Below are 576,716 nucleotides of genomic sequence, written 5' to 3' on the forward strand. Positions count from 1 at the left end.
AATGGTGTTCATACAGCACTATATGCAATATTTCAAATAGTTTCCATAGTCAATGAATCAAAACTTTACATTTCTGCTCTAAGTTATACTTCTGATTAGCACAAATGCAATAAAACTGTACATTGGTTCTTTCCCCTAACAATTCCCAATATGGACGTTACTTTCCACAGCAATCATAACCCCTTCATCTTCTAGACCAGTGGACTTCATCCCAGCTTTCTTCATTATATCAGAGAATTCAGGATATAATTATCATGGGGAAGACTGCATTAAATTCAGGATAATTCTCATGGGGAAGACTGCACTAAACCAACATTGTTATCCATCATAATCCCAATAACTCTCTCTGTGTGTTAGTGATCCCTTGTTTACAACCTTACAAATGTAAATGTAACATTTTTTAAACCTTCCATATGTAATATTTTACATTAAATTTGTTCACCCTCCAGATTTGAAGACATTCTTTGGGGATTTTCTAGTTTCTCTACTTGATCCTCAGACAATTAGGTCACTTCCAAAACATTTATGAATAAATCATAGTACTCAATGATTTACTACAAGTATTGATCTTCAATACTACAAGTATTGATTATAGATTCTTGGATTAACCCACTGTTTATTATCCTCCATTATAAGAAACAATTGTCACTATCCTTTTTGACCTGTAGCACTCAAAAGTGAATACAATATTTGTTGACCAATTAAATTTAATTGAATTAACCTGCCCATGCAGCCATTAAATCTTAAATCCAGGGTTTTAACCACTTGATTACCTCAATGTCAAATACAGTGGTACCCCTACTTACAAACTTAATTCATTTCATGACCAGGTTCTTAAGTAGAAATGTTTGTAAGAAGAAGAAGCAATTTTTCACATAGGAATCAATGTAAAAGCAAATAATGTGTGTGATTGGGGAAACCACAGGGAGGCCCTGTTTCCTCCCAGGAGATTCCTAGAGAGGCCCCACAGAGGCTTCTTCCTGCCTTTTCCCCTTACAGTTTCGGAGGCTCAGGTTTGTAAGTGGAAAATGGTTCTTGAGAAGAGGCAAAAAAAATATTGAACACCTGGTTCTTATCTAAAATAGTTCGTAAGTAGAGGTGTCCTTAGGCAGAGGTACCATGTATAGCCTTTATTTGGTGCCATACTTCTCATTCCTATTTCTTGAGGGACCAATCTTAATATTTTCTCAGATCACCATATCTAATTTATTTAAATCATATTTTTTTCATTTTGCTAAATAGTATTTAATCTGTTGTCATCTCTATCAGAAATCTCTAATTTCTTACTGAAAATGTTTATCATCTGAAAATGTTTATCATCCTATACAGTATTGTACTTTTTTCAGTGAAAAATCCTTATTTATATTTGACCCCCTTTCACATTCAATGGTTCAATAGTTTTGCACATGAAAGGAAAAAAGAAAGAAAGCAGTTTTTAAAATCAGAATTAAAATTAAAGGTAGTGTTAGCCGGTATGGAAAGAAAAAACATACGGTAATAGAGAGAGAGATTTTATAGTTTATTCCTAATCCCCTACCTATGATTTTTGGCTGGGCAAACATCATTTACAGCTACTGTATAATGACTCTAAGAAATGATTTTTTACAGTGTAAAATAGACCAAGTCAGATTATTTACGCCTGCTCTTAAAGGTGATTAGAAAAATTTATGATGACATCTCTCCTGTAAAATTCAGTCAACAGTTAATTACAATTTCATTTTATAATCTGGATTTTAGTTGTTAGGGTTCTGATGCGGCTCTGACAATTGCACATTTTAAAAAGCAATTAGCAATAGCAGAGGATATTTATAGCTCAGATTTGAAATGAGGGGTCCTTGGTGCTCTCTGAGATTGGTTGTTTTCTTGCAGACGTTTCATTACCAAATCTTGCAACATCATCAGCGTACCATCAGAAAACAAACAAGCTCTAATAGGACCAGGGACGCTTCAATTAGCAATTAGTGTTATTGATGAAACTTTTGACAATTGTTAAAAGACGGAAGAGGTGGCTCTGAATGCAATCTGTTTTATTTGAGGGAAAATCCATGTAAGGGTCATAATTGTTCAGTTTTCCAAACAAATCTGCTCTAGAAGACCAGAGAAACAGAAGGAAAAATGAATATACATGTATTTCTTTATCTATCTTGTGCCTAGAAAGTGTCAAGCGATGGATAGGATGGGATGGGATACCATTACAAATCTATATCCCTTTCATTCTACAGGAAAAAGTGATTGTAGTTTTTTTTCTATTTTCCCCCTAAAAGGACAGCCACTGTATTAAAAATAAAAGGCTTATCCCTCATGTATTCCTTCTTCCTACATTAGAATTTCTGTGACAAACAGCTTTTGGGGAGGAGCTATTCTTTAATGCAAAAAAAAAAATGGAAAAGATATAGGACTCCATGTTACATCTAGTTTAATCTTGAAGCAAATCTGAATTACAAACTTTGCAATTTAATTATCATTCCATACAAAGAATGCTTTCCTCCCCAATGCATAGGGAGTGGCTCTTTTCTGTATTTTGTGCAACATTAATACTTAACAAGTACAATCTTGAATATGAATTTGTGCCCAATGAAAATCTGCCAATAACAAGGGATCTTTCTACAAGGTAGCTTCCTTTTAAGGAAAAGGATGGAATAAAAACCAATGTATGGGTTACATGTCATTTTTAATCTAAGTAACATCATTATAGGTATTAAGTCTACCTCTTATGTTTTAAAAAATTGAGACAAATCATAAGCAAGTTTTTCATTCAGGTAATTGCTGAAATTTTGCAATAACCTTACCAATTGACTAATTTATTGTGACACATTAATTTTAGCTAGCTTGCATGCAGCAAACACCATAATAATACCAAATTTAATGTTCATTCCATTCCCAGTCCATGTTGAATGTATCATCATCTTTCTATCTAAATATTCTTTACAAAAAGCGGTGTAAGAAAGGACAAAGTTTAAGCACTGTGTGTTTTAAAAAAAATTCCACAACTGAAATGGCAGTTTGGCTTCCCTCACAAAAATCTAAATTTAAATAAATAAATAAATCTATGTTAAAATACTTTCCATGTACCCAAGTATAGAAAATCTCCTTGATTTAATTTTTTTGCTTCCAAATTGAATCACTGAACCTCTCAATTCTAAATCTTAGATTTGTCCCAGTTTGAAAGCTAATAATGTTAGGAGAGCCCAAACATACACAACTTGTAAGCAGTTAAACTATATTTTTAAACACATCTAAATTAGGGCAGATTTTACTATCATAATTGCACTGACCTCAATTATCAAATCTGCCTTGAACACAAAAGAAGTTTGGATAATAATTTTTGTTTGCCTACATTTTCATGCATCCGTTTTACGTCAAAATTTTTGTGTTTATTTTGTTTTACAGTTAAGACAAATTTGATTCCAGAAACTTCTATGTAGCTGATAACTTGTTTGGGAAGGATAAAAGGAACACTTGGATTCATTCCATAATTTTTAGGCACTCCTCACAAAATTATCAACTATGACTAACAGCACAATACTGTATATGTTATCTCAACTTTCCACCAGACGTTTAAGATGGCTTCTGTAAAGGTCTCTCTCTATTTTACCTACAAAACAAGTCTGAGAGGTACACTCAGCTGTCCCAAGAATCCCTCTATATAGTTAATGAACCCATTTTAATGGGTTCATGGGGAAAATATATATTTATTTCCTTTAGTAGATCGGACTCCTCAATTTATGTAATTTATATTGCTTAAATAAAGGATTCTCTATTTTTTTTGTCAAGACAATAGTTAAGTATAGATAAAAATTAGAAAAACATTTATTTCTATTATATTTTAAGAAATACACAAGCGAAATAACTTGCATTTGAAGAATAAATTATACCTATTCTTTATATAGAGGAACAAATGCAATTGTCACTTTGACTTTTCCAATTAAAGGGAAAAAAGCAGTGACTACCAACAGTTTTAAAAAAACATCTCTAAAAGACACGCTTGTAAGCAGTTACTCTGCTTCTGCAACTCCCAATGTGCTGTTATTCCATTAGTTCTCAGGGCACCATTTTACACACACAATCTTCTATAATTGGCACCCTCCAGATGTTTCAGGATCCCAAGTATACTTTGCTGTCTGAAAACCTTCATAATTGCAACTCCAACATTTCTGGAGGCAGCAACCTGAGGAAATAATGTATCACAGGAAGACTACTATGGTAATGTGTTAACTTCTGGGTATGTTTTTCCCCTTAACTACACAAGGCTTGCAAAGTGCTGCAGATCTTCCCCTATTCCAGCTCAGTTTAAAACAAAACAAAACAGAGATTACAGGCTGATCAAGTTACAATCAGCAAGTCAGGGCAAAGTTGCTCTCCCACCCTCTCTGAAAACACAAAAGGCCATTTGCTTCTCCAGCTCTGACTAGGAAGGTGGGGATTTATGAAGAAGTGCAGTCAGTCAGAGACTCGCCTTCTGTGCATTGAACATTGAGCAAAGCTCGTCAAGTTTGGATGAGTAAAAAGGTGTGGCAACCAGTTTGATCAAACCAGTCTTTCAAACTAGTTTCAATGAATGATTTTTCGATCGATGTTGCAATTCGCCTCGTTGCGTCTTAAAATCCTCCATAGATCTATAATGAAGGCGTAGTTGTCTGCCTTTGGACAAATGGCAGTCCAATCTCCCCTTGAAAGTCACAAGTGAGCTCTCCAAAACGTGTAACTTTCAAGAGGAAATTGAACTGTCATTTGTCCAAAATGGTATAAGGATTCCTGCTTTGAGGGTGGGTGGGTTGGACTAGATGACCTGCAAGGTCCCTTCCAACTCTATTTTTTTAAATTTGTTTTTGTCAAACAAAAGCATTGGTGGTATTGGTGGTATACAAAGATATAACAATATTTATATACATGATACTAGTAAGAGAGAAACATTAGGACAAGGGACAGAAGGCATGCTGGTTCACTTCTGCGTGCCCCTTACTGACCTTATAGAAATCGGGAGAGGTCAACAGTGGATCGTCTAAGGGTAAAGTTTTGGGGGTTATGTGATGATACTACAGAGTCAGGTAGTGAGTTCCATGCATCAACTACAGTACTCAATTACTAAAGTTGTATTTCCTGCAGTCGAGTCTGGAGCTGTTTACTTTAAGTTTGTCTCTGTTGTGTGCTTGTGTGTTGTTGTAGTTGAAGCTGAAGTAGTGGACAGGAAGGATGTTGTAGCAGATGATTTTATGGGCTATGCTTAGGTCCTGTTGAAGGCGATGGAGTTCTAAGCTTTCTAAACCTAGGATTGGAAGTCTAGTTGCATAGGGTATTCTGTTGTGAGGGGAGGATCTAATAATTAAATAAAATTTTACCCCTCTATCTCCCCTTACATCTCGCTTTATTCAAAAGCGATCCACTTCCATTCCAAAGAGGATTTAACTCCTCTTTTGTGAATGGCACTCCGGGTTTCTGTTCCATTACCTCTTTCTGACCCGGCTATCAGTTTTGCAAAAAGAGGAAATAAGTTGTGAGCAGAGAACAGTCGAGTTTCTGTTCCATTACCTGTTTCTCACCAGCCTATAAGGTTTGCATAAAAAGCGAGACTGACATAATTTGTTTCCAAGCAAGGCCTGTATAATATATACTGTACAGTACTGCTCAAAAAAATAAAGGGAACATTCAAATAACACATCCTAGATCTGAATGAAATATTCTCATTGAAAACTTTGTTCTGTAGGAAGTTGAATGTGCACAACAGCATGTGAAATTGATTATCAATCAGTGTTGCTTCTTAAGTGGACAGTTTGATTTCACAGAAGTTTGATTTACTTGGGAGTTATATTGTGTTATTTAAGGGCTCCCTTTATTATTATTTTTTGAGCTGTGTGTGTGTGTGTGTGTGTGTGTGTTCCCTTTAATGTGAACCTGGGCAAAGCCCTTTGCAGACTGTGGTTTCCCGGGAAAAGTTTCTTCCCGGCCACCGTTTTTCGATTCCATTCCGACCTTTGCACCAACGCAGCCCTCCTCCGCCCCACATCGACCGAATACTGTAAAGCGAAAATTCCCTGTTGGGTTTAAAACAATGCAACCGCCGCTTTGCCGCCAAAACTTACTGTAGTTCATGATCGAATCGCATATCCACCTCGCGTCGTCGGGGTTGTTTTTTTTGCAGTCCCACCACAACCAGGCTTTACGCACGTAGGGGGATTCGGCCGACTCCAGCCACCCTTTGCCAGCCAAGGCAATGATGCCGAAGATGATGGCTATCCCCAAGAGAAGGGGCAGGAGCCATCTGCACCTCCAGCAGGCCAGGCCGCACCTGAACATTTTGCAGACGAGGAAACGGGGAGAGAAAAGCAGGAAGCGCGACTTGAGGGTTCCCCTTTAAGGCCAAATATCCTCGGGCCGGGCTTTGCGCCTGGGAGAAGGCGGAGGCAAAGGCGCTGCGCTTTTTAAGCGGCGGGCAAAGGTTCGAAGGGTGGCTCCGCCTAGATTCCGGGCGCAGAGAGCCGGCTGGCTGCTGCTGCTGCTGCTGGAAGAACCAGTCGGGCGAGGGAGAGAAACTGATGATAAACAAACCTGGATTCCAAGCAACCTCCCGAGCTTTTAACTCTTTCTCAACGGGGAGGTAGTAGCAGGCGTATCCTGAGGTGCGGTTCTGTCAGCTGCCGGCGATGAAAGGCGAGCAACAACTACAACTCCCGAAAAATAACGCTCCTAAGTGAATGGATATACAGTATATCCCGGAGTATCTGTAGGTAAAGTAGTAAGTTAGGGTAATTAGGAGTATTTCTTAAGGCCAAGTGCTTAAAAAACGGGTTGTGAATTTTTTTTAAAAAAAATTATTTATTTTGTCCAATGCACAATAATACACAATGAAGGTTATAAAGGATATAGTAGAGAAGAAATACAAGATAGAGGAGAGACTATAGGACACTCTAGTGCGCTTATGTACTCCCCTTACTGACCTCTTAGGAATCTGGAGAGGTCAACCGTGGATAGTCTAAGGGTAAAATGTTGGGGGTTAGGGGATGATACTACAGAGTCCGGTAATGAGTTCCACGCTTCGACAATCCGTTTACTAAAGTCATATTGTTTACAGTCAAGTTTGGAGCCGTTAATATTAAGCTTGAATCTGTTGTGTGCTCTTGTGTTGTTGTGGTTGAAGCTGAAGTAGTCTTTGACAGGCAGAACATTGCAGCATATGATCTTATGGGCAATACTTAGATCATGTTTAAGGCGTCGTAGTTTTACTATGACTTTCCAGATGCATTCCTTCTCTTTCTTTTGAATGACATTTTTTTTTGTTTTTTTTAAAGAATAGAGTAAGATTTAAGATTTAATTGGATTTGTATGCCGCCCCTCTCCGAGGACTTGGGGCGGCTCACAGCATGTACAGAAAAAAACCAGGAAACAGTAATAACAATCCAATTAATAGTACATTAAAAACAATCAAAATTCTAATTAAAAACTATCAATACCATTCATTCAACAACAGTAGAGTAGAGTAGAGAAAAATAGAGTAAAATAGAGTAGTGTAGGATAGGATAGGATAGGATAGGATAGGATAGGAATAGAATAATAGAATTCTTTATTGGCCAAGTGTGATTGGACACACAAGGAATTTGTTGTTGGTGCATATGCTCTCAGTGTACATAAAAGATACATTTGTCAAGAATCATGAGGCACAACACTTAATTATTGTCATAGGGGTCAAATAAGCAATCAGGAAACAATCAATATTAATAAAAATCTTAAGGATACAAGCAACAAGTTACAGTCATAAGTGGGAGGAGATGGGTGATAGGATTGATGAGAAAATAACTAGTAGTATAGTAGTGCAGACTTAGTAAATAGTTTGACAGTGTTGAGGGAATTATTTGTTTAGCAGAGTGATGGCGTTTGGGTAAAAACTGTTCTTGTGTCTAGTTTATTTGTTTGTTTGTTTGTTTGTTTGTTTGTTTGTTTGTTTTGTCCAATACACAATAATACACAATGCGGGTTATAGAGGATATAATCAGGTAGAATGTATTAAAGGGGGAATAGAGGAGAAAATAAAGGAGTGAAATATAACTATGAGAGAATAGCAGAAAAAGATATAGGTACAGAAGAGAAGATATAGAAGATACAGGAGAGACAATAGGACAGGGGACGGTAGGCACTCTGGTGCACTTATGTACACCCCTTACTGACCTCTTTGAAACTTGGTGAGGTCAACTGTTGTCTTGGTGTGCGGTGCTCTATAGCAATGTTTTGAGGGTAGGAGTTGAAACAGTTTATGTTGAGGATGCGAGGGGTCAGTAAATATTTTCACAGCCCTCTTTTTGACTCGTGAAGTATACAGGTCCCCAATGGAAGGTAGTTTGGTCATTTCAGTCCAAAGTTCAAAGCAGAGTCATCCCAAACATCCCAGATGGTTTGGAACTTGCAGTTTATAAAATTCCCAAACCAGAATTCAGAGATTAATACTCTGGGTTGCATGCTAGCAGGTTGAGAAGATGGCTGTAAAGAGAGCTAAAGCTATCCTCTTTTACACTGCTTTGGGATGTATAATTTATTTATTTGAATAAGTAAAACATGAAGAGACCTTGTTTCACAAACTTTGAGAACTGTAGTTCTTTTTGTCATTGATCAAACACAGTTTTCAGGAATCTCTGTTTCTGCTCTTTAACCAAAGAATATCATCTAATCCATTTCATCCGGTTTATACTCCCTTAGACAAATGGGATACAATCAGAAGACCTTCACTTGACAGATATCACATTTTACCTGTAGACGTATTCTGGCAGGGGTGTGCACATAGAAAAGAATGAAATGGCAAACAATCCTCACATATTACATCTACTGCATGGCTTTATTGTTCAATTGACTACAGTTTTACTCAAGTGGTATACATCTAGTACAACTGAAATGACGGAGCAGAGATTTTTACCCAATGGAAAAATAAGATCTAATTATATATCATGCAAATATAGTCAGCACATCATTTGGCTGTGAAATCATAGAATTATATCATTGAAAACTGCTCTGCTTGGGTCTAATCTGATCAGAACAAAGGAGCACCGACTCACAGAAAATTCAAACCAAACACATCTATATTTAAAAATGATTTGTACAAAACAAGGTCAGTCTTTTAGTCCATGTTGGCAGTATCACCGGTCTATTGTCTAATAGATAAGGAGCGAGCTGTGGCCGGGAGTCAAATCCAATTTAGACATTCCTCAATGTTCTAATGTCCTTCAAACATACATACTCACGAATCTTCAGGTTTTCCTCAGACAGCTGCATCGCTGCATGATGAATTTAAAGGGATAACAGCAGTTTGCCAGCAAAGCATTTCTGGAACCCTGGATTTAGGACCCCCATCATTACAAATGTTGAATCTCCACACCTCTTTTCCCATAAATCCTCAGTTATATACTGTCTGCCTCTGGTCAATTGTTTCCTAGAGATATTCACTGTCTAGACTTTCTTCCATAGATTCATCTTCTAGAACTTTTCCCATAAAGATATTCCTGTCTGCTTCGTGACCTACTGACCCTGGCATCTAATAGGGGCTCCTGGTCCTGAATGTCCCCATCCTCCTCTGAGTCAAAAATTACCATAATTGGGGTTTCTACAGTCTCTGGTGGTTCCCCAGGTTTCTCAGGTTCCAATTCTCCCTCACACTCACTCTCTAACTCAGCTATCAAGAACACTGGCCTAAGGACCAAGACGGACCCAGTTCATCCTCCTCAGAATCTGTGACTGAGCAGGTCGTGGACCACTAACAACAAAAACCAGAAGTGAAAAATATATATTTTGAAAATTCCTTAAGTTATTATTTAATTTAAAAAGGACTCTGATTTTAATTATGGTGCTGAAGGAAGAGGATAAGCCCTGCTGAGCTTCTTTTTGTGATATCTATATAGAAGAAAGGCATTTACAGATTTCTCAGCCTGGGTCTGTGTACTTGTTCAGTTATCTATATGAGTGATACATGTATTTATAAGGATTGTCTCAGCAACCAGACAAAATCGCAGAGGTCTAGTGGTTTTGGAAAGCTCTCTGAAGAAAACAACATCCTATGAGAATCTCAAGTTATTTTTTGAAGATCCATAATTGGAGAATAACTGATTTAATCACATGCAACAAGTAACAACTCCAGGGATTCAGTTTGAGACCAGTGAAACAGAAAGGGCAATGTTTTGCAGTGACAACAAAAAACAAAATTCTCCCAAAGCACAGTTCTACTTTACATAGACTACAATTTCAGATTTCAAAAAAATAAACTGAGTGTGATCTGATAACTTTTATTGCCATAAATAGTTTAATCTTCAGTATGCTTATTATGAGAAGAACAGGTAGATTATTATTACTATTATTGTTGTTATTATTATTATTATTTTTATTAATAATAATAATAATTAGATTTGTATGCCGCCCCTCTCCGGAGAGTTGGAGCGGCTCACAGCAATGAAAGATCACTAACATAGTACAGTGATACCTCGTCTTACAAACGCCTCGTCATACAAACTTTTCGAGATACAAACCAGGGGTTTAAAAAAATTTTGCCTCTTCTTCCAAACTATTTTCACCTTACAAACCCACTGCCGCCGCTGGGATGCCCCGCCTCTGGACTTCTGTTGCCAGCAAAGCACCCGTTTTTGCGCTGCTGGGATTCCCCTGAGGCTCCCCTCCATGGGAAACCCCACCTCCGGACTTCCATGTTTTTGTGATGCTGCAGGGGAATCCCAGCATCGCAAAAACGAGCGCTTCGCTGGCAACGGAAGTCCGGAGGTGGGGTTTCCCATGGAGGGGAGTCTCATGGGAATCCCAGCAGCGCAAAAATGGGTGCTTCGGCTGGCAATGGGGGTGAATTTTGGGCTTGCACGCATTAATCACTTTTCCATTGATTCCTATGGGAAACTTTGTTTCGTCTTACAAACTTTTCACCTTAAGAACCTCGTCCCGGAACCAATTAGGTTTGTAAGACAAGGTATCACTGTATTATTATAATTGAAAGCTTGGATAAAGGAACTGCATTGGTTTCCTTAGGCTCCTTAGGTACACATATTTTTCTAGGTTACTTTAAACTATGGAATTTTGTCATGTTCCATAATTCCAATGTCCGACTGACAAAAGAACGATGTGCAAAAATATTGGTGTCATTTTAACTGGTACTATCTATGGTGATCTCCTTTTCTGGTTCATTGAAGCCACTCCAAACTTGATGGCAAAAAATTTGATTTTAGCAACAGAATGGTTAATGCCTAGAATACATTACCTGACTCTGTAGTTTCTTCCTAATTCCCCAAAACTTTAATCTTAAACTGTCTACCATTGACCTCACCCCATTCCTAAGAGGTCTGTAGAGGGCATGCATAAGCGCACCAACGTGCCTACCATCCCTGTCCTAAAGTCCCCATGTATTCATAAAATATCATGCACTCAAAGCCGTGCTTGTATTCCTTATATATTCATATTAATGTTTATACTTTGTAATAATATATATACTTGACAAAATAAACAAATAAAAAATAAAATAAAAAGTTGTCATAGCTATATAATGGTTGTCTCTTCTAGAGACATACAAGATAAATTGCATGTGTGAAGAATACAAGCAAATACAGTGGTACCTCGACATACGAGTTTAATTCGTTCCAGACCCGAGCACGTAAGTCGATCAACTCGCATCTCGAACGAATACCTTTAGACTTTGTTTTTCGCGCCAAGATAACTGGAAGCAAGGAGATTCTTGCACCACCTAGTGGAAGCTCGGCTCGTATCCCGAATTTGAGCTTGGGTGTCGAACAGAAATTTCGCTCGCGTCGCAGCTCGTAACTTGGAATACTCGCATGTGGAGCAGCTCGTATCTAGAAATACCACTGTAATACATTCTTATCCATAGAATTGGATACATGGATTACAACATCCTATATTTTCCAGCCAGTTTGCTGATTCATTCTGGAATATGACAGCATTATTGTTAGCATGGCCTTAGTCAAAGTTTTGCTTGGCTTATGCATTTCTTGACAGGCTTGTTTCGTTCATCTGGATTGTTTTCTTAGATTTTTTAAATCTTTTTTAGATTGTTTACCTTTGACACTTGGAAATCTCTTGACAATAATCCTGCAAAAGATTGCTGTGGATGACTTGTGTGTTTCCAAAACTATGGAAGAATTAACTAATTAAATTTATCACAAAGCTGCCCTACTTTTCCTTAACAGGGATTTCCTGTTTAATTTTCTGAGCATATGGGATTCTTTAATTCTTTGGATTCTTGGTCCCACATTTATATTTTCTAAGAAAGTTTATTGTATTCATTTGAAGACGACAGATATTCTTGAAAATAAAATGGGACTGGAAGATGACACTTATACCTGGCTACAACGTACCAATTTTCCACTATTTTTAATTAAAATAATAACAAGAAGTCAGATTGGATCTAGTGGCACTAAGAACTATGTCTTTGCATTAGCTTTCCCAAGCAACATATTGATGATTTCAGCATGTGTTAGAGCAGTGATTTTCAACCTTTTTTGAGCCATGGCGCATTTTTTACATTTACAAAACCCTGGGGCACATTGAGTTGGGGGGGGGGGGGGCTAAAAAAAGTTTGGACATTTTTTTTCTCTCTCTCTTCCTCCCTTTCGCTCTATTTCTCTCTCCCTTCTTTTTTCTCTCTCTCCATCCCTTTCTCTCTCTCTTCCTTCCTCTTTTTTGCTCTCTTTCTCCCTACCTCCCTCTATGTCTTTCTCTCTCCCACCTTCCCTCCCTCTCTTTTTCTTTCTCTCTTTCTTTCTCTCTCTCTTGCTTTCTTTCTCTCTCTTGTTCTTTCTCTCTCTCTCTCTTTCTCTCTCTCTCTCTCGTTTTCTTTTTCTCTTTCTTTCTTTCTCTTTCTTGCTTTCTTTCTCTCTCTCTTGCTTTCTTTTTCTCTCTCTCTCTTTCTTTCTCTCTCTTGTTTTCTTTCTCTCTCTGAGCTTCGCGGCACACCTGACCATGTCTCACGGCACACTAGTGTGCCATGGCACACTGGTTGAAAAACACTGTGTTAGAGCCTATATGCTAGCATATATTTTCCTTAACATTTCTTCTGGATTTTCTGAATATCTTATCCATTCCAAATTGTGCAAATGCAAATTTGAAGTGCAGGTTGTATGTATATTGCTGTAATTTTCCATGGTACATATATTATGCAAACCTTGTCATAGCGTGTCAGTTACCCTGTTACAATTGCGAGTGAAACTAAACAGGTCTTCAAATCAATGACTCAACAGAGAAAAATTAGTCTGGAGAAGAACAAATTCTGGCCCCAGCAGATTTTACCAGTTTTGCGCATCTCACGTTCCTAAGACACATCTTCAAGTGAGGAACATGTGGAATAGTATAGAAGTTTTGTTCTGTTTCTGATTACACCTTTGATAATTGGTACAGACTGCCCTGTTTTCTAAGAATGAGGCTTGTCAAATCAGGGGCCATAATGCCTCTGAAATGTGTTCATTGACAAATGGGCCTTTGCAATGGGTGTGTCCTTAAAAGGGCCTCTTTTTACATAGTAACTAGGCCAGTTCATAATGAGACAGGCAGTATCCTGTACTGTATAGCCAAAATGAAATCCGATACACTCTGAAGTGATTCTGGAAACTGGTAATCACAGCAGATCTCCCAGACTGATATGTTTTGACAGTTTTACCCAGAAAGGAATTATTATGTCTGGACTATTTATTTTTTTATTTATTTAATTTATTTAATTAATTGGATTTCTATGCTGCCCCTCTCTGAGGACTTATTCCAAATGTGAAACTCTTTACCAGTCCTATTCAAGTCCCAGGAGGCTATAAAGAAATCATATGAGTATGAGAAAACTGCAAGGGTAGGATTGCGAAAGTAAGGCGTGAAATTTAGGGAAGATATTTGTGATTTTTATGGAAACAAAGCTTTCATAATGAAACATTGCAATGTAGTATCAGGACATATGAGGGTTAATAGGAAATTAGTAATCTCATAATAATGAAGAATCTTGTAAAATAGAGAATGAGCTTTCTTCTTGAGATATACTGTATTACAGTGTTGTGTTATGTTATATTATATAATATATAATATAATATAATATATCACACCCACGCCCTCATCACCTTGAGGCTTGATTACTGCAATGCGCTCTACATAGGACTACCCTTGAAGAGTGTTCGGAGACTTTAAGAAACGCAGCCACGTGAGCTGTCATTGGTGCTCCTAGATACACGCATGTAACTCTAACACTCGGTAAACTGCACTGGCTTCTGATTGATCTCCAAGTGCAATTCAAGGTGTTGGTTATTACCTATAAAGCCCTACATGACTTAGGACCAGATTACTTATGGGACCGTCTTCTGCCTCACACATACCAACGACCAATCATATCCCACAGAGTCAGCCTCCTCTGGGTCTTGACAGCCAAACAATGCCAGCTGGCGGGACCACGGGCAGGGCCTTTTCTGTGGTGGCTCTGGCATTCTGGAACCAGCTTCCCCTGGAGATTCACACCGCCCCCACTCTCCTGGCTTTCTAAAAGGCGCTAAAAACGTGGCTTTGCCAGCAAGCATGGGAGGGCGTTTGAGCACTAACATGTTACTCCAGCCTAACTGTTGAATGATTGATGGATGAATGTTTTTATATCATGGGGTTTTAACTTTTGTATCTTTTTTACAGTATTGTATTGTATTTTTCATTGTTGTTTGCCACCCTGTGTCCACGAAGAAATGGGCAGCATATAAATGTAAGTAGGTAAGTAGGTAAATAAATAAATGTTACATTATGGCCTGGCGGTTAATAGATTCAGCAATACCTATGAGTCCAGGAGCTCCACACAAGTCTTGAATGGGGTAGAACAGCCATATTCAAGACCAACAGTCTTCTCAAGATTGAATCAAATTCTGTTCCATGCGGAACTGAACAGCTTTCAGATGCGGGGCCAACACCTCAACAACTTATGCAGCCCAGCATAGAGATGCAAAGCTGGGTATTTTCAGATACTGAATCAACAATGAACTCACCTAGCAATTTCATGTAGTTATTAAGCAGAAGAGGTTAAATGTCAACCTCAGAACTACCTCACAAGTGATCACAGACACAATCTCTCCCTGTCAATCCCAACTGGAACCAACCACTGAAGAAAGAGGTGGACTACTATAGCACATTCCTCCCAGCCCCTACAAATCCAGAAGGGTATCATCGTTAATGATAATGATACCCTGGGGGGGGGGGATTATTGACCCCCTCAGAGAGGGTCCACAACTTGGACATCCTCCTCGATCCACAGCTGACATTAGAGAACCATCTTTCGGCTGTGGCGAGGGGGGCGTTTTCCCAGGTTCGCCTGGTGCACCAGTTGCAGCCCTATCTGGACAGGGAGTCACTGCTCACAGTCACTCATGCCCTCATCACCTCGAGGCTCAACTACTGTAATGCTCTCTACATGGGTCTACCTTTGAAGAGTGTTTGGAAACTTCAGATCATGCAGAATGCAGCTGCGAGAGCTATCATGGGCTTCCCCAGGTATGCCCATGTCACACCAACACTCCACAGTCTGCATTGGTTGCCGATCAGTTTCCGGTCACAATTCAAAGTGTTGGTTATGACCTATAAAGCCCTTCATGGCATCGGACCAGAGTACCTCCAAGACCGCCTTCTGCCACATGAATCCCAGCGACCGGTTAGGTCCCACAGAGTTGGCCTTCTCCGGGTCCCGTCGACAAAACAATGTCGTCTGGCAGGGCCCAGGGGAAGAGCCTTCTCTGTGGCGGCCCCGACTCTCTGGAATCAACTCCCCCCAGAGTTAGGATTACCCCCACCCTCCTTGCCTTTCACAAACTCCTCAAAACCCACCTCTGCCGTCAGGCATGGGGAAATTGACTCCCCCGAGCCATTTCCCATTTTACACAAGGTTTGTCTGAGATGTATGATTGTTGGATTTGTATCATGCTTTGTGTTGTGAGCCGCTCCGAGTCTCCGGAGAGGGGCGGCATACAAATCGAATAAATGAAATGAAATGAAATGAAATGAAATGAAAACTACTTAGAGACCAAGGAGAAAAGGATGGATTTACTACCCCCTCCTAGATCCACCAGAGGACAACCATTGTGACAATCTCTCTCCATATCCTAGTCTGAAATAGATCCAGATTGTCCATTTACTGTAAGAGCCTCTGTAACTGCTGTCCAGTCACCTCTTGAAATATGTGTTCAGTCTGCATTTTCAAGATAACAAGGTACTCTATGAATGTGTATAAGATAAATTGCAAAAGGCCTATCAGCAAAAAACAAAGCACCAATGGAATAGGTTAGAATTTGTGATAAATACTAAAATAAGCAACAGCAACGAATGCTTCCTGTTCAAACCATTAAAGGAGTAGTACTTTTAATGGTTAATTTAAGTAACCATAACAGGCAAATAGATCAACATTTTTATTAACTAAACTGTTAAACAGCCTGGCAATATATTTTCATGATGTTAAAAAGATATTTAATGGACTTTATAAATATTTATTGATTGATTGATTAGAGTTGAAAGGGACCTTGCAGGTCATCAAGTCCAACCCCCTGCCTAGGCAGGAAATCCTACAGCATCTCAGCCAAATAACAGTCCAATCTCCTCTTGAAAGTGTCCACAGTTGGGGAGTTCACAACCTCCGCTGGTAGGCCGTTCCACTGGTTGATCGCTCTGACCGTCAGGAAGTTCTTCCTTATTTCCAGGTTGAATCTCTCTTTGGTCAGCTTCCAACCGTTGTTCCTCATCTGGCCCACTGGTGCCCTGGAGAATAGTGTGGCCTCCTCTGCGGCTACCCCTCAAGTACCTGTACACTATTATCATGTCCCCCCTGGTCCTTCTTTTCTCAAGGTTGTCCATACCCAGTTCGAGCAATCTCTCTTCATAAGTCTTGGTTTCAAGTCCCTTAATCATTTTGGTTGCTCTTTTTTGCATTTTCTCTAGAGTTTCGTTTTTATATTCTACCCCAAAAAAACATCTGGATCCATATTCTGCTTCACATAAAAGCAAAGCAGACTTTTAAGAGAAAGCCAGGCACCAAATCTGAAGCAAAAACAAAACAATGACTATACCAGAATATATGTTTGCTGATGTGGCATTTTCCTGAGTTTCAACTTCTGCATAAACACGGAATAGCAGGTGAACACTGTGAGCACCACCCAAGTGAACATGAGGGCTTGCTGCTTTGTTATTGCCCACTTGATTTAGTGCTGCTTAAGTGTACTTTCCCTCAAAATAAATAAAAAGTGAGCAGAATTATTGAGAAGAAAGGGCCAAAGAAGATAGAAGCTTTATTGATTGAGGAAGTTTGAAATTCTCAAGCTTAAGTACAGAAGCAACAGGGCTGATGACATTGTCCATGCTATTAGTCTAAATGAAGTGATGCTATGGGCAATCAGAAATAATTGTGAGAAAATAAAAGCAAGGTTTATTTAGCAAGGTGTAGCAAAGATGCCACAAAGATTGTTACAACAAGACATAAAAAACTAATGAGATGGAACATCCATTAAGTGTTTTGGTTAAGATCTGATGAAGAAGAGATAAGGGAAAATTTTTCTCACAATAAAAGAGAAGGTGTTGGCAATATACAAAGAAAAATAGCTGAGCATTCTGAATGAACGGTGTAACTGCTTTGTTAGATGTATTTATTGTGTTTTATAATATTTCAAAGTACAGTATTTTGGTTATGAATGTGTTTTCTTGATTTGTCTACCTATAATTATACTTTTTTCGCACTTTGTTAAAGATACTGCCCAATGTAACACAGCATAAGAATTTTTAGGAATGTAATTACTGTGCTACTGAATACGAGAACTGATATATTCATGGAGCAGCTTTTATAACAGAAAGGAGTTTTTTATTTGCATGAAATTCAGTTTAGGGAAAGGCAAAACCTGCCACCTAGTTAGCTACATTAAATTCTGAAAGAAATAACAACAGTAATCTCACTTGCAATTTTCTTATCACCCTTCAAATCAGTGGTGTCTCTGAGATACTATTGAAGAAATCTCCCTGCTTGTTTTCTCCACAAATATCCTATTCTTTCAAAATTATCATTTCCACATGGGCAAATTAATAATCAAGTTCTTATGCTAATTAACTGCTGCTCCGAGGATCTACAGCCATGATAGAAAGACAATGGCTTGATCCCCAAAGCGCATAACCAGGGATGGCATGGTTTGACTTGGTGATAATGTTTCTCCAGGCCATGTTCGCAGTGTTTTCAATAAAGTACCAAGAGACAAGGAAGCCTTTCTCTCTCCCAGTCTTGCGTGTGGACAAGATGCAGCTCTACTAGTTCTGTCTTGCAAGGCTGATGGTATGTTTACTCAGATGGTTACTCACCCAGTGTTTGGATTTGTCCAAAGTTTTTGATAGTTGGAGCTGATTCACCAGTTGCCTGAATTAGATGACAGATCTACATTAGTGATCTACGTACGTGTTTCTCCAAACAAAACATAAGTGCTAAAGTGCTAAAGCCCACAGCAACAATATCGCCAAAAAGGTTTCTAGAGTTGTTAACCTGACCCTAGGCAGCTTCTGCTCCAGCAATCTCACACTACTCACCAGAGCCTACAAAACCTTTGTCAGACCCATCCTTGAATACAGTTCATCTGTTTGGAACCCATACCACATCTCGGACATCAACACCCTATAAAATGTCCAAAGATACTTCACCAGAAGAGCCCATCACTCCTCCACTCGAAACAGAATGCCCTACGAAAGCAGACTATCAATTCTAGGTCTAGAAAGCTTAGAACTACGACGCCTAAAACACGATCTAAGTATTGCCCACAGAATCATATGCTGCAACGTCCTGCCTGTCAATGACTACTTCAGCTTCAACCGCAACAACACAAGAGCACACAACAAATTCAAACTTAATATTAATCGCTCCAAGCTTGACTGTAAAAAATTTGACTTCAGCAATCGAGTTGTCGAAGCATGGAACTCATTACCGGACTCAGTAGTGTCAACCCCTAACCCCCAACATTTCTCCCTTAGATTATCCACGATTGACATCTCCAGGGTTCTTAACAGGTCAGTAAGGGGCGTACATAAGTGCACTAGCCTGCCTTTCGTCCCCTGTCCAATTGTCTCTCCTTATCTCATATATCATATATCTTTTCTCCCTTTCATATATCTTCTCTATTTTTATATCTTTTCTTTATATATAATACTTCATGTCTATTCTCTTCAATATGTATTGTGTTCACAAAAGCTGAACAAATGAATGCATGTGCACACATTCAAGTTTGGTTACTCTGTGCCAAAAAGGTTCACCATCACTGTCCTAGGACATTACATCTGCCGTAAATATGAACCAGTTGCAAGAATCTGAATTTTGATCACATGACCATGAGGGATGCTGCATCAGTCTTAAGTGTGAAAAACAGCCTAAAATCACTTTTTTTTTACAGTGCAGTTGTAACTTTGAACGGTCACCAAATGAACTGTTGTAAGTCAAGGACTACCTGTAATTTTATGAACTCTACTGCCACCTCGTGGCCCTCATAGCTTTGAAAAATGCTACCAGAGAAAACGGCTTCTTTCCTCTTTTTAAGACTTTGGGAACCGCAAGAGCCTAACTTATAAAACTGAAAATTAAATTTGATTAAAATTAAGGGAAAAAAAGAACTTTGCTCTTACTTTAGGTAGTTGCATCCAAAATCAGATTTGGGTGGATGAAGTAAGGACTACAGCACTGATTTTTAAAAAAAATCATAAATGGCATCTTCAAAATCAATCTGTAAAATGCTGAGTACAGATCCATCTAAAATAGAGCAAAGAAAATTATTAGTTTTCTTTGTATGCAATATACTTCAAATACAAAATCAGAGTCATTATCAGAAAGGAGCAACTGTGGTTATAGAAAACAAATCATAAATCTTGTTGATGAATCCAACTCGGTAGCCTTACTGACTAGTTGGGGATTGGTCATACTGTAGCTGCCAGGTTCATCAACCCAACTTGTGGATGAAGGTGGTCTTATTACAACTGATCTCTGGCTGATCAGTGTCATCTTAAAGCCAGGCTTACCAACAACCCAGCCTCCAGGACTCAGGAGTGGGGCTGCCAAGACAGAAGCAAGAGATCAATTGATTAATAAATTCTCAGACTTCCTGTTCCTGTTCATGGCACACCCAATAGAATTTGCTTTATCTCCCTTGGTCTGTCACAATTGGAAGCTTGCCATCATTCTCAACATGCCAGCCCCATTTAACTTATCCACTATCATGTTCCCACAGTCCCACACTCCTCCCACCAGCAACCACACAAGCACTCACCAGCCTATTATTCACTCTCACACAGTCTCCTATTAACTTTATCCCAACCCACACCCTATAACTACCAGCTTTAGTCCTGGCAAAGCTACTAAGCCAACCATGGACCTGGGCTAGCAGATGACTCTAAAAATCTCAGTATACTGTAAGGGCCACACAACGCAGAAACCCAACAAAACAATACCACTTAGGCTTATATACAGCCCCTCTCTAAGTGTTTTTTATAGAGCCAGCAATTTGGCTCCTCTTTTTACTGACCTTAGAAAGATGGAAGATTGAATCAACCTTGAACCCGTCAGGATCAAACTCCTGGCATTGATCTGAATTAACTTACAATACTGTATTCTAACCACTGCACCACGATAGCTTCTCCTCACTCATTCTTTATCATGCCCCTTGGAGCATTTTTGCATCTTAGTTTTGCATAGTCAGAAACATTTTACTTTTCTTTGTTCTAGGGTTTGCTAAAAATCATGCTTATTTTACATATTTCCTACACTTTTTCTTCATAAATGCAATATACATGTACACAAGGGTGGGCTACAGCCCAGATGGGGGTGGAATGCAGTGGGGTAGCCAAAATGGAGCTCCACCCCAGAGCACCCAATTTGCACTGAAAGACGTTGAAATAAAATGCAGGGCGTCCTGCATAAGCCATGCTCAGTGTGGTAGTAAATGTTTTGGTAGCCCTTCACTACATGTACGCATCTAAATTTGTACACACACACACACACCCTTGAAAATGCAATGATCAGAAAAGTCTTTGTTCTGCTAATGGGCTAAACTTGGCAGAAATGGACGTGACTATCCGACCCCATTCATATAGTCATTCTTGTATAATGTCCAGGTGAGGAATGATTGAAAATAAAACCAGGGTGTAGCAAAAAGCACAAAAATCTCACATTCACTTTAATCCTTTGCCATCTAGTTGCTCCTGTCAGCCCAAGCATTTTATTCTGTTCCCAATTCATCTTCAGCATCAAATCCAAAGTCCTTAAAGCAATTACAAGTAGAGTAAGGCACAGAGCTAAGGTGGAGTTAGAATTAAAAGGCTGCGCTCTGTTTTTCATACAAAGAGTTTTAAGGTAGCCATTTGCAAAATATAAGATTTTTCTGTACTTTTTTCCTGCCTTCTAAGGAGCACCCAGATTTTTTGCAGTTGAGATCTGATAGTTCTAAGTAGATCAACACAAGAACCAATAGCTTTTTAAAATAATTGCTTTGATGATATGATTCTTTTCTAAATGAATGACAGCAAGACCTTTGAAATGGACTCAACCTGAATCCTTCATACACACCCTTTATGATTCAGTGTGTTTAAATGGGTGTGACTATGTTTGAGGAATTTGACCAACATTTTTAGTCAGCAGCTTGCAAATGATTAAATATTATAATGGGTTATCCTGAATATGATCCCGACTTTAATAAATGTTTCAACTACTTAGTCAAATTAGCTCCACCTTTAACAAATATCTTAAAGCATTTAACAATATTTTAAAGCATTCAAGATAATTGTTAAAGTATTCTACTATGGATGATTATTCTATCCATAAAACTCAGAGGAATTCCAATTTGAACTCTGAAGATTATGGGAACGAAACAAAATTATATCACCTTGTGCAGGAATAGGCAAAGTTGGCTCTTCTATGACATGTGGACTTCAACTCCCAGAATTCCTGAGCTAGCATGATTGGCTCAGGAATTTTATTTATTATTTTTTATTTATTTATTTTGTCCAATACATAATACACATTGAAGAGAAAGATATGTAATAATATAAGTAAAGAAAAGAATAGAAGAAAAGATATAAATGTATAGGTGAACATATTTGAAAGGAAGAAAAGATAAATGAGATAAGGAGAGACAATTGGACAGGGGACGGAAGGCACACTGGTGCACTTATGCACGCCCCTTACTGACCTCTAAGGAACCTGGAGAGGTCAATCGTGGATAGACTAAGGGAAAAATGTTTGGGGTTAGGGGTTGACACTACTGAGTCAGGTAATGAGTTCCACGCTTCGACAACTCGGTTGCTGAAGTCAAATTTTTTACAGTCAAGTTTGGAGCGGTTAATATTAAGCTTGAATCTGTTGCGTGCTCTTGTGTTGTTGCGATTGAAGCTGAAATAGTCATTGACTATTGAAGTCCACAAGGCATAGAAGAGCCAACTTTGCCTACCCCTGGCCTTGTGGTCTGAATTGGAAGAACATGAAGATATGGATTGCAACGCACTATGCATGTCGCTTCCCTTGGAGATCACCCAGAAGTTACAATTGGTCCAGAATGCAGAACTGGGAATCCCTAGGTTCATCCATTTTACAGCATCTTGCAGCTATCCGAGTCTGCGGAGAGGGGCGGCATACAAATCTAATCAATCAATCAATCAATCAATCAATCAATCAATCTCCCATTTTTCTGGGTGCAATTCTGGGTGCTGGTTACTACAGAGACCAGGTTATCTTCAGGACTGCTTCTACCTGAGGAGACTTGTCATCAAGATGGGGTTCAGGTCTCTTCCCTTAAATATTGCCATCTTGTGGAGTCCAGAAATATGGCTTTTCCACTGTAGCCTCTCTCTGAGATTTAACAGGCTCCTATCCTTCAGTCTTTCTAAAGAGGACTTTAAACTTAGCTCTTACCACAGGTGTGGTGATTGGGTGAGTCCAGGGTGGGATGACAAGGCAGGTACTTTAGAGAAGTGTGGCCGTGGCACTAGGTTTTCTGGTTTTTTGTTTTTATTATTTTAAGCCGCCCAATGTTGTTTTAAGATGGGTGTTTTAAATAAAACCCATAAATAAATCAGTGCTTTGTCATATTTTAGCCAATAACTGTAATTACTATATAACCTTCTCCAACACACTATTTGAGGTGCAGCTGTAGGAGATGTCCACATGGATTAGTGTAGAATGAGATTCACCTATTGTATCATCCAGATATTCTAGAATTGCAGTTTCACATTACTTTAAGGTCAGGCCGGGGTTGCTGCTGCTGCCACTACTGTGCACAGGAAGCAAAATCTTGTGATGGACGTGTGCATGCGCTAGATTTTGGCAATTTTTTTGCTTCTTCATGAGGGGAGGTGTGTGTGAGAGAGATTTTAGCAATTTTTTGCTTCTGCGCATGCACAGAAGGAAAAAAATTGCCAAAATCTAGCACAAGCACACATCCCTCGCAGGATTTTGCTTCCTGTGCATAGTAGTATGCACAGCTCTATTTTTACTACTGGTGCAATTTCCTCAAATGTACCGGTAGGAACCTGATACTGTTTAAGGTTAGGGTGTAGAAATAACACCCCTTATGCCTCCTTCCATTGTTGCATGAGTGGCAGAGTCCATGCAACTTATTCCTATGATCTTTGAAAGACATCTGCTATATTCTGTCCCTGCTAATCAAATAATCATGATAGGACATTCTTGAATTTTTATATACCTGGTGTTGAATCTGTGATATACGGTCCTCCAAGACCTTGACTTACGACTGCATTTGTCCTCAACTCACGACCACGCCAGCTGCAGCTTCAACCTGACTGGTTGAAGTGCAAGCAGCTAGAATGCAGGAGAATGGACAGTTCCTATTGGTTCAGGGCTTGACAGCTTCCCTATAAAAGGGTGCTGTCAAGCCTCACGTTGTCCCTTGTTGCTGTCACAACTGTTTGGTGCTGAATAAATGTTCCTGTTTGCCTGTCAACCTGTCTGAGTCTTTCTTCAGCCAGCCACTGCCTGGCAATTAACAAAAATATTTCTTAAACATCAAGCAACTAGAAGGTATCCGAAGTGAAAAACACTGGACTGGGCAACCAAGGAGGTGCAGTAAATGTATCCACCCATGTCAAAGCTACTTGTGGTGCTTCAGTACAGGCGTCTTCCTGGAGAAGAAGGTTAGCACTAGAAGAATGAAATGTTTTAGGAAATATTAAAAAGGCAGAATATTATATTTCCCTGGATGAGAAAAGGAAAAACAGGTTTTCAAAGACAAAGAGCAGCTTCCTGCCCCCCAGCGGATATTTGGTGCACCTTAAAGATTGGACCAGCCTATCTACAAAAGAAAATAATAATAATTTATTAGATTTGTATGCCGCCCCTCTCCGAGGACTCGGAAAAGACCTCACTCAGGTCCAGGCTGATGAGATTAAGACAGTGATGGCGAACCTTTTTTTCCTTCGGTGCTGAAAGAGCGTGTGCATGCGCTATCGCACATTCACAAGTGCCTACACCCATAATTCAATGCCTGGGGAGGCCGAAAACAGCTTCCCCCACCCCCAGGAGACCCTCTGGAGGCTGGAAACAGCTTGTATCCCAACTTCTGGTGTGCCCAGTAGGCTCGTGTTTTGCCCTAACTAGGTCCCAAAGGCTTTTCTGGAGCCGGGGAAGGGGAAAAACACCCTCCCCCATCCTTTTGGAGGCTCCCTGGAAGCCAAAAACAGCCTCCCTGAGCCTCTGTACAAGCCAAAATTCAGCTGGCCGGCACACACTTGGACGTTGGAACTGAGTTAGGGCAACAGCTTGTGTGCCAGCAGATATGGCTCCATGTGCCACCTGTGGCACCCGTGCCATAGGTTCGCCATCACTGGATTAAGACATGACCCTCATACTAAGATTAGCCCTCTACCCACTTTTAGTAACAGAATTCGCCACATGGCACCTGGGGATATTGCATCAGCCTAAGATTCAACCAAACTTAATTCAGACAAACATGACTTCTCATGGGAGTCTGCAACCAATAGGTTCCTTCCCCATGCCACAGGAACAGGAAGCTCAAAGTCAAAGCCCCCCAAAAGATATAAATAACACTCACTCTCCACTCCATTTGGTCAGCTACCCAGGACTTCAAACTCGTGGTTATGTTCACCATTAAACCAGCGGCCGGTTATGTCCCACAGTTGGCCTTGTTTGGGTCCCGTCGACTAAACAATGTCGGCTGGCGGGACCCAGGGGAAGAGCCTTCTCTGTGGCGGCCCCAACCCTGTGGAACCAGCTCCCTCCGGAGATCAGGACTCCCCCATCCTCCTTGCCTTTCGTAAACTTCTTAAAACCACCTCTGCCATCAGGCATGGGAGAACTGAGACATCTCCCCTTGCCGATGTAGTTTTATGTATGGAATGTTTGTGTGTATGTTTTTATATAAGGTTTTTTTTAGTTTTTTAATGTAAAATTGTTCTTTTAGACTTAATATTAGATTTGTCATTGTATACTGTTTTATCACTGCTGTGAGCCGCCCCGAGTTTGCGAAGAGGGGCGGCATACAAATCAAAATAATAATAATAATAATAATAATAATAATAATAATAATAATAATAATAATAATAATAATTCCAAGCAGCTTCCTTGTCTCCAGTGTCTTTCTCCCCACTTGGAATTGAACCCAGATGGACATTTCTCCCAGCAATTGCAGAGTGCTGGATGAGGAAGACGGGACCTTGATGGCTAGCAATCATTTGGGTTTCTCTGTTACATGCAGAAGAGAAACAGAGGCCTTGGCTTCTCACCTATATGACTGCAAACACTTAGCTTCATTTCCTTATTGCCTTTCGTTATCCCCCCCCCCACCTCATTCAATCATATCTGACTGTTGCAGAATGCCTGGACAAGTCTCTGCAATTTTCTTGATGAGGGTTTTCCCCCCAGATGTATTGCATGATTTATTCCTTTTCAATATGACTGACTAGCTTTTATATACCGTATATACTCGAGTATAAGCCGACCCGAGTATAAGCCGAGGCACCAGTTCTGCCACAAAAAAACTGGGAAAACTTATTGACCCGAGTATAAGCCGAGGTTAGAAAATGCAGTGGCTACTGGTAACTTATAAAAATGGATACCAATAAAATTACATTAATTGAAATATCAGAAGATTACATGTTTTAGAATATTTATTTTAAAGAAAACCAGTAAGCTAGCTCTGTAAATTTAAAACGGGATTCCTTCTCATCATCTCATCATTAATTGGATTTACATTATTGTTCTGTTTTTATATATGCTGTGAGCCACCCTGAATCCTTGGAGAGGGGCAGCATACAGATCCAGTTAATTAATTAAATAAATAAATCTGTATATCCAAACAGAGCTTCAGCATTAGCTGCTGTGAGGTTATCAGCATAGAAAACCAGATAGGTAGTTAGGTAGGTAGGTAGGTAGATGATAGATAGATAGATAGATAGATAGATAGATAGATAGATAGATAGATAGATAGATAGATAGATGATAGACAGACAGACAGACAGACAGACAGACAGACTAGTGAGACAAGCAAAACTTGCAAAACACAGACAGCTCTTGTGGTTTTGTATCCTAAATATGCAGGTCCTATTAAGAATCAAACTCATTTTTAAAATATGTAAAATGCTTCCCCTCATATTTGTTAATTGAAACTTGCTCTCAAACCCACTTTATAAAAGGGAACTTTTAAAGATCCACAAACACACTTTAGGAATTCCTGTCTAGCTCTTGCCTTATTAGTTCCTATCCAAGCAAGAATAGCAACTACCACAAAATACCATTTTTTAAACAGTTTAAATCCTTTCAAAGGAGGGGGAGGAGAATCTGACAGCAGGGGGCCTTTTTAATCCAACTAAGGGCAATGCAGAGAGAGCAAGGAATAGTTACTGTAAACCTGTTGACAAATACACACAGGGAGTAAAAAAAAAAAGCCTCCGGGTTTCAGCAAGAGGTAGCTGGCTTTTTTCACGGTGGGGGGGAAAGGGGGCATACACACACAACCTCACCGGCTTTCCATTGCTTTTTTCCCCTCTCGGTTGGAGCACATGGCTGGCTCCTTTGCTTGAGCCAGGAAGAGGAAGAACCAGCCCCACCCCTCCCACAGCTCCTACGGCAAGTGAGAGGGGAAAAAAGCTGGTGCCTCCTCGCTCTGGCTCAAGCAATGGCGCCCTCTTGTGGTGACTTTGTCAATGACCCGAGTATAAGCCGAGGTTGTGTTTTTCAGCCCATTTTTTTGACTGAAAAACTCGGCTTATACTCGAGTATATACGGTAGTAGTTTGTTTTTCTATCCATTTACACTATTTGCATCTTCATTAACCCAAGTCCATGATGGCGAACCTATGGCACGCATCAGAGGTGGGTTCCTCCCGGTTCAGACCGGTTCGCTCGAAATGGTAGCAACCTGCTGGTGACATCATGATGACATCACCGAACCGGAACAGTTGATGCTGGTCCATGGGCTCCCCCATCTCTTTTTAAAAACAATTTTTTTCCAATTTTTTTTGCATTTTTTAAAAAAATTCCCTTCTGCACATGCACAGAAGCTGAGTTTCCAGCATTGCGCATGTATCACCATTTTTGTTTTTGCCTTTTTATTTTTTCCAGGGTTTTTTGCACTGTGCATGCACAGCTACATGGCGTGGGACGAAGTGAACCAGCAGCAAGGTAAGTTAGAACCTACGCCTGGCATGCCACAAGTGTCATGCGGAGCCATATCTGCCAGCATGGGAGCCATTGCCATAGATCAGCTCCAGTGTGTATGCGCATGCTGGACAGCGGTTTTTTGGTTGGTCATGCCCCGTCTACCAGCAGTCTCCAATGGCCTGTTTTGAGGTAAATAAAGGGCTCACGTAGAGGCTTTGGGAAGATGTTTCTGACCTTTGGAGGGCCTCTGTGGGGTGGGGGAGGCCGTTTTTGCCCTCTCCAGCCTCTGGTTTTCACTCCAGGAAAGCCTCTGGTTTTCACTCCAGGAAAGCCTCTGGTTTTCACTGAGGAGAGTGAAAACTGGCCCTTCCAGGTTCAATGGAAATTTAGAAATGGACTGTTTCTGGCTTTTGGGGGGAAGCCATTTTTGCCCTCCCCAACTTTGAAGAAAGCCTCTGGAGACTAGGGAGGACGAAAACCAGGCCTTCCAACCCCATCAGAAGTTGTCAAATGGGCCATTTCTGGCCTCCAGAGGGCCTCCGGGGTGAGTGGGGAAGGCCATTTTGCCCTCCCCATGTTCCTAGAAAGCCTCAGGAGCCTCGGGAGCTGCATCAACAGGGGGACACACTCCAAGACCAGGGAAGTATTAATACCACTCTACTACGTCCTGGTCAGACCACATCTGGAGTACTGCATCCAGTTCTGGTCACCACACCTCAAAAGAGACATTGAAACTCTGGAGAAGGTGCAGAAAAGAGCAACCAAAATGATTAGGGGACTTGAAACCAAGACTTACGAAGAGAGATTGCAGGAACTGGGCATGGATAGCCTAGAGAAAAGGAGGGCCAGAGGGGACATGATAGCTGTATATAGGTATATGAGGGGTTGCCACAGAGAGGAGGGGGCCACTCTATTCTCCAGAGCACCAGAGGGCCGGACGAGGAACAACGGCTGGAAGCTGACCAAGGAGCGATTCAACCTAGAAGTAAGGAAGAACTTCCTGATGATCAGAGCGATCAACCAGTGGAACAACCTGCCTGCGGAGGTTGTGAACTCCCCAACTCTGGACACTTTCAAGAGGAGATTGGATTGCCATTTGGCTGGGGTGCTTTAGGATTCCTGCTCAGGCAGGGGGTTGGACTTGATGACCTGCATGGTCCCTTTCAACTCTAACAATAAATGAATGAATGAATGAATGAATGAATGAATGAATGATGAATAATAAATAAATAAATAAATAAATGGCCCATCATGCCATCACATGCCAAAAACAGGGAGGGTCACACATGTGAGCACGGGGGACATGGCACATTGAATTATGTGTGGGGGAATGCATATGTGACTCTCCCCCCTGCATTCCCGCAGCTTTTGGCACACAATTGCAAAAAAGTTAGCTGTCACTGACCTAAGTCTAGATTGCTAAGAAAGTTAATAAATATCAATGTGTAACCACTAGAGGGCAGAAGATACAAATGGGAGGGTTAAAATGTTGAATTATTTTAGGAAGTATAGCTGAGCAATATTCTTAGAAGTTGTGCAGATGATTTATCCCTACTATTTGCTAAAGTACTACTTGAGCGATAAACATCTTGGAGAATTCCCATGTCCTAAATAAATAAAGTTGTAGAAAACTTTTTTCCCCCCGGGTTGTTTTCCTTTTCAACCTCACAATTATAAACAACTGAATCATTAGAATTACTTATTGAAATATGATAGGAGCCATTTATCCCAATGATATGGGTTGCATCTAATATGTCTAGATGGTCAGAGATTTGGAGAACGTTATTGTAGGCATTTGATTATTCACAAAAATAAAACAAATTTAAATAATAATAAACAGAATATGAAGATAATAAAATTTTGGACAACATAAACAGAAATCTAATTTCCAAATCATGCGAAATAATTGTTCCACTTGAATCTTCTTCCAATGGTTCAGCCCAATCATTGAATACTGTGACCAATAGCTCTCAGCACCCCACTTTTATTCAGAGAAATTGGAATACGGAAAGACAGTAGTGATTCTCAGAAATTTGTAAAACTGATCCTTTATGGCAAGAATTTATTTTAAGAAAAGATGAATAAGATATTTTATATCTTGTTTTATTACTTTTAATAAATAAAACAAATGCCTTACTCCTCCTACTTATTTATTTTATTTTATTTATTTATTTTGTCCAATACACAATGAGGGTTTTAGTGGAGATATATATAGATATAGATACAGATATATATATGTAGATTGTTCTGAGTTCGGGTTTTGCCCCGTGTAATATTTTGAGTGTCTATGCGACGTTTCGGTGAAATCACATTCACCATCATCAGGCTGAAGTTTTAAGCTTCGTGCTGCTGTAAATATGGAATGTTTGCAACTGCCATTTGTTCCTTATATATAGTGTTGGGCGTGGAGATTTGGTTTGAATGTAGCAAATAGATTGGGTGACTATGTTTTAGTGCTTTGATTGGTTGGTGGAATCACAATTACTTGAAGAATTGACATGGTGATGATTATGATATGTTTTTTTGTTTAAGGCTGGTTTCCAAATCTCTGGTAGGCGGGACGTGTCATTCCGTTTGTTCATGCTGAAGGGCTGTTTCTCTATCTCTATAGCTTCCATAGTAATTCTTCTGTATAAATTTTCTGTTTTGGAAAGTTGTTCTGTCTGGGTTTTCCCAGACCTCCACACCCACTGAAAAAACAGCCAGACACTCTGGTAAAATCCAAAAGTAATTTATAGCAGGAAAAAATAAGCATAAAGGAAGACCTGTCTTCACAGCAGACAGGTTACAATACTTTACAACAGGGTCCTGATGTCCAGTCAATTCCAAAAGCTTCTTGCTGGCACACCCCCCCAAGGTTTCAAGAGTCCAAGGCACAAACCAGGATTGTAGCCACCAAAGTTCACAGACAGGTCTCACGAATCTCCAAGATAAAACTCCACAAGCCAGGAAGGGTGGGGCCACCTTTTATCCTTTCCCAAGAGCACCACACCCAAACCCAGCTGCAACCACTAATGCTGGTAATACCTAGCCAACTGCGTTCTTCTCTCGTTAGCTCTCCTCTGTCGCATATCTATGAAGTCACTAGCATCCTCCCCCAGGGAATCCAGGCTGCTTGCTGGGGAGAGCTCCCCCTGGTGGAACTCTGGCTGTCCTTCATCTTCAGCCTGGGATTCAGCTTCTTCGTCAGTCTGCCCCTCCTGGTCCTCAGCCTCTGAGCTGGACACCGACAGCAAATCAGCCATTCCCGGAGGGGTCCCAGGCTGAACCACAACAGAAAGTAATTTAGTTTTTTCAAAGTCAATTTCGTGCCCTGTTTTTTTAATGTGCTGGACAAGGGAGGAAGTCTTTTCTTCTTTTTTAACTGCATTCTTATGTTCTGCAATGCGTGCGCTCACTCTTCGATTGGTTTGTCCAATGTATGTGGCTGCACATGTTTTGCAAGGGATTTCATAGATTCCTTGGTGTTCTAGTTGGATTTTATCTTTTGGGTTTCTTAGGATGTTTGATATTTTTTGGTTAGTGACAAATGAAGTTTCGATATTATGTTTGTGTAGAATTTTACTAATTTTGTCTGTGGTGCCCTTGATGTAAGGGAGGAGGGTGGTACCATTATCCTGTTCTTGGTCTTGATTTTTGGGGGGTGTCTCTGTTTTGATTAAGTTTGTAATTGTTTTCCTTTCGAATCCATTAGAAATTAATACATCTTTGAGTTTGTTCAATTCAGTTTTTAAGTGCTCATGGTCAGCTAGGTGTTTGGTTCTGGTGATGACAGTTTTGGCTACTGAGGTGATCTGTGCGGGGTAGTGGTGGGAGTGTGCATTTAAATAACGGTTGGTATGGGTTTTCTTTTGGTAGATGTTGTGTCCTAGGGTGCCATTGGGTTTTTTATAGATTAGTACATCCAGAAAGGGAAGTTTATCATTGGCTTCTGTTTCCATAGTAAATTGTATTTTGGGGTGTAGGCTATTGAGATGTGTGAGGAAATTGTCTAGTTTTTCTTTTCCATGTGGCCAAATTACAAAAGTGTCATCAACATATCTCAGCCAAAGTTTAGGTTTGTGTTTAGATTATATTTCTTTTCGTAGATTTTCACGGGTATATGTATGTAGATTGTTCTGAGTTCGGGTTTTGCCCCGTGTAATATTTTGAGTGTCTATGCGACGTTTCGGTGAAATCACATTCACCATCATCAGGCTGAAGTTGTAAGCTTCGTGCTGTTGGCGAGGGGGGCATTTGCCCAGGTTCGCCTGGTGCACCAGTTGCGGCCCTATTTGGACCGGGAGTCATTGCTCACAGTCATTCACACCCTCATCACCTCGAGATTCAACTACTGTAATGCTCTCTACATGGGGCTACCTTTGAAAAGTGTTTGGAAACTTCAGTTCATGCAAAATGCAGCTGCGAGAGCAATCATGGACTTCCCTAGGTATGCCCATGTCACACCAACACTCCGCAGTCTGCATTGGTTGCCGATTAGTTTCCGGTCACAATTCAAAGTGTTGGCTATGACCTATAAAGCCCTTCATGGCATCGGGCCAGAATATCTCCGAGACTACCTTCTGCCGCACAAATCCCAGCGACCGGTTAGCTCCCACAGAGTTGGCCTTCTCCGGGTCCCATCGATTAAACAATGTCATCTGGCGGGACCCAGTGGAAGAGCCTTCTCTTTAGCGGCCCCGACCCTCTGGAACCAGCTCCCCCCGGAGATTAGGATTGCCCCCACCCTCCTTGCCTTTCGCAAACTCCTTAAAACCCACCTCTGCTGTCAGGCATGGGGGAGTTGAGATATTTCCCTCCAGGCCTATATAGTTTTATGTATGGTATGCTTGTGTTGTATGTTCTTTTAAATAATGGGTTTTTAGATTTTAAATATTAGATTTGTTCTCTGTACTGTATATTGTTTTATTATTGTTACGAGCCTCCCCGAGTCTGCATACAAATCTAATAAATAAATAAATAAAATAAATACTTACACACAAGAAAGAATGATGTTTCTTCTTCACTCCCTATTTTTCCATGGTAATTTCCATCCCATTCTATGGCCTTCCTCCAGCGAGACACAAGGGCGTGTATGCCCTGTCGGTACCACTCCTTGTTCTGGTCACGAAGCCTTGGAGCTCTGCCAACCCGTCTTCTAATGGCTTCACCCTCTGTGCCCAGGGACTAACCGTACTTCTGTCGACTGCAGATTCTCCATAAACTGTACACAAACATTTGTGAATGTCCCCAACAATTTCCTTCTCTGCAGTGAGAAATTCAATGATGACACGCTGCTTGTAACGTATATCACTTACAGACGCCATTTCGAAACATTGCTACAGCGACGCTATCCATCTGAAGAAACACAAAATTTACACACGCAGTCCCAACAATTCAAATAATGTATATCTAAAGTTTTGCATTTGTACCATTACTGTAGGCTGATAAAAAAATGTGGTGCATTACTTTCTGGGCGACCCTTGTTATAAGTCTAACTGCGATTGCTGTTGTGGTCCGCCAGTGGCCTGTGGAGCTGGTAGCAGAGTCGGGCAACAAGGAGGCTGGGGAAGAACATGGACCTGGAGTCTGGAGAAGGCTCAGTGCCAGAGGCAGAGATCCAGCTTGGGCCATCTGGGAGGTCTGTGTTCGTTCCAAAACTTCCAGAGGCTGACATAAGTGAGGCAGAGGGACGGGGAGCCCGTTTCCAATACGTGCATGTGCAAAGCTGCCAGAAGGCAAGAACAGTGGTAGCATATAGCACGGAAAAGGGGGATGGAATGTTAAGAGAGTTAATTTGCATATTGGTATGTAAATCAGTTTTGGACTGTTGGTGAATCTTCATCATAGAGAGCAGATGTAGAGAGAGATATAATTATACTGTCAAGTTGTTTATTTGTGTAAATATGAAACCAGTTCAATGATAAAAGAAGAAATAAAAGCGTAAGTTTTATATTGGAGTAATTGTATTGTGTACTCAAATATACATTGTAGTACGGTTCTGCTATGAATAGACTCTGCTGGATGAAGTGAAAAAGATCACTTAAAACCATAAATAATATAGAAATCCAACAAACAATAATAGAGGAGGACTACTAAGGAGCAAGGTTTGGAGATGATTGTCCCCTCCCATAGGCTATTAAAGTGGAGCAAACAGAAGTGCTTGTTGCAGGAAGCAACTTCGTTCAGCTCCTGTCATTTCAGTTCTGACTCCGTGTTTCTGTTTGGCTCTGCAAAGCTCCTTGCTAATTGGTCTTTGGCAGTGTGTGTCACGGAACATAAAGGTTCATGTGCTTATCTGACTTCTTTCTTTTTGTTGGACTCATTAATATTGTTTGGGACTTATTATGTCTGACAATGAACATAATTCACAGCCATTAAAATAGGGTTTTTTGGATGCCGTTTGTGCTATATTATTTACCATAAAGCATAGGTCAGAACAGATTGCTATTGCTATTCTGTGAGGTGGGTTAGGTTGAGCTGAGAGTAAGAAGTGGCTAATCCAGCTGGTTTTTCATGGCTGAGGGGGGAGGAACTAGAACTAGAACAAGAGCCTGGGTGGCGCAGCAGGTAGAGCGCTGTACTGCAGGCCACTGAAGCTGACTGTAGATCTGTAGGTCAGCGGTTCAAATCTCATCATTGGCTCAAAGTTGACTCAGCCTTCCATCCTTCCGAGGTGGGTAAAATGAGGACCCGGATTGTGGGAGCAATATGCTGGCTCTGTTAAAAAGTGCTATTACTAACATGTTGTAAGCCGCCTTGACTCTAAGGAGAGGGGTGGCATAAAAATGGAATAAATAAATAAATAAACTAGAACTCACTGACTCTTGAATTCTAGCCTGATGCCATAACATTTGATCAATCTGGCTCTAAGCAGTATTTGATAACATCAAATTTATTTTGAATTTGAATTAACATCGAATATTACTGTCAAGCAACTGGAAATACATCACATAGAAGAAGGTGAAGAAGTTATCTCTCATTCCAGACTTCAGGAGACAGAACAATAGACTTAAGTTACAGGAAAATAGCTTCTGATGCAATGTTAGTGGGAAAATTCTAACAATGAGAGAAGTTTGATGGTGGAAGCAATTACCCAGAGAGGTTGTGGGCTTCTTTTCATTAGACGTATTGAAGGAGAAGCTAGATCACCATCTGTCTGGGATGCATTAATTTGATTCCTGTGCTGAACAGGAGAGTTGACCCAATGGCCTTTTTAATCTATCTGAATCTATGATGCTGTTATGGGTAATATTATAAATACAACCACTGTGAAATTTAATATCTCTTCTGCCTGGTTCTTTTTGTGTAAGATTTCTTAAATAGCAAATATTTATCATTTAAATCGATTTAAAGAAATCAATGGGAGGTTCAGTTCAGAAATTGTACTTTTTATTCAGCACACAATCACACAAGGGAATTAATTTCCTCAAGACGTAGTAATGGATATCATAATCTTATTGCCTTTTTAAAGGCTGTGGCTTGAATACATGTATTGGGAATAAGCCTTATTGAAGTCGGGGAGCATGCACAAGACTTTGAAAATTAACAAAGAATAATAATATTAATTTAAAAAAGGAAAATTGTGCCTTAAGGTACCTCTGATTATTTGGTCTTAGACCTGATATTTAGGCTATCCAGCTTCTTAACTATCCATAGGCCAGTTCTTTGGTTTGATTCTTTTAAGGTTATTATATTTTATATAAAATGTTAGCATAGAAACATAGAAACATAGAAGTCTGACGGCAGAAAAAGACCTCCTGGTCCATCTAGTCTGCCCTTATACTATTTTCTGTATTTTATCTTAGGATGGATAATATTTTCTCATGTTGCTTTTGATCTTTCCCCCAACTAACTTCAGATTGTGTCTCCTTGTTCTTGTGTTCACTTTCCTATTAAAAACACTGCCCTCCTGAAACTTATTTAACCCTTTAACATATTTAAATGTTTCGATCATGTCCCCCCTTTTCCTTCTGTCCTCCAGACTATACAAATCGAATTAATAATAATAACAACAACAATAACAATAATAATAATTGTTATTGTCATTGTTGTTATTATTGTTATTATTGTTATTATTATTATTAGACTGTGGCCACCCCTATTCTTCAAGAGGATTCATATTCTTGCATGCTTAATTAATTAATTAATTAATTAATTAATTAATTAATCCAGTGTACTCCTGGTTAAATTTTGAGGTTGCATCCACTGTGTTAAGTACTCATCATCAGCAAACCCCTTCCAATAAACAAAGATTTCTTCACCATTTTTCAGTAGCTCCACAGCAGACATAGGGCCTGGATACTCCCTCCCCTTTGAAGAAATCACAGATGGCTGGATTTGCTCAACTGCATGATTTGCAAAAAGGCCAACACTGGGTACACAAAGCTTATTAAAACCAGAACGGTTGTGACTTAGTGAGATATATCAATCAGGCCAATATTTTTCTCCCATTTGCTTTCCCTATACTATAAATGTCTAAAAAGGTATCTATTTTATCTGAGGGGGGAAATCTCATTGAATGTATGGGGAGCGGTTGGAGTACATATGGAAGAATTGGATCTTTGTGGATTCATTCTGATTTTGTGTAGTTCCAGGTAATATTCTATGCATATTCCTACATTAACTCTCAGACGGTCATCCAACCTTTCCATATTATGGTTTAGGTTATAAGATGACAAGATTTAATCGCAATGGACCGTTTAACCTTCTATTTTTATTCCTTTCTTCCATTCTCCAAAACCTGTTCATTCAACAAATGAGAACAGAGTAGAATTCTTCATTGGCCAAGTGTGATTGGTTGGACACACAAGGAATTTGTCTTTGGTGCATATGCTCTCAGTGTACATAAAAGAAAAGATACATTTGTCAAGAATCATGAAACACAACACTTAATATTGTGTCTACAGTATTGCAAATCAACTCATCTGCTCCAATTAAATAATCCCTTAAAATTACCCATTGCAGAGCTTGGTAAGATTTCCCATTATAACAAGATAATTTAAAATTATTTAGATTATTATTTATTTCTCTTGTTCTCTCCATTTAGGCTCAAGTGAGTTCTACTTCCTAGGCATATCAGGGTGCCTTCCATTTACCCCTGGGAATACAACCCATCATTGCTTTTGCCAAAATGAGGGGAAAGATAACAGTATTTCTGCGGCAGTATTTTTGGCGCTCTTTTTATTCTGTGGCGACAGCAATTCACCATGACGCTGTTAACATTGGGGGGGGGGGGGGAGCAAATGATGTCTGGATTAGAGAGCAAGTCTGATTCACCCAGCACCGTTTGCTCAATAAAACCGAACGGCTGGGTCCCCAACGTCAGCAAAGCGCACGGCCGGCTTCCCCGTCCTGCCCGGCGGCCACCCGTCCGCCCCGCCCTCCCGCTGGTGGCGCTGTGGCTGGAGGCCTGGCCCGCCACCGCAGGGAACCGCCGTCACCGGCCTGCCCTCTGCCGGGCGAGGAGGGGCTGGAGCGCGCCGAGAGTGACGTGTCCCGTCTCCCCCCCTCCCCTCCCCATCCCGGAGCTTAGCATGATTCATCAACAGCTGCCGCGAAGATGCTGCGCGCAGCCCCGATGTAGCGCTTGAGAGCGCCGATCCTTTGGCCGCACACCCCCCTTTCTCAGCCCGGAGACTTTCCCTTTAGGGCGCAGGCAAGATGGAAGAGATCCTAAAGAAGCTGCAGAAGGAAGCGTCGGGGAGCAAATACAAGGCGATCAAGGAGAGTTGCACCTGGGCCAGCGGTAAGGAAGCGAGCGGCGGGCGGCAGGCACCTTCCCTCTTCCTCCTCCTCCTCCTCCTCCTCCTGCTGGCCAGAGAGGAAAGTCGCTCTTCCTGGGCTGCTTTTCCGAAGCCTTCTGCTGCGCCAGCTGCATCTTTCCCCCCGTTATCCAGCGCAACCTCGCCTTTGAAAACCCGGGGGGCTGGAAGTGTTTGTGTGCCGTTTTGTGAATGCGCTTTTACGCATCCTTTTGGCTCCGCGGATCCAGGAACCCTTTGCTCTCCTGGCGATGGGCTCCCCTCCGCCCATATCTCCGGTGTATATTTATTTACTCCAGTATATGTCTACGGAGATTCTCAGGCACCCAGATTATGGTTGCCCAAAAGGTGCTTTCCCCCCCCCCCTTCCCCCAAGAAAGCGTTTCCCTTCTCATCCCAAAAAAGCTGCTTCAGATCTGATTTTTCTTGGTCTGGTTTTTCTTGGTCTTTAAAGAAAAACCAGAAAGTCCGGTTTGCCCCTTGAAAAAATATTCTGGTATATTTTTTACAAGCACCGCTACAGTAAATTCCCAGTACCTCGATTGTGTTTACAAGGCTTATTTTAAAAGCTCTTTATCCTAAAGCTGGGTGGTGGTTGTTGTTTGGAGTCAATTGTTACTTCTAATTTTCTGGGCAACAAGTCGGTCATCCAATTGCTTAAGGCAGGGCTAGAAGTCGGGGTGTTTTTGCTCCCAGGTGCATGGTCTTAACCAGTAGGCCAAACTGGCTCTGTTCCTATGGTGCCCAAGTTCACCTGCTGCCAGCAGTTTGGCAGATCGAATCTCAGCAGGCTCAAGGTTGACTCAGCCTTCCATCCTTCCAAGGTCGGTAAAATGAGGACCCGGATTATTGGGGGAAATATGCTTACTTACCTGGAAAACTTACTTAAAAACAAAACAAATGGCTTAGAGAGGACTGTAAAGCACTGTGAAGCGGTATATAAGTCTAAATGCTATTTCCATTGTCAAGTACCTGTAGGAAAGTGATAAAAACAGACAAAACAGATAAAAACAGACAAGTCTTCGGAGAGGGGCGGCATACAAATCCAAATAATAAATAAATAAATAAATAAAATGCTACAATTTGCCCTCGATTTACAGCCACAGTTGGGACAGGAAAATTCACCGCTAAGCAATCATTAGGTGAGACATCATGTGATAGCACCCAATTTTATAAGCTTTTCTGCTAAGGTTGTTAAGTGAGACATCGCACGACTTTCTTGGGACTTTCCCTGCTGGCTTACTCGTTGACTTAGTTTGTCCAAAGCCAACTGGGAAGGTCACAAATGGCCATCACAAGACCCCAGGAAGCTACTACCATGGTAAATGCAAGCTGGTAGCTAAGATTCTGGTTTGCCATCAGATACTGCCATGGCTGTAAGCGTGAGGACTGGTCACAAGTCTTTTTTTTTTCAGCACCATCATAACAAATATGCATGGTATGTTTGTGTGTATGTTTGCTTTTAGTAAGGAGTTTTTAGTGTTTTTAAATTATTAGATTTGTTGGACATTGTTTTATTGTTGTTGTGAGCCGCCCCAAGTCTCCGGAGAGGGGCGGCATATAAATCTAATAAGTAAGTAAGTAAGTAAGTAAGTAAGTAAGTAAGTAAGTAAGTAAGTAAGTAAATGGCATTGAGGGCTACCTATTCGCTGATAAGTAGAGGGCTACCTATACACTGATTTAATTTAGCTAATCACAAGTGTTGGAATACTCAGAGAATCCATTTTCTGATGAAATAACTATCGCAAAAGACTTTTTGAAGGCAATCTTCATAATTCAAAGGTTGTCCAAGACCTCCGACATGTCAAAATCAGAGGTGTAATGCTACAGGTTCGGCCCAGATACGGTGTACCTGTAGCAGCGGCAGTGCGAGGCTCTGCCAAACATCAACATTTTCTTTTATTTTAACCCTCTGCACATGTGCAAATCCTTCTGCACATGCCCAGAGGGTGAAAAAGTATACTTCCGAACCAGTAGGGAAGATAAGAAGATTTTACCGCTGGCCAAAACCCCGTAGAAAGGTGATAGAAGGGCCTATTAATAATTGGCATCTGGCAGCAGGCCAGCCTTGCAAACAATCAGCCATTGTCTTTCTAGCTGTAGCAACATACTGTATATTTCTTTCTCCTTTAATGAAACGTACACTTAATCTATTGCTACAGTCCCTTTGGGATTGTTTGTTTTTAATCCATTTTTCTTGGCTTGATGATCTATAAGAGACACTTTACAATAAACCAAGCCAGAATGTTACTGCAATCTGCATATCTGCAGGTAATGAATATTAAAAGGAAAATGGTAACAGTAATAGATTAGGATTATAAAGTCGCTGGCTGAATCTCCTGTGATTTATTATTTGGCCAGCAGCTTTATTTAAGCTATGTTGTGATGATATCTGCAGGGCGGAAATTAAAATGTCAAGATGTAATCAAAGCCCTGCCCCCCTTTTAATATGCACTTTACATACATACAGAGGCCTCTACCAGCGCTAATCTGCAATACAAAACATTCTGATTAGAAAACGGTCAAACAAGATATTACAATGTAGGTTAAAGAAAAATGTACCTCCTTCCCACCTTTTATATCAATACCTGCTTTCTTTAGTGACAACATAAATTTGGTATGCTATATAAATGTACATGTCGTTCTATACTAGGCTGCTTCACTATTTTTATAACTTTAAATGGTCGATAGTTTTGCTTTTGCTATTCGTACATAGAGTAATAGTCTTTTTAAAGTACTCCTTGAAATATATTTAAAAAGTTTACGCTGTTGGGGCTTTAAAATAAATTAAGTATCCTTGCATCAACTTGTGCTAAAATAATGCATTCTTTTTCTTTAATTCAGAGTGGGAATTCAGAGTTATCCATAGGATAGATTATTTTATTTTCATTTAGCAGTGGGGGGGGGGGAATAGGGTAGAGAGGTCTTTAAATAATCAATACCATTCAGTCAGATTAAATTAGTACAGTATTTGTAAAACTTTCTGATTCAAACAATAAAAAGTAACTGTGCATGGATCATAAAGCTGTACTTTTATTTATTTTAATATTTGAGTTTGTTACATTAATTAGACAATAATTCATGTGCATTTATTTACATAAGTTTAATAAGTTCATTTAGAAGTTAGGAAATGTGTTAATTAAGCTAAAGAGACAAGATTTGAGATATCTTATTGTACCATATGGCAAGGGAATTTACCAAGCAAAAAATAGGCCTAAAGAAGAGGAAGAACAGAAGCTGTAAACATAATTTATTGAGAAAAAGGTGCTTTTAATTTTGTTCTGAATACTTGACCCATGTCAATCTACATATATGTGCACTTGCAGTGTAAAACTTGAACAATTTTAATCTGAGACAATCCTGATTGAGCAAAATGGGACTTCCAAGTTGCATAAGACTCTATACATATAATGATGTATGTTTTCAATTCTATGCTGGATGCTTTCTGAAATAATTCCTTCTCCCTTTTCTACCCAGAAACATTAGAATCTCTGGATGATACTACCAAGATCCCTCCTTATCAGCTAAGGTAGGGAATACTTTTTTAAAAAAACATTTGCTAATGAGTGACATTGGAAATGAAAGAGTGAAATCCTTTTCTGTGTTATGTTTACAGAAGTCAGTGTAGCACTGCTATGAACTAACGATAAAAGTATAATTATCCCATTGGTCATGTTTCCCATTTTCTCACCATTGTTATGCATTTGTGGTTCTGAGATGCTCACCAATGCTTGGGTACATAGATTATTTGAAATATGGTGAACTGTGTTTGTAGTTGCCAGGGCATTCTTTTCCTCTCCTCCAAATTCTGTAAAAACTCAGCTTCCAAAATCAACAAGAACATCACATCTGTTATAACAGGGGAAGGAGAAAAGAAATGACAGTACATTAACTTAGAAGCTTTTAAAGTGCTCTTGTGAAGTGCATTTCAGTGCTACTCCAATTAGTGCTGCCATTGTTAATTCACACTGTTTATTGTTTGTTTTGGTAATAGTAATTCCATAATTAGAGAAGAACAATTCTTCAAAATCCCAATGGTTCAAACCTTGTAAAAGTTTAAAGGCCACAAAATATGTTTTAAAAAATGGAAATGGGGTGAAATTAAAAGTTCAGAACAGATTATGAATCATGCTTCTCTTTCTAATAAATTGTGAGAATGATTTATTATTATTCTAATAAATGAGAATGCCTCATTCTTGTTTAGGAAAAAATAACTTGGTTAATATATTGTTTAATGTGGAATTAGCCAGGCTTATTCATCAACCATAGCTTTCAGACACAGTAACTGGGTTCATACAACATATTAAGCCATAAACAGATAGATAGTGCTATTGATAATGATGATAATAGTGTTATAGATAATGATGCATGAGCTTAGATCAGTGTTTCCCAACCTTGGCAACTTGAAGATATCTGGACTTCAACTCCCAGAATTCCCCAGCCAGCATTCGCTGGCTGGGGAATTCTGGGTGTTGAAGTCCAAATATCTTCAAGTTGCCAAGGTTGGGAAACACTGGCTTAGATGATGTACAAACTTTGGGAAACATGAAAATGTTGTTACATAAAAACAGTGCCAAGATTAAGACTGTAGAAGCAGTTTAACAAACATTAGAGATCTGTCATGATATGTTTTTGTCTTCAGGCTCATATCTTTGACATATTTGTGATTATTAGAAGGCCTTAGGTTGTGGAGAATATCACAAAAGGTATCTCCATGCTCTCCTTCTTTGTTATTTCCTATTTGCTTGCTGTCAGAACTGTTATCTGGATTGATACTGATCTACAACAAAGTAAAATGCTATCCCTCTATTTTGATAAAAGTCTAGCTTAAGTGGCTATTTATTAGTGTTTATGGAAGATGAAGTGCAACATATACATTAAGTGTGTGTGTGTGTATACACATACGCACACTTCTTCTGTTCAATTGTGCCCTATTCTCAGATGCTATCTGAACAGTCCCTGCAGTTTTCTTGGCAAAATTCTTCAGAGGTTTGCCACTGCCTCCTTCTTAGGACTGAGAGAAACTGACTGGCCCAAGGTCACCCAGCTGGGGCTGTCTCTGTGCCTAAGACAGGACGTAACCACTTCGTGAAATTGGCTCCCTACATAGGTGAATATATTACTGTACAGTATATCAATATTAAAACAGAAGCAATGGAGAGCTTCCTTCATAACTGGTAATAATTTCTAAGTCATTCGAAATTGCCTTCTCTAGGAAGTATTGTGCCGATAAAAATACTGTATAACCATTTTGTGTGAGAGCGGAACTGATTTCAAGATTTCTTATTTTCTGCATGAGTTTATTTATTGACGTTACTTGGTGAATTTGTCTTATAATTGTTAGCCACATGGCTTAAAAAAAAGAAAAAAAAGAATGACAATAGTTGCTTTTGTTTTGGTTTATATATGCAGGTTATATTGTACAAAGCTAAGTTTAGAATAGTGGTTTCCAAAGTGGGTGGTACCTCCCACTGGGGGGGGGGATGACTTAAGGGGGTGCTAAGAGGCAAGGGGCACTAAAAGGCTAAGTGGAAGTCAGGAAAGCATGTTGGGATAGTGGGGAAGGGAGGTGGTAGCAGCCTACTCCCTTCCCCGCAGCCCTGCCATGCTTGGCGGCCTTCCACACAGCCTTCCTGGCAGTCCCCCATGCACGCTTGTCTTCCGAAGTTGGCCAGTGGGTGGGTGGTCGGCCCTTGGTGGAAATACAAATGCTGAGAGGGGTGGCAGAAGGAAGACAGAAAGAAAGAAAAGAAAGAAAGATAGTAGGGAGGGAGGGAGGAAGGAAGGAAGGAAGACTCATGACCACAATTGAGCCCAAAATTTTGGTTGCTAAGCAAGAGTGCTGTTAAATGAGTTTCGCCACATTTTATAAGTTGGCCATGCCCACCCAGTCACCTGACCACCAAGCCACACCCACCTGAAGGTGTGGGGGACACTGAGGATGAGTTTGTAGCACCAAGGGGGCGATGGACTGAAAATGTTTGGGAACCACTGGTTTAGAACTACCCTTCTGTTCTAATAGGTAGGATAGACAATTTTAAAGATTGCCGGAGCTTTTGCAGAAGGTGTGTAAAGGCCGTGGGAGTTGAGTGCAACTTTTGTAAAATTGGTTCAGATTGTTAAAAAAAATATGAAGGCAATTTGATTTCCCCCCTTCACTTTTAATTCTAATGTCCTGGGTCTCTGCCAGGATTATGCACCTAGAAGTGCTTTTCCCCGCATCCTTATTTCACGCATCAACAATGGCTTCCATTTAATTGCTTTCACATTTACCAAGAGAATTTGGGAATCTTTTTGAGCCTTCCATTACAGCAATTTTTACTAAATTTGTTTCATTTTCTACTTTCTTAATTCCAAATACAGTGTTCCCTCAATTTTCGCGGGGGATGCGTCCCGAGACGGCCCACGAAAGTCGAATTTAATTAATATTTTTTGAAAAACCGTGGTATAGGCTATTCGCAAAGTTCAAACCTGCAAAAATCGAGGGAACACTGTACTTTAACTAATCTGGAGCTTTAAGTAATCTGACTTTAGATAATCTGACTAATTCCTGCAAATCAATTACATATTGTTTATTAGACTTTATTAGACTTATATATATATATCTTCCTCAAAAGAGCATCCATAGTGCTCTTTTCTCCCACCCCACCCCCCCAACAAGCAGAAATTTTGTGAGGTAAGTTGAGCCGAGAAAAAGCATTTTACTGAAAGTCACCCTGTGAACATCAATGGCTAAATGTAGAACAGAACCTAAGTGTCTTTGCTCCTAGTACATATAGCCACAAAGATAAATAAGATGCTTATTCAGTAAGAAGAATGTAATAATTGTTCACTGCTTTGAAGACATAGTAAAAACTACGTATTCAAAGGAATGAACATTTCAAAATATGTTCTTACATTTGTATTCTTTATGTCAATTAGTGGGCTGGGATTTTAGAAATTTCATGGTATACAGTAATTCATTTGTCCATGTTACAATTCCAAACTATTTTTACAGTTATAATTTATTTGCCTACTTTACAGTTGTCTGATTTAGTTTTCTTTCTCCGTTGCAGTGTTAAAATTCAAACTCTAGCATTTTGGAGCTAACTGAACCATTGGATGGGTCAAATGGTAGAATAAAGAGATTAGTAATAAGAATTTAGCTAATAAGGACAAGAAGTATCTAATTGGTATTTAATGTTGCTAAATGCTGCGATGGGAATTAAGAAGGTCCCAGAACATTAATCAGAGCTTCCTCTAAATCAGAGCTTTGGCTAAAACATCTTCTGCTAAGAGGTTTTAACTAATTGAATTAGGTTGTGCTTTTAAATTGATTTCACTGTCATACTGTACCCAGGTCCAAATAGAGGCAAACATTTCAGATGGCCACTAGATAGTAACAGGAAATTAGAGTTTCCTTTATTGCTTTACTTTCATCTAACAGTCTTCAAGATTTTTTAAACCTAACTAGTTCCATAGTTTACCAATGAACCAGTTTTATATGTTAAAATGCTGTATTTGTACCTGAAGGATTTTCTGACAATAAATGTGTTTATGGATTTTAGTTGTAATCAATTCAATTTTTAACTACTGGTTCTGTGGGCGTGGCTTGGTGGGAATAGTCTGGCTTGGTGGGTGTGGTTTTGTGGGTGTGGCAGAGGAAGGATACTGTAAAATCTCCATTCCCTCCCCACTCCAAGGGGAAGGTTACTCCAAAATCCTCATTTTCTCCCGATCAGCTGGGACTCAGGAGGCAAAGAATAGGTAGGGGCAGGGCCACTCAGAGGTGGTATTTACTGGTTCTCCAAACTACTCAAAGTTTCCGCTATCGGTTCTCCAGAACTGGTCAGAACCTGCTGAATACAACTTCTGGTTGTAATGCACTCCATCAGTTTTACCATCCAGATAGATGTCTAGATGATTTCCATACAGTAAATAATCGTTTTTTTTGTTTCTAAGGGCATCACAAATCAGATGTTAGGATATTGAAGTTTGTAGTAGGAGGAGTATGACTGCTGGGTCTTTTGAGTTTTGCCTGAATAATCCAGCTTTGTTGTTGATGTTGAAAATAAGAATGGATAAATTTCCATTCCCCCCGGCTATATCTCATAGACTTTTAGCTAAAATTGATGGCCAAAGAGAACCGTATTATTTCAGGAAATGAATTAGCCATTTTTAAAATCTCTTTGATATCATTAAAAGACAGGAGACTGTTTATCATTGATGTTTATAAGATTATGAGGAATTTGCTCTCTGTTAACTTATGATCAATGCTGTCAGTGTTGCTATGGCATTGTCCAAATCAGTTTGCTGTAGCTTTCACATTTATTGAAATAAAACATTGTTCCAGCCCATTTAGTAAACAATTAGTAAATGTTTTAGTAAAATTCTAGATAATTTTACTAATTTTATTAATTTCTTTTTAATAAATGCTTTTGTTATAACAAATAATTGTGATATGCATTTTCCTGATAATATATTATTCTTCATATGTATATTAAAAATTAGTGTGTTAAGAAAAAAAATCAAAATTGTGTGCATTTTAATCTGTAATTTCCCTTAATACATGATTTCTTTAAAAATCCGATTTCCAACTTTTAGGAAGTATGAAAACTACTGTATTTGTATTCTGATCACTATTAGGCTTAAAAAATGAGAATTAAATTGACTTTATTGAAATATAAATTGAATCTCCTGGTCCCGTCAACTAAGCAATGCTGTCTGGTCGGGCCCGGGGGAAGAGCCTTCTCTGTAGCGGCCCCAGCCCTCTGGAACCAACTCCCCACCTGCCCTAACTACCTTGTTTATGTATGGTTTGATTGGGTTGTGTGATTATTTTATTATAAGGGTTTTTAAATTGTGTTTTAAACATTGGATTTGTACATTGTTTATGATTGGTGTGAGCCGCCCCGAGTTTTCAGAGAGGGGAGTCATACAAATTTAATAAATAATAATAATAATTATTATAATGAATTATTATTATTATTATTATTATTATTATTATTATTATTATTATTATTATTATAGTATCAGGATGCTGGAGCAATATTCCATTTGTTTATTATACATTGAAGGCTGTTTTTGTTGTACTGTATATTCATATTAAGCTATAACCTAATTCTTAAAAGGGTTGTTTTTATAATCTAAAAGTGGACATCATCCGAGACAGTTTTTGTGCAAAAGCACTAAATAAAAATCCTATCCAAATGCTGACAAAGGAATTCTATATTATTTAGAATTCAAAAACTTTGCAGAAATTACTGGTTACATGGAATTTTGGTGAGATAATTTCTCTTTGTAATGGAAGAGAACAACAACTTTGAGGTCAGAAGACCCCACTGGGTTAAAAAAAATCATCTAATTTTCTAAAATGCATTATAAAACTGTTCTACTCAAATGTAACAAATAGTTTTCTTCTGGCACACCCATGTAAACTTAGATAGATGGTTTATTTCTTTGTCAGAATGTTCTGTTCTGATTGCACTGCTTATTTGTACCCTATAACAATCAGTGTTGTACCTCATGATTCTTGACAAATGTATCTTTTCTTTTATGTACACTGAGAGCATGTGTACCAAGACAAATTCCTTGTGTGTACAATCACACTTGGCCAATAAAGAATTATATTCTGTTCTGTTCTGTTTTGCTTTACATCCTGGCTCAAACTTTGTCTTGCTGAATCACAGTTGAGATAGGTTATTGATCTATTCCTTGATATTCATTAAAGAAAAGAAGAAGAAAAGGGCCCCCAAAGAGGAAAATAACTATAGGAATTGTATAATTTTGTTGCCTATGATTGAACAAATGATCACAGGGAAGAGATTGCTAACAACATAGCTCCATCCGCTCCTTTTGTCATTCATTTGTGGATCAAATGGGGGTAAAGTACTGTACAAGTAAAATCAACTTTGAGAAATTATAAAAATATAAGCTCTTTGATTCTGAGTTCTGAAGAAACCTCTTTTTCACTAGGGAGAAGTGTCTCCTTCCGCTGCAACTGGCTTTGGAGAGCAAGAATATGAAATTGGCACAGCAAGCTCTGGCAGGGATGCAGGTAGGTGGCTAGGATTTGACCACATTTGACCAGAAGGGGTGTGCATAAGTGCACCACCATGCCTAACATCCATGTCCTACTGTCCCCATTATTCATATCCATTTCCTGTGTTCATATTCATGTTTATACTTATATCCATTGTCTTGCACATGTATGACAAGCTAAATAAATAAAATAAAGATTTGGAGTTTTTGAGTGAAATAAGAAATTGGCAGAAAAACTGAATGATATGAAAGCTTTATTATACAGTATAAAGTATTCAGGCCCATGAAATGATATGGTAGATAAGCGGGACTGTGTGTTGTGGCCAGTCAGTCGGTAGCCCCTCCAGCTACCAAATCAGATGAGGAGTCAGATTGGGAGTCGGGGCCAGTATCAAGCCAATTGGAGAGGTCTGAGGGGGGAAGAGGGAATCGAGCTGTCAGAGATAGACAGAGGCAGAGCTTGAGACGTCCACCAGCCCCCAGATGGAGAAGCAACAGCCCCCAGGTCCAGAGTTGGCTGATGAGGAAGAGGAGGAACAGCTGGATCTGGTGCCTAGCACATGGGTAGGCAGAAGGCAGAGGAGATGGGCTGGTCCTTGGGATGAAAGAGCCACCACTTCTAGCCTTATCCTAGCTCTGGGGATAAAAGGTAGGGGGCAGAGATGAATAGGGGTGGCAGACAACTTTTTCTTGGAAGCTGCAATGCTGAGTTGGGTGCTCCTTTGCAGCCTTGCCTTTAAGATTTGCCATTTTTCTATCAGTTGGTTAGCAAACTATATTTGTATTTTGTATTTGTATTTATTAGATTTGTATGCCGCCCCTCTCCGAAGACTCAGGGCGGCTAACAGCAATATAAAAAGACTATGTAAACTAATTTATCCTTATTTTGGGGGGGGGGGGGGGGGGGCAAGGTTGAAACTTTAGAATAGAATAGAATAGAATAATAGAGTTGGCAGGGACCTTGGAGGTCTTCTAGTCCAACCTCCTGCTTAGGTAGGAAACCCTACACCACTTTAGAAAAATGGTTATCCAACATCTTAAAAAGTTACAGTGTTAGAGCATTCACAACTTCTGGAGGCAAGCTGTTCCCCTGATTAATTGTTCTAACTGTCAGGAAATTTCTCCTTAGTTCTAAGTTGCTTCTCTCCTTGATTAGTTTCCACCCATTGCTTCTTGTTCTACCTTCAGGTGCTTTGGAGAATAGTTTGCCTCCCTCTTCTTTGTGACAACCCTTGAAATATTGGAATACTGCTATCTCTCTCCTAGTCCTTCTTTTCATTAAACTAGACATACCCAGTTCCTGAAACAGTTCTTCATATGTCTTAGCCTCCAGTTCCCTAATAATCTTTGTTGCTCTTCTCTGCACTCTTTCTAGAATCTCAACATCCTTTTTACATCGTGGTGACCAAAACTGAATGCAGTACAGTGATCCCTCGAGTATCGCGAGGGTTACGTTCCAAGACTTCTCGCGATAATCGATTTTTCGCGATATAGTGGTGCGGAAGTAAAAACACCATCTGCGCATGTGCGCCCTTTTTTTCAATGGCCGCGCATGCGCAGATGGTGGAGCCGGTGGCTGGGGAGGTGGATTCGCCGCCCCCACCAGCCCTTCCTGCTCTGGGTCAGAGCCGCGGAAACCTTCGGCTCGCCGAGGCTGTGTCTGACCCCTTCGTTTGTATTGCAGCGAAGGAGGCGAAGCAAGGCTCCAAGCTCGCCTGCCGCCGCTACGCCTCTGCCACCTCAGCCACCCCCTCTGCTCTGCAGGGACCTCGCATGCCACGATCTCCCTCTCTCGCCCTCCCCGCGCTTCTCCTTGGCGGCGGCCAAGCGGCAGGCTTAATGGGAGACCAAAGGCGAAAAAAGAAAAGAAAAAAAAATCCCCAAAAGAGGCAGGCACAAAGCGGGGGCACAAGGGGAGCTGCCCGGCAGAGGTTGCTTTTTTTCTTCTCGTGGGCAAGTGGAGGGGGGGAGAGAGAAGGAAAGAGAGAGAAGGAAAGAAAGAGATGAGAGAGGGAGGAAGAGAGTGTGAGAGAGGAAGGAAGAGAGAGAGAAATGATAGAAAAAAGGGGAGAAAAAAAGAGAAATGAGAAAATGATTGAAGCAGAGAATGACAGGAAAGAAAGAGAAAGAGACAGAGAAGTGACTCTTGGTGATGACGTATGACGTCATCGGGTGGGAAAAACCGTGGTATAGCAAAAAAAAACCATGGAGTATTTTTTAATTAATATTTTCTGAAAAATCGTGGTGTAGCGTTTCGCGAAGATCGAGATCGCGAAAATCGAGGGATCACTGTATTCCAAGTGTGGCCTTACCATGGCATTATATAGTGGCATTAACACTTCATGTGATCTTGATTCTATCCCTCTGTTAATGCAGCCTAGAACTGTGTTGGCTTTTTTGGCAGCTGCTGTACACTGCTGGCTCATATTTAAATGGTTGTCCCCTAGGACTCCAAGGTCCCTCTCATAGTTACTACTGTTGAGCAAGGTACCACATATACTGTACCTATGCATTTTGTTTTTCTAGTTTGGATGATCATGAAAATGCCTCCCTATCCCCAAGCTAGAATTCATCTTCTGATGTTATTTGCTTTATCTGAAATATAAACGAAGCCTTTTCCTCTCCACACTTCCTTAGGAATTGTGAGGCTTATTGCATCTTGTGATAGGCATTGTATGAGTTAAATAAATTTTACTATTCCACCAAAGCTTGTTATATGGTTTAGAAAGCAAGGTAATTTGCTAGTAAATATTATTTGTATAACAACATTACGGGAGAAGCAAATGGAGATTTTCTTAAATTAAATAATTCCATTTTTTCTTTGCAGAAGCTACTGTCTGATGAGCGATTTGTATCCATGGAAACTGACTCTGATGACAAGCAGTTGCTTAATCAAATGCTGAACGCAATTAGAGTGACTCCATCTCTCAATGAGGACCTGCAGGTAGAAGTGATGAAGGTTAGTATATTACAGACGTCAATAGTCTCTTGTTTGCAGGACAGGCTTCCTATCTGACTCAGCTCTGCCATTCTGGAGTCGGTTATGTCCCTTGATTGAATTATGTTATGCCACAGTACAAAACTAGCTCTTATGCTTGTGACACAGTTGGACTATTCTCTTCTATTGTAAGCCCAGATCAGCAGGACATCATCTGTATTATTTTTTTTATTCATGTAAAAGGTCATCTTACTTTAGTTGAAAGTCTGTAGGTAGGTACAGCTACAAGGCAAAGCTTTATGCATGTTGCAAACAGAATAATTGTATGCAGCATTGTTTAAATCCGTACCAATCTTGGCTTACTAACCACAACTAGTATCTTCTGGCTAGGAGAGAGTGCAACAGATAAGCCAAATCCAAGCCAAATCATATCCAGAAGATTACTTTTATTAAGGCTATTATAACACAAAAATTGTAAAGGCGTTGAAGGTTTCGGAACTGTCCTCATTTTTGTTACTTAAAAATGGGGAACAGGGAGAAAAGTTGTAAAAACTGGGATAGACATTGAAAACCGTGAAATTTACAATTTCTTTTTTTTTTAATATACTGTACTTTATTGATTTATACAAAAAGAGGTAAAACAGGGGAAAAGGGGGATGGGAGTACAAAAAAGAGAAGTGGGAAGGGAATGGGGCAAACAGCATTGTTATATCACAGCTTATATATATTATTGTATACATATTCCAAATATTTGTCCATATATAAATATTTCACATTCAGTATTCTTATTTGAATAATCTTATAGCTGTACTATTTGCTAATCCAACAGTAGTGTGAAAAGAATATCTCCGAGACCGCCTCCTGCCGCATGAATCCCAGCGACCGATTAGGTCCCACAGAGTGGGCCTTCTCCGGGTCCCGTCAACTAAACAATGTCGGTTGGCGGGCCCCAGGGGAAGAGCCTTCTCTGTGGCGGCACCGGCCCTCTGGAACCAACTCCCCCCGGAGATTAGAACTGCCCCTACTCTTCCTGCCTTCCGTAAACTCCTTAAAACCCACCTTTGCCGTCAGGCATGGGGGAACTGAAACATCTCCCCCTGGGCATGTTTAATTTATATATGGTATGCTTGTGTGTATGTCTGTTAGTATATGGGGTCTGTTTTAAATCTTTAAATATTTTTAAATTTGTCAAATTATTTATGATTTGTTTCCACGTGTTGTGAGCCGCCCCGAGTCTTCGGAGAGGGGCGGCATACAAATCTAAGTAATAAATAAATAAATAAATAAATAAAAAGGGTGGAAAGGGAAAGAAAGGAGAAAGAAAGAGAGAAGAAAGAGAGAAGAGAGAGAAAGAGAGAGAGAGGGAAAGTAATACCTGCAAGCAAGCTGGCGTTTGGATTGTGACAACTTAGTTTGATTATATTTGTTGTTTTTGTTAGTGAAACTTAATCGTAGGTTGTAATATTAGTAGATTTCTAGTAGTTATCAAGTGGATTGAACTCAGACAGGGATTGTATTGGTTTTGGTCCGATTTTTAATTATACATATCTTTATTTTGATTTATATTAAGCTGAAGTTTATAATTTCAAATGAGTCCTGAAATTAAGAAAGTGTATCCATCAGAGTCATTCTAGGTACTGTTGTTTCCGGACTGCACTCAAATATGAGGGAGAAACAAAGCCTCATGTATCCCAGCATCCGGTCAGATCCCAAAAAGTCGACCTTCTCCAGGTCCTATCAGCCAAGCAATGTCGATAGGCGGAGCCTAGGGGAAGGGTTTTCTATGGCAGCTCCGGTCCTCTGGAATCAATTCCTCCCAGAGATTCGCACTGCCCCACCCTCTTGGCCTTTCGAAAGGCTTCAAAAACATGCCTTTGTCGGCAGGCCTGGAGTCGTTGAGTGTGAACACTCTGCTCCAGCTGTTAGTATATTTGTGGTATCGTATGAATTGTGGTTGAATGGTCTTTTAATGTTCTGAGCTTTAAATTTTGTAATTGTTTTTATCTTATATGCTTATAAATGTAAGTTAGTAAGTAAATAAGTAAGTAAATAAATAAATAATATGGACTTTCCTCCAATCTCTGGAGCCATAAATTACACTAAAGTCCTATTTTGTTGCTTGCCAGTGGCAGAGACAATCAGAATCATCATTGTCCCTAATAAACAAGGTAGAGAATACTTTTATGTTAAGATATTCATGAACTGGGAGAGCTAATAGTAACAATGAATAGGCATAGCAACTAAGTCAGCCATGGGAGTTAAACACGTCTGTGTCAGTGCAGGGAATCAAAATTGAAATTTAAGTTTAAGGCTGGGCGTGGCTCCAGGTCCACACTCTGCACTCTGTGCTTGTCTGCTCTGCTGAAATGAAACTAACTCTCCTGCTTGTGTTTACCTGAAACTGATTGAAGAAGAATTCTACTTGTGGTATTGTAAATATATATATTATTATATATATTATATAAAGAAATTATTGAATCCAACTGAATCAGTCATCTGTGTGTGCTTCCGGTTTTGATTTTGCAATAAACTTTAATATTTTAGTTGCTTGCTAGGCTAAAGTAATTTTAACCAAATTGTATAGTTGGCTATACTGTATTATCTCCCTAAAAAAGAGAGAACAAGAAAATTTATTGGGGTCTTCAAAAGTCCTTGATTTTTGTGCAAGTAATGAATGTTTAGTTCCAAATCTCTATCAAAGTTCTGCACCTGAATCTATATGTGTGAATTGTAAATACATTGAATATTAAATGCACTCTGCTGCTCCTGGAAATACAGTTTCATTACTGTGAATTAAATTAGTGGTAGTGCTGACCTGGCAAGCAGCCATATGCATTGGAAATGAGAAAAACATCGATATAACCTTGTTCTGCTGACTGTTACCATGGCAGTTCCTTGCTGGAAAGACTGCATGTCTGGAGAAAAATAAAATTATGATAGTGTACTTCCGTTCTACCTATTGAGACTATTTAAGTTTTGAAAAACAGAATGAATTTGTGCTCTGGTATCTTGCAAAGCCTTTCTCTGAATCATGTTTGAAGCATGTGCCAATGTTACCTTTCACACATGCAGCAGTTTTTACATTGGTAGAACACAATTATGTTCAATTCACCTTCTTTTAAGTGTTTGAACTCAGTGCAATACAATTATATTGCAGTAAGCTGTCTTATTATTCTGCTTCCTATTTTTATTTTTATTTTGCATAGTTTAACTTTGGTTTTGAGGTTTAACTCAATCCAGACAAGACGGAGTGGCTGTGGGTTTTGCCTCCCAAGGACAATTCCATCTGTCTGTCCATTACCCTGGGGGGGGGGAATTATTGACCCCCTCAGAGAGGGTTCGCAACTTGGGCGTCCTCCTTGATCCACAGCTAACATTGGAACACCATCTTTCGGCTGTGGGGAGGAGGGCGTTTGCCCAGGTTCGCCTGGTGCACCAGTTGTGGCCCTATTTGGACAGGGAGTCATTGCTCACAGTCGCTCATGCCCTCATCACCTCGAGGTTCGATTACTGCAATGCTCTCTACATGGGGCTACCTTTGAAAAGTGTTCGGAAACTTCAGATCGTGCAGAATGTGGCCACGAGAGCTATCGTGGGGCTTCCTAGATTCGCCCACGTTTCTACAACACTCGTGGCCTGCACTGGCTGCCGATCAGTTTCCAGTCACAATTCAAAGTGCTGGTAATGACCTTTAAAGCCCCTCATGGCATTGGACCGGAATACCTCCGGAACCGCCTTCTACCGCACGAATCCCAGAGTTGGCCTTCTCCGGGTCCCGTCGACCAAACAATGTTGTTTGGCGGGCCCCAGGGAAAGAGCCTTCTCTGTGGCGGCACTGGCCCTCTGGAATCAACTGCCCCCGGAGATTAGAACGGCCCCCACCCTCCTTGTCTTTCGCAAGTTACTCAAGACCCACCTATATCGCCAGTCATGGGGGAATTAAGACATCTCGCCCAGGCTTTTTTATATTTTATGTTTGGTATGTATGTGTTGTATGGTTTTTAAATTGTTGGGGTTTTTTAATGTAATTTTATTATTAGATTTGTTCCATTGTTATACTGTTTTTATTGTTGTTGTGAGCCACCCTGTGTCTTCGGAGAGGGGCGGCGTACAAATCTAATAAATTGAATTGAATTGAATTGAATTAATGAGAGGATGGTTGAAAATAATTGAATTAAAATACCTTTTTTTAAAAAGATGGAATAATTGAAGAGGTTCCCATTCCTTTCTATCATTCCAGAAGCTAAAAGCAAGTTAGATATTGTGGAGCATTACGTTGGAAAATGAGTGGCAGAACCTGGGGGCAAAGTTAAAAGAGGCGTTAGCCTAGAACCCGTATGTAGCCACTAGCAATGAGAACCTGGTTTTTCACACCTGAGAGAACACTTCTACCACACTAGTATTCTTTTCTGCTCTTTTCAAAGACAGCATTTTCAAATGAAAATTTATTGAATTTTGCTTAAATTCTCAAATCCTTCTTGTTTCTAATATTTTTAAATTGAAGAACAAAGGATATCCAGGAAACGTCATAGATAGAATAGAATAGAATAGAATAGAATAGAATTTTATTGGCCAAGTGTGATTGGACACACAAGGAATTTGTCTTGGTGCATATGCTCTCAACGTACATAAAATAAAATATACATTTGTCAAGAATCATGTGGTACAACACTTAATGATTATCATAGGGGTCAAATAAGCAATGAAGAAGCAATATTAATAAAAATCTTAGGATATACGCAACAAGTTACAGTCATACAGTCAACATGGGAGGAAATGGGTGATAGGAATGATGAGAAAAACTAGTAGAATAGAAGTGCAGATTTGGTAGAAAGTCTGACAGTGTTGAGGGAATTATTTGTTTAGTAGAGTGATGGCGTTCGGGAAAGCTTACATATAATATTCCTTGTCTACTATGTAATTCACAATTAAGCTTTAGCTTTTCAAAACAATGGAGCATCTGAGAGTTTAGTTCTAAATATTTAAAGTGTCCTTGATTATTGCTGAGGAATGTTGTCAATAACAAATGCCAATTCCTGCAGAGAATTCCAGAGCACTGTAGCTGTTCTCTGGATAAGCCAGATCTGATTAGTTCTATGAATGCCGTGACGCTTCAAAAGAGTAGACCTGAAAAACCAAATAACATCTAGTTACTGGAAGTGGAACCTTTGCGGGACTGGAAGTCTTCTGTGTGTGGTCCATGAAGTGAAGGAGAAAACAATGACGTTAGGCCTGAGATAGTGAAGTACGCATAAAGTTGCATGGGAGAAGTGAGGAAAGTCTATGGATGATCTTTCAGGAATTTGGGGAATCAGGTCAATAAATGTGACTTGTTCACATTATTTTGAAAAAAAGGCCCAGAAGAAAAGTGTGTTTGTGGGCAATCAAATCAATCATGACTTTAAAAAGAATGAGTGACTAAGGCACTCATTTTTTAAAATTCTGGGAATTGGTTAATCCCAAACAGAATATGTACTGTTGAGCTAAGGCAGTGATGGCGAACTTATGGCCTTTATTTATCTGATTATCTCTTGAAGTGAGAAGCAGCTGATATGAATTCAATACTGCTAAATAAAATAGTTAACTACAAAGTAATAGGCCGCATATCATCTAACTACATCTACTGAGGAAAAAATATTTCTCTAGTGCCAGGAACTACCACAATTCCCATTCAGTGGAACATGGATAAAATACTGTGGCAATAATTGGATGTAATGGTATAGGACAGGGATGGCGAACATATGGCACGGGTGTCACAGGTGGCGTGTGGAGCCATATTTGCTGGCACGCAAGCTGTTGCCCTAGCTCAGCTCCAACGTGCATGTGTGTGCTGTCCAGCTGATTTTTGGCTTGCACAGAGGCTCTGGGAGGACATTTTTGGCTTCCAGAAAGCCTCGGAGGGAATGGTGGAGGGTGTTTTTACCCTCCCCCAGTTTCAGGGAAGCCTTTGGAGCCTGGGGAGGGTGAAACACGAGCCTACTGGGCCCACCAGAAGTTGGGAAACAGACTACTTCCGCCCTCTGGGAGGGCGGGGGAAGCTGTTTTCACTCTCTCCAGGCATCGAATTATGGGTATGGGCACCCACACTCTTTTGGCACCCGAGGAAAAAAAAGTTCACCATCACTGAGCTAAGGTATCAATTCTCTTATATACTCACTCCTTTAGCTTTTATTTGACATTGTGTTTTGTGACTGTGTCCATCACAGCAGTTCAGCAGTGGGTTTCTCCCGGTTCAGCCCGGTTCCGCGAACTGGTAGTAGTGGCAGTAGGAGGCTCCGCCCACCTGCTCAGGACACCTCTGCACCTGCACGTGTTCGAACTAGTAGCAAAAGCATTTAGAACCCACTACTGCAGCAGATGTTTTATAATTCAAAATGTCATTTCCTCTTGCAGCATAACATTGTCCTTAATATCTTCTCAAAATTCTAGACAAAGTCTATAAGTTATTAAAGATACCGTCAATGAGTCCAAAAGATTGATACAAAAGCTTGCCTTAGGATTTGTTATAATCACTTGGTTAGTTTTACAAATTCCTTTTGAAATCTATTCAATTTATTTATTTGTTTATTTATTTGATTGATTGATTGATTGATTGATTTCTATGCCGCCCTTCTCCTGAGACTCAGCGCAGCTTACAACAGAGCCAATACAAAATATGCAAGAAATCTAACATTTAAATTTAAAAAATTCAATCTGAAATCACGTAAGAAAATCTAGTAAGAAACATCTTCTAAAACTCCAATTCATTTAAGAAACTAATCATCCACGTTTCATCCAAACATATATTACTAGTTTAATTATAGGCCGGGATAGATGTTAGGATTCAGTGACCCATAGCCTGTCGGTAGAGGTGCATTTCTAAGGCTTTGCGGAAGGCTGGGAGGATGGGGGCAGTACAAATCTCCAGGGGGAGTTGGTTCCAGAGGGCCGGGGCCGCCACAGAGAAGACTCTCCCCCTAGGCCCCGCCAGGCAGCATTACCTGGCTGACGGGACCTGGAGAAGGCCAACTCTGTGGAACCTGAGTGGCCACTGGGATACAGGAGTTATTTATGTTAATATTATCAACTTTGGGCTGTGAGATGTCTGCAAAAATTGCTTAGTAGACAGTAATTTTTGTTCACAAACTTTCCAGCTCACTTTATCAACCTAGCGGTAAAACTGCTAAATTGTGAACATGGAAGCATTCTTCTAGGCCAGTGTTTCCCAACCTTGGCAACTTGAAGATATCTGGACTTCAACTCCCAGAATTCCACAGCCAGCATTCGCTGGCTGGGGAATTCTGGAAGTTGAAGTCCAAATATCTTCAAGTTGCCAAGGTTGGGAAACACTGTTCTAGGAGACAATAAAATTGTCAACTGTCTGGTAGGGAAGAGCCTTGACTGGGTATCTTTTTTCCTTGATTTGGTTTATTCTAACTTTCCTCATTATCCTCAAATGTAAAAGCGCTGAGAAAGCAGCCGCATGTAAAGACAGATGAAAATAACTAATTAATCCCTGCTCAACTATTTCCCTGAACCAATGTCAGGAGTGACCTTTTCTAGTATTTATAAGCTATTACTTCTTTACTGTTAATTAAAGTGATAAAGAATCTCTGGACTGAGATGATGACTATATACACTGATAAACAGTTTTTTGTGGGGGGGGCGGGGGGTTTACCCTGACTCTGGAATAATTAATCTTCATAAATTTAGTAGGTATCGTGTGTCGTGCCGACATGGAATAAAGATTGCATTACCAAATGAATAAACAGTTACCTAGACAGGAGTAGGATAAAAAAAGAGTGGTTTATATCTGCATTTTCATGGAGAAAATCTATCTATGTGATCGCCAGGAGTTGAAAATGACTTGATGGCACATAAATCAATCAATAACTGGATTTATTTGATGGGTGTGTTAGTTGCTTGTCCCTTTCAGGAAAGATTAATCTCTCCTTAACCGAAAGGAAGTAGAGAGGCACTGTTATTGATTTTCTGTGTTGACTAGGATTCTCATGTTATTTATTGGACTGGAATTGTGCAGTCACTTCTCAGACTCGGTGAAATTTAATTACATTACAATGAAACAGATTCTGTTGGATTTCCTCCAGGTAAATCTTTTCATAGATTCAACTTTGCTGTGATGAATACATCCTGATCTTATCTTTGCCTATTTAGATATTAAAAAAATACTGATGTGTTCATTAAGATCTCCCTCTCCCTTCTAACCCCTCCATTCAAAATATAATATTTTTAAAATAATAGCACGTTAATATATCAAGTACTTAACTGCAGTCAATTTGGGCAAAAATACCCTTGAGAACAATAATATATCATCTATTATATGTGAATCAGATTGTGATGGGAAATGAAGTAAATGCTCCATTAAGCCGCATTTAAGCTCATTATATTTCTTATTTTCTTTGTGTAGCATCAAAGGCTTTTGACGAGGTTTAAGATACTTCACTGGCTTTGCAGAAGTGAAAGACGTTTTTGTTTCTGCAAGGTGGACTATTCGGTGCTTGTAAATCTCATTTCCTACTCGTAGTGTTTGCTCTGGAAATGTCAAATGTCATTTATAATTACTTCCTTGTTCTGTCAGATTGGCAGCTAAAGTATTTTTAGTCACTCTAAATTGCTGTTGTAAAATATTAGGCATTTCCCAAGTCTCTGTTTAAAAGAGGATATACAGTGGTACCTCTACTTATGAACTTAATTCGTTCCATGACCAGGTTCTTAATTAGAAAAGTTTGTAAGGAAAAGCAATTTTTCCCATAGGAATCAATGTAAAAGCAAATAATGCGTAAAATTGGGGAAACCACAGGGAGGGTGGAGGCCCTGTTTCCTCCCAGGAGATTCCTAGAGAGGCCCCACAGAGGCTTCTCTCCACCTTTTCTGGCCCTGTTTCCTCCCAGGAGATTCCTAGAGAGGCCCCACGGAGGCTTCTCCCTGCCTTTTCAGTTTTGGAGGCTCGGGTTTGTAAGTGGAAAATGGTTTTTGAGAAGAGGCAAAAAAATCTTGAACACCGGGTTCTTATCTATTTCTGGAGATCATTGCGACTTCTTTGGAGTAAGCTTCATTACGTAGCAGTTCCAGTTGTTTTCATCTATGAATGTTGACAAAGTTGTAGCTGGAGCTGCAATAGGAGATGGTTTCTGTTTCCTGTAGTCATTTGAAGTAACCTGGGTCAAGAACAAGATACCTTCTATTTCTTCAATTTTAGGAAAAAGCAGAATATCATGCTTTGAACATGGTATTTTTTTTTGTCTCAACCACAGGCATTTCATATCTACAAATGGCATAAAGCCAACATGCTACATTTTCTTCTCTTCCTCCACCTTTTGAAATACAGTGGTACCTCAGTTCTCGAACACTTTGGTTCTCGTACATTTCGGATACCGAACAAAATTTTCCGCAAAAATTTGTTTCGGTATATGAACAAAAATTCGGATATCCAACAGCCACAGAAATTTTTGTTTATTATCCGAAATGTTGCCGCCGCTCCAGCAGCTTCCCTTCATTACGTGACATTCCCAGCGGTGTTGCTACTCGAAGGGAAGCCGCCGCCGTTGCCGCCGCCGGGAAGGAGAAAGTTGGTGCAGCTGCTTACAGGTAGTAAGTTGAAGCACTGAGGAAAGGAGCCCCCCGAAGCTGCCAGGATTGCAGCCGCCCCCACCCTTCCTGCAGCTTGGAGCGCTTATACAGCTCCTCAGCCCCCTGAAGCTGCCGGGATTGCAGCCGCCCCCGGTGGTAACATTTATCCCATAGGAAATAAAGAAAATAGATTTAATTGGTTCCCAGCGAGTCAACAGGGGCTGGGAACCAATTAAATCCATTTCCATTATTTCCTATGGGATAAATTAATTCGGTACTCGACCAAATCGGTTCTCGACCACACTTCTGGAACGAATTGTGGTCGAGAACCGAGGTACCACTGTATTGCATAATCCTAACGCTGAATAAGGAATTAGAACTAAGGATGAATATTATCTACTTTCTACTATTCCTAAGAAGACATTTTTCTTGCTTTAGGCTGATATCTGTCTTAGCCCAGTGGATTAATGCATTCCTTCTTTAGGGAACATCCAATAGATCTCATGCTTTGCAGTTATTCCATGCCTATACAGTATAAGAGTTTGTCTAAACGTTTAAGCATCCATCACTCTGAGTAATTGTTTCTAATCACTGAAAAAACCATTTCTCAGCTCCAGTGCTTAATAGAAAGCTCTGTGTTCATCCTCTTCATAATTAAACATATCATGCTGTGTACCCTTCTAAATGTATACATACGTCTCAGTTTATTTTTCTTTTTTAGTGGGATTGAAACAAATGTGTTTCAATCAGAGCACTGCATCTAATTTTAATAAATTTATTGTTAAATTATATTGCCTTTTCTAGATCATGGTCAATTATTATCTGTAAAGATTTCAGTTAAAGATCCTTGTGATTAACATATGGAAGTATGCTAAAAAATAGAAAATTAAATTGCTCTCCATTCCATCCAGCACATCTATCCAGCAGATGATTTTGTTGCATTAAGCATATATAGGATTGCAAAGAGTATTACAAACAGTGGGAGAAGCCTCTGAATAATGTGGAATAGTCCATCCCATGGATGCAAGTCAGAACAAAACAAAAATGCTGGTAGACTACAGTTACAATATCAACTGTGATCAGAACTGAGGAGGGAGGGAGTGGGGGGGGGGGGAGAGAGAGACCCATTTCTTACCCATTCTTGGTATATATTTTTGCATTTATATGTATTAGTATAGGAAACAGGGCAAAGATAATAAAGATAATAAAAGACATAGTCTACAGCTGTATAATGGACAGAGAAAGAAGTCCAGAAAGGACCCTCCCTAACTTCTTAATCTGTAAAGAAGACAATGGGAGGTTGGGTTTTTTTTAGATTTTGCAAGATTCTGTTAATGTTAATTCTGTTAATAATGTCAATTATTTTCTGTTACACGCCCCCTAGGAAGAAGTAAACATGTTGTACTTACCCAACTCTTCGCCATGATTGCAAATAGTCCCCAAATTGTACCCCACCACGAGGCGCGTGTCCACTGAAGGGCTACCAATTTTTTTACTACCACACTGTGGCCGTGGCTTATGCAGGACGCCCTGCATTTTCTTTCAACATCTTTCAGACGAAATTGGGTGCTCTGGGGTGGAGCTCCATTTTTGCTACCCTACTGCGTCCCCCCCCCCCTGTTCGGGCAGCAGGCCACCCCCTGCGTGTGTCCTACCTGACACTTGGACCAGTACCTCCAGTTCCTCAGTGTTGTGTCCAGGGCAGCCTGTTCTAAAAGAAAACATCTCATGAGTTCAATCAAACTTCTCAAACTCGCAAGACGTTTTCTTTCAGAACGGGCTGCCCTGGACACAATGCCAGGAAACACAAGGGAGATACTGGTACAACTGTCAGGTAGGACACGCAAACATCCCCCCCCCCCGGGCATCGCTATGCACATTCCAGGGGAGACAACCCACTATTTGAGAAGGATTGTTTTAATGTAATCATATAATAAAATAGCTCGTCTGGCCATGTTTCCTATCTGGTTTACCTGAGAAGGCTAACTAACATCACTCTGCAAAGTGCGCAGGTACAAATCTCTGGTTGTCCCTTTTAGTGTCCAAGAAGTTAGAGAGGATCTCTTCTGAGCCCATTATGCAATTGTAGGCTATATCCCTTCTTATCTGACCATTTCCTATGCAGTATTTATTTATTTATTTATTTATTTATTAGATTTGTATGCCGCCCCTCTCTGTAGACTCGGGGCGGCTAACAACAGTAATAAAACAACATATAACAAATCTAATATTTAAAATAACTAAAAACCCTTATTAAAAACCAAACATACACACAAATATACCATGCATAAATTGTATAGGCCTGGGGGGAATGAATATCTCAATTCCCCCATGCCTGACGACAGAGGTGGGTTTTGAGGAGCTTACAAAAGGCAAGGAGGGTGGGGGAAATTCTGATCTCTGGGGGGAGCTGATTCCAGAAGGTCGGGGCCGCCACAGAGAAGCCTTTCCCCCTGGGTCCCGCCAAATGACATTGTTTAGTCGACGGGACCTGGAGAAGGCCAACTCTGTGGGACCTAACTGGTCACTGGGATTCGTGCAGCAGAAGGCGGTCCCGTAGATATTCTGGTCCGATGCCATGAAGGGCTTTATAGGTCATAACCAACATTTTGAATTGTGACCGTAAACTGATCGGCAACCAATGCAGACTGCGGAGTGTTGGTGTGACATGGGCATACCTAGGGAAGCCCATGATTGCTCTCGCAGCTGCATTTTGCACGATCTGAAGTTTCCGAACACTCTTCAAAGGTATCTCTTTGCTCCCTTTGTCAGGGTTTTTCTCCTGTGCGAACCTTTTTTTCCTCGGGTGCCAAAAAAGAGTATGCACATCGCTATCGCACGTGCACGAGTGCCCACACCCATAATTCAATGCCTGGAGAGGACAAAAACAGCTTCTCCCACCCCCTGGAGGCCCACTGGAGGCTGAAAACAGACTGTTTCCCAAATTCTAGTGGGCCCAGTAGGCTCGTGTTTTGCCCTCTCCAGGCTCCAAAAGCTTTCCTGGAGCCAAAGGAGGGTAAAAATGCCCTCCCCCATCCCACCAAAGACTCTCCGAAAGCAAAAAATGCCCAGCTAGAGCCTCTGTGCAAGTCAAAAATCAGCTGGCCAGCACACACATGCATGTTGGAGCTGAGCTAGGGCAACAGCTCGTATTCCAGCAGATATGACTCCTTGTGCCATCTGTGCCACCCATGCCATAGGTTCGCCATCTCTGTCCTATACCATTGCATCCAATTATTGCCACAGTATTTTATCCATGTTCCACTGAATGGGAATTGTGGTAGCTTCCTCGCACTAGAAAAATATTTTTTCCTGAGTAGATGTAGTTAGATGATATGCAGCCTATTACTTTGTAGTTAACAATTTTATTTAGCAGTATTGAATTCATATCAGCTGCTTGTCACTGCAAGAGATAATCAGATAAATACTGGGAAAAGAATTAGGAATTTGGTGCAATAAATTTTGCCAGAGTATTCAAACTTCAAATACAGATGGTATACCTTTGAGCAATATGTTCCCCTATAACAACTTTTCATATGGTAGAGATTTCTTAAAATTGCAGTTGGGCCAATGTTAGGCTATTAATCTCCTCTCCCTCCAAGGTTTCTAAAAATAACTGATTCCAGATTGAATAAACTGAAAGATTGGCAGCTTTGCAAATATAGAATGCTTTATTCCAGGACAGCTATTTTGAAAATAACAAGAATGTAATTCCTACTATTTTAATCTGAGGACTTTAACAATTTCTCGAGACTGCAAATTACTTTCCGAACTGAAATGTGTTGCTGTTTTACAATACTGTTATTTTTTTAACATTCTGCAATTGTATTTTCAAAATGAAAAATTCAAATTATATTAAGTGCTAATTGCCAATGTGAAAGTGCTTGAAAATACTGCCAAATTCAGTTGTAGGAATATAGCTTTCTATGTAATAAAATCAGATTTTTCTCTCTCTTATTGATCAGTAGAACCCATCAGAGTAATATTTATTTTCTTGGAAGCCAAAAACAATATTTTCTCTTTTAAGTCAGAAAGCGCTCCAGCTGTGATTAAAATCTACAATATTATCATGGCCGTTCAGGACTGGAGGGAACATTCTTCTGAGAATGTGTAAGACAAGAATCCAATATTGTTTATTTAAAACAATACTGAGCTTAAGTGACCACATTTTAAGGAGTTACTTTAAGATAGCTTCCATTCTCTTCCCACTGTGTAAGCATCTACCAACATTATCCGGAAAGTAAGGTTACAAGGCATGTAGCTCTCGCGGGGAATGTTCACGGGAGGAGTTGTTATTACTATCATGTAGCAGGAAGACAGTGGAAGCAAATGAGCAGCCTTAGTGGTCAGTAGCTTATCAACTGGCACTGTTTTCATTTCATTTTATTTCATTTATTCATTTGTCCAATACACAAATACATAGGAAGAAAAATAGACATGTAGTAAATATATATAAGGGTAAAGTGCACTTAGAGGAGAGGATATATGAAAGAAAGAAAATATATATGATAAGTGAGAGAAAGGAAAGACAATTGGACAGGGGACGAAAGGCACACCAGTGCACTTATGTACGCCCCTTACTGGCCTCTTAGGAACCTGGAGAGGTCAATCGTGGAGAGTCTAAGGGAGAAATGTTGGGGGTTAGGGGTTGACACAATTGAGTCCGGCAATGAGTTCCACGCTTCGATAACTTGATTGTTGAAATCATATTTTTTACAATCAAGTTTGGAGCGGTTCGTATTAAGTTTGAATCTGTTCTGTGCTGTTGTGTTGTTGCGGTTGAAGCTGAAGTAGTCATTGACCGGTAGGACGTTGCAGCATATGATCTTGTGGGCAATACTCAAATCGTGTTTTAGGCGCCGTAGTTCTAGGCTTTCTAGGCCCAGGATTGTTAGTCTATTTTCGTAGGATATTCTGTTTCGAGTGCAGGAGTGAAGGGCTCTTCTGGTGAAATATCTTTGGACATTTTCAAGGGTGTTGATGTCTGAGATGTGGTATGGGTTCCAGACAGATGAGCAGTAGTCTAGGATGGGTCTGGCAAAAGTTTTGTAGGCTCTTGTGAGTAGTGTGAGATTGCCTGAGCAGAAGCTGCGTAGGATCAGGTGAAGGTTAGAGATGAGCATCTTCATTCCGTTTCCCTCCAAGTGGCTCCCTGAGTCCCATTGGGATTGGGTGGTGTTATGTCCGGGAGTACCAACGACAGCAGATGCCTAGAAAGGCTCCATACAGGAAGTGTTATGAGAACAGGAAAGGGCACCGGGAGAGGGGCGGTAACCTAGCGACCGGGGAAAATAAGGGACAATCATTGGTTCGTTCCTCAGCCAGCTGGTAGTTAAATAGGGAAACCTCCTTCAGGTGGCATAGAAGTCAAATCAAATCAATCAATAAATAAGTGCTAAGTGTGCGCTGTAATACGCTACCAGAATGCTAAGGGCATAAACGCTGCTGCGATACGTGCCAAAGATTTATGCGCAATGGGTGTCCAAGATTTTTCTTGCTGAGTTTTGAATTTTTTGGCTAAAGGAGAATGGTCTCTTTTATTTTTTTGTTTTATTTTGGTGCTGTGACTCAGAGAATTTATGTGGCGCCACTGCATTGATTGACGTTTGCTCTCTGGAGTATGGTGATAAGCCCAAGTTTCATCTCCTGTCACTATACAGTTGAGAAAAGCCTTGTCTTCAATCTCGAAACGGGCAAGAAATTCTCAGGCAGCAATACAATAAGAATCTTCAGTAAGAATTTTGGGCACCCATAGCAGCAGCGTTCGTGCTCTTAGCATTCAGGTAGCGTATTATAACACGCACTTCGCACTTGGAGGGAAACGGAATGAGGACGCTCATCTCTAACCTTCACCACAATGCCAGTTGATGATCTACTGACCACTGGCATTGCTTGTTCTCTTCTGCTGGCTTCCCGCTACACGATAGTAATACCAACTTTATTTTTTATTTATTTATTTATTTATTTATTATTTATTTATTCATTTGTCCAATACACAATACATATGGAAGAGAATAGACATGAAGTAATATGTATAAAGATAATATGTAAAAATAGAGGAGAAGATATATGAAAGGAAGAAAATATATATGATATATGAGATAAAGGAAAGACAATTGGACAGGGCACGAAAGGCACTCTAGTGCACTTATGTACGCCCCTTACTGACCTCTTAGGAACCTGGAGAGGTAACTTCTCCCATGAACATTCCCCGCGAGAGTTACATGCCTTGTAACCTTACTTTCCAGATAACTTGTATTTTATTCTCCATGAAGCGCAATAATACAATGACCTTATAGGAATACCTTGTCATTTCAAATATTCAGATTTAAATTGTGCAGAGTAGGGTGTGATGTTGATAATTGATCATGGAAAACAGTTTCTTTTTAAAAGATGAAGACGCAACTTCCTTTTGAGTTTTAGGACCTATCTAAACATCTTTCTGTTACTCAGGGATATAAATTCTGCATTGATTCAGGATGGATGAAAGAAATATTTACCCTCTTTAGATTTTACCATTTACCGTCTAATGTTGGGATCATGTTTTCATTGTTTTACTGAATCTTACCTGTTGTTTTAAGCAGAAAGATGAGCAATGTATTTTATTTATGTCTTTGCTTATTAGATTTATTCCCCTCCTTCCTTCCAGGAGTTAACGGTGAGGTACATATCATTCTCCTTCAGCTTCTTATAGAATAACCTTTGGGGTAGGTTAGAGAGATTGACAGCAGCTTGCCCAAAGTCACTCATTGTGCTTCCAGGAGTGTCAGTGAATGATAGGTCAATTTAAACAAACATGCCATCATTCATCTCTGTAGAGAGTTAACCCCATGCCTGTTAATTTTCTGTAAGTCCCTCAAAACATGGTTATATCAAGAGGCCTGGGGATCCCAAGGGAAGAATAAGTTGGCTGAAGTGGTCCTATTGTTAATATTTGTTGATCTCTCCCTGCCTTTTAATCATAATGTTAATACTTGGGGAAAAGGAATCCTCAATCTGAGTATTGCATTGGCAGTTCTGTGTTAGCAAAAACTTCAGAAGAGAAGGATTTAGGGGTGGTGATTTCTGACAGTCTCAAAATGGGTGAGCAGTGTGGCCGGTCAGTAGGAAAAGCAAGTAGGATGCTTGGCTGCATAGCTAGAGGTATAACAAGCAGGAAGAGGGAGATTGTGATCCCCTTATATAGAGCGCTGGTGAGACCACATTTGGAATACTGTGTTCAGTTCTGGAGACCTCACCTACAAAAAGATATTGACAAAATTGAACGGGTCCAAAGACGGGCTACAAGAATGGTGGAAGGTCTTAAGCATAAAACGTATCAGGAAAGACTTAATGAACTCAATCTGTATAGTCTGTAGGACAGAAGGAAAAGGGGGGGACATGATCAAAACATTTAAATATGTTAAAGGGTTAAATAAGGTTCAGGAGGGAAGTGTTTTTAATAGGAAAGTGAACACAAGAACAAGGGGACACAATCTGAAGTTAGTTGGGGAAAAGATCAAAAGCAACGTGAGAAAATATTATTTTACTGAAAGAGTAGTAGATCCTTGGAACAAACTTCCAGCAGACATGGTTGGTAAATCCACAGTAACTGAATTTAAACATGCCTGGGATAAACATATATCCATCCTAAGATAAAATACAGGAAATAGTATAAGGGCAGACTAGATGGACCATGAGGTCTTTTTCTGCCGTCAGTCTTCTATGTTTCTATGTTTCTACTGTATTTTTAACTGATGTTTATTTTTTGCATTACTGGTTTACCGGTTTTTTTAAACCGTACACTACCCAGAATTGCCATTATTGAGATTGTAGCCATATAATATGATAAATGAATGAATAACAACTCATTATATGAGTTGGATTGTGTCCTGCAGTGACATTTAGATTTCTAAGCAGGGCAATTATAAGTAACTCTAAGGTATAAACAATATATAACAATTTTTGTGTGAAGATTTTGATTTCATCCATTTTGTACATTCTTTACTAAATGCCAAATGCACAGCTAGCTGACACTTGCTACGTCAATTAAAAATTGACAATATCATCCAAAGTGTTTAATATTCAGCCATTGTTAGAATTTGCATTCAGAAAAGTGGTAGTAAGTGCCACAAATCATGCTAATGGATGTCATTGAAATTAATTCCTTTTTTATGGGGGAGAGGATTTTTTTTCTGTTCCATTTGTCTCCTTCCAAGAGCAAGCATGAATAGCATCTACATTTTCACTTGCTATATGCAGAGGCATTCTTAATTTTCTCAGATTTCTACACTGCAGTAATTCGGTAGCCTTGCAAAACAAGATATTTGTCATATTTGTCCTTTGTAGCTCATTTCATTGATTTATAGTGTTACAAAACTGTTTTCACCTTATAAATTTAATTCATAGTATGGTAGATATACTGTTTTAGCAGATACAATTAATATTCCTGGTTGCCACTGCAGATCTTCCTCCATTAGAGGCTGGATCGGGATGGTCCTAAAATATTCATAATTTTATTCTTGGCACTATAAACTTTTTCATGCTAATAGTTTTTGGATGCGTAGACAGCAGTTTGCATATTTGCTAGCCAGTATATTTAAAAGACTAGTACAATTAATGTCAAGACCCTTGAACTACTCAGAGATCTCTGAATGAGGGGCTACCTTTGTTTGGATTGTATTATTTTTATTATTTATTATTATTGTATTGCATTGTGTTGCATTGTACTACACTGCATTGCATGGTTTGTGGGGTTCTATTCTTGCTTTAACCTTACAGTCCTCTATGTGTTGTATGGTTTTTGCAATCAGATAACAGACAAACATGCTATAGACTTGCTTCCAGGTTGATGTTCATCACTTTGGACCATTAACATGTCTTTTTATTGAGTCAATTCTAAAATTCTTTTCTGCTGTATTTGTTTAACTCTAGGTTTTGCTCTGCATAACATACACTCCAACGTTTGAGTTGAATGGAAGTTCTGTACTTAAGATTGCAGAAGTAAGTATCCTCTGTCAGTTGGAAATGAAACTTGAGCTGTTTAATAAAACAATGTGCTTCCCGTTAGATTATGTGTTTTTCCCCCCTTCACTATGTTAGATTTATGTCAGTCATGTATCTCTAATGCACGTAATTGCTTTGGGAGAGTCTGTTATTCCCTCATCACTCTCTTGAACTCTTCCAAGTAAGCAGCTTCTATCAAAGTTTTTTTTAAAAAATACCTAGATACCAAAATGTGACTGCTATTGATTTTTTGTTTTATGTACCTTATTTTTCGGAGTTTAAGACGCTCTGGAATATAAGACACACCTGAGTTTTTGGGGAGGAAAATAGGGGAAAGAATCTGCTTAGCAGGTATTCATCTGGCTAGTGTCCTTAGTCTGGTCAGCTTCAGCACATTATTTTATCTCCTGGTTAAGGGCTTAAAAAAAAATATTCTGCGAGAGTAACAATGAAAGAGCTTGCAAGCCAGTAAGAGCTGGCAACATCATTAGCACCTGGAAAGAAACAATCTGAGCAAGTAGAGCAATGGAAAAAACCCCGCAAAGACTTAGGGCTTGGAAAACATTCTTCTTTTCAGAGAGTAACAATGAAAGAGATTTCAAACTGGTAAGAGCTGGGAACATCCTTAGCACCTGGTTAGGGCTGGAAAGAAACATTTGGAGAAAATAGAGAATGGGGGGGGGGGGAATCAAAGACAGGACTTGGAAAACATTCTTTGCAGAGAGAAACAATGAAAGTGCCTGCAAGGTAAGAGCTGGGAAGATCATTAGCAGCTAGCTAGGGGAAGCTACATTCAGAAGTATAAGATACACCTTAATTATTAGCATATTTTAGAGAGGAAAAGGGGGCATCTTATATACTGAAAAATACGGTATATATTATAATGAAATGAGACTCAGTACTCAGCGGCACAATAACATAAAAGAAAGAGAGAGAGATGCTAATATGTATGATAGATATCTGGGATAGTGATTCATGTATAATATACTTACAACATTTTGCTTAATGACCATTCAAAGTTAAAACAAGTGGAAATAAGTAACTTATGAGCATTTTTCACATATGACCATTGCAGCATCCCCATGGTCATGTGATTTACATTTGGATGCTTGAGAGCTGACTCACATTTATGATGATTTTTGTATCCTGGGGTCATGTGGTCAAATTTTGCAACCTTCTGAAAAGCCAAGACAATGGGGAAGCCAGATTCGCTTAACAACCGTATGACTGATTTAGAAACTACAGTGATTCACTTAACAACTATAGAAAGAAAGGTCATAAAACAGAGCAAAGCTCATTTAATCAATGTATCACTTAGCAACAGAAATGTTGAGATCAATGGTGGTCATAGTTGAGGACCTCCTATACATTATCTTCTAACCAGTATAATTGTATTGCTATTACAGTATTGTCTCTTTTTCTTTTCCCCAAACAGGTTTGTATTGAGACTTATGTTTCCAGTTATCACCAGCGGAGTATTAATACAGCTGTACGGGCAACCCTCAGCCAGATGTTGAGTGATTTGATTTTACAATTACGGCAAAAACAAGAAAATACAGTAAGTCCATCAGGCCTCTGTAATGGGACTGGACTTTGCTATCTATGCTTAAGTTAGAGTTGGTATAATGCTCCCAAACCTGAATTTAAAATAGGTTATTACAAAATACTAAAGCCTAGCGGAAAAAAAGTCAAGGTAATTTTTACAGCCTCTGACATTTTCCTCTGGATCAAGTTTTACCTGAGCTAGACAAATATGGACATTTTTCTGCTCCAGGAGCAAATTTCTATAAATTGTAAAGTAAGAGATTTTGTCTAGAGTAACATTGCGACTTTTGTTTTGTCTATGTTATTGACAATACATCTATTCTTCTTTGATAGATGACCGAAAACCAAGGAGTTCTTCAAGGTTTCAAGAATTCAGGTATCAGTGAATTAATTTTGACAGAATGATTTATTTATAACTTTTATATTTATGCAAAGTTATGGTGTTATTTCACTTTCACACACACAAAAAAAGACCAGGGGCAATCAACTTAGTACAGGAAGTCCTTGCCTAATGATCTCAATCAGGATCGGAATCTTAGTAGTTGAGCTGTGCAAGTTATGTGACTGTTTTGGTCAAATGATCACAATCCCAACACTCCCAATTGTGGTCATTAAATGGATTGAGTCCCAGGTAAGGAGCACAGGGTTCCTCTGGGAGGATGAGGAAGACCCTGGAAGGTTCGACTCAAAACCTTCCCTGTTGAAATTCAAGGAGGATTTTTAGTTCCTGAGTCAGAGACACCTGCTGTCAGGGTTCCAAATAACAGCACCAACCGAATGAGACTCTGAGGCAAGCCGCTCCTCAAAGATCCATTTTATTAGAGATGTCATAGTGGCAGAATATCTACAGGATCGCCTTCTGCCACACGAATCCCAGCGACTGATTAGGTCCCACAGATTTGGCCTTCTCCGGGTCCCGTTGACTAAACAATGTCGTTTGGCGGGCCCCAGGGGAAGAGCCTTCTCTGTGGCGGCCCTGACTCTCTGAAACCAGCTCCTCCCGGAGATTAGAACTGCCCCCACCCTCCCTGCCTTTTGTAAACTCCTTAAAACCCACCTTTGCCGTCAGGCATGGGGGAATTGAGTCATCTCCCCTGGGCCTATACAATTTAAGTATGGTATGTCTGTGTGTATGTATGCTTTAATAATGGGGATTTAAATGTTTTCTTTTTTAATCGTTAAAATTATTAGATTTGTTATGAACTGTTTTCGATTGTTGTGAGCCGCCCCGAGTCTACGGAGAGGGGCGGCATACAAATCTAATAAAATAAATAAATAAATAAATAAATAAATAAATATAAATAAATATATATATATATGTCACATGTTTAAGCTGAATTTGAAAATTAAGGGAGACTAGGATAGATCTAGTTCGGCCTTATTTTGGCCTCATCAGCTAGCCATACCCACTGGGACTTGAACCTGCAACCTTTGCCTTGTAAGGCAGAGAATTATCCTCTAGGCTACAGTATCCAATCCCTTCAGCTCTGTACCAGGGAAGGGTTACATTTTGTGTCGAATCACCCTGGTATATTGAAGGAACATCACAGCTCCTTTTTTGCCTCTCGGCCCAATCCAGGGCCATTTCCAAGGCAGTTAATTTTATTGATAGCCGACAATTCTATCTGTATGTGTCACATGTTTAAGCTGAATTTGAAAATTAAGGGAGACTAGGATAGATCTATTTCGGCCTTATTTTGGCCTCATCAGCTAGCCATACCCACTGGGACTTGAACCTGCAACCTTTGCCTTGTAAGGCAGAGAATTATCCTCTAGGCTACAGTATCCAATCCCTTCAGCTCTGTACCAGGGAAGGGTTACATTTTGTGTCGAATCACCCTGGTGTATATATATATATACATATATATATATATACATATATGTTTTCGTAGATTTTCACGGGTACAGGTATGACGGTCTTGGTATATTCGGGTTTCTTCCCGTGTAGGATTTGGAAATTTCTGGCGACGTTTCGATGAGGTCTCACTCATCATCTTCAGGCTGGTGTTTCTGTCCTTTTTCTCAGGCGAAGACTGCGAGACCTGAGCTGCATTCCTTCTATAAATACTGGTGGCTGGGTGTGGTTTGATGGCTCAGTAATTGCCTGCTGTGTAGAAACTTCCTGGTGAGTCAGAGGGGTAACAATTGGGGTCGTTGATGTAGCTGAGGTATGCTGGTTAGTTAATGGTTGTAGATTAGGCGTGATGTCCTGTGTAGTTAGAACTTGTAGGCTGCTTGATTGCTTTACAATGTGTGTCCTGAGTCTGGTTTCTGTGGCTGGGATATGTTTGAGGGCTGGTTTCCAGATGTCTGGTAAGCGAGAGGTATCATCCCGCTTGTTCATATTTTGGGGATGTTTTTCTATCTCGATCGCTTCCATGATTATTCTTTTGCTGTAGTGTTCTGTTTTGGAAATTAATTTGGTACTGTCAAAATCAATTTCATGTCCTGTGGTTTTGAAGTGTTGGAAAAGGGAGGAGGTTTTTTCTTTTTTCTTTAATGCATTCTTATGTTCTGCAACACGTGCATTAACTCTCCTGTTTGTTTGTCCAATATATGTGGCTGGGCAGATTTTACATGGTATTTGATAAACTCCCTGGTTTTCAAGTTGGATATTGTCTTTTGGGTTTCTTAGGATGTTGGCTATTTTTTTATCTGTACCAAAGGCTGTCTTTATGTTGTGTCTGCGGAGAATTTTACTGATTTTATCTGTGGTGCCCTTGATGTAAGGGAGGAGGGCGATGCCATTGTCCTGTTCTGTGTCTTGGTTCTTGGGGGGTGAGACACCCCCCAAGAACCAAGACACAGAACAGGACAATGGCATCGCCCTCCTCCCTTACATCAAGGGCACCACAGATAAAATCAGTAAAATTCTCCGCAGACACAACATAAAGACAGCCTTTGGTACAGATAAAAAAATAGCCAACATCCTAAGAAACCCAAAAGACAATATCCAACTTGAAAACCAGGGAGTTTATCAAATACCATGTAAAATCTGCCCAGCCACATATATTGGACAAACAAACAGGAGAGTTAATGCACGTGTTGCAGAACATAAGAATGCATTAAAGAAAAAAGAAAAAACCTCCTCCCTTTTCCAACACTTCAAAACCACAGGACATGAAATTGATTTTGACAGTACCAAATTAATTTCCAAAACAGAACACTACAGCAAAAGAATAATCATGGAAGCGATCGAGATAGAAAAACATCCCCAAAATATGAACAAGCGGGATGATACCTCTCGCTTACCAGACATCTGGAAACCAGCCCTCAAACATATCCCAGCCACAGAAACCAGACTCAGGACACACATTGTAAAGCAATCAAGCAGCCTACAAGTTCTAACTACACAGGACATCACGCCTAATCTACAACCATTAACTAACCAGCATACCTCAGCTACATCAACGACCCCAATTGTTACCCCTCTGACTCACCAGGAAGTTTCTACACAGCAGGCAATTACTGAGCCATCAAACCACACCCAGCCACCAGTATTTATAGAAGGAATGCAGCTCAGGTCTCGCAGTCTTCGCCTGAGAAAAAGGACAGAAACACCAGCCTGAAGATGATGAGTGAGACCTCATCGAAACGTCGCCAGAAATTTCCAAATCCTACACGGGAAGAAACCCGAATATACCAAGACCGTCATATACATATATATATATATAGAAAACCCGGATCTTAAAGCCCCCCTCCCCTAGGTTTCCCCCCACCTAAAGGAAAATCAAAGACCTTTCCCCTTGCACAGCCCAGTTATGAAAGGGCTGCAACCCAGTAGTGGACTATGGCTAGGGAGTTGCACACTTTCCTCCAATATTTAGTTTATATGTACTCCTATTTTATATCAGTTTTGTCACACTACATAGTATCTTTTGCGTGTTGTAGTTTAGACTACCACTGATTTGTGGCTCTAATTTTTCTTGCAATATTCTACCCCAGTCATCCATAACTTCTGTTGCCAAGGTTGAAGATACTCCATGTGCCCAATTTTGGTGTAGTATCTATCTGAAGCTGCTAATGCATGCCTTTTATTTACTTTAAAGATTCCACCACTGAATCATTCTGTGATGATGTTGTCTCTGTCTTCGTGGTCCTTTGTGAAAAACTTCAGACAGCAATCAGGTAAGTGAGTGTTTCCAAATATAAATGGGGTTAGGGAGAAAATCTACCCCTGTTATCTGTCCTTGAGAGCCATCTTAGCTGCAAAGGAAAGGATGATGTGCAGATAAATCTCACTCCCCACCTGCAGATCATTCTTTCAAAGAGGAGCCCTGCTCAGACGCACATCCAAAAACTCTCTCCACGGCTTCGGAGCATCCAGTGTTGCAATGCTATGCAGGGAAGGCAGAGCTTAGCATTTAGCTAAGGGGTTGGGAGTTGGAGGCACTTAGCTGGAGGGGTTTGGAGTGGGAGGCACTGTCCTTCAAGGGTTCTCCTCCTACCTCTCCGGTCGGTCGCAGTCAGTGTTAGTGGGGGGTCAGACGTCTCTCCCTTGCGGGGTGCCTCAGGGGTCGGTCCTCTCCCCCCTGCTATTTAATATCTACATGAAACCGCTGGGTGAGATCATCCAAGGGCATGGGGTGATATGCAGATGATACCCAGCTGTACATCTCCACCCCATGTCCAGTCAACGAAGCAGTGGAAGTGATGTGCCCGTGCCTGGAGGCTGTTGGGGCCTGGATGGGTGTCAACAGACTCAAACTCAACCCTGATAAGACGGAGTGGCTGTGGGTTTTGCCTCCCAAGGACAATTCTATCTGTCCGTCCAACACCCTGGGGGGGATTATTGACCCCTTCGGAGAGGGTCTGCAACTTGGGTGTCCTCCTCGATCCACAGCTGACATTAGAGCATCATCTTTCGGCTGTGGCGAGGGGAGCGTTTGCCCAGGTTCGCCTGGTGCACAGGTTGCAGCCTTATTTGGACCGGGAGTCACTGCTCACAGTCACTCATGCCCTCATCACCTCGAGGTTCGACTACTGTAACGCTCTCTACATGGGGCTACCTTTGAAGAGTGTTCGGAAACTCCAGATCGTGCAGAATGCAGCTGCGAGAGCAGTCATGGGCTTCCCTAGGTATGCCCATGTTACACCAACACTTGGCAGTCTGTATTGGTTGCCGATCAGTTTCCGGTCACAATTCAAAATGTTGGTTATGACCTATAAAGCCCTTCATGGCATCGGACCAGAATATCTGTGAGACCGCCTTGTGCCGCATGAATCCCAGTGGCCGGTTAGGTCCCACAGAGTTGGCCTTCTCTGGGTCCCGTCGACTAAACAATGTCGGCTGGCGGGACCCAGGGGAAGAGCCTTCTCTGTGGCGGCCCCCACCTCTGGAACCAGCTCCCCCCAGAGATTAAAACTGCCCCCACCCTCCTTGCCTTTCGTAAACTCCTTAAAATCCACCTCTGCCGTCAGGCATGGGGGAACTGAGATATCTCCCCTGGCCTATGTAGTTTTATGTATGATATGTTGTGTGTATGATTTTTAAATAATGGGGCTTTTTGATTTTTAATGTTAGATTTATTATTGTAGACTTTTAATATTAGATTTGTCATTGTATATTGTTTTATCACTGTTGTGAGCTGCCCCAAGTCTGCGGAGAGGGGCGGCATACAAATCTAAATAATAATAATAATAATAATAATAATAATAATAATAATAATAATAATAATTATTATTATTATTATTATTATTATTAATAATAATTATTAATAATTAATAATTATTAATAATTATTAATAATTATTAATAATTATTAATAATTATAATAAATAATTATAAATAGTAATAAATAGTACTAAATAAATAATAATAAATAATAATAAAAAGTGGTCACACTTGCTGGAGGCAGAAGCTAAAGCGGCACCCACTAGGCAGCTGTTCCATGGACGAAATTGTCTGCTATGATAATCACTGTTATGTAAGGAGGGTGCAAGTCGCTTGGCCTCCTGCTGCTTTTGTGGATGCAGTCAGCTGCAAAAGCAGCCAGGCTTGCTGGAGGCCACGGCCTAAGTGGTACCTGCGAATCAGCTGTTTCGTGGATGACCTGCTGCGACCCTTCAGGAAGCTGGCAGGAGGGAATGCTTTCCCCACCCCCTTGCCTTGTACCAGTAGATGAGGGTGGGAGGGTAGAGAAATAAGATCTCCCAAAAAATAAGGCCAAACCCTTATTACAGAGGTCAAAATAAAATAAGACCCAATCTTATTTGGGGAGAAGCATAATATATAAATCTCTATAAGTTTAGGAACTGTAATTACTTGTGCACTTAAATAACTATAATTATTTGCAAGTGATATCTAATTATCTTTTAATTGCATGCAGTTTGTTAGAGAAGTTTATTGCATTGGTGGGTATGTTTTTAATTATTTCAACAGTGTTATTGTAAGAGTGGTTTACTATTATCATCTATTATTTCTTTATTGTAATAAGTAACATCCCACCTTTTAAGATAAGAATATTCTTGATAAATATGAACAATTGTAAGGTCTCAGTACTGAGGGTATCTGGTTGACTGTGTTTGAGAATACAAGATAAGCAAGATTGAAGGATCTCAAGGACTTACCAAGGTTGTAAGGACATGGGGAAAAATATCACCTTGAATAAAGGATGTCATAAAATCATTTTATATTGTACCTTCAAAAAATACATTGATGACTCTATGGATTCACCAGGACTCAAGCTTGATTTATTTTATTTTATTTTACTTAAATAAAACCTGAGAAATAAATGTAAAAAGAAGGCAACTCCTATGATCTGTTCCACTGTTGGTAGTAAAAACCTACTAGGAATTGGAGAGTCTAGGTGGGAAGATCAAATAATTTATAGAATTTTGATGGAGATAACCATTGAAACGGCCTCTTTTAAGCATGGCCGTTAAACCATCATTGCTTATCATAGAAGTATATTCTGTTCTGTTTTTAATACTATAAGCCCCTGGTTATTTCCCTGTTAGAATCCTGCAACATCCCCTAGAATCACTCGACCAGCATGTGTAGGAGAATTTAAGAAAAGGGGATTATCTGCCAGTAAGCAAAGAAAAATCTATAAATCCTAGAGAACAGTAAGGAAATAAAAAGCACTGAAATTATAAGTGGGACTCCAAAGCATAAACAGAAACGAAACAATTCCATTTTTCTTTTTCTACCAATCAAAAACACGGAAGAATATTGTGGAAAGGGTGTTTCTCTCTTTCTTTTCTCCCCTTGAGAATGAGCAATCTTGAGCAGGAAGCAATTTCCATGCCCATATCTTAAACAGAAAGCCTAAATCCTGCCAGCTCTGCTTTCCTTCAGGGCTGTACATGTAGAATAATTCATTATGCTCTTCTCCTGTAATGCTTTCGTTTCTTCTAATTGCCATCTCATAGGAATTCTCTCTCGCTCTCTGTCTGTCTCCTTGTATATGATTCTCTTGCATTACTGATACTACTATCATTGGGATAGTAGACCTTGGCAGGCTGTTTGAAGAAGAGGACCATACATTTGTCTGCTTCAGGGGTGGGTTCTAACTCTACCTCTCTGCCGGTTAGCTTCCTCCTGAGCTGTATGGCCCCAACTCATGGGTACACCCCTACGCATGCATAGTGGCAAAAAAAAAATCCCAAAAAATTCAAAACAAAGAGCTGAAAACAAGATATTGCATGCATTGTTTTATTTTTATTTATTTATTTATTTATTTATTTTGTCCAATACACAATGAGGGTTTCAGTGGTTATATATCTATATACACATAGTAAAATACACGATGAAGTTTATAGAGGAGATACTCCTAGTAAAATATATCTAAGAAAGAAGAGAAGAGAAGATATAGGAATAGAACCTATCAATGAAAGAATAGAAGAAGAGATATAGGAATAGAAGAAAGGTATAGGAGATATAGGAGAGCAATAGGACAGGGTACGGAAGGCACTCTAGTGCACTTGTACTCGCCCCTTACTGATCTCTTAGGAATCTGGATAGGTCAACCATAGATAATCTAAGGGTAAATTGTTAGTGGTTTGGGGATGACACTATGGAGTCCAGTAATGAGTTCCACGCTTCGACAACTCGGTTACTGAAGTCATATTTTTTAAAGTCAAGTTTGGAGCGATTAATATTAAGTTTAAATCTGTTGTGTGCTCTTGTGTTGTTGTGGTTGAAGCTGAAGTAGTCACCGACAGGCAGGACATTGCAGCATATGATCTTGTGGGCAATAATTAGATCTTGTTTAAGGCGTCTTAGTTCTAAACTTTCTAGGCCCAGGATTGAAAGTCTAGTCTCGTTCTATTTCGAGTGGAGGAGTGAAGGGCTCTTCTGGTGAAGTGTCTTTGGACATTTTCAAGGGTGTTAATGTCTGAGATGCGATATGGGTTCCAAACAGATGAGCTGTATTCGAGGATGGGTCTGGCAAAAGTTTTGTAAGCTCTGGTAAGTAGTGAGAGATTGCCAGAGCAGAAGCTACGTAGGATTAGGTTTACAACTCTTGAAGCCTTCTTTGCTATGTTGTTGCAGTGGGCTTTGGCACTTAAATCTTTTGTTATTAGTATACCAAAGTCTTTAACCGAGTGGGGATTATCTGTGATAATTTGATTATTCAGTTCGTATTTGGAGTTCAGATTCTTCTTCCCAATGTGTAGGACAGAGCATTTGCTAGTTGAGATTTGGAGTTGCCATGTGTTAGACCACTCAGATCTATCTATCTATCTATCTATCTATCTATCTATCTATCTATCTATCTATCTATCTATCTATCTATCTATCTATCTATCAGGTCCTTTTGGAGAGTAGTTGTGTTATCGGTGCCAGACACTTGGCTTCTAGGTATGCCATGGGGAAAAAAATGGGGAAAAATTCCCCCCCCAAAAAAAGATTCAAAAAAAGATGGCAGCCTCCATGGACTGGTACCCACCGAACCGGTTGCGTCACATTATCAGCAGTTTATTTCCGGTTCAAACTGAGAGCAGCCCACCTCTTCTCTGCTTCCCAAGTAGCTAGATCAGAAAAAAGCATAGAGAAATGTATCTTAAAATATTAATTATCCTTTAGACATGCATTATTATGGCTCCACATCTAAACAAGGTATGTATTTGCAAGTTTGCAGTTTAGATTTCTTTAATGTGCAAAACATAAATGTGTTTGTGCTTGGAGACATGTGGATGAAGCAAGTCACGAAGCGAAGATAGATTTCCCTTTCTCCAACAGTGGCATCATCATTTTTTCTTTTTTTTAAAAAATGAGACAATGGAATTCACCAAGGGCAATAAGATAGAGATTTTCTTTATTTTCTACTTGGTGTAATAGCTAGCTAAATCATTATTATTTCTATTTTCTCTTGCTGGGTTATTTGTGAGCAAAGCGAAATTGTTGAGCAGAAGAAAAATTAGCGAAGATTAATATGCTTCATAATTTGGTACTTGCATGTAGACCCCTAATGACTTAGATCAAAATACTTAAATGATTATCTCCTGGAATATTAAGTTGCCTGGATGGCGAAGGCCCTTCTTGTGATCACATGGGACAGTGATATAAAACGGAGACTTCCCAGTTACAGCATTTCATCTAAAATTCTCTCATTAAGGAATTCTAATTAGCTTCACATTGCTGCCTTTTAATGATGAATAAAATGTTCATTGCAACTGGAACCTTATCATTTTACTTATCTGTTTATCTATCTATCTATCTATCTATCATCTATCTATCTATCATCTATCTATCTAATCTATCTATCTAATCTATCTATCTATCTATCTATCTGTCATCTATCTATCTATCTATCTATCTATCTATCATCGTCTGTCTGTCTGTCTCTCTGTCTATTATTAGAGTTGAAAGGGACCTTATAGTATACCAATGTAGCACAGTAATTAGCATACAGTACTGCCGACTGCCAGCAATTTGCCAGTTCAAATCTCACCACCGGCTCAAGGTTGACTCAGCCTTCCATCCTTCCGAGGTGGGTAAAAAGGAGATGGATGATGGGAACAATGAGAGGATTAATAGCGGTGCAGACTTAGGAAACAGGTTGACAGTGTTGAGGGGATCATTTGTTTAGAAGAATGATGACGTTCAGTTGTCTTCGTGTGCATGTAGGAGTTTATGTCCAGGATGTGAGGAGCCTACAAATATTTTCACAGTCCTCTTTTTGACTCGTGCAGTATACACACCCTCAATAGAAAGCAGACTGGTAGCAATTGTTCTTTTTTATTTTTGCAGTTCTGAATCATCCTCTGATTACATTAACAAAATCTCATAGACGTGAAACTACAATCCTCCTACCGTCTCCTTCTGAGAAATTAGGGAGGTTCTCTTTTGAGCCATTCCCCAGCCAATATCCAGCTGTGTGCTGTAGTGTTTCTTATCTGACCATTCCCTAGACCAGTGTTTCCTAACCTTGGCAACTTGAAGATATTTGGACTTCAACTCCCAGAATTCCCCAGCCAGCGGATGCTGGCTGGGGAATTCTGGGAGTTGAAGTCCAAATATCTTCAAGTTGCCAAGGTTGGGAAACACTGCCCTAGACCACAGGTGTCAAACTTGTGACGTCACATTGCTGTCATGTGACATTTTCCCCATTCGCAGAGCTGGGGTGGGCATGGCCTGGACGTGACGCGACGCATCTAGCCTGGTTTGACAGCCCTGGGCCTCGACAGTGCCTCTGGGCCTAGTTTCCGAAAGTCATTCCCACAGTATTGTTACATCAAATCAGTTGAAGGAACATGTTCTTATTATTGCACCCAAATAGTTAAACTGCTTAGTGAATGTTTTCAGCAATGTATCACCTTTCATTTTCACAAGTTACAGCACTAGGTATAGTTTTGACCCCCATAATTGCATACAGCTGCTTTTCCTTGCCATGCCCTTGGAGAGGACTTCCTTTTTTCTGGCTCGTGGGAAAGTATGCAGCGCTTGCTTTTTCATTATCCTTGTGGAAGTGAACCTGCTGTGCTTTGTGTTTCCATTTTTCAGTGAAAATCAGCAGTTGCAGCTTCTCTACCTGGAATGCATTCTTTCCATGCTGAACAGCTTCTCTTCTGGTATGCACCACCACAAAGGATTCACTGACCTCATCTGGTAAGTAGATCTGCTTTGAGTGATGCCAAGAATAAAATGTCAGCCTTATAGAAATCTTCTTTGGCCAACACCCTAGAAGACAGGCTCAAATTACAGAAAGACCTAGACAGACTAACACAGTGGGCCCACACCAACAAAATGATGTTTAACATCGACAAGAGCAAAGTCCTTCACCTAGGCAGAAAAAACCCTGGACATACATACAACCTGGGAGAAACCCCTCTTAGCAGTAGCGACGGCGAAAGAGACCTCAGAGTCTTGGTGGACAATCAACTAAACATGAGCCAACAATGTGCAGCAGCAGCTAAGAAAGCCAACACAATCCTAAGCTGCATCAACAGGGGAATACACTCCAAGACCAGGGAAGTCTTAATACCACTCTACTATGCCCTGGTCCGACCACACCCGGAGTACTGTATTCAGTTCTGGTCACCACACTTCAAAAGAGACATTGAAACTCTGGAGAAGGTGCAAAAAAGAGCAACCAAGATGATTAAGGGATTGGAAACCAAGACTTACGAAGAGAGACTGAGGGAACTGGGCATGGATAGCCTAGAGAAATGGAGGGCCAGAGCGGAGATGATAGCAGTCTACAAGTATACGAGGGGATGTCACAGAGAGGAGGGGATCCCTTTATTCTTCAGGGCACCAGAGGGCCGGATGAGGAACAACGGCTGGAAGCTGACCAGGGAGAGATTCAACATGGAGATAAGGAGGAACTTCCTGACGGTCAGAGCAATCAACCAATGGAACAACCTACCAGCGGACGTTGTGAACTCCAACACTCTGGACATTTTTAAGAGAAGATTGAACTGCCACTTGACTGGTGTACTATAGGGTTCCTGCTTGGGCAGGGGGTTGAACTCGATGGCCTTCATAGTCCCTTTCAACTCTAACAATAAATAAATAAATAAATATAGTTAAGCAGAAATAATATCTTTTTTTTCAGGGGTGGGATTCAAATTTTTTAATTACCAGTTCTGTGGGCATGGCTAAGGGTGGTGGTGGCAGGGGGAAGGTTACTGAAAAATCCCCTGATCGGTTGGGATTCGAGAGGCAGAGAAGAGATGGGGCCATGGCCAATCAGAGGTAATATTCACCGGTTCTCCGAATGACTTAAAGTTTCTTTTCTGAAAATAGTATGTCTATCATCTATGGCTGGTAGCCTTCTCTAATGCTCATATGCTGAAGAAAATTAACCCCGCAAGGAATTCAGAAAATGGATGAAAATTTGCATTAAAATATTGCTTTTAAAGAAGACGGGGTATCATTTGGACAAAGTAGCAATAGCATTTAGACATATATACCGCTTCACAGTGCTTTACAGCTCTCTCTAAGGGTTTTACAGAGAATCAGCCTATTGCCCCCAACAATCTGGGTCCTCATTTTACTGACCTTGGAAGGATGGAAGGGTGAGTCGACCTTGAGCCTACTGAGATTTGATCTGCCAAACTGCTGGCAGCCGGTAATCAGCAGATGTAGCTTGCAGTATGGCACTCTAACCACCGAGGCACTGTAAATATTACTATGCCTACAGAGAGTGTCATTTCCATACCCATGGAGCTATAGAACAAGTTGGAAATATCCAAGAAGAAACAGAATAAACAGCAGAAAAGTTATTCAAGGAGGTCTCAAAATAACTCATGGATTGAACAAGTTATTTGAATGAAAGATAAATTTGTCATTTTAGTTCCCGACCTGATTTCCCTTTCCATGCTGGAATTTGAAAACTTTTGCTGGCCTGATCTCCCCTTGCTTGCCGGGTGGAAAGGAGGCTAAAAGACTATGGGGATCTTGAGGAGTAAGAAATAGAGCTCAGGGGGTGCAGTATCCTTGGGAGACTGGGAAAGGTGACCTTGGGCCTCCAAGGACCTTCTCTACCCCTGAGGCACCAAGTGCTCCATTTAACAAACATTTGTATCCACTTTATGTTTGCATCAAGGGGTGAGGGCATTAAGTGAGGCCATTTTGTTTAATATCTGTCCTGACATGCAACCGTAATTAGCAGGTTCCATATCTCAAGGAGTACTTATGATCTTTTTTTTCCCTTGCTCACATTCCACTTTCCAGTGTATGAGTATGAAATAAGGACAAAAATCAGTCAAAAACCAGTGCAACTTAAGGCACGTAGATGAAAAGGGATGAAGGGTTGGTGGGCCCTTCATGGCACCGGACCAGATTATCTCAGGGATTGCCTTCTGCTGCACGAATCCCAGCGACCAGTTAGGTTCCACAGAGTGGGCCTTCTCCGGGTCCCATCAACTAAACAATGTCGTTTGGCAGGACCCAGGGGAAGAGCCTTCTCTGTGGCGGCGCCGGCCCTTTGGAACCAACTCCCCCCAGAGATTAGAATTGGCCCCACCCAGCTTGCCTTTCGTAAGCTTCTTAAAACCCACCTCTGCCATCAGGCATGGGGGGATTGAGATTCTTTCCCCCTTAGGCCTTTACAATTTATGCATGGTATGTTTTGTATGTATGTTTGGTTTTATAATAAGAGTTTTTAATTGTTTTACTATTGGATTGTCACATTTTGTTTTATCACTGTTGTTAGCCGCCCCGAATCCACGGAGAGGGGCAGCATATAAATAAAATAAAATAAAATCCAAACAAACAAACAAACAAATAAATAAATACCAAAAAGCCTGTTTCTTTTTGTAAGTGAACCATTCTATGTTTCAGTTATTTTCGATTATTCGACAGAACTTTTTCAATAGAACTGTACTTTCTTTTCCAACATAACTATTTTAACTAATTCTTCAGACACTGTATCATTCACTCCTTTTCCCCACACTATTTCTTTAATTTATTTTTTTCCAGGAAGCAGCTGTGTCCAGCCCTGATAGTAATCTTGGGCAATCCGGTTCATGACAAAACTATTACATCTGCTCACAGCAACACTGGTCATGAAGCCGATTCTCCTTCTTCCGGAGTCTCCGATCATGGCCGAGGATCAGGCTGCTCTACAACTGCCCCTGCCCTTAGTAGTCCTGTTGCACGGACTATCTACTACATTGCCGCGGAGCTTGTTCGGTTGGTGGGCTCGGTGGAGTCCATGAAGCCTGTTCTGCAATCTCTCTACCATCGAATGCTTCTGTATCCTCCACCCCAGCACAGAGTAGAAGCTATCAAGATCATGAAAGAGGTGAATTTACACTCCCTGGTTGATTTTTATTTATAGTTTGTGTTGGAAGGGACACTGTGGGTCTTCTAGTCCAACCTCCTGGTGCAGGGGACCCTATATTATTCCTGACCTATGGCAGTCCAGTCTTTTCTTGAAGATCTCCAGTGTTGGGGCGTTCACAACCTCTGCAGGCAGGCCATTCCACCAGTTGATCGCTCTCACTGTCAGAAAGTTCTTCCTTATTTCTGGGTTGAATCTCTCCTTGGTCAGCTTCCAAATTTTAAATTTGTGAACTCCAATTGCGATTAAATTATGAATTACGAACTCTTTGGAATGTTGGAATATTCTTTATTGGCCATGTGTGATTGGACACTCAACAAATTTGTCTCTGGTGCATAAGCTCTCAGGGTACATACAAACATCAGAGTGATAAGTCATAGATCATAAATCATAAAATACAATGATAAAATCCAAACGTGACTGTGAAAAATATGACTTTAGCAACTGAGTTGTCAAAGCGTGGAACTCATTACCGGACCCCCATTATTTTTCCCTTAAGACTATCCACTTCCTTTCATGTATCTTCTCTTCTATTCTTCAATCTTTTCTTCTATCCTTTCCTTGATATATATTACTACATTACAATATATATTTCCTTGATATATATTACTACATTACTACATGTTTATTGTCTTCAATGTGTGTGGTGTATTGGACAAAATAAATAAATAAATAAAAATATTGAGTAATAAATCATAAATCTAAATACTAATAGGAGAACGTAGTAGGAAAGCTGAGAAGGATAAAAGCAATACAGCCCTACTACTACAAGATAGTGCTGTGGGAATTCTGTGCTTAACAGAGTGATGGCACGGGGGGAAAACTATCTTTATGTCTAGATGGTTTTCGGGTTTCCATTGCTCCGGCACTCTGGCAAGCGGGAAGACCAGCTGGCCGGCGCGCATGTGTACACCAGAAACCACAAGAACAGTTGCCGATCGTGTGTGTGCTCACAGAGGATTCTGTGTGTCACCTCTGGCACATGTGCCATAGGATCGCCATCACAACCTTATAACTTTATCTTACGTCTTTGTCTTGTCCTATGTGTTTGTCTTCAACAATAAAGTTTAGAAAACAATACTGTGATAAAAGAAGCAGCTGTTATACAATCAATAATAAAGTTGTTCTTTGCATGAATTCCTGCATAAATTTTACAAGTGATTTCAAGATTAACTGGGAAACATTTATTTCTTGATTAAATGTATACGCTGTTCAAAGTGACTTTAAAATAATGTATTTATTGGAATGTTGCTAATTTGTATTATCTTTAGATACTTGGAAGTCCTCGGCGGCTTTGTGATTTAGCAGGTCCCTGCTCCACAGAACCGGAGTCAAGAAAGAGATCAATTTCAAAAAGAAAATCCCACCTGGACCTTCTTAAACTGTATGTAACCCATTGCTTTACAATATTTGATAATTGTATTGCTTGATTGCTTGAACAAAATATTTTGTTCTTTGACAGTATTTAATTCAATAGGCTTTGCATAATTGTAATTAGGAGTCTTCTTCTTCAACTGAGTGCGCAGACCTAAAAGACTAAGAATCTGTTAAATAATTATAAAATGAGCAAAATGTCTATGGAGATTCTCAGCTTATGTTTGTCCCAAATTTGCTTTTTAAAAATACCACTGGACTTCCTTTGTTTTTCCTTGAATACGTTTTGCTTCTCATCCAAGAAGCTTTTTCTGTTCAGAATAAAGACCTTTGGATCTAAAATATGCTGGTATGCATCATAGATATTTTGAGAGGGGGGATTAATTACAGTTAATTATGATTTTTCCCCCCCTTTGGAATATAATCTATGACAGGAATACAATAAAAGGCAAGAATTTTTTTTATCAAATGATGCCTTTGTTAATTAATCATATGGATCTACCATATTTTTCGGAGTATAACATGCATCTTAGTTTTTTGGGAGGAAAATAGGGAAAAGAATCTGCTTATTGGGTTTTCATCTGGCTAACGTTCTTAGTCTGGTCAGCTTCAGCACATTATTTTATTCCCTGGTTGGGGCTTTAAAAAAACTTTATTCAGAGAGAGTAACTAAGAAAGAACTTGCAAGCCAGTAAGAGCTGGGAACATCATTAGCACCTGGAAAAAAACATTCGGAGCAAGTAGAGCAATGGAAAAAATCCTGCACAGACTTAGAGCTTGGAAAACATTCTTCAGAGAGAGTAACAATGAAACAGTTTGCAAGCTGGTAAGATCTGGGAACATTCTTAGCACCTTGTAAGGGCTGGAAAGAAACTTATTCAAAGCAAGTTAGAGCGATGAAAAAAACCCTAGAAAGACTTAGGGCTTGGAAAACATTCTTTGCAAAGAGTAACAATGAAAGAACCTGCAAGGTAAGAGCTCGGAAGATCATTATCAGATAGTTAGGGCTGGGGGGAAGGGAGCTACAGTCAGAGCTACATTCAACCTCTTTTAGGGAGGAAAAAGGTGCATCTTTTACTCTTAAAAGTACGGTCATTAATCAACTGCTCACTCATTACCAAAGAGGTGAAACCATCCCTCTGTTTTTACAGTATAAATACTTTATCCATTGTATAATTTTATTTATTTATTTGTTTGTTTGTTTGTCAATCAACTATAGGGTAGTAGTTTATATAAGCATAACATAGAAAGTAATGATAAAAGAAGACAAATAGGACAGTAGGACAGGGACGGTAGGCACAATGGTGCGATTATGCATGTCCCTTACAGACCTCTTGGGAAAGGGGAGAGGTCCATAACAGTAAAGAGTGTCTTATCTTTCTCCACATTGTAGAATCTTGGACGGGATGACTGAAGCCTGCATAAAAGGTGGCATTGAAGCCTGCTACGCCTCAGTGTCTTGCGTCTGTGCCCTGCTTGGAACTCTGGATGAGTTAAGTCAAGGAAAGGGTCTGGATCAGGAGCAGATACATCTGCTTCTCCGACGGCTGGACGAGTTAAAAGAGGGAGCTGAGACCAGTAGAGATTCCATGGAGATCAACGATGCTGATTTTAGGTGGCAAAGGCGTATCCTGTCATCAGAACATGCCCCCTGGGAGCCGGGCCATGAAAAGAGTCCTGACATTAGTATCAGTGTTACCACTGATACCGGGCAGACCACCTTAGAAGGAGATATGGGACAGACGACACCGAATTCTGACATTCGTAAAAATTCTTTGCAATCCCCAGCTGGACAGGCAGGCAAAGAAATCCATTATAAAGAGCCAGAATCAGAAACAATTGACCAACCCGATGTAGTTCAACGGAGCCATAACGTTGTCTACCCAGATATAACCAATTTCCTTTCAGTGGATTGCAAGGCCCGTTCGTGTGGATCTAGATACAGCGAGAGTAATTTCAGTGTGGAAGACCAGGATCTTTCCAGAACTGAATTTGACTCGTGTGACCAATATTCCATGGCAGCAGAAAAAGACTCTGGAAGGTCAGATGTGTCGGATATAGGTTCGGACAACTGTTCTTTAGCTGACGAAGAACAGACGCCACGAGATTGTCCTGGTCACAAGTCTTTACGAACTGCTGCCCTCTCATTGAAGCTACTTAAGAACCAGGAAGCAGATCAGCACAGTGCCAGATTGTTTATTCAGTCTCTTGAAACTCTCCTCCCTCATCTTATAGCTCTTGCTACAGTAGAAGAGGTGGATTTGGCTCTCCAGAACTTTGCTTCAACTTTTTGCTCAGGTTTGTAAGCTGCTCACTCACTTTCCCATTAATATTCTTCTATTGTATTGGAACAGGGGGTCAAACCGGCCTGTGAGGCCTGCCTGGAGATAGCAAAGGAGCAGCCAGCGGTGCCTCTGGCAGCCAAAATGGGGCACGTGGGGACCGCGGGCCTACTTGCCTACTTATCTACCTGTTTCTCCATGTGTTTGTTTGTGTGTGTGTGATTTTACTTTAACTACTCCGCCCTGAGTCTTCAGAGAGGGGCGGCATACAAATCTAATAAATTATTATTATTATTATTATTATTATTATTATTATTATTATTATTATTATGCCAATACAACACAGCAAACAAGATCACTATGCTAGATTTCGTATTTCATCACCAGTCGGGTGCTTCCCAAGCACCTAGGACTGCGTGATGTAGCAGTGAATTATGTTTGCCAATCCCAGTAAAGTGGCCTTTTGCAATTGACAGATGGAGATTTTGTCAATTCCAATGGTTTTCAAATCTCCTCTGAGACCCTCTGAAATTTAAGGATTGGAGTTAGACCAGGGGTGTCAAATTCGTGGCCTGAGGGCTAGATGTGTCACACACGTCCCCCACCCCTACCTTGGTTTAGTGAAGGGGGAAAACATTGCAATGTGTCACGTGACGACCTGATGCTGTAAATTTCACACCCCTAAGTGAGAGAAAGGGCTTTAAGCTGTGGGGTTTGGCAAGTACCTGAAAGTCTCTTAAAACCTTTATGTGAGATGAGAATCAGGGCTCCAGGCAGCAACAGCTATAGGAAAAGGAATTCAGAAATTGCAATTATGTAAAGTAAAATCTGCAAATTCTGAAAAGGAATAGAGCAATATAGTAAAACACAATATTGCATTCCTGCTTAATTATTTCAAAACCTTCCATAAAGCCTTTTAAAAAAATAAATAAAATAAAATAAAGGGACGGATAAAACTTTGTTTTTTAAAGGAGTCAGAATAATTAGAGCAAAGCGGCTGATAATAACTTAAGCAATCTGCCCTGTGTCAAGTTCACTTTGGAGAAAGCTGCCTGCAAGCAAAACCACATTGCAGTCTAAACTGGCCTCAACCAGAGCGTTTCCTTACCTAAACACGTGAGGCCAACAGTCTGGATTGTGGCTTCCCATCTCCAGTCCCACAGCAAGAACAGCATCCATGCATAAAACATGAGCGGTGTGGAGGCAGACACCTTGCGCCTTCCCCATCTGCTCCAGTTTCTGCTCCACTTTCTGTTTTACTGTATCATTATATATTCAGACAGAAAATAATATCTTTTAAAAGCCTTATGAGTTTCAGTGCAGAGTCTTCGGAGAGGGGCAGCATACAAATCTAATAAATTATTATTATTATTATTATTATTATTATTATTATTATTATTATTATTATTATTATTATATAAATACCCCTGAGCCTTTTTTATAACTTTCCAGCCAATTTTTTTTTTAATTATTATTATTATTATTATTATTATTATTATTATTATTATCAATATAACACAGCAAACAAGATCACTATGCTGGATTTCATATTTCATCACGAGTCGGGCGCTTCCCAAGCACCTAGGACTGCGTGATGTAGCGGCAAATTATGTTTGCCGACCCCAGTAAAGCGGCCTTTTGCAATTGACAGATGGAGATTTTGTCAATTCCGATGGTTTTCAAATGTCCGCTGAGATCCTTTGGTACTGCGCCCAGCGTGCCAAGTACCATTGGGACCACTTTCACTGGCTTATGCCAGAGTCGTTGCAGCTCGATTTTTAGATCTTCGTATTTCACTAATTTCTCTAGCATCTTCGTCTCAATTCTGCTGTCCCCTGGGATTACGATGTCGATGATCCATACTTTCTTTTTCTCCACAATCAGGATGTCTGGTGTGTTATGCTTCAGAATTCAGTCAGTCTAAAGTCGGAAGTCCCACAGTAGTTTTGCTTGCTCATTTTCGACCACTTTTTTGGGCTTATGATCCCACCAGTTCTTTGCCACTGGTAAATGGTAGTTCCGGCACAAGTTCCAGTGGATCATCTGTGCCACAGAATCATGTCTATGCTTGTAGTCAGTCTGTGCGATCTTTTTGCAGCAGCTGAGTATGTGATCGATTGTTTCATCTGTTTCTTTACAGAGTCTGCACTTTGGATCGTCTGTTGATTTTTCAATTCTGGCTTTGACAGCATTTTTTCTAATGGCCTGTTCTTGTGTCGCCATTATTATTATTATTATTATTATTATTATTATTATTATTATTATTAACTAAAGGAATATCTGACTACTTGTGGACTTCTTTTTTAGGAAAGACCTATGAATGAGATGTTATTCCAGTGTTTTTATTGTCCTAAAAATATCTATTGAATACTTTTTTTTTTTTACATAAGCAAATCCGATTCAGCCATATTATGGTACAAATCATATCTGAAGGGAGTATGCTAAGTCAGTACAATTATTTATTTTTATTTATCCTATTGGTATTTAGAGCATCTTCAAAATTGAACAGGGATTGGTTGAGAGAAACAGGGCCCAGCGACCAATAAGGGCCCACAGAGTTGGTCTTCTCCGGATCCCATCAACTAAGCAATGTCAACTGGCAGGTTTGCAGGAGAGGGCCTTCTTAGTGGCTTTTCTCACTCTCCGGAACCAGCTATCTCTCGAGAACTAGACTGACCCCACTCTACTGGCCTTCCAGAAAGCTGTAAAGACCTGGCTTTTCCAGCAGGCTTGGGGCTGTTGATCTGGTAGTGTACCATCGAGATCCAGCCACAAATATTATACATGGGTTTTTTTCAACTGTCAGATTTAAATGGCTTTTAAATTGTTTTTAGAGGTTTTAATATTGTATGATTTATTTTTGGTTGTGAGCCGTCTAGAGTCCCTAGGGAGTTGGGAGGCCTTTCCTAAGCTCCTTAAAACCCACCTCTGTCGTCAGGCATGGCGGAACTGAGATATTCTCTTCCCCCTAGGCCTATACAATTTATGCATGGTATGTTTGTGTGTATGTTTGGTTTTTAAATTAGGGTCTTTTAAACTATTTTAAATATTGGATTTGTTATATGTTGTTTCACTAGTGTTGTTAGCCGCCCAGAGTCTACGGAGAGGGGCGGTATACAAATCTAATAAATAAGTAAGTAAGTAAGTAGGTAGGTAGGTAGATAGGTAGGTAGGTAGGTAGGTAGGTAGGTAGGTAGGTAGGTAGGTAGGTAAGTAAGTAAGTAAGTAAGTAAGTAAGTAAGTAAGTATCTAAAATTACCCAGAAAACTATCATTAAACCAAAAGTACCCAATGCAGCAGTAGAGCCATTACTCCATGTTATTCTTTTCTAGGTGGTATAAATTATCATTCTTTTCTACAAATTAAAAATGACTGAAATTTGGTTCTTGTGCATAATTGCCATCTCTCTGTATTTATTAGGCATGATGCATTCTCCCGGAATTGAAGGGAATGTCACCTTTAACTTCCAGAATCTGATGAATGCAGACAGTCTCTATGCGGTCTCTCTCTACATCCTGCTACTCAACCTGAAGCTGTCAAACACAGAATACTATCGGAAGAAACCTGCCCACTCCCCTGTATTATTGGTGAGGTCAAAGCCTGCCTTGACCCTACAGTGACGAACATGTTGCACTTGGCCACATCCTGTTCTATAAATCTCTAGTTCAGTGATCAGATTTAACCTTTCTTCGGCTCATGCGTGTGAACAGAATAATCACAGTTGTGGTGTCAGAGATCAGTTATTGGAACCCAGAACATAGCTGCATGAATTCGAAGAAGGGGGGTGCATGAAATACCACAGGGATTAAGATGTCTATTTCCTCTGTTTCAGTGATTTAGAGTTTAGATTTTTAAACACTGGTTTGTAAAGTATTACTGTAATCGGAAAAAAATCCACAATTAAAAATTAATGCAACCTTTCCCTCCTGATTCAAACACAGGGAAAGGGACATTAAAGCCATTCCTTTTTTTGATGTACGCCAGTTCATAGCTCCCTGAGTTCAGCCAGACACTAAATTGCTAAGGAACTTAAAGAAAAGAAAATAATTGTTCAGTGAGAGAAAATGAAAGAGGAGCGCACACAAACCTAAAACTCAGAGTGTTCATGTATAATTTGATATTGCCTCAAAATGGCATGAGAGGGCCAGAGACAGGCAGAGACAGAGAGAGATACTGAGGCTCCCTTTGTAAACATAGCAATGTTTTTTATCCAGGGATGCAGAGGTGGGTTCCTGGTAGTAAAAATAGGGACGGGTTCTCCGAACCGTCAGTAATGGCAGCCTGGCCACGCCCCTGAGTCAGTTCTTTCGTCAGCGCCATAGGCACTGCCATCTTGTTTTTCGCTTCTGCACATGTGCAGAAATTTTGTTTGCATGCATGAGTGCTACTGAGCGAACCGGCAGCGACATAAAATGGAACCCACCCCGTAGGGGTTGGCTGCTGGGGATTTGCAGGACTTCGGGAGAATCTCTAGCTAAGATTCTGTGCAGTTCGGAGAACCCCCAAGTCCCACTCCTAGCTGGCCTCGCCCATCCTGCCCCTCCCAGGAGTTTGCACGCGGTCTGTTTCAGCTGCAGGTAATTACAGGGTGCGTGCAGAGGCTCAGGGAGGGTGAAAAATGGGCCTGCCAGAAGTTCAGTAGGAGCCTGGGCAGACTGCTTTCGCCCTCCTAGAGGCTCGAGGAAAGCCCCCAGAACCTAGGGAGGGCAACATCTCCCCCTGTGATGCAGGAGGCTGACTAGGCCACGCCCACCATGGCCACGCCCATCCAGCAACAGGGCAGAGAACATCTTGCTAAAATTTTTGAATCCCAGCCCTGTTTTTATCTCTTATTATGTGCTGTTTGTCACATTTGCATGTGTAAAATGCCTTAAGAAACAATCCACCTTAAGAAACAATCCATCCGTCTTACTGATGAAATGAATGCTCTTTCGTTCCGCAGAAAGAATTCATGAAGCAGGTTCAATCCAGCGGAGTATTGATGGTATTTTCTCAGGCCTGGGTAGAAGAACTTTACCATCAAGTATTGGAGAGAAATCTTCTCGGGGAAGCTGGTTATTGGGGAAATCCTGAAGAGCACAACCTTCCACTCATCACTATGCTGACAGGTTAGTTCCTTAACAGTTTTGCCCTTTGAATACTATATAAAAATAACAAGTGTGTTAACATGAACATAAATACAGTGGTACCTCGACATACGAGTCTAATTCGTTCCAGACCCGAGCTCGTATGTCGATCAACTCGCATCTTGAACGAATGCCTTTAGGCTTTGTTTTTCACGCCGAGATAACTGGAATCATGGAATTCTTGCGCCACCTAGTGGAAGCTTGGCTCGTATCCCGAATTTGAGCTCGGGTGTCGAACAGAAATTTTGCTCGCGTCTCGGCTCGTAACTTGGAATACTTGTATGTGGAGCAGTTCGTATCTAGAGGTACTACTGTATGTTTATCCCAGTGTTTAATATATTAAATATAGCACTATAGTACTTAGACTTAGCACTTGTATACCGCTTTACAGTGCTTTACAGCCCTCTCTAAGCGGTTTACTGAGTCAGCATATGACCCCCAACAATCTGGGTCCTCATTTTACCCACCTTGGAAGGATGGAAGTCTGAGTCAACCTTGAGCCTGGTGAGATTTGAACTGGTAAACTACAGCCAGCATTCAGCAGAAGCAGCTTGAAGTACTGCACTCTAACCACTGCACCACCAAGGCACATATGGGGATTCATTTGATATCGCCTCCTTTTCCTAAAATAATTGGTGGGTAAGCTGTTGGGATTAATAATTTCAAGTTGATCTCCATGACTTTATGAGTGCCCGGAGTTGAAAGACAGAACAAGAGTGATATGTCAACAGATGTCTTATCCAGATGTTTTCCTTTGCAGATATCGATGGCTTAGGAAGCAGTGCAATAGGCGGGCAGCTGATGGCTTCGGCTTCCAAACAATCTCCTCTATCCCAGAGCTGGAAACCGGATGATACCTTGATGGCAGGTAAAGGGATGTGCACAGTGGGCAGCATGGCTCACATATCATATATCAGTGTCATATTTTATTCTAGATCCATGATGGAGAACCAATGGCAAACGTGCCAGAGGTGGCATGCAGAGTCCTCTCTGTGGGCACATGCGCCATCTCCAGCTGCTTTTCCGGTATCATATGTGACAGCCAGCTGGTCTTTGCGGGAACCAAAATGCCAGAAAACAGCCTGATAACAGCCAAGAATCGGGCTTTTGGGGGTCAGTTTTTGGGCCACTTTTGGCCCTGAAAATGGCCAGAAATGTCCCTATATTTATTTATTTATGTATTAGATTTTTATGCCGCCCCTCTCCGTAGACTCGGGGTGGCTAACAACACTAGTAAACAGCATATAACAAATCTAATGTTTAAAATAATTAAAAATCCTTATTTAAAACCAAACATACACACAAACATACCATGCATAAATTGTATAGGCCTAGGGGGAAAGGGTAGTTCAGTTCCCCCAAGCCTGACGACAGAGGTGGGTTTTAAGGAGCTTACAAAAGGCAAGGAGGGTGGGGGCAATTCTGATCTCTGGGGGGAGCTGGTTCCAGAGGGTCGGGGCCACCACAGAGAAGGCTCTTCCCCTGGGTCCCGCCAGATGACATTGTTTAGTCGACGGGACCCGGAGAAGACTGACTCTGTGGGACCTAACCGGTCGCTGGGATTCGTGCGGCAGAAGGCGGATCCGGATGTATTCTGGTCCGATGCCATGAAGGGCTTTATAGGTCATAACCAACACTTTGAATTGTGACCGGAAACTGATCGGCAACCAATGCCGACTGAGGAGTGTTGGTGTAACATGGGCATACCTGGGGAAGCCCATGATTGCTCTTGCAGCTGCATTCTGCACGATCTGAAGTTTCCGAACACTCTTCAAAGGTAGCCCCATGTAGAGAGCGTTACAGTAGTCGAGCCTCGAGGTGATGAGGGCATGAGTGACTGTGAGCAGTGACTCCCGGTCCAAATAGGGCCGCAACTGCTGCACCAGGCGAACCTGGACAAACACCCCTTGTATATATACAAAGCCCTTTAGAAACAGATTTTATTATTATTTATTGCAGCCTGAAAACACCCTGAAAACAGTAAAAAAAACAGGCATGTGTATGTCGGCCAGCTACTTTTTGGGTGTCTGAACACACGTTTGGGTTTGGGCACTTGGTGCCAAAAAGGTTCGCCATCACTGGGCTAGAAATTTGCCTATTGGTTGCAAGGGAAATGTTTCCTTTTCGGTGTCTTCTACATCTGCCTGTGTGATACATATCTCATTTAAAATCTGGTTACACTTTTTTACTTATGACAGTGAACTGTTCCCCCCACCCTTCCAATTTGGGACATTTCACGGATGTCATTAACATTATGGTTCATTAAAATGTACATTGTGTAAAGAATTCTGTTCTGTTCTAAATGCGTGCTTGATTTGGGAATACAGTGATCCCTCTTTTTTCGCCAGGGATACGTTCCAGGAGCACCCATGAAAAACGATTTTCCGTGAAGTAGAAGAAAGATAATTTTTTATGTATTTAATGAGTATTTGGACTTTTAAACCCACTCTTTGCATTAAACAGTCATTCTATAATGTTTCTCAGCTGGAACTACATGTGATATCCTACCAGTTTCTTTAATTTAATTTAGATTTGTATTAATTTGTATTTAATAGAGTACAGTAGTACTGTAGAAGAATTTTATGAATTTTTAATGGATTTAAAATTTTTAATGGATTTAAGCCCCCTTTAAAAGCCCATGAAATAGCGAATCTGTGAAAGATGAACCATGAGGTTGCAAGGAATTACTGAAATTCACAACCTTTGGGATGGTTTCTCATTTTCTTTCTCTTTCTTTCCCAACTTTGGCCTCGCCATGTCCTTGCTTCAGGTGGGGGTTCCTCTTCACCGGCACTACCGGAGTGCTCCCAGTGGCGAGCGTGAGTGCATCCAGCATGTGGGTGCATTGGCGCAAGATTCGGCTTCCGGGCATGCGATGTGTGAGAGAGCGAGATCTTGTGCGATGTGTGAGAGAGCGAGATTTCGGTGATTTTTGCTGATATTTTTGCTTCCGCGCATGCATGGAAGCAAAAAAAATCATTGAAATTTCAATCGTGCATGCGTCCTCACGCAAGATTTGGGTACTAGCGCAGAAGCCAAATCTCACGCCAGCCTGCCTGCTCGCGGGTCAGCTGGTGCTGTGCACACAGCTCCATTTTTGCTACCGGGATGCCGTATCGGACCATACCGGCTGCAGCCCGCTACTGCCTTTCCTTATGAAAAACTCCTCTTTGCCCTTCTATTAGCTCCAAGGGGGTGGGGGGAATGATCCCATAAGTATCCGTGGAAGGTATATTTATGGGCTAATGTTAATATGATGGAGAGAATTTCCCTACGGTCATGATGGGAGGAAATTACTGTTCCCTTCCCATCCCTAGCTATAACTTCTGATTAAATATTTAGCATAGTTAGAATAATTCCTAAGACTGTCCTTCATTTTTTCTTTGCTTCAGGAGTTGCTTTCGCCCGATACCTTCTAATTGGTTGCTGGAAGAATTTGATTGATACCTTATCGACACCTCTGACTGGCCGCATGGCAGGGAGCTCCAAAGGATTAGCGTTCATTCTTGGGGCTGAAGGCATCAAGGAACAGAACCAAAAGGAGAAGGATGCCATCTGCATGAGTCTAGATGGGCTAAGGAAGGCAGCTCGCCTCAGTTGTGCTTTAGGTAGACTGTATTCATCGGCATAGTTTTCATTTTTAGATAAATCGGTGCACTCTTTCAGTATCCAATAAGGAAGCTTCAGCAAAGGAGAACAATAAGCTATGTGGTTTTTCTCCTTCTGGGCTACCAGATGTTTAGCAAATGCATGGTTAACGGCTCCTGGAATGAACCATAATTCATCAGATGTTTTCCTCCTGATCGTAGGAGTTGCTGCTAATTGTGCATCAGCCCTTGCTCAGATGGCAGCCGCCTCGTGCGTTCAAGAGGAGAAAGAGGAAAGAGATGCCCAAGAACCCAGTGATGCCATTGCTCAAGGTACAACTTCTCAGATGCTCGGTGGCTCTCCGTCAACATATTCACAATCTCTATATTGCTCATTTTTTTAACCCCCTTATTGTGGGCGAATATCTTCTGCAAGGTCAAGAATGCTTTTTTCAAGCAAAGAAAAAAAAGCTTTTACAGATTTAAAAGAGGCAAAATCCCACTGCATAAAACAAGAATAGAAATTTTACATATGCAAGCCCTTTAGAAACAGATGTTATTATGGCATAGTATTGTCACAATAAGTGATAAGGTGCAGTTGACTTTTCCAGTTGTGAAAAGTCAACTGCACCTTATCACTTATTGTGACAATACTATGCCATAATAACTCTGAGTCTGCGGAGAGGGGCGGCATACAAATCAAATAAAATAAATAAATAAATAAATAAATAAACATCTGTTTCTAAAGTTTCTAAAGTTTCCAGTTGTGAAAAGGTTTAGTAAGGTTGGATCCCATTCATATATCCTAAGATTTTTATTAATATTGCTTCTTCATTGCTTATTTGACCCCTATGACAATCATTAAGTGTTGTATCACATGATTCTTGACAAATGTATATTTTATTTTATGTACGTTGAGAGCATATGCACCAAGACAAATTCCTTGTGTGTCCAATCACACTTGGCCAATAAAAATCCTATTCTATTCTATTCTATTCTATACTTGATGGGAAATAATCTCAGACCATTACATTTGACTCAGTTGGGAAGAAAAAATTACCAAAGTAGATGATGGCGGATCACTTCTCTACCTTGTCAAGAAAATAATATGAAGTAATAAATGTAAATGGAACATGACTCAAGAGAGACTGTCATTTTATCCCCGATAAGATTTGACTGGAGTTGCAACCAAGAATCCTATAAAGTAAGAAACTATAGCTGGTGGTATACGAGTGTGAGATTATTTCCTATCTGCTGATCTTCTGTTTTATCTGTTTGTAATAGCCACAAATATACAGAACGGGAAATGGGTTTGAACTTTCTGATTCTGCCCAACCTGTTAGTTCAAGTTGTTTTTGGTCCACATACTTGCACACACATATTGCTTGCTGGCAATCAGAAACATTGCCCATTTAACCTATCAGCATTCAACTTTTTTTCCCCTTTTCTGCTAAACGTTTGAAGATTGGAAACAGTGCCAGTGGGACTCTAGGCTTGAATATAGGATGGGGCAATTTGTGTGTGTTTATTTAACTGGGAACATCTTTTTCTTCAGCCTGGAGGCTTGGGTGGCATAACAAACGATATTGTGATGACACTGGAATGGGCAAAATAGTTTTCCTTGAACAGCTAATGGCACCCATTTTGACTCTTCCCTTACAAAGGAGTGAAAAAAATAGCTTAATCAAGAAGGGGGGAATGGTGCTTTTATACTCTCAATATATTAAATCCCTCCAATGCACTACAGCAAAATTAAGAAATTAACATTTTCAACCCCATCCACTCTGGGTTCTTTCGGGGGCCCATCTCAAACCATTTCTGCTTTAATTGTTAACTGTTTTTTAATCATTAGATTTGTACTGTGTTTTGCTGTTGTGAGCTGCTCTGAGTCTCCGGAGAGGGGCGGCATACAAATCTAATTAATAGTAGTAATAATAATAATAATAATAATTATTATTATTATTATTATTATTATTATTATTATTATTATTTTAAAAAAAGGAAGTATGGATCATTGATATCGCAATCCCAGGAGACAGCAGAATTGAGGAGACGCAGCTAGAGAAATTAGTGAAATACGAAGATCTAAAAATCGAGCTGCAACGACTCTGGCATAAGCCAGTGAAAGTGATCCCAGTGGTACTTGGCATGCTGGGCCCAGTGCCAAAGGATCTCAGTGGACATTTGAAAACCATCGGAATTGACAAAATCTCCATCTGTCAATTGCAAAAGGCTTCTTTACTGGGATAGGCAAACATAATTCGCTGCTACATCACACAGTCCTAGGTGCTTGGGAAGCGCTCGTCTGGTGAGGAAATACGAAATCCAGCATAGTGATCTTGTATGCTGTGTTATATTGATAATAATAGTAATAATAGTAATAATAGTAATAATAATGATAAATTGGCTGGAAAGTAATAAAAAAAGGCTCAAGTGTATTTATATACTACACTGAAACTCATTAGGCTTTTAAAATATATTCTTTTCTGTCTGAATATATAATGATACAGTAAAACAGAAAGTGGAGCAGAAACTGGAGCAGATGGGGAAGGCGCAAGGTGTCTGCCTCCACACCGCTCATGTTTTATGCATGGATGCTGTTCTTGCTGTGGGACTGGAGATGGGAAGCCACAATCCAGACTGTTGGCCTCACGTGTTTAGGTAAGGAAACGCTCTGGGTGAGGCCAGTTTAGACTGCAATGTGGTTTTGCTTGCAGGCAGCTTTCTCCAAAGTGAACTTGACACAGGGCTGATTGCTTAAGTTATTATCAGCCGCTTTGCTCTAATTATTCTGACTCCTTTAAAAAACAAAATTTTATCCGTCCCTTTATTTTATTTTATTTTTATTTTTTAAAGGCTTTATGGAAGGTTTTGTAATAATTAAGCAGGAATGCAATATTGTGTTTTACTATTTTGCTGTATTCGTTTTCAGAATTTGCAGATTTTACTTTACATAATTGCTGTTGAATTGGTTCCTACAGTGGCACCTTGGTTGTTTGCATTCTTGAAATTAATGAAGATGTCCTTTAAAGCAGGGGTCTCCAACCTTAGCAACTTTAAGACTTGTGGACTTCAACTCCCAGAATTCAGCTTTCTGAGAGTTGAAATCCACAAGTCTTAAAGTTGCCAAGTTTGGAGACCCCTGCTTTAACAGATAAATGTTGGATATAGCCAATGAGATTTGCAGATAATAAATTAGGAGAACCATCCATACCATGGTTCACTTTCCTACATAGCTAGAGGTATAACAAGCAGGAAGAGGGAGATTGTGATCCTGCTATATAGAGTGCTGGTGAGACCACATTTGGAATACTGTGTTCAGTTCTGGAGACCTCACCTACAAAAAGATATTGACAAAATTGAACGGGTCCAAAGACGGGCTACAAGAATGGTGGAAGGTCTTAAGCATAAAACGTATTAATGAACTCAATCTGTGTAGTCTGGAGGACAGAAGGAAAATGGGGGACATGATCGAAACATTTAAATATGTTAAAGGGTTAAATAAGGTTCAGAAGGGAAGTATTTTTAATAGGAAAGTGAACACAAGAACAAGGGGACACAATTTGAAGTTAGTTGGGGGAAAGATCAAAAGCAACATGAGAAAATATTATTTTACTGAAAGAGTAGTAGACCCTTGGAACAAACTTCCAGCAGACGTGGTTGGTAAATCCACAGTAACTGAATTTAAACATGCCTGGGATAAACATATATCCATCCTAAGATAAAATACAAAAAATAGTATAAGGGCAGACTAGATGGATCATGAGGTCTTTTTCTGCCGTCAATCTTCTATGTTTCTATGTTTCCCATTTTTATTTTCAGAGTATGTGAATACATCAGCACTCTGGAACATGCCCATTTCAGTGATGGCACTTCTCAGCCACCTGTAACTATCACCCAAGCCCAGCAGGGGGCAGTAACACTTCAGGGTGAAGTTCAGGCTACAGACTCTCCCCAGGAACAGATTCTTGAGCAAGAAGCAGCCCTGAGAAACAATCCTGTCATCCAACCAATATCCATTCAGGATCTCATCAAAGAAAGCAGTAAGGGGAGAGCTTTTGATTTCCGGGGAGGCAGCCTGATGACCGGGAGCAGTGCTGCCAAGGCTATCCTCACCCTTTCTAATCAAGCTGACAGGTATTAGTAAAACAACGGATGTAGTTTTGGATATACAGTGTTCCCTCGATTTTCACAGATGCGTTCCGAGACCGCCCACAAAAGTCGAATTTCCATGAAGTAGAGATGTGGAAGTAAATACACTATTTTTGGCTATGAACAGTATCCCAAGCCTTCCCTTAACACTTTAAACCACTAAACTGCAATTTCTCATTCCCTTAGCAACCATTTAGATTATTACTCACCATGTTTATTTATTAAAGTTTATTTAAAAAAATATTTATTAAAGGCGGACGAAAGTTTGGCGATGATGTATGACGTCATCGGGCGGGAAAAACCGTGGTATAGGGAAAAAAGAGCAAAGTATTTTTTAATTAATATTTTTGAAAAACTGTGGTATAGCCGTTTCGCAAAGTTCGAACCCGCGAAAATCGAGGGATCACTGTTCTTACCATACTTTTTTTTTATAAGTTACTCGAGGTCAACAAAATCAAATTATTCCTTGCTAATCAGGACTATCAGAAATACCCCATGCCTTGTTGACTGAAGTGTCACCATTTTGCATTTCTTGGTACTATATCAGTGTGCTAAACTCTTGTCCATAGAGGAGGAGGGGGGAAATGGTAACATATGTCTGCTTAGTTGCTTATATGGAGTGAAGATTTGATAAGGAATGATATCTTCTGCCTCTTTCCATAAAGGCTTTTTGAAGATGCTGTGGACAAGCTGAATCTGGTAGCTTTGGGAGGTTTTCTATACCAGCTAAAAAAGGCCTCCCAATCTCAACTCTTCCAGTCAGTTACAGATACAGTTGATTATTCTTTGGCCATGCCAGGTATGCTTCTGGAACAGGTACCATTAACTTCTTTTTGGTTCTCATTATGGATGCAAAATTGTTAACAATACATCACTGACGGGTTCTTACTGGTTCAGCCCGATTTGGGCAAATCAGTAGTAGTGGTGGCGGAGTGCTTTGCCCACCCAGCAGAACGTCATCACGCGGGCTTCCGTTCCTGAGATAAATGAAACCCACCACTGCAATACATGTTCAAGAATGTTAATGATTTATTTATTTATTTTGTTTATTTAGTTGGGGGAAAGATCCAAAGCAACGTGAGAAAATATTATTTTACTGAAAGAGTAGTAGATCCTTGGAACAAACTTCCAGCAGACGTGGTTGGTAAATCCACAGTAACTGAATTTAAACATGCCTGGGATAAACATATATCCATTGTAAGATAAAATACAGGAAATAGTATAAGGGCAGACTAGATGGACCATGAGGTCTTTTTCTGCCGTCAGTCTTCTATGTTTCTATGTTTCTATTTTGTCCAATACACAATGAGAGTTTTACTGGGTATATATATATATATACACAGTAAAATACATGATGAGGGTTATAGAGGAGATATTCATAGTAAAATATATCTATGAAAGAATAGAAAAGAAGATATAGGAATAGAACATATCAATGAAAGAATAGAAGAAGAGATATAGGAATAGAAGAAAGGTATAGGAGATATAGGAGAGCAATAGGACAGGGGACGGAAGGCACTCTAGTCCACTTGTACTCGCCCCTTACTGACCTCTTAGGAATCTGGATAGGTCAACAGTAGATAATCTAAGGGTAAAGTGTTGGGGGTTTGGGGAGGACACTATGGAGTCCAGTAATGAGTTCCACGCTTCGACAACTCGGTTACTGAAGTCATATTTTTTACAGTCAAGTTTGGAGCAGTTAATATTAAGTTTAAATCTGTTGTGTGCTCTTGTGTTGTTGTGGTTGAAGCTGAACTAGTCGCCAACAGGCAGGACGTTGCAGCATATGATCTTGTGGTCAATACTTAGATCATTTTTAAGGCGTCTTAGTTCTAGGCTTTCTAGGCCCAGGATTGAAAGTCTAGTCTCGTAGGGTATTCTGTTTCGAGTGGAGGAGTGAAGGGCTCTTCTGGTGAAGTATCTTTGGACATTTTCAAGGGTGTTAATGTCTGAGATGCGATATGGGTTCCAAACAGATGATCTACACAGCTGCCAGTTCTGTGGCGATTCAGATTAAGAAGCTGGTCTTAACCTTCTAGATTTTCATCAGTCTGGAACTCATATTTCTACACATTATCAAAAACAATTACTGCCAACCTGCCTTCCACTGAGGACACTGCACGAGTCAAAAAGAGGGCCGTGAAAATGTTTACTGAACCCTTGCATCCTGGACATAAATTGCTTCAACTCATACCCTTAAAATGATGCTATAGAGCACCTCACACCAAGACAACTAGACACAAGAACAGTTTTTCCCCCCAACGCCATCGCTCTGCTAAAAAAATAATTCTCTCACCCACTGTCAACTATTCACTAAGGCTACATTACTATTATTGCTAGTCTTCTCATCGTTCCAATAAAGAATTCTGTTCTATTCATTCTTGTAGGAGAAATAAAATCCACTCAAGAAAGAAGAAGTGCCCTTCACTTGTTCCGTCTTGGAGGAGCCATGCTTCGAATTGTGAGGAGTAGAAAACGGCCTTTGCTCCATCTTATGCGCTGTTGGCACCTAGTGGCTCCTCATTTAGTGGAAGTGAGTGAAATTGGGCGTGGGAAGAGGAAAAATATAGAGTTTATACTATTTTCACATTGCATATTACATTATTATTTTATTTATTTAGACAAGTGAAAAATTGCCTTCAGCTTCCAGAAATTCAAATGCTGGAAGTCGATTTTTTTTTTTCCTCAACCTGTTTTATTACTAGAGGCCTTCTGGAATAGCCCTATTTTAACTATTCTTTGTAAGTTTATAAGAGTGGCGCCATCTTGCCTTCACATTTAAGTTGTTCCAAAGGAAGGAAAGAAGCTGCCACTAAGAACATCCGAGTCCAAATTCTCTTGTATTTGGCTTCCTGATAGGAGGGAATTGCCAGGTGCTTTCCATTCACCTGGATCAAGTGGATGCCTAAAATACCCACCTCCCAGATAGGTTTTCTAGGTAATAAACAGCATCCTAAATTGCACTTAGAAACCAATTGGCACCCTATACCATACCTATTACAGCAGCATTATGTGGCATTATCGTGACTGCACATATAAGCAGTCATACTTCGCATTAGTTGAAGTTTCCAAATGACCTAGTCCCATGTAGAACAAATTGTAATATTCCAGTCTGTAGATTGTGGTAGCTATCTTCAGAGCATCTAGTTTATTTATTTATTTATTGTTAGAGTTGAAAGGGACTATGAAGGCCATCGAGTTCAACCCCCTGCCCAAGCAGGAACCCTATAGTACACCAGTCAAGTGGCAGTTCAATCTTCTCTTAAAAATGTCCAGAGTGTTGGAGTTCACAACATCCGCTGGTAGGTTGTTCCATTGGTTGATCGCTCTGACCGTCAGGAAGTTCATCCTTATCTCCATGTTGAATCTCTCCTTGGTCAGCTTCCAGCCGTTGTTCCTCGTCCGGCCCTCTGGTGCCCTGAAGAATAAAGTGATCCCCTCCTCTCTGTGACATCCCCTCATATACTTGTAGACTGCTATCATGTCCGCTCTGGCCCTCCTTTTCTCCCCTGCACTGCTCGGAGAGTCCAATGTGGGTTGTTCTTCAGCCTCATTGGCAGGGAGTGAGTTAAAAATTAACATATTTATTATGTCCCGCCCACCTCTGCCTCCCCAGGTTCAGTCTTAAAAACTCAGTCATAGTGTAGGGACTATGAGTTTTCTTCTCTCGAAAGAGAGAATTTCTTTCTGGTTTTCTAACTAATGCTTTTTTCTTTCCCTTTTCTACAGGAGGAAGATTTCTACACCGAGAGCCACTGCCCTCTGGGGTATTGCTCTCCAACTCTTCAATCCCTGAGAGGCCACTGCTCTCCGGAGTATTGCCTTGAGGACAGGGATCGCTGGATTGGGGTCCCTGACGTCCACGTTCAGCCCCCCCTCCCTCCGTTTTCATCCAGCGCAACGATGCCCCCAGAATCGGTACTTACCGATCAAAGGGGATGGCAACAGCCAGGAATTTCCCCGAAGGGGAGATCAGCTGTTTGGCGGTCTAATTGAATTCCGCGGCCAAAACGCTTGCTGCTCGAAGCGGCACGGAGGAAAACAAACCGAAATGCCATCAGCTGTTTGGCGGTCTCCTTATCCTTCCGATTAAGTCGTTTGCCGCTCGAAGCGGCACAGAGGAAACGACAGCGGCAAAGACATCAGCTGTTTGGCAGTCTAGCCCCGGGCGAACAGAAAATTGCCGGGAGATCGGCAGCTGGAAAATCGGAGGACGGGGGGGGCAGCGACCATGCGGAAGTCGCTAACCGCCAGGGATTGCGCCCGCCATACTGAGACTTGATCTCCTGGGTCCCTTCAAGCCGTTTTTAAACCGGGCGTTTTTCCCGCCTGACGTCACGGCCGCCATTTTAAAGGCAACTGACGTGGCCAGTGAGTAGGCTGATTTACGGGCGCCATTTTGGAAGGGCGTTTCCAAGGCATCTAAGCCCCAAGAGGTTTCTGCCTGAGCCCTTAGCCAATCACAGGCAAGGGGACTTGATGACGTGGTTTGTAGGAGACGCAGAGGCTCCATTTCTGCCTTTACCCTCCATTGAGTAGCAGTCTTTTCTCTGTGATAATCTGTGAGTGATATCAATTATGTCTCAACCACAAACCAGCCCCAACGTTCCGGCGGTCTCATCAAAGGCTAAAAGTAAGGATAAGGGGCCCTCTTCAAAATCCAAAGGGAAGAGCTCTCAGTCCTCAACTGCCCTTAAGGAGGCTGAGGAGAAAATAAAGGCCCTCGAGGCCCAATTGGAAAAGGCAAAACCAAGACAGGGGCCTAGCCCCTCAGCCACAATTATCCCAGCTATTCACCAAAGCCCGCTGGGTCCACATGCCTTCCCAACAGCCACCTTTGAGGGGCCTACCTTTACAGGTGTTGGGGATCTTTCACCAGACCGCCCATTAAGCGCCCCCCCCACTGCCATCTGAGGGGCTTCAGAGGTCAGAATGGAGCAGGCCTGCTTCCCAACCTCCAGCAGCTGCAGCCACCTTTACTCCCACGGCAGCAGGACTCAGGGGGCTCGCAGATAACTGGCAGACCATGTCACCATCAGTACAAGACATGATAGCCTCAGCATACGCTCAGGGCATAGCAATTGGCGCCCAGCAGCACCAATCCCCACTACCACCTCGCCCCAGCAGGCAGGATATTTGGGCAGCTCCCACATCTGCCCCTTCTCTTCATGACTCCCTTCAGGAGGAGCAAGAAATAAGAGAGGCCCTCTCAGATTCAGAAAATGAGCTGTCAGAGGATGAAGCCACCTTACCTGAGCAACCAGTACTGACAGGCTTATTTAAAGCATCCCTTTACAGGGTTCTTTTGAACAAGGCCAGGACCACACTGACTTTGACAAGTGCCCAAAAGATAGCTGGCCAGGATGTGGGTATCCTACCCGCTGCTAGACTTATTAACGAACCTCAAAGGGAATCAGAAAATATCCCTGCAGTGCCTATATTTGCAGAAAACATAAAGAGGCCCTGGCAGCAACCAGCAGCAGCTCTGGGTCCCTCAGCACTGGACAAAAAGTTTTACTCCTTTGATCCAGAAATAGAGGATCTACTCCAGTATCCGTCGGTGGATACCCCAGTTACCTCATTAATATCTAATGCCCTGGTTCCATCGGAGTTGGCGGACGGCTTGCGGCCCGACGATAGGAAGGCTGAGAACCTGATTCGAAAAATGCATCAACTCTGCGCCTGGTCCTTGAGGGCTGCAATGGCGGCATCCTTCTTCAACCGGGCCTCAATCCTTTGGCTTCGCGATATCCTCCCCAGGCTTGGACCAGAGGACGCTCGCCTCCTCCAGGACATTAATAAATTGATCGCTTCCATGGAGTTTTCCGCCGATGCCACCTTGGCGGCTTCAAGGTTTTCATCCCGGGCCATGGCTACCAACCTTTCCACTCGACGCCTAATATGGCTCCTCTCATGGCAGGCGGACGCCAAATCGAAATGGTGCCTAGCAACCGCTCCCTATCAGGGGGCTAAACTCTTCGGAGAATCATTGGATCCAGTCCTAGTCGAGGACAAGGACAAGAAGAAGGTGCTACCGAGGTCGGCCAGGAGGCAAGAGAGGCGGGCGGCACCATATTACAGAAGGCAGTCCTTTCGGTCGGACGCGGCCGCGCCCGCAGCTACGAGCACCAGGACCTATGGACAGAGCTCCTACACGCAGCCATCCTTCAGGTCGGACAGAACCGGTTACGGAGACAGAAACCGACAGTTCCAGCAGTCCTGCAGACCTTTTCGGGGCAGGAACAGAGGAGGGTATCGTAAACAGAAATGACTCACCCATCGAAGTGCCCATAGGTGGACGCCTGCAGTCCTTCTCAGAATCCTGGGAGGCTATTTCCACCGACACTTGGGTGCTGGACACCGTGACGAACGGACTGCGAATCAACTTCTTACAGACCCCTCCAGACAGGTTTTTGCAATGCCCGACACTCTCTCAGCCGCAAAAACGGTCCCTGATTGCCCAGGAAGTACAACACCTTTTGGACATCGGGGCGATAGAACCGGTGCCACTCCAGCAACAAGGACTGGGATTCTACTCCATCGTGTTTGTGGTTCCCAAAGCATCCGGCGGTTGTCGACTGATTCTAAACCTCAAGCATCTGAACATCTACGTTCGCTACCAAAGATTCAAGATGCACTCTCTGCAGTCAATCCTGGCATCTATCAGGTGTCAGGACTGGATGACTTCCATCGACCTCAAAGAGGCGTATCTGCATGTACCGGTGCATCCGCATCATCGACGATTTCTCCGCTTTTGTATACAGGACCAGCATTTTCAGTACAAGGCCATGCCTTTCAGCCTTTCATCGGCCTCCAGAGCTTTCACCAAGCTCTTGGATGTGTTGACAGCCGACCTGAGAACCAGGTCCATACGTCTCATGGCCTACCTGGACGACATAATCGTCTTGTCCAGCAGTCCTCAACAGGCCAGGCTAGACCTTCAGCGGACAATAACTTCTCTAAAGACCTGCGGCTTCACGATCATCTACGCCAAAAGCCACCTGCGACCTACCAGGAGGTTATTACATCTTGGTACTCTGATAGACTCTGCAGCCGGGATCGTTTACCTGTCGTCAGAGAGGCAGCAGAGGGTGAGGATGCTGATAGCTTCCATTCAGCACCGCACCAGGGCCCCCTTGGCCCTTCTATCCCAGCTGCTGGGAGTCTTCATCTCCTGCATCGGCATCGTCCCATGGGCTCGGCTACACGCCCGCCCACTTCAATGGCTCCTCCTCCCCTTCCAAAGAGCACGCATGAGCCACTCCAAACACCTGGTGCATCTCACTTTGCCGGTCCGTCGCTCTCTGCCCTGGTGGACGTCTCCAGCGCTAACCAGAGGCTCTCCCTTCCTACACCATCGGGAGGTGACAATCACCACGGACGCGAGCATCTCCGGCTGGGGAGCACATTGCGGTTCCAGAGTGGCCCAGGGTCTCTGGACAGCGGACGACCTGAGGGACCCCAATATCAACCTGCTGGAACTAAGGGCAGTCTTCAAGGCACTCCAATCCTTTGCAGACAGGATAGAGGGACAGCACGTCCTTATCATGACGGACAACGTAGCGACAAGGGCCCATATAAATCATCAGGGAGGTACGAGGTCAGGCCGTTTGATGGAGGAAGCTCATTCCCTGATGTCTTGGGCGGAAACGCACCTGGTGTCGATCCAAGCAGAACACATCTCAGGATCAGACAACACTCAGGCGGATTGGTTGAGCCGCACAACAATCGACCCGGGGGAATGGTCATTGAACCCGGAGGTTTTTCAGGACATTGTACATCGTTACGGGGAATCGGTAGCGGACTTGTTCGCCACGCACCTCAACAACTAAGTGCCCCGGTTCTATTCCCGGTTCCCGTGCCCGGGAGCCGACCGTATCAATGCGCTCCTCTCCCCATGGCCAAGGGGACTGCTCTATGCCTTCCCTCTGACTTGCCTTCTACCCAGGGTAGTCTCCAAGATACTCTCAGAGCGGGCGGAGGTGATCCTTGTCGCCCCATTTTGGCCCAGGCGACCATGGTTCGCAGACCTCATGGACCTCTCAACCTCCCCTCCGTGGAGGATTCCATTCCACAGACTCTCCCTCACGCAGAGGTCGTTAGTGCACCCAGACCCCCAGTGGTGGAGACTTGCCGTGTGGAAATTGAGGGGGACCGCTTAAGGGGGGAATCTCTGTCGGAAAAGGTCATTCATACCATCCAATCGGCTCGACGCCCATCAACGACTCGCATTTATCAGGCGACATGGGCAGCGTTTTGTAGATTCTGCAGAGCTCGAGAGATCCCACCTCGCTCATCCTCCGTTTTGCATCTATTGGACTTCCTACAGAAGGGGCTAGACGAAGGGCTGACCCCAAACACCCTTCGCAGGCAGGTGGCAGCTATAGCCACGGTCTTAAGGCCAGACCCCCTTCCCCCAATCTCCCATCATCCATGGGTTAAAGACTTTCTCCGGGGGGCCTCAAACCTCTTCCCTCCGGTTATCCATCATTTCCCGTCCTGAGACTTGACCTTGGTCTTACAGGCCCTTACAGGACCACCATTTGAACCACTGAGAGAAATCACGCTTCACCTTTTATCAATCAAAGTGGCGTTCTTAGTGGCCATCACATCTGCTCGCAGGGTGTCGGAGCTTGCAGCGCTGTCAGTCCGGCCGGACCTTTGCGTGTTCCACCCGGATCGAGTTACTCTGCGGTTAGACCCCAGTTTTCTACCAAAAGTCAACACGAGATTTCATAGGTCTCAAGATATAATACTACCAGACTTTTGTACCCACGGCTCACACCCGTCAGTTTTACGCTGGCACAAAGTGGACGTCCGTAGAGCGCTAAAGATTTACATTCGACGGACCAACTCTTTCAGGAAATCAGAAGCGTTATTCGTTTCCTTCTTCCCAGGATCCATGGGCAACAGGGTGTCCTCTAAGACTATCAGTCGATGGATCCGGTCCTGCATCATGGAAGCATACAGGACACGAGGTACACCTTTACCAAGGACAATCACGGCTCACTCTACCAGAAGTGCAGCCACCACAGCCGCCTGGACCACACAGGCGTCGATCGATGACATCTGTCAGGCCGCAACCTGGGCGGCCCCCACGACTTTCATCAGACATTACCAGATAGACACTTTCGCTTCATCGGAAGCGGCCTTCGGTCGAAGAGTGCTGCAGCGGTTTTGTGTTCAGGCACCCCTGGTCCAGCCTAACCCGCCCTAGTTTGGTTGCTTGGGTATATCCCACATTGGACTCTCCGAGCAGTGCAGGGGAGAAGGACCGTTGAACTTACCTGAACGGTCTTCTCGCTGCACTGTGAGGAGAGTCCAAACCCTCCCGGCTTCTTGGCCCAGGGGTTCAGTACGTTGACAGTTATTTTCTTAGTTAATAAAGTTGGGTTTTTCCACTATTCCTTCGTTTTTATTGACTGAACCTGGGGAGGCAGAGGTGGGCGGGACATAATAAATACGTTAATTTTTAACTCAGTCCCTGCCAATGAGGCTGAAGAACAACCCACATTGGACTCTCCTCACAGTGCAGCGAGAAGACCGTTCAGGTAAGTTCAACGGTTCTTCTCTAGGCTATCCATGCCCAGTTCCCTCAGTCTCTCTTCGTAAGTCTTGGTTTCCAATCCCTTAATCATCTTGGTTGCTCTTTTTTGCACCTTCTCCAGAGTTTCAATGTCTCTTTTGAAGTGTGGTGACCAGAACTGAATACAGTACTCTAGGTACTGTACTCCAGTTAAGGTGCATAAAATAATCTGTGAAGGCCAATAAAATTATATAATAAAGATAATGCTCTAGGATGGGTTCCCTTTATGGCCTGTGGACTTCAGCTCCCAGAATTCCTGAACTAGCCATAAAGGAGCCATAGTTACACGCGCACACACCGTTCTAATGTAGGAGATTTTTCTCTAACTTAGTGCTTTCCAGATATATTGGCCTATAGTTTCTTCATCCACAAAATGGAAGAGGATGCAATAAATGTATTGCATTTATTAATACAAATACTAAATGGGGATGTTAAAATTTGGAAGACAACAGTTCTTGAGGAAACCATGTGAGGCAGTGAAGGGCTACCAACATTTTTACTACCACACTGTGGACGTGGCTTATGTAGGATGCCCTGCATTTTCTTTCATCTTTCAGTACAAATTGGGTGCTCTGAGGTGGAGCTCCATTTTTGCTGCCCCACTGTAGCCTGATGTGAGGTGACCTATACTGTTGTCATTTTCTGATATAATTGGCTTTTTAGTGTTTAATGAATCTATTTTACTTGCCTATTTGTGTATATAGTTATCAGTTCAGCTATAGCAGTGGTTCTCAACCTGGGGGTCAGGAGTCCTTTAGGGGTTGAACGACTGTTTCACAGGGTCGCCTAAGACCATTGGAAAAGGCAAATTCCCCATGGTGTTAGAACTAAAGCTTCTATTCTGGTGCCTTGGACCCAACCAATCACTCATTTACAGTGGGGGTGTCCCTATGACCTTCCTGACAATCAGCTTAAAGCTCTGTTGGGAGAATTGGCATTAGACTTCTGGTTGGGGGTCACCGCATATCAATTGAATGAATGAATGAACGAACAAACAAACAAACAAACAAACAAATAAATAAATAAATAAATAGAAAGACTGAGAGCCACTGAGCTATAGTATCCCATATATTTGGTGCATCTTACAATTATTATTTTTTGTGAATACAAATATTTTTGTCCCCAAGTTGAACTTGATATACAGCAGTCAAATTATATATAAAGAGTAAAGGTAAAGTCCCCCCGCCCCCCAGATGTGTGCTAACCATTTCTGGCTCTAGGGGTAGTGCTCATCTCTATTTCTAAGTTGAAGAGCCAGCACTGTCTGAAGACATCTCCGTGGTCATGTGGCAGGCTTGACTAAATGCCGAAGGCACACGGTGGTCCCTATTTTTTCTACTTGCTTTTTTTACATGCTTTCAAACTGCTAGATTAGCAGAAGCTGGGACAAGTAACATGAGACATTCTGTTACGTGGCACTAGGGATTTGAACTGCTGAAGTGCCAATCTTCTGAACGACAAGCTCAGCATCTTAGCCACTGAGCCACCGCGTCCCTATGTGGGGAATAAAAGAAGACAAAATGAAAATACAGTAACCAAATAATTAAATGACGACCTTCCTTAAGCTTAGATTCCTATTAGAAGGTCTATGTTTTCCTCAGTTTTCTTGCTCAAAATATTTTCTTATTAACAAAAATATTATTCATTTTGCCTCGAATTCTCTCGCTGCAGGCTGCCTGCCACAAAGAAACGCATGTTTCTCGGAAGGCTGTTTCTTTTATCCATGACATCCTGACAGAGGTTCTGACAGTCTGGAATGAGCCGCCTCATTTTCACTTCAACGAGGCCCTTTTCCGTCCCTTTGAGCGCATCATGCAGCTTGAACTTTGCGATGAGGACATTCAGGACCAGGCAAGCTAGATTTTGGTTAAGTAAGGAGGATCTGACCTTCAGGCTTTTAAGTCTTGGTTTTAAAAAAAAAATATGTGTCTAGCGCAATGATGGCGAACCTATGGCACGCGGAGCCATATCTGCTGGCACGTGAGCCGTTGCCCTAATTCAGCTCCCGCGTGGATGTGTGTGGCGACCAGATGATTTTTGGCTCACATAGAGGCTTGGGGAGGGTGTTATTGGCTTCCAGAGAGCCTCCAGGGGGATGGGGGAGGGCGTTTTTACCCTCCTCTGGCTCCAGGGAAGCCTGTGGAGCCTGTGGAGGGTGACACATGAGCCTACTGGGCCTATCAGAAGTTGTGAAACAGGCCATTTCTGGCCTCCAGAGGGCCTCTGGGAGGGTGGGGAAAGCTTTTTTTGCCCTCCCCAAGCATTGAATTATAGGTGTGCGCACTAGCACATGCGCAGTAGCATACACACACGCTCATTCTGTACCCAAGGGAAAAAAGTTTCACCATCACTGCTCTAGCGGATGCAATTTTGCATTTATTTATAGAAGTAGCAGTGGGCTGTTTGAAGTTACCACAGATATCTCCAAAACTACTTACAATCTGCTTTTGATATTATAATGACCTCACACAAGCTGTGTGGTCACATGATCATATTTTGGGCTCTGGGCAGCTGACTCACCTTTATGGCTATTTGCAGTATCTTGCAGTCACGCAACCACAATTTCTAACAGTTTTGCTGTTTTCCAGTTCCCAACAAAACAATTAGAAAAAATGATTTCTTTAACAACTACAGAATTTGCTTTTAACAGGATCAACATTATGTGTAACACATTACTGTGAATAGCTGAAATAGAAATATTGTGAGGAAATATAGAAATGATCAGTTGTAGAGATGTCCTACACAAAATTTTGTTTTGTTTTCAACTTATTTTATTGTATAATTTTTTAAATTTTACTTTATTTTATTAGTATTTACTAAGCTTGTATTCTGCTCATCACAGGACAAATATTTTTAGTATCATGATTAAAAACATATAGCTGATAAAGATGTTGATAGTAGTAATCCATATCCTGGTTTCTTTGATGTATACATATGCGATTCATAAAGCTGTAGTGCCATGTTTAGAACATTCCAGAATTTAGGGCTTTCATTTTTCAGGCACTCCTCAATTCAGTTTTAATGTTCATATTTCTCATATCTTTCCATATTGTCCTTACTACTATAGTGTATAAATTTACGTAGTAAATAACACAAATTTCATTATATGTCTGGAAATTCACCGAAGTTAGTGGATGTTGTGAGTCTGAACCACATGTTTTCTTTGTTAACAATCACCTCATACATGGTCACTTTCAGTTATGACAGCAATGAAAAACTAACTTTGATCTATTTTCACATTTATAACCTTCACCAATTTCTAAAGCGCAAAGTTGAAATAAGGTCACAAGCCCAGTTACTCATAAGCGTAGGTCCCAATGAGAGGCCTCTTTCTAATTCATTTCCTTGATCCCAGTGAGTGTGTTCTGAGCCTAGCTTAGTCTAGATCCAGCTTATCATTGTCTTTATGTTGGTTGTTTTCTTTGTAACGCTTTGGTGCTTCAATTATACCAGGTGGTCACATCTATAGGAGAACTGGTGGAGGTGTGCTCAACTCGAATTCAATCAGGCTGGAGACCATTGTTCAGTGCTTTGGAAACTGTGCGCAGCAGCGGCGGCAAATCAGAAGTTAAAGAGTATCTTGTTGGAGAATATTTGATGGGTGAGGTTCTCTCATTCTCTCTTCCCCCACCCCTTACTTCATGAATTAATTTCTGAAAAACAATCTGTTACAAAATACCAAAAAATACTGACTAACCCGGTAATACAAAACTTTGCTGCAAAATATGAAAAATAATCAAATATTTCTATTTGTAAATAAAGCTTGGTTTTTATTGCTTCAGTTTTTAGCATATTTCAGGAAAAATCTAATCTAGTATGATAAGCACTGATTTTTAAGAAATCTCTATTATCGTTATGCTTGATTTTGAAAGCTACACTTAAAGCCATCTAAACAATCCATATGATAACTGTGTCTTTAAATTTGGCGACTATTGATAGCCATTTCCACGCAATACTGTTTTTAGTCTCCAAAACCTCACAATTTCAGCATGAAAACAATCTATGCTTATCTTTGTTCCTACTGATCTCAAGGTGAATGAATGCCGTGCCTATTGTTCACTGTAGCTAATCAACAGGACCATGCATATCATCAGATTATTCTTACACTATTAGGGCTGCAATCAGAATTCAAAGTTCCTGTTTTGTTCGGTATAGACAAATATATGTTTGTTGAATATCTCTTGGTTTAATTTGGCATTGGAAACATTACATTATGCTGGAGTCCTAAGTACACTTGCATAAACCTGCTTGGGACTTAACTGTGGGGCATAATTTTAAAATGCAGAGGGTATACTTCAAAATAAGTCCACAACAAATCACATTAGGTGTTCTGAAGCCATTCAACCTCTAGAAGATGGAACATTTTGTAATCATCTAAATATTTTGTCTCTTAGGAAAATGCCAGGCTCCAGTGTTTGATGTCTTCGAAGCTTTCCTAAATACCGACAACATCCAAGTTTTTGCAAATGCAGCCACCAGTTACATCATATGTCTTATGAAGTTTGTCAAAGGATTGGGTAAAACTCTTTTGGGCAAATTTTATGTCATATAAGGATTTATGTTGGTTGAAACAGATGGCAAACAGTGGGTACTGGAGAATAGCCAACACCAAGAACTATTTCTGAATGCAGTTAAAGCAGCAATAATTTGTTATTTTCTTTTAATGAATGTGGAAATACCAGCTCTGTGATTTATGGAAGTGGATCCATATAGAACTTTTATGATGTTCTGTGGCCATCCATTCCTACCGCCATAACTTTCCAAGAATGCTGGAGAACATTTTCATTGTATTTTAGATATCTATTTTGCTGTTTTCTGGAGACTACCATTTCCTATATTATACCTTCAATTAGCATTCATTAACTATTGTAGGAGAGTTTTTTGCAGCTTTCCTATTACTCTAAATTCAGAATTGGCTAGGCTCTAAAACCCAGGAGTGCAGACAATTGGTACACTTGCTGAAGATTAACAAGATGGCCAGCATATTTATTTTTATTTTTAGCAGCTTTAGTTTATAATACAAAATATAAAGGTACATAAGCAAATAGTAGGGAAGAAAAGGGAGGAAAGGGGGAAGAAAGAATTGTCGAAAAGAAAAGAGAAAAAATGGTGTAGATTTCCAACTCCCTTTGGTACACTAGAATAAGGTATTAACATCAAACCTCAACTTTTTACTTTTGCATGATAGTATCAATTAGCCATTTCTATAACAACAAATCTATATAGTCAAGAAAACCCGAAATCAAAGTTTCTTCCACCTCAAGCACAAAGTGCAGAAGTGGTTTCCAAATAGAAACAAAAATACTTATATTCCTTTATTTGATCCAAACAGTCAATTTAGCCATCTCTGCTAACTCCATCAACATTTGTGGCATTTATTAGAGAATAAATATAAAAGTTAAAAACAAAAGTAGATGAGTGAAATACAAGAAATGTATTAATAGAGTTAAATAAATTGTGAAGAGTATTGTCATAATATTAGATATTTAATGTATTGGTATAAAGCTAGAAATAGATTAAATAAGAACATGGCTATAAACTTTAACTGTTATTGCACAAAACATTTGTATCCCAACGACACACTGTTTAGTGAAAGATATAGCACATGGGCTCTCCAGCATTATATTTGATCCCTGAACCAAGCCAACAATTTCTGTGTATACTCCCAAGCACTTTTTCTGCCTCCCCCTACATGTTGATGCTTTGAAATTCTGTTTTATTTCTGTGCCTGAATTAAACCTTTCTGGATTTGATTGACACACAGTTCATAACAGCAATAGTCTTTTAATCTATCATGTGTCAACCTTTCCTTTCTCTCCTCACAGGGGAAGCAGACTGCAAGGATATTGGTGACTGTACATCAGGATACCCCTCTACAGATCTGTGCCTTCCTGCACTTGATTATCTCAGGAAGTGTTCCCAGGTGGGCGGAATGAAGCCGCATTGATTCAGCTGTCAGTCCATCAAGGCACTTAAATTAGTCCCTAATCAGAAGCTCTTACACACAGTCAGACTTTCATGTGCATTGAAGACCTGGCTTAGTAGAGAGGGCTACATATTCAAATCTCAAGTGATACATTCCAGACTGAAATAGTGTCGGCTTCCCCCATTGTTTTTTTTTTTAATGCCACATTGTTCACTCCTAGGTGTGTAAAGTGGGAGAGGAGTTTAACACTTGCATTCTGTTTGTCACATTTACGGTTACATTTCCAAGTAATTATCATTATGTTGTAAGCACATGGTCAGAAAAGGGCCAGTGAAATTAAAATCACAGTGAAAATAGAAGAATATTGTTTCAAAGTTATGTGATGGTCCATATTCTCCATTCTCATATTTAGCATCATTTTCTTATCTGTACCTAATCATTGCTTGGATTGTATGACTGGATGGTATAACTGTTTTATAATGGGTTTTATAATTGTTTTTAATATTAGATTTCTGCTTTGTATTTGTTTTGAGCCGCTCCGAGTCTTCAGAGAGGCGCGGCATATAAGTCTAGTAAATAATAATAATAATTATTATTATTATTATTATTATTATTATTATTATTATTATTATAGAAACATAGAAAATTGACGACAGAAAAAAACCTCATGGTCCATCTGCCCTTATACTATTTCCTGTATTTTATCTTAGGATGGATATATGTTTATCCCAGGCATGTTTAAATTCAGGTACTGTGGATTTACCAACCACGTATGGTGGAAATTTGTTCCAAGGATCTACTACTCTTTCAGTAAAATAATATTATATTATTATTGCTGTAGTTCATTCTAACCAGCTAGACCAGTGATGATGAACCTATGGCATGGGTGCTAGCACGTGAGCCATTGCCCTAGCTCAGCTCTAACGTGCATGTGTGTGTGTCGGCCAGCTAATTTTTGTCTCACACAGAGGCTCTGAGAGGGCACTTTCGGCTTCCAGAGGGCCTCTGCGGGGATGGGAGGCGTTTTTACCCTCCCCTGGCTCCAGGGAAGCCTTTGGAGCCTAGGGAGAGCAAAACATGACCATAGTGAGCCCACCAGAAGTTAGAAAACAGTCCATTCTGGCCTCCAGAGGGTCTCTGCGGGGTGCAGGAAGCTGTTTTCGCCCTCCCCAGGCATTGAATTGTGGGTATGGACATTCGCGCATGCACAATAGTGCGTGTGCATGCTCTTTCAGCACCCGAGGGGAAAAAGGTTCGCCATCACTGAGCTAGACTATCAAAAAGTTTTTAAAAAAATATTTTAGCAGAATGTTTTTTAAAATATGTATCTTAATGTCTTGATATGCCAATGGAAATCCCAAATGAATCACACTATGTCCATCCCTTTTTAGCTACTTGCCAAAATCTACAAAATGCCCTTGAAGCCTATTTTTCTCAGTGGGAAATTTGCTAACTTACCCCAAAAGATCCAGGAACGATCCGCGAGCAGCGAGGATGGCATTGAATGTGTCCTTTCGGAGTTTGACGATGACACAGGTAAGCAAATGTGGTGCCTTAACAATGCCATATGAAGTTCAACAGATAGATTAAAATTGATTACGCTATTTTTCAGAGTATAAGATGCAGATTCCCCCCACCCCCAAAAAAGAGGGTGAAAATCTGTGTGCGTCTTATACTCTGAATGTAGCCCCATCTAGTCTCTAAAACAGAAGTTCCAGAGGCTGAAAAAGGCCTATGAAACGGAGCTTCAGAAAAATAGCCTCTGAAATTCATGTTTCAGAGGCAGGGGGGAAAAGCAATGAACCTGTTACTAAAATTCACCTCTTGGAACAGCTGATTGGGGGTATTCCGGGAAGCCATCCACCTGCCAATCAGCTTTTTTCTTATTTTCCTCCCCCAAAACTAAAGTGTGTCTTATACTAAGTTGCATCTTATAGTCCGAAAAATATGGTGTCTGTGCGTGTGCATGTATATATATGCATGATATTTATATTGTGTATATATTTATACATGATATAAAGCCCAAGGATTCAAATCAGAATTTGACATCATTTTCACTTGTCAGGTAGATAATTTACTAAAAGGGAAAAGTTGCAACCATAAAAGTTTTTAGTTTTTTTTAAAAAGAAAAGAGAGGTAGATTTAAATTTATATTTGATATGAATTGCCCAGAGAATTTTTCAGGGGGAGCCTAAAATGTTAACACAGAACTAAAGGGGTCAGTGTCATTTTCTGCACTATGATCAGGTACCATAGGTGCTTTGGAAGATTTCCTGTAGTGAAATATATGTCCTTTCATGGTTCTGACTAATTATAGTTCCCCTTGTTCCATCTGAAGCAGATTAGGTACATGCACTGTACTAAGCAAATCTGTTTGCATAAATTTCTTCCCAGTTATATTACAGCCTTTAATGTGTAAATGCAAGTTGGAGCCTAGCCACTGTGGGAAAAGAAAACGTCTCCCAATCTGATTTCTAGTCTGTTCCAAATCCAATCTCTGGTCTGTTCCAGATAGGGAAATGCAATTCAGCTACTATAAAGGGCCAGATCTGCTGTAAAACCTGCAGTTTCTATAACCTCTGGTTTAGAGAATGTCTCCTAAAGTATTATCTAATGAATTTCCATTGCAAAACCCATCTATTTGATTATTTGCTTCAACTGTTTCAACTCCTACCCTCAAAATGACGCTATAGAGCACCGCACATCAGAGCAACTGTCCTGCTTTCCCCAAAATAAGACATCCCATGATGATAAGCCCAATTGGGCCTTTGAGTGCATGGCAGTAAAGCCAAGCACTTGCTTCAGGGTTCAAAATATATATATAAGACAGGGTCTTATTTTTGGGGAAACACGGTAGACACGAGAACATTTTTTCCCGAACGCCATCACTCTGCTAAACAAATAATTCCCTCAACACTGTCAAACTATTTCCTAAGTCTGCACTAGTATTAATCTTATCGTTCCCATCACCCATCTCCTCCCACTAATGTCTCTATGACTATAACTTTGTTGCTTGTATCCTTACAATTTATATTGACTGGATTGCTTATTTGTACCTGGACTATGACTAAGTGTTGTAATTTATGATTCTTGACGAACTTACATTTTATGTATACACTGAGAGCATATGCATCAAAGACAAATTCCTTGTGTGTCCAATCACACTTGGCAATACCATTTTGTTCTGTTCTGTTCCGTTCCATTCCACTCCATTCTATTCTATTTGCCAAATTCTCAGCTTCTCTCCATTCCTCATTTCTGCATGACTATAACAATATGATCTACGTTTGAGAACAAACAGATAGCTGGTTTAAAGAGAACAGCATTATTTCTGCAAGCATCGTTATTTCGGAGAGGGGCGGCATACAAATCCAAATAATAAATAAATAAAATTTCACAAGATGCTATTTTTGAATGTACGTACAATGTACATCACACTACAATGCCTTCCTTCAGCGGAGAGCTGCATATATCTTTCTGGTTCTGTCTTTGCTGGAGCCATTTCTAGACAATATGATAGATTTGCTTTTTGTGTCTACCCTATTTTACAAAGGGACCTGGATTTTTATTCTTTTTTTTTAATGTTTATTCTAGCTCACATTTCTGCTTATATCAATAATCCAAGGGGCTTTCTCTCATCCCCCTTTTGTTATAGTTTTCTATTTTCCTATCACTTGCATCATCCAGGGTTTTTTCCCCTCTCACTGAAAATAAATATGTTAACAAGGGAAAGATAGCATGAAAAAACAGCAGAGTTGTGCTAATTACTTTCTGAATGGAAATAGGCTAAGTAGATATCAGAGGTACAAGAGGGCTATGTGTAGTTTTTCAAACTGGTCAAGCAATTTGTTCCTTTCTTTTTCACAAAGTGGATAATCCTACTTTGGAGGAAGGTTCGAACCTGTGTTCCTCATTGATGAATTTCTAGTTTTTAAAAGGCTGCCCCTTCGAATATGCTGTTATATCACAGTAGAAGAAAATATGTATATGTACATTGTAGTGTATGGCATGAAAAGAGTGGATGATTTGGCAGTCAAATTTGGGCAAAAGGATAACAGAAGAACAATTCAGATAGCAGGCGCTCACATGGAGAATTTCTTTTCTGGCCAGCCTGGCATTTGGCATTTAATTAACCTTTGCTGGAAGACAGAATTCAGCAAATGCAGGCTGTAATAAAAATTAATTGAGCCTCTTACATGCAGGCTGTAATAAAATAAAAACAAGCAATTGGACTAAAACAGTATGAATCTGGGGAAAACACATAACGTTTATCATATATTATCCATATCCTTTTACATAAGATTTTGTTTCTTTAGGCCTCATTAATGTCTGGATACTCCTGCTAGAAGAGCTAACCACTGCCATATCTAATTGTCCTCGCCAACACCAGCCTCCTACTTTGGATCTGCTGTTCGAACTACTAAGAGATGTTACCAAAACCCCAGGTAATTAACCATGTTTCAACGCAAAAAAATAAAAATTAAAAGCACATCTAATTTCCAACACAGGGGTCAAAATCTGCAAGTTGTGGAATCTCAAAGGAAGCCTTGCCCTCAAAGCAGTGGTGCTTGTATTATGACAACACATCTCGATTTTGTAGTTTTTGACATACATACAGTGGTACCTCTACCTACAAATGCCTCTACTTAAGAACTTTTCTAGATAAGAACTGGGTGTTCAAGAGTTGCCTCTTCTTAAGAACCATTTTCCACTTACAAACCCGAGCCTCCGAAACTATATCCGGAAAAGGCAGGGAGAAGCCTCCGTGGGTCCTCTCTAGGAATCTCCTGGGAGGTATCAGGGCCAGAAAATGCAGGGAGAAGCCTTCATGGGATCTCTCTAGGAATCTCCTGGGAGGAAACAGGGCCAGAAAAGGCATGGAGAAGCTTTTGTGGGTCCTCTCTAGGAATCTCCTGGGAGGAAACACGGGCTCTACCGTACCTGTGGTTTCCCCAATTGCATGCATTATTTGCTTGTACATTGATTCCTATGGGAAAATTGCTTCTTCTTACAAACTTTTCTACTTAAGAACCTGGTCACTGAATGAATTAAGTTCGTAAGTGTTGTGGTTAGCTCTGGCCCAGCTCCTGCCCCAAGGAATGTGGAGGTGGAGGTGGGGGAGACATCCACATGCTGCAGGCCTGTTTTGCTCCCAGTGGAATCTGCCGACGAAGTCTCCTCTGACCAAGGAGGTGTGAGTGACAGGGAGGAGGGGAGTTTGGCAGACAGCCCAGGAGGAGATCAATCATCTGTATCATCCCTAGATTCTGAACAAGAATTAATGACACATCCACGCATGCGTAGAATGAGGCATAGGAGTCAACAACGGAAGGATTATTACAAGAGAAAATGAGGCCACCTGTGGTTGGTTGGGGCTGCTGTAATTAGTGCTACAGATAAAAGCGCAGCCTGGAGTTTTAGCCTCATGGCAGTTTATCTGATTCATTGTTTCGTCAAGATCGTGGTTTTTGTGCTGTTCAAGATTGTGTGTGGACTCTCTGGATTTTAGAATTGGACTCAATTTCCCAGTTATTGGCTGAGCAATTGGATTGCATTTAACCTGTGCCTTGTGTGTACCAGAAAATCCCTTTGACATTTAAAAAGGGAGCTGTTTCTGTTTTTCTGTTTATAAAAACATTTGGGTTTTCCTTTTATCTTGTGGTGTGTGTCTTCCTGGACTAATTACCCTGTAATTACGGGCAGTTGAAACACGCCGGCAGAACAGTAAGTAGAGGTACCACTGTATAGGTGCATCTCACAACTGCCATTGATTTCCACATCTGCATCCATCCAGACGGGGTTTGATGCCAATTACTGTATCTCAGACCAATCTACTTCAAAGGATTTTTGCGGAAAATAAAATTGCAAAACATTTTCTGAGAACATGCTGTGTTAATTAAATCAAACTGCTGTGATGCAAACAAAATGGAGGATCAGAAATTGAGAAGAAAAGCACACCCAAGGGCACCATTGTCTTGCAGCTTTCATTTGTACTCCGTGTTTTATAGTATTATTAAAACTGCTTCATGCTGGTATATTTATATTTTGCACGATAGTTGGTAATTTAAATAGGAATATATTGATCAAATGCTACTGTACTTCTATGGACCCCAAATTAAACCATTTAAAGTTGACAGAACAGGTTTAAAATAGAGATGGGGAGTGCCAAAGGGAATCATTTTGCAATCCCTTGAAGTTTCTATAAATACAAGAGAGAGAGAGAGAGAGAGAGAATTTGGTCAATTGGTTTTAGCTCATTATTAAATTAAAAATGAACAAACCTTTTAAAATAGGGGAAAACAACTCTAAAATTCTGGCACTATCCCCCCAAAGTTACCATTTTCTCACAGTTTGCTCTCTTTCCTGGTCAGCATAAATTATTTGATTATAAATAAGAGGGCAGTTAAAAATGCTGAGCTTGTCAATTGGAAAGTTGACAGCCCAGGTTTGAGACCTAAGCGCTGTGGAACAGGATCTCAGGATCGGAAAAAAATACATATTTACTTCAGAGAAATCATATAAAAGTTGGTTATCACACTAAACTTAGAAGCATATTTGAATTTTATTTATTCACTGTTTTAAAACATTCATAAAGCATTTCATTCCAGAAGCTCTAGATCACATGTGTCAAACTTGCCAACATCACATTGCCATCACACGAGGTATCATGACGGTTTTCCCCTTTGCGGGGCTGGGGTGGGAGTGGCCTATTTGTGATACATCCAACCCATGGCCTGCCAGTTTAACACCCTTGTTCTAGATGTTTTACAAAATGGTATATGTATCTTATGTCTTCCTGGTACAAAAAAGAAAGTTGATGGCTAGAATTGCTCAGCTAAGAATAGCCCCATCATCTCTTTCCTGTCCATTTTTATTTCCTAGTCCTCAAGAGGCAAGCTGTAGTTCTTGAGATGTTGTGTAGCTTAACTTAGCATACCTCCCATGGTCCATTTTAGCTGAGACTGCTAGGAATTAGAGTTCAACAATACCTGGAAGTCCATAAATTCTCTCTCTCTAGTGTAGCCTATGAAAAATTCCTCTTCTGTACATCATCATCATTATTATTATTATTATTATTGTTGTTGTTGTTGTTGTTGTTGTTGTCAGTACAACACAGCAAACAAGATTACTATGCTGGATTTCGTATTTCATCACCAGTCGGGCGCTTCCCAAGCACCTAGGACTGTGTGATGTAGCGGCGAATTATGTGTGCCAATCCCAGTAAAGCGGCTTTTTGCAATTGACAGATGGAGATTTTGTCAATTCCGATGGTTTTCAAATGTCCGCTGAGATCCTTTGGCACTGCACCCAGCGTGCCAAGTACCACTGACACCACTTTCACTGGCCTATGCCAGAGTCGTTGCAGCTCGATTTTTAGATCTTCATATTTTACTAATTTCTCTAGCTGCTTCTCCTCAATTCTGCTGTCCCCTGAGATTGCAATGTCGATGATCCATACTTTCTTTTTCTCCACATTCAGGATGTCTGGCGTGGTATGCTTCAGAATTCGGTCAGTCTGAAGTCGGAAGTCCCACAGTAGTTTTGTTTGTTCATTTTTGACCACTTTTTTGGGCTTATGATCCCACCAGTTCTTTGCACTGGTAGATGGTAGTTCTGGCACAAGTAGTTATTGTTATTGTTGTTGTTGTTGTTGTTGTTGTTGTTATTATTATTTCAATACAACTCAGCAAACGAGATCACTATGCTGGATATTATTATTATTATTATTATTATTATTATTATTATTATTATTATTATTATTATTATTACTATTATTATTATTATTATTAATTCGACTTCCATGCCACCCAATCCTAAAGGACACCGGGCAGCTTCTTGAAATATAGCTCTCAGAGTAAGGTCATGAATTAACCTAAGCATTTATTTGAAAGGGGTAGGGGATTCTTTATCCTGCTGTTTTTCATCTTTTAGGCCCAGGATTTGGTATTTATGCAGTTGTACACCTCCTTCTCCCTACAATGTCTCTTTGGCTTCATCGCAGCCACGGCGATCACTCTTACTGGGAAGGGGCATCCGCTAATTTCAAACATGCCATTGGCCTTTCCTGTGAATTAGTGGTGGAGCACATTCAAAGCTTCATACATTCAGGTAAGTAAAGCACATCTCACTTGCTAACCTTGCGGCAAATAAACATGACCATTGTAGATTCATGCAACATAATCAAAAGCAGGTTGATTAACCATTGAAATGAGAAAGGGTTTTAAAGTAAAACTGGTTTACTTTTTTATATAGTTTTATATTTGTTGCTGATTTCTATTTCAGCAAACAAGGAGAAAATGGAATAATTCAGGCCAAATGTCTTTGGTTTGTAGTGACATTCCAAAAATTGAATTGCAATGGAAAATTTGGGACAACCATGACCTGGATTACTGAGAGGCTCCATAGACATCAGTTATAGTAGTAGAACATCAGTGATGGGATTCAAAAAACTTTTACTACCAGTTCTGGGGGCTTGGCTTAGTGGGCGTGGTTTTGCTTGGTAAGCATCTCAGGGGAAGGATACTATAAAATCTCCATTCCCTCTCCAGAGGGAGGTTAATGCAAAATCCCTATTACCTCCCAATAAGCCAGGACTCGGGAGGCACAGAATATAGGGGGGCAGGACAGGCAGAGGTGGTATTTACTGGTTCTCCAAACTACTGAAGATTTCTGCTACCAGTTCTCCAAAACTAATCAGAACCTGAGTAAACCCACCTCCATTGGGGAATGTTTTTGCCTCTGGAGAACAAAACAGCCTTTCCCAAGGCTGAAAATCAGCTGGCGGGGCTGAAACATGGCAAAGTCTCACATGTCCTCTGAGATGGATGCATGCCATAGGTTCGCCATCATGGCACTAGACCAAACTGGCTATAATTACCAAGCTCTGATAAATGATTAGGACGAAATAGAGCAGTTCCTTACCTATTTTCAAAAAAAATAATAATAATAATAAGTTCAACAAGAAATAAATGAAGGCTTTTCTTTTAGTAAAATCTTTCTTTCTTTTTTCAGATGTTGGCTATGAAAATATGATCAACACAATGCTCAAAGATCTTTTCAAGCTACTTGTAGCTTGTGTAGCGGAAACCACAGAGACCATCTCTAGAGTCGGGTGCTCTTGTATCAGGTAGTGCAGATTGTCTTTTCATCATTATTCAAATGAGAGTAAGCAAATGTTTGTATTCTTTGAGTACCTAAAAATCCTGTTTGTTTCCTATCCAAACAGATCATTAACACTCAATGAAAAGTCAAGAAAGAAAGGAAGTTACACTGCTCTTCTTACTGTTCATTTTGTGATATGTTTCCCCTACAATTCAAAGTGTTGGTTGTGACCTATAAAGCCCTTCATGGCACCGGACCAGATTATCTCAGGGACCGCCTTCTGCTGCACGAATCCCAGCGACCAGTTAGGTCCCACAGAGTGGGCCTTCTCCGGGTCCCGTCAACTAAACACTGTCGTTTGGTGGGACCCAGGGGAAGAGCCTTCTCTGTGGCGGCCACGGCCCTTTGGAACCAACTCTCCCCAGAGATTAGAATTGCCCCCACCCTCCTCGCCTTTCGTAAACTTCTTAAAACCCACCTCTGCCGTCAGGCATGGGGGAACTGAGATATTCTTTCCCCCTAGGCCTTTACAATTTACGCATGGTATGTCTGTATGTATGTTTGGTTTTTATAATAAGGGTTTTTTTTAGTTATTTTACTATTGGATTGGATTGTTACATGTTGTTTTTATCATTGTTGTTAGCCGCCACGAGTCTACGGAGAGGGGCGGCATACAAATCCAATAGATAGATAGATAGATAGATAGTTAGATAGATAGATAGATAGATAGATAGATAGATAGATAGATAGATAGATAGATAGATAGATAGATAGATAGATAGATAGATAAATAAAAAGTTTCTCATTGTACATAGTAAATTTATCACTGGCTAAATGAGAGTGTCAGGGTTTCAAATAGAATCGAAAACTAAATCAGAGTCCGAGGCAAAGTTCCAATTTATTATCAGAGCCATGTTAGCACATTTGGAAGAAACCTGAATCTGAAGTCCCAGGGGTTTCTCCACCCAGTTGAAAGTTCAGGACCTTGTCCCCAAACCCCCAAGTCCATCATGTTGAGCAATCTTCATCTGCCAACTTGGCAGCAACTCCCATCTCCTTCCGTGCAGGTGCAAGAGTGCAAAGACAAAGGATGGCCTTGACAATCTAGAAGGAATTTGTTATGGCTACATGCAGGCATCCCTCATGCAATGACCCCTCCCATATTCCCATAGCAAAGGATACATTTTAAAATGTGTGGCAGGCCAAAGACTCTAACTAAAATTGCTTCGGTCTGACAGTATTTTTTTTCTGTGAACCTCTCTCGGGGGACATAGATATGAAAATCCAATGCAGATACAGACTCGATATTTCAATAGCATATAAATCTATTCACAATTCTCTGACCTACCTGGCGATTCAATAAAGACTTCATTTGATTGTGAACCGAATGGATGGAATCCAATACTTATCTTCTAATAACTGAATAATTCAACAATTAGTATGAGAAGGCCGACTTTTGCCTGTGTAGACTTTTGTACATTTTCTGTACAACTGTTCTGTAGAGTTGGGGAACTCCTGAAGAGATTTTAAAGGTGTGAAGAAGGGAGAAGTTAACAGATTAACAGAATTGGAAAGGACCTTGTAGGTCTTTTAGTCCACACACCCCGCCCAAGCAGGAGACCCTACACCAATTCTGACAAACAGCGATGTGATGACACTTCTGAAGGCAAGCTGTTCCATTGGTTGATTTTTCTGTCAGAAAATTTCTCCTTATAATAACAATTAATAATAATAATAATAATTTATTAGGCTTGTATGCCGCCCCTCTCCAAGGACTCGGAGTGGCTCACAACAAATAATACAAATACAAATCTAATATTAAAAACAGTTATGAAAAACCCATTATAAAAAAGCAGTCATACATCCAGACAAACTATGCATAAAATAAGACAGCTAGGGGTATATCAGTTACCCCAAGCCTGGTGACACAGGTGAGTTTTCAAGAGCTTTCAGAAGGCAAGGAGGATGGGGACAGTCCTAATCTCCAGGGGGGGAGCTGATTACAGAGGGCTGGGGCCACCACAGAGAAGGCTGTTCCCCAGGGTCCCACCAGATGACATTGCTTCATCGATGGGACCCGGAGAAGGCCAACTCTGTGGGACCTAATCGGTTGCTGGGATTCATGCGGCAGAAGGCGGTCCTGAAGGTATTCTGGTCCAATGCCATGCAGGGCTTTATAGGTCATTACCAACACTTTGAATTGTGACCAGAAACTGATCGGCAGCCAGTGCAGGTTGAATATTTCTAGGTTGAATCTCTCCTTGATCAGAATTCCATCCATTATTCCTTGGAAAATAGCTTGACCTCTTCTCTGTGGCAGCCCCTTAAATATTGGAACACTGCTATTATGTCTCCCCTGGTCCTTCTCTTCGCCAGTCTAGCCATGCCCAGTTCCTGCAATCATTCTTTGTATGTTTTAAGTCTCCAATCCCCTAATCATCCTGGTTGCTTTTCTCTACACTTTTCCTAAAGTCTTGTTAACAGGGTACAAGCAGATTGAGTGGGCATTAGGTGATGGCCAAATGATAATCAGATTTCTGTATCTTCCACCATCTTGTGCCTTCTCTACAGATATGTACTAGTGACAGCTGGTCCTGTTTTTACTGAAGAAATGTGGCGTCTGGCATGTTGTGCCTTAGAGGATGCTTTTTCAACTACTCTTGAACCAGTGAAGGTATAGCCTCTATATGATTAAAAATATTTTTAGTGGTTATCATTTTCTTAAATGAGTTCCTTTGGGGGGGGGGTTAAGCAGTGGAAGGCTCCTTCTGGTTCACACAAGTTTTCCCATATGGTATGTTAATTTTCTGAACAGTTCAAAGAACTGGTTGTTAGAAAGTTTCCAGAAAGTCCAGTTAGAAATCTCTTGCATTGCTTCAGAGTGGCCAAGCTACAGGACTGCTCACCGATAATAAGTGGTTCCTCTTTCCAATTTGTTATAGCAATAGCATTTAGACTTATACACTACCGCTTCACAGAGCTTTACAGCCCTCTCTAAGTGGTTTACAGAGAGTAAGCCCATTGCCCCCAAAAATGAGCCGGGGTGGCGCAGCAGGTAGAGTGCTGTACTGCAGGCCACTGAAGCTGACTGTAGGTCAGCGGTTCAAATCTCATCATTGGCTGAAGGTTGACTCAGCCTTCCATCCTTCTGTTCTATCTGGGTCACTCCGGAAGCCAATACAAACCCAAAAAGAGAAGCCAGACACACCGATAAAAGGCAAAGGCAGTTTATAAAATTCAAGAAAAAACACAGGTAACAGAAAATGTCCTTAAAAACAGGAAAATGCTGTATCTTCAGATATATCCACGAAGGCAAAAGTCCATGCAGCAATACAGGATTCTTGCTGCCAATACGAGGCTGTAGATAGCAGACCTACACCTCCCACGGGTCTTCCAAACTGCTGGGCCACAAGTCAGGAACAGAGACACCAAGAACAAAGCAGGACACCGTAACTCCAATTGATAACACTCCACATGGCTTCAAGGGCTTGCCTGCCTTTTAAACCCTGCTAAGGAGAACCACACCCAAGCCCAGCTGTTCCTAATTCAGTGCTGATAATACTTCTTTAATTGCTCCTTTCTTTGATCTGAACGTCTCTGTCGCATGTCAATGACGGCTTGTGCGTCATCACCTAATGACTCCAAGCTACTGGCTGGGGAGAGCCTCCCCCCCCCCCCCCCGGGGCTCTCATGCTGTTCTCCTTCGTCCCATTCCTGACTTTCCTCTCCCCCGTCCGACTGTTCAGCCCCCTCCTCTTCGCTGTCCTCCTCCTCCTCCTCCGGGCATGGAGCCAGCAGAGACACAGCTGGTCCCTGAGCAGCCTCAGGCTGCATCACAACACCTTCCGAGTTGGGTAAAATGAGGACCCGGATTGTGGGGGCAATATGCTAGCTCTGTTCAAAAGTGCTATTGCTAACATGTTGTAAGCTACCCTGAGTCTAAGGAGAAGGGTGGCATTAAAAAAATCTATTTATTTGATTTTTTTAATGCCACCCTTCTCTTTAGACACAGGGCGGCTTACAACATGTGAGCAATAGCATGGGTCCTCATTTTACCAACCTTGGAAGGATGGAAGGCTGAGTCAACCTTGAGCCTACTGAGATTCGATCTGCCAAACTGTTGGGAGCCAGTGATCAGCAGAAATAGCTTGCAGTACTGCACTCTGACCACTGCACCACCAAGGCTCTAAAGCAGTAATGGCGAACCTTTTTTCCCTCGGGTACCGAAAGCACGTGCGTACACATTATCACACCTGTGTGAGTGCCCACATCCATAATTCATTTAATTGGATTTGTATGCCGCCCCTCTCCGAGGACTCAATCTGATTCAATCTGGATTCAACTAACTCAATCTGGAAGGTGGTTGGCAAAAATTGCCTCCCATGTCCACCCGGAGGCCCTCTGTAATAATAATAATAATAATAATAATAATTTATTAGATTTGTATGCCGCCCCTCTCCGAAGACTCGGGGCGGCATACAAATCTAAAAAATGAGCTCACTGGTATGCACATACATGCTGGAGCACAGCTAGGGCAACGGCTTCACGTACCATCTGTGGCACCCGTGCCATACTCTGTAGGCCAGAAACAGCCCATTTCCCAACTTCTGGTGGGCCCAGTAGGCCCGTTTTTCACCCTACCCAGGCTCCAGAGGCTTTCCTGGAGCAAGTGGGGGCAAAAATGTTCTCCCGCCCCCTCGGAGGCCTTCCGGAAGCTGAAAATGTTCTCCCAGAGCCTCCATGCAAGCCAAAAATGAGCTCACCGGTATGCACATACATGCTGGAGCACAGCTAGGGCAACGGCTTCACGTGCCATCTGGGGCACCCGTGCCATACGTTCGCCACCACTGCTCTAGACCATTGCTCTCATGATAATATGGCATAGGAATAGAATAGAATAGAATAGAATTTTATTGGCTAAGTGTGATTGGACACACAAGGAATTTGTCTTAGTGCATATGCTCTCAGTGTACATAAAAGAAAAAGATACATTTGTCAAGAATCATGTGGTACAACACTTAATGAGTGTCATAGGAGTCAAATAAGCAATGAAGAAATAATATTAATAAATATTGGCACCAATTGTAGAAAATTAGCACCCACCCCTCTCCTGGAAGAATGAAATATTTTGAGAAATATTTCCCTGGATGGGAAATGGAGAAACATGTTTTCTTGGAGGGAGAAAGCAGCCCCCCCCCACCTACCTTAATAGCCCACAGCAGATGAGGGCACTTAAGAGATAAAGAGATAGCTATATTCATTGGTATTGATTAAAAATGTTTATAATTATAAGTAACAACATAAAATTAATTCTATTTTGTTCTATTTTTAATTATTTTTTTATTTTTACATTTTATTGATATTTTTTTAAGTAGACAGAAAATAACCTATGGCCAAAAAAGCTACATCACACACACACACACACACACACAGAGTTACAATTGCTGCAAAAAAAGTATATAAAATCGGGGCCTTCTATTTGTTGTTCTGCTTTACAATTGTCTTGATTATGATTAATTGCCAAGATCAGTTACAGTGGTAAGTCAAGAACTACTGTACTTCCACATTTCAGTGGATGTTAGTGAACATTAGTTGCCTCTCATGTTTAGTTTGTGAATCTTGGTTTCCCCATCTTACAGAAGGTACCAATTCAATATCATGAGCCAAAATTAACTGTATTATTAGGTTTATATTGGAAAAATAGAAAAGTATGAATAACAACACCATAGTGTGAGAAGGAACTATTCAGCTTTGCATGTTTTTTTTAAGATATAGTTTTACTATACCAATGATATTTTGCCTCCCTGTAGAATCTGTTGGGCTATTTCCACAGTGGCTCTGAAAATCTGAGCGGTGATGCCTGTGAGATGAAAATGGCTGCTCCTTCCCTCTCTCCAAGTGCTGAAGCTGAATACTGGAGAATAAGGGCAATGGCCCAACAAGTAAACACTTTTATTCCATACTTAACTGGGCTGTGCATGGATGCGCTCTTAGGATACCTTAAGACTTCCTATAATATCAGTGCTTAGCTTTGCCTTGATTAATTGGTGTTCTGTCGAGCTCTCTGGTAGAATCCTCCCGAAAATTCACAGATACAAATTTCAGACACACACGTTTGAAAATTCAAAACAATTTTCTTTATACCGAAAATTCCAATAAACTAAGCACTCTTTTTGTATAGCAAAGAGCACCCGTCTCCAAACAAACTGGTAATTTGTACAAGTCCCTTATCAGTTCTGTGATACTTAGCTTGCAGCTGTGAGGCAATTCACAGTCCTTCTTCTTTCACAAAGGGAAACATACTTTGCTCTGGTTTAGTTTCAAAGCGGGGAAAAATCAGCACACAAAAGGTCAAAGTCAGCAAGGCAGGCATGAAACACAACGATCAGATAATCCTCCACAATGGCCAAACCCACAGGCTGCTATTTATAGCAGCCTCACTAATTACCACAGCCCCACCCAACCACAGGTGGCCTCATTTTCTTTGATAATAATCTCTCAGTTGTTGCTGCCTATGCATCGTTCTCCGCATGCGTGGCTGTATCATTAACTCTTGTTCCGAATCCAAGGAGGAACTAGATAATTGATCTCCTTCTGAGCTGTCTGCCACACTCTCCTCCTCCCTGTCACTCATATCTTCTTGGTCAGAGGAGCCTTCATCATCAGATTCCACCAGGAGCAAAACAGGCCTGCGGCATGTGGATGTCTCCCCCACATCCACAGTCCTTGGGGCAGGAGCTGGGCCAGAGCTAACCACAACAATTGGGAATTCATTTGAAAGATTTTAACCAAAGCTCTTGAATTGATTTTATGTTATCAGGGCTTTAAATATGTTTTTTTTTAAATGTTGGTAACATAACTGACTTCAGTTATCTAATGTTAATTACCTGCCGTATATCTATATGATTTTATTTATCTGTTTATGTTTAAAGTGTTTCACCATTCAAGGGAATGTTCCCTAGACATAGATGTCTTCACTGATTTGAATAAGTTTTAGGTAGGCAGGAACAAGAAACCATCTGAAATGAAAAAAATTGTAATTCATTGAGTGATGGGGTAGGAAATATCAGACATTTTGCTGGGCTGATTTTGCCCATTGAAGAACTCCATTTGCAGTGCAGATCGAGCAATATCTGGCTAAGTAAAGCCATTGAGACAACAACAAAAATTGCTTGGGGAATATTCCCCACGATAGTTCCTCTAGTCTGGTTGAAGTCCTCTACATGAGATGGATTTATTTATTTTATTTATTTATTGGATTTGTATGCCGCCCCTCTCCGTAGACTCGGGGCGGCTAACAACAGTAATAAAAACAGCATGTGACAATCCAATACTAAAACAACTAAAAAACCCTTATTGTAAAACCAAACATACATACAAACATACCATGCATAAATTGTAAGGGCCTAGGGGGAAAGAATATCTCAGTTCCCCCATGCCTGATGGCCGAGGTGGGTTTTAAGGAGTTTACGAAAGGTGAGGAGGGTGGGGGCAACTCTAATCTCCGGGGGGAGTTGCTTCCAGAGGGCCGGGGCCGCCACAGAGAAGGCTCTTCCCCTGGGCCCCGCCAAACAACATTGTTTAGTTGACGGGACCCGGAGAAGGCCCACTCTGTGGGACCTAACTGGTCGCTGGGATTCATGCAGCAGAAGGCGGTCCCTGAGATAATCTGGTCCAGTGCCATGAAGGGTTTTATAGGTCATAACCAACACTTGAATTGTGACCGGAAACTGATCGGCAACCAATGCAGACTGCGGAGTGTTGGTGTTACATGGGCATATTTGGGAAAGCCCATGATTGCTCTCGCAGCTGCATTCTGCACGATTCACAATTATATGAATAGGGCAAGACTCAGCTTTCCTCATTTAATTCCAAATTGCTTGCTCTGGTGCTGACTTACCTGTGGTTCCCGAATATCAGTAAGGTAATAGCACATTGGCATGATTGTTTTTCCACAGGTCTTCATGTTGGACACCCAGTGCTCCCCGAAGACACCAAATAACAAGGAAGGATTCGAGCATGCTCAGTCTTGTCTGCTTATTATTGAGCTGCCTCCTGATAAGAAGTCCAATGGCCACTCACAGAAAAGGTAAAAAACAGATTTCTAAGACTAAGCGACACGCAAAATGAGAGAGAGGAAAGGCACTTTATACTCATATTCCTATTTGGATCATTCAGTGCCTTACCATGGAAAATTTAAGATAGTTGGAATGGGTAATTCAACAGATCAGATGTTTCCAAACTTTGCTCTGAATCCCTTAAAGAATAAATAAATAAATATGTGTAAACAGAATGAATGGTGTTGAAATAGAAGCAGATGTATCTTTTTGTCTTTAAATTTCACTCTGTACATCTTGGCATTTTCAAGCTTTGCAGCAGAATAAGGAACATAGACTGCAGCAAATGTTGATACTGCAAGATTTTTTTGTTTTAAAAAAAGAGTTGTTCATGACCCCAAAGTAGTGCTGATTTACTATTTGAGAAGTTCAGCATTACATGCGGTCTAGCCACAGAATAAGAGTGTGGTGTTGAACATCAAATGTCTTTGGCACCGTTAGTGCATGCTTAAGATGCAGACATTCACAGTAAATCATAGATTTGCATCTTTAATGCTGAGATAGCCAAAGTATTTGAGAGGAAAAGGGGAATATATATACAGTACAGTGAAACTTTTTTTCCCCAAAAAGTTTTGCAGAAAGCCAAACAACCCCTAAATCCAGACTTCTGGGTTAATTGTGACCATTGATACAAACTGCGAATCATTATAGGAATATAATAAATTTATTTTATTTTATTTATTCATTTGTCCAATACACAATACATATGGAAGAGAATAGACATGAAGTAATATATATAAATATAATATGTAAAAATAGAGGAGAAGATATATGAAAGGAAGAAAATATATATGATATATGAGATAAAGGAAAGACAATTGGACAGGGGACGAAAGGCACACTAGTGCACTTATGTACGCCCCTTACTGACCTCTTAGAAACCTGGAGAGGTCAATCGTGGATAGTCTAAGGGAGAAATGTTGGGGGTTAGGGGTTGACACTACTGAGTCCGGTAATGAGTTCCACGCTTCGACAACTCGATTGTTAAAGTCATATTTTTTACAGTCAAGTTTAGAGCGGTTAATATTAAGTTTGAATCTGTTGCGTGCTCTTGTGTTGTTGCGGTTGAAGCTGAAGTAGTCATTGACCGGTAGGACGTTGCAGCATATGATCTTGTGGGCAATACTTAAATCGTGTTTTAGGCGCCGTAGTTCTAAGCTTTCTAGACCCAGGATTGTTAGTCTATTTATAAATAGTCTATTTATAAATGACATAGATGCCGTCCCATTTCTCAACCTATTCTGATTGGGAGCTCATTCCTTAAATTTTTTTTTAACAGGGATACAAATGTCCCTCTTTACAAGGCTTACTACAACAGTGGGTTCGCTGCTTGCTTATTTTATATTCTCTTGCATGTCAATGCAGAAGTGGTTTTTTTCAGTTTTGTTTTCACTTAGTCACTTAGTTTTTCTTTTTTCTGTCCGATTTTCCTTTATAATGCTGCAACCAATACACAGGAAACATGGGTAAGACAGAGTTTTTTTCCTTCAATGCAATTTCAAGCCAACTTCCAAATCATGTATTTTCTTAAATGGCATTTGAAATACAGACATCTATCCACAAAAAATATCCCCTTAGCTATTGAAGAAATTGAAATAGATACAGTGATACCTTGTCTTACAAACTTAATTGGTTCCGGGACGAGGTTCTTAAGGTGAAAAGTTTGTAAGACGAAACAATGTTTCCCATAGGCATCAACGGAAAAGCGATTAATGCGTGCAAGCCCAAAATTCACCCCTTTTGCCAGCCGAAGCGCCCGTTTTTGCGCTGCTGGGATTCCCCTGAGGCTCCCCTCCATAGGAAACCCCACCTCCGGACCTCTGTGTTTTTGCAATGCTGCAATTTCACTGAGGCTCCCCTCGCTGGGAAACTCCACCTCTGGACTTCCATTGCCAGTGAAGTGCCCGTTTTTGTGCTGCTGGGATTCCCCTGATGGAATTCCCTTGCAGCATCACAAAAACACGGAAGTTCGGAGGTGGGGTTTCCCATGGAGGGGAGCCTCAGGGGAATCCCAGCAGCACAAAAATGGGTGCTTCGCTGGCAACGGAAGTCCGGAGGTGGAGCATCCCAGCGGCGGCGGTGGGTTTGTAAGGTGAAAATAGTTTGTAAGAAGAGGCAAAAAAATCTTAAACCCCGGGTTTGTATCTCAAAAAGTTTGTATGATGAGGTGTTTGTAAGATGAGGTATCACTGTATTTAAAATGAAATGCTATTCCCTAACTATCTAGTTTAAAAGGGAGACGCGTTCTTATCTTTTAAAGTCTAATTCAGCAAAGAAGAAGGCCAATACAGTTCCAATTTCAACTCTTGGGTGAATTGCAACCTCTGTCAGATGCATTTACAAAATGCGTTTTTAAAATGAAACCCTTGAAAGTTCCTGTGTATATTCCACCCTTCCGTTTTGCCACACTGCAGTGATCAAATACGCCATGGTGAGATATTTGCTACTTCGCTACGGTAGTAGTGAATGTGTTACCAAGGACAACGACTTCCCCCCATGCACAATTTCTGGCACACTGTGATACCTCACTATAAAACTTGAAGGCATGCCGCAAGCGAAAATATCCCCACCCCTTTTACCTCCAAACTGAAATGTGCATTTTGGCTAGTCTTTTACCTAACATTCCTCGTAAAGCCACAATTTTCTTTGGTGCCAGAAAACAAATGCCAGTAGTCCACCACCAGAGAGTGTTCAAACACAATGAAAGCACTGTAAACACAATAGCGATTAACAAAGCCCACACACTGAAAGAACAAGTTGCAGATCATAAACAGCATTAGTTAGTGATATTGTTCACAACAAAAAAGTTATAATGTTTATGAGGTAGTTGTTAACTTATCCCCGGAGGTTTCTTGGAGAAAGAGACTAACATAATCGAGCAATTCCAGAAACGTTAATGAAGTTCTAAATTCTCTCTCTCTCTCTTTTTCTGCTACACAAAGTATCCCTTTCAGAACAATTGTAGTCAGCCTGCTTTCCCACCAAGTTCTGCTGCAGAATTTATACGATATTTTGTTGGAAGATTTTGTGAAAGGGCCCTCGCACACTGAAGAGAAGGTAGCACACCAGTTGCCAGAAACCAAACTCACTGGTTTCCTCAGGTACATTTCTATGCAGAACCTGGCTGTCATCTTTGACTTGCTATTGGACTCCTACCGAACAGCCAGAGAGTTTGATACAAGGACTGGGCTGAAGTGCTTGCTAAAGAAGGTATCTGGCATTGGTGGAGCCGCTAACTTGTACCGCCAATCAGCGATGAGCTTCAATATCTACTTCCATGCCTTGGTCTGTGCCATTGTGACCAATCAGGAAAATATCACGGCGGAACAGGTGAAGAAAATCCTTTTCGAAGACGATGAAAGGAGCACGGATTCGTCCCAGCAATGTTCCTCAGAAGACGAAGACATCTTTGAAGAGACTGCTCAAGTCAGCCCGCCAAGGGGGAAGGAGAAGAGGCAGTGGAAGGCCAGGTTGCCATCTTTGAGCGTTCAACCCGTGAGTAACGCGGACTGGGCTTGGCTAATCAAAAGGCTTCACAAACTCTGCATGGAGTTGTGTAATAACTACATCCAGATGCATTTGGATTTGGAAAACAGTGCCGACGAGCTCCCTGTCTTCAGGGGAGACCCCGTTTTAATCCTTCCATCCTTTCAGTCAGAAATAACCATACCCTATCCTGGAGCCCTTTCCGGAAGAAACACCCCTTCGGAAGACGATAGAAGCCATCTGTCACCCCTCTCCGAGAGTCTCACCCCTAAGGGAAGTGCGGATATGGGGCTTCTTCCGCCTTTGAGCCCCAAAATGGAGAAGAAGGACCAAGGCAGGAAAAAGGAATGGTGGGAGAGCGCCAGCAACAAAATTTACAGCATAGCAACGGACAAAACCATATCAAAACTCATGACGGAATATAAAAAAAGGAAGCAGCAGCAGCATAATTTGGCTAATTTCTCCAAAGAGATGAAAGCTGACAAGAAAGGGGATCCCCTCGGCATGAGAGGGCCTGATTCACCTCTCCTCCAACGGCCACAAAATCTGATTGACCAAGGCCAAATGAGGCATTCCTTTAGCGCAGGGCCAGAGATCCTGAGACAAGAAAAAAGGCCTCGGTCCGGGTCGACTGCCAGCTCATTCAGTATATCGGTCCGGGATGGAGAGGCACAAATACAGGTAAGAGAAGATGAAATGAAGAGGAAAAACTTTACATTTAGGAGACCTGCTTTTGCCTTTCATATTGAGGCACTGGGTTTCCTAATTGGTTTGGGTCTGAGTGGTATGTATGTGTATTGACTGAACTGATGCTTTGTGGGTTTTATATGGGGTGTTTATTGTTTAATATTTAATACAGTGTTCCCTCGATTTTCGCAGGGGATGCGTTCCGAGACCGCCCGCGAAAGTCGAATTTCCACGAAGTACAGATACGGAAGTAAATATACAATTTTTTGCTGTGAATAGTATCACAAGCCTTCCCTTAACACTTTAAACCCCTAAATTACCATTTCCCATTCCCTTAACAACCATTTACTCACCATTATTACTGGTACCCACCATTGAATAAGACACTTAGTGATCCTGATATTTATAAATATAATTATTTATTAGCAATAGTTATCTTTTTTGTTATTTATTTGCAAAAATTATTAGCTTGGCGATGACATATGACATCATTGGCAGGGAAAAACCGTGGTATAGAAAAAAACAGCAAAGAATTTTTTAATTAATATTTTTTGAAAAAACGTGGTATAGGCTATTCGTGAAGGTTCGAACCCGCGAAAATCGAGGGAATACTATTTGACTTCCTTTTATTGTACTATGTTTTATATTGTTTTAAGCCACCCTGAGTCCCATTGGGATTGGGTGGCAAAGAAGTCAAATGAATGATTGAATGAATGAATGAATAAATGGATGAATGAATGAATGAATGAACAAACAAACAAACAAACAAACAGAGACCTTTAAATAGAGATAATATATAATAAACTGTTTTTTTAAACAAAAACTTATGATTATACAAAGTATGAGATGCTTGTGACTGCACAATGAGTCTTAAGCATATTGGTATTTTTAGCAAAATGTTCAGGTGGTATATACATGAAAAGATACACCTCCATATAAAGTTTATACATGCAGCTTCTTGGCAAAAGTGCCTTATTCCAGTTTCTCTCCCCATGAACACTCTGACAATCATCTTAAGTTTTTTCTGCAGCTCAGATTTTTTTGTGATTAATTCAGATGTCAAAAAGATCCTCGTGAACTTCCCAGAATAGGTTCATATTTTCTGATATTTTCTGATTCCGTTTAGTTTAACTTGTTCGGGGTAGTCACCAGCTGATTCCGAACCAACTCTGGTTGGTGACATACAACAAAATCAAAAGAGTAAAATTGAACAAGAGAAAGATGAAAAGATGAAAGTAAAAAACAAGAACCAACAGCAGATCCATCTAAACCTAGACGCAATTTGGCAGGGCCCTACCCCAAGTCCTGGGAGAATACATTTAAGCATTTCCATCAGCTTGGGAATCACACAGATATTGGGGGGGGGATCTCATTCCAGAGAGCAGATATCTCAAGACTAGGCATGCTTCCAGGCCCCAAAAGATGATATTTAAGTGGGGGGGACCCAGAGCATGCTAGCCATGCTGGATCAAATAGGTTGGGGTGATACCACAGGAGATAGGTGACTCTTCAAGTAGTCAGGCCCTATGCCATATAGAGTTTTATAGGTCATAACCAGCAGTGAAAGGCTGCACTTACCTTTGTATGCTGGGACGCCTCCAGGTGGGTGGTGAGTGTGGTCGCGGTTGCAGGCACATGGGCGGGGGTTGCACACATGTGTCTGGCGTGAGATTTGCTTCCTGCACAGGAAGCAAAATCTTGCACGAGGACACGCACGACCGTGAGGTTTTGGCGTTTTTCACCATTTTTTTTGTTTTTCCACTATCCGGCGGCATTCCCCCTCCCCCGGTCCAGGCAGCTGCCCATTACTGATAATCAGCACCTTTCATTGTATTTAGAATCATACCAGTTTTTCTGCCGGGCTCTCTGGTAGGAGCCTCCCGAAAATTCAAGGGTACAAATTGCAGACACACACACGTTTGAAAATTCAAAACAGTGTTCTTTATCACAAAATTCAAAATAAACTTAGCACTCTTTTTGTATTGCAAAGAGCACTCTTCCCAAAACAACCAGATAGTCTGTACAATTTCCCTTAAGCAGTCATTTAGTACTTAGCTAGCAGCGGTGAAGAAACTTCACACCCCTTCTTCTTCCAACGAAGTGAGACACACACACACGTTGCTCTGCTTTGGTTTCAAAGGCATGAAAAATAAACAAACAAAGTCCAGAAAACAGCAACATACGATTCCTGAAGAACTGCGATCAGATACTCTTTTACAACGGCCAAACCAAAATTTATAGCAGCAGCCCTAATTACTGGAGCCCCACCCAACCACAGGTGGCCTCATTTTTTCTTGTAATAATCCTTCAGTTGTTGTCTCTTATGCATCGCTCTACGCATGCGTGGATGTGTCATTAATTCTTGTTCAGAATCCAAGGATGATACAGATGATTGATCTCCTCCTGGGCTGTCTGCCAAACTCCCCTCTTCCCTGTCACTCACGCTTCCTTGGTCAGAGGAGGCTTCTCAGCAGTCAGGATTCAGGCCCGGCTACAGCACGGAAACTGCTTTGGTCGCGCTGATGGATGATCTCTGGCGGGCCCGGGACAGGGGTTTATCCTCTGTCCTGGTGCTTCTTGACCTCTCAGCGGCTTTCGATACCATCGACCATGGTATCCTTCTGCGCCGGCTGGAGGGGTTGGGAGTGGGAGGCACTGTCCTTCAGTGGTTCTCTTCCTACCTCTCTGGTCGGTTGCAGTCGGTGTTAGTGGGGGGTCAGAGGTCGACCTCTAGGTTACTCCCTTGTGGGGTGCCTCAGGGGTCGGTCCTCTCCCCCCTACTATTCAATATCTACATGAAACCGCTGGGTGAGATCATCCAAGGGCATGGTGTGAGGTATCATCAGTATGCAGATGATACCCAGCTTTACATCTCCACCCCTTGTCCAGTCGGCGAAGCAGTGGAAGTGATGTGCCGGTGCCTGGAGGCTGTTGGGGTCTGGATGGGTGTCAACAGACTCAAGCTCAACCCGGATAAGACGGAGTGGCTGTGGGTTTTGCCTCCCAAGGACAAATCCATCTGTCCGTCCATCACCCTGGGGGGGGAGTCACTAACCCCCTCAGAGAGGGTTCGCAACTTGGGCGTCCTCCTCGATCCACAGCTCACATTAGAGAAACATCTTTCAGCTGTGGCGAGGGGGGCGTTTGCCCAGGTTCGCCTGGTGCACCAGTTGCGGCCCTATTTGGACCGGGAGTCACTGCTCACAGTCACTCATGCCCTCATCACCTCGAGGCTCGACTACTGTAATGTCCTTCTACATGGGGCTACATTTGAAAAGTGTTCGGAAACTTCAGATCGTGCAGAATGCAGCTGCGAGAGCTATCATGGCCGTTCCTAAATTCGCCCATGTCACACCAACACTCCGCAGTCTGCACTGGTTGCCGATCAGTTTCCGGTCACAATTCAAAGTGTTGGTTATGACCTATAAAGCCCTTCATGGCACTGGACCAGAATATCTCCGGGACCGCCTTCTGCCGCACGAATCCCAGCGACCAGTTAGGTCCCACAAAGTTGGCCTTCTCCGGGTCCCGTCAACTAAACAATGTCGGTTGGCGGGGCCTAGGGGAAGAGCCTTCTCTGTGGCGGCCCTGACCCTTTGGAACCAACTCCCCCCAGATATCAGAGTTGCCCCCACCCTTCTAGCCTTTCGTAAGCTCCTTAAAACCCACCTCTGTTGTCAGGCATGGGGGAATTGACATGTTCCTTCTCCCTAGGCTTATAAAATTTATGTATGGTACGCTAGTGTGTATGATTGGTTTTAACTTGTGGGGTTTTTAAAATTAATTTAAATATTGGATTTGTTGTACATTGTGTTGCTGTTGCTGTGAGCCGCCCCGAGTCTGCGGAGAGGGGCGGCATACAAATCTGATTAAACTTAAACTTAAACTTCATCGGCAGATTCCATCGGGAGCAAAACAGGCCTGCGGCATGTGGATGTCTCCCCCACATCCACCTGCACATTCCTTGGGGCAGGAGCTGGGACAGAGCTAACCACAACAGCAGTAGTTCATGCAGCTCAGTGAGCAGAGGAAACGCAGGAACCTAGTGAGACAGGCCCATCATTGCTGGATTATGCTGCTGCACTCTAGACCAGTTGAATCTTCAAGGCAAATTCTATGCAGGACACATTGCAATACTTTTTTGTCCATGCACAGCCCATTGCAATAATAATTCAGTTTTTCATTTCTGGCATGTTTGTCAAGTCAGCATTTTGGCATGGATCCACTAGATTCAATTTTCAATTCAATTTATTAGATTTTTATGCCGCCCCTCTCCGAAGATTCGGGGCGGCTCACAACAATAATAAAAACAATATTCCACCGAAAACAAATTAATATTAAAAAGCACATAAAACCCTATCATATTTTAAAAAGCAAACAACATAGATATGGTACTAGAAGACAAAAAGGGGGTTTCCAAGTGTCCCTTATTTAAACAGATTATTCTCCTTTCTTGGGGAGTTTACACTGATATCCCTGTTACTCAACCCTCGAAAAACACTTTTCATACCGAAAATGGGTGAAATGTTACTGGTTGGGCTCAGTTTTGGTGTACCGGTAGCAGCACCCGCCCGTGATTCGGAGAACTGGTAGCGGCAGCAGGGCGAGGCTCTACCCACTCGCCCAGATGTTACCATTTTCTTGTGCATGCACACCCTCTGCATGTGCAGAGGGTGAAAACACGCACAACGGTGGTGGGCGAGCACACGCAGAGAAGGCACTTTTAAATCAGTAGGGAAGGTGTTGTGGTTAGCTCTGGCCCAGCTCCTGCCCCAAGGAATGTGCAGGTGGATGTGGGGGAGACATCCACATGCCGCAGGCCTGTTTTGCTCCCAATGGAATCTGCCAACGAAGCCTCCTCTGACCAAGGAAGCATGAGTGACAGGGAAGAGGGGGGTTTGGTAGACAGCCCAGGAGGAGATCAATCATCTGTATCATCCTTGGATTCTGAACAAGAATTAATGACACATCCACGCATGCGTAGAGTGATGCATAGGAGACAACAACTGAAGGACTATTACAAGAGAAAATGAGGCCACCTGTGGTTGGGTGGGGTTCCAGTAATTTGTGCTACAGATAAAAGTGCAGCTTGGTGTTTTAGCCTCATGGCAGTTTATCTGATTCATTGTTTCGTCAAGATCGTGGTTTTTGTGCTGTTCAAGATTGTGTGGGGACTCTCTGGACTTTAGAATTGGACTCAATTTCCCAGTTATTGGGTGAGCAATTGGATTGCATTGAACCTGTGCCTTGTGTGTACCAGAAAATCCCTTTGACATTTAAAAAGGGAGCTGTTTCTGTTTTTCTGTTTATAAAAACTTTTGGGTTTTCCTTTTATCGTGTGGTGTGTGTCTTCCTGGACTAATTACCCTGTAATTACGGGCGGTTGAAACACGCCGGCAGAACAGAAGGTAAGTAGATTTCACCGCCTTATGTTCTTACTTAACACGGATACTGCATTTCTTCCTGTTTTCCTTACCATTCTACATTCTTCCATTTATCTTTTGCATTGTCGTAGTTTATAGATTTACTTGTGTTCTCTCCCCCCCCCTGTCTCTCTCTCTCTCTCTCTACATTGTTTTAGGCATGGACCAACATGGTTCTGACAGTTCTTAATCAGATTCAATCCCTACCAGACCAGATCTTCATCGCTCTGCAACCAGCAGTATTTCCCTGCATCAGTCAGTTGACTTGCCATGTGACAGATATCCGGGTTCGTCAGGCTCTGAGAGAATGGCTGGGAAGAGTGGGGAGGGTTTATGACATCATTGTATAGAAGACTTTAGTTGCCTTATCAAAGAGAGACTGAACCCAAGGTATTTCGAAGAACATAAATAAAGTGAATTTGTTGAAAACGTTGTCCATAAAAAAAAAAAAATGGTAGGAGGATATACATCTTATACATCATATTTTTAAAGAGGGGGTAAAAAAGTATCTTTCACAAGAAGCTAGCAGTGAAGATTGTGGTGCGAAGAAAACAGCATGAAATGGACACAGTTATGTAATAGGCTTTCTCAAGATTGACTATTGAGAATGTAATGATTGCTGTAAGTACCGTCTTTCTGTTCCGTCTTAAATGAGACATCTGATCCTTAAGCCACCTAAATTTAAAACAACAGTACCAATGGACAGAGCAGCCCATTTATTCTAACCTTTATAAAACATCTTGGCAATGAAAACTTGGCCTCCAGGCTTAGGAAGTGACTGTATTTCAATGTGATTGTAACAGGTTTTCAGTCAGACCATCTTAGAAGTACCGCAGAGGCACCATGAATTATTTCATATTGCTATAAAGGTGTCTACAAATTGGTAGAATTGTCCAATTCGTTTGAGAAATAAGTTTAAGTCATTTTTCTCATTTTCGTGCAAACCCAAGACCAAAAATGTACGTATTTTCTCTGTTGTGTAAATTGCAAATGCTACTTAAAGTTTTCTGGTTCTGTATCTTTGCTCACCCCTTCACAGGGTGTTAACTAATGCTGGGAAGTGTGTCCCAGTTTTTCGGTTTTCAGGTTTCCATGTGTATTGCCTGGCTTCTCTGTCAGGACAAAACACTCTGAGAATGAGTCACGTGACTAGAATATGTGGAGTGTTTAAATCTGTAAAATAGATCGTTCGTTCTCTGAGATATTTAGTGATTTTTGTAGTTTTATGGCCAAGCAGAAATATCTTCCACACATCATTTTTTTCTTAAGCCAATCCGGGTGACATCCATTGCTGAAAATAAAGAAATGTAAGAAACGTTACGTTAATTAGGGGACAGATTGAGCCACCACATATCTATTTATTTACTACATTCATACAAAGTGTTTAAATGCTTCCTCTGTGTTTTCTTGCAGAGAGTAAAGGATAACTTTAAATATTAGTGTATAATTTAGTAGGCTATTTACAATGGAGATAAAACTACACGAGGAAGGGAAAATACGCAAGTTTATATAATATGGCCGTTATGTAAAAGGCAGTTTTTTTAGAAGGAGAAAGGGAGAAAATCAGTATCTAATTTGTGGGAAGCTGAAAAAATAGAGCTAGCTGGTGGAGATGTCTGTGAATGGAAGGGAAGAGTAGCCAGTTAAGAGTTAATTCCAGTAAGGGAACTTGGGAAAGACAGCTGTCACTTCATCTTGTCTTCATAATAGCATTTGCACCCTGACAACTTCTCACACTGAAATTGGCTACACTTGTCTTAATTCTGGATCGCCGAACATACAGAAGGCTCAGAAAACATGACAGTGTTTTCTGTCCCTAAAGTTGACTAAAACTCCATCAAGCTGCCCATTTGCTCTGTAATGATCATACAGAAATATAAACTCCAGATCCCCCTGAGAAGTTGCTCTGATGGGAAGCTATATGAAGGTGAGGTTGATTGGTAAAAAAATATAAACAAAGCTCTAATATCCTCTGGTGGTTTCTCAGCCAATTCAACACCATCTCTTTTCATATACAGTGGTACCTCTACCTAAGAACGCCTCTATTTACAAACTTTTCTAGATAACCAGGTGTTCAAGATTTTTTTGCCTCTTCTCAAGAACCATTTTCCACTTACAAACCCGAGCCTCCGAAACTGTAACCCGAAAAGACAGGGAGAAGCCTCCGTGGGGCCTCTCTAGGAATCTTCTGGGAGGAAACTGTAACTGGAAAAGGCAGAAAGAAGCCTCCTTGGGGCCTCTCTAGGAATCTCCTGGGAGGAAACTTCCTCCACCCTCCCTGTGGTTTCCCCAATCGCACACATTATTTGCTTTTACATTGACTCCTATGGAAAAATTGCTTTGTCTTACAAACATTTCTACTTAAGAACCTGGTCACAGAACGAATTAAGTTCATAAGTAGAGGTACCACTGTACTTAGACACATGTATGGATTGTACACATAAAATCATTTCTTATTGCTGACCATTTTTTCTATCCAGCTATTTTTCCTTATAGCTGTGACCAGGACTTCCTGATCTTGGTTGATAAGCAGAAGAAAGATAAGTTCTAAATATTGATCAAGATACAATGGATAGCAGAGGAGTTCATGGGGCAGATGGCAGGGGAGGCATGAGATTTTTTTCAGTGGGAAAATCAGTGACCCACAAGATCTGCAGAGATAGTGATGAAGCTCCTTTGGATCAGTTTGATGTGGAGCTGATGCCAGAGGAACTCAAGATACTGGTATGAAAGTGCCTACAGGCAGCTGGTGAAGAATGAATCCCAGCTACACCAATAAAGAGGAGCTCACCTTACTGCTAAAACTGAACAACCGGCAGTCATGTTTCACTGCTCCAAAAGCGACATGTAGTAAGTGGGCCCACGCACACTTTCCTTGTGTCTTACGTCAATGTGATCAAACTCTGCATCTGCCTTCTCTCTCTTTGTTAAGTCATTGTTGGAATATGGCCAAATGAGAGCAATAGCTCTTGTATCACCAAGTGTTAGAGGCACCAGAGAAGTGTTCCATGTGCCACATTGGGATACAATTGGGATCAATCTTATGAGCATTGCAGCGTTGCCTGTTGTGCTAGCCTTCATTTTCAACCATAGGCATCAAACTGATTGAGTGGAAGAGCCCGATATAGGATGCCTTGCAGCTTGCTTGAACAGCAAACAGTTCCTTTGCTTGCCTGCTTTCTCGTTCAGTTCACAGAAGACTTTGAATGTACAAGTCATGTCAGCTGCTGCTGAACTCTAGTGATTGTCTATTATGAATTATGGAATTCTTTGTCAGTGCTATGCCCTGAGATGATTGTTTGATTCTTCTATTTGTTCGTTCTTTAAGATTTAAATAATGCTGTGTTTCTATGGTTCTCTGTGAAGAGGGAATTGTTTTAGGGGAACATTTTCACGTGGTGTACACCTACATTGTTTGTTAGTGAGATCTTATACACGTGCTCTAGTTTGTCACTTCGCAGCATCCGTTGAACATGGTAACTTGAGCAGAGAGACAGAATCAACCTACTCAAGATTTTTTTCATCTACTCTCCTGAATGTTGGGGGGGGATTGTTTTGATTTCGTGTTGCTTTTCAGTTCTGTACTGTTGAGTATAAGTTACTTGTACATGCTGTGCGTGGAATGACAAAATGCTAACATTTTGTATATAAAAAGTGGAATAACAAAGTGTAACAAACTTGTAGGGCCATTATTACAAAAGCAGGCAACAATTTATTATTATTTATTTTGAAGAAAGGAAGTATTATACATTCCTGCCACTACCAAGAATGACTATTGATTGTAAACCATTTCAGTTGCTGCTATCACCACAAGGGCAAGCGGTAGATCCACAACAGTTCCTGCTGAAGTTCCTTTCACTTATTTATTTATTCAGGGTGACTGAAAGTATTTGGTAACTTGAAAATGTAAGTTAGCTGAAACTTCATCCAGACATAAAGAAAACCATTCACTGGAAAGAAACGGGAGAATGTGCCTCGTTCTGAGGATAGGTAGATAAGGGAGGAAACTAAAAGACTAGTTTGATATTTAATTGAAAATCACTGAGTGGAAAGAGAAGTTTTATTTTTCATGGTTTCCATGAAACTTCTGTAGACTCTTTATGGAAACACATGCTATAAAATTGGGAGGCACATTTTCCTGTGGCGCTTCTGACCTTGCAAACAAACCACAGGTGCACGTTTGTGGAGAGAGCCATTAGATTTCATCTGTGTGCCAACCAAGGGTGGGCTACTGCCCAGACTGGGGGGGACGGACAAAGTGGGGTAGCGAAAATGGAGCTCCACCCTAGAGCACCCAATTTGCACTGAAAGATGTTGACGGAAAATGCAGGGCGTCCTGCATAAGCCACGCCCACAGTGTAGTAGTAAAAATTTTGGTAGCTCTTCACTGGTGCCAACCTATCTGCTCTTTCTAAAATGACCCCGGAGTTCATGTTTGTGTTTTGATCCTACAAGGCCCTCCTGGGCCAGGGAAATGCACTTTTCCAGTAGTGCCTGCCAAATCAGGCAGTCATACACTTAGTGACTTGGTCTCCACACATCTCAGAATGAGGAACGGGCAGGGGAAAGGACATTCTTCAGGGCAGAAGCTTGCACCTATTTCACTATGCAAAGTTTGGGGTCGCAATTCTGGGATCTAAGGTGGAATTTGCACTTTCAAAGAATCAGAGGGCAGTCACAGAACACAGTCGCTTTGGATCAATTTCATTCGCCTATGTCCCATAGTGCAGAAGCGATTTATAGTGGACTCTGATTTCCATATTCTAAATATTCCCTCCCTAACAACAGCCCATGATTTGGAGGCAGAAGTAGGGAAAAAAACGCTGACAGCAGGGAGAGAAAATGTAGGCGTCAGAACTTTCACACAATGCTGTTATGTATAGGCAGAGTAGTTGTCTGCGATGGCAGCTGGCAAGTTTTGTTTTGTACCATAACATTCTGGGGGAGGAAAAAAATTACTCTTCCTTAGCTAAAGGGAACGTTGCTCTACCAAAATAAGAGAGGAACTTCAGTCTTCAAGCAATTTATTGATTAACCAGGTCCTGCAATTATTACTTTCCCCAGACAGATCCTATACCAGTGATGGCGAGCATTTTTTGCCTAGGCTGCCAAAAGGGTGTGTGCCCACACCCATAACGTAATTTATTTTAAAATTAGTTTTATTTTAATATTAGATTTGTCTCACTGTTATATTGTTTTTGTATTACTGTTGTGAGCCGCCCCGAGTCTTCGGAGTCTTCGGAGAGGGGCGGCATACAAATCTAATAAATAATAATAATGCCCTCCCCCTGTGCATGTGCACAACCCCTGCGCTCATCCCGCGCTGCCCCTACCCCTGCGCACAGGCCTGACTGAAGTCTCCGGACTTCCGGTAGATTTGTTGGGCTTTTTTCACTCTCGCCAGGATTCAGGAGGCTTTTCTGTATGGAGAGAGGGAAAATGGCTGAAAATCAGCTGGTCAGCACGCGTATGCGTGGCAGACCTAATATAGGGCAACGCCTCGCGTGCCCTCAGATATGACTGCGTGCCCCCTGTGGCACGTATTATTATTATTTTAATTATTATTATTTATTAGACTTGTATGCCGCCCCTCACTAAAGACTCGGGGCGTCTCACAGAACACCATACAAAAACAATATGTGTACAAATCTAATAATTAAAAACTATAAGCTAAAATCCCATTACATTAAAAAGCCGTCAATAACTCAATCACATCACTCAATGCCATCCTTATCCCATACCAAACAGTGAAATGCCAACCGCAAAGGAGCATTTTCTCTCTTATACCAAAGATCCAATTTGTTAAATAAAAAAAACCAAAACGGTAAAATAGCAATGGTTGCCAAATTTGGGCTTGTATCACTAGGTAGACATGAAAAGACACTAGGTAGACATGAAAGGAATCCAAATTACTCTTAGAGGGACAAAGATATTTGGGGTCCCTTTCCAGCCAACCTTTACTCTCGGAGGTACGTAATCTTGGGTCAAGATATGCAATTCTCTAAGCAATTCAGGACTCGGAAGAAGGTTGGGTATAAAGAACTATGACGCCAGGATGTATTGAGATCCTTAAAGAGCCCTCGCGGTTTGTTGTCTTTGGATTTGCTTTATAGTGGCCAATGAAAGCCTATAAGGAATATCTGTCGATGAAATGTCTGGATCCTGCCATAGCTTTCCTTGTGCTCTTAAAAATAGCTCTTCTAAACCAGGAGTCTTCAACCTGGGCAACTTTAAGACTTGTGGACTTCAACTCCCAGAGTTCCTCAGCCAGCTTTGCTGGCTGAGGAACTCTGGGAGTTGAGGTCCACAAGTCTTAAAGTTGCCCAGGTTGGAGACCTCTGCTAAACCCTCTTCTTCTATTGGTATATTTGGGGAGGGGAGAGGGAGGGAGATACCTGAACTATTTCTCTCATGTGTATGTTTCAGAACAGTTTGTTGTAAGCCACTTTGCAAAATGTATTTTGTGTATATTTTGTCCAGAGGGAATTCTTAAAGGAGGATATTTTAAAACGAATCATAATTATTTGTGTTGCTTGTGTTATAGAATAAAAGAAATCTGCAAACAAAAAGCAAAGCAAGCGTGGAGCTTTTATTTATTTAAATGAAATAAAATAATTTTACTTGGGAAGTTCAGTAGTACAGAACAAAAAACGCCACTGAATAAGATAATTAGTTGCATCTCCTTAATTCTGGAATGATTATCTCTTTTTTGTCATGTTAAGAAAAAGTGACTTGTATATCCACAGTTGTCATTTTGAAAATACGGCCATGCCAAATCTAAAGGTTAACAGAAAATTGTTGGCAAGTTATTTTTTTATTTTTTTTAATCCATCTTTAAAGAGTGTGTGAACATTTCAAGTGTGGGTGTTCCAACTGCCCTAATGAGCAATTTCATTTTCATTAATGACCCTGTCTGAGAGACTCCATATATGAACATAGCCCTCTTAATCCGTTTAGAGTCTTAGGCCTTCCAGTAGAGTGACCAGGACCACCCGCAATAAATGAAAATCCGTGAAGTAGGATTTTTTCTCTCTCTCTCTCCTCCCCACACACTGTCCCTCACTTTACCCCCTCTCTTTACCTCTCATCTCTGCCTCCGTCTCTCTCTCTCTCTCTCGGGAAATCCTCACGAGGGACTCCCGTAGGCTCCGCTCCGCAACCAATAGCAAAGCGACTCTTTGGCAGGGAGAAGACAGGCGCGACGCTGAGTTAGCCCCAGCCACACCCACCCCGCCGTCGCTGCCAGGACCAGCTAACTCAGCTGCAAGCCTTTAAAGCAGCCTACCCTCCATTCATTACTGCTCGGGTTAGGGGAGAAGGTCCGACTCGGGCAAAACCGCCGCCACCCATGCTCACTTCCAGGTCTTTCAGCAACCCGCAATGCACTGAAGCCGTGAAAGGTGAACCGCGAAGTGGCGAGGGATCACTGTATTGCGATAATTGAGCTGGTAAGAAATGTTTCAGGGAAGAAGTGGGCCTCCAAAATCTTTTCATCTGTGTTTCTTCTGGTGCTTGGCTGTGAATTCTCAGAAGATCCGACTTGGGACAGAACTAAAGGATCTCCCAGCTCTATCTATTGCCTGCAGGAGACAGGTCCTCAAAACCATCAGTGTCCTCTCACAGAAATGGCAACACTGGCAGCTGTCAGTCACTGGCATGGCAGCTATTTTGGCAGTCTTTTTTAGTCATCAAGTGCTGCACAGCAGACACTTTGACTTTACTTACTCTGTATGGCCCTGCAGTGCTATATAGTTATGCATTGACCAAGCCTAGAAGATGTTGCTAAAGGCCCATGTTATTGAACCTACAGCACGCAGAGATTGGTGAACCTATGCCACAGGTAGCACGCAAAGCCCTCTCTGCAGGCACACAAGCCATCACCCAGCTCAGCTCCATGACACATGCGTGCGTGCCTCCTGCCAGCCAGCTGATTTTCGGGTATCTGCAATGCACTCACGAAGAACAGAGCGCATGTGGGAGACGTGCATGTATGCATGGTGGTAGGGGAGACACGGGGAGTGTGGCACCCCCATTCGTGGCCTGGTTTTGATCCCAGGAGGCTGCAGGGCTGCCTGCTAGGCCCAAAATGGGGTGGGGGTTGGGGAGCATGAGGGGTCGCACAAGGGTGCAGAGGGAGCACAGGGGGATCATGCACATGTGCAGGAGACATGCACACATATGTGGGTGCGGCAGTAGCAGTGTATTAATGGATGGCACATTGGTAGTGATTGCTGCACGCGCACTGTGCTGTCCCCAGAGACAGAGATAGTTGGACTGTATTTAGGCAGGTTTTTTAAGATATTGCATTAGGGGAAATATAGTGAAATTGCACTCTGGGTAATGTAGTTTTACATGTGACCACATTTGTGTATTCCTATTGGCTCTGACTCGGGATGAGGGGTAATTGGAGAGAACATTCCAGAGGGTCTTTGTCTTCACTCACTAAGCCAGCCAGCATGTAGATGCTACACCTAGAGCCTGGGTCAATTCAACCTCTTTTTACCTGCACAATGGGAAAGATTATACTGCAGAAGAATCACATCATCACTGTGAGTTATTGTGAGAATGCCTGTAATAAAATGATCTGGGATATCTCGTTGTGCTGAGTTATCTGACTGGGAAAAGTTGATCTTATACCAGAACACGCACCTTCAGTTATCTTGTGTGCACACGCGTGCGTCCCAGCATATTTTTGCTTCTGTGTGTGTGCAGGAAGCAAAATCTTACAAGGGAGCAGGGCACAGGGGAATGTCACCCATGCATTACATTATGGGTGCCAGCAATGTGTGTGTGCACTATCGCATACGATTGCATCGATCGACCATGGTATCCTTCTGCACCGGTGGAGGGCTTGGGAGTGGGAGACACCATTTTACAGTGGTTCTGCTCCTACCTCTCTGGTCGGTCGCAGTTGGTGTTAGCGGGGGTTAGAGGTTGACTCCTAGGTCCCTCCCATGTGGGGTTCCTCAGGGGTCAGTTCTCTCCCCCCTGCTATTTAATATCTACATGAAACTGCTGGGTGAGATCATCTGGGGGCACGGGGTGAGTTACCATCAGTATGCTGAAGATACTCAGCTATGCATCTCCACCCCGTGTCCACTCAGTGAAGCAGTGGAAGTGATGTGTTTGGAGGCTGTTAGTGTCTCCAGGCTCAGACTCAACCCCCAAAAGACGGAGTGGCTGTGGGTTATGCCTCCCAGGGACACTCATCTGTCTGTCCATTACTGTGGGAGGGGAACGTCTGACCCCTTCAAAGGGTCCGCAACTTGGGCTTTCTCCTCGATCCACAGCTGACCTTGGACCATCATCTTTCATCTGTGGCAAAGGGGGCATTTGCCCAGGTTTGCCTGGTGCACCAGTTGTGGCCCTACCTGGACAGGGAGCCTCTACTCACAGTCACTCATTCCCTTATCATCTCAAGGTTCAACTACTGCAATGCTCTCTACATGGGGCTACCTTTGAAGAGTGTTTGGAAACTTCATATCGTGCAGAATGCAGCTGCGTGAGCAGTCATGGACCTCCCCAGACATGCCCATCTCTCTCCAACACTCCACAGACTGCATTGGTTGCCAATGGATTTCTGGACGCAATTCAAAGTGTTGGTAATGACCTACAAAGCCCTACATGGCATCAGGCCAGATTACCTGTGGGGCCGCCTTCTGCCATATGAATCCCAGCTACCGGTTAAGTCCCACAGAGTTGGCCTTCTCCAGATCCCATCAACCAGATAATGTCGCTTGGGGGGGGGCTGGGAGAAGAGCCTTCTCTGTGGAGGCCCTGACCCTCTGGAATCAGCTCCCCTCAGAGATTCACACTGCCCCCACCCTCCTTGCCTTCTGCAAGAGTCACTTATGTCACTTGGGGCAATTAGATCTAGACCCCCTGGCCAATAATTGTGATATATGGCTGCAATTTGAATTTGTTTGTTTGATTTTTAATGTATTGGGGGGTTTTAGCTTATGTAGTTTTTAATTAATTAGATTTGTCTCTGTATTCACTGTTTTATATTGTATGCTGTGATGATGACAATGATGATGATGATGATAACAATAACAAAAACAACAATAATAATAATACACGCATGTTTTTAGTATACAATAAAAAGGTTAGCCATCACTGCTATAAGACTTCCTTTTCCCTATTATCTGCATTGCTCTGATTACTTTAGTTGAGCTTGTTACGAAGTGACTTTGTAATCACTGGATAATAAATCTGACATTCCTGCCCAAGAAAGAAATGACAAGAAAATGTCCATTGTACCTATTAGGATTTATCAGATGATTTCTAGTGTAATGAGCTGAAGCTATTGATTACGAATAATGAAAACTGTCATCTAGTCCATTCCCATGATTGAACTGCAGTGGGGTGATCTTGATATGGCTGCACGGTGGTCCATTTCTGCATTAGAGGCTGGAACTAGAGAAGAAAGGTTTAAATTGTCTGTTCTTTATTGCTATGATCCTTTTATAGTGATGGAAATTTGCATTCTGATCATTGTTCTTTCTGCAGTAAAAGAATTCCATGCACTCTGACAAAACTCATGGCTAAGGCCTGGAAGCATAGAACATGCTGCCTAAGCAACACTTACGGTAACTATAGCCCCCAATTCCTCAGTATCATTCAGATGTTTTCTACTTGCCTAGAGGGGATGTAATGAATATGTTCTACAACCCACTTTAGTCCTTTCTACACTGCTCAAAAAAATAAAGGGAACACTCAAATAACACATCCTAGATCTGAATGAATGAAATATTCTCATTGAATACTTTGTTCTGTACAAAGTTGAATGCCTGACAACATGTGAAATTGATTGGCAATCAGTGTTGCTTCCTAAGTGGACAGTTTGATTTCACAGAAGTTTGATTTACTTTTGTTACTTGTGTTGTTTAAATGTTCCCTTTATTTTTTTGAGCAGTAGACAGTAGTTTACCCTATAAGCTATTCTCTCAATTCATGTCGGAATTATAAATGTGGGTGCATATGCATTGCTTGCCACGTGGCCATTGCCACACATTGCCAAAACCCCAGCTTCTGTGCATGCACAGAAAAACCAGATGCCGGCGCCAATGCCACTGCCAAGAGAGCCAGTTCGGGGGCGTGGCCAGCCAGCCAGCCATCACTGATGGTTTGGCAAGCGGGAGGAAATTCCCACTGCCAGTTCTAAAGAACCATTCAAAACTGACAGGAACCCACCTCTGGTGTAGCCAATCTCAACATCTCTGCTTGTCTCCAGAGAGATTTCACTGGCCTGGATCCTACGTCCAGCCACAAATTTCGTCCATTTTTCAAGAACAGCTTCAATTTTCCCTGAGTCCCTGAAATCTTGTATCATTGTATTGTTGCTAACTTTATGTTAGGCATAGGTGTAAAGTCCAAAGTGAGAGGTAATTTTAAATTTCATTTTAAAAAAAATATTCAGGGCGTGTGATTATCTCTTGTGAGTGTATGAGAGAGAAAGAAGTGAGGGATTAGGATTAGCGTATTTTGGTCATTTCGACCAAAAGTGAGTCAGAGTTCATAAATTATACCGTGACATTGTTTAATCACTATTCATTTACTGAACCACAGTTAGCTAATTTACATTGATAATGTGATAAACCATAGATCATAATTTACAACGCATGATAACTGCATGCAGTTTACTAAGCTAAAACCAGAGGGTCTCCGGGGTGTTTGTGTGTGGAAGCTGTTTTCACCCTCCCCAGGCCTTGAATTATGGGAGTGGGCACTCACACATGCACGATAGCATGTACATCTGCTCTTTCAGCACCCGATGAAAAAAAGCTTCACTATCACTGCCTTATATGATGGAATGAACCACTCTGGATGTGAAATGATGCCCCTTTGTAGCCTGGAATAAAAAGCAAATCGTTTTTAAAAAAATACATAGAATGCAGAAGTGGGCCCAAGTTAGATAACAATCGTAGTATTAGTGGAGGCGAGTAACACATAACCTCTTTGTCCCCACCACAATGCTGCTCTTGATATAAGTTAAGAGCTTTCCTTATTAGGGTCATTTCCACTCAGCCCTGTAGTGGGGACCAAATGTTAATATCCATTTTCTGGGCCAGCGGTTGTGTTTTTCATGCATTGCATTCAAGGCTAAAATATAAATAATTTTACTCTGCATAAAATATAGCATCCTGTTTCACTTGTCAGCTTTATGGGGCATTTTCCAACAGCCCCTAAGTATTGTTAGACTATACTTAGCCTTGACTATATTTCCTGGGAAATTTTGGAAGTTCTCACCGCATCTTCAAGACTTCTGGTTTTGAGACACTATAGGCAGAACACAACAGTGTTTCTTGCTCTGTTATTATTTGTAAGCCGTGAGGATTGGGGGCTAGATTGTGTTGTTGGTAGCTCTGGCCCAGCTCCTGCCCTAAGGACTGTAGATGTGGGGGAGACATCCACATGCTGCAGGCCTGTTTTGCCCCCGGTGGAATTTGATGAAGGTTCCTCTGACCAAGAAGACATGAGTGACAGGGAGGAGGAGAGTGTGGCAGACAGCTCAGAAGGAGATCAATTATCTAGCTCCTCCTTGGATTCAGAACAAGAGTTAATGATACAGCCATGCATGCGGAGAGCGATGCATAGGCAACAACAACTGAGAGATTATTATCAAAGAAAATGAGGCCACCTGTGGTTGGGTGGGGCTGTGGTAATTAGTGAGCCTGCTAGAAATAGCAGCCTGTGGGTTTGGCCATTGTGGAGGATTATCTGATCTTTGTGTTTCATGCCTGCTTTGCTGCCTTTGACCTTTTGTGTGCTGATTTTTCCCCGCTTTGAAACTAAACCAGAGCAAAGTGTGTTTCACTTTGTGACAGAAGAAGGACTGCGAATTGCCTCACAGCTGCAAACTAAGTATCACAGAACTGATAAGGGACTTGTACAAATTACCAGTTTGTTTGGAGACGAGTGCTCTTTGCTATACAAAAACAGGGCTTAGTTTAAGTGAATTTTCATTATAAAGAACATTGTTTTGAATTTTCAAATGTGTGTGTGTCTGAAATTTGTACCTGTGAATTTTCGGGAGGATTCTACCAGAGAGCCCGACAGAACAGATTGTTCTTTTAAATAAATGAATAAGATTTGGAGTTGTCAATGCTGGGAGGGAGGGTTACCTGTTTGTCATCCTTTTTGTATTTTTTTCCCCATTGCACAAAGCAGGTTACTATCATTTCTGGTAAATCATTTGCCTTACTGAAGAACTCGAGAAGGTTGCAAGATGACACAACATTTTACATTCGGCTATGGACGATTTCCTGACCTTCCTTACATTTTATTTTACAGCTCCTTCATTTATTTTTCACGACCCGAAGTCATTACGATAATCTAGTCTGCTGCCTTATGTTACAAAATCGATACAGTTCCTACCCAGTTGTCTCCTCTAAAAGTCCAGAGCGACTCGCGGTGGTTCTATTCCCCTCTCGGAGATGTCTCAGCCCCCTCTCAGAACCATAGGCTGTGAAGCAGGAGATCTCGTCTCAGGTTTCCTATCCAGCAGGAACAAACAATATTTGTGCTTTCTTCGTTGGCTGGCTTCAGATCAGATGTTTTTTTGTGATGGAAATAGCATTCATTAAATATTGAGTGGTTCAAATTTCCCCCTTTTTGTAAAAAAAATAAAATAAAGTAAAACCCTCAAGGTTATGTCTCCTTCAGCAGGATCAGCGAGCTTGTGAAATAAGAAGTTGCTAAGGGTGGGTGAGATGTGGGGGGAAGGAACAGGAGTGAAAATGCAATGTCCTGTATTACTTGATAAAATAAGAAACTCTATTGTTTCAGCTCAATACAGCAAGATTTGCTTCATATATTGTCTTCTAATGACACATATCTAATGATTATCACAATGAAGCCCACTAATCCTTTGCATCCATTATGGAAAGTGGTCCCCCTGCTCTGTTGGTTTCCTTGTTTTCCTTTCACTGCAAGGAATAAACAATTCAATTCATATAAACTAAGTAGGAAAGGTCCCTGCTACCCAGTAATGGGCAGCCAAAATTTTTACTGCCACTCTGTGGGTGGGGCTTATTTCATGGGTGGGGCTTAATGGTCATGTGACTGGGTAGCAGTGGCTTGCTGGCCATGTGATCAGGTGGAAGTGGCTCGAACGATCATCATTGTTCAAGTGAAATGTTAAGTCCTCGACTTACAACCTTACCAGTGTCACTTGCTGGGGTGACAATTTGCTTCATTTTCCCCACACTTTCCATGGGTGCCCCCCCCCACACCTCAGGATGGGTAGCTAGGTGAATGGATGCTGCCAGAAGCATAAATGCTGCCAGCGCCGCTTTCACCTACGACTTCTGCTTGCACCTCAGGCTGGAGGTGGCCGTGGGAGGCTGGAGGGGGAGCAGGGCAGGAGAGAGGGAAGCTCATCCAAGGCCAGGAAGGAGGAAAGAGGAAAAAAGCAAGGAGCACAGAGGCAGCAGCAGGGAAACAAAGTAGAGCTGAGCTGAGACCAGTAATCCAGGAAGTGACCGCCGCCGATCAGCTGAAGCACGCATCTTCATTTCCACTGAACAACAATCAGCTGCGCACGCATCTTCATTTCCGCTGGTGGGACTGTGTTCCACCCCGTCCTGCCTGCTGCCCACCCCTGCTGCTACCCCTTGCTGCTACCCCTGTCCATCCCACCTGAGTCACTTCTGGCTGGGGTAGGTACAGTAGCAAGGAACTATGGGACCTTGGTAGAAGAAGAAAAGCTCAGGACTTGATTCAGGGGTGGGTTCCACTAACCTTCCCCACTGGTTTGCATCATGAGCAGGCGGCGTTCCTACTTACTGCCACTACTGGTGTGATGCACCCACAGCTCCAGGTGACCGGCAGGCACGGGCACATGACTGGTGGGCATGGGTGTGCATCCAGCAGGTGTGGGCATGCGTCTGTGGGCGCAGGTGCTCATCTAGTGGGCACAGGCACACGTCTGAGAAAGATTTGGCTTCTGTGCATGTGCAGGAAACCAAATCTCATAAGAAGACACACGGGCGTGTGAGATTTTGGCAATCCTCGGCAGGTTTTTTGCTTCCACGCATGCATGGAAGCAAAAAAATTGCCAAACTCGCCAAAATCATGTGCCCGCATGTCCTCTTGCAAGATTTGGCTCCAAATCTCATTTGGACATGTGCCCGTGCCTGCTGGTCACCCAATTCCGCTACCAGTGTACAGTGTGGCACGTTCCAGTTAGCATCCCAATACTGATCGTGACATTTTGCACGCGCACAGGTGCCCACCATTACATGTTTTTTTCACCTTCAGCCCCCTTGAAATATCCTAAAGCTCCCAGAAGGCCATGTAGAAACATAGAAGACTGACGGTAGAAAAAGACCTCATGATCAATCTAGTCTGCCCTTTGCTATTTTCTGTATTTTATCTTAGGATGGATATATGTTTATCCCAGGCATGTTTAAATTCAGTTACTGTGGATTTACCAACCACGTCTGCTGGAAGTTTGTTCCAAGGATCTACTACTCTTTCAGTAAAATAATATTTTCTCATGTTGCTTTTGATCTTTCCCCCAACTAACTTCAGATTGTGTCCCCTTGTTCTTGTGTTCACTTTCCTATTAAAAATACTTCCCTCCTGGACATTATTTAACCCTTTAATATATTTAAATGTTTCGATCATGTCCCCCCTTTTCCTTCTGTCCTCCAGACTATACAGATTGCGTTCATTAAGTCTTTCCTGATACGGCCCCTGGTTGAGAATTTATAATATAAACATGTTAAATCTGTTCAGGAATGAGACAGCGTAGACTGGGAAGCATTCAACGATTTATTATAACGAAGTTATAGGCAACAGTTACTACTGGAACAAGCAATACAACAACAACAAGATGGCCGTGCCTGGCAGCTATTTATATCCTTGCTGCCAGGCTGAGGCAACCAATCCAGTTCCTGTATTTTCCCACCCAAGGAATAGGGGCGAGTACCCATATCAAACTGTCCTGTAGACACAACACAACAGTTTGTTACTTTGGCAAAAAATCCAATAGAGTTGCCAGGAATTTTAATAATCAGAGATTTTTAAAAAACACTCTTTTTATGCTTTTATAAGAGATAGTGGAGAAAAACACTTTTTGTTTCTAAATCTAAAATATTATGGGACTTTGTAAAAACAGGTCATGCCAGGCTGTCATAGTTGGGTATCCCCATGACAGATACAGATACAGGTTATTAGAATTGGAAGGGACCTTGTAGGTCATCTAGTCCAACCCCCCACTCAAGTAGGAGTTCCTATACCATTTCGGACAAATGGCAGTCCAATCTCCCTTTGAAAGACTCAAGTGTTGGAGCTCTCACAACCTCCACAGGTGAGATGTTCCACTGCTTAATCCCTCTCACTGTCAGACAGTTTCTCATTATTTCTAAGTTGGATCTCTCCTTGGTCAGCTTCCAACCGTTATTCCTTGTCTAGCTGTCCAGTGCTTTGGAAAACAGTGCCTTGGAAAGGCTTCATTGCAATCCTAGTTAGAAAGTAGCCTCATTTGAATTCTGTGTTAGCAAAAACTTCAGAAGAGAAGGATTTAGGGGTAGTGATTTCTGGCAGTCTCAAAATGGGTGAACAGTGCGGTCAGGCGGTGGGGAAAGCAAGTAGAATGCTCAGCTGCATAGCTAGAGGTATAACAAGTAGGAAGAGGGAGATTGTGATCCCGCTGTATAGAGCTCACCACATTTGGAATACTGTGTTCAGTTCTGGAGACCTCACCTACAAAAAGATATTGACAAAATTAAATGGGTCCAAAGATGGGCTACAAGAATGGTGGAAGGTCTTAAGTATAAAACTTATCAGGAAAGACTTAATGAACTCAATCTGTATGGTCTGGAGGACAGAAGGGAAAGGAGGGACATGATCGACACATTTAAATATGTTAAAAGTGTTAAATAACGTTCAGGAGGGAAGTGTTTTTAATAGGAAAGTGATCACAAGAACAAGGGGGCACAATCTCGGTTAGTTGGGGGAAAGATCAGAAGCAACGTGAGAAAATATTTTTTTACTGAAAGAGTAGTAGATGTTTGGAACAAATTTCCAGCAGACGTGGTTGGTAAATCCACAGTAACTGAATTTAAACATGCCTGAGATAAATATATATCCAACCTAAGATAAAATACAGGAAATAGTATCAGGGCAGACTAGATGGAACATGAGGTCTTTTTGTGCCGTCAATCTTCTATGTTTCTATGTTTCTAGAACTATTTAGTCTAAATATATATAAATATATATCTGACATAATTGAATGATGAGCATTTATGTAAATATATATCTGACATAATTGAATGATGAGCATTTATGTTCCCACCTAACTGTGGGAATCTTGCGAGTGTGGTTTTAAAAAGTTATATAACAGAAAGTGCCATGACATCTTTCTTGACAAAGTGTACTGTTGTGAGCTGTCCTCTCCCCCCCCCCCCCCCGTGCCCCGAAGTGATCGTATCCATTCCTGTTTTCTGCATCATGCCAATTTTTTCCACCTTTGATTTTGCTAAATTAAATCAGTAGCTACAATTTCCAGGAGCCTGACAACAAATGCCCTCTTCAATAATGCATATCTCAATTCAAAAAACTTTCCCTTGGATGTAGAGACCACATGGCTTATTGTCCCTTGTTGATCTTAGAAAGAAAATGATGTTCCGGTAGATTGAGCAAAGGGCTGTCAGCCCACAGGCATCAAGTCTCAAGCCAGTGAGCATCATATGGTACTCATCCTATCTTTGTCTTTTCTGAGATTTGTCACAAAATTGTTTGCAAAACTATTCTACAGTCTCTTTGCTTTGATCACAAATTTACACTGGGTAACTTTCATTTATTTTCTCGCCTCTTCTTCTATTTTTCTTCTACCTGAAATCACACTACTGTGTCTCAGTTGCAAAAAAAAATCTGGATAAGCAAGAGATAGCAACAATGAGACCCCCAAAACCCATCCTTTCCCTGCCATCTAGCAGTCATCGGGGTTAGTGCAGAATGGATATGCTATGCCTAATGAATCTTCTTAAGGAAAAAAAAACAATAGAGTAGTTGTGTCCGGATATATATATATAAGCAGACTAACACAGGAGGACTAGATAGGATATCAGAATATATTGTGGCAATTAATGAACCAGATGAATGAAGACACGTTTGTATAAAACAGTAGTTTACTCTTCAGTGGAAAATATCTTCAGTTTTCTATATACAGGAACTTTACATCAGCTATATTCAGCTTAGTAGATATTCAACCAATCCAGGTTACAAGTAGGTGCAAAACCAATCCAAGTTTCTAGTTTCTATCCAGGTTTCTTCATATCACTATTTCAGTTCTACTCAATGTCTGACTCACGCTCAAACTGCTCCAGCCACCACCATCAACAGCAAATGACCAACAAGGGAATAGTGAAGTTGATCTGCATATTATAATGCTCTGGCCCAATCACATTGCAGTTCACACCCAATGACTCAGCACGAGCATGCTTTACATTCTACATTACCTTATATGGTAATACATTCTTACATTTCACCTTATATGGTACTACAATGAAATATCACCCAGGATTGCAATTCCTAACAGCTGGATGTAGCCAACTTTGCACAACACAATAGCTTAAAATATAATTTGTTGCTTATGGTTTGTTGTTCTGCAAACCTAGCAAAAATAATTACTTTATTCGGTGTATTGTAAGCTTAGTTCAGTTAATGCAATGCAAGTTGTGTTAGGCAACGATTTTTAATTGGCAGGAGACATCTGTCAGAAAGTACAATCGTTTCTTTCTTCCATTTCCTTTTCATCAGCAATATGTTTTTTTATTTTTAATCAAAGCAGTTTAAAGGCCAAGTTTCAGTTTAGTGGCTTTAAAAGTTGTTGCATAAATTAGCGAAAGCACAGGGTTCTCTCCAAATCAATTTAGCCATTATACACCCAGCCAGATACAGTGATACCTCGTCTTACAAACCCCTCGTCATACAAACTTTTTGAGATACAAACCCGGGGTTTAAGATTTTTTTTCCCTCTTCTTCCAAACTATTTTCACCTTACAAACCCAAGCCGACACCACTGGGATGCTCCACCTCCAGACTTCCGTTGCCAGCGAAGGGCCCATTTTTGTGCTGCTGGGATTCTCCTGAGGCTCCCCTCCATGGGAAACACCACCTCTGGACTTCCATGCTTTTGCGATGCTGCAGGAGAATTCCCTCCGGAGGTGGGGTTTCCCAGCGAGGGGAGCCTCAACGAAATCACAGCAGGAGGTGGGGTTTCTAGGACTTCCGTGTTTTTCAATGCTGCAATTTCGCTGAGGCTCCCCTCACTGGGAAACCCCACCTCAGGACTTCCATTGACAGCGAAGTACCTGTTTTTGTGCTGCTGGGATTCCCCTGCAGCATCACAAAAACACAGAAGTCCGGAGGTGGGGTTTTCCATGGAGGGGAACCTCAGGGGAATCCCAGCAGCGCAAAAACGGGCGCTTCGGCTGGCGAAATGGGTGAGTTTTGGGCTTGCATGCATTAATCGCTTTTCCATTGATTCCTATGGGAAACATTACAAACCTCGTCCTGGAACCAATTAAGTTCCTAACACGAGGTATCAGTGTATATCATTGAGCACACTGTAAAAGTTTGAGAGTGCTTGCAAAATGGAGTCGAGTTCCAAGTCGTAGGATATTATTATAAAATAGGAATATATAAATCAGCATATGAAGCAGTTATACATCAGCTATCAGTCAGCCTTCTTGATCCGTGTAATACTAAAACTCTAGTACAGTGGTACCTCTAACTACAAACGCCTTTACTTACAAACTTTTCTAGATAAGAATCGGGTGTTCAAGACTTTTTTGCCTCTTCTCAAGAACCATTTTCCATTTACAAATCCTCCAAAAACTGTAACCGGAAAAGGCATGGGGTCTCTCTAGGAATCTTCTGGGAGGGAACAGGGCCGGAAAAGGCGGGGAGAAGCCTCTGTGGGGCATCTCTAGGAATCTCCTGGGAGGAAACAGGGCTGGAAAACAGCGCCTCCACCCTCCCTGTGGTTTCCTCAATCGCACACATTATTTGCTGTTATATTGATTCCTATGGGAAAAATTACTTCTTACAAACTTTTCTACTTAAGAACCTGGTCACAGAATGAATTAAGAGCGTAAGTGGAGGTACCACTGTATCTGTAATCTTTAACTGGGCAAAACGGTGTATCACAGGGCAACAGTTTTTGAAACAAGGGATCTCAAATGGACTAACTTACAGAATGTATCCAAAATCCAAGACCCATAACCCACATAGAATTGAAACTTGGCAACTTCGTGGTTACTTACAATACTATCATGGACTTGTCTCATTCTCGCTTTCTGAAGACTGAGTAGACTGGTTCCATCCATTGCCTGCTGGAGTGTCATCAGCTGTGGTCAAGTTGGCAAGAGATCACTCCCGCTACCACTACTTTATTGTCTTTGGTCTTCTGTTTTTCTGTTTAAGTAAGGAGATATCTCTGAATTCAGGGTCATTGGTTGCCCAGTGGCAACATAAAGCCTATGTACAGTTATAATTTATGGCCACAGGGAGGGCTGGGGGATACTGTTAAGTGACTGTATGGAATAGTTCAGAGGTGGGTTACTCCCAGTTTGGACTGGTTCTATAGAACTGGTAGCAGGACTTTTTCTCCACTCGCCAAACCAGGAGTGATCGCCAGCTGGCCATACTCCCAAGCTGGCTCTCTCAGCAGCACCATAGGCGACGCCATCTTCTTTTGGCTTCTGCACACGTGCAGAAGCTGTTTCTTGCTTCTGCGCATGCCAGATTTTTGGTCCTGCATATGTGTACATGCTCATGCAGCATGGCCATGTGGCACACAATGCTCATGCACCCACATAGTGCAGAAGGAAGTGAACCAGCAGCGAGGTAAGTTAGAACCCACCCCTGGAATAGTTCAATAGCATTTATTGTCATTATACATCATGTATACAACAAAATTGGTTAGCCTTCTCTGTGGAAATCGGAAGCCTTCTCTGTGGAATGAGCAAAGGGTTGGTAAACAGTAACATGAAAGAGGAAGGAAGCAAAGACTTTCTAAGAATGGCCTTATTAGAAGAGGACATTCACAAATTGCTCCAGCAGGCAACAGGACTCGGCCCATCTGTTTACATTTAGAAGCTGAGTAGAGCTAAGCCTACTTAATGTTAATGGCCAGCTGGATGCAATATGGGATGCTTACTGGCCTAGAAGGGAGAGGAATGGCCTCCTTCTGCCCAGCAATTGATAGTTAAGCTCTTCAGGAGGTTAATATCCATTGATAGCCTAATTAGAGCTACCAGTTTTGAGGCTCAAAAATCCAGAGAAACCCTAGTTGGCAAAAAAAAGAAAGGAAGGAAGGAAGGAAGGAAGGAAGGAAGGAAGGAAGGAAGGAAGGAAGGAAGGAAAGTACTGTATGTCCAAACCTTTGCAGACCAGTTCTGAAAGCCTTATGCCTGATCTTTCAAGTGCCCTTCTATTTTTTTTAAAAAAGTATACACAAATTATTTGGTTATACATCTCAGAGAATGTCTTTAAGAGGGAAAAGAAAATTATTGTACAAAACAAAACACTGTTCTTTAGTTTTGAAACAAATTCCAAATATTATCTTCCAGCTCCGTTATTGTTCCAATTTAGTTGTAAAGATTCTTGACAGGAGTGCAATTAGAGTGCATATTTGCAAAGGGAAAACAAAGAAAACTTGTTCACAACATCGGGATATCTTTTTCTCTTATGTTTAAAGATCAAATAAGCAATAGTGAATACAAAAGTATTATTTAATAAAAGCTGATTTCTGCAATAAAAACAATAGAAATATAGTGTTCTCTCAATTTTCGCGGGTTCAAACTTCGCGAATAGCCTATACCACGGTTTTTCAAAAAATATTAATTAAAAAATACTTTATGTTTTTTTTTCTATACCAGGTTTTTCCCGCCCGATGACATCATACATCATCACCAAACTAATAATTTTGGCAAATAAATAACAAAATAAATAATTATTGTTAATAAATAATTATGTTTATAAATATCAGGATTACTAAGTGTCTTATTCAATAAATACCAGTAATAATGGTGAGTAAATTGTTGTTAAGGGAATGGGAAATGGTAATTTAGGGGTTTAAAGTGTTAAAGGATGGCTTGTGATACTGTCCATAGCCAAAAATTGTGTATTTACTTCCGCATCTCTACTTCGCAGAAATTTGACTTTCACGGGCGGTCTCGGAACGCATCCCCCGCGATAATTGAGGGAACACTGTATAGTATTACATAGCAAAATCCATGCATGTAACTTGGCGGCCTGGGTTGTTGGAACCGGCGGTGACCCAGGCCTGCAACAGCCTCAAGACAGTTCTCTCAGTGGTGCCATAGACACCGCCATCTTCTTTTTTTTTTGGCTTCTGAACATGCACAGCTTTTTTTAGTACTGTGTACCACGCACACATGTGTTGCGTCCTTGAGCAAACCGGCAGTAGAAGAATCCGGAACCCACTCCTGCTTGGCAACCAGCATGTCATCATACGCAATTTTCCCAATTGGCTTCCAACAATCAAAGTCAATGGGGGGAAACTGAACTCATTTAATGACCATATGATTCACTTTAACAACTACTGTATTGTTATTTGCTTAACAGCCAAGGCAAATAACATGCGTCGCTTAGCAATGGAAATTCAGGTCCCAATTGTCATTGTAAGTCAAGGACTATTCGACCATGTCACATATTTTTAACACTTAGCAATTTTACACTTGAATTGCTTGCATGGATACCAATGGGCCGAGATTATTTCCTTTGCTTTTCGCGTGCTAATGACGAAGGGAGCCTTTATGTCTTGTTGTTAAACAATTTTATCAAATGTTTCCCAAACAATGTTAAGATCAGAATAAAGCCAAGGGGGAACTAAAAAAAAGATAAGAGCCACCAAGTGATCATGCTAACATCTTACTACTCTTATCAATACAGTCTTGATGTAACGGGAGTTTAAAAACCATTTGGAGTCTGTTTTGCTTTGAATAATTAAATCATATGATTGAAACATAACTATACTTATCTGTTTTTTAAAAAAATGATACAGAAGATTAAAGAGCAGAATTAAGCCCGTTAGATGAGTCGCTGAAAGCAATTGTGTATTCTCAGTGGCTAAAACCTTTTCTAGCATCAGCTACTTTGCGGATTTATCATTAACATCTACATTCTAATACCTCTAAATAATTCAGAACAGCTTTCAGCTATGCCCTTGCCTGCCTATCAGCAACTGCTTTTGCTATTTACATTGCATCCAAGTGGAAATATTTCCTTAACCCTTAGGGAGAAGTAAGCTCTTTGTTATCTCTCTATGGCATTAGGGCTCCCTTCCTCTTCACAAACACATTATGTATATATATATGTATGTATATATAAATTATGTGTATATGGACCATAAATGTAGACAAAGATTTATCCACAGAGTTAGAAGGACCATGTGCACTCAGATTCTCATGGAAATACCCCTTTAATAATCCTAATGCAGGCAACCATCCAATCAGAAGGCTATCTCTTCCCTGATACCTGATGCCAGCTTCCCTGGTAATGTAGGCCACTGAAGCAAATCCAGAGAGATTGAGTTGGAAGACAAAATAGCATCCAAGATTCGTTTGGTCACTGCTCTACCGTTTCCTTCTTCACTGCCAAGAACAGGAGAGAATATCAACATGGTTTTCAGCTTAGGTATTCTAAGATAGGCCTAGTATCAGGGGAGGGTGGGTAGGGAAAAGAGAGCGGCGACAATATAAAAAAATAATCCAAAAGAAAACCACAACTGAAGAGGACAAACAAGGAACAAACCCCACACATCCATGAAAGTATGCGCTGGCTTTTGGACAGTAGTAGCTGGAAGAAATTTGGACACGCTGATAGGGGAAATTATGACTGGTTAACCAGTGAAACAGGTGTGCCATTGGTGGAAACAGAGCTACAGGTTTGTGTCATCTACATTCCTTGCAAATTTACTTCTGTTCTTAGAAGATTTCTCAAAATATTTACTTCAAAACTTTACCTTAACTTCAAATGGATATTTCTGCCTGCTTTTGAATCTGTCATTTCATTTTAAGCCTATTTCAATTCAGTCTTTTTCTCCGCAGACTCTTTTACTGATATTAGAATAAGTGTTATTCAGCAAATTTTGTTTCCTTGGTTGTATTATTTTTCATCGTGTTGTGAGTGGCAAAAGGGAAATGTATGAGAAAGAGATCAGAAAGGCTACCCTGGCAAGAGAGTTTGAGGGTCATGTGGGATTATTTTTCTCAGTATTGATTACAGTAACCTGTGAAGTAATTTAGTCTGGTTCTTTAAATAAGAAACTGTGTCAAAAATCAAACTAATAACAGGCTAGTAATGTAATTCTCTGCATGTCTACGCTGAATTAAGTCCCACGGATTTTAGCAGACTATTAAATGGAACTTTTTCCTTCTAAATATTTCTAGGTCTCCTAGTTAGACAGAATAACTTATTGTGATCAGACCAGAAGAGTAATAGTACTAATATAGAGAGTAAATGATTGCAAGGGTGTTTTTTTGTGTTGATGTCAACTACTGTAAGCATAAATGTGATCCTTTATATTTGCATGATTTCATAGAATTGTTCCTATTGCATATTTTATCTTTGTTTGACTATGCCTAAAATATTATTTCATCCATCTGAATGTCTAAACTATTACTATAATAAACAAAAGTAGTGCTGAAGTTAATACCGAATGAGTTTGGAAAATCTGTGATTACTCATTTACACCTTCAAAGCACTACTTGATGCTAGAGTCAACATGCTTTGAATCTGCATTTGGTGATTCATATCTACACACAGTATATTTAAACATACAGTGTATGCAATTTTTTTTCTACCCTTGATTGAAATAGCTTAGCAAACTCCATTCACAGTAATCAACCACATTTTTGCCGTTTCTTTACCTTTGTTTAAAATTTAAACGTACACTCGTTTGTTCAGTGCATGTGAGAGTATATAAGAAAACACTGAAGAGAGAAGCAGCTTAGAACTTTTGTGTGAAATGGTGTAGGGTCTTTTCCTTCAGTAAGGGTTGGACTAGAAGACCTCCAAGGTCCCTTCCAACTCAGTAATTTTGTTACTCTATTAAACCCTGCTCTGCAGTGAGGAATTTCTATGTTTGGCTATAAATGTGTATTGTTCTGATTGATTTATTTTAAAATCTTGGTTAGGGAAATATGAGAACATTGTATAAATCAACAGGGTTTTCTTGTGCCTATTTATTAACGAATGAAGCAATTCTACATATTTTTTGAAAAAAATTGTATTAGTCATATCTGATTTCTTTTTCTATGCTTTCACAACCAAAATATATAAGCCATGCAGTATGACCAAGTGTAAATAAGGAGCACTGCAAAATTAACAATGTATTTGGAAGGTATGTGCTTTTATGGATTGATTAAACCAGTACGGATATTTTGCAAAGATTTTTTGCAAAATTGGTTTACCAAAATATTCAAACAGAATAAAAGTTTGCACTCTGTAGTATAATAATTCTTTCAAACTGCCTTCAAGGCTTCAGAGAAAAACTCCAAAATAATGTCAATGTTTTAAATAGGCAAGCTATCTACAATGCACATTTTATATTGTATTCAAAGCACAGAATACTTAAAGTCAACCGATGATTCATACTAAAGATCTGCAACAAATGATATCATTGCTGTTGCATTTGGAAATATTGATTAACCTATCCATTCCCTCCTGAGATATAAAAATCAGATACACTTAAGTGTAATTTGGAATACATCCTATTTATCTTGTACCATTAGGCTTCAAGTGGTAGTAAAATAGAATCAAACATAAAAGGTTTGCACTTTACTTTTTCTTCACAAAGTATTTATTTTAATGTTAGCACTGCAATATTTGATATTCACCATAATCCTTTCTACCATATTATGTATCATTAAATATGTATTCAGTATTCAATTAAAGAACAATATAAATTTTTAATTTCCCCTTCCCTTCCTAGTGACAATTTCTCCATTTACAGTGCATTCAGAAAGTATTCAGACCCCTTTCATTGTTGTCAATTTAGTTGTTCTGCAGCCTGATTATGCAGTTGTTGAAAAATATTTATTTTTCTCTTTAATCTACATTCAGTGCCTCATAACGTCAAAGTGAAAACAGTATTTTACAAATGTTTGCAAATTTATTAAAAAGAAAAAACTGAAATAACACATTGGCATAAGTACTCGGACTCTTTGCAACATGTGAAATTTCATTCTGGTGCCTCCCATTTATTTCTACACCTTGAGTGTGATAAATTAAATTGACTGAACATGATCTGGAATGGCACACACCACCACCCCAGAAGGTATCACAGCTGACAATGGATACCGAGATGCCGAAGTGGCACCGTGGATAGAGTGCAGTACTGCAGGCTACTTCAGCTGACTACTAGCTGCAGTTCGGCAGTTCAAATCTCACCAGCTCAAGGTTGACTCAGCCTTCCACCCTTCTGAGGTTTATAAAATGAGGACCCAGATTGTTGGGGGCAATAGGCTGACTCTAAACTGCTTAGAGAGGGCTGTAAAGCACTGTGAAGAGGTATATAAATCTTCAGTGCTATTGCTCTACTGTAGCCAAGCAAAAGCCACAAGGTCAAAGAAACTCCCTGCACAGCTCAGAAAGGGACAGGATTATTGCAAAGCATAGATCTGGAGAAAGCTACAATAAAATTTCTTCTGCACTGAAGATACCTAAGAGCACAGTGGCCTCCATAATTCTCAATTATCTCCGGGACCGCCTTTTGCCGCACGAATACCAGCGACCAGTTAGGTCCCACAGAGTGGGCCTTCTCCGAGTCCTGTCAACTAAACAATGTCATTTGGTGGGACCCAGGGGAAGAGCCTTCTCTGTGGCGACCCTGGCCCTTTGGAACCAACTCCCCCCAGAGATTAGAATTTCCCCCACCCTCCTCGCCTTTCGTAAGCTCCTTAAAACCCATCTCTGCCGTCAGGCATGGGGAAACTGAGATATTTTCCCCCCCTAGGCCTTTACAATTTATGCATGGTATGTTTGTATGTATGCTTGGTTTTATAATAAGGGTTTTTTAGTTGTTTTAGTATTGGATTGTTGCATGCTGTTTTTATCATTGTTGTTAGCCACCCTGAGTCCACAGAGAGGGGTGGCATACAAATTCAATAAATAAATAAATAAGTAAGTAAGTAAGTAAGTAAGTAAGTAAATAAATAAATAAATAAATTTTTTTTTTTAAAAAAAAGCAAGAAGTTTGGCACAACCAGGATTCTTCCAAGAGCTGGTCACCAGGTCAAACTGAGCAATTGGGGGAGAAGGGCCTTAGTAAGAGAGAAAGTAAGTGCCAGTGGGCACTCTGACTGAGCTCCAGAGATTCTGTGTAGAGATGGACAGCCATCACTTCAGCCCTCCACTGATCTGGACTTTATGTCAGAGTACAGTAGTCCCTCGCTATACAGCGCTTCACCTACTGCGGCTTCACTTCATCGCGGGTTTCTGAGGAAGTCGATCGGCAGATTTAAACAGCCCGCCGAACTCGATCGTGGGAAGGGTTTATAAACACTTAAAACAATGAAAACTTACCAAACAATTACAATATAAATACTTAAATAAGTACTATCAGTCGATAAATTCCCCATCGCGGATTTCACCTATCGCGGCCAGGTCTGGAACGTAACACCAGCGATAGGTGAGGGACTACTGTAACCTCTCCTTAGTGCAAAACACATGAAAGCCTGCTTAGAGTTTGTTCCTTCTGAGAGTCCTCCAGGTGCTTTTTTCAAGCTCCAAGCAGGCATTGTTTTAATGCAAGTGTAAAATAGATTGAGTTTGTGTTATCGTTTTCCCCTAATGTCTATAAATAGAAATCATTATTTTGCTATATGACATGGTTTCATCATGAAAGTGATATGCTTACATACATCACTTATAATAATTCCTACATGTTTTAATACAAGTAAAGTGAGAAAGAAATCATGGGCTCTGTTTTCTGCAATTGTTTAAAATAAGATTAAATGTATGTATGTATGAAAAATGATACTAACTAAGCTGAAAAATGAAAACAATATATACGTCTTGACAAATCAACAAAAATATTATCGTTATTAGTGTTATTATTATCATTATTGTTTATTATTGCTGTGGGCCGCCCCGAGTCTACGGAGAGGGGCGGGATACAAATCTAATAAATAAATAAATAAATAAATAAATAAATAAATAAATAATAAACGGGACAGGTACTGGTAAATAATTTTAAAAGAAATGAGTACTAAATTTAATAATTTAAGCACTCTATCAAAATCACATTGGATAAATATACTGCTCAAAAAAATAAAGGGAACACTCAAATAACACATCCTAGATCTGAATGAATGAAATATTCTCATTGAATACTTTGTTCTGTACAAAGTTGAATGTGCACAACAGCATGTGAAATTGATTGTCAAGCAGTGGTGCTTCCTAAGTGGACAGTTTGATTTCACAGACGTTTGATATACTTGAAGTTATATTGTGTTGTTTAAGTGTTCCCTTTATTTTTTTGAGCAGTGTAACAAAAACTGTGATTTATTTGGCAGCAAAACTAGTAGCTTTTTATTCATCATCTATCCTGTCTGGGTTTCTTAAAATCTATTTGCCCTTATCAAAGTTTAAGATGGTACTTAAATGGGGGAAGAAAATTTTCGAATGATAAGGGTGAAAGCCAGCGGTAATGCTGGTGGCAGTAGGCTCCGCCCACCTGCCCAGGATGCTTCTGTGCAGGTGCAGAAGTGTCGCGAGCGCAAACCGGTAGTAAAGGGTTTTAGAACTCACTACTGGGGAAAACTCTTGGTTATAGTTACTTCTAACATGGTGAGATATGTGCACAGATGAGGATAAATTAAGTTGCAAGATAATGTGTGTTATATATAATTCAGTCAGAATTTTAAATAGATTTGGAAAGTGTCAGTTGTGAAATCATACAGGGGAAGAGCCGAGTAGCTTGCCAAAAGTACACTATACTTCCTTTGGGAAAGGGAACATACAAAGATACCAGACTTTTTAAAAATCCTAGTCACTCAGTTGCTAAATCAGCCCTCTGATAGTTGCTATCTGATAGCAGTAGAGGCAGTTTAAGAGATAAACATACTAAAGTGAATCCTTATTTCTACTATCTGGGGAATCTTTTTATTTCAGTGGTGCTTTTCTAGTGAGATAAGGGCAAAGACGGAATTAGATATAAGGGGAAAGAAAACATTAGATATAATCAATTATTTTGGGTTTTGATGGAGGTGATTATTGAAATAGAAAAGGAGGCTACAGTTTTTGTCTATGGAGATTCTCAGTCATCCAGGACATGGTTGTCCGAAAGGTGATTTTTCAAGAGGCAACTGGACTTTCTGGTTTTTCTTTGAAGGTGTTTTGCTTTTCACCCAAGAAGCTTCTTCATTCTGACCCAAAATCCAGTCAGAGTTGAAGAAGCTTCTTGGATGAGAAGTGAAATGTCTTCAAAGAAAAACCAGGAAGTCCAGTTGCCTCTTGAAAAAGCATCTTTGGGACTACAGAGTCTTTGCACTTGCTATTTTCAAACAGCCTCTGAACTTTCATAATAAGATTTTGCTGAGTGACAGGGGACAATAGCAAATGCCAATCTATGTCTCCGAGGCTTGAAAGAAGGGAAATGTATTAGCCCTTAGGTGGAGGCATTTTCTAAGGGCAAGTGAAAACTTTCTTGGAGGATTGATTGAGCTCCATAGAACTGCTCAGTTGTGCACACTCTGAAAATAGCACTTATCTATCTATCTATCTATCTATCTATCTATCTATCTATCTATCTAATTTTATTTGTTTGTTTTGTTAAGTGGTGGTATACAAAGATATAATAACAAAGATATATTGGTGGTATACAAAGATATAATAATATTCATATACTGTACATTAGGACAGGGGACTGAGGGCACGCTGGGGCACTTATGCACGCCCCTTACTGACCTCTTAGGAATCAGGTGAGGTCAACAGTGCATAGTCTAAGGGTAAGGTTTGGGGGGTTAGGTGGTGATACTACAGAGTCTGGTAGTGAGTTCCATGCATCAACTACTCAGTTACTAAAGTCGTATTTCCTGCAGACGAGTTTAGAGCGGTTTACATTAAGTTTGTACCTGTTGTGTGCTCATGTGTTGTTGTGGTTGAAGCTGAAGTAGTTGTTGACAGGAAGAACGTTGTAGCAGATGATTTTATGGGCTATGCTTAGATCGTGTTTAAGGCGACATAGTTCTAAGCTTTCTAAACCTAGCATTGTAAGTCTGGCTGTGTAGGGTATTCTGTTGCGAGTGGAGGAGTCAAGGGTAGGCTACTGCCCAGCCATGGGGGGAATGCAATGGGGTGGCAAAAATGGAGCTCCACCCCAGAGCACCCAATTTGCACTGAAAAATGTTGAAAGAAAATGCAGGGTGTCCTGCATAAGCCACGGCCACAGTGTGGTAGTAAAAATTTTGGTAGCCCTTCACTGGGAGGACGGGATAACACTTTCTGTTAGATCTATGTTTATGCTTTATTAATTTGCTTATTTCAGTGGGTTTATATGAATTGAGATTATGTTTTTATGAAAGGCAGGATGCACATAAAATGAAATTGGCAAAGGCCTGATACACATTCCTGTCTCGCTTTCTTCTAGAGTCAGCATAAAGCAAGTTCGACCAAAGAAGACATAGAGCCATTCCTATGCATCATACTACCAGCTACCGTGATGCTCTTCCTGGCATTCCTGTTGCTCTTCCTTTACAGACGTTGCCAACGACGCAATCCTCAGGCTCAGATCTTTAGCATTGACTTGCCAGAGTCCCTTCCGGAGCACGAAGTGACAGATTTTCTCTCAGTGCTGCCCTGGAACAATGAGCAGAGGATCCAATACTCTACTCTCCTGCCTGAAACTGCCTTTCTCACTGTATGCCTGCCTCCGTCATACGAGGAGGCCACCATGAAAACATCCATGGAAGAGGACCATCTGCAGCAATTTCAGGAGCCGGTGCCTCCTTACGAAGAGACCAAACAACAATAAGTACACCAGAAATCCTTTTGTTCAGGGTTCTCAGTCAATTATGACTTCTGAAAACAAGCAAGAACTCCTCCAAGCAAGGTAATCAATGCAAGCACAATGGAGTTTCAAGGGGTTAATTTTAACAGCATTGATTTCCAATGGAACAGATTTTGAAATAGCTCACCAGACAACTGTATTGAGTGAAAAAGAAAGATTAAATTTGATACCAAGCCTAGGAAATTCCTGGAGTAAATGACATACAGATGTTTTAGAAGGTATAATTGACGTGAGTTGGACAGTTGCAACAGCTGTGTTGGAAAGCAACTAGACTGGAATTGCACATATACATAACTGGAAGGGCTTTAATGTTTGTAATGCAGTAATATTTCTTAGACATTTTATGAATTCAACAAATGATAAAGTTTATATCAAAATACCATAGACTTTTGAAATGTATCTGAAGAGTAAGGTATACACAATAAATGTGCGGTCTTTTAAGTGTTCAAGATAAGTGGAAAATTTGGAGATTTAATTATTGGAAGGCACAATAAGATACTTATACACCAGTACTGTGGTTTTCTGCACTGTGTATAAAATAATTTCATGTTTTTTCTACTTTTAAATAAAACAAACCTTTTAATTCTATATATAAGATAAAGTTAAATATGCCTACATTAAAAACAATAAAATATTTAAATATTTTATTTATTTATTTTGCTTTTCAGGTAGTTTGCATATCTGTCACTAGAAAATCTGTCTATCTGTATCTATCCATCCTTCCACCCATCCACCTATCCCCCCCCCCCCACCCATCCATCCCTTTTGCTATTCAGGTAGATTTCATTTCTGTCACTACAAAATCTGTCTGTCTGTCTATGTCCATCCGTCCAATCTATCTATCCTCTATCCCTCCATTCATATCTATCACCTATCTAATCTATCATCTCTATCATCTATCTACTTGTGAGAACAACTTTTCCATAAGGATTGCTCTATCTTTAGTAGATAGGCTAGGCATATCTTGGTGTCTGTAACCTTATAGGTAATGTGCCTTTTCCCTTGCCCATCCAGAACCTTCTTCCTTCTGACGTATTGCAGCCCTTTATCCTACTAGCCTTCTAAAAGGCACTAAAGATTTAATCAAGTGCTGGTATAGGATGAGGTGACTGTATGCCAGAAGCTTAACTTGGGGCCAGTTTATTTATTTATTTATATATGATTGTTTTAACAATATTGTTTTAATATAGTTTTGAGATGTTTTATAATAATATTCTTTAATTCTTGAGCTTGGTATAACAATGGTGACTATATAAATGTTTTGAAATAAACAAACATTGAATTTTTAGCTGTATTTCAACATCATAGTTTTAGATATGAACCTAAAAATGAAAGAAAAATGAGAACTGTCACAGCTATTTTGACCAATGAATATATGAATGTTTAGTTGCATAGTTTTCATAAGTCAACAGGCAAAATAATGCTTTAAGTAATATTCATCAATAGGGGCAAACTTACTATTTATATGATAACTAACATTTTACATAGACATAAATAATTTCTTGGTAAATTAGAATTGCCTATAGGTGAGGTGGGCAGCATACAAATCAAATAAGTAAATAAATAAATAGCTACTGTATTGATGTGGATGCTTTATTCATATTTATTTCAAAAAATCAGTTATTTATAAAAGCAATTGCCTATTGTCATTCAGATAAACATTTTAGGACAAATAAGGAATGAATTAACATCATTATGCAGAACTAGCATTCTACATTTTTAAATTAAATGATTGCATTAGTTTAATCTCTCTAATACTGTTGTTATCACTATATTGCTTACTTGTTTTTTAGTAAAAGATGTTAAGAAATAAGTTGGAATTAAACAGGCCAATCTTCTTTTAAATTCAAGTGACTTGACTAACATTGCCTTTCTAGTTGGACAGATTATTGCATCAACATAATAAATATTGGAAACCAATAGTTTTCAGGCTGTCTCTACTTTCTTGGCCTAATAATAGTTAACTTTCTATCCCATCCAAAGGTGGGTTGCTGGGGATTCAGGAGAATCTCTAGCTAATATTCTGCGCAGTTTGGAGAACCCCCAAATCCCATTCCTGGTTGGGTCCCGCTTCCCTCCCAGGAGTCCCCACACGGCCCTTTTTGGATGCAGGTAAGTGCATGTGGAGGATCGGGAAGGGTGAAAAACGGGCCTACCGGAAGTTCAGGAAGGCCGGAAACGGGCCTGTTTCTCGCCTCTAGAGCCCCGGGAGAGCAAAAACATCCCCTCCTGTTGTGATGCAGGAGACCAATTAGGCCATGCCCACTATAGCCGTGCCACCCAGCAACTGGGCAGAGAACCCCTTGATAAATTTTTCCCCATCCCTACTTTATATATCAGTGACTACCAAGAACTCTTGGCAATTCACAATAAAGATAAACCCATAAAACCATATTAAAATTAAGTACCTTAAATATACATTAAAACTATTAATATTTAGAAACTTGCTCAAAGGTGAGCAAGGAGAGTTCAAATAACAAAGGAAATTATAGAGCAGGCTCTGGATGCTAAATGTCTATACATGTGTATATATTGTTGTTCACAGTGAGAATATTTGAAATTTAGTTAAGCCTGAGAGCTAGTGATATGGTAATCCTTAATTCTAATGCAGTCAACAGCATTTCCCAAGTGCTGTTGCTAGGATATCTAAAAAGGCCAGTTGTTATATGTAGTTGAATATATAAGCTCTCCCATACAATTGGCTAGATTGGATGGCTAGATCATTGCCATGAGAAATGACATTCTTACCAGGAATATGTATAGATTCTCAGTCAGGGTTGGGTTTGTTTTTTTTCATGTGTTAACTGGATTTTTCAGAAAGTCCAATTGCCTCTTGAAAAAGCACCTTTGGGACATTCTTACCAGGTATTACTAATTTCACTTCAGAGTTTAATCTTACTTTTGTGATATATGGGAGAATAGAGTTGGACAGGTCAGAAACTTTTATATTGATTTATGCAGAAGCAACTGAAAGCTGCAAGATAATTATTATTCCTGGCAGTTCTAACAAAGAGCTTTTGCGCAAGTGGAACCTATGGAAGAATGTCCACCAACCACCTGCAGCCAAGCAATCTAGCACAATGATTCAGGTGCACATCCAACTGTCTCAGATTTTAGCTGAAACCTTGCTGAAGTTTAAACTGTTCTTATCCTGTGAACTTCAGCAAAGTTTCAAAGTAAGAGAGCTAAAACCTGAGACAGTTGGAAGTGCACCTGAATAGAATAGAATTATTTATTGGCCAAGTGTGATTGAACACACAAGGAACTTGTCTTTGGTGCATATGCTCTCAGTGTACATAAAAGAAAAAGATACATTTGTCAATAATCATGAGGTACAACACTTAATGATTGTCATAGGGGTCAAATAAACAATGAAGAAACAATATTAATAAAAATCTTAAGAATACAAGCAACAAGTTACAGTCATACAGTCATAAGTGGGAGGAGATGGGTGATAGGAATGAGAAAAAAACTAGTAGAAATAGAAGTGCATACTTAGTAAATAGTTTGACAGTGTTGAGGGAATTATTTGTTAAGCAAAGTGACATTGGGGGAAAAACTGTTCTTGTTGTCTTGGTGTGCAGTGCTCTGTAGCAACGTTTTGAGGATAGGAGTTGAAAGTTTAGGTCCAGGATGCGGGTCAGTAAATATTTTCACAGCCCACTTTTTGACTCGTGCAGTATACAGGTCCTCAATGGAAGACAGGATGGCAGCAATTGAGACCAATTGCAAAACAATCACTGTGCAAAATAATGCACCTGAAAAGATTGCTCGACTGTGTTCGAATTACCTGTGTTCTTACCCAAATCACACAAGAATTTTGCATTCTTAAAAAAAAAAGTTGTTGTAACACTGGGTAAGATTTCATTAGAGGACCCTCACTTACCAAACTCTAACAACGAAATCTTCCTTGCTTGCTGCTTGGCTTTGCCGTGCAAAGTGCCAAGCGCGCCCCTTCCCCATAAATTCAAGAAAAACGAGCATGGGACTGCGAAGTGAACAACCAGTTTGTGGCGCGTAAAGGGCGCAAAAAATTCCGAGCGCCAAACTTTCCTCCGCCATCTCCCAGCGCGAAAAAAAACGCCGTTTGGCAGAGGAGAAACCCAACCCCGTCGTCGAAAAAGGCAAGCATTCCTTCAGCGAAGAGAAATGCAACGCAGTGGGAGTGAGCGGGCGAGATAAACACGAATTCCTTCTGCTTCAAAGAGCCCTTTTCATCTCCCCCTCTCCTCCCCCCTCCACTTTGGGCATCTGACAGGAGGCCATGAGCTCACTCCTCCTTTCCCCGAGAGACCACAACAAGCGACATCCCACAACAAGCGACATCCCACACCAAACGCCGCCAAAAGCGGCCGCTCCCCTCACCGCCCCGCCCCTTTCTTTCTCCGGCCGGCAAAAACAGCCGAGAGAGGCTCCCTTAAAATCCCCCACGGGCGTAGAACGCCGCCCACCCGCAACCAATCAGAAAACGGAATTCTCCGTATGCCGCCCCCCACTCCCACCCCGCGTTGACCGGCAGATTCTTTCTGCTATTATTTGGGGGAGGGGGAGGGGACAGGACAATAACGACTCTCTCCGCGCTGAGCCGAGCAGTCCCGCCCCACGACTCTCGCGACTAGAAATGTTATGCCCGCCCCCGCCCCCCTCCCGCCCAACTCTCGTTGCCTTTTGCAAAAGTTCCTTGCTTGGGGGACCGGAGAAGAGGCTTAATCGAAAGGTGAGTTTGGCAGAAGAAAGGCAGGGATTAAGTTTTGTTTTGATAGTTTTTGTTTTGAACTACACATCCCCATGTAGGCCTTTTTTCCCTGGAAAAGTGCTGTCCCAATTGAACTCTTCGAAATCTGAACGGGGTCAGCTTTTAGCCCTTTTGCTGAACCAGCGAAGAGAATTGGGCAGGATATGTCAGGCGATGCAGTTGTGACAGTGCTATCTATCTATCTATCTATCTATCTATCTATCTATCTATCTATCTATCTATCTATCTATCTATCTATCTATATCATCTATCATCTATTTATTATCTATATCTATTTATCATCTATTATCCAATCATCTATCTATCATCTATCTGTTATCCATCCATCCATCCATCTATCATCTATCTATCTATCTATCTATCTATCTATCTATCTATCTATCTATCTATCTATCTATCTACTATCTGTTATCCATCCATCCATCTATTATCTATCTATCTATCATCCATCGATCGATTGATCGATCTAGTCAAAACATGTACAAGATAGCAGGTATTGGTATAAACATAAGCAAAGTAAGTACAGGTAAATGAGGACAATAAGAGAGTAAGACAAGGATGGTAGGCACAATGGTGCACGCCCCTTACAGACCTCTTAGGAATGGGGTGAGGTCGACTGTAGATAGTCTTAAATTAAAGCTTTTGGGGGCTTGGAGAAGAAACCACAGAGTCCAGACACAGTGCATTCCAGGCATTGATCATTCTATTGCTGAAGTCGTATTTTCTGCAGTCGAGTTTGGAGCAGTTTACATTGAGTTTGAATCTATTATGTGCTCATATGCGGTTGAAGCTGAAGTATTCATTGACAGGTAGGACATTGTGGCACATGATTTTATGAAGTACGTTTTAGATAAGATCGAAGACGACACAGTTCTAAGCTTTCTAAGCCCAAAATTTCAAGTCTGGTAGAATAAAGTATTCTGTTGTTAGCAGAGGAGTGGAGGACTCTTATGAAATATTTCTGGACTCCAGATTGTATTAATGTCAGATATGCAGTGCGGGTTCCAGACAGGTGAGCTGACTGAAACTGAATTGGGACTTTTATTCTTTGGATAGAGAGACACAATTAATTGAAAGGAGCCCTGCTAGTCAGTGGCATGCAGAATAAATAGTATACCACTCACATGTGGAAGTAGGTACAAACCCGAAGAGCTTCTGGGTGGAGTGCAAGAGTTAACAATTTAAGGAATGGTGAATACTTATGTAGGAGAAGGACTCCAGCCTTGAGGATTCTCCCAAGAGAGATGTTCTACTTCAGCCTTGAGAGTTCCACCAAATTGATCAACAGGGTGCTGTGAAGGACACGAGACAAACCCAATTAAAAGAACAGGGTGTCTCAAAGCAAACTTGTACCCAGGGAGTTGTTTCCAGGCCATATCCGTGTTTGCAGTCTTTTTTTAAAAGTAATTTTTACTACTAGAGGTTTTTATATAGGCTTACAAACTACAAAAAGAAAAAATAGAAAAAGAAGGTGTAAAGATAAAGTGAACGAAAACAAAAGGAAAAGAAACAACTTTTACACTAATTACATCTCCACAGGGCCACACTATATATGCTTTTCTTTTTTAAAGCAAGCCTTTTTAATCAATAAATTACAAAATCAACAATTCATTCTATTCATTTTCAGCAGATATAACCCTAAAGGGTTTCCATTTTTATAAAAGTAACTGCTCCTTAATCAAATAAGTCAAATGTTAGCCATTTCTGCAAACATATTTGTTTACAGTTTTGTTACTTAGTTCTTTTCCTTGTTCCTTAGCCATAGCTCTTCTTCTCATCAATTTAAGAGGTTGAAGAGATGAGAAGAATATTTGCTTTGTGTTGTTGTTAAAAACCTACAAGCTAAAATCCTTTGCAGATCCTCTTTCAAAAGTATTGAACTTCATAAACTTGCAGGTTTAACGCAGAATATGGAAGAGCTATAAATTTGCTTCTTTTGTTTATATAGGATGTTGAAGACTATAAAACAAGCCCTTTTTTCTTCTGGCTTGGAGATGCCTAAATGGAATGCATTACCAAATCAGGTGACTTGTGTTTTCATTTCCAGCCTTGGGTTAGCCTCATTCAACAAGTTAATGGGACTGATTCTCAAGTTATCTTGAGAGATTTAACAATAGCAATAGCACTTAAACTTTTATTTACTTACTTACTTACTTACTTACTTACTTACTTACTTACTTACTTACTTACTTACTTATTTAATTGAATTTGTACGCCACCCTTCTCTGAGGACTCGGGGCGGCTCACAACATGTACAAAAACCAAGAATCAATTATAGCAATCCAATTAATACATTAAAAAAGTCTTTAAAATTCTAATTAAAAAAGAAAAACCATCAATATCATTCATTCAAAATTAAACTAAGGCATTCATTGGTCAGGGTGGAAGATCTAAGGAACCCCAGGCCTGGTGGCAGAGATGAGTTTTTAAACTCTTCCGGAAGGCGAGGAGGGTGGGGGCAGTGCGAGTCCCCGGGGGGAGCTGATTCCAGAGGGCCGGGCCCCCCACAGAGAAGGCTCTTCCCCTAAGTCTCGCCAGCTGACATTGTTTGGTTGACAGGACCCTAAGGAGACCAACTCTGTGGGACCTCACCGGTCGCTGGGATTCATGCGGCAGAAGGCGGTCTCAGAGATAGTCTGGTCCTATGCCGCTATACCGCTTCACAGTGCTTCTCAGCCCTCTCTAAGCAGTTTACAGAGTCATATTGTCCTCAACAATCTGGGTCCTCATTTTACTGACCCCAGAAGGATAGAAGGCTGAGTCAATCTTGAGTTGGTAAGAACCAAACCGCAGAACTGTTGGCAATCAGCAGAATTAGCCTGCAGTACTGCATTCTAACCACTGCACCACCATGGTTCAAATTTACAGATCACAAAAGATCCAGATATTTCTAAATTAATCCAAATTAACCCAAAGAGATTGTAAATCCATAGTGTCTGGTTCAAACATTAGATGGCAGGAATTTCCTGACATGCTTCTAAGAGGGCCTAAATGCATATACTGTATATTGTTGAGGGCAGTGAAAGGGGGAAGTTGGAAACCAAATAGCTGTGGGGGGGCTTATTGTTAAAAAGCTATTGTTAGTTTGTCATTTGTCATTTTTCTTTAATATGCAATAACAATATAATAACACAGTAGAGATTTTAGTCTTAAATAATAAGCCTAAATGGAAATCTTTATTGTATAACAAACAGTTTTGTGTACCTTGCAGTTGTTTATTAATGCCATTTTTACCTTTGGATGTAAATGTTAAATAACCTTATGACTGACATTTTAATAATCACAATTATATTGATGTAAATATCTCTTAATTTTTAAATTTTCAAGTTATCTAAATATTAGTGTTAATAATTTCTAGTCTATAATTTCTAGTCTATAATTTCTATAATAATTTCTAGGCATACAAATCTAATAAATTATTATTATTATTATTAAATTATTATTAGTCAATACCATATGCACACTTTTTTTAATCAACAATATAACATACTACTTAGGTTTTATGGCAAACTAGCCAAAGACCTTAAAGGTATATTGCATCTATAAAGGTACAAACTACAATTGGTAGTTTACATACATGGCAACCCCAAATTCTGGTGAGTACCATGTACTAACATGTTACATCCTACTTTTCTTTCAATGAGCTCTAGCCTAGCCTTCTATTCTCACAATACAAGGTGATTGATATATGGCTGAACCTAAACAGGCGGGGGTTGCTACTTACTCCGCTACCAGTGCGATGCGCACACAGTTGTGCATTGCTGGTGTGCGCACCCCCAAGGAGATTTTTTTTCTGTGCATGTGCAGGATGCAAAATCGCACAAGAGAATGCATGTGTGCATGATATTCCGATGATTTCTTTTGATTCCACGCATGCGCGGAAGCAAAAAATTGGCAAAATCTCGTGCAGGCATGTGTCCCCTTCGTGAGAATTTGCTTCCTGCGCATGAGCAGAAGCAAAATCTCACTGAGGCGTGAACAGGCGCACCGGTGACGCAGAGCTGCACATGCAGCTCCATTTTCGCTACCAGTACGCAGTGTGGCCTGTACCGGTAGCAACCCCAATACTGGACCTAAAGTTACTGAATGAATGTCTATGGAGATTCTAAATCATCCAGGTCATGGTTGCCCCAAAAGTGCTTTTCAAAAGGCAATTGGGCTATCTTGGGTTTTTCCGCCTAAAATATCTTTCGCTTTTCATACAAGGAGATGGCGAAGTTCCAAGAAGAACTGAAGAAGTCTTTTGGATGAGAAGCAAAATGTATTCAAGGAGAAAAGAAACAAGGTCCAGTTGCCTTTTGAAAAGCATATTTGGATTACTGAATGAACTTTATGGTTAAATGTGGGTCTGCCCTAACCTAACTAACTAGTAACCTTTGTAACTCTTAACAAACCATAGTTTATATTGTGGTTTTGTTGTCAATCAAGAGGTAGGAGGCAAAAATGGCATCATGTGGGGAAGGCACTTCTCCAGGACAAAGCCTGGCCCTTCCTTTTATTATTATCTAGTACCATTAGTCATCAAGTTACATTTCATTGGATATTTGGGAATACAGGATCCTATTGGATTGTTCAATCCATGGGTGGGCTTCACGATTGCTCATGGGTGATTCATGTTTTTCATTGCCTAAGTGCAGTTTTTGGGGTATCTCTTCTCTCCAGGGTTGATCAAGGAGGAAGTCTGTTTTTAGGAAAGTTGGTATTTGTGGAATGCCATTAATCAGCTGAATTGTTGATCTGGTGCTTTATCACAGGATATCAGTTAACCCCGGTATGCCAGCCAAAGAAAACCTCCATCCTGTCCAACCCCCATCAGAGTTTATGATATGCAAATTATTTAGTAAGAGTGTTATGACTGTGACCTGGACTTTCTTTTTAAAGGCACCTGATTATGAAATTCGACAATATGAATCTGCCAAATGGGTGTGTACATCTCTTAGAACCATAGACTGGGATGCAGCCATTAATGCTGGCTTCATGAAGCTCTTTAACTATATTAAAGGCAAGAATGAAAGAGGTAATATACATTTGGGGGGGGGGGGCACCAATGTTTATATCCTTTTTTTAGGGGGGGGGGATTGTTCCTCTTTTTTCACATGGAAAAATTCATGTCACACAGTCAAATTTCATCATTTTCCAAAAGATGTTGCTTTCCTTTCATACTCTAAAATCTTTTATTGGAAGCTGTTCTTAATTTTTTCGCTAAAGCAGTGTTTCTCAAATAGTGGGGTGGGCCCCCCTGGGGGGCACGGATGGATGCTAGGGATGGCGGGTGACCCCAGGGAATGTGCTTTTTTTGCACCGAACAATAGCACAAGGCACTGAGCAGGAGATATGAAGTGCAGACAACAAACCCTTAAGAGACACCATGGAAAAATATTTAACAGGGATGAAAAGAAAGGAGGAGAGAGACAGAGCTAATGAGACAAACGTAAGTCTCCTGAAAGCTAAGATATAGTATAAGCGTATGTAGCACTTGGCTTCTTTGTGACTACAGTGGGAGACAAGGAAAGACTGGTATGTTTACTGTGTATAAAAATGTTGGCAGCAGACAACATGAAGCGAAATAAATTAAGGCGTCACTTAAACACATTACACCCCAATCACACTGATAAGCCGCTTGAGTTTTTTCAGCGAAAATGTGCTGAATATTGCAAACAATCGTCCTGGCGGAAAGTTGGGGGGGGGGGCGCAAAATGTTTCCTTTTTCCTAGGGGAGGGGGGTGTAACAGAAAATAATTGAGAAACACTGGGCTAAAGGCACATAAAAATATTTTAATAAACATTTCAAAACATGGATAAAGATAACTTCTTAAAGTTATTAGAGAAATAATCATTCTGAGGACATTCATTGTGTGGTCAAATTGCCTCAATCCTCTTATTTTTTTAAAAAAAATTGTAAACAGTGTTTAATAATTGCATTGGAATCAATTTTCTTCTGTAGTTAGTAACCAGGTGCATTTTAAAATATTACTAAAGTTATTTGTAGATTTAAGTGATTTCTGCCCAGAAAGCATAGCAAATATATTTGGTGATTTAGCTTAAGCTTAGTCATTTGTTTATAGTTATTTTGTGTGCAGTTTAATATTGAGCTGTATGTTTGCCCGGAATGAAACTATTTTAATCATTGTTTCTGGCTGATGATTATTTAATGTATGACAGGTTTCAGGATCTTAGCATCCGAATTTAAAGACTTAATCCTTAAAGTTTAGCAGTGTGTTTACTTTGCTTCTTGGTCGGGTTAATGACATAATTTTTCCTGCCTTTTGCAGGAACAAAGATAGCTATGACAGCTCCAGTGACATGTTATGTGCAGCCAGGAGCTGGCCCGTTCTCCGAGTCCATCACAACAGTTGCCTTTTATTTGCCATCTCAGTACCAGGCAAACCCACCCAAGCCTTCAGACCCAGATGTCTTCATCGAATCTAAGTCAGCAATTACGGTCTATGTCAGGTAAAATGTTGACCTCTGGTTTCTTGGACTGTAAAGGCTGGGAGGTGGGAGAAAGATGCTATCTTCAGACATGCAAGGTATTGTAATCTTACAATAAATTTTTTAGCACTCATTGGTTAGTGCTTCTTGTCTGGACTAGACTGGATCTCAGTATAACACTTATATTTAAAGTTAATAGCAATGTTTTTGAAGTTTAATAGTTTGTTGTTGTTTTTTAAAGCTATACAGATAACACAGTCCCTGTTTAAAATATCTACATATTACTCACTATCTACTTAAAATATCTACATATTATTCACTATCTATTTAAAATATCTACATATTATTCACTATCTACTTAAAATATCTACATATTATTCACTATCTACTTAAAATATCTACATATTACTATCTACTTAAAATATCTACATATTACTATCTACTTAAAATATCTACATATTACTCGCTATCTACTTAAAATATCTACATATTACTCACTATCTGCTGCATATTATTAAGTAGCCAGTTGGTATTTGTGAAAGAAAGTAACCCCCTTTCCCGGGGCGGATTTCCATTTTCTCCGTTACCGGTGCACTGCGTGTGCAGCTTCTGTTGTCCTGCGTGCACACACATCCCAGTGTGTTTTGGCTTCTGCTCATACGCAGGAAGCAAAATTTTATGAGGGGATATGCGCCTGCACGAGATTTCAGCATTTTTTTTGCTTCCACGCATGCACAGAACCAAAAAGCGCCAAAATCTCTCTTATGTGCGTGTCCTTTTGCAAGATTTTGCTTCCTGTGCCTGCTCAAACATGCTGGGGCGCGCACGCACGCCCACAGGACAGTAGAAGCTGCGCATGCAGTGCAACTTTCGCTACCGGTGCAGTGTCCTCATCCATACCAGTAGCAACCCGATACTGCCCCCGCCGATCCCTTTCTAGACATCTTAATATGGCAATGTTTAATCAATTAAGGTGAAAGATAACTTTTGTATACAACAGCTACTTGGTTGTAAAGGAGTACAGTGATCCCCCGCTCGTTGCGAGGGTTCCGTTCCAGGAGCCCCCGCAACGAGCGGGTTTTCGCGAAGTAGCGATGCGGAAGTAAAAACACCGTCTGCGCATGTGCAGACGGTGTTTTTACTCCCACAGCGCTAGCGAGGAGCCGAAGATTGGGGGCGGGGCGGCTGTTTGCCGCCGGCATGGAGGGCTTCCTAGCAGCCCCCCAAACCCGGGTTGGGGGTCCGGGGGGCGCTTGGTATCGGCGGTTTTGAGCTGAGTCCGGAAGCGAATTCGCTTCCGGACTCAGCTCAAAACCGCCGATAGCAAGCGGCAAGGAACGCCTTGTCTCGGCGCTTTCGAGCTGTCAGCTCGAAAGCGCCGAGACAAGCCGTTCCTTGCCGCTTGGTATCGGCGGTTTTGAGCTCAAAACCGCTGGTTTTCAGCTCAAAACCGCCGATACCAAGCGGCAAGGAACGGCTTGTCTCGCCGCTTTCGAGCTGACAGCTCGAAAGCGCCGAGACAAGGCGTTCCTTGCCGCTTGCTATCGGCGGTTTTGAGCTGAAAACCGGCGGTTTTGAGCTCAAAACCGGCGATACCAAGCGGCAAGGAACGGCTTGTCTCGGCGCTTTCGAGCTGACAGCTCGAAAGCGCCGAGACAAGCCGTTCCTTGCCGCTTGCTATCGGCGGTTTTGAGCTAAATCCGGGAGCGAATTCGCTCCCGGATTTAGCTCAAAAGCGGCGAGAATGAACGGCGTGGGCGGGCGAAGGGCGGGCGGCAGCGAGGAGTTTGCGTGGGCGGTGGGGAAACTCCTCGCTGACGCCAGCAAGAGGGGGAAGACCCAGGGAAGCCGCTGCCATCTACGCATGCGTGCCCGGCACGCATGCGTAGATGGTATTTTTGACTTCCGGGTTGAAAAATAGCGAAGTACCCTGTTCGCAATGGTTGGGGACGCAATAAACGGGGGATCACTGTATATCAGAGCTAAAGCCTATTTAAAATTGTTAATAAATATTGTCTGCCACCTTGTGGTGGATAAAATATGTTGTACAGTGGTACCTCTACTTAAGAACGCCTCTACTTAAGAACTTTTCTAGATAAGAACCAGGTGTTCAAGATTTTTTTGCCTCTACTTAAGAACCATTTTCTACTTAAGAACCCGAGCCCGTAAAAATTTCCCAGGAAATTTGAAAGTGGCCCGAAGGCCTGGCCAGTTTCCTGCTATTCCCCCTTTAATCCCAGGCATCTCGGACTTTTCTTAGCTGCCAGAGGAGTCTTTCGGTGGTGCTTAAGGAGGCTTTGGCAGTCCAGAGCGAACAAAGCATTTTCCTTTCTCTGGGTGCTTGGAAAGAGAATAAACCTCTGCCAGCACCTAGAGAAAAGAAATACTGTACTCCCTTTGCTCTGGGCAGCAGCTATCCTCCTCCTCTTCTTCCTCCTCCTCCCACCCAAATTCTAAGCTTTTATTTCTTTCCTAATGGGTTTGCACGCATTATTTCCTTTTACATTGATTCCTATGGGAAAAATTGCTACTACTTACAAACTTTTCTACTTAAGAACCTGGTCACGGAACTAATTAAGTTCTTAAGTAGAGGTACCACTGTACATGTTTAAAATATTCTTGGATTAAAAAAAAAGCCTGCTAAAATCAAAAGTTGTCAGATGTTCTCAGATACTTTAGTAATTATATACAGTTTTTCAACTTCTGAGCAACTTTTAAGATCTAACAATGATGCTAAATGATGCTAAAAAGAAATTAGAGGATGAAAACAAGAATTCTATGGATGAAATCTGTATTCAGTGAAAGGTATTTTATAGGCCATTACAGGAATCTACATTTGTACCTTCTGATATCTTCTTTCTCTTAAAACAGTCTTTGGAATTGGCCCCCATGTTTTTTTTTAGTCCATGAATCTTACTGTTTGTTGTGTTCAGAGTTATTTTATGTTGTTTCAGCATTCCATGTTGATATGAAAATATCATGAAGGTATATTAGTTTGTTGCTTTTATAATATATGCACGGATTCTCTTTGTGAGAAAAATAAGCAAAGGGCAGATGATAGATGGCTACAACAATGCTTAAATTCTGGAATAAGTATTTCATTTGTATGTTTGGTTTAGATTTATGATGGTGAATCCATGACGTACATACCTCAGCTAACTCTGAGGGCACATGAGCCGTTGCCCAAGCTCAACTCCAGTGCGCAGGCCAGCCAGCTGATTTTCAGCTGGCTCCGTCCATGCCACCCCTCCCCTCCCAGGAGTCTCCACACATCCCATTTTGGATGCTAGGCAAGTACGTGGAGGCTCTTGGAGGGCATTTTTGGCCTCCAGGAAAGCCTCTGTAGCTTGGGGAGAATGAAAAATGGGCCTACCGGAAGTCAGGAAGCATGCTGTTTCCAGCCTCCAGAGGATGGGAGGGGCCATTTTCGCCCTCCCCAGGCTCCAAAAAGCTTCTGGAGCCTGATGAGCCCACCAGAAGTTGAGAAACGCGCCATTTCTGGCCTCTGGAGGCTTGAGGGAGGCCTTCTAGGCCCCAAACTGGGCGGTCGTGCATATATGTGTGGGGAAACGGCGCAAGCGCAAGGGGGCAGGCCATCATCATCATCATCATCATCATCATTATTAATTACATTTGTATGCCGCCCCTCTCCGTAGACTCGGGCCAGCTCACAGCAGTAGTAGAAAACAATGTACAATACAAATCTAACATGTAATATTTAAAAACTAAAAACCCATAGTTTAAAAAACATACACACAACATACCATATATAAACTATATAGGCCTGGGGAAGATATCTCAGTTCCCCCATGCCTGACGGTGGATTTTAAGAAGTTTACGAAAGGCAAGGAGGATGGGGTCAATCCTAATTTCCGGTGGGAGCTGGTTCCAGATGGTCGGGGCCGCCGCAGAGAAGGCTCTTCCCCTGCAAGACGATATTGTTTAGTCGACGGGACCCGGAGAAGGCCAACTCTGTGGGACTTAACTGGTCGCTGGGATTCGTGCGGCAGAAGGCAGTCCCGGAGATATTCTGGTCTGATGCCATGAAGGACTTTATAGGTCATAACCAACACTTTGAATTGTGACCGGAAACTGATCGGCAACCAATGCAGACTGCGGAGTGTGGTGTAACATGGGCATACCTAGGGAAGCCCATGATTGCTCTCGCAGCTGCATTCTGCACAATCTGAAGTTTCCGAACACTCTTCAAAGGTAGCCCCATGTAGAGAGCGTTATAGTAGTCGAACCTCGAGGTGGTGAGGGCATGAGTGACTGTGAGCAGTGACTCCTGGTCCAGATAGGGCCTCAACTGGTGCACCAGGCGAACCTGGGCAAATGACCCCCTCGCCACAGCTGAAAGATGGTTCTCTAATGTAACCTGTGGATCGAGGAGGACACCCAAGTTACGGACCCTCTCTGAGGGGATCAGTAATTCCCCCTCCCCCCAGGGTAATGGACGGACAGATGGAATTATCCTTGGGAGGCAAAACTCACAGCCACTCCATCTTATCAGGGTTGAGTTTGAATCTGAATTCAGACCCTAACAGCCTCCAGGCACCGGCACATCACTTCCACTGCATGGGGATTATGCGCATGCAGGGGGGCATGGCACATGGGAGACTTTGAATTATGGGTGTGGGAATGCACATGCATGTTTTGGCCCCCAAAGGAAAAACTTGTTCGCCATCACTTGTCTAGATTCTGCTTTTTCAAAACATGTTTCTGTTTTTAACAGATCATTTGGAGGATTTGCTAAAGCTAAAAGAAATCAAGATGAAATACAGGCACTTGCTGAAACTTTAAAGCGGGACGGAAGAACTTTTCAAGAAAGGATCTATTATACTGCTGGTTATGACAGTCCATTTAAGTTGCTAAACAGGCATAATGAAGTTTGGCTTGTCAAAAGATGCTAAAATCTTTCTACAGCAATGCAGATTATAAGTATTAACTTTCAAATGCTTAATTTAAAAGGGAGTTTCCCCTTATATATGGAAGCTGGGGTTTTGTATGTTTTTCTAACACATTTATTTCCTTTTACCATTGCTTACATTTCTATGATGATTTCAAATCGATTTCATTTTTTTGCTAAAATATGGCCAATAGAGTAATGCTAATACTTATTTTATAATATTTATAATTCTTGAAAGTGTTATAAATTCTGTTTTGTAGGAAATTAACTGAACTTTCTACAAAGACAGTAATGCTTAAGCCTTTTTTATTTTACTAAATTGGAGGCTTAATCTGGGCAGACAGGAAATTTGAAAGGCAAATAAAGCAACCTAGAGTCTCCATGAATCTCATAGTGGCTTGTAGAGTTTTGCTTTTCTTCATTAGAAGGAAAACAGCTAAATTGCATTATTTTGCTGCTGATCCTTGCTGTAAAATCAAGCATCGTGATCTTTGATATTCTTGATGCACTAATTAAATCAAGAGCCATCTCAAATTCCCCCCTTCCACAATGAAAGGGAAGAAAGTTATGTCCGTGTTGCATTATCATATCCCTTGGGGGGTGGGGAGTGGAATTAAAAGGCAGAACTCTTGACCTAGCCAAGAAAGAAGTTAGTTAGGTAAGATCCTATCTGCTTCCTCCTTTATCCCTTTTGAAAATATTACCTAAAAGCAGTGGTCCCCAAACTACGGCCCAGGGGCCACGTGTGGCCCGCTGAGGCCATTTATCCGGCCCGCGGGTGATGACAGGAGCACAGGTTGCGTGCGTATCCTGTGCTCCTGGCCACTGTTCCCTCTAGCCTGTTTGGTCGCATGGCTGCGCAGGCAAAAAACAAACTCCTAGAGCTGGCGCCATTTCTCCCGCCCAACAGCTGATCTGCTGTCGGCAGGGAGAAACCCCCGTGGGCTCTGACTGTGTCTGGGGACCACCACCAATTATATTTCTAACTTATTACCCATTATGCCAAAGTGCTTCCTTCTTTCTTTATACATTTTTCTATAAGCCAAGAAAACCTTTTATAGCCAATCAGATGTTAACAAAAGAAATTTAAAAACAAAACATAAACTTATATGAATTTCAGACTTCTTTCCTCCCCTCTAAATAGTATGTTCCCATTTTGTTTTTACTTTAAAATAAGGTATGTGCAGTGTGCATAGGGAATTGTTCATAGGGATTTTTTTTATAGTCTGGCCCTCCAACAGTCTGAGGGACAGTGAACTGCCCCCCTGTGTAAAAAGTTTGGGGACCCCTGCCTAAAAGGTAAGAATGTTAACGCCAATCCCCAGCTTCCTTTTAAATCAAATATTGGTCTGGGGATTTTTAAACACTTCCTATATGTCCTGTCAATCAGGGCTTGCTGAATTTGGAAGGCGTTTGTGGCCTGTTTAGGGGCAGTTTTAGGGTGAGATGGAGAGCAGCTTGCTTCAATGAGGCCTCCAATTCCTTTTCATCACATCAAAATGTTGATTGTGGATCTTAACTCTTTGACCTTTGCCAATCCTCCTTCTGAATTGAATATATACATATTTCTTGTTTAGAAATTGGTTCCAGAACTGTGTCATTAAGTGAAGTGGTTGCTATGTGAAAATCAAGTACAGTGTTCCCTCGATTTTCGCGGGTTCGAACTTCGCGGAAAGTCTATACCACGGTTTTTCAAAAATATTAATTTAAAAAAATACTTTGCAGGTTTTTTCCCTATACCACGGTTTTTCCCACCAGATGACTTCATATGTCATCACCAAACCTTCGTCTGCCTTTAATAAATTATTTTTTCATAAACTTTAATAAATAAACATTGTGGGTAATAATCTGAATGGTTGCTAAGGGAATGGGACATTGCAATTTAGGGGTTTAAAGTGTTAAGGGAAGGCTTGTGATACTGTTCATAGCCAAAAATAGTGTATTTACTTCCACATCTCTATTTTGCGGAAATTCAACTTTTGCGGGCGGTCTCAGAACGCATCCCCTGCAAAAAGCGAGGGAACACTGTAACTGCTAATGATTTTACTTCAACTTTCCTCTCCCCCCCCTCACCTTTTCTAATACTCAACCCAGTGCTAAAATAATTAACTAGAATGTAATTTGTATTTATATTCTCTTACATTCATTAGAGAAGAGTAAGGAGGCACACAACAGGCAATAGACATTGAAAGGAATGCAGTAGGTTGGCTGTTGTTCTTGCAGCTGCTTAGGAGGCAAAGAAAAGCCTTCAATGTGAAACTGATTTGGATCTTGTCAGTTTTGGATAGCAAGGCTAGTGGGCTGGAGTGTTCTAATCAAATTATTAAGGTCACGGAGCTGACCTTGTTTACCTATAGGTAGGACTTTGAGGGAAGTTGTGTGTTGTGGACAAAAGCAATTCAGGAAATACAGCTTGTTTAAGCAGTCCGCAACAGGGCAAAGAAAGAAAAAACAAGTCAGCCAAAGGACAAAGCAGCATAGTGCTGACTGGCTGTTGTGACAAACACATGACTTGATAGAAATGCTGCAAAGGTCATAAATGGAGGGCTTAGTTACAGTTCCAGCACTGTTATAACTGCAAAAAGGTCACTGTTTGAGGCTGAATGATGACAACTTGTACTTAAGAACTAAGAAGCAATATCCTTAATTGGAAAACCAGATTCCAGTTGATTGTTACACTTAAATGCCACAATATATGTAAAATATCATTCATATGCCATAATTATTTAAGAATATTCATGCCTGAAGGAGTTGATTATGCTTAGATTCAACTGACATTAGTTTGTGCTTTGCTTTTGGGTGAAAATATACTGCTCAAAAAAACAAAGGGAACACTCAAATAACACATCCTAGATCTGAATTAATGAAATATTCTCCTTGAATACTTTGTTCTGTACAAAGTTGAATGTGCACAACAGCATGTGAAATTGATTGTCAAGCAGTGTTGCTTCCTAAGTGGACGGTTTGATTTCATAGAAGTTTGATTTACTTGGAGTTATATTGTGTTGTTTAAGTATTCCCTTTATTTTTTTGAGTTTGTGACTCCTTGAAAGCTATAGTGCAGGGAATTTAACAGACTGGTTCACTAGAGTTCAATGCCATTGCCTTTCATATAGCATGCAGTTTGTTTTTCTACCACAGAAACCTGCAATATTATCAGTCCATGTTGCTATAAAGAAAAGTAGAATCACTTGGGTCAGAGAATGATGGGGCTTCCAAACTCCTACATTAATACATTATTGTATGATTCCCACTTTTACTGCATTATAAGCCGTGTATTTTTATTCCTGAAAGTTTGCAAGGTGCTATAGATCTTGTTTTTTTTAAGGATTCATGTAAAATTCAATCCTGGTACATCAGCTAAAATGCTTACCATGGATCTCCCAGAAATCCTGCATTTTATTCAGTATAATTAATGTGGAAAACTACTAATTGTATTGCTTCTAAATGAAATTATATTGTTTATTGTTCTTCCTCTTGTATATACAGGTAGTTCACTTAAAATCAGTGACTCTTGGTGACTCTTTAACATACTTGCCATGGCTGTTTACAACCCAGATTTTAAGTTCCAATGGCCACTTCCATCATGTGGTTGCATTTTGGGAGCTTAGCAACCCGCCTTTCCCTCCCTTTTTTGGGAGGGGGGGGCAAGAAACCAGTGTATACTTTAGATTTTCAGCAAAAAAAATGCCCATTGTGAATAATGATTGTGCTTAAGGACCATGGTATTCACTCAATGGTCACGGTGAATAAAGTTAAAACAGGTTGTAAAATCGGGAATGGTCACATAATGAACCATTTAACAACTGGCCTGATTTACTGTCATAATTCTGGATTCAATTACAGCTGTAAGTTAAGAACTACCTGTATATCAGAGAATACCAAACTGAAAGAAAAATGTATACATATTTTCTGCCATAATCAATAGAAAGAGGAAATATGTTTTTGTGCATATTAATCTCTAAACTCTAGCAAGACATAAAAACTCTCACTTAAAATTTCATACCCTCTTATAGTTGGCTTGATCATACCAAACACTAAAAGTGCTTTTAGTACTAAACAAAAGAGGCAAGTCTAAATTAGACATTGTTTGTAAGCAATTAAATATTTTACTAATAAATACATATTGAAGCGGGCCTTTTAAAATCAAATAGTTGTAACTTTACTAAGAATGTATGATGTAATGTTTTCAAATTAATTATATTTGCTTTTGGGAATAAATCTTTATTTGGCAAGTATGCTATTTTGTAAAAATATTTTGGTTTAATAGGTATTGTATACATATATTGGTTGAAGTACAAGGGAAAAATTAATGAAAATAAATAGTCTGTATATGGCTGGTATGTGTATATTAAAAGTGTTCCTTTCTGAAGAACATTCCACAGAATTTCACAATGTTAGTTTTCCCCACACCAAGCTGATCCAAATGTTCTAAGGCAGGAGTAGGCAAAGTTGGCTCTTCTATGCCATGTGGACCGCAACTCCCAGAATTCCTGAGCTAGCATGATTGACTCAGGAATTTTGGGAGTTGAAATCCACATGGCATAGAAGAGCCAAGTTTGCCTACCCCTGTTCTAAGAAAATCCAGCAGTATTCCTGCAGTAAATCTACAAGTGGTTTGTGACGCATTGAAAAGTCAGTTTGTATAAAATTGCCCTAAGGACAATTCCTCCATGGTTTGGAGGAAAAAGAGAACATTCTGGAGTTTCCTGGAATGTTGTTTCTGTAATAACATTTTACATACACTTACATTCAAGAACAATTGAGTCGTTTAAATACATACTTATACAGTAGTACCTCGTGATACGAACCCGTCTCATGAACTTTTCGAGATACGAACCCGGGGTTTGGGATTTTTGTACCTCTTCTTACGAACTTTTTCCACCTTACAAACCCGCCACCACGAACGCCAAACCTGGAAGTTCGGCAAAAGTTCGGGTTCAGCATTCGGGTTCGGCCGAGGAGCGCAGCCACCCGGCTGTCACCTTTTGAAACAGCTGGGGGGCTTCTCGGCATTCTCCCAAACCTGAACCCGGAAGTTCGGTAAAGTTCGGGTTCGGGAGGCTGCTGAGAAGCGCTGCCACCCGCCTGTCAGCTTTGCAGAAGAGCCGCGGAGCTGTCGGCCGGTCGGGAGGCTCAAATGGAGGTGGGGAATCCCAATAGAGAATTCCTTGGGTGGAACTTTGATGTCATGGAGACATCCTTCCTGGCCGGCCGAAACGTGGAAATCTCTATAGATTTCTCGGATGAGAAGCAAAACATCTTCAAAGAAAAACCAGAAAGTCCAGTTGCCTCTTGAAAAAGCATCTTTGGGATAATCATGACCTGGATGACTGAGAATCTCCATAGAGGTTAATCAGTGGAGGTTTTTAAGAAGAGAGTGGACAGTCACTTGTATAAAATGGTATAGGGCAGTGATGGGGAAACTTTTCCCCCTCAGGTGCCGAAAGTGTGTGCGCGTGCGCTATCATGTAAGCATGCATGCCCATGCCCATAATTTAATGCCACCCCTGCCCTGCCCCCACTGCACATGTACGCGTAACACCCCCTTGGACATGCATGCATGATCCCCCCCCTTTAATGCCCCACCCCCCAAACATGCGTGCAAGACCTTGCTCCCCCGTTTCACGACTTCTGGTGGGCCCAGTAGGCCCACTTTCTTGGAGTCTGGGGAGAGTAACAACACCCTCCCCTGCCCCACTGGAGACCCTCCGGAGGCCAAAAATGCCTTCACGTGAGGCAAAAATCAGCTGGTTGGCACGCACATGCGCACTGCAGCTAGGCTAGGAAAACAAGCTCATGTGCCAGCAGATGTGGCTCTGCGTACCTCGACATCATGAGTATAGGGCAGTGATGGCGAACCTTTTCCTTAGGTGCTGAAACTATTGTGTCCATACCCATAATTCAATGCCTGGGGAGGGCAAAAATTGCCTTCCCTGCCCCTTCCCCGGAGGCCCTCTGGAGGCCAGAAGCAACTTGTTTCCCAACTTCTGTTGGCCCAATAGGCCTGTTTTTCACACTCCCCAGGCTCCAGAGGCTTCCCTGGAGCCTGGGGAAGGCAAAAACACCATCCCCATCCCTGCTGGAGGCTCTCTGGAAGCTGAAAATGCCCTCTCAGAGCCTCCATGTGAGCCGAAAATCAGCTGGATGCTGTGCACATGCATGCTGAAGCTGAACCAGGGCTCGCGTGCTGGCAGATATGACTCTGCATGGCACCCATGCCATAGGTTCGCCATCACTGGTATAGGGTCTCCTGTTTGAGCAGGGGGTTGGAGAAGAAGATCTCAAAGGTTGCTTCCAGCTCTATTCTGATTGAAATAGCAGTAGAGTTTTCAGTCAAGATAGGCAGAGAAAGGTGGATACATAATTTCAATGTGGTTCATTTAACTGAAATTTTGGAACTAATTATGTTTTTTAAACAACAACATACCATGCTGATATACCCTCACAGCAACCACTGTGTTTTTGGAAATGATGGGCATTATGCAAATGTCTAAGCTACTCTCCCATAAAAAAAGTAAAATATATGGAAAGTACCCCTTTTTTCTTTTGGATCTTTTCAATTATGTGGATTATCATTTTTAAGAGGAAATCAAACATATTAGAGATAAGCAACATCTAATAAATACATTGATCCTTTGCTAATAATGTTCATTTAAGCAGATGTATGGAAACAGAATGGTCATTAACTCAGGTTGCAAGATGACAAATGGCAGCCTTGTTTATTAAAGCAGAATCACAGCATTGTCTCCATCTTCTTCAGTTGAATGAAGACCCCTGAAATATACAGTATTAACAATATAGAGATGGAGGGCAAAAAAGGAGTCAAGTGTTTTTCATTAAAATAAATTATCTACATACAGGATTTTTCTTAACATCTAAAAATGTAGAAATTCCAAACTCTGAGAAAACAAGAATTACCTTAAGAACTTCCATTATGTACAAATATTATAAAAACCTTACAGACTATCAACTTATGCAAAATTCCTTTTCAAAAAGTAAAAGCTTCTTTACAAAACTGTGAGCAAAACTGCAGTTATTTTGTCTGTAGTTTTCTTTACAAGGAAGAAAATGTTTTTTTTAAATCAATGATAAATTCTTAATAAATGTTAAGTCTTCTAAATGAGCAATGTTATTGCCCCAGAACGAGGAAATGCTGGCTATTCCTAAAAAGTAAAAGTAATTGTAGTGCACTCTTTGGTAACAAAAAGACAGTTACTGTTGAAACTTTCAAGTGATATGTTATTCAAAGCTCTTCTCCCTTTTTGACAAACAAACGCTAACAATACAGTTTAATAGAAAAGGAAAATATATTCTTCACAGTTCTATGGTGTAAGTTCTCCAATGTTGCATTTACTTTAAAACCGAAATATCAATGGCTGCTTATTATGTTTCCCTTGAATATATCTACATCCCCCATTATTAGCCTGCAACTATTTTAGGTCTCCAAAAAGGATACCTCAAACTTTATTCAGAGAAACCACAAAGAACCAAATGGCTTCTAAAGTCCAAGCAGATGGATTGTAACATGGCTGCACAGCAGTCACTTCTGTATCACAAGTGGTTTCTACCCCCGCGCCCCCAGATGTAATTTTCAAAATTTAAACCAACCAAAACCTTGTTATATTACTAGGACATGGTTAGCTCATAAGAGGAGACTGGATCACATCAGAAGCAGCAGTGGGACAACGCCAGTCCTGCTAACTAATAGGCTGCACATTTCTTTCAAATAGTCCCTACGGAAAGTTTACTAGGTTTTATAAATATAATACTTAAAAAGTTACTGCCACCTGTACCACAGAAGCTCCCCGTTGTTGTTGTTTTTGCAGACTTACTTAGTGTTTTATACCCTCAAAAAAAAAAAGCATGCTCAAACTAGAATCCAAGAACTGTCATTACTATTATTGTTATTAAGGCTTGAATGCAGAGGTCTGGTTACTAGTTTCTTCCAAACAAAAAAATAATCAGTCCAGTTGAGTTGAACAAAATATCAGTGAACTGCATCATCTATACAGTATCCCATACACAAATTCACCCTAAATTGTACTTAGACTCGGTGCCTTACTTGTTACATATGAACGTCTACCCTCTTAAACCTCATTTAAACATTTTTTTTAGTTTAAACGCTAATATATATATATAAAAAACAACAGCGAATGGCATTCTGTGTTACCCATTAAGATAACAAGTCCTTGAGCATATTGTCCTCCTCAGTAGACTCTCTATTTTCATTACTATCTGTATCGTCACTCTCAAAGACATCGGGTGGTTCTTCTTCTGAAAACCTACGAGTTCTGTTTTCTGCAGATTCAACTACTTCTACATCACCCTCACGGATAACAGTCATGGGGCTACTCTGGATCCGGTTTCGAGCACTATACTTGCTGCTTGCGGCAGAGGGCGGGGTTCGAGATCTGCTGTATCTTGTGCTGGATAGAGACAGGCTCCTTGGCATCAAGCCTTCACTCTTGGCCCATTCCTCCTGGGGCCTTTTGGTCTTGGTCGGTGAATCCACCGCTAGGCTCTCGCTCAGATCTCCGACAGAATCTACTTTAGCTCTCTGAAATCTTGGGTCTGTATTCTTTAGCATCTCTGCGGCGGACATACGAGAACTGGTGTCGGAGCGGCTCCCTTTTTTAAGAAGCAGCGCTTTGAAGTTGTCGTTGCTGGTGCTGCTCTTGCGGATATTTCTCTGAATCGAACCGGCCTGCTTTGGGGAAAGCAGGTTTGGGGAAGAACCGGTAGGTGTAACTGGGGGTGATGGAGAATGATTTACAGCGTGATCTTCCTCAGAATCTTTGCGGCCAAGGACTTTCCTTTTGGATCTACGATTGTAAGTTGGGGGGGGAAAAGAGTGAAAAGTTACTAGCCTCTCATATAAGGACTTATTTTGCATCCCAGATAATACAGTAGTCCTCATTTAAATGATTGCCTCAGAGGGCAACCACAATTACAACAGTGATGAAAAGCTTTATGACCAGTCTTCATATTTACAACCTTCACAAAAGAAAGCTCTTATGTAAAACAAGAGTAAGCTGAAGTAAATTTGTAAGCACAATTATGATTTCACTTTATGGCCACTTTACTTGATAATTGTTGATCCCAATGGTTGTCGCTAAATGAGGACTATACTTGTTAAGAAGAAAATACAGTGATCCCTCGCCACTTTGCAGTTCACTGTTCGCGGCTTCGGTGCATTGCGGTTTTTCTCTCTCTCCCGCCCCTATACACATTGTCCCTAACATGCTGGTATTGTCGCACCTCCCCCCGTGCCAGGCAAAAAGGCTTCCCATTCAGACCCTGAAGATGCTGAGCACCCCCAGCGGTCACCTCCTGCACCCAGAATACCTGCAGCCGCTCTCCTCCATGCCCATCAGCCCCATCGAGATCAGTGCCAAGTCCGAGCCTCTTTTTGCCCACCTAGCTGGGCCTTGGGCTTTTTTTGCCTCTTGGCCGCGCACCCTTCCAACTCGTTGCCCAGCTGCTTCCCCGGGACGCAGTGCTTTTGGAGCCCCAACTGGCTCTCCTTCCTCCCCCCCCTCAGTTGGGGGATCTCTGCTAGCCACTGCCTTCAAGCCAAACTGTTTTGGTTGGCCGGCCTGTTGGTGGAAGGGATGGGGGGGAGGGGATGAAAGAAAGATGCATCAAGCTCTTCAGCACCTTCTCCAACTTTGAACTTTGCGCCGTGGTTTAATTCTGCAGATTGATGCATCTTTCTTTCGTTCCCCCCTGCACCCCCCCCCGTCCCTTCCACCAACAGGACGGCCAGCCAAATCAGTTTGGCTTGAAGGCAGCAGGGAGCAGATATCCCCAAACTAAGGGGGAGGAGGAAGGAGAACCAATTGGGACTCTGGAAGCGCTGCGGCCCGGGGTAGCAGCCGGGCAAGGAGTTGGAAGCACACATGGCAGAGAGGCAAAAAGAAAAAGAAAAGGGAAGTGTTTTTAATAGGAAAGTGAACACAAGAACAAGGGGACACAATCTGAGGTTAGTTGGGGGAAAGATCAAAAGCAACATGAGAAAATATTATTTTACTGAAAGAGTAGTAGATCCTTGGAACAAACTTCCAGCAGACGTGGTAGATAAATCCACAGTAACTGAATTTAAACATGCCTGGGATAAACATATATCCATCCTAAGATAAAATACAGAAAATAGTATAAGGGCAGACTAGATGGACCATGGGGTCTTTTTCTGCCGTCAGACTTCTATGTTTCTATGTTTCTAAGGCCCAGCTAGGCGGGCAAAAGGAGGCTCAGACTTAGCACTGATCTCGATGACGGGCATGGAGGAGAGCAACTGCAGGTATTCTGGGTGCAGGAGGTGACCACTGTGGGCGCTCAGCATCTTCAGAATCTGTATGGGAAGCTGATTCGCCTGGCGCAGGGGCTCCTCCAGGGAGAGATGCGACACCAGCAGGTGAGGGACAATGTGTGTGGGGGAGAGAAAAAAATTCCTACTTCGCGGATTTTCATTTATCACGGGTGATTCTAGAATGGAACACCCGCGATAAATGAGCGATCACTGTATATGAGTACAGTAATTACTGTTACTGAACTTACTAGAAGTGTAGTTTTGTGCAAAAAAGAAATTGTACGCCATAATTTCAGACATAAGCATATTTTTAATTTCCGGGCACAAACCTAAACTGAACAATGTACATGCAATTTAAAAGTTTCTTCTGTTGTTGTTTATTTTGTAAAACAAATATTTGAATTTGGCTAAATCACTGCTTTTAATGAATATGTATTTCCAACCCAATAATCCTTTCCAAATTGAGTATACGGCTTACAAAATGTGCACTTATATTCATTTCCCAATGAAATTGCTAAGGGAATGGAATTAATGAAATCAAAATAAAACTTAAAAACTCTGCGGGAAACTATCCATCCAGCAAGCACTTCTCTTTCCTATTAAACAGCCATTAGCAAATTGGACACAGCGTTTCACTATTTAGCAACAGCACTCAACTAACTACATTTATGGTCACATGGTAAAAAGGATATTCACTAAAACAAGGATATGCGTGGAAGGACCCCAGAATGTATACTTTAAAACAGGGAACAAAGATGTGATCATCTGAATTGCATTCCAATACAAACTATAATATCAAGCATGTGTTAATGCCATCCAAGTACAGTGTTCCCTCGATTTCCACGGGGGATGCGTTCCGAGACCGCCCACAAGAGTTGAATTTCCGCGAAGTAGAGATGCGGAAGTAAATACACCATTTTTGTCTATGGACAGTATCACAAGTCATCCCTTAACACTTTAAACCCTTAAATTACCATTTCCCATTCCCTTAACAACCATTTACTCACCATTATTACTGGTACTCACCATTGAATAAGACACTTAGTGATCCTGATATTTATAAACATAATTATTTATAAACAATATTTTTTTTTGTTATTTATTTGCAAAAATTATTAGTTTGGTGATGACATATGACATCGTCGGGTGGGAAAAACCGTGGTATAGGAAAAAAACCACAAAGTATTTTTTAATTAATATTTTTTGAAAAACCGAGGTATAGGCTATTCGCGAAGTTCGAACCTGCGAAAATCGAGGGAACACTGTACAACAACAATTTTAAAGCAGGGTTTCCCAAACTTGGCAACTTTTAGACTTGTGGAATTCAACTCCCAGAGTTCTCCAGCCAGCATAGTATAGCTGGCTGGAGAATTCTGGGAGTTGAAGTCCACAAGACTGAAAGTTGCCAAGTTTGAAGATCTCTGCTTTAAAGAAACTCTGAAATAAGTATGGCATAAGTTTCTGATCTCTGCTGCAGTAGACTTGGATTACTATGCATTTAATTAGACACAGCGTATGGAACCCACCAATATAATTCTATTCCTGGAAGCAGTATCCATCGCAGAAGAGGAGGGTACCAATTGAAAATAGCTAAGCCTCCAGATAAACAGAAAGGAGGGAGGGGAGAGCTGTAGCAGAGTGGTGGTGAAGAAAGGGTACTATGGTTTCTGGAAATATACTATAATTATAGGTTCTAACCAGCATATTTTTGATGATACATTCTGCCCCTTAAAAAACCAAACCCTAGATCGTATATTTTTACGTACTTGCACTAGTACACATCAATAAGAAATGGTAAGGACATTTCTTAACAGGAAAAAATGGAAGGGATATTCAGTTTGACAGGAAGAGAAATTTGTTAATAGAGAATCAGAAAAGATTGGGAATGCAGATTATATCACTGTTGTACAAAGCAAACTGAGCAGTGATACATTCACATTACACTATGTTGTAATATGAAGATCAGCATTAATGCAAACTGCTGCCCTCTATTTTTGTCTTACACAAGTAATCTAAATAGCAACTATTGTTTCTATATAACTGTGCAATACAGACCCCCCCCTTTAAAAAGCATCATCCAGAAAATTAAAAAAAACCCTTAAGAATACAAAACTATGGAATTAAAATTCAATTATGAAAATGTAGGGTTTCTCCCCCCCCCCAAGGCCTTTATTATGTATCGTTCTTGCCCGACAAGACGCCTCCTCTGACAATCATGTAAAGTCTGTGAATAACAGAATGGTAAACCTGAATAATATAATTGATTTTAATTGATATTATGGTATTAGTGAACATATGGCAACCTATGGAGTATACGTTAACACCTAGGAAAATGCAATGCTGATAGAAAAGCTCACTCACTTCTCTTACATATAGTTTTTTTTGACAATTTATTTATTACATTTTTATCCTTAATTACTTTATAAGTACCTCAAGGCTGCGAACCTATACATCAGTGTTTCCCAACCATGGCAACTTGAAGAGATCTGGACTTCAACTCCCAGAATTCCCCAGCCAGCGAATGCTGGCTGGGGAATTCTGGGATTTGAAGTCCAGATCTCTTCAAGTTGCCAAGGTTGGGAAACACTGCTATGCACAATACTCTTTTCTCCTATTTTCCTCAAAGGGACAACCCAGTGAAGTGGAGCTGGGCTGAAAGAGAATGCCTGACCCAAAGTCAGCCAGCCGGGTTTCATGCCTAAGGCAGAACTAGAGCTCAGAGTTCCACTTTCTAGCCTGGCGCCCTAACTGCTAGACCAAACTGACTCCATTTCTGGTCTTGTTTTTATCATACGGTGCTACACTGGTTATACCCGTCTGAAGAGCTATTTTATGTATCTAAAAATTTGTAATGTCATTCCCCCCCCCCCCCCGCCTCTCCTTCCTTCTTTGGAAACTATCCTCAATTTTCTCACTGCATTAACAAAAAAACTCTTTTACATTGGTTTATATTGGTTTTCTTTGTATATTGTGGATTTTGTTAATTTGATATTTCTCTTCCAAATCTGTTCCCATTCCTCTATATATATATTATGGCCAACGTTTTTTGCCCAGGCAATCATTGTACCTTTAACTATCTCCTCCGGTCTTTCATATTCCATCAGATATTTATATATTTTAAATATTGCTTTTTCTTCCGGGCCTGTCAATAGTTTGTCTAGTGGTTGGGTAGTTCTTTCTATACCTGATTGTTCCATATCCTGAGGTCCCTTCCCTCTCTATCATTCTGTAAGTCTCCTGAATGAGAAGGGGGTCAGCCTAGATGGCCACTGAGGTCCCTTCCCTCTGTATCATTCTGTAAGTCTCCTGAATGAGAAGGGGGACAGACTAGATGGCCACTGAGGTCCCTTCCCTCTCTATCATTCAACTGGTGTGTGTGGATATGAAGGAGCAAACTGTCCCATTCTTTCCTTCTCAAAGTAGCATTTTGTTACAATCCTCAATTTTCTCACTGCATTAACAAAAAAACTCTTTTACAGAATTAAAATTGACAATTGTGTCAATTATCCCAAATTTAACCCAAATAACTATCATGAAATAGCGTAGTCCCAGCTCAGGGTTGGGCTACTCCCTGAACAGGGGGGAATGCAGTGGGGTAGCAAAAATGGAGCTCCACCCCAAAGCACCCAATTTGCACTGGAAGATGTTGAAATAAAATGCATAAGCACCACCCATAGTGTGATAGTAAAAATTTTGGTAGCCCTTCACTGTCCCAGCAGCAAAAATGTTCTTGCTGTCATGCTTTAATATTGCAGGACCTTGCTGCTGTTGCTGGATTAATGAAAGTTGGTAGGTCTGTGCCAAAACTTTATCCTTGTGGGCTGCGCAAGTGATGACATGATGCATGTGTAAAAGCGTGAGCCTTTCACGATGACATTACTGTCATCAAACAACCCCTGACTACTCTTCCCTATACAGACACAGGAAGACACTGTCTTCCTGTGTCTGTATAGGGGCGGCATACAAATCTAATAAATAAAATAATAATAATGAATGCAAAATATAATTTGGACATGATTTGAAGTTATCTTTACAATGCTTCCTATCTTGCGAAAGTCAACAGAACATTCTACCACACTAGAAAGAAAATCTTTGTGACTCGAGTAACTAAAGGGTTGTAGTTCCTGTGCATATGAATAAAAGCAGGCAACCTCTTGGTGTGCATTGTGCAGTCACTTTCAATTTTACTTTGAAACCAGCTCAATAAATGGCAATAAATGGCCACTAGATGGAACGAGTGCTTCATGCTAGATACTACAAATCGGTAATAAGGTACATTTTCTATTGAAGTTCTCCTGAAGCATTTTTAGAGGGTGTTGGCTTCTAAAAATTTGTCACCAAAGAACCTCCTTGCAAAAAGAAGGTTTACATTGACTTCACCCAGCCTTCTTGAACCTGAAGCAGATGCATTGGACAATAACTCCTTCAAAAGATGTTCATAATTCAAATCATTTGGGGAAAGCTAAAGTACCTGAAATTTGTACCTTTAATCATTTCCCCTTTTTAAACTAAGAAAAGATTGGATTAAGGTAGGGTTTGTCGGTATTGCACATTTATGTTGATAAAGCAGCATGTCATCTTTATTTAGATTATGGCAATCTCTATTCTGGCTATTTGTTGTATGTTTATCCCTTATGATGGTTATATTGTGATTACTTGCCAGTTTAAGCCAAGCTTGCCATGAAGCATTAGAGTTGAGCCTCTGTCCCAAACTGCACCAGGAGTTTTTAAAAAAAAGAGAGAGAGAGATGGAGGGAATGAAGAGAAAGAAAAAGATACACAGAAAAAGCAATAGTATATGTTAAATCATGTAGACTGAGACAAGAGCACAAACAAACAAGGAGTCATCTGGCAGCAAGAAGAGACCGTGGCTGATCACGTATTAAAACATGATTTTGTTGGCAGAAGAGTTAAATTTTAAAATGAAAGAAAAAACAATTGTAAAGCAATGAAAGGTATTACCCCTTCATACAAGGGATGGGGGAATGGATGTATTAATTAATGAAAATTGGAAAGCACAAATGTTACGATAGAAGAAATATACTAAAGAAATTACAAAGGTTACCCAATCAAGCAACCTTATAAAAACAATTTAAGCAGTACCTGTGAATGGCTGCAAAAAGATCCTCAGTCGTCCTTGGTCGACTTGGCACTGCCATGATCTCACTGCCTTCCCCATAGCTTGGGCTCTGTAGCAAAAAGCTGGCTGCTGCGTCTGCTTCTATTGCTTCAGCTAAAATACGAAGATGGGGAAAAAAACCCAAGTGAAAATGGAATCTAATGCAATAGTTGACAGAACGACAAATGAACAAATACAGTCTGTATATTTCTCACAAACTGTGCAACAATCGGAGCTATCTTTTAATAATGTTCTCAGTAACTGGTGTCCAAGACACCGGTTTATGAAGAAAATTAACTGGTTTATGAAAAAAATTAACTGGTTTATGAAGAAAATTAAACCCTGGTGAAAGTTTTTGGATGGAAGCAAAATGGAGCCCTTCCCCCAATAAAAAAAAAATCATTATTATCACCTTAATTTAGAATCTATATTTTTGCCCCAGGAATATTTTTTAGAATAGAGCTAAAGCTAATAAAATCCTATCTAATAAGTTTTTTTAAATAAATAAATAAATAAATAAAAGTATTATACCCACAGTGATCTGAGCTTTCTGGTTTTCCTTAAAAACAGTATGAAATTATATAGACATGATGTAATCTTTGCCACATACAAAGTAAAAAAATCTTTACTGTTCTTACGGATATGACTCTCTATAGTTCCAGATGTGATTGGTGACTAATAGGCTGGGATTTAAAAGACAAAACACACAGTGGGGAGGGGGGAAACTTACAACTTTCATCCTCTTGAGAAAACTGCTCCTCTGCTCCAGAGATGCTGTCTACATTTTTGTCTGGAGTGCTTCGTTCACATGAGGAAGCCGTCTCCTCCTGCCGGGGCTGCAGAATAGACACCCTGGTTTCACAGGACATAAGACCCGCAGTTCCTCCTTCTGAGACAAGATTGTTAGACTCCATTTCATAGGAACCGAATCCATCCGTAGGATAACTGTTAACCTGGCTGTACTGTGCAATTTCAGCATCCTTCCTAGTTGTGCTTGGAATGCTTTTTGCTGTTTCACCCACAGCTATTTTCTCCGTTGTAACATCAGGCTGTGGGGGTGGCACGATCAGGAACAGTTTGGGTTTCTTTGAAACAGGCGGTGGCTTCTTGTTTGGCGATATATCCTGAGGCTTGCTGAGAAATCCAGATTGTTCCTGAAGGGATGCACATGCACGATTACTACGAGAGTCTTGGTTCTGCACCACAGCCTCTCCAGCTTTGTCTCGTTGTGACTCTCTGGCGAATGAGTTAATTGTGCTGATTGCATTTCTGGGCATTTTAGCACTGATAGGTTCAGACCTTCTGCTATTTGGGCAACAAACAGAAGCTCTCTGGGCTTCACCCCCAACTGCATCCAGCATGTCACTGTATCCTCCTGACAAATGTGATTTGAAAGGCAACTCAGCAGAAAAAGAATCCTGGTTTCCCCCCCGAGGACTTGCTTTGGAAGCAGACTCCTCTGTCTGCTCAACCTCTGACTTCTTAGCTTTCTTCACCGACCTCAGCTGTACCATCTGGAGAGCTTCGGTAGTTATTAGCGGCATTGCAGGCCTTGGGGGATCGTCCTTACTTAAGGGCTGTTTTGCATTGTTGCAAGAGCCTTCCAAATTGTGTTTCTTGAAAGAGTATGGCTTATGGCCATCTCTCATGAATTTGGGGTCCAAGGGTGGGGCCGGGGGAGGAACTGAAGTTGGGAAAGTGGGCGGGAGGTGATGAGGCGACTCGGGAAGCAACGAATAATGAGAAGAGTGATTTGAAGCATCTTGATGTTTAAACCATCCGAGGTTCTGAGGAAAAGGAGTGTTTACAACAACATCTGGGGGAGGAGGTGGAAAACTTGGGGATTCGGGTGACCGGGGAAGATCAGTAACATCTGTTAGTGGAGGTGGTGGAGGAGGGAGAAGAAGAGGGTCACTGGAATCTGGAGATAGTAGCGACGATGATGTAACCGGAGGGAAGCTGAGGGTAGGATCAGGTTTCTTCACAGTCCCTTCAGCGGATGTATTTGATGAGAGGGAGGTGGAAGAGGAAGACACTGAAACTGAAGACAGTAGACTTGATTTCCTTTCAGGCACTCTAGGCTTCATCTTGGACTTTGCATTTCCCGTTGACATAGACTTTAGAATGACAGGCACTGGTGTAAGTGCTGTGGGCGTGTTGGACTGGCTAGAGTACCCACTAGAGGGCGATGTCACTCTCTGCGATTTTTCTGGAGAAATCGCTTTCGTTTTGGCCGCTCCAGAGGGCACTTGTGGTATAGAAGCCCTTGACCCCTCACTAAGGTGACCGATATTATAATCAATTAGCTTTGGTACAGTGTTAGAGGAATGAATTGCTGTGGGTTTTAAATGGTCATCTGGAGTCCCAGGATAATCACTGTAGTAACACCACTGGTCGGTGTATTCTGATTTGATGCTACTGGTGTCACTCTGGGCTGGCGTGACTGCGCAGATGGAGTACATGTTCAGTCCTGTGGCAGACATCATGCTGCTACTGGCACTCACCGTGCTCTGGCTACGAGACCGCAGCACCCAAGGGTCGTCATAATCGCTGCAGGGACTTTGTGAAGGCGAGCTGCCATTTTTGCACTGGAGGTTCAGTTGCAAGGAATGTTGAAGGCTAGCTATCAGCTTATCATCCAGGACTTGTCCGCTGGACTGAGGTTTGTTCTTGGGGATTCTTCTAAGAGAATCCGTTCTGGATGGTGGGAGAGGTGGCTTTTTTGCCTTTTTTAAGGAGATGCTACGTGTGAGTGACTTGTCATTGAAATCTTCCAGGGATTTCTTCTCGGTTCCAGAAAACACATTAATGACACTATGCCTGGGATTTGCAAAGCCGTTTTCACTGCAGCTTTTAACAGACTGGGCATCCGAATCCACATGCATAGAAGGGTAATAGACATCACTGTCCACAGAATATAAAGAATGTGAGTCTTCTTTAGCTAAGGTTCTTTCAAGGGTGTCAGAGCTGGAGCAATCTGGATTGGCACTTTTTGACATATGTAAGGTGATGGTGTCATTTCCACAATGTTTGAATCCACGGTGCTTTGCATTTTGTTTAACTTTGTCCTGTAGGGTATCCACAGGGTAACTTGGTTCACTTCTACCGTTGATGTCATGAGAATGGCTTGACAATTGGTGATTGTTCCTAAAATTATAGGTCACATTTTGGGGGATACTTTCTGTAGTCCCTGTATCACAAAAGGACACAAAGACCATTACACCGTTGGATGAGATAGTGGTGTCTGAGGAATGTGAGTGATGCGTTGAGCTGGTGTCACTCCAGGTACCATTAGAAGAATGACGCCGCTCTCTTGAGTTTATCGTACCATTGCCAACAAGATTGTCTCTAGGCTTTAGATACAAAGGAGAGTTCATCATTTTCCTATCTAGTGTCTCGGAATTCTCTGCTGGGTTGTTATTCATAACATCCGAAGAGGATGATAGGGAAGCATTTGGTGTGACGATGGTAGAATATGCAACATGTGGAGAGATCATACATGATGTGCCTTCTGTTTTCCCATTCTCAGAGTTTAATTCTTGAGATTTCGGCCTCTGTAGCCCATTTATCCTACAGCCATTTCTCATATCATCTACTCTTTCATTCCCTTGCCACACACCTACATGATGTAACAAAGGTCCACTTTCTGTTGGCTTGGACAGGCTATGCCTACGTTCAAGTAACTGTAGGGATACTCTTGCTCCAGACCGAGGTAGACTGTGAAAGCCCAGGTCATTGTTTAGGCGAGAAGAAGACATGACTCCAGCAGAATCACTCATCACAGACATGTTTCCAGAAGAGTTGGAAAGCTGTGACATCTGGGCTGCAATTCCTTGACCTTTCTGTGCACGGATTCGCCTAACTGAAGGTGGCACCACTTTAACGTCTTCCGTCTGACAGCTGGAGTCTTTGGTGCCACACTGTTGCATAGAAGACTGGCAGCTCTCAAGTCTTCCTAGTGTAGAATAATGATCAGGGACATACAGTGAATGGCCCCGGATGTCATATTTGCCATTGCCAACTGTAGATATTAAAACAAAACTGTTAGAAAAAGTAAATATACAGCATTGTTATAATTACATTTAAAATGTGTCCATTAATAAAAAGTTTATAAAGAACTCACATTTGCTTTTTACCATACAAGTTCTGATATGTTCAGATACTCCTAATGAAAGACTCTTGGCATATTCATATTTGTACTACATATTGCAAATGTGATATATTAGGATTTTTTTTTTAAAGATGAAAATAGATGAAAACGCATAGCGACAACCAATAGCAGGCTAATAGGTTCCTTGTGTGCTTCAGTTCAAATATATTTTAAACCATATCAGCTGGCACTGTTGTTGAACCCAGCCCACAGCCGTTCCTTTGTACCATGCCATGGGATCAATATTCCTCCACCCTTTTTAATATCTACCATATTTTTTGGAGTATAAGACACAGTCCCCCCCCCAAAAAAAAGAGGCTGAAAATTTGGATGCTTATACTCTGAATATAGCTTCCCTCCCCCCCCTCCCTCCAAAGATTTTTTTTTTCATCCCTAAGTCTTTGCAGGCTTGTTTTCATTCCTACTCTCTCCAAAGATTTTTTTTCAGCCTTAACCAGAAGATAAAATATTGTGCTGAAGCTGACCAGACTAAGGACGCTAGCCAGATGAATGCCTGGTAGGTAGATTTCCCCCCCTATTTCCCTCCCTCAAAACTAAGGTGTGTCTTATACTCCAGTGTGTCTTATACTCCGAAAAATATGGTACACAAAGCCCATGAATGAGATCACTCAGGGGTTGAAGTATCATCTGTATGCTAATGATACTCAACTTTATCATGGAGTGTCCAAGTATGCTGGTAATCCAAGCGATGCTCTCTCACAATACCTGGAGTCAGGGGGTGGGGGGAGAGGCCGGATGAGGGACAACAGGCTTTGATTGAATCCTGGCAAGACTGAATGGTTTTGGGTGCATGGAGCTTCAAGATCTGGGACATTAACTACCTTTAAAGTCCTGCAAGGCATGAGTCCAGGTTACTGGAGGAACCTTCTCACCTCAATGGAACTGGCAGCCCTGGCAGAGGAAGCATGCTATGGGCCTATCGGTCAAGGAATTTTGGCTGGCAGATGTAGGAGGAGGCCCTTCTCCATCATGGCTCTTGCTCTTTGAAACATCCAAAGTGAAATTGGCTTCTACCTTCTCTAAGGGCCTGAAGAGTTGCCTCTGCCGGATGGCTTAGAGCCCAAGTGGGGAAGTTTGGAAGAGGGTTGATAAATTAAGAAGCAATCCTACCTCCCCCTATAATGCATCCTGTTTCCTCTCTTTTAGCCATAATTTTATCTCTGACGGCTAATAATCTTTTACCATTTTAGAAATGTTTATTTTTCATGGTTATAAAGAACTGCCCAGAGTTGCTTTGAAATAAGACAATAATACATAAATAAATAAATAAATATTCCACTCATTCCTGAAACTGATTCCAAACAGGAACATTTTTTAACATTTCTACAGAATTTTCCATAGTAAAAGCTGGCTGAAGATAGGAATGTAATATGAAAAATCTTAAGCCACATATGACAACCACAAAAATAATAGTAACTCGCCATTGCTATAACTTAGGGCAGTGATGGTGAACCTTTTTTGGTTCACATGCCAAAAAGGCGTGTGCACTTGTGTTAGCATGCGCACATGTGCCCATAGCCATTGCCCCTTCCCCGGATATGCCCTCCCCTCGCACTGGACCTGCAAAGGCATCACTGAAGCCTGGGACAGTGAAAAAACAGCCAAAACAGAAGTTTGGAAAATGGACTTCCAGTTAAAAATTAGGAGATAAGATGTTATCTTCTAAGTAACAAGCACAGATCTGATGGAAACTTGAGCCCAAAGTATGTGAAGGACATTGGTTGTGTATCTCTTTCTGCTGAACATCATATTCACTAACATGTGGAATTTGTTGTCAGAAAGCATGTAGTGGCAACTAGACTGAAGATGTCTTTAGGATAAAGTTCTTTGGAAGAGGTCAATCAAAGGCCATTAGCATTAACATTTATTCCACTCAAGCATATATAAATGCCAGTTGTAGAGGCAGGAAAGATGGAAAGGGGGTATATCTTCCAGCCTGTGAGCATCTCAAAAGCATCTGATTGGCCAGTCTAAGGAACAGAATCCTAAATTGAAATGTGCTTTGATTTAATCCAGCAGGATATTTCTCAAGTAAATAACTGTTTAATTGGGTTATTATGGATTTACATTTCCCCCCCTGAGAATTCAATCATATGCTCACTTTCTACATTAATAAATTGTCTTCTTGACTGAACAAGAAAGTACATTCACTTTAATTTGCTGTTAATCACTGTTTAGGCAACACATGCATAGAGTTCTTTTCTTATATGTCACACAAGTACTGATTCCAGATAATTAAGTATAAGCAGGGGTGGGCTACTGCCTGGACGGGAGGGAACACAGTGGGGTAAACAAAAATGGAGCTCCACCACAGAGCACCCAATTTGCACTGTTGATGTTGAAAGATGTTGAAAGAAAATGCAGGGCGTCCTGTATAAGCCACGCCCACAGTGTGGTAGTAAAAATTTAGGTAGCCCTTCACTGAGTATAAGATATCTGTATTATGTTTGTGCATTTATTTTCTCTTTCTTTAATTTTAAAATTCATTTCCCCAGATAAGCTCCATTAAATTTGAGTTGCTTATATTTATTTTTAAATTTTGAAAGTAACTTCCTGGTTCTAATAATGTTATCCTCCTCTAGAGATCCCTTTCCATTGGCAGTACAAATAGGATGAAGATGTATACACATAGAAAATAGAATTAATCTTGTGTAATTTTAAAAAATTGCTTAAAAAAACCCTGCTCGGCATTCATTGCGGTAAGTCTTGGAAGTTCTGATGGATCTCAGGTTCCTGTGGGTGGAAAAGGCAATTCCAATTTATCTTTTCTCCAGTGCAAATATGCAAGGCATATAGAACCAGTAGAAAACCATTGATAATGTCACGGAACTGTTCTGTCGATACCGACTACTGGTTGCTGCCATCTTTTGGAGGGGATTTTTTTGGATTTGGGGGGGGGGGGATTTTGGGGATGGGGAATTTTTCCCCCTAGTTTTTTTCTTCTTCTGTGCATGCGCAGAAGCTGGGTTTCTGGCATTGCACATGCGTCGCCATCTTGTTTTTGGTTCTTTTGGGGGGAATTTTATTTTATTTTTCGGCACTGTACATGCACACGTGTGCAAAACGTGCACGTGCCCATGCAGCGGGGAGGAAGCAAACCAGAAGTAAGGTAAGTTATAACCCACCCTTGGTTGGAAGTAAGTGGCCATCAAAAAATTGAATAATTGCTAGCCCAGAGAAACAGCAGAGAAAGAGAATAATTTCACGTTCAGAATTCTACATGAGGATCACAGGCTTTCATTTATAAAATCACTGTGGCTAACTGTGTGTGAAAGGAGGATTGGATTTCAGTTGCTATCTCTCCTATTTCTGTTGAAATTAGAAGCACTTTAAAAATAAAATATGATGCTGCATGAGGACCTGTCTCAAGAGAGAGACAAAGAGAAGTAAAATTCCAATTGTGCACAATGCTGTAGATGTTATTCAAATTACCCTATGCTTTAATTGTTTGGTCATATTCACCTTTATTTAACGTGGATTTCTTCTAAGAACACAATCATAAGGATTTTCTTTTTTTAAAAAATTGTTGGAAATTCCAGTTTTGATATACCGTATGTGTGGTTGTCCTTTGCATGAAGCATAAAGCCACTGCAAAAATTAATCTGAGACCCCAACTCACAACATGCAACTCACATCATCTACAAAGATTTTAAATTATTTTTTTACATGAGAACTCTGATTATATCCAACTTCACTGTTGACATCATTCAAAGGATAAGGACAGGTAGTCCTCATCTTAGGACTATTTCTTTTAACGATAATTGAGAACAGCAACATCCTTATGGACTGTAAAGGTCTTTCAGCCCCTGCAAACATCTGCACCATGTCTGTGATCATCTGATAATGTTTTTAATATTTTGATCTGTTTAATTTTCTATTTAATATGATTTGATATTAATGTTTTGACATTTGATTGGGAGCCACTCAGAGTCAGTTAGAAGATAGGAAGCTACACATTTTTCATAAATAAACAGAATGTTGATTTTGGAAAGTTATAAATGGTCCAGATGAATTTGAAATATGTTTTTGAAATTAATTATAAGAGTTCTTTCCATGAAAAATGCTGTTCTTTTGAACTCTTAAAAAGAAGCACAATAGAATGGAGGTAGGACACTAAAGGGAATCAAAAAGAACCAAAGATCACAATGAAAGGAGGACACTTAAATATGATGTAGTAACACAGAACGAGGCAAAATATTTAATGTTGGATGTGTTGAAATATATTTGTGAAAAATGGCCAGAGACAATATCTCAGCGGTGAAATCTACTTACCGTATCTTCCCTACGTTTGGAAGCACGTGCACCCACCATCACACAAACTTTTTCACCCTCTGCGCATATGCAGAGGGTTAAAAAAAATGGCAATGTCCGAATGGGTGGAGCCTTGCACTGCCGCCACTACTGATTCATTGAACCGCTGGCGGCTGCCACTACTGGTACGCCCGAACTGGGCTGAACCGGTAGCATTTCACTCGGCAATATCTGTATTATGCAGTTAGTTCTTGCCTAACAATCATAATAGAATCCAGAATGTCAATCTTAAATCATTGCTGTGATTAAGTGAGACACCAATATGACAATTTTGGTTGACAACTAGAATCCCAGTTCTTCCATTTGCAGTCATTAAATAACTATAAGGATCATTAAACAAAAAAGCTGCCTGTCAAAGAAGTGCAGGCTGCAATTTCCACTCTTTGCGTGGAAGAGAACTCCTTTCCTGGACAGGCTGAATGGGGCTTGGATCTTTCTAAGTAACCTGCATAACTTCCCTATACTGGATTTACAAAAAGACCCCTTTTGAAAGAATATAAAAAGAAAGGAAGGAAATGAAGTTCTAGTTCGTTATTTAAAGGAATTTAAGATCAAGATTGTTAAAAGAGAAAGGAATATAAAGTTGGATTACTTGATTAAGATTAAAAGAGATATGTTATTATCTCTGCTAATCCTTAATGGACTTACGATAACCAGAACTGAACAAATAAGTTTTAAGACAAGATATATGAGATATATCTTATATTTTATTATTATTTATTAGATTTGTATGCCGCCCCTCTCCGCAGAATCAGGCGGCATACAAATCTAATATAAGATATATCTATATATATCATATAAATAAGATATGAAATAGGAGAAGTAGAGACAATTTCTTATATTTTTAACAGAAGGTGACAATTTACTAAAATTACTTGTACTTGTTCTCATGGAGGGAGAAGTCATTTCTTTATGTATTTCTTTTCTTTACTACATTCTTAGTTTTTTCTTTTCTTTTTCTTTTTAGCTTGTATTAAGTTTTATTTCTTTAACTGTAATGTTTTTAAAATATTATTATAAATTTTATAAAGAATAAGTATTTATTATTGAGAGAAGTGGCTATATAAATTGATTAAATAAATAGTCAAATTATATCCTGTAAGCCTCCTTGAGTCACCATGGGTGAATAGGTGGCAATATAAATTCAATAAATAAAGAAACTAAATCAATATACTTGAATCTGCATCATATTTTTAAAGGCTTATTAGAGACAGTCTTCAATTTACAACTACAATTGAGTCCAAAATTTCTGTTTCTAAGAGAGACCGTTGTTAAATGAATTTTGTCCCGTTTTACAAACTTTTTTTGGCCACAATTGTTAGTTAAATTACTCCTGTTGTTAAAGTTAGTAACATGGTTGCTAAGTGAATCTGGCTTCCCCATTAACTTTGCTTGTTCAGAAGGCTGCAGAAAGTGATCATATCCCACTGCAACTCTCATCAATCAGTTGTCAAGCATCTGAATTTTTTTTATTTATTATTTATTAGATTTGTATGCCGCCCCTCTCCGTAGACTCGTAGATTTTTGTAACTTGATTGATTGTTAAGTATGAAAAATAAGCCACTTGTTTCAATGCTGTTGTTAACTTTGAACAGTCGGTAAATCAATTGCTGTAAATACCTGTATTTCACTTTTAAAAAGGGAGATATAGTTAATAGAATAATTGTAACAAAATGACCCTCATGGGGTGTTAGAAGTTGGAGAAATGTTTAGGCAGGAATAAAATTGGCAAGTTATATTAATGTGCTTAATACCTATTACGGTAAGTAAAAAATGTATTTTTTACATTAACGCTTTCTTATACAGATGGCCTTTCCATGTATGATATAAAACAAATGTATGTATTCATTCAACATACAATCTGAAATTGGAAATCTTCTGGAGCAAAACTACTATCTGTGAAATTTGAACTTTAGCAAATGGTTACTATTGAATACCTCTAGTCCACCAGTGACAGTATCTGCATGTGTTGTATTACATTTCCTTGCAGCAAATCCCAGTTCATAAGCATTTTCAGTGTGGAACGGGTATTTTAATTTCTTGGTAGGAGACAAATAATAATACAAAGAACGCACTCACTATTCTTTCTTAGTGACCAGCCATACATCCATTTGGAACTTTTAAGAGGCTATCAGACTGTATTGGCTTCATAAGCGCAATTAAATGTTATATGAGTTTAGTTATGATAAGCAATTAATTGAAATGGAATACAGTTCTGATGAGCCATACCTAGCTCTCTTTGGATGTTGTCAGGGACTCCTGTAATAGTCTTTCTCCTTTTCATTTTCTTCGGCCGCCTTACCACAGTGTCTGTGTAAATCAAAGACCTCCGTATGCTGGCTTGGCGGTCAAAATTCTCCCCTGATGTACAGTAGAACAAGCAAAGCACCATTATTTTCAAGCACGCTGATATCATGCACTTTCTTCCACTTGCTTAGAGTAGAAATGAAGAAAAGGCATTAATATATGATGTTAGCACTGTCATACAAAGCAGGAAATAGATATAGCACTCTGCAACTGTAAGGCTTAAAATGTAATATATATATATATTAAATGTCTATATGGGTAATTTCTTGATGATTTGACCTGTGATTTTGGGTTAGCAAGAATGCCTGGGTTATCAGGTGTCAGCACTAGGAAAAGTTGCTGACCCTTCTTTCTACTCACTCATGTTTAGTAGAAAGTGTTAAAACTTGCTTGATTCTATAAGTCATAAATATAGACCACAGTGTTTACACAGCATCTTAAGCCAAATTAAGACCTAATCAGCACAACCAAAAATAGTTTTTCAAGTGAAAATGGTTTTGAAAAAAATTTGAGATACATTTACATAATTACATATAACACCAAAATATACAGTATTATGACTGTATGTTGCCAAAAATGATTTATTTATATCTCTATGATTCTTGAAAAAAATACATGTGTGTTTGCCTAATCATGGAATTAGGAATATTTTTTTATTAAATCAGCTATCTCTGATAAAAAATACTCATTCAGATCACTCACAAAAAACGTACTAATTCATAGCATTACTGGATAAACAAACTATAATTATAATGAACTGCTTTTTACACTTGAAATCTCAACTATGTTTAATTCATTGGATGCTACATTTGCTGAACCCCTTGAATCAAAATAAGGTTTAGGTAATTTAAGATGATTCATGTTGCATGTAACTGAAAGTAAGCCTTATAATTGACTACGTGCTGCATCATAATGGACCCAACAGCATTTCTCCAAGTCAGACAGCTATAGACATTTCCATTGTTTTCAGTGAGTTAATAAGTTGACTACTTGTCATTAGCCATATTTATATCCTGTTCGTTTTTATTTTTTCAGATAGATTACAATCCAAATATACTTCACATTTTGTTTTTTTTGTTTGTATTTACAAAATATTTGATTTAAAATTTCAGAAAACTAGATTAAGTTCTTTTTCATCATGTCTTCACAAAGGAAAAGGGGAGAAATTACAGGTATTTGGATTGTCCCATACTTTACATTTCTGACTAGCCAAGTTATTTCTCACTGAAAAGAATCTTTAGCATATGCTAGAATATGCTGTTTATGGATCCTCCCTAGATCAGATCAATTCATCAGATCAGTTTTAAGGAAAACATGGGATATGCAAATGATCAAGATTTTTTAATATTATTTTTTAATAAGATGAATATGTTCTGGATTATAGCAACAGACTAAAGGTAACTGTTTCATCTTCAGTTGCATGGACAAAATTTTGGGGATTGATGTTATATGTGAGCCCAAAGACATCCTGTTCTTGTTAGATGGAACATCTCTACTGTTAGGAATAAAGGAGCATTTGCAGTCAAACAGATTAAGAGTTTCAGACCATCAACCCTGCTCTGTTCACCATTCCAGGGAGCCTCTTATATTGCTGCTTTTATTTGAACAGCAGTATTCTATCCCTTATTATAAAAACTACCCCCAAAAAATTCCTCAGATGTGCCAATGTTGTTAGTCATAGAATTGGTTCTTGGAAGAAGTGCCAAAAGTCTCTCTATTCTATAAAAGTAGTCCTATCATTGTCTACATCTCATCCCAATTTATATCAGTACCAGTCTTTGCAAACCAGAGAGAATGTTCAGAGAATTAGATAATAATTGTGTATAATCACACTTAGAAAGTTCATTTTTACTAGAGTTCTCATTCGGTCTTGAATTTCCTATCACCAATTAAGAATGGCGTTATAAATGGCCATTTTTTAAAATGCTCATGCAGATTACAAAAGTACTGTTTGAGCTTTTCTAGCATATCCTCTAAATTAAACCTCTTAGGAAAATTGTTTGTTATCTTAAATTTGCCCTCCAATATGAATTTCTGAGCCACTTTTGGGGGGGCTGTAATTTACATTTATACAGAGCTGTTTAAATTTCACTTACAAATTGAGAAGCAACCCAATAAAACTATATGTATAAAGCTGTAACCTAATAACCCAATGAAGTTATATGTAAGCAAATTATCTTTTACTTGAGACAACAATCGCCAAGTAATATCTACTACTTTCTTTCCAAGTAGTTGGGTAAAACCACATCCAGAAACACACAACAGCATTAAGGAAAGAAAAAGTTTCTGGTCTCTGGAAAAGTATACTACATCTTGTATATCCTGTATGCAATGGTGCGCTAGGAGACTCCGTAGCGGCTGCCAGATTGTGCAATTTGCGTGCAACTGCTTTGGTGCTGCCTTCGCTGGTCTGTCAGGCAGTGCCATCTTTTTTTCTGAATTTTGGGGCCTTTTTTGCATCCTGTGCATGTGCAGATGCCAAATCTCATGAGGAGATGCTCATACGCATGAGATTTCAGCAAATCATTTGCTTCCACGCATGCTCAGAAGCAAAAGACTGCCAAAATCACATGTGGACAAGCATCCCCTCACGAGATTTCAGTGCGATTTTGCTTCCTGCGCATGCACGGAAGCAAAATTATTAGAGGGACATGTTCGCAGGTGGGCGCACCTGAATCGTGATAATGTGCTTGCAGGGCACCAGTATGTGGGTATGTGGAACCACCACTGCCTGTATTGTATATCATGTTCAAAGCAAGTTAAATTCCTGCTAATTCTTGAGACTAAACCCAAAACTGATAACAAGTCAGCAGCTCATACTGTTAACGTAAGTCTTCAGTACATTCATATCAAGTTTTAGTACTAAAATTTATCTTACCAGAAGAGCACTGACAGATCAAACTAAAAGTGGGAAGGCCTTATATTCTTGCAGACAAGTGAAATATCATGTCCATTATTAATTAATTTAATTTTACAAGCTTTTAATTTTTAAATAGGACTTTTAAAGTTCATATTAATTCATATTAATATAAATATTAAAGTTTTTGTAATAAAATCCATTGTGGCTGGCCTAGAATGTCATAAATAATATCTCTATGGAAGAAGAAACAATGGATTCTTATGACCTAGTCCTCTTGTTTCACACAAAGACGTATATTTTATGACATTTATTTCCTTACCTGAAAATAATATTTGGGAGGATAAATTTATAATGTAATCTTTGTGTACTTAACTTAGATATAAATAGCCACAAAGCATGAAAACTGAACACTTTAGCAGAGTTAAGGTCTTTCTGTTGTAGGATCACATTACTCTCTGATCTATTCTTTTTATCCCTGTGTCTACCTTTTGGGGGTCAAATAGGATTAACAGCTTGCATTTTCCCTATTAAGTGTTTTTTGACTTACGTGTATATTTTTTATCTCATACTCATGACTATGGGAGGATTCTTCTGCTACTATAACAGGACTGTCCCCAATTCACTGGAAGGATCTCTATATCCACCAGATCTGGAAGGCATGCAAAGACTACACAACTGAGGAAAGGCCAATTCAGTGGATAGCATGAGTATATCAACAAAGAAACTCCAACTGAATACAACCAGACATTTTTAAGAAGCCAGGACATAAGGGATGAAAAACCCCCATTTATTGGTTTGCATCAACTATTTAATCTGCCCAATTTTTCTTCTTCTTCTAGGGTACATGTCTTTCTATTTTATCTACTTATTTATTTCACTTTTTTTACTGAACCCTGATTGCTGAATTATATTAAAATACTCTCAGAAGGTAAGACTAATAATATAGTTAAGCAGATATTAGTCACCACATTGGAAAAAGAAAGCACCTGTTAATTGATTATTAATGAAAAAGGTCAGTTGGTTTAACTGATCTTGTAGATTAGCATGTGATTTCAGTTCAAAAATAGTGCCTTGAGTCTGACACTTCTTTTTAGGTAGGAAAGAACAAAACCCAGATGGAATAAGAATGATGAATCCCTTGTAAAGGACCAAGAATTCAGTTTCAGTCTTTCAGTCATGCTTCTCTACTTGTGCATCTGAGAAACAGCCCTATATAAGCTATATAGAAAACCAGAAATAATGATTGCTTGTTTTTTGGCATCAACTTCCTGAGTTATGATATAATCCAACCTTGGCAACTTTAAGTCTGGCAGACTTCAACTCCCGGAATTCTGGGACTTGAAGTCCACCAGCTTAAATTTGCCAGGGTTGGAGATTCTTGACCTAACCTATCATCATATCCAGGGGAAAAAAAGCCTAATTCAGCTATGCCTGCAATCTCCTTCTATAGTCTTTTTCAGATTCTTGACGAACAGGTTTGGGGACTTTAACAGGTCAAATTTTGCTTCTCCCTGCTTTCCCTCTTGCTTAATAATTCTGGAGAAAATGAAAGCTTGCTAATTATTCTGCTTTGCCTTCCATAGAGAACAATCTTACACCCAATTTAAATTCTTTTATTATGGGCCAGCAATCTCAGTCAATTTTATTTAAGGTAGTTAAGCCTTAGTCATCCTTTTATGTAGCAAAAACATAATTCCATAATGACATATATGCTACTAGAAAACATATTTGATAGTGATTAGATTTAGATTAGATTTATTGGATTTATATGCCACCCCTCTCCGCAAACTCGGGGCGGCTCACAACAATAATAAAAACAGTACATAGTAGTGAATGAAATGAGCTAGATATTTTAAAAATAAACTTCTTAAAAAACTACCAGAAAGTTATTATGAAACAAGACGTTAAAGAATAAAGATTATACTACAGAAAGTTCAGAAGTATAACATTTTAGCAATTTTCAGAATATTTAATCACTCAGCATGAGTTTTGAAGGAGAGAGAGTTGTGATAGTGTAATATTTAAAGACTCTGATGTTTATCTGTTATTATTTAACATAATCAGTACTTCCTATAAAGGTATGGTTTTGCTCTAAATATCTTAAAGAGTTGTCATAAATCCATAAAATTAAAATCTTACCTGTTACATTAATAGGGATAACATCAGTTGGGATTGCCTGAGCCTGTTGTCGCATCTTTTCCTCTGGAGTTGGCAGTGGAAGTGACTTGGTCCAATTTGTCTGAGTGTTGATGTCAGATAATTCATCAGGAGTTGGTGTTTTGGGTCTTTTGACAGGAATAAGCTTCTCCTCCTCAGGAGAAGGAGTTGAACACTATTAAAAACAGTATATAATTAATTGTAGGGATTTTATAAAAAATTGTTTTAGAAAATTGCATCAAAAGATAAATTATGACATTTTTCCAGCTAGACATTACCTTATTTTAAATAAAGCATCTCTCCTGTGAACAGACATCATGACACAATTTAGCCAAAACAAGAATAATCCATGCTTCAATTACTTACTAAAGCTATTAGTAAGAAAATAATCAAACATGTAACGATTCATTCCATTAGTATATTTGCTATTAAAGACAACAACTGTAAGTCTATTAATCCATAAGATAGGTTAGTTTTTCTGCAATGTTTTTACTCTCTGGAACATATTCTGGAACCAACTCTGGAACCAACTCCCTCCGGAGATTACAACTGCCCCCACCCTCCTTGCCTTTCGCAAACTCCTAAAAACCCATCTCTGCCGTCAGCCATGCATGGGGAAATTGATCCCCCTGGGCCGTTTCATTTTATGTATGGTTTGTTTGGGATGCATGACTGTTTTTATAATAAGGGTTTTAAACTGTCTTTTTTAACCATTAGACTTATACTATGCATTGTTGTTGTAAGCCACTCCGAGTCTCCGGAGAGGGGCGGCATACAAATAATAATAATAATAATAATAATAATAATAATAATAATAATTATTATTATTATTATTATTATTATTATTATTATTCTGCAGCAAACTTATTTGGGGCTTTCTTATATATTTTAAAATTTGATTAGCTTTAACTTTAGCAACAGTGATATATTAATTTTTTTAGAAAAGCAATTGTTTTGGATTTAATCATGGAATCAGAGAATGACTTCAGTGAGAACATAAATACTTAATATCCTCTTAGAGTCTTGCCTATTTATGAACATTTCATCATAAATCATCACAACTGTGATGCACACACAAAACATTAAACTAATATACGTATGGCAGTTTCCATAAGTTCCCAATAAAATTTCTGACCATCACGGTGTCCCTCAATCAAACGATCTGCAATTTTCCCGGCCAGCTTCCCACAAAGCCGATGGGAAAGCCAGTAGCAAATCAAAAGTTGTGATCGGGTGATATCCTCTCTTAATGATGGCAACTGATTGCCAAGATTGCAGTCACTAAACAATGCAGTGACATGATATTGTGCTTTATGTTCACAACTTTTAGTGAGGAAAATTCTGGCCCCAATTATTGTAATTAGGCAAGGACCACTTGTGCATTTACTAAGATATGTGCATTCATCTCTTAGAAGTGTGTGTGTTTTTCTGAAATATGACACACACCTTGGTGGTGGTGGCGGTGGCGGTAAGTACCCTTTTGAAGCTGCACCAAAGCAAAGCAATCTTAAGTCATACAAACATCTTAACAATAAATTATGAATTACGGTTTACTTCCAGGGTAGCCTTATAATCAACTGGGTTTTCAGGCCAGAGCTGATTTTGAAATTATATAACTGGCAGAAAAGAATACATAATAATAAGAAACCTATTCTTGTTGAGTGCAAGATAGAAATAGCAGAATGGATTTTTATTTATTATGCAATAATAGCCAAAGGAAATGTTTCTTCTCCTTTGGGTTCACTGAGAATGGAGTAATACTTCAAGTATGGTGGTGCTAGGTGGTAAGCCACAACAACATATTTCAACATAGTGAGTAACAATCCCAAATTTAGTAACTATCATAAAATAATGACCCTGTATTGATTTTTTTTTTCAAATATGAAAAGAAATAAAATTGCATATATTAAATAGTAAACTAGACTTTTACAGGGAAATGGGACTGTACAGCTATAACTAAACACTGTTTAAAAGCACTTGGAATATTTAATAAAACAAGATTGCTGACAAAGTGGGAAATGATGGATCCAAAGAACAAAATACTAAGATAATACCAGCAGAAAATAAATGAATTTCTCATTTGGTTATTGCTATTGAACAGTTAAACAGGAATTTATCTCTTCTAATAAAAAATAAGTTTTCAAATGTTCTCAATATTTTACTATAGTAAGTATTTTGATTCAGACATTCTTTTAGCGCACCAAATCCCACTTGGTGTCCTAACATTACCTAATAGGAAAGGTATTTTTCTAGGTCAGGGGTCAGCAACCTGTGGCTCTGGAGCCGCATGTGGCTCTTTCATCCCTCTGCTGCGACCCCGTGTTGCTGTCCAGTTCCACAACTGATAGGGCTTTCGATTAGGACAGGTAGCAGAAAAAGGATGCTGTGCTAGGAGGAGACTACAGTTGGGGAACTGGATTTCGGGTCAGCAGAGGAAGAAGGACACTGCATTAGGAGGCTATGGTGGGGGAACCAAATTTCTGGTCAGCCTCAGAAATACAGGGATGGGGGGGCTTCCAAGGACCTTTGTGGCTCTTTGAGTTTTTAAGGTTGCTGACCCCTATTCTAAGTCATTCCAATCTGAATGTTGCTGAAAAACAGTGTTATAGTGTTATAGTTATAGCAACCGAATAATGTAAATGTAGATGACTTGTAGCAGCTGAAGTATTGCATTGGCGTTATATATTACTAAATGTCCTAAAATTTCAATTATAAAATTCTTAATATTTTAAGAGAGTGAAATTTAAATCCAATATGAGATTACTGGAACAAATCAAACTAGAAAAGGGAATTTTTTGGTATTAGGAATTCTTCTATAGGAACAATGCAAAGAAAATGCATTGAACGCAAAGAAGCCTACTGTACATTTAGCTTCTGACTCCAAGGACATGTAATCAATCACTTATCAATCAATCAAACTAATACTCACTAAACGAGGGAAGATTCCAACTAAGCTAATTTAAGTGTAATAGGAAGATGCCCATAATCATTACATTAAAATTCTATACATTAATGAGTAGAAAAACTCCAGAAACTAAAGAAAATGCAAAAGTAGAGCCTTTCTATTGAAAACAATGTATACTTTGCATTTATTCAGTTTCACACTGTATAGTTAATAACTTAATTCCCTTACACAGCAATGCTATGACATTTAATTGGAGCATATCCAACTGAACAACATGCATTTTTTATCTAAAAGTACCTAGTTAAAGTAAAGTAGGCAAATCTTAAAAAGGTAAACAGCATCAGGTATGTTTAATATTTGGATAGAAAAGTACCAGAAAACCTCATGGCTTTATGCTACACTGGGAAACTGAACATTTTTCCAGAAGAGAACAAACAAACCAATTCCATATTCAAGAAATCTACTTGGAAGATATTATCAAAGTAGATTCAGGAACTGTGCCTTGCAGAATTGTGCTCTTAATCTGATGTCTTCAGTATCTAAGAGTTTTTTCCCTTTGATATAGATTTCCAAGTGCATCTGTCTTAGACTTATCAAAGAAAGGATGATGTTGCAGCACATAAAATAGGCGTTGATTGCTTACCTGAACGCCTCTTCTCGTATGGTGAGCGGGTACAGCAGTCACATGGGTTGCTCATGTCCAATCCGGTGGAACTGAGCCTAGTGTTAAAAAAGCTTGCTGGATCCGCCCCTTCCCCAGAATTCGCGAATCCGTAGACTAGGCTCAGATGTGAAGCTCTTTAGTGTTCAACTCTCATTGTTAGAGGAAAGAAAGGTTATAGAAGGTATAGAAGACACATACAAGGGCGGGAAGTGACTGCTGTACCCGCTCACCGTACGAGAAGAGGCGTTCAGGTAAGCAATCAACGCCTATTCTCCGTACTGAAGGAGCGGGTCCAGCAGTCACATGGGACATACCCAATAGATTGGTCCCTAGGGTGGGATTAGATTGCTATCGTGAGAGATAACGGATTGGAGTACCCTTCTGCCGAAGGCAGCGTCCGCTGAGGCGTAAGAATCAATCTTGTAGTGCCTGATGAAGGAATTTGGCGAGGCCCAAGTGGCTGCTTTGCAGACCTCCTCCAACGGAGCTTGAGTCGCCCAAGCGGCTGAAGTGGCTGCGCTCCTGGTGGAATGCGCTGTGATGTTCTTTGGAACTGAGAGGGAGGCCGACTCGTAGGCCTTAGAGATAGTCCCTCTGATCCAACGGCCTATCACTGTTGAAGACACTTTGGCACCCATGACTCTGGGGTGATAGGCTACAAAAAGTGCTTCCGACCTCCGAAAGGGTCCTGTGCGTTGGATATAGATCCTCAGCGCTCTAGTGAGGTCCAGGGTGTGCCATCTAATTGCCAAAGGATGGTCCCTTTGGAGGCAGAAGGAAGGTAAGACAATATCTTGGGTTCTGTGGAACATGGAACTGACCTTAGGTAAGAAGGTGGGGTCCAGTCGTAAGACTACCTTGTCCTGATGGAATTGGCAGAGGTCCTGCCTGATTGAGAGGGCTGCCAACTCCGAAATGCGTCGGGCAGAGGTAATTGCCACCAGGAATGCTACCTTAAAGGATAGGTACCTGAGGGACGCAGATTTTAGGGGTTCGTAGGGTGCCTGCGTGAGGAAATGGAGAACCCGTGGCAAATCCCAGGAAGGATATCTGTGGACCTTAGAAGGTCTGAGGTTGGCTATACCTTTGAGGAATTCCTGAATTTCTGGGAAGGAACGGAGAGGCTGTCTGCGGGGCCCTGCTAGGACAGAGGAAATGGCCGCCAGATGACGACGGAGAGTACTGGTGGAAAGGCCTTGATGGAAACCTTGCATAAGGAAGGATATGATCCTGTGTATGGGAATGCACAGGGGAGAAAGACCTTCCTGTAGACACCACTGGTGAAACTTGGACCATGTATGGTCGTAGATTCGATTGGTCGAACCTCTTCTGGCCTTTAAGATGACCTCCACTGTGTCGGGGTCGTGTCCACGCAGTTCTAAGTCTCTCCTGATAACAGCCAGGCGGTGAGGTGGAACCACTCCGGGTCTGGATGGAATGAGGCCCCCTGCCGTAGCATATCCCCCGAAACGGGGAGTCGCCAGGGGTCCTGGACGGACAGCTGTTGGAGGTCCGCGAACCAGGGCCGGCGGGGCCAATGAGGGGCGATTAGGATTACTCGGGCCCTCTCGATGAGGACCTTGTGAATCACGTCCGGAAGAATTGGAATTGGAGGGAATGCATACAGGAGTCCTGGAGGCCAGGGGCTCCTGAGGGCATTGGTTGCTTCTGCTCCCGGGGATGGAAACCTGGAGAAGAACCGAGGGAGTTGGGCATTCGCTTCGGTCGCAAAGAGATCCAGCACTGGTAGGCCGAATCTGAGGCTGATTTGATGGAACAGGTCTTGATGGAGATTCCACTCTCCTGGGTCTATCGTTGCTCGAGAGAGCCAATCCGCCTGGACGTTGAGGCTCCCCGAGATGTGATCGGCTAGGAGCGACTGAAGGTGTTTTTCTGCCCAAAGGCCTAACTTGAGGGCCTCCCTCATGAGAGCCTTGGATCTCGTGCCCCCCTGTCTGCAGATGTGGCTTTTTGTGGCTATGTTGTCGGTGAGAATGAGAACGTGCCGGTTGGGGATGCGAGGCTTGAACTGTTTTAGAGCCAGGGATACGGCTCTTAATTCTAGCCAATTGATTGGCCTGGAAGCTTCCTCCGGTGACCACGTGCCCTGGGCTATCATCCCCTGGGCATGGGCGCCCCATCCTGATAGGCTGGCATCTGTGGTGGTGACGAATTGGTCCGGGCACCTGAAAGGGGATCCTTTGTCCATGGCCGGAGACATCCACCACCTGAGAGATCTGCGAACCATCGATGGAATGGCAATGCGATGACTTGAGTTGCTGAGCCCCGATCTCTGAAAGGGTAATAGAAGCCACTGTAGTTCCCTGGCGTGGAGACGAGCCCAGGGAATGATGCCTATGCACGACACCATTTTACCCAAAAGGGAGGACAAGGTGACTATGGAGACTGATTGCAGGGGTAAAATGCGAGAAATCAACTCCCCTATATTATGTTTCCTCTCAGGGGAGAGGAAAACTTGGGAGGATTCTGAATTAATGATAGATCCCAGATGCAATATGGAAGTAGAAGGCTGAAGGTGGCTTTTGTCAAAGTTAATGGAAAAGCCATGGGTCTGTAAAACTGACATGGTGACAGAAAGGTTTACCTTTACTTCCTCTAGGGAATTTCCATGAACTAAAATGTCATCTAAATAACATAAAATGTGGATGGGCTTGGCCCGGATATAGGCCGCCAAGGACCCCAAAAGCTTTGTGAAGACTCTAGGGGCCGAGGAAAGACCAAATGGCATAGCCCTATACTGGAAATGTCTGCCCTGGAAGGAGAAACGTAAGAATTTTCTGTGGCATTTGGCAATGGGAATATGGAGGTAGGCCTCAGTGAGGTCTAAAGAAGCCATGAAGTCCCCCGGATGAATAGCGGCTAAGATAGATGACAGGGAATGCATCTTGAACTTTCTATATTTGATGAATAAATTCAGCCTTTTGAGGTCCAAGATAGCTCTCCAACCTCCGGAGGTCTTAGGGACCATAAAGAGGATGGAGTAAAAACCCCGGCCTCTCTGACCGGAGGGGACCGGCTGGATGGCTCTAATGGATAATAAATGGGAGATGGCTTCCTCCATCCGGGTATGAGCAGAGGGAGTACTGGGAGAGGGACAGGAAATAAAACGTTTAGGGGGAGAAGAAATAAACTCTAAAAGGAGACCTTTTTGAACTGTATCAATGACCCAGGGGTCCTTGGAAGATTGGCGCCAGCTAGAGGAGAAGTAAGCTAGGCGCCCCCCTATGGGGACCGAAGGGGGATTACCATCTAGGCTTTTTAGAAGCCCTGTTAGAGGACGCTCCTCTCTGATAGCGGTATCCTTTACCCCTGGAGTTCCTACCTTGGGAACGAAAACGAGGGGAGTACTGACCTGGATTCCTCTGGTAAGTGGGCGCCTGATCTTGTTGGCGCCCTGGGCGACGAAAGGACTGCGTTTTGGTGGTCTTTTTGGTAGTCGGGCCCAATACTTTTTTCTTGTCCGTGGTTTCAGTTAGGAGTGGATCTAGGAGATCTCCAAATAGGAGGTCGCGTTTTAATGGACCTAAAGCTAACTGCCACTTCTGACGTACTCCTGCCTGCCATGGGCGAAGCCATAGGAGTCTTCTGGCCGTTGTGGAGACCGCAATGGACTTGGCTGCGAATCTGGTGGATTGCAGTGTGGCATCAGCCACGTATTGGGCGGCCGCAAATACCTTGTTGAAGTCCTGTTGACCTCTTAAGTCATCGGGAGGAATATGTTGTTGAAGTTGACGAAGCCATAGGAGCATGGCTCTAGAAAAAAAGGAAGCAGATGCGGAGCTTTTAATAGCCCAGGAATCTGCGGTGAACCCTCTCTTGAGCATCTGTTCAATCCTCTTGTCCTCTGGGCGGAGAACCTCTTCTGCTTCGCCTGGAACTGCAGCCGCAGAGTGTAGGGTTTTGACCGGTTCATCAGGCTTAGGGCAGGATAAGAGATCTTCATAAGAAGGGGATAATTTATACAATCTTTTGTCTTTGGTGGTGGGGTTAAGCCCCGATGCTGGAAACTCCCAGTGCTTAAGCAAAGCATCTTTAAACAATTTTGGCATAGGGATTACCTCGTTATCCTCCTGTTCCTCTGTGAAGTAGGGTAAGTTCTCCTCCGGAGGGTCAGTGGATGTAGTGGCCTGCTTCTCTTGTGCCGCTAGCCCTGTGGAAACTCTAGCCTTGAGAAGGAGAGATTTGAACAATTGAGAGGGAAAAATAGTAACTGGAGAAGGAACCTTGATTTGGGATTCCTCATCGTCCGAGAGGCCTTGACATGGATCCTCATCCTCTTCCATATCCTGATCATAATCATCCTGAGAAGAATCTGATTCTTCCTGAATAGGAGCTCTGACCGCTGGAGGAGAATTCAGGGGACGGGGGGGACGAGGAGGAGGAAGAGGTAAAGAGGGCACATTGATGGCAGAGAGCTTGGCATCAATGGCCTTGGACAACACAGAGAAAATAGATTGGAACTCTGGAGGGAGACTAGAAATATCAGCAGGAGTGGCAGAAGAATCTCTGATGGTCTGAGAGGTTCCTGGCTGGGAAGAATCTTCAACGATATCTGGTTCCTCTGGACCTAAGCCCCATAGATTAGGTTGGGGTCTGTCTAGGTTTGGCTCATCCAGAGATAACACAGTGACACCAGAGAGAGGCAGATTAGGAGCCTCTGGGGGGTCAAGACTGCTGAGCACTTGGGCCTGCACTTTCAAGCATTTAGCAGATTTATCATGAATTTTTTGTAGGGCTTGGTCCCTTCTCTTCTCAGCCTTGGTGGTTCTGGTCAAGGGGCGGGCTATGGAAGAAGAGGGGGCCGAGGCCTGGGGGATACTGGTTATCTCATCACCTGTAGGCCTGGCCTCTCTGGGACCCTGAGTGGTGCCTCTCTTGGGAAAGGAAGCCATAGTCTGACAATCTACAGAAGACAAGGCTTGAGCCAAAAGAAATCTGATTTTTAGGGGGGAGAAGAATTCCGGAAGGTGTTAGTGATGAACGAGCTATTCACAAAGGTTCCGCTGGATGCGAGAACTGAGCGAATTCTGGGGAAGGGGCGGATCCAGCAAGCTTTTTTAACACTAGGCTCAGTTCCACCGGATTGGACATGAGCAACCCATGTGACTGCTGGACCCGCTCCTTCAGTACGGAGAACTATATTTTAATTGGGGATCTATATAAATCAAAATTTATCTGATGCAAAGTTCATTACATAATGCAATCATATCAATAAATGTAACACATATGGCAAAGTCCTATTTAATCTTTGTACAATGGTGTTTAAAAATTTATGAATTCTTCTGAATTTTCAATAATCCTGCATAAATATGAGCTAATATGTGATCTGCTCTCTAAAAAAGTTCTAAAATTATCAGTAAATAAAGAGATGTCATATTGATTTAGGAACATTGAAAATTCAAAAGAGTTCACAAACTTTTAAGCGGCGCTGTATTCTTTTTCAGAATGTAAAGCTATTCACTTAACAAAACTCTATTCCAAACAACACGAAAAGTTTGACTATTTTAAAAGATTTGGGAGGAACCTAAATGTTAATCAGTCATGAATCCAGCTTGTTGGTCTTCTTCTGCTTCTTCATTATCGCAGGATTGAAAGATTGTCTTTAAGGGAGAATAAATTAATGGAGGATGTGTCTATTAAAGATTATTAGTCTAAAAATTTAATAAGGACAGTATATTTTCCACTGAAAGGTGGTAGAATGCTTCAAAATAATTACAGGGGAATAATCATAGAAGACAGTCTCCATCTTCTGATATGAACATCCCACAGCTGACAATGTGAAATTTAATTATGGATTAGGATGAACACTGAGTTAATCTAACAGAACTATTGTTCTTATCACTATCGCCAACATTTTTCTTAGAAATTGCTAATTTACAAAATATTCAAGCAACAGCCTTCTGATTACCTTTTGCTTTTTGAAATCTACAATTACATCACAAGAACTATATAAAAACAACAATAAAATCTGTTTTTCATGTTACCCTTACACTGTAGGAAGCCAGCTATTTGTGCTGGAATTCTTAGGTATGGATAGATATCCTTTTGATGGCCAGAAGTCAGGATGAACCTTGGATAACTAAGGATGTTAGAGACACACACATTCTCTCTCTCTCTCTCTCTCTCCCTCTCTCTCTCTCTCTCTCTGTGTGTGTATTTATCTATCTATCACCTATATTCATTAAAAAATGTTTCATTCAAGTCTCAAAACAACGTATGAATATTTTGAGTTCTTGAAATTACATTCAAAGAAGGATTTGGGGATTGCCAAAAAGGAGCTTTGGAAGCTGCATAAAGTCCTTCGGTAAGATGTATGAATTAGCAAGACACTAAGAGTTTGTCACTGTTCATTCTTACATGAAAGGTTTGAAGAAAGTTTTTAATTTAAATTAGTTTGTAAATTTAATTTTATGACAAAATGTACAACGCTTTCTGAAAGTTAGTAACTTTTCACAATGCTCATTTAGAAAACAGGAAAATAACACGACAAACAAAAAAAAGTTCATATTTGCCAAGAACTGAAATATAATTTTTTAAAGGAATAGAGAATTTAGTGTTACTGCACAGTGTTTTCCTGTGACATGAAATAAAGAAGCGGGAGTAAGTAAGAGCACTGTTAAGAAGAGGATACAGTACTCTAATGTGACAACAGCATCAGGCTGCGGATATTACAGCTGGATGATTCTGGAGGGGGCTTGATACCTTGATCGTCCATGACATCAAACAACAGCAGGCACTTAAGTAAGACTGAGGGAGGCAGTCTAACAGACTAGACTGTTGGGTGAGAGAGAAAAAGAAAGCAAATGAGTGACGAAGAGAAAACAATGAAAACACACAGACATAAAAAAGACACAACAGACACAGTATGCACATCACAGTACAAATAATTAACAAAAAAACCAGGGAGAAGTTGTTATATGAAAACACACATTTTCCACAGAACATATAATGAATGCAGGAAGAAACAGAAAAAGGAATATTACTTGATCAACCAATTCAAGTGGCAACTGTACTTAAATTAGCATCCTCAACATGACAAACACCTCAACCTGTGCCAGGGATTACATGTCTGTGCATAACGATAATCCAGAACTAAGTCAAAATAATATATAACTACGCCTATATAAGGTCAAATAAATTATCTATATAGCCCATGTTATCTTCTCTGACAACTAGAGAAGGGTCATGAACAGTGGTCTTTCGAATCCTCTATTTCTGAACTCTTGGGGGCTCTATATCTCTGTTTTGCAAACAATCAAGAATGTTGGATTAATACAGCAGTCAAGTCATTTCATAGATTTCCATTTAAATGCACAATATTTATTATTTTAAAATTATGTCTCAATTGTAAGAATTGAGGTTTGAGTTTCTATGCAAATGGTTGCCATTGTTACATCAACCAGTACATTTCATACATTTTTCAATCGGCAGTTCTTATCCACCTCCTCAATGTACAGTATTTGATTATCAAGCCTTTAAAATTAGTACTATATAAACTAAAAGGCTGTAGAGAACACAAGCTGAACATTTATGTCAGGGGAAGATAATATGCAGCATCAGAGCTATAGGCAGCCTAACTCTTTTTTTTTTGGTGGCCCTAGGATCCAGTGGCTTAAAAGCAGTGGTCTGATTTTTATCTATTTTGAAGAGGAAATGCATGAAAATTGTAATTTAAACTCCAAAATGGGCATATAAGGATTAAAAATGAAAAGCCCACATGTGACATGGTCCCCATCTACTTAGCCTTCAACTACCTCTTATTTAAACTGTGACTTTGTGTGATAAAATGGTTGTTGCTTACTTCTTGATGGAAATTGTGCAGAACATTAATGCTCTGTAGTCCCATCCATGCCAAATTTCTTGATTTACACCTCCTCCTCCCCACATATTCACCAAAATAAAAATGACTTTCCTGGCCTGTTTCTTGTTCTTGCTGGGCTGCCTACATCCACTCTGCACAATGACCTGGTCTCTACCATGTCGATCAAACGAGAAGTAGAGGTACAACATGAATAGAACAGATTTCTTTTAGAAATGTAAAGCTGAGCATTTAGAGGTTGTAAAACATGCAGCTATGGGAGCTGAGCCACACATTAATGTTTGAAAAGGAAACAATAACTGATACACAAGGAAAGCTGCTAGAATGGGGCAATTTGACTAAAGAAAGAGGGAAGGGAGGGATGAGTCAATGATACATACACCCAGTTTTCTTTCTGTAAAAGGACTCACTTGATATTTTAGTTTACTGCTTTATGCTAAAGCCTCCTGTACTGATTTATAGTGGAGCATAACAAGTATGCTATGATCAGGGATGAAATCCAGCAGGTTCTGGAGAACCGGTAGTGAAAATTTTGATTAGTTCAGAGAACCGGTAGCAGACATTTTAAGTAGTTCGGAGAATCGGCAAATACTACCTTTCGCTGGCCCCAGAGTGGGGTGGGAATGGAGATTTTGCAATATCCCTCCCCCAGGAGTGGGGAGGGAATGCAGATTTTGCAGCCCACCAAGCCACATCGCACCCATCAAGCCATGCCCACAGAACCGGTAGTTAAAAAAATTGAATTTCACCAACAAGCTTGTATTAATGTGCAGGTATACCTTTAATGAAAAATTACCTACACATTTTCACAGCCAAAATCTTTGCAATGTTTTTATTAGAAAAAAAGACCCATTCGGTTTACTGAAATTTTCAAGCAAATCACTACGCTTCTATATGTTATCTTGATGAACAGGTTGCTTACCTATAATTGGCTCTTTGAGAGGTCAAATGTGCATTCATGCAGTCTTTCCTGGGAATTTTCCAAAAGTGAGAAATATTTTGGCAGGAAAAAAGCTTCATTCTTCATGCTTGAGGTTTCTCTTCTACTTCCCCGAAACAATACGGCAGGTACACACAGCACCAGAATTTATCCAAAATAGTTACTAGAAAGGGGAAGGTGGGTGAGTTGCGTGAATGCACAGATGATCTCTTCAAGACCCATAGTTACAGGTAATCAACTCCTTTTCTTCACCAAGGTCTCTAAGTGCTTCTCAGATGTGGGTAACTAGCAACCTTATCTTCCAGAGGCAAGTAGCTTGTCATACGAACACCAAAGACAACACATCTCAGCCAACACATCTGTTCAGGATCAAACTGCCATGCAATAATGCTTGACAATTATCAATGGTTGAGAACATGTATATTTGCACAATTATAACTAATGCATCAGCTTTGGTCCTTCTTGAGCACACTGTACTTGGCACCTCTTATTTGTATACTTGGTGACAATTCTGCCTGATTACTGCAATGTGTTCTGGTGAGGCCTGGGGGCTGTGAGAGTAACATAAGTCACGACTGATTTGCTTGATATGTATGTGTGTATGAGTGTACATTGCAATTTTGGGGGTTTTATTGATGAAATTAATGGGATTTTTACTGTTTTTATTTTACTGCCAATGTATTATTGTTTTATTCTATTGTTGTAAGACGCCCTATGTCCCTTTGGGATTGGGCAGCATATAAATCAAATAAATTAAATGAAATTATCTTTGAAAACTGACCAGGCATTGTTGCCAGTGCAAAATGCTGTAGCTAGACGGCTACGCTGAACTGGCTGACAACTATCTATCAGATACTGTTTAAGGTTACTTTCAAAGGTAGCTCTGATTATCAAGGGAACTAACTTTCCTATTATGAACCTGACTGGGTACTTCGATAAGAAGGACAGGCCCTTTTGAAGATTCATGGCCACAGGTTTATTAATCTGGTATGCAGACAAGAGGTTTCTCCTATTTGTCTTTCAGGCCCTGTAGCACTCCCCCAAATTCCTATTCTTCCAGCATTTAGGGAAGTGGCAAAACATCTCTTTTGTTAATCAAAATGACTGAGGGTAATCAAGATTTAATAGGAAAGTGAACACAAGAACAAGGGGGCACAATCTGAGGTTAGTTGGGGGAACGATTAGAAGTAACGTGAGAAAATATTATTTTACTGAAAGAGTAGTAGATGCTTGGAACAAACTTCCAGCAGATGTGGTTGATAAATCCACAGTAACTGAATTTAAACATGGCTGGGATAAACATATATCCATCCTAAGATAAAGTGTAGGAAATAGTATAAGGGCAGATTAGATGGACCATGAGGTCTTTTTTGCCATCAATCTTCTATATTTCTATGTTTCTAAGATGAGAATAAATTAAGATGAGTGTACAGGCAGTCCATGTTTAGCAACCACCTCGTATAACCATTCTCTGTTATGACAGTGATGAAAATACAAACATTTTGGCCAATCCTTCCTTGCATTTACAGCCTTCATAGATCTTTAAAGCAAAAGAAACTGAAATAAGATTATATAAGCACAAGGGTAGTTTCAAAGCTTCCAGTCCCAATTGTGGTTGCTAAATAAGGATTACATGTAGGCTCAATCAAGATAAAAACTAGATTGAGATTTATTTAGCATGTTCTGGGAAATAATGCAGTCTGCCAGAAAAAGATCTCTGTACCTAGTGACTCCTTCATGGTCCACTGAAGTCTTCAGAACTTCAGCTCAAAGTAGTTTTAACTGCAGGGTTGGCATAATTATATTAACTGCATAAACTGTAGGATTTTCAAAGTCAACATGATTTGGGAAAAGCTGTACAAGCCTCATTTGCAACATCTAGCAGCCATATTGATGTATCCCATTGGACTATATTATTTTGATAGTGAATGGTCTACACCAGGGGTGAAATTCAATTTCCCCCCCTATCGATGGGTGTGGCTTGGTCGGCGTGGCAGGGGAAGGATACTGCAAAATTCCCATTCCCTCCCCACTCCTGGGGTACGTATATTATAATAAAAATATTCCCATCCCACTCTGGGCCAGCCAGAGGTGGTATTTGCCAGTTTTCCAAACAACTCAAAAATTCCACTACCAGTTCTACAGTACCTGTCAGTATCTGCTGAATTCCACCCCGATCTACACTGATCACTGTCCCCGCCCCTGTCTGTGTTCCCCCAAAATAAAACCCTGTCTTATATTTTTTGAAGCCTTATTGACATGCACTCAAAAGCCCAATTGGGCTTATTATCAGGTAATGTCTTACTTTGGGGAAAACAAGATATGTATATGTGTATCTGTATGTGTATCTGTATGTGTATCTGTATGTGTATCTGTATGTGTATCTGTATGTGCATGCAAATGCAAATGTAAATGAAGAGGCAACAGCCATTGCTATCTCCGGAACATTTAAAATTTATTTAAAAATTACTAAAATTAACTAAGCTTTCATTAGTCCTCTACTAATGTCATCAGAGTGTTAAAATCCCCATTGAAGACAATAGATTTTATATAATGCTGTTCACTTTGCTCATTGCCCGCGTCACAGGCCCACACCCTTTTTAGGACAATTCTTTATATGTATATGTATATTATAATATACAATATTGCATAATGCCATCAATACTCTAGAATTCCTTCCCTCTCTCTGCGTGGACAGCTTCTGCTTTGCTATTTTTTTAAAGAAACTTCTCAAAATATATATTTTACTCATTAGATTTTCTTTTAGAGAAGCCATGTCTATTTGGGAGTACATTTCATATAATGAACTAATTAAATGCTGTATAAGGGACAGGTTTTACAAAGATATGATGTTATCATTCATTATGGCAAAAATAATTCAAACAAGTAATAGAATAAAGAAGACAATCATATTGTGTTCACACCATACATATCAAAATATAAACAAGGGAAAGCTAATAAAGGAGTGGTCCTGTAATTTAAGGTACATTCTATGGGACAGTGTGATCACTACAAAGGCAAGGTATTTACAAGGAACAATAGTTCTTTCTATTTGTTCATAAAGGCAACAAAATCTAACCTAGCCAGTATTAAATCAGAACATTTGTTTGAAATAGTACCTGAGTATCTGAATAGTATTTTTTCCCTGCAAATTAAACTATTCTAAAGAACTCAAACAAGATGCCTTTGGGACAGAACATTTTAAAAACTGGTTTATCATTTTCAAATATGGAACATAATATATATCTCATGCGTTTATTTAACTTTTCTGAAATATTTTCATTTGTTTTTTCAAGACTGCTGTCTCACCTTATGTTCAATTTCTTCATAATCATCTTGGTAACTTCCATAGATTGTGTTGGATGAAGATGAAAATGTTGGACCCTGAGAATAGTATTGAGAACTTCTATAGCCATCTCTCCGAAGTTTGTCACATTCTGTAAGTGGTGGGGGAAATGTATGAAAAAGATACCATTAACTGTTATTGATTTACACATGAATTCCAAACAATAGGTAAAAATAGTTCCAAGGAGAACTTACTCATTTGTAATAGTTTTATCCCCTTTAATAGTTGAAAAGAAGAAAATGTGGCTAATTGATGTGGCAATGGCAAGAGATAGAAAAACAATTGAAGAAGATCACAAAGTATCAAAATCTGAAAACCAAAGTTGAACGTTTATGGCATAAACTGACTGTAGTGGTCCCAGGCCATAATAATAATAATTTATTAGGCTTGTATGCCGCGCCTCTCCGAAGACTCGGAGTGGCTCACAACAAAATACAAAGCACAAATCTAATATTAAAAACAATTATTCTAATATTAAAAACAATTATAAACCGATTATGGTGGCACTACACCAAAAAACTCCTAGATGGCACTTAGAAAATCTACTCATTGATAATAGTTCCATCCGTCAGTTACAATAGGCCACACTGCTTGGATTCACACATATTATGCTAATAATTATAGTTTAATTTTTTATTACAAAACACACAGTGGCTGACTGTAGATGACATTTAAGATGCCTACATGTAGCTCTTTAAAGATGTATGGAATCATTCAAGTGAAGTAGAAATTTCTCCTATTGCGTTTGTTATCAGAGCTACATTGTTGATACAGTAGTAAAACATAGCAGTAGAACTGGCCACGAACGCTTCTGACCACAACCAAATTGGGTTCTGACCAAAAAATTCACAATTTTTTTTTGCTGCCAATTTCCCCTTCTGCACCATTTTTTTTTGGTGAATGCTTAATTTCCAAAATTAGGTTCAGGTCATGATCAAATCGGTTTGCAACCAAAGTTATGGAACAAATTATGGTCATGACCAGAGGGTCTACTGTATCTGCAAAGTTTGTCACAATCCATTTTTTGTGCATGTGTTGCACCATCTTATTAAAATCTTACAAGGGAAAAATTTATGGCACAAAAAAGTTGCTAGTTCCCACATAATATTTATCAATGATAAATAAAAATAGGTGGCATCTCCCACCAAATAGAATTGCTAAGATGTTTCCCAATACGTCCCCCAAATGTTGGAAATGCAAACAAGAAATAGTTTCTCATTATCATCAATGGTGGACTTATTACAAAGCTAAGTTATATTGGAAAATTACAGAAAAATTAATTAAAGTAATTACACTACAAGAAATAGAAAACCCCCCAGAATTTTATCTATCAGGTATAACAAAGCAGAAATATAAGAAATATATTTTTTATCTAGTCAGTCATATTTTGACAGCGGCCAGGATAGTTTATGCACAAAACTGGAAGGGAGAAAATAATCCCACGGAAGACGAGGTAATAAAGAAAATTTTAGATTGTGCAGAGATGGATATGATGACAAGACGGTTGAACAATCAAGAAGAATCAGAATTTTATATTATTTGGAATAAAGTTTATATATGGATAAATAAAAATAAAATTTAAATTTAAATGACATGGAAAAGCGTAAACATATTAGAATAACTTTTTTATCTTTACTTTTTTATTACAATGTTTGAATTATATAAAACAAATTCTTCTTTTCATTTAAATTAGTATGTTGATTTTATGAATTAATAGTATATTCTTTTTCTGTATAAAAATTGACTTCTAGGATGAGAGGGGTGATTATAACCCCAACTATATGTTAAATGTTTGTGTGTTGGTCTGTCTTTTTTATGAAAATTAATAAAGTTTATTAAAAAAAAAGATAAAAACAAGAAAGTATTTTTTTATTTCGCTCATCTCTCTCTCACTCACTCTGCTTTCTTTCCCTTGCTCTCTCTCTTTGTCTTTCTTGCTATATCTCTCTTTCTCTCTCCCCCCCCCCTCTCTCACACACATACCTCGTATAAAATTCCAAGCCTATCAATTTTGGGATTTTTCTAATATCAGTTTATTCACGAACTCTTATCTGGTTTCTCTATTCCTTCACAAAAGCAGCCAAGCAAGCAGGATTTAAAGAAAAGCAAATTCTTTATATACTGTCAGTAAGTCAATTCCTTAAAATCTAAAACTGTTTTGATGGAGACCAGCAACTGAATTCCATCTGAGAAAGATGTTAATTGCAATCTTCTGAACAGAGTAGAATGGCAAACTTTGCAATTAAATTAAAGGTGAAGGATTATGCCAGATAACCAAGCTTGATTGTTTTTCCCATCATCTCCTGAATTCATCATGTTACATAGTTACTTATCTCACTTAAACAATGAAGGAAACTCAAAACTTCTAGCAAATGGAGCTTGGCTTTGTTAACAAAGAGCATATTGCAAGCAGCAAAGAATACATTGGCAGAATCTTTCATTACATAGATTATGAAGATTATGCAGTTCTGAAAGCCACCTATAGACCTGTAAAAGCTTTTTCCCCCCTGGTGTAATTATTGTTTGTCCCAGTTCAGTCTATTTCAAAGAAGGTTTGTTCACTTGGCAAAATGCTGAAGTCTGGTTTTGCATGTAGACCAGGAAGCCTCAATATATGTAGCACATCATTGAAAGTATTCATTCGGCCCACCCCTATTCTTATGCATCTTGAATTATGTGGAATGTTTAGTATCTGTTCATACGAGTTATATAATTTATTGCGGTACTGCGATGTTTTTTTAACATTGTAATGTTTAATTCCTGGCAGCCAATCAAAATCATGATGTTAAAATGATGACCAAATAATAAAAAATTAAAGTAAAGTAAATTAATAAATGTTAGTCATTTTCCTTTTAGCAGGATACTAGACTAGACTAAGTGATCAAGTCTTGAAAATGTGGTTACACAATTTACATATCATAATGCATTACTCCCAGTCTCCATGTAGCTATGGTACATGCAGTACTACATCTATACAACACTGAGAACTTTTGCTGTAATAGCACAAACCACAGTAGTAATCTAAGCACAAGCCATTAATTTATCAATTAGTGCTGAAGTACATGTGATCATTTAATTTTTTTACAGTAGGATAAAAATAAACTGTAAGTTAAATGATTAAACCACGAGAAATCTTTGTAGTAGAATGGGCTACTTTTAAAAGTATCTTCAAGTAAATCGGTAAGTCCTCTAGTCTACTGGCTATGACAAATCCATGTTGTTTTCTTGATAGTAATATGACAGTGATGTGCCATGCGTCCCCCATTCAACCCCAGGATATTTGTTTTTCAAATTCTCATACTTCAAAGTGCTGAGATTTGCGTTCTTGATGATATCCTGTCTATGCCCCAGCCTCGCTTAGGTGTTTCAAGATTTGCCATGAACGCTTACGTGCTGCCACCTGCCAACTTTTCCTCAAGCCCACTGTTAAAAGCAATTTCCTCTTCTTCAACTCCTTTCCACTGAGCAAAGCAGAAAAGGGAGGAAAATACCAGAAATAGGGGAAGAAATGTCCTTGTAATATGCGCCATATTTTGGACCCATCTGCTACAAAATACAGATATTCTACTAGTAAAAGTAGCTAATGAGATATTTACCATCTCTTCTTTCTTATATAGAGATATACATTTTTATCATTACAATACGGTACTAGTAATGAAAACATGAAACTGGCTAATTCTAAATTAATCTGTTTCAGAATTAAAGACCAACCATTTTTTCAACAAATTTCTCCCAAAAGGGAATGGTGGCAACTTATTGGCAGTTATTGAAAATCACTGAGTCCTCATATGAGGATATAGCTTTTAAAACATGGATAAACTACTTCTTCAGTTTTGGATTAGACACTCTGGATGTTCTCCAAGTCAGCATTAATCTCTTCAATGTTTTCCTATTAATTCATTAATGCACATTTATGTGACAAAAAAACCCCGAGTCGGACTACTCTGCTAAAATCATTGTTACATACTGTATGTCAAATAAAAACATAGGATAGGATAGGTATAGGATAGGAGAGAATAGGGTAGGGTAGGGTAGCATAGCATAGCATAGAACAGAAACTTTATTCCCACTTTAAATGTACGCTAATCAACATACATTAAAATGAAATTATACTTCCGTTTTATAGGAATACCTGAAAAGTTAATACAAATAATTTAATAATAATAATTTATTAGATTTGTATGCCGCCCCTCTCCGAGGACTCTTTACAAATGTTTGTAAAATAATTTTAGAATCCATTAACAATACACTAGTACAAAGCTGCTGATGGGTAATATAATTGCAACAGCTATCTGGATCATAAGTGGGCTTTTAAATGCAAACTCTTTTGATTCTGATAAGGATCTATTTCTGCCTAACAATCTAAATATGGCAAACCTCAGCAATGAAGTTTGCATCAAGTGGAACGGGACCCATTTCTGTAGACTTTTTAGAAAAAGCCTATCAGCAGCAGAAATGAGATGCCACAATGACTGTTTCATATCAAGCTTAGTTTTGTTTTGTTTTTAAAAATGCTAACAGCAGCACTTGGGCTGTTGCAGAAAATATATATATATATACTGTATATCCCAGCCTGGAATATAAAGAAAGTTCATGAGCTATATCCGCAGTATATTTCACTGCAGTTTGGGGGATGGGGGGACCTCTTTTTTTTAAACTGAGTCAAGAATTCCAACAGATTGGCAAAACAAAAAGCTGGTTGATTTTTACAATTTTCACAATGACGTACTGTATAATAATTACAACTGCTTAGTTCTCAATAGCTTGGTACAAAGGCGCTACATAAGCATATACAAAGATGACTATTTTCCCCGAAACAGAGCCACCCCGAGTTTACGGAGAGGGGCGGCATACAAATCTAATAAATAAATAAATAAATAAATACAAATCTAATAAATAAATATTAAAGTCCCCAAATAACATTCACATAGGCCTGCTTTGAATCCTTCAAGAGCCATTTTTATTATTAGCTTTAGTGGGTCAGCATAACAAGTTGCAATCTCCCTTCAAACACAGAGGGGAACAAACTACTGCACTGCAGTATACTATTTATACATATTCCAAATTAATATGCACCTTTCGAGATGAAGGTTGGCTTATTCATTCACTGGCCACCTTCTTGCTTCATAGGACCATCATGAGAAGATTCCCCATTTTTGTGGCTATGAGTTGTACTCAATTATAACCATCATCAGAGGATGTAGTGCGTTAGAAACATAATTTTTGTATATGCAAGCCCCTGAAATCTATTCCAGGGAACTGGGGCATACTATGGAGCCAATCTGGAAGCCTCACTAAGATATACGACATTCACTGCATGAATGGAAGCCTATTAGTGCAACGTTGGAGGTAACCCAATTATGGGGAAAGAATTAACATTAGGGCTGTTTTAAATGTTAATGACCATTTTTGTGATCTCTCCTGGCTGTTGTGCGTTTCAATTTTTCTGCATATGCATTTGTTTTTATTCACTTTTTATTATCATTAGCCACCTCAGGTAATGTATTTGAGATGAACAAACATATACCGTATTTTTCGCTCCATAAGACGCAGTTTTTTTCCTCCCAAAGTAGGAAGAAAAATCAGCCCCGTCTTATGGAGCGAAGATGCAGGCAGGGAGGGGGGGGGGGGAGGCTGCGAACTCGGAAGCGCCATCCCGCCGGCTGGCTGGCTAGCTGCTGCCTGGCCCCCTCCCTCCCGGAGGAGGGTCTCCCTCCGCACCACCAGCGGCGCTCCCCCCGCCAGCCAGCCAACCAAGCCCCCCGCCCGCCAGAACCGGCTCCTCGCTCTCCCCCCGCCGCCCGCCGCATTTGCAGGAGGTGAGGAGGGTCGGGCGGCCCTCCAAGGCCAGGAGGGATGCCGCTGCCCCCCCTTCCCTTGCCGGCAAAGGTTTTTCTCAGCGGAGGTCTTCAATGTCGGGGGCGCACGGGCGGTTGCGCGCGCTCCCTATCTCCCTGCTAGCCCACTCGGAATATTCAAAATAAGAAAAGCCTTTGCCGGCGAAGGTTTTTCTTATTTTGAATATTCCGAGTGGGCTAGCAGGGAGATAGGGAGCGCGCGCAACCGCCCGAGCGCCCCCGACATTGAATATCACCTTCGCCGGCCCCACCTCTCCTGCAACCCCCTTGCTGAGAGCCCGGGACAGAAAGAGACAGAAAGAAAACAAGAGAGAGAAAGTGAGAAGAAGAGAGAGAAAGAGGGGGAGAGAGAGAGAAAGAGAGAGGGGGAGAGAGAGAAAGAGAGGGGGAGGGAGAAAGAGAGTGGGAGAGGGGGGAGAGATAGCAAGAGAGGGAGAGAGAGAAAGAGAGAGGGAAAGGGGGGAGAGGGGGGAGAGAAAGAGAGAGGGAGAGGGGGGAGAGATAGCAAGAGAGGGAGAGAGAGAAAGAGAGAGGGAAAGGGGGAGAGAGGGGGGAGAGAAAGAGAGAGGGAGGGAGAGAGAGAGAGGAAATAAAGGAAGAGAAGAGAGAGAAAGGAAGAGAAAGAAAGAAAGAGGGATAGAAAGAGAGAGAGAGTGAGAGATGCTCAGTGAGCCTTTCTTTGAAGTTGCCTTTTTTTCTTTCTCTCTTTCTTTCTTTTTCTCTCTTGCTCTCTTGCTCTTTCATTCTTTTTTCTTTCTCTTGCTTTCTTTCTTTCTCTTGCTTTCTCTCCTTCCTTCCCTCCTTCCATTTCTTTCATTCCCCCTCTCTATTTTTATTTCTCTTTCATTTTCTTTCTTTCTCTCTTTCTTGCTTTCTTTCTTGCTCTTTTTCTTTCTCTCTTTTACCTTCCCTTCCTCTATTTCTTCTTTTCTTTCTCCTTCCTACCTTCTTCCCTCCCTCCCTCCCTTCAGTCTTACTCTCCCCTTTCATAAGTTTCCTTGCTTCCTTCCTCTGTTCCTGTCCCTTCCCCCTTTCTTTCTTTCCTTCCTTCCTTCCTTTCCTCCCTCCATTTCTTGCTTTCCTTTTCCTTCCTCCCTTCTTTCCTCCCTCACTCCCTTCTTTCACTCCTTCCTCTCTTCCTCTCCCCTTTTTGGCTCAAAATATTTTTTTTCTATTTCCCTCCTCTAAAATCTAGGTGCGTCTTATCAGCAGGTGCGTCTTATAGAGCGAAAAATACGGTAAATCAATTAAATAAAACATCAGAGATCAGAATTGCCCCCACCCTCCTTGCCTTTCGTAAGCTCCTTAAAACCCACCTGTCGTCAGGCATCGGGGTATTGAGATATTCCCTTCCCCCCAGGTCTATACAATTTATGCATGGTATGTTTGTGTGTGTGCTTTGCTTTTATAATAAGGGGTTTTTAGTTACTTAAATATTAGATTTGTCATTCATTGTTTTGTTATTGCTGTGAGCCGCCCCAAGTCTACGGAGAGGGGCGGCATACAAATCTAATAAATGAATGAATGAATGAATGAATGAATGAATGAATGAATGAACGAATTAATAATAATAATAATAATAATAATAATAATAATAATAATAATAAGTATAAAGTAGAGACAGGGCTTGCATCTCCAGCATTCCAAGAAAGCATTAAAGTCATTGCCTGAATTCTTCAAATCTTGTAGGCAAACAGAGAAAGAATACTGAATGCAACAATGCAGAGGTGGGTTCCCAATTCGGACCGGTTTGCCCAAACCAGTGGCGACCCACTGGTGACATCACGGAACCGGTGTGGTTGGTGCCATCCGGTAAGGGGGGGGCACCAATTTTTTTTAATTTCTTTTCTTCTAAACATGTGTAGAAGCCAAGTTTCTGGCATTGTGCATACGGTTGCCATTTGCTTTTGGCTTTTTAAAAAAATATTATTTTTTAAATTTAATTTAATTTATTTTTTTCTTTTGAGCATGTGCAGAAGCCAAGGTCCCAGCACTATGCATGTGGTCACCAAGTTGTTTTTGGCTTTTTTAAAATTATTTTTTTGGGGGGATTTTTTGGCACTGCGCATGAGCCAAAGCCACACGGCATGGGAGGAAGCAAACCAGCAGCGAGGTAAGTTAGAACCCACCCCTGCAACCATCACCGTACATTTGCCACCTGGTCAGGGAAGGAAACAGAGAAACAGATGGATGAGGATTTGCAAAGGTAATCAAAGAGGAAGGTTTAGGAACAAGATATGTTTCTTTAGTAGGCATGATATCTAGATTACAATGGGGGCCCACTGCTGAAGCAAAAGCTTTGTTTCAAAGTTAATAATAATTTAAGTTCCTTAATAAGTACTGACTTGCCAAATATCATCCAGAGAGAACTGAGAATTGATGATTCAATGTTGGGAAGCATGCTTCACCCATTACACATAGGTAAACAACAGTTAACTACATTTATTTTCACAATGGAGAGGTAAGTAGGCATGACTGAGACAATCACTCCTTGTTATCTATAAATACACATAGATATCTAAATTACTCAAAAACAAATGGACAGGATCACCTTGAGCACACCCTAGTGACAGCCTGTCAACAAATATCATCTGCAAGAGACTGTTCCATTTTGTGTTCCCCCTCCCCCATTATGTCTCTTGGCTTTTATACTTACCGTATTTTTCCATCTACAACAAGCCTCCATGTATAGGATGCCCCCTCCCCTTTTAGTTATCTAAAATTCAGAAATTAATATTTTCAGCAAATAAATTTCGCTCATGAGACTAGTATCATAAGGTATCGGCAGTTTCACAGCCGTGGTTCTTATCTCATAAGACGCCCCTCCAATTTTAGGCAAATATTTTTTAAAAAATATTTACAGAAAATAAGGTACGGCAACTGTTATTTTCAAATAACTTCCTTGTAATTCTCTGGTAGTAGAATGAAAAAGGGAAGTATTTAATTCTAGACATGATTTTTATTTTCAGCTTGGATTTTTTAGCACAGTTCTCAACTTGCAACAGTTCATTTAGTGACCATTCAGAGTTACAACGGCAATAACAAAAGTGACTCATGACCATTTCTCACACTTATGACCTTTGCAGCAGCCCCATGATCAACATTTCAGATGCTTGGCAATTGGACTATACACGGTTGCAGGGTCCCACGGTCATGTGATCAACTTTTGCGACAAGCAAAGTCAATGGGAAAGCCAGATCCCCTTAACAACCTAACTTATCAAATGCAGTGATTAACAATTATGGCAAGAAATAGCGTAAAAGGGGGGCAAAACTTGCTTAACAAATTTCTCACTTAACAGCAGAAACGTTGGTCTCAATTGTGGTTGTAAGTCGAGGACTACCTATCCTTCTACCTTTTTAAAAAAATTGCATTAGAGTAGCTTGTCTTCAATACTGAATAAGGAAGTAAAATTTAAGCTGTGAATTTTTGCTATTCAATTTTGTTGAATAGGAAATAGCAGTACATTTTTATACAGAAAAATAATTTGATATTTCTTATATAAACACATATTCTCCAGTCAGTTATACAGATTAACAGTTAGAAGCTCCTAGCTGACCTTGCCTTATCCCAGGATCATATGAGAGTGGAAATCCACCAGATAATTCCAGAATTTTAATAGTAGACTCAGATTTGAAAAAGCATCCTGGAGGAACTTTTATAAATCATTTCTAAGAAAACTTTACAACTATGTCTATGAAAACACCAGATGTTCATTTTGGTTTGTACACTCTACCTTTACAAAATCTTTCTGTATATGGAATATAGCATCCAGCTTTCAGGCCAAAGCCATCAATTGAGTTGGAGACTTTAGCCTGCCACATAATAGAATGTAGAATGTATTAGTACTGTGGGAATTTAGGAGGGGCGGTTGCATGAGGGTATAGAGTAGTAGCTATAACAAATTCCTTCTAGATACTCAAGGCCCTTTGTTAACTCCTGGCCGGAAGTTGATGGGAGGATCGGCACATTGGCAGATCCAGACTGGACCATGTGATGTACTTGTGGGTGTGGGAACAAGGGGATGAACTTTAAACTGGGTGGAGAAACCCACGGGACTTCAAATTCGGGTTTCTCCAAGATGTGCTAACATGGCTCTGTTAATAAATCGGAACTTTGAGGAAGGCCAAGCCTCGGACTCTGATTTAATTTTAGAATACTATTTTGGGACGCCGACACCAGACCCAGAACAGAATATTCCGATCATTTCCACCTGGAAGTTTTAGAGAAATGGGACCCCTTTGGTATGTGTAGGTGCAGAAGAGAAACAAGAGGGAAGTGTCCATACAGGATTCTGCCTGTTTCTGTAATATGGATGCAATCTACAACCTTCTAATTAAATGGTTTTCCCCCCAAATGTAATAAATAGCAATAAAGAGAGTTAAAAAATGAAAGTACACTTTCCCTTTCAAAATATTTCACTTAAGGAAAACATTTTCCATACTGAGATTAGAGTAGCAGTCTTTCCCAACTAAAATCTATCATATAAAATGTGATATACAGTAGTCACCTTCAAAAATACGTTCATAACTGGAAACTAAATTATTTCTTAGAATAGCTCATCAACTTAGTTCAGGTAAAGCTTTTATTGCTTAATTGTCCTGCCACATTTACAACATTTCATGAAGGTCCAGATATTGTTGTGCTCACATTTTTAACTATCCTATTTTCCCACCAATAAGTTTTTATTATTATTATTTTTGAAGAAAATTTCACTGAGGAAAGAAAGGTAGAATTTCTACACAATACCTTTTTACGGTAATGTTAAAAACTCTGTATGGAAGCATTCCATTTTTCTGATCACAGTTAAGAACAACATATTTTCATATCTTTCTGCACTTCACTTGAAGCAACAGATATTCAAGCATTTCTATTCTTGTCAAGCACTTTTGAAACCAACTCTTATCATGTGAGGTGAGAAATTACAGAGCACAGAAATTTTCACTTAAGGAATACATTTTCCATACTGAGATTAGGGCAGCAATCTTTCCCAACTAAAATCTACCATATGAAACCATAGGTAATTTAATATTGAGCACTAAAACAAATTAAAAACCATTTCATCAAATACTTCTGGAAGCAAGAGGCTTAATATTTTCATATTAAATATTTGTTATTCGGTTATCAAGTTCTGCTTTTACATTAAACTACACTATTCAAAAAAAATTGCCTATAATGAATTTTTCAAACAATAGTGCCTGATATTCATGCCTTCAATATTCATGTAGAAAACAAACTCTACCCTTTTTAAAAGGAACTTCAAAGTAGCATATAAATGTTCTAAGACTGGGAATTCTCATTTCCTGGGTTTTGGAGGGGGATTAAAGGCAGCATTGTTCATTAGGCTTCAAAGTGACAGAACAAACCTGTTTGGTTCCCCAGACACATTAGTAAAAATAAATGAGTTTGGGAATGAATTTTGGAAAAACTGGAAAAACTGGAAAAGTTAAGGACTTTGAAAAGATGAGTGAGCCCTTAAGGAAACAAAAAGGTGGCAGAGGTGTGATCTTGTTGACTGAACATGTATTTGTAAAGGTCCTACCTCTCAACACGGACTTCAGATTCAATTTGGCTTGACGATGTAGTTCCTCAACGCAGGGCGGCCTGGTGGAAGGTAAAAAGACATTCTCCTGCTGATGCCAGGGAGCTGTATAATGAACTGCCCATCTACTCTCTTCGTCTAGGTTGGAGACAGCTATAAAAGAACACAAAGACAAAGATATATTTAATGCTAATTTAATTTCTCTGAAATGAAAGAAGTAGTAACAACCCTTTTGATCGCTCACTCTACTGTATTTTATATATTATTATTATTATTATTATTATTATTATTATTATTATTATTATTATTATTATTAATTAGATTTGTATGCCGCCCCTCTCCAGAGACTCGGAGCGGCTATAGATAAAGCCTATATAAAGGCTTTTATGCGGTTTGCGACAACATAGTCCAAAATAGTTCGAAAAACAGAGTAAAGCATATGTGTGATGTTTTAAAAAATATTTTATTTTTTATTTCCTTCTGTGTTTATGTGATGGATGAGTATGCTTGAACTGACAGCAAACCGCTAGTGATGTCATGGAGCTGGTTCTGTTAGTGCCGATCCGTGACATCGCCATCCTTTTTTTGGATTTTTTGCTGATTTTTTTTCTTCTGCACATGCACAGAAGGCCGAGTCCCAGCACTGTGCATGCATTGCCATCTTGTTTTCAGATATTTTTTGGGGGGGATTTTTAGCGCAATTTTGGCACTGTGCATGCATACGCCCACAGCCATGCAGCATTCAATGTGCACACAGCCACGCGGGAGGAAGCAAACTGTCAGCCAGGTAAACCCACCTATTTATTATTATTATTATTATTATTATTATTATTATTTATTAGATTTGTATGCCGCCCCTCTCCGTAGACTCGGGGCGGCTCACAACAATAACAAAGACAATGTAAGAAAAAATCTAATAATTTAAAAAACACTAAAACCCCCATTATTAAAAGCAAACATACACACAAACATACCCTTGTTCCAGATATAATTCCCCCCCCAAGGAATGCAATACAATAACATACAACAACACACGACATCAGCACCATCAACAGCAAACAATAACACACTTCAAAATAAAACAAAGCCTCAAATAATTTCCCAAAGACCCTTTGGAAAACCCAGGACTTCACACACTGTACAAGCTAAGGCCCAGTCTGACTTCAGGAGATATGCATAAGTGTTGTACAACTCCAATCTAGTAGGGTTGTGATTTGAAAGGATATGTAGTAAAATGTATTAGTGCAAGCAGAGTACTGAGGTGACCAGCATAACTGGAAGTCTCAGCATTTTGTGATCCTTCTCGGATTGTCTCTGGGTATCAGTGCATGCATACTCATTTGCTTCCCTGGATAAGAAAAATATAACTCAGGACAGGTGTAAAAAACCTCTTCTCGAATACTTGCTAAAATATGACAGAAGAGTGTTCAAAATTGTTCTGTCTGACCAAAGAATTCCACAAACAGAAAGAAGGCTCTGATCCAGACGCTCATTTACATAAACTTTCTCATTTCCATAAAATCATGAAGGGAGTAGACAAGTCAACCTCAGAGGACAAAAGCACAAAAGCAAAAAGAATCTCTTGGGACCCAAGCCATTTAGATAAAACTTTATGACTAAAAATCAGTCCTGAGTGTTATAAAAGAAATATCCGTTTATTTATTTAGTTCCACCATTTGTCCCCAAAAAGAATGAAAATATTTGCACAAATAACTTCAGATACAGTTTATATAACAACTTGGGACACCCTTCTATTGGATCCCACCTTGTCTGATTTTTACAAGTTGCTTAAAACTTCTAGAGGGCCTTTAGGTTGATTCTATCTTTGGTTATAATTTAGCTGTTAATTCCATTTTATTCTACGCTTTTATGGGTTTATAGTGTACATTTATTGCATAAATTTGTATACATTTATTGTATAAAGTGTAGGTGTTTATATTGTAAACTGCAAACTTCCTAAGGATTGTTTATAAATGTAACCAAATAATTACAAAATGATTCAAACAAATAATATCTTCCAAGGTCAGAAGTATGTAATAAAAGGTCTGTAAAGAACAGCTTGTTTGGGGTCTAAATGAAACTCAAAAGAGACTTTCTCAAACTTAAGTCTCCTTTGAGTTAGAAGTTTGCCTACCTCATCTCAATAATCTCCTAAAAGTATAAGACACATAGAGGTTTTTCCAATATTGAACACTGCCAATGAAGATGGATTGCATAAAGTGCTTACAAAAAGGGATAGTACTGTATAATGAAATAAGACCAAATAAGCTATAGCTGACCCTCAATTTACAACACTTGTTTAGAACAGTACAGTGGTCCCTCGATCATCGCGAGGGTTCCGTTCCAGGACCCCTCGCGATGATCGATTTTTCGCGAAGTAGCGGTGCGGAAGTAAAAACACCATCTGCGCATGCGCAGATGGTGTTTTTACTTCCACCGCCGCCCGCCCTTCGCCCGCCCACCCCGTTGCTCGCGCCTGGGGTTTCCCCGCGCGCGTGCCGCCCACCCGCCCACCCCGTTGCTGAGGCCGCTTCCCAGATGGGAAGCGGAGCTGGGATGTCCCCAAGCGCGCGCGCGTTGCTGGGGCGGCTTCCCAGCTGGGAAGCGGAGCTGGGGTTTCCCCAAGCGCGCGCGCACCGCCCGCCCGCCCACCCCGTTGCTGGGGCCGCTTCCCAGCTGGGAAGCGGAGCTGGGGTGTCCCCGCGCGTGCCGCCCGCCCGCCCACGCCGTTGCTCGCGCCGCCGCTGGGGTCTTACCGGGGCAAGAGGGGGAAGACCCAGGGAAGCCGCCCAGCAGCTTATCTGCCCGGCGGGAAACTCCACCATCTACGCATGCGTGGCCATAGAAAAAAGGCACGCATGCGCAGATGGTGTTGTTTACTTCCGGGTTGAAAACTCGCGATATAGCGTTTCGCAATACTCGAGATCGCGAAACTCGAGGGATCACTGTACTTTAAAAAGAGGCTTATGATAATTCATTGTACTTATGTGATAAAGAAATATGGGTGCTTGGCAAACAGGCATGCATTTATGACAGCTGTACCAACCTGTGGCTATGATCACTCTTTTCAATCTCCAACAAGCAAAGTCAATGGAGGAACTCCGGTTCGCTTAATGACTGCACAATTCACATAAACAACAGCAGTGATTTGGTTACCAAAGGTCGTAAAATTAGGCACAACTCACTAAATGAACTGACTTGCTTAGCAATGGACGCAACTGGGGTTTATAATTTTAAATATTTGTATTTGACTTCTTTTTATTGCATTTGTATTTTTTTTATATTGTTGTAAGCTGCCCTGAGTCCTTCGGGACTGGGTGGCATTGAAGTCGAAATAAATGAATGAATGAATGAATGAATGAATGAATGAATGACTATAATCGTAAGTGAAGGACTACTTGCAAAAGGATACAGTTTATTTAATGATTTATAAAGACTAAATTTTCTTTGTAAAGACTGTAATGAATAGATGGAATTCTACCTTCCTATGGTCTTCACATAAGATGAGTTTTGGAATTCCTTGTCTCCTTGGATGATACATTTTGTACAAGTGTTTTGTTTATCTTCATGGTTTGCCAAAATAGAGCAGCCCAACTCCAGGCCTGCACATGTCTACTAAAAAAAAAAGTCCTGCACACAGATCCAAAAGTTGACATAAATTGCAATTTTGTGAAAGAGCTGTTAAATGGGTTGTGTGTCTGTGTGTGCATATGCGTCCACTCAAATAAATGAATACAATTTTATAAAGTGTTAAAAATCATCAATCCCCCCAAAACCAGAAAAGTGTTAATACTTGGATGGTATTGTCTATGGAGACTTTGCATTCAGTTTTGGTCGCCACGATGTAAAAAAGTTATGGACACTCTCAAAAAAGAAGAGCCAACAAAGATGATTAGGGGACTGGAGGCTAAAACATATGAAGAACGGTTGCAGGAACTGGGCATGTCCAGTTTAATGAAAAGAAGAACCAAGGGAGACATGATAGCAGCCTGCCAATATCTCAGGGGTTGCCACAAAGAAGAGGGAGTCAATCTGTTCTCCAAAGCACCTGAGGGCAGGACAAGAAGCAATAGATGGAAATTAATCAAGAAGAGAAGCAAGTTAGAACTAAGGAGAAATTTCCTGACGGTTAGAACAATTGATCAGTGGAACAGCTTGCCTCTAGAAGTTGTGAATGCTCCAACACTGGAAGTTTTTAAGCAGATGTTGGATAACCATTTGTCTGAAGAGGTGTAGGATTTCCTGCCTAAGCAGGGAGTTGGACTAGAAGACCTCCAAGATCCCTTCCAACTCTGTTATTATATTATATTATTATATTCTCAGTCATCCAGGTCCTAGTTGTCAAAAAGGTGACGTCACTTCCATCCAAAAAGCTGAAAAACATCTTTAAAGAACAAGAAAGTTTAGTTGCCTCTTGAAAAAGCAGCCCGTTTGGGTTGGATGGTATCACTCTTAAGAGATGCAAAACTCAGAAGCCATATTGTATTGGACTTTATTAACAAAGCACAAACTGCTATACAGTGGTACCTCGAGATACGAGTTTAATTCGTTCCGGACCTGGGCTCTTAAGTCGAGCAGCTTTTATCTCGAACGACTTTTCCCCATAGGAATTAATGTAAATAATTTTAATTGGTTCCAGCCCTCAAAAAACTCACAAAGTTAGTCTAAATTATGCAGAAAGACATGTTTTTAATGAAGAAATGTACATGTACATATAAATGAATAATGAAGTTTCTTTCACTTAACTTGTAAACTTTCTTAAACTTTTAAATTTACATATGTTCAACTTCTCTGCCACCCAATCCTGTAGGACAGAGGTCCCCAACCCTTTTTGCACCAGGGACCGGCTTTAAGCGATCAAGAGAGGAATGGGTGAATGAATGGACGGAGGGTGGGAAGGAAGGAAGGAAAGAGGGAAGGGACAGGAACAGAGGAAGGAAGCAAGGAAACTTATGAAAGGGGAGAGTAAGAGAGGAATGAGTGAAGGGAGGGAGGGAGGGAAGAAGGTGGGAAGGAGAAAGAAAAGAAGAAATAGAGGAAGGGAAGGTAAAAGAGAGAAAGAAAAAGAGCAAGAAAGAAAGAAAGAAAGGGGAAGGGACAGGAACAGAGGAAGGAAGCAAGGAAACTTATGAAAGGGGAGAGTAAGAGAGGAATGAGTGAAGGGAGGGAGGGAGGGAAGAAGGTGGGAAGGAGAAAGAAAAGAAGAAATAGAGGAAGGGAAGGTAAAAGAGAGAAAGAAAAAGAGCAAGAAAGAAAGCTGCAAGCACCCCCCCCGAACCCCCCAGGCCGGCTGCAACCTTTTAAAACACGCGCGCCGCTTCGCAGCTGTCTCCTGAAGCCGAACGCGGAAGTTAGCGTTTGGCTTCAGGAGACAGCTCCTTAGCGCTTGTATCTCGAATTTGGCCTTGTAAGTAGAACAGAAATATCTCTCCCCTCCCAGCTCTTATCTCGAGTTGCTCTTAAGTAGAGCAGCTCTTATGTCGGGGTTCCACTGTATATACAGGTAGTCCTTGATTTACAACAGTACATTTAGTGATTGTCCAAATTTACCAGAGGATTGAAAAAAGTGTCTTATGACGATTTTTCACACTTATGACCGTTGAAGCATCCCATCGTCACTCGATCAAAATTCAGAATTCATTATAACTGGTTCATATTTATACTATATGAAGTAGCAAAACCAATGGTGGAAACCAGAAAAGCCTCAGTGGTTAGAGTGCAGCAATGCAAGCTACTTCTGCTGATCAGCAGTTTGGCAGATTGAATCTCAATAGGCTCCAGGTTGACTCAGCCTTCCATCCTTCCATGGTCAGTAAAATGAGGACCCAGATTGTTGGGGGCAATATGCTTACACTCTATAAACTGCTGTAAAGCACTGTGAAGTGGTTATTATTATTATTTTTTAATTGGATTTGTATGCCGCCCCTCTCTGTAGACACGGGGCGGATAACAACAATGATAAAAACAGCATGTAACAATCCAATACTAAAAGAACTAAAAACCCTTATTATAAAACCAAACATACACACAAACATATCATGCATAAATTGTAATGGCCTAGGGGGAAGGAATATCTCAACTCCCCCATGCCTGGCGGTATAAGTGAGTCTTGAGTAGTTTATGAAAGACAGGGAGGGTGGGGGCAGTTCTAATCTCCGGGGGGGAGTTGGTTCCAGAGGGCCAGGGCCGCCACAGAGAAGGCTCTTCCGCTGGGGCCCGCCAAACAACATTGTTTAGTCAACGGAACCCGGAGAAGGCCAAATCTGTGGGACCTTATCGGTCGCTGGGATTCGTGCGGTAGCAGGCGGTTCCGGAGGTAATCTGGTTCAATGCCATGTAGGTCATGACCAACACTTTGAATTGTGACCGGAAACTGATCGGCAGCCAATGCAAGCCACGGAGTGTTGAAGAAATGTGGGCGAATCTTGGAAGCCCCACAATGTCTCTCGGAGCTGCGTTCTGCACGATCTGAAGTTTCCGAACACTTTTCAAAGGTAGCCCCATGTAGAGAGCATTGCAGTAATCGAACTTCAAGGTGATGAGGGCATGAGCGACTGTGCTATTTGTTTAACAACTAACTTAACAACTGCAATGATTCACTTAGAAACAGTGGAGCCAAACTCACCTAACTAATGTCTCACTTAGCAATACAAATTTGGACCTCAGGTGGTTGTGAGTTGACGACTATCTCTGTAATGGAATATGTGCTGAGAAGTTATGTAGGTAAACAACAACACTATCAGTGGGAAACCTATCTGCATTTTTTTTCAGCACAAATTAACCAACTGTGATAAACGTCCTTACAGGAAAAAGCCTTCCATTTCAATGTGGCTATGAATACAACCGGTTTGCCCTTAGAGTTTTTCATGCACATCTTACTAATGGGAGTCAGCAAGATCTGCTTGAGGAATTCTAAGGTCATCCTCATTTATTACACCATATATTACAAGGACCGTCTCATGCAGCCAGGTAGATCATGCTGACACAATGCTTGGCTGCCTTCTTAAGCCTTGCGAAAGAAACACCAGCCCCACCCCAGCCCAATGATGAACAGAAAGACGACCCATCTACTTGACACTCCAATCACTTTCAATCTTTCTACTTATAATGAAGAATGGATGAAATGACGGTGAGGGGAAAAACAAGTCGGAGAGAAAAATCACAGGTGCTGAATACAGAATTAAATTAGACTTGCCACCGCATATGCCGAGAGCAGGACTATTGCCACCAAGTTTCCTTTTTGAGTTAAATGCAGAGTAGCTTTGTTAAAACAAAATATTTATGCACACTAACCAGCAAGATGAAACAATTTGTGATCTTAAATAATGCTTAGACATTGGGCAAGATTGAAACCCTTGAAATACTGGTGATGAGTTTGGAGAGAGCCACCAAACAAAGCAAAGGAGTCCTGCATTAGTTTTGCACGAGCTTGGTGGTGTAAGGACTATAGAAGGCTTCAGCTGGTTAAACATCTCTATATAATCGCCTCTTTGCCTGTATCAGGTTTCTTTCCAGATTACTATTGCTGGGTTGCCTCAAAAAGCGTTTCTCCTTTCTCCATGGGTAATTCAGGCACACAAAAGAAAAAACGAGGAAGCGGCAATTCAAAACTTTACAACCTCAACAAAAGCTAGGGCAGGTGCTTAGGGCACCCTCCACCCAATATCAAAGCACAGTAAACTAAACAATGCTATGTACAGTTGGGAGAAATAAGAGCGGGTTATATACAATGTTTAATGCTTCTGCCAAAAATCCAAACAGATTTCTTTTTAAAAATGAACACCATGCCTACTTACTCTTTTTCTTGAAAAACTGTATTAAGGCTTTGAGCGTTGCATTGATAAGCACCCCCATTTCAGTAGGAAATGCCTTGCTCCCTCCAGGTTTCCATAGAGAGCCAGGCGTCTCGTGCAGAAACTAAATTCCAGCGCTTGCCCAACAGTTTCTTACAATTCCTGCCAACTTTGTTCATCCTTTCGCGCCACCCCTCTTTTCCTTCAATTTTTTTTTCCTTTTAAAAAGCACTGCTCCACGTTGCAGTGAAAAGTCCTAACCAATTAGAAACCATTAACAGTCCTTGAACCTGAAAGCCTCCATCGGAAACATAATGCCGTGCTTGCAACCGCCAGTTACAATGTGAGGAGGAGGTGGGGGCGAAGGGAGCCAATCTTTGTTCAGGTTTGCATGGAAAGCAAGATGGAGATTTCTGCTTCAATGCTCATTCATAGATTCTCTCTTTTATCCCTCCCACCCCACTCTACCCCACTCCTTCCACCCCACTTCTCTTAGGAAACCAAGATTTCTTCTTTCCCCTGGAGACTGTACTTTACAAAGACGAGGACAATAAATGTACATCGTCCCCCCAGGCAGTACCTTAATGGGATCTTCAAAATCCTTTACAGGACAGAATACTGTATGGGGTAGATGCTTTAATGGGTAGGACTTTTCTCATCCTAGATTATTGTGAATAGGATTTTTTTTAATTGTCTGGGACAATGAGATACACAGTCCCCCCTCCTGCAAAACCCAATCTTTTTTTCCCCTTACCAAGGTCTGTCTTTATAGCCAGCATGATTCTAGCACTGCTATAAAATTCCTATAGACCTGTTGTGTGTGTGTGTGTGTGTGTGTGTGTGTGTGTGTGTGTGTGTGTGTGTAAACCATAAAGTGCCTTTTCCTCCATCTGTATATTTTGATCCTTTCGGCTGCTTCTAAAATGATTTTCCTTTAAATCATTCTGCTTCCCAGTGTTACATTTACCCGCCAGTTTCTATTATATACAAGTGTGTATAATAAACACCACTGTACAGTTTATCTTTCCATCCATCCATCCATTCATTGACTCACTCACAGGATTTAATTAAAACTCGCGACTTCAATTCCCACTTAGCTATAATTTCTACCCAAGACATCTTAAACAATATTGGCAAGTGAAGGATTTTTGAAGTGAAAGCATAATCTCTTTCCTCTCTTTGGAAGCAATTCACAATTTTTGCAAAGAACAATGCTAAGCACGCTATTAATGTGCTCAGCGGGCCATGCCTGTAGCACAATGCTGAGGCTCAAGAAGTCAGACTGCCCTTTCAAAGGAAGACCAAGCAATGCCTTAGCTTGACACTGAAAGGAATTCTCATTTCCCCAAAGAAACACCAACAGCAGGGGCCATCTCAGTCCTTTCTAAGAGAGGCCAGATAGACTCAAAGCTTTGGGATACCACTTGCGTTAATAGTTTTCCCTTTTAACACTTCAACCCACTTTGTTTCACCACAGTAATATAAATGAGTAGACAATGTATGTTCCCTGATTAATTACCTAGAGGAGAGAACTTCTTTTAAAAGTTGCTCCAGCCTGCAGCAGAATAAAATCACTAAGCAGTGCTATAATTCATCTTAATATGGGGGCAACTAGTACAAGATTGACAGAATGATGAAAGTATTAATGAATTATGTACTTTTAATATTCAGTGTTGATCAATGAAGAAAAATGTATTTGCTGAGAAGTTTCATGTTTCATTGTTTTGAACTTAATTTTCCATAGTGAAATAGCAATAGCACTTAGACTTATATACCGCTTCATAGTGCTTTACATCACCCTCTCGGTGGTTTACAGAATCAGCATATTGCCCCCAACAATCTGGGTCCTCATTTTACCCACCTCGGAAGGATGGGAAGCTGGTGAGCCTGGTGAGATCTGAACTGGTGAACTACAACCAGCAAGTCAGCAGAAGCAGCTTGCAGTATTGCACTCTAACCACTGCACCATCACAAATAATTCGTGATGACTAGTTTTTTTCTCTATAATAAAATGCTATTTTGAATCATTCAATGAAGCTTGAATACCCGTATTTGCAAAACCACAAGTAGAAATGAAAATAAGGTAAAGTAGGTAGAGCATGTCTCAAACTGAGTACTACAACACATTTGGTGAACATAAACAATATACATATTTCAATGTCCAATCTTCAGTTGGTTAACTCTCAGGACAGTTAGCTTTGCTACACGTAGGTACTTCTCAACTTAAAATCAACTGTTTAAAATCAACTGTTTTTTATGCTTTTTTGGGTTTTAGATTTTTAATTAATTAATTGGATCCAGAATACTGTATATTGTATATTATACGGTGTGAGCTGCCCCAAGTCCTTGGAGAGGGGCGGCATAGAAATCCAAATAATAACAATGATAATGATAATAATAATAACCAAAGTTACAACAGTTCCCCCAAAATTGCTTACGACCTGTTTCAAAGTTACGACAGCTCATAACGTCGAGGAAAAGGGACAGGTGTAGTAGTCACTCTGCATGGTCCACTGTGGTCAATATCTCCTCCAATCCACCATGCCAGGTGAATTGGAAAAGATATTGTGGCCTGAATACAAAAGGACTGAACAGGCCCTTATCAAGGCATACCAGCAGGCGCCTAGGCGGTGAAAGCAATTTTGGCGGACCATATCTCCAGGGTTTCTGATACCCAAGCAGAAGTCAGTTGGACCACGGTGGACCATGCAGAGTGATGCCTGTACCTGTCCCCCTCCCACAACATTACGAGCTGCTTCAGCCTTCCAGAGGTTGAGATGTTCATTACCCTGGAGAACGCCCACCTGCCAAGGTTTTATCTCAGTTCCTGTCCAAGGGAGCAGAGGGGGTGAACGCCCTCCGTGAACATTGGCCTTTGGCCCTTTTATACATCTTTCCTCTCCTGTCCATCCTTCCTCAGCTGCTCCATAAGGTTTTGGAGGAGTGTACAGAGGTGATACTGTTGGCACCTTATTGACCGAGGTGGGCCTAGTTTGCGGAACTGAAGGTCCTGTCAGTGTCTCTTCCATGGTGGATTCCAGTGCGTGAGTCCTTGCTCAGCCAGGGGCATTGGTCCACCCAGATTTTACCAATGGTACCAACAGGGCAAGCACTTGATGGTCAATGCCAAATGGAGAGCGGGATACCGTGTTGTTACAGGAGGTGAAGCTCCGCTGATGAGTGGCTTGAATCACAGCGCTGCAAAAAAAACCTCATGATGTTTGAAAAAACAATGCCCAGCACTCAAACAGTCAAAAAAGGTTGGAAGTTGCAATTCTAAGATAGTGGGGAAAGGTAGACATATCTTTCCAGTCTGAGGACTGAGACGAAGCTGGGCTAGGAGGGAAGATCCAAGAAAAAGTAACAGATTCAGTCCTCATTCTGAATGAACGAGAACAACCATCCTGAATTCTGGCTCCACGCACAATCGAGAAACTGAACTGTTCTCAACTTTAATTATAACAATGGGATTATTGCAAGAAGAAAGATTGCCTTGTTTATGTTTTTCACATACTGGCATAAAAAGGGCATAACTGATCATTTAAATGTGCTAGGAATGAAGTATCATATCTAATCTCCACGTGTTCTAATTCATTATTTTGCTGTTTGAATCTATATTTCTAAACTGACTTTTTCAATCTGCTGTAGAACTGGAAACGTTTATTTTCCCACATTTTATTAGCACTAATCTTTAAGTATATACATGCTCTACATACCGCGTTTTTGGGAGCATAAAATTCACCTTAATTTTGGGGGAGGAAAACAAGGAAAAAAGGCCTCTGCCTCCTAGGGATTTGCCAAACAGCAAGCAGCACAGATGATATACACTGTTTGCTGTATATTTCTGTGCATATGAGCCTGACCCATAGAAATAGCAAAGAATTGGAGAAATGTGCATTATGACAGTATATTAATCCCAGAAAGTTTTCTTAAATGTAATCACACTTATTCCTCCAAATTATTTAAATAGAACTACTCCAAACATGACTAAGTCAGGGTTTAACTCAGCTACCTTAACACTAATACTTAATATTAATACTTAATACTAAAACAGGCCATTTCAGATTATACGTTTACAGATTTTTAAAACTGATGTGGCTTTGTGGAAGTACAGTATTCTCTGTCATTTAAAAGAAAATACAATAGCATTGGGCCTCTTCAGAGCAAGCATTTATTTTAAAAAGTTTCTTCCTTTTGTTAAGTTGTCTCGAACAATAACAGATTTTTTAAATGTCTAATAATTTGAACATTCTATAGGCATTTATAGTTATTGACTTTCAGAAAAAAATCTCCATCCAGTTTCAGCCTTTCTCTCTCCCTGCAGCAATTTGTCTCAGTGCAGTTTTAGTTTCACTTTCATTTTAGCATGGGCTTGGCTGAGACTTCAATCAATCAGCTGAGTGTCCGGAGGCAGATAATCAATGGCTTGTGCTAATCAGGCTCTGCTGCTGTTTGCCAAGGACGTAGGGCGGCTAGGTGGGGCTACATTCAGTGTATAAGATGCACCCAAATTTTCACCTTTGGGGTGGTGGTAAAAAGGTGCATCTTATAAGCCAAAAAATATGATAAAGATTCCATATTAAATAAACTAATGCTGAAAGACACATGTTATTTCTTATTGGAATTCAAGAAGTGCAATATGTGGTTGTACGTTACTGCATGTTCATTATATTAACATATGAAATCTAGTAATCCTCGAATTACAGCCATTAGTTTAAAGACAGTTCAAGTTACAGCAGCCTTAGAAAAGGCGACTTACATCCATACTTGCATTTATGACTATTGGACCAACATCACACAATTTCTGCAATCATACCATCAGACATACATAATACATCAATAATATATGCATCCTGAAGTTATATGATCACTATGCTGATGTTGATTTCAAGCAAAAAAATGTCTATTGGGGAAGCCAGATTTACTTAATTTTTAAACGCTGGGGAAATCAGGAGATTGAGGCAATTCAAAAGAGATTTATTGTAAACTTAAGCTCTCTACAAGAATCTGAGCTACCAACAGTCAAAGCAAAATAGATAAGAGTCAAAGGAATTCAAGATGGCTGAACTTAGATCTCTAGTGGGCACACAGGGACTCATGACTGATGAACTTTTTGACTCCACCCTCAGGCTCAGCTGGATCATCTCCTACCAATGACTATGTAATTTGCTTAACAACAACTGTAAAAATTGTCATAAAATTGGGTCCAATTCAACTTGTTATCACAATGACTTATGATGTAAATTCTGGCCCTAGTTGTGCTAATAAGTGAAGGACTACCTGTATTCTACGTGATGAAGGACAAGGAAATTTCCATTTTCATTTCACCATGAAGATGACCTTGGGCAAGTCACCATTTCCTAGTGCAATCTACTTTATAACAGGAAACAGAATTTATGGTCATGATTGGGAATTCTTTGAAGGATGAGTATAATATAAACTTAATATAAATATAATGCAGGCTAATGGAGATTTGTATAAAGTTTTGAATAATGTTTGGGCATGTTAAAATATAATACATAAATTTTAAGGGCTTTAAAGGGTAATTATTTCACAGCACAATTAGAATAAATCTGGTAGCAGTTATTCATACCAAAGCATTTCATTAAAAGGCATAAGCTCTGGTGAGGTACAGCTCACTTTATCAGATGCTACCATAGAGTGCTATGGTAGCAAGTGGCTCGCTTAAACAGTGGCAACCATAGATTTAACATGGCTCGCCTCCTAAGAATATTTTTCCATTTACAATGTGTACCAAATGCATTTCTTATATGTGTAGTGCGTTAAACCAGTGTTTTGGTTGAGGCAATATATGTACCATATAGCATGACTAATATACAAAGCTACCTCATTGCCAAATGAGGTACAGTGATACCTTGTCTTACAAACCCCTCGTCATACAAACTTTTCCAGATACAAACCCGGGGTTTAAGATTTGCCTCTTCTTCCAAGCTATTTTCACCTTACAAACCCAAGCCGCTGCCTACGGACTTCTGTTGCCAGCGAAGCGCCCGTTTTTGTGCTGCTGGGATTCCCCTGAGGCTCCCCTCCATGGGAAACACCACCTCCGGACTTCTGTGTTTTTGCAATGCTGCAGGGGAATCCCAGCAGTGCAAAAACGGGTGCTTCGCTGGCAATGGAAGTCCAGAGGTGGGGTTTCCCTGCGAGGGGAGCCTCAGCAAAATCGCAGCATCACAAAAACACGGAAGTCCAGAGGTGGAGTTTCGAGGACTTCCGTGTTTTTGCGATGCTGCAATTTCGCTGAGGCTCCCCTCGCTGGGAAACCCCACATCCGGACTTCCGTTGCCAGCACAGTACCTGTTTTTGCACTGCTGGGATTCCCCTACTGGGATTCCCCTGCAGCATCACAAAAACACAAAAGTCCGGAGATGGGGTTTCCCATGGAGGGGAGCCTCAGGGAAATCCCAGCAGCACAAAAACGAGCGCTTCGGCTGGCAAAAAGGGTGAGTTTTGGGCTTGCACGCATTAATCGTTTTTCCATTGATTCCTATGGAAAACATTGTTTCGTCTTACAAACTTTTCACCTTACAAACCTCATCCCGGAACCAATTAAGTTCGTAAGATGAGGTATCACTATATTTTTTTAAAAATGATATATTTCAGTTGCTACATACTGGTTATTTTCCAATTCAAACAAATGAAACAAAAAGTAAACCTTTTTAAGGCTTCATTTTAAGCACTGAATATTCTCTCTCATGTACAACCTACTCAAAAATAAACCTTAAGAAACAGTACTTATTTATTCCAATCAGATGCCATTAATAAATCTCTAAGAAGCGAACAAACAAAAATGTGGGGGGGGGGGGAATCATTAAATCCCTTTCCACTGATACTCAGATTATTAATCTAATCCAACAAATACTTATCAAATACTTCTACAAGAACTAATGATAAATGATTTATAAATTATGAGGCATTTCTCCCCCCCTTTTCAAACCATCTTGACTTAGCCAACCCCCAGCATTATCCTTCAGAACAAAAGTGAGCTCTTGTCACAAAACCTCTCCCAAGAAGCAATGAATTTAGCTGCCTTCCCCTCATCAACTGAACTCTACTCACAATAGTCTCTTTCAACTAGGCCTTTCTCAGCCTTCATGCATCTTAATACTGCCTTGGCTCCTAAGAAGTGATAATTAATTAAACTGGGGATCTGGAGAAGAATCAGGCAGTAAGTCACATTCTTCCTTAAAACAGCTGTTAAAAACAAAAACAAAAGCCCAACAACTTGTGCACCATATAAGCCAAAGCAAGAGCCACATATAAAACATCTTTGCAAAGAAGATTATAAAGTAGGAAACTGCTTTGAAGAAATTCATGGCAGCTTCTTTGGGAGATCAGAAATCCTGAGAAGGAGATTGGTAGACTGACAATAAAATGAGATTATCATGAGAGATAAAGAAAGTAAAAGGAGAGCTTCTTATAATTATTTTATTTTACCATAAATAACAACACTTTCCACACATGGGTTTTAATTTACTATCCTTGTTAACTGATTCATTTTCTCTACCATCACAGACTATAAGTATAAGCACATCAGAATAAGGTATTTATAACTAGTATAGTGTAGCGTAGTATAATTATATTTTATAATAAATAGAGAGTAAGATACTAGCATTTGTGAGGACCTCCTGTGTGGCCAATTCACATCGATGAAACAAAGGAAATGTAGGGGCAGGGGGACACACTGAGGAATGAAAATAGTAATTTCCTTAATCAGAACTTCTGTAATATGAAAAAGGACAGAAATAATTGAGTTCAACATTCACCATTTAACTCTATCCAGAGCAGTATACAGTGATCCCCCGCTCTTTGCGAGGGTTCCGTTCCAGGACCCCCCGCAACGAGCGGGTTTTCGCGAAGTAGCGCTGCGGAAGTAAAAACACCATCTGCGCATGTGCAGAGGGTGTTTTTACTTCCGCAGCGCTAGCGAGGAGCCTAAGATTGGGGGCGGCGCGGGTGTTTTAAAACATCCCCGCCGACATGAGGGGCTCGCTAGCACACCCCCAAACCCGGGTTGGGGGTTCGGGGGGGTGCTAGCGAGCCTCCCATGTCGGCGGGGATGTTTTAAAACACCCGCGCGACTTTCCAATGAGTCCCGAAGACAAACGCGTTGTCTTCGGGACTCATTGGAAAGTCGCGCGGGTGTTTTAAAACATCCCCGCCGACATGGGAGGCTCGCTAGCACACCCCCGAGCCCCCAACCCGGGTTTGGGGGGTGCTAGGAAGCTCCCATTGTTGGCGGAGACCTTTTAAAACACTCGCGCGGCTTCCAAACCGAGTCCTGAAGCCGCGCGAGTGTTTTAAAAGGTCTCCGCCAACAATGGGAGCCTCCTAGCACCCCCCAAACCCGGGTTGGGGGCTCGGGGGGGTGCTAGGAAGCTCCCATTGTTGGCGGAGACCTTTTAAAACACTCGCGTGGCTTCCAGGACTCGGTTTGGAAGCCGCGCAAGTGTTTTAAAAGGTCTCCGCCAACAATGGGAGCTTCCTAGCACCCCCCAAACAGGCACGGGAGGCGGTGAATGTCATGTCCTCTGGCCAGTCAAGCGAGGCAAGGCGGGGAATGTTGGGGGAGTGAAGGAAATTTAAACAGATTACGAAAAGCTCAGTGGTGGATGGCATTCCTTCCAGGAAAACGCCCAGCCCAGCCCCCGTGACTGGCCAGATGACATGACATTCACCGCCTCCCGTGCCTCCTTTGGCTTTGCGATTGGGCAGAGCGGCGGGAGGCGCGTCCATAGGCTTGGTCAGGTCGCCGCAGCACCCTCCCTTCGCCAACCCTTTGGCGGTCACCGGTGGGCTTAGGGTGCCTCGGCACCAACTTCGCTGCCCCTTCCCGAGCCCAGCCCCGTGACATTCGCTTTCCTCCCGCCCGCAGCCGAGACTGATCGTGGGCTCCTTCGCAACCTCGGAGAGCTTCCAGGGCATGAAAGCTCACGAAAACCAGGAAGCTCTCCGAGGTTGCGAAGGAGCCCACGATCAGTCAACTGCGGGCGGGAGGAAAGCAAATGCCAAGGGGCTGGGCTCGGCTCCCCCCTCGGCTCCCCCCCTTACCAGCCCCGCCGCGGAAGGCTCCATTCTGTTCCCTGCCGGCCCGATTGAGCGGCCGGCGGTCTCCATTCAGGGAACAGAATGGAGCCTTCCGTGGCGGGGCTGGTAAGGGGGGGAGCCGAGGGGGGAGCCGAGCCCAGCCCCGTGGCATTCGCTTTCCTCCCGCCCGCAGCCGACTGATCGTGGGCTCCTTCGCAACCTCGGAGAGCTTCCTGGTTTTCGGGAGCTTTCATGCCCTGGAAGCTCTCCGAGGTTGCGAAGGAGCCCACGATCAGTCGGCTGCGGGTGGGAGGAAGGCGAATCCCCCGTGGGCTCCGTTACATCTTCCGCTGCCAGCCAGGCCATGCTGGCGGCAGCGGAACAATCGCCTTCCTCCCGCCTGCAGCCGACTGACCGTGGGCTCCTTCCCGAGCTCCCTTCCTGAGCCTCCCGTTCTCTCTCCCCCCCCCCTCACCCCTTCGCCTCCCTGTGTTCCTAGGAGAGGTGCTGGGGATTGAGGCAAGACAGACCTTCTGCTCCTCACCAGCACTTCTCCTAGGAACACAGGGGGGCGAAGGGGCGAGGGGGCGGAGAGAGAACGGGAAGCTCAGCATTCCATCAGCCGCAGCGCTGGCTGTCAACTTTTCTTTTTAAAACTGGGCAGGAGCTGACTTGCCTCCCCAGTGCTAAAAAGAAAAGTTGACAGCCAGCGCTGCGACTGACGGAATGCTGAGCCTCCCGTTTTCTCTTCCCCCCCCTCGCCCCTTCGCCTCCCTGTGTTCCTAGGAGAAGTGCTGGGGATTGAGGCAAGACAGACCTTCTGCTCCTCACCAGCACTTCTCCTAGGAACACAGGGGGGCGAAGGGGCGAAGAGAGAACGGGAAGCTCAGCATTCCGCCAGCCGCAGCGCTGGCTGTCAACTTTTCTTTTTAAAACTGGGCAGGAGCTGACTTGCCTCCCCAGTGCTAAAAAGAAAAGTTGACAGCCAGCGCTGCGACTGACGGAATGCTGAGCCTCCCGTTCTCCCCCCCACCTTGCCCCTTCCGGTTTCGCCGTTCGGGAGACCGCTGGGTTCCCAGCTGTCTCCGAACGCCAAACACCAAAGCCGAACTTCCGCGTTCAGCTTCAGGAGACAGCTGGGAAGCGGCGCGGCTCTTTTAAAAGATGACAGCCGGCCTGGGGGGCTTCCCAGCACCCCCGAACCCTGTGCTGGGAAGCCCCCCAGGCCGGCTGTCACCTTTTAAAACAGCCCCGCCGCTTCCCAGCAGTCGCGGAAAGCCGTTTTTTTGCGGGGGTTTTTTGGTTGCACGGATTAATTGACTTTACATTGTTTCCTATGGGAAACAATGTTTCGTCTTACGAACCTTTCGTCTTACGAACCTCCCCCCGGCACCAATTAAGTTCGTATCTTAAGGTACCACTGTACTATGACTCAATGCAGAGGGTTTTACAGGAATTCAATTTCAAATAATAAATTATGGAATGGTCATAAATGTTATCTTCCAAAACCAGGCTCCATGGCCTATTTCAAAATTGCAATTCTGTATTTAAATCTGAAAGTTGTTTCCAGTGTGTTCTGCAAGCATTACAACAAATAATTTCATAAATCACCAATCTTTAAAAAGAAGTATAAAATATACACAAAATATATTAATGAAATACTTCATAATACAGTCAACAAATTAGCATGCAGGTCAGCAGCATACAGAACAGCTCCATATACTGTATTTCTACTGTAATCTACTGTAAGGTCAAGGAAGACATGACCTTAAAAAAAGAAAATGAGATTAAAGTGTAAACAGTCAATATTGCACTCAATACAAATCAATTAGCAACCCTCTCAGGAAATCTCAACCAATAGGAGCTGCAGACTGTAAGCTTATCATGTGTCTATACAAAAAACCTTGATGCTCCTCTATCTACATTCAGAACATCTGAACAACAAAGAATCGGAAGTCCTCAACTCTTTAATGTCTAACTAGGAGTTTCATTCTGTACCACCAGTATTTATTTATTTATATTTATTTTATTTATTAAATTTGTATGCTGCCCTTCTCCGTAGACTCGTATCTATAAAAAGACTCCGTAGTATGTATCTATAAAAGGAAATGTTGTTTATTTCTATTATGTATTTTTTTGTTTATTATTCATTCATTCATTCATTCATTCCTTTAAATATTGGATTGGAGGCCACCCATGTCCCTCATAGAGTGACTATAGGCAGCAGTTGTTTTTGCAAAACATACAAAAGAGAAAGTCAAATTATTATTTTTTATTATTATTATTTTATTATTATTGTAGGAGAAAGTAAACTCTGGTCCCTATACTACGACTGAGTTTTTAAGACTGAGCTATTGGGGGTGGCTACAGGGCGGAGCTAATTAATATTCTAATCTAACTCAGTCCCTAACCAATCAGGCTGAAGTATCACCCATGTTGGACTCTCCGCAGCAGTGCATTGGAGAAAGTCAAATTTCAGAATTTTAAATAGCTCTCAAAATTATTTTGAAGAAATTAATATAGACAAAATAAATACCATATGTATATGGATCTCAGTATACATTAATTTCCAAATTTGTTGAAAAACATTGTTTTTACATATCTCTTTCTACAAAGACACAGAATGTATTCTGAACTAAAACGTCAATAAATAATGTACTGTATAGCGATAGAAAAAAGTGCTGCACAAAAGCCTTTATTTTTCAGTGCAATAAATTCCTCCAACTTTAAATAGCAACAAGTCAGTTCTGCTTCTAGTTACCCATTGATGGCTCAATGCCACTTCTGAATTTGCTTAATTATTCAAATATAATACTGTGGGTTACCATCTGCTCAGTGTTCTACTTATTTACTCAGTACTTTGTTGCAAGCTTGCTGGCACTTATTTAGTACATTTACTTCAGCTGAATGCACAATCTAAGAGGTACCAACTTCTACCCAGAACTGTTATCTCAAACATTAACCTAGAGTTGGCACTAAAAATGAAAATTAACTGTTTTCTATGGCTCTAAGCAAGCTTGTTCTGGAACTGAAAGATAAACCCCTTACACTGCCAAGAATAATCAGCTAAGGCATTCAAGAATTTTTTTAAAGAGTTTGGTCATTGTTTTGATAATCCATCTTTTGGTCAATTAATTTATCTTTTCCTTGAAAACACGATTTGAAAATTGGTTATTTTCTAATTTAATAAAATGGGCTTACCCCACAATACATCTGTTTTAATTGCACTATGAATGCAACTCACAGGGCATTTCCGGAATAGAATACAGTATCTTCACCCTAATTCCAGTAAGGCAATCAGAAGAGAGCCAACTTCTTGTAGTGATTAAGGTTTCAAAGCCAGGAGACTGGGAGTTCTGGTTCTACCTTAGACACAAATTTGGCTGGGAGACCTTGACCAGTCACTGTCTTTTCCAGGAAGCAGGAAGTAGCTCTGGTGGTTAGTGGTTTCAAGTTTTATTAGTCAGATTAAATGAAATTAAATATAGAAACATAGAAGACTGACGGCAGAAAAAGACCTCATGATCCATCTAGTCTGCCGTTATGCTATTTTTTGTATTTTATCTTAGGATGGAGATATGTTTATCCCAGGCATGTTTAAATTCAGTTACTGTGGATTTACCAACCACGTCTGCTGGAAGTTTGTTCCAAGGATCTACTACTCTTTCAGTAAAATAATATTTTCTCATGTTGCTTTTGATCTTTCCCCCAACTAACTTCAATATTCCATGAATATTATCATATGAGAATAAAAGCGACGGTGATCAATGTAATACTTCTTTACAAAGACAGCTATGGGATTTTGCAACGATGTTTTGCTCAGGAAGGAAGATTTTTAAGGACATTGAAAAGAAGCTAACATATGGGTAACCTGTAATAGCCATTTTTGAGTAAGAAAAAAAACGCAGAACAGATGGTAGTGATGGGCGAAGCATAATTAGCTGCTTCCAAAACAGTATAACAGATTTGCAAAATCTGGGAGAAAAAGGTAAAATGCTGCCATCTGTGGGCAACCAATCGTTACTGTTTCCTTTTCAAAATAACACAGCCATTTAAAACATCCCTACCTGATAGGTGGAAAAGGGAAGCTATGTCAATTTTCTTGTACACAATTTTTTTAAAAAAGTTCAGAACAGTGCAGCCTATTCCACATCTTGGAATAGGTAGCCTAATAAAATATCTTTACTTTATTAGGCTACATTAGTATGGACTAATGGCTAAACCACCAGAACTTAACTCCTGATCACATGTAAATGTCCATGTTGACTTTCTGTCTCCTATCCAAGTATTAATTAGATCTATCTTACCTAGCTTTTCTTTTAAACTTCAGCAGACTAAGCTAGTATTTTTTCTTGTTCATTTAAAAAAAAAATGAATAGTTTTGAGAAAACATATGAACAAGAGAGAACATAAAATAATAATACTGGTATAATATAGATAAGCTAAAGATTTAAACGTATCATGAAGATTATAGCTTTTTAAAATATTACTAATTAGTTGTGAATAGCTATGGATATTACATATGTAATAGCTATAAATATTACATGTATTATAATCACATTAAGTAATTAAGAAAAATTCTTACACTCTAAGTATAAAAAGCATTCTGCACATGCGCAGAGGATAAAAGAACCCAAATTGTGGCATCTGGGCAAGTGGGTGAAGCCTCGCGCTGCCATTGCTACCGGCTCTTCGACCACCGGCAGGCCCAGCTGAACCAGGAGCATTTCACCCCTGGTTTTATTACATATTCTTATTCTACCAAGAGTTCTGTGATTGAGGTTACATGAAAGTTTGATAAACTTTTTTCAGTGCCAGATGAAAACATCATTTTAACTCATCATCATTTTAATTTGATAAATACTTTAGTTTGTGATATTCAATTAAATTCAATTTATTAGATTTGTATGCCACCCCTCTCCGAAGACTCGGGGTGGCTCACAACAGTAATAAAAAACAGTATAGCAATGGAACAAATCTAATAATAAAATTATATAAAAAAATCCCAACAATTTAAAAACCATACAGCACATACATACCAAACATAAAATATAAGAAAGCCTGGGGGAGATGTCTTAATTCCCCCATGCCTGCCGATATAAGTGGGTCTTGAGTAATTTGCGAAAGACAAGGAGGGTGGGGGCAGTTCTAATCTCTGGGGGGAGTTGATTAGAGGGCCGGGGCCACCATAGTGAAGGCTCTTCCCCTGGGGCCCACCAAACGACATTGTTTGGTTGAGGGGACCCGGAGAAGGCCAACTCTGTGGGACCTTATCGGCAGCTGGGATTTGTGCGGTAGAAGGCGGTTCCAGAGGTATTCTGGTGCAATGCCATGAAGGGCTTTAAAGGTCATTACCAACACTTTGAAATGTGACCGGAAACCTATCGGCAGCCAGTGCAGGCCACGGAGTGTTGTAGAAACGTGGGCGAATCTAGGAAGCCCCACGATAGCTCTCGCGGCCGCATTCTGCACGATCTGAAGTTTCCGAACACTTTTCAAAGGTAGCCCCATGTAGAGAGAGTTGCAGTAGTTGAACCTCGAGGTGATAAAGCCATGAGCGACTGTGAACAATGACTCCCTGTCCAAATAGGGCCGCAACTGGTGCACCAGGCGAATCTGGGCAAACGCCCCCCTCGCCACAGCCGAAAGATGGTGTTCCAATGTTAGCTGTGGATCGAGGAGGACGCCCAAGTTGCGAACCCTCTCTGAGGGGGTCAATAATTTCCCCCCCCAGGGTAATGGATGGACAGATGGAATTGTCCTTGGGAGGAAAAACCCAGCCACTCCGTCTTGTCTGGATTGAGTTTGAGCTTGTTGACACATTGGTGTCATATGTTTCTATGACACCAGCTTATACTACAGATAGTCCTTGACTTACAACAATTAATTTAGTGACCATTTGAAGGTACAACGGCATTGGGAAAAAAGTGATTTATGACCATTTTTGAAACTGACAAACGTTGCAGCATTTCCATGGGCACATCATCAAAATTCAGACACTCAGCAAATAACTCATATTTAAGATGGCTGCAGTGTCCTGGGGTCGTATGATCACCCTTTGCAACCTCTTTTAACCAGCAAAACCAATGGGGAAGTCAAATTCACTTACTAACTTAGCAACTGCAGTGATTCACTTAACAGCTGTGACAAGAAAGTCATAAAATGGGGCAAAATCACTTGGCAACAGATGCTTTGGACTCAACTGTGGTCATAAATTGAGGATTATCTATACTATTGATTTTTTTTAAATAGATATGATTCTACGGATTCAGCATTTTTAAAATGTGCAAAATCAATCATTTTTACTATTCACTGTTCAGGAATGTGATATTTTATTTCAACCATATTCTGTAGGTCTGTGAAGTAATAATCACATATGCCTGTACATACAGCCACAACGAGTGCACCAAAATTCAAACCCTATAAGTCAGTCACAGTAAATTAGACCAGTGTTTTTCAACCAGTGTGCCGCGGCACACTAGTGTGCCGTGAGACATGGTCAGGTGTGCCGCGAAGCTCAGAGAAAAAGAAAGCGAGAGAGAGAGAGAAAGAAAGCAAGAGAGAGAAAGAGCGAGAGAGAAAGAGAACAAGAGAGAGAAAGCAAGAGAGAGAGAGAACAAGAGAAAGAAAGCAAGAGAGAGAGAAAGAGAGAGAAAGAAAGCAAGAGAGAGAAAGAGGGAGGGAAGGAGAGAGAGAGAAAGACATAGAGGGAGATAGGGAGGGAGAGAGAAAGAGCAAAAAAGAGAGGAAGGAAGAGAAAGAAAGAGGGATGGAGAGAGAAAGAAGGAAGGGATAGTAAGAGGGAGGGAGGGAGAGAGAAATAGAGCGAAAGGGAGGGAGGGAGAGAGAGAATTTTATTGTCCAAACTTTTTTTAGCCTCCTCTCTCCCCCCGCTCAATGTGCCCCAGGGTTTCGTAAATGTAAAAAATGTGCCACGGCTCAAAAAAGATTGAAAATCACTGAATTAGACAACAAGTCACAATAAGTTAAATATTTCCAGCCACACCTGGAATGCTACATTTAGTTTTGATGACCACATTACAAAAAAGTTGCTGAGACTTTGGGGGTGGGGGTGGTGCAAAGAAGAGCAACTAAGATGATTAGACTCCTGGAGGCTAAAATATATGAAGAACGGTTGCAGGACCTAAGTCTAGTCAAGATAAAAGAAGGACTGGGGGGGGGGGGGGCATGATAGTAGTATTCCAGTATTTGAGAGGTGCCACAAAGAGGAGAGGGTCAACTTATTTTCCGAAGCACCAGAGAGCAGGACAAAATGCAATGGCTGGAAACTGTTCTGTCGGGCTCTCTGGTAGAATCCTCCCAAAAATTCACAGGTACAAATTTCAGACACATACACACGTTTGAAAATTCAAAACAATGTTCTTTTGAATGAAAATTCACTTTAACTAAGCCCTCTTTTGGTATAGCAAAGAGCACTCATCTCCAAACAAACTGGTAATTTGTACAAGTCCCTTATCAGTTCTGTGATACATAGCTTACAGCTGTGAGGCAATTCACAGTCCTTCTTCTTTCACAAAGTGAAACACACTTTGCTCTGGTTCAGTTTCAAAGCGGGGAAAAATCAGCACACAAAGGTCAAAGTCAGCAAAGCAGGCACGAAACACAACGATCAGATAATCCTCCACAATGGCCAAACCCACAGGCTGCTATTTCTAGCAGCCTCACTAATTACCACAGCCCCACCCAACCACAGGTGGCCTCATTTTCTTTGATAATAATCTCTCAGTTGTTGCTGCCTATGCATCGCTCTTCTCATGTGTGGCTGTATCATTAACTCTTGTTCCAAATCCAAGGAGGAACTAGATAATTGATCTCCTTCTGAGCTGTCTGCCACTCTCTCCTCCTCCCTGTCACTCATGTCTTCTTGGTCAGAGGAGCCTTCATCATCAGATTCCACCAGGAGCAAAATAGGCCTGCAGCATGTGGATGTCTCCCCCACATCCACAGTCCTTGGGGCAGGAGCTGGGCCAGAGCTAACCACAACAGAAACTAACCAAGGAGAGAAGCAACCTGGAATTAAGGTGAAACATCCTAACAGAGAGAGCAATAGGAGAGGGCAATTGGATAATAACTTGTTTGAAATGGTAGGGTCTCCTGCTTGGGCAAGGAGTTGGACTAGAAGACCTCCAAGGTCCCTTCCATTTCTATTCTGATTAAGTATGAATAATTATATTAATTAATGTATTTTTAGAAAAAAATATTATTTTAGTTAGGAATATTACTTTAGTTAGCAGCCATGCACAAATAAGTAAGGAAGTGCTTAGACAAAATGTATACCGATTTGAATATTTATTTCCATTTATAAAATAAATTTTCTACAGAGTCTGACTTTTTGACAATCAGGAGGTTGTGAATTCGATTCTAGGTAGAGGCAGATGTAAGGGTCTCCTGCTTGGGTAGGGGATTGGACTAGATGACCTGCAAGATCCCTTCCAACACTGTTATATTTGAGATACAACCTGCCTGTATACAGAGATCAATTTTAACTACAGTGATACCTCGTCTTACAAACGCCTCATAATACAAACTTTTCGAGATACAAACCCGGGGTTTAAGATTTTTTTGCCTCTTCTTACAAACTATTTTCACCTTACAAACCCACTGCCGCCGCTGGGATGCCCCGCCTCTGGACTTCTGTTGCCAGCGAAACACCCGTTTTTGTGCTGCTGGGATTCCCCTGAGGCTCCCCTCCATGAGAAACCCCACCTTCGGACTTCCATGTTTTTGTGATGCTGCAGGGGAATCCCAGCAGTGCAAAAATGGGTGCTTCGCTGGCAACGGTAGTCCGGAGGTGGGGTTTCCCAGTGAGGGGAACCTCAGTGAAATCGCAGCATCACAAAAGCACAGAGGTCCGGAAGTGGGGTTTCAAGGACTTCGGTGTTTTTGCGATGCTGCGATTTCACTGATGCTCCCTTTGCTGGGAAACCAACCTCCGGACTTCCGTTGCCAGTGAAGCACTCGTTTTTGCGATGCTGGGATTCTCCTGCAGGGATTCCTCTGCAGCATGGCAAAAACACAGAAATACGGAGGTAGGGTTTCCCATGGAGGGGAGCCTCAGGGGAATCCCAGCAGCTGAAAAACGGGTGCTTCAGCTGGGTGAATTTTGGGCTTGCACGCATTAATCGCTTTTCCATTGATTTCTATGGGAAACATTGTTTCGTCTTACAAACTTTTCACCTTAAGAACCTCATCCAGGAACCAATTAAGTTTGTAAGACAAGGTATCACTGTATTTGCAAAAGCAGAATTACTTTCATTGCATTATAAACTAAAAACACATAAGCCTGAGCATAATATTAATATAAATAATTAGTTTGTGAATTTAAAAAACATGTAATAAAGGCCTGAGTTTTGTTTTCCAAGAGAGGAGTACCAATTCCCAGAAACACAGCTACTAAACACACTCCTGTTTTGTTTTGTTCTTAAATGTGTTAATATGAGTAACAAAGAGCAGGAGGGACACAGATGGGTTGTACTTAAGATGACACAAGCATTTTCCATGGTTCCAGTGTTCTGTTCTCTGCAGATACAATTGGTCTTGAGTTTATCCTAATAGATTTGCCACAGTGGATTCGGAAAGATCCCCCATATGATTAACTCATGCAAGAATTAATATGCAATTAATAAAATAATCTTATCATCTGGTTATGTTCAAGAAGGCAACTGGTCCATATATAAAATGCTAATTAGACAAATTAAGATGAGCCACTTTTGTCCTGTGATGAACTAATAGTTTACTGTATCCAATCCTCTTACATCTTCTAAGAGGGTGCGCCAGCAGATTAGATAAAATGTCGTAGCAGATTTCTTAGAAGACAAAAGGCAAAGCCAAAATATTTTGCAGATGTTAATTACTTATATAAATGACTGATTGATCCAGATAGTCTATCTTGTTCTAGAAAGTAATAAAGGAAAGTAATAAATGTAAAACTTACAATGGGTATTTACCATGGAAACATGGAAAAAAATTTTTGATAAATATAAATGGCCTGAGGATCTTTTCTGATAATTTGGATCTGTAATCTATGTATGTAAAAAGCTTTTGTTTCTTAGAAGATTTTTGCTATCAATCGCCAATCCTCCCTCTTAGGGCAATTTTTGCTGTTTTCTTTATTTCCACTGCTCCCAGAGAAGGTAATTTCAGCACTACCATTAACTATTTTAAAATAGTTATATTTTTATTATGTTTCAAATATTTAATATATTTTATTTCTCTTTGCTATTCCTTGTTATATACACAAACATGAAGAAGAAACAGAATACAATAGCATTTCATTTAGAAGTACAATACAAATAGTAGTTTTCCATATTAATTATACTGAATAAGATACAGTAAAACTGGGAAATACAGTTTTAGCTGCAGTAGCTGAATTGAACGTTATATTAGTCATAGAAACATACATAGAAACATAGAAGACTGACGGCAGAAAAAGACCTCATGGTCCATCTAGTCTGCCCTTATACTATTTCCTGTGTTTTATCTTAGAATGGATATATGTTTATCCCAGGCATGTTTAAATTCAGTTACTGTGGATTTACCAACCACGTCTGCTGGAAGTTTGTTCCAAGGATCTACTACTCTTTCAGTGAAATAATATTTTCTCACGTTGCTTTTGATCTTTCCCCCTTTCCCCTTTTCTTTTTTTAAGTATAGCACCTAACAAAACTTTATAGAAAAAGTTTACAGCTTATAGGACAGCAGAAACTCATAAATTACATGAGAGAGAGAAAAAGGGAAGAATATCATGTCATTTCCACCAGAAGATTGATTGGTTAGTTGGTTGGTTGGTTGGTTGGTTGGTTTATTTGTATGCTGCCCCTCTCCGTAGACTCGGGGCGGCTCACAACACAATAAAACAGTTCATAACAAATCTAATAATTTTAAATTTAAAATATTTTTAAAAACCCATTATTAAGCAGACATACGTACAAACATACCATACATAAATTGTATAGGCCCGGGGGAGATATCTCAGTTCCCCCATGCCTGACAAAGGTGGGTTTTGAGGAGTTTATGAAAGGCAAAGAGGGTGGGGGCAGTTCTAATCTCTGGGGGGAGCTGGTTCCAGAGAGTTGGGGCCGCCACAGAGAAGGCTCTTCCCCTGGGGCCCGCCAAACAACATTGTTTAGTTGACGGGACCCGGAGAAGGCCCACTCTGTGGGATATTCTGGTCCGATGCCATGAAGGGCTTTATAGGTCATAACCAATACTTTGAATTGTGAACGGAAATTGATCGGCAACCAATGCAGACTGCGGAGTGTTGGTGTACCATGGGCATACCTTGGGAAGCCCATGACTGCTCTCGCAGCTGCATTCTGCACGATCTGAAGTTTCCGACCACTTTTCAAAGGTAGCCCCTGTAGAGAGCATTACAGTAGTCGGATCTCGAGGTGATGAGGGCATGAGTGACTGTGAGCAGTGAGTCCCGGTCCAGATAGGGCCGCAACTGGTGCACCAGGCGAACCTGGGCAAACGTCCCCATCGCCACAGCTGATTGCCACTCTTTCAGTGAAGGGTGGGATGAGCCAATTGCAAATTCTTCTCAAGAGGCAAGCCAAGAGCCCTTGCAGTGGGACACATACATAAATACAAGAAGGAATGCAATGGAATATTTCCATTCCAGTTCTTTCTCCTGAAAATTTGATAAATAACTTTAAATGGATGGATGGATGGACGGACGGACGGACGGACGGACGGACGGACGGACGGACGGACGGACGGACGGACAGACAGACAGACAGACAGACAGATAGATAACATCTATAACTTCGATTTCATTCTTTTGGTGCATGAATTATGTGAGGGTCCAATCTTACATACACGCTGGTTCCCATTGCTACTACCAAATATGTTCCTAAGCATTCAAAAACAAATCTTTTAAACAAAACAAATAGCAGCCATTCATTCTCTCTGCTCAACATATAATGTTACAGAAGTCATAAAACTAAAAGCATTAAGGGTGCATTACAAAGAGGTTAGACCAATGCGAGAAAAGCCACAAAAGACAGACTAGGACCAAACAACAACAATGTTAATAGTAATTTGTAGCTGTCATAATTAAATAATAAATGCTTTAAATTTACAATTAAAAGTTATTATGCATTGCATAATGACTGCAGTTCTCTGTCTTTCAAACATTAAAGCAATTACAGTATATTAGTTAAGGTAACTGACCTGCTATTATTAAATCAGAAAAATCTTAAATTAATGACAGCTATTTTATTACAAAGTCTTTGGCCCCAGCAAGTCAATTTTATACTGAATAAATATCTGTAACTAGGAACTTAAATACTGTTGACTATGTACTCAAACCAGCCATCTGCTAGCAATCAATCTAATTGAGTTTGCATAGCAGTGTGGGCAAGCAAATAATGGCAAAAGGGATATTAAACTAATATTTATTAGAGTATGGCTACAATTCTGTCCTTGATTACAGACTTAGTGCTTGTAAAAGGACCTTTCTGATTGTTTACCCACTAGCAATGTGCTCATTGCTAGAGCCTAAACAATCAGAAACGCTTACAAGCGCGAACTCTGTAATCAAGGCAGAATGACAAAACAATTTGTATGTTGGAACTGGACTGCTTGAAAAGCTGGAGTTTTTTTAAAGCTCACTGTAAAGGTTCATACCCAACGACCTGCATATACTTTTCTAAGTTGGTGTGAAAGCTATTCAGTTTATGGAAACATCAGATACATTTTATCATGTGAGCAGAATGCACATGATAAATGCACAAGAAAAAATTAAAGATCAGAATAAGGAAAGAGAAACTGTGTGTTGTGGTCTGCTAGGAACCCGTGCAGCTGGTAGCTGATTCCAGCAGTGCAGAGGCTGATGTGGTGATGCGCCAGTGGTCTGTGCTGTGCAGCTGGCATCCGAGTCGGACAGTGAGGACCCTGGAGAGGCCTCGATGTCAGAAGAGGAGATTCAGACAGGGCCTTCATAACCTCCAGAAGTTTCCATCAGTGACGAGGAATAAAAAGAGGAACCTATTCTCAACGCACGGGTACACGGAGCTGCCAAAAGGTAAGAATGGTTCCTCAGGAGAAGGTCTCCTAGAGAGAAAGCCTTGGGGCTAACTGGCAACTCCCTTAGCCTATTTAAGGAGTGACGACCAAGTAAGCAATTTGCAGGAAACAACATTCGTTCATATTCCTTCGTATCTTGACTCTGATTGGGTCTTGTTCTCTCTCTTGGCATTTTTCTTGTAAATTGCTTCTGGGCATTTTGCCAATCATTATAAGCTTGCTGATATCTACAAGTCTTTATACAGCCTTAAGTTATTTTTTCGTGGACTCGTGCTGGCTGTTAATGAAGTTGAATTAACAGCCAGTGTTCAGAAAAGATGGCTTTAAACTGCATTTGTGTTTGACAATTAAAAAAAACTCATTAGTAGTCCTTAATTAGTAAAATAAGATTTGTACAGACTTTGTGTCTGCTGCGTTCTTTGTAGTCCATAGCTGGGAAAGAACACTGTGAATTGTTAATAAAAAAGAAAAATAAAGGTAAGAAAGTTTGATAAATAAAGAGAGCCTGAAAATAATGTAAAAATGGATAATGGTTGAAAAATTAAGCCTGGCAAATATAAATGTGCTGAAAATAGAGCAAAGGTAGTAACTCAGCAGTTTAACTAAGAATTAATAAAGATTCTGTGAAATGCAGAAGCAATCATTCTGAGAAACATGCAAGAATATAAAATATGAAAAAGTAGCTTTTTATGAATTGATTTGCAATAGCTATCCAGATCTTTGTTTATGCTGATAAAATTGGGGTTATATATGTAGTTTTCAGAGTAATGTTAACAGCCAGGAAGCCTAACTCTACTTTATTTCCAAGATAAATTTACTTTATTTATAATATGATTAGGATGTGAGCACTTCACATTTCAATCAAATGCAATGCTGTTATGTACTACTGCATATAATATGTAGTGATAGATATACAGTACGTGGAGCTGGGTTTTCAGTTACAGTAATATATACAGTAAAGTCGTTTTCATGTTAAACCCTATTTACTTACAAGACACCCAAAGTAAACAAGCACATAACGTTCAATCATGGCAATAAACATAAAAATTGTGTGTGTGTGCTGATGTGGCTTTATGCAAGGCTGATAGCAGATGTGCAGGGACCAACAGCAGCCCCGAGGTCAAGGGGCACAGATAGTACAACAATTAACCCAGCTTTAAAGCATGCCATAATTCCATATTGATCTACTGTGTCCATTTGCTGTCCGTTCTGCACCTGCTACCAGGATCAGAAATGATGTACAAGCATTGTATCAGAATTTTAGTACCGTAGCAATGCACTTCAGCAAAGTAGAACACAAGAAAAACAGACCACCTATAGAAAAAAATGGATACCTATATGACTTTATTGAAAAGTACATCACTCAATCCACTGCAGCACATTCAAAACAAGCTATGGAAAGGATCACACTACCCATGCATCAAAAACATTTCAGAAATAAACAGAGACTATTACAACTACATGGCATCACTGTAGCTGCAAATCAACTACAGCAGGGCTGTCAAACTTGCAGTTTGCAGGCTAGATGCATCATGCACTGGCCACGCCCATGCCCAGTTTAGCGAAGGGGGAAACGGTCACAATATGTCAAGTGATGTTGGCGTGCCAGTGCAAGTTTGATACCCCTCAACTACAGGTAATCTTGAACTTATGACCACAGCTGAGCCCAAAATTTCTATTGCTAAAGCAAAATATTAAATGAGTTTTGCCCCATTTTAAGACTTTTCTTGACAGAATTGTTAAGTGAATCAGTCAATTTCTTAAGTTAGTAACACAGGTTTTTAGGTGAAACTGGCTTCCCCCATTGACTTTGCTTGTCAGAAGGTCGCAAAATGGCCTCACATGACCACAGGACACTGCAACCATTATAAATATGAATCAGTGGTCATGTGAAAAACGATGCCAATGAGTGCCATTGTAACTTAGAACATTAAACAAACTGTTCTAAGAAAAAACAGGAATCATCTACAATGTACAGTATAAGGTTTAACAACTACAGTGGTATTTCTACTTAAGAACACCTCTACTTAAGAACTTTTCTAGATAAGAACCGGGTGTTCAAGATTTTTTTGCCTCTACTTAAAAACCATTTTCTACTTAAGAACTGGAGCCCGGAAAAAATTCCCAGGAAATTTGACAGCGGCATGAAAGCCCGGCCAGTTTCCTGCCATTCCCCCTTTAATCCCGGCCAGAGGAGCCTTTCGGTGGTGCTTAAGGAGGCTTTGGCTGTCCAGAGCGAACGAAGCATTTTCCTTTCTCTGGGCGCTTGGATAGGGAATAAACCTTTGCCAGCGCCCAGAGAAAAGAAACATTCCCTTCATTCTGGGCAGCCGAGGAGTCACCACAGCGAAGGAAAAGCACCTGCTACAAAGTGAGCGAGCAAAAGGAGAGGGGAGCCCTTCAGCATGGGAAGGAAGAGGCAACAGGTAGCAGCAGCAGCAGCCAGTGTATGGGAGGCAGTGTATGGGAGGCAGCCTCGCGCTGGGTGTATGGGAGGTGCATGCTCCTCCGCGCCACCTCAGAGTCCCTCTTTTTTTTTTTAAGCCTTAAAGCTTTGGAATTTTTTTTATTGCCCTCACCTCACCTTCTTCCTTTGGCAACGACTGTCCTCCTCCTCTTCTTCCTCCTCCTCCTCCCACCCAAATTCTGAGCTTTTATTTCTTTCCTAATGGGTTTGCACACATTATTTGCTTTTACATTGATTCCTATGGGAAAAATTGCTTCTACTTAAGAACGTTTCTACTTAAGAACCTGGTCACGGAATGAATTAAGTTCTTAAGCAGAGGTACATTGTACTTTGTAGAACATACTACAAAGTCGAAGTCTGCAGAGAAGAGTGGCATAGAAATTAAATAAATAAATAAATAAATAAATACATGCATACATACATACATGCATACATACTGTACATACATACTGTACTAGAATACCAATTTGCAATCAGAAGACACAATGAAATTTTCTTAATCTCACAAAAAGAAGGTGAGATTCAACCATTGTTTTAATTGGGAAACCTAGACCAAGCTAAATCTAAAACCATTAGGGAACTCTTGGAAGCTTGTCATTTAGACAAATCAACCAATAGTAGACACATAGAGATAAATCAATTTTACAGACCATTTAAAAGAGACCCAAAAAAGGAAAGAAAAAGACCAGAACAGATCCTATCCAGAAGGATATCTCCAAGTATATCTTCATCTTAATTTGACTTGTCAAGTTATCAATTCCTGTATCTACCAATAAGTAATGCCTACAGACAACTATTGTAATAATCTCCGGTAAATATGCTGATTATATCCCCATAGCCTTTCAAATAAAAGGAAGAATGACTCCTAAATATATTAGAATTCTTGACTTTCTAGTTTTGCCTTTCTAGTTTTGCTACAATCAGCCAGTTTTTATGACCCTTTATCTGGTAATATAAACCAATAAAATGTTAATGCTCCCTTTGACAAATCGGTACCATTTCAGTGTAATCCAATAACTGGTCTTAAACTGGAGGCCAAGAAACACCAACAGCAAGCCTTGGGCTCCAGTTTAAGATCAGTTGTGGGATTACACAGAGAACGATCTCAAGATACCTCTTTAAGTTACAACTGAACTCTGATGCTACGTGACTTAAGCTTTATCCCAGATTATTTATCAACCTCTGAACATACAATTGTGCACCCAGATGGCCATATCTTAAAAGCTTATTTAAAATCAGTTCTTCTAACTCTGGAATGCACTTTTATTTTAGGTCAAGGAGTAATAGGACACAAAATAAATATGCTTTTATTTTGTTAAAATCAAAGGGAAAAAATCATACAGCGACTCCCCATGTAGTGACTACCTTGGTTAGCAACATTTTGCAAATATGACCATAATCAATAGGAGTAAAAATTGACTGATAAATGTGTGCACTTAAGTATAAATTTCTGCCCTGGACGATAACGTCAGAGTGAGAATGCCAGTGTAGCTGCACAAAATAATATTTATTTATTTATTTATTTATTTATTTATTTATTACTTAGATTTGTATGCCGCCCCTCTCCGAAGACTCGGGGCGGCTCACAACATGTAAAAACAAATCATAAGCAATCAGACAAATTTAAAATATTTAAATATTTAAAAAACCCATATACTAACAGTCATACACACAGACATACCATGCATAAATTAAACGTGCCCAGGGGGAGATGTTTCAGTTCCCCCATGCCTGACGGCAAAGGTGGGTTTTAAGGAGTTTACGGAAGGCAGGAAGAGTAGGGGCAGTTCTAATCTCCGGGGGGAGTTGGTTCCAGAGGGCCGGGGCCGCCACAGAGAAGGCTCTTCCCCTGGGGCCCGCCAACCGACATTGTTTAGTTGACGGGACCCGGAGAAGGCCCACTCTGTGGGACCTAATCGGTCGCTGGGATTCGTGCGGCAGGAGGCGGTCTCGGAGATATTCTGGTCCAATGCCATGAAGGGCTTTAAAGGTCATAACCAACACTTTGAATTGTGACCGGAAATTGATCGGCAGCCAATGCAGACTGCGGAGTGATGGTGAAACATGGGCATACCTAGGTAGGCCCATGACTGCTCTCGCAGCTGCATTTTGCACGATCTGAAGTTTCCGAACACTTTTCAAAGGTAGCCCCATATAGAGAGCATTACAGTAGTCGAACCTCGAGGTGATGAGGGCATGAGTGACTGTGAGCAATGAGTCCCGGTCCAGATAGGGCCGCAACTGGTGCACCAGGCGAACCTGGGCAAACGCCCCCCTCGCCACAGCTGAAAGATGTTGTTCTAATGTGAGCTGTGGATCGAGGAGGACGCCCAAGTTGCGGACCCTCTCTGAGGGGGTCAACAATTCCCCCCCCAGGGTGATGGACGGACAGATGGGATTGTCCTTGGGAGGCAGAACCCACAGCCACTCCGTCTTATCCGGGTTGAGCTTGAGTCTGTTGACACCCATCCAGGCCCCAACAGCCTCCAGGCACCGGCACATCACTTCCACCGCTTCGTTGACTGGGCATGGGGTGGAGATGTAAAGCTGGGTATCATCCGCATATTGATGATACCTCACCCCATGTCCTTGGATGATCTCGCCCAGCGGTTTCATGTAGATGTTGAATAGCAGGGGGGAGAGGACCGACCCCTGAGGCACCCCACAAGGGAGAAACCTAGGAGTCGACCTCTGGCCCCCCACTAACACCGACTGCGACCGGCCAGAGAGGTAGGAGGAGAACCACTGAAGAACAGTGCCTCCCACCCCCAGCCCCTCCAGCCGGTGCAGAAGGATACCATGGTCGATGGTATCGAAAGCCGCTGAGAGGTCAAGGAGCACCAGGACAGAGGATAAACCCCTGTCCCGGGCCCGCCAGAGATCATCCATCAACGCGACCAAAGCGGTTTCCGTGCTGTAACCGGGCCTGAAACCCGACTGCCGGGGACCTAGATAATCGGCTTCTTCCAAGGACCGCTGGAGCTGGAGTGCCACCACCTTCTCGACAACCTTCCCCATAAAGGGAAGGTTGGAGACTGGACGATAGTTGTTAAGTACGGCTGGGTCCAGGGAGGGCTTCTTGAGGAGGGGGCGCACAAGCGCTTCTTTATAGAGTGATGGAAAAACTCCCCTCCCCAAGGAAGCGTTGGTAATCTCCTGGGCCCAGCTCCGTGTCACCTCCCTGCTGGCCGAAACCAACCAGGAGGGACACGGATCCAGTAAACAGGTGGCAGAACTCACAGCTCCAATGGCCTTGTCCACTTCATCAGGTGTCACCAGATCAAACTCTTCCCAGACAGGTGGACAAGTACGTGCCCCAGTCACCTCGACTGACTCGTTGTCAGTCGACTCTGTTTTACAATTGGAGTCGAGGTCGGCTCGGATCCGAGCGACTTTATCAGCGAAAAACGTGTTAAAGTCCTCGGCACTACTCTGTAAGGGCTCCCCAACTCCCCCCTGATTAAGAAGGGAGCGGGTCACCCTAAACAGAGCGGCCGGGCGGGATTCCGCTGATGCAATCAAGGCGGCATGGTACGCACATCTTGCCGCCTTGAGCGCCACTTTGTAAGTCTTAATAAAAGCTCTTACAAGTGTTCGGTCGGATTCAGACCTACTCTTCCTCCATCGCTTCTCTAGACGTCTCTTCTGGCGTTTCAACTCCCGGAGCTCCTCGTTGAACCATGGAGCTCTACGGGGTCTAGCGCCTCGGAGAGGTCGCAAAGGCGCAATCTGGTCAAGAGCCTCCGCTGCGGCCTTGTTCCAGGCCTCCGCAAGAGACTCTGCCGAACTGTGGACAAGTGCCTCTGGTATAACCCCAAGCGCCGTCTGAAAGCCCTCAGGGTCCATCAGGCGTCTGGGGCGGAACATCTTAATTGGTTCCGCCTCCCTGCGGGGAAGGATTGGAGCCAGGAAGTCAAGCCGTAGTAGGAAATGGTCTGACCATGACAAAGGCAACGCATCTAAGCCCCTTAGTCTCAGACCATTACTCAATTGCTCAGAAAGGAATACCATGTCAGGTGCGTGTCCTCCCTCGTGAGTCGGACCCTGAACTACTTGAGTCAGGTCCATGGCTGTCATGGTGGCCATGAACTCCTGTGCCAACCCAGAGGTTTCGCCGAGTGACGGCAGATTGAAGTCCCCCAGAACAATAAGTCCGGGGAACTCCACCGCCAACCCGGCTACTTCCTCGAGTAGCACAGGCAGGGCTTTTGACACGCAGCTGGGAGGCAGGTACGTGAGAAATAAGCCCACCTGAACCCCTAAGTCCAACCTCATCAAGAGAGACTCGCAACCTGCAATTTCCGGAGCAATGAGTCTACGCAGGCAAAGGCTCTCCCTGGCAACAATAGCCACTCCTCCCCCCCTTCCCTGGGGTCGAGGTTGATGCCATATCTGAAACCCGGCTGGGCAAATTTCAGAGAGAGGAACACCTCCCTCCGGGCCCAGCCAGGTTTCAGTAATACAAGCCAGGTCGGCCTCCTCATCCAGGATCAGGTCCCGGATGAGGAGAGCTTTATTTACCACCGACCTGGCATTGAGCAGCAGCAACCTGAGTCCAGGGCCAGAGTTACACTCATCACCAGTACCCAAGATTGGGTTCACAGAGCCGGAACAAGGGACCGTTATTAAGCAACGGTCCCTCGTTCCCCTGGAACGGCTAACTCTGTGACCCCCGCCGTATCTGCCTCTCCCCAGCAACACAGAGATATTCCGACCCTCTGCCACCCCAGAGATCGGTGCCCCCTCCTCTCCTGTCTCCCGGGCGTCAGGTGGGCCAAATCTATCATTCATACTACTATCAATCATCTCATCCATACCATAACCCCACCCACCCCCGCCAACCCAATCATTATGCCAGTCATTCCACTCATAACCACAAGCATATTTATCCCAATCATCCATTAATTTAGAACCCCGTTATATTAAAAAAATCAATTAAATTAATAACAATATAAAATAGCCGTGAGATGGCACCAACCAGCAAACTTTGTAGCATCTATCTCTCTCTGACTCTCTTTCTGAATGGATTACGTAGCTAAATGAAGAGGCATTTAGTCATTTATTTAATAATTTTACTTCTGTCATATTTAAAAGGTCATTTTATAATCAAAAGGTCATTGGAATATTTTAAGGCTTCAATGGATCACATATGGTCCTAGCACTTCATATTCTGTGCTTATTTGCCAATGTTTTTGACATTTCTGCTTAATAAGCAAGAACTGATACAACAGATTGACAATGAAATTGTGACTCAGACTAGGATCAAAGCATCAAGCCTATCACACAAATAAACTCATGTCAGGTTTTCAAATGTTCAGGCTTTTATTCTACTGTTGGAATTTTACAGGAAGTCATATAATGTTATGACTTCTCAGAGAGGGGCAGCATACAAATCTAATAAATTATTATTGTTGTTGTTGTTGTTGTTGTTGTTATTGTTATTGTTATTATTATTATTATTATTATTATTATTATTATTATTATTATTATGGACAATGGCATATATCATTTTGCAAAATTATATGGAATAACAGGTTTGCCTGGTATGAAGACTGTTTTTCTTCACGTGTCATTTTTCAAGGTCACATCAAGGTTTCACCCATTAAACCCGGGTTTGACATTTTAAAACACAGTCAACAGAACTGAGTACTTTCACTCTTCAAAAGAGGTTGCTGCTGATACTGACACAAAAGGATTTTAGCTTTTTTTTTCATGCAGCTGCTACTGCATCCAAAAAACAGGTTGCTGCCAAAAAATTAAATTAAAAGAAATGCCTCTAATCTACAGCAACAATAGAACGACAAAACTGCTATAGCTGGCACATCCTAGCACTAAGAGGGCAAAGCATTCTTTATATTGATGAAAAGCGCAAATTTTACAGTTCACTATACTAGAGCTAGGAATTCAGACACTGTACAACTGGAACAAGATCAACCTGCCAATTCAAATACAGTGGTACCTCGTCTTACGAACGCCTCTTCATATGAACTTTTTGAGATACGACCGCGGTGTTAAGATTTTTTTGCCTCTTCTTCTGAACAATTTTCACCTTACGAACCCGAGCCGCCGCCGCTGGGAAGTCCCGCCTCCAGATTTCTGTTGCCAGTCAAAGCGCTGGGATTCTCCTGAGGTTCCCCTCAATGGGAAACCCTACCTCCGGACTTCCGTTGCCAGCTCCAGCGCTGGGATTTCCCTGAGGCTCCCCTTGCTGGGATTTGAAGCAGCGCCGGCAAAAATGAAGGGAATCCTACTGCCCAGATGGGGTAGTGAAAATGGAGCTCCACCCCAGAGCACCCAATTTGCACTGAAAGATGTTAAAAGAAAATGCAGGGTGTCCTGCATAAGCCATGCCCACGATATGGTAGTAAAATTTTTGGTAGCCCTTCACTGCATATACCGTATATACTTGAGTATAAGCCGAGTTTATCAGCCCAAAAAATGGGCTAAAAAACACAACCTCGGCTTATACTCGGGTCATTGACAAAGTCACCACAAGAGGGCGCCATTGCTTGAGCCAGAACGAGGAGGCACCAGCTTTTGTCCCCTCTTGCACGCCGTAGGAGCTGTGGGAGGGGTGGAGCTCGTGCCTTCTCCCTGGCTCAAGCAAAGGAGGCAGCCATTTGCTCCAACCGAGAGGGGGGAAAAGCAATGGGAAGCCGGTGAGGTCGTGTGTGTGTGTGTGTGTGTGTGTATGCCCCCTCTCCCCCCCACCGTGAAAAAAGCCAGCTACCTCTTGCTGAAAACCCGGAGGCTTTTTTTTTTACTCCCTGTGTGTATTTGTCAACAGGTTTACAGTAACTATTCCTTGCTCTCTCTGCATTGCCCTTAGTTGGATTAAAAAGGCCCCCTGCTGTCAGATTCTCCTCCCCCTCCTTTGAAAGGATTTAAACTGTTTAAAAATGGTATTTTGTGGTAGTTGCTGTCCTTGCTTGGATAGGAACTAATAAGGCAAGAGCTAGACAGGAATTCCTAAAGTGTGTTTGTGGATCTTTAAAAGTTGCCTTTTATAAAGTGGGTTTGAGAGAAAGTTTCAATTAATAAGTATGAGGGGAAGCATTTTACATATTTTAAAAATGAGTTTGATTCTTAATAGGACCTGCATATTTAGGATACAAAACCACAAGAGCTGTCTGTGTTTTGCAAGTTTTGCTTGTCTCACTAGTCTGTCTGTCTGTCTGTCTGTCTGTCTGTCTGTCTGTCTATCATCTACCTACCTACCTACCTACCTACCTACCGATCTGGTTTGCTGATAACCTCACAGCAGTTAATGCTGAAGCTCTGTTTGGATATACAGATTTATTTATTTATTTATTTATTTATTTATTTAATTAATTAACTGGATCTGTATGCCGCCCCTCTCCAAGGACTCAGGGTGGCTCACAGCATATATAAAAACAGAACAATAATGTAAATCCAATTAATGATGAGATGATGAGAAGGAATCCTGTTTTAAATTTACAGAGCTAGTTTACTGGTTTTCTTTAAAATAAATATTCTAAAACATGTGATCTTCTGATGTTTCAATTAATGTAATTTTATTGGTTTCCATTTTTATAAGTTACCAGTAGCCACTGCATTTTCTAACATCGGCTTATACTTGGGTCAATAAGTTTTCCCAGTTTTTTGTGGCAAAACTGGTGCCTCGGCTTATACTCGGGTCGGCTTATACTCGAGTATATACGGTAACTCTTAACAACTTTAGGTAGCATATCTGTTTAAAAGAATATCCAGTGCAATGAAAACCCTAGGCAGTATCTCAAGGATTAATACATTCAGTTCATTTATAAAATTCCTGGCCACGCACATACTTCCTAACACCGCACCTGGGTTTTCAAGGAGACAAATGTCAGGACCAATAGGGGAACACTATTCCACAATGGAGATGCCCCAACAGAGTAGATTTTTTACCTTGGTCCCATCAGATGAGCCTGTTTTAAAGATAGGACTTAGAACATTCTCATTCTATCAGATCTTTCCAGACGGGCACAAAGAATGGGTGTAAAAGGATCTTTCAGTCAGTTTAGAGTTCACTAAACTGGAATAGCCACTTTACTTCGATAAATTCTTCTATCAAAGTAATCAAAAACAATTCATGAGGGGGATGAATTTCAGATGCTAAGCATTAGTATCAAATCACCATAAACATACTTACTTAATACAACACAATGCTATTTATTCAGTTCAAATCCTTGAAAAGCCTGTAATTCATACATTATTAATACAACAGATCTATAAACATACTCTTGTTATATATAATAATTGATAAAGAAAATATGGAAGAAAGTAAACCTATGCATTTTTGAAATGACCAAATTAAAACTCAAACTAAAACCAGAGACCTTTCTTTTGGGCATAATAGATCTGAAAATAAAAAAGCAGTATTACTACTTGATCCAACACATAATTATGGCAACCAGGATGACCATAGCGCAAAACTGGAAAAAAGAAGAAACACTGTCAGAGAGAAATGATTAAGAAGATTTATGACTGTGCAGAGATGGATAAATTAACACAAGAGATTAAAAATTAATATGAATCATGTTATTATGAAATTTGGGGAAAAGTTTATATCTGGGTAGATAAGAGAAGAGATAATAGCTGTAAATAAAAACTTTATGTTCCTAGAATCAACTATATTTACAAAATCATGACATATAGTAATAATCTGACTTTGGTTATATATAAAACTGTAGAACAACTGCAAAATAACCGCTGATGTCACAGGCCGTAGAATTTCATAAAGAAAGGACTATTTTGACAACAGTTCAGGTTGGCGGGGGGTATGTTGTGTTATGTTGTGATGTCTGTCTTATAAGACTTAAGTACATAGTTAAACAAACAAATATGTCAAAAAAAGATGGATCATGTACTGTCTTATTTTAATGTTTATATAATATTTTTTTAAAAAAATTGATAAAGAGATATTCATATCAAACAATGTGTATGCAATTTCGCATACCGTTTTGCACGAAACATTCCTTTCATACTTACACTCAACAACAGTTGTACATAGTTCTCTGGTGTTTCCTCTGATGAGAACATATGGTAACTAAAAGTGCAATCCTACACAAGACTATGCAGAACAAATTCCTATTGATGTTTATAGGTTTGCTGCTAGGAATCACACAGTATGTTGCTGAAAAGAACTTTCTGCATTATGATAGAATTTATTATACATTATGGCTAAGTCAACATCACATTATATTAGCTTTCACCAAACCAATGGCACCATAGTGGTAAACTTGTCTGGTTGCTGCCCTGAGTCCTATTGGAGTGGGCGGAATACTGATAATATAATATAATATAATATAATATAATAATATAATATAATACAATACAATAATAAATATAATATAATATAATACTGTATAATATAATATAATATAATAATACAATACAATAATAAATATAATATAATATAATATTATATTATAATATAATAATAAATATAATATAATAAAATATAAAAAACATAACATAACATAACATAAAATAACCAGCGATGCGCTACGAGTCATAATGCTAAATTGCACTTGCCGCGGCGGCTCATAAGTGCTTGCGGGGCCAGCGCAATTTTGCTGCTGCACCTAGTTAGCAAAATTGCGCCCATGTTTCAGCGAGGTTTTACCTGCAGCCTGAAGATGACGAGTGGGACCTTGTCGAAATGTCGCCAGGATTCTCTGAATCTTACACGGAAAGAAACCCAAATATGCCAAGACCTACATATACAGTGATCTCTCGATTATCGCGAGGGTTCCGTTCCAAGACCCCTCGCAATAATCGATTTTTCGCGATATAGCGGTACGGAAGTAAAAACACCATCTGCGCATGCGCACCCTTTTTTTCCATGGCCACGCATGCGCAGATGGTGGAGCCGGGGAGCGCCGAAAGTTCGGAAGCCGACAGGTTGCTTTCAATGTCGGCTGCCCCCGCCCCCCCAGCACCCGCTCGCCCGCCGCTCGCCCGCCGCTCGCCCGCCTGCCCGGCCGGCCGCTCACTCACTGCTCTCCCGTTCGCTCGGCCGGCCGCTGCCCGGCTGGGGAGGTGGATTCGCCGCCCCCACCAGCCCGATCTCCCTTCGGTGGCTGCCGCCCCCACCAGCCCGATCTGGGGAGGTGGATTCGCCGCTCCTCGCCGCCTTCGCCTCGCTTTGCCTCAGCTGCTGCCCGCTGCCTTCATCTTCTCCCCAAACTCCTCTTTCCCTGCCAAAGCAGCCACCGCAGTCGAGCGCGTGAGTGATGCAGGGCAGCCCAATGCCGCCGGGAGGGGAATCCAAGCCGGTGGCTGGGGACGCGGATCCACTGCCCTCGCAGCCCGATCTCCCTCTGTGTGGGGGGGGCGACGAACCGACGATCGGGGGCTGTCCGTCCCTGTTGGGTGGTGCAGGGCAGGCACAGGGAGGGAGGGAGAGAAAGGAAAGAGAGAGAAAGGGAGGGAGAGAAAATTGAATGAAGAAGGGAGAGAAAGAAAGAGTAAGAGGTAGAAAGGATAGAGAAAAAGGAAGAGAAAGGGAGAGAGAAGTGACTCTTGGTGATGACGTATGACGTCATCAGATGGGGAAAACCGTGGAGTATTTTTTAATTATTATTTTTTGAAAAATCGCGATATAGCGTTTCGCGAAGATCGAGATCGCGAAAATCGACGGATCACTGTATATGTATGTGCATATATTCTCACTGGAGAAGAGCCTAATGCTGGGAAAGATTGAAGGGCAAAGGAAGAAAGGGCCGATAGAGAATGAGGTGGCTGGATGGAGTCATTGAAGCAGTAGGCATCAGGTAAAATGGACTCCTGAAGATGGTAGAGGACAGGAAGGCCTGGAGGAATGTTGTCCATGGGGTCGCTATACACATACAACACACACATGTTTGTTTATTTATTATTTATTTATTTAATTGGATTTGTAAGCTGCCCAACTCCTTTCAGACTCTAGGTGGTGTACATCAATTAAAAAATATAAACGCATTTTAAAACCAAGATAAATAAAGACATTCGTACTATTGGGCAAGCTACATATTGTTGTTCAATGGCCCCAGGCCTGCTGGCAAAGCTAGGTTTTTAGGGCTTCACGGAAAGCCAGGAGGGTGGGAGTGGTGTGGGTCTCCGGAGCTGGTTAGTTCCAGAGAGCCAGAGCCGCCACAGAGAAGACCCACCCACATGGCCCCGCCAGTCTGCCACACGATTTAGCGGTGAAGTGACGTGAAGGGATGGAAAGCTGAAACCGCCCGGTTTCAGCTCCCCATTCCTCCACGTCACTTCGCTCCTGTCCTGGCTAAATCGTGTGGCAGCAAACAGGCTTTGCGGTTTTGGCTGGGGGGGAGGGAGTTAGGAAGGTCCTACTTTTCTACCCCAGCCAAAACCCCAAAGCATGTTTGCTGCCACACGATTTAGCGGCGAAGTGACGTGAAGGGATGGAAAGCTGAAACCGCCCGGTTTCAGCACCCCATTCCTCCACGTCACTTCGCCCTGAATGCTTCTTGGCCGCCTGGCAGAGCGCTCGCAGCCAGCGGGCGGCGGTGGTGGTGGGGGGGAAGCCTCGCGGGGAAGCCGGGCAAGAGCGATCTTCTGCCGGCCATGGGCGAGCGGCGGGGAGTCGCCAATGGCCGGCAGAAGATCGCTCTTGCTGACCTGATGCCTCGCGGTGAAGCCGGGCAAGAGCGATCTTCTGCCGGCCATGGGCGACTCCCCGCCGCTCGCCCATGGCCGGCAGAAGATCGCTCTTGCCCGGCTTCCCCGCGAGGCATCAGGTCAGCATTCTGGACGGGCGGGCGGCAGGCGAGGAGGGGGGAAGCCTCACGGGGAAGCCGGGCAAGAGCGATCTTCTGCCGGCCATAGGCGACTCCCCGCCGCTCGCCCATGGCCGGCAGAAGATCGCTCTTGCCCGGCTTCTCCGCGAGGCAGCAGGTCAGCATCCTGGGCGGGCGAGCGGCGGGGAAGCCGGCGGCTGTGGCAGCTGCTCCCCCCCCTGTTTTAAAAGTGACAGCGGGTGGCAGCGTTTTTTTGCGGGGGTTTTTTTTGTTGTTGCACGGATTAATAGACTTTACATTGTTTCCTATGGGAAACAATGTTTCGTCTTACGAACCTTTCGTCTTACGAACCTCCTCCTTGCACCAATTAAGTTCGTATCATGAGGTATTACTGTATATGTTTGCCCATACTTTTTCCCATGTTGTTCAAAATACATTACCTGATATTGCTGTCATAACTCAATTTTCTTTAATTAAATCCAAGGACAATGTTTTTCAGAAGTAAAGTAGACTGATTAAAACTAGTTATCGCTAACAAATTCAAATTAGGTTAATAGAAGCATATTATAAAAGTGACTACATATTTTTATTTTCTTTCCTAAGAGAAATAGATTAATGCGTCACTCAGTTCAAAGTGCCTAGCTCCCTTAGACACCTTTTCAAAAGTCTGTTTCTGATTCCAAACTTTACATATTTGCTAAGAACTCTGCCAAGAAAAGAATTCAAGGAATGTCTTTATATGTAAACTACATAAGAGACAACTGGTGAACAAACCACTGATATCTTTTTTTAAAAAGAGAAATAAAATAAATTGGCATTTCTTACAAAGAGCTTTCCTCTGGAGTGCAGTAAGCACATACTCAGGATTTTTCAGAGATGGTCTTTAACATCCTATTATTAGCAGAAAATATTTCCCTACCCTCTTCACCAAATTCACAGCTGTACAATAAATAAGACTATGCAAAATATTTTCAGAGTTCATACATAGTGTAGCATACCTAATTTACTCTGGTCCTCATTATTCTTACATGCTGATACCATACAATGATTCAACCAAATATTAGCTATCCAGATCTTGTTTGAAAAGAATTAGAGAAATCAATAATATTTTTACTCAACATCCCCCCGCCCCAATATCTTACCGTAACTTAATTAGAACAACAATGCAACTCAATTCATCAGCACTTTTAAAACACAGCTATGATATCCAGAGAGTGATTAAACAGCTAACCAGAACAAATGTTAAGATGGTTAAGAATAAAGCAGTCACTATGTTTCTCAACAGCTTATCTGTAGTGTAGATACTATAAACATTATGCAAACTGAAGGACACTTTCCAGGTGACCTTGAAGCTGTCCATCAGTTCATATCTAAAAAGCAAAGCAAGCAAGCATACCAATCTCCTGATCACAGAGGCCTCATGATAGAAAGGCTATAGTGCATGATACGTGTATCACACTAATTATTTTAACTTTGAATTCATACATTAATTAGCATATATATGCTTTATGCAAGCACGTGTCATCTTATTTTGGGGATATCTTCCCTCAATGCAATAATTTGACTATCTGTCACAAGATAAAAATCATTAATTTCTTCTAAGTTCTGTGCCAGCTGTAAATCAAGACTAGTCTTTAAGAAAATAAGGTTATATTTTAAAAAATGGAACTGTGCACATTGCATGATAAAATTTGGCAGCATTTTTATATCAAATAATCAAGAATTGTTCTCAAAACATGAAACAAGACAGAAGACTCAACTACACATATTGGGTTTGATTTTTTTTGTCTACATATATTGCCCATCCTAGTCATTAATGTTCCCAAATTGCTTCAACAGCTAAAAGGGAATGTGGACACAAGGACAGTTCTGCTCATGACAGTAAAGGAAACACGCAGATCACAGTAAAATCAGATAATCTCACTTAGTTTAAAAAAATTGAGAACAAGGGGGAAAGATATACAGATTGTTTCCACTCCACAGTTTCAAAACTTCTGCAGGCAATGAACAATTTTCACGTGCATTTGTGCAGATTTATATTCTTGATCCCTCATAGACCATCTCTGTTATCAATTTCTCGCTATCCAGTAGGATAGAATAGCTTCTAGTACTGTACTGTATATCTTAATTGTCCTACCTCTTTCTTCTCTCCTTATCTACTCACTACTTAAAAAGAAGGATCTTGAGACTGAAAGAGAAAAGCAGCTTTGCTTCATGCAACTGCTTTGGCTTGTATTTGTCCTATTACAATTCAAGCTCTTAAAACATCGAACTTCCTGCTTGTGTCACCCTGGTCCCAAACATTGATGATGTAAATAAATACAAACTTCTTACTTGGGTTTGACTTGGTGAATAGAATACAGATAGAGTCATTCTATAAGGAAAATGGTCGATGATTATCATCGTTCAAGTGAACTGTTAAGTCCTCGACTTACAACCTTACCAGTGTCGCTCACTGGGGTGTCAATTTGCTTCGCATTTCCCGTGCTCTCCTTCCTGGGTCCCCCACACACTTCAGGCTAGGTAGTTAGGCGAACAGGTGCTGCCAGAAGCATAAACAGTGCCAGCGCCGCTTTTACCCATGTCTTCTGCTTGCACTTCAGGTGGGAGGTGGCCGTGTGAGGCTGAAGGGGAGCTGGGCAGGAGAGAGGGAAGCTCGTCCAAGGCCAGGAAGGAGGAAAGAGGAAAAAAGCAAGGAGCGCAGACGCAGCAGCAGCAGTTGGAAAAAAAAGGAGAGACGAGCTGAGACTGGTAATCCAGGAAGTCAGCTAGAACTGTACATGCAGCTTCATTTCCGCCAGTGGAACTGCGTTCCACCCTGTCCTGCCTGCTGCCCACCCCTGCTTGTAACTCAATATGTGTTGGAGATTGCCATTAAGACTCCTACAGCAGCAGCTCTAACTAGATGCTCTCCTTGGAAATACCTACACTTGATCTGGCAATGATCAGGACCAGTGCTCTCCAGCTAGTGCAGACGGAAAGGAACAGGCAATAAATAGAGGGGAGCAAGAAGGAAGGAAGAGAAAAGCAGGACCCAAAGAATTTCCGTCACCTTTCCTGTAGTTCTAATAGCAACAGTGGCTAACCATTGTCCCAAGTCAACACATTGAATCTTCTAATTCCTGAATTGTGATATTTAAAAAAAATGCAAACACTGGAGGGCCATACTGATAAGGGTATGTCAATGAAGACTTAATTCTCATCTATCACTATTTTTTTTTAACAATTTGCAATTGATTTATTTGAAGTTAATTCAAATGTCCCGTCAGCTTTTTGTTTCATCACAATTTTTAAAAAATCTGAAGTAAACAACAATTTTGCACTGGACAGTAATCATAAAGGCTCGGGAAATATTCTTACAGAAAACTGAAATGCATATTTATAGGGAAATAAATAAACAAATTCAATCATGCTCTGTGGGAGTTTTGGAATTAGCATATTGTCCAAATAATATATTGCAACATTGAAGAAACTTAAAAGCATTCCATATCCTATTTGTGACTTCCAAGGGTTTTCTTCTGATCTTATTATGCTGTATCTTAAGTGATACATAAATAAGTGAAATCAAGTACTTGAATCTATTGAAAATTGTTCAATAACAGTTAAGAAAACAAAACTCATGTTAAGTAGAACAGAAGCTATTGCTGTTATAACTATATAGTACATATACTGTATAGTTTATTTTAGAAAAAGCCAGTTTGCTATAGGAGTTGGCCTAGAAAACAGGAGACTGTGACCCCCTTAGGCATGAAAACTGGCTGGGTCACTTTGCACCAGTCACTCTGTCTCAGCCAGTTTTCTCTGGTCACTTCAAAGAGTTTTTATTATTGGGAAAACGGGAGGCAGAAATAGTAGGTGTGTTTGTCACCACAGTCTTATATATATATATATATTTAAAAAGATGGGATAAGATAATAATAAAATACTGTTTGCCTGCCAGCAATCAACAGGGCACAAAACAGACAAAGTAATAGAAAATGAAGAATTTAAAGCATTCTGGACTTTAGAATTCAAACAGACAAGCAATTGACACCTGACATTCCAGACTTAAGACCAAAAAAAAATTAAGCCTGGACAGTGGACCCTGCAGTAGTACCTGGAGACATGGTAATGGAAGAGAAAGAACTGGAGAAAATCACAAATGTAAAGACCTGCAAATAAAAGCAGAACATGTGTGGCAAAAGAAAGCAAAAATGGCACCAACAGTAATAGGTGCCTTGGGTCCCTATTCCTAATTTCAAAGTATTTGGAGCATTTTGTCATTGGCAAAAATCTTTATCAGTTAATTACAAAAGGCAGTTTTATGGTACAGGTTATGTTACACTATCAATCTGCCTAATTCAGATCCTTGTGAATAAAAAGACCAAATCTAGTCTATACATCTGGCTGACTGGGTGATGCACAGTAATAAACTGCAATAAACATTATATAGAAGTTTCCTCTTGTGAAGCAAAGGTAAACTTGCTAGTACAAAATGAGATCTAAGTTACTAAGTAAGAGTTAAATCAAAAGGCTCCTCCCCTTATCATCTGTACATGTCAAGATGTTCAGAGCAAGCTACCAGTAAATCCAATATAAATATCTTGGCTCCATCCCAAGTGGAGGGATTTAGTAGTAACTGTTTCGGTGTTTGGAATTTATTTAACAAATCTTGCTAGCTTTTCACTTGTACTAGTTGGCAAAACAACAACAACAACAGAAAACATGTTTAAACAGCAGTTAAACTAAATTGCCATTCATTTTTCTCAACCTTTCTGTTTTTTTTCATTATTCTATTTTTACAGACTATGGAAAAAAATATGTTTGATTTACCTCTATTGAGTACCAACTTTTGGAAGAATTTCAAAATATAGCCTCCCACAAAACTTTGTCCATCAGTTTTTTCACACAATTTTTGCTATACAAAAGTGTTCACATGACCAATCCTATACGGAAAAATCACCTCACTGTAATTGGAAATATATTTGAGTATCTCTATAGATAACAATAAGAAGGGGGACGACAGTGAACCATGGTATTTTACCTACTGGAGCCCTTTTTTATTTTAAAAAGACAGAATCTGTTATTTATTACCAGCATGAACAATGTGTAAAAGGAAAATAACTGGTTTTATATTTGTTAAGATTTATTTCCTATCCTTACACCATAGAGTACCTCATCCACAACAACCACTCTGTTGTGGGTTGGACTAAGAAACAGTGTCTATCTCAAGATTACCCAATTCTATGTATTAACCATGACACCATATTGATTTTTATGTAGTGCATATATTATAACTATAAGAGAATCCCATTTTCCTACTCTTTTTGCAGCTTGCCTATCTCTGAAAGTCCCAGTAACTCGTTTGTAACTTTAAAATTGCCCAACATAAATGCAACCTTTATGTACCCTTACCCCTCAATATGAATATATTAAATTTCAATTATTTGATTTGCCCTGAAAGCCCAAATTGGTTCACAAGAGTGCTTCATAATAAATTCCTATAATGCAAAATTTCAAGTAATGTTTTGAGTGTGACTATAAAATTTAGGTTAAACCAATGAAAAGTTTTTGTTTTTTTCTTTCTCAAATTTTTAAAATGCAAATACAAAATCAGTAAAAGATACAGTCAGTAATTTCTCCATTGAGACAATACAGTACTTAAAAATAATCAGTTAAAAATACTCTGGCAAAGCTGCAGGGGGAGGGATTGGTAGCATTAACATCCTAATCTGATTTGAATTTAAGAAATGTTACCAATGTACTAGTTTACAGCACATGGAGGCGTGAATCAGGCATTTGAAAACTCAATCATATATAAGTTGAAACAGTTATATTATTGCAAATATATATTTCTCACCATTTTATAAACAGTCAATCCTGGTAGAACAGCATAAAACAACTGTCTTTTTATTATCTTATAAATTCTAAACTCTGATGTATCAGTGCAGAATGCATTGACTTGTACTGTATGCATATTAGTTTGACTTCTCTTTATTTCAACAAGGAAACACAATACAGTACAATGAAGCGGCTCTTTCCTTTAACAATCAAAGAGCAGAAACGACAAATACAAATATAGACATAAGCCACACAGCAGAACACTACATTCATATTTTCCTTACCGTTAAAAAAAAATCTCATTTTCAATTTAAAAAAAAAGTTTGCAGTAATTTTTTGTGTCTAAATTCCCCACCCACCTCCAAATACTTACGAGCACAATTTTGGGGTATATGATGCATCCTAAAAAAACACCCCGATGCAGTTTTGCATTTATATTCTTATTTCCTAACTCCCAATATAATTAGGAGCTGCTGTTTTGATACCAGTTAAATAAAGGGATTGTCTGATGGATGCTATTTAGTAGCTGAGCCAGTGTACATGCTTCATTCAATAAACCCACCCAAACATGCCAATGACCCAAACAATGTATTTGCAAATAGTTGATAGGGTCAGCAATTTACAACCTACAGAACAAGCTCGTTCCTTTGTACAGGAAAAGATTACATGCATTCCAGCCAGAAATATGCCTTCTCTGGGATCGTAAAAGACAAAGGGGTGAGATGGTTTGGGCTGCTCTCTGACTCACGCCCTAAGACCAGAGATTACACTTCTCATAAAAGTTCTCGACTAGGGACAAAAAGATTCCACCACCACCACCCTTTTCCAAACAGCAATACAGCCCAACTTGGCTATATAAAAAGAAGCCGCATCACTGCCCAAACACCTTACCTTTTAGACAAAACATTCTGAGACTGTTCCATGTAAAGAAATTGAAGAGTCTTACTGGGGGAGAAAGCAACACACCAGTGCTAGGTACAGCTGTTCCCCAGTACCCCCCATTCAAGCACTCAGACGGAGAAACTGGCTGTAGACCAAATCTGCTGCTCTAAGGAAGCTGTCGCCCAACCCACTGATTCTTCAACAACACGACTGACACCTCCCTATTCCCCCTCCTTGTTACTATTACTACCAAAAAAAAAAAAGAGACAAGAGAAAGGAAAAGGGAATTGTGCCTCTTCAGCCATGCCTATCAGGACTACAACTTGAATACATTTTTTCTTCCTCCTTTGTCAGCTTGTTTTTCCTTTGAAAACAATTTGCACTCACGAGCTGGTCAGTGTGCAATAATAAAAATAAACCACCTTTCATTTACCTTACCCGTCTCTGAATGATGAATTCCGTCCCTCCTTAACTTTTGGAAAATCAATCTGTTTCATTTTGAAGCATGCTAGAAAGTTTGCAACTTTTTAAAACACGCAGGTATATTTTCATACACATGCAGCGAAGCAGGAAATCATGCATAATTGTAAATGTTAAGCATGCATTTGTATGAACATAGACTGGATCACAAATATTTTATGGTTAATAATAGATACAAAAAGTATCTTCAACAGTTTTTTCAGTTAACCTTGCTTCTAAATATAGGACAAATATCGTATCTAATTAGGAGAATAGCTATCCTGACCTCTAAATAAAGATGAAGCTATACATACACTTGCAAGTCCTCTGTTTACAAGACAGCACTGAGAAAAGCAAATAAAAAAAGAGTTCATGACATGTCTATTTCACAAGTTGGATTTTAAAAATGGAATTTAACCAAAGATATGTATCAGGATATGTAAATAAAATCTTGTTAACATCAGCCCCTTTTCCCCTATATTCTATCTGCACAAGCATAGAATTCCACAGAAACTCTAATGCAAATGCCCTTCCTTCCTACCTTCCAAAATTGCATGATTATGAAAATTAATCTAGTTCCCTGGTGTTTCTCTGCAGGGATGGAGGGAAGGTAGCAGAAAAATATACATGACAGAGCTGCATTCTTGTGAGCCTGGCAGCAATAAAGGCAGAATAAAGAAAAAGTATTTGGGATCCACTGGAAAACTGATGTAAAGATTAATACCATGATCAACGGAGTTTAGATTAAGAGAAATATCAACGGATCAATGGAGATTAGATTAAGAGATATTGTATATTCCATATGATCTATGAAGAACAAACTTGATTTCCATCTGATGTATTATTATGTTGGCATATATTGCTCAATCACACTTGAATTGGAATATCTTGCAAGAATTGCTAAACAAACTATGGGACTTCCTTCAAATGGTTTATTTAGACTGTATTTGGAAAACAAGCTGAGTATTGCTCATGGTTAATCAAAAGTTTGGCCAACCATATTATTCAGGGTTTTATTGAGGGCGTTTTTGGTGCTCTCTGAACCTGATTGTTTTTCTTGCAGAAATTTGATTACCCAAACTAGGAAACATTATGAGAGCATATCCTACCGGCACTGAACAAGTTGCCTAGTTTGGATAATAAAATGGCTGTAAGAAAATGAAGCTCAGAGAGTACTAAGGACTCGATCATTTTTCTGCCTTACTGGCTAAACAAACATAGCGGTTATAATTGTTATACTTTTACTTTTATCACATCTTTGTTATCTATCCTTGTTGTTCAACTCTTTCCTTCTTTTATAATGTGAAGAATGGACCAATAAATTTTTGGAGAAGTGGGTAGTAAGTGCCTTCCGAGTCTTGTTTAACCTAGCCATCTGCTACAAGGAGGAAAACAAACAAAACCAGCAACAACAATCCACTGAAACAAATTGGGAAGAAGAGCATTGGTGAATCACATTCCAAATTCCAAGTGTATTTTTAACCCTATGTTATGATTATCAAAATGGTAGAGTTGACGCTAGAATAATGTGGCCAGCTCAGAACAATCAGACAAAAATATTACAATAAAAGATATAACATGAAAGATGGCAAGAGCAACAAATTGAATTGAAGTAAAAAGTCTCACTTTCCCTCAACAAAGGCCCGAGTAAACAGCCAGGTCTTCACTCTTCCTCTAAACAACAGTGGAGTGGGCACAAAGGATGTTGGGGAAAATCTCATTCTAGATGGCAGGTGCTGCCACAGAGAAGGTACATTTTTCTGGGGTCCCAATTAATGATATTGTTTAATTGAAGAACCTCAGAGTGCGCCAATCCTGCAAGATCAAATCAGTAGGGAAGATACTATGCGATATGAATGGCCCCCTCAAATAACTAGGTTTTATGTTCTATGGAGAACCTATGGCCACACATGCCACAGGTAGCACATGGAGCCATATCTGCCAGCATGCGAGCCGTTGTTCTAGCTCAGCTCCAGCACTAATGCTCCAGCTGATTTCCGGCTCGCGTGAAGGTTCTGGGAGGGCGTTTTCAGCTTCTGGAGGGCCTCCAGTGGGAGGCTTCCCTGGAGCCTGAGTAGGGTAAGAAACAGGCCTACTGGGCCCACTGAAAGTTGGGAAATGGGAAAGCAGGGAGTCGGGTATGCATGTGTGCATGTGGGGCAGGATGGGATAGTCACACGTACATGCAAAGGGGCCTGGGCACAGGAGGGGCAATAAATTATGGGTGTGGGCATGCGCAATAGTGCGCACTCACGCACTTTGGGCATCTTTGCCATCACTGTTCTATGGGGTTTTATAAGTCATATCTAGCACCTTGAATTGCTCAAAGAGGCAACCTGACAACTGGAACACCACACAAAGCTGAAGTGTTACATGGGCATACTGAGGCATGCCCATCACTGTTCACACTGGTGCATTCTGGACCCGTTGAAGCTTATGGTTTGTCTTCAAGGGCAGCCTCATGTACAATGTGTTGCAGTAGTCAAACCCCAAGGAGATTGGTAGATGAGTGACTGTCTTCCCCTGACCTAGGAAAGAATACAATTGGTGCACAAGATATGCAAAGGTCTTATTGGCTATAGCTGCTCAACACTACAAGCAGCATAACACTTAGGAGATCCCAACCCTCACTTCCCAGGGGTCCTCTGGAGTTTATGTCGGTATATCTGCTTGGTGGTTACTACTGTCACTACCTCTCTTCTTGAGAAAAGTCTTTACTAGGTATCCTAGCTCTCTTTTATTATTATTTTTATTCCACTTTTATTTTCATATAAAAGTCAAAGTAGCAAACATAGCAGTACTCTTTCCATCTTCTATTTTCCCCACAACCACAATTCTGTGAGATGAGTGGACAAAGAGAGTGACTAGCCCAAAGTTACCCAGCCAGTTTTTCATGTCTAGGGAAGGAGTAGAACTAAAATTCTCCTGATTTCCAGGCCATAGAAACATAGAAACATAGAAGTCTGACGGCAGAAAAAGACCTCATGGTCCATCTATTCGGCCCTTATACTATTTTCTGTATTTTATCTTAGGATGGATATATGTTTATCCCAGGCATGTTTAAATTCAGTTACTGTGGATTTATCTACCACGTCTGCTGGAAGTTTGTTCCAAGGATCTACTACTCTTTCAGTAAAATAATATTTTCTCATGTTGCTTTTGATCTTTCCCCCAACTAACTTCAGATTGTGTCCCCTTGTTCTTGTGTTCACTTTCCTATTAAAAATACTTCCCTCCTGGACCTTATTTAACCCTTTCATATATTTAACCAGCACCTTAGATACTAGACTAAATTGGCTCTAACGTGAACCAAAGAGAAGCAATGGTAAACTTAACTCCAGCATTGAACACATACAGAATTCCTTCAGTCTATTTGTGAATAAAAAGGAGGAAATTGGTAAAGCTGAAATAAATTCTATAGGGCCACTTTCTGGTGACTGTGTTTTTGAGGCATGTAGCTAAGGGATTCAGTCTTCTTTCCATTGGGAATTAAATCCATAGCACAGAATATAATTCCTTCTCATAAACTAAGAATAAAGTTAGCAAATAATATAAATTTGGGACCGATCCAAGGTGAGATATATTGTTTGAAAAGACAAAGGTATATATAGACTGAGATAACTACACAACTAAAACAAGAATTGTTTTAAGAGACAATAAAGGTTATTCACAATAAAGGTTATTCACAATAAAGTGATTCAAAAGTGAAACTTCTTCATTACAAATATTCCTTATTCCTCACAGATTAAGTGTCTCTCATGCAAGCAATCACTGCTTGCTTCTCTAAGATGCTCTTTGATACTTGCAAACTACAATACTGTATTACAATATTTGTAATATCCCCTTTTCTTTCCTTCTGAGATAATTATTGCCTGTAACAGATTTTTTGATGTTAGTTACTCCTGAATCTGGTCTTTAATCCTGGAAGATAACAATAACATCTATGTTTTATTCTGTTCCCCCAAAACTCTTGTCTCTTGAGGCTTGGATTTGAAACAACCAAAACTGTAATCCAGTTGAGTTTAAGGATGGTCTGAATCATTGTTTTTGTGTCCAGCCTGGGATAATGAATGTGGGGAGAGGGCTGGTAAACTGCCCTAAAATTATTTTTTGTGATGGAGGCAAGTAGCTGTCAAAATGGGTATCAGAATAACCAGGTAATCTGAAACAAAGAAACTGGTCTGAAGCATATTTCAGACAATGAGTTTAAAAGTAGTCTCAGGGAAAAAGAAAATATCAAATACGTACTCCTTTACAGATCGTCTGTTGAAACTTCTCTTTGTAAAGTATTGTTCCATAATTTGGATATACAGTGGTACCTCGTGATACGAACCCCGGAAGGACGTCTTCGTGACGTCAAAGCTCCGCCCATGGAATTCCCTATTGGGATTCCCCATCTCCTTTCCAGCCTCCAGATCGGCCGAAAACGCCGCCGCCGAGCGCAAAAACGGTGCTCCGCCGAGCGCCGCCACCTGGCTGTAACCTTCTGAAACAGCCGGGCGCTTCTCAGCGGCCTCCAGAACCCGAACCCGAACTTCCGGGTTCGGGAGAACGCTGGGAAGCCTCCCTGCTGTTTAAGAAGGTGACAGGTGGGCGGCGACGCTTCTCGGCGGCCTCCCGAACCCGAAAAGTTTGGGTTCGGGTTTGGGAGAACGCCGAGAAGCCCTCCGGCTGTTTTAAAAGGTGACAGCCAGGCGGCGCCCAGCGGAGCGCCATTTTGGAATTCCCCCCCCTTGCACGCATTAACCGCTTTTACATTGTTTCCAATGGGAAACATTGTTTCGTGTTACGAACTTTTCGCCTTACGAACCTCCTTCCGGAACCAATGAGGTTCGTAAGACGAGGTATTACTGTATAAGCCAACAAATCTGTTTTTAAATATAAATCAGAGTTAAATTTGATAAAACCTACAAATATGTGAACTTTCCTTTGGTTGACATTGGATTTATTTACATTTGTGTTTTCAGAAGATGAGGAGTAAGGGAAAATTAAGTTATCAAAATATGACTCTACAAAATAAATTAAAGCTTATTTATTAATATATTTGTATATTTATTTATTTATCAAATTTATATTACTCATCTCACACAAAGCGATTCTGGGCAGTATACAACAATAAAATTAAAAAGTTCTAAAATAATAATTAGTTCTCAGAGGACACACAGCTGGTCCTCATTTAACAACTACAACTGAGCCCAAAATTTCTACCATAAATAAGTTGTTAAAAGAGTCTGACTCAATTTTACGGCCATTTTTATAAAGGTAGTCATTAAGGAAGCCACATGATCATTAAGTGAATCCATTCTCCCAAATGGCCCTTTTTGTTTTTTTCTGGAAACCGGGAAAAATCATTGCAAATCATGATCCCATGGGCTGTGGGATCCTGCAACTAGTCATAAATTCAAGCCAACTGCCAAGCAACTGTAATGCAATCATATGATTGTGTAGCATATAGGTGTATGTCAGTTTAACTTCAATGATGGGTTTTAAGTCATTTTTTGGCAGTCCGTTGTATGTTAAGTGAGTGGTCATTTAACAAAGACTACCTGTATCCAGGGGAGTGCAGCAGGCAGGACAGAGTGGAACGCACTGGCGGAAATGAAACTGAGTGCCCAGCTCCAGCTGTCTATCCCCCCCTCCCATCCTCCTCCTCCTCCTCGAAAAGTGGCAGGGAGACCAGCACTACCCTCTTTCCTCAACAGCTGATCGGCACCCATTCGTCTAGCTACCCAGCCTGATTAGCTGCAAATCTTATTGAATATCTTATTCTTGACTTTGAACCTTTGAGACTGCTTTTTTATGCCAGATAGGGACAACTCATTGCGACCAACTCGTCCTGGGATAACTTGCCATGAGACAATTCAACAACTGACAATTCAACTGGGTGCTGCCCGTCGCCCGAAATTGAATGATTTGTTTTGATCTCCGCAAGCTCCGTTTTTGGAATCGGGGAGGGGATGGTGGCACTTCTTCCCCGATTCCAAAAACAGAGCATGCAGAGACTAAAACAGAGCATTGCATTTTGGGCGGCAGCACTGGCCAGAACTGTTTGCCCCCTGAAATGCGATGAAAACACTTTCCTCCGCAAGGCCAAGTGGTGAGTCACCTTGCCTTATGCCTCCGAGGGGTGGGGGCTGGCAGATGGGTGGGGTACATTCAGAATATAAGACGCGCTCAGTTTTTGACCCTCTTTTTGGGAGTAAAAAGGTGGGTCTTATACTCTTATAATACTTTATTTTTTTTATTGAAGCTATGCATAACTTTACCAGTGTAATGACATTTCATAACGAATAGTAGATACTACAAATTTTAAAACCTTATTCCCCATGTAAAACTACTAGATTGTTTTGAACACATTGCATCTAATCTAATTTTTTATAACTGCTAGATAAATATGGAGAACAGTCAGTTCAAAAGAGGGCGTAACTACATATAAATAGATACATCCGTACAATTTAATTTAATATTAACTCATACCAAGTATTCCAAAATGACCTCTGGGTCTGAGACTCCTTATCACTTTTTAAACAAAAAGAAATCAGTTAAACCACAGTAACACTCTGCATGAAGTCAATCCCAGTCATGAATCAAATAAGCTCAAGAGAAAGTCAAATAAAAGTTAGAGGGCATGCAAAGGGCAATGACTCATAAATTTGAGACAGGTCAAGAGAGAAATCTTTATGGTCTCTTTTTAAATGAACTTTTCCAAATCACCCAATTTGTATAAAAGACAAAACTACACATATGTAAAATGGAAGGGAACCTGAATTAATAGAAAATAATATGTAATGGTTTCCCATCCTTCACTGTGTTCTTTTCTGCCCTGAGATTTTAAGTTTAATTTTTATTAAATTTGTAGGCCACCCAACTCCTGGTGGACTCTGGGCGGCGTACAACAATATAAACAATATATAGTAATTAAAATCCCAATAAAACAATCATCACTACCAGGCCTGAACGGAAAGCCAGGCCTGCCAGCAAAAGTTAGGATTTTGCCCTATGTTTTTGTTATTTACCAAAAGTAACATTATTATTATACAAGTAAGGAAAAATAATAATTCTTCTGCTACTGTCAAGTTTAAAAAAAGTTTAGTATGAAGTTACAATGTCACACATATTCCTGAATCGTACTGTATTTAAGCTACAGAACAAAGAAAAATAGAGTAAAACTAATTGTACTCTGCAGTAGCATAGTCTTCAAAAAAACAGTTAACTGGATTTTTAAAAGCATATATGATTAAATAGTTTACTGCATTAATAAAATCTACAGTTTTGGGCAAACAAAAACAATGAAGAACAGCAGCAGTAAAAAAAATAGAAACATACACATTAACACTAATTATGGCAAGGGGTTAAACAGTACAGCCCACTTTCTGAAGACTAAACACCTTACTAAATAAGGAGATCTGAATGCTTACTACTTTTTACTTGTTCATAAATTATCTTGACTTAATGGTGACTTGGCAGCCAAGTTTGTGAATATTATCAACTCTTCAGACTGGCAGAATTGCTTGTGAAAAATACCAAAAGGATCTCTCTAGCCTAAGTGAACACTTCAAGAAATGAGGTACAATTTAAATAAGTGTAAACCGATACACATAAGGGCTCAAACTCATCATGAGTTCTGAGCTGACAGCCAATAGCCAAGAAAAAAAAAGCTAAGGTCACAGTGGACAGCTGAATAAAGATTTTGACTCAGTGTGCAGCGGGAATGAAAAAGGCAAATTCCATTGTAGGCTTCATTAGGAAAGGACTTGAAAATAAAATTGCCTGATATTGTAATGCCCTTATACAGATGTATGGTACCTCTGCACTACGAGCATGTGTATAATTCCAATAGCTACATTTGAAAAAGGATATAACAGGGATGGGAAAAATGAAGTAGAGGAGAACCCAAATGGGCGTAGAAGATTAGAATATTTAGGAATAAAAGTGCAGTAAAAATAGAGACACAATGAAAGTTAACAAAATCATGTATCGCATGGAGAAAGTAGACAAGGAGAAATGTTTTCTCAGTCTCGCAAAACGGTAGGACCAGATGCCACCTAATAAAGGTATAATTGGAAGGAGATTTAAAGCAGAGCGAAGCAAGCAGTTCTTCAGATAGTGTATAATTGCCCTGGGGAATTCACTACCCCAAGATTAAATTATGGCTACTAACTTTTAATGAAGACATTCTAATGCAGAAAATTATCACACTTCTGAAATAAAGTATGCTAATTTTACAAATAAGAAGACTAAAGTGCAAGTAAATGAAAGTCATTAGCCAAATTATAAGAGTTTTATTTAAATTGTTATAATTTCCCACTGAACTTGGTTTCTTTCACACCAGCTACACACACAATATAGGGTAGAATTCAATTTGTTCATTTATGTTACATAATATAGGCAACAGCGGCAAGCTTTTAAAGATTGCGTGTATGTATGTATATATGTGGGTGGGTGGGTGGGTGGTTGCAGAGTGATGACAGAGATTGGGACTGGGGTGGCTGACATAAATCAGTGCAGTTGTAAAGCAAAAAGTTGTGAACTTGTTGAGCTCATTAAAGAATTACAGGTACTGCTGTTAAGTGATAACCCACCCATGCCAAGTTATTCCAGGCTTGGGTCCTCCCAATCTTGAGCCTCAATAAGGTAAGGGACTGCCTGGAAACTTCAGATCGTGCAGAATGCGAGAGCAACCATGGGCCTTCCCAGATACGCCCATGTCTCATCAACACTCCGCAGCCTGCACTGGCTGCCGATCAGTTAGAAACATAGAAACATAGAAGTCTGACGGCAGAAAAAGACCTCATGGTCCATCTAGTCTGCCCTTATACTATTTTCTGTATTTTATCTTAGGATGGATATATGTTTATCCCAGGCATGTTTAAATTCAGTTACTGTGGATTTATCTACCACGTCTGCTGGAAGTTTGTTCCAAGGATCTACTACTCTTTCAGTAAAATAATATTTTCTCATGTTGCTTTTGATCTTTCCCCCAACTAACTTCAGATTGTGTCCCCTTGTCCTTGTGTTCACTTTCCTATTAAAAACACTTCCCTCCTGGACCTTATTTAACCCTTTAATATATTTAAATGTTTCGATCATGTCCCCCCTTTTCCTTCTGTCCTCCAGACTATACAGATTGAGTTCATTAAGTCTTTCCTGATACGTTTTATGCTTAAGACCTTCCACCATTCTTGTAGCCCGTCTTTGGACCCGTTCAATTTTGTCAATATCTTTTTGTAGGTGAGGTCTCCAGAACTGAACACAGTATTCCAAATGTGGTCTCACCAGCATTCTATATAGCGGGATCATAATCTCCCTCTTCCTGCTTGTTATACCTCTAGCTATGCAGCCAAGCATCCTACTTGCTTTCCCTACCGCCTGACTGCACTGTTCACCCATTTTGAGACTGTCAGAAATCACTACCCCTAAATCCTTTTCTTCTGAAGTATTTGCTAACACAGAACTGCCGATACAATACTCAGATTGAGGATTCATTTTCCCCAAGTGCATTATTTTACATTTGGAAACATTAAACTGCAGTTTCCATTGCTTTGACCATTTATCTAGTAAAGCTAAATCATTTACCATATTACAGACACCTCCAGGAATATCAACCCTATTGCACACTTTAGAGTCATCGGCAAATAGGCAAACCTTCCCTACCAAACCTTCCCCTATGTCACTCACAAACATATTAAAAAGAATAGGACCCAGAACAGACCCTTGTGGCACACCGCTTGTAACCTGACTCTGCTCAGAATACTCGCCATTAACAATAACTCTCAGATGTCTACGCTTCAGCCAGCTGCAAATCCATTGAACTATCCAGGGATTTAGTCCAATCTTCACTAATTTATCTATCAGCTCTTTATGTGGAACCCTATCAAAGGCTTTGATGAAGTCCAGGTAGGCAATATCCACGGCACCACCTTCATCCAACACCTTTGTGACATAGTCAAAGAAATCAATGAGATTAGTCTGACATGATTTGCCTTCAGTAAAGCCATGCTGATTTGGGTCCAATAAGTTATTGTTTTTAGGTGCTGATTTATCCTCTTTTTGAGTAGAGTTTCCATCATTTTAACTACAACTGATGTCAAGCTAACTGGCCTGTAGTTACCAGCTTCTTCTCTACTGCCCTTCTTGTGGATAGTTTCTGCTCACAAGTGCTGCCTTCTCCCGCCACAAGCCCTTCCTTCCCCCGCCACGAGCCCTGCCTTCTCCCACAAGCCCTTCCTTCTCCCACCACGAGCCCTGCCTTCCCCACCATGAGCGCTGCCTTCCTCCGCCATGAGCGCTGCCTTCTCCCGCCACAAGCCCTTCCTTCCCCCGCCATGAGCTCTGCCTTCCCCCGCCATGAGCCCTGCCTTCCCCACCACGAGCGCTGCCTTCCCCACCACGAGCGTTGCCTTCTCCCACCACAATCCCTTCCTTCCCCTGCCACGAGCTCTGTCTTCCACACCGCGGGTGCTGCCTTCCCCCACCACGAGCGCTGCCTTCTCCTGCCACAAGCCCTTCCTTCTCCTGCCATGAGCCCTTCCTTCCCCTGCCGCAAGCCCTGCCTTCCCCACCACAAGCGCTGCCTTCTCCCGCCACAAGCCCTTCCTTCCCCTGCCACGAGCTCTGTCTTCCACACCGTGGGTGCTGCCTTCCCCCGCCACGAGCGCTGCCTTCTCCTGCCACAAGCCCTTCCTTCTCCTGCCATGAGCCCTTCCTTTCCCTGCCGCAAGCCCTGCCTTCCCCACCACGAGCACTGCCTTCCCCACCACAAGCGCTGCCTTCTCCCGCCACAAGCCCTTCCTTCCCCTGCCACGAGCTCTGTCTTCCACACCGCGGGTGCTGCCTTCCCCCGCCACGAGTGCAGCCTTCTCCTGCCACAAGCCCTGCCCTCCCCACCACGAGCGCTGCCTTCCCCACTGCAAGCGCTGCCTTCTCCCGCCACAAGCCCTTCCTTCTCCCGCCATGAGCCCTTCCTTCCCCTGCCATGAGTCCTTCCTTCCCCTGCCACGAGCTCTGCCTTCCCCACCGCAAGCGCTGCCTTCCCCCGCCACGAGCGCTGCCTTCTCCTGCCACGAGCGCTGCCTTCTCCTGCCACGAGCGCTGCCTTCTCCTGCCACAAGCCCTTCCTTCTCCCGCCATGAGCCCTTCCTTCCCCTTCCGCAAGCCCTGCCTTCCCCACCATAAGCACTGCCTTCTCCTGCCGTGAACCCTGTCTTCCCCCACCGCGAGCCCTTTGCTCACTTCTCGCACTGGCTCCCCCCCACCCGCGCTGCTGCTGTTCGCCTCCGTTTGCCCCTCGCTTGCCTCTTGTGCCGACTCTCCGCACCGCCCGTGATCGCACCAGCTTACCACCACCACCCGCGCCCGCACCGGCTCCACACCACTGCCCGCGCTGCCGTTTACCCCAAGAGCGAGAGGAGAGCCGGTCGAACAGAGGCGAACGGCGGCAGCACGGGCGGCCACTTACCTTATTTTTGCCTGTTTCTGGGGTTTTTTGCTCCTGCGCATGCGCAGAAGCGAAATAAACGAGAAATCTCACACATGCATCCTCGTGCGAGATTCAGCTTCTATGCATGCGCAGAAGCTGAACTGCGCGGGGACGCATGCGCTTGCTCCCGGCCCGTTCCGGTAGAGCCGGGAATGGTGGCCGCCCCTGTATATAATTTTTGCAATAAGAGAGCTTCTTAAGTAAATATTTAATGGCTTTTAAAGTGGGAAAAAAGTAGGAAAATGTAAGAATAAATATCAAATAGCAATTCAAACAACTGCTAAATGTAAGCCTTAAAATAGTGCATTAATCTTGTCAGTTTTTTCTTTTAAAAAAGTATTTACTGGCCCCATCAAATCAAAAGGAGAAGATTCATTCTGTCAAAACAAGCAAACAATGAAAAATAAAGAAAAGGGACAGCAGCTATCATTTGAGATTTATACCGATGACAATCAAGTATTTGCTTTGCCCTGGGGATGTCAGCAGGTGCAGCTAATCAGGCAAAGTTTATTACTGGACTCGAATGAGTTATGATCCAGCAGGGGAACATGATTTAAGTTGGTGATTATTAGATCAGGCCTGCCAATTTGAAAGTATGATTCCTAAACCCATGGTGAAGAGATGCACATCACTATGTATTTAATAATGAACTGGATCTGCACATTAGAAAAACCAACCACACAGAGTTTTCACCAAGTTAGTAGCCATAAAATGTGACAATTAAAAGCAAAGAAAAACATAAATTATTTATTATATTCATTAAAAAATATAAACAATATTCATAATGTTTAAATGGGATAATAGTTTAGTTACGATATACTGTATTTTTCGCACTATAAGGTGCACCTTATCATAAAACGCAGTTAGGTTTAGAGGAGGAAAACAAAAAAAATTATATCAGGCAGAGCTTGAGAGGATCACAGGTAGGTGTCCTCTCGTGTGCCAGCTCTGCCTATTGACTCCTGCACTGCAGAAAAGAGACAGAAGGGGGGGGGGCAATGACAAAAACAGAAGACGCGGGACTCAGCACTGTAAAAAGATCCAACCACTGCAGCTCGGCTGTTAGTCACCAAAGGAAAAAGCATCAGTCCACCATTGGAGACTCTTTCATGGGTCTTCACTTCACGGTCTGTGATGGAAAATTCACACCATAAGACACACACATATTTCCACCCACTTTGGGGGGGGAGTGCATCTTATGGACCAAAAATACTCTAATTCAAAGTCTATGTGGTACATGATTCTGTTTGATAACACAATAGTTGTACATAAAAATATTATGTACAACTATTGTGCTCAAAATTGTGGCATTTGGAATTGTGCTTTAATAGTCAGATTGGATACCCCTCTCTATAAATTTTTGCACTGTACTTTATGCTTGTAAAGTACTTTACATAATCTTTTCAGTATTGTTCAACTTTAGATGCTCTGTTTTACTACATCTCTCTTCTACATTCCTTCTCTGTGAAATTGTTATCCTATATATGTCCTAAAGGACCCGTTTTCTTAAGGTTTAATGGGGGCGAATGAAATACATGTGAAATAAAATCTAGTTGAGACTAGACTGATTATAACAAGTGTGTAAAAATCTTATCCATGACTGCACCCAAACTAAACTTATCTCTGGCAATTAATTTTTGTTTCTATTCCTCTGTTGCTGCTAAAATATTTCACTCAGAAAGATACTGATTTCTCTGGTTGGACTTTAATATCCGAGCCTGCTACTATCTCCTGTAGTGTTCAATTAACTTTTTAGTATTTTAAATGATGTAAGCAATATTTTTTTTAATTATGAATTGATAAGCTGTACATTTAATTATATAAAATTACACTGACACAGTACCATGCATTTATGTAAAATGTCAGTAAACAACTATATTACCTAAATGGTCAAAGCTAAATTACACTTTGTTGTTTGTTGAATATATTGAAATCTGCTATAAATATATTTTAACCCAGCACAATAATATTATTCGGGTTTCTCACCCATATAAGATTTAGAGATTTCTGGCGATGTTTCGACAAGGGCCCACTCGTCATCTTCAGGCTGGTGCTTCTGTCCTTGTTCTAGGGTGAACACATGGTATTTGATAAAACTCCCTGGTTTTCTAGCTGGATATTGTCTTTGGGGTTTCTTAGGATGTTATCCAGCTAGAAAACCAGAGAGTTTATCAAATACCATGTAAAATCTGCCCAGCCACATATATTGGACAAACTAACAGGAGAGTAAATGCATGTGTTGCAGAACATAAGAATGCATTAAGGAAAAAAAAGAAAAAACTTCCTCCCTTTTCCAACACTACAGGACATGAAATTGATTTTGACAAAACTACATTAATTTCCAAAACAGAACACTACAGCAAAAGAATAATCATGGAAGCCATCGAGATAGAAAAATATCCCCAAAATATGAACAAGTGTGATGATACCTCCCGCCTACCAGACATCTGGAAACCAGCCCTCATTAACAAACGTATCCCAGCCATACAAACTGAAACCAGACTCAGAACACACATTGAAAACAACTAAGTAGCCTGCAAGCTCCAACTACTCAGGATATCACCCCCAATCCACAAACATTAACTAATCAGCATACCTCAGTTACATCAACGCCCCTAGGTGTTGTTACCCCACTGACTCACCAGGAAGTTTCAACACAGCAGGCAGCTGCTGAGCCCCTCCCTGGTACAGAACTGGAGGGATCAAGGCCTGGTGGCTCAACTGTTAATTCTCTGCCTTACAAGGCAGAAGCTGCCAGATAGAATCCCAGTAAGGAAGGGTGTGGCTAGCTGATGAGGCCAGAACAAGGCCGAAATGGTACCATCCTAGTCTCCCTTAATTTTCAAATTTCAGCTAAAAACATTTGACACACACATATATATATACACACACATACACATTTATGAACATGCAAATGTCTATGTGCATGCATGTAGAATGAATGTGTTGGAAAACATAACAGGAAAGGAGTGAACTTTCAGGAATCTATTTTTTTTTCCTACCAAGGTGCTTTTGAGTTTCTGCCAATGATAATATGTTGAAATAAAAAAAAAATGGCCATCAGGTTTTTCAAACCAAAGCATCAGAGATAACTGAGTACCATATTGCAATATATTAAATTTCATCTGAGGTAGAAAAATTATTCCCCCAAGCACTTTCAAATTGGGATTAATAAAAGGCCAATCTCCTGGAGAAAAATGAAGCTGGGTTTCATAATTCATTGCTCTATAAAACCAACCCAGCCATCCCGGGTTCCCGGAGAGGGGCGGCATACAGGTCTAATTAATAATAATAATAATAATAATAATAATAATAATAATAACAACAACAATAACAACAACAACAACAACTTCAGTTATATAGTGTAGTCACTTAAAATTACTTGAACATTACAACATTTTAGTTCTTCCTTAGTTTGTTAGTTAAAAAGGCCTCCCTTTCTTTTAAAGTTACAGAAGACATTAGTTGCCTCTTCATTTAAGGAGAAATTTTGATTCACTCTTCCTTTTTATTTCTCTTTATTGTCAATCTTCCCTGAAAACTGGAGTCTCTTTATAAAAAAGAGAAAAGGAAGAAAGAACAGGAAAAAACAGGAAAAAAGAAAAAAAAGCCAAAACAATGGGAAATTGACCTATTTAGACCCTACCATTACACAAGGAGAAACAAAATATACTGTATGCAGGCAGTAGCTCCCAGATAAATAGGTTTGGTAACTCACAGGGGAGCCTAGTAATTAGAAGCAATTTAGAACATAGTGAGGAAAAATAATTAGAAACTTCTGCATCCAAAATCTGTCCGCTATTTGTCACAACTGCAGACTCCAATCGAAAAACTCATCTATCTTTATGATAAACAATTTTTTTCCAAATAGGAAAGCCCTGAGTTCCAGTGAGAATTCATGGCACACTACAGTAGATGTCCCTGAAGGGGCCAGGATAGCATTGCAAGAGGTCAGCAGCCACACTCTGAAGTCTGCTCAACAGTATCTCTCTGGGAAAAGGAGAGGTTGGGAGATGACCCACTTGTACTCCAGACTATGACTCCTCTAAATTGGACTGCAGGAACTGAGGTTTTAGTGATTGGCTTGGGAGTAGGATGACTGGGAATTGAGGGATTCAAGTTCACAGTCATAACATAATCTACATGGACATACAGACTCAATTCTTAACTGCTTTCAGAAATCATTTTTAGCTGCTTTTTAGCTATTGGGAACCTCCACAAAGGCAAGTTTTAGAGCACTGGGTGAGTCTCTTTTGTTTAGATACAAATTTAAGAATTTTTAAAAAATATTATGAATAAACAGCAAACTGATGTTTAGAACTCGAAAGTTCAAATGGATAAAGAGTCAAATGGATTTGACGTAAGATTTTGAAATTAATGACAGTATAAGAATCCTTTATATGGAGAAATGCTGTTTTGAATAGTTAAAAAAATGTTAGGATGGATCTTTGAAAGTTAGATGCTAGAGATTACAATTAAAGGAGATGATTATTTAAATTTTATTTACTAATACAGAATGGCTGCCAGAGGAGCCTTTCGGTGGCGCTTCAGGAAGCTTTGGCAGCCCAGAGCGAACAGAGCATTTTCCTTTCTCTGGGCGCTTGGAGAGGGAATAAACCAGTGATGGGCAACCTTTTGAGCTTGGTGTGTCAAAATTCGCCAAAAAACCGAGCATAACTCAGGTGGTGTGTCACCTTGAGAAAAAAACACTCTCACTCTCTCTCACTCTCTTCCTTCCTCTCTCATCTCTCACTCTTTCTTTCTTGCTCTCGCTCTCTCCCTCTCTCTCTTCCTTTCTTTCCTTCTCACTTCCTTCCACTTTTTTCTCTTTCTCTCTTCCTTCCTTCCCCTCTTCCCCTCCCTCTCCCTCTCTCCTACTCTTCTCCTACTCTTCCTCTCCTGATTTTCTTTCTCCTCCTCCTTCTCTTCCTCCTCCTTTCCTTTTCCTCCTCTTCCTCCTCTCATTTTTCCTCTTCCTCTTCTCCTTTTCTTTCTCCTCCTCCTTCTCTTCCTCCTCCTCTCCTTTTTCTCCTACTCTTCCTCCTCCTCTCCTTTTTCTCCTACTCTTCCTCTCCTGCTTTTCTTTCTCCTCCTCCTTCTCTCCTTTTCCTCCTCTTCCTCCTCCTTTCATTTTTCCTCTTCCTCTTCTCCTTTTCTTTCTCCTCCTCCTTCTCTTCCTCCTCCTCTCCTTTTGCTCCTCCTCCTCCTCTCCTTTTCCTCCTCCTCTTCCTCTCCTGCTTTTCTTTCTCCTCCTCCTCTTCCTCCTCCTCTCCTTTTTCTCCTCCTCTTCCTCTCCTTTTCCTCCTCTTCCTCCTCTCCTTTTTCTCCTCCTCTTCCTCTCCTTTTCCTCCTCTTCCTCCTCCTCTCCTTTTTCTCCTCCTCTTCATCTCCTCCATTTCCTTCTGGTTCTCCTTCTCCTGCTCTTCCTTCTCCTTCTCCTCTTCCGCTTTCTCCTCCTCTCCTTTTCCTCCTCCTCTTCCTCTCCTTTTCCTCCTCTTCCTCCTCCTCTCATTTTTCCTCTTCCTCTTCTCCTTTATCTCGTCCTTCCTTCCCCTCTTCCTCCCTTTCTCTCTCCCTCTCGTTCACTTTTCTCTCCCTTCCCTCCTTCTTTCCTCTCCTCTTTCCCTCCCTCTTTTTCCCTTCTTTCTCTCCACGTCTCCGGCGGGCAGACGGCTTTGCTAACCGGCACAAGGCTCAAGCCAGCTGCCCGGGAAAGCCCTGTGCCAGCCAGGAAAGCCGGCTTTACGGGAAAGCAGCGCGCTTTTCAAATGTGCAACTCTTTCCTGGGCGGGGGGGGGGGGCGGCCGAACAGAGGCGGCGGGGGGGGGGGGTTCAAGGGACCAACAGCCGGTCCTTTTCGAGGCTGCGTTGTTGCAGCGTCTGAGGCCGCCGCTGCCTCCGCCTCCAGGCGAAGGGATCTCCTCGGTGGGCGGCCTCGGAGGCTGCAACAACGCAGCCCCGAAAAGGACCGGCTGTTGGTCCCTTAAAGCTGCCGCTGTCGCCCACTGCGGAGATCCCTTCGCCTGGAGGCGGAGGCAGCGGCGGCCTCAGACGCTGCAACAACGCAACCTCGAAAAGGACCGGCTGTTGGTCCCTTGAACCCCCCCCCCGCCGCCTCTGTTCGGGCGCCCCCCCCCCAAGAAAGAGTTGCACATTTGAAAAGCCTCCTCTTCCTCCTCCTCTCCTTTTTCTCCTCCTCAGCCGGTCCTTTTCGAGGCTGCGTTGTTGCAGCGTCTGAGGCCGCCGCTGCCTCCGCCTCCAGGCGAAGGGATCTCCTCGGTGGGCGGCCTCGGAGGCTGCAACAACGCAGCCCCGAAAAGGACCGGCTGTTGGTCCCTTGAACCCGCCGCCGCCGCCTCTGTTCGGGCGAAGGGATCTCCGCAGTGGGCGGCAGCAGCTTGAAGAGACCAACAGCCGATCCTTATTGAGCTGAGTTTCCTTTGGCTTCCTTCGAGGCAGCAGGTGAGCTTTGCAGTTTTACCTCGAAGGAAGCCAAAGGAAGCTCAGCTCGGGGGCGGGCCTGAAGCAGCCGCCGCCTACTCCGCCCCACGTTTCGGCCGCGCGAAGAAGCAAAAAAGCGGCACTGGAGGGACCAAGACGCTCTGCAGCTGAGCGTCTGGAGGAAGAGGAGGAGGAAAGCCAGGGGGCGGGGAAGAAAGCGGGCCTGCAATTGGCCAATTTCTTGCCTTCAGGGAGAGGAACTGCTGCTGCTCTGCCATAGGGTGCTTTCCTCCCCGCCCCCTGGCTTTCTTCCTTGCCACCGCCAGACGCTCAGCAGCAGAGTGGAGGGGAGATTCGGGAGCAGCCGCGTGTCACCAAAAATGGCTACGCGTGTCAGTGCTGACACGCGTGTCATAGGTTCGCCATCACTGGAATAAACCACTTCACTGTGGTGACTCCCTCGTGCTGCCCCCCATAAACCCGGCGCGAGGTTGCCTCCCAGAGGGTCTGGGTACGGAAAGACAAAAGGGGGCGCTTCGCCCCAGCCAGATCAACTTGGCTTCAGCCAAACTGAGGAGTCACCACAGTGAAGGGAAGGCGCTGGCTACAAAGAGAGAGAGAGGAGAGGAGAGCCCTTCAGCATGGGAAGGAAGAGGCAGCCAGTAGCAGTAGCAGCAAGCAACCACCTTTCGGTCAAAAGAGCGGGAGGTGTCCCCCTCTCGCCCGCCTGGATTTCTCTCTCTGGCGCAGTGTATGGGAGGCAGCCTCGCACCGGGTGTATGGGAGGCGCAAGCGCCTCTTCGCCGCCTCAGAATCCCTCTTTTTTTTAAGCCTTAAAGTTTTGGATTTTTTAAAATTTTACTCACCTCACCTTCTTCCTTCGGCAGCCCCTGTCCTCCTCTTCTTCCTCCTCCTCCTCCCACCCAAATTCCGAGCTTTTATTTCTTTCCTAATGGGTTTGCACGCATTATTTGCTTTTACATTGATTCCTATGGGAAAAATTGCTTCTACGTACTTAAAAACTTTTCTACTTAAGAACCTGGTCACGGAATGAATTAAGTTCTTAAGGAGAAGTACCACTGTATATTTCTTTCTCTAATATATACTTTTTTCTTTCTTTTCTATGTTTGTTTTTATTTTTCTTTCTTTTCTAATTTTCTATTTTTTGTTTGTATACCTTTCTATCTTAATCTTATTTGTTCTTATTTTTTAACTGTAATGCTTAATAAAATTATTACAAAAAACCCTCAGTATTGATGTAACTATGTAAAAAAAAAGTATAAAAATAGTACTAATAGAGATTCTATAGTTTATTTTTTCCAGGCAAATTCCAAATTTAACTCACTGTAACAGTTTAAATCAAACTGAATTATACCTTTGCAAACCACTATAAATCAAGCCTATAGTTTCAGCATGTCCAAGTTAACATTAGTTGTCAATACAACATAATTATCTAAACTATGTGATTATGGTATCAGATCGCAAACCAAAAGTAGTTATTACTTTGGAATTTTAAGAAATTACAGTACTAGTGTTTCAGACTCTGTGTTGCGCATGTATCCATAAGGAGAAGAGAGAGAAAGGGAGGGAAGGAAGAAGGAAAGGGAGAGGGAGAAGGGAAAGCAAACAATTTCGTATACTATTGCAGATTTTACAGCAGGATTTCCATCTGCCTAAACTATATGGCTGCCAAACATCCATCAGTCCTTTGTGCCAACTTTGAATTAGAAAAGTGACAGAGATCAGTCACTGTACAACTTCTAGGGCAAGCTGTTCCCATTTCTTTTACTTCAAAGAAGTGTGGCCTACTCTTAGAGCATTTTAATACAGCAGTTCCCTTTATCCTGGCCAAAGATGCTGAACTAGGGATATTTCTGTCCTAATCTAATGTCAGAAACATGACTAAGACCTAATTATGTTATTTCAATTTTTAAAAACAACACTACCCTCCATTCTCTTGCACACTGCAATATTTCTGAAATAACAAACTTCTTTTATATCTGAACTAAGATACTGTGACTGAAACTTATTTATATTATACAAGGTAATTTTAATTCAATTTACATGCTGGGATTATTGTTAAATTTAAATCACAGCTCAGACATAAAATAAGCTGTGACTGATTTACTGCACGAGTAGTATCTTTTTAAGCCAGTGATGGCGAATCGTTTTTTGCTCCGGTGCTAAAAGAACATGCATGTGCGCAAAAGCACTCACGTTGGTGCCCACATCCATAATGCAATGCCCTCCCCCCCACGCATGTGCACACAACCACCACCACCAGTTCTTTCCTCCCCACACATGTGTGAAGGCCTCAGTGAAGCCTCCCGACTTTCAGTAGTCCATTGGACCATTTTTTGCCATCCACAAGCTCTGGAGGCTTTTCTAAAGTCTGGGAACAGCAAAAATGGCCTCCCCCTTAACCTCTAGAACAGTGTTTCCCAACCTTGGCAACTTGAAGATATTTGGACTTCAACTCCCAGAATTCCCCAGCCAGGAAATGGGGAATTTTTAAAAAAAGAAATACTACTGCAGCATACCCATGGTCACATGATCAAAATTCAGACATGTGGCAACTGACTCATTGATGGTCGCAGTGTCCCAGGATTATGTGATCTCCTTTTGTGCCTTCTGACAAGCAAAGTCAATGGGGAAGGCAGATTCACTTAACAACCATGTTACTAACAATTTTTTCACTTAGCAACATAAATGTTGGACTCCATTATTGTCATTTACTCAAGGCCTACCTGTACCATTGTACATGGACCAACTTCTAGATGGCTCCAGAGGCTTTCTTGAAGCCTGGGGAGCTTGAAAAAAGGCCGAATGGAAGAAACAAGGAAGTGTGTGCCCGGCTGTTTCAACCGCTAAGCTTAGCTAGAGGTTTTGCTGTCAGCTCGGCTTCCTCGAGCAGCCCATGAGTTTCTTCCCTCTCCCACTTCGCTCGAGAGCCGGAGGCGGGAGAGGATCAGTGAGACACAGTGGACACAGCACCGAGGAACGGTGCTCTCTCTCTCCTGGCCAAAAGAGTGCCTACCACAATAAGAGCGGCTCCCAGCATATCCCCCCCTTTCCCTGGAAGGTAGTGGGGGCTTGTTTTCGGGAGGGGTGTTTGCTTATTTCAACACATGTCCTGAAAAGCCCTGTTGGCGTTATTATGAGGACATGTCTTGTTTTTAGGAAAACATGGTACTGTCCATCAATGAAGTATGTTCATTCCCACATCTTTCCCCCCTTCCTACACTGGCTGAACTCTCATTAAAGGATAAACTAGCAAGAAAATCTAATTACAATATAATCAACAAAAGAGAACATAAATCTTAAATGAACAATACATTACTTCTGTGTATCACATAATTACATTTGTTTTGCTAGATTTGTTGTCCCTTTCAAATTTAAAAAAGCCAACAACCAAAAATGTGTTTAATAAAACATTTTTATTTGTTTACCTATTTCTTAAGAAAATAACTCTGAGCAGCCTACAATGCTAGGTTTGAAAAACTGAAGCAACAAACTTCAAGAAAATAGACTTAACATCTGGGTAGCACACTTGTGGTACTGCAGCTTCTAGCACATTTTGATTAAATGTCCTCTCCTTAGATTCCTACTTTTAGCCTTACATGCAAGCCAAATTGACTTCAATCCAACTTCATGTAAACCTGATAATTTAACTGAATACCCAGTAGAAGAGTTATGAAAAAAATAAATAAGAACATTGACGTGCCAGCATTTCTCCAGGGTCTATTCTACATGTTAAGTTTAAACCACAGAATTGCTGAAATATATAATTCATTTTAGTTTTTAAAATACTCTTGGAAACAAAATGAATTACAAATGACTAAGGACAGCTTGCTTTTTTTAGCCACATTCAAGGTAGGAAAGGATGTTTCACAAAGGATGGTATTGGCCTCTTCGTATTTACTTGATAATTTTAAGTACCGTATTTTTCAGAGTATAAAACACACCTTTTTCCTGCTTAAAAGAGGCAGAAAATTTGGGCACATCTTATACTCTGAATGTAGCTTTTTTCCCCAAAAGAATTTCAGCCCTAACTAGGTGTTAATGATCTTCCCAGCTCTTAGGCTTGTAAGCTCTTTCCTTGTTACTCTCTCTGAATAAATAAGGGTTATTTTAAACCCTAACCAGGGGACAAAATAATGTGCTCAAGCTGACCAGATTAAGGGCACCAGCCAGATGAATACCTGGTAGGCAGATCCCCCCCCCCCAATTTTCCTCCCCAAAAACCTTGGTGTGTCTTATACTATGAAAAATACGGTAGTTCAACTTGAGATGTAGTCATTTTAAGAATAAGGGTCTTACAATGAATAGCTTTGAGAAAAGGAACTATTTAGAAATATGAATAGATTAATTTGAACAATTGGCATACTGGTCCTTTTTCTAATATGAATAAGTCATACATACGTCTCTACATTTTATTCTGTAAATAAATTTTCATTACAATGATCTCTGGTACCTTTTCTTGGAACAAATCTCAAAGATTAGGGTTGAAAAGTAATTCACTGGGTTTTACAAATGACCGAGCTTTATGCCTAGGGATTCCTATCCAAGACTGACATACTACCACATTGTTTGTAATCTGAATTCAGGAAGAGGAATCTTTACTTCATAGTTGTTTTTCAAAAAAGAAATCATCATACATCTGCTTTATTCACATTATTCAGACCAGACATTCATACCTGCGGTTATTATGCAATCTCCAGTTTCTAGTCCAAAGGTTAGCCTGCTTGACTGGGTGATTATTACAACTGTAATCACTTCTGAGTGTTTTTAACAATATGACAGAGTTGCTTTGGAGCTCTTAAACCAATAAATCTTTTGGGCTCATAGACAGGCCTTATAAAGCAATCATCAGTGGAAATATGGCAATATTACTCATATCATACATATCAGGTTTCTGGAGATGAATCAGTGTACAGGACATTATAAACTCCAGGTGTGGTCATAGACATTTGCAATATATGCTGAATTTAAAATGTCCATATAGGATACACGCATGGACTTCAAAAATTGATCACAAAAATAGTGCCAAATTTATTACTACCTGTACTGTTTATATGGCATTAGCGAGTCATTTATATTGACTTTAAAGGACTAAAAATAAAATAGCTTAATGCCATGAATATTATAAACTTCCTGGTACAGAATATACAAAGGTTAGTATTATTAACAATATTAACCTTATTTTTCAAAATTTAGTTAATTATTAAATTGCTTTAATATCAATTACCAAACTTTTGCTTTATAAATCTACCCTCTAAACGACCCAGTTTATTTTTTTTAAAAAAAAGATTTAATAAACATATCTCTAGTTTTTCAGAATTCTAGATTTTCCATTTTAAAATTCACTTTACAATTTGGTATATACATGCTAGAAGATTGGCTGATTTGGATTTAAGAGGGGAGTTTTTATTAAATTCTTTCTACTACTTTTACAAATGACATCGAAGACTTTGACTAATGTTAGGAGTGAAGTCTTGAAAATTCAGGCTGATTTACAGTAACTTAGTCTAGTCTAGTCTCTTTTTCTGTTCTCTGCCTCCTCCCATTATCTTTCAGTCTCATCTGTTTTAAACAGAGCTTCAAAGCAAAGGAAAATGCACCATGGAAAGAACTAATTGAATATAGGATAAATTGAATAGCCATTTACTTTTACTGGAAGATCTTTGAGTTTCTAGCAGGGTGCCACAGCAGGAAACAAAACAAATTCGGCATCCAAACAAGAACTCACAAAGTAAGTTTTTTCTAGTCAAGTGCCATAAAACAATAGATACATACCCATCCTCATTTTCCCACGCTATGAAGTTTGAAGCTATGATGGGTTGTTTTACACAAGTGCTCTTTCAACATTTGTTATTGATTTTCTCAACGTTCAAAAATAGATTACGCCTTTTTCAGTAACATATAAACTAAATAATTGCAGTTTCCAATATAGTCCATCATTTGCTATGATTTTTGTACTTATGTATAAATTCTAATAGTACAATAGCCAACTCACTGATTATAGGTCTGTGATGGCGAACCTATGGCATATGTGCCACAAGTGGCACGTGGAACCATATCAGTGGGCATGCGAGCGCAGGTCACCAGCTGATTTTCGGGCCCACTGGGAGTCACTAAACAGGCTGTTTCCAGCTTCAGGGGGGTGGGATGGGGAAGGCCTGGGGGTTTTTTTTTGCTGTTCCCAAATTCCAGAGCCTTTTTAGGAGCCTGAGGGGGTGAAAACGGCCTTCTTCACCACCCGAGGCCCTCTGGAGGCCAGAAATGGCCCGTTTTTTCCTTCTCCAGGCTCCTACAAAGGCTCTGAAGCCTGTGAAGAGTAAATAAACTGAACTTCCGGTCCAACTGAAAGTTGGCAAATGGGCCATTTTCTGTCTCCAGGGGGATGAGGAAGGCCATTTTTACCTCCCCAGATTCCTAGAAAGGCTCTGAAGCCTGGGAAGAGCCATCACGTGTCCGGAATGGGGGGACGCATGGAATTATGGCTGTGGGCATGTGCGTGCATGACCCCCCCCCCCCCAGATCCTCCTTTTGGCACACAAATCAAAAAAGGTTCACCATCACCATTATAGGGGGTCCCTACAACACTGGCCAAAAAGATAATCATTACTTTAAAATGCTGTAAAACAAAATCCTGATCATGTTTTTATAAGAGATGAAAAATGAGTCATGCAATTACTCAGGAGTAGAAAATACTTATGATTTGTTGGGAGGGGGGAATGAAACAGCCATTGGCAAGAAAGGAAGATTGGGAAGTAGAGTAAAGGTAAAAACCTTTTCAGGTCAAACTAAACTCCTGAGGACTTCAAGGATGTGTCTGTACAATTTTAAAAAAGGTGAATGAATCACCATTCCTCCTGTCTAGAAACAATTCTAGCTAAAGCTAATAATCCCTCCTTGCCCAAATGCCACATAAGCACTGCACCCATATAGGAAGGGAATGAATCTCACATGAAGCTAAGCCAAAACTTGGCTTATAAAGAGATTTGTATAGCACATTGCTGACATAACACACCTATCAGAATACTAAATATATAAATACATGTTCCTTAAGGTCACACCTCCCAGAAACTGTTAAACCTCATCTACAGGTGAAGCAAGAAAAAAAATCTTTACTGTTTGCTTTACATACACCTGTTACACATATGTGTGTTATATGCACTGATTATGTCTCCAAAAATAACTGAAGAATATATTTTTGCAATTAACGTTCCCCTTTCTTCTATCTTTAGGCCCATTACGTTTCAGTTCCCCTCCCCTCATGCAATGTCAGAGAAATCCTTTGTCATAACAAACTGCCCCATTAAAAAGCACAGCAACGAAAATCCTGTTTTCATAGGCTAGCCTCTTAGCAAGAATGATTTTGTAAGGATACAATAAAACAGCAGGTTGCCTTATCAAGAAACGCCCGAGAATCCAGAAGGTCAAACAGAGACAGCTTGTAGAGAAAATGAAAAGGGAATATGGGAACAATGAAACACAATCTTACAAAGCATAATTAAAAGGATGTAGATCTGGATGAAAGTAGTATATAAAAAAACCAACCATCACCATTTCTGTGCTGCGGTCTGTAGATCCAGTTCTCATCCTCTTCCTCTTGGTCCCCACATATGGAGGTGAGTTCCCCATCACTGCGAAATAACCTTTTTGTTTGCTTGGACAGCGTAGAGAAGTTTATCCAGCTTACAGCACGTGAAAGGGATCCTGGATTAGATTTAAACCGCAGGGATTTTGAGGAGCTCTCCTGTTTCATTTTGTCTTTCCAAAAAATAATGATAATAATAATTCCCAAATGCAACGATTAAGAACGCTCTTAAATCTTCGTTCTTTTTCTTTTACCATCCGCGTGGGCGTGGACGCGTTTTAAAATAAGTAACACACTTGTTCATTTTAAAACTCAATCGAACACCAACAACAACAACAAAACCAAAAAACCCAAGTGGTTAATTCTGCTTTTGCCCCCAGCACTTTCCGAGCTGGCAAGCGCGACACAATAGAGGCAAAGCAAAACAGACTGCCACGCTGAAAACACCCTCCAGGAAATCAGATTAGTGGGGGGGAGTGTCGAAGTACAATCCCGAAAAATTCAGAGGTTTTTCTGGCTTCCCCCAGCTTTCATCCAAAGTCCATCTCTTCCTCTCCAGTTGCGCTTGCAATCCAGGCTCCCCTCCTATTACGCAGAGGAACCAAGAGCTCCTTGGATCAGAAAGAAACGCGTGCTGTTAGCAAGTTGCCAGGCGAGGAGGGTTAGACATTACAGCAGCTCTCTTTTTTTCCTCTTTTCCTCTGCAGAAAAGGCATTCTGGTGCCCCAACCCAGCTTTCTGCCTATAACGAAAAGGCTCAGGAAAGGCTCTCCACTCCAGAAACGATTTTGGTTAACAATAAGCTTGGCTATAGCTATCAATTAGGATTAGGGCGAAATATGATAGGCTCCTGAAGGCGCAGCTATAGAGACACAAAACTCCTCCTTCCACGGCAGAGAGCTAACAACAGTGCAAACTTCTGAACAGGAAGCAGAAGTAAAAGAACACAAAGGCATCCCAGTTGATTTGCACAAGGAGAGTTTTGATTTTTTTTTTTTTAAAAGGCTCATTAACACAATGATAATTCTTTTTTTCCTGACACCAGACATGTAAAAGGTTGCTTATTTTAATACTGCTTTTATTGATGGGGTGAAACAGGAATAGTAAGTACGTTTTTAATATAGGACTCCTATTGTTTTTCTGCTCCAGTTATTAACCATCAACAGAAATTATCTGGCATGAAGTTCATGATCTCTCTTTAGTTATATACTTCACTAAGCTATAGCTTAATCCATTTCAGGATTCATCATTAGATTAACATTTTTTAAAAATTTATTATTTATTTATTGGATTTTGCTAATAAAGCCATTTTTAAAAAATAACACATCAATAGTCCATTGTTGGATATTTCTTATATGGAGGGGGGGGGGGACAACAGAGAGAAACCAGGTAGTGTGCAAAAGCAAAAACAAAAAAAACAGCAAAGTCCAATGCATTTTTAGTTTCTCTGCTTCTAAGGACCTTGATAACAATAATTGCATGTTAAGATAATAAAACTAGTCCAAAAAGGCTGTTCTTGAAGGTACATTAAAAATCAAAGGCACATTTCTAGGTCTACATTTTCTGGGAGCACCTGAACCTACCTGTAGAAATATTTGGAAACTCACTTGCACAGTACTGTATTATTATTTCCTGCCAACTTTTCCAATGTGATAAAGTTAGGAAAGTATTAAAAAAAAACCAGAATGTCCCACTGATTATTGAATAAATGATGTACCCCAAACCATATTATTGCTTTAGCATTTTCTTAAAGAAAAACTAGCTGAGCAGGACTTTCAAAGCTTTCTCCCAGTGACCTGACTCATAATGAAAAGATAAGGTGCAACCCTCTGTCTGGGAATCAAAGATTACCTATGAATCAGCTGACTTTCAGATCCTTGAACAATGGATTAGCCAACTGTCTTTAGTAAATAATTGAATAGGTTGTATTTGAATTAGCTTTGGAGAACAGCACATGCATCTCAGAATCTTCCATTTTCTCTTTCACGTGCCAATGTAAAAGAAAATATGCTGTGCGACAAATATATGTTTAATTAGTATAACTCCAGCTATACAATTCATACAACTACACTGACCATAGTACGTAATACATCTGGAAGTGTGAATGTAATTCTATTAAAGTGCAGATTAAATGAATGTGAAGGAAATGGGAAAATGAAAGTAACTTTCTAGTTAAATTTCTGAACACTGGACAGAATCTAGATTTTCAGTTAAATACAGGTAGTCCTCGGGTTACAAATATAATAGAACCTGTCCATTCTATTTGTAACCTGAGGATTCATGGGAGTGAATCTCATACCTTGAATGAGATCACTGCCTCCATTCACCCACAAACTCACTAATCTAATGTGAGATTTGTTAAGTGAACATGAATTATTTCAGGGTGGGGAAGGCCATGGAGGGTGTGTGTACCAATGGAAGAGGCCACCTGCCTAAGACTCCCAAGACTTCTCCAACCTACTGAAATGTCTCATGCTGACCCAAATTGCTTCACCCCTAACTTACCTCATGAAGATCAAGCAGTCTCCTCTCCTGCCTCAAGTGCCCTTCTGCAGTTCTGTTTGGGCCTCTACAGGCCTCCTCTGGCCCACTGCAGGCCAAAATGGAGCTTCTGGGGGCTGGATCTGAGCCTCCGGGGGCCTTTCTGGCCCTGGGACGCTCTGTTTGGTTCTCTGCAGGACTCACCCGGCCCATTTTAAGATGAAATGGAGCTTCTGGGAGCCAGACCAGAGCCTCTGGGGGCCTTTTCTGGACCTCTGAGGCTCTTTTTAGCTCTCTGGGGGCCTCCCCCAGCCCGTTTTAGGCTGAAATGGAGCTTCTGGGAGCCAGAGCCAGGGGATGTCTGCAGAGAGCTCAACGGAGCCGGAGGGCCAGATATACCCCCTCAGAGGTTCCATTTTGGCTGTCTGGTGCTGGGCAAGGCTTCCAGATGGCTAAACAGGGCTTCTGAGGGTCAGATACGCCCCTCAGAAGCTCCATTTTGGCTGTCAGCATAAGTATTGCAGACCCTCTATGGTTGTTTGTAAAGGTGAACAACTGCCGTGGTGCAGCAAGTTTCGGGCCTTGTTCAGAAACACTGGAGGGGTGTTCATCATGTAACTTCGAACGTTCACTAAGAGAACGTTCATAACCCGGGATTATCAATAGGTTGAATTAATATTATGGTTGTTTCCAGGGGTGGGCACCAGCAGGAATGGGGGGGGAGCCATTCCTGTAATGGAAATGGAGCTGCACACGCAGCTTCATCATCACCACCAGCCATGCACGGGCCATGCACATGCGCAGCTGCCTAAATTCTGGTAAAAATCACCATTTTTTTGTGTCCACACATATGCAGAAGCAAAAAATAGGCGAGGGGCTGGGTGTGCTGTGAGCGCCGGCAGGGTTGGGTGGGCCATGAGCACCAGGCCTAGGGATGCAGCGAGTGCCAGGGTTGCGAGCACCGGGGTTGGGCAGGCTGCCAGTCCTGGGTGTGCCACTGGGGCTGTGAGCATCAGGGCTTGGAGGGCAGGAAACGCGGGGCCATATGCGTCAGGACTGGGAAGCCAGTGAGTGCTTGGGCCGCGAACGTCAGGGCTGGGTGGGCAGCAAGCACTGAGGCTGTGAATATCAGGGCTGGGCAGACAGTGAACACTGGGGCCGCAAATGTCAGGGCTCGGGGGGCACCGAGCACGGGGCTGCAAGCGCTGGGGCTGGACGTATATGATTTTTGTCCATTTTTGGCTCTTTCTCGTTATTGCATGAGATTTGGCTTCTGCACATGCACAGAAGCTAAATCTTGTGGTGGGAGCATGCACGCAGGTGCTTTAATACTCCAATGTCATTGCCACTGAGGTGCAATACCAACCACTTGGATCCAGCCCTGCCGCGGCCTCATCGATGCAATAATGGGAGAAGCCCGTCCCAACGAAGCCCTCTCTGGCCCAGCCATTCAACCATGGCCAGCTAAGAGCGGCCAGTCTTTCAATTCTGGGAGTTCCATAATAATAATAACAATGATAATAATAATAATAATAATAATAATAATAATAGATGGCTCTTCCCCTGGGCTCCGCCAGACAACATTGCTTAGTTGATGGGACCTGGAGAAGGCCCACTCTGTGGGACCTAATCGGCTGCTGGGATTCGTGCGGCAGAAGACGGTCCCGGAGGTATTCTGGTCCAATGCCATGTACGGCTTTATAGGTCATAACCAACACTTTGAATTGTGACTGGAAACTGATTGGCAGCCAGTGCAAGCTGCGGAGTGTTGATGAAACATAGGCATACCAAGGGAGGCCCATGATAGCTCTCGCGGCTGTATTCTGCACAATCTGAAGTTTCTGAACACTCTTCAAAGGTAGCCCCATGTAGAGAGTGTTGCAGTAGTTGAACCTCGAGGTTATGAGGGCATGAGCGACTGTGAGGAGAGACTCCCGGTCCAAATAGGGCCACAACTGGTGCACCAGGCGAACCTGGGCAAATGCCCTCCTCGCCACAGCCGAAAGATGGTGCTCTAATGTTAGCTGTGGATCGAAGAGTCCGCCCAAGTTTCAGACCCTCTCTGAGGGGTCAATAATTCCCCCCCCCCAGGGTATTGGACGGACAGATGGAATTGTCCTTGGGAGGCAAAACCCACAGCCACTCCGTCTTGTCAGGGTTGAGTTTGATCCTGTTGACACCCATCCAGACCAGTGTTCCCTCTAATTTTTTTTGGGGGGGGGGCAGAAAAGTATAGTGTCTGAGCGGCAGTCCCTTCGGGACTGGGCGGCACAGAAATATTAAATAAATAAACAAACAAACAAATAAATAAAAAACCCACCCTGTTTTGCCTCAGAGAATTTCAAAATAAAATACTGTACTGTGTGTCTATAACAGTGAGCTCGTAATAGGGCAACTCTATCAATATCAAAATGCCACTTAAATAGTTGAGCTAGTTTCAAACTAGATTTTGATTTTCTTTCTCTCTTCCTTACTCCCATTCTTTTTCTTTCTCTTTTCCTTCCTCTCTTTTTTCTATCTGTTTCTCTCTCTTCCTCTCTTCCTCTCTCTCACTCTTTCCCTCGGGGCTTCTGGGCAGGTTTGGAAAACTCTGAGTTGATGATGATTTTTAAGTGAGCGATTGCTCACTGCTCAGCTTAGAGGGAACTATGATCCAGACCCCAACATCCTCCAGGCACCGGCACATCACTTCCACTGCTTCATTGACTGGACATGGGGTGGAGATGTACAGTTGGATATCATCAGCGTACTTATGATACTTCACCCCATGCCCTTGGATGATCTCACCCAGCGGGTTCAAGTAGATATTGAATAGCAGGGTGAAGAGACCGACCCCTGAGGCACCCCACAGGGAAGAGACCTATAGGTCGACATCTGACCCCCCCACTAACACCGACTGTGACTGACCGGAGAGGTAGAGGAGAACCACTGCAGAACAGTGCCTCCCACTCCCAACCCCTCCAGCCGGCACAGAAGGATACCATGGTCGATGGTATCGAAAGCCGCTGAGAGGTCAAAAAGCACCAGGACAGAGGACAAGCCCCTGTCCCGGTCCTGGCAGAGATCATCCATCAGCGCAACTCAGAATTCTGAGTTCTTAGAGTTCTGAGAAAAAGAAACATTTTTTTCCTTTCCTTTTTTCCTTTAAAGCCACTTTTTTCCCAGGGAAAAAGAAATCTTAACTAGGAATTGGGAAATAATTGGGAACAAGAACAAAACAGGAAAGCATATTTTCTTTTTAGCATCTAAATAAAAAGAAAGAAAAAGTGGAAGCAAATTTACTAGCTTCCAATATCTAAAGTTTCTTGTTCTGAGTTGACTGAAAGTCTTTTTTCCTCACTTTTTTTACCTGATTTACAGTATGTAGTAAAATAGTCTGTTCAAAATATAAGAAGAAAAAGGAAACTGAGAGACAATAGTAAAATAATATCTCTTTTTTCTCACAGAAAGAGAATAATGAAAATTCTCTTCTGTTCAGATGTCAATCATTATTCTCAGGTGCGACTTTGTCAGAAACAAGAGAACGTTATATTTTGCCTGATAAAATCAAGCTAACATTTTAGCAGGGGGGGAATCTAAAAAAACTAAAATACTGCAAAAAGGATTTTCCTTTTTATATTATACTTTGAAGGCTTGTTTAGTCAAAACCTTAAACCTTGTAAAACGTGACAGTGAACAGCAAACCCACTTGGCATACTCATCAAGATGAAAAGGGCATGTTATCTAAAGATTAGCAAAATACTTTGCTCCCAGCTTTGAAGATTCAAAGACAGTAGAGGTCATCTCATCTCTAATTTCTGCTCGAGTCTAATTCTGATAGGGAACTGAATGCTTTCCACCATTATTTCCTTGAAAAAGATGTAAGCAAGGTGAAGAGGTTTCTGTAGATTGTGACCTCATCTCAAAGCAGTATCTGGAGGCCCACAATTCTTTTTTTGTTTCTGAGAAATGCAAGGGAAAGGGAAGGTTTCTTTAGTTGAATGATTTCTGACTTCTTGTCATATAAGATCACTAAGACTTTACTATCACACTGTGGGCATGGCTTATGCAGGACACACTGCATTTTCTTTCAACATCTTTCAGTGCAAATTGGGTCCTCTGTTGTGGAGCTCCATTTTCGCTACCCCACTGCGTTGCCCCTGTGTCCAGGCAGTAGCCCACTCCTGTGCCCGTGATATCTGAGAATTCACCATGATGACCACAGACACCAAGTCATGAAGCCCTGTTGATCCTTGTTAGATCTAGATAAAATTAGTGAATTGCATAAAGAAAAAGGCACGAAGCAGTGTTTTAAGCCATAACTTGGTAGAATAGTTATAGCCCTCTCTGCCTCTCTTTGAGGGTTTTTTTTTCTTGGTTAGGGGAAAAATTCCTTTGTTTGTGGGTGGAAGTAATTGCCTTCAGTCAACTGCCTAAGGAACTGAAGCTGGAACTCAAATTTTGAGTTTGACAGAATAAAGAGAGCCACAAATGACAGAAGGACATATATATTTTACTACTCTATGCCCTTGGAACTGTCCTCATCAAAATTAAGCAAGTTTAATTGTTGACCTCAAACATCAGCTATGAACAGCCATATGTAATTTGTTTTGGGTTTTGTGTAGGATACTTTTGTCTCTGCTAACCAGAAAACATACTCATAAGTAAATTAAAACAAACCATGCAAACATTTTCTAGTTAGTTGTGTCTGGAGGAACCCTGCAGAAAAATCAGTAGGCTGGAAAGAAATTGCTGTTAGCCGTTTCCCATTAAATCACTCAGCCATTAAATTAATAAGCAATTCCTATGGCTTACTGTGTCATTCAAATGTTGCAATAGTCTGTAAATATTGAATTTTTAACCAACATTACCAACATTCAAACCCTTTTATGTAAAATAATATAGAGATAATGAGAAATTTAAGAGTTCATATCAAAATGCATAGCCTACCAAAACCTTGTTCTTCAATATGTCCACTTCTACAGTTAAACTGCCCTATCCAACTATTTTATAATTTCTATTTATTCTCTGTAAAGTCAGATATTTTTTCCATGAAGTTTTTGAGAGTATGAACAATTATTTCCTCTGTTATTTGTTACAAATTCCTATTACTGGATTATAGCTACAAAGGAGAATAAGAAGGAAAAAAGAAAGACTTCCCTTCTTTTTTCCACTGTTTCATTCCACAAAGAATGCAAGCCAGAGTGCTAGTGTGTTAAAACCATCTTAACTAGATGCTTGTATTAAAAGCATAATTATTAATATTTTAAAACTATGCTAGTACGGTATCAGAAGTGACATTCATTCTTCTAATGTAGAGAGCCCTATAGTACAATCATAAAATATAGCCACAAGATGGCAGTGTGAAATAATTAATACTCCAAGTGTCTAGCAAACTAAAGCAACTTTTAAAATGTGACCAGTAAATAAAACCATAAGCATTATAACAGTGGAGAATATAGAAACGATGTTCCAAAACTATATTGTACATATTAATGTTCTAAAACTATATTGTACACTGATCTGGAAGGAATGCTTTAGTTAAAACTGTGTTTTTTGTCAAAACACTAGTCATTATTCTTTCTTTTGTTTTCCTTAGATTGTATCCTTAATCTAGATAATGCTGCCATTTTCTGATGTCTTCTTCTGGAAAGACCATATATTAATCAATTTTCTTCCAGATCATTGTTGGTACAGATTGTTAAAGAGTTTTTAACAATCTGTACCAATACTCCTCTGGAGACAAGCCGTTACACTCATTCATTGTTCTAACTGTCAGAAAATTTATCCTTAGTTCTAATTTACTACACTCCTTGATTAGTTTCCACCCATTGCTTCTTGTTTTACCCTCAGGTGCTTTGGAGAATAGTTTGAAACCTCTTCTTTGGGGCAATCCCTGAGATATTGGAATACTGCTATCATGTCTCCCCTAGTCCTTCTTTTTACCTAATTCCTGCAACCGTTCTTGTTTTAGCCTCCAGTCCCTTAAGCATCTTTGTTGCTCTTCTCTGCACTCTTTTTAGAGTCTCAACATCTTTTTCATATTGTGACAACCAAAACTGGATGCAGTAGCTTAGTCCAGTGTTTCTCAATCTTAGCGACTTGAAGGTATTTGGACTTCAACTCCCAGAATTCCCCAGCCAGCGAATGCTGGCTGGGGAATTCTGGGACTTGAAGTCCAGATATCTTCAAGTGGCCAAGGTTGGGAAACACTGGCTTAGTCTACTCCTAAAAGTGTAACCTACAAAGTTTCAACTTTTCAACTCCTTACAAAAAGTATTACTTAAGACCTATAAAAAAAGATTCTTGATGCGTCCTTGGCATCTGCTTATAAGGCGGTCCACCAATCTGCCTTGGAGAACTAGCATTATCCTCTCTCTTTTGTACTTCTTTGTATATCTGCAATGAAATACTGATTGGAGGTACTGAAGTACTTAAATTACAACACTTCTTTGTTTTCCTTTGGCAATGTATTCAAAATCAATAATGTAATCTATTTAGCAGCTGATCTCAGATTTCTTTTCATTGTTAAAATTAGAATGCAGAAAATATACAATAATGATTAAGAAAGAATTTGGTTTCAGGGACAAAGTTTACTAAGTTAGTTTGTTTCTTATGTTCACACAAAAAGTTGAGTTCTGTTTTCATTTGCAGAATAATGATAGCAAGAAGCTCAATCAATAAAAAATGTATACCAAGGTGTGGCGCCAGAGACAGATATAAATAAATGATCACTAATTCTAATAAGGTACAAGTCCAAAGGTGGGGAAACAAAATTAATACTTTAAGTTATTTTTGTCACTTATTACCTATAATTATTTTTTCACAGTCACATAACTTAATACAGTAACTAAATTTTCATATAAAAGTAATACTGACCCTTACACATTAAAATCCTTCAAGGTTTTGCTTATAAATGTGAATGCGGAAAGTATGTATTAATCCAAAGCTGTTATTGGAATACAGTTAGCTAGAATACAGAGGCCTTACTAATAAAGCCATTATTTGAGGAAGAGTAAAGACAACAATATAATCCCCTCATACTGTATTTTAAACTAAGTCATGGATATTTTTATTCTTTTCTCCGTAATTAGCCATGGATTTATACAATTGTTACTTTCTAATTAGTCTGAAATCAAAACATTACAGAGATTGAATCCAGAGGATTTGGGGTATCCGATTAAGAAATAAGTACTTCTGAGAAAACGAAAAAATGTTTTTTACAATTGAGCAAAACACATCTAGCGCAGGCCCAAGCCCACCTGCCCTGGCCCTCTCAAAGCTTCCCCAATGCCCATCCAAAGAAGTCTCATGATCTACTTCCACTCCCTTGGATCCCTACAGGCTTTCCACAGGATCCTCCTCCAGGGTTTAGGCCTGATTCCCAGCCCACCAGGCCAGTGATGGGTTCTAAATCCCATTGCTACTGGTTTGTGTGTGTGTGTGCGACATGGCGGAGTCTCTAGTTGCTGCCGCATACTACAGTTCATAGAACCGTACTGTACCAGTAGCAACCCACCGCACTACTGCACCAGACCAAACATCCACCTTCTTTCTTACCTTATGAAGAGTATGCAGTGGTAAAATGGTGGCTACTTCTGAGTTGCTACTGCGTGGCCCAGGGACATGTTGCCTTCCTCCCTTTCCAGGGGTGGGTTCAGGCTTACCCTGCTGTCAGTTCACTTCCTGATGCGCTGCGTGGGCGCTTCACACAGGCACATGCATATGTGCAGTGCTAAGGACCCAGCTTTTGTGCATGCACAGAAGCAAAAAACAGCTTTTGCACTTGCACAGAAGCAAAAACAAAATGGCAGCACCTATGGCGCTAACGAGAGAGCTGGTTCAGGGGCATGGCAGGCCTGGGTCACTGCCAGTTCCAGTGACCCAGGCTGCCAAGTTACTACCGGTTCCATAGAACCAACCCAAAATGGGAGGAACCCACCTCTGCTCCTTTCCCAATATAGGTCCAGTGAGCTTCAAAAGATAAGTGTGATGGGTGATGGACACATGGGGAGCAGGTCCAAGTGCTGGGGTTCCTGGCAGGGTAGGATAGTGGGAGAGAAGAGGGGAGGTCTCTGCAACATCTATGACAGTGATGATGAACCTATGTCACAGGTGTCATAACATAAGTGGCACATGGAGCCATATCTGCTGGCATGCAAACCATTGCCTTAACTCAACTCCAACGTGCATGAGTGTGTTAGTCAGCTGATATTTGGCTTCCAGAGGACCTCCACGGGGGGGGGGGGGCGTTCTTACCCTCCCCTGGCTCCAGGGAAGCCTTTGGAGGCTGGGGAGGGGAGGTGAAACACAAGTCTATTGGGCCCATCAGAAGTTGGGAAACAGGCCTTTTCCAGCCTCCAGAGGGCCTCCGGGGGTTGGAGGAAGCTGTTTTCGCCCTCCCCCGGCATTGAATTATGGGTATGGGCATGTGCACACTCTTGTGGCACCCAAGGAAAAAAAGGTTCACCATCACTGATCTATGAGGTTGGTCAGAAGGAAGAATAAACAGAGGTGCTGTAGCTGTCATATCTTTGAAACAGAATCATATGAAATTTGGTGGTATTTGTCATATCTTGAGGACTACTATACATCTGTCATATCTTGAGGACTACTATACACCTACATAAAAACATACATATACATAGAAAAATACATGTGTACAGAGAGAGAAAGATGGTGGGTGGCAGGGAGAGAGAAAACATATACTCTTTAAATATTTGTAAAGAGTATAATGAAACCAGTCATTCCAACAGTATTCAAAAACAATTTATTATGCAGGTTCTCACTCTATATAAAATATTGCAATAAAAAGTCAGTGAGAAAGGTTTTAAATAATAACTACTGTCTAGTTATAGACAAGTGTATTTATTCTGTTATGTTTATCTGAGAATAAATGAGGAAAAGCTGCTAAATCTAGGCCAATATAAATTATATATTCAGGTCTAGTTTCCCATTTTGCAATCATGAATTGAAAAGCTTCCTTTTTGTATGCTAACGTATTTTGAAAGCATTTTATAGTTTTAATAAAAAAGAAATTCAACAGGTAACATATACAGGAGGCATTAGTATTTCTAGTTTCATATCCATCACAATATTTAAATGTGTAATAATCTGATTTATGTTTCTCTCCACAATTTTCTTCAAAAATAGAGAGCTGACCTTGTTTTTTAGAAACCCTGCAGTTAGCTCTACTATGCTGAAGAACATTCTTTCTCTTCTTTTGTTATACTGACTGCTTTTATTTTGTATCCAAATACCTGGCAAGAAATGAATGCAAATAAACAAACAGAATTAGAGTTTTCCTCACTATAGAGCACAAGAAGCCAAGACAAATACTGAAAAAAAGAATCATAAGGCAACCAATTAAATGTTGTGCTTTGCTGGGAGGGTTTCTTGAAATTTAGGAAGAAACCATTTCCTTTCTAGTTTCTAGAAACCATTTCTGTTATAATTATTTTAACATATTGGTAATGTTGTAGGAATCTCCAGCCTCTCTAAGCTGTATTTACTCATAACTGCAATGCCATGATTCCTCACAAACACACATTCTCTGCAATTCATGCTTATTATTTTCTATGAATTCAACTAACATAAAATTACAGGCGAGTAGCAACAATATCACTCTTATTCAGTAAACTTCCAAGAAACAAACTATTACCTACTTTAAGATGTTCTGGATTAGCAGGCACCATGAAACTGAACGAAACAAACAAGCACCTTTGTAGGAAGCTTTTGGAAAAGCCCTTCAACAATAGCAGGAATGGATAACCATCTTTAGGAAAAAACAATCTCCTTTCTGGAGATTCAATGTAGTTCTCTTTGCCGACGATGTGAAACTTTTCAACACCACCGATAACACAGCTACATCTGGCAACTCCAAATCTCAACCAACAAATGCTCTGTCCTACACATTGGCAAAAAAAAATCAGAACACCAAATACAAGCTGAACAAACAAGACCTTACAGACAACCCTCACTCCATAAAAGACCTTGGAATACAGTGTTCCCTTGATTTTCGTGGGGGATGCGTTCTGAGACCGCCCGCAAAAGTCGAATTTCCGCGAAGGAGAGATGCGGAAGTAAATACACCATTTTTGGCTATGGACAGTATCACAAGCCTTCCCTTAACACTTTAAACCCCTAAATTACCATTTCCCATTCTCTTAACAACAATTTACTCACCATTGTTACTGGTATTCACCATTGAATAAAGACACTTAGTAATCCTGATACTTATAAACATAATTATTTATTAACAATAATTATTATTTTTTGTTATTTATTTGCAAAAATTATTAGTTTGGCGATGATGTATGATGTCACCGGGCGGGAAAAACCGTGGTATAGGAAAAAAACCCCGTGAAGTAGTTTTTAATTAATATTTTTTGAAAAAACGTGGTATAGGTTATTCGCGAAGTTCGAACCCGCGAAAATCGAGGGAACACTGTATTCATATCAAATGACCTAAGTGCCAAAGCTCACTGCAACAACATTGTCAAAAAGGCTTCAAGAGTTGTTAACTTAATTCTACATAGCTTCTGCTCTGGTAATCTCACACTACTAACCAGAGCATAGAAAACTTTCGCCAGACCAATCCTTGAACACAGCTCATAGGTCTGGAACCCACACCACATTTCGGACATAAACACTTTATAAAATGTCCAGAGATACTTTACTAGAAGAGCCCTCCACTTCTCCACTTGCAACAGAATACCCTAAGCAACTAGACGTTACAATCCTAGGTTTAGAAAGCTTAAAACTATGTCGCCTTAAACATGAACTAAGCATAGCCCATAAAATCATCTGCTACAACGTCCTTCCTGTCAATAACTACTTCAGCTTCAACCACAACAATACACAAGCGCACAACAAACTTATACAAACTTAAAAGTAAACCCCTCCAAACTTATCTGCAGGAAATATGACTTTAGTAACTGTGTAGTTATTTCATGGAGCTCACTCCCTGACTCTGACCCCCAAAACTTTACCCTTAGACTATCCACTATAGACCTCACCCGATTCCTAAGAGGTCAGTAAGCAGCGTGCATAAGTGCACCAGCATGCCTTCCATCCCCTGTCCTCATGTTTCTTTCTTACTAGTATCATGTATATAAAACATTGTTATAACTTTGTATACTACCAATACGTACTTGACAAAATAAATAAATAAATAGTTATGCATGATTGTTTTTTGGCTGTAATCTGAAGTTCTTTTAAATTCTTTAGCACCATTTTCCATGTGCACTTTAATTATAAGTGACAGTAAAGTATCAGGATTACAATATTAGTTCATGATTAGAAAGACATTCAAATCTCTACTCGCCAAACAACTTCTTTGGTTAATTTTGGGCAATTGTTTTTCTCCTATCCTACGTCACAAGGCTTCTGTGATGATACGACAGGAAGGAAAACACAAATCTTTGAAATTATAATGCTTTCCTCAGTTACTTACTTTTTCAAGCTCATATAGCAAGTATTATTCAATACATATGATTTAAGATTTAAAATTTATTAGATTTGTAAGCTGCCCCTCTCCGAAGAGTATTACTGGTACTTATAGCATTCCCACACTCTTCTCTTTCTCCTTGTCCTTCTCTGGTGCCTTCAAGCCAATCTTGACTCCTGGTGCTTGTTCAGACTACAGTAAGACCTCACCTATCGCGGGTGTTACGTTCCAGACCCGGCCCCGATAGGTGAAATCCGCGATGGGGAATTTATCCTCCTTTCCACCAGCTCCGGATGCCTGGAGGCGAGCAACGGCTAACCTTTCCCCCCCACTACTACTTACTCTGCACCTGAGGAAAAGAAGGGGAGGGGGGCAAAAGAATCGCGGCCCCCGAGCATTCCCGACCCACTACTGTTCTTTGCAGCAGTTCAGCCAAACATTGTGTTTTTTGCCTTGCCCCGGCTGGAAAGTCCCTGGTGAGCTGCCCCGGCTGGTTCTTTTTCTCTCTCTCTCTCTTTTCTTTTTTTCCCCCCCTCCACCCGCCCAGCACTTCCTCTTCCGCCCTCGAGCCCAGTCTGGAAATCCCCGCCGCATCGCGTTCCTTTCTTTGCTCGCGCTCGCTCGTTCACGCGCTGCCGGGAGCTCTTTCTACAACCCCAAGCACACCGCTGCTGCCGCCAACCACTAAGCGCGCCTCCAAAGACTACCTTCTCGGCACTGGCGAGGCGGGTTGAACGAGGGGACGGGCCTCCGCCGGAGCTCAGTCCCCGCCCCGCTCATCATTCTGGAGTCCCGCTGGAATTATTCTAGCACTTGTTTGTGTGGTGAAATGATTCAAATGAAGCTTCTCTCTGAGCATAAGCTGAGCGCTTGTCCTGCCTTTCCAAACTTCTAAGCGCCGTATCTGTGCCAACTCTGACTTCAAAACCCGTGATAAAGTGAAGCCGCGGTAGGTGAAGCACGATATAGCGGGGGGATTACTGTACACTCTGCAGTTTTCTTGACGAGGTTTTCAGAAGTGATTTGCCCTTGCCCACTTTCTAAAACTGAGAGAAAAAAGCTCACTCAGGGTCATACCAATGACTTTGTGTCTCAGATGGGATTAGAATTCTTGATCTACCGGCTCTCTATATTTTCTGCACTATCAATGTTTCATTTGAATGATGGTATTCTTGAGGTTATTGTCTCATGGTCTGAGATTTTCAGCCTAAAAATATTAGCTGGATTATTATAAGCATATGAAAAATAATGAATCATGGAGAATGAAGAGTTCAAAAAAAAATCAAATCTGCTTGTTGGGATTATTCACTCATGCTGGAAATAATTTTTTCAACATTTACGATATTATTACATTTGCTAAAGTTTAGTATAGACAGGAAACCATTTGTAATTGATACAATGAAAACAAATGATGGAATGTGCAGCATTAATTTAACAAAGCTGTCCTGGTCCCAATCATGGGAATCACAGAAGACAGATATTTAATCTTTCTGTGCCAGGAATTTCTGCTCCAACTATGAATGTTCATTTTAAAAAGCCATTAAGGACTATTCCAATATTTCTGTGGTATTAAGAATAATCCAGGGGTGGGTTCCACTTACGTTCCTTACCATTTCACATTGTGACAGAAGTCCGAATTTTGTGTGTGTGCATGAGCCAAGCGAGCGAGCACCCCTGGCACGTCACACAAAACACACGGAAATGACCCTCTGGAAGAAGGAAGAAAGCCAAGGTTTGGACACTGATTTATTTCTCAGATGTTAATTGGAATGCTGACGCCCTCTATGCATGCACAGAGGATTTTTTGCAATCCACCAACACTGGAGATCTGGTTCGAAACATGCACTGCCAGTTATCACCGCCAATTCAACGAGCAGCAGTAAATATTTCCGCTACCAGTTCTAAAGAATCAGTCCAAACCAGCAGCATTGGATTAATCAATATTAGACATTTATTTCCAGATAATATAAGGCTGTTATGGTGGCTGGGTTTCTACAAAACTAAGAAAATAAGGTAGATTTAGATTTGATTGGATTTGTATGCCGCCCCAATCCGAGGACTCGGGGCGGCTCACAGCATGTACAGAAAAACAAGAAACAATAATAACAATCTAATTAATACATTAAAAAACAATCTTTAAAATTCTAATTTAAAAAACTATCAATATCATTCATTCAACAATCAAACTAAAGCATTCATTGGTCAGGGGGGAAGATCTAAGGAATCCCAGGCCTGGCAGCAAAGATGAGTTTTTAAACTTTTTCGTAAGGCGAGGAGGGTGGGGGCACCGGTATGTGTATTTTTAAAAATCCTAATATAACCCAGGTAACATACCCTCATCATAGTCAGCACTGTGGCTCAGATGCTTCAAATAATAACTACAAACATAGATGAATAACAGACATAGTGACATGTTTAGACTACTAGTCTATAGGATAAATATGAAAATACATGGGTTGCTCAAAATATACTTCAAATTTAGTAGTCAAATTCATACTGAAAAACTGAATGTCCCAAACTTAATACTTACTAGCTTAAATTTACATTACCACAATATGTAACATATTATCAGAATATCTTAAACATAATATTGTTCATGAAACTACATGGATGAATAAGGCTACTGAATGACATTTACATTACAGAATAACTTTAGTTCTTGAAAATCCAATTGCACTACTAAAAGCACACCCAGAATCTTATTTTTAACCTTTCACAGAATTGTACAAGAGGGAAGATCTCCGAGCAGATCATATGATGGCTCACCAGCTTGCACTCTGAGGTCGATAAGTTCCGAGGAGCATAAAAGCAAACAATATACAATTCACTTAGCATTTGCAGAGAGCATGGTACTAGAAACCATGCATCTCTGCAAATACAAGAGACATTAAAGTATATAACACCCATTACTATAAACCATAAGATCCTGATCAAAGTTCTCTTCCTGATTTAGTGTTACTTTGAATTGCTTTTAGCTTTTCCAAGGTTAGTTTTTGAGGCTTAAGGGGGATTAGAATCCAACTTATTTCAGCCTCCCATCCAGTGTGTTCTTGCTCTTTTTGCTCTTCCTCCCCCTTTCCAGACTTGGATTTTAGCCAAGCTTCTTTTTTTAACATTAGAAAGAAGAGGGATGGAAATGTTTCCCTTTGTCTTACCTGGGCAAATAATATTTGGCTCACTGCCTGTCTACCTGTTCCTAATCTTTGCAAGTGTAGATGGGGATGTCTGTGGAGATTCTGAGTTATCCAGGTCCTACTAGATCCTAGAATCTTCTTGGCACTGCTGCAAGCAATGCAACCAAGGATAGGTATATTTACAGAGTATTTACAGACTATTTATGGACAATTTACAGGACCGTCTCCTGCTGCTTACCTCCCAGCGATCAATTAGAGCCCACAGAGTTGGCCTTCTCTGAGTCCCATCAACTAAACAATGTCAGTTGGCGAGCCTGTGCGGAAGGGCTTTCTTTATGGCGGCCCCAGCTCTTTGGAATAAACTACCCCCCAAGGTCCTTACTGCCCCCACCCTATTGGCTTTCTGTAAGGTCCTAAAGACCTGGTTTTGCCGGCAGGCTGGGGACTGTGAGACTGACACCTTATTCCAGCCAAGATATGATTCCACTGGGATGTTTGATAGTATGATTTCAGTGGGTCATTTAGGGGTTTAAAGTACTTTTAATAGTTGTATTTTAATTAATAATAATAATAATAATAATAATAATAATAATAATAATAATTTATTAGATTTGTATGCCGCCCCTCTCCGAAGACTCGGGGCGGCTCACAACAATGATAAAAACAATATTATAGTGGCACAAATCTAATATTAAAAGAAATAACTAAAACCCTATCTGACTAATCGATGTTTAACTAACTAATAATTAGTATTAAGATCTGATTTTTACTATTTTACCATTTTTACCATTTTATATTACTAATTATTAATTTTGTGAATTTTTCAATTTCTATTTATATGTATTTATATTGTGCCACATTTTATTAGCTTTTTACTTATTACTAATTTAATCTTTTTTTTTTTTTTAATATTGGGAGGGTTCGCTAATTAATGGATGATTGGAATGGAGTTAATCTTGTGCATGGAATGAATGATTGGTATGAGTGTGATGGTTGGGGTGGGTGGGAGTACAGTATGGATGAGATGATTGTGAGTAGTATGAATGATAGGTTTGGCCCACCTGACGCTCGGGAGACAGGAGAGGAAGGGGCACCGATCTCTGGGGTGGCAGAGGGCCAGAATATCCCTGTGTTGCTGGGGAGAGGCAGATATGGCGGGGGTCACAGAGCTAGCCGTTCCAGGGGAACGAGAGACCGTTGCTTAATAACGGTCCCTTGTTCCGGCTCTGTGAGCCCAATCTTGGGTACTGGTGATGAGTGTAACTCTGGCCCTGGACTCAGGTTGCTGCTGCTTAATGCCAGGTCGGTGGTCAATAAAGCTCTCCTCATCCTGGATCTGATCCTGGATGAGGAGGCCGACCTGGCATGTATTACTGAAACCTGGCTGGGCCCAGAGGGAGGTGTTCCTCTCTCTGAAATTTGCCCAGCTGGGTTTCAGATATGGCACCAACCTCGACCCCAGGGAAGGGGGGGAGGAGTGGCTATTATAGCCAGGGAGAGCCTTTGCCTACGTGGACTCATTGCTCCGGAAATTGCGGGTTGCGAGTCACTCTTGATGAAGTTGGACTTAGGGGTTCAGGTGGGCTTATTTCTCACGTACCTGCCTCCCAGCTGCATGTCAAAAGCCCTGCCTGTGCTACTTGAGGAGGTAGCCAGGTTGGCGGTGGAGTTCCCCAGACTTATTGTCTTGGGGGACTTCAACCTGCCGTCACTCGGCGAAACCTCTGGGTTGGCACAGGAGTTCATGGCCACCATGACAGCCATGGACCTGACTCAAGTAGTACGGGGTCCGACTCATGAGGGGGGGCACGCACCTGACATGGTATTCCTTTCCGAGCAATTGAGCAATGGTCTGAGACTAAGGGGCTTAGAAGCAGTGCCTTTGTCATGGTCAGACCATTTTCTACTACGGCTTGACTTCCTGGCTCCAATCCTTCCCCGCAGGGAGGCGGAACCAATGAAGATGTTCCGCCCCAGACGCCTGATGGACCCAGAGGGCTTTCAGACGGCGCTTGGGGTTATTCCAGAGGCACTCGTCCACAGTTCGGCGGAGTCTCTTGCGGAGGCCTGGAATACGGCTGCTGCGGAGGCTCTCGACCGGATTGCGCCTTTGCGACCTCTCCGTGGCGCTAGACCCCGTAGAGCCCATGGTTCAACGAGGAGCTCCGGGAGTTGAAACGTCAAAAGAGACGTCTAGAGAAGCGATGGAGGAAGAGCAGGTCTGAATCTGATCGAACACTTGTAAGAGCTTTTATTAAGACTTACAAAGTGGCGCTCAAGGCGGCAAGATGCGCGTACCATGCCGCCTTGATTGCATCAGCGGAATCCCGCCCGGCCGCTCTGTTTAGGGTGACCCGCTCCCTTCTTAACCAGGGGGGAGTTGGGGAGCCCTTGCAGAGTAGTGCCGAGGAGTTTAACACGTTTTTCGCTGATAAAGTCGCTCAGATCCGGGCCGACCTCGACTCCAATTGTAAAACAGAGTCGACTGACAATGAGTCAGTCGAGGTGACTGGGGCACGTACTTGTCCACCTGTCTGGGAAGAGTTTGATCTGGTGACACCTGATGAAGTGGACAAGGCCATTGGAGCTGTGAGTTCCGCCACCTGTTTACTGGATCCGTGTCCCTCCTGGTTGGTCTCGGCCAGCAGGGAGGTGACACGGAGCTGGGCCCAGGAGATTACCAACGCTTCCTTGGGGAGGGGAGTTTTTCCATCACTCTATAAAGAAGCGCTTGTGCGCCCCCTCCTCAAGAAGCCTTCCCTGGACCCAGCCGTACTCAACAACTATCGTCCAGTCTCCAACCTTCCCTTCATGGGGAAGGTTGTCGAGAAGGTGGTGGCACTCCAGCTCCAGCGGTCCTTGGAAGAAGCCGATTATCTAGGTCCCCAGCAGTCGGGCTTCAGGCCCGGTTACAGCACGGAAACCGCTTTGGTCGTGTTGATGGATGATCTCTGGCGGGCCCGGGACAGGGGTTTATCCTCTGTCCTGGTGCTCCTCGATCTCTCAGCGGCTTTCGATACCATCGACCATGGTATCCTTCTGCACCGGTTGGAGGGGTTGGGGGTGGGAGGCACTGTGCTTCAGTGGTTCTCCTCCTACCTCTCTGGCCGGTCGCAGTCGGTGTTAGTGGGGGGTCAGAGGTCGACTCCAAGGTCTCTCCCTTGTGGAGTACCTCAGGGGTCGGTCCTCTCCCCCTTGCTATTTAACATCTACATGAAACCGCTGGGTGAGATCATCCAAGGACATGGGGTGAGGTATCATCAATATGCCGATGATACCCAGCTTTACATCTCCACCCCATGCCCAGTCAACGAAGCGGTGGAAGTGATGTGCCGGTGCCTGGAGGCTGTTGGGGCCTGGATGGGTGTCAACAGACTCAAGCTCATCCCGGATAAGACGGAGTGGCTGTGGGTTTTGCCTCCCAAGGACAATCCCATCTGTCCGTCCATTACCCTGGGGGGGGAATTACTGACCCCCTCAGAGAGGGTCCGCAACTTGGGCGTCCTCCTCGATCCACAGCTCACATTAGAGAACCATCTTTCAGCTGTGGCGAGGGGGGCGTTTGCCCAGGTCCGCCTGGTGCACCAGTTGCGGCCCTATCTGGACCGGGACTCATTGCTCACAGTCACTCATGCCCTCATCACCTCGAGGTTCGACTACTGTAATGCTCTCTACATGGGGCTACCTTTGAAAAGTGTTCGGAAACTTCAGATCGTGCAGAATGCAGCTGCGAGAGCAGTCATGGGCCTACCCAGGTATGCCCATGTTTCACCATCACTCCGCAGTCTGCATTGGCTGCCGATCAGTTTCCGGTCACAATTCAAAGTGTTGGTTATGACCTTTAAAGCCCTTCATGGCACTGGACCAGAATATCTCCGAGACCGCCTTCTGTCGCACGAATCCCAGCGACTGATTAGGTCCCACAGAGTGGGCCTCCTCCGGGTCCCGTCAACTAAACAATGTCGGTTGGCGGGCCCCAGGGGGAGAGCCTTCTCTGTGGCGGCACCGACTCTCTGGAACCAACTCCCCCCGGAGATCAGAACTGCCCCTACTCTTCCTGCCTTCCGTAAACTCCTCAAAACCCACCTTTGCCGTCAGGCATGGGGAAACTAAACATCTTCCCCTGGGCACGTTGAATTTATATATGGTATGCTTGTGTGTGTGTATGTTAGTATAGGGGTTTTTCTTAAATTTATAATATTTTAATTAAATTGGATTATGTATTGGATTGTCTTTTCACTTGTTGTGAGCCGCCCCGAGTTTTCGGAGAGGGGCGGCATACAAATCCAAATAATAAATAATAAATAATAAATATTAAAAACAGACAACACATACATACCAAACATAAATTATAAGGAGCCTGGGGGAAAGATGTCTCAAATCCCCCATGCCTGGCGGTATAGGTGGGTCTTGAGTAGTTTACGGAAGACAAGGAGGGTGGGAGCAGTTCTAAATTTAATTCTTTTTCATTTCTGCTGTAAGACGCTCTGAATCCCATGGGATTGGGTGGCATATAAATCTAAATAATAAGTAAGTAAGTAAGTAAGCAAGTAAGCAAGTAAATAAATAAATAAATAAATAAATAAATAAATGTTTTATCGCTCCCCTTCTGTTGAGAGAGGGCTGCTCAGAGTTAACATAAGTGGCCTCTTTTACACCTCTTTCAAACCAATGATCCCCTCTATGCAAAATGTGGACTTTGCTGTCTTCAAAAGAGTGACCTTTGTCTTCCAAATGCAGATGGACCACTGAATCTTGTCCTGATGGGTTTGGTCTCCTATGTTGTGCCATGCACTTCTGAAGTGGTTGTTTTGTTCCACCAATGAACAGATCTGCACGTCTCACTGCATTGTATATTGCATGATTATATTGCTCAGTTTGGGTGTTTTATGCTTATTCTTGTGTTTAAAGTGTACAGAACATGTATGTTGTGTTGACTGAAAATTCTCCTGAGTCTTTCAGATATTCCTGTAACATATGGAATGACAACATTGCTACGTTTGTTGTCCTTGTCTTTGTAATGTAGGAGCTTCTGCTGGAACTTTTGCTGGATTTGACCGCCAGTAAGGATAATCACAAATTCAGGATGATGATGAGGATGCTAATGCCATCACCAATCAACTGAAAAGCTACGATGAGCAATTTAATACCAGGGCGGAATGCTTACTCATTCAATACAAACATCTACTGGCAGTTCATGAAACTATTCAGGGAGTTCCTTCAGAATTCTGGAGTATGTTAATATCTAGCTACGCTGCTCACTATCTTTTATCTTCAAGGAAGAAACTATTCTTGAACACTGAATACTCTTGATAATAGTCTGGATAAGCAAGAATAAACAACTGAATTCACACAAGATGGGGATGCTTTTAGCAAAGGAAACATTGTACTTTGGGATTAAGGTGAAGCTTGTTCTGTATGGGCCTGCAATCAACCAGAAAAAGCAAGTTCATCATTTGGGTGTGATCCTAACAGTTGTCATAGGATTTGTAAATAGCTGCAAATGGGAAGCAGTATGTCAAATGGTGAACAGTATCTATGCACAATTATGGCTACACTAAGGCCATAACCCTAACTGTAACCCTAAGGCCAAATAGTTTTTGGACAAGTACAGTACTTCAATTTAAATCATACAACACGAAATTTTTTAAATACACTCACATAGAAAGCCACCTCATTCTATAGAAGGTAACCAAAATCAAACATTATTTTTAAAATGTGAAATGGTTAAACTGTAATAAACTGCATAATTGTTATAATCTTTTTCACTATTCAGTATTAAATTGCCATCTTGTAATGATGTTAAAGGCAATAGAGTTTTTGGTATGATATTGTCAGGTGGTAGAGACAAGATAGAGATCATCAGCTAAGTATCCTCTCCCAAAAAGGAATTGTCTTCAAATGAACAACTGACACAAAGAAGGAGTTTTAATGAGTTCCATAAAAATGAAGTTGATTTCTTGTCTTGATGAAATATTCTTTGCTGCTAAGAACTTTTATTACCCTATGAGAAATTATTTAGAAGCATTATGTATAGTGAATGACAAGTCTGTCATTTAGTTATTGCATTAAATTATAATTATTTATATCCATGATTTGTGGGTATTTGAGAGGCAAACTTTGTATGACATGGTTCATAGTATAAATGAACCCAGAGTTCTCACCAAGTAGACAGATTCAAAGTACATATCATACTTTTAGACACATTATGGGAAGACCAAGTTCCCTTGGGAACTCCATAGTGGAATGAATGAATGAAATGAATGAATGAATTTATTAATTCATTAATTAAATGGACAATTATATTGGTGAAGGACAGGTTAATTTTATTCTGCATTAACAGTCTTTACATTTACAATTTTTTACATTCAAGGCTTACAAAACAAGCAGTATGACATTTTGCTGTCTATGCCAAAATATGTCTTCCCCTACAATCCTTCTTAATCTGCAAAATTAAATACTGTAACTACCTAGTTAACCTAAATTTAAAAAATAATCCCTGTTTTAGAATGTGCTGTTCTACATCCATTCTTCATCCAAATCATGTGAATTTGAAGGTGTGTCTCATCATCATGACAGTCAACTTGAATAACATTTTATTTATTACTCGGTTTCCTGTCTTTAGTAGAGAAAGCTAGGAAGGAAAGATTTAGTACTAGGCTACGAGCCAGACAAGCCACAAAAAGTTTTTATACTTTTGCCAAGATTTCGTGCTCTTTGTAAAATGAAAATCGTGACAATTATGTTGATGCTTCTTCTGAGTTAGAAGGGCCTCTAGTAGACAAGAACCTATTTTAAGCTTCCAATATGCTGTTTCACAAGCTCATTCATTTCTTTTTAAAAGGCAGTTTATGTACCAATTTAAAGACTAATGTTCTCGTCTTAAAACATTTGGAACCAGTCAACCCGCAGCAATTTTCAGGCAGTAATCTTGAAATACCAATTGAATAAGAGAGGAGAATTTGACAGAAGCAGAAACCTACTGGCTTTTGCAAAAGCACTGTTATTGTTCCTATGTCAGTTTCCTGTTTTTGTGCATGATAGCTTGCTCTTCCAGAGTTTTAACAGTCAGGAGAAAAAATACATAAAAGAAACAATGTTTATTTAAGAATTAAAAATGTATAATTCTTCTCCATGTGCTAAGCCAAACTAATACTCTGAGTCTCAGGAGAAGGGCGGCCTAGAAATTGAACAAATAAAATAATATTTAATAGAATACAGTTTCACAGTAGCTGCATTCACTCACTATTATAAACCATACAATTTACAGTGATACCTCGTCATACAAACTTTTCGAGATACAAACCCGGGGTTTAAGATTTTTTTGCCTCTTCTTACAAACTATTTTCACCTTACAAACCCACCGCTGCCATTGGGATGCCCCGCCTCTGGACTTCCATTGCCAGCGAAGCACTCGTTTTTCTGCTGCTGGGATTCCCCTGATGCTCCCTTTGCTGGGAAACCCCACCTCAGGACTTCCGTTGCCAGCGAAGCGCTCGTTTTTGCGATGCTGGGATTCCCCTGCAGCATCGCAAAAACACAGAAGTCTGGAGGTGAGCTTTCCTATGGAGGGGATCCTCAGGGAAATCCCAGCAGCGCAAAAACGGCTGGCAAAAGGGGTGAATTTTGGGCTTGCACACATTAATCGCTTTTCCATTGATTCCTATGGGAAACATTGTTTCATCTTACAAACGTTTCACCTTAAGAACCTCGTCCCAGAACCAATTAAGTTTGTAAGACAAGGTATCACTGTACTTAGTTTATGAGGTATGAACTTGTACATTCTATTTTGAAAGTGTATAGATCAGCTGTAAGTATGACCCATACCACTTAGGCTAATATCTCTGTAAATTCCAATGCACTGGCTGTGGGGAGGAGAGAGGGGAGCTCTCATGCACATATGCACCCACCAGCCCGCCAGTCACATAAGTTGAGCTGTATATTTGCATCTACTCTGACCAGCCACTTGGCAGCCCAATTCCAAATAGACCATGGCCCTGTAACGGCTGCAGCTTGGGGTTGGTGACCCCTGCCCTATAACATAGACCTAACTAAGAAATTATCGACATATAACTCCGGACTAGTTTTATTGTGTCAGCTACAGTAAAGGAATCTTGCAAATCTGAATGTGCTTTCCCACTCTCTCAATTCACATGAACTAAGAAAGAAATTGTGACTACTCAGATTAGTTTCTTAGAATGGGCTCAAGCCCTGCTTATCTGACTGTTGCCTTGGTAGCAACAGTTTGTCCTGCCTTTCAAGGCCATTCCCTTTGTTCTCTACGGTTTTGAACAATGTTTAAGATTTGAAACAGTCAGAATTGTGTCAAACAAGTTTAATAATCCCCCCCCCCCAATTTTTATTTCGTTGTTAGCACAAAATGCTATCTTATTTCTATTACAAACTCAATTAATAGTGGTGATAAATAGGTGTTTTGTGACTCTTAAAGGAACACATTGCTATGAATCATAGCTATTAATTCTTATCTGAGCAAAAGCATGATTATAAATTTGACCTATCAGACAAAAGAAATAATCAACAAATTCAAGTTTCTGTAGTTTGATCACTACCAAGTGATCAAACTACAGAAACTTGAATTTGTTGATTATTTCTTTTGTCTGGGAATAGGTGGTATCAAATTATTCTACTGGAAGTAATTGCTAAAGGAAAGTTTATCCCACTACAAACATACCCAAAAGCTGCCTGCCTTTCTAAGGGCTCTTACATCTAATTTTTAAAGATTCATGGTCCAAAGTAGGGGGAACTTATTCCTAGGTAGTCATGTATAGTTAAATACTACAAATCCTGCTTTTAAAAATTCAAGACACTTTTGCTTATTGTACAAGCACAAAAAACAGGTCCTAGGAAACATAAAAAGCTCTGTAGCTATATATTATTTTTAAAAGATTGTAAAAATCTGTCTTGAAATAAAAGACCAATAGCCAGATAGCATTAAAACAAAGAAATAATTTATTACCTCTCAGGCCTGACCACATTTAAACAATTAGCTTCTTTAACTTTGATTAGTAGTTTAAAAGAAAGTACCTCATTAAGATCGTAAAATTTATGGATCGGCCTATTCTTCTTCTTTGGAAACTGACTGTAACAGATACACTGTTCTTTGTGATGAGAAAGCTTGGAGAAGTTTATAAAGTTAATGAAAAACACAGAAACCAGCAAAAGAGTTCTGAATGGGATAAAGGACCTGGATTGTGGGGGCAATATGCTGGCTCTGTTAAAAAGTGCTATTGCTAATATGTTGTAAGCTGCCCTGAGTCTAAGGAGAAGGGCGGCATAAAAATCAATCAAGCAAACAAGCAAGCAAGCAAACAAACAAACAAACAAACGGGGAATTATCACTGCAGTAATACTGCAATGAGCCAAATAAAAACAACTATAAAAATGGGAGGGCTTTTTTTCCCTTTAAATAAACCTTAATACATAAGCCACTTAGTTACTTGGTGATTTGACAGGTATGTAAGTTGATAAATAAATATGTAGTCCATCTCTGAGTAAAAATGATATGATGAGCATGATTTTAAAGGTTGATTTGAAATCTATCTATTGCTATCTATTTAATACTAAAATACTAAACTGCACTGATCCCAACCCCCTGGCCACAGCCCATTACCGGGGGCTGAGCAAGTAGTGGACGAGATTGCATGCTTGTGTGCATGCCTACTACTCCCACAGAACCATCCCATTCCACTCTGCTAGCAGAGTTTCACATGTGAGCACCTGCTGCTCATGGAAATGGAGCTTTGCACTAAGCACAAGCTTGTGCAAGTAGAGCTGAGCATGTAAGTAGAGCTGTGAACGCACATACACTTGCCCACCGTTTACAAAGCCCATTTCCGTATGGTCTGCGGCCCCGTAGTGAGCCACGGCTCAGAGGTTGGGGACCTGTGCCTAACAGGAACTCCTCAACTTACAAACACAATTGAGTCCAAACTTTTGATTGCTAAGCAAGGCAGTTGTCAAGTGAGGCTTGCCCCATTTAATGACCTTTTTTTGACACATTTGTTAAGCAAATCATTGCAGTTATGAAGAGAATTGTGTGATCATTAAGTGAATCTGGCTTCCTCCATCTGGCTAGTAAGATTACAAATGATGTTCATAAATGCACGCCAGTTGCCAAGTACCCAAATTGTGATCACATGACCATGAGGATGCTACAAATGTGCGTGTGAAAAACATTCGTACTTTTTCAGTCACTTCTTCAATGTTGTTGTAACTTTGAATGGTCACTAAACAAATGGCTGTAAGTCAAGGAGTACCTATAGTGTACTCAATAATTCTATGAGCATAGCCATCATGATTCATGACCAAGAGCCATGTTTCATAAAAAATAGTTTTTCATTAAATCCTACAGCCTTTTTATTCATTACCACTCAAACACAGGAATTCTGTACAAATTTCTGTTTTAGTGCAATTCATAGGCCTTCTTTCTAATATTGAGTTCTTCTCAAAAAATAGATCTTCATGTTAACTTATGTGGTCATTCAATAAACATTTCAATGTTCTTTGAACTGAATAGAAATCAAATTATTGTCTAATATAATTTGCTGAAACTCTAGGTTTTTCATAATTGACTAACTCAGAAAGGATTCTTCTATCATTTCCTAAAAGAATATATTTTAATATAAATGAACCTCATACAAGCTTAATCGTGAGTCAGGAAAAATGGTCAAAGAAGTTTAAAGTATTAGATGAAGCAGGATTTCAAATAAGCCATTTTTTTGAGAATGAGTTTATGTTTTCATTAGTAAGCTGAATCCCATCAAGCTTTTTTTTTAAAAAAAATACCATAATATCATGTGGAAAACAATGTCACTAATAGAAGAAATCTGACTGGGACTGAAGAGAATACATTCAATTTGCATACTTTTAGAGCAAGCTAAACTTCAGCTAACTGGAAGATAGTCGCCTTGGAACAAGAAAATTAAATATTCACACTGAATAAATCATAGAGACATAGCTTTAAAAAGAAAAGAAAAAGGGATAGAAATAGAAATGCTGCACAATCAATATTTATTACAAGTATACATCGTAAAGGATTGGTAATATTATTATTTACGGTAGTTTTACTTCTACATCAAATTGAACCATAGTGTGGTTTGCTTTTGAATTGGAGGGAAGTATGAATGCAACTACTTTGCTCATAAGCCATAGATTCTTTCTATGGATAAATTTGTGTATTATGCTAAGCCAAAAGTATATTATTTCCCTTTGCAATCATCTTCACAAGGGAAGAAACTCATCATTCAATGAGACGTACTCCTCTGGAGTCATAGGAGTGAATCTAATCTTCAATGGCACATTCAATAATTAAATCTGCTGTGAGGAAACCTTTGTGTGTACAGCTGTATACACAAAGGCATTCATGTGAGCTCAAACTTGTGTTGTGAATTGAGTTTTCCCTCTCTGGTTACAACTACATTATGCCTAGCATAATTGGGGATTTATGTGATTTAAACTTTTATGTTATTAGTAATTCATGTTGTTTTTATAAACATATGCATACTTTTCATATGATTCATTATTATTCATGAATAGTAAATTCATGATTACTGTAGTAAAGTCAGTTTTGATTACTGTGATAGGCAATCAAAATGTTTTTAGGAATCAGAGCATGCTAACATATTACAATAATAATGCTAACCAATAATATCAATACTCTTTTATGTTCTAAAATATAATAATATTCCATGCCTTTTAACAATAACCTTTTTCCTCTTCTTCCTTAATTTGTATGTAGTTCTGACTTAAACATTTTCAAAGTCACACATATATAGTATAATCTGAACATTTCTACATACATATAAATAAAACAGTGCTTCAATATCCCCAAGATCTTTAGATATTTAAAAACATATGTGCAGTGTGTTTTATACTGTGGAATTTGTAATTTACTGTCACTTGCATATGAGTAGTTACATGGTAATCTGGACTGTGCTAAATTTTTGGCATTAGAAAGTTCATAAAGCCATATTACAAAACAGTTCTTCTATGATTTTAAAAGCATCTAACATTATAAGCAGCATATCTATAGATTTATAGAAATATTTTCATGATTAATTCATGAACATTAACTTAATTCATAGTAAAGTTAAATCAAAACCATCTATTATTTAGCTATTTATTTCATGTTTTAACATTGCATTCCAAACATAAAGAATATGCTTCTATTAATAAATATAGCAAGCAGTGTTATTTTTCTAGGTTTAAAATCATTCAGTAATATTCATTGGCAGTTTTCCTTAGCGACTTTAAAATGTTTATCGCTTTACTGAAAATCTGCTCCAGATTGTACTATTAATTATTTGGTATCTAATTTTTTTCTGTCTTTATCATAAACAACAGTCATTTGTAATCGTTCGGATCCGGACGGATCTTGAATCCAATTGGATAGCAGAGTCGACTGACACCAAGTCAGTCAAGGTGACTGGGGCCCGTCCTTGTCCATCTGTCTGGGAGGAGTTTGACCTGGTGACACCTGATGAAGTGGACAAGGCCATTGGAGCTGTGAGTTCCGCCACCTGTTTACTGGATCCGTGTCCCTCTGGTTTCGGCCAGCAGGGAGATGACACGGAGCTGGGTCCAGGAGATTGTCAACGCTTCTTTGGGGAGGGGGTCCTTCCTGGCTCCCTACAAGGGGGCACTTGTGTGCCCCCTCCTCAATAAGCCTTCCCTGCACCCAGCCATACTTAACAACTATCATCCAGACTCTAACCTTTCCTTTATGGGGAAGGTTGTTAAGAAGGTGGTGTCGCTCCAGCTCCAACGGTCCTTGGAAGAAGCCGATTATCTAGGCCCTCAACAGTCAAAATTCAGGCCCGGCTACAGCACGGAAACTGCTTTGGTCGTGCTGATGGATGATCTCTGGCAGACTCAGGAAAGGGGTTTATCCTCTGTCCTGGTGCTTCTTGACCTCTCAGCGGCTTTTGATACCATCGACCATGGTATCCTTCTGCACCGGCTGGAGGGGTTGGGAGTGAAAGGCACTGTTTTACGGTGGTTCTCCTCCTACCTCTCTGGTTGGTCGTAATTGGTGTTAGTGGGGGGTCAGAGGTCGAACTCTAGGTCTCTCCCTCGTGGGATTCCCCAGCTCCCTTTGTGCCTCCCTCCCAGCCTCCCTCCCAGCCTCCCTCCCAACAGTTCCCCAGTGTTCGCCTTCCTCCGCTGCCATCGGCGCCCAGCTCCTCCTCCTCTTCTCAGCAGAGGACAGCTGGGCGGTGGCTTTCACAGTGTTCGGCACAAACGCCAAACCAAAGCATGAATTTTTTTTAAAAAAAATGGGTTCTGGTCCGGCATGCTGAACACCACAAAATTCGGTATGGACCCAAATTGTGCGGGCTCGGTTCGTCCAACACTAGTAATGATCTATAAAGCCCTACATGGCATCGGACCAGAATACCTTCAGAACTGTCTTCTGCCACACAAATCCCAGCGACCGATAAGGTCCCCCAGAGTTGGCCATCTCCAGGTCCTGTCGACTAAACAATGTCGTCTGATGGGCCCCATGGGAAGAGCCTTATCTGTGGTGGCCCCAGCCTTCTGGAATCAACTCTCCCCAGAGACTAGAACCACCCCCACCCTCCTTGCCTTTCGTAAGTTACTGAAGACCCACTTTGTCGCCAGGCAAGGGGAAATTGAGATACCCCCAGGCTTATATAGTTTATGTATGGTATGACTGTGTTGTATGGTTTTAATGACAGGTTTTTAGATGTTTTTTAAATATTGGGTTTGTCACTTATTATTGTTGTGAGCCGCCCCGAGTCTTCGGAGAGAGGCGGCATACAAATCTAATAAATTATTATTATTATTATTATTATTATTATTATACATAATTCTGAAGTTCCACTTGTGCAATCCGTCAAAAATACAAACATCAAAGGTTTGAAAGTTTAAAAAATATCTAAATTATATTAGATTTTGCTTTTCTATCTAAATCACTAGATTTTTCAAATAGTACATACAAAATTAATCTGGGGTAATTATCTACAGTATATCTAAAATTAACTGGAATAAATCCATAACTGTGCCATTGCGAGAGCTATTCTGAAACCAAACTCAGGGGAGAAAGTTTGGCACAGCACAGGGAGCAGAAGGTTTTCAGTTAAAAAATAAATTTAAAGAACTTAAATAACAGATAGAAAAAAAGTATATATCCTCTTTTGGCTCAGGTTAGGATGCTATAAACAGTTTGCTCTTTACAAATAGGCTGTTATTATAGGAAAAATAATAATAGAAATTATTTTAGTGATTTCCTATTTTCCCACAGCTCAGCACGAATTAAAATGTCATGCCCCTTTTCTGAACAATTAAGTAGAATGAGCTCTTGGAGATACAGGCCACATCTAATTTGTCCTGACAATTAGAGTGCTAGAGCAGGGCTTTTCAAATGTAGAACTTCTTAGTTTAAAAAAAAAAATTCTTGGAATCCATGATCAAGAGGCAAAGCTCTAGTCTAGCGTATAAAAATGGCAATGAAATGAAGTGCTTTTTGTAATTGGTTTAAGCGAATGAACCTATTGAAGTTGTTATTATGGTTCGTCACACAGTCAACCAGATGTTTAGGATGAATTTGGTATTTTTATTCACCTATAGAGTCTTTTCCAAGGATCTGGTTTAGACAGATGTTGTTTGATGGTGTGAAAGGTTTTTGTTGCCGAATATAAGCAGAATGTTCCAAACAAAACTGTTTTTTGCAATTGACTAATGGTGATTTTCTCAATGCCAATGGTTTTAAAATGGTGCTCCAGTTGTTTTGGGATGCCTATTATTTTTGATAGCACCACATCAAAGAAGCTAGGTTTGTGGATCAGGTAGGAGAAATTATGATTTCTGTGCTAAAGAGTTGACTTTTGTATCATTAGAATATAGGGAAAATGACCATATTGTCTAACAAGGACAATCACTGTCCTCTAATGGGATACCATATGGATTTGTGGATTGCTAAATATGCAAGGGCTTATGGGTAAAATTTAGAGAAATAATTTGCCCTTTTAAAAAATCTGTCATTTAGCTACTGAAAAAATGCAAAGTTGTGTAACTGTTTTCTATTTGTATCTTAAATATTGCACAACGACCGATAGTTAGTTTACTGTGTACAGGTAAAAGCTTCTGGGTAGAAGACGCATTATTCTGAATCAGATCCCTGGTCCATCAGTGTCAGTAGAGCAATCCCTTTCTAAGATTTCAAGCAGAAATTTTCTGGGACTGCTTGAATTTACAACTGACTGCAATAAAGTTAATTTTTGTTGTATAGATTTAGATTTAAGAAGAGGGAGTGATTACTATTAATTATAGATTCTCCCATGGCAATAAAACAGTCTTATTCAGTTGCATATACATATAGATTTCCTCACTCAAATATATTCTTTTTTCCTTGAAGCAATATTATTTAGTTGGCCATATGCATGAATAATTAAAATATCATGTCTTGTATTTAAATTATTTGCCAATGCCTTTAAAATTGCAGCTGGTTAAAATGTGTATTCTTAGTGCTTGCTTCTAGACATTAACTTTTTTTTTTTGCAAAAGAGATCCTACACATGACTTGTCAAATCAAAATTTATTCTTAATTGCATTAATTGTGTTAAACATATCAGTGTTCTAAAAGGTTCTCTGAACCTTTGGACTTTTCCATTTGTTTTATGTTGCTTGTTTGTTTGCTAATTGCCAGATGGGCTTGTATTAAAGCTCAATCCTTCTTCCCCAAGTGACTTATCTCACTCCACACCAGGCCCTTTTCATGCAGCATTTCATAAGATAAGATTTTAAAGCATGTCTACAAAGAACCCCATGAAACACACAAGCTCTAATGTCAAGAGCAGATCGAAAATATCTCTCCTTTACAGTAGGTTGTAAAAGTATGCTAGATTAGTAATAGCCAGGATAAGAATAATAAACTAAATAAATACTTGGAACCTACAACTGAGAATTATCAGCTGCAGCTTTCAATACTGAGATTTCTTCACCATTAATGCCTACATTGAAATGTCATAGACTACTCGAAATTTTACATGAATGAATAATGCTGGGCCACACCTATGTTTAAATTTTGATATTAAAATAGATCTACGAGAGCATTTTTTTAATTCACACAAATATCTACACCTGGTATCAATCATTTACAAGTCCTATGGAGGGAATAAAAAGGAAAAATCTATCATTAGTGTATCTGTCAGGATAAAAAAGAATTTTTTTAAACGTTTTCCAGAAAGTATTACTGGCTGTTAACCTGTTATGAAAGACTAAGAAGGTATTTTGTATGATTTATACAATAATTTAACATGAAATCGATTTAACAAAGATGCAGCCTGCATTATATTTAAACCCAATTTTAAACTTTTAAACCCAAGTTAAAAGGCAAGAGGGGGGAGATAAGTTTTGTTTGTAACCTTTATCACAACAACATGGTAGATGGATGAAATCACAATTGGAAGGATAGACGTTTCACTCTAAACTTTCCCTGATTAGCATTATTTTAATAAAGCCTGCCTGACAGGTTATGTTATACAAGTGCTAATTAATCCAAAATGAGTATCTGGGGAAAGTGGGTGGAAGCTGGTTTTATTATATATGCAAAGCTATTGCTCTAGCTACTTCCACCTCCCATCACATCTTTCATCTATTTCTCAAGCTCATTATTAATCTGCTGTACATATGATTATTTGATATAGATTTTTCCTCAGTGCTTAAATTAAATACAACAACAACCAAGCTTATAGGAAAAAGAATATGAAGAATATACTTCATAGTATCATTAAAACTGTCTTGGCATGCAGAACTTCCAATGAGCTATAATTACTCTATAAGAGAGGAACTGTGGTGACTGAAATAATACTTGAAGGCAGGAATCAGGCTGCTGAAATCTCTCTGAAGTTTAAGAGAGACTATCAGTTTACTTACGTGTACTCCATATAGCTATGTTTTTGCAAGTAGAAGGCAGGAGCTGCATTTTTGTGTCAATTTGCAATTGGCTGGAAGTCATGGGATTCTATCCTGCTTATATGCCAGTGCAAAGAACAAAGAATAACCCAATGAATTGCTCAGAAAAAAATCTTTGTTTTTGTTTCTTCCATACACAGGAATCTTTCCAGTCTAAAGTATACACTGCATAGCTATCAGATATATTATGTGAAGGTTTAGGAAGAAACTCTCTTGGGCCTCTTTCTGCATGCCAAGGACTCAAGTCTGATTTGTCTCTTAGCTCCTTGTGAAAGACTCTCTGGATCCTGCAACAGCACCAGATTCCACCACATTACAACCTCTAATGTCATTTATATGGATTATGTTCAACTGGAATAATCTCTTAACCACTTTGGGCTTTATATTTGACACACACACACACACACACACACACACACGTACATACATACATACATACATACATACATACATACATACATACATACATACATAGTTTTATTTAAAGTTTAAGAACCTTTAAACTGGTAAGTTTTATTGAAATCACTGGTAAGTTTCTTTCAATTCTTAAAAAAGTTTAAATACTGTATAAGTTTAAAAAATTGTGTTTTTTATTAAAAATTAATAAAATTATAATTACAGCAAAGGGATGGTTTTTGTTGACTTTAGAAAGTTTTAAACATATAAGGGGCTCTGATGAGTTTGATTTAAGACTTTAAAATTTATTGAAAGGTGCTCTCCCAAGGGATCCTTTGCTTACATTTTGAAACAGATAACAAGACTTTGAAAATGACACACTAGAGGGCACCAGATGGCTACCTTAAAAAAAACATTTGATCTGCTGTAAAGTATGGTGACCAGAGATTTTGAACTGTTTAACTCTTTTGTACATTAGTTACTTGAGACTGACAAATAGGTGAAATAAAAAATTAGATATGAAAATAAGTGATTTACAAATGGAAGGGTAGACTTAAAACTGATAAGAAATACAAAAAATAGTCATATTAGCAATATAGAATATTTCCTTATATTGAATTTGCAAGAGAGTTTTATTTATTTATTTTATTTATTTATTCATTCGATTTTTATGCCGTCCTTCTCGTTAGACTCAGGGTGGCTTACAACATGTTAGCAATAGCACTTTTTAACAGAGCCAGCATATTGTCCCCACAATCCGGGTCCTTATTTTACCCACCTCAGAACGATGGAAGGCTGAGTGATGAGATTTGAACCGCTGACCTACAGATCTACAGTCAGCTTTGGTTATTGAAACAGATGTCCATGTGCCGCCTCTAAGTTGGTTCCCTCGGGTACCATTTGTTGGGGGTCAGGGGAAAGGGAGGGTCTTGCCTTCTCTTTCTGCTCAAGATCCCCAAGGACAATTGGTGGGCCACTGTGTGACACAGAATGTTGGACTCGATGGGCTTTGGCCTGATTCAGCATGGCTCAGTGGCCTGCAGTACAGCACTCTACCTGCTGCGTCACCCCCGCTCATATTTTGCTGGAGTTGCTACATTGGAAATACAAAAGGGGCCTCATAAAGATGAAAACAAAAACTTTGTGAGAAGAGGAGAGTATGAGAAGTCAGGTGTTAGAAGATTGTTTGAAGAAAAAAAGAAAGCATACACAATGAGTATATAAAGCTTTCTTTTTCTCATTTATTTTTCTTTTTCTGCACCTCCTTTTAATTTTTTAAAATATATTTTTATTCTGTAGTTAGACAGGTTTTGCTTGTATTATTTAATCTCAACATTATTTGGCAAAAAAAATGTGCTGTTGACAAATGGTATTACAAATTATTTGAAAACAAGAGCTGCACTTTGTTTTTGTGTTAAGTTCCTTGGGGTAATTTTAATTCTAATGTGGTACCGCAGAATGAGTCTAATCCAATTAAATGTAGTCATACTGTAGTGCTTCTGTGTAGATAAGTCTCACGAGGCAACAGTAAATGACTTCCCAATATGAGTGTGTAAAATGGTAATACAAATGCTTCTCTCCTCTTTCTCTCCTTTGGTGGTTCCTGTGCTTTGAATCACAAGACAGTCACATGGCAGAAAGAGAAATCTGCATGACACCATGGAATATCTGCATTGTTCTTCCATTCTTGGTACATCTCCAGCTGCACCTGCCTTCATGCAGTATTCATTGGTGTGCTGCTCTTAACAGGTGGAGTAACAAAAACAAGGCTCAGTTGAGCCACTCCTTCACAAACTGGCAATCTGCCATGCTTAACTAGAACAAGCTTAATGGATGCATTTTATAGCAGTTTATTAATTGTTTACATACAAATGTTTACCCTGTTTCCCTCAAAATAAGACATCCCCTGATAATAAGCCCAATCATGCTTTTGAGTGCATGGCAATAAGGCCAAGCACTTATTTCAGGGTTCAAAAAAATATGACAGGGTCTTATTTTCGGGAAAACACGGTAATCAAATTCTGTATAGTTTTAGTGAATTTTACATACAACAATAACTCAAGTCTGGAAACCATTCTCTTTAAAAAATACGGCCATCAAGTGAACCAAATGAAAAAATACAGAATATGAAGAATAAAGACTGTCAAAATTTCATTGCATGAATCTCCAAGATGGGGCAATACTGGGTTAGCTTTCTAGATTAGCGATCCTAGTTTGCATAAAACGGTATGAATATGCTTGAAGTAAAATGAAGATACGGTCTTTGATCAAAATCTGCAAAAGCTAACCACCACTGCCCTTATCATTGGCAGGGAAATGACACAGGTACAGTAAGATAAGGCAGGTAGGGCATACCTGCAGGAGACTTAGGCTTTTACTCTTAGGCTTAACTCTTAGGTTTTGGGCCAGCCACTTTCTCTCAGTCCCACCACATCTCACTGCTGTTATGAAAATAGAAGGTGGCAGCATTATAAATGTCAAATTGAATTGTACAAATAAAAATGGAATGTACCGTATATACTCGAGTATAAGCCGAGTTTTTTAGCCCAAAAAATAGGCTGAAAAACACAGCCTCGGCTTATACTCGGGTCATTGCAAAAGTCACCACACGAGGGCGCCATTGCTTGAGCCAGAGCGAGGAGGCACCAGCTTTTGTCCCCTCTGGCATGCCGTAGTTCCTCTCCCTGCCTCAAGCAAATGAGGCAGCCATTTGCTCCAACCGAGAGAGGGAAAAAGCAATGGTGAGTAACTATTCTTTGCTCTGTCTGCATTGTCCTTAGTCGGATTAAAAAGGCCCCCTGCTGTCAGATTCTCCTCCCCCTCCTTTGAAAGGATTTAAACTGTTTAAAAAATGGTATTTTGTGGTAGTTGCTGTCCTTGCTTGGATAGGATCTAATAATGTGTTATGAGGCAGAGCTAGACAGGAATTCTTTTTCTATCTGTCTATTTTTCTATCTATCTATTTTTCTATCTATCTATTTTTCTATCTATCTATCTATCTATCTATCTATCTATCTATCTATCTATTTTTCTGTCTGTCTGTCTGTCTGTCTATCTATCTATCTATCTATCTATCTATCTATCTATCTATCTATCTATCTATCTATCTATCTATCTATCTATCTATCTATCTATCTATCTATCTGGTTTTCTAATCCCTCTCCAAGGACTCAGGGTGGCTCACAGCATATATAAAAACAGAACAATAATGTAAATCCAATTAATGATGAGAAGGAATCCAGTTTTGAAGGATTTTAACTGTTAGGTTTTAGCTTTGTTCCTGATCGAGCTACTTTTTTTACTTTTTAATTTATTGTTAATATTGTTAATTTGTTTACCCTCTTTTAAATTTACAGAGCTAGTTTACTGGTTTTCTTTAAAATAAATATTCTAAAACATGTCTCAATTAATGTAATTTTATTGTTTTCCATTTTTATAAGTTACCAGTAGCCACTGCATTTTCTAACCTTGGCTTATACTCGGGTCAATACGTTTTCCCAGTTTTTGTGGCAAAAATTGGTGCCTCGGCTTATACTCGGGTCGGCTTATACTCGAGTATATACGGTATATCAAATAAATGAATTAATACTTTATTACTATGTGGATGCTTCAATTCATCCAAACTGTTATTCCGTCAAATAATTTCAATACTACATTCAAAAGATTATGGACTTTTAACCCAAAGGTGCTTTTTAAAGATACAACTGAACTTTCTGTTTCCTATCTTCCAGTCAGAGCTGACGAAGCTTCTTGGATGACAAGTGAAACGTCTTCAAAGAAAAAACAGAAAGTCCAGTTGCCTCTTGAAAAAGCACCTTTGGGACAACCATGATCTGGATGACTGAGAATCTCCATAGACAACAAACCTTTGAGCATTTTTTTTCACCATAAATCAAGAATCTGAAAGAAAGTACAGAATCACGTTCTTGAATCCTTATGACCTTCTCTAAACAAATGTTGTAAGCTACCCTGAGTCATTATTGCACGACTGGCTATATAAATTGAAGATAGAAAAAAATGAAGAAATACCTGTTACCAAGGCCACTGTAACTCTATGCTGGAAAAGGTAGAGATGCCAAGTTATAACTCAGAAACAGTTCAATAAAATAATATTTTTCTGCAAAATAAATTATAAGTATCAGAAATAAAGAGGATTTTTTCCAACTGAAGACAATTATTTTTATAGTCATTGGTGGATCCAGATTTATTTATATATAGAACAGAAGCACTAGCATCAACAAAACTTAAGAATAACTTTGATCAATTGCATTCAACGACTAAGTCTGAATATTCTTCGGAGTCTTTGGAGAGGGGCGGCATACAAATCCAAATAATAAATAATAAATAAATAATAAATTCATTTTCATCATCATCATTATTATTATTATTATTATTATTATTATTATTATTATTATTATTACATTTATATCCCTGCTGACTCCCAGAAACTCCAGACAGTTTATCATATACTTTAAATTCAGGTGACATTTCTACAACTACATGCAACTTCTTCATTACTGGTTGATACACTTGGCAGCTATGAGTCTTACAAAACATAAACTGAAGAATCTAAAGGGATAACATATTTTAAAACAGGAGGAACAATGAGAACTAGGTCTTTTTATCCATGAGATTTTACCTTCAAACATGGGGCAGATAATTTCTTCCTGCTTAAATTTTAGGTGGAAAAAGTATATTAAATTACTGTACTTTTCATTAGTAATTTGGGAGAATTACTTGGGAGAATTATTTTTCCCTAATGCACTATTGTGCAGCATGCCTTCATATGGCCATATCTATTTCACTTCCCTTCTTTCAAATGAGACCAAGAATATGATATAAGATGACCGCATACTGGCATTCCATATCATATTAGAATGTCAAGGAGCAAAATATATCCATTCCTGCATTTGACTTATTTCTCTGTGGATAAAAATAAAAACTGACCACAAAACTAAAAGTGACTGAAATAAAGATATTTGTCACTACAGTATAGCGAATTTCTTCATTCATCAGATTACATTTAAGTACCATACTATTGTATAACGTTGACTCAGCCGTCTATCCTTCCGAGGTGGGTAAAATGAGGACCCGGATTGTGGGGACAGTATGCAGGCTTTGTTACAAAGTGCTGTTGCTAACATGTTGTAAGCCGCCCTGAGTCTAAGGAGAAGGGCGGCATAAAAAAATTGAATAAATAAATAACACTACTAATTTTAAGAAACACAGCATTATAATTTGAAATTAATCCGCTCCCCAAGGAAGACATGGCAGAAAATAAAACCATACCTGTTATGCCTGCCTTGCAAGTCCATAGTCCTACACCCATTAATTAATGCTATAATTAGTCATCTGGTTTGCCAACAGCAGCCAAAAATGTCACAGACTTTTTATACCTCCTAATTAATAAATATTCACTGACCAAATATAAAATAAAGGAATGACTTTTAATAATACCTTTGGTTTCAAAGTCAAAATATTTAGATTTTCTTCTCCGAAAACTTTATATATTAGTTATTGGAAATGAAAAATTGAGGCACAGACTACAGTACATAGATTATGCAGTACACAGACTACAATTCTACAGTATATCTTTGTGTGCAAGGGGACACTACAAATGGTATAAAATGTCAAATACCTATTAGAGTGACTTATAAAAGGAATTGCTTTTAGTAACAAAAAAGGTTTTAAATAAATGATATACTGCACTGGAGTATTTGTATATAAGTAAAAGCTTATAAAACTGCAAATGGCTTTGCAACAAGATTAAATTATTATGATTATGCACAGAGTTTGGCTGAATAGCACAGAGTTTGGCTGGGATGGGGAACTTGCATACATTAAAACAGACCCAAGCTTCAGAATACTATTTTTTTCCAGGATTGCAGAAGATGAAAGATACTTATTGCTGTTATTATTGTTATCTCCCAGTTGGTATTATTTTCTTTTTTTAAAAAATCAAAGAGTTCTTTCAAAATCATGCCAGATCTGAACATAAATCCCAGATTATTAGCCAAAAAAACTAAGGCAGATTTCTTACAGCTATATCTGGTAATTGCTAACAGTTCTTTTGGTGTAGCTACTCTTTTGAAGATTATTAGAAGGATCAATAATAACAGGATAAATGTTTATTACAAGGAGACTTGTCTAAATCACACACACAGTGACAAAATCAAGTTTTAGACAAAAATTATGTGCAAATTCATGCTTATTCAGATAGATTTTGCTCTAGAACAGCAAAGATTTGTGCATTTCAGGTTGTACAGGGGTTCATGTTTTAATGAATTCTTCTGCCTTTTTTCACTTCTTATAAAGTATGTCACTAATACTGCAAAGGCTAAATTTCTGAAATAAATTCTTGGTTTTTATTATTCTCTGTTAATTACAAAATTATGGCTGCGAGTAGTAATTCAAGTGTACCTTTGTTTCTAATATTGCAATAGTCTTACGATAAAGTATTGAATGAAATTTGACAATTTTTCATGTAATTTTGTGATAAAGTGAAGGGAGGAAAAAATGGTCCAAGCTATAGATTTTGAGAGGTAGCGCTAAGCAACTATTTAAGAATAAAACAGCTGAAACTGTCCTGCAAGTCAAATTAGGCTGTTTTCGCTTCCTTATCTGGGGCCAAAAAAGCTCCAATGGTTCAGATATCATCTTAACAAGAAAGCTAATGTTTCTTCAGAAAACTGAGCAAGATATTTATGAGATTCACTTGTGTGGAAAAGCATAGGTACAAAAGAAAAGTAAAGCTCCTGGAACAATCCTACAGTGTTATATATATACCATAGGAGCGACTACAATATTGAATAAATGTTTTAAATTCTTTCAAGACAGGAAGCGTTTTGAAGGATGGAAGGGAAGATTCTTCCATTCATATGGTTGTTTTTTTTAATATACAGGAAAAGCCCTTTTGCTCAAAGTATTTTTCTTTGTTGCAGAAGGAGGTGAGTGAACCAAATGAGATGTTTCCCCACGGAAACAGCTGACCCCAAACAAAACAAAAACAGTCACAAGTTGCATTGCACAGTTATTTCCTTCCTAACTGTGGACAAGACATGAACTGCAGTCACCCAATTGTATGAATCACAAGAATAAATAGGAAAGTGATTAGCAATTTCTACAAAGGATCATTATCTATAACATAGAAACATAGAAATATAGAAGATTGACGGCAGAAAAAGATCTCATGGTCCATCTAGTCTGCCCTTATACTATTTCCTGTAGAAACATAGAAACATAGAAGTCTGACGGCAGAAAAAGACCTCATGGTCCATCTAGTCTGCCCTTATACTATTTTCTGTATTTTATCTTAGGATGGATATATGTTTATCCCAGGCATGTTTAAATTCAGTTACTGTGGATTTATCTACCACATCTGCTGGAAGTTTGTTCCAAGGATCTACTACTCTTTCAGTAAAATAATATTTTCTCATGTTGCTTTTGATCTTTCCCCCAACTAACTTCAGATTGTGTCCCCTTGTTCTTGTGTTCACTTTCCTATTAAAAACACTTCCCTCCTGGACCTTATTTAACCCTTTAATATATTTAAATGTTTCGATCATGTCCCCCCTTTTCCTTCTGTCCTCCAGACTATACAGATTGAGTTCATTAAGTCTTTCCTGATACGTTTTATGCTTAAGACCTTCCACCATTCTTGTAGCCCGTCTTTGGACCCGTTCAATTTTGTCAATATCTTTTTGTAGGTGAGGTCTCCAGAACTGAACACAGTATTCCAAATGTGGTCTCACCAGCATTCTATATAGTGGGATCATAATCTCCCTCTTCCTGCTTGTTATACCTCTAGCTATGCAGCCAAGCATCCTACTTGCTTTCCCTACCGCCTGACTGCACTGTTCACCCATTTTGAAACTGTCAGAAATCAGTACCCCTAAATCCTTTTCTTTTGAAGTATTTGCCAACACTGAACTGCCAATACAATACTCAGATTGAGGATTCCTTTTCCCCAAGTGCATTATTTTACATTTGGAAACATTAAACTGCAGTTTCCATTGCTTAGACCATTTATCTAGTAAAGCTAAATCATTTACCATATTACAGACGCCTCCAGGAATATCAACCCTATTGCACACTTTAGAGCTAAATCATTTACCATATTACAGACGCCTCCAGGAATATCAACCCTATTGCACACTTTAGAGTCATCGGCAAATAGGCAAACCTTCCCTACCAAACCTTCCCCTATGTCACTCACAAATATATTAAAAAGAATAGGACCCAGAACTGATCCTTGTGGCACACCGCTTGTAACCTGACTCTGCTCAGAATACTCGCCATTAACAATAACTCTCTGATGTCTACGCTTCAGCCAGCTGCAAATCCATTGAACTATCCAGGGATTAAGTCCAATCTTCACTAATTTATCTATCAGCTCTTTATGTGGAACCGTATCAAAGGCTTTGCTGAAGTCCAGGTAGGCAATATCCACGGCACCACCTTCATCCAACACCTTTGTGACATAGTCAAAGAAATCAATGAGATTAGTCTGACATGATTTGCCTTCAGTAAAGCCATGCTGATTTGGGTCTAATAAGTTATTGTTTTTTAGGTGCTGATTTATCCTCTGTATTTTATCTTAGGATGGATATACAATATTTTTATCCCAGGCATGTTTAAATTCAGTTACTGTAGATTTACCAGCCATGTCTGCTGGAAGTTTGTTCCAAGCATCTACTACTCTTTCAGTAAAATAATATTTTTTCACGTTGCTTCCGATCTTTCCCCCAACTAACCTCAGATTGTGTCCCCTTGTTCTTGTGTTCACCTTCCTATTAAAAACACCCCTCCTGAACCTTATTTAACCCTTTAACATATTTAAATGTTTCGATCATGTCCCCCCCCCCCCTTTCCCTTCTGTCCTCCGGCTATACATATTGAGTCAATTTGTCAATATCTTTTTGTAGATGAGGTCTCCAGAACTGAACACAGTATTCCAAATGTGGTCTCACCAGCGTTCTATACAGCGGGATCACAATCTCCCTCTTCCTGCTTGTTATACCTCTAGCTATGCAGCCAAGCATTCTACTTGCTTTTCCTACCGCCTGACCGCACTGTTCACCCATTTTGAGACTGTCAGAAATCACTACCCCTAAATCCTTCTCTTCTGAAGTTTTTGCTAAAACAGTACTGCAAATACAAAACTCAGATTGAGGATTCCTTTTCCCCAAGTGCATTATTTTACATTTGGAAACATTAAACTGCAGTTTCCATTCCTTTGACCACTTATCTAGTAAAGCTAAATCATTTGCCATATTACAGACGCCTCCAGGAATATCAACCCTACTGCACATTAACATTTTTGTAAAAAACTGTGTAGCGAGGGAATCAAAGAGTAAAACCATTAACGTTTACCAAAAACCATGCACTCTTTCTAAAAGTTCAGAACAAGCATATTGTCTTACCTAGCTTTCAGCAAATTGCTAGTTTTCCAAACTTCAAATACAAGGGAAAACATTTCATTTCATTTTATTTTTGTTTATTGCTATAATTTCTATGCTGCTTTTGGTTAAACAAAGTTGCAAAGTTTTTCAGGAAAGAGAGTTCATATGATATTTTTTTGTAGATTTCATTGTTTACTTCCAATTTCTTAAAGGGAACTCAAACAGATTATTCATTATTCTTAACGAAAAAAATGCAAACAATATTTTCTTTTATTGGCTAACAAGCCCACTGAATAAACAAATAGGATGTTAAATGCTAACATACTGTATACCGTATATAAAACCAGAGGTAGGTTCCTCCCAGCTCGGGTCGGTTTACCTGAACCAGTAGCAACTTGCTGCTGATGTTGCGATGAAGTCACGGAACCATATTGGTTGATGTTGGTCTGTAGAGGCCGCCATCTTTTTATTGATTTTTTTTAAAAATTATTTGGGGGGGATTTTTCTTTGGGTTTTCTTTCTTCTATGCATGCGCAGAAGCCGAGTTTCCGGCATTGCACATGCGCCATCTTGTTTTTGGCTTTTTTTCCTGATTTTTTGCTACTGCACATGAGGTGTGTCCACATGGTGCAGGAAGAAACCAACAGTGAGGTGAGTTAGAACCCACCCCTGTATATAACTGTCCTGATTATAAATTTTTCTAACTATGACTGCTATATCCTGAACTGGCTTTCAGCAATGTCAACCATTTTACTTTCCATTTCTCAACCATAAAAAAGATCCCCAAGATCAAATAAAATATATAAGTATATGCGGATGTTCACTTTTATTTCTAAGATCTTTTACATACTTCCTTCACTGACGGTACATGCTGTAAATTAAATTTTGCAAAATTTTGCTTCAGGTTTACGATTCAAAATGACTTTGTATAGCATAGCAGTTTGAAGCTATTAGATATATGTGGAGATATGAAGGCTTGTAGGGGGGGAAAAAAGCTTGCACATTTTAAAAGTTGAAAAAAAATGGAAAAGATTAAAACTTTTCCAGTGTGATATTTTGTTTGGCAGTATGGGTGCAACCAAATAGGGTGCTCGTATATAGCTATCATTTATATTCCAAAGGTATTTTATGAGGACTGTGCTGTGCTTGAGATTCAAAAATGAAAAGCTGCTTCAAAGTATGTAATAGTAGGTATGTAGCACCTATCTGGAACTCCATAATGCAAAGTGTTTTTTTCCTGGATTTTTTTATTCAGAGTACCAAAGCAATACAGTTCCTGTATGCAATATGAGTCTTAAATGCAAAGACAAGAGGCAGTTCCGTCACAAATGTTGTGGAGGGAGGGGGGAAGTGGGGAGGGAGATAGGGAAGGAGGGAGGGAGGGAGGTTCAGTGCCTGAATACAGGTCTTTTGCTGTTTTTTCCCCCTCCCTTTTAGACCTTGGTAGATTTGCCTTGATCTGGCTTCAAAGGACAGAAGCAGCATTAAGGAACATCAAATTGAACATTTCCAAATATATTAAAGTAAATTCAATTAGTAGACAAAATTATTATGTGACTAGTGTATATTTTTGCATGTATAGTTTTGCGTGTATGTATGTATGACAAATTTTATATTTGTATGAGCAAAGTTATGCATATTACATTGAACCTTCTTAAAACAGCAGAGAACTCAGATCACTAAGGATAATAATGCATACATTTCAAATAGTATTCCCAACATTGCTTCTGAAAAAAACTGGAAAAAAATCTTGGTGGTTTCATAATTCCTGAAAATATTATATTTCCAAATATCCTTTGTGGTCTAGGACTTATACTGAAAGTCAGTTTAATGTAGTTGTTAAGGTATCAGGCTAGGAACTGGGAGATGGTGAATTCCAGTCCATCTTAGGCACCAAACAAACTGGATGACTTGCAGTAGTCAATTTCTTACAGCCCCAGGAAGGAGGAAATGGCAAACCACTTCTGAAAAATATTGCCAAGAAAACTGCAGCGACTTGTCCAGGCAGTCTCTAATGTAACTGAATGGAAGGGGGGGAAACAGAACTTATACTTCAACCACTGAAGGAAAAAAACCTCGCAAGCCCAATTTGACAATACAGAAAATTTTTACAGAAATAGTTATATAGTTTTGCTAAGTAATGAAAATGGCAAATGAAGCAAAATTAAATAAATTAGCACAATGTAAATTCTTTTTTGTTCTTGGAATTATATGCACAAATTATTTGCTCATTTTAAATGATGTGCATAAATTATTATTCCAGCTTAATATGCTAAGGTGGTTGCTTATTATTTCTTGTACATTATCAAGGAACTTAAAATGCAACAATCAGCACAAACTCTGCTGAAGACATTGGTTACCTAATACAAGATTATTTGATTTGATCTATGTTCCTGAAAACCACAGAATGCTGTAAGAATTTGATGTTGTCCCATGAGAGATCAAGGGCAATACCTGAACCCAAAAAAGTTTGTGCAGTCCTCCACTACTAAAATTATGCTTCCTGATCAGAGGTTCAAGGGAAATATTTTAAATTAATTGGTTCTGTGGCCTACATTTTTAAAAAACTCTTGGGGCCATCTGAAAAGCTGCTCTATATATGTGCAATTTTTAACGTGTGCCAGGGAAAAATATTGTAGATCTCCCCAATTCTTGAATGGAAACTTCTATGACATTCGCAGAACACTATTTACAATCCAATCTAAAGAGCATGTAGTGTTAAAGAATAAGCTTAAGATAGTGCAAATTATAAAAATATAATAATTATATTATTTTTAAAAATCTATGAAACCATCTATTGTGAACAGAATTTTTAAAAGCTTTTATTTTTAAGAAAATAATATGAATTGAAACAAGAAGGTTAGTGTTAGCAAACCAGAATCCCAATTACTCTCCTAAGGCTAATGTGCCAAATGAACGTTGAAAACTGATACCCATCAGAAATGCTGACAAACAAGCTTCTCTACTCTGCTGAATTGTCTGTACATCACACATCATAAGCCTTGTTTTGTGCGGAGCGGGACAAACTGCAAAACTGAAAAAAGAGATGTCGTAAGAATATTTCACTGCAGAGAGCCAGCAGGAAATTCCAAACACTCCATGAAAGAATTAACAAAGTTTCTGGGGAAAGGATGTATGTAGTTTGCAGAGGAAAAAATCATAACATGCTTCTGAACTTTCAACCACAGGGCCTGGGATAAGGAAAAGAAAGAAGGAAGGAAGTGTGCCTCCCCTGGCTTTGTTTCTATTTATTAAACAGTCAAAAGTAGATTCCCAATGCGTAAAGTTGAACTCCAATATTATTTGTATAATATTTACATGGAAATCTTTTCATTCAGAATGAACTGATCATGTGACAGCATTTTTTAAAGCCTTGGATCTCTAAATAGTAGACATACTATAAATAAAAACAAATTACTTTACTAGGACAGATTGTAAGTAAAAATTGGACAGCGGGGATAAATAAAAAGGAACATATTGTGTAAAAAGTAAAGCACTTTAGATTTAGATGGATGTTTAGATGAATGGAATATAATGAAATAGAAAGTGTTAAAGCAATGCTTTCATAAGCATAATGAGAAATTAAACATCTTGTACTCACTAGAGCTTACTCCCAGGAATTGGGATAGAACTCCAGTAAAAGCTGAACTCAAATCACTTTTGTGCATCGTTGATTCAGTATTCCTTCAGAAAGATAACCTTAAGGATTAGACGCCTTTCTCTAACTTTAAAATACTTTGAGGTTGATCAAAGATACTGTACTAGACGAGCATTATCTTATCCATGAGGAAATTAAGGAAAAGTATATTGTGACGTAACTCAGCAAAAGTTATAGAAGTCCCTCCTAAGGAAGAAAAAACCTTCATATTTTTCAGGTAAGGACGTTTTAAACAAGCATGTATTTCATTCTTCACAAAATATTCTTATACCACTTTGAATAGTTGTCAAAATGGATTCCAATTTTTAAGGGATAAAATAACTGAAACGGCAGATTATTAAGTAAAAGATAACTAATCAATGGCATCATGTTCTGATGAAATCAATAAAAAGCAAATTTTAATTTTTAAAATTTTAGCTCTAAAGGCTAAAAATTTCTCTCCAAAAAAAATAGGTACCAGAAGCTAGGCTAATTTGCCAACAGTAGGTATAGCTGCTATCACAGTAGATGTCAATCATTATCTTATCAGTCAAGAAGTTTTCCCCAAAAATGTCAATTGTTGATCTGTTTATTGCATGTGCTCATCAATAAACAACAAAGGAAAATAACTGTAGCACAGGGTTGAAATGAGGGCACCTTGGTACTCTCTCACCTTGGTTGTTTTCTTGCAAATATACTAGTACTGATGAAGTTACCTAGTTTGGGTAATGAAACATTTGCAAGAAAACAATCAAACTCAGAGAGTACCAAGTACCACTTATAAACACTCGCCCTAGATCCACCCTAGACCCATATATTCTGCAGCAGCCTTTAAAGCCTATTATACAACATTATTTAATAGGAGACATCTCTGTAATAGTTTGGTACACCTTAATAACTGTATTACCAAACCATGGGTGTTGGCTTTATGTCTTTGTGGAACACCATGACTCTGATAACATCTACAGTATATATAGCAAGAGTGTCCTTTTCTTTTCAAATTAAATGAAAAGGATATTGCAGCTTTTTCATCTTGAAGGTAGAATTAGTGCATCCAATAATAAAGTCAAATCCACAAAAAACAGTCTGGATATAGGAACAATGTTGTTCAGAAGAAAAAAGTATTGAATTAAAATTTGCTTTCCAAAGTTTACCAAGTTCCAATACCTCTGCAATGAAGGTTTGATCATTCAAGTGTCTATCAATGTCATTCAAACTCATTCTCTGTTTGAATTGCTTTTATCAGGAATAGCAATCGGTTTTACAATCTTTTATTAGGACTTCCATAAACGTCTATGCATTATTTCCCCCCAAAATGTATAATCTTCAAACTTTACTTAATCAAGGGACCCATGGAAGAGACCATTCCCAGAGTTTAGTACTGTATTATCAAAATAGTTTTCATTTGAATAAATTTGATCCAGACAATCCCATGTTTCCATTGCTATAAGATAAGTTAACTAATGACATTCTAAAGAAATCTTTCAAAGTGTACCAGAAATATTTTTTTCAACTTAAGTTCCCTTCCATGTTTTTTTTCCCCTTTACTGTCCTGTTTATAAAAACATGTCCAAAGAAACACAGATGTGGAAGATTTTCTCTTATCTTCAGAAAACATTTTACAGTTTGGGACTGGGACCTAACACCCTCTTGGAATCTCAGGCATGCAATTCAGAAGGAAATAATCTTATAGAGAATAAATAAATAAGAATAAATAAAGAAGCCAATAAAGAATTCTATTCTATTCTATTCACTCTACTTTATTCTACTCCAGTTCAGTCCAGTCCAGTCCCATCTGATGGACACACATCTATATTTCAGCACACAGCCATGCCAGATACATGCAATGTCACACACTGTCACAGAGGGTTTCTAAGTGGTCAGTAGTTTGGCCAAGCCCTACCTAGAGAAAGAAAGAAGAAACCCGAGGCTTTGTTTTAAGCAATTGGGACTTTTTAAGGATCCCAGTTTGGGAGAGGCAAAAAGCAGCATTTCAACAATGTGACCCAACCTGTGGAGCTTGTACCTATTTTTGCAAATAACCGCTAAGCCCTTTCATTGCAAAATCCGCTCAGAACTATCAGCCTTCTTGGTCCAGATCCAGATCCAATTTGGACGGGGAAGAAGAGACAGACCCCGTTTTTCACTCATGAGTGGGGGGTGGGGGACCTGAGTCTTCCATGGGTCCCACGGATAAGCCGGGGTGATGCAATGGTTGGAGTGCAGCACCACAGGCCACTTCAGCTAACTGCAGTTCATATCTCACCATCTGCTCAAGGTTTGACTCAGCCTTCCATCCTTCAGAGGTTGGGTAAAATGAAGACCCAGATTGTTGAGGGGGCAATATGCTTATTTATTTATTTATTTATTTATTTATTTATTTATATTTATTTATTAGATTTGTATGCCGCCCCTCTCCGTAAACTCTTATTCTGTAAACCTGCTTAGAGAGGGCTATAAAAGCACTATGAAGAGGTATATAAGTCTAAAGGCTATTGCTATTTCATCTAACTGCTAGCTGTAATTCAGCAGTTCAAATCTCACCCCCACGGTTCCTTCCAAGTGGGTAAAATGAAGACCCATATTGTTGGGGGGGGGGAAATATATGCTGATTCTGGGAACCCACTTAGAGAGGGCTGTAAATTCACAATGAAGCGGTATATAAGTCTAAATGCTATTGCTACCTCACCTAGTTCAGCAGTTCAAATCTCACCACTGGCTCAAGGTTGAGTCAGCCTTCCATCCTTCCAAGATGGGTAAAATGAAGACCCAGATTGTTGGGGGGGGGGGCAATATATGCTGGTTCTGTAAACCCACTTAGAGAGGGCTGTAAATGCACTATGAAGCGGTATATAAGTCTAAATGTTATTGCTACCTCACCTAGTTCAGCAGTTCAAATCTCACCACCAGCTCAAGGTTGAGTCAGCCTTCCATCCTTCCAAGGTGGGTAAAATGAAGACCCAGATTGTTTGGGGGGGGGCAATATATGCTGGTTCTGTGAACCCACTTAGAGAGGGCTGTAAATGCACTATGAAGCGGTATATAAGTCTAAATGCTATTGCTATAAGCAGAGGGACCTCTGCTCCCCTGCACAACTTCAAAACACTTCCACCGACCCAACCCAAATCCAATAAATAAATAAACTCTCCCTTCTTCTCTCCCACCCACCCAAGCCAACAAGCCTCGTCGCCACAAAGGCAGCCCCAAGCCCCGGAGGACTTACGGACTTGGACTTTGCGATGGTCCAGGCGACCGGCGAGAGCCTTTAGGGACTGCAACCGGGCGCGGAGCCGGACGCTCCGTCTCCCCAAGCCGTCGGCTTCGCTCTGGATCCCGCTGAAGATGTCGCCGGCCCAGCGGGAAAGGTCCGAGAGCTGCCAGAGGAGGGAGACCAGCGAGCGGGAGCAGACTTCTTCCAAAGAGCCGAAGAGGAGCCCCGCGCCGCTCCGCCTGGCGGGCCCGTCTTTGTCCCTCGGCAGGCCGGCAGCGCCCTCTTCTTCCAGGCGGCAGAGCTGGAGGGGAGCCACGGTCCTCAGCGGGAAAGGCATCGTCGGGGCTTCCGCTTCTCCGGACGGGAAGCAACAGGCATCCAAAAAAAAACCCGAGCGGAGGCTTCCGCGCTGTCCCGCGAAGGAGGCCAAGCTTTTCCGACCCTCGTTTATTAAAAAGGCCGCCGGAGCGAAGAGCTGCTGGCGCGGCCGTGAGCCCCGTTAGCCCAGGGCCCGCAGCAGGGGAACCGCCGCAGGTACATCGCGCCCCGAAGCGAGCGTTATTGGGAAGAGTTTGGCTCGCCCGCCTGAGCTCGAGAGGCGCTGCGAAGAACGTGGCGGGGAGCGAGATCCTGAGCTCCGAACCGAAGGACCCGCAGAGGGAGAGCCAGCCGAAGTCGGGGCTAGAAGAAAAGGGGGTCTCGCTCGGCCGGTCTCCCCCTCCCCGAAGGCGCTCGGTCACCTGGCATTCCCTCCCGGCCGCCTTGCTTTTTTCTCTCCCAGCGAGCCGCGCTTCCACCCTGGGAAACCCGACCGGGCGGTGAATGGAGAGCGCAAAGACGAGGCGTCTTTCTTCTCCTCAGAAAACTGGCGCGAGAGCTTTCTTTAAGCCACCCCAACAACAATAACAACAGTCGAGGCCGCGCCGCCTACCTGCGGCTCTCCTCAAGCGCGAGTTACTCCTTGCCCCCGAGCCAGCCGAAGGTGGAGCGCCTCACTCTCTTTTCTCCGCCTTTCGCTTTAACTCTTTCTGCCGGTGGAGGTCAGCGGATCGCTCAGCCTTTGGGCTCGGTTTCCCCTTCGCTCCTTCCCCCCACCCCTCTCAAAACGAACTTTCTCCTCTGCCGCCTTTTTTTTTCTTTTCTGCTCGTTTTAAAAGTCCAGGAAAGTCTCGAGTGGAAAGTGGAAAGCAGTAGAAAATATAGAGGGAAATACAAGGAAATATATAGAAATATATAGAAACTTTTGTGCCTAATGTCTCTGTCCTGCTGTCTTATTATCCTTTCTATTACTAAGTTCTACTTATGTTATGTTATGTTATGTTATGTTAATATGTACTATAAAACTATACTTGTTTGACAAATAAATAAATAAATAAATTTAAAAAAATAAATATACAGAGAAAATATAGGGGCATGCATAAATGCAATAGCGTGCTTTCCATCCCCTGTCCTAATGTTTCTTTTCATTTTTTACTAGTATCATGTATATGAATATTATTATATCTTTACATACTTCCAATATGTGCTTGACTAAATAAATAAACAAACAAACAAACAAACAAACAAACAAACAATGGAGTTAATGCAGAGGTGGGCCAGACCGAAAAATACAGTAGGTATTTGGAAAAGGGGCAAAATAAGATACTGGTTTTTGAAATGTTGAATATTGAAAATGTATATGTATCTTATTGATATATTTCAAGGTGTAAAAAAATGAATTTGGGCAGAAGAATAAAATAAAAAAAGAAAGTCTCGGCCTTGTCATTTTAGGGCTCAAAGGCTGGTCCTTTTTCACAGAAGTGATCTTAGGCCAAAAAAAGAGAGTCCAGGTAGTCCTATATTTACAACCACTATTGAACACAAAACGTCTGTTGTTAAAGGAAACATTTGTTTGAGTTTTGCCCCATTTTACGCGACCTTTCCTGCCACCGTTGTTAAGGGGATCGTTGCAGTTGATAAGCTAGTAATGTAAGTAGTTGTTAAGTGAATTTGTCCTTCCCCAAGGTTGCCAAAGGTGATCATAAGACCTTGGGACACAGTAATGTTTGTAAGTATGAATTAGTTGCCAAGCATCTGAAGTTTGATCACAGGTTGTAAGTTTGAAAAATGGTCAGAAGCAGGGGTGAAATCCAGCGGGTTCTGACAGGTTCTGGAGAACCGGTAGGGATAATTTTGAGTAGTTTGGAGAACTGGCAAATACCACCTCTGGCTGGCACCAGAGTGGGATGGGAATGGGGATTTTGCAGTATCCTTCCCCTGCCATGCCCACTAAACCACACCCACAGAACTGGTTATTAAAAAAAATTGGATTTCACCACTGGTCATAAGTCACTTTTTTGAGTGCCGTTGCAACTTTGAATGGTCACTAAATGAACTCTTGTAAGTTGAGGACTACCTGTATAAATTTGGAACTGAATTTTTCTTGGACATTTGGTAAAATGGACTGAACCCCTAATGATGTGATGGAGGCAGTTTTAAGGATGGCTTCCCTGATCTTTTTTCTTATTTACTTATTTTATAGCTCACTTTTCAATCAGTAATGGACGGCAGAGCATCCAGGATTCCCTCCTATTATGTTCTGCAACAACAACCCTGTGAGGTAGTTTGAGTTTAGAGAAAACATCCCAAACCACCTAGTGAACTTCCATAGTTGACTGCAGTAATAGGGGCTCTTTCATTTATGTACATTTCTAATGAAGAGATAAGGCTTTTTTCCATACTACTAGAACCCCAGGAGGCAAATTGTGGTCCAGGGGAGGCAATATTGATGTCTGTTTTGATCTCTTATTCAGGTGACATTCTAGTATCTGTCATATATGTCATACCGTGCTCATTTGGACTGATGACCATACATGGCAGGCAGAACTTATTACATTATTGATTGATAGGTTTTCGCCATGAATCTTGAAGTTTGCAGAATATCTCTAAGGAGCTAGATGTATACTAATTCAAGCAGAGTAAGATAGATGGCCAATACATTTTATAAAGACAAATTCCTTGTGTGTCCAATCACACTTGGCCAATAAAATTCTATTCTATTCTATTCTATTCTAAATAAGTACTAACCATATATTATTTCTTGAAGCATCTTAGCTTTCTGAAAATAGGGGCATTTTAAGTAACATCTCTTTGAACCTTATGAGACCATCTGGCAGATACACTTGGAAGAAAACAAACATAGCAATAGCTCTTAAATTTATAGGGCTTTACAGCACTCTCTGGAAAGTTTACAAAGTCAGCATATTACTCCCAAAATTTAGGTCCTAATTTTACCGACCTCAGAAAGATGGAAGATTGGATCAATCTTGAGCCAGTCAGGATCGAACTTCTGGATGTGACCAAGGCTAGCCTGCAATATGCATTCCAACCATTGCATCACTCAAGAAATGGAACTATGTTTCTTAAAATATTAGTTTGCTCATATCTTCTGGAGGTAAAAACACATTCATTAAAATACTCGAATCTCTTTTGTTGCCTAGAATTGTGTTGGCTCACTCCTCAATTAATTGTGCTTAACATTTTCTATTCCTATCTTTCTGGCTCCATATTAGTAGTTATTAAATTACAAGGATTTTCTGAATTCTGATTAAGTTTCTCAATGTCATGAAATACAGTTATAAGCAACAGGCACCCAAAAAGAAAAATGCACTGGTGTACTTTAGCTGTAATCACGAAAAACGTCTGTTCTTACTTTAGGCATTTCAGCAAACATGTGTATGCATGTCTATCTCCCATACTTCAGGCAGGGAAACTGTTAGGCTACAGAGAGGATGTCAGAATCTCTGCCCAATCTTGAGTTTAGACATTCAAAACCAGATGTTTGTTACTTAGAACATCTAACCGTGAAGAAGGAATCATTCATAAAGGACATTCAGTTCAAGATTAGGGCTACACTTAATAACCAGTGAATACACATGGAAAAAAACACACCTGTCATTTTATCCAACCATATGTAAGTTTCAATTATATATATCAGCTAATCATGTTCTTCCTGGATAATGGCTCAGATGGTCATTATAGTTGGATTAGATGCTCTGGGATAAACCAGCATTACATTAGGGCCTAGGGGTCATAGATAATTAGTATAGAGCAGAGCTAGGGAACTCAAAGGCCTTGCATAGTCTGAGATTGCTGGAAATTTAGGGTAGCAGCATCAAACTGCTATCAATTTCTAGTACAAAGCTACCAAAGTTTTGCAACAGCACGTTTGAAAAGATTCCCTCTCCTTAATTTTTTAAAAGTAGCTAAAACTGGCAACTTGCTGCTTCCCATTTATGTCTTATGGCTATGTGGCTGGCAAATCATTCCTGAACTGTTTTAGTGTCATCCGAATTACTTTAGAAAATTTGAAAAATGCTTATTCTGAACAGGGTGTTAAACTCAAGGCCCATGGGCTGAAGGTGCTTAGATTTGGCCCATGGGGCCACCCTGGATGCAGTGAAGGAGTAGTCCACGGTGCCTCTGCCAGCAAAATCAGATCTCAGGAGGGCCACGCATGGCCCTGCCAAGCTCAGTTTTCACCAGCAGAGGGTTGCAGGAGGCTCTCACAGCCAAAAACTGAGCTCGGAAACCCATTTTCGCTGGCAGAGCACTCTAGTCACCACAGGCACCCCAGACATGTGACCTCAAGCTGACCATGCCTCCCACAGGGCTCCCCAAGTTCAAATACAACTCTGAATCGGCCCTCAGTAAAATTGAGCTTGACATCCCTGCCCTAGAGGGTCAAATGGCGCTCATCGTTATCTATTATGTGATGGAAGTGCTGATTAAATGCCTGGAGATTCTCAGGATCAGGAAGAATAGATTTAGATTGGATCCTTCTAAGATGGAATGGCTCAGAATTTGTGAAGAGGTGGGATTCAGCAGGTTCTTACCAGTTCTGGAGAACCGGAAATTTGGAGTAGTTTGGAGAACCATTAAATGCGACCTCTGACTGGTCCCACCCCCATCTAGTCTTTGCCTCCCGAGTCCCAGCTAGTCAGGAGGAAAGGGAGATTTTGCAGTAACTTTCCTCTTGGAGTGGGGTGGGAATGGAGATTTTACAATATCCTTCCCCTGGAGCGGGATGGAAATGGAGATTTTACAGTATCCTTCCCCTGCTATGCCCACTAAGCCACGCCCACAGAACCGGTAGCAAAAAAAATTGAATTCCACCACTGCCCATTTGTGAGTCTAAGAATTCCAGAGAATTGTGCACCTTTTCTCCCTGAATGGGATTCTATTACTCCACTTGGACTATAGTCCTAAACTCATGGCTGAGACCAACAGGCAGCTGAGTAGGAGTTTTGCCTTGTTCCATCTGGTGCACCACTTATAACTTATTCCTGGAACAAAAAGCTGAGTTCGTGATCACACATACTTCAATAGCTTCTCAGTTGATTACTGTAATGCATTCTACATTGAAGAACATTCAAAAGGTACACATAGAATGCTCGGTTATGCCCCGATATATTTGGATGACCCCACCCTACCCCTTGTTTGTAAAGCCCCATTGGCTGCCATTGGGTCTCCAAGTGTGTTTCAAAGTACTGGTTGTCACCTCAAAGATCCTACTTGGCTTCAGTCTTAGGTTATTTGTATGTCGCCCCGAGTCTACGGAGAGGGGCAGCATACAAATCTAATAAATAGATAAGTAAGTAAGTAAGTAAGTAGGTAGGTAGGTAGGTAGGTAGGTAGATAGATAGATAGATAGATAGATAGATAGATAGATAGATAGATAGATAGATAGATAGATAGATAGATAGATAGATAAATAAATATTTCAGAGGCTACCTTGTCAGCCATTTACCTCATTGTCCAAATAATTATCGTAGGGCCACCAATTTACAGGCTTCCTCCCTTTGCAATTGTCATCAGAGGTGGATTTCAGAAGCAGGCTTTTCCCATCAACATTTTCATTCTCCGGAACTCCTTCCCAAGACTCAGTAGGCTTTAATCCCTACTGTGCTTCCCAAAAAATAAAAAAATAAAGTAAACCTTTCCTTTTGGCACAGGATAAAGAGGGAGTGCCTGTAGTATCTTTGGTATATTTATATGGATTTTGCTTTTGTACTTATTTGACATTTCTGTTCTTTAAATAAATATTACTCTCCTAAAAACTCTGGGAATGGACAGCATACCACTATAATAAACGATCAAATAAACACATGACATCTGTTATCTTCCTATAGTCTGGTGCTGGGTTCTTTCTCCATGTATTAATTATACCACCAAAATCTTCAAACATCTAAAACCAGATACAGATAGCTGATTTAAAGTGACTAAAAATAAACTAAATTTAATAAGAAAGAAATAGATTAATGAGAAAGTATATTCATAGCAAACTAAATGGAAAAATGAGCACACTGTTCTTATATTCTCCCAGCATTGAGTCATCACTAATTTATTGTTAATTGTTGTGAAGTACATTTTCTAGCCATATGTCTTGGTGAAGCTAGTCCTAGTCATTGGGTGTCACAACAAGGACAGCCAATTCTTGCTGTCTTTGAGAACAGGCTAGCAATTTAGCTGATATTTTCAGTGATTCCAACCTAAATTCCAAAAGCAGAAGGAGGCAAGAGGGGGAAGGAAGGACGAGGGAAAAGGAGGAGAGGGAAAAAGGAGGATCAGGGGTAAAGGGTAGGGAAGGAGGAGGTGAAGCAGGGGAGGAAGAGGAGAAGAAGAATGATAATTATTGTTATTATCTCTTATTAAACATGAAACTCAGTCAACTGTACATTTCAACAATTGTCACAAATACTACTGACTGGTGATAATGGTTGATATGGGTTGCTGCCAGCGTCCTAGATATCAACCAAGTATCTTCTTAAAATATACAATATTCCGAATAGCAGCTTTTTGCAGTTCCGCTGGTGTTATTGCAGGAAGCTGCAATTTCTTATATGTTTTGTGAAATTCTTGGACATAGTACCAAGTGCCCTTATGACAATGGGTATCACTGTTACATGTGTCATCCATAGTCCTGTAGTTTCAATGGCCAGGTCCCGATATTCTGTAGTTTTTTCCAGTTCTTTTTCTTAGACTCTGGCATCTCCTGGTACAGCGATAGCAATAAACTGTACTCTTAGGCCCTTGACAGCTGTGATATCTGGTGTGTTGTGTTCCAAATGACGATCTGTCTCTATTCAAAAGTCCCACAAGATGATGATGATGATGATGATATTATTATTATTATTATTATTATTATTATTATTATTATTATTCACAAAAAAACCAGTAATTCACAGCAAATGAGATATATGTGCTGGATTTCGTATCACAATATCGCAAATCAAACACTTCCCAAGCATCTAGGACTGTGTGATATATTTTCGTATGATGCGTGCAGACCCAAATACGGTGGCCTTTTGCAACTGACAGATCGTGATTTTGTCAATGTTTATTGTTTTCAAATGCCTGTTGAGGTCTTTTGGCACAGCACCCAGTGTGCCGATTAATACTGGGAACACCTGTCCTGGTTTATGCCAGAGTCGTCGTAAGTCAATTTTAAGATCCTGATATCGGCTACGTTTTTCTTCAATTCGACTGTCACCTGATATGGCGACATCAATGATCCACAGCCCCTTCTTTTCCACAACCGTAAGGTCTGGTGTATTATGTTCCATAATAATAATAATAATAATAATAATAATAATTATTATTATTATTATTGTTGTTGTTGTTGTTATTATTATTATTATTATTATTATTATTATTATTATTATTATTATTAGCAGCCAGAATTAAAAAGTCATCAAAAGATTCAAAACATATCAGGAAAGACTTAATGAACTCAATCTATATAGTCTGGAGGACAGAAGGAAAAGGGGGGACATGATCAAAACATTTAAATATGTTAAAGGGTTAAATAAGGTCCAGGAGGGAAGTGTTTTTAATAGGAAAGTGAACACAAGAACTGGCTGCATAGCTAGAGGTATAACAACAGGAAGAGGGAGATTATGATCCCGCTATATAGAATGCTGGTGAGACCACATTTGGAATACTGTGTTCAGTTCTGGAGACCTCACCTGCAAAAAGATATTGACAAAATTGAACGGGTCCAAAGATGGGCTACAAGAATGGTGGAAGGTCTTAAGTATAAAACGTATCAGGAAAGACTTAATGAACTCAATCTGTATAGTCTGGGGGACAGAAGGAAAAGGGGGGACATGATCGAAACATTTAAATATATTAAAGGGTTAAATAAGGTCCAGGAGGGAAGTGTTTTTAATAGGAAAGTGAACACAAGAACAAGGGGACACAATCTGAAGTTAGTTGGGGGGAAAATCAAAAGCAACATGAGAAAATATTATTTTACTGAAAGAGTAGTAGATCCTTGGAACAAACTTCAAGCAGACGTGGTTGGTAAATCCACAGTAACTGAATTTAAACATGCCTGAGATAAACATATATCCATCCCAAGATAAAAATACAGAAAATAGTATAAGGGCAGACTAGATTGACCATGAGGTCTTTTTCTGCCGTCAGTCTTCTATGTTTCTAAGTTTCTATGTTTCAAATTGCAGATTGTACAAAGAGGCAGAACAAACAGGCCATATATACTGCTCGTGCAAGAAGATTTCACAAGATGATTATAAACAACAACATAACACAGTCAGCAAAATGATTCACTGGAACGTCTATTTGGAATGGACAAATGTGCTACTCTAACCATCAATAGAGGAAAACAATGAATGAATCAAGATGCCCTAACTTGATTCATTAACTGAAATAACATAAAGACTCTGGTTAAAGACAAACATTACAACACCTGGATATCCTTTAAGCTGATGACTTCAAGCACACGGAAGTCAAAAAGGTTAGATGTGAATACGTACATCATAAAAGTGAAGAAAGATAACCTTAAGGATTAGACACCTTTGTCTAACTTTAAAGTACTTTGAGGTTGATCAAAGATACCCTTAAAATTTACCACTCTTAAAATCCAAAAAGAGTGAAGGAAATCCCATCAAGGCAATTAGCACCTGGTCAATTCCAGTCATACACAGTAGGATATTGAAATAAGCTCAAGTAGAATTAAAAGCCCTGGATTAGAAGATGAAAAAACAATAACAATGAATCATGTCCTTCACTCACAAAGAAATGTTGATAGACTCTACTTGCCAAGGAAAATAAGTGGAATGTTGCAAATATACCAGACGTTTAAAAAGAGAAAAAAACAGCATTCAAAGAATATCTGAAGCAAAGTGAAAAAGAAGAAACTACTATATCCATAATGGCGAACCTATGGCATATGTGCCACAGCTGGCACGCAGAGCCAAGTCGTTGCCCAGCTCAGCTCTACTGTGCATGCATGCATGCTAGCCAGCTGATTTTCAGGATGTGTGGGGATCATCCAGAGGCATGGGGTGGGGCATCATCAGTACACTAATGATACCCAGCTGTACATCTCCACCCCATGTCCAGTCAACGAAGCAGTGGAAGTGATGTGCTGGTGCCTGGAGGCTGTTAGGGTCTGGATGGGTATCAACAGAGAGGTGGGCAGGGTCAGCCAGCCCTTGCAACTACCGGTTTGACGAACCAGATATAAAATTAACATCCAGTTTGCCAAAACCAGTCTGAAACGGCTGAATCCCACCCCTGCCCGTATTCAAATTTTTATTAAGTACTATTGTATAATTTTTTTTGCAAGATTATATTTCCTATCATCTGTTCTTGCCCTCTCTATTAGCCCTGGCAGCGGCCAGCCATATCGCTATACCACATTTGGGGGATGGGGGGGAGCAGGGTTGCTTTCAATTTGCCATATTGTAATAACGTCCCTGCTTATGTACTTCGAGCACTTCTTTTATAACTTTCTTTGCTGTAGGAATGCAGACTCCCTGCATGCTTGTTTTATCATATGGGTCAGTAAACTAAAGTCCTGGAACAGTATGTCCCTATTCCAGTAACCTAAGGGCCTGGAACAGTATGCCATCCTACATTAGGATGTCTTCTTCAGTTTTTGGTCTATCCCGTTCAAAAACAAGAGATTACCGTATTTTTCGGAGTATAAGATGCACCTTTTTCCTCCCCAAAAGAGGCTGAAAATTCAGGTGCATCTTATATTCTGAATGTAGTTTTTTCGAAGCTGTTTTTTTCCAGGCCTAGCTTCTCAGCTCTTACCTTGCAGGCTCTTTCATTGTTACTCTTTGCGAAGAATGCTTTCCAAGTCCTAAGTCTTTGCAGGGTTTTTTTCATTGCTCTAACTCAGTGATTTTCAACCTTTTTTGAGCCGCGGCACATTTTTTACATTTATAAAATCCTGGGGCACACCACCAACCAAAATGACACAAATAAATAAATAAATAAATACATACATACATACATACATACATACATACATACATACATACATACATACATAAATAAATAACCCCCTCACATATACAATCCCATGTAACATCCCCTTATAAATACCTGTACAGTCAATCATCAATCATCCCTCCTGAAATTTATACTACTGTCTCATTTCTGGGTACTTCTCCTGTCTTTCCCCCTTTTCTCTCTCATGTTTCTAATTTCTCTCTCTTCCTCCCTTTTTCCCTCATTCCTTCTCTCTCTCCCTTTCTCTCTCTTTCCTTTCTCTCATTCCCTTTCTCTCTATCCTTTCTATCTCTCACTTGTTCTTTCTCTTCCTCCCTTTCTGTCTCTTTCCTTTCTCTCATTCCCTCTTTGTCTCCTGGGGCTGACTGCGGCTGCCCTCCACCCCCCACCGCGGAGGGAAAGCATTTGGCATCGGCACCGCCAACACCCCCTCCAGGAGCAGCAAAAGCCTCAGCAACGGAGCCGAAAGGGAAACGGCGCGATCCGTCACTTAGGCTTTTGCTGCTCCTGGAGGGGGGGGAGGATTTTCTCCTCCCCACCCCCCCGGCAGCCAAACGTCGCTGAGGCTTTGGGCATCGGCGCCTTCCCTTCCACGAACAGCAAAAGCCTCAGCGACAGAGCCGAAAGGCAAACGGCGTGCCCCGTCGCTGAGGGTCTTGCTGCTCGTAGAGGGGTGGCGCTGATGCTCCCTCTCGCCGCCCCCATCTCCCCACGACCGCCTGGGGCTGCTGCAGCCGGCACGCTCCCGCTCCCACCGCCAGTGCCCTCCCGCCGGGCCCAAAGGACACTTGCCGCCGACGCCAGGAAACTCCAGCTGGGCGGGGCGCTGCCGGTGCCTCCGAGCTCCCACTCGCTCTCCTTTTTCCCGCCTTCCTTCTTTGGGGCCCAGCAGGAGAGCGCCAGAAACCGCGGCAACGGGCAGGAACCGGGGGACAGCTGCGAGTGGGAGCTCGGAGGCACCGGCAGCGCCCCGCCCAGCTGGAGCTTGGCGGCACACCTGACTGTGTCTCGCGGCACACTAGTGTGCCGCGGCACACCGGTTGGGAAACGCTGCTCTAACTTGCTCCAAATGTTTCTTTCCAACCCTAACCAGGTGCTAACGATGTTCCTAGCTCTTACCCACTTGCAAGTACTTTCATTGTTACTCTTTGCAAAGAATGTTTTCCAAACCCTGTATTTGTAGATTTTTTTCATTGCTCTAACTTGTTCCGAATGTTTCTTTCCAGCCCTAACCAGGTGCTAACAATTTTCCCAGCTCTTACTGGCTTGCAAGCTCTTTTATTGTTACTCTCTCTGAATACAGGTTTTTTTAAGCCCTAACCAGGGGATAAAATTATGTGCTGAAGCTGACCAGACTAAGGATGCTAGCTAGATGAATATCTGGTAAACAGATTCTTTTCCATATTTTCCTCCCCAAAAACTAAGGTGTGTCTTATACTCCCGTACATCTTATATTCTGAAAAATACAATAAATTGGATGGAAAGTTGTTTAAGGAAATGGTTCTTAATTCCTTGAGGGGCCCTGAAACTTTGTACGATGGTCTCCATTGGGGTTGAGAGGGGGAGAGCATTAGAACCCTTGATAAATTTTGCTCCCTTCAGTGAGTCACAGGAAAATAATCTGTTACATAGCAAACCCATTTACAGTATTTTTCTTCCATTCATGTTACAGTTCTGTCTCTTGAAAATGTGGCAGTACCACGAACACAATAACATGGATTCAAAGCAGCATTTGGCAGCACACCAAGAATACAACTGTAACCAGTGCATTGATAAAATATAGTCTAAGATGGAAGAGGGGACAGGGTGGGGGAGCAGGGACCACAAAGACTGCAGTGAAGGAAACAAACAACAATACTTTTTAGCTTACTGTTACATTTGTCTCAATCACTGCCCTGCTGACTGCCTATGGTTTTCTACAGGGTTTCTCTCCACAAAAGGGGGGAATCCCCTCACCAGCTGTTCTTTGAGAGTGCATGAGTGTCTGGGACGTACATATGTTTTCTTCCAAATATTCACAAACATAGTGGTTTGCAATTGTCTAGGGACATCTGTACACACATAAAATTATTGTCAAGCTCGGAGTAGATGTATAGAATGGATAACCACAGCCCATCTTCCATAATAGGAAATGAAAAACCATACAAGTAAAACATGGAACCAGGGATTATGTTTTCCTTTATTGTATAAAGGAAATAAATACTGTATATAGTATAAAGTTTATAAACTTTATACACTTTGGATAAAATGAGAAAAGGTTGTACACATGTTGATACCGTGTTTCCCCGAAAATAAGACAGCATCTTATATTAATTTTTGCTCTCAAAGATGTGCTACGTCTTATTTTCAGGGGATGTCTTATTTTCCCCCCAGTGAATTGTATCCTGCAGCAAAAACGCATCCAAACACGCAGCCGCATGTTGGATGCGTGTTGGATGTGTTTTGAATCTGATTGATGCAGTGTTTAGGGATGCAATTTATGGACCGCAGTGTTATATATGTTCTGTTTGGGAATGTTGTGAAATGAAACGTCTCCTACGTCTTACTTTCGGGGGATGCCTTATATTAGGCAATTCTACGAAATCTCTCCTATGTCTTACTTTCGGGGGTGACTTATTTTCGTGGAAACAGGGTATGACTGTACAAGACATTATTGTGCAAATTCTCCCTCAACCATTACCATGCCTGCCAGGAGTGGGTTGTTGCCGGTTTGGACCAGTTCTTTAGAACCGGTAATGGAAATTTGGCACTGCTTGTTGCTGTGAGTGCTCCTGTACACCTCAGGTCATGTCAGATTCTGGGGAGGATGAGCCAGGCCCTTCTGGAATCCCTGGGCCAGGCAGGTTGCCAGCTGATGCAGAGAGTGAGAGTGAGGGAAAAAGTGACCTGAGTGAGCCTGAGGAACCACTAGAGGGGGGCTGATATGACAATGGGGGAGTGGTCCCAGTCGGAAGGTGAAGACATTAGAGTGGGAAGTCAGTGGACAGACCCTTGCTATAGGAGATTTGTTGAGAAGGCAAAAGGAATTGCATAATAAAATGCAGACTTAGCCTCTTTGGGGTATGATGTCACTTCCAGGCAGTATAAAGGCAAAGGATCTTGGGAAATTGGGCGTGGAGTTTCAATGTCATTCAATGGAAGAGATGTGAGACTAGGGGGTATGATTGAACAAGGCTTTGAAACCATGATTTCTGCCTCAATAAAACACATTCTCTGCTGGATGCTTCATGGCTGGGACTTCGGTGGGCAAATTCATATGCTTAAATGATGAATGGACTTGTTATCCAAGGAATGCTGATTAGGCCGAGTTTGGTGCCTATCCCGGATATTGTTTATGTTTAGCTCTGAAGAAAAAGGTAACTCCTTTTAAAAGTTTAAAATCTACTTTTTGTTATGTGTGCTTATATCAATAGTTTGATTTATTCATAAAATAAAGTCTTTTTGAGTCAGTGGTGTCCCTCCAAGGGCTGTGCACAGAATACTTGCCAAACTGGCAGCGATGACCGGTGGTCCACGCTCCTAAACAAGTCATCCAGTTACAGCAAATTGTAAAAAAAAACCCTCTCTGAGCATGCACAAAGGTTTCTGCACAATTATTTATTTATTTATTTATTGTTTGTTTGTTTGTTTGTTTATTGATTGATTGGACTTGTATGCTGCCCCTCTCCGTGGACTTGGGGTGGCTCACAACATATAGCAAAAACACAACAGTACAATTAATATACTAAAAGGTTCTTAAAATTCTAACTTTAAAACATTCATTTTCATTCATTCAATAATCAGACTAACAACATTCATTGCACATGCACAGAGGGTCATGTGGGACATGGGAAGGGACGCGCGTGCACAAAATGTGCATTTCCATTGCAATGCAAACTGGTGGGAAACGTAAGTAGAATCCACCCCTGATGTGTTATAATATTCATGACTGGGAAAACCATGTTAATAAGGTTAGCCAATGAATAGGCATAGGAACTAAGTCAGAAGCGAAAAATCGGTGAAAATCGCCCAAATCTCACTCACGCGAAAGTCCTCACGCGAGATTTTGTTTGCTGTGCATGCGCAGAAGCCAAATCTCGCATGGAGGTCCGTGTGTACCCAGCGGGGACGCGCAGTCCCAGAATTTCCTACCGGAACGGAGCACCTGACCTTACCGGCTGCTGCCCACCACTGATGTATGTCAGTGTCTGAGTTCACAGATGGATGGATGGATGGATGGATGGATGGATGGATGGATGGAAGGAAGGAAGGAAGGATGGATGGATGGAAGAATGGATGGATGGATGGATAGAAGGAAGGAACGAAGGATGGATGGAAGGAAGGAAGGAAGGAAGGATGGAAGGATGGATAGATAGATAAGATAGATAGATAATAAATAATATTGAGTGTCAGAAATAAGTTCATTTCTGAAGGTAATATCACAATGCAAGTAAATGGTTTGTAATCATGAGAGAGGCTGATGTAAACCATAATCAGCATGTAATAATGGGTTTGCTAATTGTGCTGCAACCTGATTGGCTGTATCCTATATAAGAAGGAACACCCTTGCATGGGTGTGTTTTTTTACAGACTGGTTTGTTACAGAGAGTGGTTTGGTATAGAGTGGTTTATAATTTAGTGGTTAGTGCTTAGTGGTTGTAGTGGGGGATATTATAAGAATTATGTGAAAGTATTGTATGATAATTTATTTAGAGAAGCAGTTTGATAAAAGAGAAATAAATATATTTTTACAAGAAAGCCTGCTGCTGTGTTTCATTGAAGACTTCAATTAGGTGTAGTGATTAACTGTGGCTACTTGGTGGGTTAATTTCCGTGTGCGCACAACTCTCTCTGCCCAACAGGTTATGGGCCAAGTGGCTATGCCTAACATTGAGGTCCCTTGAAAGAGACAATCCACTTCGGGAATGTCGGTGTCACTGTTTTTCTTGCTTCTGCTGTGTATTGGAGTTGAAACTTTTCAATAAAAAGAAACAACTCATTGAAAAAGTCTATTTACCTAACCTTGACATACAATTACTGTTCCTTTTTTTCAGCAGTTATTCAGAGCAGTTGTTAGAAGAAAAAACTCCACTCCTGTACTCGCCGGTGACTCACTACAGGTTCCAGTAATTGTTCTTGCGCAGGGAAACGTTGAACTGCATTCCACTTAAAGCAGTTTAAATAAAGGTTTACTTACAGAAACAATGCATGCAACTCAAGAGTTACCTTTGTATTTATTTCAGTTCAAGTTGCATTGCTGCCCCCTTCGTGGAACACATGTAGTATTTATTGTTGTAGAATTTCCCATTTTGAAATCTAATATAGCTAATGAATTTTACAACAGTGCAATTTGCATTCTCTCTGCCTTCCCCTCATTCTATTACTGGACTAAGCTTTTTATGGAAACTTTTACATGCAAGCAGCAGCAATGGATAAGAATGACATGTGATTACAGTATTGTTTTTTGAAAAAAGACCAAGAGTTTGTTACTATATTGAAATAACTTCTTGGATCTCAATCTGCCATGATTCCAACTACAAAGACTCTGCTCAGAATTCTTTTGATTTTCCCAGAAAACTGCAATCACCATCAAAATTACACATTGGCCGGTTCAAATCCTTTCTGTCTGTAACAGAATAAACATGGAATGGCAAGTAATTCACTGCCATGACAGTGTAGATGGGTGAAACTAGCCACACCTACGTATTCATTTTTATGTCATTCTTTTTTCTAAAAACAGCAACTGGTTTTTACTAAATGTATATACCCAGGATGACCAGCAACTCTGGGAAATTAACAAGTTAAAATTATGCAAGAAAAACATTCTTGTATAAGAGTACTTCATCCACAGCATTACTGCAGAAATAATTTTGAAAGTTCTGCTAATCAAGGTGAATCGATGTTTTAAAAAAATGATGGTGGTGGTGGTGAGACAGAGAAAAGAGGAATAAGGGGGATGTTTGGGATTGGACTCATTGCCCCAGTTGGAAGAGAGAGCAATGCCTGCCCTTCCTAATGAAAGTGAGCCTCACGCCAGTGTTCTTCTCCAACCTGGTTCCTACTACCTTAAAATTCCCACCTAGGCAATATCTATTGCAGCAGGGAGATGATGGAGCTATGAAGTGATGCATCCTAACGAAAGCAATAGGACTGTGACCGCTGTAGAGGTTTCTATTCCAGTTGAACCTTTATCCCTGAGTAAAAAGGTACAAATAAATACAGGTCGATCAATGTCCAACACAGGAATGAAGGGGGGAGAGACAAAGAGGGAGAAATAAATAAATAATAAATAAATAAGGAAGGAAGGATGGAAGGAAGGAAGGAAAGAGAAAGGAGAGACAGGAAGATAGAAAGGGAGAGAAGAAAGAAAAAGAGAAAAAGAAAGAGAAAAAAGGAAGAAGAGAAGGAAAAGGATACAGGAAGCGAGAAAGAGCGAGAGAAAGAGATATAGAAAGACAGAAAGATACAGAAAGAAAGAAAGAAATTTAGAAAGATACAGAAAGAAAGCAAGAGAAAGAGAAAGCAAAATAAGAAAGTGCAAAAGAAAAAGAAAGAGCGAGAGAAAGAGAGATACAGAAAGAAAAGAGAAAGATACAGAAAGAAAAAGAAAGAGAAAGAGCGAGAATAAGAGCGAAAGATCGAGAGGAGAGAGATACAGAAAGAAAGAAAGGCAAGAGAAAGAGATCGAAAAAGATACAGAAAGAAAGAAAAAGAGAAAGAAAAAGAAAGCGAGAGAAAGTGAAAGATACAGAAAGAAGAAAAAGATGCAGAAAGAAAAAGAAAGAGAAAGCGCGAGTAAGAACGAAAGAAATAGCGAGAGGAGAGAGAGAGAGAGAAAGAAAGAAAGAAAGAAAGAAAGAAAGAAAGAAAGAAAGAAAGAAAGAATCAAGCGAAGGGTCGGGCAACATCTCAGTGTCATGAGAGGCACCATGGAGATAAACGCGTTGTCACGTGACCGACCTCTTCCGGGTTCTCCCCTCTCGGTCTCGTCTCCTAGAGCACGTGGGTTCTTGTTTGTTTGGAGCGGGCCCGGAAGTTTCGTCCTGCCGGCTCATTCGGAAGGGCTGAGTTGTGCGGGTGGGGTGACCCACCTTATCGGGGAAGGGATAACCAAGTGCCGGCAGGTGACGGTGATCCAGTCGGACTGACGTTTGGAGGAGAGATCGGGCACTTCCTCGCCGCTGCAGGTAGGTCCAGGGACCCATGGCTCCCCCCCTCCTGAGGTTACCAGCACTTCCACGACAAGGTGGAAACCCGAACTGCCTGCAACAGGTGTAAGCAAAGTTGGCTCTTCTATGACTTGTGGACTTCAACTCCCAGAATTCCTGAGCCAATCATGCTAGCTCAGGAATTCTGGGAGTTGAAGTCCACATGTTATAGAAGAGCCAACTTTGCCTACATCTGGCCTACAACAACCGTTTTCTTCCAACTCTCTTAACTGAGAAAATGGGGTGGGATCGATCACGCGTTTGCAAAACGTTAAGAAACGTTAAGAAACGCTTGTTGCGTGGCCGTGGGAGTGCGTATAAACAGGTCTTGGTCCTTGACCCTCGGGCATCGATCAGCTTAAGTTTCAGGGAAAACTATTTCAATTCCTTCCTTCCTTGAAACATGGCCTCGATTAAAGGGTTTGCGGATCTGGCTATTTAGGTTTCAAAAGGAGAAGTCATGAGATGAAGTTGTGTTGGTGGTATTATTATTATTATTGTTATTGTTATTATTGTTATTATTATTACAAACATCCTTTTCTGCAGGTGATGCTTCACTCTACTTTTTCCTTTGTTTTATCTGGAATCAATGAGGGTGTTATTTGGTCAGCAAGGAATTTGTCTTTGGTGTGTACACTGGGAGCATGCACACCAAAAACAAATTCCACCAATCACACACTTGGCCAATAAAGAATTCTATTGCATTATAGAGTAGCAAAGACTTAATCAAAGACTGAAATCAAATCCAGACGTAAGTGAGCTTTCTGCAGCTTCTTAAACCAAAGGACCACTTCAGCACCATTATCTTAAAAAATGGTTTTGTCATTTCCAAAGCAACAGGTCAAGCAAGACTTCAGAAGGAAAGGATTAATTTTAAAAAAATTTCCCGTCCTTAAAATATTACCCAGGACATAGTAAAAATAAAAAAATAAAAATGCTAGCCATAATGATAGTGTCAAAACCGCAAGGGTTACATATTTATATACAGGCTTGACTTATGACCATAATAATTGAGGGCAGAATTTATATTGCTAAGTGAAATAGATAGGTTTTCCCTACTTTATGACCTTAGTCACCATCTGGCTTCCCAATGATTTCAACTTTCCCAGTGACTTCGCTTGTTAATTGCATGATAGTGGGACACATCATCATAAATACCATTGTAAATATGAACTAATTGCCAAGCATGCAAATCTTGACCATATGGCCATGCCACAATGGTTATAAGAGTGGATGCTATAAGGTTTATAACAGTGAAAAACGGTCATGAATCACTTTTTTCAGCGAGTCACTGTTTTCAGTGTTGTAACTTTGAGATAGTCACTAAACAAATAGTTGTAAATCAAGGAATACCTATATTAATCCCAATTGTTGACCATCTAGCTCTAGACAGCTTACTATAAAATGAATGCATAAAATGCACACTATAAAATATAAAAACAAATCAGCATTCAAGGATTGTGTAACTATGTGTGGTTATTATCTTGACTTTTTAAAGCCATAATCTAGGGATACACCTGCCACTTTGAATGGAATTGTAGTAGAACACTCACAGTCCTTGAAGTAGTAAGGAATGCACAGAATTTTTTTCAAGAACTTTTTTGATGAGTACGCATATATAGCCTTGATGATGAACTTATAGCACCGTGCCAGAGGTGGCATGTAGACCTCTTTGTGTCGGCACATGTGCTATCACCAGCTGCTCTTCCGAGTTCTGTCACACGCATGCACACCATACAACTGGTCTTCACATAAAGACCAACTGTCCAGCATATATGTGTGCATGATGGAACTCAGAAGTGCAGCTAGCTGCCGTGTGCATGCGCTCCCAACAGTTGTTCTCCAGGTTCCAGTGCTCCAGCGCATATGCACAGTTTAGTTTCAGGACGCATGCCAAAAAGGAAAAAAAAGGCATCACTGATATATAGGACAACAATTTGATAGCCGTGCAAAACTTTTATTGAACAGATTGGAATCTTAAAAATAGGTCATTGGAGCTGAATTATTTTTGGGGTGAGAGGTGGAAACAGCTATCTACAGTATTCTCTTCTGAATAACCACCATTTTTTAAAAGGGTGTACTCATACTGATTTTCAAGCAAGGTTGATCATATTGGCTGTCATTTCTATTTGATATCACTTACAGACCTTCCCAGTAATTCCCAATTTTTAATGGATATTATTATACATTTTAATACGTTTTCTGTGGATTACACGTTCATTATGATTTACTTTATTTATTTTATTATTTTATTATTATTTCATTTTATATTTTATTTTATTTATTTTATTATTTTATTTATTTTATTTATTTTATTTATTTTATTTATTTTATTTTATTTTATTATTTTTTATTTATTTATTTATTTATTTATTTATTTTTTTTATGCCGCCCTTCTCCTTAGACTCAGGGCGGCTTACAACATGTTAGCAATAGCACTTTTTAACAGAGCCAGCATATTGTCCCCACAATCCGGGTCCTCATTTTACCCACCTTGGAAGGATGTCAACCTTGAGCCGGTGATGAGATTTGAACCGCTGACTTACAGATCTACAGTCAGCTTCAGTGGCCTGCAGTACAGCACTCTACCTGCTGTGCCACCCAGGCACCCGTGATGGAGAAACTATGGCACATATGCCAGAAATGGCATGCAGAACCCTCTCTGCTGGCACACAAAGCATTGTACCAGGTCAGAACTCCGTGGTGTTTCTTTCATAAGCTTCTGTTTTCTGCAAACTACTAAACAGAAGCTCATGAAAGAAGAAGATCTCACCTCTTGCTGTGCTGCCATTATTGGGATTCCCTGCCTCCCACCGGTCAGCTGGCCTTCGGATCTCTACCACACATGTGTGCATGTCAGCACGCATGTCCACGCATGCACATGTCCATGCATGCACCTTTAATTTTGGGCATGCGTGCATGTAGTTTGGACACTCGGTGTGTAACAGATTCGCCACCACTGCTTTAGATCCACTTTTGAAGATGAAATTATGAAGACTTTTGTTAACTAAGATTTTACAGCACTCTTTGAATAAGACCATGGAAAATAGAACTGATTTTACTCCAGGTGAAATACTAGTTAGTGGGAGTATTTAAATGATGTTATTTATCCAATGCATACCCTTCTTTTCAAAGAGTCGAAGGACATAATCGATAAAAAGTCCCAAGAGCCATTGTTTGCAACTTTAACTCTTACTATTTTTATTTGGAAAATATTTCATGAATTACTGGCTTCGAATAATATAGTCATAGGATTTGACTAATAATGTTTCCTTTACTAAAAGTAGCTGTCAAATTGCACCTTTCCATTGACAAATGGGCAGGTGGCAATTGTTGGTGGGTACAACACTTCCATTTTGGAATTTCCTTTCTTCCTTCCCTCTCTCCCTATCTTTCTTTTCTTCCTTCATTCCTTCCTCTCTCTCCCTTCCTCTTTCTTTCCTCTCCTCTCTTCTCTCTCTCTCTTTTCTTTCTTTTTTCTCTTTTTCTGTCTTTCTGTCTTTCCTGCATTGTGGTGCGTTGTGCTGTCTTTCAGTGCTACATTGTGGTGATAATTTGGAGGATTTATATTTTGATTTCCAGTATATCTTGAGTTGGCTTGTTGCAAGATAGATGGCAAAACAAATAAAATCAAACTGGTTTATGAAATGTAAAAATACACACTGTGCAAAATTATTTTTCCATTGAAATCACGATACAGTAAGCATAAATGATATTTTTTTAATTTTTCTTCCTCTATTATAATAGATAAAAGAATCAGGAAATGGAGGAGAAAAAAAACAAAAGGAGAAGTCCCAAGTCATCCATGACTCATGTCAGTCAAGTTCACAACAAGAAAAACACTCTGCCTTCTAGCAAAAGTATAGCGTTTACCAATTCTTCATCCCAGGTTCATTTACAAAGACCAAAGCTTAAAAGGTAAGGTTTTATATGGTATATGGAATGTGCTACTGGCAATCAAAGCTGGCTAAATTTGAGGGCTGTACAATTTTCAAACAGGGAGACGTTAAGGGATAAAGAATACCTGGCGCACAAACTATCCAGCTTGCCATGTCTGTGGCATCTCCTTTTGTGAAACTTTTTCTCCAGGAGCTTCTTGGTGGGATATTTTCCACTCCTCTCATTTGGGGAGGATATGGGTCAGACAAACTCAAGCTTAAGTATGCTGGCCCCTTTTGAAATCATCCAAACTCCATTTAGGAGTTTAGTCCTTAGGAGCAGTATTTGCTTCCAAACTAATTTTAATTCTCCGTACTGAAGGAGCGGGTCCAGCAGTCACATGGGGTTGCTCATGTCCAATCCGGTGGAACTGAGCCTAGTATTAAAAAAGCTTGCCGGATCCGCCCCTTCCCCAGAATTCGCTCAGTTCGCATATCCTGCGGTTGTATTGTGAATGCTCGTTCAACATTCTAACACCTTCCCTTCGACCTTTCCTTCAAAAAAGTAGTAAGATTTATTGTCTTTATTCAATTACTTGCACTAATTGCGCCAGCCGTTTAAAAGAAAAAAAGAATAAAGCGGCTCGGCTTTTTTCCTTGGGAGAAGTTGCGGTTTCGTTTTCCCCCGGCGGTTTTGCCGGTTACGATTCCTGCGGCCGCTTGTGGATTCTTCTAATCCCTTGGCCTGGAGGTTCTGGTGCAAGTATTTATCATTGAATTATTGTTTTATTAGTGTATACAAATATTTAAGGGCTTATAAAATACCTCCTGCGGAGTGAGACGCCTTCTAGTCTCCTGGACTTAGTCGATCGCTTTTCCCTTAAGAAATTCTACGGAGCGATTTTTTCGGCGCGAAGGCCTTCGCGCCCTTTTTTTAAAATATCTAGGCCTCTCGTGTTGGCCTTCTGCCAGCCGCGTAGGCCTCAGTCCACCGCGTGGATCCGGGAGCGGGCCTTGGGGGTCCCAGGCTAAATTCTCCACCGGCTAAGCCTCCAACCAGAGTGCCTTGGTTTTACTTAATTGCAAAGTTTAGGGAGGCTGGCCCCGCTGGATTTGGGGGCACGAACTCTGGGTTTGCCCAGATTGTCCTCACGTCTCAGCAGCTTCGAGGCCTCGAAGCAGGATCCATTCCTCTTGGGAAGTCCTTGAAATCTTCTCCTTATAATTTAGTTATTGGCTCAGCCTTGTCTTCTGTTAATTGTCAGACTATGGCTACTTTTCCCAAGAGAGGCACAACTAAAGGTCCCAGAGAGGCCAGGCCTACAGGCGATGAGATTACTAGTATCCCCCAGGCCTCTTCCTCCTCTTCTCCAGGGGCCCGTCCCTCGACCAAGGTCACCAGGGCTGAGAAGAGAAGGGACCTAGCCCTACAAAAAATTCATGACAAATCAGCAAAACGTTTGAAAGTGCAGGCCCAAGTAATCAGTAGTCAAGACCCACCAGAGGCCTCTAGTCTGCCTCCTTCTGGGGTCCCTGTGTTATCTCTGGATGAGCCAAACCTAGACAGACCCCAACCTAACCTATGGGGCATAGGTCCAGAGGAACCAGATATTATTGAAGATTCCCCCCAGCCAGGATCCTCCCAGGCCTTTAGGAATTCTTCTGCCATTTCTGCTGATATTTCCACTTTACCTCCTGAGTTCCAATCTATTTTTGCTGTGTTGTCCAAAGCCATTGATGCCAAACTCTCCTCCATCAATGAGCTTCCTTTACCTCTTCCTCCTTCTCGTTCCTCCCGCCCCTTGGGTTCTTCCCCAGCGGTCAGAGCTCCTATTCAGGATGATTCAGAATCCTCCCAGGATGAATATGAGGATGTAGAGGAGGATGAAGACCCTTTCCAGGGCTTATCAGAGGATGAGGAATCCCAAATAAAGGTCCCTCCTCCAATTACTATTTTCCCTTCTCAACTATTCAAATCTCTCCTCCTCAAAGCTAGAATTTCTACGGGATTAGCAGCCCAGGAGAAACAAGCCTCCACTTCCACTGATCCCCCGGAGGAGAATTTACCTTACTTCACAGAGGAACAGGAGGATAATGAGGTAATTCCTATGCCTAAATTGTTTAAAGATGCCTTACTCAAACAGTGGGATTTTCCAGCCTCTGGCCTTAATCCCTCTACCAAGGACAGAAAGTTGTATAAACTCTCCTCTTCCTATGAAGAGCTTCTATCTTTTCCCAAACCAGATGAACCTGTCAAAATTCTTCACTCGGCAGCGGCTGTGCCAGGCGAGGCGGAGGAAGTCCTCCGTCCAGAGGACAAGCGCATCGAGCAAATGCTCAAAAGAGGATTCTCCGCTGATTCCTGGGCCATTAAAAGTTCTGCAGCAGCCTCCTTCTTCTCCAGAGCCATGCTGCTGTGGCTTCGCCAACTTCAACAGCACATTCCTCCAGATGACTTGAGAGGTCAACAAGACTTCAACAAGGTCTTTGCAGCTGCCCAGTACGTGGCTGATGCCACCTTGCAATCTACTAGATTTTCTGCTAAGTCTATTGCAGCTTCTACAACGGCAAGAAGACTCCTATGGATTCGCCCTTGGCAAGCGGGAGTTCGCCAAAAGTGGCAGTTATCCCAGGGCCCCTTAAAGCGCGACCTTCTCTTCGGTGATCTTCTGGATCCACTCCTCACGGAGACCACGGACAAGAAGAAGGTTTTGGGTCCAACCACGAAAAAGGTTACCAAAACGCAGTCCTTTCGTCGCCCAGGGCGCCAGCAAGACCAAGCGGCTTCCTATCAGAGATCTCCAGGTCAGTATTCCCCCCGCTTTCGTTCCCAAGGTAGGAACTCCAGGGGTAGAGGTTTTCGCTTCCAAAGGGGAGCTTCCTCTAACAGGGCTTCAAAAAAACCTAGATGGTAATCTTTCCTCCAGTCCCATAGGGGGTCGCCTAGCTCATTTCGCTTCAAATTGGCGTCTCACCTCCAAGGACCCTTGGGTCATTGACACTGTTCAAACAGGCCTTCTTTTAGAATTTATTTCTCCTCCCCCTAAACGTTTTATTTCCTGCCCTTCTCCCAGGTCATCCTCAGATTGTAACCGTATGGAGGAGGCCATTTCTCATCTATTGTCCATTAGAGCCATTCAACCGGTCCCTTCCGGTCAGAAGGGCCAAGGGTTTTATTCCATCCTATTTATGGTTCCAAAGTCCTCCGGAGGTTGGAGAGCCATTTTGGATTTAAAGAAACTAAACCTATTCATCAAATATAGAAAGTTTAAGATGCACTCCTTGTCTTCTATTTTGGCCGCCATTCACTCGGGAGATTTCATGGTCTCCTTAGACCTCACTGAGGCCTACCTTCACATTCCTATAGCCAAATGCCACAGAAAATTTTTACGTTTTTCCTTTCAAGGCAGGCATTTCCAGTATAGGGCGATGCCATTTGGCCTTTCCTCGGCCCCTCGGGTCTTTACAAAGCTCTTGGGGTCCCTGGCGGCCTATATCCGGGCGTCTCCCATCCACATTTTATGTTATCTTGATGATATTTTAATTCATGGGAACTCCCTAGAGAGAGTGAAGTCAGACCTTTCTGTTACCATGTCAGTCCTTCAGGACCATGGGTTTTCCATCAACTTTGACAAAAGTCACCTCCAACCTTCCACTTCCATTCCTCACCTGGGATCCATTATTGATTCAAAATCTTCCCAGGTTTTTCTCTCTCCCGAGAGAAAACTCAGCATAGTGGAGTTAATTTCTAACGTTTTATCTAATCCTTCAGTATCCATAGTTACTCTATCTTCCCTTTTGGGGAAGATGGTGTCATGCATAGGCATCATTCCCTGGGCTCGCCTTCATGCTAGGGAACTCCAGTGGCTTCTGTTGCCTTTTCAGAGATCGGGGCACAGCAACTCAAATCGACGCATTGTCATCCCACTGAGTGTTCGCAGATCCTTCAAGTGGTGGAAGTCTCCGGCCATGGACAGAGGATCCCCGTTCAGGTGCCCGGATCAATTTGTCATCACCACAGATGCCAGTCTATCGGGATGGGGCGCCCACGCCCAGGGGATGATAGCCCAGGGCACGTGGTCCCCGGAGGAAGCTTCCAGGCCAATCAATTGGCTAGAGTTAAGAGCCGTTTCCCTGGCTCTGAAGCATTTCTCTCCTCGCATCCCCAACCGGCACGTTCTCATTCTCACCGACAACATTGCCACAAAAAGCCATATCTGCAGACAGGGGGGCACGAGATCCAAGGCTCTCATGAGGGAGGCCCTCAAGTTGGGCCTTTGGGCGGAAAAACATCTCCAGTCGCTCCTAGCCGATCACATCTCGGGGAGTCTCAACGTCCAGGCGGATTGGCTATCCCGAGCGACAATAGACCCAGGAGAGTGGAACCTCCATCAAGACCTGTTCCAGCAAATCACCCTCAGATTCGGCCTACCAGTTCTGGATCTCTTCGCGACCAATGCGAACGCCCAACTCCCTCGCTTCTATTCCAGATTTCCATCCCCGGGAGCGGAAGCAATCAATGCCCTCCGGAGCCCATGGCCTCCAGGCCTACTCTACGCATTTCCTCCAATTCCAATCCTCCCGGACGTGATTCACAAGGTCCTCACCGAGAGGGCCCGAGTAATCTTAATCGCCCCTCATTGGCCCCGCCGGCCCTGGTTCGCGGATCTCCAACAGCTGTCCGTCCAGGACCCTTGGCGACTCCCCGTTTCGGGGGATATGCTGCGGCAGGGGGCCTCTTTCCATCCAGACCCGGAGTGGTTCCACCTCACCGCCTGGCTGTTATCAGGAGAGATTTAGAACTGCGTGGGCATGACTCCGATTCAGTGGAGGTCATTTTAAAGGCCAGAAGGGGCTCGACCAATCGAATCTACGACCACACGTGGTCCAAGTTTCACCAGTGGTGTCTACAGGAAGGTCTCTCCCCTCTGTGCATCCCCATACACAGAATTATTTCCTTCCTTATGCAAGGCTTCCATAAAGGGCTTTCCACCAGCACCCTCCGGCGTCATCTGGCAGCCATTTCATCTGTCCTAGGGGGTCCCCGCAGACAGCCTCTCCGATCCCTCCCTGAAGTTCAGGAATTCCTCAAGGGCATAGCCAACCTCAGACCTTCCAAGGTCCACAGGTATCCATCCTGGGATTTGCCACGGGTTCTCCATTCCCTCACGCAGGCACCATACGAACCCCTAAAATCGGCGTCCCTCAGGTACCTATCCTTTAAGGTAGCTTTCCTGGTGGCTATTACCTCTGCCCGACGCATTTCGGAGCTGGCTGCCCTCTCAATCAGGCAGGACCTTTGTCAATTCCATCAGGACAAGGTAGTCTTGCGACTGGACCCCACCTTCTTACCCAAGGTCAGTTCCATGTTCCACAGATCTCAGGATATTGTCCTACCTTCCTTCTGCCTCCAACGAGACCATCCCTTGGCAATTAGATGGCACACCCTGGATCTCACCAGAGCACTGAGAATATATATCCAACGCACAGGACCCTTTCGGAGGTCAGAAGCACTTTTTGTAGCCTATCATCCCAGAGTCATGGGGGCAAAAGTGTCTTCAACAGTAATAGGCCGTTGGATCAGAGGGACTATATCTAAGGCCTATGAGTCGGCCTCCCTCTCAGTTCCAAGGAACATCACTGCGCATTCCACCAGGAGCGCAGCCACCTCGGCCGCTTGGGCGACTCAAGCCCCGTTGGAGGAGGTCTGCAAAGCAGCCACTTGGGCCTCGCCAAATTCCTTCATCAGGCACTACAAAATTGATTCTTATGCTTCAGCGGACGCTGCCTTCGGCAGAAGGGTACTCCAATCCGTTATCTCTCACGATAGCAAGCTAATCCCACCCTAGGGACCATCTATTGGGTATGTCCCATGTGACTGCTGGACCCGCTCCTTCAGTACGGAGAATAGGCGTTGATTGCTTACCTGAACGCCTCTTCTCGTACGGTGAGCGGGTACAGCAGTCACTTCCCGCCCTTGTATGTGTTTTCTTTACCTTTCTATACCTTTCTTCCTCTAACAAGGAGAGTTGAACACTACAGAGCTTCACAACTGAGCCTAGTCTATGGATTCGCGAATTCTGGGGAAGGGGCGGATCCGGCAAGCTTTTTTAATACTAGGCTCAGTTCCACCGGATTGGACATGAGCAACCCCATGTGACTGCTGTACCCGCTCACCGTACGAGAAGAGGCGTTCAGGTAAGCAATCAACGCCTATTCTGTTGTGATAGATCAACATACATGCGAGTCTTTGGAGAGGGGTGGCATGCAAATCTAATTAATAATAATAATAATAATAATAATAATAATAATAATAATAATAATAATAATAATAATAAATACGAAGATCTAAAAATCAAGCTGCAACGACTCTGGCATAAGTGGTACTTGGCACGGAATTGACAAACTATCAGGCATGGGGGAACTGAGATATTCTTTCCCCCAGGCCTTTACAATTTACGCATAGTATGTTTGTATGTATGTTTGGTTTTATAATAAGGTTTTTTTTAGTTATTTTAGTATTGGATTGGAATGTTACATGCTGTTTTTATCACTGTTGTTAGCTGCCCCGAGTCTACAGAGAGGCGCGGCATACAAATACAAAAGCAAATGCAAATTAAATAAATAAATAAATAAATAAATACAATCTCCATCAGTCAATTGCAAAAGGCCGCTTTACTGGGATTGGCAAACATAATTCGCCGCTACATCACGCAGTCCTAGGTGCTTGGGAAGCGCCCGACTGGTGATGAAATACGAAATCCAGCATAGTGATCTCGTTTGCTGTGTTGTATTGACATAATAATAAAAACACGTATATGCTTCTTCTTTAACTAAATGGGAGGTTTGTATTTTTAAAATGGAGTGTGATCTTTATTAGTTGCAAAAAATGGTGCATAAAACAAAAGAAGAAGTTGCTTTTCTTCCTGTCAGTACACTATTTCAATACAAATTTCCATAAGTTCAAGAGCTTCATGGAGCTTTGCATAACATCTCAAGTGGGTAAGGCATTTCATTCCATTGGCATCCTTCGGTCTCAAAAGACCATGGTATCATGCTCTGGATTCTCCAGAGCAGGGGTAGGCAAAGTTGGCTCTTCTATGACTTGTGGACTTCAACTCCCAGAATTCCTGAGCCAATCATGCTAGCTCAGGAATTCTGGGAGTTGAAGTCCACATGTCACAGAAGAGCCAACTTTGCCTACCCCTGCCCCAGAGCATGAAGCCTGGGTAGGTTAGTATGGAGGAAAGACTGTTAGGAAAGACTACCCACAGATGGGCAGGGCAAGGAACACAATTTTGGAAGTTTTTCAAGGTTTTAAGGGGGATAAAATATACCCCCTCAATTAATTAATTAATTAATTAATTAAATAAATAATAATTTAATAATTTAATAATTTAATAATTTAATTTAATAATTTAATAATTTAATAATTTAATAATTTAATAATTTAATAATTTAATAATTTAATAATTTAATAATTTAATAATTTAATAATTTAATAATTTAATAATTTAATAATTTAATAATTTAATAATTTAATAATAGCAGACTTTTCCTGCCAATCCTGTAATTCAAATAGAAGAGAATATCTGCGGCTCAGAGTCGAACAGTTGGTGCTCTCTGAGCTGGTTGTTTGCTTGCAGATGTTTCATTACCCAACTAGGTGACATCATCCATGTGAATACATGTGGGGTTTGCTCCCTGTTTTCATAATAGTAGCTTGCCCTACCAGTTTTGGTGGGGATGTAGTTTTCTCTTAATCAAAGAGCTTCCAAGGAGAATGAATGTAATGAAATATCTGCAAGCAAACAGCCCCGGTTTGAGAGCACCAGGGACTCTACTTCCCTATAATTTGAAACAATTAAGGAGGTGCATCTTCAGGGCTTTTCTAATCCCCAGATGCTGCAGTTTTCCAGATTCTTTTCAAAAAGCTTGAAAAGCAAAGTGTAACAATAAAGACAATGGAAAAATAAAGTTATTAGACAACATGTGGCATTGCTAGAGTTTCCAAAGATGGGTGCCATTGAACCGTGATGGCGAAACTATAGCACGCATGCCACAGCCTGTATGCAGAGCCCTCTCTGCAGGCACATGAGCCATGGCCCAGCTCAGCTACTCATCATCACTAATGTTTTAGTTCTACTGTTTTGTTATTGTTATTTTTGTTTTGTCAAGCCTATATCTGACTTCATGTTTCACAGAGTTAGGGAACTGGATAATGAAAAACTAACTACAGTGCAGTTCAAATATGGTCTTGAGAAATATCTCAGCTGCTGTTGACTCGTTTCATTTTTAGATTTGGCAGGGAGTGTTTTGGCCAGAATATGGAACAGGACATGTCCAGATAAAGGAGATAGCATCCTTTGGTTTGGTCCTGAAATATTTCCATTCTAGAATAAATGCATTGCCATTTCAAGGTCTAATGAACATTGCAGAATGAAGGCAGTAGTGCAAGTTCTGTTCATTATTCGAGGCGAGAACATTTCCCATAAATTTCCTTCTTTTTTCTTCCCTCCTGGATTTGAAGTGGTTGTGCAATGTTCTGTAAATAAAAGTATTTCTGAATGCAAACTCAGAACCCAGTCAAAGAAACGTATTTCCAGATATGAGTTCTTGGTTGCTAAAGATATATTAAAGGGGTATATGGGAATTCCTGTTACGTTTAGCCCCTTAAATGGGCTTATTTTTTTCTTATTTTTTTCTTTCATTGCATAGTGATATGCAATGCAAGCTCACTTTTTTCTTTTGATGGTCCTAGTAACTTCGATAGCATCTGAGATAGTTATTTTGCCACTCAAGAGTTATTCGAACTGTGATATGAGGGCCATATAAATTTGATAAATACATCCAGAGATACATCCAAGGCTTTGATAGCAAATATCCAGGCATGTCTGGAATCCCCTGCTCAATTGACTGAATGCAATTGCAAAACAATAATCAAAACAACAGGTTCTACTTAAATACAGCATAACTCAGTTTATCCAAAATATAAGAAAGTGAAAAAGCAAGTTATTCATGAGATGCCTAATGATTCTGCTACTCTTACTGATCAGATAGTAGGTCATGCTGGTCAAGATAAGGTGGCACCTGTACATTATATCTTTTCCTAAATTATTTTCTCAAGAGATAAGTCCAAACATGAGGCCAGAAGCTGTTACAGTAATTCAGCTGTCTCACTAAAAGCTGAATCTTCAAGCATTCCTGTACAGTACAAGAAGGCTAAAAATTGAGGGAGCTGCATATTCCAACAAGGCCTGCTCGTTCTGACAAATATTGTTTGGATTTCTGAGAAGGGCTAATACTTCAGCCCTAATAAATAACAATTTTCCTTTTATTCTTGTTCTTGGTCCAAGAATTGAAGAGTACCAATAAGAACTTAAATATACCAGATTGGTCCTTTCAGCTTTTAAGGGCAAAGTGTGGAATTAGCACACTGTAATTAATGTGGAACTAGGGAATGGTAAATATATGATACAGAATCTTTTTTTTTGAAAGTCGGAACAAAGCTAACTCCTATCGTGATTTTTCCAAATGAAACTCCACAATAGGATAACTTCACTTAGGGCAGTGATGGCGAACCTTTTTTGTCTCAGGTGCCAAAAGGGAGCCTGCCGTGTATGCACCCCCATGTATGCTCACAACCCCTGCGCTGCCTCCCCTGCGCATGCGCACAGGCATCACTGAAGTCTCCAGACTCCTGGAGCCAAAGGACATCGCAAAATGGCCAAACAGGCCAACCGGAAGTTTGTTTAGTTCATTTCTGAACTGCCAGTTGGCCGGTTGGCCCGTTTTTCGCTGTTACCAGGGGAGAGCAAAAAGGACCGAAAAAAGTCCAAAAGTCAGCTGGCCAGGACGCACATGTGCTGGATCTGATGTAGAGCAATGCCTCGCATGCCTTCAGATATGACTCCATGTGTTACAGGTTCACCATCACTGACTTAGTGGGACAATTGAAGTAATTGATCCATACCAATTAGAGAAGAAAAGGAGGCGTTTCCCAGAGACTGAAGACTTTCCTAAACTATTTAAGCAGTTTTCCATTAGCCTTTTTGATAAAGGAAAGCAAAATGTATGGACACATACAACACTCTGCAGTCTGCATTGGTTGCCGATCAGTTTCCGGTCACAATTCAAAGTGTTGGTTATGACCTATAAAGGCACCGGGCCAGATTATCTCAGGGCCCGCCTTCTGCCGCACGAATCCCAGCGACCAGTTAGGTGAGTGGGCCTTCTCCGGGTCCCGTCAACTAAACAATGTCGGTTGGCGGGGCCCAGGGGAAGAGCCTTCTCTGTGGCGACCCCGACCCTCTGGACCCAACTCCCCCCAGAGATTAGAATAGCCCACACCCTCCTTGCCTTTCGTAAGCTCCTCAAAACCCACCTCTACCGTCAGGCATGGGGGAATTAAGATAATCTTTCCCCCTAGGCTTCTACAATTTATGCATGGTATGTTTGTATGTATGATTGGTTTTATAACAAGGGTTTTTAGCTGTTGTAGTATTGAATTTTTATATTCTGGTTTTTTGTCACTGTTGTGCCCCGAGTCCACGGAGAGGGGCGGCATACAAATCCAATAAATAATAATAGTAATAATAATAATAATAATAATAATAATAATGGACATATAATAATTGTTAGCTTTAGAAATTCATCCTATGAATCATTACCTGAGTTCTTGAAATGAATTGGTTTTGTATATGTTTGGGAGAGAAGGGGTTATGTTCTTCCTTCAGAGCAGGGGTGTCAAACTCGCGGCATCACATCATGTGACGTGTTGTGTTGTCATGATGTTTCTTTCCTTTTTTAAACCAGTGTGGGCGTGGCCAGCGTGACGCATCTAGCCTGCAGGCTGTGAGTTTGACCCCCCTGCTTCAGAGCATTTGTTGAGGTGGGACATTCAAAGTAGCAAGTAGAACTAAATGACCACTTTTCTGTCTTAGAGGTGTGAAAGAGAAAACCAAAACACCAGGAGTGGAAAACAAAGGATCCCAGCCAGCTCCAATCCAGCATTCATTTCTCACAGATGTATCAGATGTTCAAGAAATGGAGAAAGGACTTCTGAGTCTTCTGAATGACTTCCATTCTGGAAAACTGCAAGCGTTTGGTATTTTCATTCTGACTGTTCCTCTAGATAAATTACATGTTGAAATGCTCATGTGACCACTGTTGGAAAAAGTGGGACATTGAAAGCAACTGCATGATTTGCTGCAGTCATACAAATTGGGAAATGTTTCATTAAACTTATTTTTTTCAAGCCAGAACAAGTTGCTTAGATCAAGGTACTGTTGCTATTATGGCACTACTTAATGGATTTATGTAACAGTTTTCTACTGTGGTGAATGCTCAAGATAATTCTAAAAAAGTTTTTAAAAGATAAAAATCAACACTAAAATAAACAGTAACATTTAACAATTCCGAGCCTGGCCACCCTATTTTGTATTCCATTTTTAATATATTTGCTATCCAAACTCTTTCTTCAGAATGTATATTTTTAAAGGAGGAGTAGAGTTGTAAGAGAATGAGATTTTTTAAAATAAGTTAACATTCAGACTAAATTGTCCATTGTGGCTGTGGCTTCACCTGTTAAGACTAGAAAGTAGGGTATGTAACATTTCAGCATACTATACTCACAGGCCTACATCCTTGTTAGCTGTGTAAGTGATCATAATACATACCGGTACTTAAATTAACTGCTCAGAGCCTTCTGAGCCATAAGATGAGCAGCACATTTTGTTAAATAAAATAAATTAATTAATTTATCCTCCCAACGAGACACAAATTTTATTTGCCAAGCATGAGGAGAAGAATCTGAGTCTTGCCCATTAGTTATGAATTACAGCTAGATATTTGAATTTTTACGTTATTTTCTCTCTTTGATTTCTTTCTTCTTCAGAAAGATTGTGAAAGCTGAAACAAATTGGAAGAAATAAAACAATTCCAATGAAATGTTCTTTAGAATAATGAACACAATGTGACAAAACGCTGTTGTTTTATTTCTCCCAAATGAAACATGGGAGATGGTCTGATTATGGCTAAACAATGCGTAGAGGCATGCTTGTAGATCAGTGGTTCTCAACCTTTCTAATGTCATGGCCCCTTAATAAAGCTCCTCATGTTGTGGTGACCCCCAATCATAAGCCTAGCGCCAATTCTCCCAACAGAGCTTTAAGCTGATTGGAAGGAAGGTCAGAGGGACACCCCCACTGTAAACCCCTGATTGCTCGGATTGTAAAAATATACTCCAAAGCGCCAGAATAGAAGATATAGTTCCTAACACCAAGGGAAATTTGTCTTTTCTCATGGTCATAGGCGACCCCTGCAAAACGGTCATTCGACCCCCAAACGGGTCCCGACCCACAGGTTGAGAACCACTGTTGTAGATTCTCTTGCAATTCATAAAACCCAGTGTGTTTTTCTGGTATAATGCCTACATGGCATTGGACCAGATTACTTATGGGACCGCCACAGAAGTCCCAGCAACCGGTCAGTTCCCACAGAGTCGGCCTTTTCCAGGTCCCATCAACTAGGCAATGTCATTTGGTGGGGCCTAGGGGAAGAGCCTTCTCTGTGGGGGCTCCAGCCCTCTGGAATCAGCTCCCCCTAAAGATTCATACTGCCCCCACCCTCCTTGCCTTTCGCAAGAGTCTAAAGACTCATTTGTGCTGTCAGGCTTGGGGCTATTAATTACTTGCCCCCTGGCTGATGAAGAAAATATATGTTTGTTGTGTGAATGGGAGTGATTGATTTTTAACAAGTTTGGGTTTTAGATTAGTTAATTTTATAGTTAATTGGATTTAAGATGTTTTCAGTGTTTTTTTTAATATGCTGTGAGCCGCCCCGAGTCCTCATATAAATCCAATAAATAAATAAAATCAATAAATAATGCTGAAACTGGAGGGAGGCGTTTGAACCCAGGAAAAGATATCCCTGCTTTAAAAGATTGGCAGAGAGCTGACTTGTAAGCATTGCTTGCACTGTCCAAAGCATTTTCCCCCCTTTGTTCACAGCCCTACTTTCTGTTGACTTGTAATAAGTAGGCTTTTATCTAGGGCAACAGAATACTGCAATTACTGAATGTGGAGGACAAGCAATGAGTACAGCTCAAAGGCAGCAGTGAGCTGCTTTTCTATTTCTATTTCGAGCAAGGAAGAAGATTCAAGGCTTGATTTGCTTGTGGAATTGTCTATTCCTAGCCTTAAGTAAGCCTCACAGGATAGAAGAAACACCCAGAAATAAAATGTTACTAAAGCAGGGCTTCTCAGGCTTGGATAAATTACTCAGGCTCTTTGGATAATGACACACAAATTCCATCGGGAGCAAAACAGGCCTGCAGCAGGTGGATGTTTCCCCCACATCCACCTGCACATTCCTTGGGGCAGGAGCTGGGCCAGAGCTAACCACAACACAAATCTATTACCGAATCCTCTCAGAGACATTGAAATTGAAGTATTTTACCTACAGTGGGTAAAAGGGGCCCTTCTGATAAGCGGTAATGAAGGAAAACATTTTGAAGCAATGGATTAAAGTATAGGATCATTCTTTGTCAAGTGGACCAGATGTCCTCACTCGATCACCTTCAATTTCAATGAAACTTTGCACATATACAGTAGTACCTCTAGATACGAGCTGCTCTACATGCGAGTATTTCAAGATACGAGCCACGAGGGGAGAGACATTTCTGTTCTAGTTCCGAGCTCAAATTCGGGATACGAGCCGAGCGTCCACTAGGTGGCGCAAGAATCCTTGCTTTTGGTTATCTCTGAGGGGGGAAAAGTTATTTGTTCCAGATACGAGTTGCCTCGAGATACAAGCTCCCTTATGGAACGAATTATGCTCGTATCTAGGGGTACTACTGTATTTATTATTATTTTATTTTATTTATTATTTAGATTTGTATGCCGCCCCTCTCCGCAGACTCGGGGCGGCTCACAAGATACAGCAATCATGACAAATCCAAATAATTTAAAATATTTAAGAAGATTTAAAAAGAACCCCGTTTACTAACAAACACACACACAAACATACCATGTATAAATTGAACATGCCCGGGGGAGGTGTTTCAGTTCCCCCATGCCTGATGGCAGAGGTGGGTTTTAAGGAGTTTACGGAAGGCAGGGAGAGTAGGGGCAGTTCTAATCTCCGGGGGAGTTGGTATTCCTTATGGTTTAAAACTGAAGTGCACAAAATTTTAGGTCCATATTCCAAACATTCAAGATTTCAGAGTCCTTTAAGTACAGGGTGATCAAATGTCGCGTGAGCTCCACAAAGTTTTGTGGTCGAGTGGGGAAGATTCTGAAAATTGGTCCATTTGACAAAAAATGACCCTATAGTTTTTCCATTTCATAAGCATACCAAACATGATACGTGAGTCAAGCTATGCAGATTACACTGTATTTCTGAAAAATAGTAAAATGAACCTATACCACTAAGGGTGTGAAAAATGAATATGGTACGACTTCGTCACCAGTGGTCTATACTGCTGCACAGGTTTACATGGGACTGCCTCTGAACTTCTTTTTGTTGACTCACTATGTGGCAGCCCAAGTGCTAGCTGTGACGTGCTGACATGAATCCATGACAACTGTACCTTTCAATGGCTCTTGTTGATTTCTAATGCTGCTTTTCAATTCAAATGCTGCTTTTAGCTTTTAAAGCCTTACGTGGCTTAGCATGAAGGTACTTTCAGGACTACCTTATCTAACTAGTCTTGACCCATATGTCGCAGTAGAACCTGCTGATGGTCACTCTGCAAAGTTAACAGCAGGGGTTTCCAAACTTGGCAACTTTAAGTCTTGTGGACTCCAACTCCCAGAATTCTCCAGCCAGTTATACTGTGCTAGGCTGGCTGGAGAATTCTGGGAGTTGAAGTCCACAAGTCTTAAAGTTGCCATGTTTGAAGACCTCTGGTTAACAGGGTTGGAGACTCATAGGTTGCTTGCCCTTTGGTGTGCCTGCGTTCTGGAAGAGCCTTTTCCTGGAAATTGTATTCCCCCCCTCCCACACACACACTCACACTTCTGATTTTCTGTAAACCATTAAAGTGGAGCTTTACAGAGAGCTTTTGAGATTTGAGGTGGTGTCGTAAACTTCCCTTAGGGTTGGCTGACTATTTGTAATTTATTTTCTCTCTCTCTGTTTCTTTTATTGTGCAAGTTTTACAATATTACACTGATGGAAAGGATAAACTAACAAGAGTTTTCTTGAATGTGGTGAGGTAAATCCAATAAATCACATTTATTCATCACCCCCACAAAGCCACTTTAAAAATGATATGTGGCTTCAAAGTCTCTGGAGATGTCACATCTTTAGCTTGGGGTCGCCTAAGCAGAAAACCATCTGCAAGATTTATGGAAGGACAGGTTCAGGGAGAATTACTATGAAGAAGAACTAAATTACGGGGTTATCAGATCTTCAAAGGGGAACATTGCTTCTCCGCTGTTTCAAGCGAAGTGCTCTTTTGAAGCTGGTTTGTGAAGTCATGTTGCCCTTCGGTTCTGAAGAGCCAAAACCTGGCGTGATGTTGCACTTTGATCATTTTCTTAAGCCTCCTGTGGCAGTTTTGATCTGTCTGTTAGCATGGTGGAAAGTTAATGCTTTTAATTATTATCAAATCTTTGGCTTAATGCTCTTTTATACCTTTGTTTACTTCAGGAAATGAATGTTCTATTGAACAAATGGAACATGTAAGAGAAATGCAAGAGAAGTTGGCCCGCTTGAACTTGGAGCTTTACGGAGAGTTGGAAGAACTCCCTGAAGATAAAAGGAAATCAGCTAGCGACTCCAATCTGGATAGGTTGTTGTCGGATGTAAGTATAGCCAGGGCGCAGGGAATTTATAATAGAGTCTCGCAAAAAGGTTTTTTTTCCAAACGTCTCAAGCATGTTTTTCCAAAAAGCAACTAGGCTTTGTTTTTCCTTGAAGATGGTTTGGTTCTTTAGCTCTGTTTGTTTCAAACAATTATGAGCACGAGATTTTTAAAGAGTGGTCCATTTTAACAGCAAAACTCTTTCACAGTGCTCAAAACACCCTGCCTTGCCTTCAAGCCTGTACTTTTGTGAAATTTTACATTCAAAATTGTGCAAAATGAAGTATTTTGCATGCTCTCTAAATTGATAGCAGAGGTGCCAAAATTCTCCTGACTTCAGGTCTGGTTTTTGCCCTTCAAAACTATGTGGCTTTGTTATTTTTGTGGTTTGCATAATAACAAAATTACATTGTTCAAACTATAATCTTTTCCTTCATTAGTGAGGGTGCACTGACAATGGGACATTTTCCCAATATTATACCACCCTCTATTGATAAAGAAAAAACACTGCAGCCTTCCTTTTTTCAAAACAGAAAAATACATTTAAAAGGGAAATTATCATTCCATTTTTTGGTCTCCTCATCCTTCTCTAAAACTATATTAATATCATTAAATTTTCATAAATTTCAGCATTATAATCTCTGGAAGCAACAAAAAGAGGTATTGATAGGCTTCAGATATTTGTTTTGCATTCTGTCTTTACGGCATTCCCAACCTTGGCAACTTGAAGATATCTGGACTTCAAGTCCCAGAATTCCCCAGCCAGCATTCGCTGGCTGGGGAATTCTGGGAGTTGAAGTCCAAATATCTTCAAGTTGCCAAGGTTGGGAAACATTGCTTTACGATATCATTACATTTGTATTTAGATATTTGGTAAAGGATGAAAGTTGAATCTAATGTGGATTGCAAGATTTCTTGAATTAACAAAAATATTTAATTAGCGGGCCACTGTTGTTTCCCAAAGTAGAAGCCTCATGCAGAAAAGGCAAATTCAGTTTATTTTTCACTCATTGATAAAAAAAAATAATATTCTGGAGAGTTTGGACACCATGCAGAACAGTGTGGGAACATTGCTGTGGGAAATGGACATCCCATTCTTTCCTCAGTTGGGGTTCCAGTAGATCTCAGTCTCTTTTCTAAATAATTGAGCCTTACTGACAAATTATCTGGACAATTAATAAGTGCAACTTTTTGTATTTCTACTGTAGCTGGAAGAACTGAATTCTTCTATGTATCCTTTTTGTGAAATGTCCAGTCTTAACCAAATTGCTGTTGAAACACAATAGTTCATCTCATACAAAGGGTAAAATTAAGTGCCTGTGAGGCAACTGCACCTCAGTCTAAGAACAGTTTGATCTGTTTTGTCGTTTGAAGCCTGCAGCCAAGAAACATTCAACATTTCTTCATGATTTACAAGTTATTTTAAATAGCATGCAACTCACATTTCCCTCCTTTTTTGTTCATTCCATTTCTTTTCACTTCCGTGTATTTGCACATCTCCAAATTTACCTGGTTACTTTTACTTTCTGCTCAATTTTTGAAAAGAGCAGTACAGTGGTACCTCATCTTACGAACGCCTCTTCTAACGAACTTTTCAAGATACGAACCCGGTGTTTAAGATTTTTTTGCCTCTTCTTCCAAACTATTTTCACCTTACGAACCCAAGCAGCTGCTGCTGGGATGAAGGGGTTTCTTCCCCCCCCCCCTTTTTTGAAGAAATAAAAGGGAGGGGCAGCTTGGAGGAGTAAAGATTTTGCATGCTTGCAAAGGTACTGAAACGGTGTCTTTTTAAGAAAGAAAAGGGAGGGGCAGCTTGGAGGAGTAAAGATTTTGCATGCTTGCAAAAGCACTGAAACTGTCTTTAAGAAAGAAAAGGGAGGGGCAGCTTGGAGGAGTAAAGATTTTGCATGCCTGCAAAGGCACTGAAACTGTGTCTTTTGAAAAAAGAAAAGGGAGGGGCACCCCCCTTGCCTTTCTTCCTTCCCACTCACCCTTTAGCCTAGCCTTGCTCCTTCCACCCGCCCCCTTTAGCTGCTCCTCTCTGCCCTCTGTTCGCCTCCCTTCTAAAGTTTGGGATTTTCCTGAAGGATTTGCAAGCATTATTTGCTTTTACATTGATTCCTATGGGAAACATTGTTTCACCTTACGAACTTTTCACCTTACGAACCTCCTCCTGGAACCAATTAAGTTCGTATGATGAGGTACCACTGTATTTCCTTAGTGGCTTTGAATGGAAATTGGTTGTATGAAGTGTGAACTAATGAGAGTTTGATAAGAAGAAGTATGATTTACTGCATGTCTGGGCTGTAGACCTGAATAATAGTGAGAAGTGTCATTTTTTTGGCTCAGTAATACTTTTTTCCATGTAGCTTAATAAACTATAACTGAAGGTCCCTCTTTCTCTGTGTCTGTTACTATGTAGATTTTTAAAAAGAATGGCAGGATTACTTCTTACCATTTTTCCTAATGCATACCTTCGCCAATCCAGTTGCCTTACTCCTATTGTTTCCAGTAATAGTAGCAACAGCACTTAGACTTTAAAGCATTTTACTGCCCTTTATAAGCAATCAACAGGTCAGCCTATTGCCCCCAACAATCTAGGTCCTCATTTTACCAGCCTCGGAAGGATGAAAGGCTGAGTCAACCTTGAGCTGGTGAGAATCGAACTTCTAACAATTGGCACAATTAACCTTCAATACTGCGTGCTAACCACTGCACAACCACGGCTCAAGATAATAATAAACATAGTAAAGTAATAGTAAATATAGTAATATTAAATATAATAACAGTGAAAGGATAAGACAGAATATTGGACCAAGGCTGTAGACAACCCAATTGTCATTGAAATTAAGGAATATAATTTTGATTTTGCATAATTTGTAAAAATGTTAGGCACTGGGTCTGTAACTGGCCTCCAGACCCCATTTGATGTAGCCTAATAGCAACTCCGTGTGGTAGGTAAGATGTTGAACTAAATCCAGGGGGCCTCAGGCTCAAGTCCACCTTTCACCACTGTAACTCCCTGAGTGAGTTTGGGCAATGTTTACTCTCAAATCAAGATGCCTCATTAGTTTTCTTTTGTGAGAAATAAAAGGTGGAAAGGCTTCTATGTCTGCCACCCTGAATTCCCAGGGAGAAGGCAGATATATACCGTGTTTCCCCAAAAGTAAGACAGTGTCTTACTTTCTTTTTACCCCCAAAAGCCCCACTACGTCTTACTTTCGGGGTATGTCTTACATTGGAAAAAAATTGAAAGGGTCGCGTTCCCGAAGGCATCTCCCCAGAGTCCAGAAGGGCAGCCGCGGGACAGGAGCCTTGTGAGCCCTTTTCCAAGTTCAACCTCAGGGCTCCAAGCGGCGTGCACGCGTGGAGCCACAGACGCGTGTCGGGGAAGCGTGTGTCTGGAGGGGAGGAGCCGCTCTGCGCAGTTGGGCAGCCCCACCTGCCTGCCAGAAAGGAGCCGGGCGAAGGAGGGCGCAGCTCCGGCCGCTCGCCCCGGAGCTGGTCGGCCTCGCTGGCCGCTTGCAGCCGAGCCTCGGCAGGACTCGGTTGCGGGGATGAGCGCCTTCGCTGCAAGCTGCCGCCCGCTCGGCTCGCTTCGGACCAGCGCCGTCCTTCGCTTTGCCAAGCCGGGGAAGAGGTGGTGGCGCCGCGGCGAGGCGAAGGCGAGGGGCGCGCGGGGAGCTTGGAAGCAACGTCATCGGGCTCCCCCCCCCGGCAATACCCCCGTGTTTCCCCGAAAGTAAGACATATGTCTTACTTTCGGGGTACGGCTTATATTAGCCGACCCCCCTGAAACCCCCGATACGTCTTACAATCGGGGGTGTCTTACTATCGGGGAAACAGGGTAAGTGAAATAAATAAAACAGCAACTTGAGAATTTCAGTATTTTTGGTATTATAGCTGGGGAAGAACTTATAAATATGAGTGGATGAGTAAACAAACAAACAAACAAACACTACAATTGTATGTTTTGTGTGAAATGTAACTTGTCCATTTTCTCATGCTCACCTGCTACTTAGGGTCCTTTTTTTTTTAGAATAAATGAAAGACAAGGGTCTATGTATCCTTCAGCCTCTTAAAAATGTCACCAGAAATTACCTCAGAACTTGTTTCTCCTGAAATGCCTGCAACCTTAGAAGAGCATAAGACATTTTACTTTTAGCTCAAACTCATTAAATGCTATTCCTTGACTCCTTGCTTCAGACAGAAACTTCACTTAGCAGATGTTCAAGATCTTCCGAATACCAGCAGAAGCTAATCTGACGTTTTCTTGCTTGTTTTGGGGATCCAACTTCCCACATTTAATTTCCAGCAGACTGTTCCTTGCTTCTGTACCAACATGTTGAAAATAATTAATATGTGCACACACTCCTCTTAGCAGACGTGCATTGTTGCAGCCTTGTCAGGCTTGAAGCTTAGGGTACAGTATGGCCATGTTTTGCTGCTATGCTTTGTATTGTTGCCTTATCCTCTGTGAAAAGTGGGGAAACTTGAAAGAGTATTTCTAAAATGGAAAAAAAAATCAGTATTGATTAAGTGAATAATGAACTATGGTGTGCCTGCTTCCTTTTCCACAATGTAGACAATCAGCACATGCTCAGTGATGCCATTAAATGAATGTTTAATTTATTTTAGCAATAAAATAATTTTAAAGACCTCTGTTTTCTAGAGAATTTATGTTCCCGTTGAGTGTTTTTATGTGTGTATTTATTTCTTTATTGGATTTATGAAGCTGCCAAATTCATAATATGTACTCCGAGCAGCATAATAAACTACACCAGTACACAGATAACCAAGGTTGAAAATAGAATAGAATAGAATAGAATACTTTATTGGCCAAGTGTGATTGGACATTTGGTGCAATGGAAGGAATTTGTCTTTGGTCCAATATCAATACCAAAGCAATACCATTTAGACTTTTATTTATTTATTTATTTTATTTTATTTTATTTATTAGATTTGTATGCCGCCCCTCTCTGGAGACTCAGAGTGGCTCACAACACAAAACAAATCTAAAGATAAAAACAATTTAAAACCCTTAATATAAAAACAATCATACATCTCAGACAAACCTTGTGTAAAACGGAAACTGCCTGGGGGAATCAATTTCCCCATGCCTGACGGCAGAGGTGTGTTTTAAGGAATTTGCGAAAGGCAAGGAGGGTGGGGGCAGTCCTAATCTCCGGGGGAAGTTGATTCCAGAGGGTCGGGGCCACCACAGAGAAGGCTCTTCTCCGGGTCCCGCCAGACGACATTGTTTCATCGACAGGACCCGGAGAAGGCCAACTCTGTGGGACCTAACCGGTCGCTGGGATTCGTGCGGCAGAAGGTGGTCCCGGAGATATATACTGCTTCATAGTGGTTTATGGCCCTCTCTAAGCAGGTTACAGAGTCAATGTATTGCTCCCAACAATCTGGGTCCTCATTTTATCAACCTTGGAATTTTGAGACAATCTTGAGCTGGTGAGAATGAACTTTATTTTATTATTTATTTTATTTATTGGATTTGTATACTTGTGGCAGTCAGCAGAAATATCCTGCAATACAGTGTTTCCTCGCCACTTCGCGGTTCACCTTTTGTGGACTCGGTGCATCGCGGATTTTTATAAAATATTAATGGAAAAAATATATCACGGATTTTCGCTACTTTGCGGGTTTTCTGCGGAACTCGCCCACCTGAGACGCTACAGTACTTGCCTACATGAGATTGTAAACAACACACAATTGGTTGATTGATGAAGTGACCAACCAGAGAGTGCTACTTTGTATCCCAGAGCCTGATTGGCTCAGTACGGTAGCACATTGTTTAATTTTCGTCTGTGCGCAGCTTCCCCATCTCTGAGTCTGCTCCTACACTCGGCCATTTCACGTGGAGTATCGTTTTATAGCATAGGTTTAGCAATTCAAAACATTTTACAATAAGTGTAAAGGTACAATACATGCACAGAACAGTGTGGGAATGGTTATTAAGGGAATGGGAAAGGTTTATGTAGCGTAAAAGTAGGGGAGGGTTTATAAAGCCTTAAAATAGTGTAAAAATACTTAAATAAATATAGTGTCTCTACTTCGTGGATTTTCATTTATCGCAGGTGGTCCTGGAATGTAACACCTGTGATAAACAAGGGAACACTGTACTGCATTCAAACCAGTAAGCCACCTCCCCATAATTGAGTGGTTTCAATTACCATCTTGGCCCAAGACACAAGAGAAAAGCATCTCTCAGCTTTGCAAAAGAGAAGTAAGATCAGTGCCTTCATATCGGGGGTGAAGGCACTGATTCAATGAGCAGATGTTTCAACAATAAAGCTATGGAGTCTAGGTCCCATTAGGTAACTCTGCCCCAGGGGACCTGAAGCATGTGTACTTTGGGCAGCCGAGTTGGAGGAGCAGAAATAACTGAGGATGGGCTCATATCCTGCATATATAACTCAGCCCTCAGAGCAAGGGAGTGAATTGCACTACATTTTTATTAAAGCTTTACATTTCCTTTATCACTTGGGAGCCCTTGTTATTAGAAAGAACGAGTTTGCAGTTGTACATTGATCTCACCCATTTAATAACTTTGAGTAAGAAAACAGTCTCAGACATTTGTCTTCAAGCAGACAACCCAAGTTCAAAGAGCAACAAGGATTCCACATTGGTGTCTGTTGCATGTATATACACTGCTCAAAAAAATAAAGGGAACACTCAAATAACATATCTTAGATCTGAATGAATGTAATATTCTCATTGAATACTTTGTTCTGTACAAAGTTGAATGTGCACAACAGCATGTGAAATTGATTGTCAATCAGTGTTGCTTCCTAAGCAGACAGTTTGATTTCACAGAAGTTTGTTTTACTTGGAGTTATATTCTGTTGTTTAAGTGTTCCCTTTATTTTTTTGAGCAGTATATTTATTTTAAGTAATGAAAGTGTGAGGGTATGCTGTTCAAAATGTCCAGTTCTAGTTACTTTCAGTTAATTAGCATTCTATATCTGTATGGTCTGACTATTTTCAGATGATTGATGAAGAGGAAATTAAAACCAGATGCCAGACACTTATTGTATGAAAGTGAGTGGTTTCATATGGAGATCATTATATTGATGGCTGATTAGTATCATAGCTTGATTCTCACAGTAATAACACCCTGATTTAGTCCTTCCATATAAGTAGGCACCACAGTAATTCTCACTATTATAGATATTGGCAGGTTTTAATTTTATTTTAATGGCAAGTTGTGTCTGTTTTCTGGAAAATTGAATCGCCACTTTGTATTGTTCTTTGATGTGTTAAAATTAGTAACAATATAGATTTCTATCCAATACTTGACATTCCTGAAAATTGCCACTATAGGTATGAAACCTTTTCACTTTATGGTAGCTTTCTGACAAGGGTGCTGCGTCTTAATGTATGATTGGTCAACTAATAGAAGATGCTGATGTCCAAGTAAGCCAAGGAACACATTGATCCTTAGTATAACTGAGGTAGTCAAGGTGACCACACAGGATTGCTGTCTCCCTATCACATCTCTATAAAAAATTTCCACTAATCATGAAAATCAGGAGATTTTCTGGAGAGAGAGAGATATAGGATTGCATTTGTGTTATACGGTATGCCATATATTTAAATGATCCCAACTGCTAAATAGAGTTGATTGTCTATACCGGGGTAGACAAAGTTGGCTCTTCTGTGACTTCTGGACTTCATCTCCCAGAATTCCTGAGCCAATCATGCTAGCTCAGGAATTCTGGGAGTTGAAGTCTTCACGTCATAGAAAGTCAACTTTGCCTACTCCTGGTCTATACCAATGATGGAGAACCTTTTAGACCAGTGTTTCCCAACCTTGGCAACTTGAAGATATTTGGACTTCAACTCCCAGAATTCCCCAGCCAGCAAATGCTGGCTGGGGAATTCTGGGAGTTGAAGTCCAGATATCTTCAAGTTGCCACGGTTGGGAAACACTGTTTTAGACACTGAATGCCTGAGTGTGTGCGCATGCCCAAACAAGTGCACACACACCTTTCAGTTTGGGCATGCTCACACACTCAGGCATGAAGGTTCTTCATAGACATGCATGAATGTGCACATGCAGCCATTTGCAGCCATACTGGAATGGTTGGAGGAGGGTGCATGCGTGCGCACGCACCCTTTAACTTCCTGCGCATGCGCAGATTTGTACCTGAAGCACAGCACTGGATACCCGGACCAGAAGCGCCCCAGCCATGGCCCACAGCACCCAGGGCGGCTACTCCTCTCTCCTTTATATCGGCATGCATTATAATTATTCTTTTTCCCTTTAAGGAGGTATAGACAGGATATTAAGGAAAAATCGGAGTAGTTACTGAGAACATTAAACTCACTATGAGAACAGCCTTTTTCTGAAGACATTCATTTTGTTGACTGTGTTCTTCAGCTTCTAGTACTGCAAATTACAACAACTCATATGTTCACAGCTTATTATTTGCAGAAGTCTTATTTCCACTTAACAGATTTCCACTAATCCAAGGGGCTTTTTCAATCCAAGATGATATTGTTTAAAACGGAAAAGTAGACGGAATTTGCAGGTGTTTGCTTCTGGTTTTCGTTAGCAAGGAAGAAGGGCACAGGGGTGTCAAATTCCAGGCCTGCAGTACGGATCCAGTCCACAGGGTACTTAGAGCTGGCCCATAGGGACAACTTGGAAACAGCAAAGCAGCAACCTGTGGTGCCTCTGCCAGCGAAAATGGAGCCTGCGAGGACTATCTGGCAGAGGGTTGCAGGAGGCTGTTGTAGATGAAGATGAAGCTCTGGAGCCCATTTTTGCTGGCAGAGCGCTCGGGCCAACACAAGTACTCCCTGACATGGGCCAACACAAGTACTCCCTGACATGGGCCAACACAAGTACTCCCTGACATGGGCCAACACAAGTACTCCCTGACATGGGCCAACACAAGTACTCCCTGACATGAGTGAAGTTGATCTGACCACACCCGCCTTGGCCACGCTCCCCCTCCCGAATCAAACACAACCCTGATGCGGCCCACAATGAAATTGAGTTTGATACGCCTGGCATAGTAAGTTAAAGTTGCAATTACATTTGGCCCCATCCCTATTTTTATAAGTCCTTCAAAACTTGATTGTGCCAAGAGGCCTAGGGGCTCTTAAGGGAATTGTGAGTTGTTGTTGTTGTTGTTGCTATTATTATTATTATTTGTTCTGTCTGGGTTCCCCCAGACCTCAACACCAACTGGAAAAAACAGCCAGACACTCTGGTAAAAGCCAAAAGTATTTTATAGCTGGAAAAAATAAACACAGAGGAAAACCTGTTCTTCCCAACAGACAGGCTATAATACGTTACAGCAGAGTCCTGATGTCCAGACAATACAGCAAGCTTCTTGCTGGCACCCCCCCCCCCCAAGGTTTCAATAGTCAAAGGCACAAACCAGGATTCCAAGACGCCAAAGTTCACAGCCAGGTCCCACGACTCTCAAAGATAAAACTCCACAAGCCAGGAAGGGTGGGTCTGCCTTTTAGCCTTTCCCAAGAGCACCACACCCAAACCCAGCTGTTGCCTCTTTAATGCTGAAAGTACTTAGCCAATTGATTCCTTCTCTGAGTAGCTCTTCTCTGTCGCAGATCAATTATGGCTTGTGCATTTTCCTCTAAGGAATCCAGGCTGCTTGCTGGGGAGAGCTCCCTCTGGTGGAACTCTGGCTGTCCTCCCTCTTCTTCAGCCTGGGATTCCTCCTCCTCGTCTGCCTGCACCTCCTGTTCCTCAGCCTCTCCCTCTGAGCTGGAAACCGACAGAAGATCAGCCGTTCCCTGATGGGCCTCAGACGGAACCACAACAATTATTATTATTATTAATTAGATTTGTATGCCGCCCCTCTCCGAGGACTGTTGAGGTAGTTTCACTATTGTTAAATTTGTTACTCTCTTCTTGTCTTGTAATAATATTAATGGTGTCAATTGTTGCTTTCATAGTACTATTTTATAGTTTTTAATTGTATGCCACACAGTCTCATTTTGTGAGAGGGTCAGCCATCTACTGTCAGCCATCCACTGTAAATATGATGAATAATTAGGGAAGCCCTATGTATCTACATCATCCTTTCATGCCACTTTTGCATCTGGTAAGAACTACCACATTTTGTTCTTCTGTGCCAGCAATAATGTATGAAAGTTTGGGGTTGTGTGTGCGTTGCTGTGTGTGTGTTGTTGGTTGTTGTTGTTGTTTTTTACTGGGTCTCCCTTTCTCTCTCGTTCTCTCTCTTTTTTTTTAAACCAAAGCCCCATCAGAAGAAATACTGTTGTACAAGTACACGGTTGATAGACGTGGTGTTACAGTCCCACGCAAATCCAAGGGACTTTGCCCTTGTAAAAAGATTCAAACTGGACAAGGAATATTTTCCTCTGGTTCTGAGTCAGCCAGTCTTGGCTAAAAGCCCAAGGTATGTTGTATTGTGTACATTGGTTCCTATGGAGATGTGGAGAAGACCTTCAGCCAATATTACTTTTGGCTTTTCTCAGAAGGGAAAGATCCATCAATTCTTAAGGTAAAGTCGTAGATCTACTTGTGATTATTTATTTGTTCAAGTGTGCGAATGGATAGAAAGGATACAGAGGAGTGCTGGGGGGGGGGGGCGGTATAGTGTGTGCAATGTTTCAGAAGCGACAGAGTTACTATTGTCTTAGACTAAAAAGAGCAAAACACGTCATAACACTGAATCCTGAGAATGATGCACAAAAGCTTAATTTGTAGTATAATTCTATGGGTTAATAGGATTCAAATTCATTTCAGAGTGCATTTATAACAAAAACATTCAAAATTAACCTAGCAAAAGGAAAGAGTGAAAACAAGATTGGAACGTGGAATGTTAAGAAGGGGAGGAAATTTCCCCCATTTTTGCTTTTCTATCCTGTTTTCCTTAAATCGAGGTGTCACCAGGGATGGGTTGCTACCAGTGCGGTAGGTGACTGTGCACTGGTAGCAGCTGCCAGATGGCACAATTTGCATGTGACTACTCCGGTGCCAGTCCTTTGGGCGCCACCATCCAGCCCCTGGGTGCCAGTCCTTTGGGTGACATCCAGCCCCTGGGTGTCACCCTCTCCCCCCCAAACCTAAAACCCACAATGGAGCTTTTGAAAAGAAAAAAAATGTATGTTTTAATAAGAAACTAATAGCTTAGTAAAGTGGTACCTCTACTTAAGAACTTTTCTAGATAAGAACTGGGTGTTCAAGATTTTTTTGCCTCTTCTTAAGAATCATTTTCTCCTTAAGAACCCGAGCCAGGAAAAATTTCCCAGGAAATTTGAAGCGGCACAAAGGCCCGGCCAGTTTCCTGCCATTCCCCCTGGATTTCTTTCTGTGGTGTAGTATGTGGGAGGCAGCCTCACACCGGGTGTATGGGAGGCACGTGCTCCTCCTCGCCGCCTCAGAATCCTCCCCTTTTTTTAAAGTTTTAAAGTTTTGGATTTTTAAAATTCCCTTCACCTCACCTTCTTCCTTCAGCATCGACTCTCCTCCTCCTCCTCCTCTTCTTCCTCCTCCTCCTACCACCCAAATTCCGAGCTTTTATTTCTTTCCTAATGGGTTTGCACGCATTATTTACTTTTACATTGATTCCTATGGGGAAAATTAATAGTAGTAGTAGTAATAATAATAATAATAATAATAATAATAATAATAATAATAATAATAATATTTTATTAGATTTGTATGCCACCCCTCTCCAAAGACTTGGGCTTCCAGACGGGACTGACTGCTGCCGCGCCTCTACTTACAAACTTTTCTACTTAAGAACCTGGTCAAGGAACAAATTAAGGTCTTAAGTAGAGGTACCACTGTATTTTATTTTCCCCTTTCCGCACACAGATATCGATAATAGTCATTGATTTATTTCCTTCATTTTAACCCCATGTTTTAAATAGCTGTTCCCCTAAACAGTTTGTGTAAGAATGAAACAGTCTAGAGTGTACATGTTCACAGACTAGAGTGTACATGGTGATGGTGAACCTATGACATGCGTGCCACAGGGGCCATACAGTGCCTTCTCTATGCGCACATGATCCATCTCTCCAGTTCAGCTCTGCTGCGCATACATGTGTACTTCCCGCCAACCAGCTGGTTGTGAGGTCTCTACTGTCCATGCGCGGGGTTGATGTCTCACTCAACATGGATCGATGGGGATCCAAGTAATATTTGGGGGGGGGAAGAATGCAGCGAAGGGTAATCATATATTTAAAGTGTCTATCTGATGATTCTGATAAAGTTACTAACTTCTAGAGATTACCTATGAAGGTATTCTCAGTCCAGAATTGCACATTATAGCTCCTCCCACAGTTTGCACAAACAATGTCCTTTTTGGTAGGGCTGAGGTAAGTGAATGTTTTAGGCCTATCAAATTTTAATGCAATGGGGGAATATTTAGATAATGAATTAAAGGGGAGGGATAAAATGGCAGGAGCGAGCACCCAGTGGACTGTATTAAAAAAGGCCATCTTAAAAGCCACTGGACTGTATGTAAGACAAATAACTAAAGGTAAAAGGAAGAAGAAACCGCTATGGTTTAGCAATGATGTAAGGGCTATAGTCAATGAAAAAAAGGCTGCCTATAGGAGGTATAAAGAGTCTGGAAGTATAGCTGATAGGGAGGTGTATAAAATGAGACAGAAGGAGGCGAAACAGATAATATATGCTGCTAAAGCCTCAAAAGAGGAAGAAATTGCCAAATCTGTAAAGAAGGGGGATAAAACCTTCTTCAGATATATTAGTGATAAGAAGAAGAAAAACTGCGGCATCACGAAGCTTAGTACCGGGAATAATACATGCATTAATGGGAATAAGGAGATCGCTGACCATTTCAATAGCTACTTCTGTTCAGTTTTCTCAAAAGACACCTTACAAAATAATACTATAGAGGGATATAGCATTGCTTCCAGCTGTACGGATTCAGCTCCCGTGATCTTAGAAGTCGATGTCTTAGAAGAACTTGAACGATTAAAGATAAATAAGGCAATGGGTCCAGATGGCATCCACCTCAGAGTTCTTAAAGAACTCAGATCTGTCATTGCTACCCCCCTGACTGATTTGTTTAACCAATCCTTGTTAACAGGAGAAGTTCCTGAGGATTGGAGAATGGCCAGTGTTGTGCCTATCCACAAGAAGGGCAGTAGAGAAGAAGCTGGTAACTACAGGCCAGTTAGCTTGACATCAGTTGTAGTTAAAATGATGGAGACTCTACTCAAAAAGAGGATAAATCAGCACCTAAAAAACAATAACTTATTGGACCCAAATCAGCATGGCTTTACTGAAGGCAAATCATGTCAGACTAATCTCATTGATTTCTTTGACTATGTCACAAAGGTGTTGGATGAAGGTGGTGCCGTGGATATTGCCTACCTGGACTTCAGCAAAGCCTTTGATACGGTTCCACATAAAGAGCTGATAGATAAATTAGTGAAGATTGGACTTAATCCTTGGATAGTTCAATGGATTTTCAGCTGGCTGAAGCGTAGACATCAGAGAGTTATTGTTAATGGCGAGTATTCTGAGCAGAGTCAGGTTACAAGCGGTGTGCCACAAGGGTCTGTTCTGGGTCCTATTCTTTTTAATATGTTTGTGAGTGACATAGGGGAAGGTTTGGTAGGGAAGGTTTGCCTATTTGCCGATGACTCTAAAGTGTGCAATAGGGTTGATATTCCTGGAGGCGTCTGTAATATGGTAAATGATTTAGCTGTACTAGATAAATGGTCAAAGCAATGGAAACTGCAGTTTAATGTTTCCAAATGTAAAATAATGCACTTGGGGAAAAGGAATCCTCAATCTGAGTATTGTATTGGCAGTTCTGTGTTAGCAAATACTTCAAAAGAAAAGGATTTAGGGGTAGTGATTTCTGACAGTCTCAAAATGGGTGAACAGTGCAGTCAGGCGGTAGGGAAAGCAAGTAGGATGCTTGGCTGCATAGCTAGAGGTATAACAAGCAGGAAGAGGGAGATTATGATCCCGCTATATAGAATGCTGGTGAGACCACATTTGGAATACTGTGTTCAGTTCTGGAGACCTCACCTGCAAAAAGATATTGACAAAATTGAACGGGTCCAAAGACGGGCTACAAGAATGGTGGAAGGTCTTAAGTATAAAACGTATCAGGAAAGACTTAATGAACTCAATCTGTATAGTCTGGAGGACAGAAGGAAAAGGGGGGACATGATCGAAACATTTAAATATATTAAAGGGTTAAATAAGGTCCAGGAGGGAAGTGTTTTTAATAGGAAAGTGAACACAAGAACAAGGGGACACAATCTGAAGTTAGTTGGGGGTAAGATCAAAAGCAATATGAGAAAATATTATTTTACTGAAAGAGTAGTAGATCCTTGGAACAAACTTCCAGCAGACGTGGTAGATAAATCCACAGTAACTGAATTTAAACATGCCTGGGATAAACATATATCCATCCTAAGATAAAATACAGAAAATAGTATAAGGGCAGACTAGATGGACCATGGTGTCTTTTTCTGCCGTCAGACTTCTGTGTTTCTATGTTTCTATGTTTCTATCTGTCAGATTACAGAAGGCCAATATCTACCTACCTACCTACCTACCTACCTATCTATCTATCTATCATCCAGCCTTTACTGTTTTTACCAATAACTCAAGGCAGTGAACATATTCAATACACCTTTGCCTTCCTATTTTCTCCACAGCAACCCTGTGAGGTGAAATGAGTTGGACCTAGAGAGAGCGAGGGCCTAAAGTCACTCAGCTGGACTGCACAAAAATCAATCCAGGTTTTATAGCTCTGTGTGTAGTTTTAAATCACTTTTGATTGCTAGTGAGTGCTTGGACTAGTCCCTGTGTTTGAAAGTAGATTTAAGAAGATGTAGGATAACCATTTGTCTGAAGTAGTGTAGGGTTTCCTGCCTAAGCAGAGGGTTGAATTAGAAGACCTCCAAGGTACCTTCCAATTCAGTGGTTCTTGTTGTTGTTACTACTACTACTACTACTACTACTACTACTACTACTATTACTACCACTACTACTATTGCCTTCATCCTAGGGCTGAGAGAGTGACTGGCCCAGTGTCACAGAACAGGCATTTTATCTAAGGCAGGATTAGTACTGATTTCCACTGGTTTTTTAAAATCCTGCTGCCTATGACAATAAACTGCCTCTATTTTATACTGTTGCCTTTTTAAACAAACACTAGCCCATCTTTTGTTTCCACCACTATTAATATTACATGATATTAAAAGCATAATCATGAAATGCTATGTTTCTTATTTTATAATCAGATCAATATTACAAAAATTGATAGAGTGGATCCAGAATAAATTGAAGAAACTGAAGACAGAGTCCAAATATTTGGCTTGTTTTTAGAGGTTTTGTGATTAGGATGTAGATTTTTAGTTGAATTTAGAACTCAGTATTTACTCTTGAGCATGAAAATGACACCATTATTCCATTTCTAGCCACTAATGGGAATCTAATTGATGTGTACAACAGAATTAACAGCAGAAGAAAGTGACTATTACCTGAGTAATTATAGTTCATACAATATATATACCTCATGGTGACATTTGAAAAGCTTAGGACACTCTAGAAGAGACAGTGAGTCCACATCGGACAATGGAAACCCTGCGTACACGATTCAGTTCTTGGACACCAATTGAAAACAAATCACTTAACAATCAGGTGGGTTAGTGTTAAATTAACACGTAGCACTTAAATGGCTAAACTTTTGTTTTCCAATTTAATATTTCCAAATAGCTTGCTTGTCCATCAACAGCAGGCTGGTTTTGTAGTTTGTTTAAATGTTTTCAGAAAAAAGTACTCTATATGCCAGTTTGTTGCAGCAGGAATATGCATACCATGGATCTCTGGTACTTAGTTCTGCCTATAACTGAAGATTATCATAATAAGTCTTCACAAAAACTGACTGTGTTCTGCTTCTCATCTTCTGAGAATATGTTTGTTATTTTAGCACTTGTTAACCTAGGGGCTACTTGCAGCAAAAATGTGCTGCTGTAGACAAATATTATTTTAATGCACATTTGACCCTTGGTTTCTATAGTCTTACATAAATCTGGAATAAATACAGTTGCTTAGTACAACTCTTGTTCCTTTTTTCTTTTCTTTTGTGGACGGCTAATATTAAAAAAAATTCTTTTAAATCAATCTCATGTCCAAAATGTTTCTCTCACCACAATCAATCGACGCAACATTTTTTAAAAAAATTGATTGTCTTTAAAATTAAAACAAAAAAAGAAAAAAGGAATAAAACACAAAATACATTATAAAAATACGGTAATACTTGAAAATCCGTGAAAAGTATATTAGATGCATAAACATATACACATGCATAATGTTTACATTATGTAAAATAGTGGTGGGATTCAGCCAGTTGGCTCCGTTTCGGGTGAATCGATTGTTAAATTACCACTCTGCGCTATTTAAGTGCATCCTGGGTGCTGAACTGTACACATGATGTAAAAACAGCATAGCAGAAAGTAAATGAATATTCTGTGACTGACCCCTGTTTTGTGAGGTTGGTCATGATTTATTTTGAACATTTCACAGGGTTCCCATAAAGATGTTTTTGTTCCTCATCCAGGTTTTAGGAAATACAGTGGTCCCTTGACTTTCACGGGGGATAGGTTCCAAGACCGCCCACGAAAGTCAAATTTCCGCAAAGTAGAGATGCTTCCTTCCTTCCTTCCCTCCTTCCTTCCCCTTCCTCCTCCATTCCTGGTTTTACTTACCCCCAGAACCTGTAGGGGCAACGGGGTGGCAAGCTGGGGGCTTTGCTGCGCTCGCTGTGGCGGTGGCGGGTGGCAGTAAGGCAGCGTACCATCGCTCCAAGAATTAAAGGGGAGAGATCGGGAGGCTGGGGCGGAAGTGGAGCTTTTATTTAAAGAAGCAGGATGGCTGGGGTGGGGGGGGGAGGAGAGTTAAAACGCACAGTATTGTATATCGGGCAGCCCTGGAAAACCCTTGGTGTGCAAAAAAACCATGGAGTAATTTTTTAATAATATTTTTTGAAAACCCGGGGTACAGACTTTCCGTGAACGTCGGACCCGCGAAAGTCAAAGGACCACTCTAATCCTGCCAGTCAGAAATCCATCTAAAGTTCAGGATTTTGTTCAAAAGCTTGATTTTGAAGCATATATGAGGCTCTGTGGTTCTTCAGATATAATAGCTAAAATAATTAGCCATGTCAAACTCATCCAATGTTGAGAGTTGTTGAGAATGTCAACAATTTAGCAATGTCTAAGGACTCCAAATTGTTACCCAAGTTGGATCTTATAATGAGGTTATAAAATGGCCCTAGTGTGAAAGATTAGCAGTGCTGTATATAGAATGGTCTTATCTTGTATGTTATTGAACTGTCTTTTTTATTTAAAAACAAACAAACATGTGGCTTTATTTAGCTTTATCAGGAAAGAATCAGACTTGTAAGCCACTGGTTTGACTTGTGGACAGACAAACAACGCAAGCAATTTCTCTTCCTGATATTGAACCAGTGCAGTAAATCACAGCTGAAGTAAGTGAGCCACCTGTTTTAGTACTATGCTTTGTGAAAATGAAAAAGTAGATTATGTAAGGGCACCTCCTATAATATAAATTACAGTATTTACTGCACCATTGTTTGCCTTTTCTGGAGTCTAATCCTATAATTAGCTGGAACTCATTCAGATTTCCCGAACAAAGATCTAGAAGTACTAATTCCTGTAAAATGTGGATGTACAAATTTGATGGCATATTTCCAACCTTTGGGATCTAGATTTCCAAAGCTGACTTGTGCTAAAGCAGAAATTACTATATATACTGTAAAATTATTTTAAATTAATTTAACATTGTGAATATGGTTATTTCCTAGGCATTTAATAATTCTGCTTGTTCAGTTAACAGTTGTGATTTGGCTACAAATTTTGGTGGGTCTTTGGGGTGGTTGTAGGTCTAGCAACTGTACATATGTGCTATAAAATAGATACATAAAAGCCAATAACATTAATTGCATTGATTATAATTGATTACAATTCTGCATTGATGACAAGGTAAAGTCTATAAATGTACAGTATTTTAAGAGTAAAATACATTTTGTCCCATGCACAGCCTTATTTTCCAAGAAATTGGAGGAAGGTGGGCCAGAATGGGAAAAGTAAATCAGATGGAGATCTGCCTCTGGTACCTAAGATCTTGGCCTCCTTATTTAGGCTAGCCTCTTCTAGATTTGAACCTGTCTGCTATCTTCCTATAAAACTGGAGATTATAATCATGTGTCAATTCACAAACACTAACAAAGAATATTGGTGTTGCTCTGCCTTAGGAGGTACTGCCACAAGTAAATAAAAGTTGAGAAGTTGAATAGATGGAGAGGAAGCATGGGGAGCAGGGAATAATGGCTTACTCAGTAAATGTTTAGAACAAAAAACATCATGTTGCTTTGTATTTAACATAGAATAGAATAGAATGGAATGGAATGGAATGGAACGGAACGGAATAGAATTCTTTATTGGCCCCAAGTGTGATTGGATACACAAGGAATTTGTCTTGGTGCATATGCTCTCAGTGTACATAAAAGAAAATATATATTCATCAGGAATCATAAGATACAACACTTAATGATAGTCACAGGATATAAATAAGCAATCAAATCACATTAGGAAACAGTCAATATAAATTGTAAGGATCCAAACAACAAAGTTACAGTCATGCAGTCATAAGTAGGAGGAGATGGGTGATAGGAACGATGGGAAGATTAATAGTAATAGAGGTTTAATAAATAGTTTGACAGTGTTGAGGGAATTATTTATTTAGCAGAGTGATGGCATTCAGGGGAAAACTCTCTTTTTGTCTAGTTGTTCTGGTGTGCAGGGCTCTATAGCTCATTTTGAGGGTAGGCTATGGTTCAGTTTTGTACAATCCTCTTCTCCTGGCAATAAATGTGGAGTATTTCCCTCGATCCTATAATTCATTTCCTTTTTGTTATTGTTGTGTTTTCCTTCCTTGTCACATAGGTGTGCTGAAAAATGGCTTGTAGAAAATACCCCACTGACCCACGTAGATTTCACCACTCTGCTGCCACGTTTCATATCTCTATATGTATTCTCCTTTCTCAGTCCGAGGGATCTTTGTGCTGCAGCCCAAATCAATTGGCACTGGAAATTTTTAACTGAACAGGTAGTATCACAGTATGCCTTGTTCTCAGGTGAGCCAATGCTACATGCTAGAGTTGTAGAACCGTGGTCCTTTAAGTGAAGTTCAACTCCCAGCTGTTCCAGATTATGTGACCCATGGTGAGAAACTGGGAACTGCAGTTCAGCAACATTTAAAAATCATAGGCTATTACCCCTTTGAATAAGCCCCACCAAGTCCAAAATTGAGAGTGAGGGTTACAGACTATACTTTGTAGTCATCCCAACTAAACATCAAGTTCTTAGGCTCGTTGATTTGAAATGGCGTGAACATTTGTAACATTCCCTTGTGACGTTTCCCATTTGTGTTACTCGTCTCTTAATTATGGCCATTTATTTTCTAATCTTGAATCCTTAGATAAAGTGGGTATCTTTCTTATTTCATATGGAAGGAAAATAGTCCTGTTGTCAATTATTAAAATTAATTAGCTTTAAAGTGGGAAAGTACTAATTTTAAGAGAAAGAGTGGCATAATCTGGTGGCTGTCAAAAAAGGAATCAGCCTAGACTCTATGTAGTCACAAAGGGACTAATCCAACCCTTCTTGTATTCAGTTGTCCCTTATTTACTGCTAAAATGTTGCTAACCATCAATTTAGTAGATTGCTGTGCAGAGACATGAATAAATAAATTGAATTAATTAAAACTTCACATCCATACCCTGATATCAATACAATAATTGGCAATAGTTAATTCTACATTCAAGTGGGATCTATCAGATCCATTCACCGATTAATATATGTACGGGATAACAGAATTTACATGTAGCCTTGCTTCTATGTTTGTTTATTTATTTTTGTACTCTTTATCAATTTTACTTATTGTTTTTCTATAGCTCTTCTTTTTCATATTTTATTTGGGTATGATCATAATTATTCAAATACACCAGTCCAATTAAAATTAAACCAAATGATGGTTCTCCTCAGTAAAGGATTGCAAAAATTTTTACTACCACACTGTGGGCGTGGCTTATTTTGTGGGTGTGGCTTGCTGGCCATGTGACCAGGTGGGTGTGGGTTTGAATTAGGTTTAGGGTGCCTGGCTTTTCCTTACCTCAAAGAGATACAATTTCCCTCTCTATTTACTATTACTGAACATCCAAAATATACTATTTAATGCTATGTATATATGCCATAAATGTACATACATATTACACACAGGAATACAAAAATATACGTTTCATATCTCTATATGTATTCTCCTTTCTCAGTCCGAGGGATCTTTGTGCTGCAGCCCAAATCAATTGGCACTGGAAATTTTTAACTGAACAGGTAGTATCACAGTATGCCTTGTTCTCAGGTGAGGGAAGTGTTTTTAATAGGAAAGTGAACACAAGAACAAGGGGACACAATCTGAAGTTAGTTGGGGGAAAGATCAAAAGCAACATGAGAAAATATTATTTTACTGAAAGAGTAGTAGATCCTTGGAACAAACTTCCAGCAGATGTGGTAGATAAATCCACAGTAACTGAATTTAAACATGCCTGGGATAAACATATATCCATCCTAAGATAAAATACAGAAAATAGTATAAGGGCAGACTAGATGGACCATGAGGTCTTTTTCTGCCGTCAGACTTCTATGTTTCTATGTTTCTATCTGCTATATAAACTATATGTGTATCTACACACACACACACACACACACACAGAGCTCTTCTAAAATGATACACATTCAACCTCATTTACTGCGATAGGAAAAACATACCCAGAAGGGGAAAAAAGGCGAAAAAAATAAAAAAAAATTCTACCAGTTCTGCACAACTGACCATACCCATAAGAGCCCGTCATTGAGTCTCCTGAGTTAAAATCCAAATAATTATCTTTAAGCCTTTTTTAAATAAAAGAGGTTGCTTGTCCCTTCCAAATCAAGAAAAAGGGAGAAGCTGGTATTTGTGTACATCATTCCTATAGAGCTGCTTCTCCTACACATCTGATGTTATCAACAATGAAGTCATACTTTACTTGATTGGATAAATTTTCATAACAACTTATCTTTCAAAATAAATGTTTTCACTTCCTTAAGGACTGTCTGTGGATGCCAAAATGCCTTAAATTAGGATGGTTTCTTCCATATGTTCCTGAAAAGAATGAATATGGTGCTTGGAAGCGATACTATATTGCCTGTGCAACCAGGCTGGACCATCTAACTCCTAGGAGAACTGCATACCACAGCACCATCAGTGATCTCGAAACAAAAATTGAAGAGCAAGAAGAAAGATGGCAAGCAAAATGTCTTCAGAAATTTATTCGAGGAGGACTGGCAGTGCACAAAAGTCAGTTTTGGTTCAGTTATTAGTAAGGGAGGATCCCATATTTTGTTGGTAGCAGCTGGGAATAATTAAGAATACTGTATATGAGATGCATGGGAATGCCTAGCAAGCCTCAAGGACTAAATTCCGAAATAAATAGCTTTTTAAATAATTGCATTAAACAGGAAAATAGAAAAAGTTTGACTGAGTTTGACCTCTTTTCACAAGTGCAGCGAAGTGATAAAAATAATAGGGCATTGTCTTCTCTTTGAAGTATGTGTATGCCTTCTTAAATTAAAGTAATTATTTTCCACGGGGCTTAAATGTAAAATAATCTAATGAATGATTCCTATACATCATATTGAATGTTTGCAGAAGTGGAATACAGTTTATAGAATGTCGTTCTTTTTGTTCTGTCCCTTGCTACTGCTATGAATTTGGTTTTTTCTAATTTTTTTAGAATTTATTTTAATAATAAAAGACAAAACAAAACAGAAATAAACATACAAACATACTTACACACATAAAACAAGCATAAAGTGAATCAGTTTACTATATTACAATTCTGTTTTCAAGGATTCTTTCTTATTCTTAAATGTTAATTTGGTTCTTTTTTCTTTTCTATCCAACTATATATTTTTCCCCAAACTGTGTAATAGTCTTTATTTTGTTTATTCTGTAATTCATATGTTAATTTGCTTAATTTGGCACAATCTAGCATTTTCCTAATCACCATTTCTTCATTTGGTATATTTTCCTTTTTCCAGCTTTGTGCAAACACCAACCTTGCTGATGTTAATATATGCGTTACCAAATAGTAATCTTCCTTTCTATGCTGTCCTCTAATTATTTCCAAAAGATACGTTTCAGGTTTCATTTCCAATTGATAATTTAACATTTCTTTGATCCTCTGCTTGTGCCAGTTTGCTTTGGATACCAGTAGCTTTCCCCTTTAGCTTATTTTATTTTATTTTTCACATTTCTAAACTGTCCATCTCCCACAAAGAGGGTAGCTGCAGTCTCAACACCTACAGTGTTTTCCTGAAAATAAGACTGAGCCTTACATTAATTTTCACCTCAAAAGACATAATAAGGCCATTTTCAGGTGATGTCTTATTTTATTTATTAATTATTTATTTTATTTATTTATTAGATTTGTATGCCGCCCCTCTCCGTAGACTCGGGGCGGCTAACAACATTAATAAACAGCATGTAACAAATCTAATGTTTAAAATAATTAAAAAACCCTTATTAAAACCAAACATACACACAAACATACCATGCATAAAGCCTAGGGGGAAAAGAGTAGTTCAATTCCCCCATGCCAGGATGACAGAGGTGGGTTTTGAGGAGCTTAGGAAAGGCAAGGAGGGTGGGGGCAATTCTGATCTCCGGGAGTAGCTGGTTCCAGAGGGTCGGGGCCGCCACAGAGAAGGCTTTTCTCCTGGCTCCCGCCAGACGACATTGTTTAGTTGACGGGACCCGAAGAAGACTGACTCTGTGGGACCTAACCGGTCGTGCGGCAGAAGGCGGTCCTGGATGTATTCTGGTCCGATGCCATGAAGGGCTTTATAGGTCAATTTTGGGGAAAATATGGTATTAAATGCCCTGTCTGGCTGACAATCTTAACTGGGGCTTTTCTGAGGTAGGGCTTATATTATGAGCATCCTGAAAAATCATGCTAGGACTTATTTTCTGGTTGGATCTTGTTTTCAGGAAAGCACAGTAGTAGTTTTCCTTTTTTTAAACTAACCAGGCCAGAAATTAGTGGTCCAAATACTTTATTTGTACCCCTCGTAGCATGTTCCCATTACAGGCATTGTGATTAAAAAAAAAATAGGGATACAAAATTGAACAAGTCATGTCAATCTTCTATTATGACAAATATGATGAATGGTTTGTCTTTTTTAGTAGAACAATTTGCATTTTTTTGGTGTTATATTGTGTAAAAAGATCCAAATGTGAGTCTAGTTGTGGATGGCTCGTTGATTTATACAAACATTCTCTTTGGATTAGGACTCTTGTACAGCTTATTAAAAACTAGCACTGACTGTACATTAAAATAGATTTTTAAATTAATAGTATAACCTGACAGTGAAAAGGGGAGCATAAATAATCACTTTTTGAAACTGAAATACAATATAATTGAATGGGAATTTATTTTTCAGGGGAATTATTCAAAGCTCGTCCACCTTGGATAAGTGGAACCCGTAGCTCAGGATTTTACAAATCTGGATATCAACCTCATTTGTCCCAATCTGTCTATGACCAGGCAAAATTATCAGCTGAATTATTAACGAAGGTATTGTTTTTTCTCCTTCCCAAATGTTTACATTTTTATGTCTTTACATACAGAGCTTCACTTAAGACTTGTCTCCATCCACAAAATATTTTTGAGTTGCATTGCTTAGAGCTTAAGCATGTGTTAAGGAGAGCAGTATAGGCATCTGAGTAAGTGAGATTTAGGGGCCTGAGATCTGCTAAGCATGCAACATTTACACTAGGGTCCCCATTGCCTATCCCTGATTTTATTAATTCCATCTTGCTGTTCCTGGGTTTCCACAAGTCTCCTCTAACTGAAAAATGATGGTAGGAAAACCACTTTCTTCAGCTACTCCTTTAAATGGCTATGCAGGTTAACGTAGATGAGTGTTGCTCTACCTTGGCAATTTTAAAATGTGTGGACTTCAACTCTCTGCATTCCCATCCCAACGGTGAGAAACTCTGGCCTACATAAATAATCTGAGAACTAGCAAAGATGGTGTAGGGTAGTGGCATCTTGTCTAGTACTCCCCAATGGCGGCAGCGGAAGCTATCTGTGCTTGTATCAAGTACAGATAGTGTCTGTATTGTCTAGGGTCTTCTTTCCTTCTTAGAAAAAAATTGTATTCAAGGAGCAGCATTTTCTGTAATTTGACAGTCCTTTCTGAATTTTAGCAGGCGCTGCTAAAGTTCTCAAAATGAAGTATGATCTTCTCCATTTTAGTCTTGTTGCAGATCTAGTTGGTTAAACAGCAGCAAATTGATTTTTCTGAAGCCGCTCAAATGGCTTCAATAATTCAATCTGAATCTTTGTAGTAGAAGACTGAAATGTTTAGCCAACAAGAGAGGAATTAAATGTCAATGGTCTGAGGATCTGTATTAATCAAAAATATTACCCTTTTCTTTTGTTCTGAGCAAATTAACATGCTCCCAACCTGTACATCCCCGGAGTTCAATTCATTAAAAATAAAATGCAAGAAGATCCATTGCAATTTAAATGTAAAATGGAATGTCAATACGATAATGACAATATATTATTTTTCCTCCTCCCAGTTGTTTCTGTATAACAGCCTTTGGGATTAAGACCTGTCAATGCCTCCCAATCACAGAACAAATCTTGACTGTGAAGGCCTAGGCTAGGGGTGGTCAACCTTAAACACTCAAACAGCCATTTGGACCCATTTTCCAGAGAAAAGAAAACACCGGGAGCCACAAAATACTTTTGACATCTAAAATGAAGATAACTCTGCCTATATTTGTGGTTTTTTGCTTTTATGCTAAGTATTTTTTAAAAATACTATAGTGTGTTGCATTTATGAATTCAATGACCACCTAGAGAGAAAACACATTATTATTTCTGCATGCAGCAAAAACATTTTGAACTCCAAAAAAAAATTGATTGAAAAGCTCAATAAATCATATGCTGGTAGAAGTTGCACATTGGTGGTTGTTTGTAATGCATATTTTGAGTGACGGAGTTGCAGCAGAGGGATGAAAGAGATACATGCGGCTACAGAGCTGTGGATTGCAGACCCTTGGCCTAGGTCAAGATACAAACTATGCAGCAACTTATTTTCTTTTCTTTTTCAAGAATTCTAGATTCTAGTTGCTTGTAGATTTTTTCCTTTTTTGGAGGAGGCTGCTGACAAAATGAAAGGGAAAAAATATACAGGGGAGAAACCTTCCCTGAAGACCTGAGTTTGGAGGCCAGAGCTTGGCAGATGTCCTTCTTTCCTACTTTGCATCTATGAATGGTGTCATCTTTACTCCTCATCCTTCAGCAGGCTAACTATACCTCCTGCAGAAATTTAGCACTTCAGTATCTTGCCTTTTCTACATCAGTGTTTCCCAGTTTAGCCATTTTTAGGGGTATGGATGTCCACATACTCCAAAACAGGTTTGGAAGCACTGTTCTAGAGCAAGGGTGTCCAACTGATGGCCTGCGAGTTGGATGCATCATGTGCAGGCCATGCCCACCCCAGCTCCGTGAAAGGGGAAAAAAGTCACATCCTGTGACAGCGATGTGACGCCGCAAGTTTGACACTCGTGTACCAAAGTATACACCTATCATCCTTGGAGTTGTGGTTCCTCTTAGACAGGAGTGGGTTCCTCCCAGATCAGATCAGTTTGCCAGGATAGGATAGGATAGGATAGGATAGGATTGGATAGAACAGAACAGAACAGAACAGAACAGAATAGAATAGAACAGAACACAACAGAATAGAATAGAATAAAATTCTTTATTGGCCAAGTGTGATTGGACACACAAGGAATTTGTCTTGGTGCATATGCTCTCAGTGTACTTAAAAGAAAATATAGATTTGTCAAGAAACGTGGTACAACACTTAATGATTGTCATAGGGGTCAAATAAGCAATGAAGAAACAATCAATATTAATAAAAATCTTAGGATACAAGCAACAAGTTACAGTCATACAGTCCTAAGTAGGAGGAAAAAGATGATAGGAATAATGAGAAAAACTAGTAGAAATAGAAGTGCAGACTTAGTAAAAAGTTTGACAGTGTTAGATTTAGATTTAGATTTATTGGATTTATATGCCGCCCCTCTCCGCAGACTCGGGGCGGCTCACAACAATGGCAAAAACAGTACATAGTGACAAATCTAATATTTCTTTGAGGGAATTATTTATTAAATCGGTAGCAACCGACTGGTGACATCACAATGATGTCACCAAACCAGATCAGTCGGTGGTGGTATGTGAGCGCTGCCATCTTTCTTTTTAATTTTTTTAAAAATCTTCTGCATATGCAGAGAAGCCAAGTTTCTAGCACTGTGCATTTTGTTTTCAGTGGTTATTCTTAATTTTAATTTTGGGGTTTTTCTGCACTGTGCATGAACATGTGTGCAAAGTGTGCATGCGGCCAGGCGGTGCGGCCACGTGGTGCTGGAGGAAGCAAAACAGCAACGAGATAAGTTTGTTTGTTTGTTTGTTTGTTTATTTATTTAGTTAGTTCGTTAGTTCGTTAGTCAAATACATAATGTAGGATTCAGAGGATATAATCATAGTAGAATGTAGTAATAGAAGAATAAAGATAAAACATTAGGAATAAAACGGAAGGAATAATAATTGGTAATAATAGGATTCATAAACATAAACATAGACGTAAGAGGGATATTAGGACAGGGGACGGAAGGCACACTGGTGCACTTATGCACGCCCCTTAAGTTGGAACACACTCCTGCTTTTAGATATGCAATGTAATCTCTCTCTCTCTCTCTAAATACTTTTATTGAAAATGTACTTTCCACTTTTGAAAACAGATATATCAACAGAATAAATCTGCATCAGGATTCAGACTAGAAGCTGAGAAGCCGCTAATCTTGTCATCTGGAGAATCTCTGCCAGAAAGGTAAATGCCTTTTCAAATTAAGGTCGCTTCTGCATATGGAATGAAACAAAGGTTTCTATCAGGGTTCAGAGCTAGAGATAGAAGGGAATCTTGTCCTATCTTGTTCACCATTGAAAAATAAAGAAAAAATTCCCCCTGCCTTGGGGCCAAAGCAGAGTTCCCTTGCAACACGTGAGTTTGACAATACAGTAGAGCTATATATAGGTTGTAGCAGTGTTTCCCTGACATCTGCTTGGCTGCTGTATTCCTTAAAAGCTGTAAACTTTGAAGATATCTGTATATAGTTGTGCCCTCCCTAAGGGAAAGGAGGAAAAACATGTTTCCTCCCTTTGTCCTCTCCCCTTCCCTCTGTTCCTTGTCTTTCCTTCCTCTGGCGGCATCCAAGTTTTGTGTTGCAAATTATGTATAGGATACAATGTCCAGTCTAAGAGAGAAAAATTGCTTGCTTTGGGTTCTAATTGATTAATTGCCTTATGATGGGGTCATGGTAGGACCTCTGTTCACTGTGCCACAGCTAATCTGTTCTGGCATAAATAGCCAAGAAATATCTCTGGGATATCTTTTGTCCATGGGTGCCGCTGTGGCAGTTTTTCTCAATTATTTTCTGTTACAACCCTCCTTCTCCCCAGGAAAAGATAAACATTTTGCATACACACCAAACTCTTCGCTGGGATGATTGTTTGTAATATTTGGCACATTTTTGCTGCAAAAACTTATCATGATTCGGGTGTAATGTGTTTAAGTGAGACCTTGATTTATTTGGCTTCATGCTGAACGCTGCCAACATTTTTAGACTCAGTAAACATACCAGTCTTTCCTCGTCTCCCACCATAGTCACAGTGAAGCCAAGCGCTACATACGCTTCATCATATTTCCTTGTCTTAGTATATAGAATAGAATTCTTTATTGGCCAAGTGTGGATTCTTTATTGGCCAAGGAATTTGTCTTGGTGCATAAGGTCTCAGTGTACATAAAAGAAAAAGATACATTTGTCAAGAATCACGTGGTACAACACTTAATGATTATCATAGGTGTCAACTAAGCACATTTATTTATTTATTTATTTATTTAATTAGTTAGATTTGTATGCCGCCCCTCTCCGCAGACTCGTTTGTCTCATTATCTCCATCTCCACTGCCCCGGGTCCTCGGAGAGGGACGGAATACAAATCCAATAAATAAATAAATCTCTCTCTCCTCCTTTCTTTTCATCCCTGTTAAATATTTTTCCATGGTGTCCCCCTACTCCCTGCGGCAAAAAAAGCACATATTTTCGGGTCACGCAACCTCCCCCTGACATGGCTCTGTGCCTCCCCCGGGGGGGTCTCGCCCCTCTATTTGAGAAGCACTGTGCTATGGAGATTTATATGCAGCAGGCTGGGGGATTCTGTGAGTTGCAGGTAACACATCTTAAAGTTGCCAAGACTGAGAAAATTAGCATACAAACATTTGCCTTTGAATTTCTGCTTCCAGTTGGTGACCAAGAGAAAATAGTGTGGTATGACTTTCTGAACCCTATTTTTGAGATTCAGCAAAGGAAGAACTGGTAACAGTACATGGCGTAGTATCTCGTCTGTTTCTGTCTGCTAGTGGAACAGAAAGACTTGAAGTTTCCTGAACAAATACGTTGCCTTCACACAATTGTGAAGGGTTGGGGGAGATGACATCAGGGGAAATCCTGTTGCAGGAGAGGAAATCTGCTAGTGTAATATTAAAGGGAGACTTCAATCTGGATGTAGCCCCAGGATGACCTTTGGAAGCTGAGTGCTCAACTTTTTTCACTTATAATTAAAAAGAAAGGCAGCCTCTGAAATATTAGGGGAGTGGCTTTGGAATCTTTGGCAAATTTGCTGCTAAACAAGTATAACTTTCCAACTAAAGCATTAGAAATTCAGGGAGGATCCATAATATCACCAGAAAATAATGAGATCCTTCAGCTAGCAAGATGACTTCTCTGTGGTAATTTTAGCCAATGACCGTTTTGAAAAGTTAAGTGTGAAATAAGATTGATCAACGTTCATTCATTCATTGGTTCATTTTCTAGTTGTGCCCATCTCAAACCAACTTCTAAGTAGAACTCCATTTGTGTGACATTTGATCATCATAATCGTAAATCTTCATTATGTAATATTAACTTTGTATTTGTACAGAAGGAATATTACTTGTAGCAGTTCGTGCCCCAACTTGTCTCACAGGTTTTGTCAGCCGGTTTCCCAAGGATACCCCAATGGGATGCATTCGCTCCATCCACACCTGGTCTTGATATCTTCCCACATTCCTGCATATGAGGTAAAACTTGATGGAATCTGTCGTTCCTCTCCATGGGACTGAACGAAATACCTTCTTCCCTTTTGTACATATAAGGAGAAGCGATGAATCCAATATATCGAACCAGTATAATTCTGGTTCGATATATTTATACAAATAATTCCCTCAACACTGTCAAAATATTTAGTAAGTCTGCACTACTATTACTACTAGTTTTTTTCTCATCATTCCTATCACCCCTCTCCTCCCACTTATGACTGTATGACTGTAACCTGTTGCTTGTATCCTTAAGATTTTTATTAATATTGATGGTTTCCTCATTGCTTATTTGACCCCTATGACAATCATTGTGTGTACCTCATGATTCTTGACAAATGTATCTTTTCCTTTATGTCCACTGAGAGCGTATGCACCAAAGACAAATTCCTTGTGTGTCCAATCACATTTGGCCAATGAAGAATTCTATTTTCTTCTGTTCTGCCCTGCCCTGTCCAATCTTATTGGTTGTTATCTACTGTGTTTCCCTGGGGGGGAAAAGGAACTATCCCGAAAATAAGCCCTAGGTTGATATTTACATGTGTGTGTCCAACATAAAGACCTACCCCCAAAATAAACCCTAATTAAGACTCCACCCACTCTGGAATGCACAGTGTGGGATGAGACGCATGGGTAAAAATTAAGCTAGGGTGGGGATGGGGAGAGGCGGAGCCGCCCTTCTACTTACCTTCGGACAGTTGCAGCCAGGCCTCGCACATCTTGACACTTGCCTTGCCGGCCCACTTATCTCGCAGCCATCAAGGCTTTCCTGAAGGCCTCTGCAACTGATAACAGAACTCCAGATCAATCTGGAGCTCTGTTATCGTCTGCAAAGACCTTCAGGAAAGCTTTGCCAGCCTTGCTGTTCACAGAAGAAGTTCCTGGAGACCTCCGACAGCAAAAAGGAGGCTGGGGGCAATGCACACAAGTGAAGTGATTCAATGAAAGGCCCCTTGAAAATAAGACCAAGTGCCCTTTTTTGGTGGAAAAAAATATAAAAAACTATGTTGTTGTGAGCCGCTCCAAGTCTTCGGAGGGGGGGGGATAAAAATATTAATAATAATAATAATAATAATAATAATAATAATAATAATAATAATAAAAAGACTGAGTCTTATTTTCAGGGAAATATGTTATATCGGGTGATAGTTTGGTGAATTGAAATCTGACCATTCAAATTGATCATGGAAGAGTCTACTTAGAGACTCTCATCCATTTGTGAAGTAAAAGTTGGACACGGTGGCAGGATCTCTTAGCAGTATCCCATTTTATAAACATCTCTCTCCATTGAACGTGTGGCTCCCACCTCTTTGTAAGCAAGTGAAAACAGTATTATTCTATCAAGTCCCAACTGAATAGGGATACCATGATGAGTATTTTGATGGGTTTTGTAACAGTCTTATTGTACTGGATGTTTTATTATTATTATTATTATTATTATTATTATTATTATTATTATTATTATTATTATTTTATTATTATTTATTAGATTTCTATGCTGCCCTTCTTGAGGTAACTCAGGGCACCATACAACATTAATATAACAATATATAAGAAATCTAATATCTCTAAAACATGAAAATTTACTAAAAACAACTAATCAACTAATTTTAACTAATCTGCTGGGCATAGTGATCTGGAACTGCCATCAAAATAAATTAATCAACTAATTAATTAATAAATAAAACAAATAAATAAATAAAATAATAAATAAATACATACATACATACATACATACATACATACATACATACATACATACATACATACGCAGAGTATATGGATGAGAATAATGGATAAATTAATTTGTAGGCAGGCAGAATACAGAAAATGAAAGTGAAAACAAGATTACTTTAATAATGGAACCAATATCAGCAAGTTGCATTTGATGATTTCAATTATATTTTCAGCCCTGTTTTTTCCATGAGCGATTCATTTTATGAATATAATTTCAATGTTTTCCTTTTGTAGTCAAACAAATGAATTGTATCCAATAACAAGAACTTTCAAATATAGCACAATGCAAGAATGTCTGTAGACTGATAGAATTCATTCGCCATACTGTTTACTTTTAATTTGAAAACCATGTTCTTACTTGTTGTTTTCTTCCAATTTTATTTCAGATGGTTGTGGAGAGTGTTAAACTTGGCGTGGTTCTAGTAGTGTATGAACATACTGGTACCACATTGGAAAGCCTTATTGATTCTGTAGAAAGGGCCTTGGATGGCCAAATAGCAAAGAGCATTGGGATAATTAGTGGTGGAGATTCCGGAGAGATTAACTTGCTTCAAGGTAGGATTAAGATAAAATAATACGATTCTTGGATGGGTGATATGATATTTTGTACTGAAATTTTACACAGAAGAATTGAAGTATGTGAAAGTGAATTTCTTTAAGACTGAGTTGTTGGGAGACATATTGCAAGCTATACTGATTTACCTGTTTTCTAGCTGATTGTGAAAAACAAACCTCTTTCAGAAAAAAGATAACTATATAAAATATTATTGTTGAAATATTTTTAAATTACCAACAGCAACAACAAAAATCCTAAACTACAAATATATCCATGAAGAGTTATTGCAAGTATGTCCATGTGCCGCCTCTATGTAGGTTGAGGAAGGCAGGATTCCCTCCAGTACCATTTGTTGGGGGTCAGGGGAAAGGGAGGGTTTTGCCTTCTCTTTCTGCTCAAGATCCCCATGTACAATTGGTGGCCACTTTGTGACACAGAATGCTGGACTCGATGGGCTTTGGCCTGATTCAGCATGGCTCTTCTTATGTTCTTATGTTCTTATGAGAGTATAGAAGTAATCAAGTGTAGATTTTAAAAACATTTCTGTTGGAAAGATACTGGAGAAAACGGAAAATTGATTAGGGAATGGAGGAATAGGAAACCAAATCAGATCTGAAAATGACCAAATTGAAAATTTTATTAGGAAACTATGGGTGTTCTTTGTTTCAGTTCCATTAAGGGCTAGTGATCTTGGTTGATCTCAAAATGCTAAGCAGACTTAGACCTGATCAATACTTGAAATGGAAATTTCAAGGTGATAAATTTCCCTTCTTACATCATTTTTGTTGTTGTTTTTCTTAATTAAGAAATTATATGATCTTCTGAGTGTAAAACTTAATTATTTTGGACTTGGCCTAATAAAATTTCTCTAATTTTCTCATGCACCACTGACATTTAAAGACCATAAAGTATAGCGAGTTGTATTTGATAGCATGTAGTGGTCATAAAAATGTATTTATTTCTTCACTTCCCAGTAACTTGATTTGCTCCCATTGTTCAATATAAGGCATACTTCTTTACTTAGGAAAAATACAAACAATATTTCATGTAATTATCTTTCCTCAGTCTTTTATTAGCTTTATTAAATGTGAAGTGTTTTTTTAAAAAATAGAGATCCTGCTAGAATAAAAGAATATTTGGAAAAGAAGAACAGAAAGAGAGTATCAGACAACAAGAAAGCACAACGATTTTTTCCCCCCTGCCAGCCCAAGATTTAAAATTTTTCAAAATTCTTATATCTCATACTAGCAGGGCATGATATCCTTGCCCTGAACTCTGGGATAATCTTCATGTATCCTCATCAATGCAGATGGCAATTTGCAAAGGAAGAAACATTTTGCTGGTTCCTGCCTCAGTTTGATTAGAATCTAAAAACATATACAAAAAGGGAGCAGGAAGTGGGAAGCAGGACAATTCTTACACATTTCCTACATTTGGAAAATATTATTGCAGCTCTAAAGTTAAGAGATAGGCTCCAACAATTAGTATGAATGACGTGTGTCAATCTTACAACTTCTTAAAAAATAATAGCCATAGGAGTTATCTGAAGAGTAAAGGTAGCAAAATCAGAGTCTGGCATTTTACGTATACGTCTTCTAAAGGGGAAAAACTGAATTGATCAATACTTCCTGATGAGGTATAGTAGTAGAACCTTTTTGCAGTTCAAGACATCTGAGATCCTGAATATTTTCCATTCACCTTAACTGCATCCTTTGCTTAATTTTATTTAGGTTACAAAATCAATATCCCAAATCTTCTTAAACCCGAGGTGAGAGAATTTTGGAAGCGCTTAAAAAGTTTCATTATCTCTCCAGAAGAAGGTGGAAGCATAGACCTCTTTGTTCCTCTGGCAGCTTCAGGTCAGTCCAACTTGCCACCCAGAAAAAAATTGGCACCTTTCCCTTTGTTTACAATAGAGCTAATCAAACTGGAAACTCCTTTGATTTGGTTGGGGATTCAAAGGAACTACCGTGTGTTATGCAACGATTAATTACGTGGCCACAAGCCATGCGTGGTTTTGCTTCTTCCTTTCAAAACCCTTTTCCTTTGGGTTGTACCTTTTAGATATTAGTCAGAAAGTGGGTGTTATCACCACTTACTCATGCTTTCAAGTCATTTCCACAGTACAAACATAATCAGGGACCTACATTGATCAAAAAGTCAGGATGTTGGCTGTAACCATGTGATTGAACGGGGTACAAGAATGGTGGAAGGTCTTAAGCATAAAACGTATCAGGAAAGACTTAATGAACTCAATCTGTATAGTCTGGAGGACAGAAGGAAAAGGGGGGACATGATTGAAACATTTAAATATGTTAAAGGGTTAAATAAGGTCCAGGAGGGCAGTGTTTTTAATAGGAAAGTGAACACAAGAACAAGGGGGCACAATCTGAAGTTAGTTGGGGGAAAGATCAAAAGCAACATGAGAAAATATTATTTTACTGAAAGAGTAGTAGATCCTTGGAACAAACTTCCAGCAGACGTGGTTGGTAAATCCACAGTAACTGAATTTAAACATGCCTGGGATAAACATATATCCATCCTAAGATAAAATACAGAAAATAGTATAAGGGCAGACTAAATGAATCATGAGGTCTTTTTCTGCCGTCAGTCTTCTATGTTTCTATGTTTCTATGATTGAAGCCCCAAAGCTTGTGTGCGTGTGTGTGTATCTGTGTAAGTATGATTGTTTTGGAATCACCAAATCCCCTCCTTCCAATACCTTTGAGTATAACTTCATTTAATTTAGCTTCACCTAGCAATATTCTCCTAGCAATATCCTCAGGTGTATAAGAATTGGTCTTCAAGAGTCAAGAGCCAAAGACCCTGTGAATTGGTCCAAGGGCCAAAGACTAAAATATTATTTCTGTGGCTTTTCACTTTCCGACTACAAAATAAAGAAGTCTTCTCCATTTATTTATAGAATGTCTCGCAAAGAGTCTTTATCACCCTGTGAAATAATAAAATATTATTCACCGGCCATTGTAGGCTCATCTCACCGGCTCATCTCCATACAATATTATTATCACAGTATTATAAAAAGGTAGTAAAATATGAAGAGTGAAGAGAAAGCACAATGCACACACTGATTGGGAACATTATTCTGAGTGATTCCCCATTCCCATGGCCATAGTACCATTAGGTCATAGTGAATCTATTCCAGAAGGGGTAGCAATTGGGGTGGATTCCAACTTACCTTGCTGCTGGTTCTCTCCCTCATATGCCACATGGGCGCATGTACAGTGCAAGATACCCTGATTTGTTTTTAAAAGCTGAAAACAAAATGGCGAGGCATGTGCAGTAGTAAAAATCTTTGTGCACATGCGCAGAAGGAAACCCCTCCCCAAAAGATGGTACTGCCCACAGACCAGTATTGATCAGCGGGTTGCTACCAATTCAATTCAATTTCAATTCAATTTATTAGATTTGTATGCCGCCCCTCTCCGAAGACTCGGGGCGGCTCAGTTGGGCAATTGGTCCAAACTGTGAGAAACCCACCTCTGGTAGCAATGCTGTGACATCACATTAATTGGATCAGGGATAGAACTCCTTCGTCTTAATCTTTCAGAGAGGCAGTAAAATTAAACTGAGGAAAAAGTAACACCACAATTCTTGTGGACTACTGATTGCTCAACATAGAGCATCTATCTCCAGGAAACTACATTCATCCACTCTTAGGCTGATGATACAGAACAACTAAAATTCAGACCACACGTTTCCTGAATAGTTTTTATCCCAGACCTATACTTGCACTTAACAATGAACTAAAGGGTCACCATGAGTGAGCTGTTGGACAGTATTGCTTGGTCTGTTGTGTAGATGTTTGGATGGTTCAGGGTGGGGAATTTGTGGTGGGTGGGGCATTTTTATTTTATTTTATTTTGGATTGTTGTTGTTGTTATTATTATTATTATTATTATTATTATTATTATTATTATTAATTAGATTTGTATGCCGCCCCTCTCCGAAGACTCGGGGCGGCTCACAACAGCAATAGAAACAATATAACAGTGAAACAAATCTAATATTAAAATAAAACATCTCTAAAACCCCAGCAATTTAAAACCATACAACACATACATACCAAACATAAAATATAAAAGCCTGGGGGAGGATGTCTCAGTTCCCCCATGCCTGGCGACAAAGGTGGATCTTGAGTAATTTGCGAAAGACAATTTGATTGTTATGTGTGTTGGGACTGGTCTCTGGGTGTCACATGACTTTCATTGTCAATGACAATTTTGTTGCATTAACAATGACAATCAGGAAGAAAACCCTATACCATTTCAGACAAATGGTTATCTAGTGTCTTCTTGAAAACGTCCAATGTTGGAGAATTTACAACAGGGTGTCAAACTCACGTCATCAGCACGTGACATGATATGACTCCCCCCACTTTGCGTGGGCATGCCCAGTGTGCGATGCATCCGGCCTGCTGGCTGTGAGTTTGACACATCTGATTTACAACTTCTGGAGGCAAGTTGTTCCATTTTAATGGTTCTAACTGTCAGGAAATTTCTTCTTAGTTCTAAGTTCCTTCTCTCCTTGATTAGCTTGATGTTTATTTTAGGATTATTAGCTTGATGTTTAATTTATGGTTGCAATTACTATGTTCTGCATTTTTTCAAAAAATGTTTATTAAAAGTTTGAGTTAAACAATAAAACATAATAAAGATTTTTAAAATGTAAGAAAATAAATGTATAAAGGGGGAAACTTTCTCCCTAAGAAAATGCCCCCTTACCTTCTTCATGGCAAATAGACAGTAAACAATTTCCTAATCTCTTTACCTTCTCTTAGCTAACAAATAACATCTTATCCTCAAATACTAAAGGATTACTTTAATCATTTTCAGAGGCAGGAAAAGAGATCCTTTCACAGCTGACTCATCTAACTGGAGCATTCTTCAGGTCTCCTACGGGAATAGCTACCGGGTCTTATCAACACAGTAGGTGGAGAAAATTCCTACATATTTAGAAAGCTGTACATCAAATATTTGACTGCTGGCCATGTTTTAAATCAGCTGTATCTCATCTTATTTTCCTCAAACTTGATGGGCCCAGGCAGAACCTCAGCAGAATTAATATGCATATATCTTAGATTAGCCGATGTGATTGCTAATGATATTTTCTGCCAAAGAAATATTGTCGATCAGAAACTGACATATGTGCCCCCTTTTTCCTCAATCCAATCCAATAGTAATCTCAAATGCAAACTAATCAATGAAAGAAGCATAGTTAATAAAATGCCCGAATTCCTCCTCCTCTAAATACAGTGGTACCTCGACATACAAGTTTAATTCGTTCCAGACCCGAGCTCGTAACTCGATCAACTCGCATCTCGAACGAATGTCTTTAGACTTTGTTTTTCACGCCGAGATAACTGGAAGCAAGGAGATTCTTGCGCCACCTAGTGGAAGCTCGGCTCGTATCCCGAATTTGAGCTAGGGTGTTGAACAGAAATTTCGCTCGCATTGCGGCTCGTAACTTGGAATACTCGCATGTGGAGCAGCTCGTATCTAGAGGTACTACTGTACTGACAACTACGATATTATTTTTGTCTGAGAAACATGGCTAAGCGCATCCCTCCCTGACTCCATCATCATAGCAAGAAACTACCTTGTTCGACTGTGAAACCCACAAAGGAAGCAGAGTAGCTATATTCTACAAAAAGACACGAAACCTAAAAATTATCCAAGTTACACAGGATCTCACCTTTCCTGAAACTATTGTCTGCAATCTGTCCTTAAATACCACACTCCACTTCCTACTTTGTTACAGATCTCCAGATTACCAAATAACACATGGGAACAAATTAACCTTACTGGTAACGTGGGCAACCTCCTGCCCATATACCCTTATCTTTCTTGGAGATGTCATTCTACCTCTCATTAACTGGACCCTAAATGAATGCATGACTGAACCCATGGCAAAAAGAATCAGAGCACCAAATACAAGCAGAATAGAGAAGACCTTGCAGATGACTCTTACTCTGTCAAAGTCCTTGGAATATTCATATCAATTGACCTAAGTGCCAAAGCCCACTGCAACAACATTGCCAAAAAGGCTTCAAAAGTTGTTCACCTAATGTTACGTAGCTTCTTCTCCAGTAATATCACACTACTAACCAGAGCATACAAAACATTTGCCAGAACCCACACTGCATATTGGACATAAAGACATTAGAAAGTGTCCAGAGATACTGTAGGAGAAGAGCCCTCTACTACACGCAACAGAATACCTCGCACAACCAGACTTGAAATCTTGGGCTTAGAAAGCTTAGAACTATGTCGCCTTCAGCACAACCAAAGCATACCTCATAAAGTTATCTGCTACAACATCCTTCCTGTCAATGACCACTTCAGCTTTCAACTATAACAATACACGAGCACATAACAGATACAAACTCAAAATGAACCACTCCAAACTTGACTGTAGAAAATAAGACTTTAGGAACGGAAGGGTTAATGCCTGGAACTAACTACCTGACTCTATGGTTTTGTCACCAAACCCCCAAAACTTTACCCTTAGACTGTCCATTGTTGACCTCACCCAATTCCTGAGAGGTCAGTAAGGGTTATGCAAAAATGTACCAGCGTGTCTACCATCCCTGTCCTCATGTTCCCTCTTATCAGTTCTCATCTGATAGAAACATAGAAACATAGAAACATAGAAGTCTGACGGCAGAAAAAGACCCCGTGGTCCATCTAGTCTGCCCTTATACTATTTTCTGTATTTTATCTTAGGATGGATATATGTTTATCCCAGGCATGTTTAAATTCAGTTACTGTGGATTTACCAACCACATCTGCTGGAAGTTTGTTCCAAGGATCTACTACTCTTTCAGTAAAATAATATTTTCTCATGTTGCTTTTGATCTTTCCCCCAACTAACTTCAGATTGTGTCCCCTTGTTCTTGTGTTCACTTTCCTATTAAAAACACTTCCCTCCTGGACCTTATTTAACCCTTTAATATATTTAAATGTTTCGATCATGTCCCCCCTTTTCCTTCTGTCCCCCAGACTATACAGATTGAGTTCATTAAGTCTTTCCTGATACATTTTATACTTAAGACCTTCCACCATTCTTGTAGCCCATCTTTGGACCCGTTCAATTTTGTCAATATCTTTTTGCAGGTGAGGTCTCCAGAACTGAACACAGTATTCCAAATGTGGTCTCACCAGCATTCTATATAGCGGGATCATAATCTCCCTCTTCCTGTTGTTATACCTCTAGCTATGCAGCCAAGCATCCTACTTGCTTTCCCTACCGCCTGACTGCACTTTTCACCCATTTTGAGACTGTCAGAAATCACTACCCCTAAATCCTTTTCTTTTGAAGTATTTGCTAACACAGAACTGCCAAAACAATACTCAGATTGAGGATTCCTTTTCCCCAAGTGCATTATTTTACATTTGGAAACATTAAACTGCAGTTTCCATTGCTTTGACCATTTATCTAGTAAAGCTAAAACTTCAGATCGTGCAGAATGCAGCTGCGAGAGCAGTCATGGGCTTACCTAGGTATGCCCATGTTTCACCATCACTCCGCAGTCTGCATTGGCTGCCGATCAATTTCCGGTCACAATTCAAAGTGTTGGTTATGACCTTTAAAGCCCTTCATGGCACTGGACCAGAATATCTCCGAGACCGCCTACTGCCGCACGAATCCCAGCGACCAATCAGGTCCCACAGAGTGGGCCTTCTCCGGGTCCCGTCAACTAAACAATGTCGGTTGGCGGGCCCCAGGGGAAGAGCCTTCTCTGTGGCGGCACCGACTCTCTGGAACCAACTCCCCCCAGAGATTAGAACTGCCCCTACTCTCCCTGCCTTCCGTAAACTCCTTAAAACCCACCTCTGCCGTCAGGCATGGGGGAACTGAAACACCTCCCCCGGGCATGTTTAATTTATGCAAGGTATGTTTGTGTGTGCGTCTGTTAGTTTATGGGGTTCTTTTAAAGCTTGTATAAATTTTAAAGTTTTCTGATTATTTATGATTTGTTCTATTCTGTTGTGAGCCGCCCCGAGTCTTCGGAGAGGGGCGGCATACAAATCTAAATAATAAATAAAATAAATAAATAAATAAATTTACCATATTACAGACGCCTCCAGGAATATCAACCCTATTGCATACTTGAGAGTCATCGGCAAATAGGCAAACCTTCCCTACCAAACCTTCCCCTATGTCACTCACAAACATATTAAAAAGAATAGGACCCAGAACAGACCCTTGTGGCACACCGCTTGTAACCTGACTCTGCTCAGAATACTCTCCATTAACAATAACTCTCTGATGTCTACGCTTCAGCCAGCTGCAAATCCATTGAACTATCCAGGGATTAAGTCCAATCTTCACTAATTTATCTATCAGCTCTTTATCTGGAACCGTATCAAAGGCTTTGCTGAAGTCCAGGTAGGCAATATCCACGGCAACACCTTTGTGACATAGTCAAAGAAATCAATGAGATTAGTCTGACATGATTTGCCTTCAGTAAAGCCATGCTGATTTGGGTCCAATAAGTTATTGGTTTTTAGGTGCTGATTTATCCTCTTTTTGAGTAGAGTCTCCATCATTTTAACTACAACTGATGTCAAGCTAACTGGCCTGTAGTTACCAGCTTCTTCTCTACTGCCCTTCTTGTGGATAGGCACAACACTGGCCATTCTCCAATCCTCAGGAACATCTCCTGTTAACAAGGATTGGTTAAACAAATCAGTCAGGGGGGTAGCAATGACAGATCTGAGTTCTTTAAGAACTCTGGGGTGGATGCCATCTGGACCCATTGCCTTATTTATCTTTAATCGTTCAAGTTCTTCTAAGACATCGGCTTCTAAGATCACGGGAGCTGAATCCGTACAGCTGGAAGCAATGCTACATCCCTCTATAGTATTATTTTGTAAGGTGTCTTTTGAGAAAACTGAACAGAAGTAGCTATTGAAATGGTCAGCGATCTTCTTATTCCCATTAATTCATGTATTATTCCCGGTACTAAGCTTCGTGATGCTGCAGTTTTTCTTCTTCTTATCACTAATATATCTGAAGAAGGTTTTATCCCCCTTCTTTACAGATTTGGCAATTTCTTCCTCTTTTGAGGCTTTAGCAGCATATATTATCTGTTTCGCCTCCTTCTGTCTCATTTTATACACCTCCCTATCAGCTATACTTCCAGACTCTTTATACCTCCTATAGGCAGCCTTTTTTTCATTGACTATAGCCCTTACATCATTGCTAAACCATAGCGGTACCTGGGTACCTCTGTATGATGGATGCAAACCATCCCTCTTAAACAACTCCCTATTAGACCACCTACTGACATCATGACTTACCTAGCCAAAACCTTCAGCTTTACACCACTGCCTTAACCACACATTAAACTCTCTGATACACGTTGTTTTATCCTCTTGGCCACAAACCGGTAACACCTCTGAGAAAGTCACTGAATCTGTTATTTTACCCAGCTCCACACTTAGACATTGAAAATCTCTTTTTACTACATTGACATTTCTCTGGGACAAATCATTTGTGCCAAGATGCACCACCACATCAATGTTATTACCTTTACTCACAGCCTTGACAATGTTTGTAATCCGCCTCCTGTCCCTGCTGGCAGTGGCCCCTGGGAGACACCTCAGCACCTTCACCACGTCCTTACTCTGTCCCAAATCAACACCTCTAACAGTCGAATCACCCACAAGAAAATGTGTCCTCTTTTTATTTCTACTAACTGCACTTGATGGTTTGGTGACATTTACGACAACTTCCCCTTTGAATATCCCCTCATTCTCTGCCTGAGGGGCCTTGCTAATATCTCCAACATCCTTACTATTTAAATCCGCAAGAACATTATAGGAATTGGATACAGAGAGACCAAAATTGCTATGTTTTTGCTCAACTGCACGCAATCTTCCTGAACCGACAGTTGTCCACACAGCCCTCCTCCTCGGGGGGCGCTGTGGAAGTGGAGGCTGGACACATGGCTGCATTACAGCACGTGGCTGGGACAATCTTTCCACTTCTGACTGCAAGCTACAAACTAAGGATTGCAATCTAGAGATCTCGCCATCTAACCTAGATGTCCTAATGCAAAGAGGGCAGTACCCCAAGTTCCACAAGGTACTATGGAAGACAACAGCCAAACAAGTGTTACACTGCACCAAGCCAGTCATCTTAACAATGTATTGAAATACAAGTACTTAGCAAGAAAATCCACAACCCCTATTGCTACCAAACTTTGCTGATTTGGTTTATAGTTATATGAGTGTCTTACAGCCAGTTATATCTGCCCCTTCTCCTTGAATTGAAAAAATGCAAAATGCAAAAAGTAAAAAGCACTACCTTCCTCTCCTTCTCTGTGATCTGAAGTGCAAATTAAAATGGCTTTTTCCTGTTTTTTATCCTTCCCTTTGTCTCTTACAGCCAGTTATATCTGCCCCTTCTCCTTGAATTGAAAAAATGCAAAATGCAAAAAGTAAAAAGCACTACCTTCCTCTCCTTCTCTGTGATCTGAAGTGCAAATTAAAATGGCTTTTTCCTGCTTTTTATCCTTCCCTTTGTCTCTTACATCCAGTTATATCTGCCACTTCTCCTTGAATTGAAAAAATGCAAAATGCAAAAAGTAAAAAGCACTACCTTCCTCTCCTTCTCTGTGATCTGAAGTGCCAATGTTATATCTATGCATATTACCAATGCATGCTTAACTAACTAACTAACTAACTAACTAACTAACTAACTAACTAACTAACTAACTAAATAAATAAATAAATAAATAAATAAATAAAATATCAAGTTTAAGGATCAGTGATCTAACTCGGCACAATAAACAGATGCAAATGGCATTTTGTGATGGGATCCTAAAAGAATCTAAACAGGCAGCAGCAGGTTCTTCTAGATCTTCTTAGCAATACTAAGAAGACAATTGAAATTGCTGGATGCACTGTAAGATGCCATTGTAAAACAATGTTGTCTATATATGCATATAAGATTCCACATGCTATCAACTTGCAAGCAGTCCAAGCAACAGCTTTTGAATGGGAATTTGGAGGAAAGAGAAACAAATTTAACTACATCATTAATACTAATACTTTTATGTCGTAGTGTTTCAGTAGCAAAAGTATTTTCCAGTGACATCATCATTGCACAGTGGGTGCCCAGTTAGAGACTCATTTTGTGTCTTGGTGATGTTGCCCATCAAAGTGATATACCCATTCACCTACTTACTATCACCATTTTTGAATCACTGGACTGGTGGGGAGCTGCAGCGAGTAGCAGGAGCTCACCCTGTCTTGCAGCAGCAACAGGTCTCAAACATGAGATGTTGACCATCAACCAGTGTTCTAACCTCATGACCCACCATGCCACCGTGACCCACTACAACATTAATACGCAGCTTTGCTTTATTTTCCAGGGTTTTTCAATACATAAAATGGAACCAGCAATTTGTTATTTGATGCCATGTTGATGTTATCCACATCTTAGCTAATTCTGTTTTGTGGGGGCGGGGGGAGGTAGTGGAGAGGCTGGTGGATAAGGAAAATGACTTTTCTTTTATTGCAGTCCTCAGTGAATGGCTGGGAAATCGAAAAGAGAGCTCTCCTCCGTTTCTCTACCTCACTGAAGTAAAACTGCAAACATGGCTCAGATTCACCGAGCTGCTGGAAGAGACACTGGATGTTGTCAGGGAAAAGCTGAGTCCGTATTTTTTTGATTTGCAAAAGAACGTGGTTGGCAAAATCTTTGGTAATTTTTCTCATTATGGTCCTCTATGTTATATCTGAAATAAGAATTCCATTGGACATTTTAGACCAGTGAGGATAAACCTTTTCCCCCTCAGGTGCTAAAAGTGTGTGTGCGCTCACTATCATGCATGTGTGAATGCCCACATTCATAATTTAATGCCTGGGGAGGGCGAAAACAGCCTCCACTGTGCGTGCAGAGGCCCTCTGAAGGCTGGAAACAACCTGTTTCCTGGTGGGCCTCGTAGGCCTGTTTTTCACCCTCCCCAGGCTTCAGGGGCTTCTCCTGCCCCACCAGCGGCCCTCTGGAGGCCAAAAATATCCTCCCGGTGCCTCCTCGCAAGCTGAAAATCATCTGGCTGGCATGCACATGTGCGCTGGAGCTGACCTAGGGAAACGGCTTGCATGCTAGCAGATATGGCTCCACATGCCACCTGTGGCACAAATGCCATAAGTTCAACATCACTGTTTTAGACCTTTCTCCAGTATAAAAAATGCATCCCACCTTAGCAATGATTTTTTGTTTATTTGTTTGTTTGTTTTTTAATTTGTTTATTTGTTTATCTGTTTATCTATTTATCTATTTATCTATTTATCTATCTATCTATCTATCTATCTATCTATCTATCTATCTATCTATCTATTTATTAGATTTGTATGCTGCCCCTCTTCGTAGACTCGGGGTGGCTCAGAACAACAATGGGACAATTCAAGACAAATCTAACAATTTAAAAACATTACAAAAAACCCTGTTATTAAAGCAGACATACACACAAACATACCATACATTAATTGTATAGGCCCAGGGGAGGTGTCTCAATTCCCCCATGCCTAACGGCAGAGGTGGGTTTTAGGAGTTTACGAAAGGCAAGGAGGATGGGGGCAGTTCTAATCTCAGGGGGGAGCTGGTTCCAGAGGGTCGGGGCCGCCACAGAGAAGGCTCTTCCCCTGGGACCCGCCAAACGACATTGTTTAGTCAATGGGACCTGGAGAAGGCCAACTCTGTGGGACCTAATTGGTTGCTGGGATTCGTGCGGCAGAAGGCGGTCCCGGAGATAATCGATAATAACCGATTTTCAGTTTACTATAAAGATATATGATGTTTTTTGGCCTGGGCTGCACCTTATAGATGTGGATTTTTTTTTTTCGTGTTGTGTATTTGTGGATGCTTGTATGCCTTCAAGTCATTGTTGACTCCTGGTGATGGTCTGGAAATGTCCCTGCAATTTTATTGGCAAGATTTTTGCCCTTGCATTTTTCTTAGGGGTGAGAAAGAAGGACTAACCCAAGTACAGCCAACTGGCTTCATGCTTAAGATGGGACCTAAACCCAGTTTTCTGTTTTCTAACCTAGTTATGTTAATTACTATTGCAAAATGGCTCTCTATTTGTAAAACCTCATTACTGAGTTTGACTCCTATTCAAATACTTATTAGGGTTAATACTCTTTACTTGTGGCTGTGGGTAATCAGCTAGATTTGATAGATGCTACCAGTTAAGTCTCTAAGTCTGGATCAGTGTATGTACACACACAAATAACTGGGTAATCAGAATATGCAAAATAATCTATTTTAAAATGGAATTTCCTATTTAAATTAAACTATGTAATGACAATTAGCAACCTTGTAAGTTTGACACGTTAAAGTAACTAATATTTCATACACAGGTCAAATTATGTTTAACACTATGAGTTGGTCCAATATTCAAGACAATGAAGGAATAATCCAGATTTTGGCTAATGGATTAGTTGAACTATCAAGAGGAAACCACGTATGATGTGTAATCTTTTAAAATATTATATATTAATAATAAGTTGCAATGGCATCAGTTTTGACTTCAGGGCTTAATTGGAGTCCTTCCATTAGGACAGTGTTCCCCAACCTTGGCAACTTGAAGATATTTGGACTTCAACTCCCAGAATTCCCCAGCCAGAGAATGCTGGCTGGGGAATTCTGGGAGTTGAAGTCCAGATATCTTCAAGTTGCCAAGGTTGGGGAACACTGCATTAGGACAATGTTGTGGGTGCTTCTCATTGCTGAGGAAGCAGGGTAATAATATTTTGTGCTAGTCCTGAAAATTAGGAGCTAAAACCCTGGTTCTATGCATAAACTATCACTAAAATGGCCACACCATTGTAATCTCTGTAGCCCTACTGTTTCTTGCATCTTAGATATGTGGGATCATATCTAAGATACAAGAAACAATACATGGAATAAATCCCTCTGTGAATTAACTTATTATTACTTGTTAATTGTTACTTGCTAAAAGAACAAGCCAATTTCAAAGTTTTCTCATGTCCCTTTGATATTGTCTAATTGTTTACTTCCAAACATCTTTAACTTAGTTCTAAACACAACAAGTAATAATCCAAATCTGCACTTCTACATTTTGTTAAATCTTATTCAATCACTTAATGAATTCACCTATATACTTAACTATATTTTCAAAGTGCTTATCAAATTCAACTTATCTTCCATTAATATATTTCATCAATTTTCATTCATTTTCATTAATTTTACTTATATAAATATTTAGTATGAATATTTTCATAATTCGATCTCACACAGAAATGTATAATAGAAGATTGAAATTATGCTTCCTGCTCCAGTATGGTGTCTTCCTTTTTTTTTTTTGCACATAACTATTAGACAATAGCTGAAGAGTACGTCTCCCACAACTTAAGATTCACGCAGTGATACACAGGAAATAGGTTAAAAATGCTAGGAGTTCTATATTTTGACACAATGTAAATAGTTTTAATTTAATTTAGTTAATGAAGAATTCTCTTTATTGAGCAACCAACCAAAAAGCACTTTCCTATCCCTGGGCTTTTGTAATGGTGAATACATTTCACCTTTAAAACAGGTGAATCCCCTGTTACAGTTGCTATCAAATGTTGTTGCTTTGAGAACAAATTGTCACCAGTATCCTATTGCAAAGGAGGAGGCTGCTACAAAGGAAGCTTTCTTAAGCAGCTGAATGAAGTTAATCTGCCATGTGTTTTGCCATATCTTCTGCATCTATCTGCCTGTGTGTGATAGCCTCTATTCTTAGCATGTGACAATGAAGTATCAGCCTGATCATTTTGTTAATGTCATGTGTTTCCACTGCCTTTCTTTATACAGTATGTGTATTGGGAGAAAGGACTCAAGATGAATTAGATGGTGAAAGTGTAGAATCATGCCATAATTTGCTATTCTGGTACAACCTGGACCTAATTTACCAGTATTAAAATGAAAAGTAAATACAATGGTACCTCTACTTACAAACTTAATTCGTTCTGTGACCAGGTTCTTAAGTAGAAAAGTTTGTAAGAAGAAGCAATTTTTTCCCATAGGAATCAATGTAAAAGCAAATAATTTGTGCAATTGGAGAAACCACAAGGAGGGTGGAGACCCTGCTTCCTCCCAGGAAATTCCTAGAGAGTCCCCACAGAGGCTTCTCCTTGCCTTTTCTGGCCCTGTTTCTTCCCATGAGATTCCTAGAAAGGCCCCACCGAGGTTTCTCCCTGCCTTTTCCGGTTATAGTTTTGGAGGCTTGGGTTTGTAAGTGGAAAATGGTTCTTGAGAAGAGGCAAAAAAATCTTGAACACCCAGTTCTTATCTAGAAAGCTTCGTAAGTAGAGGCGTTCTTAGGTAGAGGTACCACTGTGGTTGTAATACTATCTGTACTTCTTCTCTTACTAGTTGATCGACAGTGGCTGTATCTGCATGAAAGGAAACAATAGGCATTGTCTTTTAAGCATTTATCTATACGATTCTTTAGGAAAACCCCCTGGAATTTCTATCATCTTTCCTCATGACGAAATGTAAGAATGGAGAACTTGAAGACCAGGATTTCTTTACTGAAGCTACTTCAGAATCAGGGCTTGATGTGCTACCTAAGGTACACAAGAATCAAGTGATGGGTTTTCGCTACTCCTGTAATTTTTAGTGTTGTCCTTATTCTGTTCTAAATCTTTTCCTTGACAAAGTGAAAGATAAATGGTTTGTCATAAGATTTGAGGTCTTTGATGGACCATTATTTGACTTTTTTTTTAATTGAGAGGGTAATGTTGGAATAATTTTATAACCCTGTATTGAAAGGAAGGTAATACGTAATTTTATTAAAAAGATATTTGTACTCTAATTGTGTGCTTCGGAATTCATAAAATTGAACTCATGTATAATGTATATGTTTCCCGCATGGAAACGCTAATGATTGAAGTGGCCTATTTTAGTTAGTGCTGTGCAAACCAGAGTTATTTCATGCAAACAGATATCTAAATGTGAAATAGCATATTGAAATCTTCAGATCAGTTGTACCAATGAACTGTTTGATGTCTTACTTATGAGAACAAGTAACTAGCAGTCCTATATACACTGCTCAAAAAAATAAAGGCAACACTCAAATAACACATCATAGATCAGAATGAAGGAAATATTCTCATTGAATACTTTGTTCTGTACAAAGTTGAATGTGCTGACAACAAAATGAAATTGATTGTCAATCAGTGTTGCTTCCTAAACAGATAGTTTGATTTCACAGAAGTATGATTTACTTGGGGTTATATTATGTTGTTTAAGTGTTCCCTTAATTTTTTTTTTGAGCAGTATATTTTGATTCAAAAGCAAAGCCCCATAAGGGTTCCTCCCAAGTAAGCATCTGCAGTGCTGAATCCGAAGAGGCTTTTGATGTAAGAACAGCATGTTTGAAGCTCCTTATAGTTAGATATATGAAAAGATTCTTCCAAGTTGCATAGCCAGAAATCAGATAGTAATACACTACATTAGGCTTTAGGTAAAAGTTCCCCTCACAGCTATATGCTAGTAATTTCCGACTCTAGGGGGCGGTGTTCATCTCCATTTCAAAGCTGAAAAGCCAGCGCTGTCTGAAAATGTCTCTGTGGTCATTTGGCCAGCATAACTAAATGCCGCAGGCGCATAGAACATTGTTGACTTCCTACCAAAGTTGATCCCTATTTTTCTACTCGCATTTTTACATGTTTTCGAACTGCTTTCGAGCTGGGACAAGTAATGGGAGCTCACTCTGTTACGTGGCGTTAGGGATTCAAACAGCCGAACTGCCAACCTTCCTGATCGACAAGCTTAGCATCTTAGCTACTGAGCCACCACATCCCTTTTACGTCAAGCTTTAGATGGTTAAAATAAGCACTTTAAAAAATAGCTGTCTCTCTCTTTGACATTTAGATAGATGAACCTCAAGGTGTGATAGAGAAGCGCCAAAGCTTTGCCAGAGAACTTCTCTTGAGTGAGAGAAACTACGTGCACCTTCTGGAAATCGTGAAAGATGTCTATGTTAAGCCATTAAAAGCAGCATTGGTATTCCATCAGGCCATCCTAAGTGATACAAGTATTCCGCTCATCTTTTCTGATATCTTGGACATTTTACAAGTGAACAGGTATATTCCATGGACTAATTTGAACCATTCCACTATTAAAAACTTTTAGAGATAAAACAAAGCAATCCCTAGCAACTCAGCTCTAATAAATACTCAAGGGTTTGGGAATATACTGTACTGTACTGTACTGTACTATACTATACTACACTAATATACTGCTCAAAGAAATAAAGGGAGCACTGAAGTAACACATTCTAGATCTGAATGAATGAAATATTCTCATTGAATACTTTGTTCTGTACAAAGTTGAATTTATTTATTTATTTATATTTATTTATTTATTTATTGGATTTGTATGCCGCCCCTCTCCGTAGACTCAGGGCGGCTAACAACAGTAATAAAAACAGCATATAGAAATCCAATATTAAAACATTTAAAACCCTTATTATAAAACCAAACATACATACAGACATACCATGCATAAATTGTAGAGGCCTAGGGGGAAGGGAATATCTCAGTTCCCCCATGCCTGGCAGCAGAGGTGGGTTTTAAGAAGCTTACGAAAGGCATGTGAAATTGATTGTCATAGTGTTGCTTCCTAAGTGAACAATTTGATTTCACAGTTTGATTTACTTGGAGTTATATTGTGTTGTTTAAGTGTTCCCTTTATTTTTTTGAGTATAATATAATATAAAATGCGTAGAGGGGCGGCATACAAATCTAATAAATAATAATAAAAAATAATAATAAATATTATTATTATTATTGTTGTTGTTATTATTATTATTATTATTATTATTTAGATTTGTATGCCGCCCCTCTCCGTAGACTCGGGGCGGCTCACAGCATACAATAAGACAATTCATAACAAATCTAATAAATTTAAAAAACATTAAAAAAAACCCCATTATTAAACCAGACATACACACAGACACACCATACATAGATTATATAGACCCGGGGGAAGGGAGGGGGAATGCCTCAATTCCCCCATGCCTGATGGCAGAGGTGAGCTTTAAGGAGTTTACGGAAGGCAAGGAGGGTGGGGGCAGTTCTAATCTCCGGGGGGAGCTGGTTCCAGAGAGTCGGGGCCGCCACAGAGAAGGCTCTTCCCCTGGGACCCACCAGATGACATTGATATGATATGATATAATATATAATATATAATATATAATTAATATATAATATATAATTAATATATAATATATAATATATAATATATAATATATAATATATAATATATAATATATAATATATAATATATAATATATAATATATAATATATAATATATAATATATAATATATAATATATAATATATAATATATAATATATAATATATAATATATAATATATAATATGTAACATAACATAATATAATATATTGGATTTATATGCTGCTCATCTCCGAGGATTTAGAAGTGAATAGTAGATTTACTGTAGACATAATTGCTTTTTAATCTGGATGGATTGATGGACAGTTGGACAGATCTTTGAGTCAGTGTTGACTCCTGGTGACTGACTGGACAGGTTTTTCAGAAGTGGTTTGCCATTGCCTCTTTCTATGATTAAGAGTGAATGGCCTAATATCATCCACCTGACTTAGTGCTTCATGCAGGACTAGAACTACAGCAGAGCTTTGAAACTCCCAGATATGTCATGCGCTGACCACACCCACACCTGGTTTAGCAAAAGAGGGGGAAGTCCTGATATGTTACATGATGCTGCCCTGATGATACGAGTTTGACACCCCTGAACTACATTCTTCCTATTTCTAATGCCTTAACTGCTATCTCAGACTGGATCTCTGTGTTCCAGTACAGTTAACTGCTTTCTAATTTGGTTTGTTGAATAGTCATAAATAAGAGTTTACACTGAATATAACTCCATGGGGTTGTTTTCAGTAAAAAGCAGGATAGGAAGCTGGACATTTCAGATCAGGACTAACTGTGTCAATTTCCAAATGAAAGAAAGCCAAACCCCAGCCCTGGTTCTAATTCTGAGCACCTCCATTTCTGAACATCTTAAGAATAATTCAGAGAAATGTGGATAGGTATGGAGAAGTTCAAGAAGAATGATTAGAAGACTGGAAACAGATCTGTGCAAAACACATTGGTACAGTGGTACCTCTACCTAAGAACGCGTCTACTTACTAACTTTTCTAGATAAGAACCGGATGTTCAAGATTTTTTTGCCTCTTCTCAAGAACCATTTTCGACTTAGAAACCCGAGCCTCCGAAACTGTAACCGGAAAAGGCAGGGAGAAGCCTCCGTGGGGCCTCTCTAGGAATCTCCTGGGAAGAAACAGGTCCAGAAAAGGCAAGGAGAAGCCTCTGTGGGGCCTGTCTAGGAATTTCCTGGGAGGAAACAGGGCCAGAAAAGGCAGGGGTAAGCCTCCATGGGGTCTCTCTAGGAATCTGCTGGGAGGAAACAGGGCCTTGTGGTTTCCCCAATCGCACAAATTATTTGCTTTTACATTGATTCCTATGGGAAAAAATTGCTTCTTCTTACAAACTTTTCTACTTAAGAACCTGGTCACGGAACAAATTAAGTTTGTAAGTAGAGGTACCACTATACTACTCTTGTAGTACTGATGCAGTCATATCCTTTGGAAAACCTGGTTCAGCTGCTCATCACCACACAACAAACACCTCACCTTCACCAGCAGTTCCAGCACTGCATGAATATGTCCGTTCAAGGAAATAACCCGAGAAAGGAAGCTGTCAGCCACACTGAATTTTGACAGGGTTGCCTCAACACTCCTGTGTCGAGTCTTCACTTGCATCAATGTTCTTCACAAAATGTCTTTTCTAAATGGTTTGTGTAGGTTAATAACTAGGTTTTATGTGATTATGAAAGCACTTCTCCAATACCTGGACGGGTGGCACACAGACAAAAAAACAAAGGCTGCCTCTATCATCTTAGAATGTAGGCAGGAAAGTAGATTTCACCTGAATGTAGAATGAATATCCCAAATGTAACAGCAGATGAACACCGGAACCAGTAAGGCAGATGGTGAGCTCCCCTTTGTTTGTTTGTTTGTTTAATTACTTTATAGGCCGCCCAACTCCTTCCAGACCCGGGGCGGCTCACAACATCTAGAAAATAGTATAAAAGACAGTTTAAAACCCAATAAGAACCCATTAATATCTTTTTGTGGCCCAATCTAGATGGTACCACATTGATCAACAGCCCCAGGTCTGCTGGCAGAGCCAGGTCTTTCTGGCTTTCCGGAAGGCCAGTAGGGTGGGGGAAGTACAGATCTCAGAAGGTAGCAGGTTCCAGCGAGCTGGAACCACCACAGAAAAGACTCTCCCCTGCGGCCCCACCAAAGGACATTGTCTGGCCAACGGGACCCAGAGAAAGCCAACCCTTATTGGAACCTTATTATGGGAGCTGTGCGGCAGAAGGCAGTCCCGAAGATAGTCGGTTTATTACGGATAGTTTACTATGGATAGCTAGCTATTCATGCTACTTTAATTCGGACTTCTGCACTGAGGATGGGGTTGGATTGGGAAGTTTGTTTCAATGGCTTCTCGAACTGTAGGAGTCTATGATTCCCCACGGTGGGTATGAAAGCAGAAATATATTACCGGTATAATGTTTAGGACGAACATTTGAGAAAGTTAAGTAGCTCTCCTCTTCTTTGTAAATTGGTTGGCAGAGGCTTTCTGCCGCACGAATCCCAGCGACTGGTTAGGTCCCACAGAGTTGGTCTTCTCCGGGTCCCGTCGACTAAACCAGTGATTTTCAACCTTTTTTGAGCCGCGACACATTTTTTACATTTACGAAACCCTGGGGCACATTGAGGGGGGGGGGGGCGGCTAAAAAAAGTTTGGACAAAAAAATTCTCTCTCTCTCTCTTCCTCCCTTTTGCTCTATTTCTCTCTCCCTCCCTCTTTCCCTTCCTCTTTCTTTCTCTCTCTCTCCATCCCTCTTTCTTTCTCTTCCTTCCTTCCTCTCTTTTTTGCTCTCTTTCTCTCTCCCTCCCTCTGTGTCTTTCTTTCTCCTTCCCTCCCTCCCTCTCTTTCTCTCTCTCTTTCTTCCTTTCTTTCTCTCTCTGAGCTTCGCGGCACACCTGGTTGAAAAACACTGGACTAAACAATGCTGTCTGGCGGGACTCAGGGGAAGAGCCTTCTCTGTGGCGGCCCCGACCCTCTGGAATCAGCTCCCCCTGGAGATTAGGACTGCCCCCACCCTCCTTGCCTTTCGTAAACTCCTCAAAACCCATCTCTGTTGTCAAGCTTGGGGGAATTGAGACACTTTCCCCTTGCCTATGTAGTTTCTGTGCACAATATGACTGTACGTATGCTTTTATTTACTGGGGTTTCTCTTTTAGATTTTTTATATGCATAATTGCTATTTTAGATTCTAATTATTAGATTTGTCATTATGTATTGTTTTTATCACTGTTGTGAGCTGTCCCGAGTCTACGGAGAGGGGCGGCATACAAATCTAATAAATAATAATAATAATAATAATAATAATAATAATAATAATAAGTTAGATAAAGAGGCAGAGAGATTATTCTTGACAGTATTATTGATAAGAGCTTTGCTTTTTTTTCCAAGATGGTTTTTTTCCAGTTTCTAAATCTAGCCTACAGCCTTGAGATTTCTTAGTTTCCTCTTCTGGCACTGAGGCCTGACTCTGGCTTAGTTAGGTCAGCCAGGTGCTGCTGGCTGATAGAACATCAACTGCTACAGGCAAGTCTGGATTAGCAAGCATTCCAGTACATGCAGGTGATTTAACAAAAGTTCCCAGGGGTAACTGCCTGAATGCTTCAAGGTGGTGGTTTTTCTGCCCCAAATGTGGGTCAGACAAAGTATAAAGTTTGCTGAATGTTATACAAAGCTGAATTTCTTGTTAATGTGTGGATAGCTGTATATATAATCACCTGTAGTAACTCTAGATATATGGAGTCACTTGGTATAAGGCAGGCAGCAATATTCGGATACCTTCTGAGTAAAAAATGCATTGGACAGCAGCATTTAGAAGTAGATCCTATTCGACCACTTTCTCAGATTTCTACTTGGATACATGCTGAACCTATACGCTTTTAATTTTAAGGGTGGGCAATTGAATATTAAGCTTACCTGCTATAAAGCCCTACATGGCATCGGGGCAGATAATTTACAGGACCGCCTTCTACTGCATGAGTCCCAGCGACTTATTAGGTCCCACAGAGTCGGCCTTCTCCAGGTCCCGTCAACTAGACAATGTTGTTTGGCGGGACCTAGGGGAAGAGCCTTCTCTGTAGGGGCTCCGGCCCTCTGGAATCAGCTTCCCCTGGAGATTCGCACTGTCTCCACCCTCCTCCCCTTCGGTAAAAAATTAAAGACCTATTTATGTCGCCAGGCTTGGGGCCATTAGACCCTAGTCCCCTGGCCGATGAATGTAGCATGTTTTGATCTGTGAATGGTAATGGATGATTTAAACTCTATTAGTGTTTTTTAAAGTTTTATTTATATCAATTGGATTTTTTATTTATGCATACTGTATATTGTTTTTCGACACGTTGTGAGCCGCCCCGAGTCCTCAGAGAGGGGCGGCGTACAAATCCAGGAAATGAATAAATAAATGAATAAGTAAGTAAGTAAGTAAGTAAGTAAGTAAGTAAGTAAGTAAGTAAGTAAGTAAACAAATAAATAAATAAATATCACAGATTAATAATTTTCTGTAGCCTTACTGGGATTTTTTCTACTAGGGTAGAGGCAGACCCATTAAAGGTAAGCCTTAAGTCTTGCCTCATGCAGACTGGAAGGGAGATGACTCCTTAGATGTAGAAATACAATGTTGTTGTCATCACCAGCTGTTGCAACTTGTCTGCAACCAGATAGAAAGATAGAACCACCCTTCTGTGTCTCTTCCAAATACAGGTGTTTTTTAGCTGAGTTAACTCGAAGGCTTAATGAATGGAGCCCTGCCCAAAACGTAGGAGACGTATTTATTAAGTTGGGCCAGCAGTTTCAAACCTATACAAACTTTTTCAACAACTATGCAGTGAGTCTGAAAACTATAGATAAGGTAAGAATGCACCAATCTCCCAAGATCTGGCTTATTTTTTACAGGTTTATTTTATTAAACATACTCTTGCTAATTTAAAATGCACGATGGGTGTTTCCCTTTTACAACTTTCAAATGGTGCCAGTGATGGAAACCCTTGGTTATGGATGGCATGCACATACAACAGGTTTAACTGGAATTCTCCTCATCTCAATGGAGCCAGAAAATAGGGTTGAAGCTGCTTGTTATCGTGCCTGTAGGATTTTCCGATTCCTCTCCCTTGAGGCGAGCATGTATTATGGCTTTTGCTGTTTAATTGGTTCTTTTTAATTTGTTCATTTCTAACTGGATATCAGTGTTTGTGTTTTCCCTGTAATTCCGTCCACCTCTCTGGACTAATATTGCTTCTGCATTCTCATTCATAACCTATTTTAATATTTCGGTTAATTTTACTATGTAGCCTATCTACCTGTTTTTAGATAGCTGTGCTCTCCATCTAGTATAAGCCAATTGCTATTCATTGTGGTTTCCCCATTCCACACAATGTCAATTGATGAAGGGACAATTTGTTTCAGGATTGTTTCAGATTTGTCTCCAGCATTGAAACTTGGCTTATTTAGCTAGATTGGATATCCTTAAAAAAAAAAAAATAGTATACAGTGTTCCCTTGATTTTCACGGGTCCGAACTTCGCGAAAAGTCTATACCATGGTTTTTCAAAAAATATTATTAAAAAAATACTCTGTGGTTTTTTTCGCACGCCAAAGATTTTCTGGGGCTGCCTGATGTACAATACTGTGCATTTTAACTCTCCTCCTCCCCTCCTCCCCTCCTCCACCTCAGCCGTCCTGCTTCTTTAAATAAAAGTTCCGTTTCTGCCCCAGCCTTCCAATCCCACCCCTTTAATTCTCGGAGCATTGGTATGCTCCAATTGAAGCTGAGTCTTACTGCTGTCCGTCACCGCCACAAAGCACCCAGCTTGCCGCCCCGTTGCCCCTGTGGGGTCTGGGGGTAAGTAAAACCAAGAATGGAGGAGGAAGGGGGAGGAAGGAAGGAAAGGAAGGGAGCATCTCTACTTCGTGGAAATTTCACTTTCGCGGGCGGTCTTGGAACGTATCCCCCGCGAAAGTCAAGGGAACACTGTATATACATTTAAAAAGACATTTTAGAAACATAGAAACATAGAAGACTGACGGCAGAAAAAGACCTCTTGGTCCATCTAGTCTGCCCTTTTACTATTTCCTGTATTTTATCTTAGGATGGATATATGTTTATCCCAGGCATGTTTAAATTCAGTTACTGTGGATTTCCCAACCACGTCTGCTGGAAGTTTGTTCCAAGGATCTACTACTCTTTCAGTAAAATAATATTTTCTCACGTTGCCTTTGATCTTTCCCCCAACTAACTTCAGATTGTGTCCCCTTGTTCTTGTGTTCACTTTCCTGTTAAAAACACTTCCCTCCTGAACCCTATTTAACCCTTTAACATATTTAAATGTTTCGATCATGTCCCCCCTTTTCCTTCTGTCTTCCAGACTATACAGATTGAGTTCATTCAGTCTTTCCTGATACGTTTTATACTTAAGACCTTCCACCATTCTTGTAGCCCGTCTTTGGACCCGTTCAATTTTGTCAATATCTTTTTGTAGGTGAGGTCTCCAGAACTGAACACAGTACTCCAAATGTGGTCTCACCAGCGCTCTATATAAGGGGATCACAATCTCCCTCTTCCTGCTTGTTATACCCCTAGCTATGCAGCCAAGCATCCTACTTGCCTTTCCTACCGCCCGACCACACTGTTCACCCATTTTGAGACTGTCAGAAATCACTACCCCTAAATCCTTCTCTTCTGAAGTTTTTGCTAACACAGAACTGCCAATGCAATACTCAGATTTAGGATTCCTTTTCCCCAAGTGCATTATTTTACATTTGGAAACATTAAACTGCAGTTTCCATTGCTTTGACCATTTATCTAGTAACGCTAAATCATTTACCATATTACAGACCCCTCCAGGAATATCAACCCTATTGCACACTTTAGAGTCATCGGCAAATAGGCAAACCTTTCCTACCAAACCTTCCCCTATGTCACTCACAAACATATTAAAAAGAATAGGACCCAGAACAGACCCTTGTGGCACTCCGCTTGTAACCTGACTCTGCTCAGAATACTCGCCATTAACAATAACTCTCTGATGTCTATGCTTCAGCCAGCTTGAAATCCACTGAACTATCCAGGGATTAAGTCCAATCTTCACTAATTTATCTATCAGCTCTTTATGTGGAACCGTATCAAAGGCTTTGCTGAAGTCCAGATAGGCAATATCCACGGCACCACCTTGATCCAACACCTTTGTGACATAGTCAAAGAACTCAATGAGATTAGTCTGACACGATTTGCCTTCAGTAAAGCCATGCTGATTTGGGTCCAATAAGTTATTGTTTTTTAGATGCTGATTTATCCTCTTTTTGAGTAGAGTCTCCATCATTTTAACTACAACTGATGTCAAGCTAACTGGCCTGTAGTTACCAGCTTCTTCTCTACTGCCCTTCTTGTGGATAGGCACAACACTGGCCATTCTCCAATCCTCGGGAACATCTCCTGTTAACAGGGATTTGTTAAACAAATCAGTCAGGGGGGTAGCAATGACAGATCTGAGTTCTTTAAGAACTCTGGGGTGGATGCCATCTGGACCCATTGCCTTATTTATCTTTAATCTTTCAAGTTCTTCTAATTTTCTCAATCATTGCATAGTTACATTTGATCATTACATTTAAGAACATACAAAAAAGAAGAAAAACAGAAAAAAGAAGGGGGGGAAAATGAAGACATATCACTAAACAACTATACATAACCCATCCAACCCCCGTTGTCTCTTGGACAGCTTAATCTTTACTTTTGAATTATTCTATGGTGCACAATACCAACAATTAATATTCGGTCTTAGATATAACCTACATTTGGTCTTATGTATAATCTACTTTGATAATCTTATTAAATCCTATTTTCTCCCTACATCCATATTTGATTATTACAATGTCTCTAAGCTTACAAATCTAATATTTTTAGAACTTTTAAACATATTTATGAATTTTTCATACAGCTTCCCTCCCCCCTTTTTTCTAGCCATTCATAAAAACTGCTCCATACTTCATAGTATTTTGAATCTTCCTGATTGTTTCGCTCCAATGTCATTTTATCTGCACAATTGGGTATTTTTTAAATCAAATTTCTTTTAGATGGTATTTCTTCTTGTTTCCAGCATTGAGCAATATTAATTCTTGTTGCTGTTATAATATGTTGAATTAAGTAATAATGTTCTTTTTTCATTGGTTTTTCAAGTATACCAAGTAAAAAGATTTCCGGTTTTAACTCCAACTTTTGCTGTATGATATCATTTATCCAAATTTGTATTTTGTACCAGATTTTTTTTAATTTGAGGACATGTCCACCACATATGAAAAAGGTTCCATTTTTTTTGCCCACATTTCCAACAATTTGTGTACATTTTTGTTAATCTTGCAGGTGCTAAATGCCATTTATAAAACATTTTAATTATATTTTCTTTATATGTTGAAGATTTTGTCAGTTTGTAGGTTTTTTGCCATATTTTCCCCCATTGGTCTAAGTATTTATTGTGGCCAATATTCCTGGCCCAGCTAATCATATTTCCTTTAACAATTTCTTCTTCCATTTTGTATTCTAATAATAGTTTATATATTTTCATAATTGTTTTTTTTCTTGACCTAATAGAATTTGGTCTAATGACTTTGTATTCCGTAATTCTTCTTATCATGGTGTAATCTTGATTTAATTTGTACATATGGCCACCAATTTATTTTAATTCTTTCTTTCTCTAATTGTAATATAGTTTTCAAATTTCCTTCCTTATCTAGTATCTGTGAATACCTAACCATTTTGTCTAGATCCATAGTATTTGGGTGTATTATAGCCTCCATTCCTGAGAACCAGCCCCGAACCTCTCTGTAATACAGTCTTTTAATTTTATTCCAATTTCTAATAGTGCACCTCTGATTTTGTGATTTCTAAAATATGAATGTTTTATGTTTCCCATCCCAGAGAAATCCACGGCATCCCGTTTGTAGATTGTACCCTTCTAGCACCAGAAGTCTTTTTTTTTTGAGTTGAATCCATTCTTTTATCCAGACTAGCACTGGGGCTTGATAATATAATTTGAAATCTGGATGTCCAAGTCCTACCTGCTTTCTATTGTCTTCTAACCACTTCAATTTAATTCTTGGTTTCTTTCCTTCCCATATAAATTTGGATACAATTATATCTACCGTATATACTCGAGTATAAGCCGAGTTTTTCAGCCCCAAAAATGGGCTGAAAAACCCGACCTCGGCTTATACTCGGGTCACCACAAGAGGGCGCACCGCGGGAGCCCGGCAGCTGCCCTACCCTTCCCACAGCCGCGGAGCCCCCTTTTACTTCCTGCTTGGAGCTCGTGTCGGCGCCTTGCAGCTACCTTCCCTTCTCCGTTCCAGCAAAGTTGCCAGCCAACTGCTCTGACGGCGCGAGAGAGGAACAGACGATGCGAAGGTGGGGGGGGGACTCATGAAGCAGGAATCCCCCCCCCACCTTCGCATCGTCTGTTCCTCTCTCGCGCCGTTGGAGCAGTTGGCTGGCAACTTTGCTGGAACGGAGAAGTAGCTGCAGGAGCTCCAAGCAGGAAGTAAAAGGGGGCTCCGAGTGACGTGGCTGTGGGAAGGGTAGGGCAGCTACCTTCCCTTCTCCGTTCCAGCAAAGTTGCCAGCCAACTGCTCCGACGGCGCGAGAGAGGAACAGACGATGCGAAGGTGGGGGGGATTCCTGCTTCATGATTCCCCCCCCCACCTTCGCATCGTCTGTTCCTCTCTCGCGCCGTCGGAGCAGTTGGCTGGCAACTTTGCCCTACCCTTCCCACAGCCGCGTCTAGCCTGATAATCTGATAGTCTAACCCAGCAGGCCCTTTCTGCTCCGCCCCCCCTTAAAGTCTTGCCTACTGCTCCTTTTACCGCTAGCGACGACCAGTTGAATACTTACAGCCTTTTCTACGACCCTGCGATCTTAGCGGGTGCAATGCAATGCAATACAATACAGTACTGTTCTGTGACTACATTTCCTAGAGACTCTTCCCCCCCCCCCACACTATCCCTGACGCAGCAGCTTTCTGAGGTTTCGGGCGATTTGTCCAATCACGGCTCGGGAAAGTTTTTAACGGCAGCGCGATGACGAGATGGCCAGTCTGGCACGCTGGGAATTGTAGTCCACTCGACTTCCACCTTCCAGTCCGGAGAAGAGACGTTCCTCTGTAGAAAAATCCACGTTTCCCAGAAGTCCAATCGCTGTTGGGGTGGGAGGGGCGAAGGAGTGTGTGGCGGGCAAGGGAGGAAAAAAAAAGAGCTCGGCGAGAATTAACCCGGTGGGCAACCGTCTGAAGAAGCGAGTCGTGAGGGAAATGGCGGTCGATAAAGAACTGCTGGAGTTGGACCTCTACGCGCTTTTGGGAGTAGTGGACAAAGCGACGGATAAAGAGGTTAGGGAGGCCCAACCTGAGGGGGGGGGAGAGAGAAGGGAAACCATCCTTCGCAACCCAGTTTCTTTTTTTTAAATCTTTTTTTTTTAAACTTGATTTTGAGTAACAAACGCTTTGGTCCAGTTAGATAACAAAATTATATAGGAACATGTTAGTTTGAATAGTTTACTGGTGTGTTGTGGGTTGGTTTTTTGTTTTGTTTTTTGCATTGTGTTGGGTTGTGGGTGAAAATGGGGCTTTGTTGTCGGTATTGCGTGATTGTTTTCTTAGGTTTTTCAGGTGAAACTGTTGTTAAAATCAAGTGAGGGGGGAGAAAAAAGGAGAGGGGGGAGAATACTTCTCTTCTGCATGGATGTGTCTTTGAAATTGCATCACGAAGCACACGCTGACCGGGATCAACCCTCGCCCGAAATTTGGACGGGTTGATTGGCGTGCAGGATTTTTGTTCTTTTTTTGTGTGTGGAAATACCCTGTTAGTGACTCCTGATTTTTATTAGATGAATCCCTGCTTGAATAGGAAAAAAAACCCTGAAAAATCAATGTTCAAAAAACCCTTTGCGGTGGCTCAGAAGACAAAAAGGAGGGTCCCAGCCAGGGTTTCTTCCGACCCCTTTCCTCATTTCCCTGGCCCGAATATTATTCATTTTCATTAAATTCCTAGGAAAAGCAAAATACAGGAAACAGAATATAAAGGTCTGTGACCGGCGGGGGGGGGGGGGGGCGCAAATGGGGATGGCAGTCTAATGTGCGCGGAAATGGTCCTCGGAGTGAAAAAGAGGCCCTGAGTAAGCATTACTACTAGGAGTAAAGGGTTATTCTGCAAAAGGGTTTCAAAAGTGCCAGGAGTCGTATATCTACCTCAAGGCCTGTCCATTCACCGGGGTAGGGATTCTTTGTTGGTTATTGGTTGGAAGTAGTGTAGGGTCTCCTGCCCAAGCAGGGGGTTGGAAGACCTCCAATAATAATAGTAATAATAATATAATAATAATAACAACAACAACAACAATTTATTACATTTGTATGCCGCCGCTCTCCAAGGACTCAGAGTGGCTCACAACAAGCAATACATCTACAAATCCAATATTAAAAAAACAATTTAAAAAACCCCTTATAAAAACAATCATACAATCCGGACAAACCATACAGAAATCATAGCAGCTAAGGGTATGTCAGTTTCCCCATGCCTGGCGACATAGGTGTGTTTTCAGGACTTTGCGAAAGGCAAGGAGGGTGGGAGCAGTCCTACTCTCCAGGGGGAGTTGATTCCAGATTCTCTACTTTATCATTGGATTATAGAGAGAAAAATTAAGTCTCTAAAATCCTGTTTTGAGGGATTTTGACTCATAGGTTTTAGCTTGGTTGCTGATTGAACTACTTTTTTTACTTTTTAATTTATTTAATTTTATTTAATTTATTGTAAATATCAGATTGCTTTTATTTACCCACTTTGAAATAAATATTGTTTACCCTCTTTAAAATAAATATTCTAAAACATTTAATCTACTGATGTCTCATTTAATGTAATTTTATTGGTTTCCATTTTTATAAGTTACCAGTAACCACTGCATTTTCTAACCTCGGCTTATACTCGGGTCAATAAGTTTTCCCAGTTTTTGTGCCAAAAAATGGTGCCTCGGCTTATACTCGGGTCGGCTTATACTCGAGTATATACGGTAATTGCTTGAATTTTTTTTAAATCTAATTTGATCGGAATCGTCTCAAAGTAGTATAGCAATTTAGGTAAGGTTGGATATCCAATTACACAATAAGGAAATATAAGAAAAACAATACCTGCCATATCTGATGCAAAATCAATACTGTATTCATGCCCGTGAACTGGATGGCCTTAACCTAGTTTGAGTTGTTCAATGAGTTCATGGTATCGATTTACATTTAATAAAATGAGGTCCTTCCTATCATAATCATATGCAACTACAGATTGGGACACAAATTACAGTTGAACGCCTAGTTTCAGGTTGGCACACAATTATATGCAAAGTATGGCTTGGGTTTTTAAAAAAATCTGATCTGCCTACCCAGAGAATTCTTAAAGTTCTCAAGCTAACTTTATTTATTTTATTTATTGATTTTCTCAATAATATTAAAGTACAAGGTACAAGTAAATGTCTAAATATTCGAATACATACAACAAGTAAAAATAAGGAAACAGTAAGGACAGGGGACAGAAGGCAAGCTGGTGTACTTATGTGCGCCCCTTACTGACCTCTTAGGAATTGGGAGAGGTCAATAGTGGAAAGTCTACTTAGAAAATGTTAAACTTCAGTTATCATTATGTTGATTGGGAAAGATGGGCTTTATAATTCAACACATCTAGCTGCAGACTGGTAGAGAATGGTGTATCCTCATCCAAAAATAGATGGATACTATATGTTCTGCCGGCGTGTTTCAACCGCCCGTAATTACAGGGTAATTAGTCCAGGAAGACACACACCACATGATAAAAGGAAAACCCAAAAGTTTTTATACACAGAAAAACAGAAACAGCTCCCTTTTTAAATGTCAAAGGGATTTTCTGGTACACACAAGGCACAAGTTAAATGCAATCCAATTGCTCACCCAATAACTGAGAAATTGAGTCCAATTCTAAAGTCCAGAGAGTCCACACACAATCTTGAACAGCACAAAACCCACGATCTTGATGAAACAATGAATCAGATAAACTGCCATGAGGCTAAAACACCAGGTTGCACTTTTATCTGTATCTTACAGCAGCCCCATCCAACCACAGGTGGCCTCATTTTCTCTTGTAATAATCCTTCAGTTGTTGTCTCCTATGCATCACTCTATGCATGCGTGGATGTGTCATTAATTCTTGTTCAGAATCCAAGAATGATACAGATGATTGATCTCCTCCTGGGCTGTCTGCCAAACTCCCCTCTTCCCTGTCACTCACGCTTCCTTGGTCAGAGGAGGCTTCGTCAGCAGATTCCATCTGGAGCAAAACAGGCCTGCGGCATGTGGATGTTTCCCCCACATCCACCTGCACATTCCTTGGGGTAGGAGCTGGGGCAGAGCTAACCACAACACTATAGAAAACGTGTTGGCAACTTCATTAAGGCAACAATAGTCTGAATACATTTTCTGTTGCAGTTCCCTTCAGCACATGTTTGATGTGACTTTGTCTTGTTGATCGTTGAAAGAAATATTTCTTTAATGAAACCATCTTGACCTGAGCACATTAGAAGCACCAGATTTCTAATTAACGATCATAATACCATGATATCCTTTGGACAGGAAGCATTTTATGAACTGCCTGGCCAAGAATTACACTGAGTCAGAGTGCTATCAGATTGGGCAACGTGAAATGGTATCTGTGTTAGAAAAGCTGAGAGGTGCCCATAGGTTCCTGGGAAATAATAGTGATGTGTAACGGAAAAAAGACATTTGCATTTGGTTTCCCACTGCTTCAGGTTTCAATGCAATCTCTGGAGAAACAGAGAGGGTCTCCGGAGGGAGTGAAAGAAGAGTGGGTTTGTCATTCTTCCCAAACTTAGTTAGATTCATGAATGTGTTGCTTGAAATTTTAACTACTCATAATTGTATATTAAAATACTCTTACAGCCATATATTCTGTTATCTACAGTTCAAATCTATTTGATGTTATTAGATATGATTGACTAGAAATTTATTTCTTCCTGGTATCCATTAATAAATTCTTCAATATTTCTCATTTCTGTTCTGAGACCTATTTGTGAAGATCTCAGAAATTAAAAATAAGAGAAACCAAACTATGAATTTAATCCAGATACAATAATTTGCATTCATAGAAACATAGAAACATAGAAGTCTGACAGCTGAAAAAGACCTCATGGTCCATCTAGTCTGCCCTTATACTATTTTCTGTATTTTATCTTAGGATGGATATATGTTTATCCCAGGCATGTTTAAATTCAGTTACTGTGGATTTATCTACCACGTCTGCTGGAAGTTTGTTCCAAGGATCTACTACTCTTTCAGTAAAATAATATTTTCTCATGTTGCTTTTGATCTTTCTCCCAAAAGCAACATGAGAAAATATTATTTTCATTCATTTGAGTCCTTGCTTTCCCCCCCCTCACCATCATATCCTTGAAGAGATATTTAGCATAATTGATGGGTAATATTCTAAACACATGACTGAATGACGTTATAATTTCTTAGAGTTTAGTTTAGAGGTAGCTCAGAATTATAAGGCAGCACCTTTAGAAACTGGGAATTACAAGGTTTTCCTTGTTGAAAACTCTCTGATTGAACCAGATTAGACAATTGTCCTGTTTCCTACATAATCCGGTCATCGTGATAATCCAAACCTCTTGTTTCCATAGTGCCGAGAAACTATTCCAGTATTCCGTGCTTTTTTGAAAAGACATGATCGGACTGTTGTTACTACCATGAGAAGGTAATCACGACAATTTTACATAAGGGTTATCATAACCTGGGACCAAAACAATTGGATTAAATATATATTCTATGAGGTTGGATTCTGACTTAAAGTGAGGGATTCCTAATAAATATGGAAAAAAGCAAAGTTAGGCTCTACCAAATAATGCTTTTCAGAAAATTGCTTCAGAAACATGTATCCAGGACTGCTACAGTTGTTCTAGATTAAAACACAAAACCTCAGGAATTTATTGCTCTGGCAGCCATTAATTCTTCGACTGAACTGGAATAATTTGCAAAGGAGGTCCAGGTAGCTTTAGGGTGGCTAGAGTACTACGAGCTCTTCAGCCACGTTTTCTTCACAGGATAATATTAATACCGCACATTCTTTTTTCATCTAGAAAATGCACACTATTCTTTTGTCATTGGCAAGTTTATATATCTGCTTCCATATAGTGTACATGGAAAGGAAAAAATCTATGGTTGCATAGAGGGCAGGAACAGAAAGAGTACTAATTTCTTTCCATTTCATATTCTGGCCTGCAAAAAACTATTTTAACTCCTGATTTTGTCTCTAACTTGAATGAACATAAACACTAGCTCTTTCTTTCTTTCTTTCTTTCTTTCTTTCTTTCTTTCTTTCTTTCTTTCTTTCTTTCTTTCTCTCCTCCCTCCCTCCCTTCCTTGGATATGTTGCCCAATATATTTTGGGAGTGTCTCATACCCAGGAATGAAGGGAAATGATAGATAGGCAACTGACACATGATAATTTGGCCTATTGACTTAACAATCTGCATATCTGGTCCTGAGGTATTTTAGCAGCATTGACATTAGAGGAATATTCATTATACAGTAAAATAGAGTCATCTATCTAACATGCAGATCACAGCAGTCTGCACAGCATCCAGTTTTATAGATAAGATATTAAAGCAATTAAATTGTTTGTAGAAATATGAGTTAGTTGACTTAAAAATGTGTCTCTTAACGATTTGTTTTGTCTGTACTTATCTGTCATTTTTCTAATTAAAACATTAAATGTATGTGTTTTCTGTGTAGCTTACAAGAACTTCTGCTCTGCCCTTCTAAGAGGGTCAAAGAATATATCACTCTCCTCTGTGCTCTTAAACTTCACACGCCTCAAGAACACACTGACCATGAAGACTTGGCCACTGCAATTAAGCAAATGAAACAACTCAATGATTACATAGACCAGGTCTGTCTTCTATATTTGCTTTAGCACGATGATTATTTTGCACCCTTTTAGATGAATGCATGTCACACAGAATATCCTCTAGTTTAATTATCCCAAATGAGATTCTGAAATAGGGGAGGCTTCTTCCTCCTCCTCCTCTTTTAATGCAGGGGATTTGCGGGTTCATTTTAGAGCTGCTGTTAGTTGCAAAAGGAAAAACCCAAACCCAAAATAATGACAGTATATGATATTTCCAGGAGTGGGCTTCAAAAATTTCAGCAACGGGTTCTCTGCCTGATTGCTGGGTGGGTGTGGCCATGGTGGGTGTGGCCATGGTGGGTGTGGCCTAGTCAGCCTCCTGCACCATGGCGCAGGGGAGCAGTTTCCACCTTTCCCAGGCTCCAGAGGATTTTCTCGCACCTATGGGAAAGCAAAAACTGTCTCCCCCAGGTTCCAGAGGCCCTACGGAGTTTCTGTGAGGCTCATTTTCCCCCATGTCTGAGGATCTGTGCGGGCCCTGCATTTACCTCACATCCAAAATGGACTGCGTGGAGACTTTTGTGAGAGGCGGGATGGGAGGAGTCAGCCGGGGGTAGAATTTGGAGGTTCTCTGAACTGGCCATAACGTTAGCTATGGGTTCTCCGGAACCCAGGCAAACCCATAGCATCCCACCTCTGGATATTTCGTTTGTGCCTAACAGAAGGCCAAAGTAGTAAACTACCTAACAAATTCTAGTCACAGTTGTTCAGTTTTACATTTTTGTAGATTCTTCCAAATATGCTTATACTCAGTAACTATAGTTTTTATTTTTCAAGTAATGATACTATAGCCAGAAGAATGCCTATCACGGGGAGAATTAGTTTCAGTTTGGTCTTATTCTGGTCTTAACCCATTAAATAGGTTTATCTCTCTTTCTCTCTGTGTTAACGACTGATTTGTCACAATTCCCGTCGACTAAGTAATGTCATTTGGCGGGACCCAGGAGAAGAGCCTTCTCTGTGGTGGCCCCGGCCCTCTGGAACCAGCTCCCCCCAGATATCAGAGTTGCTCCCACCCTCCTTGCCTTTTGCAAGCTCCTTAAAGCCCACCTTTGTCGTCAGGCATGGGGGAATTGAAATTTCCCTTCCCCCTAGGCTTATAGAATTTGTACATGGCATGCTTGTATGTATGAGTGGTTCTTTAAATTGGGGTTTTTTAGATTATTTTTAATATTAGATTTGTTTACATTGTCTTTTTATACTGTTGTTAGCCGCCCCGAGTCTTCGGAGAGGGGCGGCATACAAATCAAATCAATCAATAATTCCAGGCTTTGGAGAATATTCTTGTAAAGCTGGATTTGGATTGATATAAAATTGATAAACTTTCTCACTTAAATTTGTGGTTAAATTGATCTTTGCAATAGAAAATTAAAGCTTGTTCATTATGTCTTCTGGCTGCTATCTGATGTTCAGGAATAATATCTGCTTCTTTGTCCTACATAGCGGTTTTCATGATCTTTCCATTTGTGTGTTGTAAATAAGTTCTGCTCTGTCTTAAACTGTTGAATTTTGAGGTATGCCTAGGATATTTGGAAATATTCCATTGGTATGGGGGGTCACTCCAAAAGTCTAGCAGTTGAAATAATGTGCTGGTGGGAGATGTACTGTTTTATACAGTTTTTCTTATTATATATATATATATATATATATATATATATATATATATATATATATATATATATATATATATATATATATATATACATTTGCCATAATTTAAAAAAAGGAATTTAGAAAACCCGCACAATTCAATCAATAACATCTTTAACAGGATCAAATTCACAAGAGAAAAATGTATTCTTATTAGCATAGGTAACAGTGGCATATATATATATATATATATATATATATATATATATATATATATGCGCCACTGTTACCTATGCTAATAAGAATACATTTTTCTCTTGTGAATTTGATCCTGTTAAAGATGTTATTGATTGAATTGTGCGGGTTTTCTAAATTCCTTTTTTTAAATTATGGCAAATGTTTTGTACACTCAACTGAATCTACATTTTGGATTGTATGTGTGGGAGGGCAATTGCTTCCAGATGTTGCATGACTGTTTTTACTATGAATCCTGATAACTTCCATAAGGGTTCCTCTGATTAGTTTTTATTTATTTATTTTACTTTTATTTATTTATTTTGTCAAGCATGTATTAGATAACAGATATACAGTAGGTTAAAACATGGTTATTGATACATGAAATGGATATGAATAAAAGAGGACATTGGAACAGGGATGGGAGGCACATTGGTGCACTTATTCATGCCTCTTACAGATCTCTTAGGAATGAGTTGGTGAGGTCAATAGTAGATAGCCTAAGGTTAAAGTTTTGGAGGGTTGGGGAAGAAACCACAGATTTAGGTAGTGTATTTCAGGTATTGACCACTCTATTGCTGAAGTTGTATTGTTGTAGTTGAAGTCATTGACAGGTAGGACATTGTAGCAGATAATTTTATGTACTATATATAGGTCAGACTAATTGTCTAAGGCCCAAAATTTCAAGTCTGATGGCATAAGGTATTCTGTTGTGAGCAGAAGAGTAGATAACTCTTCTTGCGAAATATCTCTGGACTCTCTCAATTGTATTCATGCCCAATGTGCAGTGCGGGTTCCAGACAGATAAGCTGTATTCAAGAATTGGTCTAGCAAATGTTTTGTATGGTCTAGTTAGCAGTACAATATTACCAGAGAAGAAGCTACGCAAGATTAGGTTAACAACTCTCAATGCTTTTTTTTTGCAATGTTGTTACAGTGGGCTCTGGCACTTAGATCATTAGAGATGAGTACTCCAAGGTCTTTGACAGAGTGAGGGCCATCTACAAGGTCGTGTCCGTCCAGTTTGTATTTTATGTCGTGATTTTTTTTGCCAAAATGGTTAGATTTATTAAAATGTTTACACACTTGGTAAGGTTTGGTACTTTATATAATAAGGCTGAGAATGGCTGGTTTTTGGATCCATAGGTGTCTAGGGTACCCTGTCATGAAATGAAGTAATAATTTCATCTTTCTCAATTGTTAAGTTTTAGATTTTCTGAAGGCACTGCAAGGGTGAATTAATTGTATGTTTATTCCTATTTATGCAATTTCCATTTTTTTTAGTGAGTCCTAAGCTGTATGTTGTGGTTTCAGGTAGCAATACAGTTAGATTTGCTTATTTGAGGGGCATCTATTAAAACAAGGGGGGATGAGTTCTCAACTTTTCATATGCTATTCTTCTTTTCTAAGCTGTTCTATGATACCTATAATTGACAGTTTTCTTGGTTTGCTTGTCCAGTTTCTTTTAGGTTTGTATATTTGCACTTCTGTAATATATTTATGATTATGCATGATAAATACAACAAATATGTAAATGCTCAGTTGTTCATCCGGTATACTTTCATCACACAACAGTTTTTACTTGGGGAGCCTACTATGTAAGACATAAATCATCAAAACTTGTTTGAAGGCAATCTGCTCCCACAAAAGTTTATTTAGCTGTTTTAAATGTATGCAAATATTTTCAGACAGGTGACTCTTTCTATGAATATTGAAAGGAAGGAAATTACATTTTCTTAGCAGACAGTAATTTGAGCTGATCCAGGTAATGCTTTGAGGGCCTATCAAATAGGTTCTCAAAATTTAATCCAAATATACATGACTGATTCACTGTTCTAAATTTGACTTGATTCTTTTTTAAAAAATGACTTATTTTAAAACAAAAGTTAACGTACAGTTGTTTTATTTACTTTTTAAAGAATATCTTCTTGATTATGTAGCACAGCCCTCTAAAGAGTTCCTGGCAGTAATTTATTTCCCATTTATTAACTTTTCTAGTTGAAACTGAATGTGGAGAGAAATGATCAACTATTGAATGTACAGCGATCTATCCAAGGAGTTCCTGTAAGTAATCAGCATTGTTTATATGAACCAAAATGTCTAACAAGCGCATGGAATTTATTTGTGATAATGTCAGAAGATGTTTCCATAAGATGAGTTTCATATGTTCAACAATAAATGACACAGATAAAACCAATAGATTTACTCAAAGAAATATGTTGGGGTAGAATGACATAGAAAAATAAATGCCTTTTATGAAATTGCAATATGGGACTGTGTCCATTACAGGTCAATGTGTATAATAAAAACACAAAAATAAAAGTTAAAGCAAGTTAAAATTGAGTTACTCAATTTGACTATGCTAAAATCCCATTCAAGCAAAGAATTGTGTTATTATTTATTTATTTATTTATTTATTTATTTATTTGTTTGTTTGTTTGTTTGTTTGTTTATTTATTTATTTATTTATTTATTTATTTATTTATTTATTTATTTATTTATTTATTTATTTATTTATTTATTTATTTATTTATTTGGATTTGAATGCCGCCCCTCTCCGAGGACTCGGGGCGGCTCACAGCATATATAAAAAAGAACAGTAATATAATCCAATTAGTACTACAATATTAAAAACAATTAGAAAGAGATTAACCTAAAAAATTAACTCATTAACCAAACATTCAGCAATCATACTTAAGGCATTCAGTGGTCAGGGGAAGATCTAAGAGTCCCAAGCCTGGCGGCAAAGATGAGTTTTTAAGCTCTTTCGGAAGACAAGGAGGGAGGGGGCAGTGCGAATCTCTGGGGGGAGTTGATTCCAGAGGGCTGGGGCTCCCACAGAGAAGGCTCTTCCCCTAGGTCCCGCCAACTGACATTGTTTGGTCGACGGGACCCTAAGGAGGCCAACTCTGTGGGACCTCACCGGTTGCTGGGATTTGTGCGGCAGAAGGCGGTCTCGGAGGTTATAGTAACTAGTGACCTTGACTAAGAATAAGGTTTCCATAATATTTTACCAACAAGGCAGTTCCATGTTGAGTTCATACTGATAGCCCAGATGCCAGGTGCCCTGAGTTTAAGTTACTGTTACCAGTTCATTGTGACAAGTAAACTACAATGGTTATGCCAGCCAAAACCAAGGAATAGACCTCCTGGCCACTGCCTAGTCTACATGTTTGTTTTGTTGTCAACATAGATGTTCCTTCTCCTATTCAAAGATTAGCCTATTCTGGGAGATTGTGATCCTAGCAAGAACCATTAGGTCAGGGGAGATATTCAAATGTCCCCCCTACCAATTCTGTAGGTATGGCTTGTTGGGTGTGGCTTGGTGGGGGTCATGTGACTGAGTGGGCATGGCCAACTTTACATCACTCATGGCAAGATTGGGCAGCACAACCCCACCAAGCAATATGCACAGAACTGACAGAAAGGTTCAGCCAAGCCTTCTAGCATTCAACCTGGCTGCTTCTTTTCTCCTTCTCATGTTTGCTCTGTGTGTATGAGCCGGAGAAGGAGGACAAAAAGGAGTGAGTGGGAGGGGTGGGACAGGGAAAGGAGGGACAAGGCAATGGTGCTATTTACCAGTTCTCTGAACTGCGCATAATCGCCACCACCATTTCTATAGAAACCTGTCTATAGAACCTGCTGACTTTCACCCCTGCATTAGGTTCAATGTTAACTACTCTGATGTTTATAAACATAAGCAGCTATGTATTCTCATGGTTTAGATTTTGTTAGTTTGGCTTTGTTTCTCTAATTATCTCCAGACACCAGTGCCTTGGACTTGGAAATTGTAATAAAAAAGAGACAGCCCATGGATGGCTAGATTGATGTACTGTATTGATTTATTGCCCATTGATCACATGTTGGATCCTTCACTATAACCATCCATTGGTGAATCAGAAGCAGCCATTTATATATTTACTGGAGTGGTGTTATTTTATATTATATTATATTATATTATATTATATTATATTATATTATATTATATTATATTATATTATATTATATTATATTATATTATATTATATTATATTATATTATTCATTCATTCAATTTTTTATGCCGCTCTTCTCCTTAGAGTCAGGGCGGCTTACAACATGTTAGCAATAGCACTTTTTAACAGAGCCAGCCTATTGCCCCCACAATCCGGGTCCTCATTTTACCCACCTCGGAAGGATGGAAGGCTGAGTCAACCTTGAATCGGTGATGAGATTTGAATTGCTGACCTGCAGATCTAGCAGTCAGCTTTAGTGGCCTGTACTGCTGCACTCTACCCACTCAGCTCTTTTGTTTTTTTTAATGTTTTTAAACTGCTGTTTGACACCCAGAATCATGATATTGAAATGGGTGAGCATACAGTTTGGGGGGTGGGGGAATCCAAAGAATGTTGATCAATACAGCTGAAAGTACTTCTGATGTTTAAAATTTTTAGAAGTCTAGTGATTTATAACACTTGCAATTAAATAACGAAGAAATTTGGTAACAGTCTGCATACTTTTTAATGTTCTCATTCACAGCAGTTATTGAAAGCCAGTAGATATCTAATTATGGTGCAAGATGTGGCCCAGCTAAATTGTTCTCGGAGAATGAATTTGCCATTCAGGTAAATGTATCAGTAAAAATATTAAGGATAATATAAACAAAACGAGGACTAGCATTATAGAAATGCTCCTTTGTTTTTTAAAAGTTTTCATCTTTCAAAACAGAAACCATGAAGATAATAAATGCTAAATATATTGAATTATTTATTAGGTAAATAATGTCTCATATTGCATTCTTTCTTTTTTAGAGTGCAATTAATCTTTTAAAAAATAAATAAACAGAAAAAATGCAAATATAAACATAAACATAAGAATATAAACACAGTTATAAAACCTTACAGTATCTTTTTATATTTTTTTCATTTTTTCTCCACAATTTCCTTATACAGTGGTACCTCGTGATACGAACCCCCCGTGATACAAACATTTCGAGATACGAACCTGGGGTTTGGAATTTTTTTGCCTCTTCTTACGAACTTTTTTCGACTTACGAACCCACCGCAGATCACAAAATGGCACTCTGCTGGGTGGCGGCGCCCGGCTGTCACCTTTTGAAACAGCCGGGGGGCTTCTCAGCGTTCTCCCAAACCCAAACCCGAACTTTTGCCAAACTTTTCGGGTTCGGGTTTGGGAGGCCGCCGAGAAGCACCGCCGCCCACCTGTCACCTTCTGAAACAGCCGGGGGGCTTCTCGGCGTTCTCCCGAACGCCAAACCAGGAAGTTTGGCAAAAGTTCAGGTTCGGGTCCACGTTCCGGAGGCCGCCGAGAAGTGCCCGGCTGTTTCAGAAGGTTATAGCCGGGCGGCGCCACCCGGTGGAGCGCTGTTTTTACGATTGGCGGCGGCGTTCTTGGCCGATCCGGAGGCTGAAATGGAGGTGGGGAATCCCAATAGGGAATTCCATGGGCGGAGCTTTGACGTCACGAAGACGTCCTTCCTGGAGGCCACGTTTCGGCTGTTTCAGAAGATGACAGGCGGCCGCCGGCGCTTCTCGGCAGCCTCCCGAACCCGAAAAGTTCGGCAAAAGTTCGGGTTTGGGAGAATGCCGAGAAGTCCCCCAGCTGTTTTAAAGGTTGACAGCCGGGCGGCGGCGCCCAGTGGAGCGCCATTTTGCATTTTTTCCCCCTTGCATGCATTAATTGCTTTTACATTGTTTTCTATGGGAAACATTGTTTCGTCTTACGAACTTTTCGCCTTACGAACCTCCTTCCGGAACTAATTAGGTTCGTAAGACGAGGTATTACTGTATATATATCAAGGCATATACCTTAAAATATATCAGTAACATACTGTTTTGCACCTATTTTATGCTATTATTACCATTCTTTTTTTCTTCATTTCTTTACACTCCCCTCCCACTGTCTCCATTTCCTCCTACTTTCTTACTCCTTCTCTCCCCTTTCCTACTTCACTCTTTCTCCCTCTTTATCTTTCCCTGAGTGGTTCTATTATCCTATTTCATCTTATATTTAACAGACTGATAACATATTCCCAAAGATTTTTTAAACTGTCAGTGTCTCTTCTAAATCATTATTTTTATATCATTTCTATACATGTAACTCTCTATTCTGGGTATATGCTAATCTAATGCTGCCTCCTCAACCAAGCAGGTTCATAGGAACTTGGCAGATTTGGAAATCCTTGGGATTTGAGAGGCTACACCTTCTGTTGCTAGAAATATTAATCCTGATTTTAAATCTAGATTTCTATTGCATTTTTCTTATTGTATGTTACTGTCACCAATGCATTAACTGCAGCTGTGGCTTTAGTGTAATCTTGATTGAAACAGTTCATAAATATTTATCAATAAAAATATTTGAAAAATTAACTATAGGAAGACAATTAACAATAATACCATATTTCCTCAAAATACATCCCCTGATAATAAGCTCAATTTTGAGTGCATGACAATAAAGCATAGCACTTATTTCAGGGTTCAAAAAAATATAAGACAGGGTCTTATTTTGGGGGAAACACAGTATAATTATATCATTGGGCAACACAATACAGGCAATTGTGCCATTAACATTTTGTCACTCCAAAAATGTACAGCAAACCAGCCTTTTCAACGAGGTCCTTGCTGAGGTTTGAGTTTGAGCAGTTAGGGAAATGTTTCATGAGTATGAATGGATGAAACATTTTAACTTCTGTATTTTATTGTAGTGATCCAAAACATGTGTATTTTGTGTTGTCTTATATTTTTCAATGTGTAAACTTTTCCTTTCCTCCCCTCCGTTAGCACATTTTTCACTATAATGGATTTTTTAAAAAAATGTTTGCTGTATTTGAATGTTCTCCTATGGTGATTAAATTATTTATAAATAATATTAACATGATAACAAAACTAATCTTTCAATTTTTTCAGGTTGTATGAGCACACCCACGATCTTAGGATTTTCCTGTTCAATGATATCCTTGTTATTTCACAACGCAACAGCTCTCACAAGCCCTTCCAACGAACCCCCAAGGTCACATACCAGTTTTTGGCTACAATCGTGCTCCATCAGCTCCAGATTGAAGACATTCCAGACTCTAAATGTACGCTTTTCATTATTCTAAAACAGAAAAAAAAAAGTTGAATGCAGTCATAGAAGTTTTTAAAATATACTGTATAGGCCATGTTTTGGCCGACCAGGAAGGACGTCTTCGTGACGTCAAAGCTCCGCCCATGGAATTCCCTATTGGAATTCCCCACCTCCATTTCAGCCTCCAGATCGGCCAAAAACGCTGCTGCCAATTGTAAAAACGGTGCTCTGCCAGGCGGTGCCGTCCGGCTGTAACCTTCTGAAACAGCCGGGCACTTCTCAGCAGCCTCTGGAACCCGAACCTTTGCCGAACTTCCGGGTTCGGCATTCAGGAGAACGCCGAGAAGCCCCCCGGCTGTTTCAGAAGGTGACAGGCGGGTGGCGGCGCTTCTCGGCGGCCTCCCGAATCCAAACCCGAAAAGTTCGGCAAAAGTTCGGGTTCGGGTGAACGCCGAGAAGCCCCCCCGGCTGTTTCAAAAGGTGACAGCCGGGCGGCGGTGCCCAGCAGAGCGCCATTTTGCAATTTTTCCCCCTTGCACGCATTAATCGCTTTTACATTGTTTCCTATGGGAAACATTGTTTCGTCTAATGAACTTTTCGCCTTACGAACCTCCTTCCGGAACCAATTAAGTTCGTAAGACGAGGTATTACTGTATTTGCCTTGTTAAATTTTAAATTTTCCAATTAATTCTGGCCTAATTTGATACCTTTAGTAAGGATGACTGTGTAGTTATTGACTTTTACCATTTTCCCCAAAACAAGACTTTCCCTGATAATAAGCCCAATCGGGTTTTTGACTGCATGGCAATAAGGTCAAAGGCTTATTTCAGGGTTCAAAAAAAAATTAGACAGGGTCTTATTTTGGGGTAAACACGGTAGTTGTTTGGCTTAATTCTGGCTCTACTTCTAAAAATGTAGTTGGGATGGATCCATCTTTAGATGTATTTGATAAAAATATTTTTGCTTTCATCAGAATATTTTTGGTCAAATTACTTTTCCCACAGTGTGCAAATTTATAAAAGGCTTTCAGGCTTTTGTCCTTGAGCCAAAATTTATTTTATTTATTATTTCTTCATTTTCTATAGCCACCCATCTCAGTCAATGACTTAAATATCCTAAGGGAACCAGAATGAGGGTAATGGAAGCATTCATTACTGAAGCAGTTGTTTTTAAACTATCATCAGTTTGATTTGCATTGTTCTGCTGTTTCTTTATGCCAGTTTGTATTCTAAATAGACTTCCACAATTTCAGAATAAAGCCTTAAGGGAATTGGATATGATTTAGCATTCATTACAATGTTATGCACTCATTTTGATAAATCTGCCACCCCAGCAGCAAATACTGAGACTTACAGCAGACTCAAACTTGTTTGTTAATATTTTATTTTCTTTCTCTCCTGAATCTACAGTCACAGTAAGGGAAAGCAGAGGGACGGGAATTCCTAAAAATTATACACTAACAGCTCTTCCCATCTACTACAGTTGGTCCTTAACTTATAACCACAACTGAGCCCAAAATTTCTGCTGCCGAGACATTTCTGAAGTGATTTATGCCCAGTGAAGGGCTACTAAAATTTTTACTACCACACTGTGGGTGTCGCTTATGCAGGATGCCCTGCATTTTCTTTCAACATATTTCAGTACAAATTGGGTGCTCTGGGGTGGAGCTCCAGTTTTGCTACCCCACTGCGTTCTCCTGCCCCCGTTTATACCCCATTTTATCTTTCTTGTTAAGGGAATCCCTGCAGTTGTTAAATTAGTAGCACGGTTGCTAAGGATTCTGGCTTCTCTATTGACTTTGGTAAATCCACAGTAACTAAATTTAAACATGCCTGAGGTAAACATACTGTATATCCATCCTAAGATAATACAGGAAATGGTATCAGGGCAGACTAGATGGACCATGGACTTTTTCTGCCGTCAATCTTCTATGTTTCTGTTTCTTTCCTTGTCAGAAGGTCACGAAAGGTGATCCCATGACCCTAGGGGCACTATAACCGTCATAAATATGAGTCAGTTACTATGTCTCTGAATTTTGATCATATGACCATGGGAATGCTGCAATGGTCATAAATGTGAAATACAGTCATAAGACACTTTTTCCAGTGCTGTTGTAATTCTGAATGGTCACTAAACAAACGGTTGTAAGCAGGAGTGGGCAGCAGGCAGGACGAGGTGGAACGCAGTTACACCGGTGGAAATGAAGATGCATGCGCAGCTCCAGCTGATTGGCGGCTGTCTCTTCCTGGATTACTGGTCTGGGCTCAGCTCTCCTTTTTCCCCCTGCTGCTGCTGCTGCTGTGTCTATGCTCCTTGCTTTTTTCCTCTTTCCTCCTTCCTGGCCTCGGACGAGCTTCCCTCTCTCCTGCCCGGCTCCCCTCCAGCATCACGCGGCCACCTCCTGCCTGAGGTGCAAGCAGAAGGCATGGATGGAAGCGGCACTGGCAGCATTTGTGCTTCTGGAAGCACCCGTTTGCCTAGCTACCCAGCCTGAGGCAGGGAATGACCCGGGAAAGAGAGCGCAGGATACACGAAGCAATTTGTCACCCCAGCGAGCAACAATGGTAAAGTTGTAAATCGAGGACTTAACAGTTCACTTGAACAATGATGATCGTTCAAGCCACTGCTACCTGGTCACATGGCTTGTAAGCCACTCCTACCCAGTCACATTATTTAGCCACACCCATAAAATAAACCACGCCCGTTGCTGGTTGTAAATCAAAGATTACCTGTACACTGGAGATGGAATACATTTTATTTTAGGTAGTCCTCGACTTAGGGTCACAACCGAGGCCAGAATTTCTGTAGCTAAGTGAGTGTGACCCATGCCTGATTGATTTTACAACTCTTTTTGGTATTGTTGTTAAGCAAACCAGTGCAGTTGTTAGGTGAATCACATGGTTTTTAAGTAAAAAAATTTACAGGATGATGCAACAATTGTAAATATATGCCAATTGCCACGCACCTCATATTTTGATCATGGGACTATGGGGATGATGCAATGGCATAAGTGCAAGACAGGGGTGGGTTTCATTTACCTTTGCCACCGGTTCACATTACGATGTGACAGGGAAGAGGGGAGTTTGGCAGACAGCCCAGGAGGAGATCAATCATCTGTATCATCCCAGGATTCTGAACAAGAATTAATGACACATCCACGCATGCGTAGAGCGATGCATAGGAGACAACAACTGAAGGATTATTACAAGAGAAAATGAGGCCACCTGTGGTTGGGTGGGGCTGCTGTAATTAGTGCTACAGATAAAAATGCAGCCTGGTGTTTTAGGCTCATGGCAGTTTATCTGATTCATTGTTTCGTCAAGATCGTGATTTTTCTGCTGTTCAAGATTGTGTGTGAACTTTCTGGACTTTAGAATTGGACTCAATTTCCCAGTTATTGGGTGAGCAATTGGATTGCATTTCATCTGTGCCTTGTGTGTACCAGAAAATCCCTTTGACATTTAAAAAGGAGCTGTTTCTGTTTTTCTGTTTATAAAAACTTTGGGGTTTTCCTTTTATTGTGTGGTGTGTCTTCCTGGACTAATTACCCTGTAATTACGGGCGGTTGAAACACGCCGGCAGAGCCAGAACAGATGGCACGGGACAGATCATGTGAAAAACCATCTCTGAAGATATTTGAAGATATCCCAAAGATGCTTTTTCAAGAAGCAACTGGACTTTTTCTTTGAAGATGTTTTGCTTCTCACCTAAACTTCTTCACCTCCGGCTAGAGTCAGATGCTATTCATCTGGCTTTAAAGGGAAGCAGCTTTCGGATGAGAAGCAAAACGTCTTCAAAGAAAAACCAGAAAGTCCAGTTGCCTCTTGAAAAAGCACCTTTGGGATCACCATGACTTGGATGACTCAAAATCTCCATAGACACATCTGAGGATATCTCCCTGGGCTGCCAGGTCAGATATAGTAAGTGCTCCAGTCCAGAGGTGGATTCTAACTTACCTCGCTGCCAGTTCGCTTCCTCCCGTGCCGCATGGCTATACCTCAGGAGTGCACACTTTCAAATAATAATTTTAAAAAGCCAAAAAAACAAGATGGCAACCGCATGCGTAGTGCCAGAAATTCAACTTCTATGCATGCTCAGAAGAAAAAATAAATTAACAAAAATTCCAAAAAAAAGAACAGAGATGGTGGCGCCCATGTACCGGCACAAACTGAACTAGTTCTGTGACATCACTAGCAGGTTGCTACTGGTTTGGGTGAACTGGCCCAAACTAGAATTAATTGGATTTAGCTCTATTATGGGATACTGTTTGGTTATTGATATGTTGTGAGCTGCCCCGAGTCCACGGAGAGGCATACAAGTTCAATTAATAAAATAAACCCATCTCGCTCTAGTCCCTTAAATAATAATAATAATTTATTAGATTTGTATGCCACCCTTTTCCGAAGACTCGGGGTGGCATACATCGCCTAGTCCTAGTAGGGCTTGTGAGGTTGGTCTTAGCAGCACCTTTTACTCTTTGAAAAAAATCTTGAAAGGCTGACTTTTTACATCAGCATTGGCATAGAGAAAAGCTGAAATTCACTGATTACAATCATTTATGTATCCCAGCGGCTGGTTAGGTCCCACTGAGTGGGCCTTCTCCAGGTCCTGTCAGCCAGACAATGTCTGGCAGTACCTAGTGGAAGAGCCTTCTCTATGGCAGCCCCAGTCCTTTGGAACAAACTCCCTCCGGAGATCCACACCACCCCCTCCCTCCTGGTCTTTCGCAAAACTTTGAAGATCTTTCTCGGCCGACGTGCGTTTTGGCCGTGAGCGTTGTGATTGGCTCTGGCCAATGCTTTGACTGGATTGGATTAATGTGGATGAATGTGTTGGGATAGATGGGATTTTTAATTTTTAGCTTGTACTATTTTAAAAAAATTAGATTTCTACACATCGTATTGTATTGCATTTATTATGTTGTATGCCACCCTGAGTCAGTTGAGAAGAGTGGCAAGAGAAGTCTAATAGATTAGATAGATAGATAGATAGATAGATAGATAGATAGATAGATATATAGATGATAGAAAGAAAGAAAGAAAGAAAGAAAGAAAGAAAGAAAGAAAGAAAGAAAGAATTGGGAAGAATTGTTTATGGATAAGTTGTATTTCTTTGGTAGCTGGTTTTATTCCTTCTGTTTTGTTATAAGCTGTTCAGTTATGCCAGATAAGGCAGGCAGCCATCTAAATGTCTTAATACATTCATACAGGTTGGAATTTTCAAGCATCCTATGCAAGAAATACTTATCACGAGAATTTTTTTTGCAATGTATGTCTATTCCAATTTTTAACTGCTGCATGTTGGTTGACTTAACAAACATTCCTAAGGAATCTAAATTAATGACAATTTTTGTTTGCTTCTTTTCAGATATCAAGAATGCTTTACTTTTACAAGGGCCCAAGCAGCAGTGGATTTGTTCTACAGATGAAGACAAGTTTGTATGGCTTTCTACATTACGAAAAGCAATTCACTGTAGCATCAGTGAGCATGTAAACCAAATAAGATAATCCTCATTTAGTGACTGCAGTTGGGATTGACAACTCTGTCATTAGATGAAGCAGTTGCTATATGAAATCCATGTCTGTGTATATGATCTTATTTTAAATCTTTTCCTATGTTTTATAAACCTATAAGAGATGTAAATGTGATGGTCACAAAGTTTTCATCCCTGTTGTAATTGTGAATGGTTGCTATATGGGGCAGTTGCTAAATGAGAGCTACCAATATACTTTCCATGTATACTGCTCATGATTTAATGATATGGTGAATGTGACCATTAACTGCATTAATCTTCTTATAATAAGCAAATTTAGTGAGGAATAAGTATATACAATGATTTATCACAGGAGCGTGTGGTTTAGTCATAGGTTATGAACGTGATTAATAAAATAGATATCGGAAGTTTTTTTTAAGGAAATACTTATCACCAATAAAATACTGCTTGCCTGATTTTGGACTTTACTTATGCAGTCAAAAATTTATATCTGAAAATTTTGCAGTAGAGATTGTTTCAAACACTATCACTATACTCTCATCGGTATCTTGCACGAATACTTGGGTAGGCATTTGCAACCTTTATATTGATTAGTGCTGGAGGAAATTTCCAAACTAAATATTGCACAAGAGCTGTAATCTTAGGATTTGAATATGAGAATGTTGGGATTCAGCATGATACTATAAGGCAGGCACACACTGTATCCAAGTGCTCGTGAGCTGCAAAATAAAGCGTGAGAACAAAGTGGTTTTGTTTCAAAGATTGAAAATAAGGGATATAACTACCTTTCTAGTCCTTTCATGGAAGAGATTGGTGACTAAATGTTGCATGACCTTAGATTAGTAGAAATTCTTTATAAAGTATGGTTCCCTTGGATTGTTAAATGTCTTTTCCCCCCCAATCCTATCATTAATGAATGAAGCCACCCAATTCTAGCCTTAAAATAACTGATTCTATATTCAGTTTAAAAAAAATTGTAAAAAAATTGTGTTCTGTTCACTTGTCTTGTTATTGAGTCAGTTTAAAAGGCTGAACTCCAATTAAAATATTGTGCTGTTTTATTGTTGTAAAAATCACACAGTTTGCTAGTTCTGATTCTGCTGAGATACTTCCGTGCATTTTAACATCTATGATCCCACAGCCAGAATAAGCCATTAAATAGAATATCTGCTGTTAGTCAGCATTAATGCAAATTTACATATGAGATCAAAAGGTGTGTATTATACAATATACAACAAATCCTAATACAGTACATCAACCTGAATAGCAGGATACAGTCAGGAAACTTTGTGTTAATAATGAAGCCTGTCTTACAAGCCATAAGAATGCTTGGAGACATGAACAGAAATAAGAACCCAACTTTTTAAAGAAACACAAATTGGGGTATGTGTGTGTGGGTGAGTAGTGGATGGGAACGACACGGGAACAGTTGAGGTACTGACACATTTCTTGATCACACAGTGTGTTACAGTAATGTTTGGTGGATGTGTCAGTTTGTAAAGGATAATGTGCAAAGCATGCAACTATATGTGGTGTCCAGGGAATATGAATGGCTGAGATTCACACCCGATTCTTTCACCGAAGAGAAACATTTTGTGGGCAGACTGCAAAAATGACATAATGACTGCAAACATTTCAACAATAGTCAAGCTGTGGTCACACATGCAATGTATTAACAGACAAGGACAGCGGAATTTGGTATGGCAAAGTATCAAAAGACATAGGCAGGACTTGGAAGATAATTGGGTTACTCAAAAAATAGACTTCTGAAATTACTAATGATTTGTAAGTCTGCAAACTCTGATTTTTTTGGGGGGGGGGATCAGTGATGACCACAGCGGGCTAATTTCCATTTACACAGCAAGACAGATGTGTAAAAGGTATTTGTGATAAACATATGTGCTTTTGTGATAAAGACAGCTATTGGGATGTTTTTATTCATGATTTTTGACGTGAAAGATAGAAAATTCATTCAGTATTCAGTTCCAGTTTGGGATATAGGCCTCTTAAGTTGTATAAATCTGGCTCCAACTTAAAAATTATGTCCTCCCAAGAAAACGGGAAGATTGGCAGTGCCAATATATTGAACATTCAAGGAAACACTTATTCCATTGTTTGTATTAAAATTATAAAAAGTTACTTAAATACAACTGTGGACAGAGGACATAACAATCACAACAAAAATGTTCAGAGTGCACTGAGTGAAACATATGGGATTTTAATTAGGCCTTTTACCCAAATTTCTGTTTCAGAGTTAATTATTTCACAGTTAATGGCAATTGGTTTATAAGTGAGAGAAGGGTCGGAGCTGTTCCAGTTGAACCTCCAGTGAAATTCTTTCTTCCAAAACATCCTAGAAAGGGAAAAAATGCCATTTAGACACCTTAATGAAAGTGTATTACTATATATCAGGTCTTTGAACATGGCAACTTTAAGACCTGTGGACTTCAGAATGTTGAAGTCTTAAAATTGTCAAGTTTGAAGACCTCTGCTATATATACATGCACACTTACTTATATATCTATATATCTGATTTTATAGAGAAAATTAAATGTTTATGCAAATAATGTAAGACAGTGAACTCAGACACAACTTTTAATTCAAGCATGCAAAATTTCTGCCTAAACAAGAGTTCTTTATATTTTGCTTTAAAACACATCAGTAATTAAGTTAAATAATCTTGTTTAGTGAGAAACACGTGTGGTTTCTTTGCATGTAAAAAAGTAAATGAATAAAGAAATATTGAAACAAACCATGTTTAAAAAAGACTTCTTTATTTTACATTTAGTAAATATAAAATATTATATTTATATTTATAAAATATAAAATAGATATGAACTGCCTATGTCAGTTTATTAGTAGTCAAATTAATAATGGTCTTAAGAGTAGTTGTCGTGAATAAGGTTGAAAATCTACTTTTACAAAGCTATGTCGATGGGAAAATGTAGTGACAATTAAAAACGTATTTTCTCTGAGAATTTGCAGTCACAATCTTCTAATGATGATTGTTCCACCAACTCTTTCAGTGAAATGTCTGAGAATATAATGTCAACATCTCCTCCTCATTCATACATTATGTACCTGAACTGAAGAACTGAATGGCTCTTTTCCCTTTTCCTCCCTAGTCTCATGGATTTTGTAGTTTTACAACATGTTCTGAAGCCTTTGGTATTCTGCAGAATAAAACTCACTTAAACTATATGAAGAAAGTCGCTGAAGAGAACATGCAAACTGAAAGCTATGGATCTTGGGCTTTTTTTTTACAAGATTGCTAAACAGAAGGCACAATATATGTTTGTAAAACATCTCGTAATAACTTGTCAATTATCTTACCTTTAATTGTTGCTGCAATTCACTGTTCAGTCTGGCCAGAACAGTATTGGTCTCCTTATTTCGTCTAATTGATGCCTGAATAGCTTTCTTGTCCTTTCCCACCGATCTGAGGGGACATTTCATAAAACAACTTTCAGGAATTGTGGAAAACTTTTTCCCTTTAAAGCTCAATTTGTTCTGAACACAATATTGTTAAATTCCTTAGCTCTGTAATTGTACAGTTGTAAAGAAAATGCCTCTTATAATTTTGGCGTCCTGTTTTCTCAGATTACAGAGCTACTATATAAAGTATTTAAAGCTTATATGCATTTACTGGCACTTTCTAAAACTCTCTTTTTCTATAAAGAGATCCCTTGTTGAACAACTCAAATCATTTTTGAATTGTTTTATTGAAGCTCCAACAGGACAGAATATCTGTAATTCAGGAAGTATGGAATCCTCTCTGAACTTCTTAGCTCACTTGCAAAGGTTTGATTACCTATCTATGTCAATCTACAAATGTCAGTGTCTGCTCCCTGTGTATATACAGCATCCTTTTTTTTCAAGTGTTTGAAACAACAAAGCTGTTATATACACATTTCATTATTTTACTGTATTCTTCACAACTTCATAGCTTTAAAATCACTGAACATCTTTCCAACAACAGTTTAAACAGTATCAGCTTATAGGACTGCCTGTGTAAACGTAGGTGGTGGCCTGTCATATTTTGTGGCCTGCCCAGAACAACCTCCCAAATTAAGCAACAAAACCACAGGCTATTTTAAGGGGGCGGGGCGGGGGGGGGGGGAAGCAGTTAACAAAATCAAAAGCGCATTATCCTGTACTTTGACCACTATAACTTAGAAAAATACCAAAAAAGTTTCAATTTCAGCCTTCCCTCCCTGGACACACATTAGAATTCAATTTCAGTTAAGAGCATCACCCAGATGGAAAAAGTTACCCCCAATGTTAGTTAGTTGAGTAGAATAGAACATAATTTTATTGACCAAGTGTGATTGGACACAAAAGGAATTTGTGCATATGATCTCAGTGTATATAAAAGAAAAGATAAGTTCACCAAGAATCATAATGTACAACACTTAATGATAGTTTGGGTACTAATAAGTATATTCTCAATCATAGAAATAAAGCTCCACATAATGAAAGAATGATCTATGTGCATCAATGTATTTGCATGAGTCATTCCATTCCACCATTATACAGAACAGATGGATATTTTATGTAATTTTAATAAGTAGACACTTGGAAAAATAGCTTGCAAAATATTTTGCAGTAATTTTCTCTACAGCCTCAATTTTTGCAGATTAAAGCTTGTGCGCTGATTAAAGCTTGTTTTTAAGTGCCTTTCTTAGCAATTTGAGAATCCCAGCATCATAGACCATTACATATGCTTTAATAAATCTATTTGCTATTTAAAATGAAAACATCTCAGCAATCAGAGATACTCATACATATCTTAGGTTACCTGGGAATAGATGGCTGAGAAGCAAGAACAGCAGCTACGGCACCTGCTTTCTGCGCATGCTCCTCAACTTCAGGTCTCAGCTCATCTTCGGATTTTGGCCTTCTGCGGATAGGCTTTGGTGGTGGTGCTAGAGGTGTAGTGCCTTTGGCCTGGAAAGAGAGTTATCATGGTTGATGAATACATATTGAAGTAAGTTTCATCTGACCTCAGAAATATTAGTTATTATTTAATTATTTAAGCTGTAAGAACCACTTTAATGTAGGGGTTAAGGCAGGGGGGTCAAACTTGATTTCATTGAGGGCTGCATCAGGGTTGTGTTTGACTTTGGGGGACGGTGTGTGTGGCCAGGCTTAGCATGGACAGCTTGACGTCACTAATATTGGGGGTCGGGCACTTGTGGTTGTTCCCGAGCTCCGTTTTTGGCAGTGATGGCCTCCCACAGCCCTCCACCACTGAAAATGGAGCTGGGGAGCGCACACAGCTCCCCCAAGCTCCATTTTCACTGGTGGAGGCCAGTAAGCCATTGTGGCTGAAAATGAACCATGGGAGGGACGTGTGTGTCCTCTTGAGCTCCGTTTTCTTTGGTAGAGTCACTGCAGGCCGATCCTTTGCTGTTTTCAGGGTGGCCACGCGGGCCAGATCTAAGCACCCCGTGGATCACATATGGCTCAGGGACCTTGAGTTTGGCAACCCTGGGTTAAGGCATCAGGCTACAAACCGGGAGACTGAGTTCCTATGTCATCCTGTGTACAAAGCCATAGAGGGCCAGTCAGCTTTTGAAAAAGCGCAATGGCAAATCACTTCCAAAACCTTGCCAAATCCATGCCGTTGCCAGGAGTCAACACTGACTTGAAGGCATGCCCAGAAAGCCAATGATTAAACTAATTAATACAATTAATTATGGCTTTTAAAGAGATCTTACTGTAAGTCTCGTTAATAAGAGACCACACACAATCCTACAAGTTTTTAAGGTGGCTGTGCCTAGGGATATAGAACCTTTTCTGAGAGGTCATCTCACTTGGTGGAAGGGGATAGTTTTCATAAACCTCTCTGAAGACATCAGCCGCAAAATACAGCAGCAGCCATTTGCGCTGCATGCTAATTCCTTGATTTCCCACGATTCTTCAGTTCTTTAACAACCCCCCCCCCCCCTTATTGGCTTTGTATTCATTATTTATAAACAGTAAAGAGAAAATAAACCTGAATGAATTGATTTCTGTACAATGAGTAATACATTTTATGAGATATGTTCACCTGTTAGTATGTTGCATACCATGTTTGCAGGGGTAGTAGAAACTGTTTTCTCTTCTATTCTTCCATCTCCTTTGGCAACTCTTACAGATCCTGAAGTGTCAGAGGGTTTTTCTACCTAAAGAGAGTCAGAGACATATTCCAGAAACTTATCCAGGCTAAGGATGAAAGCGCTCTTCAAATTTATGGAAGGTCTCATAGTACTATAGATAGATAACATATACAGATAGATAGATACAGATATATGCTAACCTGGACGACCTCTGGAAGTTTCTCAACTTCTTCAGTATCCTCTTCATTTACATTTGATGCGGCAAAAACCTCGAAATGGCTAAAGTCTGCAAAGTTTGGCTGCTCTGGGATTTGTTGAGGTGAAGTATTGTTGTGCACTATTAAACCGTCAGCATCTGCTGATCGATGAACGTGGCTTCCAGCCTATAATTTAAGAAAAAATACTTTTAAAAATCTAAAAAAATATACATATGCAAAAAGTTATGAAAAAAGTTTGCTATTCTACACTTAAACTAGTCATCACCAACTCAGTCAAATTATGGCTTTGGTTAGGAGGACACTTTCACATGAGAGCTCATCATTAGGGCAGTGTTTCCCAACCTTGGCAACTTGAAGATATTTGGACTTCAACTCCCAGAATTCCCCAGCCAGCAAATGCTGGCTGGGGAATTCTGGGAGCTGAAGTCCAGATATCTTCAAGTTGCCAAGGTTGGGAAACACTGACTTAGGGAATACAAAATTCTTTCTCGCTTTCTCCAAGACAGCCCTATGCAGTGACAAAGAGTACCATAATAAAGAGGGGACAGTATTTCATGGCCTAGAGCAGTGGTTTTCAACCTGGGGGTCAACGACCATTTCACAGGGGTTGCCTAAGACCACGGGAAAAGACAAATTTCTCATGGTGTTAGGAACTAAAGGCTTCTATTCTGGTGCCTTATTTATCAATCCGACCAATCAGGCATTTACAGTGGGAGTGTCCCTCTGATCTTCCTGCCAATCAGTTTAAAGCTCTGCTGGGAGAATTGGCACTAGACTTGTGGTTGGGAGTCACCACAACATGAGGAACTGTATTAAGGGGTCGCGGCATTAGAAAGGTTGAGAACCACTGGCCTAGAGGAAAATGCAATTCCCGAAAAAATGTCACAAGGAAATGTTGCTAAGTTAAAACAGAAATTCAAATATACCTGTGTGGGCTGAGGTCTTGGAGGCACTGCAGGGGGACAAGCAATTGCTCCAGTCTGCTGCTGACCTAAAAAACAGTAAGATTGGCTTAATAATATACTAATCACATTAATTTCTGGAAAACGTTTAGTTGTTTGGATATAATACAGCATCCTGTGAGCTAGAAACATACCTCAGTAGTATCTGTTGCTTTATTTCAACCCACCATACATATTAAGGTTGTACAAGGTTTAATAGGTATTAAAACTTGTGCAAAAAACAAAGTCTTCTATTTATTAACTTTATAAAGTATAGATTTATTTATTTATTGACTTTATAAAGGCTAGATGGACCATGAGGTCTTTTTCTGCCGTCAGTCTTCTATTTTTCTATGTAAGAGGTAGGAATTCTTTAAACCATCTCTACTAAATTTTAGAATGTCTATACTACTCTGAAATGCATACAAAGTCAAGGTTGCAATTACAATTGATACTATCAATGCCATTCAAGAAATTACCTAAGTGATTCATAACTTAATAGATACTATTATCTGTGGATGCCCATACATTTTAATGTGCCCAGTGATAACTGGCATTTGCCAGCACCTTGTTTCACATTTATTTTATTTAAAAAAAAACTTTCCCCCCAAATCAATGTTTTGTGTTTTGGTTATCACTCTATTCTCTCAATGGCCAAGCAACATAAAGAAGTCTATTAGTCTCCCATCAGACAGCCTTCAGAGACAACCACATGCTACTATCAAGACCAATTTATGATTTCCATAAATTGGTTCAATGCTTCTGAAGCCAGACCGGCTCGCAGCCCACATATCATATGGTAACACCACATCTCATGGTAAAATATATCATATCATACTCTCCAAATTAAAATATACTGATAGTCATTAACAAATGGGAAACCTGGTTCGCTAAACTGTATCAGAGATGTTTTCCTTTGAGCTTTATATGGACACCAGTAGCTGGATACCCATGCTTTGCTACGAAACTATGTGATTGAGCTTATTAAATTGACAGTTAAAGCTTGAAAATTAATGGGTAGCTACAATTGGGCTTGATACATTGACACTGAAAGCTTGAAAATTTATATAGCCTTACATGTGTAACTTAGCATCAGAGTATGGCAATATAAGGCAACTGGCAATTGGAAAAGAGTTGTTTTCTGGTGGGAAGGGGGAGTAGAATGCCTACATTCCCAAGCGCGCAGGCTGGATGAGTCGCGCGCTGGCCACATCTATGCCCAGTATAGTGGAGGGGTAGCATCAGAGCGTGAAAATATATGGCAACTGGTAGGTGGAACAGAATTCTTTTCAGTTGGAGAGGAAGAGTAGAACGACTAACTCCTTAGCATCAGAGCCTGTTAATTTATATAATATTGTATAAAAATTACTAATGATCTGATGGTCATTTTGAAAAATCCTTTCTTAGCGAGCAAGAGGCTTTACAGTTCTGGAGAAACTGTGATGAGTGAGTGGTATTTAGCTTTTATATATATCTTGATTCCTGTGATTTAAAATTGAAGACTACAGAATTTAATTATAGTAATGATATAACATTAAACTCCTTTGTCAAAAAACATGCTACCAAGACTGGCCTAGGGAATATTAAGAGCTGAGGAATTTCCCTCTGCGGAAACATAATAAATAGCATTTTAATTGCAGGTCTTGAGGAATAGAATGTATTACTATCCATCTTAGAATTATATGTGATTGAATATGTAATGTTTTAAAAAACTGTCATTAATTTTGTACTTCAAAAGTTATTTTCCCCCTCATTATTAGAAAGGTAATTAATGTTATCTTAATTGTAATAGTATTAAATATATTTCACTAGTTTCATAAGACTTCTTTAATATTACTTGAAAAAAAAATCTAAATTATTTCACAAGCAACATTTCTAAAAAAAAACCGTGTTAATTCAAAATAACAACAATCCCCCCTCCCCGATTTCAACCACACTCACCTGGAGTAACTGGGAAGGTCCTGTTCATATCTAAAGATGATGATCGTGAATGAGAGGGATGAGGCCTTGGAGGTGGTGGAGGAGGTGCAGGGTTATCTGGAGAAGTCCCTGAATGTGACCTGAAAAACAATGGAACTACAGAAATTCTATTGCAAACTGCAACTTCCAAAGACTAAAAGATCAGAAAAGTAACATATTATCTTACAAAAAAATAATACTGATCTTATACAATGCAAAGGGGGGGGGGGGGAGTCGCGATATGTCACATGTGACACCGCGAGTTTGATACCCCTGGTTCTAGATCAATGTTTCCCAACTTTGGCAACTTGAAAGATATCTGGTCTTCAACTCCCAGAAGTCCCCAGCCAGCATTCGCTGGCTCGGGAATTCTGGGAGTTGAAGTCCAAATATCTTCAAGTTGCCATGGTTGGGAAACACTGTTCTAGACCTTCACTTCATCCAACAGGCAACCCATAGTATCTGGAAGGACTTTGAAAATACCAGTTGAGGAAGGGCTGAATTAAACACTTTAAAGCAACGGTCCCCAACCTATCCGGCTGTGTGGACTGGCAGTGGGGCAGAGGGGAGGGAGAGGGAATGGTTTCATGTGCACACATGTGCCACTTGTGCAAACGCAGTGTCATGCCCTCCCCTGCTGCTTGCCTGACCCAGTTCCCAATGGGCTGTGGCCCAGTACCAACAACAGACCGGGGGCTAGGAACCACTGTGGAGCAACAGGGCCTGTCTTTCTGACCTGCTGAAACTAGCTCTTATCCGGTACCCTTCCTCAACAATCATGGAGAAATCTGGGATTGTGCAGCCAGGGAAGTTGGGAACTTGAAAATAATAGATGGAGGCCAAGCTATTTATTGGAAAGCAGTTATTCTATCAGGTAACAGAAGGGTGAGGAGTGCTTTGCTGAAACAGCACCTCCAGGGGGCTCCCTCTTATTATTTGCACCTATGTTAATCACTATAAGAATTGCACCTATGTTAATCACTATAAGAATTGTGTATCTTTGCTTTTGTTTTGCACCTGCATATTGTACTTCTCATGTTTCATTTCATAAAAATGTTGTTAATATTTATATTTCATTTTATGTGTTGTTTGGCTTTTAAAAAAAATATGATAGGGTTTTATATGCTTTTTTTAACATTAGATTTGTTCTACTATAATATTGTTTTTATTATTGTTGTGAGCCGCCCCGAGTCTTCGGAGAGGGGCGGCATACGAATCTAATAAATTGAATTGAAATTGAACTGAATAAGGAAATAAAATTAGATGAGTACAACTAGCAGGAGCACTTATAGTACGGTATGTGGTATTATTTTTGGAACAATTTATTTTTTTAAAAAAATATTAGTAGAAAGGGTGACACTTTAGCTGAGGACAGTGAGATTTCTGGTGACAAAATGACACCTTCTGCAAAGCATAACTACCATATTTTTTGCAACTACCTGTCCTCCCTCTAAAAGAGGCTGAAAATTTGGGTCTTATACTCCGAATGTAGCTTTTACTAAACTTTTTTTCAGCCCCTAAAGAGGTGTTACTGCGATCTTTCATGCTTTGCTAGCTAAGCAATCTTCTTTTTCCTGCTTCCTTCATTGCTGCTCCCTCCGACAATCAGCTGAGTCTTTTTTTAGCCCTAACCTAACAGTGAAGCAATCTTCTGTGCTTTGCTAGCAAGCAATCCTTCCTTTGCCTGATTTTCTCATTGTTTCTCTCTGAAAAGAGAGAGAAAAGTGAAATGTTTTAGAAACTGTTTTTTAATCTCAAACCAGGGAATACAAAGCAAGCACGTGGACTCAACACCAGCAAATTAATACGCTGAAGCTGACCAGACTAAAGAGTAGCCAGATTATGATAGCCAGATTATTTTTCTCCCTATTTCCCTCCCCCAAAACTAAGGCACATCTTATACTCTGGTGTGTCTTATACTCTGAAAAATACGGTATGTACCTCAATTATTCCATTTCATTTTCCCTAGAACTCAGTCATCTAATTATTTAAGCAGTCTGTGAGGGTTTTAACTTCTAAAAGCATAAATATTGTAAATCCTCTTAACTGATAACTCTGAAAAGTAGCACACAAACATTCATTTTATTTTTCTGTTGATATTGCAGAAAAGTCAACATAATGCTATTAAATGTAGGGCAGTAATACCAGGGGGATATTGTAAACTCTTGAATCACAATCATAGAATCCCAGGAAGTTTTACCAGATTAAAGTATGTTCTGCAAAAAAGCTACAGAGTGACCAGGTCAACCAAATAGCGTTCTGTTTTAATACTTTAAACAGCCAATTACCGTTGTCTAGTTACAGTAGTTCCAATGGGTTCTGCATCTGAAGTAAAGGAATCTGAGCTGCTGTAACCATCTGATGGAATAAATTAAAATAAAATCTTACCCTTGATGAATTATATTGCATTATAATTTTCAGAATACATTTATTTATTTATTTATTGGATTTGTATGCCGCCCCTCTCCAGAGACTCGGGGCGGCTAACAGCGACAATAAAACAGTGTACAATTTAACTTTTAAATATGTAAAAATAATCAATTGAGCGCAACTGAGGACCCAGATGCTGGCTCTGTTAAAAAGTGCTATTGCTAACATGTTGTAAGCTACCCTGAGTCTAAGGAGAAGGGCGGCATAAAAATCAAATAAATAACTAAACAAGTAAATAAATAAACTGATAAAATATAATGACCTGACTCATTTCTAGTGACCAGCCCTGAGATTACCATTAAAAGTATGCTCTTATAGGGTTATTATATCTTATATAGAGAGATGGCCCACAACGGATACCTATGGCATAAAATAAATTACAGTATATGAGTAAATAATTTTAAATGAGAAGAATGTCACATAAAAACGCTAGCTTTAAGAAATCCATGGAAGATTGTGTTGTATAAATCTCTATTAGAAAGAATTGTGTGAATAATAAAATTTGAAATATCTTCACCTGCCATAGATGGGATTGGATATTTAGTGAACTAAATTGTATCTTTATATTAGGGGAAAAGAATTTGACTACAAGTACTCCTTGAGTGTTCATTTAGTGACTCTTCAAAGTTACAATGTTACTGGAAAAAAGTGACATGATCATTTTTCATAGTTACAACTTTTGCAGTGCCCACATAAACTTGTGATCAAAATCCAGAAGCTTGGCAACTGGTTCACAATTACGACGGTTGCAGTGTCCCACAGTCATGTGATCACCTTCCGCAACCTTCCAACAAAGTCAATGGGGAAGCCAGATATCTTAACAACCAGCTTACTAACTTTACTTAACAACTGAGGCAGGAAAGGTGGGGCAAAACTCATTTAACAACAAATATTTTGAGCTCAGTTGTGGTTGTAAGTCTAGGACTACCTGTACATAAAAACTACAAACCATCTCAAGTCACTTATAAAAGTCCCAGGAGAAGGGCAGCATAAGAATCAAATTAATACACAAAATAAATAAATAAAACAGCTGAAGAATCTTAGAAAACCTTTCCAAACACACTGTTGCTGAGTCAGAAGAGAACTAAGTTATACTTATTTTAATTTTTTTTTTAGATGACCGGAACACATTATTGAAAAATAAATACTGATACTTGCCAGCTGTATTTCCTCCTGTGAATTTTACTGATGAACTTATTTTACTTTCTTCTGCAAGATCTGGTGACTTCACTAGCAAGGGACTTGTAGGATTTGCGTGATCTGGAAAGAAATTTAAAAACATTCAGTGCAAGTTTAGATTATTACTTTGACTATTTGAGACTAAGATTGTGAAGTTTGATGCAAGCCACTAAACAATTATGGTGCGCTTTTGCCTGCTTGATTTGAAACGAGAAAACAAATGTATGTTACACAAATGTATGTTTGCTACATGAAGTCCAGACCCAGCATGGAAAATTTAGAACTCTGAATGCTGTAATGTTGAACCTGAATTTTTATTCAAAAGCAACCTAATGAAGAAATCACGCCTTAAAATCTCTCATTTAATTTTTGCAGATTGTTTCTTCATTGTCCTTTATTTTATAATTTTGCCTCATTAAGAGATTTGGAGAAATTGTACATGCTTTTATATAACATTGATTATTCCTAGTAAATATTCTCCCAATGATTGTTTTTGCATTTGCTCGGTAATTTGGTTTACTATTTGAGCTGTATTGTTTTTCTAATTGTCATTACAGAAAAACTGTATTTCCAAACATAAAATTATCTTACAAAAGTATATTGGAGAGTGAACTCAACTTCACATAATTATCAAACTGAATTTGTTTTGACCCCCTTCCAGTATTTAAGATCTATACTACATTAGAGCTGAGCTGGATTCTTGACAGAAGAATTAACTGAAGAAAACCAATTACGAGGTACGTTGCCATTAGTGAAAGATGCACTGTATAGTCTGTCACAAGCCTTAATCATCATCTTGTGATAGATATAGTGGTACAATCTGTCTCTATCTCTTTTCTCTCTCTCTCTCTCTCACACACACACAGTCACATCAACTAACAATCTGCCTGACACTTTTTTTATATATTGGTGATTTCACTGGTTTCAAAACTTTTCACAGTGAATAAAGAACATTTTGTCAGTTTATACCTGTGCACATGGGTAGGCAATTAATTTTGCCAAGGGGATACTCAAACCCTCCCCCTTCCCCAAATGGCTGCTGCCCAAACAGGGTGAATGAAAGATAAAATGCCTGTGTCTTTCCTAGCAGGTAACAAAACCTAGATATCCATCCATTTTTGAAGAATAAACAGCAATAGAGTTAGAATTAAAACTAACTAAAAATAAAACAATAAGTAAATATGAAAACAAGAAGGAATAGTAACTGGAAAGGTGTAGGTATGTGTGTTTGTGTTTGTTTGTTTGTGTGTGTGTGTTTGTGTGTGTGTGTCTGAGAGAGAGAGAAAGAGATCTTAGGAATTTATGAACATTTTAAGCATTTCTGTGCAACATTTCTTTATAATACAATGCAATATTTTATTCTATATTAAGAGGAAAACTAGTAAGAAACACCTGAGTTAAAATCGACTGAATCTGGCTGAATTTATCCTTGAAAGAGTTTTTCAAGACTCTTTGTTCAGTTAATTTTTAAAGTGAAACAGTTCCCTGCGTTTTTGAATCCCATTACATTACTCCAATGCAATATGTGGTACTTAAATAAAATATTACTGGTTGAGTCAAAATTGTCCAAAAAATACTCTTAAGTGCACCAAGATTTAAAAAATGTATTTTGAAATACAGTATACAATGAGTAACAAAATGATTAGACTCTTCCCTTGAAGCCTTTAATTTTGTGGTTTTTAACAAATAACTAATTATTGTGGAAGTGATTCTTGGCTATTAAAAAGATACTTCTATAAGCGACAAGCATCTCTTACCATTTCCAGTTCTTTTCAGTTCCATTTCTTGCATATGAATTTTGCTTGGTGTCATTCGAATAGGAACAGGGTGAACAATAGCAGTATCCTAAAACAGAAATGGATTTGAACAGAAACTATTTAAACCAATTATTCTGAGTAGAATACAGTATTGCTCTATATTATTTTATGTTAAAATTTGAAACATGAAACTATGTTGACACTTTAAAAATGAGAAACAAGATTAACTGTTCTCAGTCTTATTACTCATATCCTTATCCATACACATTTCACTTTTTTTTGTTGCTGCCTACCTGTGTTCCTTTGTTACCTTTCCCCTAGATTTATAGTCATTTTTTTTGTATTCTCTTAAGCAGCAATATATACTTAAACATTTGTTCTGATTATGTCATCTACACAAGGCTACTATCAAAAAGGCGGCAAATCCACAAAGCAATGCTTAAATGTTGTTTAATTTCATTTACAGGATTATTAGAAAATGGACTAATTCTGCTACAGAAAGAAGTATAGCTGGACTTTTGTGGCTTAATGTTATAAATACTCTGTACAAGAACCCACAATATAGGCACTATATCTCTAAATCTCTTTTATAATTCAATAGCATTAACATTTTGCACATATAGCATGTACATATTTGGGATCTTACATAATGCATATCAGCTCTTTTGTTGATATTGCACATGGCACACAACATTTCAATGTGAAAGCATGTCTATTTTCCTCAATAGCAAAGCAAAGTGCATTGGTAGTTACTAGTAAACAAGTGTGAAACTTTCCATAGCAGTTTTTATGCAATACAGTGGAACCCCGACATAAGAGCTGCTCTACTTAAGAGCAACTCGAGATAAGAGCTGGGAGGGGAGAGATATTTTTGTTCTACTTACAAGCCCAAATTCGAGATACAAGCGCCAAGGAGCTGTCTCCTGAAGCCAAACGCTAACTTCCGCGTTCGGCTTCAGGAGACAGCTGCGAAGCGGCGCGCGTGTTTTAAAAGGTTGCAGCCGGCCTGGGGGGCTCGGGGGGGGGGCTTGCAGCTTTCTTTCTTGCTCTTTTTCTTTCTCTCTTTTACCTTCCCTTCCTCTATTTCTTCTTTTCTTTCTCCTTCCCACCTTCTTCCCTCCCTCCCTCCCTTCACTCATTCCTCTCTTACTCTCCCCTTTCATAAGTTTCCTTGCTTCCTTCCTCTGTTCCTGTCCCTTCCCCCTTTCTTTCTTTCTTTCTTTCTTTCTTGCTCTTTTTCTTTCTCTCTTTTACCTTCCCTTCCTCTATTTCTTCTTTTCTTTCTCCTTCCCACCTTCTTCCCTCCCTCCCTCCCTTCACTCATTCCTCTCTTACTCTCCCCTTTCATAAGTTTCCTTCCTTCCTTCCTCTGTTCCTGTCCCTTCCCTCTTTCCTTCCTTCCTTCCCACCCTCCGTCCATTCATTCACCCATTCCTCTCTTGATCGCTTAAAGCCGGTCCCTGGTGCAAAAAGGGTTGGGGACCTCTGTCCTACAGGATTGGGTGGCAGAGAAGTTGAACATATGTAAATTTAAAAGTTTAAGAAAGTTTACAAGTTAAGTGAAAGAAACTTCATTATTCGTTTATATGTACATGTACATTTCTTCATTAAAAACATGTCTTTCTGCATAATTTAGACTAACTTTGTGAGTTTTTTGAGGGCTGGAACCAATTAAAATTATTTACATTAATTCCTATGGGGAAAAGTCGTTCGAGATAAGAGCTGCTCGACTTAAGAGCCCAGGTCCGGAACGAATTAAACTCGTATCTCGAGGTACCACTGTATTCTAGAAACATAGAAGACTGACGGCAGAAGAAGACCTCATGGTCCATCCAGTCTGCCATTATACTATTTCCTGTATTTTATCTTAGGGTGGATATATCTTTATCCCAGACATATTTAAATTTAGTTACTGTGGATTTACCAACCATGTCTGCTGGAAGTTTGTTCCAAGCATCTACTACTCTTTCAGTAAAATAATATTTTCTCACGTTGTTTCTGATCTTTTCCCCAACTAACCTCAGATCGTGCCCCCTTGTTCTTGTGTTCACTTTCCTATTAAAAACACTTCCCTCCTGAACCTTATTTAACCCTTTAACATATTTAAATGTTTTGATCATGTCCCCCCTTTCCCTTCTGTCCTCCAGACAGATTGAGTTCATTAAGTCTTTCCTGATAAGTTTTAAGGTTAAGATTTTCTACCATTTGGACCCGTTCAATTTTATCAATATCTTTTTGTAGGTGACGTCTCCAGAACTGAACACAGTATTCCAAATGTGGTCTCACCAGCTCTCTGTACAGCGGGATCACAATCTCCCTCTTCCTGCTCGTTATACATCTAGCTATGCAGCCAAGCATTCTACTAGCTTTTCCTACCGCCTGACCGCACTGTTCTCCCATTTTGAGACTGGTGGATATTCTTCCCATAAACTGATAACATGTTGAGAAGCATGCCCATCATATAGTGTCTAATAATTTTACGCAGACAGGCATCAACAAGCTAGGCAGAAATGCATCGCCACGTCCAAAGAGAAAAAAAATATTATATTTTTATTGTGCTCCTTATTAATTTTGAAGGGCTACTATAGGAAAACCATGTTTTTGTTTGTTTGTTTATTTATTTATTTATAAAATGTATAGGCTGCCCAACTCCCAAAGGGCTTTGCGTGGCGTACAACAAAATATCATCATTAAAAGCAATTTTAAAACACCATATTAAAACGCTTTAATCGAACATTCACACTTTTTATGGATGGAATAGAAAGATGTAACAATTGCTCAATGGCCCCAAGCCTGCCGGCAAAGTCAGGTGTGTTTAAGGTTTTCCAGAAAGTCAGTAGAGTGGGGGCAGTTTGAATCTCTGGAGGTAATTGGTTCCAGAGAGCTGGTGCTGCCACAGACAAGGCCCTCCCCCACAGCCCTGTCAACCAAAATTGCCTAGGGACCTGGAGAAGGCCAACCCTGTGGGCCCTAATCTGTTGCTGGGAGGTATGCGGTAGAAAATGGTCCCGCAAAATGTTGGACAAAAGTTCAAGCAAAATAAATAAAGCAAAACATTGCTGCCTGTGATCTGAAGTAGCATAACTACATTCAATATAAGTTGGAGGACTACTAATAGAACAATAAATATTTCTATGTTTTAGGCAAACTTTGTTACTAAGCAGCGATATACCATGAAATAAAGGGTTAAAGAGATTGTAAGGCAGTGTTTTTCAAATATCTTGGTCTCTATTTTTGGTTCAGGGCCCCTTTACTTTCTTAAAAATAATTGAGGAACACAAAGAGCTTTGGTTTATGTGGTTTATATCTATTATTATTTACTGTATTAGAAATTAAAATTAAGTTATTTTAAAATGTTAATTTATTTCACTTTATGAGCCCCCTGAAAAGGTCTCGGGGACCTTCAGCCTATATTTTGAGAATCTCTGCTTTAATTCTTGAATTGTGGATGAACTGTGGATGACAAACTTTAATAAGGAAGCAAAATTAGTTCAAAGGAATACTGTTGCTGTTGTTGTTAACAGTTAGCCAAATGTTAAGATTGGATTTGGCATTTTATCCACTTATCAGGTTCTTCCCAAGCATAAGAGATAGGCAGAGCTTGTTGTTTGATGTTATTAAAGCTATGGTTGCAATGTAAGCTGTTCTGAGCCTTTTGTAATTAAATGATGGTAATTTTATCAATATTGATATATTCAACCGATGCTCCAGGTGTTTTGGGATTGCACCCAAAGTACCTATTTCTATTGTTACTCTGCTTTCTTTTGCCTCAGTTGTCCTACTTCTGTTTGTAGAACAGAATATTTTATTCTATATGTTTTTGTGATTTTCTTCCATTCTCTCTCTTCAATTTTGTTGTCCCACGGTACTGCAACAACAAAGAATTCTCCAGATTTCCTTGTCTTTGCCATGCTACTATTTGTAGTCAATCTATATGATCTCTTTGCAGCACCTAATTATTGGGGGTCCACTGCTTCCTCACCTTCTTTGCAGAGTTTATTATTGTTATTAATTTTTTTAATCTTTCCTCATTTTTGCATGCATTTTTTATATTAATGAGATGCAAAGTCCTGGATAGGGAAGTCAAGAACAAGCTAGTTTCATTAAGTATACAATAATCAAGAAAGTTGCAGACATCGGGGTTATATGAAAACGTTTTATTACTGATATCTTAATTTTTTTTCTTCCCATGCTTATCCTGCTTTGAAGAAATCACTGACAAGTAACTGGCTCTTGATCTCTTTTAATGACAACATGGACTTTTCCAATTTAGCCATTTCTAGCCATAGACTACTGAATAATATATTTTCACCTCCCTTACAAAATCATCTCAAAGTGGGTTACATTGGGTAAAACATGATAAAAATAAAGAATAAAAAGGTGGTGATAAAGAAAGAATAGGAAAAAAATTCATCCAATATTCAAATAAAGAAGGCTTTAGTGAATTTAAGTCTTAACAAGTGCTTCAACTGTTTCTAAGGGGAAATAAAAGCTGAAACTGTACTCAGACCAGGGGGGATTTAGAAAAAAGATGATTTTTTCCATGATTTTTAACATTTAAATTGGATTTTTTTCCTTATTTTTATCAAATTTATTTTAATAAAATGCTTTCGGAGTAAAAATATATCTAAAGGCAGTTTTCTATTTAAAATACATTAATAACTTAATTTATTCAGCATGAAATGGAGCTTAGTAATGTAGCGTGAGGCTGTATATTCTGCAATATTGGGGCTGTCAGTGAGTCAACAGCAGGTCAGAGGAGGAACTATTGCGGGACAGAAATGATAGCTGCTCTTTAAAAATTATGATTTAAGTCGAGTTGATTTAAATCATATCTATCCTTACTGAGACTAAATGGAATACTGGTTTTGAACGTTTGACATCAGACTGACAAGTAGCAGTTCTGATGGAGCTACACTCTTCCTTAAAACAAGTTGACAATCTAGGGTAGGTCTTGGATCACTATTCATACTATATTAATGTATCACACAAATTGCAAGGTGGGCCTTTATCAACTCTGGATCTGGTGATTCATAAACTAATAACCTCAAGGCTAAACTACTGCAATGTTTGGTAGCCCTTGAGGATGATCAGAATATTGCAAATGGCTGAGCGTGGTTGCACAATTTGTAGCCCCTAGAGGTACCCATTATCCTACTAATAAAGCAACATCTCACTGGTTGTTGTCTCAGTCCAATTCAAGTTGTGTTCATAATGGTGTATAAATGTACTGCTCAAAAAAAAAAATAAAGGGAACACTCAAATAACACATCCTAGATCTGAATGAATGAAATATTCTCATTGAATACTTCGTTCTGTACAAAGTTGAATGTGCAAAACAGCATGTAAAATTGATGTCAATCAGTGTTTCTTCCTAAGTAGACATTTTATTTTCACAGAAGTTTGACTTACTTGGAGTTATATTGTGTTGTTTAAGTGTTCCCTTTTTTTTGAGCAGTATATTTATATGCATATACCCAAGTCATCAATTCTATTGCAGAATTGATGACCCATACCATCAGCAACATACACTTTGGTCATCAATAGAACATTTTTTGAGGGTCCTCTCCCCCATATATTTGACAAAAACAATTAATTCGGAGAAATAATATGAAGGAAAATATTGGTTCTTTGGGGATAAATTGTTATGTTTGATCTAGCTTTCTTGTGTGTAAGGTCATATGACGACATATGTATGCCTGACAGTACCCATGGCATCCATGCATTTCCAAGAGCAGTGAAGGATGTGAGAAAAGGTTTAAATTAAGTAATTGTGAAACATTTCTATAAAGGGTGTACTCATGTAAGAAGGTTTTGGGTGTAACAGAAAGAGAACTGGATCCAGAAAAACGAGATGGTCCTGGATGTCCAGATTCACAGTAGTTTTGACAAGTCACCATTTTTACTCATTTTATTTCCAACACATTTATCAGTAAAGAAAACTGAATTAAAATGTTTTACCATCCTTTTAAAACAACAGTTAAATTAAAAAAAATCTCAAAATATTGGGCAGATATTAGAAAAGAACAGACCTAATTTAATTTTTGCGCTTCTAAAACACTTTGTTATTTTAGCTGCAGTGATAGACAAGACCCCTTTGATGAATTTTAAAGCAGAATAAATTATTAAATTGTTCATCATTGCCCCACTTAACATGCAAAACCAAAACAATTAATGAAAATTTGGAGTTAATAAAATTAATTTCAAAGAAGCAAGCTAAGTGATTGACTTACAGGATCAGCTGGTGCAATGTTAGAATCAAATTGGGTCAGAGTTTGTGAGCTGGAAGAGCGTTCACTAAATGTCTCCCACTGCTAAATAGACAGAGGAGAGACAAGATAAGAATAGAGTCACCCCTGGAGAAGATTTAGCATAGTTCAGAGGTTGTAATGGCAGTTGTTTTTCTTTTTTCTTTTGGGGTAGGGGTGGGGCAAAAGCCAAAATATACATTTCAACAGTTTTCCGATTCTGTCTTGCAAAATCTTTTAAATCAACGGGAAATACTCTACAGATTAAACAAATCAATTTGAAAGTGAAAGTCAGCATACTGATTGAGAAATTTGTAACAAAATCAAACTACAGAAAACAGAAGCTTTTAAGTCAGTGCTGCTATTGCTACCGATATGGAAGATTCCTTGTTGTTCTAGAATCTTCTGTTTTGTTTCATTTAAATAAACATTAATAATAAATTTTCTTTATGTTAAGATCAGAAATAAAATGTATCTTTATATTGGAAAAATAAAAGAATTACATGCAAATTGCCATTGCTATACCTGAAAACATTTCTAATGAAGTACATTTTACACATGAATTAAAGATGTTTGATAATTGAACAGTCCAAAGCATTCAATTATGTTTGATAATTAAATTCAAAGTATTCAATGCAAAAGGAAAGACTGCTTTAGCAATCATGACAGTAAGATCCAAGACATGCCCTGTTGAAATATATAACTGCCAAGACATTTTCCCCCCATGCATAAACTAAGATACAGGCAAAACAGAAATAATCAGGTTTCCAAGCAATGAAGGATTTGGTGTGAGATTCAATGCTCAAAGTTACTTTTTGGAAAGAAATGTTAATATCTCTGTTAGTGGAATGGTGAGTTAAATATTAGATGTATCATACATTTAAACAAATGGACTGAATAGGTTTTCCTAGCAAATCAGGAGCTGCTTTTGCTGCATGGTTGAGAGAACTTGGCTTATGATAAGGTTTGAACCTAGTTGGAGATATACAGTAGTTGCCTTTGGATAAACAAATTAAATCTAGCTGGGAGAGTGTACAAAGGAAAGTTAGCGTGGATAATATATGTGCATGTTGTTTGTCATTAGTTAGAACTCTAAAATCTAATATATCCTTATATGGAATTCTGAAGAATTTTAGAAATTGAAAAGAAATCCAGAGACAATAATGTAGAAATCTAATGTGCCATGTAGTGGCACATTTATATAGTATTAGGTATAATGGACAGAATTCAAAGATCCATGAGCAAATCTAACAGATAAAACTTTCAGATTTCTTCAGTAGCAAGTTTCTAAACTTAATCTAGCGTGTTTGAAAAGCAACCTGCAGTTTGCACAGAATCAGCGATTCAAGGTGTGAACTGTAAAATATTCTTGCATGAATTATATATTCAGATATTATCCAATATTGTTTGTTTGTTTATATATAGCATTTTTTGTATAATCTAAGATATTTATGGTAAGTAAAAAGCAGTTCAGTACTTCCCCCAACTCTTCCAGGATAAAATGAGCACCAAAACACTTTCTACTGACAAACAGAAAACGCTGAAATGATATTTGATATACTTCAAAGGTTTCAACTGCAGCTGGTGTAATCCTCCATAATTTCCATTATGTTTCATACTTCTATGATGATGCCAGCTTGCTGTTATTGCCCCACTCCTGTTATCAATTTAATATGCAAAGACCTTATGACATTTGACTATGAGCAATGCTGTCTTAGTCTTTTCACATTCCTTTAAGTTTCAGTTTGCTATCTACTCATTTCTGACATGTATTAATGGACTCCAATTCTACAAGATCATTTTCATGTTGATATACCCAATCCATTAAGAGTGAATTAATGCATTGAAAGCTGGGAATAATAAAAAAAAGAAGGTTCCTAGTTAGTTTTTTTACTGTTAATCTAACGCTAGTGATTTTAATATTCAATTTTATTTTAACTGTACTGCATTTTACAACTACTTTTCTGTATCTCTCTCTGTATTTCTATTTAATTATTGTAAGTCATCTAGAATGTTTACATACATAGAAAAGCAGGACATAGCTTTAACTGATAATTTTTTTTGAGATCAAGAGCCTGGAAGAAGCAATTTGTTCAGCTAGTAATGAAGTTTTTAGGGGATCTGCATAAACTGACAAATAGTATATTTATGGTTTTCTGAGCTGATTTTTAGAATCAGAACAGAACATTATGAGCTCAAAACAAGTCATTCTAAATATTTCAAATCTGGAACAATACCATTATGTTTTGGAAATTTTGATCTAGCTTGCTCCAAAACACACTGGCAATTCCCACTCTCTGTTATTAAAGGTTATGCATTATGTGGCAAGGCATTCAAATGTGCATTTCCTCAATCAAAAAAGAATGAAACCCAGAGGCAACACAATTCACTGTAGCCACTTCAAAATGGTGCCTGGTTCCGAGATGGCGTCACACAGCCTCCATAATACATAGGGACGCTCAGGAGTGGAATACAGAGGGCAAACTTAAATAATGACTTTTTAGTGAAGTAATTGGTAAAATAGTTATCAGCTTTCAATTTCCAGACCCTCAGAATGTTCTCTACTTAAATTAGTGCATCAATTTTCTCTATTCTTAAATTAGTGCATCGATTTTCATAGTGGTGACTGCTATTTGGCACTGAAACTATTTAGTTTGAGATACTACAGAAACTTGTAAATTGACCACTGCTTGGACTAGGAGATCCTTGTAATTTTGAATTATAATATAAATGGCCTACTATGGAAGCATATATACAAACATTAATGAGAATTGTTAGTGGCAAATAATTCTTGAAAAGACAAATATTTAGCACCACACTAATATACAGTGGTACCTCTACTTACAAACTAAATTAGTTCCAAGATCAGCTTAAGTAGAAAAGTTTGTAAGAAGAAATTTTTCCCATAGGAATCAATGTAAAAGCAAATAATGTGTGCAATTGGGGAAACTACAGGGAGGGTGGAGGCCCTGTTTCCTCCCAGGAGATTCCTAGAGAGGCCCCATGGAGGCTTGTCCCCGCCTTTTCCGGTTACAGTTTCAGAGGCTCGGGATTGTAAGTGGAAAATGGTTCTTGAAAAGAGGCAAAAAAATATTGAACACCCGGTTCTTATCTAGAAAAGTTCGTAAGTAGAGGTGTTTGCAGGTAGTGATACCACTGTATTTTGCAATGTAAGCATTGCTCAAACTATTGAATGTTCTAAACAATGTCTGTCTTCCATTTCATTCAGATACTTTCAGCGTCTAGAAGAATTTCAGAAAATTCAGAATTTAATTAAATTCAGAAATTTCATTTGAGATATACAACTTCCAGGGATTAAATGAAGAAAGCTCCACTAAAATCCGGGGCTAATGACTGCAGTTGAATGAAGGGCTGGTTAAAGAGACTAGATCTTCATAATTTTTCTCTGGAGAAGTATGGACAAGTTCTCCATCAAGTTGCTCCTCATGAAGAGACTGCTAGATAGAAGTGTCCAATGGGTTTGGAGTTCTGAGGGATGGGGGCTAGCCAGCTTGCTCAAACTTCGTTTGGCACCTTTGAAAGACATTGAGTTTGCATACTTCTTTTCCAATCACTTTTAAAAATTATTTAATTGCTCTTCAGCTACTAGGAAACTTTGGATTGACAGATTAATTTACAGCAACAGATAAGTTTCCTAAAGATTTAAATAAACTTTTTAAGAACTTTAAAAAAACAGCAAAAAGGTGATTAGAATTTTTATTTTGGAATGTTATAGTCTAGATTTGAAATATAATTTTGAAATTAATTATAAGAATCCTTGCCATGAGGAAATGCTTAATTCTTCTTTTTAAAAAAACATAATAAATGGGACTTTAAAGGTTGGATACTAAGATTACAACTAAAGGGGAAGAACACTTGATTTACCAATACAGAATGAAGCAAAATATTTTAAGACTGGACACACTTGACTAAAAGTTAGGGTTAGGCTAGAGTGGACCTATACATTAATTTAGTGGACCTATAAATTAATAACAGTGGACCTATAAATTAATTTCAACAAGGTCTGGCCTGTACTTAAAATGGAAGAAAAACAACTTTTATCTGACAAGATTGAGACTGATGTGAAAGTGGATTTTAAAAAGATAGGCTGCAACAATGATATGTTAAAAGATGATACAATAGATTCAGTGGATGTCTTAATAATTAAAAGGAACATACAATTAGCAAACCAAGAAAGTGATCTGGACAATGTTCCTAACAAAAGAAGCTTATTAAAACTTTTGGGACAAGTGACAGAAAAAAACAAAAGAAATCAAGTTCTAGCACATGATTTAAAGGGATTAAAGATCAGGATTGTTAAAAGTAAAAAGAAGGAATATAAAGTTTGTTTGTTTATTTAATTTTGTTCAAAGTTGGTTTATTTGACTACGGTTAAAATAGATATATTATTATCTCTGGTAACCTTTTATAGACTTTTACTAATCAGGACTGAATGATGAGATTCTAAAAATTTGTTTATAGATAAAGAAATGAGACATGGGAATAAGAGATCATTTGTATTTTGAGAGAACAGACTGTTTACATTTATGATGAAGAGGTAAGGTGTTTCTTTATTTTCCTTTTTCCTTACATTTTTTTCTCTTTTCTATTTTTATGCACCTTCTATATTTTAGTTTCTATTAGTTTTATTGTTGCAATTGTACTTTTTAATAAAATTACTATAAAAACCATATTTTTTTAAAATGAGCCTTCACATTAACCAAAAAATTGTTTTTCAATTCCCAGTCAATGGCCAGACTGATTTAAATAGAATCCTTATTGTACTGGATGGAGGCAAAAAGACTTTGCATGTGCTTTCTGGTCTAAGTCAGAAGGGGAGTAGAACCTAGTCAATTTAAATAATCCCAGAAAGCTAAGAAGGACTGGACCATGACTAGCATTTGGATGGGGAACTACCAGAAAGTTTCTAAGATTGTAGATTAGAGATTTAGATTAGGGAAATAAAGAAGGAGGACAAAAAAATTATGGCAAATCACATCCATGCTTTTGCCAAGTCACTAGGAGTCCATGTCATCTCAAGGGGGACTTTATCTTTTACTGTGATCTTAAAAGCAAAAAATGAACTGAATCACTCCAAAAGGTAGCCCTCTCTACCTTATAGACAGTGGAAATCATCCTCAAGCAATTAGCAAAGGACCTATGCAGGATTTGGGACACAAATTACTGACGTACAGAATAACTTTTGTTTTACAGACCAGGGAAAGAAAAAGAAAAGTGAGCTTTTGTGTACAACCCCAATATATTCTCCAGTTATCATGACAAGAATGAAGGCTATCCACAGCCAACGCTAAACTTAACTCCCAACTTTAGAATGCAATCCAATCCGTATTGTGCTATACATTCATTCTTTAAAGTAGGAACTTCTAAGGAAATAAGGTATATTTTGCTAACCTCGCTGCTTTGATTCAGTTCAGGCCACGTTTGATTAAGTGATGGCATTGATGGCGATTTGCTTGGCGGTGCCTCTGCTGGGGAACTTGCAAAACCTACCTCAGCAGTTTGATCCCCCGCTTCTGAAACAGGAACCACTATAAAAGCCAAAACATAACATTGTAGCAACGTTGTTAAAACTGTGTGCTAATAGTTTGTTGCAATTTCATAATCAAGATATGGAAGCATGTTCGTAATGTATGTTATTTATGAACATTTGTCAACTAGTTTCGGAGATTCCCATTATACAGAGATCTGTACTATATTTACTTTATTTCTCCAGCATGTTGTAGTACACTTAGCTCAATTATACATTCTGTAGAAAGGATTCCCCATGGGATATTTGGAAAGTCACAGTGTTTGTGGACAGTTGTCATTAATCCTGCTCTCTGCCCCACTATACAGTGATACCTTGTCTTACAAACTTAATTGGTTCCGGGACGAGGTTCTTAAGGTGAAAAGTTTGTAAGATGAAACAATGTTTCCCATAGGAATCAATGGAAAAACAATTAATGCGTGCAAGCCCAAAATTCACCCCTTTTGCCAGCCGAAGCACCCATTTTTGCACTGCTGGGATTCCCTGAGGCTCCCCTCCATGGGAAACCCCACCTCCGGACTTCTGTGTTTTTGCGATGCTGAAGGGGAATCCCAGTACCGCAAAAACGAGTGCTTCGCTGGCAATGGAAGTCCGGAGGTGGGGTTTCCCAACGAAGGGAGCATCAGTGAAATCGCAGCATCGCAAAAACACTGAAGTCCTCAAAACCCACCTCTGGACCTCTGTGTTTTTGCGATGTTACGATTTCACTGATGCTCCCTTCACTGGGAAACCCCACCTCCGGACTTCCGTTGCCAGCGAAGCGCTCGTTTTTGGCTGCTGGGATTCCCCTGCTGGGATTCCCCTGGAGCATCACAAAAACATGGAAGTCTGGGGGTGGGGTTTCCCATGGAGGGGAGCCTCAGGGGAATCCCAGCAGTGCAAAAACGGGTGCTTCGCTGGCAATGGAAGTCCGGAAGGGGGGGTAGCCCAGTGGCGGCGGTGGGTTTGTAAGGTGAAAATAGTTTGTAAGAAGAGGCAAACAAATCTTAAACGCCGGGTTTGTATCTTGAAGTTTGTATGACGAGGCGTTTGTAAGACGAGGTATCACTGTATTTACTTTATTTCTGTACTATATTTACTTTATTTCTCCAGCATGTTGTAGTATACCTAGGTCAATTATACATTCTGTAGAACGGATTCCCCATGGGATATTTGGAAAGTCACAGTGTTTGTGGACAGTTGTAATTAATTCAGCTGTCTGCCCCACTACATTAAAAAAGTTTTTCATTGCAAACCAAAGTATCACTGACCACATAGATTCTATTCCCATTAATGACTCTAGGCCCTATGGAAATTCTGAGAAAATGTAATAATAGTTAAGTAGCCCATTGTTTTATTTTGAATTATACTATATAGTGTAGGACAGGGGTATCAAACTCGTGGACTGGATGTCTCATGCACTAGCCACCCCCACTTTAGCGAAGGGGAAAATAAGTCACGCTATGTCATATGATGCCCTGACGCCACATGTTTAACACCCCGGTCTAGGAAAATAGATAATAGAAACTAGTAGCAAGTGTATTTGGGCTAGAAAGAATGTTTCAATTATTCTGCATACTGTATATGATATTATAATTATTTGTACATTTTTTCTGCTATTTCCCCTCACTTGTTTTGATATATGTGGGCATTGCCCTTGTTGTCTATTTCCTAGCATGATCAATTTACCTGCCATAAAGTAGCAATTTTGTTTTGTCAGCTCTGTACTTAAATTCTTGAACAGGCTATTTTTCTTTCAGTCTTATCAGTTTGCCTTCCTGTAAAAATTATGCTTTATGATTGGTTACATCAAAATCAGAGATATGTCCACTAGCCTGAAAATGCCGGACACTCTGGTAGAAGAGGGAAGTAACCAGAAAAGCTAGAAAGTTCTTATATGCTTTGAATTCAACCTATTTCATATAAGTATAGCAGAAATTTCAGAATGATAAGGCAAAATACTTAATATTTTCCTTTTTCAAAAGTTTTTCTTATAGTTTAATTTTTATACATTCCACATGCTACGAACAAAGAATAGTTTCTTTGAATAACAAAACATTAGCAACTTTCTAGTTTCATATATTTGATGGCTACCAAATATGAGAACAATCATAGGGTGACTTTACTGGCCAGGATTTAGAAATTTCTATGAGATTGCAAGAACTTTTGCAAAGATAGAGTAAGTGCAAAATTTCTGTTTTATCAATAGTCTCTTATGGAAATCTCTACCAGAAGTTCTCCTTAAAGCTAGTCTTTGGCCACATATTACATTATACAGAAAAAAACCAGACTGTTTGATTAGCTTCTTCATGACGTTAGGTGTGTTTATTCAAAATATCATTAAAACACAATGTATCCCGCCCCGGGTCCTTGGAGAGGGTGGGATACAAATCCAATAAAATAAATATTTCCTGGCTGTAAGGAGGTTGCTAGGTTGGGGTATCATGCACATTGCTTTGTTAGTACGTAATACAAACTAGCCTCTTTATTTTTATATTTTAAATTGTTTGATTACATTGTAACACAAGTGAAATTTATTTTTATCTCCAATAAGCAGACACCTAGCATTACAAAGATCTAAAAAACACTGTGAAGCGGGCCGAATAATAGTTTTCCACAAAACAAAAATTTAAAGGACTTTTCACAGTAAGACAAACATCTAATGTGAACTCTTCGTTTCCCTCATCATATTAGTTACTGAACACAAATATAATTTACATAATAGAGAATAAGAGACTAGCTGGAAATATAAAGTTTAGCCACCTGGAATCATTGACAAGTGGGCAACCTTAGAGAAAGCAATAACAATTAATTGAAAGTTGAATAAAAGACATTTTATCTTCTGTAATAGGAATGCTTGAGTAAATACAAGTAGAATCAACTTACATTTCTGATAAACTGTTTTAGTTTACATACATATGGACAGATGCTTCTGCCTCAAAAATAAAATCAGTTTTATAAAGACACACACAAAAGAACGAAATAGATTAGATTAGATTTATTGGATTTATATGCCGCCCCTCTAAACAATTGCAATGCATATGCAGTACGGTTTACGTTACACATCTTAGCAACTAATTTGGAGAGGAAAGAAATTACCTGCTGAGTCCTCCAAATCAATCAACTTGGGCATTAAACTTTCAGGTAGCTTTTCCGGCAAGTCATAACCATTCTTCCTAGCAACCACTAGATGGAAAGCAGCACAGAACTCATCCAGTGTTAATGCACCATCTTTATCAAAATCTGACAGCTCCCTGAAATGAAATTATTTAACTTTATTGTACTTAAAAAAAAACACTTTTGTGTATTTTCAAATATTGAAGTACGTATTTCAAATTGAAAAAAAAGTCATTTGAAGAAGTTCTTCCAAATGCAAGATTATTTTTCCAAGGTAAACATTAGCCTTTCATAGTCTGACATATTGTACTTAAAACACAAGTAATTGAATCCTGAGAATCCATTACTTCATTGAATGCTCCTATTCGATGAAGAACAATAACCAATTAAAAAAAACAAATTTCCCCCATATTATTTAAAAATTAGGGCTTGAAAAATTTCTCCAAAGAGTTATAAGAGTTATAAGGTCAGCCCTCTCCTCCAAGAGTAAATCTCAGATCAAGGGGGTTTTGTTGGCAACCAACCTGGCATTGAGTAGCAACAGCCTATATAAAGCCCTATATGGCTCAGGGCCAGACTATTTACGGGACCACCTCTTGCCACATACCTTCCAGAGACCAATAAAAGCACACAGAGTTGGCCTCCTTCGGGTCCCGTCGATGAAGCAATGCAGGTTGGTGGGATCATGGGGGAGGGCCTTCTCTCTGGCTGCCCCGGCTCTATGGGACCAACTACTTCCATAAGGCCACAAAGACCTGGCTTTGCCGGCAGGCCTGGGGGGCCATGAACTAACAACTGAAAAGGCCACACTGTATGTATGGTATGCATGTATGTGATTGTGACTGGTTTATAATTAATGGGTTTCTTTTTAATACGGGGTTTTAAAGATTTAGATTATATTCGACTTCTTTTTATTGTATCTACAGTGGTACCTCGGTTCTCGAATGCCTTGGTTGTCGTACATTTCGGATACCAAACAAAATTTTCAGTAAAAATTTCCTTCGGTATCCGAACAAAAATTCGGATACTGAACAGCCACAGAAAATTTTGTTATTTATCTGAAATGTTACTGCCGGGGGCGGCTGCAATCCTGGCAGCTTCGGGGGGCTCCTTTCCTCAATGCTTCGTCTTGTTACCTGTAGCAGCTGCACCAACTTTTTCCTTCCCAGCGGTGGCAACGGCGATGGCTTCCCTTTGAGGAGCAACAGTGCCTGGAACGTCACGTGATGAAGGAAGCCGTCGGAGCCATCTCAGCAGTTGCCGCCGCTCCAGCAGCTTCCCTTCATTACGTGACGTTCCCGGCGCTGTTGCTACTCGAAGGGAAGCCGCCGCTGTGAAGGAGAAAGTTGGTGCAGCTGCCTACAGGTAACAAGACAAAGCACTGAAGAAAGGAGCCCCCCGAAGCTGCCGGGATTGCCTCCACCTCCACCCTTCCTGCAGCTTGGAGCGCTTATAGAGCTCCTCAGATTTTTTATCCCATAGGAAATAAAGAAAATAGATTTAATTGGTTCCCAGCGAGTCAACAGGGGCTGGGAACCAATTAAATCCATTTCCATTATTTCCTATGGGATAAATTAATTCGGTACTTGATCAAATCGATTCTCGACCACACTTCTGGAACGAATTGTGGTCGAGAACCGAGGTACCACTGTATTTGTATTTCTATTTGTATTATTACTGTAAGCCACCCTGAGTCCTTCGGGATTGGGCGGCTTAGAAGTTGAATGAATGAATGAATGAATGAATGAATGAATGAATGAATGAATGAATGAATGAATAAATAAATAAATAATTCTTATAGGTACTCTACACATAGAGGTGATGCAGGTAAGTTATTAGGAAAAGCAAACTGTCAAAAATAATTTTCCACGCCTCTTTGCCAAAAGGAATTTGTAGAGGTACTGGTTGACCTACAACCACAACTGGGCCCCAAATTTATGTAGTTAAATGAAACATTTGTTAAGTGAGTTTTGTCCCATTTTATGACATTTCTTGCCCCAGTTGTTAAACGACTCACTTGGTAAGTCAGTAACCCGGTTGTTAAGTGAATCTGTTTTCCCCATTGACTTTACTTGTCAGAAGGTCGCAAAAGGGAATCACACATGATCCCAGAGTATGACAACTGTCATAAATATGAATTAGTTGCCAAGCATCTGAATTCTGATCATATGACCAGAAGTTATAACTGTGAAAAAGTCATAAGTCACTTTTTTCAGTGCCATTGTAACTTTGAGTGGTCATTAAACAAACTATTATAAGTTGAGGACTAACTGTAATGTATCAGAAACCCATCTATTCACACAATATTAACTCAGAATCAAAGCTGTTTCTGCATTCAGTACTGTGGAAACCTTGAAGAGAACCCTAATTTTCTGTTCAATTAAATTTGTACAACTATTTCTTTAAAAATGTGAAGGGATGGAACATCTTATCCAATGAATTGTTAGTTGCGGTTTCACTTAGCAACTGCTTTGCTTAACAATGAAATATAGTCAATTCCAGTTACTGTCACTAAATGAGACTACCTGTAATTTGCATATTAGTATACAGTTTTGTTTGTTTCCTTGGTAATTACAACAAAATTTAATGTGAGATCACATCAAATGGAAACTTATTCCTCAATTGTAATGTAAATATGATTAAGCTTCTAAATTACACTTATTTTTAAGACAATGTAAATTGTAAATGCAATGTACTGTAAATGCTAGCATTGGTTACTAGACATTTTATTACAGTATCAAATAATTTGGGCTCTTAGAACAATGAATTTAAATAAGTAAACTTTTAACTTACCAGATGTGTGAAAGTTCAAGAATAGGAAGCTTTGATTTTGTGAAAAATTCTTTAGCTGCAGAACCTAAAAATATTAAATTTATTTATTTATTTGTAAAATGTTTTGGCTACCCATCTTACCCAGAGTAATAATGTTTGACTTTCAAACTAGAATTACAACCTTCACTGTAAATTTAGTATACGCGTATCTATGACACAAAAGCTAGTGAGTTTTTAAAGATACACTAGGCTGGGGGCTGGGAGCATAATGACTTCAAAAATGCAAATGTAAGAAATTATTACAAAACATTAAAGCTAAGAACTTCAGAAAATGGCTTATATAATATTTAATAGGCTTTGTTATGAATAAAGAATTCTACTAACAGAAGGATCTCTGATCTAGCAGAAATTAATACTAAAAGCTGCATGGAAATTTCTTTCCCCACAATCTCATTCCCTGGCTTAGCTTTCTTAAAGGTGCAGAAGAAAATAAAGAACTCTTTTAATAACATCTTTAGTTACTACCTGCCAGGAATCTCCTTACTAAAATTTGAACATTTTGAAAAAACCAGTCTAATATTAGATAATTATACAATTATTCCTTGTATCATATGATGCTTACCTGGAATATATCCATTCAGATCAGGCTGAATAGTTTTAAACTGATTTACATAATATTGCCTTTGTTCATCTGTTATTTTCCAAGGATCATCATAAGTACTCGACTGCCTACGAATTTCATTTGTTGTTGCAGCTGATGCTACAGTTCGTACTGTGGTCTGGTCCTGCAATAAAATATTTGTCTTCAGCATTTTCTAGCTTCATTGACAATCTTCTGTATTTATTTGCCTCGAAAAAGGAAACAATTGTAGACTTCTGACTAGTGCTAGCTGAGTAGACCCATAATTTTTCTCACCAATATTTAAAGGGTCCTTATGACTCTGAGCTCAGCCACCTACTCGCTGGATCCATGGCCCTCCTGTCTAACACTGCCAGCTGTGGTGACACAGTGGTTAGAATGCAATATTGCAATCTAATTCTCCCAATTGCCAGGAATTTGATTATCACTGACTCAAGGTTGACTCAGCCTTCCATCCTTCTGAGGTAAAATGAGGATCCAAATTATTAGGGGCAACATGCTAACTCTGTAAACCGGTAAGAGAGGACTGCAAAGCACTGTGAAGGGGTATATAAGTCTAAGTAGTTTTGCTGTCTTGTGGGAGAGCTCTTGTGGCAAAGAATTATTCCTTGAAAAAGAGGGCCTGGTCCTTCCCTAAGAAGCCACTACAGCAGTGATTGCGAATCTTTTTTCCCTCAGGTGCCGAAAGCATGTGTGCGCGCATGCTATTGTTTATGTGTGAGTACCCACACCCATAATTCAATTTCACCTGGGGAGGGTGAAAACAGTCTCCCTCATCCCCTGGAGGGTCTCTGGAGGCCAGAAATGGGCCATTTATGTTTGGTGTTGTTTGGTTTTAAATGATAGGGTTTTATATGTCTTTTTCTCTTTTAATATTAGATTTGTTCCACTGTAACATTGTTTTATTATTGTTATGAGCCGCCCCGAGTCTTTGGAGAGAGGCAGCATACAAATCTAATAAATAATAATAATAATAATTATTATTATTATTATAATTATTATTATTATTATTTTCCCATCTTCTGGTGGGCCTGGTAGGTCCGTTTTTCGCCCTCCTCAGGCTCCAGAGGTGTCACTAGAATCTGGGGAGGACACCTTCCCCATCCCCCAAGTGGCCATCCAGGAGCCGAAAACGCCCTCCCAGAGCCTCTATGCAAGCCGAAAATCAGCTGACCAGCACGCACATGTACATTGGAGCTTAGCTAGGGCAACAGCTTGCATGCCGGCAGATATGGCTCCACATACCATCTGTGGCACTGCATAGGTTCGCCATCACTGCACTACTGGATCACATCATACTGGACAACTAATCTCCCCACTTTTTAATTCAGGATTCAAGCCTTGGTAGGGGATGGCATTGCTTGTGCTTTTGGACAATCTCTGGCAGCAGTAGGATGAAGGTTGTGAAACCATCCTTACTCTATTGGACCTGGCAACAACATAGTATCTTTGTAGGATAGTCGGTAATGGGATAGAAGAGATCAGCCCCTATCCTGGTACACTCTTCCCCTATTCAACATCAACATGACGCCAGTGGGTGACACCTTGTGTCACCATGGAATATGGTATCTTCAAAATATTAAGGATACCCATATACACTTTTCTGCCCCTAGTGACTTAACCAATGCAGCTGATATCTTATTCTAGTAACTAGAGACTACGGGAGCCTAAATGAGGAACACAAAACTTCAACTGAATCCTGATAGGATTAAGTGATACTGGGTTTTGGGGCCCTATGGCTCTTATTTATTTATTATTATTTATTAGATTTGTATGCCGCCCCTCTCCGCAGACTCGGGGCGGCTCTAATACTATGCCAGTGATCTTTTTTGGCTTGGGTGCCAAAAGGGTGCATGTGAACATCCATAATGCAACGCCCTATGGAGGCGCGCCCTCCCGCACTGCTACCCCGCAAATGTACACAGGCTTCACTGAAGCTTCTGGATTTCCAGTAGACCTGTTGGGCCTCCTGAAGTCTGGGGATGGTGATAAATGGCCCAACAGGCCAACTGGAAATTCAGAAATGAAAGAAAGTGGAGTTGCCTTACTATTAGATAGATAGTTGCAACCAGGCCTTGCACACCTCGGCCCATTTCATCGGGAATCTTTCTTGAAGGCCTGTGTAGCTCATAACAGAGCTCCATATCGATCTAGAGCTCTGTTATCAGCTGTGGAGGCCTTTCCTAAAGGCCTTTCCTGAAGGCCTCTCTAGCCGACAACAGAGCTCCAGATTGAACCAGAGCTCTGTTATTGGCTGAAGAGCCCTCCAGAAAAGGCCTGTGTAGCTCATAACAGAGCTCCAGATCGATCCAGAGCTCTGTTATCAGCTGCGGGGGCCTTTCCTAAAGGCCTCTCTAGCCGACAAAAGAGCTCCAGATCAATCTGGAGCTCTGTTATTGACTGAAGAGCCCTTCAGAAAAGGCCTCTGTAGCTGGTAACAGAGCTCTGGATCGATCCAGAGCTTTGTTATCAGCTACACAGGCCTTCAGGAAAGCCTTCCCAGCTGCAGAAGAAATGGGGCCAGGTGTGCGAGGCTTGGCTACAGCTGTCCAAAGCCGAAGAAGTTCCTGAAGACCTCTGACATTGAAAAGGAAGCTGAGGGTGAGCACACAAGTGAACAGCTCGTTGGCCTGTTTTTGCCATGGGAAGAGCAAAAACGGCTGAAAAAGCTGAAAATCAGCTGGCCAACACACACATCCACATTGGAGCTAGCATAGGGCAGCACCTCACATGCCCTCAGATATGGCTCTGTGTGCCACCTGTGGCATGCGTGCCATAGGTTCACCATCACCGTACTATGCCGTCATTGGTACTTGGGTGCAGTGTTCCAAACAGATTTAGTGCACAATTTGCAGATCCTTCTATGTTTGTGACTCCTGCTCAAAGAACAGGTGTCAATCAAAAATAGGAGGGTTTTTGCGCAGCTTTGTGTTATGCACCTACAGTGCCCCTATCTGGATCGGGAGACTTTGGTCAAGGATGCCCTAGTCATCTCTCAAATAGACTACTTTTAATACGCTTTACATGTGATTGCCTTTGAAGAGTATTTGGAAGGTATGGCAGGGTGCAAAATGCAAAGGCGTTGATCATGTGTTGCCCAAAAACAGTACACATTACACCTCTGCTCTGTGAGTTGCACTGATTTCCAGTTTACTTCTGGATCCCATTTAAGGTCCAGGCTTTGACATTTAAAATCCTCTATGGCATGGGATTGGGTTTATGGGACCAACTCCATGCAATTACATCTGTCCACTGCATCGGGAAATATGCTGCAGGTCCAATCTATGAAAGAGCTTCATCTGGCAAGTGATGGTCTTATTTGCCATGGTACACACCCTCTGGAACATCATCTCCACTGAGATGAGATTGGTCCCATCCTTGACATCTTTCTGGAAGTCTCTTAAAGCACAACTGGCTGGATCAGCAGGCTTGGAGATCTCAATGAAATGATGGCTTGATGAAATGGCTGCGTTGTTTTTAACATCAATGCTCTCTGTTATTTTATTATTATTGATGTCTTTTATTTGCCGTTTTAATATTTGCATGTTATAATTGCTTTTACCGTAAGCCACTTACAGTCCCTCTACTCTTGAGATGGGCAGATATATGTGACACATAAATAAATAATATGAAATGACAACAGCCATATAAGCAACATAATGTTATGAAAAGTGTGCACAGAAGAGTTTAAAAAAATTAATAAATAAAAAAAGCTGACAGCTGGTTTTACAAATGAGTTTTAAAATTAAGATTCCTTGACAAGAATCTTCAGTGATACCTGCCCAATGCCAGATTACAATCTGAGAAAATAAGAATGAATTAGAGCTTAGTCTTTAAAAGACATGTGAAGACACAGCACAAATCTTTAGCAGCAATATGAAAATGGCTTGACGTTATTTGGAATGAAGCAAATAAAATAATACTAATAAAATGTCACACCTGGACAGAAGCAGGATGCATGGTTAAAATAGTACTGGTTGGTGTATTATCTGCAAAACTGACCCAATTTTCTTGATGTGGTGGAGGTGAATGGCCAGACCACACTGGATCACCGGAATTACAGGAGCCTAAAAATCAGAATGCATGTCAGTTTCAAAATCATTATAAAAGTCTATTCAAGAAATGTCTGTCTTGAAACACTTTTAAGAAGTTAGCTGAAACAGTGGTTAGCTCAAGGCTAATAATATAGATTCAAATGAAATTTAAGTTCAAGCCACACACTCTTTTAAAGTCTGCATTCTTGATGTCCTAATTCATACACCGATTTCAAAATAATTCTCTCAGTAACCTACTAATTGTGTTAACCATTATTACTACAAAGATTGCTTAGCAAGGCTTGGTTTCCTAATCTGTCAATCAGACATGTTATAATTTGCAGTTTTCTAGCAGAACAAATTTGAATGTAACAAATTGGGCATCCACAAATCTGAATGTGTAGCAAGAGCAATGAATGAGCTTAAGACTTATATCTAATAAACTTTAATACACAACGATATATTGCCAGAGATACTTTCTGTAATAAATATCACCTTCCCCCAGGCTTTTTTATATCTTATGTTTGGTATATATGTGTTGTTTGGTTTTAAATATGATAGGGTTTTATATGCTTCTTTTTAATATTAGATTTGTTTCGCTGTAATATTGTTTTTATTATTGTTGTGAGCCGCCCCGAGTCTTCGGAGAGGGGCGGCATACAAATCTTAGCTATTATTATTATTATTATTATTATTATTATTATTATTATTATTATTATCATCATCATCATCATCATCATCATCATCATCCAAACCATGGTTGAAATGGGTGAGTCTTTTGCTTTTAACTAGATAAGAGACTTTTGAGCTCCTTTTGATGACACACTGTTGGGGGTTTCCTAGTTCAGCAGAATTCTCTGGTCAACTATGAAACCTCAAATTAAAATTTTAATTTCCGAAAGACAAGTAGCTACAATGGCAGAAGCATTACAAACCTGGGTTTCAAGAAATGTGTTCCCATATTCACCCAAAAGCCGTATCAGTTTGCACTGATTGTTCCACTATGCCTAAAATGAATTAACTAACCTGGCCCCACTCTCCTGCAAAATAAGGAGCAAATGACATCCATTTTCAAGATCTCAATTTACCCATCTGAATCCCATCTTATTTGAAACAAGGTATGAGGACATACTCATATGGACTTAAAAAATGTTACAACTGCAAATTGAACTAGGTTGACATATAGAAACATAGAAGACTGACGGCAGAAAAAGACCTCATGATCCATCTAGTCTGCCCTTATACTATTTCCTGTATTTTATCTTAGGATGGATATATGTTTATCCCAGGCATGTTTAAATTCAGTTACTGTGGATTTACCAACCACGTCTGCTGGACGTTTGTTCCAAGGATCTACTACTCTTTCAGTAAAATAATATTTTCTCATGTTGCTTTTGATCTTTCCCCCAACTAACTTCAGATTGTGTCCCCTTGTTCTTGTGTTCCCTTTCCTATTAAAAACACTTCCCTCCTGAAACTTATTTAACCCTTTAACATATTTAAATATTTCGATCATGTCCCCCCCTTTTCCTTCTGTCCTCTAGACTATACAGATTGAGTTTATTAAATCTTTCCTGGTAGGTTTTATGCTTAAGGCCTTCCACCATTCTTGTAGCCCATCTTTGGACCCGTTCAATTTTGTCAATATCTTTTTGTAGGTGAGGTCTCCAGAACTGAACAGAGTATTCCAAATGTGGTCTCACCAGCACTCTATCTAGTGCTGGAATGGCTAATTGTGCGCAGCTCTGCAGTTATGGAGCACAAGTGCAGGATCGAGTGCAATTTTGCTTCCTGCACTTGTGCAGCTAGCAAAATCTCGCACAGGGACAGGAGTGCGGGCCCGTTTTGTTGAGGTTTTTTGCTTCCCCGCTGTGCACAATTAGCTGTTCCGGCAGTAGCCCAACAGTAGCTTTTATCCATGCAATGTAATAAACCCTAAATATGAGTTCATACTATTCCTATGTTTACATTACATATTATGCCCAAACACATAAAGTATATTGTGCTTAACATGAAGTATATTGTGCTTAACATGTTTATTTTCACACAAACGTACTAAGATAGTATTTGTGCTCCCACCACAAATTAGTCAACTTTTCAATTCAGATGTTGCAAAATTGAAATTAGAGATAATTCTTGACTTATGATTGTAACTGAGCCCAAAATTACAATTGTAAATCACTGCAGTTGTTAAGCAGGTTACCTCATGACTGCATTCAATTTTATTACCTTTTGGTATAATTATTTAGTGAACACCACAGTCATTACACAAATCCATTTTATCCAATGGGTTTTTATTTTTTATTTTTTTTGCTGGAAACTAGAACTAAACACTGAAAACTGGCAAAAAATAATAATAATGAAAAATTGTTGCCATGAGACTGCAGGATGCTGCAAACAGTCATAAAAGTTATCTAGTTGCCAAGCACCCAAAATGTAATCACAGGTCGGTGGGAGTTTGTGAGCAGCCATCATACATCAAAATCAGGTCATATGTAGCTTTAGAAGGTAGGAATAAAGATATCCACTGCTCTAAACTATATGAAAATGGAAAGGTATAAATATCAATGAATGAACTGTAATTACTTCATAATTACTGAAGAAGAATATATCAGCTTAATTATATTCATTTAGGGCTCTATCAAATTAGGGATTTCACACTATTTACATTCCTGGAACCATTCAACTCCCTACTCATTTGTCAATATACTGTATTTTTAGGATTATAAGATGTACCGGTGTATAAGATTGATTTATTGATTGATTGATTGATTTATTAGATTTGTATGCCGCCCCTTTCCGTGGACTCGGGGCGGCTCACAACACACTAAAACAATTCATAACAAATCTAATAATATACAATTTAAAATTTAAAATAGTTAAAAAACCTCATTTTTAAGCAGACATACCTACAAACATACCATACATAAATTATATAGGCCCGGGGGAGATGTTTCAATTCCCCCATGCCTGACAACAAAGGTGGGTTTTGAGAAGCTTACGAAAGGCAAGGAGGGTAGGGGCAGTTCTAATCTCTGGGGGGAGCTGGTTCCAGAGAGTCGGGGCCGCCACAGAGAAGGCTCTTCCCCTGGGGCCTGCCAACCGACATTGTTTAGTTGACGGGACCCGGAGAAGGCCGACTCTGTTGGACCTAATCGGTCGCTGCACCAAGCTTTCAAAAAAGTACCATATTTTTTGGAGTATGAGACACACTTTTTCCTTTGAGGTCCGTTTTTCACCACCCACCGGCTTCAGATGCTTTCCTGAAGCCTGGGGAGGGCAACAACGGCTTCCTCCTGCCCTCCATAAGGTCGAAAACCAGCTGTCCAGCACATTGGAGCTGACATAGGGCAACGTCTCACGCGAGCTCAGATTTGGCGCCGCGTGGCACCTGTGGCACACCTGCCATAGGTTCGCCATCACAGCTCTAGAGTGTCAAATGGGATGATCTTGAGTTTCCTTCACACTATATCACAGGCTAAGTTTGTGTCTCTCCAATGGCTGCTGTGTATTTTTTGGAAGATAATTTCTACACTTTTCCATCTCTCTCTCTCTCTCTCTCACACACACACACACACACACACACACACACACTCACAATTTCATGGCATCTAATTGCAATGGAGTTAGCAAGCTTTTCCCTAATGGAAAGAAGGGAAAAATCAAAATCTAGACTTTATCTAGTTGTGTGCGGCCGTATAGTGGTTTTATGAAGTAGTTCTGTACGTGCCGTCACATAACAATTGAGAAGTTAACATAGGGAACTGTAGTAGTATACTATAGTAGTATAGTGTTTGACTCTTAAAAGGGAAATGAATGGTAACAGGATGGTAGAAATGTGGAATTCAGAGATAAATGTGAGTATGTGTATCTTTTCTTTATTAATTTAGATCATATTCAACATGAAAAGCGGGCATAATTACCTTTTATGAGAGGGAGGGGGAAGAGAGAGAAAGGAGGGAAAGGGGGAGGGAGAGTGTGTGTGTGTGTTTTTCCCTTGAAAGCACAATATGACATGTCTGTGTCTATGGGGATACCAAAATAGGCTGGTTGAAATAAGATTTCAGAATTCATAGCTAACCTAGATGAGTTTCCCTTGAGTCAAAATCCAACTTCTTTGATGAAAACACAGGTTTCTTGGGAACTGTATGAAATACTTAGGTAGATTAATACACTATTGTTTGCCATCTGGAATGTTCTCTGATGTCAACTTCTACTTTACACACACACACACACACACACACATAAACTTCAGAGTAAGTGAAAGATTAACACTCTTTTTTGCTAACCTAGCAAGACTTTAATAGCAATATTATTTACACTTAAAGAGATGTTGGAATGGAAATTTGACACGAACATTGTCCCAGATTAAGATCTTGCTAAAATATTAATTCTTGTAGTCTGCTCAACAGTTTGTTTAAAAATACAGTATATATTTTGGCACAGAAAGGATGTCAATCCTCTTTAGAATACATCCAGGAAAACTCCCAAAAGCTCTGAAAAATCCTCTATATCTCTTGAATGTACGGCTAACCTATTTAAAGTTCTTCTAATTCTCTGTGGTCAAGTGAAAGAGAGGCAAGAATTGGAGAGACTGCATTTTCTAATCTTTATATAGTTAGTCCTTGACTTACAACCGCAACTGAGCCCAAATTTTCTGTTGCTAAGGCAAGATATTTGTTAAGTGAATTTTGCCCCATTTTTTGACTTTTCTTACCACAGTTGTTAAATGAATTTGCAGTTATTAAGTTAGCAACATGGTTGAGTGACTCCATCTCAGCACTGACTTTGCAAAGGGGGATCGCCTGACCCAGGACACTACAACCGTCATAAATATAAGTCAATTCCCAAGCATCTGAATTTTGAACACATGGCCATCAGAATACTACAACAGCCATAAGTGCAAAAAATGATCATAAGTCACTGTTTTTATGCTTTTCTCACTTTGATCGCTAAATAAACTGCTGTTAAGCTAAAGACTACCTGATACATTTGAATTTGGATCTGTGAAATTGAAAAAAAATAATTTGAACATTTCTAAAACTGCAGTAATTACCAAGGAATTTTATTATCATCTGCTAAAAATAAATTATTATAATCAGACAAATAACTGTAATAGGTTTTGTCTTTAGAAGGCACTTTAATTTTTTTTAAATTAACAGTAGATTAAGGAAGAAAAGTCAATATTGCAAAGAAAAATAAGCATTTCTCATGTGTATCTATATTCTCAATACTTAATTTTACAAAAACAAAATTCATGGATGCTAACACTAGAAAAATGCTTTTTAGCAAATAATGTGAACATGGGAAGTACCTCTATTAAAAAAAACAATAGCAGTTTACAAAATAAGGACGTAAAAACCTTGATTGTGAGTTACTTCCTCCCTCTTGCTGAAATAATTTTCAAGTCACTGCAGTGGTGTAATGTTGAATGTGACAGGAGGAGAAATTATGAAATATATGGCTATTAGCATTTAATTGTAATTCATTTAAATTACATGCAATTTATTTTTTGCTCCGGATTCATACACTTTTTGAAGCACAGTCCTTGGAGCACTGTAATGAAAGACTAAGTCTGGCTTCCCTTCATTATAAAATGTATTCTGTGTGATAAAGATACATTACCTGCCATAACTGTGCAGCAGGGTAACTAATATTCTGTTTAGTTAAAAATTAAAGTGCCTTAGTAGTCAGATTGTTCATATAAGAATCAGCAAATGGAAATTTAATTTGGAAAAAACAGTGTACTGTACTCCTAATAAAAGCTCGTAGTACTGCTGTTGTCAGGTTCCCTTGACAATCATTCTTGACTCTCCAATCTCCCTATAGCTCTTTCTTACCATTGTGGTGGGCAATTTAAAACGGATCAAGTACTGTACAAAGGCCAAGATGTCATAGCACTAGAAAAATAGTATAACCAGAAGTATTATAGAGTGATCCCTCGATTTTCGCGGGGGTTGCGTTCCCAGACTGCCCGCAAAAGTCGAATTTCCACAAAGTAGAGATGCGGAAGTTAAACCATAATTTTTTGCTATGGACAGCCAAAAACTACTCTCACGCACCCTTTTCCAAGGCCGCACAAGGAGCCGGGCTTGAAGTTGGGGGCAGGGAGCGACGAAAGTGCGGAGGCCGGCAAAGATTGTTTTGAATGTCGGCCGTCCCCCAGTGCCTCCCGCCCCCTCGCCGCTACCCCCTGCCCACCTGATCTGCCCCTCTCACCGGCTTTCTTGGGGCACGGGTCCTCCTGCAGCAGCGCTGGTGGCTACGGCTTCTCATCCTCCTCATTCGGCCGCTAGCCGCTCTGAGTGCTTTGAGAATGCCCGCCCCGCCCCTCTCGCAGTCCCTTAGCTGAGAGCGCTTTCATCCCAGCTGTCAGCGAGGGGGCTGCAGGAGAGGCGGGGCAGGCGTTCTCACAGAGAGAGAGAGCAACAGACAGAGTGAGAATAGAAAGAAGAGAGGGAGAGAGAGAGGGAGAAAGAGAGAGAGCAAGAGGGGTGGAGAGTGGAAGGTAGAGAGAGAGAGAAATGATAGAAAAAAGGGGATAAAAAAAGAGAAATGAGAAAATAATTGAAGCAGAGAATGACAGGAAAGAAAGAGAGAAGTGACTCTTGGTGATGACGTATGATGTCATCGGGTGGGAAAAACCGTGGTATAGAAAAAAAAAAAAGTGGAGTATTTTTTAATTAATATTTTTTGAAAAACCGTGGTATAGCCGTTTCGCAAAGTTTGAACCCGCGAAAATCCCGCGAAAATCGAGGGATCACTGTATATAGTAGTTAGTTACTACTATAACCAGAAGTGCTACATTGATTTTTTTTCTTTTACTGTTTCCTCTCTCATCCCTTCTCTACTGCACAGACATAAGGGAGACACAAATCTCACACACCTAGAGTGCGATGACTGATTGATTAAAGCCACACCTTTGGAATTAGCAGGAGGAGCATGGTTGCCTAATCCTGGTATATTCTCTGGGGTCAATGATAGTTCATTGAGATAATCCCAAGAGCAGCTGTCTTTCCCACCCCCAACCCCGCACCCAGAAACCAGCATCGTTTCCAAACAGAGGAAAGATTATGCAGGTCCAGATAAAACAAGGGACGGGCACATGATAAAGTGGCATGACTGGTTATTGTCATTTATGAATTTTTCAGCGAAAAATTTGGCTTCCTTCAATGTACAAATAGTCAGGAAGAATATAGTATCTGTGTGATATTGAACTATTCAAGCGTAAAAAAAGTTGAAGTACTAATGTGAACACACTACAAAGATCCTTTGAAAATAAAGAGGATTGTCTCACTGATTTCTCAGAACGAGAAAGGATGGGAGTTTGCAATGGTTCAGAGAAGAAGGTAAAGATTATTATCACCAGTGTTGGCATTGCCTGAATAAAATAGAATTCTTTATTGGCCAAGTATGATTGGACACACAAGGAATTTGTCTTTGGTATATATTCTCTCAGTGTACATAAGGAGAATAAAATATAAATTACATTCAACAAGAATAAAAATATATAACATTTATTGATATTCAAAATTATTAATAAGCTATCAAATTGTACTAGTGTCTGTATTCAAGATATAAAGTATGGTGAAAGTAACTTTTGTGCATATCACATGCAAGTCTGCCCATTCTAGATGCAGTCTATCTCAAAACACCGGAATGCCTAATGAGTTATTAAATTGTCTGAAAGGAATTTCAAAAGACCAAACAATGCAAGAAGACATTTCTTAATACCTGATGATTGTGCTTCGTTAAACGGAGTCCAGAAAGGGCCTGGTCCAGGAACAGGTTGCTCATTATTTCCTCCACTAGGATGGCGGCTGTGTTTCCTCCATGAATGGGGAGAAGTTGGTGGAGACTGCTGTGGTGAAACGACTGGAGATGTAGACTCCTAAAAATAAAGGAAATTAATAAGTGCTGAAATGTATTTGTAAAAATCACTTTTCTTGCGTAAAAACCAGTATCCCAGCAATGGATTTCTATTTATGTAATTTCTTCCCTTTCTTCTGTCCTTCCGAACCAGATTATGGGTAGTCCAAAAGTGACTTACAAGTGGTGCTTACATTTACAACAATTCCAGTGCTCTGCAAATATGTCATTTCTATTTGTAATTTTCCCAGCGGACTTCCAACAAGCATCAATGGCATCGTCAGGAGATTGCAAGTTGTAGTCATGCGACGCCTCACTAAACAACCATGGGTGAGTCACTTATCTACAAAGTCTTGCCATGGCTAAATGGAGTGGTCATGTGTAGTTTCCTTAACAATCACCTTATTTAGCAACAGATTTGCCAATCCCATATACATTGATGACTACCTTTATGAAAGTACAGTGGTACCTCTACCTACAAATGCCTCTACTTACGAAATTTTCTAGATAAGAACCGGGTATTCAAGATTTTATTGCCTCTTCTCAAGAACTATTTTCCACTTACAAACCCAAGCCTCTGAAACTGTGACCGGAAAAGACAGAGAGAAGCCTTCGTGGGGCCTCTCTAGGAATCTACTAGGAGGAAACAGGATCGGAAAAGGTGGGGAGAAGCCTCTGTGGGGCCTCTCTAGGAATTTCCTGGGAGGAAACAGGGCCGGAAAAGGTGGGGAGAAGCCTCCATGGGGTCCCTCTAGGAATCTCCTGGGAAGAAACAGGACCTCCACCTTCCCTGTGGTTTCCCCAATTGCACACATTATTTGCTTTTACATTGATTCCTATAGGAAAAATTGCTTCTTCTTACAAACCTTTCTACCTAAGAACCTGGTCACAGAATGAATTAAGTTCGTAAGTAGAGGTACCACTGTACATGGGGAGTTTCAGGGAATGACTTCTTTTACTACTCTCTATCTCAGTGTTTTTCAACCAGTGTGCCGCGAGACATGGTCAGGTGTGCCGCAAAGCTCAGAGAGAAAGAAAGCAAGAGAGAGAGAGAGAAAGAGAGAAAGAAAGCAAGAGAGAAAAAAAGAAAAAGAAAGCAAGGGAGAGAGAGAAAGAAAGGAAGAGAAAGAGAAAGAAAGCAAGAGAGAAAGAGAACAAGAGATAGAAAGAAAGAGAGAGAGAGAAAGAGAGAGAAAGAAAGAAAGAGAGAGAAATAGGGAGGGAAGGAGGAAGAGAAAGACATAGAGGGAGGTGGGGAGGGAGAGAGAAAGAGAGCAAAACAGAGAGGAAGGAAGGAACAGAAAGAAAGAGGGATGGAGAGAGAGAGAAAGAAAGAGGAAGGAAGGGAGAGAAAGAGGGAGGGAAAAAGAAATAGAGCGAAGGGGAGGAAGAGAGAGAGAATTTTTTGTCCAAACTTTTTTTAGCCGCCCCCCCCCCCCCAGGCTCAATGTGCCCCAGGGTTTCGTAAATGTAAAAAATGTGCCGCGGCTCAAAAAAGGTTGAAAATCACTGCTCTATCTAGAAGAAACTGTTTCTGCTACTGAATATATGAAGCTGGATTTCACACAAGATATACTTTTATTAGAACAGATTAACATGTTTTGAATGGGACAGGTCCTATCTTTTTGATTGCAGTACAGCACTACATGAATAAATTAATATCTCATTACTGAACAATTAAAATACTCCTCCAAACAATGACAGGTGCAGCTATTAAAACAGCAATTGTCAAAGATTCTTGTGGAATTAAATTTAGTTCTCTTAATTGAGAAACGATTGAAATAAACAAACAAAAACTACAGGGAATTATATGCTTGGTGAAAAGTCATGCTGCATGAACCAATTAACACTTGATGCTTTTTTGCCCCCTTTCAAGCAAAATCTGCTCAAAAGATTGGACATTCCTTTGAAGCAGATGTTAAGGATATATGTCAGAGAAGGGAGAAAAGCTCTATTCTAGCTTTGTTGATGAAAACCATTCCCACAATGTCCATGGGTCTTCTCAGGGCATGTTTTTCCCAAAGGTGATTTTTCAAGAGGCAACTGGACTTTCTGGTTTCTTCTCTGAAAACATTTCGCTTCTCATCCAAGAAGCTTTTGCCTATCTGGACTTCAGCAAAGCCTTTGATACGGTTCCACATAAAGAGCTGATAGATAAATTAGTGAAGATTGGACTTAATCCCTGGATAGTTCAGTGGATTTCAAGCTGGCTGAAGCGTAGACATCAGAGAGTTATTGTTAATGGCGAGTATTCTGAGCAGAGACAGGTTACAAGCGGTGTGCCACAAGTGTCTGTTCTGGGTCCTATTCTTTTTAATATGTTTGTGAGTGACATAGGGGAAGGTTTGGTAGGGAAGGTTTGCCTATTTGCCGATGACTCTAAAGTGTGCAATAGGGTTGATATTCCTGGATGGGTCTGTAATATGGTAAATGACTTAGCTTTACTAGATAAATGGTCAAAGCAATGGAAACTGCAGTTTAATGTTTCCAAATGTAAAATAATGCACTTGGGGAAAAGGAATCCTCAATCTGAGTATTGCATTGGCAGTTCTGTGTTAGCAAAAACTTCAGAAGAGAAGGATTTAGGGGTAGTGATTTCTGACAGTCTCAAAATGGGTGAGCAGTGTGGTCGGGCGGTAGGAAAAGCAAGTAGGATGCTTGGCTACATAGCTAGAGGTATAACAAGCAGGAAGAGGGAGATTGTGATCCCCTTATATAGAGCGCTGGTGAGACCACATTTGGAATACTGTGTTCAGTTCTGGAGACCTCACCTACAAAAAGATATTGACAAAATTGAACGGGTCCAAAGACGGGCTACAAGAATGGTGGAAGGTCTTAAGCATAAAACGTATCAGGAAAGACCTAATGAATTCCATCTGTATAGTCTGGAGGACAGAAGGAAAAGAGGGGACATGATCAAAACATTTAAATATGTTAAAGGGTTAAATAAGGTTCAGGAGGGAAGTGTTTTTAATAGGAAAGTGAACACAAGAACAAGGGGACACAATCTGAAGTTAGTTGGGGGAAAGATCAAAAGCAACATGAGAAAATATTATTTTACTGAAAGAGTAGTAGATCCTTGGAACAAACTTCCAGCAGACGTGGTTGGTAAATCCACAGTAACTGAATTTAAACATGCCTGGGATAAACATATATCCATTGTAAGATAAAATACAGGAAATAGTATAAGGGCAGACTAGATGGACCATGAGGTCTTTTTCTGCCGTCAGTCTTTTATGTTTCTATGTTTCTAAGCTTCTTCAGCTCTTCTTCAAAAAGAACTGAAAAAGTTTCTTGAATGAGAAGTGAAACATCTTCAAAGAAAAACCAGAAAGTTCAGTTGCCTCTGAAAAAGCATCTTTGGGACATTTTGACAATGGATTTTACTCTGTACATGAAACATTCACCAAGGATAGTACAGTAGACCCTCTGGTCACAATCATAATTTGTTCCATAATTTTGGTTGCAAACCAATTTGGTCGTGATCTGAACCTAATTTTAGAAAATTAGCGCTTACAAAAAATGATGTGGAAAGGGAAATTGGATGTGGGGAAAAAAATATTTGGTGAATTTTTGGTCGCAACCCGATTTGGTTGTGGTCAGACCAGAGGTTCTACTGTAGTTTGTAATCAAAAGTTCTGGCGAAGTAAAATCCGCAGAAAAGTTTCTCATTCTAATTTACAGCAGTTCAAAGCTGTCTGATACTCAGTAGATAGGGTACAATTTTTCCATCATTTCTTTTCTTATTGCAATTGTTCTCCATGACATTTGACAGGAAATACTCTTTCAAGAAAATCTTTCTGTTAACACAATCTCTGGATCAAGCCCAGCTTGTTCAGACACGCCTGTTTCCAAAGCATTCAGTAAGAATATATTATATGCTTCTAATGGAATTACATTACACGTTCTGCTGCCAGGACCAGATACAGAAAACAGTTGAATGTTTATCACCTCTATGATAAAGGTTTTCAGTTGAAGGTAGTCAGATGAAAAGTAATCAATAAAGACTGCCTATATTTAGCAATCTGTTCTAAGCAAGGTAAACAACCTGGTCAAAATGGTATTACTATGGATACATGAATTAGGGCTGTGCAAAGCCTTCCAAAGAGGTAATTTTTTTCTGTGTGGGAACACGTAGGAAGCATCTTTCCTGAAATAAGTTATTTACAAGAACTGCATGGAAGCTAATCTCAGATCTTTACACATGCATACATGGACATTCATTTTGCTTCATTTTAGCTGTTGCAACTTTTTGATTTTATATACTTCCTGCCAATGATTTTCACTTTTTTGCTCTTAATTTTTAACCTGCTTTTTCTCCCTGATGTTGGATCAAGATCAACTTTCTTTAAATTAAGGCAAGTCAACCATAGACGGCAAATCTTTACATCCAAATTGTATGAGACCGGAGATCTGGACTAACCTAATTCTATGCAGATGACTGCAGGTTTTTAATATCTTCCCTACAAAATATTTTTCAGAACAGGTGTCTAATTTGCAGTCGCATGTAGTCCTGGACAGCTAGTAATGTAGCACCACAAGAACATAAAAGTATAAAAATAATAAAGGAAGTTTGATTTGTATATATATTCACTATATTATATATTTTATATGCAGCTCAATAAAATTCCTCTTTGCTCAATGCGGCCCATGCAGGCCAAGAGGTTGGATAACCATGTCTTAGACCTTGACAAATTTGATGCCAACCAAAATGGCACTCAATATCAACAGAGAACAAACTGCAACTTCTCAATACAAAGGAGGCAGAAGAAAGTTATTATTATTCAAACATATGGATAGCTGGAAAAATGGCATTTAAAATAGTGGTTAAATATATTGCTTAAACAACAGAAAGATTAGTACACAATTTATTAGACAAATTAAAGTAAATTAGAGGTAGCTAAGCTTACAAATATTGTTTTTATTTTAACACATCACAGAACTTGACATGAAAGACGCATGTACCCCTAAGTCAGCCTCTAGATTACATTACCTGTTGATCTGTAGATGGACGTTGCTGAACTATATCATGGCTCACAGAGCCCTTTTTAGCTTGTATTCTGCCTGGTGGAGGAGGAATTGCACCTGAATAGGAAGATGAGTTATCACCATCTGAAGCATATAAGGATGAATGCCTTAATTCTTGCTCATTCTTTGACATCACAAACCGGGGTAGGGGGAGGTCTTTGACTGTCAAAATAAGATGACATTGATTAAGAAACTTACATTACAAAATTCCTTTGACTAATAAATTAAAATATAATTTTACTTTGAGCTGTTGGTAAAATTCTTTGTTAAATCATATTGCATTACTATGGAAATAACTAGGATTGTGACAGTTCAGCTAAGATCCAAAAAACAATTATCTTTAGTATCGGTATTTTCAAATATAGAAACATCAATACAGGTAATCCTCGACTTACAGCTCATTTAGTGACTGTTCAAAGTTGCAACACTGAAAAAAATGATTTAAGACCGTTTTTCACAGTTATTATCTTTCTAGTATCCTCATGGTCACGTGATCAAAATTCAGACTATTAGCGGGTTGCTGATGGTATGGATAAGGATGTCGCACTGGTAAGAAAAGTTGTGCTGTGCGCATAGTTTTCCTTCTCCTGTGAGCGTGCATCCCAGTGGTTTTTTGCTTTTGCGCATGAAGCAGACTCTTGTGAGGGGACGCGCATATGCGTGAGATTTTGTTGATTTCTTGCTTCTGCGCATGCACACAAGCAAAAGAATTGCCAAAAACCCCTCTCATGCACATCCCGTTGTGAGATTTTTCTTCCTGTGCATGCGCAAAAGCAAAAAAATACTGGGACGGCCACACGCGCATGCAGGAAAAGGGAAGCTTTGCACACAACGCACCGGTAGTGGCGGGATTGGGAATCCGCCCGATTCAGACACTTGGCACCTGGTTCATATTACCGTTGCTGTGTCCCAGGACCATATGATCCCCTTTTGTGACCTTCCGACAAGCAGAGTCAATGGGAAAGTCAGATTCACTTCAGAACCAGGTTATAAACTTATCTACTACAGTGATTCACTTAAAAATTGAGGCAAAAAAGGTGATAAAATGGGCAAAATTAACTTAACAAATGTATAACTTAATGTCAGAAAGGTGGGGCTCAAATTGAGGACTACCCGTACTTCAATCTAAATATAAATTTTAAATGTTTTAAAAGGGATATTTTCAAAATTTCCTGACACTTTAAACACATCTTTTATCATTTAATATTTTGTGTTTGTCAGAAAGCATTTAATTCATAAATATGGATACAGGAGTGCTGTAACAGCGAGACACTTCCATGAAATAAAAAAATACAATTTACAAACGTATGTAGTTTTGAATCATTTTTGTCAATAAATCAATGAATAAGTTTAATGTTTTTAGTCATTTGTTTAATTGGGTTCTCTTGATCTAGTTTTAGGACTTGTAGGTAGAACAGATGATGTTTTAGGTCACATTTATGCAGAAATACTGAAAATTCAAAAAGAATCCACAAACCATTAAAAACACTGTATGTATTTGCATTGAAACAATAAGACATATCTTAAGGAGATGTATCACAATAACTTAATGCTGAGCTTAAATCCACACTTAAAGCATTTTAAAGGAGTCTTGACCAACTAAGCTGAACCTTAGTTGGTCAAGAATCAAAATAGTTTCAACTCAGATTCGTGCAAAAACTTGCATCTATTAATGGAAAAATTGATGCTTATTTTAACAAGCAAACTCTCTTATTGACCCCCTCAGAGAGGGTCCGCAACTTGGGCGTCCTCCTCGATCCACAGCTCACATTAGAGAAACACCTTTCAGCTGTGGCAAGGGGGGCGTTTGCCCAGGTTCGCCAGGTGCGCCAGTTGCGGCCCTATTTGGACCAGGAGTCATTGCTCACAGTCACTCATGCCCTCATCACCTCGAGGCTCGACTACTGTAACGCTCTCTACATGGGGCTACCTTTGAAAAGCGTTCGGAAACTTCAGATCGTGCAGAATGCAGCTGCGAGAGCAATTATGGGCGTCTCTAAGTATGCCCATATCACTCCAACACTCCGCAGTCTGCATTGGTTGCCGATCAGTTTCCGGTCACAATTCAAAGTGTTGGTTATGACCTACAAAGCCCTTCATGGCACTGGACCAGAATATCTTCGGGACCGCCTCTTGCCGCACGAATCCCAGCGACCGGTTAGGTCCCACAGAGTCGGCCTTCTCCGGGTCCCGTCAACCAAACAATGCCGTCTGGCGGGACCCAGGGAAAGAGCCTTCTCTGTGGGGGCCCCAACCCTCTGGAACCAGCTCCCCCCTGAGATTAGGATTGCCCCCACCCTCCCTGCCTTTCGTAAACTCCTTAAGACCCACCTCTGCCGTCAGGCATGGGGGAACTAAACATCTCCCCCTGCCCATGTTGTTTTGCCATTGATTGATTGACTGTGTGTCTGTTTTTATATACATTGGGATTGTTTTATGAATTTATTAATTTTAAACTGTAATTAGATTGGTGGGCATTGGATTTGTTATTATGTACTGTTTTTATTATTGTTGTGAGCCGCCCCGAGTTTGCGGAGAGGGGCAGCATATAAATCCAATAAATCTAATCTAATCTAATCTAATCTTGAAAAATGTAGTGTTGCAGCTATCTCCCTATCCCCCAAGAGCACTTTTAAAAATATTTAATCCACTGCAATTTTTTTGGTATCTAATGAAGTATCACAATCTGGGCTTTTAGCTTGATAATTTCAAAAGTACCTCAAGTACATAACGGCATAATACCCGAGTTTCTCTGGTTGTTCTTTTTTCTACCCACTTCTATACTTACTGACAATGAATGCAGAAACCTTACTAGGCACTAGTATTTCATTCTTCTCTAGGTTCACTTATATATGCCTATCTCCCACTACAGGAAAAAAATGATTAAATAAGCAACGACTTTGAGAATAAGTTAAAGTGAAAATTAGGTCAAGTTGTTTGACATTCCTTTTCATATTAGCACAAATTTCTGCATTTCCCCCTTACACTTAAAAATGCACGACAATCTTAAAGCTGAAAGGTTTATGCATTCTTCCCTGAAAATAGGATCTACTCCAAAAATAAGACCCATCCTACTTTTGAGCACATAGACTAAGACCTCCCCGAAAATAAGACCCTAGAGAAGGGGTGGCATCGGACCAGAATACTTCCGGGACCATCCTCTGCTGCACGAATCCCAGCAGCTGATTAGGTCCCACAGAGTGGGCCTTCTCCGGGTCCCGTCAACTAAGCAATGTCGTCTGGTGAGGCCCAGGGGAAGAGCCTTCTCTGTGGTGGCCCCGGCCCTCTGGAACCAACTCCCCCTGGAGATCAGAACTGCCCCCACCCTCCTTGCCTTTTGTAAGTTGTTGAAAATTCACCTTTGCCACCAGGCATGGGGGAAACTGACATCTCCCTTAACTATTTTGGTTTATGTATGGTTTGGTTGGGTTGTGTGGTTATTTTATCATAAGGGTTTTTTAAATTGTGTTTTTAAATATTGGATTTGTACATTGTTTATTATTGTTGTGAGCCGTCCCGAGTTGTCGGAGAGGGACGGCATACAAATCTAATAAATTATTATTATTATTATTATTGTTATGGTGGAAAGTCCTGGGAAGCATGGCTGGAGCGTGTGCATGGCCATAGGGGCGAACAGCTGACAAGCAGCTGTGTTGTGCTGCCACTGGAAGTCTTGTAGCTGCTGTCACCTTTCTGTTCTTCGCATCGGCTGGACACCTGATTGCCTGCTGGTGCCGCTCATGGCCAGCCCAGCCCATGAGATGGGCCTGTGGATGAGCAGCTAGTCGGCGCTGTCCTGATGTGTCCCGCCACCTCGCTCATTGTTGGACTTGCCAGTTCTGATGGCTGCAGCTTCATGCCCTTTCCACTCCTGTGTGTGTGTGTGTGTGAATTCTGTGATTGCTCCACTTTCTTGTGATAGTAAGAATGCTAACACAAGTCACACATGAGACAGTTTTATGAGTTCCTTATTTCATTTTTGAGGAACTAGCCCAGTTATATATCACAGTCAGGCAACAGGCATATTTTTAAATTTGATTTTAATATTATTTCAAGTCTTACCAGAATTTAAACTTTCCATTCGTAGTGGAAACCCGGACTGAGCCACTGCAACAAGTTTCAAAGCAATGTAGAATTGGCTTCTTCCAAAGTATCCAAGTCTAGTTGCGCCACAAAGTTCCATGATCTACAGACAGATCAATATAGATAATGTGAGATTGCATCTGTCTATTAATAAATAATTCCAAAATCAAAAGTTAATGACACTGAGCCATTTCTCAATAGCTACATATTGTAGCAAGACAATTTCATGATGCATGGGTGCATATTAATTATTAATTTCCTCATAGATAATATGCATGCAGCACTGCACAATGTAGCCGTGCATTTGTAACTGTAATGAAAAAAATGGCAACCTTAAATGCACATTTTAATAGCCACTGATTCAAAAAAAATAAAATCCACAAAACCAGGAACAGAATGCATATCTATAGGTGACTGAAATCATAGGAATATTGACTACAAATTGGAGCCCTTTGTTTAACGATTCTGTTCACCAATAATGCTAAAATGTTATAAGATACTCTGAAAAATATGGTACAAAATGCACTTTTTTACCCCCTTAAAAGAGGCTGAAAATTTGGGTGTGTCTTATATTCCGAATGTAGGGTAGGGTTTGTTTGTTTTTTAAAAGCTTTCCCCCCCAGTACTAAGGAGGTACTAACAATCTTCCTGGCTTGCAAGATTTTTTCATTGCTACTCCAAAGTTTTTTCCCCAGCCCCAAGTCTTTGCAGACTTGTTTTCATTGCTACTCCCTCCCAAAAAAATGTTCAGCCCCAGATGGGATAAAATGATATGCTGAACTGACCAAACTAAGGATGCTAGCCAGATGAGTACCTGGTAGATAGATATTTTCCACCTATTTTCTTCCCCCCAAGCTAAGGTGCATCTTATATTCCTGGACATCTTATACAGTGATACCTCATCATACGAACTTAATTGGTTCCAGGAGGAGGTTCGTAAGGTGAAAAGTTCGTAAGATGAAACAATGTTTCCCCTAGGAATCAATGTAAAAGCAAATAATGCGTGCAAATCCTTCAGGAAAATCCCAAACTTTAGAAGGGAGGCGAACAGAGGGCAGGGAGGAGCAGCTAAAGGGGGCGGGTGGAAGAAGCAAGGCTAGGCTAAAGGGTGAGTGGGAAGGAAGAAAGGCAAGGGGGGCACCCCTCCCTTTTCTTTCTTCAAAAGACACAGTTTCAGTGCCTTTGCAGGCATGCAAAATCTTTACTCCTCCAAGCTGCCCCTCCCTTTTCTTTCTTCAAAAGACACAGTTTCAGTGCTTTTGCAAGCATGCAAAATCTTTACTCCTCCAAGCTGCCCCTCCCTTTTCTTTCTTCAAAAGACACAGTTTCAGTGCTTTTGCAAGCATGCAAAATCTTTATTCCTCCAAGCTGCCCCTCCCTTTCTTTCTTCAAAAGACACAGTTTCAGTGCTTTTGCAAGCATGCAAAATCTTTACTCCTCCAAGCTGCCCCTCCCTTTTCTTTCTTAAAAAGACACCATTTCAGTGCTTTTGCAAGCATGCAAAATCTTTACTCTTCCAAGCTGCCCCTCCCTTTTCTTTCTTCAAAAAAGGGGGGGAAAAGAAACCCCTTCATCCTAGCAGCAGCTGCTTGGATTCGTAAGGTGAAAATAGTTCGGAAGAAGAGGCAAAAAAATCTTAAACACCGGGTTCGTATCTTGAAAAGTTCGTTAGAAGAGGCGTTCGTAAGATGAGGTACCACTGTATTCTGAAAAATACAGTACTAATTTCCAAGTTTCCGCTCAATATTTAACTTACGTGTGCTTTATGCTACTTAACAGTTCATATTCCTGTTCAGTGAAACATCTTAATTTTGCCAGTTTGAATACTAATACAATGGTACCTCTACTTAAGAACTTAATTCGTTCCATGACTAGGTTCTTTGGTAGAAAAGTTTGTAAGTAGAAGCAATTTTTCCCATAGGAATCAATGTAAAAGCCAATAATGCGTGTAAATCCATTAGGAAAGGAAATAAAAACTTGGAATTTGGGCGGGAGGAGGAGGAGGAAGAAGAGAAGGAGGAGAGTCACCGCTGAAGAAAGAAGGTGAGGTGAGGGGAATCAAAAAAATTCAAAATTTTAAGTAAAAAGAAAAAAGAAAGAGAGGGACTCTGATGTGGCGAGAAGGAGCATGCGGCTCCCATACACCGAAAGGCTCCTCTGGCAGCCTAGAAAAGCCTGAGATGGCCGGGATTAAAGGGGGAATGGCAGGAAACTGGGTGGGTTTTCATGCCACTCTCAAATTTCCTGGGAAATCTTTCCGGGCTCGGGTTCTTAAGTAGAAAATGATTCTTAAGAAGAGGCAAAAAAATCTTGGACACCTGGTTCTTATCTAGAAAAGTTCTTAAGTAGAGGTGTTCTTAAGTAGAGGTATCACTGTACAAGTTAGAGCAATATATTTCGCTGTTTCCACCAGAAAAAGAACCTCATTTTTATTAATTTCTGAGAATCTCAAATTCAGTTTTTAATCATACATTTTTCTGACAGCAGCATGCTGTACAAGCAAATCTACAAGAAACAATCTGTAATGATCTGACTGACAATATCAACATCAAATCAATTAGCTATGGGAACCATTACTGCTCAGCAACTTCACTGAAAATTTGGTTTGAAGCATTCTGGAATCTGTCATACCAAATAAAAAAGCTGGGTACTTAAAACCTGAATTATAACGGTAGTAATAAACCTGACGCAGTTTGATTTAATTTTAAAAGATTCCAGTACAAACGAAAGGTTTACCTAGATAACTATATATATAAACTATACAATAAATTCAATATGAAACAAAATGGTCTTCTGATGCAACATAAAAACAGTGGAATATGATATATCTTGCTGTGACAAAATGAATTTCACAGGCTTGTCCATAAGTCATCAGGCATCAAGTTCAATTTGGAGGGGTCTTTGTTTTAGCTAAGAAATACCACTGAATTCCCAGAGACAGCAGAGAAAGGACTAACTGTAAACTGTGTTTATTTTATCATACTATGACCAGTAGACTACAAGCAATCTCTCCTCTTACGTAAGTTTAGTCTATGCAACAATTTGTACAAAAGCTGCAAATGAATGTATAATACCATTGTAGGATTAGTAGGCAAATTAAGCAAGATTAATTCAATCCCATAAACTCCCACAATATTTTGGGCTGAAAATTGTTTTTGAAATGTTTTTTCTGACCCTAAACGTAGTATTGATTCAAAGCTTCTTTATTAATTATTTGATAAATTAATTGATAAATGCTAAGACAGGTGTCCCTAAATAGGTAAGTTCTTCATGTTCTTAAATTATTTTTGTAGTATGTAAAACACACATGTTAATTGTATCTTACTTTAGAGTTACTATATTTATATTCTAGATTTATAAAAAAAAATTGTTATCAGAAACTTAAGGCAGTAGTAATTGAAACATTATCCCAATAATTGCAAGAAACCCATATGCCATTTATGTATAAGCTCATAAAGTTCTAGTTCAATTAATAGCAGCTGAACATGATACAGCATTTTAAGTGACTACTTACTGCATCAGGTGTACTCCTAGCGGTACAATTTTCTAAAAATACCATTAAAATAAATTCTTCATATTTGAACCGTAAGGTAAAATTTGCTTTTACATACATTAAACAAACATTAGACATACCAACTATGATTCTGGATTTTTGTCCAGTCCCTTAACAATAGCTCTGTTGTAATTCATCCTAAGAAGGGAAGCTTAGGATAGAAAAGCTGAAAACATTGTGAGACTATTGTCTTACTGTCTTATATAAATGCAATTTGAGGTTTTTTTTCCTCCTGGATATTTTTCTATACAGTCTTTAGCTACTTATCGGCCTGAACTCTCTTTTATCAGCTTCTCGATCCCTACCAAATGTGGTTCACTTTTCAGAAAGTTAGTCTGCTGATGAACAAACAGTTGCCTTTATATAAAAATAAAAGTTTATACACGTTGCCCACCAATTACTCCATACAGGTAATCAAATGTTTATAATCTATGAAGTTCTAACAGAGTGCACTGAACTTCTTGCTCACATGAAACAAAACTGCCTGAGTTTCCACTACATTTTCTTCCTAGTATAGAAATGATAAATACCTTATTTGACTCCATTTTTATTTTCCATAATTCCTGTTTTGCATTATTGATAGGCTAAAAAGAGACGTAGTCTAAACTTCCCTTATTTATTCTACTGGAGTTCTCTGTTAATAATTTTGCTTGCTTTTCAACTAGATTCCAAAAATGGAAGATAGTTTACTTATTGATAGTTCACCTTATTTAGAACTGGATCGTAGGCAATAATTGGCCATGTAGTAACAGTAAAACAGTATTTAGAAACCGGTAGTGTTTCTCTCCATTCTGAATCCAAGCAATGAGCAAAATGAACTGTATTATTATCTGGGCTGCTGGACATTTATGCAATATGCATTACAATGAGGACAGTTAAAGTTAAATGCAATATTCTGAATCAACACAGGAGAAATTCTATTTTTAGAGGTTTTTGTCAAATTTTGTCAAGTTTTTGTCCTAGCCCACTTCTGAATGTTTTACAAAGTATGTATTTTCCCATTTCAAACTTTTAAGAACTCCATTGCAAACAATTAAAACATAGCGGAAATGTATCATATATGTGTGTGCGCGTGCGTGCATGAATCAGAGTAATATCTATTTTGACTGATATACACAATGTTTTGACTAATTTATAAATGTATCATAATTTTCATATATGAGCATACATGGCAAACATCACATGCACATTTCTTAATGTTCAGGTCAGGGGCTTTTTTTCAAATAGTAAAAGCAATTAATTAAATGATCTACTGGATCTGAAAAACATAAAGACCTTATACTGATGAGACATCATAAAGAGCTCTGAGAGCTATCTCACCTTTATCAAACAACAAATTCATGGACACAAGACTATCTTGAATAGTAATAGGGATCCTAAGTTCTCATTACAGTAGTTGCTTTTGATGCTATTCTTTTTACACCAGGGCCAAAGGCAAAAAAGATTGTGGTAGATACAATCAAAAGTACTTAGAGGGCATCTGGCTAGGGGTCTAGGGCATTTAGCCTTCTCCTCTTGGCCGAGACTGTTCCGTCCCCTGCCTTCAGCCCCCCAGCCATTATTTGCTGCCTTTTCTCCCTGGCCCTTTCACCAAACGGGTCTCAAAAGCACTTCCGCCCTGGCCTTTTGGACATAGGGGACACTTAGCCACCAGGCAATCATTGGATTCATTTCCATTTCCTTCCCTGTCTGAAACAGCCTTTTTTGGAGAAGGAGTGGGATTTTTATACTTTAATCTATACATGCGTGTGTTTATTTATTGTCTGTCTGGCGTCCCAACACTGATCGTTCCGTTGATTTTTGGGGTGACTGATGGGCAAGTTATGGGAGGGACGGTCTGGGAGCCTTGGGAGGATCCTCGGGATTGTTGCCTTTTCGGGTGTGTGATCGCTTCCACCCCGAGATTTAGGCTCTCCTTATGGGGGAAAGTTTTCAAAGGGACGGCTGCCTCACGATAACTATATGGGTATATTACCATTTAGATGCCAGACAGGTATTTCAGCTGGGCTGAAACCGGAGGAGAAACAGCGGGATGGGGGAACTCGAGAGGAGGAGGAGGAACAGGAGGGGAGGGAGGGGGAGAGAGGGAGCGAGAGGGAGATGGGGCAAGTAGGGGTGGGAGTTGAAAGGAAACAAAAAAGAACCACACGCGCGTGCTCCCCACTCACATACACGCAACCTCCGTGCACTCGCACGTTTACTCTCTCTCACACACACACGCACCCTCACTTCCTCCCTTCCTTCCCCCCAAATCTGGGGGTTGTCGGCTGCAAAAGAGGGAGAAGGTTATTCACTTTTTAATGTGTCCACTTCCTTCCTTTTTATGCTCTCCATCCTCCCCCCCCCCCTTTTCCAACCCAGCCACTTTCCCCACCCTGCGATTCCTACTTTCACATGCACGCCAAAGCCCGGTGCAGTAGAAACCTTGAGAACACATACACATCACCCTTGCTATTTATTATTAAACCACATTGCTTCTTTTTTTTTCTTTCTCTCTTCCTCCCCTTCCTCCCACTTTCTAGGGCACTTCCCCCCCTCCCCGCCCAAGTCCAGCCCCCTCGCCTCTTTCTTCTGCCATCTTTTTTTCTCGCTCTGTCCAGCTGGGGGCTTCTAAAGCCTGGAGAGAGAGAGTTCATGCCAGTTGCCCCCCACCCCTTTTAGCCAGCCGGCTGGCTCGCTGGCTGGATCTCCCTCCCACTTCTGATCTTCCCTCCTTCTCCGCCTCCCTTTATCGCCCCATGTGTTGTGCGAGGAAGCAGATTTGCTAAAGAGATCTCCTTGAGACTGCAGCAGGGAAAGGAAGAGGAAAGGAAAGAGACCAGGGTTCTTCTTTCTTTCCTTTTCCCTCACCTCTTTCCTTTCGTCCTTTTCCTCCATGACTGCAACTGCAGGCTTTTATATTTTATGTTTGGTATGTATGTGTTGTATGGTCTTAATTGCTGAGGTTTTATATATGTTTTATTTTTAATATTAGATTTGTTTCACTGTTATATTGTTTCTATTATTGTTGTGAGCCGGCATACAACTCTAATAAATAATAATAATAATAATAATAATAATAATAATAATAATAATAACTGACAGGAGGAAAAAAAAGAGAAGAGGGGGGGCAAGCAGCCAATAGCAAAAGAGGAGAGCAAAGTCTCTCCTTTCCTCTTCCTCCTTTTCCTCCGTGGCTGTGGGCTACTCTGGCTCTCCTCCTCCTCCTCCTCCTTTCCCTGCTACTATTGCAAGTGGATCTCTTTAGCAAATCTGCTTCCTCACACAACACATGGGGCGATAAAGGGAGGCTGTAGAGGTGGGAGGATCAGGGGTGTGAGGGAGATCCAGCCAGCCAGCTAAATGGGGTGGGGGGCAACCAGCATCAAGTCTCTCTCTCCCGGCTTTAGAAGCCCCCAGTCGGAGAGCTCCTGTCTGGCATCTAAATGGTAAGATATCCATATAGTTATCATGAGACGGCCATCCCTTTGAAAACTTTCCCCCATAAGGAGAGCCTAAATCTTGGGGTGGAAGTGATCACACACCCAAAAAGGCGACGATCCCGAGGATCCTCCCAAGTCTCCCATACCGTCCCTCCCATAACTTGCCCATCAACCACCCCAAAAATCAACGGAACAATCAGTGTTGGGACGCCAGACAGACACACTCCTGGCAGACAGACGATAAATAAACACACGCATGCACAGATGAAAATATAAAACTTCAGCTCCTTCTCCAAAAAAGGCTGTTTCAAACATGGAAGGCAATGGAAAGTAACAAATCCTTTGATTGCCTGGCGGCTAAGTGTCCCCTGCGTCCAAAAGGCCAGGGCAAAAGTGCTTTTGAGACCCATTTGGCGAAAGGGCCAGGGAGAAAAGGCAGCAACCAATGACTGGGGGGCAGAAGGCTGGGGACAGAACAGGCTCGGCCAAGTGGAGGAGGCTAAGTGTCCCATTCCATCTGGCTACATACATGTGGACTTAAAAGATCCAAATGAAACACACTGCTTAATAAACAAAAAAAAGATGTCCTCTAAAAAGAGGGGAACTAACTTTTACAATAAATACAAAGCAATAGACAGAGGTACATAGCTAAATACAAAGCAATAGACAGAGGTACATAGCTAAATACAAAGCAATAGACAGAGGTACATAGCTAAATACAAAGCAATAGACAGAGGTACTGATCTTCATAATATAAATGGTTACTGATAAAAGTTATAAGCTGGAAAATAAAAGCAAACAGAAGAACATATACAGTACTTTGTGCTTGAATAGTGACAGAATTGAATCTATTTTGACAGTTACAGAAGATGTGGACCTCATTCAAGTGTATCTTAAACTCACCCCCTTTCAACCCAACAATTGTATTCATAAGCAAATTCAGCAAGTATTGTCAAAAACTTATCTTTTAGGCAGGTTCCAAATTAGTCTAGATTCAAGGCCATGTTCATTTCATACAAGGGGCAAAGCATTCTTAATATGGTCTTCTCTACTTGTTTGTTGGCAACAGTTGTGTAATACACAGTTCAGGCTTTCAGTAGATTAAAATAATGCAACACAACATCTACTTACTAACCATATCATGAATAGATAAATTTGTTTTGCCTCACAGAGCCCTGCTACAGCATGCTAAAATGTAATACACTGCCTGCTTTTTATTTGTTCAAGTTAAGGAAATAATCAGTTACTACCCAAAAGAGTTGGAAGCACTAATTGTCACTGACCTATTTCAGTGCCTTAAATTTTCAATAACTTCAAAAAGAAGCTGGGCTGCATTCTACATTTAATTTTTTTTAAAAGGCACTGATACAGGATAATGACAACAACTGCTTCTTACACTTTGGGATAGTAATCAAATAATGATGATCAAGTCACACCGCTTACAAAACCCCAAACCACAGAATGTCTTAGTGAAACCAATGGAACGAGCTAGTCACCAGCAGAGGTAGGCAAAGTTGGCTCTTCTATGACATGTGGACTTCAACTCCCAGAATTCCTGAGCTAACATGATTGGCTCAGGAATTCTGGGTGTTGAAGTCCACAAGTCATAGAAGAGCCAACTTAGCCTACTCGGAGCTAGTGGAATAAGTAAACGTTCAGCATATTGGGAAAGGCAGTATTATGTCACTTTCTATGAAGTTAAAAAAATGTGTAATTTAAAATATTTAGTATGGTTCCATACTTCCAGAAAGAATCCAAGAAAAAAAACATGAAACAGCTGCACTAAATTTCAAAAAATACATTCCTAACTTATAAGCTATAGTTTACCTAGCTAAACTACCTTATCCAACTCAGATGGATTATAAAGCATCCACTCCATACCACGAAACTTGTGTCCAGTAATTAAGTATTACTGGAGACAAGTAAGTTGGTAAAATAATGTTTTTTTCCTTTTATTCTTCTGCTGGGCTTCAGTTCATTAATCTCACAGTACTGAGCCACAAAACTGAGCAAAGGATTACCACAAAGTTAAAATTTAATGCTAGGGAAGTAGAAAAAAAAGGCAAATGTTGTTTCTGCGTTATCTTTAAGCAGTACTGATTTAAGCATTCCTGATTGCTTATTTGACCCCTATGACAATCATTAAGTGTTGTACCTCCTGCTTCTTGCCAAATGTCTATTTTCTTTTATTTACACTGAGAGCTTATGCACCAAAGACAAATTCCTTGTGTGTCCAATCACACTTGGCCAATACAGAATCCTATTCTATCCTACTTCCACTCCAAAGTTATAGGGGAGGGGGGGATTCTTGAGGTTCTCAATTCTTTGCTATTCTTTGGACACCTACCTTCACCTTGAATTTCTAATTTAGCGGTCTCCTTTTATTTTATTACTTTTGCGGGGATTTAAAATGCAAAATCAAGCCATTCACGTCAATTCCTTGGCGTTGGGCGGTGGTTTTTTTTATCATTAAGTTTGCTGATCTTGCAAACTTGGAAAGCAGAAGTGGCAAAAGCGCTGGGAAAGCCCTGGGGGCCGCAACCAAAGAGGCACCCCCACCAGCTGGCTTGCTTGCACCGCCTGCTCTCTCGCTTTGCAGAAACGGACCCGCTTCCCCCTCCCCTCCTTAAAAACCCACCTCCCTCCCAACACCCCCAAGCGATCCTCCCGCTGCAAGCCCCTCGAAGGGAAGCAGGAATTCCCCGAGCAACCCTACCACCACCACGGCGGTCCAAAGCAGCAGTCCAGGGTCTCCTTCAGGTGGGGAGGCAGGCGGCTCGCTTACCTGCATGACTACCTCGTTGGGTAACTGCGCGGCGCGGAAAAGCTCCAGGACCCGCCCGTTGGAAGCCACTTTCTTGGTGCTCTCCGTGTCGCAGTAGGAGAAGAGGTCGCAGTAGTAGCGCTGCTCCGTTTCGCTCAGCGTCAAACCCTCCATCTTAAAACAACCGGCCCGGCCCGGCCCTGCCCTGCCCCGGGGACCGAGCCTTGCAACGGGGGAGGGAAGGAAGGAGGGAGCCGAGGCCGCGCTCGCACGCGCGAAGCCGCCTCCGCCTCCTCCTCGCGCCAGTGGCGGCCGGGGAGGAGGTGTGTATGTGTGTGTGGGAAAAAGGAGGCCTTCCGCCAAAAAAAAAAAAAAGGGAACGAGAGCGCGCGCCTTTCGCCCCCTCGCCTATTCGCTTGTTGATCTGGAACCTGCAAGAGTTTCCAATCCGGAGGAAGCCCGACGACAGGGGGGGGGGAAGGAGGGAGGAGGGGGGCGTGGCCGCGCGCGTGCAAAGAAGGGAGGAAAAAAACACACACAAGCGCCCAGCGTTGAGTTCGGTCAAAAGTCTCCTAAGTTTCCGTACGTCTCTCTCTCTCGCTCTTCCGTGCCTTTGACCACGCCCATTCATCCCCCTCCTCCCTCCCTCGGGCGCTCTGGGATAGGCGCGCGCAACCAAAGGGGCGGGCGGGTTTTAATTCCGCTCCCGGAAAAGGAGGGAGAGAGGAGGAGGATTTAAAAAAAAAAAAAAAAAGGCTGCCCGAGATCTCGCGCACAAGACCCGGATGCGAAGCTTGGAGAGGTGGCTTAAGCGGCTTCTCCCTCGCTTTCTCGTAAGACGGACGTGTTGGGGAGGGTCGGGGAGCGAGAGAGAGGTGGCTGACGACGTCCTCTGACGGCCTGGAGGTTCTACTACAGCGTTCCTGAGTCCTCGAGTCCTCCTTGTGGAAGTCTAGGTTTTGGAGCTTGCTCGTGCGATCAACTGAAGATGAAAAAACAAGCATATTTTTAAGGGAGTCTGATGGGGATGACGGGTTCTCCTACTCTGGGGATAATAGGAACTTTAGTCCAACATAACCGAAGGATACCAGATTAAGGAATATTATTGAACAATAAAATATCAATCTAAAATATCATTTTATTGTTGATTAATTGTACTCCACCTGGCAATATATTATCAATAGAATAGAATTCTTTATTGGCTAAGTGTGATTGGACACACAAGGAATTTGTCTTGGTTCTTGCTTATTTATTTATTTATTTTATTTTATTTATTTGACTTCTATGCTGCCCAATCCCGAAGGACTCAGGGCGGCTTACAAGATACAATCAATAAAAAGAAGTCAAATATAATATCTAAAACTAAACTTTTAAATTGTTGATTACTTACGATTTGTCTTTTTACATGTTGTGAGCCGCCCCGAGTCTTCGGAGAGGGGCGGCATACAAATCCAAGTAATAAATAAATAAATAAATAAACCCCATAATGAAACCCATTTATATAAAAAAAAACCAGTCATAGGCCGCTCCGGGTTTCCGGAGAGGGGCGGCATATAAATATAATAATAATAATAATAATAATAATAATAATAATAATATGCATACACATAATTCATACAGTTTGGTCTTGAGGATGTACATTTATGGCCCCCATATGCTCTCGGTATACATTAAAAAAAAAAAGATTGTCAAGAATGTGAAATACAACACTTAATGATTATAGGGGTCAAATAAGCAATGAGGAAACTATTAATAAAAATCTTAAGGAAACAACACAATATTAAAAATGAAAAGCCTATATTTTAAATTTAACAAAAGACTGACAAAAAAAGGATGTGGCTTTATAGATTTTTCAAAATATAAAGTACAAAACAGACCGTCTACAGTTGCCTTCTCCCCGTTTCTAAGGGATCTACAAGTCCCTGTCCTATTGTCCTCTTTTATTCTTCCTTTTTACTTTGTTATGTTTATACAAATTACTACTATCCTATACATGTTTGGCAAATAAATAAAATAAATAAAAAGTGACACCCTCTAGAACAGTGATTTTCAACCTTTTTTGAGCTGCGGCACATTTTTTACATATACAAAATAATGGGGCACCTTGAGTGAGGGGGGGGAAGTGGGGGGGCTAAAAAAAGTTTGGACAAAAAAAATTCTCTCTCTCTCTCTTCCTCCTTTTCACTCTATTTCTCTCCCTCTTTCTCTCCCTTCCTCTCTTTTTTGCTCTCTTTCTATCTCTTCCTCCTTCCCTGCCTCTCTTTCTCTCTCTCTTTCTTTCTTTCTCTCTCTTGCTTTCTTTCTCTTTCTTTCTCTCTCTCTCTTGCTTTCTTTCTCTTTCTTTCTCTCTTTCTTTCTCTTTCTCTCTCTCTCTCATGCTTTCTTTCTCTCTCTCTCTTTCTCTCTCTTGCTGAGCTTCGCGGCACACCTGACCATGTCTCGCGGCACACTAGTGTGCCGCGGCACACTGGTTGAAAAACACTGCTCTAGAAGATGTTGACTTCTGTTCATACCCAAGCACTTGGCAATGGTACCAAAATGATTTGCCGTGAATTTCTGGGATGTTTTCCAAATTCCTAATCTAGCTCACAGTCCGGATATTGCCTGGTAGTTTCTCATTCAAATTCTAACCACATTTGATCTTGCTTAGTTGGAGCTTTTTAAAAGCTTGGTTGGATGCTGCCACTAGAGGAAAATGGATTTCCTACAGTATTTTTCACATCTCGAGGGCATCACAGAAAGCCTCCTCCCACATACCAGAAAGGCTGGCCTCTGATTATTGTGCAAGCCTGCAAGGGTATCTTCAAAAGTCCATCTGCTTCAACAGTTAACAGCTAGAGAAGAAAGGAAGGAAAACAGGCTGAATGGAAGGAAGAGGCAGTCCTTCAGATCATTGAATCTATTTCAGGGGTTGCCACAAAGAAGAAGGAGTCAACCCATTCTCCAAAGCACCTGAGAATAGAACAAGAAGCAATGGGTCGAAACTAAACAAGGAGAGAAGTAACTTAGAACTAAGGAAACATTTCCTGACAGTTAGAACCATTAATCTATGGAACAGCTTGCCTCCATGAGTTGTGAATGCTCCAACACTGGAAGTTTTTAAGAAGATGTTGGATAACCATCTGTCTGAAGTAGTGTAGGGTTTCCTGCCTAAGCAGAGAGTTGGACTAGAAGACCTCCAAGATCCCTTCCAACTCTGTTGTTGCTGCTGCTCCTGTTGTTGTTTTTTTAAATCCTAGAACCCTTTATTGAAAAAAATGGGACATTTGGATGTCAGAGGATAAGCCCTGATCTTTCCTATATAACTTTAAAAAATAGCTATAGATATGCCTAAAAAACAGCATTGAGGCAGATATACATGGCTAAGCACATTAAAGTTTTCATTCCCTAGGAAACCAACGCTCTAAATATGGTCAGTTTTTATAAAGGTAAAGATTCTCCTTGTGCATATATCCAATTGTTCCAGACTCTAGGGGATGGTGCTCACTCCGTTTCAAAGCTGAAGAGCCAGTGCATAAGTGCACTAGCGTGCCTCCCGTCCCTTGTCCTATTGTCTCTCCTATATCTCATATATCATATCTATTTTCTTCTATTCTTTTTATACTGTTCTCATAATATCCTTCTATTCTCTAATTGATATATTCTTTTCCTAAATTTTCACTTCTATTCTTTCTCTAATATAACGGGGAAGGAGGAGGTAAAGTCGGCTGCCCAGGGAAGTGGCGCATTTGAAAAACGCGCTGCTTTTCAAATGCGCCGCTTTTCAAATGCGCCGTTTCCCTGGGCAGCCGGCTTCGCATCCTCCTCCCCTGCTGCTGCGCTGGTGCTGCCCCCTGGAGCCGGGGACGGTGGGCCCGGTCTCGGCCCCGGTGTGGCTGAACCACGAACTTTGCCTCCACTTCTGCTGCTGCGCTGGGTGCTGCCCACCACCGCCCGGTCCGCTCCGCCACCCAATCCCAGTATAAGACGGTGGCAGCCCGCATCAAAATGGAGCCGGACACCATTAAACAGATAGGAAGAAGGGGGAGAGAGAAAGAGGGGAGAGAGAGAAAGGGGGCAAGAGTGGGGAGAGATGTCAGCTCAAAGCCCCGCAGAGCTGCTGCCGCCGCCTCCCCCCTTCCATCACAGCACAGGCTGAGCCTTAATTACTTGGGGGAAGGGCAGAAGTGCCTGATGGGCACTGCCATCTTTCCCTGAACTGGCGGAGGCAAAGTGGAATGAGGAGCGAGCGGTTTTTCAAGTGAAGAAAAACCTTGTTGCTCCCCACCCCCAAATCCGACGCCCAGCTAAGCTGGGCAGCCTTGGAAAAGGCTGTGCGGCGGGGTATATTTCTGTGCGCACCCGCACAGGTGCGCACCTTAAAGGGAACTATGCTCAGTGGTCATGTGGCTGGTATAACTAAATGCCAAAAGCGCACGGAGTGCTGTTACTGCTCCACCAAAGGTGGTCCCTATTTTTCTACTTGAACTTTTTATGTGCTTTCAGTCTATGGAGAGGGGCGGCATACAAATCCAATAAATTATTATTATTATTATTATTATTATTAGGTTGGCAGAAGCTGGGCTAAATACTGGGAGCTCACAATGTTACGGGGCACTCGGGATTTAAACCGTTGAACTGCCAACCTTTTGATCGACAAGCTCAGCATCTTAACCACTGAGCGAGCACATCCTTCAGTTTTCCATACCTTGATGCTATTTTTCAGAGAGATGGGGAAGACATGGAGGTAGTGACAGAACTTTATTTTCCTGGGCTCCAAGATCGCCGCAGATGGGGACTGCAAACATGAAATTAAAAGACGCTTGCTCCTGGGGAGGAAAGCTATGGCAAATCTAGACAGCATACTAAAAAGCAGGGACTTCACTCTGCCAACAAAAGCGCGTAGAGTCGAGGCTATGATTTCCCCAGTTGCAATGTATGGTTGTGAAAGTTGGACCATAAGAAAGGTTGAGCACCAAAGAATTGAGCCCTTTGAATTATGGTGCTGGAGAAGACTCCTGCGAGTCCCTTGGACTGCAAGGTGATTAAATTGGTCAGTCCTAGAGGAGATCAACCCTGACTGCTGTTTAGAAGACCAGATCCTGAAGATGAAACTCAAATATTTTGGCCACCAAATGAGAAGGAAGGACTCACTGGAGAAGAGCCTAATGCTGGGAAAGATTGAGGGCAAAAGAAGAAAGGGACAACAGAGAATGAGGTGGATGGATGGAGTCACTGAAGCAGTTGGTGTGAGCTTAAATGGACTCTGGGGGATGGTAGAGAACTGAAAGGCCTGGAGGAATGTTGTCCATGGGATTGCAATGGATCAGATTATGACTTTGCAATTAACAACAAATCATGTATAGATACTGTATTTGATTTATAATCCTTTGTTCAGACACTGTTTGAAGTTACGGTGATGTTGAACAAAAGGACACGTGTACACAGTGAAGGGGTACTAAAATTTTTAGTACCTCACTGTGGGTGTGGCTTATGCAGGATGCCCTGCATTTTCTTTCAAGTTCATTTAGTGCAAATTGGGTGCTCTGGGGTGGAGCCCCATTTTCGCTACCCCACTGCGTTTCCCCCCTGTCTGGGCAGCAGCCCACCTCTTTATGTATAGTTTAGTTATGGTCATTGCGGTGCACCCACATGTGTGATCAGAATGTGGCTACTTGGCAGCCTGCCTACACTTATGATAACACGGGCTTTATAGTTCCCACATGCCTATCTTCCCTCTACCTTTGCTGCCCTGGTGCCCCTGTGCGCTACCACTCCTGAGGATCTCACTAATTTCTTCCCATTGCTACTGAATCAGTAGAAGTCAACACCAGCTAAAGAACTGGCAGCTGTGATTTTAAGTTGTGCATGTAATACATTTATAATGCCTCACAACTCCCATTAATGAAATTAATTTTGTATGTTGATTTTTTTCTTTCCTTCCAGGTGGTTTTTCTTTTACCTTCTAGGTAAAAATTTCTATTAAGCATTGTTAAAGCTTATATTCCTATCAGGTTGTGGAGGAATCTTGAACGGAGTTAAAAAGATAATTTCATTTCAGCTGTTTCCATCCCATCAGCAGTTCAAGCTAACCAGGCTTTTGACTGCCCACCTCAATTCAAGATTCCAGCACAGACATAGAGAGAGTTGGTTCTGAATATGATAACAGTTCCCAAGTCACTTTATGCTTCTTGTATTAATATCATTCCTACTTTAGAATTTAATTTAAATTTGGAACCATTTATGCACTTCAGGTAGTCCTTGACTTATGACCATTCCTTTAGCAACCAAAGTTACAACCATGCTAAAAAGAAATTAACCGGTCCTTGAATTTACAGCAGTCACAGAGCCTCACAGTTATGTGATTGCCCTTATAGTAGCCCATGACCAGAAAGACCCAGGTTCTCCTTTAGGCAAGAAATCCACCTGAATTGTTTTGGGCCAACTACTGTTTTTCAGCTCTGGACTAGGAAGTGAAAAAAGAACACATTTACCACCCATTTTCTGGACCAATATGGTAAATTATTGTCCATAATCTTAATTTAAAAGACCAGCATGTGGTACATTTGACTAGGAATGATAATATAGAAACTATGGGCAAATGACAGTAGAGTAGAGTAGAATAGAGTATAGTAGAGTATAACAGAACAGAACATAATTCTTTATTGGCCAAGTATGATTGGACACACAAGGAATTTGTCTTTGGTGTATATGCTCTCGGCATACATAAGGAGACTAAAATAAATTCATCAAGAATAAAAAGATACAACAGTGATAATCAAGGTTACTAATAAGCTAATAAGTTATGGGTTCCTATATATTCTGTGTAGTAATCATAGACACCAAGACCTGTTTTCTGAGCAAATCTTTTCCAAGCTAGGAAATCTGAGTTGAGAAGCCTCTGTGTTCAGAAACTCTGCCTGCTCAGACAGTTGTGTTTATTTTTATAGAAATTTCTTGTTGTGCACACAAGTACAATGATTGACTCACCCCAAAGACAACTAACTAGTAATAATGTGATAAATGGTTAACATACAGCAGATAGATCATGTCAAGCAAGCAGGTGAGTACATGATTGTTAATTTAACCTTTTGCTCTTAGCTAGAACAATAGATGAGCTGAGTAAATAAGTAACCTTTATTCTAGTACACAGAGAGTAGAACAAGTAACCTTTAAACTTAAACAGAACAGAGGAGCAGGATGTTTGGTCAATATAATCAAGATAGGCATTCTATATCGTTGAATCATTGACAATAACCAACTTTTCTGATAGTGTAGTTGAATCCAATAGAAGGTGCAAAGTAATCATATGCATACTTACTGAAGAGGAAATGTCATTACAGGTAGTTCTGGTCTTATGCTCACAATTGAGCCCAAAATTTCCATCGCCAAGCAAGATATCCACTAAGTGAATTTTGCCTCATTTTACAACCTTTCTTGCCACAGTTAAGCGAATCACTGCAATTGTTAAGAGAGTAACACTGTTATTAAGGGAATCTGGCTTAGGTGATCACATGACCTTGGGAATGCTGCAATGGTCATAAGTATGAAAAATGGTCCAAAGTTATTTTTAAGTGCTGTTGTAGTTTCAGGAAGGGTCACTAAATGAATGATTGCAAATTGAGGGCTACCTGTATCATGAATAATCTTAGGATACAACCACCATATCCCCATAAAGTTAGGTTAAGTTGCCTCAATAATAATAATAATAATAATAATAATAATAATAATAATAATAATAATTATTATTATAATAATAATAATAATTATTATTATTTTTTATTAGATTTGTATGCCGCCCCTCTCCGAAGACTCGGGGCGGCTCACAACAATAACAATGTAGTACAAATCCAATAATTAAAACTAAAGCTAAGAACCCATCATTTTGCTTTTTAAGGAGGTTATCTCCTTGTATCTCTAGTCTTTAACTTTGGGTTTCCTGTTCTATTGGAAATATATTTTCCATCTTCTCTTGTCCATACAAACCTTGCTGAATGCATGACCTGTTTCACTTGGTTCAAGCAAGCACTGTGATGAAGTGGCAAGAATAAAAATGTGTCTAGCAACTTTTGTTCGCTGTGTACATGCTACTTTTTCAGTCACTTGATTTCCTTGTATTGCTATTCCGATTTGTGCTACTGAACTAACATGACCACGGAAGAAAAGCAGCAGCAGCAACAACAACAGTGTAAATAAAGAAAGATGAACTCAGGTTACTATTAAACAACTTGCACATCGGCCTCAGACCCATGGGATGTAAGCTGTTTTTGAAAGTTTGCGTTCTGCAATATTGCTTTCTCTAGCCATACTGGGGCTGCTCTAGTAATCTGTTTCCAGCTTGTCTCTCAGATATTATAAAGGTCAACAAATACCTTGAGAGAGATCCTGGTTTAATCTGCTATCACTAAAGCAGCACTAAGATTACTTGAGAATGTGTAGTAAGCCCTCTGTAAAGTAACCTTTCAATTGGGTAGTTTCTTTTTCTGCAATGGTCAGAGAATTAGGTCTCAGCAAGTTCGTAAGAGCAGTGCCTATATTTAATGGTTTTGACAGGTGGATAAATTTACTGCTCTAACCATTCGTAACACTCACCCCCTCTCCCCAAGGCCCAGCTCATATATTGAGAAATGATTAATACCCACCAATTATGTACACCTTTATGTACAGTGACAGCACCAAGACAAATTCCTTGTGTATTCAATCACACTTGGCCCATCCCCATCTCCTATCCTACTGTGTTGGTTATCACCTATAAAGCCCTACATGGTTTAGGGTCAGGCTATTTACGGGACTGTCTTCTGCCTCACACTTCCCAGAGACTGATTAGAGCCCAAAGGGTTGGCCTTCTCCAATCCCATCGGCCAAAAAGTGCCAACTGGTAGGGCCTTCTCTGTGGCAGCTCCAGTTTTTTTGGATGTGCACCGCTCCCACCCTCTTGGCCTTCTGGAAAGCCTTAAAAACCAGGCGTTGCTGGCAAACCTGTGGCTGTTGAGCAATAGCATTGAGCTCCAGCCCAGAAGTATGAATGTTTTTATCATAGGGTTTTAAATACTATTTTTAATCTGTTGTACGATGGCCATAGTCTGAAAGCAGTTGGGTGGCTCACAAATGTAATAAATTAAATTAAATTAAATTATTCCTATCTCATTCTATTCCTGGACTTTAATATATCCTGCAGTGAATTGTTGGGACATTACTGTACCTATTTGCTGTCCCACTTTAAGGCAGAATATAAACTGGCAAAATAGAAACTGATTATGGCAGCCTGCTTTTGAAGACCTTGCTGAAAGACATACAGGGTAAAAAGGAACTCTTCCTTCAGGCTCATGAATGTTCATCAAGGTTCCAGGGAGGTGGCTGGTTAAAAAGGCTGGGCAAGCATTATGTATGCATGTATTCAATGATGGGCTCCTACGGGTACAATCAGATATGCAGAACCGGTAGAAAAATTTTGAATTTTTTTTCTCTTCTTCCCTCTTGGGCTCTGGGTATGTTTTTCCTATCTCAGTAAATGAGGTTGAATGTGTATAATAATTTTAGAAGAGCTGTGCATGCATGTGTGTGTGTACATATACATAGATTTTATATAGTAATTTATGTTTTTGTGTCCCTGTGCGTAGTATGTATGTACACATATGGCATATATACATATGGCATATATATATAGAATTAAATAGTATATTTTTGATGTTCAGTAATAGTAAATAGATAGGGAAATTGTATCTCTTTGAGGTGAGGAGAGGCCAGGCACCCTAACACTTGACGTGAGTGCCCTCAAGTTGGCCATCTTTAAGCCAATAACATGAACTTTAAGTCACCCCAGTCACATGATCATCAAGCCACTCCCGCCTGGTCACATGGCCACACCCTCAAAATAAGTGAGGCCCACAGTGTGGTAGTAAAAATGTTTGCAGCCCTTCACTGTATGTATGTATACTGCTCAAAAAAATAAAGGGAACACTCAAATAACACATCCTAGATCTGAATGAATGAAATATTCTCATTGAATACTTTGTTCTGTACAAAGTTGAATGTGTACAACAGCATAGAATAGAATAGAATTTTTTATTGGCCAAGTGTGATTGGACAGACACGGAATTTGTCTGCTGCATATGCTCAGCGTACATAAAAGAAAAAGATACATTTGTCAAGAATGTATCATGTGGTACAACACTTAATGATTGTGATAGGGGTCAAATAAGCAACGAAGAAACAATATTAATAAAAATCTTAGGATACAAGCAACAAGTTACAGTCATACAGTCCGAAGTGGGAGGAAAAGGATGATAGGAATGGTGAGAAAAACTAGCAGAAATAGAAGTGCAGATTTAGTAAAAAATTCTGACAGTGTTGAGGGAATTATTTGTTTAGTAGAGTGATGGCGTTGGTGAATGTGAAATTGATTGTCAATCAGTGTTGCTTCCAAAGTGGACAGTTTGATTTCACAGAAGTTTGATTTACTTGGAGTTATATTGTGTTGTTTAAGTGTTTCTTTTATTTTCTTGAGTGGTATATATATATTCCAGCGAGGTGATCTCAACATTCATTGTTTTCTGATCCAAGCGAGGTTGATTGACACCTGCAAGACGCTGCATCAGGTAGTAGTAATAATAATAATAATAATAATAATAATAATAATAATAATAACAACAACAACAACAACAACAACAACAATTTATTAGATTTGTATGCCGCCCCTCTCCGTGGGCTCGGAGCGGCTGTGTGCCCCCAGTGAGCACACAGCTGTGACCTAGCTCTGTTGCAAGAGACTTAACATCGGGCGCTTTCCCCACTTTGGCCAAACGTAGCTTATTCTCAGGTGTGCCGTTCTCAGTTTAACCCAGCCTCGGTCTTTTGACCCTTCGCCTCCCGCAGAAGCGTTTGACACAGGCACGTGGGCGGCACCTCTCCTTCCGCTCACTTTCCAGTCTCGAGTGGCGGCGGGGTGTGTGTGCGTGTGTGTGTGTTTGAAGAGAGGTCGGTCGCCTATTTCCTCCTGCTGCCACTCTTTTGGAGCCGCACTTCCTCCGGCGCTTTGCTTTGAACGCCGCTCCTTCTCTTCTCCGCAGGGTAAGTCAAAGTCGGTCGACGGGGAGCCGGAGCGGACAATCCACGGTCGGGCGATCCACGCGCGGGTGGGTGGGGGAGGACGGCGGGGGCAAAACAAATAAAAAAATAAAATCGCAGGCTTCGTGAAGCTGGGCTTTCCGAGCCCGAGGGCTCTTTTGTCAGGCAGAGGTGGCGGCAAGCCGGTACAGTACTTCCGCGCCGGCGCCATGTGATCCTCCACGCGGATGGCAAGGGCCAGGCAGGAGAAGCTACCTTTCCCCCATTCTCAGGTCCGAGAAGGAGCCTCTTTCTCGGAGAGAGTCCACTTTGCAAGCGCCGCCGACTGTCGGTGGATCGGCGAGGGGGGGGGGGAGTTATCCCAGGCGGGCGCAACCAGCGGCGCGGCTGATCTTTTTTCTTTTTTTTGCTTTGCGCAATTGGCTGCAGCCCTTAATAAGACGCCGTATTGCTTACAGCCAGGTGGGAGCCCTTACAGGGACCAAGAGACTTGTTTCCAGAGCAGCAGGGTTTGGGATGGCGTTATCTTGCCCGCTGCTGGACTCTGCGCCTTTTTCATTTTTCTTAGCCCCACCGGTCGCCTTTCAAGCCAACGGTTCAGTCTCTCCTCCCTCCTTCCCTTACTACTATACTGCTCAAGAAAAATAAACACTCAACTAACACATCCTAGATCTGAATGAATGCAATATTCTCATTGAATATTTTGTTTTGTACAAAGTTGAATGTGCCCAACAGCATGTGGAATTGATTGTCAATCAGTGTTGCTTCATAGAAGTTTGATTTACTTGGAGTTATATTGGGTTGTTTAAGTGTTCCCTTTATTTTGGTTTTTTCTGAGCAGTGTAGGTTTTTTCTCAACATTCCTATCACCCATTTCCTCCCAGGGTGGAAATGGAACAAGAAAAAGGGTAGATGCACTGGTGAAGAGTAAGAGAAGCTGACCACAAAACTGAAATGAGATGTGGGTAAGGAGGTGTAACACCAAGACAACTAGACACAAGAACACCCCCCCCCCAAGCCATCACTCTGCTAAACAAATACAGTAATTCCCTTAACACTGTCAAACTATTTACTAAGTCTGCACTACTATTACTACTTTTTTCCCATCATTCCTATCACCCATTTCCTCCCACTTATGAGTGTATCACTGTAACTTGTTGCTTGTGTCCTTAAGATTCTTATTAATACAGTATTGATTGCAAACTGTTTTTGAAAGTTTGTGTTCTGCAATATTGCTTTCTCTAGCCATACTGGGGCTGCTCTAGTAATCTGCTTGCCTTAGAGCCATACAGCTGCTAAAGCAAGCAGCCTGAAGACCAGTTCAGCCCTGCCTCGGGCTTGAAGCCGACTGGGCACCCTTGGGCCTGTCATTCACTCTCAGCCCTAGGAAGCAGGCAATGGTCAAATCATTTCTGAAATCTTACCTAGAAAATTGAAAGACAGTCGCTTGTCACACATATGACCAAATTAGGCTATGCCTTTCACCAGGAAGGAAATTACTCATCCTGCTGTTCCTATCCTAACTTGAAAACAAAAGAATTCAGAAATGAGTTTGCTCTTAAGCCATGAAGCCAATGAAAAGTTCCAGGTTCCTTTTCTCTCCTGTAATAAATGTAAAAGACTGAAAATTAATCAGGCACTTGCTTTCCATTCTTAGTCATTTAGGAGAAAGAAGCATCTTAAGTCAGAATTCAGTCACACTTGCTCTAGAACTTTTTGAAAAGGTAAACAAAAAACATTCCCTTAACATTTGAAATAATATGCACACTTAAGTAATTATCACCTGCTTCCTCGTCTCGGCTCTTTAAAGTGAAACGAAACTTGTTTGTTCACTGTGTTAATTACATCTCATACTTTGGAACTATAGGAGCTTGCCTGGCTGGCCTGCAGTCATACAAGTTTCTTAGGTTTTAAGTCCCATCAAACTTAATGAAGTTCTCATTAAACATGAATATAAAATTTCAATGTTGGGACTTAATTAATTTTTTTAAAGAAAGACAGCTTGTGATTTTAGTGAAAAGACTTGTAGGACAGCCGGGTTAGACTGACAGCCAAATAATCAGATTGTTTGGTTGCACTTTTTCTGATGAACTGAATATTGACAATTTCAGAATGTAACTGTTACAAGATTAAGTAGCCGCAGCTCTCTTATGTGGGTGGATTACTGCACAGATTTTGTGTAGTCTTGTCAGGAAACTGCCATTGATTAGCAAAAAATAAATAAATCCCAATTTATTTGAACTAGTTTATATAAATTAAACGCTAGCTTGTAATGCCATTTGATGATGATTTTGAAGAGGTAGTACTTTGGCAGAGTCTGTAAATACCAATTTGTTTATGATACTATACCACTTTTGAGATGGGCCTTATTAATAGGTTTACAAAACTTAAAACCTGTAAGTAATCTCAACCTATGGCCATTTGTTTAGCAACCATTGGAAGTTACAACAGCAGTGAAAAAAGTTACAACTTGTACTTACGAACTTTGTAGCCTTCCCATGGTCACAAGATCAAAATTAGAGTGCTTAACTGGCATTACTTACAATAGTTGCAGTATCCCAGGGTCATGGGTTTGCTGTTTGCAAACTGGCTTCTGATAAGCATAGCCAATGGGGGAAGCCTGATTAGTTTACTGACTGCATTCTTCACTTACAACCATAGTTCCCTCTAAGCTGAGCAGTGAGCAATCGCTCACTTAAAAATCATCATCAACTCAGAGTTTTTCAAACCTGCCCAGAAGCCGAGAGGGAAAAAGTGAGAGGGAAAGAGTGCCGCCCAGTCCCAAAGGGACTGCTGCTCAGACACTATACTTTTCCGCCCACACCAGAAAAAAATTAGAGGGGACATTGCTTACAACTGCAGTGATTTGCTTAATGTTTATGGCAAAAAGGTCATAAAATCAGGCATGATTCATTTTACTTAGCAATTGAAATTCTGGTGTAGATTGTAGTTGTAAATCAAGGACTACTGCAGCTGTCTGTTAAAGACAGCTAGTTAAGTTGTTTGTGTTTTCTTTCAGTCTTGGTGAAATTATATTGAAATTCTGCATTTACACTGGTAATTTGGTGTATTATATGAAAAGTAAGATAGTTCTTTTCCCCAAATGAGTTACACTTTAAAGTAGAAAAATAATCTTAGATTTTGATCTGCAAACAGCAAAAGAGGCAGATAAGGGTTTTTTGTGTGTCAAATCTCAATTTAAGGGGGGAGGAGAGAGAGGTAGGGAAAGGAAAAATTACCTTAAATGCAGAATCATGTGCTTTTCAGAGAAATGTAATACTATAAATAATTGTTATACAGAACAGCCCCTTTTGCAACAATTTAAATTCTAGGATTTTTAACATGAGTATATGCTTTACATATACAGGTACCAAATGCATTTTAAGATTTTCCTTTGCAGAATATGTAGCAATGTATCTGAGTTCCAAATACATAATAAGGAATATAATTATCTGAGAATGTGAACCAATAAAAAGGACCTCTCCCCAACATGAATTCATTGTGTCCCTAAGTGCACATGAAACTTTTAAAATCTCAGTACTGTACTTGTTTTGAATATGAAAGAAAACATAAAGGAACAAATTTATAACGCAACAATAATTTATTTGTAGGTTACAATGAATGTTGAACATGAAATCACCCTGTTAGTTGAAGAAATTCAACGGCTGGGGACCAAAAGTAAGTATGACTGGCTGTAGAAGGAATATAAAATTAATAGACTCCAAATGTGATACAATATAACTGACATAACTTTCAATGTATATTGGTCTAATATTTCCAGATGGCATTGTATTGGGGAAATCTGCAATGTAGGAAAACCTGCAGAAAAAGCCCCATTTTGAAAAGTAAGGTATAAAACTCAGGATACAAGATTTTGTTCTTAAAACTGGAGTAGATTGGATGAAAATTAATACTGAGTTCAGTAAATGTCTGGCAACAGTTCAAACCTTAAAGGAAGTGGTTAAGGCTTTTGCTTCAAGCCAGTGTTTGTTACAGAATATAAATTATTGTTTAGGTGCTATCAAGTTTATGTCAATTCTTAGTGACTATATTTTCTCCTGTTCCTAATCTAGTTCCTTTGGCCTTTAGCAGTGTATTTATGATCACTTTAATTAAGCCACTCTCTTTCTGTCTTTATTTCTCTGTTTCCCAATATTATAGACTTCTCTAGAGAGTGATGGATGTCTTCTCTTAATGTATCCAAAGTGGGATAATTTGAAACCCATGAGAACCCCAAGTTGATTGGTTTGATTATCAATTTGTTTGTTCTTAGCTATTCAAGTCCATAGGACTTCTCCAACATCAACAGGATATACAGTGATCCCTCATTTTTCACGGGGATGCATTCCAAGACCACCTGTGAAAAATGAATTTCCGTGAAGTAGAGGAAAGATATTTTTTAATGTATTTAACGAGTATTTGGACTTTAAAAACCCACCCTTTGCATTAAACAGTCATTCTATAATGTTTCTCAGCTGGAACTACATGTGACATCCTACCAGTTTCTTTAATAGAGTACAGTAGTACTGTAGGAGAATTTTATGAATTGGATTTAAAATTTTCAAAGGATTTAAAGGATTTAAGCCCCCTTTGAAAACCCGTGAAGTAGCAAATCCGCAAAAGATGAACCACGAAGTAGCGTGGGATTACTGTAAATATTGATTACTAAATAGATAAATAGATAATAAGAACAGCATGGGAGCCACCAGACTATTTAAGTCAACAGCATGCATCTCTAGTTCTAATAGCATTATACAGAACAGTGATGGTGAACCTATGGCTCTCTGTGGGCACATGAGCCATTGCCCCAATTTAGGTTTGCTGTGCATGGGTATGTGCTTCCCGCTGGCCAGCTGGGCTTTGGGTCTCTCCGTGCATGCGAGGTGGGGCACGTACATAGGGGCCATGTGTGCATTGCATTTTGGGGGTTCAGACATCCACACACACTTTGGGCACTCGGTCCAGACAAAATTAGCCATCAATGATATAGCCAGACTGCCAATTTGACTGCTGAAAACTGGTGCCAAGTCTCTCATATGCTTGTAACTACTAATGCAAACTTTACTTGTGCCAGAGATAATCATTTAATGGAAAGCAACAATCTTTTCTAAAGGAATGCCTACTTGCTTGTGGAAACTTGGCAACAGTGAGAGATGATGTCTAGGTTGATGCATCATGTTATCTTTGTTTACTTGTTGAATATTAATTGTGACAATTTATGCAACAAGCCAAAATTATATTTGATTCCCAGTTAAGTCACTGGACGCTTTTCATAATTTTCCCGCTTTTAAAATAAAACTGGATTCGTACGTGCACGTTGGTTCCAGTTCAAACTGCTGGTGTAAGTTTAGGTTTTAATCAACAGCCTAAGTCAGTGATGGTGAATCTCTTTTTCTTTGGGTGCCAAAAGTGCATTATCACATATGCACGTGTGCCCACACCCACAATTCAATGTCCACTGCCATCTGCACATGTGCATGTCACAGCTGTCATGCTGCCCTGCTCCCCAAAGCATGCACACACCTCTCTGCAACTCCGTTTCCCCATTTCTGGTGGGCCAGGCAGGCCCTTCTTTTGCCCTCCCTAGGCTCCAGAGGCTTCCTTGGGAGCCTGGGGAGGGCAAAAATGTCCCATTGGAGGCTGAAAACGCCTTCCCACAGCCTCAGGGCAAGCTAAAAATCAGCTGGCCAGCGTGCAACATGCGCACTAGAGCTGAGCTAGGACAATAGCTCACGTGCTGGTGGATATGGCTCTGCATGCCACCTGTGACACACGAGCCATAGATTTGCCATTACAAGCCTAAGACCGTGGTTTGTAAATTCACTATACTATTGTGCCTTTTTTCGAAAAGGCATTTAAATACAATCTTATTTTTTTCTTCATTGACTTTTAATTTTAGGTGATATTCATGCTCACTAATAACTGTTAAAAATAAGGATTTTTTTTGTTCCTTTCAGCTTACCAGTGTATCATGCAAACGGCTATTTGTAAAATATTTTTATAACATGTAGGGAAACCCATCTAATAGTGGTTTATTCGACTAATCATGGCTGATATGAAGCCAGCCAGTATTAATCATAACTACCTTGAGTAACTTTGGGCCTAAATGATACCATATTTTCATATGATTATTATTATATAGTTTGTTTTCAGTAATTAATAATGGAAGATTAACTTTGTTTTAAAGAAGTGCTAAAATGTGGTTTTTTTCTAACCATCAGTTAAAGACTTTTGATACCTTCTTCAGCAGTGTCAGCGAATCTAAAATAATGTTGCAGAGATTACTCATTGAAAATAGTTTATTATTTGATCTAATAGATTTTGATTTAATAATAATTTTTAATGATTTATGTCTCCAAGTATATGTTCTGTTTAAAAGTTAACATACTGGTTGTATTGTGGTGAATTTGGCCACAGATACAATAATCTTATTAAATGAAATTAGAAATCTTGAAAATCTTCAGGTCCAAAGACTTATTGGGATCTAAAAATAACGAGTCTATGGAAAGGGGTGGCATACAAACCTAATAAAATAAATAAATAAATAAATAAATAAATAAATGTCGTTTCATCTTCCTGCTTTCTTTTGTCCAGATCCTGATGGGACATTGAGTGTGAAGTTTGGAGTACTGTTTGCGGATGACAAATGTGCCAACCTTTTTGAGGCTTTAGTGGGAACTCTGAAAGCTGCAAAACGACGAAAGATAGTTAGTTATCCTGGCGAACTGCTTTTGCAAGGAGTTCATGACAATGTTGATATCTTGTTATTGCAGGATTAGTTACTTTCCTAGCAAATGGCATTTTCATTAGGTATCTACAGTATATGTAATTCGGATCAAGAAGCATTTGATTGAAAGTATATCTTCCTATTTATCTTTATACAATTATATATAAAACATCTTAGAAGGCCTTTTAAGAAATTCTTTTCTGAAACCCCTTGCTAGTTTGTTGGGCCTTTTGTGTTTGTGTGTGGGGGATTTGGGAATTACATTCTCACATGTCTGAAATGTTCTTAAACTTTGAGAATTCCTTACAAATTAGCAATATTAACAACCTAAACCCTGCTACAAACTTCCAAAGATGAGTTTTATGGAGATTCTGTCATTTCTCTGCAAGAATCATAATTATTCTGGCCAAATGAAGCATTCAAGCTGGTAATTTCATCTGAAACTGAATATTTGATATGGTCTTTTTATACAATGCTTGCAACATACTGAACTGTGATACTTCAGAGGAACTGTGGAAAGTTATAAAACCAATGGCAAGCAGAGGAATTCTCTTGCATTTTTTTTTTGTATTCTCGTTAATGAAGGAGAGAATGTTACGGAAATCATTTCAAAGAAGAAAATAATGTAAGAAAAATGTGTCATTAGTATGTTATTTTGCACTTAGTTGGTTATAAAGTGACCAAGACAAAGTGTTTTGTTTTTTATTATTGCAAAACATTTCTCCAACTATCGGCAAATCAGCCATAAATTAAATTCTGAGCAAATACTCAAAAGGATATTTTCTTTGGCAGTATTTCATTGCTAAATGGGAGTCTCGCTGTTGAGAAATCCATCTGGGTTTGCCTCCCACAAATTTGAGAATCTCAAAAGACTATTTGTGTCTAACTCATATAATATTCCTTTTCTCAGGGTAAAGTTAGAAAAGAGAAACTCCTATTCCTCCCCCAGTTTCTCTAGAAGGTCTATTACTTGATGCTGCTGCCCTTCCTGGGAATGAGTGTACCTTAAACAAACTCTGTAGATCACTTCAAAAGGCACTAAGTATTAGCCAAACTGCTGTTAAGGCAAGTTCATTCCTTTTCTATTTGGTCTGTTTGAAAAAGAAGTGGAATAGGGTGTGGGAAATGCTCATATGAACCCATTCTGGCAGGCATCAGGCATTCAGGGACTGAAAAGATAGAATGATATAAAATGAGAACAGGAAGACCATCTCGCAGAGGTTCATTCTTTTAGTTGTTTACAAGATGATTGAAGTGCACTTCTCATTACTATAATTCATTTAGAAAATTAGCAAATCACCAATTCTTTCCCCTCTCCACTCCTACCCAATACTTGAGAATTAAAGACTGTCTAAATAGCAACAATGATATATTTTATCTTTTAGCTCACTCTATTCTATGCTATTCTATTCTCTATTCTTTGCACGATCCTAATTGATTTAGTGGCTGGTTGGTCTT

At 40.3% G+C, this 576,716-nt stretch overlaps 9 protein-coding genes across 35 annotated transcripts in view; 6 read left to right on the top strand and 3 right to left on the bottom strand.

The window, feature by feature from the left end:
* Positions 1-6,447, bottom strand: part of LOC139157153 (p53 apoptosis effector related to PMP-22-like) — a 13,499-nt gene extending 7,052 nt beyond the window's left edge. Inside the window, exon 1 of one of the 2 annotated variants that reach the window (XR_011557433.1) lies at positions 6,081-6,447. Coding sequence is in view for 1 of the 2 variants with exons in the window: in XM_070733602.1 (XP_070589703.1) it covers positions 6,081-6,294 (214 nt within the window). In the remaining variant the exon portion in view is untranslated. The remainder of the gene's footprint in view (positions 1-6,080) is intronic. The other variant, XM_070733602.1, reaches the window with a different exon arrangement.
* Positions 6,448-37,263: 30,816 nt separating this feature from the next.
* Positions 37,264-150,061, top strand: ARFGEF3 (ARFGEF family member 3). Its single transcript, XM_070733582.1, has 34 exons — positions 37,264-37,348; positions 40,842-40,893; positions 47,319-47,400; positions 50,212-50,343; positions 68,806-68,874; positions 70,313-70,435; positions 70,756-70,798; positions 74,472-74,550; positions 81,373-81,477; positions 84,295-84,619; positions 85,930-86,042; positions 87,426-88,330; positions 91,735-91,901; positions 93,257-93,422; positions 94,201-94,308; positions 96,833-97,048; positions 97,250-97,360; positions 99,538-99,688; positions 100,850-101,164; positions 101,845-101,978; positions 103,567-103,712; positions 112,437-112,616; positions 114,219-114,366; positions 115,160-115,282; positions 116,591-116,688; positions 118,083-118,227; positions 121,008-121,136; positions 124,624-124,800; positions 125,704-125,818; positions 128,365-128,467; positions 131,604-131,735; positions 133,752-133,882; positions 136,853-138,077; positions 143,665-150,061. Exons 1-34 carry the CDS (start codon positions 37,264-37,266, stop codon positions 143,854-143,856), a joined length of 6,525 nt encoding a protein of 2,174 aa, XP_070589683.1. The 3' UTR covers positions 143,857-150,061.
* A 17,215-nt stretch (positions 150,062-167,276) lies between these two features.
* Positions 167,277-174,695, top strand: SMIM28 (small integral membrane protein 28). Its single transcript, XM_070739940.1, has 2 exons — positions 167,277-167,429; positions 174,138-174,695. The coding sequence occupies exons 1-2, from the start codon at positions 167,316-167,318 to the stop codon at positions 174,519-174,521; spliced, it is 498 nt and encodes a 165-aa protein (XP_070596041.1). The 5' UTR covers positions 167,277-167,315; the 3' UTR covers positions 174,522-174,695.
* Positions 174,696-179,118: 4,423 nt separating this feature from the next.
* On the top strand, positions 179,119-194,892 carry HEBP2 (heme binding protein 2). Of its 2 annotated transcripts, XM_070733610.1 has the most exons (5): positions 179,201-179,274; positions 181,262-181,337; positions 184,195-184,330; positions 185,586-185,766; positions 190,481-194,892. In XM_070733610.1, the coding sequence occupies exons 2-5, from the start codon at positions 181,263-181,265 to the stop codon at positions 190,656-190,658; spliced, it is 570 nt and encodes a 189-aa protein (XP_070589711.1). In that variant the 5' UTR covers positions 179,201-179,274; position 181,262; the 3' UTR covers positions 190,659-194,892. The 2 variants fall into 2 exon arrangements, with proteins under 2 accessions (XP_070589710.1, XP_070589711.1); XM_070733609.1 differs by lacking the exon at positions 181,262-181,337 and having other exon boundaries at positions 179,119-179,274.
* A 2,457-nt stretch (positions 194,893-197,349) lies between these two features.
* On the bottom strand, positions 197,350-377,327 carry NHSL1 (NHS like 1). Of its 5 annotated transcripts, none has more exons than XM_070733603.1 (8): positions 376,432-377,327; positions 248,987-249,139; positions 237,550-237,677; positions 221,874-222,066; positions 216,797-216,928; positions 206,816-210,106; positions 206,070-206,199; positions 197,350-199,479 (listed from the first exon to the last, which is right to left on the bottom strand). In XM_070733603.1, exons 1-8 carry the CDS (start codon positions 376,754-376,756, stop codon positions 198,831-198,833), a joined length of 5,001 nt encoding a protein of 1,666 aa, XP_070589704.1. In that variant the 5' UTR covers positions 376,757-377,327; the 3' UTR covers positions 197,350-198,830. The 5 variants fall into 5 exon arrangements, with proteins under 5 accessions (XP_070589704.1, XP_070589706.1, XP_070589705.1 ...); XM_070733605.1 differs by lacking the exon at positions 376,432-377,327 and adding an exon at positions 325,742-326,572; XM_070733604.1 differs by lacking the exon at positions 376,432-377,327 and adding an exon at positions 325,736-326,572.
* Positions 377,328-393,698: 16,371 nt separating this feature from the next.
* On the top strand, positions 393,699-418,256 carry CCDC28A (coiled-coil domain containing 28A). Its single transcript, XM_070733584.1, has 6 exons — positions 393,699-393,890; positions 397,659-397,829; positions 408,733-408,896; positions 413,444-413,598; positions 414,806-414,828; positions 417,804-418,256. The coding sequence occupies exons 2-6, from the start codon at positions 397,675-397,677 to the stop codon at positions 417,856-417,858; spliced, it is 552 nt and encodes a 183-aa protein (XP_070589685.1). The 5' UTR covers positions 393,699-393,890; positions 397,659-397,674; the 3' UTR covers positions 417,859-418,256.
* A 5,795-nt stretch (positions 418,257-424,051) lies between these two features.
* ECT2L (epithelial cell transforming 2 like) lies at positions 424,052-496,595 on the top strand. 6 transcript variants are annotated; one of them, XM_070733611.1, is made up of 22 exons: positions 424,052-424,117; positions 429,067-429,255; positions 430,992-431,104; positions 432,582-432,744; positions 434,781-435,030; positions 437,175-437,308; positions 440,551-440,639; positions 442,789-442,927; positions 445,066-445,234; positions 446,966-447,094; positions 450,089-450,181; positions 456,786-456,968; positions 458,630-458,733; positions 460,729-460,848; positions 462,153-462,364; positions 468,183-468,330; positions 478,176-478,249; positions 479,287-479,443; positions 483,284-483,349; positions 485,803-485,888; positions 488,190-488,362; positions 493,717-496,595. In XM_070733611.1, the coding sequence occupies exons 2-22, from the start codon at positions 429,190-429,192 to the stop codon at positions 493,854-493,856; spliced, it is 2,808 nt and encodes a 935-aa protein (XP_070589712.1). In that variant the 5' UTR covers positions 424,052-424,117; positions 429,067-429,189; the 3' UTR covers positions 493,857-496,595. The 6 variants fall into 6 exon arrangements, with proteins under 6 accessions (XP_070589712.1, XP_070589713.1, XP_070589714.1 ...); XM_070733612.1 differs by lacking the exon at positions 424,052-424,117 and having other exon boundaries at positions 429,096-429,255; positions 442,834-442,927; XM_070733613.1 differs by lacking the exons at positions 424,052-424,117; positions 429,067-429,255; positions 430,992-431,104; positions 432,582-432,744 and adding an exon at positions 433,777-434,027.
* REPS1 (RALBP1 associated Eps domain containing 1) lies at positions 494,884-558,196 on the bottom strand. Of its 13 annotated transcripts, none has more exons than XM_070733617.1 (21): positions 557,507-558,114; positions 547,726-547,849; positions 543,629-543,825; positions 538,501-538,657; positions 530,672-530,799; positions 526,715-526,877; positions 526,114-526,177; positions 523,303-523,457; positions 520,089-520,225; positions 514,662-514,742; positions 508,429-508,516; positions 506,651-506,752; positions 505,351-505,420; positions 503,045-503,163; positions 501,089-501,153; positions 500,145-500,327; positions 499,915-500,010; positions 498,642-498,790; positions 497,177-497,282; positions 496,925-497,016; positions 494,884-496,196 (listed from the first exon to the last, which is right to left on the bottom strand). In XM_070733617.1, the coding sequence occupies exons 1-21, from the start codon at positions 557,657-557,659 to the stop codon at positions 496,031-496,033; spliced, it is 2,595 nt and encodes an 864-aa protein (XP_070589718.1). In that variant the 5' UTR covers positions 557,660-558,114; the 3' UTR covers positions 494,884-496,030. The 13 variants fall into 13 exon arrangements, 10 of the variants coding, with proteins under 10 accessions (XP_070589718.1, XP_070589721.1, XP_070589719.1 ...); XM_070733620.1 differs by having other exon boundaries at positions 530,735-530,800; positions 538,505-538,657; positions 557,507-558,112; XM_070733618.1 differs by having other exon boundaries at positions 530,672-530,800; positions 538,505-538,657; positions 557,507-558,112.
* Positions 558,197-568,043: 9,847 nt separating this feature from the next.
* ABRACL (ABRA C-terminal like) overlaps positions 568,044-576,716 on the top strand; it is an 8,838-nt gene continuing 165 nt past the window's right edge. Inside the window, exons 1-3 of one of the 4 annotated variants that reach the window (XM_070733631.1) lie at positions 568,044-568,062; positions 572,143-572,209; positions 575,126-576,716. The exon at positions 575,126-576,716 is cut by the window's right edge and continues 165 nt beyond it. In XM_070733631.1, the coding sequence (XP_070589732.1) occupies positions 572,149-572,209; positions 575,126-575,310 (246 nt within the window). In that variant the 5' untranslated portion in view covers positions 568,044-568,062; positions 572,143-572,148 and the 3' untranslated portion in view covers positions 575,311-576,716. Of the gene's footprint in view, positions 568,063-568,282; positions 568,535-569,417; positions 569,497-570,222; positions 570,256-572,142; positions 572,210-575,125 lie in introns of those variants that run through there. The other 3 variants (XM_070733630.1, XM_070733629.1, XM_070733628.1) reach the window with 3 other exon arrangements.

The sequence above is a fragment of the Erythrolamprus reginae genome, chromosome 1, assembly GCF_031021105.1.
Source record: "Erythrolamprus reginae isolate rEryReg1 chromosome 1, rEryReg1.hap1, whole genome shotgun sequence".
Taxonomy (NCBI): domain Eukaryota; kingdom Metazoa; phylum Chordata; class Lepidosauria; order Squamata; family Dipsadidae; genus Erythrolamprus; species Erythrolamprus reginae.

Excerpts from the sequence above, each read along its gene's own strand:
- ARFGEF3 (XM_070733582.1), top strand. The coding sequence starts at position 37,264 with ATGGAAGAGATCCTAAAGAAGCTGCAGAAGGAAGCGTCGGGGAGCAAA. Across the intron at positions 81,478-84,294 it reads GGATTCACTGACCTCATCTG|GAAGCAGCTGTGTCCAGCCC; the intron begins GTAAGTAGATCT and ends ATTTTTTTCCAG. Across the intron at positions 114,367-115,159 it reads TGTTGGAGAATATTTGATGG|GAAAATGCCAGGCTCCAGTG; the intron begins GTGAGGTTCTCT and ends TTTGTCTCTTAG.
- ECT2L (XM_070733611.1), top strand. The coding sequence starts at position 429,190 with ATGGAAACCCTGCGTACACGATTCAGTTCTTGGACACCAATTGAAAAC. Across the intron at positions 429,256-430,991 it reads ACAAATCACTTAACAATCAG|CTTTATCAGGAAAGAATCAG; the intron begins GTGGGTTAGTGT and ends GGCTTTATTTAG. Across the intron at positions 445,235-446,965 it reads AGAGATTAACTTGCTTCAAG|GTTACAAAATCAATATCCCA; the intron begins GTAGGATTAAGA and ends AATTTTATTTAG.
- REPS1 (XM_070733617.1), bottom strand. The coding sequence starts at position 557,659 with ATGGAGGGTTTGACGCTGAGCGAAACGGAGCAGCGCTACTACTGCGAC. Across the intron at positions 547,850-557,506 it reads CCAACGAGGTAGTCATGCAG|ATCATGGAACTTTGTGGCGC; the intron begins GTAAGCGAGCCG and ends ATCTGTCTGTAG. Across the intron at positions 497,017-497,176 it reads AATTGCAGCAACAATTAAAG|AATACCAAAGGCTTCAGAAC; the intron begins GTAAGATAATTG and ends TTTATTCTGCAG.
- NHSL1 (XM_070733603.1), bottom strand. The coding sequence starts at position 376,756 with ATGCCTTTCCCGCTGAGGACCGTGGCTCCCCTCCAGCTCTGCCGCCTG. Across the intron at positions 216,929-221,873 it reads TATCCCTATTAATGTAACAG|GGGAGAATTTTGACCGCCAA; the intron begins GTAAGATTTTAA and ends ACTGTACATCAG. Across the intron at positions 210,107-216,796 it reads CAACATCCAAAGAGAGCTAG|TTGGCAATGGCAAATATGAC; the intron begins GTATGGCTCATC and ends TAATATCTACAG.
- SMIM28 (XM_070739940.1), top strand. The coding sequence starts at position 167,316 with ATGCGCTGGCTTTTGGACAGTAGTAGCTGGAAGAAATTTGGACACGCT. Across the intron at positions 167,430-174,137 it reads TGGTGGAAACAGAGCTACAG|AGTCAGCATAAAGCAAGTTC; the intron begins GTTTGTGTCATC and ends GCTTTCTTCTAG.
- HEBP2 (XM_070733609.1), top strand. The coding sequence starts at position 179,179 with ATGTTATGCCCGCCCCCGCCCCCCTCCCGCCCAACTCTCGTTGCCTTT. Across the intron at positions 179,275-184,194 it reads AGAAGAGGCTTAATCGAAAG|GCACCTGATTATGAAATTCG; the intron begins GTGAGTTTGGCA and ends TTCTTTTTAAAG. Across the intron at positions 185,767-190,480 it reads GCAATTACGGTCTATGTCAG|ATCATTTGGAGGATTTGCTA; the intron begins GTAAAATGTTGA and ends TGTTTTTAACAG.
- CCDC28A (XM_070733584.1), top strand. The coding sequence starts at position 397,675 with ATGGAGGAGAAAAAAAACAAAAGGAGAAGTCCCAAGTCATCCATGACT. Across the intron at positions 397,830-408,732 it reads CAAAGACCAAAGCTTAAAAG|AGGTGTGAAAGAGAAAACCA; the intron begins GTAAGGTTTTAT and ends TTTCTGTCTTAG. Across the intron at positions 413,599-414,805 it reads TGGATAGGTTGTTGTCGGAT|CTGGAAGAACTGAATTCTTC; the intron begins GTAAGTATAGCC and ends TTTCTACTGTAG.